Source organism: Podarcis melisellensis, assembly GCF_964234715.1.
Source record: "Podarcis melisellensis genome assembly, chromosome: 13".
NCBI classification, from domain to species: domain Eukaryota; kingdom Metazoa; phylum Chordata; class Lepidosauria; order Squamata; family Lacertidae; genus Podarcis; species Podarcis melisellensis.
In genome coordinates, this window is record NC_138545.1 from 51,244,899 (window position 1) to 51,821,614 (window position 576,716).

The 576,716-nt window shown below is 43.7% G+C and overlaps 10 protein-coding genes and 8 long non-coding RNA genes across 41 annotated transcripts in view; 11 read left to right on the forward strand and 7 right to left on the reverse strand.

Annotated features, from left to right (window-relative positions):
• Window positions 1–6,924: 6,924 nt before the first annotated feature.
• GRB10 (growth factor receptor bound protein 10) lies at window positions 6,925–95,759 on the reverse strand. 2 transcript variants are annotated; one of them, XM_081884079.1, is made up of 17 exons: window positions 95,648–95,759; window positions 69,624–69,722; window positions 51,527–51,623; window positions 46,385–46,586; window positions 45,417–45,555; window positions 37,325–37,481; window positions 31,514–31,629; window positions 29,181–29,255; window positions 26,824–26,961; window positions 25,295–25,405; window positions 22,678–22,776; window positions 20,853–20,930; window positions 18,874–18,990; window positions 16,631–16,697; window positions 16,109–16,196; window positions 14,888–14,981; window positions 6,925–11,274 (listed from the first exon to the last, which is right to left on the reverse strand). In XM_081884079.1, exons 2-17 carry the CDS (start codon window positions 69,672–69,674, stop codon window positions 11,128–11,130), a joined length of 1,776 nt encoding a protein of 591 aa, XP_081740205.1. In that variant the 5' UTR covers window positions 69,675–69,722; window positions 95,648–95,759; the 3' UTR covers window positions 6,925–11,127. The 2 variants fall into 2 exon arrangements, with proteins under 2 accessions (XP_081740205.1, XP_081740206.1); XM_081884080.1 differs by lacking the exons at window positions 51,527–51,623; window positions 95,648–95,759 and having other exon boundaries at window positions 69,624–69,720.
• Window positions 86,601–248,288, forward strand: LOC309354415. Its single transcript, XR_014162276.1, has 2 exons — window positions 86,601–87,599; window positions 248,197–248,288. It is a non-coding gene; the product is annotated as an uncharacterized lncRNA (long non-coding RNA).
• LOC309354418 lies at window positions 99,594–101,876 on the forward strand. The gene is made up of 2 exons (XR_014162280.1): window positions 99,594–100,417; window positions 101,720–101,876. It is a non-coding gene; the product is annotated as an uncharacterized lncRNA (long non-coding RNA).
• Window positions 114,417–216,665, reverse strand: COBL (cordon-bleu WH2 repeat protein). 9 transcript variants are annotated; one of them, XM_081883802.1, is made up of 17 exons: window positions 216,492–216,628; window positions 215,847–216,070; window positions 191,806–192,012; window positions 189,716–189,929; window positions 186,585–186,813; window positions 182,707–182,751; window positions 178,836–178,927; window positions 176,026–176,112; window positions 172,213–172,410; window positions 150,830–150,950; window positions 148,309–148,479; window positions 127,188–127,494; window positions 124,009–124,106; window positions 120,770–122,757; window positions 119,980–120,099; window positions 117,090–117,347; window positions 114,417–115,178 (listed from the first exon to the last, which is right to left on the reverse strand). In XM_081883802.1, exons 2-17 carry the CDS (start codon window positions 215,888–215,890, stop codon window positions 115,161–115,163), a joined length of 4,197 nt encoding a protein of 1,398 aa, XP_081739928.1. In that variant the 5' UTR covers window positions 215,891–216,070; window positions 216,492–216,628; the 3' UTR covers window positions 114,417–115,160. The 9 variants fall into 9 exon arrangements, with proteins under 9 accessions (XP_081739928.1, XP_081739934.1, XP_081739935.1 ...); XM_081883808.1 differs by lacking the exons at window positions 215,847–216,070; window positions 216,492–216,628 and adding an exon at window positions 216,635–216,665; XM_081883809.1 differs by lacking the exon at window positions 215,847–216,070.
• On the reverse strand, window positions 164,159–341,772 carry MSANTD3 (Myb/SANT DNA binding domain containing 3). 5 transcript variants are annotated; one of them, XR_014162189.1, is made up of 4 exons: window positions 340,381–340,406; window positions 338,048–338,497; window positions 329,970–334,363; window positions 164,159–164,223 (listed from the first exon to the last, which is right to left on the reverse strand). XR_014162189.1 is itself a non-coding variant. In XM_081884343.1 (3 exons), exons 2-3 carry the CDS (start codon window positions 338,463–338,465, stop codon window positions 333,954–333,956), a joined length of 828 nt encoding a protein of 275 aa, XP_081740469.1. In that variant the 5' UTR covers window positions 338,466–338,497; window positions 341,641–341,772; the 3' UTR covers window positions 329,638–333,953. The 5 variants fall into 5 exon arrangements, 4 of the variants coding, with proteins under 4 accessions (XP_081740469.1, XP_081740470.1, XP_081740468.1 ...); XM_081884343.1 differs by lacking the exons at window positions 164,159–164,223; window positions 340,381–340,406 and adding an exon at window positions 341,641–341,772 and having other exon boundaries at window positions 329,638–334,363; XM_081884344.1 differs by lacking the exons at window positions 164,159–164,223; window positions 340,381–340,406 and adding an exon at window positions 341,635–341,768 and having other exon boundaries at window positions 329,638–334,363.
• LOC309354400 lies at window positions 216,872–218,441 on the forward strand. The gene is made up of 2 exons (XR_014162260.1): window positions 216,872–217,630; window positions 217,786–218,441. It is a non-coding gene; the product is annotated as an uncharacterized lncRNA (long non-coding RNA).
• On the forward strand, window positions 228,098–248,288 carry EXOC3 (exocyst complex component 3). Of its 3 annotated transcripts, none has more exons than XM_081883995.1 (13): window positions 228,098–228,160; window positions 232,412–232,603; window positions 233,232–233,451; window positions 233,962–234,643; window positions 235,310–235,427; window positions 235,749–235,874; window positions 236,503–236,603; window positions 237,820–237,930; window positions 239,727–239,877; window positions 240,493–240,615; window positions 242,845–243,006; window positions 243,835–243,962; window positions 246,319–248,288. In XM_081883995.1, the coding sequence occupies exons 2-13, from the start codon at window positions 232,460–232,462 to the stop codon at window positions 246,488–246,490; spliced, it is 2,238 nt and encodes a 745-aa protein (XP_081740121.1). In that variant the 5' UTR covers window positions 228,098–228,160; window positions 232,412–232,459; the 3' UTR covers window positions 246,491–248,288. The 3 variants fall into 3 exon arrangements, with proteins under 3 accessions (XP_081740121.1, XP_081740120.1, XP_081740122.1); XM_081883994.1 differs by having other exon boundaries at window positions 228,106–228,239; XM_081883996.1 differs by having other exon boundaries at window positions 228,136–228,239; window positions 232,447–232,603.
• PDCD6 (programmed cell death 6) lies at window positions 251,620–261,173 on the forward strand. Of its 2 annotated transcripts, none has more exons than XM_081884481.1 (6): window positions 251,620–251,730; window positions 251,846–251,907; window positions 256,039–256,083; window positions 258,628–258,786; window positions 260,166–260,275; window positions 260,781–261,173. In XM_081884481.1, exons 1-6 carry the CDS (start codon window positions 251,678–251,680, stop codon window positions 260,877–260,879), a joined length of 528 nt encoding a protein of 175 aa, XP_081740607.1. In that variant the 5' UTR covers window positions 251,620–251,677; the 3' UTR covers window positions 260,880–261,173. The 2 variants fall into 2 exon arrangements, with proteins under 2 accessions (XP_081740607.1, XP_081740608.1); XM_081884482.1 differs by having other exon boundaries at window positions 258,628–258,780.
• On the reverse strand, window positions 272,376–319,687 carry AHRR (aryl hydrocarbon receptor repressor). Its single transcript, XM_081884007.1, has 12 exons — window positions 319,558–319,687; window positions 310,295–310,360; window positions 304,593–304,774; window positions 287,817–287,917; window positions 284,255–284,344; window positions 283,636–283,765; window positions 283,034–283,167; window positions 281,112–281,311; window positions 280,381–280,442; window positions 279,151–279,292; window positions 274,598–275,868; window positions 272,376–274,353 (listed from the first exon to the last, which is right to left on the reverse strand). The coding sequence occupies exons 2-11, from the start codon at window positions 310,354–310,356 to the stop codon at window positions 274,794–274,796; spliced, it is 2,178 nt and encodes a 725-aa protein (XP_081740133.1). The 5' UTR covers window positions 310,357–310,360; window positions 319,558–319,687; the 3' UTR covers window positions 272,376–274,353; window positions 274,598–274,793.
• LOC309354428 lies at window positions 335,193–339,283 on the forward strand. The gene is made up of 3 exons (XR_014162289.1): window positions 335,193–335,387; window positions 337,821–337,961; window positions 338,930–339,283. It is a non-coding gene; the product is annotated as an uncharacterized lncRNA (long non-coding RNA).
• An 8,501-nt stretch (window positions 341,773–350,273) lies between the features above and the next one.
• On the forward strand, window positions 350,274–388,159 carry TEX10 (testis expressed 10). Of its 3 annotated transcripts, none has more exons than XM_081883917.1 (15): window positions 350,274–350,338; window positions 352,742–352,931; window positions 354,644–355,356; window positions 355,952–356,198; window positions 356,383–356,495; window positions 357,180–357,439; window positions 361,499–361,634; window positions 364,433–364,608; window positions 366,202–366,379; window positions 371,229–371,317; window positions 373,074–373,207; window positions 379,256–379,336; window positions 383,227–383,408; window positions 384,932–385,142; window positions 387,947–388,159. In XM_081883917.1, the coding sequence occupies exons 2-15, from the start codon at window positions 352,752–352,754 to the stop codon at window positions 388,058–388,060; spliced, it is 2,814 nt and encodes a 937-aa protein (XP_081740043.1). In that variant the 5' UTR covers window positions 350,274–350,338; window positions 352,742–352,751; the 3' UTR covers window positions 388,061–388,159. The 3 variants fall into 3 exon arrangements, with proteins under 3 accessions (XP_081740043.1, XP_081740044.1, XP_081740042.1); XM_081883916.1 differs by lacking the exon at window positions 350,274–350,338 and adding an exon at window positions 352,373–352,521; XM_081883918.1 differs by lacking the exons at window positions 350,274–350,338; window positions 387,947–388,159 and adding an exon at window positions 352,371–352,521 and having other exon boundaries at window positions 383,378–383,408; window positions 384,932–385,105.
• Window positions 388,160–389,149: 990 nt separating this feature from the next.
• Window positions 389,150–450,673, reverse strand: INVS (inversin; the record flags this gene model as incomplete). Of its 3 annotated transcripts, none has more annotated exons than XM_081883856.1 (17): window positions 389,150–389,445; window positions 391,120–391,203; window positions 391,848–392,083; window positions 395,321–396,092; window positions 397,920–398,236; window positions 402,465–402,677; window positions 406,264–406,370; window positions 407,461–407,690; window positions 408,751–408,906; window positions 413,648–413,819; window positions 417,309–417,418; window positions 418,115–418,295; window positions 418,734–418,901; window positions 419,488–419,661; window positions 434,477–434,643; window positions 443,584–443,718; window positions 450,635–450,673. In XM_081883856.1, 16 exons carry the CDS (start codon window positions 443,687–443,689, stop codon window positions 389,312–389,314), a joined length of 3,327 nt encoding a protein of 1,108 aa, XP_081739982.1. In that variant the 3' UTR covers window positions 389,150–389,311. The 3 variants fall into 3 exon arrangements, with proteins under 3 accessions (XP_081739982.1, XP_081739981.1, XP_081739980.1); XM_081883855.1 differs by having other exon boundaries at window positions 395,321–396,095; window positions 450,635–450,671; XM_081883854.1 differs by lacking the exon at window positions 450,635–450,673 and having other exon boundaries at window positions 395,321–396,095; window positions 443,584–443,737.
• Window positions 450,674–451,091: 418 nt separating this feature from the next.
• On the forward strand, window positions 451,092–483,135 carry ERP44 (endoplasmic reticulum protein 44). Its single transcript, XM_081884275.1, has 12 exons — window positions 451,092–451,161; window positions 462,535–462,607; window positions 463,436–463,475; window positions 464,129–464,244; window positions 471,004–471,188; window positions 471,948–472,063; window positions 472,501–472,558; window positions 473,872–473,988; window positions 475,890–476,001; window positions 477,518–477,659; window positions 480,146–480,248; window positions 482,622–483,135. Exons 1-12 carry the CDS (start codon window positions 451,102–451,104, stop codon window positions 482,721–482,723), a joined length of 1,224 nt encoding a protein of 407 aa, XP_081740401.1. The 5' UTR covers window positions 451,092–451,101; the 3' UTR covers window positions 482,724–483,135.
• A 15,170-nt stretch (window positions 483,136–498,305) lies between these two features.
• Window positions 498,306–508,664, reverse strand: LOC309354423. Its single transcript, XR_014162285.1, has 3 exons — window positions 508,510–508,664; window positions 501,355–501,509; window positions 498,306–498,416 (listed from the first exon to the last, which is right to left on the reverse strand). It is a non-coding gene; the product is annotated as an uncharacterized lncRNA (long non-coding RNA).
• A 1,390-nt stretch (window positions 508,665–510,054) lies between these two features.
• Window positions 510,055–534,418, reverse strand: NR4A3 (nuclear receptor subfamily 4 group A member 3; the record flags this gene model as incomplete). 4 transcript variants are annotated; one of them, XM_081884056.1, is made up of 8 exons in its annotated part: window positions 510,055–513,217; window positions 516,807–516,985; window positions 517,648–517,847; window positions 523,399–523,571; window positions 525,647–525,776; window positions 529,151–530,058; window positions 532,046–532,171; window positions 534,257–534,418. In XM_081884056.1, the coding sequence occupies 6 exons, from the start codon at window positions 530,054–530,056 to the stop codon at window positions 512,955–512,957; spliced, it is 1,851 nt and encodes a 616-aa protein (XP_081740182.1). In that variant the 3' UTR covers window positions 510,055–512,954. The 4 variants fall into 4 exon arrangements, with proteins under 4 accessions (XP_081740182.1, XP_081740183.1, XP_081740181.1 ...); XM_081884058.1 differs by having other exon boundaries at window positions 513,079–513,217; window positions 516,807–516,864; XM_081884057.1 differs by lacking the exon at window positions 532,046–532,171 and having other exon boundaries at window positions 534,257–534,417.
• A 2,536-nt stretch (window positions 534,419–536,954) lies between these two features.
• LOC309354379 lies at window positions 536,955–542,939 on the forward strand. The gene is made up of 4 exons (XR_014162224.1): window positions 536,955–537,057; window positions 537,881–537,945; window positions 539,713–542,253; window positions 542,819–542,939. It is a non-coding gene; the product is annotated as an uncharacterized lncRNA (long non-coding RNA).
• A 446-nt stretch (window positions 542,940–543,385) lies between these two features.
• Window positions 543,386–550,157, forward strand: LOC309354382. The gene is made up of 3 exons (XR_014162228.1): window positions 543,386–543,978; window positions 545,017–545,138; window positions 547,944–550,157. It is a non-coding gene; the product is annotated as an uncharacterized lncRNA (long non-coding RNA).
• Window positions 550,158–576,041: 25,884 nt separating this feature from the next.
• The window catches only part of LOC309355670, a 1,022-nt gene continuing 347 nt past the window's right edge, over window positions 576,042–576,716 (forward strand). The window contains exon 1 of the long non-coding RNA XR_014162582.1: window positions 576,042–576,625. This is a non-coding gene — a long non-coding RNA (uncharacterized lncRNA). The remainder of the gene's footprint in view (window positions 576,626–576,716) is intronic.

Here is a 576,716-nt window from a genome sequence, read left to right on the forward strand (position 1 = left end):
CAAAGCAATTTAAATTGAGGTTCCCCCCCAAAAAAGCCTATCCCCCCCCAAAAAAAACAGAAATTCTGGCTGCGCTCATGGACACCTCCCCCCCCAAAACCTACAATCAAAACCTCGCAGGTCTTTCCTGCTTCGACACAAAACGTGGAGCTTGACCCGTGAACCCGGGTGAGTTTTATAATGGGATTCCCCCCACAAAATCAAACACGTGTCACTCCTGCCTTCACAGGCTGAAGCATAAAGATTACAAATCCTGGGCTCCACCCATGGCATCAAAAGCGTGGCTCTAGGGCGCTTTGGGCCTGCCAGCTGATTCTGAATTAGAACTCCCATTATCTCTGGCCATGGTGCCCTCTCAGCAGATACCATCTTATTTGACTTCTTTGTCTGTAGCGGCCCACAGATATGCCTTTATTAAGGCAAGATTTAACGCCTTTCCTTCCAATGTCTTGAATAATAGATTTTCCAATGGTCAGATCTCAGCGGTGTGTGTATGTGATAATAGATCTATAGAATCCTTACAACATATACTATTCTGTTGTTCACTACATTCAGTTTCTCGGATCAGATTTTTGTCCCCTTTATTATTGGAAATATCGGGTGACTCCTTGGAAATACAGCTAATACATTTACTGCAAGATTCTGATCCAGGTAGGTCCCTTTCTGTTGCCAGATTTCTGATAACAGTATTAGCCTATAAGAGGAAAAATGGATTACTCTATGATTATTGATTTTGCCTAAATAATATTGATTTATACTGATAATCTGATATTTTAAGCGCTATATTGTTCTTATTTTAATGGAATCTAGAAACTTACGGTTTGAGATGTACTTGATTTAAACGTATTTTAATTTATTAATTTTATTTTGTTATACCTGTTTTGCTGTATGATGTATTGAATATGGGCCTATGGCCGTAATAAACTATCTATCTGTCTGGCCACCAACTATGCTTGCTGGGGCTGATGGGCGTTGTAGTTCAGAAACAGCTGGCAAGCCAAAGTCATAGAATTGCACAGCTGGAAGGGACCAGGGGGGTCATCCGGTCCAACACCCTGCAATGAAGGGATCTGTTCCCCCAACATGGGGCTCAAACCCAGAACCCTGAGATCAAGAGTCTCATGGTCTGTGGACTGAGCTCTCTCAGCTGGCAGGAGTCATGTTCTAGGGCATGACAACTCCTGCATCTTCTGAGGTTTTACAGGGGATTCCCCCATGCAAGCAACTGTCAAGAACCACTCAGAGTTAAGGGATAAACAAATGTTGTCACACACATACATATATCCAATCCTTGCCCATTGAAACTATGGGTTCAGGGTTCCATGGTGTCACTGTTGCACAAAAATATGGTACAAAGGCATCAAACCTCAGTATTTTATAATGGACACCCCCCTCCAAGCCATGAACAAATAACAGATCACATCCATCCCCATGCAGCTGGTGCCAGAACTATTTTGTAGTCCTGAGACAACTATCAGAAAAGCCCCTAGAAATAACATTGCACAATATTTTTGTTGTGGGAAATCTCCCCCAACCACATGACCAGAAAATCCATATTTCTACTGCAGGAATTAATACAGAGATAAATTACAACCTTTTGTGAAAATTGGTATCATATTGGTGTGGCAGCATGGCTCATCTTCTTCCGGTGATCAAACACTTTTCAATAAAAGCTCCTTATTTACACCATACGTGTTCTCTTCCATAATGAGCATTTTCAGATATGCACAGCCAATTTAATATTGGAGCAATATATATTTAGTCATGTTACAATTGTGCACTTTTTTTCATAAAAGCGCAACTGTGAAGAAATCTTGTTTATTTGAATTTAAGTTTGAATAGGTAGGTATTACGTAATGTGTTCTGACATTTGTATTGTAATGTACACTGCAATGTATTTGATGCGGGAAGTTTTTTGTCTGGTTAGGGGAAAGTTCTTTAAACTGTTGTGTATGGCCTTAACTGACAGCTGTCGGTTAGAAATGCCAGTGGGCAAAACAAGGATGGTATGCATATTTTGATTGGTGGGTACAGGTTCAGAATACAGTGGTACCTCGGGTTAAGTACTTAATTCGTTCCAGAGGTCCGTACTTAACCTGAAACTGTTCTTAACCTGAAGCACAACTTTAGCTATTGGGGCCTCCCGCTGCCGCTATGCCGCCGGAGCACAATTTCTGTTCTCATCCTGAAGCAAAGTTCTTAACCTGAAGCACTATTTATGGATTAGCAGAGTCTGTAACCTGAAGCATATGTAACCCGAGGTACCACTGTATACAGTTAGACAGTGTGATTGGCAAGGGCTGGTAAAGGGTCAAAGTCAAGGACCCCTGGATGGTTAAGTCCAGTCAAAGTCAACCCTGGGTTGTGGCGCTCATCTCACTTCAGGCCGAGGGAGCTGGTGTTTGTCCGCAGACAGCTTTCCGGGTCATATGGCTGGCATGACTAAACCGCTTCTTGCGCAGCAGGACACTATGATGAGTGCCAGAGCACATGGAAACACCATTTACCTTTCCACCGCAGCAGTACCTATTTATCTACTTGCATTGGCGTGCTTTTGAACTGCTAGGTTGGCAGGAGCTGGGACAGAGCAACGGGAGCTCACTCCATCATGCGGATTCAAACCACTGACCTTCTGATTGGGAAGCCCAAGAGGGCAGGGCTGGACTAGAAGTGTATATATGGCAAGCTACTGGTCAGCAGATGGTTGGTTGGTTGGAGAGGACTGGAGTTGTTGGGGGCTCGGTGTTTGTGGAATCAGCCAGAAGAAAGCAGCCAAGAGGATCAAGGAAGAAGAAGGAAGACCTGAGAGGCAGGTGAATCATGTAAACAGAGAACTGTAGAGTTAGAAGGGTTACAAAAAGAGGCTTCCACAAGAATAGACTGCTGCATCTGACCGTTGGCCCATATAGTCCAGCATCCTGTCACAGTGGCCAACCAGATGCCTGCGGAAAACCCACAAGCAGTACCTGAGCGCAACAGTACTCTCCCTTCCTGTGGTTTCCAGCAACTGGTACTCAGAAGCGATGCTGCTTCTGTCAAGGTAGAGCATAGCCAACATGACTGGTAGACACCGATAGCCATCTCCTCCTTAGTTACGGTGTTGGTGAGACTTAACTGGGATTGTGGGAATAAAAGGGCAATTTGGCTAAAGGGTTTTAATAGGGTAATTGCTTCCTTAAAATTGCCTTAGCACAGGATTAATAGTTGAGTATCAACAGTAAAGCAGTGCCAGGAGAAAATGATTTGCTCACGGGGCGCCTGCAAAATTAGATTTTTGCTCAGGGAGGCCAAAGTGTTAAATGCCAAAGAAACAAGGTAGTACCTGGACAATAAGACTGATTCTGCTGTGCGACCTTGCACAAAAAAACGGCTATAATAAAACAACTCGTGCCAATTGAGGTAGTAGGCTGGTGTGGAATGTGCCTGGGTTTTGACTTCTTTTGCTTCACTCTCAACATTATTTGATCTCTCATTTAAAAAAAAGGAATCTTTCCCCCCCCTAAGTACTGTAAGTGCAATTTAATACCTGTTGACTCAAAAGACCTGCTCCTGAGTTCAATAGGACTTCCTCCCAGATATCCATGCATAAGGTTGCAACCTAACTTTGTTAAAGCCTCGCTCATCAGTCTCGAAAGGAAATTTTAAAATAGAGGTTGCTTCTTACTGAAATAAATGAATTTTGCACTGTTGGAGAGAAACTGGGAGATCTTGCTTGTTTTGTCATTAGCTCCATTAGTTGCCTAGATGTGTTTGACAGAACACCTATATTAAGTGCTGTCGGTTGCACACTGCTAGCCTTAATGAAACAGACATTAAGGCCCTTTGATCAAGATGCTGTAAAACCAATTTTGAATCATACTGGTATTGTATATTTGTGTCAGTTACAAGGTACAGATATACAATCACCATGATTCCTGGAATCAACCTGCTATAAATGTTTGCATGGGAAATATTTAACGTGCATTAACAGCCATTAATGCACATAGGGACGCAGGTGGCGCTGTGGGTTAAAGCCTCAGCGCCTAGGACTTGCCGATCGAAAGGTCGGCGGTTCGAATCCCTGCGGCGGGGTGCGCTCCCGCTGCTCGGTCCCAGCGCCTGCCAACCTAGCAGTTCGAAAGCACCTCCGGGTGCAAGTAGATAAATAGGGACCGCTTACCAGCGGGAAGGTAAACGGCGTTTCCGTGTGCGGCTCTGGCTCGCCAGAGCAGCGATGTCACGCTGGCCACGTGACCCGGAAGTGTCTCCGGACAGCGCTGGCCCCTGGCCTCTTAAGTGAGATGGGCGCACAACCCCAGAGTCTGTCAAGACTGGCCCGTACGGGCAGGGGTACCTTTACCTTTACCTTTAACAGCCATTAACGATTCCAGCAAAAAAAGGAAAAAAACGGACAGGGATCAGCAACTGGAGGTCTTGGCCAAATCCTACACCACCCTGAATATGAACAGTTGGTCCTTCAATTATAAATCCATAAGCAAGAGGGGCATGAGCGTGCCATGGTGTTATGTGCACACACATAGGTCAACACATAGTCCTGGTTGGTAACCTAAGGTGCCGTTTTCTCTCCAATCCACCACACCCATTACCAGTTAAAATACTTGTGTCAGAAACCATTAATACTCTGCCCACAAATTCACATTTCCTGTGAAATCTTCACTACAGCTAACCAGATGTTCTCTGTTCAGTAAATATTTCTATATAGATGGCGTTATTTAGCACATTAAATAGTTTAGCCACCCATTGTTACCATGCAGACTTGCTCAATACTTGGCAGCTTACATGAGCCATCTAGGATAGCTTTATTAAAGGTACATCTGCAGTGTTATGTGTCACTGCATTCAGGCAGCACTTTATTCAGTTTTTATTGACATTTCCTTACCAGGTAATTTTTTGTGTTTTATGTATCATTCAGATGATGTAACACTCACTTCTAGAAATCTAGTGGAACTTCTGTGGTGTTTCGGGGTGGCGGGGGATCTGCTTACAACCCCATTAACTCAGAAAACCACAGTTGTTCCTTTCTTAAGAATCCCACCCCTTAAGCTTTTGAGTTTACTAACCTGCTGACACAGCTACTCTTTTTTCTCTAATAAGAGTTTTCCTTGTGTCTCCTTGAGGTACTTCCTTCTTGAGACATTACAGCTGTGGAGAACTTAATTCTGTTGTGCCCCAATTTTGACACGCGTTCCTAAAATGCTATTCTGTTGTTTGGCACGTGGGGAGAGTGAGGAGCAGCTGTGTCCTGGGGAAGCCACTGAGTGTTAGCAGTAGGATCTTTTGCCTAGATGTTATATTGACTGAATGTGTATTATGTGAGCCTTTTCCCCGGGACTGCAAGTGTTTTTACTGTCCAAGGGCAAACAGAAACAGAGGTGCAACAGCAAGGCCACAGATTGCTAAACCTGTTGAAAAGTTTAATCATCTCTCACGAAATCAGTTGTGAAATGTTCTGCTGTGCCACCCTGCACCATCCTTCCGATTTTGAGTTGTTCCCTCAACTTTCAGAATACGAGTTAACATCACCCAGCCTAAGTGGCATAGCTTCTGCTCACAGGTGGGAAATGAAATATCTTTTTCATATACCTTTTGCTAGCCTGTAATCAGAAAGTTCGGGACGCAGGTGGCGCTGTGGGTTAAAGCCTCAGCGCCTAGGACTTGCCGATCGAAAGGTCGGCGGTTCGAATCCCTGCGGCGGGGTGCGCTTCCGCTGCTCGGTCCCAGCGCCTGCCAACCTAGCAGTTCGAAAGCACCTCCGGGTGCAAGTAGATAAATAGGGACCGCTTACCAGCGGGAAGGTAAACGGCATTTCCGTGTGCAGCTCTGGCTCGCCAGATGCAGCTTTGTCACGCTGGCCACGTGACCCGGAAGTGTCTCCGGACAGCGCTGGCCCCTGGCCTCTTAAGTGAGATGGGCGCACAACCCCAGAGTCTGTCAAGACTGGCCCGTACGGGCAGGGGTACCTTTACCTTTACCTAATCAGAAAGTTCAGATCAGGACTTGCGCTTTGAAATGAATTAAGTTTATCGTTTTCACATAATGGTTTCCAAGGGAGTTCATTCACACCCTCGATTAGGGAAGCTAATGTTGGATGAATGCAATTTCCTCAACCTCACATGTCATCCCAAAGACCACTGATCAAATTAGCTATTGAGAAGTCATGTGCACTTGTTGTAGTGCAACGTTGCATTTCAAAACAGACTGGGCACTGAAGAAACACTGGGAAGTCCATGAAGCTCATCTCCTTCCAGTAAATAGGGCATGTCATAATATGGAATTCTTTAGCCTTGGGAAACCAATCAGTCAGTGAAACTAAGCGCTCCAATGTATATCCCTCACATATTGAGCGGGAGAATGGGGCTGTGTCCATCAGCTCTGGATGCAGCTAACAGACATACACCCTGCCAGCCATGTCCTGGTGCTTATTTGAAGGGGTCCTATGAAGAAGAGGAGGAGTTTGGATTTGATATCCTGCTTTATCACTACCCTAAGGAGTCTCAAAGCAGATAACATTCTCCTTTCTCTTCCTCCCCCACATCAAACACTCTGTGAGGTGAGTGAGGCTGAGAGACTTCAGAGAAGTGTGACTGGCCCAAGGTCACTCAGCATTGGCTCTCAATGGCTATGAATGTATGTATGAATGTATCTCCTTCAAGAGAGATCCAGGGCAAATGAAGATTGCATCTTGCATGGAACCCTTAATATGAGACGCATTGCCAATGTGCAGAGCAGGACCACCCAACACAACCCCCTTGGGATCTTCTCAATGCATGGAAGGATCTGAGAGAACCTCACTAGTGGTAGCAGCATCAATGGTCATTGGCCCACATAAATAGGTAATTTACTGTAGCTGATGAGTAGTTTCGATTAGTCTGGCAAATGTACCCTCTACCAACATCAGAAGCAAATCATTACTAATAATATAAATTGAATACAATTGTATGAATGTTTATTTCTAGTTACAAGAAACAGAATCAGTCCCTCAATTGTACAAAAATACCTGAAAGATTACAATTAGCTTCACAACCCCCCCCACAAAGCTATTTACAGTTATGAAGCAATGCATATTGAGTAAGAGGTTTTGTCTCTTAAATTAATACCTTTTGCATTCCCTGAAAACTTAACTTTCATTCCATATTACAGTCACTAAAAAGTCTTGCATTGTGACAATATAATTTACAATAAGCAAGTCTTGCCACTGGAAAGGTGCATTGATTGGTCAAAACGGTCAGGTACTTAGTGCAGAAAAGAGAAGACAAAACATCTAAAAACTGAGGCACGTGTTTCTTCAAGATTAATTCAACAAATAAAAAAAGCTGTTCATTTTCAAACACCTACTGTTCTATAACTTACCTACTGGTTTTTTAATTTTTTTTACCAGATGGTTTGACATTTTCCTTCTCAACATATTCCAAGATTGCTACATGAAGTATTTTATTTTAGAAAATAAAGATCACAGGCAAACAAAAATAAATGATAAAAATTCAACAGGCTCCAGAAACAACCCTGAGCGTCCCTCTTTACATTCATGTCATTTAAATACAAAAGAAGTCAAATGTCCTTCAGTCCTTGGTTTTGAAGCAGCCAACCAGCTGTATCTGCTGCAAATGTTTAAGGTGGGATTTTAACAATTTCATTTCCAGCAAAACAAAAAAAAAGGGAGGAGCAATAATGGTGTGCTCTAGTAAAGTAGCTACCACTCTGATGTGGCTCATTTCTTTAAAATAGCTCATTTTAAAGTTGGGTGTACAAAATAGTCAGCTATCTACATAGAAAATTATGATAGTCAAAGAATGCAAGTTTTATAAACATGAAACAATGCAAAACGATTTTTTTTAAATTTGCTGAAAACTAAGTTAAGACACAAATTTATCTCAAAAGTCTAAATGGTCTTATCGAAACTAGAGAATGAGCATGTTAAATCATTTTTAATATATATAGGAGGGGTGAAACAGAAAATGCAGAGTGAAATCAAAGATAAAATTTAGCTTAATATGATGTCTAAAGAACATTGACAAAAAAATAATATGCACATATAAAACCAGCAAGTTTCTAATAAAAACTAAGTCAAGTTTCTTCATTTTATATGTAGACATTTCATGGGGGCAAAGCTACTAGAATGTGTTCTGTAAACTAAGATACAGTGTTTCTATACCATTGATAATTCAGCTGGTATATGTGACTCAAGCTGGTTATTGTTTCTTAAGCTACTCTCACCACTATAAGAATACCTTGTGAATAAAGAACTGCTTTTCCAACTTCAGCCAGCGGGATGGGCTATTTATTAGTTACATGAGATAATCAGTAGAGATAAAATTTATTTTGCAACAGTAATTCTGAACATTCCTGGGGTGAATACACTTCTTGCTTTATAAACCGTGCAAAGTACACAAAGCACATCATGTGTGTATTAACCATGATATTCAAAGTCTGACAGTCATAAACCGTATGGCAATCCAATGGGAAATCACACCAGCACTGACCTTCCTCTAATGCTAGCTATCGCCAGAAGGAAAAGCACTGCAATGTAAACATGGAACAAATGAAACATTTAACAAGAGATTGTCCTGGTTCAGATATTATAAAGCCTTCCAAAACGTGTCTCCCCATGAAGGCAGTTGGTAGCATCTGACCCAACCTAACTATGCCGCCTGCATTTTACTTACCATATGTGCCCAAATTTCCATTTATCAATTTGTATTAAAGCTGGGTCTGGTATTATTTGCTCCATACAGCCAGTGCCCACCTGGAAGGCTTTAGAGAGCCTAAAACAGGCCTTGAAAATACCTGCTTTGCATATAATGATAAGCCACAGTTTGTCCAACAAATCACAAGTTAACGACGAATTACTCAAGAAAGGATCAAATAATATATGGCTTGTTTCTCAAGAGTTTGTTTTGTTTTCCAGCTATAGCTTGCTGGACTTCTGCAGCTTGCTGAACACTTTGGTTGGAGTGGCCAAACAAATCATGGTTAAGGAAGGGTGCTTGGTTCATTTGCAGTGCCAAACTATAACTAAAACAAGTCAAGATTCATAAGCCTGCAACAAACAATGGCTTCACATAATGATTTGTTGGCAGTAAAGAAATGAGAAGTTAAAACCACTGGGCAGGCTCGTATGTAATGCTACACCATGGTCTTAATAAGCCATAGTTTAATAAACCATGGCTTACCATTGGGTGTGAACTGGGCCTTATTTAAATGATGAACCAGGAATGAAGCAAGACCAAACTAGTTTGCCACAAACTAGTTTGACCAACTAATATAAATACTTTAGTGCATATACCCCCAAGTATTAGGTTACTGAATTGTCAATGGTAAATTCAGCAGTGGCATAAAGGGTTGAATATCTAATTTCTATTAGCAATAAAGCAAGCCATTAAACCAGCCATATTATCACCCAATCATTCTGGTGGCACTTGTGTAACTTTTCTTTGCGCTGGTCTGAAATGGATGGAGAGCAGTCAATGGATTTTGCCCCCAGTTTTGTACAGAAGTTTTGGCAATCCTGCACAATACAAGCAAGACACAGTTCAACTGAAGAAGAAATTGTTCAAATTTACCTGATTGGGCATCACTGTTGCCTTACCAACATTTAGGACAGGCATAGGCAAACTCGGCCCTCCAGATGTTTTGGGACCATCATCCCTAGCTAACAGGACTAGTGGTCAGGGATGATGGGAGTTGTAGTCCCAAAACATCTGGAGGGCCGAGTTTGCCTATGCCTGACTTAGGAAAACAACTCTATGGGGTTTAGCCAGTGTTAGTCACACTCATGAGTAGATCCATTGAAATAAATGGACATTAGTAACGGAGGTCCTTAATATTCTCTATGGACCTACTCTGAGTAGAACTTAGTTGGAAACAACCCTATGTCTGTGCCAGTGCGGCCATATCCAACAGTCTAACCATAATTAGGAGACCAGGATACTCCATGGCCATTTCCTTCTTTCTTTCAGTTTCGGAGCTAATTATAGTTAGGTTTACATCTTTACTGGCGTTTTCAAGTAACTCTAGACCCAAGTCATTTGCAAACAAGGTTAAAGACTTATTTGCAGTCTGTGTTTTGGTTACTGAAAATGCGGGTTCAGAGGCTCTCAACCATGGTTAGGAGATTGGACAGTGATACACCTGCACGAAAGGCCCTGTGACATGGTCAGAAAGCAAGGAAACACTGAACTTGTGTCCTACTAGGTAGACTAAACAAGTGAAGCCCCACCTCCCAAAGCTGGTTCCAAATACATATTGTCACTCTAGCCTTTGTCAGTGGATTTTCCCAAAGGGTCATGCAGACCAGAGGGCTCTAGTAGGCTGAGGATGTGGGGGAAGACAAAACACGTTCAGATTAAAATGGGTTAAAACACATTTATGCATAGAATCAGAATCCTTTGCATGACTAGCTATTATTAGTGTCCTGCACACAAGCTACAGCCATTATATATTTTTTTTAAAAAACCCAATCATTCTAAAGAGTACATATGTTGGTATGTGTATATTGCCATAGTTGTATCCACACTGTTTCTTCAAGAGCATCGGTACATAACATAGCTGCTGATTTTCAGAGCCATCAAGTCATATTTTTGTCTTCTAGATCCTTGTTAGGCTGAAGCAACTCATGAAATACAGGATTTAGATTAATACCCAAATCCTGCATAAGTGTAAAAGCTTCATCAGCTCCTAATATAGGCCATATGCAATATCCAAAAAGTAGGAGTGCAAAAAACAAAAAATAGTAGAGTGTGATCAATACAAAAAGTAAACACACTAAGTCTTAAATTCTCAAGATTATTCCAGGGCAAGAGTTCTTTTCAATAATTTTGCTTCACAAACTTGATTCTGTTAAATGGACCAGCCAAGGGACAGTTTCCAGTTTTGTTTAATGATTTTACACACCCTTTCCTGATTTTAGGGGTTGCTAGGACACTCAGCACCAAGCATGTTTAGGTGTTATACAAACCAGCAAAATCTCAGTCTGTTGCTCAATTCATCCTTTTCCAAATCCCCAAGGTGCATAATTCTTGTGAACAACTATTCTGCTAATTCCCCAGTGTCAACCTTCCTTTTATAATATTTCTCTGGCAACTTCCATCACTGAGCAAAGTCGGTCTTCAACATGGATCAAAACAGAGGTCATAAGGCCACACGTATGCAGTGGTGTTTGAGTTTACACGGCAAAACTCCCTTGTTTAGTTGGTAGAACTCAACAAGCTGTATTAGGTCAGTGAATTTGGTGCTCCCATCATCCAGACTGAAAAATATCTGTCCGTCATCTTCACACTTGAAAAATTAATAAAAAAAGTTAAAATACTAAAACCATGTCAAGTTAAGCAGCAATATAACCAAATTAGGGTGCTAACTAATGGATGGGTGCACATCAACAAAGGGTGTCAACTGACAGAACTCATCTATCAATTGAGCTAATACTTCAGACTTGTTTAAAGTTGGTTTTACCTCATCCACAATTCTGATATTCAAAATAGAAATTTCGCCATTTCAAATTTTGGGCACAGCAAAGCTCCATTTTTGGCTTAACCTTTAGCCCATAGTCCCAACAACAATAAATATAATAACATTTTATTTATATCCCACCCTCCCCAGCCAATTCTAGGCTCAGAGCAGCTAACAACAGTAAAATAATACAGCATTCCAAAATCAATTCATTATAAAATCAGTTCAAATCAAACTGATGGCAACCATTGGGCTAGAGTTCTGTGAGGATTACCAAAGGAGGGGGTCAGACTGTGCCTTGGCCTGGTGGAACAGCTCTGTCTTGCAGGCCTTGCGGAAAGATGTCAAGTCCCGCAGGGCCCTAGTCTCTTGTGACAGAGTGTTCCACCAGATCGGAGCCACAGCCAAAAAAGCCCTGGCTCTGGCTGAGGCCAGCCTAACCTCTATGTGGCCCGGGACCTCCAAGATGTTTTTGTTTGAAAACCGTAAGGTCCTCCGTGGGACAAACCAGGAGAGGCGGTCCTCTCCTGGTAGGAGACCGCCTGTAGGTACAAGGGTCCTAGGCAGTTTAGGGCTTTAAAGGTTAAAACCAGCACCTTAAACCTGATCCTGTACTCCACCGGGAGCCAGTGCAGCTGGTGTAGCACTGGGTGAATGTGCTCCCACAGCGAGGACCCCGTAAGGAGTCTCGCCGCGGCGTTCTGCACCCACTGGAGTTTCTGGGTCAGTCTCAAGGGCAGCTCCACACAGAGCGGATTACAATAATCCAGTCTGGAGGTGACCGTCGCATGGATCACAGTGGCGAGGTCAGGGCGCAAGGATTGCAGGACATTTGTCCGCAATCCTTTTACCATTTTATCCTTCCCTTCCGTTCTTATATTGTCCCCACCCCACTCCCCACCCCAAGGCAGCAAATTAGTATTACTGGTATAGAACAGGACATTGGTTGCTCACCATGAAGGTATCCAACAATGGGTTAATATCTTTGACTTGCCTAGGAAGGCCGGAAATGAAACTACATTTTTTCCACCAAGCCTGGTTCTCTTTCCTCACTTTTGTCCCTCAAAAAGGTTTAAATAGAATGCATCTTGAAAATAATTAGGGAAGGAGAACTAGGTAGACGGCGTCTGGGCAGGCCAAACTATAGGGTGCAAGGTGATGCTGACTTTGTGAAGACGATATGGACAACATCAGGCTAGGCACAAGGATGGAACAAAGTTTTGGGTTATGTTAGCCACTGAGAAACAGGATGTTATCTTGGATGCCTCTGCACACCAAACCAAAATGAATCTTCCAGTTGACGTTAGAGGTATCCAACAGTTAAATAGTTACATTACATTCTAATTAGGGCACATGGCTGAGCCAGGAAGTGGGGAGCACATTGAATTAACAGGTCTCCCTTGTTCGGCAGGAACCAGGGTAAGTGAGTCTCTAGGTTGAGGGTCTCAGAGAACCAAGGCTGGAAAGGGGCCTGCTCCACCTGTATCTCTTGTGTAAGGGCAGCAGGAGAAGTCAAGAGGTCCTTTTGGCACTCCATGTATCTGCACCTCTGCCCAGGCTATCTGAAATCTAAACATGTACCTTGGGAAGGGGTGGTTCGTGGAGAAGCAAAGAGGTCTATCAGTGGGTGTCCAAGCGCTCCTGTATGGCTGCAAACACCTCCCTGTTGAGGATTATTCCTCCTACGCCCAGGTAACTGCAGCTGAGATAGTCTACAGTTGCATCCCTCTGCATTAGGACAATTGCTTCCTTCAATGCTGACTTGAATGCTGTCACATGGGAGAAGTGCTTGCAGTGGTTTGGCCCACAATATGCCTTCCTGACTCTTGCCCATATCATAGCTTTAGGAGGAGGTCCAGGGTGTGGTTAACACATATTTGCAGGAGGAGTGTGTGCCTGTTTTCCTGAAACACGTGGACACTCTTTAAAGAAAGCCCTCCCTGAATGCAGTGGTGCTTGACAATTATCACCTGGTCACAAATACTGTCCTTTGGCAGTAATGTGCTTGAGAGGGTGGTGATATTGCTACAGACACTATTGGAAGAAAATGATTCTCTTGACCCATTTCAGACTGGGTTCATGTCTGCTTTGGGGACAGAACTGACCTTGGTTGCCCTGACCTTTGGGAGAGGGGTGGAGAAGTGCAACCTTGTTGATGTTGCTTAAACTCTCAGTGGCTTTTGATACTGTTGACCACAGTGTCCTCCTAGACCAGTGATGGCCAAACTTGGCCCTCCAGCTGGTTTGGGACTACAACTCCCATCATCCCTAGCTAACAGGACCAGTGGTCAGGGATGATGGGAATTGTAGTCCCAAAAACAGCTGGAGGGCCAAGTTTGGCCATCACTGTCCTAGACCATCTTCTGTGAGGTGGGAATGATCATTACGGCATGATCCGTGCTCATGGAGGCTGATGCAAAAAGCCAGCAGCTACAAGTTTGACATGGTTAGGGAGTATTGCTCTCGGTCCTGGGCAAGGGCATTAACCTGTTGTGAGATACCTCCGACAACCAACAGCCCTTAAAAACACAACGGACACAAAAAATGGGCAAACTTTTCCATTTTCTGTAACAATGATATTAATTGTGCTACTGGGGAAAAAACGATTTTGAAATTTGAATTGTGGATTTCCACTTGTTAATTTTTGGCTAATAAAAAAAGAGAGCCAAAATTAAAAATTATGCTTTGTTCACAATCTTGTCCCATAAAGATATAAACAACTTCTTCACAAAAACAAGTTAAGACTAATATATCTGAAATATCACAAACATTGTAGCCCAAAATAAATTACCGTAAATTAATTTTAAAGATTGGCTGTCACTGGAGATAATCTGGCATTTCAGGATGTTATTCTCTGAGAAATAAAGGCATTTGTATTGTCCATGTTGGAAATACTATGGCTAGAGGTCTTTCACTGAGTATTACACATGGGAGATGAGTGTGCATATACAGATAAGGGTTTCTAAATTCAGCCCTGTTTTCTGAAATAATAATGATGACGACAATTTGATTGATCTGGTCCACTGTATAAAGAGGAGACAGTGTGCCTTTTCCCCAGTGTGCAGCTCTGTTGTTTATGCTGTGACAGAACACCAGAATAGACTTATGCAGAAGTCAGTCAAAGTTGCAGTGTCAGTTTCTGGAGATCTTCCTGTGGCTTTTAGGCTTTTGAACATTGGATTATACATGCACATACATTCAAATGCTCCATTGCTGCATGGGGGGGGGGGATAAGCAACTGCCCTCCTCTGCTGATGGACCAGATCAGGGAAGAGGTCTTGCCCAACTTAACGTATTCTGAGAAAATTACAGAGAGGAAATGAGAAAAAAAATCTAGTTTCTGAATGCTATCATTGGTTGAACTGAAAAGCCTTTCAGAAATCTTCATCAATGAAACCCATGATGCATTCTGCACCATATTTTTTAAAAGTGCCGTACTTACCGGCAAAATCTGGAAATGCTTAATTTTTTGATGGTGACACAGTGTAAGTACAAATGCCTTTGGGTTACTCTGACTGTCCCGGAGAAGAAATAACCTGGGAAGCAATATTATACTTTATTATGAAATGGACTACTACTTGGAAATAAATGAACATCTCTGTTTCATTATTTTACCAGCTGACAGGAGCGTTCCAGCAGTAAATCACATCAAGCAAGTTGGAGTTAACTCTTTGTTAGCAAAAACAGGACCTGCATAGGTGTGTCAGGCCTAATAAGCCCAGCAACTTTTCTCTGGCAGGTCCTGTGCCATGAAGCAGCCGCTGAGACTAAAGGTCCTCCTCACAGCTGCCTAAGTCCCCTCTCCTCCAGAGTTTTTCACAAGCTGTCTGAGACTGTGCCTGCATGCTGCCACCCTCTCCTCTGCCCTTTTCACCCCTCTTCTGGTTCTGGGAGACCGGGGAGCGGGGAACTTGTCACATGCTTCTTCACCAACAGGTCTCCTCTATGGCTCCTGGCTTCCCTCCTCTCCTGCTTCTGCCTCGAATTCTGGACTTATCTCTGCCACAGACTCTCCCAGCTCCCCAAGTTCTGCTCCCTAAGCCCTGCTGCCTCTTCCAACACCTCCTTTCCCCAGTCTCCTCCCTCTGACCTCTCATCATTGCCCCACCACCAATCTGAGCTTTCTTCCCATCTGGTTCCTCCCACCATTCCTCTGTGTCCAACCAGTCTGTTGACATCAGCACATACTAGAGTCTAACTCTTAACTAATTTGAAATTTGGCTGATGAAATTATGACAAACCTTGCAACCTCGGAAATGCTCATGAACAGTCAGATAATCAATCAATAGAAGTCTTTTTAATTACCCACCATCAGGGTTGCAGGGCAAAGCGAGAAGAATTTATGCAGAACATCTGAGCATTCATATGGAAGTGTAACGTAAGGCCCAAATTAAAACCCTGGCATCACCAGGCAGCATGAGAAGACCCTGGAAAGGTGATGCCAGTAGACAACATTTTGAGCTACATCCTGTGATCTTACAAACCTTCAGTAAAATAATATGCCACCCCATTTCCTCCCCCCCCCATCCCTCGCCAAGGATTGTATGCCATGGTCTTTTCAGACTAGGTAAACTAGGTACTTTTACATGAAAATTTGGATCATGGTTGTATCTGGGACTCTCAGCACAGCGGCAAATATCACGTGCAGGGAGGAATAACATACCCATCCACAAGACCCTGCTGTTTAATAATCCTGTGTGATTCTTCTCTAGAGATTCTGCCGTGAAACCAGTTTTGTGTCCTATGAATAACTGAAGAAGAAATAACTGGTCATTGCTAGTATTCAGCACTGTAGCCCAATTCTTCTATAATTAATTAATATATCAATATATTAATATTTATACGCCTCCCATCTGGCTGGGTTTCCAACAAAAAATGAATCAAACATAAAAGCCATTGCACAAAATGTTTAACATGAATAGGGCTCAAACTACTAAACATCAACGTTCCCTTTTAAAAGGGCAAAGAATAAACTCTAGCTTTCTGGCTCAAGAAGAGCAAATATGGCTTAATATAATTTAAGTTAAATTTTAATCAACATGGGCACCATCCAACCACAGATGAGCACTGAAGTCTGACTGAATTCAGTGGAATCAGGGAAAATTAATTACAGTCTCAGCTTTCCACAAAAATTATACGAGATCATCTACCTCTCCAAATACTTGTCAGTTTCAATTTTTCTTACCTGTGTTCAGCATGGAAGGATGGAGAGGACTTTGGCTACCCAGGATATTCATTCTTGTGCTGCGTTTCTGTAGAACAAAGAAGCAATCACAAAACCTCAAATTATTAATATTACTATATGCAAAAACAACATATCAAAACGCTTAACCCAGTTTCAGTTTCTTCATGCCATGGCAGGAAATGTATTGCAATGCAGTGAGAATATGTGAAGTTTCTGTACCTTAAAAATAAAATTAAAAAATTAAAAGTTGAATTTTTGATTTGACTTCCAAATCAGCCAAGAAGCTCATTGGGGAAAAAGTGGTATAGTCGAAGCAAATTTCTCCAATCCAATTTTATTGTTATACAACTATTATAAAATGCTCTTTGGATGAAAAGTGTGTTTGTGTGTGTGTGTGTTTCAGGTTTTTTTGTCCACATGGAGCAAGAATCAAATTATGTAAGTCTTTTTTAAGCATACAAGGAGGCTTAAACAACAAGCCAACAACAAGCCATAAGCCGTCTGTCAATCAAGGCCATCAAATATCTTCTTCAGTCCTGGGTTCAAACCTCTGCTAAACCACAAAGCTTCCTGGATGATTTTGGACCACTTATTGTTACTTAGTTCTAATCAATCACAGGGATTTGAGGTTGTGGGAGAAGAAGCATCATTTATGCAATTCTGAGATCTTTGGAGGATTTTTTTTTTTAAGTTTGAATTATTTTTGTGGAATGCAAATCACTTTACACACACACACACACACAGAGAGAGAGAGAGAGAGAGAGAGAGAGAGAGATCTGAGATTTCTATTGGAGGCAGGGTGCAAGATTCATGAAGATCTTACAGCATATTAGAGGTAAAAACAAAAAAACTCAGTTCATTTAGGAGTAATTGTTATAACAATTTTATCCAACACAGCACAGACTATCACCTTATTGTCTGCAGGCCCATTTAACCTTATATTGTATATCACATTTAAATTATATATAATGGCAGGAACAGTAATAGCAACTAACATCAACAATTTGGACTACTGTAATTCACTCTACATGGGGCTGCCCTTGAAAACGACTCAAAGGCTGCTTCTGGACTAAAACGCAGTTGCCTAATTTTTTTAATTTGACTGTAATCATGAGCCATATTGTGTTGATTCTCAAAGATCTGCACTGACTGTCGATATGTTTCTGGTCTGAGTTCAAGGTTCTACAGATGACTTATAAAGCCCTGAACAAATTGGGAGCCCAAATGGCACAGCGTCTCTCCAGATATAGTCCTGCCCAGGAATTAAGATCACAAAAGGAGACTGTCTTCAGTGTCCAACCTGTGGGAATTGTATTCCTTACAGTCATTGGCATTCCCATGGTGCCACCCCAGTTTTAGAATGCCATGCCCCCTGGTACTATAGCTCTGCTTCCAAATTATTGTCACCCACCCAGAGATCTGAGATAAAGAGAGAGAGAAATATTTCAAACAGAGAGGACAGCACCTCAGCTCTCCTGAGGAAGACATATATGACCCCTTCATGTGATGGGCGTGTCCAAGACGTACGTCTCGCGTATGTGCATAACCTTGCTGCCCTTCTGAAACAACACTTGGCACACACCCATGCTCATTTTACTGTGAATACAGTGGTACCTCGGGTTAGATACGCTTCAGGTTACATATGCTTCAGGTTACAGACTCCACTAACCCAGAAATAGTACCTCGGGTTAAGAACTTTGCTTCAGGATGAGAACAGAAATCGTGCTCTGGTGGCGTGGCGGCAGCGGGAGGCCCCATTAGCTAAAGTGGTGCTTCAGGTTAAGAACAGTTTCAGGTTAAGAACAGACCTCCAGAACGAATTAAATACTTAACCCGAGGAACCACTGTACTGCAGAATGGAAAACATGACAGGAAGCTATTGCAAGGTCTACCAAAATATTGAGTTTCTGCAACGTACTACTGCCTCCCCACTGCTTCTGGTATTGTCACAAGGAATTCAAACTGTGTGGATTCTGGCTGGCCACCTCACCAGCAACAGCTCACTTGGAGAACCAGGAGCAATGACATGGAAATTCGCGGTGCTTCCAGTCTCCACTCACATGATCAAATTCCTTCAGCCACACCTCAGCGGCTCCCATGTCACTTTTGACAATGTTAAGCCAGTTGCTCTTTTCTCAGACCCTTGTTCATAAATAAATTTCCCATCGGTGGTCGTGACCACTACGCTGCCATGGCCACAGGAGGTTATCAGCCAGAAACCGCGAAGACGGAAGCTCCCTTACCCTCCAAGCATAGCCTTCCTCCAGGGCGGCACTCTGTGCTTCTGCTGGGTTTTCAATAACTCTTCCTATTTGTCCGGAAAAATCCATTGCTACTAAGGAATTTTCAGACACACTTCTCTGAAAGGAAAATTGGTTTAATGGCATTGTCTAGAAAAAGTAACTACTAGTTGCTTTTATTATTTTTGCATGCTCCTCCATGGGATTTTTTGTAGCTTGCCATAGGCAGATATTGCTCTGCTGGGCCAGGAGAATAAGAAACGTAAACATGGTTTTGGTGATGGGTTTTCACTGCGCAAAGCTTTCGTTGGCATAAGTGTGGATAAGCTTTCAGGTGACCAAGAGCTCTTCTTCATGGAGAAGCCTTTTGAATCTGGCTTCACATTTAACATTTATAGGCTGGGATCCACAAAACAGTACAGCTAGATTCATTTCTTTTCATTCAATTTTTATTGGTTTTCTATAATCCAATATATACAACGCTAGTTCAACACAATCAGTTCTGTACGCACGGGGAGGCTCTGAGGGCACTTCTTTGCCATTCGGTCCAATTTTATTTTATATACAGACACAGTAGCCCAGCAATAGCCCAGGTGTTAACCAGTCTCTGCAAGTGTATGGATTTAGTACCGTTCAAGGTTACTTTCTATTTCCTTTCTTGAAATTATTTTTTAAAAATCATTCCGACTTAAGATGACGGAACCCTTTGTAATGATAAGACCATACATCATTCTCCCCTTGGCATGTTTTATTATTGACTCAGAAAATTGCATTGCTCTATCCCATATTTATTTTCTGGCAAATGTTACAACTTATCTTTGTTTCCTTCCTTTCCCCACCCCCTTTGGTTCTTTTTTCTGTAACCTGGTTGTCATTATTAAAATTCCATTTAAAAAATTTGGGCGGGGGGTAGGGGAGAGAGACCGGCTGCTGGACACTTCAGATATATATATTCTGTTCCTTCCATGACTTTTGAACTCCTTTTACTCCATCTGCTTCTCGCAGTTATCCTTTCACACCTAATTTCTAAACTTCTTGGCCTATCTGGACAAGAAAATCTTCAAGGCTGAGGCCTGGCCTATAAGAATCTAGCCTAGCAAGAGCACGTTTCTATACTTCCAGGGCTAAGATTGACCAGAAACTGTTGCCTAGCAACAGCAGAGTCCGTTGTCTAATATTCCCCAGAAATTATAAAAAATTGCCTGAAAATGGCCTCCCAATTTCTCTCACAGGCCCATATAAGTTCAGCACAAACAGTTGGGCCTGGTGAGCATTTAAGGTCCCCGACCCTAATCTGCGGGTTGCCGTCTGATTGGATTTTGTTCTGATCCTGATCTGATTTTAGGATGATAATAATAATAATAATAATAATAATAATAATAATAATAATAATAATAATAATATTTTTTATTTATATCCAACCCTCCCCAGCTGAAGCCGGGCTCAGAGCGGCTAACAACAGTAAAATGATAAAACATTCGAATGCATTTTAACTGATTGTCCGATTTTATGTTAATGTGTTATACATTTGATGTTAGCTGGTTTTGGCCGGGGAGGGCAGGGTATAAATAAAAATTATTATTATTGTTATTAATGTGCTTTTACCCACTAATGTGGGGGAGAGTGTGTGTGCTTATTAGCAGCCTTTCTCAACCTTGAGTTCCCAGATGTTGTTGGGACTGCAACTCCCATCATCCGCAGCCCGCAGAGATAGCAGTCAGGGATGATGGGAGTGGTGATCCAACCAACGACTGGGAATCCAAGCCTTAAACCTGAGGAGCAACCAGAATTAGGCTATGAGCTGCTATGCTTCAGACAGCGGTGCGGATGAAACCACGGTGCCAGACACAGCTCAGCCCTTTCCGGGCAATTGTATTCGTCTTGATCCGCATCTGGCAACTCCAAAGTCACTACTTGCCGGCAAGAAGCTTCTCGTTTAAACTCGGAGCTGACTATAACAGAACTTAAAATTATAAACTTACTATAGGAGTGGTGAAATGCGGAAGCACAGCTTTTCTCTGTTGCGGAATTCTGTAGTTCTGGTACAGCAACATCCCATACTGCAGATTATGGTGCGGGGGGAGAATAGACAGGTATTTATTTTCTTTGTTTATTCAATTCTTTAATTAACCCCCCTTCACCAATAGGTCCCAGGGCAGGTGGCATAATAATAAAACCATAAAGCACAATGGAAAACAATCAAACCACTAAAACACACAGAAACATCACTTACAAGTAAGGTAAACAGTCACCTATTTCTGAAAGCTGTGATTAAAAGGTGCAGTGTTTTATGTCTCCTGTATATAGTACACCCAGAGCTGGAGCCACCTCTAAAAGGCAGTGAATTTCAAAGTTGGGAGGGGGGCACCACAGAAAATGCCCTCTTGCACCTCTTGTTGAAATAGCTCTGTAGTAATGATGATGGCAGGGTGATCAGTTCCAGGTTGTCAAAATGGGTCTGAGGGATAAACTTTTCTCTTGCAGTCTGTGCAGGGGCACACCTAGGGGCTGGCCAGGTTGGCCCTTGCCAAGGTTGCAGGCCCGGGGTGGTGCAAAAAGCAAGCCTCTGTACTCTGGCTCGGAGTGGCTAGGATCCTGCCTACCTGTGTGCTCCCCCCAGGCCACTCCTCCAGGTGAGGCACACAGACTCCTCGGGGTGCCTCAGTGGAAGAATCTGGAAGGGTACAAGGGACTGTCCGGGGGGGGGGGCAGGAATACATCTCCTTGCTAAGGGTGCAAGGGAGTCTAGGTACATCTCTGGGTCTGTGACTGGAAGTCAGTCACCACAGAGAGAGCCAAGAACAGAAGGTCACCAATATTTGTTTATTATGTGGTCAAAATGCATATTGGAATCAACATAGCCATATGTCAGGAGTGCTCTGATGGTGTTTCCTGCTTGGCAGGGGGTTGGACTCGATGGCCCTTGTGGTCTCTTCCAACTCTATGATTCTATGGTAGCACCACAGGGTGTAGCTTATTGGGCTGCCCCTGCAAGTAGTAAATTTACTTGTTAAATAATAATTTGGGAACCACCAAGTTTTTACCAGCAGCACCATCTGAGCAGAGAGATTCCCGTTCAAGTCTGTTGGGGGTCTGCATGGGGCAGAGCTGAACTGGCCAATCTCCTTCAGGCTGAGGGCCACAGTGACCCAGGGCCAACCCTACGAGGTCCACATCTCAATTTGGGCATGTCCAAACATTAAAAGTGGGCATGATGAACCACAGTTATCTTTCAAAAGACTTTCCCATCAGCTATTCTACACTATTTTACAACGTTCTCTTTTCATTCCTTATTAAATTGTATGTGTGTGTATAAATATATAATATGAACAAATATTGTGGAGTTGGGGCTCCACAAAAAACAGTGTGGCATCATAATATCACAGCGGGGACCCTGCTACAAAAGTAAGAGTTTCGTTTAACTATTTTTTAAAAAATTAAAGAATGAAACATTTTGGAGAGTCCTGGGAGTGACAAAATCCTATTCCTGGCTATAGCCTGCGGGTTATCGACCCCTGGGGTGGAAGGAAGAGCAAGACTCATCATACCCATCTGAATGATTCCAAGTTCATGCTTTTATAATGGTTGTTGATTTGAGAGAAAAGGGACTTCCAGGCAGGGGCCACATACACGATTTGCAGACCATTTGGGGGCCACTGTGCATCAGCCGCCTGTTTAGAACTCGTATGGCAGCATTAGTTCTCTCAAACACCCACCTCCGTGGGTGTGGGGGCCCAACCACAAGTCTTGCGAAGGCCTTCAACTGAAGGCCACCATAAATGTAAACTGGCCCCAAGACTAAGGTACCTTGAGGAGCCTAAAGGCGGTCATCCAGCACGTCCTGCTCTGCTCGTCATCCGCACACAGAAACCTCAATTCTTTTGTTTCACTTCTCATTCGGTTGGGCTACAAAACAAAGACAAAACAGAACTTATTCTCATAGCAAAGGCAACCAACCATGATCCATCCTACAAAGCAAGTAAGGGCTATTATCCCCTTTTTGCAGATGTAGGAGCAGAGGCCAAGAGTGCTGGCTTGCTGACATCACTTAATAGGTTTAGGGTTCAGGTGTGATTTGAGATTTGCTTGTGGTTAAGCTCTTTCCTCACTAACCATGTCCTGTATCCATGGAACTACCTTTTTCTGAGTCATTCCTGTGACGCCATCGTAAGTCAATCCTTGGCTTAGCTGAGCATGGCATGGGAGCAAGAAGGGCAGGGGAACACTGAGCCTTTGTGTGGTCCCAGTAAGCCATTGTTTAGCTTACTGTGTCATGACAACCAGGGCAATATAGGAGACAGCGCTGGGAAGCTAAGCCTGGGGAGCTCGTTCCTCTGATGTATCTCAGTCTATTTTAAGAGCAGCAGCTGTCACGGCACAAAGATTTAGCAAGTGGGGCTGACACAAACCACTCAGATCAAAAAAGGGATCTGGGCTTAAACCCGATAAACCTGATCTTGGATCATCTTTCCTAGTAGGTCCTGACAAAGAGAAAATCCGCAAGATAACTGAAACTGTAATGTTATTTTTAAAACTATGTGATATGGAATAATAGAATTTTAGAGTTCAAAGGGACTCGGTGGTCCAACCCTTGGCAATGCAGGAATCTCAGCTAAAGAATACATGGCAGAGGGCCACCCAACCTCTGCTGAAAAACCTCCAAGGAAGGAGAGTCCACAGCCACATAGGAGTTTTAACATTTCTAATTACAGTGGTGCCTTGCAAGACGAAATTAATTCATTCCGCAAGTCTCTTCGTCTTGCGAGTTTTTCGTCTTGCGATGCACGGTTTTCCATAGGAATGCATTGAAAATCAATTAATGCGTTCCTATGGAAACCGCCTTCCCCCGACCTCTTCTGGCGGGCGGCATTTTAAAATCGCCCCTGGGAAGGCAGGCAGGGGGGACAAAGACTTTTGCCCCCCGCCTGCCTTCAGAAGAGGTCCAGGACAGCCTTGCGGAGAGTTGCCAGCGCGCCCAGGCTTTCCCGCCCCGCCGCCCAGCTTCGGGACATCGTTCCGATGCTGGGCGGCGGGGGGAGGCTTTCTCGCCCCGCCGCCCGGCATCGGGACGATGCCCCGAAGCCGGGCGGCGGGGGAGGCTTTCCCGTCCCGCCGCCCAGCATCGGGACGATGCCCCGAAGCCGGGCGGCGGGGGGAGGCTTTCCCGCCCCGCCGCCCAGCTTCGGGACATCGTTCCGATGCCGGGCGGCGGGGGGAGGCTTTCTCGCCCCGCCGCCCGGCATCGGGACGATGCCCCGAAGCCGGGCGGTGGGGGGAGGCGTTCCTGCCCCGCCGCCCGGCATCGGGACGATGCCCCGATGCCGGGCGGCGGGGGGAGGCTTCAAAAGCCGTCCGGGGGCTTTTAAATCGCCCCGGACAGTCCCGGGGCGATTTAAAAGCCCCCGGTTAGGCAGGCAGGGGGGGCAAAGACTTTTGCCCCCCGCCCGCCTTGGGAAGAGGTCCAGGACCTCTTCCCAAGGCGGGCGGGGGGCAAAAGTCTTTGCCCCCCCTGCCTGCCTTCAAAAGCCGTCCGGGATAGCGGGAAGCACTTCCCTGCTATCCCGGACCGCTTTTAAAATGCTGGCGGTGGGGAGCAAAGCCTTTCGCCCCCGCCGGCCTTCCTGGACCTCTTCTGAAGTCCGGAGGGGGGGAAAGGCTTTGCTCCCCACCGCCAGCATTTAAAAAAAGGTCCCCGAGATTTCCCTATGGGCTTTCGTCTTGCGATGCAAGCCCATAGGGAAAATCGTCTAGCGAAGCGTCGCAAAAAACGAAAAACCCTTTCGTCTTGCGGGTTTTTCGTCTTGTGAGGCATTCGTCTTGCGGGGCACCACTGTAGAAACAAAACTGTCTACTATAACCAGAGGGATTAAAAAGGTAAAGGACCCCTGACGGTTAAGTCCAGTCGCGAACGACTCTGGGGTTGCAGCGCTGATCTTGCTTTACTGGCCGAGGGAGCCGGCGTTTGTCCACAGTTTTTCCGAGTCATGTGGCCAGCATGACTAAGCCGCTTCTGGCAAACCAGAGCAGTGCATGGAAATGCCGTTTACCTTCCCACTGGAGTGGTACCTATTTATCTACTTGCACTTTGACGAGCTTTCAAACTGCTAGGTGGGCAGGAGCTGGGACCAAGCAATGGGAGCTCACCCCGTTGCAGGGATTCAAACTGCTGACCTTCTGATCGGCAAGCCCTAGGCTCAGTGGTTTAGCCTGCACAGTGCCACCCGCATCCCTCTAAAGTAGCGGTTCTCAACCTGAGGGTCCCCAGATGTTGTTGGACTAGAACTCCCATTATCCCTGAGCTCTGGCCTTGCTAGCTAGGGATGATGGGAGTTGTAGTCCAATAACATCTGGGGACCCACAGGTTGAGAACCGCTGCTCTAAAGGTAAAGGACCCCTGACAGTTAAGTCCAGTAGGAGGGATTACCTTTATACAAAATCCATAATCTGTAGGAGCATTGTGGAGCTTCTTGCCTGCTACCAGTGAGAAAACGTTGCTATCTTCAAGGTCTGCTAACAACTGCAGGTGCCTTGGTTCCTATGGGAAGGGTTGCAAAGGTTAAAGACACAGCATTAAGGCACTTCAACTGGCCCATTCCCTGAAAGTAAAAGTACAGCCATACGAGGGCAGTGAAGACACTCTAAAGGGTTATTGATACGAAAGTCACCATGTAATTGTACAAGACCACGAACCATCCCACATCCAACATGAGATACAATGATTTAAAAATCCATTTATTTGGCTGCAGTGAACTAGTCTAAATACCTGTGGCATTTCACTGACAATCAATATACTAAAGCACAGTATTGGGTGTTTCATAAACTGTAGTCAGTCCGCCTCTTTTTACGTTGCATTACACATCGCCTTCCCCATATGAAGCACATACACCTTAGAATATCTGATGAAGACCAAAGACCTCAAAGGTCAGAGATTCAAGCTAGTGATACTGCAAAGCAGAACCCGCTCTGTCATGGAATGCACACCTCCGCTTTTAGGCAAAGCTCTGAAGACCCTTTTGTCTTAGAAGTTCTTCTCTATCATTAGCTTTTACGTTTTGTTATATTTTTTAACTGAAAAATTGTATACCATGAGCAGCTGCAGTTTTGTTATTCTATTTGACAAGTATAACCATTCTGCCATTTTAAACAAACTGGTTGCTTCTCAAACTACTGTACAGTGGTACCTCTGGTTGCGAACGGGATTCGTTCTGGAGCCCCGTTCATAACCTGAGCAGAACACACCCCGCGTCTGCGTGTGCTACAATTCGCCGTTTCTGCGCATGCGCGTGACGTCATGTTGAGCATCTTCGCATGCGCAAAACCCGGAAATAACCCGTTCCGTTACTTCCGGGCCGCTGCGGTACATATCCTGAGGGAACGTAACCTGAACCGAACGTAACAAGAGGTATGACTGTATATTTTAGATTGTTGTCAAATGCCAGCAGTAGTGCCCAAACCTTTTTTCAAAGAGGGCCAGATTTAATGAAGTGAAGGGCCGTGAGGGCCAACCAAATAGTCAAGCAAAGTAGTTGACCTTTTTTAAGGATTGAAGTTGTTGAGCTTTTTTAGGGTTGTAGTTGTTGGTGTGTTTTTTTTAGGATTTCCCCCCAGGAAATAAACTGCCACAGGGGCCAGATTAAACCAACCGGCAGACTAGATTAGGCCCCCAAAACAGACTTTGGACATACCTGCGAGTGCCAGAAAGGCGGATTGAAAATATTTTAGAAATTCTTATCACTCTAAAATAACAGTTATGAGCAATGGATAAGATATATATTTTTAACTTAACACTTTGACTTTAACTCGAATTGAGATCATCAAGAAGTGTTTGTTCTAATGGGGCCTGTGCAAAAGAGCTTTCCTGTGGATTTTGCTCAAACACCAATAATTGTTTTTAGAAGAGGCGCCTTCAAAGCATGAAGCCTACCTTTGTTAAACTAACCTAAGTGAAATTACCTTTGAAGACCCTTTTGTAGAGCAGTAAAATCCAGATCTCCTCAGGCAAGCGTACTGCTTCTTCCAAGACTTCCTCCCCTGTTCTTTCACATGCAAAAATCCTTGGATTTCAGGACAGCTATTTGAGTTTAAAAAATTCTGTTGGAGATTAAATGAAAATGCATGAGACGCTAATTGGAAATTCAAGACTTGTTGGAAAAGGACCACCTTAAATTGATAGCCCAGTACTTCAATATAGAGATATTTGGTATTTCAGTATAATTCATTGGCTGGCTAATTATAGACTGATATAGGAGATAATTACTATGATATATAGAAAAGTAGAACTTAATGAAAACAATTGGGAACTATGCAAAATAACTGAAAGATATAAGACATTAATTTAATGATTTGAGAGACCTCTGTGAGGGTAGGAGTTTGCAGTATGTATCAACATGCCTAAATAGCAGAGGCCTATAAAGGTTAATAAGAGTGCTATTTAAATAATTTTAAATAAGCATAAACATCAATAGATGTAGATGTAGATGCTGCGGAGGCTATGAAAAATATGTTTAAAAATAAATGTAAAAATGTCAATGATAATACTTCTAAAAAAGAATGAATATTTAAACTGAAATAACAAAAGCAGATAAAAATAAAGTGAATAGATATTTTAAAATAAAGCAAATCAAGGAAAAAAACAAATAGGAATTTAAAATAAATAGTCTCTTTCTCTTATTATACTTCAGGAGAAATAGTAATGTACTTTGTGTGAGAAACTTCCAATAGAAAAATAGATAGGATTTTTTTTTCAAAAAAAAGCAGAGAAGATACTCCTAAACTATTACTAAAACTTAATAAGAATTTAAATTGGACAGAGATTTTTAGCTGATCATGCCAAACCTAGCATAGTAAAATAGAAATGAGAATTGGAAACTTTGGTTGCAATCCAAGCCCTAGATACACCTGGCTGGAACGGGGACTGGATTCAGCAATACCCTCCAACTCCCGTGTAAGATATGTCTGCCAGAGAAAGAGATGTCCGGCACAAGAAACGAGTGCATGGCAGGAGCAGGTAACACCAGAACCAACTCCTGCTCATTTCACAGACAAACTGGACTAAATTAAGCCACCTAAAGCGTGGTGTAACTTACACTTCTCCATAGACATCAGTAAGAAGGACCCAGTCCTCAAAACCTGTCAGTCACACCCACACTGCTGAGGATGCTCTCTGGATACAGCGCAACTCGCAACGAGCACAACTGCCACCAGGATATAGACCAGGCATGCTACATCCTCAGTTCCCATCTTGCCTCTCACAGTGCACCATGCGGCCTGCATGGATGCCTTTGTGTAGGGACCTTTCTGTTCTTTTGTGACGTCCATAATGTGATGCTTGAATCATAGAATCATAGAGTTGGAAGAGACCCCAAGGGCCATCGAGTCCAACCCCCTGCCAAGCAGGAAACACCATCAGAGCACTCCTGACATATGGTTGTCCAGCCTCTGCTTAAAGACCTCCAAAGAAGGAGACTCCACCACACTCCTGGGCAGCAAATTCCACTGTCAAACAGCTCTTACTGTCAGGAAGTTCTTCCTAATGTTTAGGTGGAATCTTCTTTCTTGTAGTTTGGAACCATTGCTCCGTGTCCACTTCTCTGGAGCAGCAGAAAACAACCTTTCTCCCTCCTCTATGTGACATCCTTTTATATATTTGAACATGGCTATCATATCACCCCTTAACCTCCTCTTCTCCAGGCTAAACATGCCCAGCTCCCTTAGCCGTTCCTCATAAGGCATCGTTTCCAGGCCTTTGACCATTTTGGTTGCCCTCCTCTGGACACGTTCCAGTTTGTCAGTGTCCTTCTTGAACTGTGGTGCCCAGAACTGGACACAGTACTCCAGGTGAGGTCTGACCAGAGCAGAATACAGTGGCACTATTACTTCCCTTGATCTAGATGCTATACTCCTATTGATGCAGCCCAGAATTGCATTGGCTTTATTAGCTAATGGCTTTTTTGAGAAAGCCACTGCACTCTGCTTAAGGAGTGGCCTGACTCTGGCTCCCAGCCTGAGCCTCAAGAGATTTTGCAACCCTAGTTAAACAACCGGGTTCTGTGAGTTTTCCCCCTTCCAAAAGAATCAACGGCTTTATCATATCCTATTTCTGTTACCCTTCCCCCCCCCATAATGGAAGTAAAAACGGTAACCTCTGAATAGGCCTAGAATATTTTAAATATAAATGCTGAGATTTATTGAAACGACAATACAGTATCCATTCAACCAGCCTTGAAATATGCATCTGCAGACCCAAACCCATCAATGATATATTCAGTTTCTTAACATGGAAAACTACTCCCAACTCTACTCCAGCCTACCTGTAAAAGTTGTGACTGTGGAATACAGCCGTTTGACTGCTGACACCAAGCAACCATTTGTTCCGGAAAAAAGTTCTGGGGAGTGTGAGGAAGAGAGAGAGAAAAGAGACAGGGTAACATTACGGAATCAGGATGCTTCAAACCTCTTTTGTACACAGAAAGAATTTCCTCTGAAGCAAGGTAGACACCTCCCATTGCCCCTGCCCACTGGTCATTCTGGAAAGGGCTGATAACAGAGTTCACCAAAATCTGGAGACCTACTGAATAAACTATGTCACTCGCTGGTTAATATATTGATAGAAGTATGGAAAAATATAACAAGACAAAGATTAGGTAAAGGGACCCCTGACCATTAGGTCTAGTTGTGGCCGACTCTGAGGTTGCGGCACTCATCTCGCTTTATTGGCCGAGGGAGCCGGCGTACAGCTTCCGGGTCATGTGGCCTGCATGACTAAGCCGCTTCTGGTGAACCAGAGCAGTGCATGGAAACGCCGTTTACCTTCCCACCGGAGTGGTACCTATTGATCTACTTGCACTTTGAGGTGCTTTCGAACTGCTAGGTTGGCAGGAGCAGGGACCGAGCAACGGGAGCTCGTCCCGTTGCAGGGATTCGAACCACCAACCTTCTGATCAGCAAGCCCTAGGCTCAGTGGTTTAGACCACAGCACCACCCGTGTCCCTTAAGACAAAGATTAGTGTAAACCAATCTTCCCCAAGTGTTCAGCTCTGGAAGTCTTAATCTCTGGAAGCTACAATTAAAGGCATCTTAAGAGAATGTGTAGGGTGCCTCCCTTAATCATAACTAGCTAGCCCTCACATATCTGGGATTAGGGCTTCCAGGTCAGAGATCACAACTTTTGCAAAGGTATAAATCCCTTTTAAGAGGGTAAGCATCAGTGCTCAATGCTTTCAAGTCCAATGCGCTGCATCTCCTTTTCTGGCACAGCAGCTCACAGGACTGCATCAAAGCTGGAGCATGTGCAGAGGAGGATGATCTGGAACCAAGCCTTATGAGGAATGGTCGAGGGAGCTGTGTATGTTTCACTTGGAGAAGTAAAGGCTGAGAGATGATATAATAGCCATCCTCAAATATCTGAAGGGCTGTCATGAAAGATGGACCAAGCTTGTTTTCTGCTGCTCCAGAGGACAGGTCCCAAAGCAATGGATTCAAGTTACAAGGAAAGAGACTGTGACTAAACATTAGGAAGACCTTTCTGACAGTAAGAGCTGTTCAGCTGTGGAATGGACTACCTCAGAAGGTGGTGGGCTCTCCTTCAAGGCAGGTTTTCAACAGAGGCCGGGTGGCCCTCTGTCAGAGGCCATCTCTAGTTGTGTTTCCGGCACTGCAGAGGATTGCACTGGAGGGCTTTTGGAGACCCTTCTAATTTGAGAAGTCTAAAAGTCCCAGAACCAGTATGCCAGGCTTCCTCAACCTCGGCCCTTCAGATGTTTTTGGCCTACAACTCCCACAATCCCTAGCTAGCAGGACCAGTGTCAGGGATGATGGGAACTGTAGTCTCAAAAACATCTGGAGGGCCAAGGTTGAGGAAGCCCGCAGGATGCAAACAATCTTTGACTCCTGTGCTTTTGCCATGCAAGGGCATTTGTGCAAGGCTTGTAATGATCCCATAAATACTCAAAGGAACATCTTAAGCGATTCAAAGGTTTAATTTAACTAGGATTAACATTTGTGGAAGAATGGGCTGAGAAACATAGATAGTCTATTTGCCTCAAATGGTATTATTTGCTTCACAAATAATGAGGAACAAGCTTTATGATATTCAGAGCAATCATCATTTACTGCCGTTGTCAGTAAAACTATGCAGCTTGTTTTGAGGCATACAATGATGGATGATGACAAAGTGAATTTATGAAATTGCCTTATACAGGGTTAGAACATGTAATTCCATATTCTCTGCTTTGATTGGCAGTAGCTCTCTAGGGTCTTTCCCAGCCCTCCTGAGATCCTGCTAAATGGAGAGGCCAAGGATCAAACTGAGAACCTCTTGCATTCAAAGAAGGTACTTAACAAATGAGCAATGCCCCCTCTGGAAGAGATGGATGGGTGCCTCTTCACAAGACTATCTTCTGCAAGTTTCTTCATGAAAAATAAGAAGCAGAGGGCGTGGGAATCCACAGGGAGTTAGCATTCCTTATTACTACTAGTTATTCTGCTGGGAGTTATTCTACATATATGTTTTAAGAATCTTTCATATTATTGCTATGATACCATCTAGTGTTTTAAAACCCAATCCAAATTATACAGTGTAGAAGGCACATGGAGAAGACATCCCCCCCACCCAGACGTTATGAAAAAACAACAGGATACTCACCACAGGATTCTTAAAAAATTCATATTTTGCATAGTTCTTCCTGAACAAAAATTTACTTTCACTTCCCATTGTAGACTCAACTTGAACAACAAGCTCATGATCTTCTAAGCACCTCTCTAAGAACAGAAAATAAAATATAATATTTCGAATTAGTAAACAGTGGAAGCAGCTTTGTGCTTCTGTGTGTGCGCGCACACATGCATACCCAGCACATATAAATAAAGGACATGGACTGTGTGCTCAAGAATGCAGCAAACATTCCCTTCCGGCTGTAAACTAAAGAAGATTGGTATGTCCATTACCGATCTTCCCACTGAGTAGTTGCTGATAAATTTCTAAGAAGTGCCAAGGTTTCCCAGAATATACTGGGAAAACCACTGTTCTAAAACAGGCCACTAGCGCAGATGTTAGGAGCCACCCAGTATCACACAAATGGTCCTCCCCGTCTCTCCTTCCAATGAAAGTATTAATTCAGGAAGGCCCAAAAACCTCTGCCTAACAATGTGGTTATATGAGTGCTGTTACCTATTATTTAATATTGCAGAAGAAATAGCCAAGTTTGGTAGTCAATGTGCGGGTGAAGTATAAATGGGGTTACTCTGCTAACCACAGTTAAGAGGTGTATGTCAGGTGGGGGCCGGGTGGGGCAGGATCTAGATCAGGCCAGGTCCAGACATCACATCCAGCATTCTGTTTCCTACATTGACCAGCCAGATGTCTCTGCAAAACCCATGAGCAGAGCAGCCCTCCATCGCAATGCTCCCTAGCTTCTGCTTCTGAACTCTGGGGATTTCTAATAGGAATCATGACTAGCAGCTGACAGATTTCCCTTACTTAAAGATGTCTATGGGCCCCATCTAGCAAACTATCTCAAAGTTCTAGATAACGCTAAACACCGATGGGCATTTTCCAGGGCCCGCTTTAACGCTCTCCCTTCAGCTCTTCTAGAGGGAAGATACAAAATACCAATCGAACAAAGATTATGTCCCTGTAACAGCAACGAAATTGAAACTATCGGGCATGTCATCTTATACTGCCCATTATATCGAGACTCAAGAAAAGAGCTGATTGAACCGATTCTGAGGAAAATACCTCGTAGTACAGACGACACCTATATCAGACACCTCTTAGCTGATACAGAGCCTGAAATTAACAGGCCTGTGGCAAAGTACTGCTACATTGGAACAAGAATAAGACGAGCAATGATGTCAGCAACGAAGTTCAAATTGTAAACATCGAAGGAACGATAATAAACAGTAGTGACATTTGAATTCAATTTTTAAAACCTTAAAAGACGAAACCTGGCATAAATATAAGCACAAATTCTGTGAATTGGCCATATTTCCACTGGTATTTGTAGCACAATACTACTTATAATGTCATATTTTTATAAACTGCTTTCTGGTCATTGACCGTATTAAAGATATTTGATTTGATTTGATTTGATGTCTATGGGACACGGGTGGCACTGTGGGTTAAACCACAGAGCCTAGGGCTTGCCAATCAGAAGGTCGGCGGTTCGAATCCCCATGATGGAGTGAGCTCCCATTGCTGAGTCCCTGCTCCTGCCAACCTAGCAGTTCGAAAGCACGTCAAAGTGCAAGTAGATAAATAGGTACCTACATGGCGGGAAGGTAAACGGCGTTTCTGTGCGCTGCTCTGGTTTCGCCAGAAGCTGCTTAGTCATGCTGGCCACATGACCCAGAAGCTGTACACCGGCTCCCTCGGCCAATAAAGCGAGATGAGCGCTGCAACCCCAGAGTCGGACACGACTGGACCTAATGGTCCAGGGTCCCTTTACCTTTAGAGATGTCTAGTTCCTTTATAAATATCCATTGCCACATCTAGTAGTAGCAAACTTCATGAAATATATTAAGCATTGTGTGATGTATTTTTTGTCTGACCATCTCCTCCTGCCAATCAGTTTAACTGACTGACAGTTAACCCAAGATCTAGCATAATAAGGGAGGGCAAAAAACTTCTATCAACTTTCTCTATATTGTGCATGAAACCATCATATCCTTTTAGCCCCACATTCTCTTCTCAAAGTAAAAAAAACCCTTCTGTAGTTAAGGACCTCCAGCTTCCTGATTGCTTTTTCTGCTTTATTCTGCATGTTCAGCAACAATACAATACAGTGGTACCTCGGTTTATGAACTTAATCCGTTACGAAAGTCCGTTCTTAAACCGAAACCGTTTTTAAACTGAGATGTGCTTTCCCTAATGAGGCCTCACTTCCACAGTTCAGCTTCCATTCTTAGACCGAGGTAAAGTTTGCAAACTGGGACACTACTTCAGGTTTTGCAGAGTTTGTAAACCGAATCGTTCGTAAACAGGGCTGTTCTTAAACTGAGGTACCACTGTATACTTCTTGAAACAGAACAATATTCCAATTGTGGCCACCCCAGCATTCCCTCCAACAGTCTACTTAAGTAGTAGAGATCTACCAATTTGAAAGGCAAATGGGGCCACATAAAATAAGGAAGTAGTTTCTACACATTCAGAGAACACCCTAGGTCTGCAGAAATATAAATTATATTAAAAATATTAAATTAAAAGAAAAATGCATTTAAAAAACAATGAAAAGAAAACAGAGCTGGAACATAAACATAGATGGACTTATTTCCCACTCATACAAAAGGAAACCCTAGAAGCTAAATGTAAAGAAATGAGACTGGAGCTAGAAAACACATTAAAATCCCAGTCTATCAAATACAATGAATGAATGAATGAATGAATGAATGAATGATATGAAGTGTGCCAGCTCTGCCGGTGTCCAGCGCCTCTGTACGAAGTACCCTTGGCAATATGCATCCCCAACCCTACAAACTGGCATGTGTTGTGATCAAAATTCATTGAGGATCATGAAAAGGAGTTCCCTTCTGAAGACTGAATTCCACTGTCCACCATCTCATGGACAACTTGAGCAGGAGATAACCTGAGCACCTTGCGATGGTGTTGTGTTGCAAACAGGGTATGGGAATGAAGCTTCAAAATTGTTGGTGGGGGGCCTACTAAAAAAAAAGCTAAATTATTGCCATTAGAACTTCCCAGGGCCCTAGTACTTCTGATTCTAAAGGAATCAATGTCCCAGTTTAAATGCAATGCTAAGATAAAGCAAGGCTTAGTGTGAACGAACAAATGTGCAGGTTCCCAGAGGGAGGATCGTAACAGCTGCACCTTGTTCAATAAAATTCGGAAAGTATTCCCATTTGGAATTCTCCATACTTTTCTGCTTGCCTCATATAAAAAACGATGTTGTGGAGCTGGAAAAGATTCAGAAAGGGGAAACCAAAACCATCAAGGGCTCAGAGCAATATCCCATGAGGAATGGTTACAGCATTTTGGGCTTTTTGATTTAGAAAAAACGCAAGTAAGGAGGGACATGATCAGAAGTGTATAAAGTTGCACATGTTGTGGGAAAAGTGGAGAGAGAAAGCGCTCTCATTTACATGTTGTGCAAATCCTGGATCTGCAACAAAATGGATTTCAACTAAATTCAGAATGCAGCTGAAGGAAAATACTGACTGATAAGCATAATGTTCCTTTCCCATCATTGTGAATTACCAAGTTATTTGTGTATGTAAACAGAAGCTTTTGATTTCCTCATCAGCCTGCTGCCTAATTCATTCAGCGATGTCACACAGCAGAGTTTGACAGCACAATTAGTCACCATGGAAGCTATTGTGATGTCACAGACACTGAATTGTGGCATCATTGAAAGAATCTGGCAGCAGGAGGATATTGGACACAAAGGACAAAAGCCTCTGTTTACACAGCACCTTGGTAATCTTGGATGGGAAAGGTCCTATAAAATGAGGACCTAGAATTTTAAAGTGAGAATCGGTTAAAAGAAGAACATCGTTCAAAAAGTTTTTTTCTTTTCTTCCATATGTCTTTGGCAAGTCTACAAGTCTCTTTCAAAAAGTACTACTTTCCAAGAATCATATAGTTAACTTTTTAAAGTCAAATCACATTGATATTTAAGACTTCACAAATATGATAAACGCCCCCCATAAAATATCTCTGATCAAAGGGACTCTTGTTATTTAAAAATATGTTTTTAGATTGCTGACACTCATAAATCCCACCAACACCATGCCTTCTTTTACTGCCTCAGAACAACACCCATCAAAATGAAATTCACTGTTAATGCCTTACTACATGGGCACATTACTCAGGAACCTGTTTGGAGTGAAAAGGATTATACAGCGCAACACACCACTAACAAATCTGAAAGAAAGGATACAGGAAGAGAGACACAGAGAGGCAGCGTCCAGTTTCCAGGTATATACCATTAAACCAGTTCCACATAGTTCTCCCGCACCAACTGTAACCATGGCTTCTTAATTCCAGCAAGAGTTGCTGCCTGGAAGGGAGAGTGTCAAGGCTTATGCAAGAACTTCCCATGCTGCAGCATGATGTGCTGCTGCCATTTCCACCTTCCTGAAACGAAATCCAAGGAAGCATCTCTCCCTGTGTAGGGCTTTCTTGAAGTAGACAGCCATGGCAGGGTGCTCGAGACCCAAGCCTGGGGATCGGCTGAGCTGTCTAGGACAGGGGTAAGCAAACCTTTTCAGCAGTGGGCAGTCCAGACTATATTTTGGGGGGGAAATGATGCAAGAGCACCCCAAGCCCTGGTGGCTGCTTGCCTGTGTCTTGCGAGCAGCAGGGGCTGGCGGCAAGACGATGAGCTGCGCACGAAAGGGCTCTGGAGAGGGGCTGCTTAAAATGGCGGCTGCTCAAGCTCTGATGCTGCTGGCACCAACAAAGCCCAGCCCCCTTCCTCCTCTAGGCAGGGCAGGGAGAAGCCGGGAGGAGGAGGCACCGCCGCTGCCGCCGCTGTATGAGGGAGAGGGAAAGAACGTGCGCGCTGGCAATCCAGGCAGCGATTCCCGGACTGTCCACGGGGCCAGAAGGCAATTGGGCCTGATCCAGCCCATGGGCCTTAGTTTGCCTACCTATGGTCTAGGACATCAAATTCTCTTCTGGGAGTCCAGCTATATTTGCATAAACTGTTCATTTGCCAAAGTCACACACAAAACCATCAGTGTACAGTATTACAAAGAATGCCCAGATACATTTTGTGCATGTCTCCCTCCACAAGAGTTACTGGTACATACACAATCAGTGAATATTGTCACCTAATGTCACTCAGTTCACGCTCTATATTTAGGGGCATTCATAACAATTATCTGGGATCCTCAAAATTTACACGTGAATGTCAGTATCTGCCATGTATTTGTTACCCTCTATTACAGGTAAAAGGGGACACAGGTGGCGCTGTGGGTTAAAGCCTCAGCGCCTAGGACTTGCTGATCGAAAGGTCGGCGGTTCGAATCCCTGCTGCGGGGTGCGCTCCCGCTGCTCGGTCCCAGCGCCTGCCAACCTAGCAGTTCGAAAGCACCTCTGGGTGCAAGTAGATAAATAGGGACCGCTTACCAGCGGGAAGGTAAACGGCGTTTCCGTGTGCAGCTCTGGCTCGCCAGAGCAGCGATGTCACACTGGCCATGTGACCCGGAAGTGTCTCCGGACAGCGCTGGCCCCTGGCCTCTTAAGTGAGATGGGCGCACAACCCCAGAGTCTGTCAAGACTGGCCCGTACGGGCAGGGGTACCTTTACCTTTACCTATTACAGGTAAAATCAACATAAACCCAAGGTCAAATATATTGCATCTTAATTGTTGCACCAAGTGTTCACCTATGACAGACAGAAATCCATTCGTAATATTTAAAGCAGATCACCTGAAAAAGTGGGCCGATTTATTGCTCTGTGCTGGGTATTACACTTTAAGATAACTTCCTTCCCTACCTAATCCTAGGAGAGGGTGATGTTCCACTAGGGTCCAGCTGTTATCATCCACACAATGACTTTTGTAAACGAGCAACTGGCAGAGGTCCCGGGCTGTCATATCCGCTAGGATCTCGACCACTTTGCATGTTCCGTCTTCTGTAAAGACTTTTATATCCTGCAATACAAAAAATATATATGCCTTTAAAACAGCAATCAAAAACATTTTTAAAAAGAAACTGATCACTTCTACGTGGTCAGTACTGTTTATATTCTGTGCTACAACAGTAAAGTTCTGTACCAAGGTGGAACCTGAATTCTGCCAACTAAGCATAATCTGAAAGATTTACTCTGGGAAGAGGCAAGGAGTTTTGAAGGACACAGGAACCTTATTCGTCTGCACATGCAGACACACAGACAAACAGTGTGTTCGTTTAAGTGCATCTCTACCCATATCGACTAGATAGAGAAAAAACAAAAACACATATTCTGCGCTTCTGCGCTCCCACAAAATCACAATCTGTACTTGATGCTCCTTGAATTCCCAAGTTCCGGAAACACAATTTATTTTGCAATATTGTTGGTCTTCTCCAGGAAGGTTGGACAAAGGGGACACAGTCAGATACAGTCAGGGGACACAGACACTATGCCAGCAAAAATACACCATAGTAGTACTAATTAAAAAATTAATATATATCCTACACCAGGGCTTCAGAAAGAAGTTTGTTTCATTTTGGTTTTTCGGAGGGGTGAGAGAGGTGCTAATCTCACAGCGTCCAGGATAGGTCCTTCTTTTAGTGTGCAGTAAAACTCAATGGAAAATCTGTCCTTTGAAAATATGTTATCTCGTGGGCATTTAAAATCAAAAGAGTCATCATTATTCACACACACTTCCTCAACCCCCTTCCCCAGATTCCAATATTCATTTGCAATTAAATATGCACTGTATATGCTGTAAGTATTAATAAGGAAATATTATAGTTAGCAAGCTCTCTATGACGCTCACAGTTAAACGGACGATTCCTTATTACAGCCTTATGTTACTTCAATAGCATTAACTCTGCAAAAAAAAGTGTTTCCCAAATGCAGAGCATCAAGATTTAACCCTGTGTTAACCTAACATTTAAGAGGCACTTTCTAGTTCCCAGGAAAACAAAGCAATTTCTTTTTGGGGAGAGGGTGGTGGAATGAGGTAATGAGATGGTGGGAGAGAGGAATAATCTTACCTCAACAGCATGAAAAAGGCAGTAGTCAGAAGAACAGGATGGCATATTTAAAAGATAGGTAATCTCTTTCGGGAAGAGTTTGCTCTTTACCTCTCCTGCAACCTGTTGGCACTGCAACAGGTTGCTTTGCAATTTCAGCAGATCACTGTACCCGAGTCGGTCACAGAGTTCCTCCGTCAAAATGTGCACCCTTTCCTGGGGGAAGGCAGGCAACTCTCCCAGAGCGTCATTCAAAGGGTGACGCACCATCTTTTAAGGTACGGAATCAAACCACCCTGGAGAGACCAATCCCAGCCCTTCCTGTGACTGATGTGATCCTGGCCATCCCAACCCATAGACTTCCAAATTATGCTCCCCAGAAAAATTTCAAAAAGAAAAAGATATTGCTTTTATGCCCACCCACATGCATTGAAAAAAAAAGAAAAGAAACAGGTGCCAGCACATCACTTTCCGTTACTACAAAAGTTCACGAGGAGAAAAGAGCCGTTCTAAAGCCCAAACCAAGCCTGCTCCGTGGACTGGCAGCTCCTTTGCCGAATCATTTGCAACAGCTCAGCTAGCAGGAAGAAAGCAGTTGAACTTCCCCAAAGCCTGCTGCTGCTGCAGCGACCCCTTCTCTCCCGCTTGCAGTCTCCCCCCCCCTTCCCCCCATTGCACCCTTAAGCTCGAGGAGCTTTTGCTATTATTGTTTTTACTGAAAGATTTTCATGGATAACAAAGGTACATGTAAAGTCTCTCTCAATGAGCTTTTGTAAAACAGGCAGCAAATAAAGCAAGTGGGAACGTCACCGGAACAGGGCCAGGTCTGTGCTACGGTTGAGTCGGCCGGCCCCTCTGTTTAATGGAGGGGAGGTTGTAACCTTCACCTGCCCCTCCTCGATAAGGGTATCCTGTTAAAGGGATCTGGGGGTGTGTGGATCCTGTCCAAAGCCTGGGCATGGGCTAGGGCCATGCCATGACCCCAATGGGGACCCCTCAAGTTGCCTCTATTTGATGTAAGTCATAGGGTCCCCCTTCTGGTGGCTTACCCTCAGCTTGACTCCCTGCAGATGGACAGGAGTCAAGATATAGCCTGGTTTCACCCAGTGCCTAAGCCAAACCGCTCACATCTGTAACCAATAAAGTTGTGGCCTGTTTTAGCCCATAATCCAAAATACAGCCATAGCTCTTGTTACGTTTGCTTCAGGTTAAATCTTTTCAGGTTGCGTCCCGCGGCGACCCGGAAGTACCGGAAAGGGCTACTTCCGGGGTTCACTGCTCGCACATGCACAGACACTCAAAATGACATCACGTGCATGCGCAGAAGTGGCAAATCGCGACCCGTGCACAGATGCGGGTTGCATTCTGCTCATGTTGCGAACGGGGCAATGGAACAGATCCCATTCGCAACCAGAGGTACCACTGTACTCAGTACAGTGGTGTGTTTATTAATCAATTAATTTATTAATCAATTGTCATGGGGTGTTTATTAATCAATGAGGAACTACAGGGCACGGGGCCTTGGCATACAAGTCCACTCACCTTCCAGGGCATCTGGGCTCTCTTGCTGACCCGGGCTCAGGGGCGGGAGATTGAATCCCAGCCATGTCACCCCCGCCGGGCCAATTTTTGCAGGAGTTCCCGCCGCGCTCTGAAGGCTTGCAGATAGCCGCCTGAAGCCTGGAGAGCACGAGGGGTCGGTGCACATCGATCCCTCTTGCTCTCCAGGCTCCTGCCGCTTCGCTGAAGGGGTGCTGAGCAGAGAGGGGGAGAATTTTTTACCCCCTGTTCTCCCCCTCCTATGGTCCGGTGTGTCCCATAGAGCGAAAAATACGGTACCTGTGATAAGCTCCAAGACAACTTAAGCCTTTTTTCTCAATTTGACTTGTTTCTAAACAACAGATTTTTTCAACACAAAAGCACTGCCTGCAACTGCATTGGCAATGTGCAATACCTAACTTTAAAAAATAGGGTTGTCAACTTTTCAACCAACTTCTGTAGCTGTTTGAGTGTGCAGTTGTAGCTGTTATAGGTCAAGTCTAAGTGTGGCTACAGCTGAAGGTATCAGCAAGAGATACTCTTATTTTGTTGTGTTGCAGCAAAGCTTCACCTGCCATTTCCCGCAGAACAAACTGGTGTTAACAGCAGAATAACAAGACAGACGTTTTTCCAGGCTAGTAAGGAATCCTATAACAACAACAACAATTTCAGTTTAGTTCTGCTAGAGGCTACAGCAGCAGCAACAGCCACAACAACATATATTTCAGTTTAATTCTGCTAGAGGCTAGAGTTAAAACTGTGACTTAACGGAGCCAAAAGCCTCTGCTAAGAAAACCTCAGAAAAAACAAATTTATCTTGAATAAACATTGATTGCAGGAAGTTTTCTCAAGAACAGGCTTCAAGTGGAAGGGTAGGGAAGCAAGTTTAAGAATTAATCACAAATTTATTCCAGAAATGATATTTAAAGGACCTCTCGATACACGAGACACAGATGCAGGAGCCAATTGCTTTTAACAATGACTCAAAAAGTTTTCCAAGTTACATCAGCCGCACGAGGCACCCTCTATTCAACATTAAGGGTGAGAATGTTCAGCCAATCAGAGCACCAGATTGGCTGAACATTCAGTACTCCGGCACACAAAAAGGACCCGATAACACTGCTCCGTTGGCAGGGTAAGAATTTGCTATTTTATTATTTTGAAGAGAGACTTAAAATGACATTTAGTAGCATGGTTTCATGTCGCCAGTTTTAATTTATAAAGTTGTGAATACTCACCTACTTAATAAATTCATCCATGCTTAGGTGCCCACGTTAACGGATTATTAAAAATGGCAAGCCCAATATCATGTCCAGGCTTGGTGCTGGAATCGCAAGGCCATTATGCAAATCTATGCCAAGACAGCACTTGCAGTACCGTTCTGGTCACCTCACCTCAAAAAGGACATTTGGGAGAAGGAAACCATTCAGAAAAGGGCAACCAGGAGGTTCAGAAAAGGCCACCCTATACCCAGAAGGTTATGCCAACTGCTGCTCATAACCAATACACCTTCTGGGGAGCAAGGATATCAAGATGAGGGGCAGCGAAGTGCCAATACACAACAGGTCCAGAAGAAGAGATCTCAGTAACAACTCACTTTTTAGGTGCCCAATTTCCAGTGGCTGCTTGTCCTTCAACTGCTGCAGTTAGCTAACAAGAACTGTAAAAGGTAAAGGGGCCCCTGACCATTAGGTCCAGTCACGGACGACTCTGGGTTGCGGTGCTCATCTTGCTTTACTGGCCGAAGGAGCCGGCATACAGCTTCTGGGTCATGTGGCCAGCATGACTAAGCCACTTCTGGCAAACCAGAGCAGCGCATGGAAATGCTGTTTACCTTCCCGCCGGAGCGGTATCTATTTATCTACTTGCACTTTGACGTGCTTTCAAACTGCTAGGTTGGCAGGAGCTGGGACATAAAAATGACAGTAACAGCCAATGGCAACCAATGAGTTTCATTTCCGAGTTGAACCCAGACCTCAACACTCTGCCCACTTCACCAGACTGGCTCAACGTGCAATTTGTGTTCACGTGAACATAATAGGCATGCAAACTTCATCTTCTACTTGAAGTACAGTGGAACCTCAGTTTTCGAACGTAATCCGTTTCGGAAGTCAAACGTTCGAAAACCAAGGATCAAAGGGCTGTCAGCAAGTTCCATTGAGAAAAATGGAGAAACACGCCTCAGAAGCCATTCGACTTCCAAGGTGCATTCAAAAAACAGAAGCATTCACTTCCGGGTTTTCTGTGTTCGGCTTCCGAGACGTTTGAAAACCAAGGTTTGACTGTATTTCAGAACTGCTACAGCTGCCAATAACACCACCGGCAGCAGGAGATGTACCGTAGCTTGGTCAACGGCAAAGCAGGTAAAACGTTTGCTGCCATCTTTCTCCTTTCCTGGCGACTGCCCCCCTTCCCCCCAAAGGAGGAGGGAAACCAGACCATCCCTGGAGGAAGACATGGGATCCACCAGCCCTCTGCAGATTTGCAACATCTGGCCTGATACCAGACTTTTGGGTGGGCTGGGGAGGTTAAAGGGGGGGGAGGTTTTTTGTTTTTTTTTTGCTAATTGGTGGGTGTGAGTATTATTTATTATTTGAGTATAATATTATTTGTTATTATTTATATGGAGGGTGTGTTGTGTTTGTTTCGCTCTCCCCTTTTTTCTTCACTTACGGTAGTGTGTGTACAGCTGTAAGTCACTTGGGTGACAAGCGACTAATAAGTCAAACAAACAAACAAACAAACAAACATGAAACAAAAGAAGCCCTGGTCTACTCTGTAATCAGCAGACTGGAACAGAGAATTGCTTTACAAGAGTTGATTCAAGGAACAAGGGCACAAACATTAGCACAAACAGCTTTGCAGAGCGTTTGGTACGTGAAACAACTATCTGCACATTTTCCAGAGGTGTATAAAGAGCAATTGCAAGACCTTTTCTATTTTTACAGCTTTGTTGACTCACACAAGATGCTTTCAACTAATATCCTTTGGCACTGCAGGCACCTACATGTAACTGTTGCAAATTTTGCATCCAAAGTATTTGTACACAACTAGAAATTACAGCTTACATTACGGGTTAGATTTTAGTTTATACCCATAAGAGACAAGCGCAAATGTATCCTTATTGTGTTTTATGACTTTCTTGATATTATATGTGAGCTGGAAGCGGTCTGTGACCGAAATAATAAATTCATTCATTCATTCATAAGAGAAAATCAAACTTAGGTTATGGTATCATAGCTGCCTACTGTGGAAACAAGATTTATCTTCAGCTTCCTGAAGGAGCGTCTCCACCCCCATCGTTCAGCCCGGACACTGAGGTCCAGCGCCGAGGGCCTTCTGGCAGTTCTCTGCCTGCAAGAAGCGAGGTTACAGGGAGCCAGGCAGAGAGCCTTCTCGGTGGTGGCACCCTCCTGTCAGATGTCAAGGAAATAAACAACTATCTTACTTTTAGAAGACATCTGAAAGCAGTCCTGTTTAGGGAATTTTTTAATGTTTTTAATATTCTGCTGGGAGCCACCCAGTGTGGCTGGGGAAACCCAGCCAGATGGGCAAGGTATGTATAAATAAATAAATAAATAAATAAATAAATAAATAAATAAGTAAGTAAATAATAATAATAATAATAATTTGTTATTGACACATTTTGCAGACAAATTGTGTAGCTGTCTGTCCCATTTTACCATTCATCGCCACCACCACCCTCAAATTTTGAGAGCAAGAGTAAAGACCCTGAGCTCAGAAAGCAGCAATCTCAAATATAAGCTATGTGTTTCTGTATGTCGGATGGGTAATCCCCGGCCCTGCAGATGTTATGGGGTTCCTAAGTTCCACCAGCCAAGGTAATGGCAGTGGAAACCCAACAATACCTGGAAGGGCATGGATTAGCCATCCCTGCTTGGAAGGTACGGGAAGCAGCTTTTCAACTCCACCCAAGCTTCATGACTCAAGCTCTTCACCAAACTCTTTGTTGTGCTAAACTGTTATATTAAAAAACCCTCCATTACATGAGGGACCTTTCTCCATTTCACTCACCTCAAAGGAAGCTGCCTGCTGCCTCCCACCCAACACAGAGAGCACCAACATTACATCACTACGAAAAACTCTCCATGGAGCCATGTCAGTCCAATTACCAGTGAGTTCTGCTCTTTCCCGACGCATCAAATATTTGACCACCCCAGTTGTTGTCCTGCCTGACCTTACTCGGGTCTCCTTCTACAATGTCTACCAGCTTTTCAGGCTGCCCTCAGCTGGCTTCCTTTCCAGCCCTGCAAATTCCGGGACAGAGAAGAGCTTTGTTTTAGGAGGGTCACATTCACAGCTTTGTCTGCTGCCACAAAACGATCCCTCAAGCTGCAGATCAAGCTTTCCAGCAGCTTACACATTCTTCAAGAGCTAGATTTCTTGTGCATGCAGATCACTTTTTACAAGACCCACCCTAAAGAGCTGCTCTTATATACATATTGCACAGCTCTAACACGCTCTGTTTTTATTTGGATAATTGAGTTTAAATAATTAAATGTTACTCTTGCAACTAAACTGAAGTCCTATTTTAAGAAACATACTCTGTGAAGACAGAGGACCCAGACAGTTAATTATTTCACGTTACTTTCATTAGCTGTCAATGCATAAAACAACGAGTTTTTCAGTTAACACAACGGTTTAGGAAGGACTTACTTCCTTTAGTCAGACAATAAGTTTATAGCCAGTATTTTAAACACGTTTTGATTGTGGGACCATCATTTTAATCCAGAAAGAAAACTAAAAGGTACAAACAAGTAGATTACTAATGAGTTAATAACATCAATTAGAGCTTGATGCTCCCCTTTTCTTCTTTAATTTCTATGACAAGGAAAAACAAAAACAAAAATCCCTTCTAATTTAATAGCATGGATGTATTAAACACTTTTTAAAAAGTAATGCAGCTGCTGTAGAAACAACATTAAGTCAGCAAGATGGCAGGTAAGAGCTCTGGATATGCCATATAAATCTAGTCACCGATAACCCCAAGCAACTTTTTGGTATTCCAAAATAAATGAGTCATTGCCTACAGTACTAAAATTCAAAGAACATATCAAACTTGTATTTCTTCATTCACTAGAACAGCCTTCCATATGCAGAAGGAGGATTTTGATGTGTTTCGTACGGACAAGACTTTTTTTTAAAAAAAGCTTTGAAGTCTGCAGACCGTGTTACTTACAAGTCTTTACACTACTCATGGGAAATAAGTCGTATTTTTAGTAAAACATTACATTTCTCCTCTTCTTCTTGTGATTAAGGTGCCAGTTCCAAAATCCCAAACTCAAAAACTCAGTATGATAAAAACAGTCAACCATTCTAAAAAATGCAACAGAAAAGACAAATCTCACCTGTTTATTTGCAGGCTGATTCTGAGGTAGAGATCCAGGGGCCAAGACAGGCGAGCTTGTGGGGCTGCAAAGCTCAGGAAAAGGGTTCGGTATGGCAGGCAAAGAGGATGTTCTGAACTGTTCCTCCTCTTGAAGGCGTCTGCAGAACAAAAGAAGGTTTTCAGGTGGGTACCTGGTCAGTATTAAAGGTAAAGGTACCCCTGCCCGTACGGGCCAGTCGTGTCCGACTCTAGGGTTGTGCGCTCATCTCACTTAAGAGGCTGGGGGCCAGTGCTGTCCGGAGACACTTCCGGGTCACGTGGCCAGCGTGACGAAGCTGCTCTGGCGAGCCAGCACCAGCGCAGCACACGGAAACGCCGTTTACCTTCCCGCTATAAAGCGGTACCTATTTATCTACTTGCACTTAGGGGTGCTTTCGAACTGCTAGGTGGGCAGGAGCTGGGACCGAACGACGGGAGCTCACCCCGCCGCGGGGATTCGAACCGCCAACCATACGATCGGCAAGTCCAAGGCACTGAGGTTTTACCCACAGCGCCAGCCGCGTCCCATACCTGGTCAGTATTACCCTCAGTTAAAGTTGGTGCAGATGTAACCCTAAGTTTTGGTTAAAGATGCCATGGCAGGGAATAGGGAGGGGAAATCATATGTCAGATGGCAGGGCAGGGAAGCACACGAACATCTATCTGAAACTCAGGAAATGCTGTGCAAAATATTATTTAATTTATATACTACGGCTTCTAAGGCCAAGGACTGGTTCGATTATTCCTATACAAAACCACTGAAATATGATAGTACTTGTCCCATTGCACACAGATAGCAACTGAAGCAGAGGGAAAATGTAATTCACTTAGTTCTTGGCTATTATCAGAATCCAGGACTATGTATTTTTCTATTGGGCTACACTGGCTTGCCATGTTGGTGTGCTCCAGAACTCTTAAAAGGAAGGCATTGCTTTATCGCTTCCATACCTGACTGCCATGATGCGTACTGGCTGAGACCTCTGCACTTTCTGCTTTGGAGATACAGGCTGCAGTGAATTTGTTCCTGAGGCTGGCAGCTGGCCATTGTGAAGGAGTGGGGTGCTTTCTGAATGCACGTTGTAGGGGGTGTACAAACTTTCAAACGAGGAGTTCATATCATTAACTAACGCTTCCAAGTCCACATCATCATCTGAAAAGAAACAAGAAGACAGACACACTGACAGTCAGAAGCAACAAAACAGGGGCACAGCTGGCACTACTGGTGCATATTGGAGAAAGAATGTAAGGGACAGGTTTGCCCAGGTAGGTGGAACACATACTGGACTGATTCAGATGCAATGCTAAACCAGGATATAGCATTTTGAGAAAGCACTCCTCTTTCTACGCACCCCACCCCTTCAACAGCACTCCTTTCGCTTCTGTTTTACGTTGACCACAGCTTGTGGGGTCATTGAACTTGGGTTAATTTTTAATATGGGTCGAAGCAATAAGCCGATTTCTAAGGTCAACAGATTGCAAGAGGGCTGGAGTGTCGCTTAGGAGCCTACCACATCACAGCGTAGAAAGCAAAGAGACATTCCACTGCATCCTCAGGGAGCCACCTGGCAAAACTGTTCCGTGTTGTCTGAAGCTTGGTTACTCCTGACTCAAGAGGACGGACCTCTGGAGCTATTCTCCTATTGATTTACAAAGCCCTGAACAACTTGGGCCCAGGAAACCTCAGGGATCACATGAAGCTTTTATATTCCAGCTTGTTCACTGGGATCATCTGCAGGAATGTCTCTGGTCATTCCCCAAGTTAGTGAGGATCGTTTGGCGACAACAAGAAATTTAGCCATTAGTCTAAAATAGTCATTGGCCCAGTCCTGTGGAACTCTCTCCCAATAGATTCAGTGGGCATCTTCTGTGCCAACTTCTAAATGCCTGCTGAAAGCTTTTATTCCGCTTGGTCTACGCAGGCAATTAAGAGTAAACCCCCCACAATGGTTTACTGGTGCTTGCTTTTAACATTTTTGCTTTTAATTTGTTTTTAATGTTTTTAATTTTGGGGGGCTTTTATCTTTCTGCTGTTGTAAACTGGTTTGATATGTTTTGCGCTTTAGCGGTATATAAATACTTTTTAAAAATAAATATGGGGTCGTGTGTGTTTTTTGTAACATTCTGCTTAGAATCTTTACAACCAGGATTAAGCAGAGTTGTCAGAGATGGAGAGCAGCACAAAGTAAAAGGTGGCTGGTGGATTTGAAACAGGTGACCAGCAGGTGGCACTGCTTCCTTTGAAAAGTGCAGAGACAATACTTGCACTTACTCTCAGGAACCAAGTATTTGTCATCCAGGACTTCATAAATAAATAAATAAATAAATAAATAAGTGCTTGTTTGCACATTTTAAGCCAAACTAGCTGATATGACTGAGGAAAATAAGAGCAACTAAATTAGAACGCCAGTAAAAATTACTGAAACATTTCATAATATGCTAGTACTTGAAACACGCTTTCAAGTTTGTTCACCAAGCCTGTGTTTAGAACTGGAAATTGAAAAGGCATACAAAGGACTAAGGATTTCCAGAGTTGGAAACCAGGCTTAAGCGAAGCTCGGTCTTCTAATTCATGATATAGCCATACCTTCCGGGAAATGTGATATGGCATTGAACTGCATTCACACCAATGCTTCTTTGGGGTGCGGAACATGGCCATGCAAGGTGCCCCCGTAGCATTTAAGAAGCAAAATATGTAGGAAAAGAAACTTGGGGGTTCCTATTAGATACAAATGCCACATATGAAATTAGGGTTTTTTTGCACTACTTTACCCATGATTTTGCTTAATAGCACTCATACCAGTCTTTGGGGAACTCCACTTTGTACATCCCTCCACTAGAAGAATTATCCATTGATTCCCACTCTCTGCTTCCTGTTTCTCGGCCAATTACTGATCCACAAGAGGGCCCTCTCCTCTTATTCCAGGATTCCCAGGGCTCTTTGGTGGTGAGGTGCATTGTTGACAACTTTTTAAATGTCTAAAGGCAAAGTGTCAACTGGATCACCTCTAACAGACTTGTTGGCCCTCTCAAAGAACTCTAATAGGTTCACTTGCAGAAGCCATGCCGGTTCTGCCCTTTGGCATGAGGGATAGGGAGCCAATGGCCCTTCAGTCGCCCTGCTAGGAGATGGGAGTTTCTCACCCCTGTTCTATACGCTTAGCAATTCTACTAACAATGCCTTCCACTAGTTTACCCAGAACAGACACTAAGCTATCAAGCCTTTAAGTTTCAGGACTCTCCCCAGATCTTTTTTTAAAAACAAATAACAAAAATTGGAGTTACATTGGGCACTTGGCAATCCTGAATTAGAGAGGCTGGTTTTAAGATATTTTTGTTAGAAGACCAGCAATTTCACACTTGAGTCCTTTAAGAATTCTTGGGTGGATGCCATCTGGATCTGGTGACATGCCAGTTTTTATTTTGTCAACATGGCCCAGAACTTTATCTATTGTCCCTACTATTTGCCTCAGTTTCCCAGAGTCCCTTCCTGTGAAAGTTCAAGCACATAGAAATACGCTATACAGTGGTACCTTGGGTTAAATACTTAATTTGTTCTGGAGATCCGTTCTTAACCTGAAGCTGTTCTTAACCTGAAGCACCACTTTAGCTAATGGGGCCTCCCGCTGCTGCCGCTGCACCGCCGGAGCCCGATTTCTGTTCTCATCCTGAAGCAAAGTTCTTAACGTGAAGCACTATTTCTGGGTTAGCGGAGTCTGTAACCTGAAGCGTATGTAACCCGAGGTACCACTGTATCTTCCTCTGTGAAGGGAGATGCAAACAATTCATTCAGCTTCTCTGCAATCTCCTTATCCTCCTTTATTTGCTCCTCAAAGTTCTTTTCTAGCATCCCTTGTTCTCATTTGGACAAGACATTTTCTAAACGAAGCCTTCTTGATTCGAAGAGCTTCTTTGATTCTGCTCATCTTTGCCCTTTATGCAGGGCTGGTCCAAGACATTTGGGCACCTGAGAGGGACCCCAAAATGCCATCCTTCCCCTCCCTTCCAGGGAAGAAGGGGTGAGGGTAGCTGTGGACCCTGCTTCCTGAGGTGGTCACCTCACCTTGCTTCATGGGCAGGCTGGCCCTGCCTTTCTGGGTCTGCAGTATACCTTTCTTGCTGAGATCCTAATACTGCAGCTTTTAAAAGAAAACAACTCCCAAGCATTTGGGAGAGAGTTGCCTTTGACTTTAGTCTTCCCATTAACAGCATTTGCAGGAAGGGTGTAAGGCGGCATGTAAAATACTTTTAAAAATGCTAACACATGGCACCGCTGAGGCATCTGAGCCGCGCTACAATTGTTGTGCTGTTCAGAAAATCCCTTTGTCTCAGTTCTTGCGTCCAAACCAGAAAGGGAAGCCTCAGGAGCCATCTGCCATGGCTGCCAATTCCCAGAGCAGCTACAGGCAACCAGGCCGCGTGATCCAGGCAAGTCTGGAGCTGCCACTGCTCACAGCAGGAAGACGAGCTGCTCTTCTCTGATAGGAGGAGCAAGGAATTCCCCCTTCCAGGTTTCTTGGTTTTGTTGGTTTTTTGCCTTTGTTCAGGCAAATTGCACATAGCAGCACACATGCTGCCATGAGGGTGAACTCTCCTTGCTAGAAACGTGGGGCAAAGAGTAGTTTAGGAGACCTTAAGGCACGACAGCCTGCTGCTACTTTGGAAATAAATGCTTCCTTCAGGTACTGAGTGAGCTTCTGTGTGATGCAGACATGTTAACCAGGACTGAGTGCCGGAAGTTAATAAGGAAGGCATCATCTCTCTCCTCATTGATATGAACCTGCTTGGCAGGGGGTTGGACTCGATGGCCCTTGTGGTCTCTTCCAACTCTATGATTCTATGAACCATCTCAAAATTAAGCTCCACTTCCCAAAACCACTTGTAACAGATTATCCTAAAATCACAATGAACTAGTCCCAAACATTCTGAAATTCTCACAGATCAGCAGGTTTTCTTCCCTAAAAGGCAGCTACTGTGAGTGAGAAAACTATTGATAGACACTCCTGTTTTTGTAAAAAAAAAGAAAAAAGGTAAAGGACCCCTGACAGTTAAGTCCAGTCACGAACGACTCTGGGGTTGTGGTGCTCATCTCACTTTACTGGCCGAGGGAGCCGACGTTTGTCCGCAGACAGTTTTCCTGGGTCATGTGGCCAGCATGACTAAGCCGCTTCTAGTGAACCAGAGCAGCGCACGGAAATGCCGTTTACCTTCCTGCCAGAGCGGTACCCATTTATCTACTTGCACTGGTGTACTTTCGAACTGCTAGGTTGGCAGGAGCTGAGACCAAGCAATGGGAGTTCACCCCGTCATGGGGATTTGAACCGCCAACCTTCCGATCGGCAAACCCAAGGCTCAGTGGTTTATACCACAGTGGTTTACACCCACATCCCATCCTGTTTTTGTACCACAACACAAAAGATCCAGGAGAACATGAATTTCAACCATTAGCTTGTGGAGAATTGTTCCGATAAAGCACAGGCTGTAGTCAAAATTCATTCTTGGCTTACTGCTTGCGGTCTGGGGGAGACAAACCATTAGCCTGAGTTTGCATGTAATGCTAAGCCAAACCAGAGCTTAGTTCCCAGTAGCATTGCAGCTGCATGGCCAGGGAAGGAGCAGAGCAGCCACAGTTTCCCCTGTGAATACCCACAGGCATTTTCACTTAGCCAGGGTTTTAGAGTGGTGCTACATGCAAAATGGGCTGTAACGCTTCTCCCATTAGCCATGGTTAGGAGGCAGAAGCATTTCCCCAACATGTGAATTCTTGAAGGGTGGATGGGGGCAGATAATGCATGTATGTGCAAGCCCACATATCATAACACGCCCGCTGACCCCAAACACACCCCTCACTTCCCAACCATCGCCACATTGCACAGAGTAGGGCTGAAGGAATCTTCTTTGAACATGGGTTCAGTCACCAACTGCATGAAGATTCCCACTCTCTTCTCCCTGCTTAGTAGCCAACCTGGAGAAGCGTTCGCTACTTTGCAGATTTGTAGTTTCTCCCAATGAAAATATTGTGCTATTGTTGAGTTTGATTTTTGTCCTCCCCCGTATGGAGAAACACAGCCAGCTAAACCCTGTTCCTCTTACCTCCTTGATGATTTAATGAGAGGCGGCTTGACTGTTCTTGGAATCCGGGTTCCACTAGATCACGTCGAGCATGTGCGGATGTCTGATCTACACTGTCCTAGCAAAAGGAAAAAAGCAGGAGATCTCGTTCAGAAATGACATGAACAACCTCTGCCTCTCAGAATATAAAGAGAACTGGTCTCTTATTGAAAATAAAGCAACAGGCAGGGCCATTCCAGGTGTTGTTCAACCCCAACTCCCATCGGCCCTTGTCAGGATGATGAGAGTTGTAGTCCGGCAACACCTGGAGGGCCAAAGGGTCCCCACCCCTGCTGTAGGAGGGCCTGGAACCCAAGCCTGATGAGGAACGGTTGAAGGAGCTGGGATGTTTAGCCTGGGAAAAAGGAGACTGAGAGGAGATATGAAAGCCATCTTCAAATATCTCAAGGGCTATCACATAGAAGAAGGGAAAAGCTTGTTTTCTACTTGTTTTATTCATAAATTAACAGAAAAGCAAGAGCAAGCCTTGGCTGAATTTCGGTTACAGTTCACACCCTACAAATCTGCGCAGATCAACTGCTGTCATCAGGCCTACACTGTGGACCAAATGCTAAAGGGGTCTTTCCTAACAACTAACAGTCCCTGGAATCTGTCTGGAATGCCATGGCCACATCCTGGAAGATATGAGGCAATCAAAGGGGACAGAGGCACTCTGAGCACCACAGTTAAGCTCCAGAAATGAAATGGCTTAGGCATGATGGGCAGTACTTTCCCCAAACATCTTGCTGCCTGAAGTGGAACCCAAATGTGTGTGCCCTCCTGCGCTATTCACTTCATCTTTGTAAGTTTTCCTGATCCACAACTAGTGGTGTGAGGTAAGAATATTCTCAAGAATGAGAATATTCTCAAGAATATTCTCAGCCAGAAAATTCTCCGGAGAATATTCTCCACAAACTGTAAATTCCAATGAAAGAACCAGTTTTACAACCCACATTTTAAAAAGTCTAGTAAATAATAAGTCAAGCTGTGATATTGCCAGTGTAAGTAATGAATAATGATTTTTTTTTTAATCCAGGTACATTACTGGGCATTGTGTCATTCACCATTGGCAGCTCTGAAATGTGAGCTACAAAAAAACATTTTTTAAAAATTCTATTCATTTAATTTGATGAACATTTGAGTTCATATGTATTTCAACTACAGTGGTGCCTTGGTTTACAACCATAATCCGTTCCAGAGGTCTGTTTGTAAACCAAAACAGGTTGTAACCCAAGGTGCACTTTCGCCAACGGGGCCTCCCAAAAAAAACTCGTTCGTAATCCAAAAAAATGGGTTATAATCCAAAAAAAGTTTGCAAACCAGGACACGAACTTCCGGGTTTGATGTGTTTGTAATCCAAAATGTATGCAAACCAGACTGTTTGCAAATCAAGGTACCACTGTATATGTAATAGTCTTTTTTTCTATTTTGGTGTGACCTTATTCTTAGCAATTCTATACCCGTGGCCATACAGCGTGATATTTTAAAGTACCTAGGCCTATACAATTATGTGTAACAGCATATGAGTTGGCCTTGATTTAAACAGTTGACATTTTTATATTTTTATTTAGTTCCAGTAACTGGTTTTTGAAGTGCCATTCAATGGTACAAGGTGCCATTTACCAGAGACTGACATACTGAAATATATTACCATATAATCATAATATATTTAATGTTAATAGCTTATCTTTTATATGTATGCATATAGTTTTATTTATCAGGCTGTTTTAGTCACCAAAACAGTTATTAAGTGTTAGAGCTATTAGAAGAATAAGATAGCCTATTACTGAATTTACTTATATCAAACCTTAACATGCCAATTGTACTTTTTGACTTGTCCTATAACATGTACATGTTCCAATGGAATAATAAAATATAATTTAATTACAGTGGTACCTCGGTTTACGAACTTAATCCGTTCTTAAACCAAAACCGTTCTTAAACCGCGGCACGCTTTCCCTAATGAGGCCTCCCACCGCCGGTGCCCTTCCATCGTTCAGATTCTGTTCTTAGACCGAGGTAAAGTTCTCAAACCGGGACACTATTTTCGGTTTTGCGGAGTTTGTAAACCAAATCGTTCTTAAACCGGGCTATTCTTAAACCGAGGTACCACTGTACTGAGTTTCCTCATACCAAACCTTAACATGACAATTATTAGTGCCATCACCAGTGGATATTCTCCTATTTTAAATGAAAATTTTCTAATATTCTCATTAACCGAGAATATTCTCCAAAAGATTATTCTCGAGAATTTAACATCACTACCCACAACCATTGGGCGTTGCACGTGACCTTTCACAACCTAGGTTAAAATTAAACCTGGCACACTAAAAACAAAAAACAAAATACCACCGTGAGCTGCTCAATGCAAGTTTAGAAGTGTGCTCACTTTCATTTGAGTCTGGGTTGGTCACAGGCAACACTAAACCTCCACAGAGAAGCGGGACACTCATTATCCCAGAGGCTCACCTCCTAAATCCAGATTTCAGTTGTACACTGAAATGCGCCTTAATTTTGTCCTCAGAGAATGCAGTTTATTTTGCCTGAGGAGGTTTTGTACTGTGCTCACACATTCACTTACGTATCATTTCACCGTCTATTTATACAAGGTGTTTAAAGACAAATAACAGCAGGTTGCCAACTGCAACAGCAATCTAGGTGGACACAGGAGCAAGGTCAGAAGATTAGAAAGTGTTCTGTGTCGTGCCCAATCCCTGCCGAGGCTGCAAATATTCTGTGCGCAGAGAGACCAGGCTTGCAATATCTCGCCATATATTTATACTTGGGGAAATGAATACTGTCTTCCTTCTAGCAATAAAGATTTTTAGTCAAAACTCAAGGGATGCTTGCATTTGACTTCACTGCTGCAGTGAGTCAAACGCTACTTCAGACCCTACTTTTAAAACATTACCCACCATAAAATAAATTCACATTGCCCATTTGATCCAATTATACAAGACACCTTCAAGGAAATAACTGACACAAGGGAAACAGGAGGTTTTAGACCATGGGTAGGCAAACTAAGGCCCGGGGGCCGGATCCAGCCCAATGGCCTTCTCAATCCAGCCCGTGGACGGTCTGGGAACCAGTGTGTTTTTACATGAGTAAAATGTGCCCTTTTATTTAAAATGCATAAGAATTCGTGGGGCATAGGAATTCGTTCATTCCCCCATAGATAGATAGATAGATAGATAGATAGATAGATAGATAGATAGATAGATAGATAGATAGTCCGGCCCCTCACAAGGTCTGAGGGACAGTGGACTGGCCCCCTGCTGAAAACGTTTGCTGACCCCTGTTTTAGACCAAGTGACCAGTAGCGGTGTCCAGATATTTCAGCTTTAAGGTGAGGATTTGTTGCACTACTCTGCAGAGCACCTTTGCAAAATATGGTCCTGATGAGCCCACGCTCCTGATGACCTTCCCCTGAAGGGATGCAGCCACCAGCTTAAACCAAAAAATGGCGCCTCACCTCCTGTTTAGATTTTTAAAAATGAAGGTATGTGCTGTGGTCAAAAATATATGTGCTTCCTAGGGCTAGTCATCAAGGGGGTGGGAGTACAGCTTGAGTTTTCTTTTATTTGACTAGTATCAATTCCAATTGCCCAATTTGACTCGATTTGTTGCAATTTGTAAATGAGATACAGAAAGTGCTTTTGAATATTTTGATGAGGTGGCAAACAGCAACAGTTGTCACTGTGTTTTCTCCACAATTGTGTATGTCTGGTTTGAAAGTATAGTGGTACCTCGGGTTAAGAACTTAATTCCTTCTGGAGGTCCATTCTTCACCTGAAACTGTTCTTAATCTGAGGTACCACTTTAGCTAATGGGGCCTCCTGCTGCAGCTGCCGCGCCACCGGAGCACGATTTCTGTTCTCATCCTGAAGCAAAGTTCTTAACCTAAGGTACTATTTGTGGGTTAGCAGATTCTGTAACCTGAAGCATCTGTAACCTGAGGTACCACTGTACTGCTTTACTTATACAGAAGCAATTACTCCCTTTGGGAAAGGAAGATGGTGTATCAAGAACATGGAATGCATTGCTAAAAGTCTACAGTCACTCTACTCAAAACCCATAACAAATATTTATTTAAAGAAGGAATAAGGTATTGGAATTCCAAAAAGGTAACTTCTTGTTTGCCTTGTCAATGCCTACTAGACTTCCAATAAATAACTGGTCAATGTATGTGGTTATTCCTAACTGCTTGATGCAGTTTAGGGAATAGAGAAACAGCTGCATTTCTAACTAATACCGAGTGACAGAGATGGTACTGAAGAAGAGATTAATTTTAATTAAAATGTTGTAATAGAAAAAAATGAAATGTCAACTGCATGAGAGATGTATATTAGCTTGAGAATAAACTCAAAACTGAACATGAAATTCACCCTTCAGTATTACACAAAGCTATTGTTTCCCTTCATCAACAAGCTTTCAAAAGGTTTTCTTAAAAAGATGGAATCTGCCATTAGACCGTTTTATAGTAAAATTCACCTACAGTTGTCCTATATGACTTGTGGACCAAAAAACCCAAACACAGTCTACAAAAACATCAACAACACAATTTTTGCTACCTGCCTCAAACCCACCATTTAGGTCTCCAAAACCTCCAGCCATCAAAGCCTTTCTTCTGCTTCTCAATTCTCCCAGCCTTTGTGTCTGTTCTTAAAGCGTTTTGTTCTTGCTTCACTTCAGCCTGAACCCAGGGTTAAGATCAGAACTCGTGCATCTTTTCCCAAAAACCTTGCAAGGAAAGGCAGTACCAATCAGTAGCCAAAGCTTGTAGGGAAAGTGTCAGGAAACCAACCGAAGGTCAGAATGAGCTTAGGCTTAGAAGAGATGTTAAAAATAACAAAAAGGTATTTTGAAGCTTTGTTCAGAGCAGGAGGAAGAACCGGGAAATGGTAGCTCCACTGCATTAAGAAATAAGAGGGTGACTTACACCTGGCTTGACATAACCATGCATGTGAAAAAGCCTAGGCGATTTACTAAACCTCAAGCTAAACATTTTAGCAGCGAGATGCAGCAGCTGAAAAGGCAAAAACTATGTTAGGCTGCATCAAGTGAAGTCCAGTGGTCCAGATCATGATATCACTCTGTACTTCTTCAGACAGAGCTCACTTGGAATACTGTGTCCAGCTCTGAGCACCACAATTTAGGAAGGATATTGACCAACTAGAATGTGTCCAGAGGAAAAGCAACAAAGATGGTCACCAAGCCTTATGAAGAAAGGCTGAAGGCTTCAGTTATGTTTAGTCTGGGGGAAAACACAATTAAGTGGTGAGATTGTGTTGTCAATATTTTGTTGGGAGTTGCCCTGAGTGGCAGGGCTAACCCTGTCGGATGGGCGGCACATAAATAATAAAATTATTATACTTAATATGATAGCAATACTGTACTCAAATACCTGGAGTGGTTGTTTATGCTGCTCCAGAGGACAGGACCCTAAACAACAGGTTCAACTTACAAGAAAAGGGGTTTAAACTAAACATTAAAAGGTAAAGGACCCCTGACAGTTAAGTCCAGTTGCAGACGACTCTGGGGTTGTGGCGCTCACCTCGCTTTACAGGCCGAGGGAGCTGGCGTTTGTCCGCAGACAGTTTTTCCGGGTCATGTGGCCAGCATGACTAAGCCACTTCTGGCGCAATGGAACACCGAAACCAGAGCAGCGCACGGAAACACCGTTTACCTTCCCGCCGGAGCGGTACCTGTTTGTCTACTTACACTTTGACGTGCTTTCGAACTGCTAGGTGGGCAGGAGTAGGGACCGAGCAACGGGAGCTCACCCCATTGTAGGGACTCGAACTGCCGACCTTCTGATCGGCAAGCCCAAGGCTCAGTGGTTTAGACCACAGCGCCACCCGTGTCCCTAAACTAGACAATAGGAAGAGGTTATTGACCCTGCAAACATCTAGGCAGTGGAACAGTGTTCTTGGGGAGGTGGGCCGTCTTTCCTGAGGAACTTTAAAGCAACAATTGGAAGGTCACTTATCAAGAATGGTGTAGCAATGTCTCTCCTGTATTGCAAGGGGACTGGGATAGATGCAGCCTCCAGCTCTTATGATTCTACAACAACACTGCCTGATCGCTAAATCATGGTTATAGAGAGGAAGAGGCTTGTAGACCTACATCTTCCCTTCAGCTTTTGGGTGCAAATTCTTTGCACACATGGTTTCATTTTTCAGTTGACCGTGAGACTCTGTGCATTACTTCTACACCAGTGCCTACAAACCCTTGTTTGCTCCAAACTACAAAGTCTGCAGCTTCTGTGGACTGGCAACAGCCATGCTGGCTAGGAAAAAGACCAGTGCAGAAGCAAAAGACTACCAGGCCCCATAATTAGGCAAAAAGAAGGGGAGAATGTGAGAGAGGGAGGGAGAGAAGGAAAGTACAGGCACAGCCCTCCCATCAGTTTTTATGACTTGAACTGCCACAAAGTGCTAATCTATAGGAAGGGGGTATTTTTTCAAATTCAAAGAAAAAGTTCCTTGAAGGAAAACAAATAAATATGGATAAAAGATCTAAGCAGGCATTGCACACACTGAATAAGTACTTTTACAGTAATTTTCTGTTGTCTTCTGAATCCAAAACCAATCAAAGCTATCCATCTAAAATAAGAACCAAATTAAACGTAAGCTACGTACAGTATATAGAGGGGAAAGACTGAGAGAGCACACACCAACAAGGAACAGCAGTTATCATGAACTGGCACTATTCTCCTCTTGGCAGGCGAGCCCTTCACACTGCCAGTTGCCTCCAAAATTCGCAGGGAGTACTTCATTTTCTACTCCTCTGCAACAGCTCATTTTGTTCTCTTGTTCCCCTCCCCCCTCAATTTGGGCTATTGACACACTTGAAACAAAAGGAAATTACTGCAATGCTCTGGAAAGAAATACATTCCAGCACTTCTGCAGAAGCAACTACAATGGCTCTTTTAATACTCCATGAACACACTGAAACTGCTGCATTAACTTCCCTCCAATTTCACGAGGCTCCCGCAATTACCAGTGTGGTTTTGGGGAGAGACGCTTCCTTGTGTGCTGCTACTAACGTGCCCCTGCGCACACGAAAACGAGGGAAAACTAATCGATTTCAACCCTCCCCAACGTTCCTGACAAAGGCTAGTTAAAGCATTTGTTATGCCATTTGACGTTATCTATAGATGGAGCAATGCTGCACTGTGGCAGCTATCAAATTCAATAACTCAAGAAGAAAAATGAAGAAAATGGTGAGAGCACTACCACTTATATATTTACTTACGGTAATATATATATCACCAATAACAATATCTAATGAGGGATGTATCAAGTACGTTAAATAAGCTTGCAGTACCCAAATGACCCTCCATGAAAATATTCCCAGGGTAAACCATTTGGGAAAGTGGGGTCCTCGTGACAGGAATGGGGTCGGCTTATTCTCTGCCCATTCGAATTTCAGTAGGACAGCAATTTACAAAGTGGACCAAATACTTCCAAGTGATCTGAAACAAAAGCTGGAGACTGCTGGGACTGCTGTTACAGTGGTACCTCGGGTTAAAAACTTAATTTGTTCTGGAGGTCTGTTCTTAACCTGAAACTGTTCTCATCCTGAGGTACCACTTTAGCTAATGGGGCCTCCCGCTGCCAATGCCGCGCGATTTCTGTTCTCATCCTGAAGCAAAGTTCTTAACCCGAGGTACTATTTCTGGGTTAGTGGAGTCTGTAACCTGAAGCGTCTGTAACCCGAAGCGTCTGTAACCCGAGGTACCACTGGACTGGACTGCACTGCACAAAACTCAAGGAACAGAAGCAGATATCCATGGGACAAACACTGAGTATGACGGTTTACATATAAAAGTTGATGCATTTGTCGTTGGTGCAATACCCAGCTCTATTTCTCAGTCGCATCTGGATCAGGAGAGGCCGTGCAAGCCCTGGACTGCTGCCTGGACTCAGCGCTAGGATGGACAAGTGCCACTAAACGGACTCTGAATCCTGGCACGACACAGGCATCGTGGGCGGGCGGTTCTTGAGTCAGGATAATTGGTCAACTGCCTGCTTTGAATGGAGCTGTACTCCCTGTGCAGTCTGGGGGTGCCCTTGGATCCATGTCGCTTGCTAGAGGCCCAGGCGACCTCCTTGGCTCCGAGAGCCTTTTACCAGCTTCAGCTGGCAAGGCAGTGATGGCCGTTTCTGGATCACGATAGACTGAGCACTGTCACCCATGTGCGTGCAACCTCCAGGCTAGTTATTGCAATGTGCTCTATGTGGGGCTGCCCCGCAGGCTGTTCAGTTAGTTGGAGAACAGCCTTTACCAAAGGTCAAAACAAAAAAAATTCTTTCCAGTAGCACCTTAAAGACCAACTAAGTTAGTTCTTGGTATGAGCTTTCGTGTGCATGCACACTTCTTCAGATACCTTGGTGAGGTTGATGGACTTCCATTTCATGCGGCTCAATGTGGTGCCTTCCATAGTTCCAGTTACAGATAGGTAGCCGTGTTGGTCTGCCATAGTCAAAACAAAAAAAATTCCTTCCAGTAGCACCTGAAGAAGTGTATCTGAAGAAGTGTGCATGCACACGAAAGCTCATACCAAGAGCTAACTTAGTTGGTCTTTAAGGACCAACTGGAAGGAATTTTTTTTGTTTGGACTATGGCAGACCAATACGGCTACCTATCTGTAACTTTACCAAAGGTGTCATGGGCTTTGAAGACACTCGAACTCAGGACGCAAGGGAGAAACGTGCTAAGAGGAAGGCACCCTTGGCAAATCTACACCGTGATCAACTCCCGCCCGGAAACCAACGTCCCCACTGTGGAAGGACGTATGGATCCAGAATTAGCCTCCACAGTCACTTACGGACTCATTGTTAAAACCATGTTTATGAAAGACAATCTTACTCGGCTACGAGTGACCACTAAGAAAGAAGAAGCCCCACAGGCTGCAGCTGGTGCAAAATGTGGTGGCTCAACTGCTCACTGGGGTGGAATTCCACCACCATATCATGCCATTGTAGGGGCAAATGCACTGCTTGGCAGTTAGCTACCAAGCAAAGTTCAAGGTGTTTATATCTGTGCAGCTTGGGACCAGGATACCTATAAGTGTCAAACATATAGCTCCTTCCCTTTATATATCAGAAAGGTGCCTTCTCCATTTTCTTTTCAGCACCCAATAAACACAGTCTTCTTTCAACAAGCTCTGATTCCCGGTTGGTTATCTGTACTGGATTTGAATTGATTTTATAAATTTGCTGCAGCATATACACATATAATTGGTTGTGTTTTAATTAACCATGTGTTACATATATTATGAATAATAACAAATTTTAATAATAATATTAACATACAAGCACACACATTTCTGTGCCCAAACCGTATGGTAGTTTAGTACAAAGCACAAAGCCAAATTGTCACTTTAGGTGTGCACACTGATCTGTAAGATTTCTGCCTTAAAGGGACACAGAGAGAACCCTTGCTGACAATGCAGCTCAGCTCCAGCAGCAAAGCATCAAGGGACAAGGAAGCTAAGACCAGGCAGCCTCCCTGACTCGCCCCACAGTAACTTAAGATTCATGGGCCATACAAACTCAACGAATAAAAACAGATAGAAAACCAATAGGACTGTGGCTGCCATCCATCATATTGACTACATAGGTCATCTGTAATGGACTTCTGTGTCCATAGTTATCTTTGCAAAGAAAGAGGTTGGCAGAGAAAACCCAAAAAAACATGGTTGGAGTCCACGACCAGAAGGAGGAGGAGTACCAGGAGGAATGGATGAAATTCAAAGACTATTTAGTTAAATATGCTAAGATTTAATTGGAAAAGCTTGCAAATGCCAGATAGGCTTAGGATTTAATTATGTGCTTTTAGAGAATGATATGTTTAAAGTCAAAATGAAAACAAAGTAAGAGGTTAAGTGATTAAGTTAATTTTATGAGAAAATAGGTTTTGGAAAACTGTTACAATGAAATGCAGCCAGGGGGATTTGAGGAAGTCACTTAACAACGTTACTGAGATTGGATCAAGTACAGTTTAGATGTATGTATGTATGTATGTATGTTTAAAATTTTGGAAAACCAATAAAAAAAATTTGGGGGAAAAACAACAACATGGTTGGGCCCATGCCCCCTAGCAGCTCTGCCAGGTCCAGAAACCATCCATCAACACTGCTATCAGCTGAATTGAACTCTGCTTGTTCTCCCCATAGAGAACTCAGCAGCACAGCTGACCCCAGGTTCTTGAGGGTGCCCTGGCCGCAGCAGCACCTCCCCATATGGCATTCAGTATGGGGGCAAGTGGATTTCAGGGAAACTGCCTCATGGGCCACACTGAGACTACACCACACCAAATTAGGACCACGGGATGGAGGTTCTGGTTGCCACACCTCAAAAAGGATACCGGAGAGCCAAAAAGGTGAAAAACAGAACCACTAAAATGATTGAGGGCTGGAGGCAATCTCATATCAGGAAAGGTTCCCAACAGCAGGTCTTGCCTAGGGCTGTCACACATCCGGAATTTCCTAGATGTAGCCGGAATATGGCAGTCGGATACAGTGTCCGGGCAGAAATTGCTGAGGTGTCCGGGTTGGATGACAACCCATGTCGGAAGTCTGTATTTTGGCGAATTTCCTTAAAAATAGCTGAAAAACTTAATTTAATTTGACAGCGCCTATATGATATGGAGCGACAGAATTATTTGGACACAATATGGAAATTTTGTCCATGGTATGATTATTTTCTGCCTAGTCACTTGATACGTTGGCATCCTATTTGCAAAATTTAACAATTCCAAAATACAGACATGCTTTCACTTACGCAAGATTAAATATACTGCCTTCAACTGTATTTGAGGGTTGATTTCAAAAAATTCCGCTGGAAAAACGGTTATGTCTATGTGGAGATGGCAGTACAGTATTGAATCAGGAGCTCAGGAGCTCTTTATAAAGATTTAAGACGTGAGGTTATTACCCCTCTATTATTGTCTGTGCCGGGTTGCTCAACCAATGCCACTGTGTCCTTCTTCTAGCAGAAGAAGATAATCAGGTGACTGCAAAGATTTTAGCAGGGGCACTTAGAATAAGATTTATTATTTGATGATTGATGTAAACCTCCAGAATGTATTTTGCATAGTTAGGTTTTTACCCCTATCTTCAGTACATTTTATTTTATTGCTATGGCTAATGCAAATAAAAGCTCAAAAACTTCATTTTTTTGAGATTTTGCAAAAAAAAAAGTTCAGCACCTCCCCCCCCCAAAAAAAACCCCACACCCCCCATAGTCACTTTTTGAAATATGGCAACTGTTATTCTGGGTTCATGTCTACACAGAGACTGCATTTGAATTGAAGTCTCTCTCTTTCACTTTCGCCTCCCTCTTCCACCAAATTATGTGTTATTCACATCCAGGCGTATCTTCCAGCTCCCTGGTCTTCAGCTGGTGGGCTGTGGCCTGATCCAAGGTGCGTCACAACAGCAGCACCGGGTCCCCAAACGCAGGCTTAGGTTAAAAGGGGGTCATAGGTCTGGAAAGACTGAGTATGTTTGTTCCAGCTTGCAGGAAACAAGAGATAATTTAATGCCTTTACTTCTGGTGCTTACGTGAGCGGAGAGGTGGGATGGAGAGGGAGGGAGGAGCAGACGGAACTGAACTCTGAACTTCCCCTCAAGCTTCTTTTAGTCACTTCATGATGAATCCCTATACTGGAATAAGAGTCACTGATTAAATCACTATGTTATAACGTTCATTTCCTCCTTAATTGAATAAAGAGTTCAAGTGACTGTGCTCGATTACTGCTGCGACTCCCAATTGCATAAGAATAGGAATGCGCACGCCATAAGTCATCCCTGTTTTCTGAGAAATCCTGGAACTCCAATCTGAACTTCCAGGAACAGGAGCGAAGTGCTGCCAATTCTCACTGCTGCATTATTTTCTAAACCAAAGAGACAGAGTTTTGGAAAGACCTCCTGAACATGGCAAAGAGGAGCGGGTGGCGGTGGTTTTTGTTTTTTGTTTAATCCCCACAAGATTAGAGATAGTTTCCAAGGGAATGAGTTTGAACAGCAAATGGATTAAAGGAAAGTTCCTGGATCAGAAAGCACAGCTTTTATGAAGAGGAACATAAAACGACACACAGAACTTAGCAAGGAACTTAGAACCAGGATCAACCTCCTAAACACAACTTCTAGCTCCTAACTGGAGGGCCAAACTAAATGCAATACTTGTCACATAGTTTGCCCTTGCATAGCTGAGTTTTCGGACTTTTTAAAAACAAATAAATAGCTAGTGTGCTTCTGAGCTAGATCAGGACTGCAGCAAAGCAGGCTTTAACCCCTTTGGTTCTCCTGCAATCTTGGGCTGAAATCCTGCCCCCGCCATTCACAATGCTTTGTTCCTTTAAGCATGGGGAGTGGGGAGAAGAATCTGTCTCAGACAATGGAGGCAGGAAAAGGTTAAAGAATCTCTTGCACCACAAAAAGGTGCTCCTAACCCCACAGGAGCATATTTCTCATTTTAGGCCAGGTTTGGCCCTAAATCCCTCACCTAAATGCGAGACAATCAAAACTTTTACAAGTTGTGTATGACAAAACAAGCTCCACAAACAAAAGGTGCAGAGGAGGGGAAAAGATCCACCAATCTCAGAAGGGAAATCTATGTTAGGGACAGTGTTGGGTTTTTTCTGGGGGTACTCAAGAATATGATTTTCCAGAAGAAAAGCACTGGTTAGGAACCAGAGCCCAAGTCCCAGAGAGAAGAAGGAGGATCAAGAATGGTTGGTAATTTCCTAGGGCAAGCAAGATGCAGACCTCCTGAGAAGAACTGAAAGGAAAGAAATTAAACTTTCTCAAAAATCTCAAAGCCACACTTCCTCTGGTTGTCTCCCACATACGCTTCGGCCTGAACTCACAACTGCTACCCTTTTCATTGCTTTGCTAAAATTGCAACTGTGATCTACTTTACAAGGTGGTTGTTGTGAGGACAAACACACTTTGGAAATTTAAAATACTATTACAAAATGTAGGATAGCGCAGGGAATGATTCCAAGTCAGAACTTGCATGTGCAGGGTCTGATTGTGTACGTTATTTTTTTGCTTCATTTTCAGGTTTCCCTCCACCCCGTGGCTTCAAACCTGCCCCCCCCCTCTCCCTATTCAAAATCAGGGCAGGCAGGCTGGAGGAAAACAATTATAAAGATCGTACGTCCATCAGTATGGCATTTATCTCTCTCTTTTCTCCTCAAAAAAACTCAAGGTAGCACTCCTGGTTCTCATTTTCCCCGTGTTCTCCTCACAACAGGCCCGTGAGAGAGATTAGCCTAAGGCAAGCATAGGCAACCTCGGCCCTCCAGATGTTTTGAGACTACAATTCCCATCATCCCTGACCACTGGTCCTGTTAGCTAGGGATCATGGGAGTTGTAGTCCCAAAACATCTGGAGGGCCGAGGTTGCCCATGCCTGGCCTAAGGGATGGTGACCAGGCCAAGGCCACACAGTGGCCAAATGGACATTTCAGATCCTGCTCTCCAGCTCCTCATCGGCTTAGTATTCCACATTTTAGAAAAAAAGGTGTAGAATTGCATTAAGTGGGGAGTGGGATATTAATATTTTCCCATGATTCTAAAAGTACCTGGGAGCCCTTGTTAGAAGGCCTATGTGGCACTTTTCAAGAGTAATGAATTCAGGCTGGAGTCCTGTAAACACTTCCCAGGGAGCATTCCTCATCCAAACCAGTGGGACTCACTCTGTGCCATGTGCAGCTATTGTGGCAGGAATCCACCGCCAGTCCCTATAAGCAGCGCCTGTTATTAGTATAGCTTCTGCAGCCTTAAATGGTTAGGGCAGCAGGTTTAATGTGACTTATTTACAAGTAAGTGCACACAGGACAGGATTTCTTGCAACGTTGGTCCTAACGAGAAAATAATCCAACTAAAGTGACATTTGTTTTAGTGGTTCACCATAATAACTGCAGCAACTGCTCACTTTGTGATGTCTTTTATACCAAATGATTGCTATAAAAGGGCTGAACATCTTCTCTCACCTCATTACTACCTCTGAGCAGGTATGCCTGAGCCATTTATCCTCTAATGTGAGTGAGCAAAGAGACTCCAGCTACAAAAGCTGAGACCAGCGACCATCTTGCCTGGGAGTCCTGAAACACCTGCTCCCTGCCTTAAAGGTATCTTTTCACCTGACCTGGCAGGGCGGGGCCCGGACTGACTCCAGCTACAAAAGCTGTGGCCGTTGAATAGCCTCTTTTTGTTGCTGTTTTTAAATCTTATTATGAATTATGTAGAAATTGTGTGATTTGGCCATGCACTTTTTTGATGTGCTTTATTTATTGTTTACAACTACTTTTCTTATGTTTGCAATTATGTAAATCATCTCATATTGCAAGCCGTCTTGCGCATGCTTTGAACTATGGAAAGGTGGCATTCAAATCACGTGATGATGACAATGATTACTTTTACTGTGTAGATTCTAGAGAACATTCCTCACTTGCAACCTTTCTTTATCATACTGTAGGACTGCTGCAGCAACACTTCTGAACAGAGAACATCTTGCCTGATTATTAGCAATGGTGCCCAAGTTGTACTTACCGTTATGCAAATGAGCACACAGACTGTTGCTTTGCACACTGTTCCTGGCATATTGCGAACGTGATGATGTTTCTGACATCACATAAGAGGGATACAGTAGAACCCCACCAGTAAAACCATTTTCTCCATGCTGCTCATGTGGGACAAGGTCAGAATTAAAGAAATAGGAGTGGACATGCAAGAACCAGAAGCAACAGAAGGAGGACATGGCTAGGTGGGTGCTCTACAAAAGACACATTGTTCTGTTTCCCATGCTTGCTGAATCGGGGACCTGAAGCATCTAACCAAGACAGGCGCATGAGACACCCAGGACTCACATGAACTGCTGCTATCAGCTATCAACAATGAGCCAACTCAACGCCTCAAGTTCCTACCAAGCACACCCAGGAAGTACAGAAGAGGTACATATTTTTGAAGATCACTGACTGTGTATGATTCTATAGAATGAGCGTACAGTCGTACCTTGGAAGATGAACAGAATCCATTCCAGAAGTCTGTTCAACTTCTAAAACGTTCGAAAACCAAATCATGGCTTCTGATTGGCTGCAGGAAGCTCGTCGGACGTTCAGGTTCCAAAAGAACGTCTGCAAACTGGAACAATCATTTCCGGGTTTGCAGCATTCGGGAACCAAAACGTCTGAGTTCCAGGGCATTCGGGATCCAAGGTACGACTGCATTGTGATCCTGAGAAAACAGAAGATTCGGCAAATTCAGAAGTGTTCAGAGGTCTCATTAAGTCTGATTGTGTTTGTTTATTATTCTGCCATGGAACTTCACTTGCAGAGTGTGGCACAATTTACAGGGGGGTTGGAAGCACTCTTCCATTGTCTCCCAAGGCAGACGGATGCCAACCAACCTTGTCCAGATTACTGGTAAGAAAGACTTCCCTTTCCAGGCGGAAGTATGAACGTGTCCAGAGGAGGGCAGCCAAAATGGTCAAAGGCCTGGAAACGTTGCCTTATGAGGAACGGCTAAGGGAGCTGGGCATGTTTAGCCTGGAGAAGAGGAGGTTAAGGGGTGATATGATAGCCATGTTCAAATATATAAAAGGATGTCACATAGAGGAGGGAGAAAGGTTGTTTTCTGCTGCTCCAGAGAAGCGGACACGGAGCAATGGATCCAAGCTACAAGAAAGAAGATTCCACCTAAACATTAGGAAGAACTTCCTGACAGTAAGAGCTGTTCGACAGTGGAATTTGCTGCTAAGGAGTGTGGTGGAGTCTCCTCCTTTGGAGGTCTTTAAGCAGAGGCTTGACAACCATATGTCAGGAGTGCTCTGATGGTGTTTCCTGCTTGGCAGGGGGTTGGACTCGATGGCCCTTGGGGTCTCTTCCAACTCTATGATTCTATGTTCAAGAAAACAGCATTTATATGTTCCAGTTGTAGCCTGGGGATTAATTAGCATGTGCAACACAGAACTCAAAAGCACTTTTTGATGGGCAGATCTGATGGGCAGGTCCTTCTTGTCTTTGGTAAACACACGTAGCCTTGCATGATTAGTGTTTTGGTACCTAAGATACCACATATAGGGCAACTCAAATCTCTCAGCATCTGAGTAACATTCACCTCACCCCTGAAAGGTGACACGAGTGCTGCAAATTGAAGGATGCCTAATACTTGTCCCAAGTCTAAAGGAAGTTGCTATAACTACTAATCAGCTGACTAGTGGTTAGAGCAATCTTGTCTGAAGATGTGCTTTCAGTGCCAATCAGCTGGCAGGCACTGGGAGCGCACATTCCATTTTGTTTACATGGTTACAAAATGGACGCCTCAAAGTCCATTTTGAGGAAATGGTTTGAGTTTTATCCATCCTTCAAAACAGAAAGCAGGACTAAGGAGTTCCTGATCCCTGCTTACCAGCACTGATGGGAAGCCCTGCTTGCACAGAAACAACTGGCAACTTTTAAGCCCCTGCTTGTTCCTTTGCAGCCATGTCCCTGGCTACCACAAACTGCAAATCACATATTACATCAGGTGTGGTTGGCAGGGAGCCGCCTCATAGGCTGGGCCTAAAGAGACCTGCAAGTTCCTCATCACTGCTTTACAGGCTACGTTTCAGTTGCTTTCATGGTTAGCAAGAGCACCAGCCGAAGCATAACATTTGCATCTGGTTGAGATTACTATCATTTCTCCATAACCTTTTTTCAATTCCCTCCCCAGCATGAAACATCGGTCTTGCGCCAGCCCCCTCATGGCTTCCGTGAAGATTGAGGTAGCCTCTCCTACATGGTAGTCCTTCGTTGGTTTTGATACAACTAGCAGAAGCCACCAACCCATATTGCTGTTGCAGGAACACCCCTTTTAGTAGCACTGCTCTTTGCCTTTGATCTGGGTGTGCCAAAATTGGTTCACTATTTACAGAGCTGTGATTATTTCCCCTGAAAATAGCCTAAACCATAATATGTCATAATAAAGCACCTTGAGAAGGACCTTCAAAGTAAATTTTGAGGGCTTCAGTCACCCTCGCTTTCTGAGTCATCCTATGTACAACTGATTTGGAATAGCTGCTTGCTTTTAAAACACCAAGACCAACTACTCATTTTCCAAAGCAGTCTTTGAATACTTACTGGCCTAGTAGTACAGGTTAGCCATCATGGCACAAAAAGCAGCTAAAGTTAGCATAAAGCCAGGCACAGTCCTCCTGCCATGCATGGTGGCCCACCTGGGAAACCAAAGATTCTTCTGCTGCCTAGCAGACCCACAATGCACAGCTCAACGGGTCACAACTTGTGCAGGTCTGAAACGTGCTACACTTTCCCCAGTAAAAATATTAGTTGACAAATAGTAAATCCACAGCCTTCCAGAGGCCTTGTGTAACCTTACCAGAGTCCGGTAAGCAAGATGGAGGGCTTAAAAACTTTCAGTGTCAAGAAAACTCGGCACCAGAAAGAGCCCTCCGCCATGCCCCTCTTGAGACCTTGGACAGACCCTTCTGATTGTCCCACTCCCCGGCTCTCCATCTGTTTATTTATTCGCCCACCACCCATGCAAAGCTGCAATCACGTAAATAAATCCTACATAAGTTGTGGGTCTACCATAGCGCGAAACTATGGTTTCCCAATCTGTACATGAGTCAGTGCATGCCTCGGGTTCCAGCGCTACCTCCTCTCCTTCTCCTCTGAATGCCTGGAGGATGAGTTTGGAAGATCTCGCTCCCCATTTTAAACAAATTGCAGTTTCGTGTCAAGGTCCAAACGCAGGGAAGTATGGTTTGTTTAAGCTCTAGTTTGGCAGCTGGTTTTGGATCCTGGTTTGCAGTCTGTTAAAAATTGGTTGGGAAATCTTCCGATCTCCTCTGGCATGCAGATGAGGCTGAGAGTAAGAGCACATGACCCCAAGGCTCACAATGAATCGCTGATATAGCAGGAAAGCCTGGATTCCCTTTAAATCTGATCCAGGCCACTGACGTAATTAAGGCTAACTAGTGAGTTACTCAGCTCAGGAAACAGACTTTACTCCACCACTACAGCTGGATTCCATGCATTTTAAATATATTTAAGTTATAACTTACTATTCGGTAAGGATGGTGCAAAAAGGAGTCTGGGCAGCCAGCTAAAGCCATTTGTGCCTTCAGAGTATCTTCAAAATTACATCTACTGCTTTGCGGCACCTGCAGTGTAAAAACAAGATGGTGAGAAAACTGTGCTGGAGGTGTTGACAAATTGTTAATATGGCAAACAACTTGGAGATGGACGGACAGAGAGGGGAAGAGAAAAGCCTGTGCCCTTCTGCCAATCACAGTATGGAAGTAATATTGGCAGCCTAGCAGTCAGGTTCATGCCATTCAATGTTATTTTATTGCATAACAGAAGGACTGGAATAAAGCCCATAACAGCTGCTAGCCCACATAAAATTTTACTAGCATACCTGACTTGCCCAAACACCCACATACTTCTGTAAGTCACGCAGAGCACAACAAATTCTGAATTCAAAAGAACACCCCCCAAATTACAACAAGGTTTCCCTGCCTAACTACTTAAAGAGTCTTCTGACTTACCACAAGAGATCTGACAAGCGGCTACTTATAAACCTACAAAACATTCGAAAGGTAGAAATCTATTTTATGTTTAAATTATTGAGTTCTACCACTGTAGGTAGAGGTGCTCTTTGCCTACAAATTTCTATGATCTGCATGTGCAATGGTGTAATCTGCTTAGAAGCAATAGGCAGCAAAGCTTCTGCACTGATATCGTTCACAGTAAACGGAGGCTTATGTGCAGTATACTGCACATCACCTAGTCTGCTGGCTGCCTGGATTCAGTAACTAAACACACAGCTCCTCTGTTTAGCTGACCATCACCTCGAAAGAGCTCCATTTATGAGTACACTTCTTGGTCAACTGCTTTTCACAATTGTGCTAGGAAGGAAACTTCTATAAAGTCAGGCAGAAAAAGGCTTATGAATGCAATTATTCCTACATGTCTTATAATAATAAGCAGATTTTGTCTGCAAAAGGAGGTAAAGGTAAAGGACCCCTGACAGTTAAGTCCAGTCGCGAATGACTCTGGGGTTGCAGTAAAGCATCTTGCTTTACTGGCTGAGGGAGCCGGTGTACAGCTTCCGGGTCATGTGGCCAGCATGACTAAGCCACTTCTGGCAAAACCAGAGCAGCGCACGGGAATGCTGTTTGCCTTCTCGCCGGAGCGGTACCTATTTATCTCCTTGCACTTTTTGGCATGCTTTTGAACTGCTAGGTTGGCAGGAGCTGGGGCCGAGCAACAGGAGCTCACCCCGTTGTGGGGATTCGAACCGCCAACCTTTTGATCGGCAAGCCCAGAGGCTCAGTGGTTTAGACCACAGCGCCACCCGCGTCCTAACCTTGGCATAAGCTCCACTAAATGCAGTGGGGACAGAAGCAAGCATGCATAGGGTTGATTGCCTAGTAAAAAAAGGAGGGGACAGGCACCTTCCCACCCTTAAAAATATCAGTGAGCAACTACACATTACGGTGGTACCTTGGGTTAAGTACTTAACTTGTTCCGGAGGTCTGTACTTAACCTGAAGCTGTTCTTAACCTGAAGCACCACTTTAGCTAATGGGGCCTCCTGCTGCTGCTGCGCCACCAGAGCACGATTTCTGTTCTCATCCTGAAGCAAAGTTCTTAACCTGAAGCACTATTTCTGGGTTAGCAGAGTCCGTAACCTGAAGCGTATGTAACCTGAAGCGTATGTAACCCGAGGTACCACTGTACATGCAATGAGGACTATTTCTGAAAGTATCCCCATTCATGCAATGGTGTCATGCAATGGTAAGAGTGCCAAAACATTAGAGGAAGTGATGAAATTCCATCTTCAGTGCCAGCGCCACTGCATCACATATGTGTATTCCCACTAAAACAATAAGAATATGCGAATAACGCCCTTTCATAGGCCACCTGAATTTGCAGTTTCAGAAGAAAATGTTCCAGAAGGCAGCATGTGCTCTGAAAGACTGTACTTGCAACCCATTCTTCTGGTTAAGCTGACACAGTTAAAAAGGGGAGGCAATGCCTTCATCTCAAGGTCTAGACAAGAGGCCTGTAGCCTCTGACAACAAATAACTGAGAGAACTACCATTTTCAGGGGATCTCTCCTCCAGCACAGTCTGTTCCTAAGCACCCATCTCCTCACAAACTCAAGCAAGGAACAGTCAAAGGAGACAAGAGCCATAACTCAGTGGCACAGCACAGGATTTGCATTCAGAATGTGCCAGCTACAATTCTTTCGCATCTCCAGTCAAAGGATCTTAGACAACGGGGCTGCAGAAAATGGCCATGGCTTCAAGGCCTGCAGCTCAGTGGTGGGCTATCTGCTTTCTGCATGCAGAAGGGCAAAGACTAAAGCCCCAGGATCTCCAGGCAGGACTAGCAGGAGGTGCCTGATTGAAACCCCAGAGAACCTCTGCCAGTCAGTGTCGACCAGGCATAGGCAAACTCGGCCCTCCAGATGTTTTTTGAGACTACAATTCCCATCATCCCTGACCACTGGCCCTGCTAGCTAGGGATCATGGGAGTTGTAGGCCAAAAACATCTGGAGGGCCAAGTTTGCCTGTGCCTGCATTAAGCCCACAAGTTACCCTCAATTTTCTTACACGACCTTATGCAGGCAACTGAAAAATGAATAAATAAATACATATGAAAAACATGGGAGAGATCAAAATAAGTGATAGTAAAATGTCAGGAAGAGGCAGAGAGCACATGACTTAAGTGCATCATGCCAGGCCTTTCTACAATGCATGCACAGGAAAGACTGCTGCTGACAATTCTTTTCCTCTTCCAAGGTGAGCTGTGCAGGATCACAGTTGGACAGGGTCCCCTGGTGCAAAAGTGCTCAGAACAACTGGTCCCTTCGGATAGGATCTGGCAGGAGGAATCCTTGGGAAGCAGCTGTGCCATGTGACAACCATCTACTCTCCAAACTTCTATCTATTTGAAGACACAACTGAACTGGGGCCTGCAAGGTTCAGGGTTGCTTGACCCAAGGTAGTGTCATCAGCAAGACCCTCCTGACACTGATCCATCAGTGCCACTTGGTTCCAAGTCAGATCTAGGGACAGGAGCTGGAAGACAGTGACATCGTCAGTCAGAGACCACTTTCTCTGGCAGAGGCTACAGATCTGGTGGATGAACGCTTCAGCTTCCAGAAGGGAATATGCATGGGGAAATGAACATTAACGCCTCATACAGCATTCTAAAATTACAGAAATCAGGCAACGATTAACCAAAGTTCAAACAGAACCTAGTCTATTCCTTCAGTAACCCATTTCATTGTTCTATCACACGCTTCCTGGTCCAAGTCCACCATTCGGTCACAAGGCGAGGCCTTGGCTCTATCCGCCGGTTTGCAATGACCACGGGAAAGTCAAGACGCGTCTGCCCGTGCTCCCTTTCTGCCCAACCTCTTGCAGCTCTGGCCTCTTCCATTTCTTGAAACGAAATGGAAATGACTAACCTATGAGATCATACTGAGCTCCTCCAAGGAAAAGCCGGGAGACAGACATAATAAAGAAATAAAAATGCACACCAAAAGATAATGCTAGTACATTCCAATAGAACACGATGCTATGCCCACATTGTGCAATTGCAAGAGTGTATTGTCATAGGGCAACCTTCTCAGAGGAAGTGTCAGGAAATTGGCAAGACAGGAAGCAGCCACACAAAGTCAGGCCATTGGTCCACCCAGCTCAGTACTGTCTGCTCAGGCAGGTAATGGTTCTCCACGGTTTCAGGCACGCGTCTCTCCCAGGCCTGCCTGGAAAGGCCACCTGGGACTGAACCTGCAACTTTCCGCACCCTAGCTATGGTGGCCCTTGCCCATATTTAAGGTTTCCAATGCCAGCTGTGGCTGCTTTCATACAGATTGCTTTATTTAGTTTCATCTCCAAATCTGGCCTTGGGTATTCCTAAAAATCTAAGCCAGGGACCTGCCTACCATCATTTTGCCTTGGATATGAGAAAATGAATAAGACCATTCATATGCGCGATTCCTGTCTGCAACTTCTATCTTTCTCAAACAACACAGCCAGAGACTCACGCCCCTAATTTGGCATTTGTGTTGTGTGGCCTTATTTAGTGCTGTTGCGTTGAAGATAACACATCATGTCCTTCAGCATTACTACACTTAAATTATCTCAAAAAGATAAAACACAATGGAAATTCTCCAAAAGGTACTTTACTAATTGTCAGGGTTTCTGGGAGAGAGGAGGAGATGACAGAGGAGACGGAGAGCGAGTGGGAGGAGGGGCAGAAGGATGAGGAAGAAGATGACGGAATTCTGAGGGAATCCACGAGTCTGAGCAGCGAGTCAGAGGATTCTCAAAAGGGGGTTACCTTAATCAAGCAAAAGGGAGGAGAAGGGAGAAGCGGAGAGGAGCCCAGTGGAAGACAGACGCAGCAAGAGGCGTCTCAGCCGGAACGGAGTAAAGGGGGTGGAGTCGTCAGCCTCTCGGAGGGAGCAGGATTAGGAGAGAACAGAGAAAGGGGGTTGGAGCAAGGTGTTCAGCCGGAAAGGGTGGAGAGCAGAACAAGGGGTGGTGTAGCGGTCGAAAGAAAGGTCAGCAGCAACGTACGCGCGCCAAGTTCAAACGTAGAGGCGCGCGGAAGTGGAGAGAGCTCAGGGGAGGAGCCCGGCCCTAAAGCCAGAAGGAGGGGGGAAGAGGCGGCAGAGGATTCAGCCTCAGGCGAGTCACGGAGAGAGGGAACCCAGGGGGGCAGGAAGACCCTGCGGAAAAGAAAGGAGAGGAAGAGGTGGTCTAGAGCCAGGCTATTAAGTTGGTGTGGAAGAGGGGAGGAGTCAGAGGGGACTTCAGCGGTCTAACGTGACAGACGTACGGCCACGATGCTGAACTGTACGAGAAGCAGAAATCTTCAATAAACTTTTCCTGTAAATAAACTGCAACGGAGTGAGGTCTCTTGTGAGCTGGGACCCGTCCTGGGTGGCCGTGACACTAATCTTTCAAAAAAGAGAGAGAGACAGAGAGAGATGAACTGGGCCTATTTACACTGCAGAATGAAAAGGTTCTGGGGATTAAAGTGAATTATCAGCAACTACGATTCCCAGAATGCTTTGAAGAAAGCCGTGACAGTTATGCCACTGTAAAAAAAAAAAAAAACCAGGGATGTTTGTCCGATGAATCTGCCTCCTGACCTTACCTAGCCAAGTGTCCTGAATCGGACAGGCACCAAAATAAACTGTGATCATTTCCGTGGGAAAGATGACAGAATTCCCACCTCTATGCTAAAGTGAGGGTTCCCCCCCACACACACACACAAGATAAGGGCTTTTCTGCATATATGCGTTAAGACTAAAAATATGGTTGTCCTTCAGACAAAAAAACCAAGGGGTGATGGCTAGTCCTAGAGGCAGATTTACTAAAGGAAGCGACATCCAGGTCTTGCTCTCCAGTTACGTAGCATGGATCTGGCAAGGAGGAGAGCAGCGTGGGAGAGACACAATCGGATTCCAAGTTGAAACTGCCTAATGTGCCTCTATCAGGACTACTCAAAAGGAGGTAAAGGTACCCCTGACCATTAGGTCCAGTCGTGGACGACTCTGGGGTTGCAGCGCTCATCTTACTCTATAGGCCGAAGGAGCCAGCGTTTGTCCGCAGACAGCCTCCGGGTCATGTGGCCAGCATGACTAAGCCGCTTCTGGAGAACCAGAGCAGCGCATGGAAACGCTGTTTACCTTCCTGCCAGAGCAGTACCCATTTATCTACTTGCACTGGTGTGCTTTTGAACTGCTAGGTTGGCAGGAGCTGGGACAGAGGAACAGGAGCTCACCCCGTTGCGGGAATTTGAACCGCCGACCTTCTGATCAGCAAGCCCTAGGCTCAGTGGTTTAGACCACAGTGCCACCCGCGTCCCTGACACTCAAAAGGAGACACGTGGCCAAAAAGACACCACTGTATTGCCGAAGGTGAGGGGATGTAGGGCATCTATGAGAACTGGAGAAAGGGTTTGGCGGGGGAGGCATAATAGTTGGGAAATAATGTGGGACCCGGTTGCAGCAACAGTTCTCAGTTACCACACTGACAGAATATTGCCAAGAAAGAGCTCATATATCACTACTGAGTAATCCACAACGCAGGACTGTCATCAAATTTTGTACCCCAAGATTGAAAGGTGACAATTCCATTAATCAGGGTTGTGCTTTTCCTTAAAAAAAAAAAAAAAAAGAGCCACTGAACTCTTCAAATGGAAATCATGACCAAGCAACAGAATGAAAATTTAGTCAAGGCAGTTTCTAAGGGTGAATAAGTTTTGAAAACAATAAGCCGGCCATAAATCACCAATTGCTGTAGATTATTTTTTTTTACAATTGAAGGCACTTAGCAAGTAGAGGCTGTTCCTTTAAATAACACTCACAGTGGCCTATGCAAAGGCTCTGGATATCTAATTTGCACGTCATTCATGGTTCCTGCAGATTAAATATGATGCGCAATATGATGCAACAGAGAACCCAACTTTTTTTGGGGGGGGGGGAGAGACTTGCCTCACATTCCTTTGAGCAAAAACCTCTACCAATCCAAATAATGAGTACACAATAAAGCAGAAAGGTTGTGGGCAAAACAGGCCCCAGAGTTTGCTCAAGGGAGCTAAGCCTGGGGAGACCCACCATGGCTTATGTCAATAGCACAAGCCAAGGATCTCCGACTGTGACCAACATACATCTTCTGTAGCTTCAGTAACAAACCCATCAGGCAGGCGTATGATGAGCGGACATGAAAACAAGTGGCAGACCTTCCTTAGCACCATGGGAGTAGCACACATATGAAACCCTGAGCCTATGCTAGTTTGGGATGGCCTGTGAGTGCAACAGAACCATCCTGCCATTTTCTTCTTGAGCAGTAACTGTGCAAGGTGACATGCAAACACACACACCGCAACTGTAATTCTCAATGTCTGAAACTGACCTCTGTATAGTGATTACTATATAGTGATTATAAAGGCAGTTGCTAGAGCTCTTGTTTAAGTTGCCCAATCCAGACTTTTAAATAGCCATTTGCCAACCATGTGTAGGAGTTGCCTCCAGGTAAATCTGCAGGGAAGATTCTGTAAACAGAGCGAGAGTTGGCTCCTTCTCTTCTCCTTTCATGCTGTTGACTTACATTGGTCTGCATGGGGAAGACTGACTTAATAGTTTCTGCAGACATATTGTCTGTAGACACCCATGAGCATTTTGTTACAGGTCCCCACTTATTCTAATATTGAACCTGATCAATTTCCCACAGCATAGCCAACCACAGACAGGAACCCCCAGGTATGCAAAAGTCTTAATTTCACAAACTAATAAAGAGAAAAAGGACAACCTAAGACAGCCTGACAAGGACTTAGCGTGCTCACCTCCCCCAGGAGTCAAAAACAGAGCGCACTTCTTCCAGAGGAAATGTTGGGGGGGGGGAGAATTGTTTAAGAGAAGCCTCCTGCACCTCAGCTGAATGGGCTCCCATATCGCTCCGGCTCATGTGAGCAGGAGGTATGGGGAATTCCTCAAAGGTACAGGCAGGCAGAAGGAGCCTGAGAAGGTTCCAGAACCTTCTCAGACTCCGTCTGCCTGCCTGCAGCTTTGCCATCTGGAGGCCTTTTGAGCTGGCATGACGTATCACCAGCTCAAATTGTCTGAAACTGGCATTGCCATCTGAACCCCAACACAGACAATTTCAACACAGTTTCAGACAATTTACCAATATACTGGTGGCCTCAACCTGCCTTCCGTTCCTGCATTGTTCCATTCAAATTTGGTGCCAGATGAATGTTGTTGTTTAGTTGTGTCCGACTCTTCGTGACCCCATGGACCAGAGCACGCCAGGCACTTCTGTCTTCCACTGTCTCCCGCAGTTTGGTCAAACTCATGTTTGTAGCTTCGAGAACACTATCCAACCATCTCGTCCTCTGTCGTCCCCTTCTCCTTGTGCCCTCCATCTTTCCCAACATCAAGGTCTTTTCCAGGGAGTCTTCTCTTCTCATGAGGTGGCCAAAGTCTTGGAGCCTCAGCTTCAGGATCCGTCCTTCCAGTGAGCACTCAGGGCTAATTTCCTTCAGAATGGAGAGGTTGGATCTTCTTGCAGTCCATGGGACTCTCAAGAGTCTCCTCCAGCACCATAATTCAAAAGGATCAATTCTTCGGCGATCAGCCTTCTTTATGGATGAATACCTTCTTTATGGATGAATACCAGATGAATACCTTCCTGAATACCTGTCCCTAACCCACAACATTCGGTACAAGAAGGAAACTGTGCAATAGCATTGTCCTGCTGAAGTTCAGGGACAGGTGAGCAGGAATTTATTCACCAAGGCTTGCAGCACAACAGGTTTGCACTATTCGAAAGGATGTTAAAAATCCTAGTTCATCCAACCCTCGCAGACTCTGCAATGGTCTTTAACATTTTCCTTTTTCCTTTCCCATTGAAGTAAGGAGGCAAAAACTAAAATAATCTCAAGGGATAAAGTGTGGCCTTGCACCCCAGCCCCACCAACACTCATTCCCCTCAAACTAATACTTTAGCCAATTAATCTGCTGATTAAAGCACACAGACTTAATTAACTTCATTAACTTTGCACCCCTAAATTCAGAGCCAAAACCACACCCAAGATTCCTGCATATAACCAAAGGTGTTGGTTCACTTTGCCTATCTATAGGATCAAAAGCCTTTTAGTGAAACAGCCCCAGTGAATTCTTCGCCTTGCAAAAATATTCTTGAGGGTTCCAGACGTGCCAAAGTACGATTTGCTTGGAATTTCTGTTGAACTATCTTTGACGGCACAGTATTTACATCTGGGGATTCTTGAAATTGTTTAGACTTGGCAAGCTTCTCTCATTACATCACTGCCACAATATGATTACTACCGCTTGGTACCCTGAGCCAGGCAATGAGGACATCCTGCTCTCCCCGTCTCAAGGCCAACACAAAGAGCAGCGTTAGAAACAGAGATATAAAAGCAAGGAGCCAAATGGCACCTTAAACCTAAATTATGGTGGCCACAACTATATGTCTAGGCGCAGTTTTTAAAAACAAGATTACAACGCAAATGAAAACAAGATGGGGGTTCTAGCTGAAGTTGGAATAAATGTTGTGTGCTCTTTCAAAATACAGAAGCAATCAAGTGGAAAAGCAGTCTAAGAGATGTGACTGCACTTTCATTCTAGCAAAACTAAAAACCTCTTGTACCCAATTAGAAGGGTAGTTTGCCAAAACCTGTATCTTTATAAATTTGTGAACAACTTTGCGTAGAAAACTTATTGGGGGGGGGGGTTGTTTTGGTTTGTGTGTGTTTTTTGCAATTTGGAGAGTTTGAGCCAGCCATAGCAAAACACGTCATACAGAGAGCACAATGGGACTTAAATTTAGGTATGTATAGGACAATAACACCCAATGAACTTTATGGCTGAGTCGGGATTTGAACCCTGGTCTCCCAAGGCTCTAGTCCTACAGACACTCTAACCTCTAAGGGTAAAGGTTAAGTCCAGTAAAAGGCGACTATGGGGTGCAGCGCTCATCTCGCTTTCAGGCTGAGGGAGCCGGCGTTTGTCCGGCTCATTCACTCAGTTTGGAGAGAGCCTTTTCGAGTGCCTCACAGCCTCTTTTAGTTTAAAAACTACCCTGAACAATTTGGTGTCATCAGAAGACTTTGCTAACTCATCTCCAAGAAGGTCTAGAAAGATGCTGTGTCTCGTGCTGCAGACTGGGTTGAAAAAACAGACCACACACATCCAGCACATCTCACTCACTCAACCGCCATTCCTAGAAAAAACGATAACAGTAAAATCCAAATAAAGGGGACAAACCTTTATACTTCCAAGCAAGCCAGCAAACATATTATTATGAGAAGAAATGAGAGGCAAAGCAAAAAAAAGTGGAACTTCTTTGCTGCCAGAGCCATTTCACTTTTGAGAAGAAGCCCCACAAGCAATAAATTGATTTAACAGTTTGCAGCTTGTGTTTGTTTGCAAACCTCAACGCGTCTCACAGAAAAACTGAAAGAAAGGGGTGAAAATTAGCCGGATCTCTTCCTGATCCTCAACCCCACCCTGCAAGAGAGAAGCAATCTATTTGTTTGCAAGCCGCAATGTGTTTCTATCTGCAAAGTGTGAGATTTAAGGGGAGGGGTGAAAATCAGCCAGATCTCCCTTTCTGCCCAGTGCCCCCTATCCCTTCTTCAGAGTTTGCTTACTTATTCAAATTGTACAACAATGAAAAATGTTCCCTCTGACTCAGCACATCAAGAGGTTGCCCACCCCCTCTCCTGCCCAGGGAAAGGAGATTTTGGTCACAAAGCCCGTGACTGGAAATCCTGACTTGGTCACAAGGGGGCGCTCCCGTGTGGCAGAGAGCCAATGGCGACGGGGGAATTTCGAACGCTGACCAAGAGGTATGGTCAAACGTCAGATAATACTGCTCTTCTAATGCCTTTCCTGGGACACAGGTGGTGCTGTGGGTTAAAGCCTCAGCGCCTAGGACTTGCCGATCGAAAGGTCGGTGGTTCGAATCCCTGCGGCGGGGTGCGCTCCCGCTGCTCGGTCCCAGCGCCTGCCAACCTAGCAGTTCGAAAGCACCCCTAAGTGCAAGTAGATAAATAGGGACCGCTTTCTAGCGGGAAGGTAAACGGCGTTTCCGTGTGCAGCTCTGGCTTGCCAGAGCAGCAATGTCACGCTGGCCACGTGACCCGGAAGTGTCTTCGGACAGCGCTGGCCCCTGGCCTCTTGAGTGAGATGGGCGCACAACCCGAGTCTGGCAAGACTGGCCCATACGGGCAGGGGTACCTTTACCTTTACCTAATGCCTTTCCTGTCCAACACAAAGTGATGTGTGCTGGAAATCTTTCCACTATTATTATTATTTTTCTGAGAAAATTCAGAAATAGATTGCTTTCATACAAATCAGAACACAATAGTACTCAGATTGTACTACGAGGATGAATACTAGAGAATGCAACGTGTTTATTAAGTTTTCTGGTAACTATCCCTTGGAAGCACATATAATTTTTTATGTACACTGCTCTTCTACACATTTGCAAAACCTTCATTACCCACTCTTAAGTGTAAAGGAATTATATGCTACTGAGCATGTGAATGCATTTCAAGTCTCTGCACTCCTTTTTCAATGCTTAATTCCCATTTCCAACGATAACCAAATTTAAGTTTCTTTGCTTGGCATGCCTTTCCCTCCTTCACTACACTTCCCTGACCGACAACTACAGATCAAAAATTCCTAGGAGCAGAGATCTGTCTGTTATTGCATATGCAACTCTATTGTAGACTTACACGGTATGTCAACACAGGTAAGTCAATAAAAATAATTTCCAAGTACAGCTTTGAATTTGAATATAAACATTTAAACCCTGCTAAGTACATTTTGAGTGTTTCCCCTTTACCAAATGTTTCATTCCTCCTACTTTGGGCTACCAGAAAACTTCTGAGATATTTATACAGCAAGTAATGGCTCGTGTTTAGTAAACAAAACTTTGACGAGTCGTTATGTCAAACATGCTGGATCAGATCTATTTCGGGCTGCAGATAAACCACCCCATGTCACTGGCCAAAAGGGGGAGAAAGTAGCAGATATTTCCCAGTGACTGTGGAGAAGGCAAAGCCATTTGCCATGCGTGGTTGAGGGAAAGGCCCATGGCGCAACGATAAAGCACAAGTTTTGTCAACAGAAAATCCCAGGTTCAATCCCTGACGTTTCCTGTTAAAGATCTCAAGTTGCAGAACAGCCTGTGCTCAAGACTCTGGAGTGCTGTTGCTGCCAAAGGAGGCCGTACTTGGCTGTTCCACCAATGCTCTCAACTCAGCGCAAGGCAGCTCCTCATATCCAGGGCCAAGAGTTCTGCTGGAAGGCGAGCAGGCATGCAACACAGAGAGAGGAACACTTAGGGTCCCATGCGCCCCTGGCAAGGAACTGCATCGGCACACCCCACCCCCCGGAAAAATCACTTTACTGCAACAGCTACACTACTTGTCTAAACCTTACTGCTCAAAAGAAATTAATTATTGCTGATTTAGTCACGAATGCTTTAATTTCATTGATTAAATGCTCCATGTAATTTTAACGGTGTAATAAATAAATAAATAAATAAATAAATAAATAAATAACGCTGTGGTCCCTGCTAGGGTTCATCATTAGCTATGGTGAGGGACAGGGTTCCAAATTAGCAGGGCACCAGGGGCATTTTGAGCCTAAAGATTCTCCACTTGCGAGCACCTCAAAAAGTCTGGGTGCCATTTTTTGTGCCTGGCTGACATTCAAGGATTACTGAAATGTATGTGGTTTGAAGACTCACAGTATATGCTAAGGCATGGGTAGGCAAACTAAGGCCAGGGGACCAGATCCAGCCCGCCAACGGTCTGGGAATCAGCGTGTTTTTACATGAGTAGAAAGTGTCCTTTTATTTAAAATGCATCTCTGAGTTATTTGTGGGGCATAGGAATTCATTCATTTTTTTCTTCAAAATATAGTCCGGTCCCCCACAAGGTCTGAGGGACAGTGGACCGGCCCCGGTTGAAAAAGATAGACAATATGGTGAGGAGTTTGACAATAAAGAGTAGAGTGTTTTGAAAACTGAAGTATGGTACCAATATTTTTATTATAAACACCAAATTAAACATGTACAGTGGTACCTCGGGTTAAGAACTTAATTCGTTCTGGAGGTCTGTTCTTAACCTGAAACTGTTCTTAACCTGAAGCACCACTTTAGCTAATGGGGCCTCCCGCCGCCACCGCACGATTTCTGTCGTCATCCTGATGCAAAGTTCTTAACCTGAGGTACTATTTCTGGGTTAGCGAAGTCTGTAACCTGAAGCGTCGGCAACCCGAGGTACCACTGTATTAACAACTTCTGTTAAAAATGTGATATTAACAATGTGTCACTTATGAGAATTGTGTATTATTTCATGCTTATCAAAATAATATATAAAAAGTGTTGCCGAGCCTGCACACACTCCAATGGCGTCTAGACAATTGTTTTAGCACCCACAACCCAGGTCCCAGGAGCCATTTGGTTCCTAGCTTTTCTATCTTGGGACTCAGCTAGACTGGTAAAAAAAAAAAAGCGATTTATATGTGTGATACAACATTGTGCCACCAGATGGCGAAGTGGAGTCCCATTTCTCTCTAGCTGTTTTCCCTGTTTAAACTTACATTGCTCTAAACTGAAATGCTTCTTTGATGTGTCTAGAATCCAGCCCCAGTTTCTAGCACCAGTGAGAAGTGTATACAATAATAATAATAATAATAATAATAATAATTTTTATTTATACCCCGCCCTCCCCAGCCAAGGCCGGGCTCAGAGCGGCTTACAAGCAATAATAAAAACAAGATGAATGATTACAACTTAAAAACAAAAATAAAATACAACATTAAAATAATGGAACATTAAAATATTAAAATGTAGCCTCATCGCAGGAGGAGAAGGAAAAGAAAGGGGAAAAAAGAGAGGGAGGGAATCAAATTGGCTCCAAGCCAAAGGCCAGGCGGAACAACTCTGTCTTACAGGCCCTGCGGAAAGAAATCAGATCCTGCAGGGCCCTGGTCTCATGAGGCAGAGCGTTCCACCAGGCCGGGGCCAGTGTTGAAAAGGCCCTGGCTCTGGTTGAAGCCAATCTAACTTCCTTAGGGCCTGGGACCACTAGGGAGTTGTTATTTATAGACCTTGAGGCTCTCTGTGGGGCATACCAGGAGAGGCGGTCCCATAAGTACGAGGGTCCTAGGCCATGAAGGGCTTTAAAGGTCAAAAGCAGCACCTTAAATCTGACCCTTGAAAAGCACTGGGTGAATATGCTCCCATGGCAGAGACCCCGTGAGGAGCCTCGCTGCAACATTCTGTACCCGCTGGAGTTTCTGGGACAGCTTCAAGGGCAGCCCCGCATAGAGCGAATTACAGTAGTCAAGCCTGGAGATGACCGTCGCATGGATCACTGTGGCCAGGTCGGGGCGGGAAAGGTAAGGGACCAACTGCTTGATGCGGCGAAGGTGGAAAAATGTAGCCTTGGCTGTTGCTATAACTTGCGCCTCCATGGAAAGGGAGGCGTCAAGGGTTACACCCAAACTCTTAACGGAAGGCAATGGCACTAATTGGGCCCCCGCAAGAGAAGGGAGTTGGTCCCTCATCCCCATGCCATCCCGACCTAGCCATAGGACCTCTGTCTTCGAAGGATTTAGTTTCAATCGGCTCCCACGAAACCATCCAGCCACAGCTTCCAAACATCTGGTCAGTGTGTTCGGGGCCGAGTCAGTGTGGCCATCCATCAGCAGATAGAGCTGAGTATCATCAGCATATTGGTGACAGCCCAGCCCAAAGCTCTGGATAATCTGGGCAAGGGGGCGCATAAAGATGTTAAAAAGCATTGGGGAGAGAATTGCGCCCTCTGGCACTCCACACACCAAGGAGTGGCGCGACGACATTTCCGTCCCTAGTGCCACCCTCTGTCCCCAACCAGAGATAAAAGAGCACAACCACTTACGGGCTATGCATGTTGTAGAGAAAGTGCATACAGATAAGTTTGTTCCTCTTTCGTAATACTAGGACCTGGAGTCATCCACTGAAAGCAAATGGTGAAATATACACAGAACCATGGAATTCATTCTCACAAAGATGCAGAGATGGTCACCAAAATGGACTGCTTTCCAAGAGACCTAGATGTATCAATGGATGATAGAGGACCATCATGGCTTGCTTGTAGTTATGACAACTGCAGGCAACCTCCAGCATCAGAGGCAGCAGACTTCTGAAAGCCAGGTGCTGGGGAACAATAGCAGGAGGGCCACGTGGGCTTTCTGTGGGCATCTGGTTGGCCACTGGTTGCTGGGCCTTTGATGCAGCAGAACTCAACCTTCCCTGTCTCCCACTGCCGAAGCGCCAATCAGGCCCACAACTCCTTCGTGGTGCATGCTCTAGTTATCTCCCGTTTGAACTACTACAATGCGCTCTACGTGGGGCTACCTTTGAAGGTGACCAGGAAACTACAACTAATCCAGAATGCGGCAGCTAGACTGGTGACTGGGAGCAGCCGCCGAGACCATATAACACAGGTCTTGAAAGACCTATATTGGCTCCCAGTAGGTTTCCGAGCACAATTCAATGTGTTGGTGTGACATTTTAATGTATTTTTAATTTTTGTTGGAAGCTGCCCAGTGTGGCTGGGGAAACCCAGTCAGATGGGCCAGGTTGTTGTTGTTTAGTCGTTTAGTCGTGTCCGCCTCTTCATGACCCCATGGACCAGAGCACGCCAGGCATTTCTGTCTTCCACTGCCTCCCACAGTTTGGTCAAACTCATGCTGATAGCTTCGAGAACACTGTCCCACCATCTCATCCTCCGTCGTCCCCTTCTCCTTGTGCCCTCAATCTTTCCCCACATCAGGGTCTTTTCCAGGGAGTCCTCTTCTCATGAGGTGGCCAAAGTATTGGAGCCTCAGCTTCAGGATCTGTCCTTCCAGTGAGCACTCAGGGCTGATTTCCTTCAGAATGGATAGGTTTGATCTTCTTGCAGTCCATGGGACTCTCAAGAGTCTCATCCGGCACCATAATTCAAACGGGTTTTGAATTATGCTTTGATGGGCAGGGTACAAATAATAAAATTATTATTATTATTATTATTATTATTATTATTATTATTATTATTCATTTCACCTCTATCTATATCCCACCTTTTCCCCCTGACTTAAGACTGTTCACAGATAAAACAGGAACTGTTAAAAACATTGGGCGGGGGGGGGGGGAGAACGACAATAACCGTAAAACAAGTAAATATGAATATAATTAAACTGCATGTAGCTCCCTTGGTAAAGCATGAGACTCTTAATCTTATGGTTGTGCGTTCAAGCCCCACACTGGACTAGATGACCCTCGTGGATCCCTTGCAATTCTACTATTCTATGCTTCTCTCTCTATAAATATAAAAGATATATTAAAAACATAAATACAATAAAAACAGCATGGTACAAGCCCCCTCATTCGAAGCAGTCAGTTCCCCAGAGCATGTTGGAACAAGGAGACAAGGAAGGAGCCAGTGTGGCTTCTCTAGAGAGGGAGTTCCAAAGTCTGGGAGCAGCCTCCGAGAAGGCCCTGTCTTGCATCCCCACCAAGTGTGGATCAGGGAGGGGGGACCGAGAGACGGACCTCCCCTGAAGATCTTAAAACCTGAGCAGGTGCATACAGGCGAACACAGTCCTTCAGATAGCTTGGACCTAAACCTTGTGGAACTAAAAAACATGGAAGCAGGACACAGGCCTGGGGGCTTCTGCCCCCAGCCCTAGCAGCTCCTGGCAAGGGAACACTTTCACGTGGCTCTGCAACGCTGCCTGGAGCCCGAGGCGTTCTGACAACCGCCGACACGTGAAATGTTTCGTCCTTCGTTTTTAAAAGTTAAGCTTAGGCCACCTCCATCCTCACTCCCTGCCATCACTGGGACGCCTGCCAAGATGGCTGCCTAACTGGCCAGAAAGGACCTGGAACACCCTCAAGGGGTGACCCATCTTTACAATGAAGCATGGTGCTCTCTTGCGGCAAGGGCAGGAGTAAGGTCCCTCTGCTCCACAGCCCTGCAGGGTCAGAAGCAGGCATCCCTGCTACGCTCTGCCAAGAAAGCGCCTGGCTTCTCTGCCAGGTAGGCCAGGTGCCCTAAACTCTTCCTAACTGGCCCTTTTTTCCCCCCATAAACTTCATGCCCCACTGGATTGCAGGAAAATGCCGTATTTTTTGCTCTATAAGACTCACTTTTTCCCTCCTAAAAAGTAAGGGGAAATGTGTGTGTGTCTTATGGAGCGAATGCAGGCTGTGCAGCTATCACAGAAGCCAGAACAGCAAGAGGGATTGCTGCTTTCACTGCACAGCGATCCCTTCTTGGTGTTCTGGCTTCTGAGATTCAGAATAATTTTTTTTCTTGTTTTCCTCCTCCAAAAACTAGGTGCGTCTTGTGGTCTGGTGCGTCTTATAGAGCGAAAAATACGGTTCCTCAAAGTGGTTTACGAAGAAAGGTAAATCAATGAAATTATAACTAGAGGGTTCACAACCATAATTTAAAACATACATGGACTGTAACTAGACCCATTTCTGAAGGAAAATCTTAAGAGGACACACCTCTGGAAGAAACACACAAAGTATTTATCACAGTTAGCTGGAGCTGCCAACCAGTCACAATATTGCGTTGTTCTACCCCAAGCAGAAATCAATGAACCTAAGTTAGCCAAGTCCATCAACCACAATGGGTCTACTCTGAGTAAGAAATGCCCTGGATACAAACCTTTACCCTTGGGCCAGTTGTCAGAATTAGGGAACCAAGTCAAAAGAAATAAATGTTCCAGCAGAGCTGGGTTCGGTGTTAACATGCAAACAAGGTCACCCTAAGGAAGTGGTGGGAGACTTAGTCATGCAATGCAGGTGCGGGATGGAAAATCTTTCTGCTGAGAATGCAAACAGTGCTACTCCATATAGCTGCACGATATATATACAAAAAACATGTAGGATGGTGGCTTCATTTTGCAGGATGCAGAACTCGCGAGGCATGTGCGTTGATTTCCTGCAGACATGCTGATGTGGCAACAAGCTCCAAACATCCACACATTCAGTCTGCAAGCACTTAACTTATCGGCCCAGCAGGAAAACCTGTGCAGGGCACTTACACCTTAGATAGATAGATAGATAGATAGATAGATAGATAGATAGACAGACAGACAGACCGAGGCCAAGCGGAGGGCAAGGCACAGAAAATGCCGTCACTTGCTTCAAAAGGAAAATTTTGCACTAGGACTGAGAGATAGCTGGTTTTCAGCAAAGTGACTTATCACCAGCTAAAGACTGCAATATATAGTGGTACCTCAGGTTAAGTACTTAATTTGTTCCGGAGGTCTGTACTTAACCTGAAACTGTTCTTAACCTGAAGCACCACTTTAGCTAATGGGGCCTCCTGCTGCTGCCGCGCCGCCGGAGCACGATTTCTGTTCTCATCCTGAAGCAAAGTTCTTAACCTGAAGCACTATTTCTGGGTTAGCGGAGTCTGTAACCTGAAGCGTTTGTAACCTGAAGCGTATGTAACCCGAGGTATCACCTTGCCGATATATCACTATGTCTGAAATAAGGATGAAGAAATATAGAAGAATAGGCTGGCTTCAGTTTTTCTCATATTGTGATTTTTGCATACCGCGCGCACACACACACACACACAGAGATCATGATTCACAATATATTCCCAGGTCAAAAATTATGAAGCTGATATCATGGTATAGACTTCAAACTGGTTTTGGATGATATATTTCCCAGGCGTATTCTGCATGTGCTCAGGGTTCGCAGCCCTGAAGGTCCCAGAACCTTTGCTATGAAGAGGCAGAATACAGATCACTACTGACTAGGTAATCAGGACTGAGCTCCCAACATAATTTACTGTGGGAAGAAAAATGAAGAGCCTTCGTGTGATTTGGCATGGAGCTTCTGGGATGAACAGCAATCATTGCTTCTGAGTAGATTTTGTAATTAATATAGGTACTGTGGTCTAATAAAAATGAATGCTTCAGATAATTTGAGTACCATTTGACAAATCAAATATCAAGCCTGATCTCCAATCTCTCCAATCGCACGAGCTGCAGGGTAGATCACTTGGATAGAGAGAGTACATATCACAAATGCGCACACACCTGGCGTTTCTACACAGATTTTGTTCATGCCACCAAATCTGGAACCAATTGACACTTCAACTTATTCTCATATTAAATTGGTTCAGGTTCACATAAATCATGTTCCTGGGGGCAAATCTATGGCAACCCAAATCAGGGCAAATTAATGTTCAAATTTGCCTTTCACCATAAACAAAACATAACAAGTTTTGTATTTCAGTATAGAACATTGAAGATGCTACAGCTGGGCACTAGCATTCCTCGCCTAATTCAAGGAGAGAATGAGATTACTCCACCAGGTACCACAAACATTAAGAAATAAGTAGATCTCTTTATTCCTCTTTAAGCCGAGCATCAGATCTCCTGCCAACTCTGAGCTAGTCAGAACTTATTCCAGAGAGAACAATCAAATGGTTGTGCAGCGGTTGCCAACCTTTTTGGGCCCGTGGGCACATTTGTGAACTACAGAAACTGTTGTGGGCACCGCAAAAACACACCACAATCGAGTCTATTTGCTGCAATTCTATTGGCTTATCTCGACTCTAATTTTGGGAGGCGGTGCCAGAAAACACGCCTGGCACCAACTTTGTCAACTGCTGAACAAATTAGAAACTTATAATGCTACTGAACGTTTGTGCCCTCTCAAAATGTGCGCTCCCAATTTCTCAAATGTTTTATTCCCTTGTGAAAGAGGCTTCTGGTTTTTCTCCCTCATTCTCAGAGCACTTAAGAATTTCTGTAGAATTTGATGAGTGTGGACTTGAGCTTTCCTGAACATTGCAGAGTTTTTCTTTCAAATAAACTTTACGCCAGCTTTGTGCAGCCTTTCTGGGCTGCCCATATTTCCCAATCTGAAAAAGCCCCATGGGAGAAGCTCATGATACTTTCCACATGGCTTCAAATTGAAGCACAAGGACTCAGGAAGGCTGCAGTGTTCGGGCCACTGGTGAGATGATCTGCAGAATTAAAGTAAGGAAATTCACCATCACACCTCCCTTGGTCACCTTAAAAATAAGGTTAGTGGAGGAAGAAGAAGAAGAAGAAGAAGAAGAAGAAGAAGAAGAAGAAGAAGAAGAAGAAGAAGAAGAAGAAGAAGAAGCAGAAGCAGCAGCAGCAGCTCAACCACCCATAAGAATTTCATCAAAATTCTCTCTGCCCTTTGATAACTTTTGAATGCAATTTATTTTCTTATTAATTGATGGAGAACTTTTTTTAAAAAAAGCAGGTTTTTTAGTTCCACATTACTGAAAACACAAGATTGGTTTGGATGGCTTCCCCATTGTTTGGCCTCCAACATCCAACAGAACCAAACAGGTGAGAAGATCACCTCAAACATATGCTCACCTGTAGAGGGACTTGTAGAGATATCTCTGCGGCCAAGACTCTGCTCTATTTATTTATCTTCATTATGAGCTTCCTGCCTCTACATGAACTGTTTCTGGACCCCTGTTTATCTCTGTTTTAATTCCTCTTTTGTTACTGGTTGGGGAAAACTATAAATTGATTTCTTTTAAAAACTGAAAGCAAGCAAGTAAGAACTGAAGCACTGATACAAAAAGACTCCCTTTTAAAAAGAGGCAGCATAGGAATCCTGGATCGCTAAAGCAACTTCTAAGAGATGCGAGCTGATTTATATCAGAGCTAATTGTTAAAACCGGCAGAGGCATAATTACAATAAAATGTTTGTTTCCATTCTGTTTAATACCAGCCTGTGCCTTCAGATTACAGGCTGGCGAGCCACAAGTTATCCTCTCCTAACTGGGCACTTGTCTAAAATAGATGCACTATTTTTAGCAAGGTACTTAAGTATCTCAACTACAGGCTGTGCAGCAAAAGGCTGACATATGTCACTTTCTCATTCCAGGGGGAAAAATTCAATATTAAAAACAAGTACACATGCAAGACATCTTGACCGGATATCTTGGGTTTTCAAATATCGTTTTTAGTTCTACCCTTAAAATAACAACATAAATATGGGAGGGAGGGTCAAAGAAAGGATGGACCGCTCATACAGGTTGATGAAGAGCCTACTGGGGGTGGGGAGAAGGGGGGGGGGGAAATGCCACAAAATACTTTCCCTGAGCCACAGCAATGATTCCTTTCATTTTCAATACAAGACTCTAGAACAGCCTTCTGAAAAAGGCTGGTGGGCTCCAAGGGGCAGAGCTTTTTGAAAGCCTTTCCCAATTCTGCTGATATTAGGTGGAACATATTAGTCCTATTGCAGTGGTGTAGCGTGGGGGGTGCAGGGGGGCCGGCCGCACCGGGCGCAACATCTGGGGGTTAGGGTTAGGGGGCGCAAATCCACGGGTTAGGGGGCGCAAATTACTTGCCTTGCCCCGGGTGCTGACAACCCACGCTACGCCACTGTCCTATTGAAGTGTCCTAGAAACCAGGAAATGTAATACAAGATGGGGCGCTCCGACCCCTATCTCCCAGTGTAAGTTGGAGGGCAGCTCTCAGATACAAGGGAGCCTTTGCAGCTGCTTCCCAACCAGTGCCAGATTTATGTATAAGCTAAACAAGCTATAGCTTAGGGCCCCACTCTCTTGGGGGCCCCCAAAAAGATTTAAAGGGGGGAAAACTGGATGTACATTTCGAAAATTTAAGATAAAAAAACAAATAAAACAAAACCTACATACAACGGTGTTTTGTGTTGTGTAGGCTCCTATGATGTAAGTAATGGCCCCCGCCTGCTATAGAAAGGGCCCCATCACCTTCAGTAGCTTAGGACCTCATCAAACCTAAATCCGGCCCTGTTCCCAACTTGGGAGCGGAGCAGGATTGGCAGTGCCTCCAGAGTCCTTTTGACCAAGCTCCGCCTTTACCTGCCCCACAGCTGACATCCTATATCGAACATCAGGTGGAAGCCAGGTGGGGCTGGCTTGACCTTGTGGGCCTATTGGGTGGGGCAGGCTCACCTCACCAGGCCTGCGTTCCAGAGGCCCCCTGTCTGCTAGACACCTCATTGTCATTTAAGACCTCAATACTCAACCTAGAACTCTCTCCTGAATAGAACTATGGTTTTGACAATTGCACAGTTAAACTCTGAGCTACAGATAGAGATAGAGATATGAACCTAAGTAAGCAGCTGGGAGGAAAGGAGAGGATTTATTAAGCGCTGCTCTATTTATTCAATCTGAAGCAATTCGGATAGCCTCTGGATTCCCCTTTGAGAAAAAACACATTTAAAAAATCACAGCCAATAAGTAATATCTTTTTGCTTATTACATTTTAAAAAATAATCTTTTCACAGGGCGGGCACAGTTGGTAAAGGTAAAGGACCCCTGACAATTAAGTCCAGTCGCAAACGACTCTGGGGTTGTGGCGCTCATCTCGCTTTACTGGCCGAGGGAGCCGACGTTTGTCCCCAGACAGTTTTTCCAGGTCATGTGGCCAGCATGACTAAGCCGCTTCTGGCGAAACCAGAGCAGCACATGGAAATGCCGTTTACCTTCCCGCTGGAGTGGTACCTATTTATCTACTTGCACTTTGACGTGCTTTCGAACTGCTAGGTGGGCAGGAGCTGGGAGTGAGCAACAGGAGCTCACCCTGTCGCAGGGATTCGAACTGCCAACCTTCCGATCAGCAAGCCCTAGGCTCTGTGGTTTAGACCACAGCACCACCCACATTTTTAAATTAAGGTTGCCAGATGTCCCTGTTTCTCGGGGACAGTCCTCAGATTTACAAATCAGTCCCCATACAAAATCAATTGAAGTTGAAAAGTGTCCCCGGATTCATTGAAAAAAATCTGGTAACCTTATTTTAAATATTACTGTGTATTTAATGTTGTTTTATCATTGCTTTCAATGTTCATTTTTTTGTAAGTCACTCCAAAAAGCAACTAAAAAATTCATCTTTTTCCTAACCAAAACTACTGTCATTCGGATATCCTCAGTTTTTATGCTGTTTATGTAGATGTGAAGATAAGCCATATCTCATTGTCTTTGAAGTGCAACCATTTCCTCTCTTATAAGACACTCCCATTCAGTTGCCACCATCTGCGTCAAGAAATCTGTTTATCAAGGTATAAACATGAGCAAGTGGCAAATCCAGTTCCCCATTAGAGTGGTCGCATTCACATGCCAGGTTATGCTATACAACATGGATTAATGTGCACAAATTAAATCACACTTGCTTCACTCCTGCTCACTCCATTTGGGAGCTAAGAAGCCACAAACCCTGGTTTAGTCGCACGTGAACCAGGAATTGTGGTTTGTTTCACTCTGAACAAACCATGATAAGTTAAGGTCAGGGACAGTGGTTTCTGTCCTGCAGGAATCAGACAGACCACTGTGTAATAAGGGTGTAGCAGAAAAAACCAATATATCTTGTACATGAACCAGGCCTAAGGAATCTGCAGCCCCTCAGAGGTTGTCAGAGCTCCAGCTCCCATGGCGAACGGTCAGGGACAATGGGAGCTGCAGTCTAATGTCTGGGAGGCCAGTTTTTCCATCACTTCCCCAGCCCCATGGTACAACAATACAGTTGCTTTTTGTTATTAGTTTTTCCAGTTCACTCACAGTCTGCTGTCAGCAAAGGACTTAGTAGTAATCTCCAGCGCACTGCTAAGTTACACCATCCTGATCTGAGGCCACTTTCATTAGAATACTTGCTGTCATGATGATAGTTGGTCCAAACCTTTTCCCTTTAGAAGGCAGGTAGGCTAGGCAGGTATTTGAACAGGGCTCTGCATGTCTAAACACTAACAAAATATTCCTTTCAGATATGTGTATGGAGGTTTTCTGCTTCAGTAGAAGTTCTGGAGCAGAAGGGAAATGGCATCTATTCTCAAGTCCAGATTCATGGATCCTATTGAAGCTGCCAGCCAGTACTTTGCTATAATGGGATATGCATTTGAATGTAGTCCATGAAGGCAGAGGTTCCTTTTGTGTTTAAATTGTTTTGTCTTCTTCCTTTAGAACATCTTATAAACACTCATAATTCCAAGCATCCAAAAGCTGAAAAAAGAATCTTCCAAAAGGAGACTACAGTCAAGTGAGTTTCTCAATAACTGTTTGCGGCAATTTGGAAAACTAAAATTTGGAATCCTGTCACTTTTGGAAGGAGTTTTGGGAGTACATGTTTTTCTCCAACTAATTTAAAGATTTACACAGATGCCTATTTCCCCATTTTTCAGGACTGGGACCACTGGTGCACAAAGGAGCCTCAGAGACTTTCTTAATTATGCAAAGTTCCTTCTTCCTTCTCAGTGGCACTCCTACCGTATGAAATTAAGGGAACTGGGAATCTGTGGGGTGTTTGTACACCATCTAGTGTGGCATCAAATGTTTAAACAATGTCTACCGGATCTCCATGAATAGGATATCCCTAGATTACTTCCCAGAATCCTCGGCAACACTCGGGGATTCCATAGCAGACCAGAAAACCTTCCTTGAAGTTAGAAAGTTTGGAAACTGGTACTACCAGTCTTTACTCGCTGCTGCAGTTAGACACCAGCTGACATTTCCCAACCTAAACAATCGAGAAACAGACCATCCTGAAGCTGGATGGGCAAGCACATCCAAGTGCTGCATCAGCAATCTGATATTATTATGACTTAAAACATCATGTAAAGCTCCAAATCCGCCAACGATTCAACATCGGAAAGATAGATAAGAGGACAATCCAACCACAGAAAAATATTTTCAAGTCCTAATGATTTTGTGCAAGAAAGGAGGGGAAGGAGTTAAGCATTTGTTAAGCTCTGCTGAAATTAGTAAGGGGGACCTAAGGCCATGTGCACATTCGTGGAGAAAGCCCCATTTAACCTAATAGTTGATTCAGAAACAACTGCTTCTAAATGATCTACACAAGTGTAATATGTAGATTTGCGACCTTCACTTTGGCTAGATGCTACCTTGGAGCTACTGTATTTTTCGCTCTATAAGACGCACCAGACCACAAGACGCACCTAGTTTTTGGAGGAGGAAAACAAGAAAAAAAAAAGATTCTGAATCTCAGAAGCCAGAACAGCAAGAAGGACCGCTGCGCAGTGAAAGCAGCGATCCCTCTTGCTGTTCTGGCTTCTGGGATAGCTGCGCAGCCTGCATTCACTCCATAAGACGCATACACATTTCCCCTTACTTTTTAGGAGGGAAAAGGTGAGTCTTATAGAGCAAAAATACGGTATTTAAGCAGAGGCTGGACGGCCATCTGTCAGGGATGCCTTAGTTGAGATTCCTGCATTGCTCTGCATTGGACTAGATGACCCTCGGGGTCCCTTCAAACACTACAATGCTACGATCCTATGATCTCAACTACACTTCTTTACTGCAGCTTGCTCTTACAGCAAGTCACTTGCCCCAGTATGCAAGAAAGAGAAACACATACAATGGAAATAGAAACGACATCAACTATGGCAAAGGTTTTTAAACTGTGGCCTCTGGAAAGGCTGCACTTATTTTCCTCAATGTGATGATGGAGGGCTGAATTATCAAAAGGTCAACAAGCCCCTAGGCCAGGCTCCATGGTCCTCATAATGCAGCGCTGCTTTTGATGACAATGGGAAAGAATGCTTTGCTTTTCACCCCCCTGTACAGGATGGGATTTCCATCCCTTGCCACCCTCAAATCCCAATACAGTGCAAAAATAAGATGACTGCTGAACCCAACCCAAGGCTAAAGCTTACAAAGATTACTTACGCCTGACGTTTGCTGGGAAAACATTTGCACCCACCACACTGGACAACAAGATCACAATTAATATAATGAGTTGCAAAGGTACTTTTGATTAGTAGAATGAGAAGTTTAAGTGGTCCAATAAGATGCCAAGAAAGGGGTTCATAAAATGAGTTTGGAAACTGTGCTAATGTAAAACAGTCTCTGTACCAACTGTACCAATGCAAGGGCGCAAAAGGAAGCAACGTTTTCCCTCTGCCAAAGCAGGTAATGTTCAACAAATAGACAAGTGGGGGGGGGGGGGATTTGTAAGATGATGCTCGGAGTACACCCCCATGGATACCATCATCAAAACACACGAAGAGGGAAGCAACAGCTGCCAAAGGATTGGGATATCATTCTACAAGCAGCGCCTACAAAACAGTAATAAGCAGCAGTAACCTTCAGAAGTGCCTTACATAATTTAAGGCCAGTTGATGGCCCTGCTTTGTGCAGGGAAACCAAGCACTTTTCACCCTTGCATTCATGCCAAGAACCTCCCTTGGGGGGGGGAAGGTTTTTTTTTCTAAAAAGAGGCACCATAATTCTGCGACCTCCAGCACTGCTCTGGCTATCCACCCTTCGGAAAAGACGGCGAAGGGAAAGAAAAAGTTTGGGGAATCCTTTTTGCCCCAAATATCCAGTGCCACACGCGCAATCGTCGCCAACAGACAGTCGTCGCAACCCAGCGGCCACAACGTGGCTGGCGAAGGCAAAACTCCGTCGGCGCAGCCCCGAAGCCGGCGCCTGCCCAGCTCAGTCTCTCGCCCGCAGCCGGGAGCCTCGTTTCTTACCGGACGAGGAGAGCCCGAGCTCTCTTCCGCCTCCGCCTCCGGCCAAAGGAGCCTCCTCTCGGGCACTTTCCCGGGACAAGCGCGGCCCCCGACCCGCACCAAGGGCAGCGCGCGGCGGCGATTGGGAGAGCCGGGCAAGCCCATCCGTGGGTTACTTGCAGCAGGGGAGGCGGAGGAGGAGCGGGCGGGCGGGCGGGCTGGCTCCACCCTGGTTTTATGATGCAATGTGGAAAGGGCACCGAGGCTCCGGAGAAGTCTCGCCCGCCTTGAAAGGAGAAAAGAAAGAAAGGAAGGAAGGGGAAAAGAAGGCGAAAGCGACCCGAAAACCCGGGCGCCGCTTCTCCCCCCGCGCGCGCCAAGTTGCCCGGAGGGACGCGGCTGGCCAGCCATCGTGCGCGCGCTTCGCCAACTCGCCGGAAAGTCGGCGGCGCCTCCTTCCGAGCCCGCGCGGCCGGAGCGAGCGGCCCGGATCCGCAGCTGCGGCGGCGGCGGGGCGAGGAGGACTTCTCCGCTCCCGGGACGGCCAGAAACTTCCTCGCCTCTCCGCCACCGCCGCTTCCATGGCTGTGCCCGCCCGCTCGCCCGCCCGCTCACCCGAGTCCCGGCTCTGTCCCTCGGCGCGCCCGCGTGGCTCCCGCTCGCCTTCCTGGCGCGGCTCTCCGAGCAAGTTTCGGACCGGCCGGGCAAGAGGGAGAGGGAGGGACCCGCCGAGACGGGAAGGGGCAGCTCTTCCTCCGGGAGGAAGGGGAGGGGGGTGCACGGAAAGCGGGGGGGGGGGCAGCGCCGCCCTGGAATGAAGCGCCCCCCCCGGGGCGGGAGAAGGGCAGCCCAACCTGCGGCCGACGAGCTGCCCTCCAGGCGTCCGTCCTCCGGCAAGTCCGGGCTGCGCGCCGCCTTCTCCTCCTGCTGCTGCTGCCCGCGCTCGCTCGCCTCGCTCCTCAGCTGACTCGCCTTCCCCGCTCCCAGGCATCGCCTCCGCCTCCGCCGGGCTTTAAACCCTCCCCCGCCGCCGCCGTCCCCTCCCGCCGCTTGTTGCGCGCAGCCGCAACCGACGGCGCCCTGGGCGCGCGGGGAGCAGGCACCGGGCAAGGCGGCGCGCGGGGAGGGAGCCCTCTGGGCTTGCGCCGCCGATGGGGCTCCCGGGCCAGGCCAGGCGAGCCTTCCGCCTCGGGGACCCGGCGCGGGCCGGACTTTCTTGGGGACTTTCTTTGCGCGCCTGGGTGGTGGGCGCCGAGGGGCCGCGACGCCAGCCCCTTCCCCCTCCGGGCAGCCATGTTCTGGGCGGCCGGGCTGCGCGCTGCCAAGGGCCCTCGCTCCGGGGCGCAGCGGACGCCTGGCGGCGGCGAGGCGAGGCGAGGGCAGGCCCGATCCCGGCGCCGGTATCTGCCCAGCAGGGCTGGGCCCCGGGGGGGAAGCAGGTCTGCTCCCGAGCCCCCTCTGCACAGCTTCAGCTCGCCTCTCCGCCGGTTGCTCTCGATAGATGGTCGCTGGATTTGACCTACCGTGATAGTTGCTTCTGAATCGTGACAGCATTTTATTATTAGATTATAGTATTTGAGAGGCAACTTAAGGCCAAACATGTCGCTCAGATCCCTTTTTTAAAATGGGAAATGACAGGTCAAGGGTCCCCAAAGGCTTGGGAATAGCTGGAGATGCCCCTGGGCTGGAAGGACCATTTCAGATAAGACATTCCTCCATCTCCTGCCGCACAGCACAGGGCAGGTACTGAGGTCCTGCGGGGGAAAGCAGCAAAGGGGGAAGGCAAGATTTGGAACAGAAATGGAGAAGAGAAAGAGGGACAGGGAGTGAACTGAAAGGATCCTGGGGATGTCTTGAGAGATCTGGTGCAAGGCAACCAAGTTGTGGCTTACAGGAGTGCTCTGCTGTTTGTGTCCATCTGCGCTCAAATTTGTATGACTAAATCAACCTAAACGTTGCAAAACTACCAAATGTCTCCAATGACCATTCCCTTCAAAAGAAGCCAAACCCCCAAGAAAGTGCTGCCCCTGAATCTTTTCGTGGTGTGTGTAGAGAGAGAGGGAGTGGTCTAGTGGATCACAGTTTTTATTAAGACCACACAACACTGTTTTGACCCAGGCGTGGGCAACCTGTGGTTCTGTATGTCGCCCAGCACCACCTTTTGTCGTACGTGAAGACCATGTCTAAAGTGCAGTGCTCTGGCGCCCTTACCCCTACCCTCAGCTGCACAGAGCGATGTCCCAGACACCCTGGAGACATTTGCAGGCAAGTTCTCTGCCAACCGAGACCAGGCACTCCCCTACAGCCATTGGCACTTCTGCCAAACCCAAGTACCCAGTACTTTTGCAGGATCACAGCCTGGGCACATGGAATAAAAGAAGCATCTGCTATGGAGCACAGTGTTTCTCTACAAACTGCATGGGGAGAGTATATTCGGTCTCTGCCCCCAGTGGGGGGCAGGCTGGGCATGAGCCGAGGTGTGTTTCCACTTGGAACTTGTTGAGGTGCCCATGCTCCTCCTCTCCAGGGAGCCTTGAAAGTTCAGCCTTGCCAGAGTGGCAAGGCTTTTGGCATGAGCAAAAGGGCCAGAGCTAAAGTGGTCTTTGCTGGAGTTTTGTGCTCCCTATGGGGGTGGGAGAGAGACCCCAGCACACTCCTCAAAGGGACCCTGGAAATGAATTTCAATTTTAAATATCTGACATGCAGAAAGACACCACAGGCAGCGTGGGTCTTCTGTGGAACTTGTTGCCCCACCCCTCTGGAATCAAGATGTGGTAAAAGTGATCAGCCTCTCTTTTTGAGGATGAAAATGTTAAGGCCAGGGCCGGCCCCCATGAGGCAAAGTGAGGCAACTGCCTCAGGTGGCAGGATCCACAGGGTAGGAGATCCAAATGTAGATCTTTATTCCCTGTAGTTCGAAAAAGCTTTTTGCCACTGCCACTGGATAATTAAAAGCAATTGAGCAACAAGAAGCTGGGGTCTTCCTTGACTCATCAGACTTGAGCTCCACTGTGGCTCTTTTCCAAGGGTAAGTGGGTAAGTATCTCCATTCCATTCCAGGAAAACAGCTGACCTTGCACAGGCATCTAAAATTGGCTTTCAGGTTATTAAAGTCTAAAGAGATGCCTGTTTGCCAATATTCATGAGTCAATAGGACTTACTCCCAGGTAAATGGGATTAGGATTGCAGGCTAAATTGTGTACAGTGTGATGTTAATGACATACATTTTATAGAAAATAAAATCACTTGAACTGGAATCAGGATAGCTGGTGGATTTTTGGACAGTTGCTTGTGACAATGAAAAACAGGCTCCATTTGAACAACTGTTAAAGGTGTCTGTGTGTACATTTCCTTGTAATTTTAAAAGCCTGTTCTGAAAGGATACACTGATGTTTGGGAGTACAAATGCTTTGCTTGATTCAGCAGTTGATAAAAAGTGTATAAGGGATATTTCTTGGGCATCCTGAACTGGGCCTGTAGATATATTTAGTTTTTGTGTGCAACAGCTGCATTGTTTGACACAAAACTGTTCTGTGATTTAAAAAAACTTAGTGAGAAGGTTCACCGCAAAACTTGTTATATACAGTGGTACCTTGGGTTAAGTACTTAATTCGTTCCGGAGGTCCGTTCTTAACCTGAAACTGTTCTTAACCTGAAGCAGCACTTTAGCTAATGGGGCCTCCTCCTCCTGCTGCTGCTGCCACCAGAGCACAATTTCTGTTCTCATCCTGAAGCAAAGTTCTTAACTCGAGGTATTATTTCTGGGTTAGCGGAGTCTGTAACCTGAAGCGTATGTAACCTGAAGCGTATGTAACCCGAGGTACCACTGTATAGCCGTAGCAATGGAGCCTTGTCCTGGCAGCCTATGAAGATCTTACCAGTGTCAGAGTGAATAAGGGCAGAATACTTAAGGAAAACAACACTTAATTGGAAAATAAGCTGCAGCTTATTGGAAGGAAGATTGAGGGAGAACTTGGTGGGGCAGGGAGACAAAAGAATATGATGCTCTAGCACTAATGGACCCAGAGAGGACTGATATTCTCAAACCAAGCGTGTCCCAAACACACTTCTCTTTTGGATAATTTATACCTGTATGAAGTTGCTTGGTGGCATGACTGACATTCTTGGGTTCAAGAAGATATATAGATGTACATGGCATGCCAGGGTGCTCAATGAAGAGACAAAATCTTCCCTAATAAATCATCCTTGTTTAAGATTTAAAACCAGTGATAAGAAAGAACTGTTCCCCATCCCCCTTCGCTCTTACTGTTTCAGCCCTGGAGAGATAAGAGAGATCTGCTGGCCGTCATAAATTTTACAAAGAGAGTTACAAAGCAAGTGAGGAAACAATTGACGGTTCTATTTTCACGAAGCACTAGGAGATTCTGGAAAAAGAAGAAGCTCTCATTAAGCACATTAAAAGGTGCTCATGAGAGGGAACAGACCGGGAGGAGGAGGTGTTGGAAGCAGAAGAGGTAAGGTTTAGTGAGCAGGAAGAAGCTGTGGCAGAGAGCAGTTCAGACTCCAGGGCTGAAGCGAAAGTTGGAGAGGGGGGGGGGGGACCAGAGGCTGGAGAAGAAGCCAGGGGGGTCTCCCCCTTGTGCTGCAACCAGCTCCCCTCTCCCCTGGTTTCCCAGGACACAGAAATGAAAAGAGCAGAGCGGAGAATGGTTGTGCACAGAAGCAGTTGGCGACTGGGAAACACCCGGAGAGGAGGAGCCTTAGAGAGCAGTGGGAAGGCCATCAGTTCTCGCAAGTGCAGCCTGGCCCGCAGCAGACACATGGTGCATGGTAGGCGGGAGGGGGGGGAGGATTTGGTGGGACTCTCCACAGGGCTGGTGGGCTGCCCTGGGCATGGAGGCTCTGCTGCAAGCTGCCCTGTTCAGCAGATGGCATGGGAGCCAACTGCTAGGGCCTGAGGGGTCTTCGCCCCCCCTAAAATATTTGAGGGACCAGGCCCCCTCAAAGTTGATGGGCATTGCCATTCAAATGGTGTCCATGCGCTGCGTCATGTGATCGATTATATGTGGTGGGTCTTACCTGCCCCCCTCCAATATTTTATTTAAGTTGGCACCCCCGGCAGGTGGACTTGGGGGTGGCAGCTACCTGTCAGTGAGTGCACTGGGTTGGGCTGGATGACCCTAGCGGGTCCCCTTCCAACTCTACAGATCTCTCGCTGCCCTTAGTTAATGACTAGCCCAAAGGGGCCTTGTGTATGGGGGGGGGGGAGGTGGTGAGGAGGTTGAAGTGGCCATTACCCACCTCCCCCCACCCCCACTGTACACTTGTCTTCTGTGTTTATTTACTGGCTTCACAAGAGTCTCGAATCATTTTGACTAGAAGCCTAAAATATTTTTATTTTTACCTTCTATTAATTGTATATATTTAATCATATACTGTATTTTTTGCTCTATAAGACTCACTTTTTCCCTCCTAAAAAAGTAAGGGGAAATGTGTGTGCGTCTTATGGAGCGAATGCAGGCTGCGCAGCTATCCCAGAAGCCAGAACAGCAAGAGGGATTGCTGCTTTCACTGCACAGCAATCCCTCTTGCTGTTCTGGCTTCTGAGATTCAGAATATTTTTTTTCTTGTTTTCCTCCTCCAAAAACTAGGTGCGTCTTATAGAGCAAAAAATACAGTATATTCAGTTCGGTACATGAAATGGTATTAACTGTATTATGAACACTTTAATTCACAATATGGGGATTTATTTTGGTGTGTGGCTGGCCTGCTGTTTCTGTGGGGAAGTGCTCTTGCGGCCCACACGGTCTGAGAGGTTGGGCTGTCCTGCTATAGCCGGCTGCGCCGGGTGGTTTGCAACTGCTCACAAGTGCTCTGCAAGTCCAAGCGGAACAAAGGCCAAATGAGGGTGCTTTATTAAATCAATCCTGAAAAGAAAGCTGTGTATCAAATCCTTAGTGCTGTGATCAAGCAGAATAACTGGTCACGCGCAGTAATGCTCAACAGTGATTCTTCTTTGTTGGTTGGATGGATGTGAAAGCGCAGGTAAACACCTCCTGATCCATGCAATTAGAGCTTTTGTGTTCAATAGAACAGGTTGTGCTGAGTCTTGTTGCCTTGTTGTTCCTGCAGGATAAATATTGGAGGTCTGACCATCACCTGGTTACTTGTGCTTCTAGTGGGGCATCGGTAGAAGACGGAGTATTGAAACCTGAGTGAAGAACCTGCTTCTGTGCAAACTTATTAAACCTTTACTTCCAGTCATAGATTAGATTACCATGATATCCAGCATCATGCTTCCTTTTATCCATTGATGTTTTAGAAAATGGTAAAGACGGAATGATGGAACGATGTGGCATTTGGAGACCACATGCAACTTGACTCATGTAAAAGGCCAATTTTGTCTTTCAAATATTAACAAGCAGAGACACAAAAGCATAATGGGCAGTATCGCGCACTTAAATCTGCAGCTTTGTTTCAAGTTTGAAGAATTAACCACAAATGTCAGTGAAGATAAAGGGTAGGCCAAGTTGCTAAATAACTTGAAGGTAGGTAAACCAACTGCAGAATAGAAAATAACAAGGGTTGCCACTTGTCCTCTTTTTCCAGGACACGTCCACCTTTTCATGATGAGAGTGGCCAGAGAGATCCATAGTTAAAAGTAGAGGTTGGCAAATGTGTCCTCTTTTTTGCTCTTCAAAATATGGCAACCCTAAAATAACATTGGAGAAGATACTGGTTTTCTGTAGTCAGCCAACATATGAATAAAGCAACTTTGAAAGAAGCTGGCCAGTTCAAATGTTAATACGAGAAAAGGAAAACATAACTGAAACAGCAACAAGGGCTGCAGATAATATTCCACAGTACAGTATATGTTTGGGAAAACTCAATAAGAAATGTGAACTGGAACATGTTTTTAGAACTGTTGGGCATAAATGCTCGTGTTGTACTCGGGAGAAATCTATGTGTTGGAAAAGGATTAATGTGGGTTTCCAATATGACATATACCAAAAACAGGTGGAACATCTAATAATCAAATTTGACAGGGTTCCTGACCCAGAAAGTAACTCTGTTGTTGTCGTTTAGTCGTGTCCGACTCTTCGTGACCAACCATGGACCAGAGCACTCCAGGCACTTCTGTCTTCCACTGCCTCCCGCAGTTTGGTCAAACTCATGCTGGTAGCTTCGAGAACATTATCCAGCCATCTCGTCCTCTGTCGTGCCCTTCTCCTTGTGCCCTCCATCTTTCCCAACATCAGGGTCTTTTCCAGGGAGTCTTCTCTTCTCATGAGGTGGCCAAAGTACTGGAGCCTCAGCTTCAGGATCTGTCCTTCCAGTGAGCACTCAGGGCTGATTTCCTTCAGAATGGATAGGTTTGATCTTCTTGCAGTCCTTGGGTCTCTCAAGAGTCTCCTCCAGCACCATAATTCAAAAGCATAAATTCTTCGGTGATCAGCCTTCTTGATGGTCCAGCTCTCACTTCCATACATCACTACTGGGAAAACCATGGCTTTAACTATACGGACCTTTGTTGGCAAGGTGATGCCTCTGCTTTTTAAGATGCTGTCTAGGTTTGTCACTGCTTTACTCCCAAGAAGCAGGTGTCTTAATTTCGTGATTTACTTTCCCTCATTTACATGATGAAGCAACTTTCCCATTAGCTGTGCTGGTGCCAGGCTATTGCATCTTAGGCAAGGCTAACTACTTGCACCCGCCGCCCCTCAAAATGGCTAACTTCAATTTAAAAAATAAATAAATGGATTTCTTGTAGAAAAAATGCACAAAACTTGAAGCTGCTAAATTTATCTCAAATTGCAATACTAGGTAATACAGCAATCTTTGGTTATATTTATCAAATACAAATTAAAGTGTTTTAGCACACAAATAATTCTTAATAATATTGTGAATGTTAAAATTTAAGTCTCTTCAAAGTTTCAATTTCAGGCACATCATAACCTCTCTTGGTGTGCCTTTTGCTTTGCAAAGTTTATCGCCAGTTCCTTCAGGTCAAATGGTGATGCTTCTTCCAGTCTTTTGAACCTGCTTCTTCTAGGGCTGGTTCAACATTTTTTAGCTGAACAACTTGCAGCAAAAACAAACACAGGAGATGGACTGGGAGCATTCGTTTTCCATTCTTGTCGTATACCCTTCAGATCCAAGACTACTGATAGTTGACGCGTCTGCTGATAACCCACTTACTAACTTCAAAGTAAATGATATCGGAGAAAGGGAATTGCAGTCTGGAGAAGGCAAGTTGAGAGGAAGGAGTAGTAAGTTCTTGAGCCATAAGACTCTTGCTTTGTAACCCATCTTAATAATATCCAGATATGCTTAAAAAGTAGAGACATCACCTTGCCAACAAAGGCCCGTATAGTAAAAGCTATGGTTTTCCCAGTAGTGATGTATGGAAGTGAGAGCTGGACCATAAAGAAGGCTGATCGCCGAAGAATGGATGCTTTTGAATTATGGTGCTGGAGGAGACTCTTGAGAGTCCCATGGACTGCAAGAAGATCAAACGTATCCATTCTGAAGGAAATCAGTGCTGAGTGCTCACTGGAAGGTCAGATCGTGAAGCTGAGGCTCCAAGACTTTGGCCACCTCATGAGAAGAGAAGACTCCCTGGAAAAGACCCTGATGCTGGGAAAGATGGAGAGCGCAAGGAGAAGGGGACGACGGAGGACGAGATGGTTGGACAGTGTTTTCGAAGCTACCAGCATGAGTTTGACCAAATTGCGGGAGGCAGTGGAAGACGGAAGTGCCTGGGGTGCTCTGGTCCATGGGGTCACGAAGAGTCGGACACGACTAAACGACTAAACAACAACATGCACCAATAGACATGAGGGGAAGATTCCATATATTGGCCCGAATGCAGGGACTGGGGAAAAATATGCCGAGGTTAGAGGTGCAAAACTCCTACCCTGCTGGCAATCTGTTTTCTTATTCTGGGCCAGAGGAGCAAGTAAAGCAGTTGCAGAACACACTGAGCTGGCTGTGGAAGGGACAGTGTACAAAACGATTTCTACAACTCCCCAGAGGAGGATGAGACATGTGGTGGTGACTCCCTACTGAGGGGGATGGAGGTAGCAGTGTCAGGTGTCCCATTATAAGCTGGACATCCTGGATTGACAGACGCCTTCTGATCCCAATTCTGGATGTCCCATTTTGAGTCCCGTGCTCTGTCTGCACCAGAGCAGAGGACCAAAAGATGGACACTTTTTGGTTCTGTGTTGTGGCACAAGTCAGTTGGCTCAAACTGGAATGTGGGACCAAAAAACGGAAGGGAAACCCTGTGTGTCGCCACTCTTCTTTCTCCTTCCATCACAGCACTTCTGGAATTATGTCTGCGACAGCGAAGGAGGAGGCAGAGGCTGGTCACTGCGGCTTGTCCTGACAGCTGGCACAGCATCTTCTGATGCTCTGGAGGATGACAATGGACAAAGGTAGGAGCGAGGACTCGGTAGTGCAGAATTCAGTGGCCAGGTTGCTCAGCGGGACAAGATGGTTTGAGCGTATTAACCTGAACCTGGTCTGACTGCACTGACTGCCAGTTAGCTTCCAGGCCCAATTCAATATGCTGGTTTTGACCTATAAAGCCTTAAATGGCTCAGGACCACCATACCTCAAGGGCTGCCCCTCCCCATATGAACCGCCCCGGACCCTGAGATCATCTTCTGAGGCCCTTCTTCATGTGCCTCCTCCACAAGAGGTCTAGAGGGTGGCAACACAAGAACGGGGCCTTTTCTGCAGTGGCTCCCCATTTGGTGAATGCTCTCCCCAGGGAAGTTCGCCTGGCGCCTTCATTACACACCTTTAGGTGCCAGGCAAAAATGTTCCTCTTCAACCAGGCCTTGGGCTGATTAACATCCTATACCCTTTTAAATGTGTTTGTGGGAGGAAGTTTATTGTTTTGTTTTGTTTCTGTTCTTGTTTTTATTATTTGTGATTTTATCTTGTATTTTTATGCTGTGAACCACCCTGAGATCTACAGATGGACAGTGTTATACAATTTTAATAAATAATAATAAAATAATAATAATAGCCTCCAACCAACTCTATGGTCTTCTTCTCTACTTCATATATATATATATATATATATCTCCTAATTCTAATATATGAAGGGTTTTTTTTCAGTCGGAACTTGCAAGAACTCAGTTCCAGCACCTCTCACATTGGTGCCATTGCCGTTATATGAGAACAAGGAAGCGTTGTACATCTTTTTCTAGAAAAATATTGCTGAATATATGAATTACTTAAAAATGATAAGATCTGACAAAATATAAAATTAAAGTAAAATCTTACCAGCAATTTTAAAGATATTAGAAAAACTAATCTGTATCAAGCTTCCCCTCAGAGGTCAGTTCTGTGTCCCTCTGAGGTCTACACCCAAGATGGCTGCCTATGAGGAAAGGCCTTTGGGACTTTTTAAGTTAGAAAGAAAGCAAATAAGAGGTGATGTGATAGAAATTTACAAAATTATGCATGGCATGGAGAGAATGGATGTTTATAACATGACGCAGCGGGCTTTAATTCTGAGTAAACATGAATAGGCTTTGGCTGTACATTTTCCTATTGAACTATGGCAAAGAAAGAGAAAGATTTATGAGTGGGGCAGTTCCCCCATTGTCCTCTGCCCCACTTAAGGCATCAATATTATTATTTTTAATTATTTATTAAGAGGTCTAGCTTGTCCATCCAAGAGGCTCAAGGTGGGGCTAAGATGTCTCCCGTGACCCTACCACCACCTTTTCATGGGAACTCTGTTAAAAGAAAGTAAAGACACAAGACTAATCCTAATAATATTAATATTTTTAAAAGTAATGAGCAGCAATGCTACTTTGTTTTTGTTCAGGCATTTGAGTGGGGTTTTGTGATGATGCAATGCATTGGCCTGAACAATGAAAATGTTGGTTTGATTATATAGTACATATCTCTGTTACAGGAGGTGGATACTGTTGAACCTGAGCACAAATGACTTTGCAATGTTCCCCAGAGCCAATAACGTTACCCTGCCCTTGGTTGGAAAACCAGCCAGAAGGCGGCTGAGAAAACTCCTCAGAGCCACTGCATTTGAATGGCCGCAGCTCAATTTCTACTCAGTTCTTGGCTGCTTCAGGAAGGTCTCTCCTGCCCCTTAGTTTTAGCAGCCTAGAATCCAAATGTTAATGCTTAGAAATACATTTCTCTAAATTAACAAAAGGTCTCTAGCGGCTCACAACCGGTATGCTCATGTTTCTCATACAGTCATACCTCGGGTTACAGCTACTTCAGGTTGCGTTTTTCGGGTTGCAGACTGCCAAAACCCAGAAGTACCAGAACGGGTTACTTCCGGGTTTCGGCAGTCGCGCATGCGCAGAAGCACTAAATCATGCTTTGCGCATGCACAGAAGTTCCAAATCGCAACCCGCGTGTGCACAGACGCGGGTTGCGAATGCTGCAGGTTGCAAACGTGCATTCCGCACGGATCACGTTCACAACCCAAGCGTCCACTGTACGTTACATAAGAATAAAAAACAGTAAGCTAATGTGAATGGTCAAAAACAGTTGCACAAACACAGTTTTGTGAGAATCCTCCTAACCTTTAAATAGGGTTGCCATATCTTGAAGAGCAAAAAAAGAGGACAGCCGAAGCTGCTGCCAGCCTGAGCCAGGGAAAGAGGCGCAGGGGCGCACAGGGCCACCACCGCCACGTCCGCATGCCTCTTTTCCTGGCTCAAGCTGGCAGCGGCCGCGGTGTGCAGAACAGCCTGCGCCCACCCCCGCATTGCATGCATATCCACCTTGGCTTATGACACTGTACAGATTCCTCCCAATTTCTTCCTCACAGCATCCCTGTGAAGTAGATTAGACTAAGAGATAGAAACGGACCAAAATTCAGCCCACGAGCTTCATGTTTAAGGGGGGTGGGATTTGACTCTGATCTCTCCAGCTCCAATCAAACATTGCACCTCAGAATGAACACCTTGTTAGGATATAGTTCCGTTCCACCTTAAAAGGGAACAGGCATGACTGTTGTGTGTCACATGCCTGTTTACTTCCAGCACTTGCTGGGAACTTCCGTTTGTATATAGCTTTTGCACTCCTGCTGTTTTGCTGGACACGAAGGGAAGCAGACATGTTTTTTCCTTTCTTCCTGAACTATTCTAAATAAATGCTGTAAATATGCTTACACATTTCTCTGTCCGCCACTTTTGCTTTGAGAAGATTTATTCACTCTGCTGATAGAGCGTGCACAGGTCTCTAAACGTATCCAAGGCTCGTGTCGCTGATTGATGCTGTTCCAAGGGAGACTGGTGATTGTCCGGCTGCCCATCTCTCTGGCAGTATCCCAACACACCTTGGGGGAACTCTTCTCCTCCTCACCCTTACAAACGCACTCTGAAACTTTGCAGCTAGACTGATATAAAGTTTATTTACACGTGTACAACCTGAGCCTAGATAGAGGCAGTTTAGAGCATTTACACCTCAAGAGGGTCCTATTCCTTCCATTGAGGCAGCCTCAGATTCAAAGAAACTCCAGACATTGTGTTTGAACCTCTCCGCACTATAAAGCAGACCAATTGTAGAATTATAAGTTTATCTATTTTTCATTTTTGAGTCAATCACATTTACAGTATCAGCTTTTTTCTTTGGTAGCATTGCTCAGCAGCAGCCTCATCAGAGGAGATGAAGCTCTTTTTGTGGTTGCTTTAATTAGGTTTTGATAGTACATTTTGAATTTATTTGATTATTATGTGAGAAGGCACAGAAGAAACCTGGCAAGACAAAAGGACATTTGTGTTTGGGTGGGTGCATACATTATTTACAACGTGGAATGGCTGAGCAATTGCCTTGAATACTGATAGCTCACCACTTTAAAGTGGCTCTATCTTTTTTTCCTCCTTTAGCTTAGCTTGTCTCAAGATAAAGGATTACAAATAATTTTATATGTATGACTTAGTGCAAATTACAGGAAAGCAAATGTAAATGATGATGTATCAGGATTAACCCTTCATGCATCAAATTGCTCTGCAAACCAGGTGATTATTGGCAGAGCAGCTCATATTCCCCCCCCCCCAATATGGCTTCAAGGTCACAAAGCTTGGTGGGAGAATAACAGACTTGCTATTTGTAGAATCTTATTTCTCTCGCAATGCAGCGGCCATCAGGTGAATCAAACTTCTCTCTCACAGACATGATGACCTCTGAACCACTTTATATAAGGAACATATAGATAAGGATACAACTCCAAGGATACTTGTAGTCAAAAGCATTTTTGTAAGCATGTCATTATGTGGTTCTGCCAGGTGACGGCTGCCGTGTGTGTGGTTTAAGGCTGCTTTTAGCTCGTGCTGAGGGAGGTGGGTCTATCACCCATGGACATTGGTGAAAGGAGTCATATGGTAAGCAGGGTGTGTGGTGGTGCAAAAGGGCCCCAAAGGACCGCACAAAACCCAGGAATATTCTTAAGGAATCATAAATGATTATTTTTTACATACATGATTGTTATGTACTCATCTTGGTTATATTCTCCAACAAAAACATGACAGGTCTAAATATTCCAATCAGGGAAACCCATAATGGGAATGTCCTTTACTTGTTAATATTTTTAATAAAAGTTTTCCATAATACAGTAAGATATAGAAAATGTAATGGAAATGAATGGAAATACAAATTGAATGCAGTGTCCTTTCTCAAAGGTAGTTCTTAACCCTTGCCACTTGCAGAAGGTAGCAGCTCCTCCCAGCTCTCACCTGGGATCTCTCCTCTCACCCTCAACCACCAAGACAGACCCCAAGCAGAGGACACCAAGGAAGAAATGAAGGAGTGGGGGAGAAAAGAGAAAGAAGCAAGAAGGAAGGGAGGGGGATAAAAAGAGAAAGGAAAAGGAAACAGTAACGAAAAATTGAGCCAGCAGCAAGACAGACCGTCGGCCATTTCCTCCTCTGAAAGTTCCATATTGGGAATTTCCCAGAGGCTAAGACATGCACTGACCTAGTGATGTCACTGCACATGTGTTATGTCATATCGACTTTCTGCTGCCTTTGCTATGGAGATCCCCAGTAGCCTCTCTTTCTCCATCTACTGTTTCATAGCTGTCAATTTACAGATTTGAAAATAAGGGATCATCAGCCAAAATAAGGGATTTTCAGAGCACAGGTATGTTAAACTTCTGAGCTCCTCCAAGCCAAAGGCAGAAAGCCCAGCCAGCAGCCAAACGAAGCCTCAAGCAGTGGTTCCTACAGCGCAGCAACCCAGCAAAGGGGATGCAGCAAGGAAAACCACCGTCACCTCTCCGCTGGGAAGCGCTGAGCAAAGGCGAGTCCCCAGGCAATGCAGCCAATTTGATCGGCACAAGGCATGCAAGCTCCACCCCCCAGTCGTTCTTAGACTCCTTATTGGGTGAGCAACGCAGCTAAGCAACACAGTTAGAGCCTCCCTCCTCCCTGGTCAGCAGGGAGGGAGGGAGAGGAGCTGCTTCCTTTGAAACCCGGGAAATTTAAGGGACATCATCAATAAGGGACAGCAGCGGGACATGGCACTGGGATAAGGGACTTTCCTGCCAAATAAGGGACGGTTGACAGCTATGCTGTTTAAGATCAGAGTGGCAACGTAAAGGCTCTTCTACAGCTGGTCTGCTGCATTTTTTCTTTATCACTTTTTTTTGAATGAGCACCAAAGCTTTCCAAAGTGTGGAACTCTGGAAATGTTTCTGGAAATGCTGCGTTGCTGCATACATTTATACATGCTGCTGTCCATGGAGCAGAGCGAGTGGAGATAAGATTTGCTTTGCTCGGTGTGTGCTGTCTCTTGCATGTGTTTGGGACATATGTCTTGACATAGGGTATAAGCAGTAAGTTGAAATATGATGTAATGATAAATTTAAGCAGTAAAAATAAAATACTAGCATTGATGTAACATGAAAGCTGCATACTTACATTTGCCTTATCTCATACAGTCATACCTCATGTTACATTTGCTTCATGTTACGTTCTTTCAGGTTAAGTCCCGCGGTGATCCGGAAGTACCGGAAAGGGTTACTTCTGGGTTTTGCTGCTTGTGCATGCGCAGAAGCACCAAATTGAGCCGCACACCTGCGCAGATACGGCACTTTAGGTTGTGCTCTTTTCGTGTTGCAAACGGGCCTCTGGAACGGATCCTGTTCACAACCAGAGGTACCACTGTATTACATTATTGCTAGTATTTTATATTTTTTTCTTGCTGCATTATGTGAAGTAAGTAACTTTCATTCTAGTGGTGTTATGAAGTGTAAAAATTAGTCATAGACTGAGAGGCACATGACTAAATTCCCAAAAGTCACCAGGGGTTTTCTTTACAACCAAAGGGAAAATATGACCGTGAGAAATTTGCCATTAATGATGGGTGCAAAAAATGGCAAGAGGAAAGTGGACCACAAATCTTGGACCCATGATATCCACAGTGCTGCTTGTGAAGAATCAAAATGGCAAAATGCAGCTGCAACTGACACTGACTAAGCAAATTTTCATTTTTAAGACACTGGCAATATACCAACAACTGTTGTGGAAATGGCCCATTTTAGGCAACAAACAACTTGCTAGAGGCTTTCTGAAAGCTACTATGAAATGACAACAAAATGTGCAGCCAAAATTGTTATTTGCTGTGCTACACTCCCTCTTTCCACAAAATTTACTGTAAACCTTTACTTTTGGGAAAGGATGTGGATCTTTAATTACAGGAAAAAAGCACTCAAGAATCAAAGGCAAACATTTAAACACGTAAAGTTTAAGAAATATGGTCTGCACTGTTGATATTATGTTGGATGCTTCAGCATGAAAAGAAGAAAACTATTGGAGACAGGTCCTTAAACGTATTGCCAGTGTGACCCTGACCTTTGCCACGCAGGACAGAGCATTGAGAGGCCATGCAGAAACTGCTTCAGTTGAGGGAGGGAAAATGGACATTTTTTAATCAGTCACTCAATTGCTCTCAAAACATGATCCTCTGATTGAGGATGTTGATTGTAAACCAGGAGGAACAGTCAAGTACTTGCAGCATCGTGCTGAGCCAAAGGTGGACTGTTCCGGAAGCTTTGCTAACGCCATCTTGGTAGTCAAGATAACCTCACAATTAATTATAGAATCATAGAAGGGACCCCAAGGGTCATCTAGTCCAACCCCCTGCAATGCAGGAATCTCAGCTCAAGCATCCATGACAAGATGGCCATCCAACCTCTGCTTAAAAACCTCCAAGGAAGGAGAGTCCACAACCTTCCAACTACATGACCCTTAGGATCCCTTCCAATTCTAAGATTGCTACAATCAAGACTGGAGATGATAATAATAATAATAATAATAATAATAATAATAATAATAATAATAATAATAAATTTATTTATACCCCGGCCATCTGGCTGTGCTTCCCCAGCCACTCTGGGCAGCTTCCAAAAAAAAATTAAAATACTGTACTACATCAAATATTAAAACCCTCCCTAAACAGGGCTGCCTTCAGATGTCTTCTAAAAGTCTGGTAGTTGTGTTCTCTTTGACATCTGGTGGGAGGGCGTTCCACAGGGCAGGGGCTACTACCAAGAAGGCCCTCTGCCTGGTTCGCTGTAACTTGGCTTCTCGCAATGAGGGAACCGCCAGAAGGCCCTCGGTGCTGGACCTCAGTGTCCGGGTAGAACGATGGGGGTGGAAACGCTTCTTCAGGTATACTGGACAAAGGCCGTTTAGGGCTTTAAAGGTCAGCACCAACACTTTGAATTGTGCTCGGAAACGTACTGGGGGCCAATGTAGGTCTTTCAACACCGGTGTTATATGGTCTCGGCGGCCATTCCCAGTCACCAGTCTAGCTGCCGTATAGTTTTAAAGAGATATAAAGGTGGTATCACAAGCAATTATTTTGTCACACTTGTTTATTTTATTTTGCTGGCACCGCTGATCGAAAAGGTTCTTGCATCATTGTAGAAAACGGTGAAACCTTTTTACCCGGTGTGACAGTGAGAGGGACTGGCACACCACAATCAACACTGCTTCTTTCATAGCACCTTTAATTCTCTAAAGAAGAAAGTATTATACCTTGCCAGCCTCATTTGTACAAAACTGAGATAAGTATGACACATAAAACATATGTTTCTTTTATTTGTGGCACTAAATTCAATTAGTATTTTACGTTATATAATATGTAGCCACAGGATTGCAGATGGCTAACAGTACACTTTGAAAGGTTAGCAACATTACACAGTGCCTTTAAAAATCATTTTGGACTACGTCCAGTGCTGTAATTATTATTAAACCAAAAACATGTATTAAGGTGCATTTTAAAAACTCTTTTACAACATACAACAAATGTGTAAAACCCAGACAATAATAATTCTTTATGCTAATTTTCTTATAAGAAAATATTTTCAAAATATGTACATCATCTATGAAAGTAGCTTAATTTGTTTAAAAACATGCCATTTAAAAATGTTTTGGGCTTAACTGATGAGAAATCAGGCTTGATATGTCAGATGAGCCTAAGCCCATTGAAGAAGCTGGAATCCTGACCCACTAGCAGCAGTTTTGGAAACAAATTATAGCCAGTAGTTCCCAGGAAGAAGTACTAATAGCACTTTTAATTGCACTTTGACGTGGGGCACATCTACTGGGAAGTTATCTCTTCAAGTCCCACTAAAATAAATGGGTTCTGTGCAAGATAAGAATAAGAATAAAGTAATGATAATCTTGTACGGCTCCCTTAGGGTGAAGGCTGGGTAATAATAATTACCCACCCTTCACCCTAAGGTCCCAGGGTGGGATAAAGGTAAAGGTAAAGGTACCCCTGCCCGTACGGGCCAGTCTTGCCAGACTCTGGGGTTGTGCGCCCATCTCACTCAAGAGGCCAGGGGCCAGCGCTGTCCGAAGACACTTCCGGGTCACGTGGCCAGCGTGACATCGCTGCTCTGGCGAGCCAGAGCTGCACACGGAAACGCCGTTTACCTTCCCGCTGGTAAGCGGTCCCTATTTATCTACTTGCACTCTGAGGTGCTTTCGAACTGCTAGGTTGGCAGGCGCTGGGACCGAGCAGCGGGAGCGCACCCCGCCGCAGGGATTCGAACCGCCGACCTTTCGATCGGCAAGTCCTAGGCGCTGAGGCTTTAACCCACAGCGCCACCCGCGTCCCCCCAGGGTGGGATACACAACAAAATACAATACTAATAACAGTTCAAAACAACTACGAAGACAAGGTGGGTCTTAAAAATATACACATCAAGTGTCAAATGCCAGGATAGAGCGCTGTTGCCTTCAACATTTGCCAGTAGCTGTGCAGAGAATGTGCCAGGCACAGCTCTGTGAAGAGTTCCCCTACTAAGGCAGCCCCACATGCCCTCTGCTGGGCTGCCACCTCTCCTTGGGGCTCAGCATATCTGCAGACGTTAGTACAGTGGTACCTCGGGTTACATACGCTTCAGTTACAAACTCCGCTAACCCAGAAATAGTACCTCGGTTTAAGAACTTTGCTTCAGGATGAGAACAGAAATCGTGCTCCGGCGGCAGCAGGAGGCCCCTATTAGCTAAAGTGGTGCTTCAGGTTAAGAACAGTTTCCGGTTAAGAACGGACCTCCGGAATGAATTAAGTGCATAACCAGAGGTACCACTGTATTATGTAGTTTAGGTAAAGGTAAAGGACCCCTGACAGTTAAGTCCAGTCGCAAACAACTCTGGGGTTGCGGCGCTCATCTCGCTTTACTGGCCGAGGGAGCCGGCGTTTGTCCGCAGACAGTTTTTCCGGGTCAAGTGGCCAGCATGACTAAGCCGTTTCTGGCAAAACCAGAGCAGCGCACAGAAACACCATTTACCTTCCCACCGGGACGGTACCTATTTATCTACTTGCACTTTGACGTGCTTTCGAATTGCTAGGTTGGCAGGAGCAGGGACTGAGCAACGGGAGCTCACCCCGTCGTGGGGATTCGAACCGCCAACCTTCTGATCAGCAAGCCCTAGGCTAAGTGGTTTAGACCACAGCGCCACCTGCGTCCCATTATGTACTTTATATCCCCTTAATTAGCCTGTCAAATGGATCCCTAATGATCTCTGAATCTCTAGTGATAACTAGCTTGGTCAAAACGTTGTGGATAATCAATCTTGCTTGATCGTAGCAAGCAGTGACTTCAGCATGTGGTAATTTGAACCACTGAGTTTCTGTCATAATCCCTCCATCCCATTTTAACAGATCTATAGTCTGTATACTCTGAGGTTTTAAATTGCTTTTGTTTTTAAAAAGAAATTAACTAAATGGTCCAGAACAGCTACGTATTTTTAACTGTGAACAAGCAAAAATATGTTGGTGCTGAGTACACACAGCAAAAAGTGTTCGCCAGCTAATTAACCTGCCATTGAGAATAGTGTTGTTGGCACGGTTTGACTATTTGGGGGCAAGGACCCACAAATCCTTGGCACAGAAGCTGTGTAGCAACCTGTGAACCAAATAAAAAATAGAGAGAAACACAGAAAATGCAGCTTATGTTTGGCCTGTAAACTTCTTGGAATCCTTTTGCCATGGGTGTCCATTCAAACCAGTAAGAAATGCATGAGAAACTGCATACGAAACGGATGACTGGAGCATTTAGTATTCAAACAAGCAGAGGGACCTGAAATAAAATAAATATACATTGTAATTTATATTTTCAGTCTCAAAAATGATGTTATTATGTTAACCTATCTTTGTATGTCTAGTTGTCAGACTCTGTGTTCCTTGGCCAGGGAGGGCGGGATACAAAATAATAATAATAATAATAATAATAATAATAATAATAATAATAATCTATTAATATTATTAATACACCCTCATTATATTTATTAAAAATTGCATACACCCCAATTTGAAGCAAGTTTAAATGTGGCCTCAATTTCACACACAAATTGTTATCTGTCGCATTTGATCACATTTTTCCTTGCTAAAATATTGAACAGAAGCGCAACAAATGTACTTAATTAGGAAATCTGATTTAAAATCATTTCTCTCTCTCTTCAGTAACTCAATCTCCTTCCACGCTCATTTCTGTTGTTAAGTATGGACTCTTTTACCATCTGGCAACTAAACATGAAGGATTTTAAATATTGCAGTAAATAAATAAGGGTGGTATTCATTCAAGTTCTACTCAGAATAGGCCTACTGAAATTCATGAACCTTACTTAGCCATGTTCATTAACTTCAATGGGTCTACTCAGAAATAACTAGTTGAATACCATCCTATATACAATCAAACTTTCCATGGCTAAGGAGCACTTTTATAGAAGAACAGAGCAGGAAGTGAATTTTTAGTTCAGTTTATTATGTTTATTTATCTCTGTGTACACCCAGAAGTGTACTGAAGTGATGTATAATAATAAAATATGAAATATATAGACAATTACATTGATCAATGCAAATGCTGTTTCCCCCCTGTTGTCCATTCCACACCTTTTATTGAATTCTGTGGTCTCCAATACAGGGCACCATATTTGACCTTACAGATGAGGGAAAACATACAAACGGGCGCATGCCGAACAAGAAACCAACCTCCCCAACGACAGCATTATCTCCCCGTGACCTTTGACGTCATGGTTTGTTCAGCATTGTTGTTTACAGAAACACAATAGACTTTGAAAGCTACAGATTTCTTCTCCAGTGACTAATGGTTTTCTGTGGTTTGTACTGTCTCACGAAATGACTTGAGAGCTGTAGCATTTCGTTTATAACTTTTGTGGGTTTGTTTTCCTTTAGAGGGCAAGCAGATAAGTTGACGTATTTGCGTGCTTGTGGTAAGATCTGAGGTGGGGAAATTCCATCTGCACTTGCAAACGCACCCGTGATCACTTTCTGGGGCGCTGACCCCGGCCTTAATCTGGAGTGACTCCTGGGACCTGGCGTGAGCCAACTGAGAGCAGTGACTATACTTCTATGGAATAACAATGCCGTGTAAATGGCCAATTACCAAGAAAATTCAACCTGAGCATATTAAGCTCTGAAATAGGAAGCTTTCCCCAAAATGAGGAGATTGGGGAAAAGGAAGCTGAAAGGCAAAGTCAAAAGGGTCAAATCACTCTAAAAACCACTGGGAATAGCATCTGGTGCGCAGCTGCACGGGAGGCACCAGTGTTTAAGTTGGCCCTAAGATTAGGACCACAAAAGGAAGTCTTCCTGTGACAGGAGAACAGAAGGCCCAAAGTCTTACCAGTTATGGTATGCAATTTGTAAGAGTTGCTTCGAATTGATATGAGAATACTGTCTGTATGAAAGCCTAATTTTATTGTCCCATAAGACTGAACACAGGATGCTCCAGATTTTCTGAGGAGCCACACTAAGTTGCATGACAAACACTCACAGAAATCCAATAATAGGTCATTTAGCCTGCTTTATGACCCTAGGCTATCTTTATTTCGCAGAAATCTCAATTATTTCACTTCTACTCCTTTCCTACTTGTGCCAAACAAGCACACCTGCTTCCCTATCTTGCATTCAACCACAGGCCCCAAACCATGCCCCTCCTGTTCATATTCCGCCTTAGAAAGATGCTTACCTTTCTCAAACGCGCTGCCCCAGTTCCCGAGCGGATTGCTTCCATTAGCGCTTGTCTTGCATCCCCTGGGCTGTCTGTTCTTGGACTTGCAATGTACCTAGGAGTTTTCATTGTCACTTGAGGTGGTGGAGGAGGAGGAGGCGGTGGCGGTGGCAGCAGCTGATTCCCCCGTTGCTCTGTTGTAGAGGCCTCTCTGTTTTGCAAGGCTGCTTCTGCTTTTTGGAAACTCTGCAGCTCTTCAGAAGCAGATGAAGAGATCTACCATGGAGAAAAATGAAGTTGGGGGGAGGTTATAGTAGGCTTAAAGGAACAATGATACTGGGTGCATATTGTTAACACACCTCCCCAGTCTCCAAGCGGTGTGAGATTCCACCCAGGGTCCACATTTCCTTTTGGGAATGAGGCACAGCGGAGACGGGGGTGTCTTTAGAATATATGGTTTATTTACAGATATATACAACCTGAGCCTACGATGGAGGGGTTCAGAGCATCAACACCCCAATAGGTTCTTGCTTAAGGTTACCAGATGTCCCCGTTTCCCTGGGACAGTCCCCGGATTTACAAATCAGCTCCCATACAAAATCTATTGAAGTTGAAAAGTGTCCCCGGATTCACTGAAAAAAATCTGGTAACCTTATTCTTGCTTCTCTCACAGCCACAGTGTGGGATTCAATCAGAAATCAGCCATGGCTTTTCATTTCACAGCAAACCCTGCGCTCAAACTCCAGCTTTGTCTAAGAGATAGAGGAGGGATCCTACCTAGCTTCAACCAGAGCCAGGGCCTTTTCAACTCTGGCTCCAGCCTGGTGGAACTCTGCCTCATGAGACCAGGGCCCTGCAGGATCTGATTTCTTTCCGCAGGGCCTGTAAGACAGAGTTGTTCCACCTGGCCTTTGGCTTGGAGCCAATTTGATTCCCTCCCTCTCTTTCTTTTTTCTTTTCCTTCTCCTCCTGTGATGAGGCTACATTTTAATATTTTAATGTTCCATTATTTTAATGTTGTATTTTATTTTTGTTTTTAAGTTGTAATCATTCAACTTGTTTTTATTATTGCTTGTAAGCCGCTCTGAGCCCGGCCTTGGCTGGGGAGGGCGGGGTATAAATAAAAATTATTATTATTATTATTATTATTATTATTATTATTATTATTACCCATTTGTCGTCTGTTACAGAGCCCTGTCTCTTTTGCTCTCTGAATGGCCCATCACCTTTCCTTTGTTTTCTTAATGCCCAACACCTGAACACAGGAAGCTAGCCTGGCTTATGTCTTAACACTTGCTGTATCCATGGGTTAGAAGGTCTGCCATGCGCAAACTCATAACAATATTTTAATCTCTTCACTTCTGGACAATTTTACCTTGTTCCATAGATGTAAACCTTGCGACAGCTCTAATTTCCCTATTAAATCACAGAATTGTAGAGCTGGAAGGGACTTCCAAGTGTCATCTAGTCTAACTCCCTGCAATGCAGAAACATCTGTTCCCCTCTCACATCATTTAAAGGAACTGATGATTAAGATTTGGCCTTGAAGCAGGCTCAGAAATTCAATCCTGATTTATTTGTTTCAACTGTGGGATCCTGGAATTTATTTTGGCACATAAGGCAAAAATGTTGCCAGTTGGCCACTAAGTTAGGTTGGAAATGACAACAAGGAGTTTGGAATTAACATGATTTATTAGCCTTCCCCGGAAGCATTATCAGAAACTAGTAATGGTGATAATTACTCTGTGCCTTCAAACTTTGCTTGATTTTTTTTATCTCAAAAAAGTATCATTTGAATCCTATTTTAAAAGGGAAAAAGGACAAAGCAAAATCAATGAGGGATTCTTCCAGAATAATTAGCTTTTTAAAGTGCATACGCCTGCATTTCACTCTCAAACTGCAGTCAAGCAAATTAAAAATTAAATATTCACGCAATGGTTGACAGAAGCATAAGTATTGAATTCTTCCTCAGTTTATAATTGCTAGATGTCATATCTGGGCAGCTCTATTTCCTACACTGCAAAGGCAGAGTGCAGGAACTGCTGAAGTCTCAGACCACTCTCAGGTGCCAACTGTAGATGACTTCCTCTCAGCAGCTATAGGACAACCATCTCATACGAACAGAACAAAGGAACGTAAGTGATTACTTTTTACCAGGTCTGCACATCTAGCCTCGTGTTGCACACTGACTGAGAGCAGCTATCCAGTCTCAGCTAGAGGTCGTTCATGTATTCTAACACAGAGCTAATGTCCTATCCCTCAAAAACGTTTAGATTGATTTTAAGTAAATAAATCTTTATTATCAGCTGCTACAGATACAACTCTGTCAGTGAATCAGAAGTGATAGATTCTGCTAGGAACGTACATGGCTCCCAGTATGTTTCCAAGCACAATTCAAAGTCTTGGTGCTGACCTTTAAAGCCCTAAACGGCCTCGGCCCAGTATACCTGAAGGAGCGTCTCCACCCCCATCGTTCTGCCCGGACACTGAGGTCCAGCGCTGAGGGCCTTCTGGTGGTTCCCTCACTGTGAGAAGCAAAGCTACAAGGAACCAGGCAGAGGGCCTTCTTGGTAGTGGAACGCCCTCCCATCAGATGTCAAACAACTCCCTGACATTTAGAAGACACCTGAAGGCAGCCCTATTTAGGAAGCTTTTAATGTTTCATAGACTACTGTATTTTAATTTTCTGTTGGAAGCCACCCAGAGTGGCTGGGGAAACCCAGCCAGATGGGCGGGATATAAATAATAAATGATGATGATGATGATGATGATATGTCTACTCTGGCTTATTTTTTTACTTACGGTTTGCTAATTAAAGCAGAGCTTCATCTATAGCATTTCCAGGACAGGGATGACATAGTGCAAATGATGAACAAGCTACTGAAAAGATGCAAGGTCTCTGTCTTACCTTTCTCAACTTTGAGGCTCCACTGTGACCTCTAATGGCTGCCAGAAGGGCAGAGCGCTCATTCTCTTGTTCTGTGATTAGTGGCTTCTTCTGAGGTCCATTCGCCATGCTGGGTGAAATCTAGCATGTGACAAAACAGATATAAACAATTTATTTCTACCTAGTTTGGAAACAAGGTAATTTGAGCATCTGGAATGTCACTCAGTTGGATGTTGGCTTACCTGACGTTGGCCTTTATCCAGCCTGAGTGCACTGAAAACTAAATGGGATTTGTAGGAGTAGGCCTTATTTATCAGAGATGGAAAAATCAATCTTGCCATCTGTATTATGTTCAACTAGATCTTATTACTTTCAATGAGTACAGTATTAGTCTCATACTATATGCCATTCATAATTAGCTTCAACAGACACTTTTGCACTTTCTGCTGCTTTAAAGAAGCAAAAAACACACAGTGCAGAAGTGATAGTAGCCTGGCGCAGTATCTTGACACTATATATATTTTTTAAAATTAGAAACAACAACTGTTATAAAACAGACTGGTACCTGCTAAGGTTGAAAGGCAGGGCTCACTATTTAATAATAATAATAATAATAATAATAATAATAATAATAATAATAATAATAATAATTTATTTCCAACCCCGCCCATCCAGCTGGGTTTTCTCAGCCCCTCTTCTTTTAAGAAGTCTAAGAGCCGTTCCTGATGTTACAAGAAACTTCATGCATCCAGTAAGAGGCATTTCATCCAGATATGCTTTCAGCTAAGTTTTTTTTGGTTTTGTTTCTTACCTTTCGGAGATTTTCTCTTCCTCCTGCATTCTGGATGGCTTCCATTAAAGCACTGTGTAGAGACGTATCTTTTGGAAGTGCCTTCTGGATGACTGGCTTAAACTTCTTCTTTGGCCCAAAAACTTTATTATCACCTCCCACGTCAGACTCTACCCTTTTGCTTTCACATGCACTGCCAAGTTTTTCATCTTTTTCTGAAACTACATGATTAACAACAGTTGTTCCATCTAACTCTGATGGTCTACTGTTGATAGGATGCCCCTCGGCTGACTTCCCAGAAGAGCTGGAAGTGATGGAAGATGAGAAATTGTTGGATGATCTAAGGAAGAAGGGACAGTGAGCCTCATCTCTTTGCTCCCTCCTTTGATTAAATATAGAAGGTGTCTCTCTAACAACTACATTTTCTATTGAACCCCATCTGGGCTTCTCTCCTGTGAGGCCACCATCTTTAGAAGGTATTGTGGTAAATGGCTCCCTGTAGCAATGAGTGCTATTTCTTATCTTGGAATGAGCACCAAGTGGTAGAGTGTTTGATGCATTTTGGCTGCAACTGAAGATATCTACGTAGGATTTTTTTGTTTCTGCTGGCTGCATTTCTACTGGGCTGGTTTTGGCCAAAATAATGCATCTTTTGGGAAGTGGTTCTGTTTCAGTTTTTCCCACTTCTTCTTCCCTCATCTCTTCTACTTTGTCATGCCTTTCTTGACTGGTTTTAAACTGGAGTGGATCGATGCATTTTGCAATGGCAGAGGCTACATAATGGCTTGATGTTCTTCTTTGGGGCTTCTGAAATGGGAGCGCCATCTTATCTGTCTTGACCACTGGAGTCGTTAGCATTTTAACCGAAGACGGTGTGGCAGAAATGAGTGGCTTCCCCCCGCAAGGCCCAACATTATTGTCAACTGTCCTGGAACCAGCTAGTGGTGCTGTTGCTGCCTTCAGACCTGCAAGGGAGTCAGGTTTTGATTCCCCTATTTTACTGAGGGGTTTGAAATTGGTGGTGACTGCTGGCTTGGTGGGAAAGCCTACTGGGGATTCCCCCAATGGTGTTTTCAGAGAATTTGATCTCCAGTATGCTTTGGCTCTCCCAATGAGAGTTTCCTCTGGTTCACTTGAAGTCGTATTTACTGCGACCTTTTTTATAATACCAGCATTTGGAGCCACCATGTTGCCCAATTCATCTATTTTAATGGCACCAGTAGAAAGGGAGGCATCTCTGTCAAAATATTTCACTTCAGGTTTGGGAGGTACAACTTTAAAGGTGGTCAGACCTATTTTAGGTTCATAGTTTGTGATTCCATTGCGAACACGGTAACACCATAAAGATGGGGTAGAGATACTTTGCTGCTCATCTGGGTCTTTTGTTGATGCATATCTGAATTCCAATTCAGATTTTATTTTGCTTGGAAGTCCTTCCTTGGTATTATCCTCTTTCAATTGTTTGACTTTCTCCTTTGTTCTATTTCTTTCACTCATAACAGTAAAGTTGGAAGAAACCACTTTGGATCTTTCAGACTCAGTACCATTTTTTGTGAGGATTTCCAGGGACACACCCTTCATGTTCATTTTTTCACAGGAAGGTGTGTGTGTCTCCGATATATATATCTGCTCTTTCTCAGTTTGGCGTCCAAACTCTTCTTTAGGTGACTGCTGTTGTAATAAGCTCTTGGATAAATTGGAGGATATACCATCTACAGATCCCTTGCTCAAAGAACCAGCATTATTATTTTCATTAGTAAGCTTCCCTGGGATAATGGGATCAACTGAAATATGTTCATTAGCCCCTGACTCAGAAAACAAAGGTTCTCCTTCCTCTCTAGTGTGGTGGATTATAATGTCAGTTTCGGGAATTTCATCTATTATCGTCACTGGCACAGGAACTGGAACATCTTGGGCAGTCTCAGCGTCCCGTGGAAAAGGGAGGGGTGAGCCATTCGTCTCACTAGATACAGATCCGCTTTCAGAATCATCCTGCATACTCTCCATCGCTGCAAAGAATACCAACAACATCTTTCAAAACTATGAACCATGACATTATCCCAAAATATTATCACAATCAGGGGATAATAAACCAAGGGGTTTTAACAGGAGCACCCCTTATATTACGAACTCCAGCTGCAACCGCTGCTTCAGATGCAGTGTAGAGGGTTGTGGTTAGAAAATAAATATAATAAAATAATAAAATCTCCACAGGGTGTGTTGAGTTGGTTGTATTATATGAACACATCCATAATCTTGTAAGCACTTTTTAATTTATACACATTCATGCTAAACATTTGCCAATATGTCTTCTGCTTACTGTGCAGTGTATCCCAGCAAATGGAGCTATACTGATATCTGGTTAATCACGAAAATGTACTATGAGAATGTGCCAGCTACACAGTTTACATTACTGGGTAGTGAGTATAAAACAGAGAACATAGTCCTCATGAAAGCAAATTGTGTGTATTATGCATTTGCACATTATGTTTTCCCAGATATCAACACAAAGAAAATTATTGGTAATAATTTATAAACTGGAAAATATAGCATTTCTCAAGCAGGCCATTTGTGAGAAGCTATTAGAAAAAATTCCACTTGTCTGGTCTGAAACATATAAAATACTGAATATCTATCCTAGTAACTGAATAGGAATGATACTGTAGTCCTTTCTCCCCAGCTCTGTTTAATATATATATTTTTACAATCACCAGATAAAACAATAAGGAAAAGTATGCTCTCTCCCATCAATGCTGTAGATAACTAGGCTTGTTTTTAAAACAGCAACAATCTGCTGAACTGAATTTCTTCAGCACATAGTTCCATGAAAAGTATGATAGCAGAAAATTTGCGTATCCAGTACTACTGCATTTATTAATTATTATTATTTTACTATCAAGGGCTACTCAACATCCTTTCAATGTAATGACCAAAGTAAATAACAATATTAAGAAATTCATGGGCTTGTTTCAGTTTTTCACTATACCCTCATACTATTTAGTAACAGATTGTTGTCTACTGTGAATAACCTCCCACAACAGTGTCCCCAAAAGGTAAGACAATTTGGCAATGGAAGCTGAACAATCTGATGAGGTATTTGCTGCTACTAGATAGAGCCTGAGTTATGAGATCTGTCCCACCTCTATGGAGTTTCCCAGTTTGACTGCTCTCTCATCTGCCTAACTGATGGATTGTCACCATTTGCCTTTTCCCTGCATTCTTTTTGCAATACAGATGTGCAAATTTAAACTTCAACCTACCCATTAGGTCTTTGTCCAATGAAGCCAAGGCCTGAGTAGCCATGAACACATCTGCGTTTTCAAACTTAGCTTCCATCATTTCGTCCTCATCCCTGCTACTGACAACAAAAGAAAAGGAAAGGAATGAAAAGGTTGTTCCTTTTTTTCTATTGACACTACATAACCAAATTTAATCAATTTAACATCAACGTGTGTGTGTGTGTGTGTGTGTGTGTGTGTGTGTGTGTAAACATTGACTGTTTCTTTTAACAGCTGGGAAAACCAGATTACATTTGTTTAGATAATGTTTGCACACCTATCTTGCTCTCAATGAAAATTTAACTGCAGCTTCTGTAATGAAATTCTTTGTATTGGAGAGAAAAATAATAGCATAATGTTCAAATTATTTTCCAGAATACAAAGTAGCTACTTGATTAATCACTTTCCATACATCTCAATAAAATTTAGAAAATACAGTAGTAAGACATGGCAAACTGTTTCAATTTCTTCTGAAACGCAAGGACTTAACCTGTAGGGTATCTGAGTCTGGCTGTAATCCTGGGAGTAAAAGGTAAAGGTAAAGGTACGGGCCAGTCGTGTCCGACTCTAGGGTTGTGCGCCCATCTCACTTAAGAGGCCGGGGGCCAGCACTGTCCAGAGACACTTCCGGGTCACGTGGCCAGCGTGATGAAGCTGCTCTGGCGAACCGGCACCAGCGCAGCACACGGAAACGCCGTTTACCTTCCCGCTATAAAGCAGTACCTATTTATCTACTTGCACTTAAGTGTGCTTTCGAACTGCTAGGTGGGCAGGAGCTGGGACCGAAAGACGGGAGCTCACCCCGCCACAGGGATTCGAACCACCGACCATACGATCGGCAAGTCCTAGGCACTGAGGTTTTACCCACAGCGCCACCCGCGTCCCTTAAATCCTGGGAGTAAACCCCGCTAAATGCAACAGTATTTACTTCTGAGTAGGCATGGTCAGGATTGTGCTGTCAATCTCCTATCAAAGACCTGAAAGTGTCTCATTAAAATGTGCAAGAGAGAATGCTTTCCTGTATTTTGAAATGCTTAAATTCTGTAAATATTTAGTTCTGCCTGACCAGGTTCACTTGTCACTGGCTCAAACCCAGATTAACATAACCCACCCCCAAATCAAACTGTGCACATATTAGGTAGGAGACACATCATGCTCCTTCTGAGGTAGTTTGTCCAGCTTTGGCCTCACCCTGCACTCTGCTGTCAGCATGCAACAACGGCCAAACACCCTGGGAAATGGCTCTGACTGGTTGGCTAAACCACACAGATGTTGCTAGACTATAGCTCTCCATCTTGCATGACGTGTGACAGGGGATAATGGGAACTGTTGTCACACAACACCTGTAGTGCACCACACTGGCTACCTCTGGTTTAACCTGGGTCTTACACAGACAAGCACAATTCTGAAGATGAAACTGTTCCAGCCATTTTTTGTTTTGGGTTATAAAATGGGTTATAAAAAGGAGGGTCAAAAGCTCAGCCCATGAAACTGACAGTCAGGGAGAAAATGAAGCCTAAAGGGGTGGAAAAGAGAAACCAAATAAATTAAAGGGAAGAGAAACAAAAACAGAACTCTACTGTCTTCTTGTTGCCCAAGATGTTGGCAGCAGGGTAGAAATAAGGTGCATGAGACTCTGAGCTGAGCAGTTAATGTGCATAACAACCAGCTATTGTGCACATTCACCAGGCCTCAATGAAGAGGGAATTGTGCACATTTCCTAGTCAATATACACAATTTCAATGGGAAATGTACATATCCCAGCTGAATTTTGTACAGTGGGAAGGGAGGCAGGAGCCTTTAATGTGAGTGACTCCAAACTTGGAGTGACACATTTCCTTTTTTGCAGTACTGTGCAAATCTGGAATAGTGGAAAAATACATTTCAATTTTTTAAAAAATGAAAAGGTGTGTGTCAGGACGGGTAAATGAATACCTGCAGTTTTAGGCAAATCTAGAGCACTGGGAAAACTTGCACTTATAAAATAAAAAGGTGCCTGTGCACAAATAACAAATGCTTGCATTAATGCTCACAACGGACCTCAGGTTTCTGGAACTTGTGGTGGGTGGGAAAATACTAATTGAAGGGGACGAGAACAAACTGTTTGGCTACATCAGGCACCACCCACTAGTGTGGAAGGGAAACACAGATATAGATTATGAAGGCATAAAATTTAAAGTGTTCATGGATGGATGGATGAAGGCAGACAAACGGGCACACCAAAATAGTGCCGTACATACACATGACCCAGCCTAAATGAAACACAACTCCAACAAGCCATGTGACACCAAAATACTATGTTTTGCGCAAGCATATTTAGCAATACACAGCACACTTAAAAACAAACCCATAACTTTCCTCCAGAGCCTTTCCCTTCTCCTCTAGACCTTTTTGTTTCTGATAGGCCTACTCTGGCTAGCATTCAAGTAAAACACAAGGCCTATTCCTGATAGTGTTCCACAGGTCAGATAACTATTACCAGTGGCTTTTTTCACACACTCTTTTTAATATAGGAAACAACACGATAAACTTAAGACCTCTCCCCTCTAAAATAGAAGGTGCTGAAATCACACCACTTGGGAATTTCTTGAAGTAACAGATGGATTAGCAGAGGTTCACACAACAGGAATAGCAAAGATCCCAAAGCACAAAATTATTGACCTTTGCATTTGTTAAACCAAGGCCACTATGTACTGTTGCTCCACTGCAGTCAGCCATATGCAAAAGCATGGGTTAAAATAGCACTTTGCCAACTCAACACAGTTGTCTTTATGAGACAACTTGTGTGCAAAAGGCAACAATAAAACTACAAAAAGCTACTGTTAAGCCAAATGAAAGTCCTGTTGGCAATTTATGGGTAGATGCTATAATACATAACAGGTGGTACAAAAAGAATGAATCTGAAATACTTGAAATAAGCTCATTAATAGAATGTAAAAGAAAACAGTGATGAAAGCTTATGCAAAGCAGTTGTTAGAAGTGATCTGCATTGCCACCTCAACAAGTGACCAAAAGCAAGTTCCCATCAACCTAAGTCACATTTTTACTTATGCAATCCTGGTTTCCTCTACAAGATCACTGAGATCTTTCAAGTTCAGCAGAAAAATAAAAAACCATATAAATACTAACATTATCTAAATTGCCTCACAGATGAGACCTACCTTTGGGAAACGATTCCAGACTCATCACTACTGGAGAATGCATTCCTTACAGAGCACGTCTGTTCAACATACATGGAATCCATCTCGGTCAAGGTCTCCTGGGCCCCGATGGACTTGTCTCTTGACCTCAAGCTGTCATTCTGAGACTCCAGTGAGACAACATCAGAGGGGGAACTCATAACACCTGAATCTTCTGTGGTCTCCTCTGAGGTAAAGCAGCTGCTAACAGAGATCGTGTCCTCTGTTTCTGACAGTTCCAGAGCTACATCTTCCATGCTAGAAATATCACGCGAAAGGTGTAAATTGCCTAGACGAAACATTACAAAAACAGTTAAATACCATTTGTCACTTTTTTGAAATAAATAACACATTCAAAAAGCCCCTCCTCCTCTGTTTATCAGAATGCACCACAATGTGGCTTTTTTCTTTTCTTTTCGTGTGGGCAGTGAATAGAATAGTAAATTCTCTATGGTGAAATGTCAGATTTCCATGTACTTAAAAGAATGCTCTGCACCTGTCTCTTACATGAAAAATTCAGCAAATTTGAATAAAAATGGGGGAATTCTGTTGGACTGACCAGGAATAAATGAAATACTTCAGAAATAGTATATACAGTGAAACAATAGTGCTTATGCATTTAATATAGATAACTGTTATATCTTAATAAAAAATGCCCAGCAAGGGCAAAAAAAAAAGAAGATAAACTGGGGTGCTGTGGCTCTATATGTCAAAATGAACACAAGAGACCCACATTTAGGAAATTAATATGAACAATATCTTTGATAGAATCACTGTGGATGGAAGCACCAGAACCCTTCAAAATAATTTAGTACTGGAATCTTCCAGTGTCCCCTTGACCAAAATATGGAGGGGGATCTCAAGATGGAGAAATAACTGAGGGACACAGTCAAAGGTCGGAAAAATGGTAAAAATGAGTGATCAACAAACCCTCACACTGACTGGTTAAATATATAGTCAGGATATGATAAAGAGTTTTTATTTCTAGATTTGACAAATGCACATTTGGCTGACAAAAAGTGGCGTCAACCTTTGACTTAATCCTGAGTGGTGCTCAGAACTTAAGATATAAACTGTCAGACTACTTGGGAATGTGATGTTCTTAGCTTGAAAAATATATATGAGTGAAAAGCTGTCCAGACGTCAATATGGTCACATTTAAATTGAAAAAAAAAAAGAATAGAAAAGCATATGAAAAAGAATGAGGAAACTATTAGACCCAACATTTTTTATTCAAATAGCAGGAAACCAGATAAAGGGAGTCAGACTATAAAATAATTATGTAGTGAGTTACGGTAATTCTTTGAATCAGCCTTCACTGCTGAAGATGTTTGATAGATATTCATGCCTCAACTAGTAATTTTGCAATGAGCATCTGACAAACTTCATTAAACGAGAGATGATGTTCTAGAGCTAAATTAAAGGTAAAGGGACCCCTGACCATTAGGTCCAGTCGCGGACGACTCTTGGGTTGCAGTGCTCATCTCGCTTTATTGGCCGAGGGAGCCGGCGTACAGCTTCCAGGTCATGTGGTCAGCATGACTAAGCTGCTTCTGGCGAACCAGAGCAGCGCACAGAAACACTGTTTACCTTCCCGCCAGAGCAGTACTTATTTATCTACTTGCACTTTGACGTGCTTTTGAACTGCTAGGTTGGCAGGAGCAGGGACCGAGCAATGGGAGCTCAACCCGTCACAGGGATTCGAACCACCGACCTTCTGATCAGCAAGTCCTAGGCTCTGTGGTTTAACCCACAGCACCACCCGCGTCCCAGAGCTAAATTGGTGAAACACAGATGAACATGTCACTGGGTCTTCATGGCAAACATCTCAAGAGTTCTTAAAGAGATCAACTCTCTGAATTGAGCTTGAATTCTGGCAGTGGTGTAGCGTGGGTTGTCAGCACCTGGGGCAAGGCAAGTAATTTGCGCCCCCTAACTCGTGGATTTGCGCCCCCTAACCCTAACCCCCAGATGTTGCGCCCGGTGCGGCCGCCCCCTGCACCCCCCACGCTACGCCACTGAATTCTGGTAAGGGTGGGTGGTTCCCATGTCCAGGAGATTAGTCAACTGCATGTACTGGACAGGGTGAAGGAAGAGGCTTGACCCATCTCTGTCACTAGATGCCTAAGGGACCTCTGTGGCCAAGAGTGCGTTTTCCTAGCTCTGGGTGGTGCACCAGCTCCTTTCACTAATCCAAACAGTATTTATTGATGTTTCAATATGGTTTTCATGAATATATTGGTTTATTTTGCTTATCAGGTTCTTTTCTGCCTTGTTCTTTCCTTTATGAAAGGGTAGTTTTAAAAATTTGTAAATAAAGTTTAAAAACCCCCAAATGTTTAACCATTTGAGTGATCCTCCCATTGAAATCGGCACCAATTAAAAGGGTTCAGTTTTGAACAGACTTTGTCAATAAGCAGCAATCCGAACCACACTTACCTAGTAGTAAATGGGACACAGAATACAGAGGGACTTACTTTTGAATAAACATGCACAGGATGGTCCAAGGATGCTTTACAGGGCAATCCTAAATCTACTCAGAAGTAATTGCCATTGAATTCAAAGGGACTTATTCCCAGTTAATTGGGGCTAGGATTGCAGTCTTAATTTCTTTTATTTTAAGACGAATTTGGACATACAGGACCAGATGCAAAACTTTCGTTTAAAACAATATAAAACGGAAAAACTTTGCAAAGAACATCACAACCACCAGTTCTGAAAGCGTAATTCTATTGAAGTGTACATTTCAGCATTTTGTACATTTACTGAAATGAATCAAGTTTTTAACGGAACAATAGGTTTTCAGCAGTGAAGGCACTGTTGTATTTAAGCTACGTGTGCCTGTTAACTTAGATAAAGATCATTATAAGTTTCTACAGAACCTCAGCAAGATTGTTGCAAAGAAACAAGTAGATTATAAAGGAAAATGGGTTGGGTATTTTTAAAGAAAACATTTATTTTGGAGGGAGGTGATAGGGAGTAATGACTATTGAAATAAAAAATCTCACAGTGAACATGTTTTTCAAATTGAGGTTTTTTTCCTGTTTTGGAATACTCAAAATGATTCATGTGTTTAGGGCATGCATTTGTTACATATCCAAAGCTTAAACTTTGAGTAAAATGTTTGGAGATACCTGCATCTTTGTCAGTGAAATATTCAATAAAATTAAAGGACAAGTCTCCTTGACTGAGACCATGCAGTACCCATTATGCACAAAACTCAACTTCTGGCAGCACAATCAGTAAAACTTAAAAGGTTACAAATCACAATTAAAGCTCTGCAAATTCCAAAATTAATGACTGTGGGTGCTGCTAAAGGTTCCTGGCACTGCCTAGAATTTGGGAGGCAATGATAAACCGCCCAGTTTCCAGCACTACTATTGTGTGCCCCCACCAAATTAAAATCAAGTTACATATGATTTGTTTATTTATTTTTGACACGTGAGTACCGACCCATAACATAAAGTTATCTGGGTGATTTACAATAAACAAGTAAAACACTATTTAAACAAAAAGTAAAATACAGCATTATCAAATCAAATGCAGCACATATAAATAATAAAGAAAAAGATTCAGAACAGCACCTATACAAACACAGATAAAAGGCAGAAAATACATAACCACCCGTAGAAAACATGATCAGAAAAAAACCCACGCTAAAATTATAAACAAAACTTTCTAGCCATTTAAAAAAATAAAATGCACGAAGGCCAGAAGAAAGGAGATACAATAGCAGAGCAGGAAAGTACACAAAGTAGACAGTCGTTTTTTAATAAATGCACAATGCATTACATGCTGATGTTCATTGGTGTGTGTATAAAACCTAATGGCTCTCTCTGTTTCCATTAAAATGTCAGAGCAAAGGATGATTTACAGTACTATTATCTAGGCAGCCTTTTGAAGCAGCAACCTAAAAAGAGGCTAGGCCAGCTCTGGGACAGCTTCCCAGAATGGCAGTGTTGCTCTTTATAATCTAACAAATTTATAAAAAATATGACAGCTGCATCTATGAACTTACATTTATTATCTTCGCTTTCAGATATACTTAGTAACTGTATTGACTCCCCTCTTGTTGAAATCACGGCAGAAGCTGTATCAAGAAATGGTAGCGTTGGAAGTGTGCATAACTTAAAGGTCAGTAAGGATGAATTTACATTGCAATGAAAAACCTTTTACCCCAATTCCTTATTGCAGCCGCTTCCCCTCTTACAGTTTGGCAAGCGTCCCACAAATTCAAGTGTGAGATAGTGTCATTCTAGTGCATGACATCTTAGGCATTAACCACAGTTAATACGTCTGAAGGAGCGTCTCCACCCCCATCATTCAGTTCGGACACGCAGGTCCAGATCCAAGGGCCTTCTGGCGGCTCCCTCACTGCAAGAAGCGAGATTACAGGGAACCAGGCAGAGCGCCTTCTTGGTAGTGGCGCCCGCCCTGTGGAACACCCTCCCATCAGATGTCAAGGAAATAAACAATCTGACTTTTAGAAGGGTATAAAGGGTAAAGGGACCCCTGACCATTAGGTCCAGTCGTGACCGATTCTGGGGTTGCGGCGCTCATCTTGCTTTATTGGCCGAGGGAGCTGGCATACAGCTTCCGGGTCATGTGGCCATCATGACTAAGCTGCTTCTGGCGAACCAGAGCAGCGCACGTAAACGCCGTTTACCTTCCCGCCAGAGCGGTACTTATTTATCTACTTGAACTTTGATATGCTTTCGAACTGCTAGGTGGGCAGGAGCTGGGACCGAGCAACGGGAGCTCACCCCATCACGGGGATTTGAACCGCCAACCTTCTGATCAGCAAGCCCTAGGCTCTGTGGTTTAACCCACAGCGCCACCCGCGTCCTTAATGTTTGATCGCCCTATATAGGGAAGTCCTTAATGTTTGATCTTTTATCGTGTTTTTAATGCTCTGTTGGGAGCCGCCCAGAGTGGCTGGGGAAACCCAACCAGATGGGCAGGGTATAAATAATAAATTGTTCTTGCTGCTGCTGCTGCTGAGAGCCAGTCATTCAAACAACAACAACAAAAATCCAACAAATTAGCAATTGTGGTACTGACTGGAAATTAAGATAGAAACCTTAGCTAATGGGGTGTGTGCCCAGTTCCAGCTGAAGTGAGGGGACCATTCCTTGCGTGTCTATTCCCGCCCCCTCCCACTGAAGGGAATAAATAAAGACACAGGACACGGAATTTAGGTTAATGGGCGAAAAATGGCCACAACTTTATTGATTACAGGTAAGAGCGGTATTGGCTTTAGGCATTGGCCCTACCAGACTATCCGGTATAACCGGGAAGGGTTAAGCACCAACAGGGGGAGCCCCCGAGATGCACATCCCTGGGTGCTCCCCGAGGGGTTACCGCTCAGCAGCGCGCTTTAGGCCCTAGCCTCCGTAGGTTTCGGACGAGGCGTCCTTTAACGAACTACCCTTCAGCATTTTGGGGGAGGTGATGGCGTTCCTCCCCCCCATCTCATTTGCATAACAATACCCCTGCCAATGCCTAACCGCCAAAACCAAGAAGTTGTGACGTTTGCTACGAGGTAGGCGAAAAAACCAAGTGGCTTCCAAAATATAGCCAATTAGCCAAATGGAAAAACTCCTACCAGGCCCCTTGCGGCGACCAGCCGAGGCCCATAGCAAAGTCCAGCTTAGAACCTAAAGGGTGGGAGGGAGGGAAACCGCAGCTGCTGGGAGGGAAACCGGAAACCGCAGCTGCTATCCCGATCTTAAATGCCCCTTACTCGCCCCGCCCCCGCCGCCAGCCGATTGGCTGGCACGATGAATAATGCATACTAATGATCCCGGGATTCCCCTGTTCTCGCGGGGCTGTAGCCTGTGAATGGGTCGTGAGAACCGCAAAACCCCCTCCTCCTGATGTCGGAAGTGGCATTCTCACCTGCCTAGGGAGCCTGAGTAGGGATGATTTAATCTATTCTATTTATGGTACTACTGGCCAGGAGGGCTTAAGTGCCCTCAGGCCAGGCAGCTCATGTAAAGGTTATTGTAGGAAGAATCCTAGAAGACCTGCTCCCTGCCTTTTCCCACCTGGCCTGGGAGGGCGGGGCCTGGACTGACTCCAGCTACAAAAATTGAGGCTGAAGATACTCTTGTTTAGCAGGGTTTGTTGCTGTTATTGATTTTTTTTTGTTATCTTTATTTTTAGATGTTATGATTTATGTGGAACTTGTGCAATTTGGTTGTGTGCTCTTTTTATGTGCTTTATTGTTTTTGATTACTTTTGTTATATTTGTAATTAAAGTTAATCTTTTCATGTAGTAAACGGCCTTAAGCATGGTTTTTTAACCGTGGAAAGGCAGCATGCAAATAGGATGGTGGTTTTATATGGGGACTACTGTGGCAGCATTCCAGCCAAACCATGGTGGAACCCCCCCCCCCATGCTACGCCAGTGCACCCATCCTCCCTACAAGCAGGTCAGCGGGCACCATGTTTGGAAGACCTTGCAGTGGATATAATTGGTTGCCATATTCAGGGCTGGGAAGGAATTTGCTTGCAAACAAATTGGGCCTGTTTGGGGTTTTTGCCTTCATCGTAGCAATTGACACAACTTCTGATGTATAAGGCAATGGGTTGTATCTTCAATCTATTCCTGGGACGTGGGCGAGAGTTGGTGCCCCACCTCCGCCCACTCTTGAGCTGATGCAATATGTCAGGGTACCCCGCCAAAGGCGTCTGGGTGGAAGATTCTGTCCTGAAGCCGAAAAGAGGAGCAGGTCTAGAACTTTCAATGGAGGCCTGGTGGAGGGAGAGGCAGCTTAGCTGACCAGCATCTTGAAATGACCCTTAACCCAGGCATGACTCTGTTCAAACATCAGCCTTCAGTCAGGAGGCTGATTTAGGATACAAACCCACTGTCTAAACCAGCCTTTCTCAACCTGTGGGTCCCCAGATGTTGTTGAACTACAACTCCCATCACCCCTAGCTAGCAAGGCCAGAGCTCAGGGATGATGGGAGTTGTAGTCCAGCAACACCTGGGGACCCACAGGTTGAGAACTGCTGGAAGCCAAAGCCTACCTACATCTGTGACAAATAAAGTTGTGGCCATTTTCAATTCTATAACATTGTTGTGTCATTTTCCTCCCTCCTGTTTACTGTTTACCCCTTCCCGTCCAAGGGCGTACTGGTTCCTGAAGAATGGCCTGATGCGACTGATGAGAAGCAAATACTGAATGAGCCATAAAGACTCCAGACACAGGCAACTTTCTCAAATAGAGAACTGTAATGATGAATATCATGACATTTTCTGTATGTGGCTGTGTAGGATTCCTGTATGTGGCTCTTTATGGCACTTAATATTTAGAAGAATGAATATATTATCATATCTCATTTTTATTATACTTATAGTCAAGCAACATAATATATCAGCACAGTTTAATTCATTTGTGTGTTGCTCACTGAAAACAGATTAGATAATTTGGTCCACTTTGCAGTGATGTCTGTGTTAGGCCTTAGCCTAGCAGGTTTTCAAGAGGGGGGGCTGTTAACCCGTAGAACCAGGTAGTTTAAAACACACACGATGGTTCAAAATGGATGACCCTGTGCTATCTCTGTACAAGCTATTTGGAAATTTGTTCTAGGTTCCCGTCTGCTTGCAAAACCCTGACATCCTGAAGTATAAGAGCAGTAGAAAAACAACTATGAATCCAAACAAAAATGAAAGCATGATATTTTGGAAAGGCGGTGCAGGAGTAGGTCCAAGTGCCCTGTGTGGAGGACTGCTGATGAAACCAGGCTCCCAGTTTCTCTCTTTCCCCCTCCCAGGCAGATTACGGTAATTCATGGTCTACTTCTAGGGTTAACCTTAAAATACGGAATCGTGTACTGATTTAATGCGGGGCGCAGTTCGTCCCATATTTGAAGTCATCATCAAAACTGTGTGGGCTGAGTGTGGGTCTGGTTGGGGTTGTAGGAGAGCGAGAGTTTGCATGGGCAGAGGGTGGGAGAGTGAGAGCAAGAGCGAGTGGTTCGTGCGGTGTCACGGGTGAGGCAGCGAGGAAGGGCAGGCGGCCGAAGAGCAAGATTGGAAGAAAAAGAAATCACTGATTGCAGTGTCCAGAGCACAGCAGAGCAGCTAAAACGCGCCACATTGAGGCACCTGCCTCTCAAACCTCTTCCTTGTGTGCCAATAGGTGGTGGTGAGCTGGCTCAAATTCTCACTCTTCAATTGCTTTGCATGTTGAATGTAGAATAACTACAATTATTTCCCTTCCAGCCTTGCCTGGCTGCTCCTCGCCATTCACCGGTGGCTCAAAGCATGTGGCACGCCTCTCCCCCTTTTCCTTTCCTGCACTTACGTGCCACGCAGCCTTTTCCTGGCTTGCTGCAACTGTGGGAAAGGTGACTGCAAGCTAACTAGCCCAGGGCAGCAATATTGGAAGGCATTCTGCCGCCTGCTTCTTTTTACTTCTCTTTGTATTGATGAAATTTATTTGTGTTTATGAAATCTATTTGTGAAAATGAGATTTATGCAGCTCTTAAAACAGGGCAGAGACTCCGGCTCATGAGGGATAATGCTATTTGCTCAAAGGAATCTGCAGTCCTATTCAAGGCTCAGGGCTTAGCCACACTTATTGATTGAATTTATATACCGTCCTATACCTGGAGGTTTTACCCAGCTCTTTACAGGCAGCTGTCTGCACATTAATGCTCTGAGTGTGGGGGTATGGTTGTTGTTTTCTGCCCTGAGCTTTCCTCATGAAAACACACTCTTTAATTTTTTAAAAAATACTAATCAAAATCAATGAATAATAAAAATGTGTTTGTGGGAGGGGGGGGTTACTGGTTTGTTTATTATGATGGTGATTATGTTTTTTGTGTTCTCATTTTGTATTTTTATCTTGTGATCTGCCCTCCGATCCTTGGATGGAGGGCAGTATACAAAATTTTATCATCATCACCATCATCATAATTTGAAGCTGAATCAGAGCAAATGTCAATTCGGGTTTTCTGCAGATGAACGTTTGCTCCTATTGAGCTTTCAAGAGCAGCTTTTCACAGGGAAAGCTCCAGAGCAAAATAAAGGCGCTTGGACACAAAGTTATAAGCCATGGACCATGCTTGGAAAGAACAGGTGGAAGGAAAGTGTGTCTAAGCCCTCGGTGTGTTTGTTGTTGCAGCAACACTCAAATCTGTCTTTCCATCCAGGTGCTACCTGGAGCTATCCTGGGTGTTACTTATCTTGCTTCTTTGCCTTTTGGGCTCTGACCTCTGCTTTTTTCAACTTCTGTTATCTTGGTTACTATCTGCTTTGTCTGACCTTGCCTGGGGGAACCTGACCTTTCCTTAACCGACTTTGCTTCCTGAACTTTCCAGATGCTAATAGAATATGATGCAGACTCTTTGCCTAGCACAAGACCCCATTTGCGCTAGAACCCCTTGCTGGGGCAGAATAGCAAGTCACTATACATGTACACTGGTACACAGGTGGTGCTGTGGGTTAAACCACAGAGCCTCGGACTTGCCGATCAGAAGGTCGGCGGTTCGAATCCCCGCGACAGGGTGAGCTCCTGTTGCCTGGTCCCTGCTCCTGCCAACCTAGCAGTTCAAAAGCATGTCAAAGTGCAAGTAGATAAATAGGTACCACTCTGGCGGGAAGGTAAACGGCGTTTTCGTGCGCTGCTCTGGTTTGCCAGAAGCGGCTTAGTCATGTTAGCCACATGACCCGGAAGCTGTACGCCGGCTCCCTCGGCCAGTAAAGCGAGATGAGCGCCGCAACCCCAGTGTCGGCCACGACTGGACCTAATGGTCAGGGGTCCCTTTACCTTTATACATGTACACTAAAAGTAAGTTGCATTCATTCCCCACCCAGAAGTGTAACTTATAGAAACTCTGTGGAGGTTGAACTTAGCTTTTACTCAGTGGCAAAAGGGGCACTTGAATTTCATCCTTCTGTAGCCGCTCTTTTCTCATTAAGCAAATCACCACCAGTGCATCTTTGAATGAGCTAGGTAATGCTGCTCTGAGGACAGTTTGGTTTAGTGCAGTGATGGGGAATATCTGCCCTGTGGGTGTAATGAGGCCTGGCAGGGATTCTAATTTGGCCCACAAGTCTGTTTTCACCAAACTATGCCCACCTGCCCCACACCTGATGCCGGTGTGCAGTAGGTAAAGGTGCTGTTGCAAAAGATTATTCAGGAGTTTGAAGTGTGCTCCAGATTGTTCCTTGGCAAGTAGTGCAGCTTGGTGCTGAAAGCAAGTCCCTTTGAAGTTGGTATCATAATGACAATAGGTGACTGGAAGGTGGACTGACCTAACCACCTGTCCATATGGCTTGCAGGTGAGTTCACAAGCTGTATCCAGTTCCCCACCACTGGTTCACTTCCTTCTTTAAATATGAATTGACTTTGGGTTATATATAGACCACCACTGACTCTGACCAACAGACAGGTGTTTTTCATAACCCTGCCACTAGTGAATGACAGAATCTTTGACCTCCTAAAGACAAGAGCCCACACACCGAGGAGTAAGCCCCATTTAAAGCCACATCTGTGTGAACACGCATAGGGGACTCAATACGTGTGTTCCCTCAACCAGGTGACATGGGAATCATCCCTCAGTCTGGTCCTGGGAAGCAGAGCCCCAAGAAAGTGAACTAAGGGATCATCCACACTTCCGTTTGCCCTGATGCCTTCCCCCAGGAAAACCTGTGCTTCAACACTGAACTGGAACAAACAGCAACCAGATTTTCCATGGATTGCCATTTGTTCCAATTTAGTGCGAAAGAGTGGATTTTCCAAAGGAAACTGGCAGGAGAAAGGCAAAACAGCTCGGACCCATGGCTAGAAGATGAGGAACTATATCACCTTTAGAAGACATCTGAAGGCAGTCCTGTATTGGGAAGTTTTTTAATGTGTAATGTTTTATTATGTTTTTATATATGTTGGAACCCAGACAGATGGGGCAAGCCAGACAGATGGGCAGGGTACAAATAAATTAGTATTATTAGAATTAGAATTAGCAGGGGACAAGTGGAAAACCACTCGGGCCTGCGCTGTCTAAGCACAGGGCAAGCAAAAGTGTGGATGAACCCCAAGTTGCGTTTCAATACCAGAGTTCAGTTTAACCATATATCTCAGAAAACGTTTAGACTTCCTTTGAAGAACAATTATTCTTAACAATAAACTTAAAAGGTTAAAGCTACTGGAAAAATGCTGGGGAGGTAATGTATAATAGTGTACAGATAGCATTGATTTCAAGATTTCTTATCCTGTCATAAACGTACGATAACTAAATAGTACAGTGGGCCACATTTCCAAGCCAAATGTGTGCGCTATAAACTTGTTTTAACTTGTTTAGGCATTTCTCACCCATGTGAATGCTTGTGTGTATTTTCACACAGAGAAATGATTCCAAGGTGCAAGTGGTTCTGCAAAAAGGACTAATTATTCAATCCAGCACAATGTACTACATGATAAAAAAAAGTTCCAACACCTACAGCCTTTTCTGTGCATAATACAGCTCTGGCTGTGAACATCATTTCATCTCATAAAACACACGCTTAACCATTAGCTTGAGTAAAAAATACATGCTGATCAACATTCATGATCAATTTTCACTGTTTCCAAAACACCTGCAATTCTGTTATCTAGGAGCTGATTTTTTTTTTTAAAAAAACCCACCCCCCACATAAGAATGCAATACTCTTAAAGGGAATATAAAAACAAAATTGTGGAATCAGATTTACCATGACACAAACAGTGGTTTAAAATAATTTGATACATACTAAACAGTATATAGTGTACTTATAGAATCACAACAAAATAGTTAAAGACAGCAATAGTATTAAAAGTAGAGAAAATATGAATGTTTTTAAATGTGCCTTATGTATTCCTATTATGTCTGATAGACCCTTAAGAGTGCATACTTGTCTCATCAGAATAAAATCTTCATTCTCAATGGCCTATTCACTAGAAGCGTGTATGGCATTGCAATCCTTTGCACTCTTACCTGGGAGTAAGTATCATTACTTTTCATAGACATGTATAAAATTGCACCACACACAACAAAAAGCACCTTGTATTTTAACACCAAGTACACCTGTTTATGCAGATATTACAGGACCATAGAAGTAAAGAAAATGCTCTGCATATTTAAAAAAGTGCTGTCCTACAAACCAGGCGTGAGACAAATTTGGCACGCTAGGCCTCTCCATTTGGCCCACTGACATGGCGTCAGGTGAGGGCTTGTAGTGGAGCTTGGTTGACAGGGGCTTTGCGGGTGCTTCCAACTGGCACTTCAATGTATCAAATCACATGATGGTGGTGACAGGTGATGGACGGATGGCTGGCTCCACCCACCAGTCAAATTCAGCCTGCAAGCCCAGCCCTGCTAAGATCTGGCCTGTGAAGCCAAAAAGTCTCCTCTGCTCTATAACTAAAATGGGTGGAAAATGAGGAGTTACACCGAAAATAATGTGTTTTCAACAAAATGTTGCATATATGAAAAAGTTGAACACCTCTATTGTGGGTGAGGTCTGGCTCTACAGATGGCGTTGGACTCCATCTCCCATCAGCTTCGGACAGTGTGGTCAGGGATGATGGGAGTTGTTGTCTAACAAGATCTGTAGGGCTAAATGGTCCTCATCCCAAATCTAAATAAAACAAAATACTAGACTCAAAGAAGCAATACAAATACTGGATTATTTTGCATCAACATATTGAGCAAGTCGCAGAATTTCTTTTCACTATTGAAGAAAATTTATCTCACAAAGGTGAGATATTTCTATTTGTTCAACGAAGAAGGAGGAAAAATCAGAAAGATGCCAATGAAGAAGGAGAAAAAGTCAGAAAGATGCCATTCACACACCATTTTTTCCTCAGTGTGGGAAAAGGGAACATATAAAGAATGAAGGAAGAAAGGCAACGAGGTTCAGAGGTATGAAGATCATAGGAAGAGGCAAGCTGTGTCAGACGGGCTTGGAACGTGAAGGGAATGATGCACAACAATAAACTGTTGGGGAGGGAAAACAAACAATATAATTAATGACTGAGCAAAATATTTTAGGCTGCAATCTTACCTGAAGTGAGTCCCATTAAGCTCAATGAGGCTTAGTTCTTAGTAGACGTGTATAGGATTAAACATCCAACACATTCTTTTATGACTGCTGCCACCAGGAGCAAAATTAATGCAGTTTTTGTAAATAAAATTGTAAGTGTTCTAATATACAGGTGTCCCACTTTGGTACAGTATTCTCAGTAGCCACCCTACTCGATAGACCTCTGGTTTTGAAACTAAGATCACAGAACCCTATTTAAGGATGAAATCATCGCCCTCAAACAAGAACTTGCAACTTGAATGGGAGATAGAAATATTAACCTCAGGTCCCTGCAATAGGGAATTATTTCAGCAACTGGGGTGGGTAATGAAATTCATTCCCAAGCTGCGGAGAGATCAGCATTAGCAGCAGTGAGGATGGCTCTTTACTAACTTAAAAAAATTGGCTGCCATCAACAGCAGAGAGACCCTTCCTCATCAGTCCAGCCACTATTTTGTTTTCCCTCAGAATGCATTGCATTCAGCCACAGGGAAGTGAAGGATGTTTTCTATTAAGCACTTAGTTCATGAATGGTGATAGCATTTTTTATTGCTCCCCATATACAAAAAGCTCCCTGCATGTAATAAAACAATGCATTAGATCAGGCTTGGCCAAACTTGGCCCTCCAGCTGTTTTGGGACTACAATTCCCATCATCCCTGACCACTGGCCCTGTTAGCTAGGGATGATGGGAGTTGTAGTCCCAAAACAGCTGGAGGGCCAAGTTTGGCCATGCCTGCATTAGATGGTTGGGAATCTTTGGGGCAGATTACTCCAGTGGAAAGCTATTGAAGGTTGCATTCCCAAAAACAGTCAGGGCCAGACATGCATACGATCATACATGCAATTGCGCACAACTCTTCCTTATTCAGTGCCCTGGTTTATCAGCGAATCAGCTTTCAGGGGAGGGTATTTTCATCCCCATTATGATGCTGAGTTCGGGATGCTTGCTGGGATGGGGACAGAAATCAGATGATCAGCATCCATCATCTGGAGACCAGGGACAGCACATTTCTATCTGGTGTGTGGTGGGCCCACAGAGAGTGTGGCTGGCGCAAGGGCGTGGCTGAGGAAGAGGGCTGGATGTGGAGGACTGTCAGGCCACATTACGCCAGCAGCCTAGAAGTTCCCCATCCCTGCATTAGAGTGACATGTTTAGTACGAGTCCATCTGGTGAACCAGAGCAAATCAGAGAGTATGCAAACCTAAGGTCTACTCCCAATCTCACCCTGATGGCCAAGTACTATATGAACAGGCTTATATTTCAAAACATTTCATGATGGCGTAATATATTGTTATCTGCGCATACAAGCACCACACAGAATTCAATGCAATCTTTTGACGACACTTCTATGCGCACTTGTCTTGCAGTAAGTTTCACTGATCTCAATTTGACTTACTGCTGAATAGATTACATTATTGAGATCAGGTAAGTAATTCCCACAAACACAGTGGAAACATATTCTCCACTAAATATGTTCTGATGAGGATGTTAACTTATTAAAATTTCTGCAAACCATGCATGTGACAAATCATTCTGCTGACACATGTGACATGTGACAAATCAAGGCTGACACAGAATGAAAGTTCAACCAATCTCAAAATAACATAATAGAGAAAAGCAGATTAATAAATTAAAGATAAAGACACCCATGGATCCGTAATGTTAGAAATGCACACAATACATATATTTGTATGCTTAGTGGTCCAAAAGGATAGATCATTTAAGGAGAATAAATAGGTCAAAGCACAAAATGGCAACAAGAACACTGCAACGCTAAAGGCTCCATTATAACAGAATTCAATAATGATCTATGTTCCACATAGCAGGAGAACAGATATTATTTTCCGTTTCCAAATAAAAAATCTTTGGAAATGTGTAAACTTTGCTTTGGGATTTCCAAAGTATGACACATGGTTGATGACCGGAAACAAAACTAACACAACAAAATCATGATAGAAAAATAAAACTGAGCTTTGCAACACTGGTTGAGTAGCAGTGGGTCTTGTCAGGGCAGGGGCCAATCCTGATCTCCTTTTCCTCAAATGCTGCCACCACCCCTAAACTTGATCTGAGGGGAAGACTGTTACCCTTACTAGAGACTTCTAGGTGAGCCCAAACTTGCTCTTTACCCCCAGAAGTCTGAGGCAGACAGTAGCCTTGGAAATAGGTCCCACTGAGATCAAGAACATTTACTAACCTGAGGCTACAATCCTATACTCACTTGCCTGGGAATAAACCAAGTGGACACACATAGGATTGCACTAATTGTTTTTCTGGAGTGGTATCTGTATCTGTGTCAGAGAAAGAAATGCTACTTAAAAGTATTTATTTATTAAGGTATATACACTGCTTGATTGCAAAACATCTCAAAGCAGTTTTCAAAGTAATAAAATGGTAAAATCAAGAGAAATTCACAATCATACTTTAAGACATGCAAAAATCAAAATACTAAAACAGATTAAAATTACTTCATCTTTCTAAGCATCTGGGTAGGCTTGTCTAAACAGGTATGTTTTTAACAGACATCAAAAAGAGTACAGTGAAGATGCCTGATTGATGTCGATAGGCAGGGAGTTCTTACCAAGGCAGCATAGGTATTATGTGGCACTTTTAACCAATCAAACTGGTCAAGTGGGCATACGTGGAGCAAGGCCATCTCGTAGGTAAACTGGTCCCAAGTTGTTATAGGCTTTCTATACCAATACACTGGTACCTTGGTTCTCAAACTTAATCCATTCCGGAAGTCCATTCCAAAACCAAAGCGTTCCAAAACCAAGGCACGCTTTCCCATAGGAAGTAATGCAAAACGGATTAATCCGTTCCAGACTTTTAAAAACAATCTCTAAAACAGCAATTTAGTATGAATTTTACTCTCTAATGCGACCACTGATCCATAAAATGAAAGAAATCATCAATGTACTGTACTATAAAATAAATAAGACAGTATTGTAGATGATGAAAATTAAAATTATTTTTTTTCCTTACTTGCTCTGATGATAGTCATTGTTTGGAGGGGGGGCTTTTATCCATTTCCGCAGTCACACAATCAATCAATCAATCAATCAATCAATCAGCTGAACTGGGTTCCACACAGTCACAAAAACAAATTAACCGAAAAAGCCTCAAAAACAAAAATGCAAAATAAATAGCAAAACCAAGAGTGCCAAATACAGTGGTACCTTGGTTCTCGAACTTAATCCACTCCGGAAGTCCATTTGACTTTCGAAATGTTTGAAAACCAAGGCGCGGCTTCTGATTGGTGCAGGAACCCTGGAAACAATAGCTGACAGCCGCATTGGACGTTCGGCTTCCGAGAAACGTTTGAAAACCGGAAGACTTACTTCCGGGTTTTTGGTGTTTGGGAACCAAGGCATTTGAGAACCAAGGTACCACTGTAGCAACACCTTGAATTTGGCTCGGTGGGAAATTGGCAACTAGTGCCAATGTGAGCACAGATGTTACATGCTGACAAGGCGTCACTCCTGCCAGCAGTATTAAGGCTGACAAAAGAAGAAAGCACCAAACTACATACGAAGAAGAATATAGTATGGGATTTTCGGCAGAATCTGAGACCAGGGAGAAGAGTCGGTGGAAGAAGATTGGAAGAAATTTAAAGACTACCTACAGAAATATTGTAAAATTAATGAATGTTAGAATGATGTTGGATAGAAATTAAGTGGTTTCCAGCTGTAATGCTTTAAGAGAATATGAAAAAAGGGTTATTAACAGGTAAAAATCTAATGGTAAGGATTTGCTGAACCAACAATTTGAAGTGGAATACAAAAAAGGGAGGTATGAGAAGGTCTGGGAAATAAGCTAAAGGAAAACTAGCAATGGAAAATCTGTGTGTTTTTAACTATTTTTATTTTGTATTTTTGTTGTTTTTTTCTTTTCATTTTTATTGTAATACTTTAAAAAATCTTAATAAATATCCTATAAAAAAATAGTATGGGATTTTCAAGCATAAGAAATGGCAGCACAGATTATGAAGGATATTGCAACCTAAGGTCCACTGTGTTTTACTCTTAGGTAAAGACTGAAGACAGAAGACTTTTTTACAATATCTAAGATGGTATTATTTGTTATTTAGGTTTTGAAGTTTCAAATACATTTTGCATGAAAAGATATTTAAGAAAATTCTGCCATCAGTTTTATTCCTATAAAAAACATTTTTGAAAGTGATTATTTGGAATGGGAAGTGAGCAGAAGGGAGCGGCACAGCTATTTTGCAACCTACCATGTGATTTGAATAATCAGCAAATAGTTTGCATAATATGTATATCAGGGCATTCCTATCTGCGGGACTGAGATATGGCAGTCCTAAGATTTCTCCCCAGCAAGCAACAATATTAAAAAAAAACCTCAAGAGGCAAGTTCTAGATACTGAAAGAATTCCAGTGACAAGTTCTTAAGTTAGATATTTAACAACTGTCAATTTATCTACTGTATTTAACACAGCTTTGGAAAGCGACAGTTTTTATTATACACACACATACATAAACGCTGCCGGTGCTTCTGAATCAGAGGTCTGCTTGGGACAGTATTTGGTGGGGAAACTTCACAGAAACAGTTCTAGCATAAAGAGTCTTCTATTCTGACACTTTATTAACATCTGTGGATCAATTCTGTAAGACACGCTTTATGGAAGACATCTCCCACCCCCCAAATCAAAGTCCTTTCTACCTCAAATAGCCCTTTGACATAGACCTAATTCTCACCTGTAAGAGTTCAGGTGAAAGCTCATAGGGCAGCCTTTTCCCCATGTGATAATAATAATAAATTTTATTTATATCCCGCCCTCCCCAGCCGAAGCCGGGCTCAGGGCGGCTAACAACATTAAAACAGTACAAAGGTACAGCACAAACAACACTCTAAAATCATTCATTATAAAAGTGATTCAAATCAAGCCACTGGCAACCATTGTGCCAGAGCTCCACGAAGATTGCCGAGGGAGGGGGTCAGGCTGTGCCCTGGCCAAAGGCCTGGTGGAACAGCTCTGTCTTGCAGGCCCTGCGGAAAGATGTCAAGTCCCGCAGGGCCCTAGTCTCTAGTGACAGAGCGTTCCACCAGATCGGAGCCACAGCCGAAAAAGCCCTGGCTCTAGTTGAGGCCAGCCTAACCTCTCTGTGGCCTGGGACCTTCAAGGTGTTTTTGTTTGAAGACCGTAAGTTTCTCTGTGGGGCATACCAGGAGAGGCGGTCCCGTAGGTACGAGGGTCCTAGGCCGTATAGGGCTTTAAAGGTTAAAACCCTGCAGATGTTTGGGGCTACAGCTTCTATCAGCATTAGCCAAGATTGCCAACAGTCAGGGATTATGGGAGCTGCATCCCAAAATATACGGAAGACATCAGGCTGGGGAAGGCTTAAATAGATGCATTTGCAAAGTACTTAAAAAGCAACAACTGAATTCAGTTTTTTGTGAATCACACAATGGAACTCTGTTAATGACCGCTCCCCACATTAAACGGGGGGGGGGGACGCCCTTTGCGTGGCTTTGCCTTCCCCAGGTGGGATACCTGGAGGTCTCCGCCTACCTCAGCCAGTTGCCCAATGCCCCCTGGGGAGGCGTTGCCAAGGTGACCAGGCCAGGTAGGGAGAGGGGCTACTTGCTCACACAATAGGGGGAGGATCTTACCTGGGAATTGTCAGCTGGCTCCAGAGCTTCTCCCACCCTGCCCACCCTCAGTTAAGCCTTCTTTTGCAGGTTAACCTTTTCTCCACAGGTACGCAGGCGCTGCTATGTCAAGGTTGCTGTTGAAGGGCCGGAAAGGTATTCTCCTGCATTGGCAGGTTTGCCTTTCCTGTAGCAAAACGTCACAACTTTGGCGGTATCAGGCCTTGGGTGGAATCCTTTAGTCTATCTTCCATGAATGGGGGGCCGTGCAGCGGTGACCCATGCCCCCCTCCTCTTCGCGGTGGCGATACCAGGGTTCCCCATTAAAGGAGTTTTTGAGGGGAGGCTTTGACAAACGCCAAGAGGTTGTCACTGCTCTCCCCTCCAACGGCAGCAAAACAGGGGTGGGCTTTCTCTACTTGAACATATAATAAAGTTTAATCCCATAGCACGTTGTCTTGAGTCATTATTCCACATGGGGAATTTGGGGGACTCCGCCTGTCCATGCAATGACCACGTTTATATTTTGTATTTTCACGATGCATGAAATGTAAAAGTGCAGAAAGGGGATTGGGTAGCAGCTGACAGGAAGCGGCTGGTTTGATGGCTTTGCTACATCACAGTGCAGGAAGACAACCCTCAAGCCACTTGGCACTGGGACAGAGGGCTAAGAGACTGAACTGGAATGGGAATTCTTTCTCTTCACTGGACAATAACCTAAGAACCTATCCTGGGCATCAGCCTTCCCACATATGGTTGTTTCCCTCAATTATCCCTAAATGATTTCTTTACATAGACAAAGAGATATTTGCCAGAAGGCTTAGAAAGAAATTTTACCTGGGACCATGACTGGCAGCTAGGAATACCAATTTGCTTTTCTTTTTCGTCTGTCTGAACTGAGCATTGCTGTTTTGCAATGGGAGGTTGGTCCCTTCCCACCAATTTCAGGATGCAGTGTGGTCTGAATGTAATATTGTCACCATGCCATACATGTCCTGATATACAGTGGTGCCTCGCAAGACGAAATTAATTCGTTCCGCGAGTCTTTTCGTCTTGCGCGGTTTTTCGTCTTGCGAAGCACGGTCAGTCGCAACTGCACCTCTTCAAGCGGTTTTAAGAAAAAAGGAAACAAACTCGCAAGACGTTTTCGTCTTGTGAAGCAAGCCCATAGGGAAAATCGTCTTGCGAAGCAACTCAAAAAACGAAAAACCCTTTCGTCTTGCGCGTTTTTCGTCTTGCGAGGCATTCGTCTTGCAAGGTACCACTATACTGTTTTATTGTGTTTATGTTTTGAAAGTAAAATATTGTAAAGAAAAAAACTGCATCACAAAATTCATATACATGCACATTTTGGATGGCTGTGTTTTGAATCTTGTTTTTTTTTTTTTCTGGAAAGTGAGGCTATGATAAACTTGGCTTTAAATGCAAACTGAATTGAATTTGTCCCCTATCCCTAACCTTAGCAAACACTAGCTTTTCCTTGAATTTGCTCTCTTTATCTGGTTGGGTCCATTAGGCCACTGACTCTGGAACTTGGGTGTTAGGCTGGAGGAGAATCAGAGGTAGTTTCTTCAAACTCCCCATCCCCCTTACGTGGCCTTGGAATGGAAGGGCTCAGGTCCCAGTTTTGTTACTGTGACAGAAATGTGGTCCCCACCAGTGCTGTCAAAAGTAGTCAGTAATATGGGGGGGGGGGGAGGACACTCTCCATGCAGTCCCAAATTGTCTGTAATAAAAAGGCAGGCTGCTTTAACCCAGACAATGGTTAGTTTTCATTATCTTTTCCCCTCCAATCTTGCTCCATTCCTGACTGCAGATGCAAATACACTTATAAAACTTCTATTAAAAAAACAGACAAAACTAACTGAAAAACTGTGGATTTTGTTCTTCATTATTAATTTTTAAGCATTTAAAAATGCTGTCTCCCATCCCCCCCAACACAGTTTTATACCTATAAGTCAGGTGCTTTTGAAAAAGGCAGAGCTGTAGATTCTAAATACTAGACAGATACGAGAATAAATGTGCGCTATTTAATATTATAACTCAAAAAAGTATTTTTGTGGGAAATGGGCTACAACGTTCGTTGGAAGCAAGGAAAAAAACAACAAAGCTATGTTGAAATGAGAGGAAACAAGAAGAAAACCCTAAATAAATAAATAAAAACTTTATAAAAAAGAAACGAAAAACAAATAATGAATCTTATTTTAGTATCCAAACGCATGAAGTAAGATCATGATTATTATCAGTAAAGACTTGACATTCTTGAAACAAATATATTAGTCAAATTAATATAATGCATTGTGCATTTTTTAAAAAGGAGACAGAGTGGAGAGGAAAACACATGTATGACTGGAAAGAGAACAGAGGAAAGTCTGGAAAAAGCCCCACCCCACGGAAGTAAAGAAAATGAAATATGCAATTATTCAAACATACGTTTAGATACCAGCTTGGGTGGCTCTGTAACATCGGCTTCACTGTACAATGCGCTTGGATCCATAGTATCTCTGTCAGGAGGAGGGTATGGTGGGGGTGGGGGGATCACTAACTGGGGTGGGCCACGTGGGTTGCCTCTAGGAGGCTTTTGTGGCACATGTCGTCCATTACCTACAGGGGAATCAATTGGAATTTACTAGTTACTTTGATCATCAAGTCAAATATCTATTGCTTAGTTTTGCTCTGACTGCGCGTGAAAGCCAATTTTTCAAAGTTGCCATCCACCGATTACCATCTGGGAAGCTGGCTATGCCAAAGTATATAGGTGTCGACTAATAAATATTGTCTGTTTTAAGTAGTGGGCATCTAGGAAAATCAATCAAACACCGTTTTTCATAATTGTGAAAAAGCCTGCTGGATGGTATAATTTGCAAGTATGGTATGGTGTAGGCATGCTTTGGAGTTTTTTTATTATGATAATCAAAAACTTCAAAGCATGTGCTCACAAAACCACAAGGCCTTGCAATATATTTTTCCTTACTTCAAGCCCTATTTGTGGTCTTGCATTGTCTGATAAGGTCAGATGACCCATCATTCTTCCCTTGCATCATGTTTTATTCTCTTTCATCCACCTCTCCTACTTAGAGTAGATCCATTCAAAAATGCCTGATGTAAAGTTGATTTATTTTAATGGGTCTACTCTACTATTTAACTGGATATCACCCAAACACCCATTTATATAAATGCTGTTAAAGTCTGCATACATTCTTAGAAGTTATAATGGAGGCACTGGGACTTATTTCTCTCCAGACATTGCAGAACTACAACTCTCATAACCCTAACCATGTTGACTAAGGCTGATAAGAACTTGAGTCCAGAAACTTCTGGAATGTCACAAGTTCCCCATCCCTGCTGTAGTGGTTTAAACTTACGTAAAACATTTCTGCCAACACCCACTAAGTAGGGCATAAGTCAACAAGTCATCACTTGTACTGCTGTGGACATGTTCTTTGTTAGACGTCTACCTTCCTCCAAGGATGGTGGGGTGGCAAATCCCCCACATACTTTTTCTTGCAAATTAGCTGAGACCAACAGGCCCAACAACACCAGTGAGCTCCATGGCTGAGAGGAGGTACTGGAATCAAGATCTCCTCAGGCTAAGCCTGACACTTTGCTCACTAAACCACATGACTGATTCTCTTTCATCCAACATGTTCTGTGCAGTGGCATGCAATTATCAGGGTATAATTCAAAACTTTCATTGTCACCAGTAAATATACAGAGGTTGAATGGGGATGGTTGGAACCCATAGGAGTCAACTCCTAGGGGCCAAGGTTTGTTTGCCCCCCAAATAAAATATCTGAGGGGGCCAGAGACCCCCAAAGTTGATGGGCATTGCCATTCAAATGGTGTGTGTGTGCTGCATCCTGTGATTGATTGTGCAGGCCAGGGTTTACCTGGGCCCCCTCAATATATTATTCAAGATGGTACCCCTTGTGAGAACTGTAAGGTTATAACATCCAGAGAGATTAAAGAGATGTTCAATGCTCTTAAAATAGTCCTTCATAACAATATTCTTTCTAGATATATAAACAAGCACATCAGTGATACCCAAGCTACTGGATTTCTATTGCTACTTAAAAATTGGAACACTAAATATGAGGTAATTTAGTGAAAATAAATATAGACATAAAGCCAAACGGTTTCTTCCAAAATGGGAGGCATTTATAATATAAGCAATTAAGAGTGTTCATTTATGCATGTACTGGTTGCTTTAGGGAACATGAGGCCATCAGATGGAATCTTAAATGCATCACAGAAGCTGTAACTTGATTAATTTAATGTACTGGTTGATTATTGCTGCTGTGTATGGTTTCTCTCATAGGTTTTAGCAATCCATCAAATGGCAGCTTGCTAAGGATGTGACTAAGTAGAATACCAACTGATTGTGAATAATTTTCAGCTGAACCAAATTAATTCGAAATTTGGAAGAGTATGCCTTTTTTTGCCCTGGACTGATTTACAACTTATTATTTCTAGACATGGGACAATTTTGCCCATAATATCCAATATATACTCATAAAACAACAACCATTAAGTTGGGTTTTATTGTACTTGTATATATTCAATATACACCACTTTTCATAAGTAATCTCTGTAGCTAGATAAAGGTGGAGGAATGTTGTCTGAGTACCTAAGAAAGGAATGTTAAAGCACCAGGAGAGTGCTGTTTAATATTCAACATTACAATGAAAACTGAATATAACTGAATATAACCAATTATTTAATATACACTATATGTTACACACTCCATCTACTCCAGCAGAGTTCTTCAACCAATTCATAAAATATAGATTATTTCTTATTTCCAGACTTTCATTCTGTCATGTTAATAATTTTCCAGATTACACTGTTTCTTGTCCATGTGGGAATATGTTACTATTAGTACCAATATATCACACAACTTGCAGATCAGCAGAAAGCACATGCATCAGGCGCAATCATAACAAATTGTTCTTACCAACGGTGCTTTTCCTCTTGTCTTCCATTTCTTCTGTCCTGTTCTGTATTGGAGGGGTTGGTGGGGGAGGGGCACGCCGTTTTTTCTTCTGTAAATCATTTTGCGATTCGCTTGGGGACATCTGCCAAAGATGTGAGGGGAGGAAAACTGTACTAAGTATTTGAACTATTGCTTTTGGAGAACCACAATTATCTTCAACACTTTCAATATGTGTGTATGTTTCGAAATGGCATTATGGGCCACAAAATGGGGTCTTGTAAATCTGTCAAAATTGTTGCCTGTTTTGGAAAAAAGGTACGTATTACAGCAAATAGAATAGCAGAGACTCTTTTCCCCAATGACACAATTCACACTCCAAGTGCTAGCTGTCTCCTGCCCTTTGCGGAATGACCATGATAAAGACTTGGAGAGATTTCTTGGGGGACCCTAGTTGTGGGTGATTAAATCATTATGGACATAGTTAGCTGGGTGTGCAGACCACATGGTGAGTTGCCTGCCTGGGGAAAAGGTTTTGGATGTTGCACGTTGTCTATGTAGCCTGGTGGGCAGTGCTGGGAATGTGCCAGTGGTGCCTATTTGGGTCAATAGAGAGCTATTTGCATGCTGAGGTCCCCAAAACACCCCTACCCCAATAACTCACACATCACTCATAAATTTTTGTTTAAGGTTTTTGGCATAATTTTGGCCACAACTTTATTAAACATACAAATTGTGAATGGTTGCTTAGGCATTGGTTATGACTATCTGTCCCCCCCGCCTTGGGGGACAGCACTGACTCCTGGATTCCAGCGAAAGCCAGTGTGGAGGAACAAGATCAGGGATAACTGGAGCTGTGGCACAGACCCTCAGCTTCTCCCCGCATGCTCCCAGGGGCTTACGCGGCCCAAACCCGATTCCAGGGGTTTGGACGCAAGGAGGGTAAGCCCCTGTATTCCTTTAACGAAATTCCCATGCAGCAGCAGCATTGGAGGGGCAGGCACAGCCAATCCATACCCCTCCACCAACCAATTTAAACCAATGCCTAATCGCCAACCTTACAAGTTGTGACAATTTGCTACGCAGTAGGCAAAAACCAAATGGCACACACTAATCAGCCAAATGGAAAAATTTCTACCAGGCCCCCGCACCAAGGCGGACGACTCCATGACAGGCATAGCAAGGTCAAAGCACAAGCCCAAACAAGGGAGGGCGGGCGGGTGATCCAGTGCCCACAGTGAAAGAGAAAGCAGCTTGCTGTGGACCTTGTTTAAATAACCTCTGTTCCCACCCCCAAAATTGGCAACATCAAATTTACCCCAGCAACACCAACCACCAATCCAAGCCAGGCCCCTTCAATCTATCCTGCCTGGCAACTACGGGGTGCTTTGCCTGGCCCCATCCGCAACACGTGCTCTCCTTTAGTGAGAACACGCTTTCCCACCAAATGTACACAGTGGAGGTGCACACTACCATTCTTGCAATGATGGCCATGCCTGCAGACATATGTTTGTCACATCACATTAGTTTTTTAAGCGCACAGTTAAATCACCTTAGAAGCATACCTAGCTATTAGATATATTTGTCATATATATATATATTAGTTTCTCAGTTTCTCAAGACCATTCACCTCCTTGTGAATTGGGAATCCATTTCTTGAAACTTTGGGGAGGTATTTCCTGCAGTGCAGATTTCTGACTGTTTTCCTGGGTGCATGGGCTGCGATCCCAATAGCCCTTCCGTTCCAAGAAAGCAATTTCTCTACATGACAGATAAGTTGATGTCTGCCCTTAACAGCTGCAGTTTCCCAGCATTCTGGAGCTTGAGTGACCATGGGGAGCCTTTAAACGCAACATGTTAAACCAAAAGGGGTTTTGTGTGTGTGGCTACTTGAATGTAGTCCTTAGTTCTGGAGGTCATAAGTCTGGAGATAATTCTAGCTTACCTTGCACAGCTGGTGCAAGGATCATCAAGATGAAGTATGTGGAGTAATTTGCAAAAGGGATATAGAAATGCTATGCTCTGTTGCATGACAATGCTTTTGAATTATGGTGCTGGAGGAGACTCTTGAGAGTCCCATGGACTGCAAGAAGATCAAATCTATCCATTCTTAAGGAAATCAGCCCTGAGTGCTCACTGGAAGGACAGATCCTGAAGTTGAGGCTCCAATACTTTGGCCACCTCATGAGAAGACTCCCTGGAAAAGACCCTGATGTTGGGAAAGATGGAGGGCACAAGGAGAAGGGGACGACAGAGGACGAGATGGTGGGACAGTGTTCTCCAAGCTACCAGCATGAGTTTGACCAAACTGCGGGAGGCAGTGGAAGACAGGAGTGCCTGGCATGTTCTGGTCCATGGGGTCATGAAGAGTTGGACACGACTAAACAACAACAACATTGCATGACAGAGTCTGCATACTTCTGTGTGGCACCTCTAGTTAAAAGACTGAGAAGTCTAACTTATCTAATCAAGGTCACAAAATCACAAAGTTCTTTTTCGTATGGCCATCACAGCTTAACTCAATACGCAGAATGTGGTCTTGTTCCATTTCACACATGCAACTTAGTACATGACAAGTACACTATATAACTTAGTTCTGCATCATATATATCGTTATGTAAGTGGTAGGAGATTTGCCTTCCTCAATTTGTTCTACTCTTTTCTGTACATTTTCCTGTACAACCCCAAGGTATGGTGCTTTGCCCTCGAAATATTTCTTGCAATGTGCGCTTGTATTTTTGCCATATTCATGCTGGAGAGCCACCATCCATCAGAGCAGACATTTACTGCCTAGCATCAGGCAGCTTCAAATGTTCACATCCCTCCCCCACTCTTTGCAACACTTAGTCCTGGGCTGAATGTGTCTGCCAGGAAATGATAATCATAAACAAATTCCCTATGTTCAATGACTAAAGTAGCTTTGATTTCCTCTCCTTTTCACCCAAGGAAGTTACTTTGCAGCCCCAAATATTTTCACATGCACTGAAATGCATAGATTACACATGTCTGCGTACGTTTGTTTTGGCAAGAAAAAAATGTGGCTTCCTCTATTTCCCTAAATACAGTCCTTTTTGTCACCATCGCCTAGAAAACAAAGAACAAACTCATGCAGAAACCTCCAAAATCCACTAGACTTTAATTTGGATTCAGGATTAAAATTTATTTCCAACAATGTTTGATGCTTTTGTGTAAAGAAGGGAAATAACTTTCAATTAACTTATTTCATTTATATCCTGCTTCTTTCTTTTGGGAACCAAAGGTGAGTTCCCAGGCACTTTTATCTTTTTTTAAAAATAAATTTTATTAGAATTTTAAAAGAGAGCTACAGAGAATATTATCCAGTATCTTTTTTATCCAAACTAAAGCGTTAATATGGAAAAAACAAACCCAAAACAGATCCAGAGGAAGAGAGAGAGAGAGAGAGAGAGAGGAAGAGGAAGAGGAAGAGGAAGAAGAAGAAGAAGAAGAAAATAAAGAGAAAGAGGTAGAGATAGAGAGATAGAAAAAGGATTAAAAGGAAAAAATAAAGTTAAGAAACTAAAAATTAGACTCTTTGCCTGTCAGCTATATATAAACATTATTCAACTCATCCACTCTAACATAACACCCTGCAAAACTACTTTCTATAAACCAACATTATTTTCAGCCTTCAAACCCAAATGTCATTACATTGGTACCTTGGGTTATATACGCTTCAGGTTACATATGCTTCAGGTTACAGACATGGCTAACCCAGAAATAGCACCTCGGGTTAAGAACTTTGCTTCAGGATGAGAACAGAAATCGTGCTCCGGCAACGTAGCGGCAGCAGGAGGCCCCATTAGCTAAAGTGGTGCTTCAGGTTAAGAACAGTTTCAGGTTAAGAACGGACCTCCGGAATGAATTAAGTACTTAACCCGAGGTACCACTGTACTTCATTTTCTTTTCCACACAAGAAGTCTATAACAGGTTTCCAATCTTCAGTAAATGTTAACCATGACATGTGAATTTTGCCATCTCAGCCAACTCCAAACCATTCCTCCATTGGCCAAGACCAAGTGTAGCAGCCAGACAGTCTCTTATCCAAGCACTGACTAGACCAAGAACTGCTCAGCTTCAGAAAAGCTTTTGCATCCTGTGCCTTCAGACCAAGTCCTGGCACTGAAAGATTCAACAGTGCACTGAGATCCAATGTGGGAGATCTGGCACTGTTCTGCAAGCTATTATTATTACACAAATGCAACAATAAAAATACCTGAATACAACAGGTAAATGATGCACAACACTTTTGCCCGCGTAAGACACCCTTTGTTTTTTTTTTTTTAATATAATTTTTATTAAGTTTATAATATACAAAATCCAACTTCCAAATACATATTTCCATAGATCTAATAGACTCCCCCCATCTTCCGAGCACTGCATTCTCTATCGATTCAAAACCTCAGCAATTTGTTAACTTATTTTAAACATAATAATATGTCTTCCATTTTATCGTGATATCTGGTCTCTAAACATTACAGTCCAAATCCATTAATTTTTAGTTTCAACACAATAAAATTATTTCATTACACCACTTCTGTCTTGTTATACCTTATTTTCCAATTCAAAATTTTTCCGATGCTGAAGCTGTAATTTCCTAAAAAGGAGCATTTTTTAACATTCATACAACTTATAATGCTTTTTCAAATAATCCTTGAACTTTTCCCAAACTTCCTCCGTTTCTTCTTCTCCCGAGTCTCGAATTCTGCCAGTCATTTCAGCCAGTTCCATATAGTCCATCAGCTGCGTCTGCCATTCTTCCAATGTGGGTAGATTTTGTGTCTTCCAGTGCTTTGCCATCAAGATCCTTGCTGCTGTAGTAGCATACATAAAGAAAATTCTATCTTTCTTTGCCACCCTCTGGTCCACCATGCCCAGGAGGAAGGCCTCCGGTTTCTTGGGTAAGGTAAATCTAAGCACCTTTTTTAGTTCATTATGTATCATCTCCCAGAAGGCCTTCACCTTCGGGCAGGTCCACCAGAGGTGTAAGAATGTCCCTTCCTCCTCTTTACATTTCCAACATTTGTTGTCAGACAGGTGATATATCTTTGCAAGCTTGACTGGGGTCATGTACCACCGGTATATCATTTTCATAATATTTTCCTTCAGGGCACTACATGCCGTAAATTTCATTCCGGTGTTCCATAACCTTTCCCAGTCTTCGAACATAATGTTGTGCCCCAAATCCTGTGCCCACTTTATCATGGAGGATTTAACAATCTCATCCTGTGTATTCCATTTAAGCAGCAAGTTGTACATTCTCGAAATTAACTTAGATTTTGGCTCTAGCGACTCTGTCTCTAATTTCGATTTTTCCTCCTGGAAACCCACTTTTTTGTCCGCTTTAAAAACTTCCTGGATTTGGGCATAATGCAACCAATCTCGCACCTTGTTTTTTAACTTTTCCATACTCTGCAACCTCCAATTATCTCCAATTTTTTCAATTATTTCCCAATATTTAGGCCAATGGGCCTCCATACTGAGTCTTTTACGTGCTTTGGCCTCCATCGGTGAGAGCCACCTCGGAGTTTTACTCTCCAATAAGTCTTTATATTTTGACCAGACCATAAAAATTGCCCTTCTGACAATATGGTTTTTGAACAATCTATGAACTTTAACCTTGTCGTACCACAAATATGCATGCCACCCAAAAGCATTATCAAATCCTTCCAGGTCGAGGACATCGGTGTTCTCCAATAAAATCCAATCCTTCAACCAGCAGAGGGCTGCAGATTCATAATATAACCTCAAGTCCGGCAGGGCAAACCCCCCTCTTTCTTTCGCATCAGTTAGTATTTTAAACTTTATTCGGGGCTTTTTGCCCTGCCAGACAAATTTAGAAATATCCCTCTGCCATCTTCCAAAACATTCCACCTTGTCCACGATCTGGAGGGCCTGAAACAAAAATAACATTTTCGGCAATACATTCATCTTTATAGCAGCTATTCTACCCAACAAGGAAAGTTTCAGTCTTGACCATGTTTCCAAGTCTCTTTTAATCTCTGACCAACATTTCTCATAATTGTCCTTAAACAAATTCAAGTTTTTGGAGGTCAAGTACACCCCTAAGTACTTTACTTTTTTAACCACATTTAGTTCCGTTTCTTTTCTGAACTCCTCTATTTCAGTAGTTGTCAAATTTTTTGCTAGAACTTTAGTTTTTTGTTTATTCAGCTTAAATCCCGCCACCCGACCAAAGTCAGAAATTAATTCTAACGCTCTTTTAGTACTAGAGGCTGGCTCCTGTAATGTTAATACCAAGTCATCTGCGAATGCTTTCAGTTTATATTGTTTCTCTCCGACCACAATTCCCTGTGCCAACCGGTCATTTCTGATCATGTTCAATAGCACCTCCAGGACTGAAATAAACAGCAGAGGAGATAGAGGGCACCCCTGTCGTGTCCCTTTTTCAATTTTGAACTCCTCTGTCACCATGTCGTTTACTATCAATTTAGCTTTTTGTTCTGAATAAATTGCTTCTATTCCATTTTCAAACCCCCGCCCTACTCCCATCCTTTCCAAATTTTTCTTCATAAACATCCAAGAAATGTTGTCAAAGGCTTTCTCCGCATCAATAAAAATCAACACCGCTCTTGTATTTGAGTTTGTCTGTAGGAATTCCAAAATGTCAATGATGTTTCTTGTATTATCAAATAAATGCCTGCCAGGGAGAAAGCCTGCTTGGTCCTTATGAATCACTTCATTTAATACTTTCTTAAACCTGCTTGCCAAAATGTCTGCAAAAATTTTATAATCCACATTTAGGAGTGAAATAGGACGGTAGTTTTTAAGTTGGGTTTTTTCAGTTTCTAATTTTGGTATCAACGTGATGAAAGCTTCTTTCCACGTTTCCGGTGCCTTCTTCCCCTCCATAATCTGGTTACTGACTTCCAACAGTGGTTGTATCAACGAATCCTTCAGTACCTTATAGTATTTGGAAGTAAGTCCATCTGGTCCTGGAGACTTGCCCAGTTGGAGGTTCTGAATGGTGCATTCAATTTCTTGGAACGTAATATTACAGTTCAAGGTTGCTCTCATTTCCTGAGGTATTTTTTGTAATCCATTAGTTATGAAAAATTGGTCCACCTCCGAATCTTTTTGTGGCCTTTGTGAGTAAAGTTCTTTGAAATATCTCTGGAAACACTTTCTAATTTCCTCGGGTTTCTGAACCATTCTCCCTTCGATCTCTAGATTTGTAACTGTATTAAGCTTTTGTCTCTTTTTCAACTGCCAAGCCAGCAGCTTCCCACACTTGTTAGCAGATTCAAAGGATCTTTGTTTCATTTGTTTAATTTTCCATTCCACCTCCTGATTTATCAGTTTCGAATATTGTGCCTGGAAAAACTTCACTTCTCTCAATACTTCCTTTGATTTAGGCCTGGATCTCAATTTTTTCTCTCCTCTTATTTTCTCCAAAATCTTCTCCTTCTTTTCATTCCAGAGCCTTTTTTTGATCGTATTCTGCTGTATTAGAAACCCTCTCATAACTGCTTTACTTGCGTCCCAGATTGTTCTTTTTTCCACATTTGTCTTTAGATTTATTTCAAAATAATCCTTTAAAGCTTTTTGGGCCTTCCTAACAATCTCCTGATCTCTTAACAAAGCGTCATTCATTTTCCATCTGAAAGATCCGGTTGTGTTTAGTCTCAGTTCCATTCTCAAAGCATTGTGGTCGGAGCAGGTTTTTGGGCAGATTTCCACTTTTCTAGTCTTAGGTGCCAGTCCTCTAGTTATCCACATTTGGTCGATTCGCGTCCATGTCGTATGGGCCTCAGAAAAGAAAGTTCCTTCTTTCCCTAGAGGGTTCTTGATCCTCCATATATCAGTCAAGTCCAAATTGTCAGTCATTTCGAAAAAAGTTTTTGGTAGTCTGCCGTCTTTCGTTATGTTAGCACTTTGCGACTTATCCATATTCACTGAGACGACTCCGTTCATATCTCCCAACATGATAATGTTGTTGTAATCCAAATAGTCCAGCATAGTCTCATGCAGCCTCTTGAAAAATTCCGATTTCCCTTCATTTGGGGCGTATATTCCTAAAATTAAAAACTTTTCTCCTTGTGTCTGAATTTCAACCGCCAAAATTCTGCCCTGTTCATCTTTAAATACAAATTTTGGTGACAAGTTCTCCTTTGCATATATCACCACTCCTCTTTTCTTGACTTTGTCCGATGAAATAAATTCTTGGCCTAACCTTTTATTAATTAACACTTTTCTGTGGAGTCTTGTCACATGTGTTTCTTGCAAGCAGATAATGTCCAATTGTTCTTTTTTCAAAATATGAAATACTTTTCTCCTTTTTTCTGGAGAGTTCCCGCCATTTATGTTCCAACTAAGAAGCTGTAGAGACATCCTGGTCTAGTACTTAAGTATCACAGTTGGGTATCTATGTTATCCTCCGTTCCCGAAGGATGTGGTGCCGGTCCGCCTCCAGATGGTCCTGGTGGTAATCCCGGTGGTGGAGGCCAAGAATCTGCGGCTCTCTTTTGGAGGTCCTCCTCGTTGTCGTGCAGGAACTTCTGCTGGTCCTCTAGTGTTTTAATTCTTACCTTCTTTCCTTTATAGGTAAATGATAAACCTTGAGGGAATTCCCACCTGTAAGGAATTGCGTTGTACCTTAACAGTTTGGCCAAGTCTGTATATGAGGCTCTAAGGTCCAACAGATATTTAGGAATGTCTCTATAAATTTCTGCTCTTTTGCCTTCAACTTCCAGAGATTTTTTAAAATGTTGGCCTAGTATCTTGTCTCTTTCCTCTCTTGTTCTCAAGCAAACCAAACAGTCTCTGGACTTGTCTTTCTTAGCCGATCTTCCCAATCTGAAGGCCGTCACAATTTTAAAGTCTTTGTCTTCCTCAACCCCCCAAAATTTAGAAAATAACTGCGTCAAAAATTCCTCTAGGTTGCCCTGTTCCAGTTCTGGGACGGCCCTCAGCCTAAGATTGCATTCCTTACTTTTCAATTCCACCATTGACAGGTAGGCTTGCTGTTCTCCTACCTGTCTTTTCAGAGGTCTTACTTCCCCTTTGATCTCCTCGACCTTTTTGCACGCTTGCTCAGCTTTTTGGTTGGCTTCCGCAGCTAGTTTATAGTTCTCTACCGTAGCTCCTTGCAATTTCTCAATGGCCTGGGTATGCTGGGAAACCTGATCTGATAACTTACTGATAGTAGATGTAGCTCTGTCAATTTTAGATGACTGATCATCCACCTTTTTATTCAGAAGTGCCAATTGTTCCAAAATTTGTTTCAAGACTGGATCAGTTCCTCCAGTTGCCATATCTTCTGTGGCAAGCGTTTCAACTTCTTCCTCCTGCGCCGTCAGCACAGTTGGTACAGAGGATCTACGTTGATGGATTAACGTTGTTTGAACAAGCTGCCCAGCTCTCTTATCTTTTTCTTTAGCTTCCTTAGCTTTAGCTGCTCTTGTTTTCCCTGGGCCGCTCATTCCCCAGCTGCCTCTGTTCAAGGTCAAATAGTCTTTCAATCCATGAGAAAGGCAAGTCCAGAGTGTAAACAATTAAACCACAAAAAATCTCAATATGGTACAGTTCCCAGACCTCTATACCTCCGCAAATCCACTAGGGGGGGTGTTTCATAGGAAGGAAAGTTTCTTTTCCACCATCAAAGTTCCTATTTCAACTTTTATAGTCCCCAAGTTCAAAAAGGAGGCTTCCAGATAAATCTGTTTCAAAGTAGTGCCACAAGGTGACAGAAAGGTTCCAGTATCAGTATTAAAGCGATAATGTATCCATCAATGCGACAATTTGTACTTCAGAGAAAGTTTCAACAGCCTGACAGTTCTCCTTTGCAACACTGGCAGCCCGACAGCTCGGTTATCCCCTTTAACTCCACGTCACTCCACAGTAGGGGGAAGGTTCCGTGGCAAAATAAACCAAAAGATTTAATCCTTCAATCCTTTTACTTTCTAAAAACACAGTCTATTGATGCCCCTTCGTGCTACTTTCAGAGTCTCTTTTTAAGCGCTTCAGCCCACACCGAATTCTTTGCTTTGCTCTGATTAGCAGGATCGGGAGACGGACTTCCTGTTACTCGCCTCCCGTTTTCAGCCGAATTAAATGAATTTAAGTCAATCTTTAAGTCAATCTTTAGTACTCCTTACTCACGGGTAAATTGCAGCCAATTCCGATGTTTTTCAAGAAGAAAGGTCGACGCTCATAATCAGCAGCAGCGCGGCTTCACTTCCGCGAAAAGAGCGATGAACTCACAGCGCCGCTCCCCCTTTCACGCTCCGGAGCCTCTTACGAGGTCCCTTCTCCGTTTCTGGGGGGGCTTCTGGCACCCGCCGAGTCCCACGGCCGCAGGCTCGCTCTGCCTGCGGTTTGTCTTAATGGGTCTCCGCTTTGCCGCAGCGGACGACCCTTTTTCGCGGAGCCCCTCTTCACAGTGTAAAGAGGGCCGCCATTGCCGTTTTGCGCCACCTCCGGAAGCCCGTAAGACACCCTTTGGATCTGGCTGCAAGAACAGGGTCCCTGCTCATGGGATGGCTGCTGTGCCAGGGGGCTGCCACAACCAGATCATACCCCTATGTTAGATTTCATTCAGCGTTATTTGCTAAGTTCTCCGAGGACATGAGTGTGTAAATTAATGAAACCTAATTCAATAATTGAGTACTACTATACTGATACACCCTAGATGCTCATGTATCCCTGTCGATTTGCAAGCACTTTTAAAATAGAGTATTAGGCACAGGTTTAGCAGCATGCTTCTTTAATAATACAGGACCTACAGTGCAAGACTCAACAGCAGCTTCCCTGTTAGATGCCCATCCAGCCTCTGAGAAAGTCCTGTTGCTTCAGTGGCAGCTAGTCTTCTTAAGGGGAAAAGCAGTATGTCAGCATCACAACAGAAACAGGGCATGTTTTTGCATTGGGAAACATTCTAGGACAGGATAGGCAGCCTGAGGCCCGGGGACCAGATACAGCCCAATCACCTTCTAAATCCGGCCCGCGCATGGTCCGGGAACCAGAGTGTTTTTATATGAATAGAATGTGTTCTTTTATTTAAATGCATCTCTGGGTTATTTGTGGGGCCTGCCTGGTGTTTGTACATGAGTCGAATGTGTGCTTTTATTTAAAATGCATCTCTGGGTTACTTGTGGGGCATAGGAATTTGTTCATTCCGGCCCCCCCCCAAAAAAAAATATAGTCTGGCCCACCACATGGTCTGAGGGAAGGTTGCTGACCCCTGTCTAGGAGTTTGAAGGCCAATTCACAGTTCAATTTTTGGGACTCTGGTATAAACAGCACACCTGAATTTAAATGGCAAAACACGCAGGTAACATTCATTAATTGTGAATGGTGCATGTACATTATAAGTTGGATTTTGGAGAAAAGTATGTTCCTGCTAACACTTTTGTTGGTGAAAATCCCATCTTTTAAATATACGTGCCATTCACAATTGATGTGCATTCTTCCATTTCAACTTAGGCACTTTTTGGATGCAAGTTCATGATGTTATCTCTTAATGGTTTAACTTCTCCTCATGACCATTTACTCCAGTTCTTTCCAAACCTACAGATGACAACTGATGGAAGGAAACCTCTGAAAGTCACCGCCGCGCTCTTAAGTTTTTCAAAATCCTTTCTTTGTTCTTGAGAAGAAAGTTTATATTACCTTGTCTGGAACAGTCTGGGAAACCCTTACAAGGGATTCAAAACCTTTTGTGTCTTCTGCTTGTCATGCAATATTATCTGCTTTCAGAAAAGTGCAGGTCTTCTAAAATCTCAGTATGGCCTACACATCTGACAAGCCTGGTGGACTTTGGTTTATTTGCAGAACATTTCTATGCTGCCAAATTACAAAGCTGCATGGAACAGTATGTTCAGGTCCTGATCATCTTGTCAGCTCTGAATGAAGGGCTTGACGGGGACTGTATGTGGAGGTCAAGCACTTGTATCTTGATCTCAGCCAGATGGTACTTTATGGTCTTATTCCCAAGAGAGGTACCAAAGAGAGGTTTGATAAAACACCTGACAGCTGCTCCATAAACTAACTACCCTAAGTAACTGTACTATTGTAAAAGTTGTAATACATTTCTGGCATTAGGGGGCAGGGGAAACTAAAAAGGTTTTCTTATATGCATAGTGAATACAAGGCTGTGACTTGGATCCTTTTGCCAACAGACAAGACCAAGCCTTCAACCTTTTCTGCATGAAAGTAAATATATCTGTGAGAAGACAAACTTTTGTCTTTGCTACTGCCTTTTGCTTTTGAATGGACATGCCATTGCCTCGGTACAGGTACACTAAAATCCCTTCTAAGAAAATCTCAGAGGAAAAAACAGTCACATGCAAACCAAGGAAGGCCAAACACAGCTTCAAAATGAACCAGGAAGTCTCCATTTTTGTTGTATGGAGAAAGGAGTTCCTGAGTTATGTTGGTGCTGTTTTGGGTTCTTCTCCAATATGTGTATAACTTGGAATTCATGCCTAGCACTCATCGGCACTGTTTTTCTAGAAAAAGAGGTGCTGAAACTCACGGTGAACTTGTTAGTGCCAGAGAGGAGCCAGAACTGAGTCCTGGTGAGTTCCCACTGAAAAAAGTCCTGGCACTTGTCAATCAGAGCCAAAACTTCACTTATTGGCTAAAACACTGAAAAGTGCTCATACCTCACAAAGCATTTGCTTCTGCCCATTTTGTTGCACAGCTTTCATTCTAAAAAAGCTAGATTCTTGCTTATTTTCTTAATGAAAGCTCAGAGCCTTTTGCAGGTTCTGGGCCTCTTACAGCAGTACCTCTGCATTCCCTCTCCTGATCCTACTCACATGAGGAAGAAACATCTTTGATAAGCTGAACAAGAAAAAAAAACAGCATAAAGAAGTATCAGGGGAAGGGCTTGAATGAGTAGGAAAATATTAATTTAATATTTGCAACCGTATAAATTGCCACTGGTGGTGCAACAACGATGATGCAACTCAGGATAGGCAAAAAGTATGTGTATGATTATGGATTAGACCTACAGAAAGAAGACATCCATCCTAGAGAATTTAATGGTGTGTTAACCAGAACGTATAGTCATCTTCAAATATCTTAAGGGCTGCCACATGGAAGATGCAGCAAGATTTTCTCCTGCTCTGGAGGGGAGGACTTGAACCAATGGCTACAAGTTACAAGAAAGGAGATTCCGACGAAACATCAGGAAGAACTTTCTGACAGTAAGAGCTGTTTGACAGTGGAATGGACTTCCTCAGAAGGTTTTTAAGCAGAGGTTGGGGGGACATCTGCCATGGATGCTTTAGTTGAGATTCCTGCATTGCAGGGAGTTGGACTAGATCAGGCATAGGCAAACTTGGCCCTCCAGATGTTTTGGGACTACAACTCCCATCATCCCTAGCTAACAGGACCAGTGGTCAGGGATGATGGGAATTGTAGTCTCAATACATCTGGAGGGCCGAGTTTGCCTATGCCTGGACTAGATGATCCTTGGGGTCCTTTACAACTCTATAATTTTATGACCACTTGCTTAGCAGGAGAATGCTGATGGTTGTAAGCCTTGGTTTTACGTATTTTGCTTTTTTGTTCTGCTGTAACTTTTGACTTTGGATCAATGTTGTGAACACTTCATTGTAGGGAACACTTTCCAGTGGAAATATTTTGTCAGCAAAAAGGATAGGCGGGTTAAGATTAGTTATCTCCTTGACACCTAAATCAGAAAACACGATCAGGAGACTTGCGTTTGTTTTTGTCTTCCTTCAGAAAGGAAGGGAAGTTTCCTTTGATTGCAAGGTCTTATGTGACATATCATCTTAACCTTTCTCGCGTAACACATTTCCTCTGTTCCCTCAACCTTGAATGGCATCTCTCGTGCATCTAATACTCTCCTGTGAGTAAGAATAGGGTTTTTTCTCCTTTTTGAGGCAGGATGCTGTGAATCAGTTTCTCCCATTTGGAGCAAGCTATGGCTCAGGATGCACATTTCCTTCTGCAAAGTTTTCCAGTCTAGCCCCCAGTTATTTTAAGCACCTTCAGGATAGGAAGCCTAAGTCAGTTTCCATTGAAGAAGCAACATTGATGGTGCTGTAAAAATAATAATAATATGAACTGACAGTCAGTTGCAAAATGGGACTTTTGAGTTCTTACTTGCTAATATACATAACGGAGGGTCCAGTGAGGCCATTGAGGAGAGGTTCACTAAGGAATTTGTTGCAGAGGTGGGACGTGGGTGGCGCTGTGGGTTAAACCACAGAGCCTAGGACTTGCCGATCAGAAGGTCAGTGGTTCGAATCCCCGCGACGGGGTGAGTTCCCGTTGCTCGGTCCCTGCTCCTGCCAACCTAGCAGTTCGAAAGAATGTCAAAGTGCAAGTAGATAAATAGGTACTGTACCACTCTGGCGGGAAGGTAAACGGCATTTCCGTGCACTGCTCTGGTTCGCCAGAAGTGGCTTAGTCATGCTGGCCACATGACCTGGAAGCTGTACACCGGCTTCCTCGGCCAATAAAGCGAGATGAGCGCCGCAACCCCAGAGTCGGTCACGACTGGACCTAATGGTCAGGGGTCCCTTTACCCTTTACCTAACACTGTACTCTAAACCATTTGAAACTACTAACTGTAATTTATTTGCTTTTATTCATTTATATACAAAATTCCAGCCTATGTGCTACTCAGGGCAGCTAACAAATAAAACCAACCATAATTTATTTTATTTTATTTATTTATTTATTTTTACTATAAAATAGTAAAAAAAAAGATAAGTTTCAGGTGCAAAAGCAGCACCAGATTTTTGCCTTAAGGTGAAACGGCGTAAGAGAAGGGGGACTGACCGATTCTCTTGGGCTGAAGAATTTCACAGTTTAGGTACTGCCACATAGAAGGCCCTTTCTCTGGTCTCTACCATAGCTGGAATATGGAGAAGAGCCCTTCTGCCAGATCTTATGATATAGGCAGAGTGCTACAGAAAGAGGTGGTCCCGAAGTGCTGGTGCAGAAATTTAAAGCCCTAAACAGCCTTGGCCTTGTATACCTGAAGGAGCGTCTTCACCCCCCATCATTTAGCCGAGAACCAGCACCGAGGGCCTTCTGGCAGTTCCCTCAATGCGAGGCTACAGAGAACCAAGCAGAGGGCCTTCTTGGTGGTGGTGCCCACCCTGTAGAATGCTCTCCTATCAGATGTCAAGGAGATGAGTAACTATATAACCTTTAGAAGACATCTGAAGGCAGCGCTGTATAGGGAAACCTTTTAATGTGTAATGTTTTATTATGTTTTTATGTTAGAAGCTGCCCAGAGTGGATCGAGCAACCCAGTCAGATGGGTCGGGTACTACTACAACTAATAAATAAATAAATAAATAAATAAATAAATAATAACAACACAGTAGCTTGAACCTAAGGCGATTAAGGCTTTAAAGGTCATCACAACTACTTTGAGCTGTGCCTGGAAACAAGTCCATAAGAAGTGCGGCCCTTGAAGGGCAGGTGTAATATGACTTTGTACAACAAAAACTGAGAAGTATAGTTTTTGTAAGAATGCTGAGACAGCTTTGTTAGCGATCCCTAGCTATCCACTTCACAAAACTACCATCTCACTTTTGCTTGGTTGACAATCAGAACGCAAACAGGTTTGAAGCTTGTTCATATCTGTAGCCTAGACATGCTTGTGTGTGAGTTGTTTTACTATAAGCTGCTCTGAGACTCATGCTTGAAGAACAGCCGATAAATAATATAAATCACATCGATAATTCAAATCAAATAAATGAATATAAATCATAGAATCAAGAGCTGGAAGGGACCACAGGAGTCATCTAGCCTCAGCTTTCTATTTTGTAAATAAAAATCATGTTTATCCATGTATAAAAGACACTCACGCATAATAGAACCAAATTCATTGTCACAAAGGAAACACAAGTCACAAGTGACAGCTGAAATTTACTGAATGTATATGAATACATATAGAAGATGCTCCCTCTGCCAGTTGGGGCTCTTCTGGTTTTGTCGAGGAAACAGAATGTGTTTCTTTAATTAATCTAAAAAAGACAGCCTTAGCACAGTGGCTCACAGAATCCTATCCTCTCTAATTAATAGAAGAAGAGAGAAAGAAAGGAAAAACTCACTTCCAAATAAGTTCAATGGGACTATATTAATGCCAAAGCATTACACTTTTATTTTATGTTTTAAGAAAAATCAGATCTTTACAGCACAGGTGGACAACCTGTGGCCCAGCGACCACATGGCTCCCAATCTCATTGTATGCAGCCCCTCTGCTTCCCAAAACTGCTCTATTTTTCCATGCCACCAGAGTTCCTTCCTTCCTTCTTCCCTTCTCTTCCTCTATGTATCCCTCCTAATTTTTCTGGCATTTAAAAGTGTTTTTCCTCTTTCTATGGCTGGAATGTAGCCTGCTATATAAATGTAAGATTCACATCTGTTGCCCAACCCACTGCTTGCCATTGGCTTTGCCCATGAGGAAATACGGTCCTGAAGCAGCAGATGTTTTCCTAAACATCCATGCAAACCTTGGCTTTACTGCACTTTGCAGATATTGTGTCTTTTTACAAACTGAAGGACCGGAGGAGCTCCTGCTGCTCCTTATGAAGATATTACGACTCATTGAAGGCTCAAATTATTGTTAGCATATTTTAACCATAATGTATTTTAAAATTATGGTACGTCCATTGTATTTTAAAACATAATGCTAGTGCACACTTAAAAGACTATAGTGTAAACATAACTTGTATATGTACTGGGAAACCAAATATATTGTGCGACTCGCTTCATTGTGTGATATTGACTCTACTGTGGTGGTCTGGAAAGCCATTTCCCTTCCCAGGGAAATGGAGTTGCAGGCTGGAGATGAGCCCGCCCCATGCGCGGGGGTGTGGCCAGCTCCCGTGTCATAGGGAGTCCCCTCCGTGTCACGCTCCCAGGCTGACCAATCTGAGTGGCAGGGGGTGTGGCATGCTCTATTTAGGCAGCCCATGGACAGAAACTTGCCCCTTTTTCTGGTTCCTGCTCGCGCAGTTATCCCTCGCTCCCTCCCGCCCTAAGATTAGGCTCTTATCCTTGGACCTTGCTATGGATCTCGGTTGGTTGTCTGTCGAAGGAGTCTGGTAGGAATTTTTTCCACTTGGCAAACTGGCACCAGCCATTTGGTTTTTAGCCGACCTCGAAGCAAATCATCACAACGTTGTAAGGTTTGGTGGTTAAGCATTGGAGTATTAGGTTGGAAGGGAGGGGAGGTAGTGGCCATCACTTACCCCTCCTAATTCAAGGGTATTCCGTTAAAGGAATCCGGGGGACGTGAACCTGTCCGAAGCCCAGGCAGGCTAGGGCCATGGCATGACCCCTATCGGTGACCCTGGGGGAGCTCGAATTGGTTTGCATCGACGGGGCTCCCCCTACTTGTGGATAACCCTTCTGAGACTTCCTGCAAGTGGGCAGGAGTCAGATATAGGCGATTCGGTTCCAATGCTAAGCCAATACTCACTCACATTCTGTAACCAATAAAGTTGTGTCCTTTTTTAGCCCATTAACCTAAAAGTATTGGTGTCAAGTGTCTTTATTCCAACAAAGGGGAGGGTTCGGGGCCTTGCCACGCAACTGAACCTACAGTATCTCCGAGGTATGCCTGAATACATCTGTTAACTAAAGATATATTTCTCTGTTAGCAGTTAACCAGCGGGATGGCTGGATTGGCTCCATCAATTCACCTGTACATAGGTGCCCGACCCCACTCCAGTCTTATCCAGGTAAGCTCCACGGAGCCAGGAGGGCAGCTCTGCCGCTCAACTCCACCCGACAGACTACCTCTGGTTATACATGAAATGCATTAAGAGCTTGGAATAGGTCTTCAAATAAATAGTTTTAACTTTCTTTGATAACTGGGCTTATTTCAAAGTAAATATGTGCATACTACTGCAGCCTCAGTCATGCCTAACTTTAGGAAGATTAAGGGTCAAGATAAAGAGTTTCCTGATATGTGTACCTATCCTGTCACAGAATATGTTCAAAGCTTTATGAAGCCTATCATATATATATATTAAAATTTCTATTCTGCATTTTTCCTTGGTTCTTAAGAAAATGACTTCCACTGAGAAAGAATTTCTGTCTCTCCCTTTTTAAAATGTATTTTCCTTTTCCTATTTAAAAAAAAATCCTGGAGTCTCTCTGAAAATAAACATGTTCTCCCATTGCAGGATATTCCTGTTAGTAACAGTTGTACACAAATAAACGTCTGTAAACAAACATCTTATCTTTTTATGGAAGGAAGTCAATTAATAAGGAATTGACGTTCTTCCTTGGGGGTGGAATGCAAGTTCATCCCCATAAACTAAAGAAATAAATGAACACGCTGGCATTTTCACAGACTGGGTAACCTACACACCTTTAAGTTTTGTCTGTTGGTGTTTCCAAACAAACAGTACCCCTGTTGCTTCCTTCCTGTATAATGCTGCTTTTTCTTCCTTTCCCCCTGAGAGTTGATTTCCATGTTATGCATTTCATTCAGGAGAGTTAGTCCTGTTGATGTGGAGTGAATTTATTCTGGTGTCTACGTTAAGACAAACAGCTAGGCCAAACCAGATTCTGTGACTTAACTATACCGTACCTAAATACAAGCAAATCCAGCAATGTTTTTGTCACAGAAGGAGCTTGCAAGTATACGCTCATAACTAAAAGCAAGGCAAATGTAGCTCCTGGTAGGTAGGGTGTGTAGAAAAAGACTTTGGCCTGTTTCTGGTTGTTATTTTAGTCATAAGGTGTCTATAGCATTTAGCCTGACCTGTTGCATCCAGGCCTGAGCAATGAAAATTATTACAAAGAGAAAAGCTACTAAACTTCCTTTTCATAACTACATGTTCAGCTTTCATAACAACTCAGAGTTTCAGAAATACACAAATCACCACAAAATCAGGCTAAAGGTATTGATCTAAAAGATTTTTGAACTTTCCTCATGGGCCAACATGGCTACTTTTGCTTTTTATAGAATCACGTCGTTGTTAATTGCCCACTTAGGATACCAACTCCTGTGTCTAATGAAATGGGTGCTAGTTCCTTGATATTTTTGCTACAAAAATCTAACATGGATACCCCTCTGGAATTCTGACTAGTATAAACTATTTTTGAAACAGAATTTACTTATCAGACACAATATTATAAAAACACTATACTAGCTTTGATCATGCAAAAGTGCTCTAAAATTAACTTTATTTACGTCATCTCCCTAAGGACACTGTAATTTATTTATTTTTTAAAAAATAATTTTTATTAAACTTTCTATTTTAACAATCCAATCAAATCACATTAAGTATTCCAGATTATACAAATACATATCATATAGTCCAAATGTTCTGCCAAATTATAAATTTTTGTTGGGGCTTCCCATGCTTCAAGTTCAGTGGGGTTCTAATCATCTTATGTTTCTACTGCCTTGAGTTTCCAATAGTTCCTTCTTTAAATCTTCCTGTTGTTATCCCTCCTTCTTTCATGGCCTCTGAGTTATTTCCACAGGCGAGTTGAAATAAACAATAATGTGCTTCTGTGTGAAGTTTGTATGACTCACCTTTTTTTTTTTTTTACAAAGGACACTAATTTACGGGCATTTTAAGGTAAAGGTAAAGGTACCCCTGCCCGTACGGGCCAGTCTTGACAGACTCTGGGGTTGTGCGCCCATCTCACTTAAAAGAGGCCAGGGGCCAGCGCTGTCCGGAGACACTTCCGGGTCACGTGGCCAGCGTGACATCGCTGCTCTGGCGAGCCAGAGCCGCACACGGAAACGCCGTTTACCTTCCCGCTAGAAAGCGGTCCCTATTTATCTACTTGCACCCGGAGGTGCTTTCGAACTGCTAGGTTGGCAGGCGCTGGGACCGAGCAGCGGGAGCGCACCCCGCCGCAGGGATTCGAACCGCGACCTTTCGATCGGCAAGTCCTAGGCGCTGAGGCTTTAACCCACAGCGCCACCTGCGTCCCTAAAATACTTAACATGAAAGCAATGTCCTAAATTTTAGGAAGGTATGAGAAACTGGTACCCAGATCTAATAAGAAAGAAACCTTGCTTTTTTGGGTCTGAAAAGTGAGAAACGCCTTCATGACACGATCTACTTGGTGGCGGTCCTCCATTTGAGGAATGCCCTCCCTGGTGAGATGCATCAGACTCCCTCACTGTTGACTTTCAGGAGAATTTTAAAAACACTCCTGTTTAACTCAGGCATTTGACGGCATTCCTGTTTACCTAAGCATTTGATGGTTGAAAGTTCTGTTCTTGGCAACCCTGAATTTAATAGTAAAGGTAAAGGTAAAGGGACCCCTGACCATTAGGTCCAGTCGCGGACGACTCTGGGGTTGTGGTGCTCATCTTGTTTTATTGGCCGAGGGGGCCGGCGTACAGCTTCTGGGTCATGTGGCCAGCATGACTAAGCCGCTTCTGGCGAACCAGAACAACGCAAGGAAACGCCGTTTACCTTCCCGCCGGAGTGGTACCTATTTATCTACTTGCACTTTCAAACTGCTAGGTTGTCAGGAACTGGGACCGAGCAACAGGAGCTCACCCCGTCACAGGGATTCGAACTGCCGACCTTCTGATCAGCGTAGGTGACTGCTTTTAAGAGTTTTAATGTTTTTAGAAAGTTGTTTTAATCTGTTTTTTAGAAGGTTGCTTTTAACTATTTTATCAGTTTTTATTGAATTGTTTTAAAGTATGGACATGTTTGCCACCCAGGGCTCCTCTGGAGGAAGATGCAGGATATAAATTTAATTCAAGGATCTAACTCAACAATAAAAGGAGCTCCTACCACTCTGCATCTCCTTCACCACCTATAATGTTTTCATGTAGCCTTAGGAATGTGTGTGTCACAGGAAAAGCATGGGAGACACACACACACACACACCATAAAAGATCACAAGGTTCATTCAGATCTTCCTTTTCCTCTCAGAACCAGCTACTCAAAAATATGGACACAGAGGTTTGAATCTACCGTGGGAAGCCTAAATAACGTGCCATGTGGTCACTGTGTACTTCCCAGAGGAGGAAGGAGCACAAAAACATTCCAAGCCCAGGAGTTCCTTTCAGCATACTCCAGACATTTCTGTTTTGACTACTTAATCTCAAGCTTTTTCTTGGCCAGGCACAGGCAAACTCGGCCCTCCAGATGTTTTGGGACTACAACTCCCATCATCCCTAGCTAACAGGACCAGTGGTCAGGGATGGTGGGAGTTGTAGCCCCAAAACATCTGGAGGGCCAAGTTTGCCTATGACTGTTCTAGGCTGAATAATGATGTGAAGACTAGCACTCGCTGCTCTAAATGCCCCTAGGCAAACAGGTTCATTTATTTAAAACACTTCTATACTTGCCCTTAATCCAAATCAGGGTCCAGGGTCAAGCAAGGTATAGACTGTGCTGAGTTTTCGTGATTCGGTTTGCACTTTGCTATACAGTCCTTACCTGACTCGGTGCTTTCTCTGGACTGCTCGTCTCCCCGCCCTGCATCTGAGGAATCACCACTGGAGGGGGTGGAGGAGCTCTCCGCTTTTTCATTTCGGTGCTTCCAGTAATTGCTGAGATGTTCCCCAAAGACTGTGATGGACCCAAAGTAAAGGAACGTGAATCCACTGAAGAAGAATATGGAGCTGTTGCAACTCCCTGTAAGTAAATAAATTCACAACCTCATTAAAATCTCTTAAATATGACATTTCACAGTCAGTCCCTAAAATATGTATCTTGGGAAGGGGGGAATGCCCCCTCACACTAACCCATCTTGAACATTTCCTCTTGTGTTTTTAGATGTTGCTGCTAATACAATGTGTTGAAGCAATGAACCTATGCTGCCAATTTTCGTAGTAGACCAGTATAAAGTAAGCAGCACATAAGCAGCACACAAAACACTACCAAACCATTCTACGTTCTAAATCTTATATTAATAATCCAAAAATAATCTACTACAGAAGCCACAAACAGAAAACTCATTCAAATTGTGCCCAAAAGGAAGATTCAGTCTTTAAAGTTCCTTTAGACAGACTCCTGCAGATATCAACAAAGATAAGTTTGATCAAACTTATCAACAAGATGTCTAACTCTTGTGCGTAACATCACCAACACTTCGTTAGATCAAACTTATCCTCATTGATCTCTAACCCTTGAGCTCAACATCATCAACACTTCATTTGATCCAACTTACCTTTGTAACAGGCCAAGGGGAGCTGCGCATGCAAGAGTGTGAGAGCTGGGCTGAAGCTGGAAGCTGGATACACAGAGGCGTGTCTTGCTCTGTGCTGGACTTTGGGTCTCCCCTAGCAACCTGATGGGAAAATCTAAGGGGGTTCCTAGATAGAAACTTTGTGCCTGAGCAGAATGGGGTGCTGTCCCATGAAGGAGACAGGAGGAAGCTAATGGGAGCTGGCGGAGGCCTTTAAAAACCACAGCATTTACAGCTTCACTCCATCAGAGATGGGTCTTCATTGGTATGCTCTAAACATGCCTCACTATCATCTTACAAACATTAAAAATTCATGAAAAATATGGATTCAGTCCCCAAGAACTCATCCATGTCCTTTAAAGGACAAGGATAAATGTCTTTGAGCAAATATGTTAGAATTCTAAGAACAAAAATTTAATTCTAAATCATGCAAGAAGGACATGTTTAATATTTAAAATGTCAACATGACATAAAAATGCCACTTGTGAATATCTTTGTATGCACTCGATTTCTTCTTATATCTCATTCCATTCACACTAAATTTCCTTTCTTCATGACTGACGCACAATGAAGCTTGCTTTCCACAGTCAGCTAGCCGCAAATCCCACAAGACAGACCAGTGCAGATATAACACCCCAACCCTTTGACAATGATACAGGCCAAGGCCACAATTAACGCATGTGAAAAGTGGAGATGCAAAAACTGAAAGTGGCAACATCGACTTCACTAGATAAAATGCGATACGAATGTCTACCCTTTAAAAGCATGCGTAGTAGGATACAGAAATATTCAGGAGAGGGTTACCTGGATTGGACAGCTTTAAAGGGGAATTCATGGATGATACAACTGTCTGGATGATTACAATGGCTGGATGATTTCCAGTATCAAGAGGAGTATGCTTCTGAATACCAGTGGAAGCGTCTCCCTCGGAAGGTGGTGGAATCTCCTTCACTGGAGGTTTTTAAGAAGTTGGATGGCCGTCTGTCATAGATGCTTTAGCTGAGATTCCTGCATTGCAGGGGGTTGGACTAGATGACCCTAGGGGTCCCTTCCAACTCTACCATTCAGTGAGTGATACTGCACTCATGTCTACAGGAATCTGGGTGACCACTGGGAGAACAGCATTCTGGACTATATATACTTTTAGTCTCATCTAAGCAGGTACACCGGTAGGCTTGTGCTGAGAATCACACACCATCGTGGCTTATGATTCTCATTATCAGAAAATATACAAGCCACAGTTTACTAATTCAGAGGAAACAGCAAACTGTATTTTGCCACAAACTGGGATTGACAATTGCTAATTTCTGCACACAAGAGGAGGAAGTACAGTGGTACCTCTGGTTGCGAACGGGATCCGTTGTGGAGGCCCGTTCGCAACATGAAAAGAGCGCAACCTGAAGCGCCATATATGCGCAGGTGCGCAACACAATTTGGTGTTTCTGCGCATGCACGAGCGGTAAAACCCAGAAGTAACCCTTTCCAGTACTTCCGGGTCGCTGCGGGACGCAACCTGAAAAAACGTAACATGAGGTATGACTATATACAAGTCCAAATCTCATCTGAATATAGTCTTTCTCTGACAAACAGTACGTTACCCCAATTTCTCTCAGACAATTTGAACTCAGCTCAGATGCTCCACTAAACTTAGAAACAGACAAGACATGAAGTGGGAGATTCATTAGAATTTTATTTTATTTTAAACATCAAAGTACCCAAGTGATCAGTTAGCAGTCTTTGTGCTCTAAGTCTCTTGAACTTGAATAAGGTCCTGATTTGGTTTTATTTAAATTTAGAATATTTAGACTATTACTCCTCTCCCATCCAAGGTTTGCTAATCTCTGTTGCCAGCTGCTCAAAATGTTTACATTTGAAGGACTCTATCTATATGCACTTAAAGAATCTCTACTCAGTATCTGATCTTAACAGATGCCAGACGGAAAGCAAAAAAAGTCTCCTTCTGGAAACTCTTGATTAATTGTCTTGAATGTGTTTTTAACCCCAGTTGGTCAAATATATTTCCATTAGGATTTTAAACAATGCAAACCACAGTTACTTCAACTGGCAGGCCAGTTTCTAGTATTATCTGAAACTCTCTGGATCCAACATAAAAACCTGGAGTTGGAATTCAATTATACCAGAGTATGTCATTAGCAAACTGAAATTCTACTAAATTTTATGTTAACTGTGCAATGCATATATTAATTACAAAGCTGATGATCATCACCTCCCACTTTCATAGTCTGAATCCAAGACTATTTTAGCCATGCCTAAGGATCTGGGGGTGACCAGCAGGATTTTTGCTATCTTTCTTTGACCATTTTAGGTTTTTAGCAAATCTTTGCCCTTGTCTACCATTCCTTTCCAAGCTTTTGTAACATTTTATACATGATAATCCTGTGCCAAATTGTCTGTTCCCATGGAACTTGTCAGCCAGACCCCAATATTTTACAAACCTGAATTTGTTGGGTGGGCGGGGGGGGGATGTGGTACATCTGAGGGGGCAATAGAGGAGAGCCACTTGACTCAAATAAGAAGAGTCCATGCCAACGTATTGAGGACATAAACAAACAAACAAACAAACAAACAAACAAACTTTGGAACACTGATCTTTTTCATATATTTATGTTTCTATACTACTTGATAAGTATACCCCAGGTCGATTTATTTTTACTGAATGTACTTTTCATGGTCTAATTTAATTTTAATGACATAAAGAAACTTGCTAAGTTGGTTAATTGGGTGTATTCCCTGTGGGGAATATATAATATAACGGGGTGGGGGGGTGGGGAGAGACCTTGTTAATCTTATGCAGCAAAGCCACCAAGGGTCTAACAAATTTACAAAGACTAACAAATTTAAATCATAAGGTTTTGTGAACAAAAAAGCCCCAAACGACTCTATGAGATAGTGAATAACACACCCCCTTCTTTGTTGTTGGTTAAACAGGACTGAGTTCCATCAGAACTATGAAATTGACCATTGCACCTCAAATTGCTTGCACTTAGTGCTTGATTAAAATTATTGCATCAGCACCACCCAGAGGATATGTTAGTACTTACATCAAGGTACGGTTCACTTTCTGTTGTGGACTTTAAAGGATCTTCGCTGCCATAATCCCCAACCGTCCTCATCGAACACTCTTCTGCCTAGAGAACAAATAAACACTCTATATGACCACTCCAAAAGTGGTAAATACATTACACGCTGCTAGCTAAAAACAACAGACCATTAAAACACACCGTGGATGGGAAAGCTAGGAACCATTTGCCTAATATCTGGAAAAGCAGGCCATGATGGGAGCTGAAACCAGGACTGGAGAGGATTCCAGTTCATGCTACATGCTAGAGTGAACGTTCCCCTTTTGCTCCCCTCAGACCCATGCTGGGCTCAAAATGCTGATCCATAATCAATGGAATGAACTATGTGCGGGTCCACACAGCATTTACGAGGTGGTCAGAGGGCTGGCTCTTTATTTCTTCTGAATACCAGTTGACAGAAACCACAGGATGGGAGAGTCTCATTTCTTTTGGACCTGGTCCTCACCCATAGAGAGGAACTGACTGATGAAGCAAAGGTTTCAGGGAAGCTTGGGAGGAAGTGATCATGTCCTCTTGGGTGTCATAATACAGAAGGAAGGGAAAGCTGACTTGAAGAAGGCTGATTTTAAAAAGCTGACGGAACTACTGAGTGAGATTCCACGGTCAGAAATACTCAAAGAGAAAAGAGTGCAAGATGGATGGGAGTTTCTTAAAGGTAAAATATTGAATGCACAAAGGCAGACAATTTCAACAAGAAAGGAAAGTTGGAGGCACCTAAAGAAACTGGTGTGACTGCATAACAAGCTTACGGATGAGCTGAGATGAAAGAAGGGTATGTATAAGAAATGAAAGAAAGCAGAAATCGTGAAGGAAGAGTCTACAGAAGTAGCCAACAGGGTGAAGTTCAGGTGAAGCTCAGAATGAACTCAGGCTTGCAAGAGAAGTTCAAAATAAGAAAAATGTTTCTTTGGCTATGTTTGAAGCAAAAGGAAGAACAAGCCAAGTGGTAGGTCCCTTGCATGGAAAAGATGGAGAAATGTTACGGGGTGCCAGAAAGAAGGCAGAACCGCTAACACCTGCTTGCCTCTGCTGCCATTCAAAAGGAAAGAAGGCCCAAAGCAGAATCATAGAATTGTACTAGATGACCCAAGTTCTTCCTGATGTTTACTCAGAATCTACTTTCTTGTAACTTGAAGTAATTGGGTTCAAGTCCTATCCTCCAGAGCAGGAGTAAACAAATTTGTTCCATCTTCCATGTGACATCCCTTAAGATATTTGAAGATGGCTATCGAGTCCAACCCCCTGCCAAGCAGGAAACACCATCAGAGCACTCCTGACATATGGTTGTCAAGCCTCTGCTTAAAGACCTCCAAAGAAGGAGACTCCACCACACTCCTTGGCAGCAAATTCCACTGTCGAACAGCTCTTACTGTCAGGAAGTTCTCCCTTAGCCGTTCCTCATAAGGCATCGTTTCCAGGCAACCAAAATGGTCAAAGGCCTGGAAACGATGCCTTATGAGGAACGGCTAAGGGAGCTGGGCATGTTTAGCCTGGAGAAGAGGAGGTTAATATATAAATATATCAAATATATTAAAGGATGTCACATAGAGGAGGGAGAAAGGTTGTTTTCTGCTGCTCCAGAGAAGCGGACACGGAGCAATGGATCCAAACTACAAGAAAGAAGATTCCACCTAAACATTAGGAAGAACTTCCTGACAGTAAGAGCTGTTCGACAGTGGAATTTGCTGCCAAGGAGTGTGGTGGAGTCTCCTTCTTTGGAGGTCTTTAAGCAGAGGCTTGACAACCATATGTCAGGAGTGCTCTGATGGTGTTTCCTGCTTGGCAGGGGGTTGGACTCGATGGCCCTTGGGGTCTCTTCCAACTCTAGGATTCTATGTGATTCTATGTGATCTCCTCTCAAATCTCCTCTTTTACAGGCTAAATATACCCAGCTCCTACAACTGTTCCTCATCAGTCTTGGTTTCCAGACCCCTGATCATCTTGGTTGCCCTCCTCTGCACATGTTTCAGGTTGTCAATATTCTCCTTAAATTGTTGCGCCCAGAACTGGACAAAGTATTCCAGGTGTGACCTGACCAAAGCAGAACCGAGTGGCACTGTTACTTCCCTTGATCGGGACACTCGACTTTTGTTGTTGCAGCCTAGAATAGCATTTGCTTTTTTTTTTTTGCTGCTGTTGCTGCATCACACTGTTGACAATGTTCAGCTTGTGGTCCACTAAGACCCCTAGATCCTTTTCGCATCTACTGGCAAGCCAGGTGTCTCCAACCTTATACTGCTTTCCAACTGCTCTTGCACTGTGCCTCTGAAGACTAGAGAGTGTCTGGAGTGGGGTTGCCAAGAAAACCAAGGTTAAGCAAGGCTGTTAGGTTCATACATAGGGCCAAATCATAGTTAAAACAAACCACAGTTCAAAAAAAGCCCATCAAACCATGGTTTCACATCATGCCAGAAAACAAAACCATTCTTAGTCTGCTGGGCTGAATTTAGGTGTTCAAACAAACTACACACTGACTAAAGAAAACCACAGTGGTATCCTGTGTGAATTAGGCCATATCTGTTAAAATAAGAGAAAGTAGTTTCCTGCATCAACAGTCACTTTGATTCATTAAGTTTGATTACAGCCATATACCTAACAGGTACAGCTATAAACATATACTAAGGAGTCATGGGGGGAGTGCACATGCAGCAATGGAAACAATTAGTTTAATAAATTAAACTAACTGTTAGTGTCCGTATGGTCTTGTCATGGCCTTTAGCTAGTACAATAAAGCTTATCTACATCTACAATAAATGAGGGGAGACATTTACCTTAATGTTCATTTTATTAGTCTTGAAAAATCCCAGAAATCGTTTCTTTTCTTTTTCTGTTGTGTCACAGCTAGTTGAGTATCTTCTTGTTTCTGTAACACAACACAATGTGTCATAACTACTCCAGCACAAATGCTCAATTAAAGAATTTAAAAATCAGCTTACTAACTTTGAGGGCAGAAATCAGTGCTAGTAGTACAAGACAATAGCAACATACACAGGTTTAACAAGTGCTATTTCAACTTTACACGTTTGAAGTCTGGCCGGTTGAAATCACACTAATTCAAAGCACAGAAGGCGGAAAGCTTGAAAGCTCTTTTTGTACAGGGTTTTTCCAGCACAGAAGGAGCTTTTAAGCTCTTTGCTTTGCTTGCTGAGTTCTGGGATGCTCTCACAAGATCTCGTGGAAACTAGGGCCAGCCACATAAGATATTGTGATGCATCCCAGAGTTCAGCAAGCAAGGCAGAGAGCTTAAATGCTCACCACAGAATGTAACCACTGCACAGGAGGAGATCGTACTGTACACAGACTTATACACAAATTAATTCTAATCAAAGTTACTGCAGTATTAATTGCTCACAGGAGGGAGAGGTCATGCACTGTTTTTCCAAAATACTGATTTAGACCCAACTTTACTTACTTGCATGTTAGTCTTAAACTTTAAGCATTCAGGATTAGAACTACTACTAAAATTCTCATACAGTCACTACTGTATTTACCCAACCAAATGTATATGTAAGTTCGTGATAGGTCAATATCAAATGTTTCACCGTGACACATTTGGTAATGAAGCCACAGACTGAACCTTGTATAACTGTTCATATTTCTCTGGAGAAGTTGGATGAGAGTTTGCTGAACTGCTAAACTGTGGGCCACATTATATGTGACACAAAATAGTCTGGTGTGCCTGCCACATTAAACTATAGGTAGAATAAACTATGCTTTAATGTAAGTGTTAAGTTGTGGGCGAACATATCAGACGACACAGCGATTCTTCTAAAGCAGCTCTTTATTTGTAAGCTGGAACAGAACTGAACAGCAAACAGCTCAACCGGCCTGCTTTTATAGGCAGCCGGCTGTCAACATTGTAGCAACAACAACCCAGGGTTTCCCGCCTAAAATAACTGACGTGGACCTGAGTGAAAACTACATACATGATACTCCTGGTGGCCAGGGTGAGGACTTCAATACATAACAGTAAGCAAGCCATGTTGCTGCATACTGCAGGAGTTTGGGACATTTCACTCCTTACCAGCTGCCACTACATTGCAAGGAAGCAAGCCATGGTCTAGCTCCGGGGTAGGCAACCTAAGGTCCGGGGGCCGGATGCGGCCCAATTGCCTTCTAAATCCAGCCCGCGGACGGTCTGGGAATCAGCGTGTTTTTACATGAGTACAATGTGTCCTTTTATTTAAAATGCATCTCTGGGTAATTTGTGGGGCATAGGAATTCATTCATTATTATTTTTTCAAAATATAGTCCGGCCCACCACATGGTCTGAGGTGCGGTGGACCAGCCCATGGCTGAAAAGGTTGCTGACCCCTGGCCTCTAGCTTGTTGTGTAATTCAAACGCAGGACTTTGCATTGTCTACCTCCAAACAAACCACGAGCAGAAACCAAAGACAATGTCCCATCGCCATCTAGCTGTTAAGTCCAGTCAGATTGTGTGCATGTAATGCAATGGTGAATCATCTTGCCCTTTGTCTCTGGTGGAAATAAGTCTTGGACCAGCTTTTCCTCCCCCTAATGCTTCTCTGCCCCCAACCACCTTCTCTCCTCACTGCCCCTTTATTATTTGCAAACACTGCCCCCTAATCCTGCTTTCTTAAGTGCCGAACTCTTGCTATGCTTAACGGTGCATAAAGAGTGAAGCTGATGGCTACAAAAGGGGACAAGAAAATATCATCCGCATTGTGCATATATGATACATTCCACAATAAGTTCACAAATGTGTCACTAACTTTTTAAACCCATGTTTCCATGGAACGCACCATTTCTTTTCCTTTTCTTTGTTCAGTATTTATTTATTCACTTTTTCAGTAACCACCACCAAAGAAATAAAATACATATGGTACAACCCAAAGCATAATTGCACAGTCCAAGCACGACTTATTAGCTGAGTAAGTCCTTCCAGAGAGCCATGCACGGTTGGTGGTGCCACAGGTCTGTCTTCCTTCACCACAGAGGTAGCAAAACAACAACACTATTCTTCAAAGTCACTGTCAAACCCACAAGCCGCTTTCAATGGAATGGTATGATTCTCTAACACTGCAATTTTCCAAACACTCTGTCAAGGACAGACCCTCTTCTGTTCTCCAATACCTGCTAATTGTGCAACAGCAATCTTAAAGAATGCTAGCGTATGTAAGTTATTATTATTATTTCCATCAAATATCAACAACAATGCTAATAGAACGGTACAATAAGCCAACTGACCCAGGATTTTTTCACACTCTACAAATACCACCTTGCACAATATTTGTGACAGGACTAGCATGTGAAGTAATTATGCCTATATCGTTACAACCCTTCCAATACCCTTTAGTGAATGAGTGGACAATGCAGCAATTTTTCAGCAGCATAAAATGCCAGCTATTCACTAATTTCAGGGAACATTTCTGCATCGCTGCTTATACTGACCTCAATGGTTTACTTTGCTGCAACCTGCACTATTTTATTATTATTTCATTTACAAATTGCTTGCCATGGGGCATCTCGAAACGATTCACAATACAGAACACATAGAGAGAAAGCAACTACATATTTAAGAACGGCTAAATCATCTGCATATATAAACACAAATTCTATCACACACACTTTTTTAAAAAAAATCTCAGTTCAAAAACAATAATAAAAATAAAATAATAAACCTTTATTGTCACTACACCACCTGTGTGGTGATGCAAAAACAATGCAAATCCGATGCAAATGTAACTAGAATCAGACTATCCACTTAGAAGGCCTCTTGAAATATGTACGTCTTCAACAGGTGCCAAAAAGTTGAAAGAGAAGACATCTGTCTGATATCTAATAGGAGGGAGTTCCAAAGAATAGGTGCCGCTGCACTAAATATCCAATTTCTGCATTGTGCAGAATGAGCCTCCTGATAGGATGGGGATCAGAATGCTGTGATCAGTTGGGTATGCAGAGGATGAGACAATTTTAAGATATTCTTGTCCCAAACCCTATCAAATAGAATTACAGTTATACCTTGGTTTTTGAACAGCTTAGTTCTCGAACCTTTTGGCTCCCAAATGCTGCAACTGTTCCGGTTTGCGAACTATTTTTGGAAGCCGAATGTCTGACGGGGCTTCCACGGCTTCTGATTGGCCGCAGGAGCTTCCTGCAGCCAATCAGAAGCCACGCTTTGGTTTCCAAACGTTTTGGAAGTCGAACTGACTTCCGGAATGGATTCCGTTCAACTTCCAAGGTACAACTGTACTATATGCTGATGTATTAAAATGAATTCAACAGTAAATCAAAGCAGTGCAGAAGAATCAATGTGGCACAAATAAGGACAAATATTTAAAGACGCACATTGACATACCCTTCCAAAACCTAGCTTAAAGGCGCACAGAAAAGTTACTTGTAATGCCAGTGTTGTGTGAAGATGTGAATAGTAGCTCTTACTCTAGGTGTGGGGAACCTGATGCCCTCCAGATGTTTTTGGGTAGCAAATGCCATCACCCCTGACCATTGGCCATGCTGGCTGGGGCTAATGGATGCTGGGAGTCCAACAGCATCTGCAAGGCCACGGATTCCTCACCCCAGTCTTACACAGTGAACCTCAATGCATTAATCATCCAAGCCATGCAGAAGAAGAAGAAAATAAAAGGGAAACTCTCTCTCCAAGTCTCATTATACAGTACCTCTATTGTTCAGAGAAGGTTCAGACTGAGCTTTTGATGAAAGAACTGGAAAGGACAGGAACAAAAAGGATGAAAAAGGAATAATTAAAAGATGCAGAACATAAAGCCTGATTTGCTTTCATGCATGTCACAGGGCTGAGGCACTTTAACTAAATGCAGGTGCTCATCAACAACCAGGAAACTGCAGCTAAAGATAAAAAGATTCAGAGAATGACCCCATGTCCCACCAGAAGGACTCAATTCATTTTTCTTTTGGCGCTTGCCTTACAATTTCACTGAGGCTGAATTTTCCACCACCTTCCTCTTCCTCTTCATTGGCCTTTCCCCAGAGCCCTTTGCTGCCCAAGTCCCAACTGCTAAGTTTTGCCAGGGCAGTTTCTTTCACATGCCAGCTTCTGGAGGAACCACAACAACGCAGTGAAAGTATGGAATTCGTGACAAGATGCAGGGATGGCCACCAATTTGCCCAGTATTGAAGAGGGTTAGACAAATACATGGAAGATAAGGTGATCAATAGCTACTAACCAACCCCAAAGTCAGGAAGTATACCAGTTGCTGCTGATCACAAGTAGGAGAGCGCTATAGGGCTCATGGCCTGCTTGTGGGCTGACCATTGGCATCTAACTGGCCCCTATGAAAAAAGGATGCTAGACAAGGCAGGCCTTTGGGGTGGACTGACCTAGGAGGGCTCTTCTTACGTTCGTTGTTCCTGCCACCCCCCTTTCTTCTTCCCGTTCCCCTTGTAAAGCCTACTTTCTGCAGTTGTGGGCAGGTTCACAGACCTATTTCACAGTTAACTGCATAAATTCAGTCAGAAGACTCTAAAAGATTTGCTTCCAGATGAAAGCAATCGGAGCGAAAACCGCTGCAATGTATAGTGGCTAAGAAATTGAGCTGTGAATCAGGAAATCCCTACATTGAACTCAAGACACGTGAAACCACTATCGGAGGCTGCAAGTTTAAGTGACAGAATTTGAGGGAGTTGAACTACTTGACCATTTTCCTTCTGACCATTTATCCACTTGAAATGGTACCATCAAATTATTATTTTTCTCCAGCTGCGGAGGGGAAGAGATAGGTACCTTCACCTTTCCCCTCAAGGGTGGAAATGCAGGGAGTGACATTTTGAGAGGGGAAAAATGGCATTTAGGATTAAGATGGGAAACTGCATGGCATGGCCCCTTCCGTCTCCAACCTTAACCACTCATCTGCTATATGGGGATAATTATACCGATCTCTTATACCTGGTGCTTTTTTCGGGGGGGGGGACGCAGGGGTATGCATACCCCTAAGCATTTTGTGAATCTTTGAACTTTTGTCCAGTTATGGTATTTATTTTTTTCTGATTTGAACTATAAAATGGGGATTTTCTTGAATCAAAATGAGAGTACCTCTAAACACTTTTTTTTTAGAAAAAAGAATTGCTTGTACCTATCCATCTTGTAAAAATTACTGAAATAATGTGTGTGCTTTCAACACTCTAAATGCTAAGTATTATTATCACCATATATTAAACAGAATGAAAAAACCTGTTTCTAGGAAAGTTGGTTTCAAATCCTAGCTAAAGTCTGGGAGAAGTTTGAGGGCCTTCAGTTTTTAACAACAGCTATAGGAACCTAACTGACAGGACGTTGCTGACAACATGAGACAAAGACTGCAAACCATAAGGTTTATTGTAAAAGCACTTCATAAATAGAATGGAATGGCAAACCAGGGAGGGATTATAGATCAGAAGAAAACATCACAAGAAACTGTCATTTTTTTCTAGTCTGCAGTTGTTATTTTTTCATTATTATGTCTCTCCCCACCCCCACATCTGAAGTGAATGGTGTGAATGACAATGGGAATCTCTTAATGCACGGGGTGCATCTGACCTAGAGTTTAATGTGGATTTGAAGCTGTTTGTCTCTCCTCATCCAAGCCTTCCCTCCACTAAATTTGGATTTTCCCTCTCGTTGGGCAGTCCAATAAGGGGTGAAATATCCAATGTAAAATAAGGTTACCTTGTCATTCAACAATAAGGTAATTAATTACATTATTAAATTTGACCACAACGAACCAAGTAACATTTTTGTGGAATATGAACTGCAGCAGAATGGAAATGGTGCTGCATGTGATGGATAGAGGACAGAATGAGGAAAAATGCCTTTTTACATTTGTAGGAACACCCCAAACCAGACAAAGATTTGGTGTCACTCACATGAAAGGCTGCTGCTTCCTTTCCTCCAATTTCCCATTCCTGCCTCCTGTACCTAAAAGGGTAGATTTTATTTTTAAAACAGCTGTTTTGTGCAAGAGTAGTTCTTCGCTAAAGAGCTGTTTTAAATATAAACGTGTCATGAATGTTCCTTCAGCAACTATCAGTGGAAAACAACGGGTGCCTCCTTTTCTTTGGGGCATGGAAACCAAACAAAAGTAGGGCATGTGGCAATAGACAGCACCCAGCAAAACGTCACCACATGTGTAAAAACAACAACACACACAATGTGCTTCACAGTTGGGTAACCTTATTTTACATTGGATATTTCACCCCTTATTGGACTGCCCAACGAGAGGGAAAATCCAAATTTAGTGGAGGGAAGGCTTGGATGAGGAGAGACAAACAGCTTCAAATCCACATTAAACTCTAGTTCAGATGCACCCCGTGCATTAAGAGATTCCCATTGTCATTCACATGCATGTTGTTTAGGCAATATGGTATGATATAGCACCCTATATTCCATAGTTAGTTCCAGCTTCACCACAATCTCAGAGTTTAATGTCTGCCAGGGATAATGTGAAGAATCAAAGTCCTTGATTTGCCTGTTAACATGGAGTCTATGCAATGGAAGCTACCATTCCATGTTCCAAACACCCATCTGGCAAGCAATATCATTCATGTAGAATGACGGAGCTGGAAGAGATATTGGAGATCGTCTACCTCCCTGCCACAGGTAAAGCATTTCAAAATAATTTCCTTTCAGCCAATTAAGTGAGACAATGGGCAGGCCAAAGACTAACTCTGTATTGGTGCCAGCACAATATTGAACATGGAGGCAATGTGCCATTGTGCACTACAGATGTGGAGCAGCCATGTGCCAGGGCCAAGCTCTGAACAAAAATTACCAGTGGCACTCACTGTATGAAGGAGGCACTGCTAAGAGCAACTACTAGTGGACCAAGGCCTTCACCTATAGAGTTCCATACCATCATATCTGAAGGTCCCTGACAGTTCTACAATGGGCTTAGATACCATTTTGGGAAGACTGCAAAAGACAGTAAAGTAAAGGGACCCCTGACCATTAGGTCCAGTCGTGACCGACTCTGGGCTTGCGGCGCTCATCTCGCTTTATTGGCCAAGTACAGCTTCCGGGTCATGTGGCCAGCATGACTAAGTCGCTTCTGGCGAACCAGAGCAGCGCACGGAAATGCTGTTTACCTTCCCACCGGAGCAGTATCTATTTATCTACTTGCACTGGCATGCTTTCGAACTGCTAGGTTGGCAGCAGCTGGGACCAAGCAACGGGAGCTCACCCCGTCGCAGGGATTCGAACCGCCGACCTTCTGATCGGCAAGTCCCAGGCTCTGTGGTTTAACCCACAGCGCCACCCGTGTCCCGCATACTACTACTAATAATAATAATAATAATGCCACAGCCCAAAATGGATGAGACACCCCCTCTTCTCTCTCTCTTTCTGCCACCTCTTTTTCTTTTCCTTGCTCTCTTTCTTTCTGCACATTCCCCACCGCTGCTCTACATATCTTACAAGTGGTACTCTTTAAAAAACCCTATGCCTTTACAACCCCCAGCCTCACACCCACCAAAAAACCCCAATTAGTGCCATCTGCAAATATCAGTACAGTTTTCTCAGTGTACATTAATAAATGTATTGACTTACCTCTTTTCCTATCCCATGCATAGAGCTCCTTTATTCCCAGTTCATTCAATGACTTTGTAAGTTCCAGTTCCTCCCCAGTGAAGGTATCTCTCAAGAGGACAAGGCATTCCTGACTGACCTCACATTTCTCACAAATCACTGGGATGATGCTTTGGAGAGGCACCTCGGGACTCACTCGGACCACTGCCTTTTGTGTCTTGAGATAGTTTACGACCAGCCTCACTGTTTTCTAGGGAAGCAAAATAGAAAAGGGAAAGACTCTGTGAGCCACAGCTCCTCAGAAGGTGGTGCTTTTGCACTGCAGTTGCAAAATAGATTATTCATACTGGCAAGAGGGTTAAAGAAAGATCAAGGAGTGTCATATTCATTGCACAGGAATGGCATTACAGAGGCAGAACAGGATTCCTTAGAGCTTTCTCCGTGTAGGTATGCATCAGCACATTTTAATCGCTTATGAAATACCTGTATATGCAATGCTGAAAAAGAAAATTATTGTGAAGCAGATAGCAGTTATTCAAATATTAGATTGAGAGAGAGTATATGAGCAATAATAGCCCTTGGACTCTAAGCAACTTGTCCTACAAGGTGGCCACAAGGCCTGTAGATGAGAACTGCCCAGTTTGTTTCTATTATGGAATAAAAGAATTAAAGGGTTGGAAGGGACCTAGGAGGTTGAGTCAACCCCTTCAATGCAGGATCTGAAATGTTAGGATGCAGCTACTGTATTGTATTCCTTCAGTCTTTGCTTAAATACCTCCAGCATAGAGGGGTCCACCATTTTCATGGCAGTTGACTACTGTCAAACAGTAAGTTCCTCCTAATGTTTAGCTGAAACGAGCTCCCTTGCAATTTCCACCAATTGGTCCCAAAGCAACAGGGGACAAGTCTGCTGGTTCTTCTGATTTGATTATTTTTGTACCTTAATACCAGGCATTACATTATCTCTACTGAATTTCACATGCTGGCTTTGGCCAGCAGTTCCAGCCTGTAAAGATCATTCTGAATCTTGATTCTATCTTCTGTGCTGTCAACGATCGCTCCCAGCATTGTGTCATCTGCAGTTTCAGTTCCTGCACTAACCATACTTCCTCTAGAATGATACCTAACTCTTAATCTCCACCAGGTGGCATAATTTTTCATTATGTTGCAACTTTGTCCATTTTACCTGCCTCCTTCCAAAATTCAGAGTTTTTCTTCATCAGGACTTCTACAGTTTTCTGTTAGAAAGACCTAAGAGCCAATGTTGATGGCATCTGTCTGTCTCTCTTGAGTGAGTATGCCTCCAGGGGTGGAGTCAAACCACTTCATTAGCAGTGACCTTCCCAGGGCACAAGCCTGGGCAGTGGGGATGGAGGTCCTGAGCTGCCCAGGTGACACATTGGCCTTGCTGATGTGATCCAAAGGAAAGCAGAACAGTATGTTTGGCACCAGCTTGGCTTCAGGCGTTGCCAGAAGGAGGCATACAAGACACCACCCAACCATCTCCAATCCAGATATGTGTAGGGTTTACTCCTTAGCCTTTCTTCTCCTAAAGTTGTCCTGCGAGGCAGCAGAGGTTTAGGATCAGAGCTTCCCTTCTCCTAGAAGGGCTACCTTCCCAGCTGAATGAGCCCCATCTGCCCCTCACTTCCATCTACAGCTTTTGCAGAAACAACCTTCTTGACTGTTGGACCCACTATTGGTCTTTTCTGCTCAATCCACCAAGCCTGTCTTTGCAGGCAGGGCAAGTCCCTAACTCACTGGGGTTTGAGATCCATCGGCTATCCTCACTTGGTTTAGCTGGCCAGTCAAAGCTGTTTCCCAGGGTGTGGCCCCTGTCACATGCTGATAGCTTCTAGGAGCCACAGGTAAGAGCTGAATGCAGGGTGGGGACTAAGGTGGACTAACTACCCCAGGAGCATGATGTGCCCCCACCAGAATTACTACCCCTCCCCTAACACCCTAAGACCCCTTACAATACAAACAACAAAAGACCAAGTCAAACCAAGGCCTAACACAGCCTTATCCTCCAACGAGAACCCAGACTTCTAGGAAACCAGGAGACCAGAAAGAGCCCCTCTCCCCATCCATAAGATCCAGGGAGAGCTCTCATCAGGCCCAGGCCCAGGAGGGAACCTCAGGGTGCCTTGTCTGTGGCAAAGAAGCCCCTGTCTAAACTGTATGGTGAGCCTAAACCACCTGTTAGTCCTTGAGAGTATCAGCATCAGAAACTGCAGGCTCAGGCAGCTGGCCAGTAAAGGAGCATAGACTTGAGACCACAATGTCACCATGCTAGTCAACAGTACAGTGGTACCTTGGGTTAAGTACTTAATTCATTCCAGAGGTCCGTACTTAACCTGAAACTAACCTCCTGCTGCTGCCGCGCCACTGGAGCACGATTTCTGTTCTCATCCTGAAGCAAAGTTCTTAACCTGAAGCACTATTTCTGGGTTAGTGGAGTCTGTAACCTGAAGCGTATGTAACCTGAAGCGTATGTAACCCGAGATACCACTGTAAAGCGTTCTTTAAGCATCTGGATTTGGACAGGATCTGGAAGGCTACTCTTTATAAAACTTCAGTTGAAGTCTGCTAGTAGCTGGAACAACACATGCCTTTTAACTACTTACTCACGCAACTAGACTCCCCTGCAGTTGTCCTGCCCTCTGACTGAGTGGTGTACACACTCCTCCCCCTCTTAATTTTATCCTCACAACATTTCTGTGTGGTAGGCTTGGTTGAGAGGCAGTGACAGGCCCAAAGTCACCCAGTGACTGAGTGAGAATTTGAACCCTGGTCTCCCAGGTCCTAGTCCAGCACCCTAACCACTACCCCACCTTGGCTCTGGATAGAAACCACATGGCCTTACAGACGTTGCTGGACTCCAACAACACCTGGAAGGCCACAGGTTCCTCAACCTTAAGTACAAAATGACAATTCAACTCACAAAAGGCCATAGTCAACTCAAAATAAACCTGCAGTAACTACTTATTGCCATATACCCAGTCTCTACACTGGCTGTCAGTTCAGATTACCATTACATCGCAATAGTAAGCTCCAAGCCAAGTTCAATACTGCACACATGGGGGGGGGGGAGACTGTCGTCAACATTTCTTGACATCTGGCAAAACAGTTATGCAGTAGAAAGTTCCAACCTCAGGAATTTTGGGCGGAGGAGGCCGCTTCGCCTTTCCTTCAGGAACCTTCTCCTTCAGAAGTATCTTCCATACATCCAGTGCCCCTATCAAAGTGTTTGGCTTATAACTCAAAGTCTGTTGGGTCCCTGAAGACTGCAGCTCCAGGGTGTGATAGGCTGGATTTAAGTGGTACCGGCTGCACAAGTCAACTAAGAGGTCCATCACAGCTTTACTGGAAGAGAAAACAGAAAAGGCTACTTAGAACCAGGTTTAATAGAACACAGAAGGGTTTTCACGCAGGTAGAGAGAGCAGATTGAAACCATATCCAGATAGTACACATACACATATATAAAAATCAACCTGGACTATTTCAAAATAGCCATGTTCTTCAAAACATCCATTGGGAAACTTTGTGCCTCTATTTGCTGACATGGGCATAGCCAGTGTTGAGCTCAAGGCAAGAAGCCCTGCACCTTTTGCTCATGGCCCGTTCGTATTCACACCAGAACCACATCCACAGATCAGCTGCTGAGTGGGTTGTAGGGATGGAGAGACAAGCTTGACTGCTCTCATCCATCAGCTGTGTGACGGCTCTTGATCATTAGCTATGAACAAGGATGGGCAAATCTACCAATTTCAGTTTCTCATCTTTCCAATCTTAAATTCAGTTATCCACATTTCCATATCACATGGTTTATTTTGTTTTAAAAAATATCCTCATGAAAATTCATCAACATTTAATACAAATTTCTCATAATGATATGTATTTTTGCATGCAATTCTGCCTATATATTTTTTACAAAGCAGTTTTCTGTATGTTATTGTCACTAATACATGGATTTTTAATGTACACTTTATCCCAGTACATGCATGTTTGTACACATTACTCGGCTGCAGAACTTCATTGCAAAATTCAGAGAACTGCAAACTTTTTAAGGATGCACTGAAGGATTGTATTGTGTCGGAAAGTGTAATAATTAGGGAGGTTTGCCTTTAAATGAATCAAATTTCTCTCCCATCCCTAGAATGGAGGAGAACCCACCAAGCCTCAAGCCCTTCAGCCACTAAAGGAGGAGTCTGAGAGAAAACCCACACAATGGGAGATTTTGCTTTAAAATACCAACTGAATCGCAACTCGGCCATGAACCAAACCCAAAAGAGGAAGAAAGCCAATGCGAAGGACAGAGCCTCATGAAGTCTTGCCAGAATGTGGAAAGTGTAGAGAGTAGAGGCCCAAAATGTCCCCACCCACAAAGCCTCCACAGCACCACTGGTGGTCATCTGGGTGGTGGAGATGCCTTCACATGCCCTCCGCAGCAGCAAGCCCACCTTACCTAGGGGTTGGGGGAGTGAAGAGCACAAATGGGAAAGTCCTCCATGTGACCTCTGGGCAACGGCTAAGAGGCAATGGAGGCCCCCATACATAACCTCCTTAATTCTTGGACATGTACTGGATTGCTACACACCAATCATATAAAATGCTGGATAAGAATTTGTTGTTCTCCCAACCTTTACTAGATTTCATCCAGTCTTAGTCTATCTGCTTTTCCTCAAGATGTTTGTGTGTGTGGAAACATCCTTCCCTAGTCTTTTAAATTTTCCTCATGTGGCTCTCTTCAGATATACACACAATGCTTCAGAGGCAAAATGGTGTCCTATACTATGCACTGCACATAATTAAAATTAATCAATACAGTAGAGAAAAAAATTGATTACAGTGGTACCTTGGGATGCGAACAGGATCTGTTCCGGAGCCCCATTCGCATCCTGAATGGAATGTAAGACGCGATGGCGCGTCTGCACGTGTCGCGTTTTGCCGCTTCCATGCATGTGCGTGATGTCATTTTGAGCGTCTGCGCATGCGCAAGCGGCGAAACCCGAAAGCGCTCAACCTGAAGCACATTCAACCTGAGGTATGACGGTATATGCATATAAATTAGCCTCTTTGCAAGCTGGATGAAATACATGTGCACTAAAACACTGCTAGGTTATAAGGAGCAGGAGCAGGGAGGGAACATCTGAAAATGATTGCATTGTCTACATCTCTCCTCCTAAAAATAACATCAGTGGGTAGATACAAACTGTTTCAAATGCCTGAAAGCCTTACCTGCCGTGCACAGTAGTTTTCTGTTCTTCTCCATCTGGAAAAACTACTATAAAGTCCACCGTCCTGTTAATCAGATTTTCCTTCATGTTTATCACACCCTGATCAGGCAGCGCTCCCAGGTCTGTAGGTAATTTGTGTTCATTATTAACTGTACAGGTGGCAGGAGTTTGGTTTGGTGGAGGTGGAGCACGAGCCTTCATTCTTCGTCTGAAAAAGAAAACAGTAGGAAGTTGGTTTTGTTTTTTTAAATAATAATGTTTATTAAAGTTTTAAAAGTTACAAAAAGTAAAAAATAAGCAAAAACACAAAAACACATCACAATAAGAAAAAAAGAAAGAAAAAGAAAAAGAAAGAAAAAAATACAGAAAAATAAAATCCATCAAAAAATACAGCAAATCTTCCCACAACTTATCTTTCATTTACTTGTTTCATTGACCTCCTCACACCTCCCTTTTTTGTATTCTAGTTCGGTTAACATTTCAGCAAATCCTTTCCATCTTTTCCAATTTTTGTCCTGTAATTTATCTTAATATAATGTAACTTTACTTTCCCTCCTTTCACCAATTAACAGTCTGTTTTTTCCTAAACCTTTATAACATTTCTGCTAAAGCCACATAACTTGATTCCAACATCCTTCTAACATTCATTAATTTTACAATGTTTCTGTAGATAGTCTTTAAAGGAAGTTGGTTTGTTACATGCACATGCTCCAAAAGAGCAGTCGATACCACCTGCCCAGGTGATAAACACCTGCTTCCTTTGGACAGTAACAGGATGTGTTACTTAGATTTTAGTGCTTCATAGCACACTTCCAGGACGGAGTAGTTAGCACCCTGTATGCCATCGAGGCCATCACCAGACCCGGACCTGCAGTAAGCGGCCAGAGGCAGACACCCAGGGTCCCTTGGCAACCCACTCAGGGGAAAAAAAACACTTTACCGCAATAACCACAATAAAAATTACTACGTTTTAAGCAACCCAAGTACTCAAAGCGCCCAGAGTGAGGGTGAGACAATTTCAGTAGGGAAACTGGAGGGGACCAGTTTCATCAAGCCTTAGGTACACCTCTGCAAGAGGCTTAATAATTCTTTGGATCATACCTTTCTAGCTTCATGCCATCTACGAGTCTTTTATAAAATGCTGAAAGCACAGAGCTGAGGACAGAGCCCTATGACTCAAGTCCTCCCTCTGGGCTGACACAGAACCATTAACAAACATTCCCTGGGTGTGGTTGTTCAACCAGCTGTAGTATCAACCTTACAAGTAGTATCGTCGAGCCCACATTCCAAAAATGCAATATAGTAAAAACTCAGACAGATGCAGCAGATAAAGCAGAGACTTCAGAGTTTGTCCTGCGCCTTGCTGAAGTCCAGATATGCCATGTTTGTGGCATTCCCATGATCTACCAAACAAATAACTCTCATCAAAAAAAGGAGGTAAGGTTGCCTGGGATGACTTCTCCTTCATAAACCTTGTAACCAAAGCTTTCTTTTCTGGATGATCACGAGGTACTTAATGATCTGCTCGAGAAATGTGGCCGCTGTTGACATCAAGCAGTGATTTGTAATCCACCAGAGCCATTCCCCACCCTTTGATGACAGGGGACAACATCTGCACATCTCCAGGCTTCTGGCACCTTCTCTGATCTCAAATATTCTCAAATATTTCAAAAATATTCTGAATTCGCAAATATTACAAACAGCATCTCTGAAGTAAAACCTTCAAGCTCATTCAACTCCCTTGGGGTTAATTCATCTGACCCTAGACGTGTGAATTTACTGAAAGTAGCTTGGTGTTTACTAACCATCTTCTTACCTATCCAGGCCGCAAATCCCTCCTCACATTATTTGCTCTTGTTGTTTTAAATATAATGATAATGGCAGTAGACATCGCAAACTATTATTCAGGCAGGGAATATAACATAGTGCCAGATTTCCACAAAATCACTCCTTTAGCCTCTCCTATTTGTTCTGCAGGTTTTTCTGTTACAGCTGCACTTATATTACAGAAATGCATATCCTTCAATATCTCTTCTAACTCTGCAGTGATCCTTTATTTCTTCCCAGAGCCTACTCCATTTCATAGATCCTCCATTTGCCCTCTCTGCAAATAGTCCTCTAATTATATCCTCAATCTGCCTTTTTGCCTGTAGCCCAATTCACAGACATGGAAAAACTCAAGAGAAGTACACTTTTTATCTTTAATTCCATCTGCAAACTAGCCTGCCTGAAATCCACACTGCTCTCATTAATTTGCAACACCTCCTGAAGTGTTTACCTAAGAAACAGATTGACCCCATAATCCCTAAACAAAACTATATAAAAGATTTGCATAGCAAGTCACTTGCTACTATACTATTATCTTACCTCTCAGAATAAGCAGCTTGGCAGAAAATGCAAGAATTGTTCCTCAAAACAAAAATAGCATGAATACAATCCCTAAGATTTATGAACACAGATCCTGGAATGCAAAAAGAGCCATACCCTTTGGACCAATAAGGATCTTAGTTATTTATTAATAAAGATCACTAACAATGTAACCTTGGCATACCAAAGCCCAACTAACAGACGGCACCATGTCAAATGCTTTTCACAAGGCATGCTCATAGCCTTCATTTCCTCACATCAACTCTGTAAAGTGACATATATACAGTTTTGGTGAAAAGTGCAAGCCTAGGGTTTTCACCTTCAGCTTGTAAGCCGTATAAGACACAACAGAAACCTTCCAGTGAGGTACTAAAGTACCTGGGTAAAGGTTCTCAACGCAACCTTAGAGAAAGTCTCTGTAAAGCAGCGCTACACTATGCGCATGCTTGTTTGTCTGAACAGCATGAACACTCAAGAAATGCATGCATTCAGTATAAACTGCTCATACAGTACAGGGTTCCACTAGCATGAAAATATACAAAAGGAGTTTCCACAGGTGTGGCAGGTGAGAGTTCTGCTCCCATGCACTTCTGGTGTTAAAATTAAACCACATTATGTCTGCATGTTTGCCATGTTCATCTATAGTTTGGCCCCCAAACAGTATTTGGCTTAAAATCAGTCTGAGATGTGAATGGCAAGTTCCACTAGATACACCCATTTCAGCTCCTTTCCCTTCCTACCAAAATTGAGATGGCAGAATTAATGCAAAAAGAGCTCAGAGATGTTAGTTCTGGGCTTCCTATCTGAAAACGTCTCCTGCCACATGGCAGAATTAGTCCTGGAATTTTGAAAAGAAGAGTTGTGCTGCTTTCAGAGGTGCATAAAACCATATTATTAAGTGGAACAGTCACATGCATTACGGGGTACAAGTGAAATACTCATATGGGAATCAAATGACACCTTTAAAAAAAGACGTCATCACTTTTCTATCATTACTAGCTATCAAAATCTGTACAATGAATGATAATCTCACCTGAAAAATCTTATCTGAATTGTACTAAACTGGAGCTGGGTAGAGAGTAAATTCCACCTAACGTGATTTTGTAAACTGCTTTCGTTATCAAGCTTTGTCCTGCCATGTCCCTTCTGCCCCCTGCCTAGTAAACTTCGGCAATTGCTCAACAGTGCTCTGTGCCACACACACTGCCAACTTAGACAGGACTGATCAGAGTCTCCCCTTTTGCATTTTTGCTCTCGCGCCCCCCCCTTTATATTTTGAGCGGATTATTGTTCATGCCCAGTTCCTGCCACTCTCCCAACATGTTCCTTTTTCCTCACACGCTCTTAGCAGTCTTTGTGCGGGTGCGGAGATCGTATAAATCTCAGTTCATTTCAAACTGCTAATGAACCAAACATGCATCGCCAGTGAGGTAATGAAGTGTCCTGCTTTCACACAATAACCGTGTTGTTGCTGGAACATTATAATGAATAGATGCCTCGGCTGCTATTATTAGGAAATTCCACAGTTTGAATTCTAATGGGATTGGGGTTTCTTGTATTAAAGGTCTGAGTGCCAGCTTTCATTTCAGGCTATACTTCCCTCAAACTCTTAAAAAGATGTTTGCTGGAAGAAAAACGCTGTCATGCCTAGCCCTCACCTAGCACCAGGCATGGAGGACAGACTGGGCACCACACAGGTTGAGGGTCTTGAGTAGCAGGCAGGGCCCCCTGAGCCCAACGCTGATGGTCCCCTGAAGGGCCCTTCACATATCTAGTGAGGAACCCCTGGAGCTCCCATTGCTGGAAACAACATAGGTTCCTAGCTTCAAGGTCCTGATTCTACCCACTCTCCCTTGATGTTGTACCTTGCCACACGCACACACAAAACATACATGCATGCATACATGTACGTGTGTGTGATCTAGATCTTGGACTGTTTCCTAATTTGTTTCTGGATTACATTTAGAACTAGATTGATTACATTTGATTTACATTTGGAACTAAACTGATTGGAACTGTGCTTGATCATGGTTTGTTTGGACTGTGTTCCACTGGTTATCTCTGTCGTCACTGGTGAGTAGTTCGGCTTATATTGTCTGTAACTGGGATCCTTGCCACTGAGGGCACCTCCTGGAATGTTACAAACATTCCCAGAGAGAATAAGCATTATACATGCGCACATTCACACTTACATACACTGCATTCGTAACGTCGGTGTACAAATATCTGATATTTCCTTACTAAACCAATGAAACAGAAACTGGCATGGAATGCACACAATCACAACAGTTGTTATCCATTATTTTGCTAATGCTTGTACTGAACAATTTCTGAACAACTGTGCTCATACAATTTCTGAAGGAATGAATAAACGTTTTTCAGTGCTGAAAGCTAACGTTTTAGCCTTCTGCACCTGCAGACACTGGGGCTACCCGAGTGAATAGCAGCAGCATCTTACTCACAAGCCAGTTTGTCTCTTTTATTATCATCCCCATCCTGCAACTAATACACTGCTCATTTTGTTACTCTGTGTGCCCCCTTCTCTGGCACAAAGCAGCCCCCGTTTGTGCTTTCCCTGGCCGTACCCAAGTGATTTGTTTAAACTCAACCTATCAACCTATTCTATTACACATAGGTCCTGCTTTAGGAACCTAATTACCTCCTGAAAAATGGTTCATAAGGCAAGTGTTCTTATAGAAATGTGAACATTTCCATGATTTCTTATGAGGAAAATTCCAATTCACTCCTGACCCAGAAAGATTCACCCTGAAATTATTTATATTAAAAAAACCTGAACATAATTATGATGAATAAAATTACAAACACCATTACCATTATGCCATAAACCTGTCAAACAAACAATGAAAAACAAACGCTTCACCTGACATCATGGCGATGTCAAGTGATGGACGGGGGGGCAGCCCCACCCACCTGTCAAAATGACCCCCAGGGTGTGGGAGACCATAGGATCTTGGCTGCCAGCTGGATCCAGTTTCTAATCCCACTCCAACCAGTCTTTGAAGCAATCCAAAATGTGTGAAAAGTGGATGGAGCAATTTTTGTTATTCCCTATTAGACTCACACAGATGAGGTATCTGATGTCAAAACTTTCGCTCCATCGTTGGAGTGAGATCTGATAGATCCTGTGGCCCCTGAACTGCTCTAACGGGGACTCAAAGGACTGCAGCTCAGTTGTTTTTAAGCTAGGAGAAATATGTGGGTTGGGCTTAAATTCTGCACATCCTTTTCCTTTTATATTTAGTCTGTATAGCTAAATATATGAACACTAACATAATTAAATCCTCCACAGCCCTTGTGACTTTCAAGGATGACATATATATTTAGTAATTATACCTATTTATACATAAATGAATATTAATCTTGAAGATCGGTTCAAGATATCATTTATATTGGGCTATTCCAGAAAAAGTTTCTTTGGGGACGGTGATCACTATATTTCAGGAGTGGTTTGAGGAGTTCCAGCCTGCCTGGTTCTTTTAAAGGAGCTTGACTCCCCTGTAGCCCTCCAGAGGTTTTTGAAGTCAAACTCTCATCTGCTTTAGCCAGCATGGCCAATATTCATGCAAAACTTAGAGGTTAACCACCGTTGCTTTAAAGTTATTATCATCTTGGAATCACAGCATTTAATCTTTTACTTGTTTTAGGTAAACAGAAAACAACAGAAGCACTTATAAAATTAACTTCCCATTCTAAAATGTATTTTATATCATTGACTTTTTATTTTTATTCTTGGTATATCATATTGTTGTTTTATCGATATGGCTGATGCAAATAAAGATTCATTCATTCATTCAAAACTTCTCATTGCTTTTTGACACACATACTGTTACATTTTTTAATCACATATTTTTTTTATTCACACACTATTACTATAACAGGCTCCAGAAAGCTTCAAATTTATTTTGGTCATATGATTATTTGACTTGCCTTTTAGCCTTTGCTGCAATCTGATGCAAGCTGTTGGTGGCCTCATATCATCTGTGGAGCCCACAATTCGACCCCTGCTATGTATGTTTTAATGCACAATATAAAAGCTTTGAAAATATAGAAAGCACCTTTTTATTAGCTAATCTACCGCTATGAAAAACCCAGGGGAAAATGCCCCCAAACTATAACTGTTTATTTATAATAAAAAAAAAAACTTGTTCACTACTGTTTCATTTAAAGAAACCCAAAGGGGTTTCCACAATTATTATATACACCAAAAAAAACCCTCTCATAAATTGAAAACACATCACCGACTATGAAAGAAAGTGGTATCTTAACTGTCTGCAGAAGCCTGGTGGCAAAGAAAATATTTCAGCAAAAGTTTAAAGGTGAATCTAGAAGACACCTGCTGAATCTCTATTGGAAGAGCATTCCACAGGTCTGGGATAATGACCCGCAGAGCATTTCTGACTAAAAGAGGTCTGAGTTTCACCACCGGTACACCAACAGGACACGGGACACCCTCCACTATCCTGGGAAAACCCTTTAAACCCAATTTTATTTTATTCTTTGGTAGATTTACAAAATGAAAAAACACACACCAATCAATGCATTTTAGAAAGGGGCAAGATTAAGCATGGATGCACAAAGCATTTTTAAAAATAAAAACAAGACTCCTTGCACTCTGCTCCCTCCTTCTTCCCACTCAGGGCAGCCTGACCCTCTGCCTGCCCCTCAGAGCCAGAGCGTCATGTGGGGCATAGCTGTCAATTTACAGATTTGAAAATAAGGGACCTGCAGCCAAAATAAGGGGCCTGCAGCCAAACTGGGGGGCCTGCAGCCAAAATAAGGGACCTGCAGCCAAAATAGGGGACCTGCAGCCAAAATAAGGGACCTGCAGCCAAAATAAGGGACCTGCAGCCTCACCTGTTCCAGGCACTCCAGTCTTCCTGTCCTCCTGCAGTCTGGTCAAACTCATGCTGGTAGCTTCGAGAACACTGTCCAACCAACTTTGTAACCAGAGGTTCAACTGAATAGAATCTGAATCACATGCACCACAAGGCCTATGCAGCCTCAACTTAAGATGGCTCCCCGGCCTGGCTTTGCACTGCAAAGTTTGCAGCAGCACGTGCAACAAAATGGCGTCCAGCATTCAAAAAACCCCTCAGCTTGCATTAACTAGCCACACACAAGGCATGCAAGCTCCACCCCCCAGTCGTTCTTAGACTTCTTATTGGGTGAGCAACACAGCCAAGCAACACAGTTGGAGCCTCCCTCCCACCTGGCCGGCAGGGAGGGAGGGAGAGGAGCTGCTTCCTTTGAAATTTAAGGGACATCATTTAAGGGACATTTAAGGGACATCCACAAATAAGGGACAGCAGCGGGACATGGCACTGGAATAAGGGGCTGTCCCTTCAAATAAGGGACACTTGACAGCTATGATGTGGGGCTGGGCCTTGGTGGCGGCAGCCTCTCCTCCTCTTCCTCTTCCTCACCCTAGAAATCTAATGGGGAATCAAGATCTGTTGAGAGTGCTAACGCTGTGAGCCCTTCCATCTTATTCTCATGTTGTAGATATGTGTAAGTGAGACCATATATCCTAAAGACACTACAGTCTTCAGTGACCTTAATTCCAAGGAAGTCAAACCCTGGGTAAGCGCCTGGAACCACTCAAATCTCTTGCTGCTCAGAGCAATAATATTCAGTTTTGATTAAGGGGAAGGACAGTCTAGAAATTATTAAATCGGAGCTTTCTGAGATGCAGGAATCTTGATTTATTTGTTTTAACAGCAAATTAGACTTGCAATTCATTAGTCCTTGAAATGACCTCTTACCAGTGTGTGCTTCTATTTTGACTGTCGAGACTGAACACTGTAAAACAAATATACAAACATTTGTCCCCCATTGAGTTATCCAATGCATGCTGCTACGCCCATGTCCTGAAGGACTGGTCCAAAATAACTGTGGCATTAATATTACACAACTGTAATTTTAGATACTGCCAGAGAAGCAGGAAGAGCTTTCAGGAGTATGACTGAAAAGGAATGCTGCAGTTTTATAGCATCTCTATACCTCAGGAATTACTGTATCTAGAAACAGCATAGATATTTAAAATGCTTGTGGGAGCCACAGCTACTGGGGGAGTGGGTAGCCAGGTATTTTGACCTGGGTGAAGCCACCGAGGCTCTTAACCTCTGTGTGTGTGTGTGTGTGTGTGTGTGTGTGTGTGTTTGCAAATGCGCCTGGGGGGTGCCAAACTGGGCTTTTGACCTGGGTGAAATAAAGCCTAATTTTGCTCCTGCTTGTTGATTATTGCAGCAAAAAATGTAATCTAAAATGCCTCCTACACAAGGAACAACTCACTAACTGAAAACTGTTTAGTTTTTGCATTTGAACATTCATTTGCATCCCATTGTCTGTAAATCATCCACCCAATAGTTGCATAGTAAAAATATTATTTAGAAATGAACTCAGATAGGTTGACTGTGGCTTTCTCCCACTAAACAATCCAGAGTCCACCCACAACCAACGTGAAAGTTCCAGGAACTTTGTTGGCCTTCACATTTTATACTTAAGTTCTAGCTGCTGCCTAGCATTCCGAAATTAAGTGAATAAACCTCCCAGACCAGGGGAAGCTTGCCCTAATGGATTTCTGAACATCAGGCTGCTAAGAACATTGACAAGCCTACAGTGGGGGGGGGGAGTATTTGATCCCCTGCTAAATTTGCCAGCTTGGTGAACCAGAGCAGCGCACGGAAACGCCGTTACTCATTATAATGCACATCAATCTCTGACTTTTGTCTTCTGGGTTTCTGGGGGGTTTTCCTGTTGTTATTCTGTCTCTCACAACTACAATAAACCTACCATTAAAATTATGGACTGGTCATTTCTTCGTCAGGGGGGCAAACGGGCAAATTTAGCAGGGGATCAAATACTTTCCCCCCTCACTGTGATAGGTGCGCAGCCTGCATTCGCTCCATAAGCCGCACACACATTTCCCCTTACTTTTTAGGAGGGAAAAAGTGAGTCTTATAGAGCAAAAAATATGGTAATCAGTGAGAAAAATAGGTCAGTTTTTAACTGGCAGCACAGGACATTGTTGTATTACAACAGTTACTAAGGGTGGAAGGGCACACAGGTAACCCAACTTCGGGCTGCTAAATTATAAGTTATGAGCATTGGATTAGACGACCCTCTCCAACCGTGCAAGAGCGCCGGCCACCTCCTATGGACAGGGAGCGGACCTGAGTGAAGACTGCAGCCCTCAGGTCTGCTCCCGAAGCCCTCCCCCCCCCCAGGCTGCCACAGAATGGGCAAATTTCAAAATTGGGCCAGGCAGGAACCCAAGATGTTCCACGGCGGCCGAAGAGGAAGCTAACAGCTGCAAGCACAATGACACTCCTCCAGAGAGTAGCAGAGCCACAGCGACGGATCTCAACCGCCGCCCACCCTGGACCAGGTAAACAGCCATTATGGGGAATTTACAACTCATGGCTGTAATATTTATGTAACTGTTGCAATTATGTTATTTGTATGTAGATGGTACAATATGTTTAAGGCTTAAAGAACTATGAAGTCAATTAGATTCCATACACATTTTTTGTAGGTACAGTGGTACCTCAGGTTAAATACTTAATTCGTTCCGGAGGTCCATACTTAACCTGAAACTGTTCTTAACCTGAAGCACCACTTTAGCTAATGGGGGCCTCCTGCTGCTGCTGCTGCGCCGCCGAAGCACGATTTCTGTTCTCATCCTGAAGCAAAGTGCTTAACCTGAAGCACTATTTCTGGGTTAACAGAGTCTGTAACCTGAAGCGTATGTAACCCGAGGTACCACTGTATTCTGCACTTTACAGAATCTTGGATTGTTATAATTGTTTGCTTGGCGGGAACCAAACTATGAGCATTGGTTTGCACAAAATGCTAAGCTAGTACTCTGGTTTGTGGCCTCCCAACATAGCTAAGAGAGAGAGGATCAGTGTGCCTGAGGGTGCTTGCTAGTTCCAGGTAAACTGTCATTTGTTTAGCTTACAATTATGTACAAACTAGGCCTTCTATTGAAATATAATCAGAAGTTGTATTTTCCTTGAAAGAAAGAAGGTTTTTTATATGTGATAAATGGGGGGAGGGGTCCTTTTTCACTGATCCAAGCTTTGGATGGGATTACTTAAAAGAAGTTGCCATGCATTCTCCTCAAAATCAGGTTCCTGTGCAAAAGGATGTTGTGTGTGAATTAAGAACTAGCACCTGGGTCTGGGCATTCAAATGTGCACACACCAACTAAACAGATGGTGAGTTTCACTGCCACCAATTGCCTATTTTGAGCTGAGTGTGGGGAGTAACTGCCCCCACCAACAGTACCAGGAGATTAGAATGATCAAAGATGGCAGCAGTGACCCAATCTTCATCAGTTGCATGTATTCAGATCCTAAAATGCAATGCACTCAGACCAGTACTGTAAGCATCTATGGACAAATGCAATCCTGCATAATGTGAATATGATGCAGGACATTCAGAGAGAACTAAAATTATTAGGTCTCAAATGGCATACCATTTCTGAGATAAGGAAGCGTCACAACAAAATAATAATTACCATGTATAATTAGCAGCTCACTATACGAAGTTTCGCTCATTTAACTAACAGCCCGAGGCAAAATATTTTTGCAGCAAAGGAAACATTTGCTAAAAAGCACTACAGCAAATGCTGATACAGCTTCTTAGAAAATCCGTACCTTTGAACATTCTAAATTAAACAACCAGTACTTCCAGTCATTTCTTTAGCATTTCATTATTGTACCGTGCGCAAGCACAAAAATACTACAATAACTTTATAATTAGGAGAAAGCACGCTCTTAAAAAGCAAACACATCAGAATAACGCAAGCCATTATTCCATCATTGACTCTTTTTCTTCTATCGAGGAAAAAGGATTCATTCATTCACTCTCAAAGACACTGCACTTCCTGACTACTTTAATTTCAACATCAAACAATTCAAAGAAATTTAATCCAGGGAAGCCCAGGGTGCTGAATGAAGTAGGTTGTGATTTTCTGTTTAAATATAAACTCATAAAAGATGTACAACTATCCAAGACCATAGCACACATCCAGCCTGGTGCCATACATATTGCAAGGTTCTGCTGCAATCTGAGCTTAAACAGTCTTACTAAATGATCCTAACACAGTATTTATATTCGGAATAAAAGCACGTTCTGATAAAATTGCAACCAACCTGTATGCTAGTGAACTCTATTCCAAAATAGGGAACTTACAATTTACAGCACTGGTTTTCAAACCTTTATACTTTCAAGGAGGTGTTTCCACATGAACCTCTCTGCCAAGAAACCTCTATGCATCTGACACAAATTATGAATTTTCTACATGAAAATCACTGTCATGTAGGCAATTGCTCTTAGTATTTCACAACAGTTTAACAAGTTTAAACTAACATCAAAAACGTTATGATAAAAACAAGACATGAAACAACCAGTTTCAGCAACGACAATACCCAAAGCATAAAAGGAGTTTGTCACCCACCAGAAAAGGAAGGCAGCCCCCCCCATCTTTTCCAAAGGCTTTCAAAGAAAAACCACACACACACGTTGCCCCTTACCCCCAAAATGACACCAGGGAGGAAGTTATGCAAACCTCTCATGAAATGGTGTTCCAGAACATCAGAACTGCTCCCGAGAAAGCCTATTCTGGCTGGCCACAATCCAGCTGACGCCCAAGATGGAGCATGGCTTAATTCTGGCATCTCGCATGCCAGTAGGGTTCATATTTCCTGAAATAAGCAGGACCCAAGCAACCTATGGTTGTTGTTGTTGTTTTCTTTAAAAAGTACAAACCAACACCTGGATCCCAAATCAAACCGGCTTCTGCACCTCTTAGCAGGTAGGCTGCTACATTCTGCACTGAAATTTTCAAAGGCAGCCCCAGGTGGAATGCATTACAGTAGTCTAGTATAAAAGTCACCAAACCATTGAACCATAAGCCTCAGAAAACGAGTGTTGTGTGAAATGGCCCCATAATCCTGGAGTTGGTATTGGTATTTGCCATAATGTCCAATTATCCGCACCACTTTTATATCTCCAGATGACATATGGCTAAGCACATGACAGAAGATAAAATTCTGTTTATGTGATCCTCATAGATGCCTCCCCTGAAAATCAGGGAGCAACAATCACATGGATTGGGCATAAGCACATTGGGATACAATCCCCTATTCAAACGTTATATACAATGGGTGGACTTTTAAGGCAGAGCCAGATATAAACAATCCCTGCGAAGAGGCGAGCTCCCGTTCCTCGGTCCCTGCTCCTGCCAACCTAGCAGTTTGAAAGCATGTCAAAGTACAAGTAGATAAATAGGTACCACTCTGGCGGGAAGGTAAATAGCGTTTCTGTGCATTGCTCTGGTTCGCCAGCAGTAGCTTAGTCATCTGGCCACATGACCCAGAAGCTGTCTTCTGGCCACATGACCCAGAAGCTGTCTGTGGACAAACATCGGCTCCCTCGGCCAGTAAAGGGAGATGAGCAGCGCAACCCCAGAGTCGTCTGCAACTGGACCTAACGGTCAGGGGTACCTTTACCTTTACCCTCATTTAGTAGGACACGGCTCAATAATTTCTATTTCTAAAAACTCAGCCCTCAACTATTGGAGGACACAGAATGACACTGCTTTTTGAAAACTACCACAGCTAACTTGAGAACATTTTTTAATAAACAGAGACTGAACTGGATGAAGTTTACTTGATTGTTGGGAAGGCAAAACCCAGCAGTACTTACGACTCAGAGCTGTTCAAAACAGGATTTGTACTATCTGTCCCAAGTGCAGGCTGGTGGCAGCAGTCAAACAAATCATGATCCAAGGGGCCCGCACTGGCCCGAGACGGACCCTTATGCGCCAGGCACTCCTGCACGCAGCCCCCCTCCTCCCTGCCTTGGATGCTGTGGGTGGGTAGCACAATACCTGGGCTTTCGATTCGGAGTCGCTCAGTTGCTCTGTGCTCTGGTCATGCGTGCTTCCCAGGCATTGCACACTGGGTAACTTGATAGCAGGCACAAATGTCCACAGCAGTGCTACTAAGGAAAAGAGACAGCAGTGGGTGTGGCGCTGCCTAATTTTGTGCTTTGAGGTGGGGGGGGGGGGAAGAAAATATGATCAGGCGTCCCTCTCTTAATAGGGTAATGTAATGCCTCATGATTTGGCACTACCACTGTTTTGCACCAACGAAAACAGCAGAAGGCATGCTTTCTTTGCTCCCCCGGCAATAAAATAAGAATAAAAGAAAACCTTGAAGGGGCCAGCTGCCTCTTCTGTGGAGCCCGGTAGGGATGGCTGGTGTGAGTGTGAGAGAGAAATGATGAGGAATGATTCATAAGCAGTAAACAGCTGTCATGGACTGGCTGGGCGCTGAGGAGGGGTGAGAGGCACCTGCTAGGGAACGCCGAAAGAAACCCCCAAGGGAAGAAGACTCAGAGCCCAGTGATTGGTGGTGGGACGACAATGAGTGGTCAGAGGGACAGCAGACAGGGAGTAGCCATGGGTAGGCAAACTAAGGCCCAGGGTCGGATCTGGCCCAATCGCCTTCTAAATCCACCCCACGTTTTTACATGAGTAGAAGGTGTCCTTTTATTTAAAATGCATCTCCGGATTATTTGTTGGGCCTGCCTGGTGTTTTTACATGAGTAGAACGTGTCCTTTTATTTAAAATGCATCTCCAGGTTATTTGTGGGGCCTGCCTGGTGTTTTTACATGTGTAGAATGTGTGCTTTTACAAAATGCATCTCTGGGTTATTTCTGGGGCATGGAAACTTGTTTATTGCCCCCCCAAAAAAAATATAGTCTGGCCCCCCAAAAGGTCTGAGGGACAGTGGACCAGCCCCCTGCTGAAAAAGTTTGCTGACCGCTGTCATAAGCTGAAGAGGCAACAGGGTTTAGTGAGCTGGAAGAGGCTGGAGCAGAGAACAGTCTAGAAGCAGAGGCAGAAGCAGAGGCTGGGGGGGCGACAGGTGATGAGATATGCTGAAGAAGCCAGGGGGTCTCTCCCTCCCACTGTGACCAGCTCCACACCCCCACCGCCCAGTCTCTCAGAACCTGCAGAGGTATGGCGGGCAGAGCAGAGTTGGACAAGGTGCCAGTGTCTCCAACTGCTTGGGAAGGAGCCTAGAGAGGAGGAGACTTAGAGAGCTGTGGAAAAGCGGGGACCTTCAACTGCCTTATTGGGGCAAGGTCTACTGGGAATAGCTGTTGTGCTCATGAGGCCTGAGCTGTTTTGTTTCTTTGGATAAAGAGTTAACTTCACGGACACCTTATAAGTTATTGCTGGCCTGCTCCCAACACCAGCCCTGACAATAGCATCTCCTTTTGCAAATAAAACAGAGCCGAGAGCCAAGCAGTCAACAAACCAGAAATAAACAATATTGTCTTTAAAGGGGGTGGGAATCCCTTTGAATAGAAGAGCTATTGTGCTGGATCCATCAGGAGATTCATCTAGTCCAGCCAGGTGCTTCAGGAAATGCACAAGCACAGTTTGAGGCCAATAACCGTTTTTCGGTTGCTTGTCTCCCCTCCTTCAGCATATTCAGGGGTAGACAACCTCTGAACCAGGAGGATGAAATATGTCTATCAAATGATATTTAGCCAATTGGTATTTTAAAGTTCTCTAAGCCAGTGGCCAAAACCATATGATGTGTTTTGTGGAAAAGTCAGTTATCTTCTGCTGCACTTCAATTCCACGGAGGGATCTCAAGTTCTAGTTTTACAGAAATGATGAAAACCTATGAGTACCAGGCAAACAAAGCAGTGCTTGTTAAAAATATCTACACTACAACTTGTAATTTCTTAGCTACTTTCTCAGATCTGTACCATGCAATTCTCTATATGTTTACTCAAAATTAAGTCCCACTATGTTTGCTGATCAGAAGGCTGGCGGTTCAAATCCCTGCGACGGGGTGAGCTCCTGTTGCTCGGTCCCTGCTCCTGCCAACCTAGCAGTTCGAAAGCACGTCAAGGTGCAAGTAGATAAATAAGTACCGCTCCAGCGGGAAGGTAAACGATGTTTCTGTGCACTGCTCTGGTTCGCCAGAAGTGGCTTAGTCATGCTGGCCACATGACCCGGAAGCTGTCTACGGACAAACACTGGCTCCCTCGGCCAGTAAAGCGAGATGAGCGCTGCAACCCCAGAGTCGTCTGCGATTGGACTTAATAGTCAGGCATCCCTTTACCTTTAATGTTCAGTGTGTGAGGCTTGCTCCCTAGGAAGCATGTTTGGAAGGTTCCGTGATTTAATTCGGATAGCTTTAAGAGTATAAACACCATGAACAAAAAGGCAGCACAGCACAATCGATGGAAGGGGAAAAAATAAAACTAATTCGGATAGCTTTAAGAGTATAAACACCATGAACACAAAGGCAGCACAGCACAATCGATGGAAGGGGAAAAAATAAAACTTTTGCCTACGTTTTGGTTCAAAACGTTAGACCATCAACGGGCTGCACCAAAGACAGTCCACCGATAACTGTTTGTCCAAGGGCCACAAAAACCCTGCAAAACTATCCAACAGCTCTTTAAAAAAACAGTAGTAGCAGCAAACATGTGCATTTATAAACAGCAATAACATTTGCTGATATTTTGTGGAACAGAACATTGCCAAGACCCATAACTGAGTCCAAGCATGGTGTTTTCTAAAGAAACAGTAATAATAAGGAATTGGTCGCATAATGCATGTCTAGCCTTCTGGAGCTGAAAAGGTTGCAGAATGTCCAACTCACTCAGTTCTTATGGGGTAGGAAGAAGGCGGCGCCTCCTTTGAAACACAGCAATCTCGTCATGTCACCAGAGCCCAGCAAAATCAGAGGTGGCATTATCAAAAGGCTCCAGAATCAGGTTAACAGAAAGAAAGTCAGAGTGTCACAAAGTTCAAGGTGTCAGTGGCCAGACCCAAGGTCTAAGTACCTGTCTAAGGAGGCAAAGGAGACCCCAGAACAGATTCCAGCACTGACTTGGTAAACACACAACCTAAAAACATTTTTAAAGGAGTTATACAATATGTATGTGGTATGCACTTCATGTGGATTTCCGCAATAATTATCTTTTTTAAAGATTGTATTCAGGAACAGGCATACTGTACAACATTTTTAGTCCAATCTGAATGCATGTTTTCCCCACACACACAAAATCCCCGAAATTGCTTTGAATTAGAACTCAGTTTGTTCCTATAAAAAACAATGTAAATGCAAATGAACTCAAAAGAGCCCAACTTTTGATCCTCTCAAAATATCAGAATCCATGAAAACCTATTTCAACAAGAATAGTTCCTCTCAGATGAGGAACTCAGAAGTGGTGTGCACATGAAGCAGAACCAATGGAAGTATTCCAGATGTTACAATGCACTATTTTAGAAGGCAAATACAAGACACATAAACGCTTTCTGCAAAATGAAAATCTGCCACATTGAGAAATGTTCTATCCCATCCATCTCCATGATTTCCCTTTATTAGAGGATGATATTCCTTGAATATATGGAGATATTCACTGAATATGAATACAGTGGTACCTCGGGTTAAGTACTTAATTCGTTCCGGAGGTCCGTTCTTAACCTGAAACTGTTCTTAACCTGAAGCACCACTTTAGCTAATGGGGCCTCCTGCTGCTGCCGCCCAGCCGGAGCACGATTTCGGTTCTCATCCTGAAGCGAAGTTCTTAACCTGAAGCACTATTTCTGGGTTAGCGGAGTCTGTAACCTGAAGCGTATGTAACCTGAAGCGTATGTAACCTGAGGTACCACCATATTCCTTGAATATGGAGATATGTCTATGCAGTTTTGGCATGTAGAAACGATGCAAGCTTCCTAATGCGCATAATTGTATAAACAGAAAGAAGGAAGTGATTTGTACCCATGGGAGCATTATCATGAATCAGACTTAATGAAAATATAGATTAGCTGTCCATTATTTAGGATATGAAAATCTAAGCCTTACTGTTAACTCCACTTATATTCCTTGTCATCGTTGTTAAAGAGAGTATTCTTTTTGTAATTGTTTATACTGAATTGTGTACATTTTATTCATAGGTTTCTGAGGTTTGTGATGCTTTGGAGCTTTAATATAGAATTGTACGAAAAATATTAAGCATTTACAGAATAAAGCCCAGTTGTAATATTGCAAATTCCCGCATGGTGGGATTCCAAAACGCCTTTTGTGTAATCAGTTGTAAGCATTAGAATGACTTCCCTTAAACGTGGATCCAAAGCAGCAATATGCTATATATTATTTGAGGGCAAGTTGTAGGTGGTGAGGAGTAAATACTTTTGATATTTGTTTTTTTAAGAAAGCTTTTTTAGTCTGTTCTACTGCTTTTAAGATTTTTATTTAAGATGGGTCTGGAAACAGCATGTTTTCCATCTACTAAAGCACCTAGTTGTTGCATCTCACAAGTAAGGTGAGCCACAGTTTTATTCAATGAAAAAATGTTGGTAAACATATATTCAGATGATGCCCCAGTGGGACCTTGTATGTCACAGAAGACGACTGTGTAAGTCAAAACGTGTTTGCTGCAATCATAAACTTCAGAACACATCTGATATCACCTTCTGGATAAAACTGATCTGTGCAATTATACACATTCAATGTATCTTATTTATGTGAAGCTCTATACCGTTTGTTAACATTATTGTTTATAATTGTATCTCTCATTGAAGTTTTTTTTTAGCCTTTGATATTGTGTTTACTAAGTACCTTGGCTTTAGTTTTTTTGCACTGATAAATGCAAGTGGTGAGCGAATAAATCATTTACCTGAGCAGGAAGTCAGGAAAACAGCAGTTAATAAAACCAATAAATAGTGTAAAACAGCAAGATTGATTTAGAGCAAAGTGAGCACAAACAATACATGATTAAAGGTTAACTCCTCTACGTAGCTGGCAGTAGCAAGTCACACATTCTAAACATCCGACAAAGATGGCAAGATTCCAAATGGCTGTGTCTCTGACTTGGTTTAAAATAAAGACTGGCTTCGAATTTCAGTTGCAGAACACCATGCAGTGGCGTAGCGTGGGGGGTGCAGGGGGGGCCGGCCGCACCGGGCGCAACATCTGGGGGTTAGGGGGCGCAAATCCATGGGTTAGGGGGCGCAAATCCACAGGTTAGGGGGCTCAAATTACTTGCCTTGCCCCGGGTGCTGACAACCCATGCTACGCCACTGACACCATGCAATGCTTTACAACAGCCTTCAGCAATCTAGAGCAGCTTTGGACTGCAATTCCCATCAGCCTCAGCCAGCATAGACTGCTGGGAGGGACTGGTGTTCTGTTTTGGACTACAATACCCATCTGTAGATTGACAAGAGAGCAGCAGATTGACCAGATTGACAAGAGAGCAGCATTTATCTACACTAACGCATGATGTAAAGGTTTTCAATATACCAGGCAAGACATCTTACACAGTCAGCAAATGATAATACTATTAATGATTTAGCTAGAAACATTAGTTTGCATTCCACTTCTGTGGAAAAATGCAGAAAGGATCCTGAATCTTGCTTAAAAGCCTTATAAGGGGAAGGCAACCTAAGGCCCGGGGGCCAGATCCGGCCCAATTGCCTTCTAAATCCGGCCCGCGGACGGTCCAGTAATCTATGGGTTTTTACATGAGTAGAATGTGTGCTTTTATTTAAAATGCATCTCTGGGTTATTTGTGGGACCAAGGAATTTGTTCATTCCCCCACCCCCCAAAAATATATATAGTCCGGCCCCCCACGAGGTCTGAGAGACAGTGGACCAGCACCCTGCTGAAAAAGTTTGCCCACTCCTGAGCAAGTGCTATTATATGTAGAGTAATAAACATGCTTAATTTTATTTTTGTCTAGCTCTTGCCTCTTTGAAAGACCAATATTCTCAAAGACATAGTAATAATTTGTGTATCAAAATACTACCATTGAAATGCAAGATACATGCCAGTAAAAAAATCCAAAAGGTCTCCCCCTTTCATCCACTGTCTAGATTTAGTAGTAAAAAGAAGCAAATTCCCACCAGTATCTGATGTTAAAATTAGAAATTCAATACTGGCTCATTTAGGACTGAGGGGGGAGTGAAGAGAAGAGACCACACCACAGATCACAAGTTCCCCGTGAAAATCTGTGGCGCCTCTTAGTATTCCCACGAGAGAGGGTGGCCTATGCACCTGTTACAGATTTAAATACACTAAAAAGTATATCTTTTGATTGATTTCTTTAAAAGTGAATTTTGACTACATAGCTAAGTGTCTGGAAGCCATCTTCAAAACTGGTTTAACTCATCAGCAGTCACATGATATTCTCAAAAGAGGTCTGGGACTAAGAGTGCTTCCACACAGGAGCACTATCTTGTTCAAAATTTTTCGTGTGCACAATTGGTACATGAGTATCTACACATTCTTGTTTCTTCATTCATAACATGGACCACTATATTTCTGCCTACCATACGCAACAGTGGTGGAGCCTGGCAAAAATGAACCAGCTGCAAGTTTCTGTCTCTCCCTTCAACTCCTCCTCTGAACATTTCCCCCCCATTCTGGTCCTGCATGCAGCTATTTCAGTACCTGTGCATGCACGCCTATAAAAAATTAACGTTTGCTTTTGTGCTGTTGCACAGTAGCTGCTATCAGCCTTGGTTATCCTGTTTCACAGTGGGCAAAATGGAGGCTTGTAATCGTGGGAGAGGCAATTCCATTTGTGTTGTATACATTTTAAAGACTGTGATATGCCTAAGACCTGCACAAGAGTGATAAAAAGTGCTGGTGAACTTCAATACTACTGCTCACAGCAGAAGTATATATAAATTGTAACTTACCGGTATTTGATATTTTGTGGAACAGAAAAATCCAGATTAAGTCAAGAAAATCTATGGGTTGGCATTTTGTTTATATCCCACCCTCCCCCCCCCCCCACACACACAAAATGGTGGTAGACGCAGGTAACTCTGGCGCAACCAGCTGGCAATGATGGACATCACTTTCTCCATCTTTGGAATTTGCTAAATTCTTTGTTGCAGCATTTCATTGTGGCAAAGCTAAGTACTGTACGGAGATTTGCTCTGGAGTCACTAGGTTTGTCCACATAGCCAACTTGATTTGAAAAACCACTGTTTTCCGATTTGAAATCAGCAGCTCACATTCATGCACATTTGAAGTTGAATGCTTTGGTTCAAATTTGGACTTCCATGTCCACACCTTTGGGTGGCGACTTGTCCAATCGAACAATAATGCCCTGCCTGCTCATTTGTTAATTCCACCCTCCACACACTTTCCTGTCCTATACACGTTATACTTCTAGTTGAACTTGGAGGAAGTCTGAAAACGTTTCTGTCACTCGTGTCTCTGCAGTACTCAGCCAATCCTAATCCAAAAATATAGCTATGGAAAGAGGCCCCTCCCATGTGTTGCTGGGCAGAAGACACGTGACTGGCAGGGGCTCCTACTCCATCTGTTGTTATGAGGGCTAAACAGTGTTCTCAATACCGTAATGGGCTAAGGCAGCCTGAGAATGCTCAGATCATAGCTGTCAACTTTCAGATTTGAAAATGAGGGATCAGCAGCCTCGAAAATAAGGGATCAGCAGCCTCACCTGTCCCGGGGACAGTCTACGGGGTATCTAACAATCCGGGATAGCAGCGGGAAGCAGCAGGAAACGGCGCTGGAATAAGGGAATTTCCCGAAAAAAGGGGAAGATTGACAGCTATGGCTCAGATCTCTTTTCTTCACAAGTCGTGCCTCAAAGCAAATTCTTCATAGCTGGCCAGAAAAAGGGTGCAGTCGCTAATTTGAATAGCTCCAGCTTTGTTAATAACAACAAAGGTAAACAAAGTGTGCATCTATATTTTATTTTGCTTAATAACCTACATTAATTTTGTGACTGGAGGAGGAGTCTTGGGAAGAGAAATGGTGGATGGCATCTGTGTGAGTGAAGCATCCCCATTGGTGAAGCAGGTGCACTCAGTGCATGCTCATGCCATTCATTTCTGAGGCTTATAGTTCCTAATTGTGCCTCCCTGGACCAAGCCTATGGGAGGAGATTGCAGGTTGTGAGGATTTGCTGGTGTGAACAGTTTAGACCCCTGAGGCTGCATCACACTTTGGGTAGAATATTGCCTGCACATTTTCCTTATTGGTAAGCCAATTGGCAAGAGCCTTGTTGTATTTTTAAAAATAAACACACCAGAGGATCAGGAGATTGAATTTAAAAATCCTCCTCTGTGGTATCATTTCAATCAAAGGGGTAGCCAGCAAGCCAGGGCTCATAGCTGAAATAAAAACAATTATCAAACTAGCTTTAGAAGCTAGCAAAGTAGATTACCAGGAATGATACATCTGATGAAGTGGACTTAGGCCATAACAGATGTTCTTATTTTAAGGTACTACTACTACTGTTATTTTGCTAAAATTGCACTATAATCTACTTTACAGGGTTGTGGGGATAAAAACACTTCAACAAACATTAAGTGCTTTTGCAATAGTAGGATGATGCAGAGGATGATTTATATGAGAACTCAATGGGCAAAACCTTTATGTATTTTGGGATCAAAAATTGTAAACTGCCTGCACAGCCCTCCCAAGCAAGCTAGTCTTAAAACATAGACACACACAGGATTTTCCAAGGACCTACATGTAAAGTCCAGTGTTTGTAGGCCAGAATGTCTTGGTTGTCTCACAAAGATTCTTTTTTCTTTGATTTTTGGGTTAAGCTTTCTTATGATTCCAATCCTTCCCCCTCCCCCAATTAAAAACTGGGAGCAGACTTATTTTTATTTTTCCTCATTCATTGGTATAATGTTCATATCCACTCCACCATTCCTTCAAGGAGTTCAAGGTGGCATTCATTAGTTCCTTTTCCCCAATGTTACCCTCATAACCACCCTGTGAGGTAGGGTAGGCCGAGAGACAAGGACTGGCCCAAGTGAGTTTCATGGTTGATTTTAACCTTGGTCTCCCAGGTCCTAGTCTATCTACTATCCCTCCATCTCACTCCATATTCTGAAAAAAAAAGGTGTACAAGTTAATAAGCCAGGAAAGGGGAATAATCTTTTCCCATTGGTCTGAAAATTTATGGTGTCCCTTTCTAACACTCCTGTGTGACACATTTAAGATTAACCCATTCAGGCTCCACTCCTGTACAGGGAGTAATCCCCATGGAATTCAGGGAAGCCTACCATTTCTTTGGTATGAACCCACACTAGCAATTGTGAAGCAGCGACCCCTTCTGAATCAAGGGAAGGCACTTAAACTCTAAGAATGAACAAAACTGCAAGATTTAAGTGCCCACTGTTTCTTTGCAAAGGTGGAGAGATTCAGAATAGGTGAGGGCCACACAACTTTCCTCCCAGTTAATTAGTCTGAACAAGCACCAACTATGTCCACTTTATGAAATCACGTTTCTCTTCTAAATATATTAGATTTGACAGGAATTGGATCTATGGCTTCTTTACCACATATCAACCTCACAAACCCTTACCCAAACCACATTTTTCCCTTCTGACTTTTCCTATAATGCTGCAAACCAAACTGTGGGAACCTCTGAACCTGAGCCTTTAAGGCCCACAGATATGCAAACAATATATTCTCACCCAGTTATCTAGAGCATGGGCAGGCAAGCTAAGACCCAGGGGCCGGATCCAGCCCAATCGCCTTCTAAATTAGGCCCGCGGGCGGTCTGGGAATCTGCGTATTTTTACATAAGAATGTGTGCTTTTATTTAAAATGCATCTCTGGCTTATTTGTGGGGCCCCCCCAAAAAAATATAGTCTGGCCCCCCACAAGGCGTGAGGGACAGTGGACTGGCCCCCTGCTGAAAAAGTCTGCTGGTCTAGAGCCTTGGTTTGATCGCATACCCCAAATCAAGGTAGATAGTAGCCAAATCCAGCCAGTTTCTTCCAGCACCAGAGGGAGGAAATCCAAAAAACACCTCCCCTGCTCCTTGCGCATAAAAACACCCTGATGATTAATTAAAATCATTAACCAATTGCTGCCCCTTTCATGACATGCAGAACCAGCTGTCTGAGGCAACCACCTCACTCCGCCTAATGGTATAGCCAGCTCTGCTATTATCCCAACTCTTGCCCAGTTTCATATGAAAACAACCCAGTTTTCCAAACCCACTACTATACCTTTATTGCGCCATTTCAAATACCTTTTAATGGTGTTGAGCAGCTAATTGCCCACATCCCACCGTAGACTTTCTCCTCTCTTTGCAATTGCAGCCCCCCTTCGGCCACAGAATGCCTCCCCCGGGCTGCTCCCCCCTCCGTTGCGATGGCACAGAGTCACGAATCAAACCGTTGCCGCCTCGCTCCCATCTCCGCGGAGCCGCCGTTCCCAGCGCGGCTTTCCCTCGGGAGCAGCCTCCATCCCCCTCTTCTCCCCTCCTCTTGGCAAGCAGCCGCGCCCCGGAGCCTGCCCTTTCGCGGCTCGTCTTTCCCACCCGGCCTGCCAGGTTCGGCTCCTCCCCGCGCTCCGGGCAGCTGAATGGGGGAAGCGAGCGGGCGGGCGGGCGGCAGCCGAATCCCCCGACGACGCTCTCGGGGTCCGCGGCGCCTCGCTCGCAAGGTGGCCGCCTCGGGCGCGCAAAGCAGCAGCAGCTGGGAGAAGCCGGCGCTAAATCCTGGCCGGTGCTCAACCTTCCGCGCGGCGCGCAGCCGACGGCGCAAGTGGCAGCTGCTCCGCCGCCCCCCGACCCGAGAGTCCCGCTCGCGGCTCCTTACCCGCTGGGGGGCTTGCAGTTCCCCGGCTGCAGCGCCGTCTCCATGGGGGGCGCCTCCTCCTCCTCCGCTGCCTTCGGGCCGGAGCTGGCTGGGAGGCCGGTTGTGGGCTACCGGGAGGGGGTTACAAAGGAAAGAAAAGGGCCCGGGACTCCGCCGAGCCGCTTTCTTCGTCGCCCGCGCTGCCCTCGCTGCTCACATGGTGCCCTCCGTCTCCAGCAAGGCGCCTAAAGGGGAGGCAGAAAAGGAAGGAGGAAAGTTCAGGCTGCAGCCCGCGAAAGCCCGTCCAGGGACCCGCAGCGCCCGCTTGGTCCCGCGGCACCTTAAGCCTCGGACGACGCCTGCGCTGGGCAGGCGGGCGGGCGGGGGCGGAGAGCCATGCAATATGCATGCGTCTGCCCAACAGGTATTTTCTTTCCCGGGCCGAGCACGCACCACCGGCTCGGCCTCCAACGACCAGGCGGAACGAGCTGGAGCAAAAGCGCAACTGGCTCGCGAAGGCGCAACAGAAAGGCGCGCGGCGAGTGGTTAGCCCGGAAAACCCAGCCAGAAGCGGAGAGTGAAATCGGAACGAGGCGAGCAAGCAAATGCCTTCTGACAGCCGCTCTGCAGACGGGCCTGGCGCCTCGTCCGCTCGGGGAGGCTTACCTTCTGCACAAGCGCGCACCGAGCAAGGCTGGTCAGCGGAGCAGGCGCCTGGCTGGGACCCCGGGATTTCCAAAAGGAGCTTGGAGCCGCAGGAAACTAAGCTGCGCGACGCCGGCCAGCGCCATTGCTGCCAAGCTGCTTACCTCGCGGCTGCCCGCCGCACCTCCTGCCGCCGGACAGAGCCGTCGCCGCGCCGCGATGCCCGCCCGCCCGCCCGGCCCAGCCTGGAAGTTCAGGCGAGCGGCGGGGGGAGGCGCGTTTCCATGTGACTGCGCGGGACAAATACAAACAGCGGCGGCCCGAGGAATTGCCCGAGCCCGAGGCAGCAAGTGGCGCGCCCGCAGGAGGCAGCAGCCCGCCCCCGGGACGCGCCCACGAGCAGAAGGCGCCCAAGCAAACCGGGTGGGGGGGGGGGAGGACACGCTTTGCTTGCATAATCCGGACTCGAAAGGGAGCATTACTCGCCCTGGAGGGTACAAAGGCAATTAGCATAGGTTGCGCCCGACGGTGTGGTGTTAAATTAAGTCAGGCAGGCAGCAGAGCTGGGTGTTTCCTTATGACAGACACTAAGGCTGCATAACTGCCTTGGAAATGGGCAAGGGTCTTTTTTTGACCTTGGGCTCTTGCGCATAGCAGTTTGCAGTTGTGCAGGATAAGGCCGTCTAAAGCAGCAGCTGCTATCCGTCAAGCCGGGCATGTCGTCAAAACTAGTGTTCCCTGTTGTGTTCCCTCTGTCTGTCTGTCTCCCAGGCTAGAAACTGGTATGTTAATATACTGATATACAGAGGATATAATATATTGGCATCCAGAGGTGACTAAGTTATTGTACTACTTCCTGTTTTGTTCATTCATAGGTAAGTTAAACATGATGAGGGAGCAAGTTAAACATAGCCCTGGGGAAAGAAAGATTGACGCTGGGATCTGCTACCCTAGTGGATTCTGTTGCCTGAGACAGTCCCCTCACCTTGCCTCAGGGATGGGCTGGCCATGGGTTTGCCCCAATAGGAAGTGGCCTGAAAAGTCTCTGTGTATGCAGGTAGTGCTTGAGAAATGCATTCCTGGCACAAAACAGATTACAACCATTCCAGCAAAATGCACTTCAGACGGACATGAGGATGATGTGTGTACAGCACAGTGGCGTAGCGTGGGGGGTGCAGGGGATGCCGGCCACACCGGGCGCAATATCTGGGGGTTAGGGTTAGGGGACGCAAATCCACGGGTTAGGGGGCGCAAATTACTTGCCTTGCCCCGGGTGCTGACAACCCACGCTACGCCACTGGTGCAGCACCTGCAGAAGGCACCTACGTCTAGCACTGAATGCCCATTATCACACAGGCTGTGCATGCCCTAAAGCTGCAATCCTTAACTGCACTTACTTGGAAGCAAGTATCATTGGACTAAATAGGACTTAATTCTGCGTAGACATGGGTAGAAAATGGAAGCTTATTCTTTACCATATTTATTGATTTTCTGATATAACAAAACTAAAAAAAATATCCAGATCAACTGGTCAACCCACAGGAAATCTAATTATATTAAGATAGGTTTTGTTCAAATATAACATTTACACGAACACAATGTAGGTTCAATTCTGAGTGCTAGTTTTGTCCTTCTACAGTTTGAGGTCAGATTGTGAACCTATCCAGACATTAAAGATCTGCTTGGCTGTTTTTGTAGACTCTGTCCTTAAGATCAATTTGGTTAGGAGGCATGAGAGACAGTTTAGAAGTAGTGCTCAGGCTGTGGAAATCCTTCCCTACTGAGCTACTTTTGGCCCCATAATCACAAGCCTTTCGATAGGCTTTAAAACCGTGTTTCAGATAGCTTTCTCTTAAAGTATTATGTTACACTTACAGGTTTAAATTGTGGAGCACATGAAATTTTGTTTATTTGCTTCCAGGGCAGTTCACAGTATTCACACTAAAATAACAATAAAACCAGTAATAGGACCATGATAACATCCATTAAAATGCTATACAATGCGGTAACTGTATTTCTGCAGCTAGGCTGTTCACAAACTACACAGATGACAAACCTATTGGTAGCAAGGATAAATAAAACAGGAATAAAAGGAGAATTCCTGGATGCTAAGATCCAAGCTTGGGACAAGTACTCTTGGGCTCAGTAACATGTACATCTATTTCCAGTATTCCCTACTTTTAAAATGCTTCGATCTAAGCCCTGATGTCTCTTACATAGTTTCATTTAGTCACACTGCGTCCTGCACCTTCAAACAGAATTCTTACACGGGTAACTCCCCATTTGCACATGCTCTATTTGTGCAAGACTGCACACACTCGTGGTGCCGAGATCCTGGAAACAGAGAACACTCCAGAGAGTCCTCTTGGCTCATGAGGACACCCTCCCCAGCCAGAGGGGCAGCAGGGCTTTTTCAGCTGAAACATCAGCTGTTAGGTGGGGAGGCTGAGCAGCTTCACAAAGCCCTGCTGTCCCTCCGGCTCACAAGGAGACTCTCCCTGGAGCCTGAAGAGCTCCTCTTCGAGCTTCGGGGAGCTTTGTGAGCCACTAGGACTCTAGGGCGCTCCCCCATTATATGTGATTTCGCATATGCGCACAGAGCCCCAGAACAGAACCCCCACATAAACAGAGAATCTCCTGCACATGCATATTTGTCCTATTCCTTTTCTGTATTTGAGGGGAGTGTATATTCTAGACAGAATGAGCATTGTTTCTCATCTAACAAATTTTTACAGGCAGATCATTTCCCTCAATGCAAATGTTATGTTAAAACCAGGCAGCATTTTATGCCAGGCAAACAAAACAGAATTCTTCGCCTTCGCTCCAGCTGTCTTTCAATACCTCCCCCTCAATTGCACATCCCTTTGTTTTAATTTGAACCTATGCTAGGTAGATATGACGATAGGACAGAGGAGGGCAGAAGGTAGATTGGTATCTCTTAGTATATGTCTGGGTTATTTTGAAGCACATTCCCAAGGATTTCTGGACTCTCAACTGTTTAAGAATAGCAACAACAAAATGGCACCCCACAGGTTTAGCTCCTTGGGCATCTGCCAAGACACACACTGCAACAGGGCTTTCTGTCCCTGCTCCTCTTCCTCCTTGATGTGCCCTTTCCTACTGTGCAGCGGTGAATACTGGGCCTACAGTGAACCGGTAATGGAATGTGTAGTAATGACCGGAGACGGGGGAACTGGAAAACCTGGATGCAGCAGTGCCTCAATGCCTCTTACAAGATGCTACCAGGGCATTTCCCAAAACTTAGAATAACAGCTCAGATTACTGATTATGTCGTGGAACAGATGAAATAGCTTACTCCCCCTGACAGAGAAAATTCTGTTGTATTAGTGCTAAAACTGAGTCGCACACTCAAATACTTTTGTTGCTGCTACTGTACAACAGAACACAAGACTAGTCTCAGTTTATAAAATGCTATACATTCCTTATCTCTGTCACTTCAGATGAATGACAGCTCACAGAACAGACAAGTCATTTAACACCTGTCTAAGTAATGGGTGCTTCGTACGCAACTTAATCGCATTCTGAGTGAGCAAGCTCAGGCAGTTTTGTGTTTGCAAGTGTACATTTTCTATGGATGTCAAATAATCTATGATACAACCTTTTATCACATATCACCAAGGGTTTACACTTGGAGCAATGAAATTCCATGTGTAGAAATGGGTTATACTGGAGTTAAACACTGTCTCCAGCTATTATGGGTTGGAGCTAAGACTTGTTAGCTTGCTCTTATAATTACTTTCATTTTTCTATCCAGCTGTGTGTTAACCTGTTAATAAATAAACGGTCTTTTGTTCCGGGCCTACAAAGTGAGTAATCCTGTATTATACTAAGAAAGAACTTAATACTATGGCAATTCCATTATGGTATCTAATTTCATTATGATAAGATTCAGTCCTGGAGTATTGCTATGGTTGACAGCTTTTAAGCCTGAAGATGGAAATTCTGAAAGTTCGTGATAACAAAGGAACATTCCTCTTCCTGTTTGGCCCTGGTGTCATACTACTTGGAACGTGCAGATATGTATATTTGATTACAAAACAGGTACAGTACAACTATTTATGGGTGTGCCTCTGAGAGCCAGAACATGTAAAATAGTAATAACAACAATAAATGTGACACCAATATTTCCTAAGCCACATACTAAACCTCAGACTCCCATCTCAGGCTGCCATTTAGGATTTTAACCAGGTGAGGAATATGATTCTCAGCTTGTTTTTAAAGTCTAGGGAGGCTTAACCCTATGTCTCCCTTGGCTCAGAGCAGGGGAGTTGGGGGCAGACAAACATAGGCTGCTGGTATTCCCTCTCTGGCCATGCTCAGTGGGGCTTAGGAGGAAAGCCAATCTCTGTAGAGGAAGCTTATTTATATGTCCACTTTAAGGGTAACTGTGACTATACCTTTAAGTGCACCTCCCATATCTATTTTAAGAGGTTAGTCCTGTGTTACATATAGTTCTTTAATAAAACTCTCCCTTGAACAACCCATCTGACCTGCTTATCGTTAAACAGATATCATTACCATCCAGTCTGTTCCCTGTGTCCCACTAGACTTCCCCAGCTCCTTCCCTCATTCTGGGACTTTTTATGCAACTCCCTGTCCCTCATCCTGCATTCTGCCTAAGGCACAGCAGCTAGCTCCTTCCCTCTCATCAGAGACTGAGAATGCCCCACCTTTCTTCTCCCGCAAGTCCAAAAGTGGGCCCACCCTTAAAGGATCAGGTGCCAGCAAAAGATTAGAATGTTAATTGAAGTTTGAAGCTTGCATATACAAAAATAATCCCATTTCATTTACTTGTTCGTTTAGAACTATCCAGTTTTTCTACCAAAATTCTCAAGGCAGCTTACAACATTATCAACTGCCATGAGAACCACATAATCAAAACAAAACACAAACTAGCCCCGAAGGAGATGGCATCTGATGTTCTTTCCTACAGGAATAGCCCTGTATGCCAACCCTATCATCATTAGGGAGAGTTGCCTCATGGGTGAGAGAAAAAGGATGTGAAGCACTGACATATTCCATAGTACTTTACCACAACGTATTTCACCCCTGGTACTGAAGTTCCAGATTCAATGTAGTAATTTAGAATGAATACTTTACTAACAAGCAAACACCCATATAGGTGCACTATCCATCAGCTGAACGTAACCATCTCTATCTGAGCAAGCTGACTTTCTATTCTCTTAAAGTCACAGCAACATATCAGCATGGGGGGTGTGCAAAGGGGGTGCTGCGAGATAGGAGAGCAAGGAAGGTGTGGAAATGGGGGTGATCTGTGTGCAAAGGAGAGTTGAGGAAAGGGGGAGAGCAGAGCAGAAATGGGGTGAAGGTAAAATGGGGGTGCTAAAAGGGCTGCAAAACAGAGGGGGCAGAAGGCATGGGAGTGAAAATGAAAGCAGGGGTACGAAAGGAACCACAGCATACTTGAGACTGAAACGTAAATATTGTAAAACTAAGTTTTAAACAGGAGTTTTAAAACTACTATAGAAAATGTTCATTTTTTTATTTCAATCTAGTTAGTGATGCTATATATATCCTTTGGAATCAAGGGAACAGATGCACTACTCATTTAAAAACATGTACATGGGCCAGGTTTCTTTAATCAGCTTGATGAGTTTTCCTCCTAACACTATAAGTCAGGAACACCCAATGAAGCTGAATTTATAGGCCATTTAGGCTAAACTAGTTGAAGCGTAGGAGATCTATGACTAGCTCTTTCATAACAGATTTTTTTTTTAATGTTAAACATAGCCAGGGGCATAGCGTAGGTTGGTGGTGCCCAGGGAGGAGATTAAGAATCTCATCCTCTACCAACTGAGCTATCCCTCAACCAATAATAATAATAATAATAATAATAATAATAATAATTTATTATACCCCACCCATCTGGCTGCGTTTCCCCAGCCACTCTGGGCCGCTTCCAAAAGAATATTAAAATACTGATATACATCAAACATTAAAAGCTTCCCTAAACAGGGCTGCCTTCAGATGTATTCTAAAAGTCTTGTAGTTGTTGTTCTCTTTGACATCTGATGGGAGGGCATTCCACAGGGTGGGTGCACTACCGAGAAGGCCCTCTGCCTGGTTCCCTGTAACTTGGCTTCTCGCAGTGAGGGAACCGCCAGAAGGCCCTTGGTGCTGGACCTCAGGGTCCGGGTAGAACGATGGGGGTGGAGACGCTCCTTCAGGTATACTGGACCGAGGCCATTTAGGGCTTTAAAGATCAGCACAAACACTTTGAATTGTGCTCGGAAACGTACTGGGAGCCAATGTAGGTCTTTCAAGACCGGTGTTATATGGTCTCGGCGGCCGCTCCCAGTCACCAGTCTGGCTGCTGCGTTCTGGATTACTTGTAGTTTACAGGTCACCTTCAAAGGTAGCCCCACGTAGAGCGCATTGCAGTAGTCCAAGCGGGAGATAACCAGAGCATGCACCACTCTGGCGAGACAGTCCGCAGGCAGGTAGGGTCTCATCCTGCGTCCCAGATGGAGCTGGTATACAGCTGCCCTGGACACAGATTTGACCTGTGCCTCCATGGACAGCTGTGAGTCCAAAATGACTCCCAGGCTGCGCACCTGGTCCTTCAGGGGCACAGTTACCCCATTCAGGACCAGGGAATCCTCCACACCTGCCCGCCTCCTGTCCCCCAAGAACAGTACTTCTGTCTTGTCAGGATTCAACCTCAATCTGTTAGCCGCCATCCATCCTCCAACCGCCTCCAGACACTCACACAGGACCTTCACCGCCCTCACTAGTTCTGATTTAAAAGAGAGGTAGAGCTGGGTATCATCCGCATACTGATGAACACCCAGCCCAAACCTCCTGATGATCTCTCCCAGCGGCTGCATGTAAATGTTGAAAAGCATGGGGGAGAGGACAGAACCCTGAGGCACCCCACAAGTGAGAGCGCAGGGGTCTGAACATTCATTCCCAACCACCACTTTCTGAACATGGCCCAGGAGGAAGGAGCGGAACCACTGTATAACAGTGCCCCCAGCTCCCAGCCCTCAAGACGGTCCAGAAGGATGTTATGGTTGATGGTATCAAACGCCGCTGAGAGATCCAGCAGAACTAGGAAACAGCTCTCACCTTTGTCCCTAGCCCGCCGGAGACCATCAACCAGTGCGACCAAGGCAGTTTCAGTCCCGTGATGAGGCCTGAATCCCGACTGGAAGGGATCCAAATGGTCCGCTTCTTCCAGGCGTGCCTGGAGTTGTTCACCTATCCACCCCTGCTCCACAGTAGCTTCAGCTTACGGTAACTCTCCCTCCCCACTGCTGCAGCCCCAGTCTAAATCACCCCCACACCAAAGAAAAATAGTTCAGATGATCAAGCCATGGATCTTCCAACATTTACTTTAGCAAGATCATAGAACTGTAGCGTTGAAAGGGGGTAATCTAATCCAACTTCCTGCAATGCTGGAATCTCAAGTAGATCATATCTGACAGATGGCCATCCAACCTGATTAAAAACCTCCAAGGAACTGCAGGTTTAAGTCCAGTTCATAAATAAATAAAATTTAAAGCTTTTCCTGGACTGAACCACTTTGGACTGCTGGAAGGGGAATAGTGTTTGAATGTTCTCCTATAGAAAAATTAACTGCATGTAGACCAGTGTTTCCCAACTTTTTTTGGGCAAAGGCACACTTGTTTCATGAAAAAAATCTCGAGGCACACCACCATTACAGCCCCGTGACGTCAGCGCGCAGCGTCACGCTGGGAGGGACGCACGAAAGTGTAAGTTTCAATTTTTCCCCCTCCCCCTTGCCTTCCTTCTGTGCCAACTGCCAAAAAGCCAAGAAAAAGGCCAAGACTTTAGGGCAGCAGGTCGACACGGAAGAAGCTCCTACCTAAGGACAGGTGCGACGGCCGTGTCCTCTTCTGCCACACTTGGCAGCCCTGCCTCACGGTCGTGACTCCCACCCTGATTTCTCCCCGCAGGTCGAGCGGCACAGGCAGCCCAATGTGTCCAGCCCAGACACAAGCCCCGCTTCCCCACTCTAGATCCTGAATGCGACCAAGTGCTCTGGACTCCCGAGCAGGGTGGGAAAGAGGACTCGCATCTGGTAGCCTCCGGGCTCCTCGCCTGCTCGGGGGATGGCATTGCAGGCAAGCTGCCGGCCGTCGCCATCGCCGCCCCCTCATGCGAGTGGACCTGCCCGGAGTGGTGGGCCGGGGGAGGCTCGCTCTCTGTGCGGATGTGGCCCGCACGCGCGGCCCCGCTTCCTCCTGCCCAGGGCTGAGCTCCTTACCCGCGATCTCGGTCTCGCGCACGCGGATCCCACTTATTCCGAAGCTCGCGCCACTAGCCGGGGCTCTCACACCGTGCCAGGGCGAGGCGGCGCGGCCCACTGACGTCATCGCGGCTCGCCGCTGCCCTCGACTTCCCTGTTCCCTCCCCTCCCTCGGGTCGCCGTGGTTACCGAGGACTGCAAGCTGCTCGGGCGAGCGTGGGGCATTAAGTGGGAGAAGGAAAAATAAATTAAAACTCGCCTGAAGGCCGCCTCTCCGGATATCTTTCGAATTTTTTAATTTTTCCCGCAGCACACCAGGCAACGTCTCGCGGCACACTAGTGTGCCGCGGAACACTGGTTGGGAAACACTGATGTAGACCATTAGCATACTATGGAGGAATTTTTAACAAAGCCATCTCTTTAATGTGTTACTTTTCTATGTACAGTAAGTGTGTGTGTGTGTGTCTGAGACAGATAGAAAACCTGAAGGACCCAACAAAACACAAACGTACACCTGTGGCCTTAAAGTTTCCTCATTTGACTGTATTGACAGTGATCCCATGGCTCTCATGATTACTCATATTTTTCAAATGCTGAGCACCAGGCATGTGAATGTACAGTCACACCTAGATATCAGCCCAAATCTCCAGCAAGTAAAGCCAAGGTTTACACAGAACTATGCTGATTTATACAAGTTGATTTTTCCAAGCTGTAGAAAAATGTCACCAAACAAGAATTTCTACTTAATGTCCGGCCACACAGGTACAATGCACTCAATGGAAATAATTCAGCTTCCATAGCAATATGTAGGCACATGGTGCCACCTAATGAGTGTTGGCGCATACAAATGGGGCAACCGCCTCAGACACAGGTGTAGTCAGATCCCAAAGTCGATCTTTATTTCCCCCTCCTTGTTCCTGATGCTGATCTTCACTCACCCCTTCTTCCCTGGCAGGGAGCACGGTGCCATTTTGTGGTTCCCTGAGGTGCCAAAATGAATTGGGCTGGCTCTGCATCTAATATTGCATATGCTTATCCAGAACGTCTTTGTTAAGTACAGTGGTGTTTACTCCCAGGTATACGTACATAGAATTGTAATCTTAAGATACTGGTTAATTCAATAAGGCTAATTTTATGTAGTGATGTATGGAAGTGTATGGAAGTGAGAGCTGGACCATAAAGAAGGCTGATCGCCGAAGAATTGATGCTTTTGAATTATGGTGCTGGAGGAGACTCTTGAGAGTCCCATGGACTGCAAGAAGATCAAACCTCTCCATACTGAAGGAAATCAACCCTGAGTGCTCACTGGAAGGACAGATTGTGAAGCTGAGGCTCCAGTACTTTGGCCACCTCATGAGAAGAGAAGACTCCCTGGAGAAGACCCTGATGTTGGGAAAGATGGAGGGCACAAGGAGAAGGGGGCGACAGAGGACGAGATGGTTGGATAGTGTTTTCGAGGCTACCAGCATGAGTTTGACCAAACTGCGGGAGGCAGTAAAGGACAGAGGTGCCTGGCGTTCTCTGGTCCATGGGGTCACGAAGAGTCGGACACGACTAAACGACTAAACAACAACAACAACAATTTTATGTAGGATATTAACAATAAATGAAGGAGCCATTGCTTTTTAAAATACAGTGGTACCTCGGGTTAAGTACTTAATTCATTCTGGAGGTCCGTTCTTAACTTGAAACTGTTCTTAACCTGAAGCACCACTTTAGCTAATGGGGCCTTCTGCTGCTGCCAGAGCATGATTTATGTTCTTATCCTGAAGCAAAGTTCTTAACCTGAAGCACTATCTCTGGGTTAGCGGAGTCTGTAACCTGAAGCGTATGTAATCAGAGGTACCACTGTATACCTGAGAACAACAGACCAAAAACTATTCTTGGTATTGGTCGCCTTTACAACGCTCATCACAGTCCTTGTTCCTATGTTATCTCATCTCGCTGGATGGAGCAATAAATGTACAATTAAATAAATTACTCATCACAGGCCTCTGTTATCCATACTCATTTATTTATTTGCAATTAAATACTGGTATACTGCCCATCATGCGAGCATCATAGGGTGGCCTTCCACAGAACCACAAAAATACATAACCTAATAGCAAACACAACACATAGCCCGCCACCGCTCTTCCATGTATGTTTTAAAGCAAATATTTTCCAATATCATAAATCAGCGTGTCGGGATGAGGAGGGCTCTTCACCCGTTCCCTGTTCCCAAGCCTGCTCTTCTCTGCTTCCACTTGCGCCCTGGCATTTGCGCCCATTCCTAGAACATGACTGATCCTTCTCTGAGGGCGGTTTTCTTTTCTTTTTTTTGGCCTGAAGCTCCGAAGCCCCGAGGAGAGCTGGGCTTCCTTCGCAGCCTTTGCCCGTCGCGGCTGCGCTGGGCCTTAAATCTGTTTTAACTCCAGGTGGACTGGCTGTTCTCCAGGCTGCGCACTGGAAACACGGCGCTGCTGCCATGTTCTGGACCACGAAGCAGAGAGGCCTTCAAGGGCCCGTTGGCAACAGTGGCGTAGCGTGGGTTGTCAGCACCCGGGGCAATGCAAGTACCGTATTTTTCGCTCTATAAGACGCACCAGACCACAAGACGCACCTAGTTTTTGGGGGAGGAAAACAAGAAAAAAATTATTCTGAATCTCAGAAGCCAGAACAGCAAGAGGGATCGCTGTGCAGTGAAAACAGCAATCCCTCTTGCTGTTCTGGCTTCTGAGATAGCTGCGCAGCCTGCATTCGCTCCATAAGACACACACACATTTCCCCTTACTTTTTAGGAGGGAAAAAGTGAGTCTTATAGAGCAAAAAATACGGTAATTTGCGCACCCTAACCCTAACCCCCACGTTGCGCCCGGGCCCCCCTGCACCCTCACGCTATGCCACTGGTTGGCAATGAGGCTCGGCGAACGCGAAGCTTGGCGCTGCCTGTTGCCACAACCTGCCAAGCGACCTATAAGGGCGACGCGGATTTATTGGTTTTATTTCATTTATTATACAGTCAGGGTGTTTCACTGGGACCAACGAGCCACACCACAACCAGGATTCCTTTCCTAGAAGCGAAACGTGGCTCCTAGCTTTGCAGGTGGCAGCACTTGCTGCTTATTGACCCAAAGGAATCAGATTTATTCTTATTTTGGGCGCCTCATTCCAGCCCCGCCCCGCCTTTCTCTTTTTTTAACTGACACCTGAAAGACGGAAGGCGGGGCCAACGGCTGAGAGAAGAAGAAGCCTTTAGCAACGGTCGCCGTTAACCTTTTGCGCACGCGCAGTTCGCAGGGGCCCCGCGAGCCGGCCGACACCGCGCATGCGTGCTGCGCGCCTTAGTCCTGTCGGGGGCGGGGCTTATATTGTATTGATGCAATGTGGCGCAGGCGCACTTCAAGCCTGTCTGTCAGAAGCTTCCGGGAAGATAGAAGCAGCTGCATCTGCCCAGGTGAGAGGGACGAGCTCGCCCGCCCGCCCGCCTCCCGTCCTGAGGGAGAGGAAGGCGCAGCTCCTCTCGGGAATAACTGGTAGGTGGGCTAGTTCCGAGTTCTGGCGTTTTGCGGGGAACGGGCGGCTGGTATTATTACCATAAGAATTCCTTAGTCTTGCCCACGCCAAGCCCAAGCGCCTTGCAAACCAACCAAACCGACCAACCCTTCCCTCATATTGCAACCAAGTGGGTGGGGGGGGGGAGCAAATGCATTTAAAATAATCATTCTTCAAACCAAACAAACAGACTAAAAAACCCCCAACGCGTAGGTAAATTAAAACCAAGTGGGAGAAGAAAGAAAACGCATTTGAAATAATTGTACCAATGTAAATTATGCCCATATACTTTCTTGGTGAAAAAAATAAATGCAAATTTGGAATCCAGATAAAAGATGGACTGATAATTTGAAACTGCACTGTTCAGTGATACTCCATACAATTGTCTGGTTTTGTTCTATAGAAGAAAGCAGAAACAAAACAAGCTGATTCAAGTAATGCAAGGTATGGAACAACTCTTCCACTGTTATATCCTCATATATCTAGGGTTGTAACAGTCTGGGTGGGAAAACAAATTACATGCATGCAGGTGAATAATTTTTAGGCAATTCTATTCCAGGTTCGTCAAAGGGGGGTGGTTCCCCTCCCCTTGGTGGTGTGTATGTGTTTTGTCTCTTAGCAGCACTGACACTTTGCAACTCCCTGCTTATTGATATTAGGCAGGTGTCTTGAGTGCATTATTTCCAGCGCCTGCTGGAAGACATTCTTTTTTAGACAAGCCTTACTGAGATGTTTATAAAGTTTGTATGAGTGTTATTGGGGTTTTCACTTTTTGGTATGTTTTCTTAATAATGGTTGTGAATTTTTAAAGCGATTTTATTTTTCTCTTTTTTGTAAACCGCTTAGAAGATTTTTCTACAATCAAGCAGTATATAATTTTAAATAAAATAAATACCAATATTTTACAATGTAGGGCTTTATTATATGTAGGTAAAGGGACGCGGGTGGCGCTGTGGGTTAAACCACAGAGCCTAGGGCTTGCCAATCAGAAGGTCGGCGCTTTGAATCCCCGCGACTGGGTGAGCTCTTGTTGCTCGGTCCCTGCTCCTGCCAACCTAGCAGTTCGAAAGCACATCAAAGTGCAAGTAGATAAATAGGTACCACTCCGGCGGGAAGGTAAACAGCGTTTCCGTACGCTGCTCTGGTTCTCCAGAAGCGGTTAGTCATGCTGGCCACATGACCTGGAAGCTGTACGCCGGTTCCCTCGGCCAATAAAGCGAGATGAGCGCCGCAACCCCAGAGTCGGCCATGACTGGACCTAATGGTCAGGCGTCCCTTTACCTTTACCTAAAAGTTGAAAAAAAGGTAAAGGACTCCTGGACGGTTAAGTCCAGCCAAAGGCAACTATGGCGTGTGGCACTCATCTTGTTTTAGGCCGAGGGAGCTGGTGTTTGTCCACAGACAGCTTTCTAGATCATGTGGCCAGCATGACTAAACCGTTTCTGGCACAATGAACACCGAGAGAAACCAAAGCATACGAAAACGCTGTTTACTTTCCCGCTGCAGCAGTACCTATTTATCTGCTTGCACTGGTGTGCTTTCTGTGCAGAGACTGAGGTCCAGTGCCAAGGGCCTTCTGGTGGTTCCCTCGCTGCGAGAAGCCAAGTTACAGGGAACCAGGCAGAGGGCCTGCTCGGTGGTGGCACCCGCCCTATGGAACACCCTCTCACCAGATGTCAAAAACAACTAACAGACTTTTAGAAGACATCTGAAGGCAGCCCTGTTTAGGGAAGCTTTTAATGTTTGACAGACTAATGTATTTTAATATTTAATATTTTGTTGGAAGCCTCCCAGAGTGGCTGGAGAAACCCAGCCAGATGGGTGGGGTATAAATAAATAAATAAAAATTATTATTATTATTTGAACTGCTAGGTTGGCAGGAGCTGGGGCAGAGCAACGGGAGCTCACCCCTTTGTGCAGATTTGAACCACCGACCTTCTGATCAGCAAAACAAAGTGACTCAGTGGTTTACACCACAGCTCCACCTGCAACCATACTATCATATATAGGACATGCATAGTTACTAATGACTTACCACTTTTTTTTAAGGAAGCTGTGTGTAACACCCACAGGAGAAAAATAGGTTTTACTTTGCATGCTCACAGCAAAATGGTCTACACACTACATGATGCTATCCAATTTCTACACAGAAGTAGTACAGTAAATCCATATATAAAACTCTTCATGTGGGAAGCAGGCTGCAGTCAATTTCTGCTGTCTGCTTTAGTCCCCTGTTGTCTGCAAAGTATGTTCTGGAGTCCTGTCTCCTCTCCTGCGGGAAAAACCCCAAGATGCAATGAAGTTAGTGTATCTTTGGTGAAAACAGGCACAACAGTCTGAGAGTAGTGGGGCCATTCTGGATTGAATGTAGTATATTTATATTGTAGACCTGAGCTCTGAAACAAACCAGTCCTGCAAGTTTGAACAAGCCATGCAGGCTTAAGTACATTTCATAGAGCATGAGAGAGGAATGAGCAACACATGGTGTAGGGAGAATTTGGCTATGCAGAAAAGTATTAATTACCTTCTCTACCTCCCATGGCTTTACCAGTTCATCTTTTAGGAGTGAAATGTTGCACATGCTAACATTTTTATAATGTTTATAAAATGTATGATAGGCTTCATGTGAAAGAAAAAAAGGTGTATAGCCCATCTGAAGCATGGGAGGGCAGCTGGTGGCTTCGTTGGGTGTTTATTTGCTGGCATGCACACCTGTCATTTCAGTTGCAAAACTGGGAAGAAGCTAGGCTTATTTCTCGCTGCCCCAACTGCAGATGTGCTGTGTTGTCTTTCTTTTTTCATACCACACAAACATTTTGAAGCATTTTAATATTGCTTCTTTCCCCCATTTTTAGTATTCTAATAACAAGACATCAAACTGCTGAAATCCCATACAGTAAAATTATTTTGTATGATAGAAAGAAATATATTACTATTAAATATATTATAATATCAGAACAACAGGAATGCAGGTACTGCCACTTTTGAGGCATTTGAAATCATTACATCCTGATTTTATGTAGAGTCAAATGTGCTTAAGCTTGTAAATTTCAGTATGTTAAGCATTAGTTTGCTTTCTTACTCTTTTGACTTTCCCTCCATTCTGATGTCCTTCCAAGTTGTTTTGTGATCATCAATCCTCCTTGCCCCCTGAACTGGGGTTTTCCCCTCCCCTCCTCACGAGCTTTCATGCATGCTGTGCTGAGAGTCCTGTTGCTCTATGCAGGGTCTGTCTCTGGCTGTTTGCTATTGTGTGAGTGTAGAGACACACATACCCCAGCCCTGGCTGGACTGCACTTCCCAGGATGCTGAGCAGTGTGTGCTTGCAGCAGGGAATGCTGGGAATTGTAGTCCAGCAGAATCTGATGGCCACGTTGGGGAGTTCCAAAGTTATCAATCAGGAAACCCACAGTGAATGGATACTCAACATCATATGGCTTATCTGATATCAGAAAAAAAATTCTGTCAGTGTGAGCCTGTGAAGATGAAGAAGTAGATATAAAATGGAGCAATTAAACTACCTGTCTCTTTCACTGTTGTGTTGCAAGCATTTACCGTATTTTTTGACCTATAGGACGCACTTTTTCCCCTCCAAAAATGAAGGGGAAATGTGTGTACGTCCTATAGGGCGAATACAGGCTTTCGCTGAAGCCTGGAGAGCAAGAGGCTCTCGCTCTCCAGGCTTCAGGAAGCTCTGCGCTACCCTCCCGAGCCCGGCGCGGCTTCGCGCTGGGCTCCGGAGGGTTGTGCAGAGCTGCCTGCATTCCGAAGCCTCGGGCACGCTGAAGAGCGCGCCCGGGCTTCACACAGCTGTCCGCAAGCCTGGGGAGACCGGCGTGGTTCCCTAGGCTTGCAGATAGCAGGCTGTTCTGGGGGCTGGGGTCGGGGGAAGCTCGGGCTTCCCCCGCGCCAGCCCCGTGCCTGGGGGGGGGAAATAATTTTTTTTCTTTATTCCCCCCCCCCCAAAAAAACTAGGTGCGTCCTATAGGGCGGTTCATCCTATGGGGCGAAAAATACAGTACTATGCAGCTGTCAAGGTTCATATGTTCTTATTTGCTTAACTTCTCTTTGTCACTGGCAACTGTGTTGGGTCCATTGCTTTTTATAAACGATGTGTAAAGTCTCTAAATATTTAATTGCCCTGTTTCTTTAGTGTCCCTTGATATAGAAACACATCTTCCTTTTAAGACTTTGCTCCACGATGGAGGAGACTGGCCGAGAGGCAGTTGCAACAGCTGTGCAGAGAGTTGCTGGGATGCTGCAGCGGCCAGATCAGCTGGATAAAGTGGAACAATATCGCCGGAGGGAAGCACGGAAGAAGGCTTCAGTGGAAGCTAGGCTGAAGGTATGAAACCTCAGTCCTAACCCTGTACTGCAGCTGAGGATGTAATAGTCTAGGTTATCTTTGTAAAGTCTTTATGTGTAGAACTATAGTGCTAGAACTATAGTGTCCCCTCTTTTCCCCTTCACTGTGTTGATCTTCGTTTCTGAAGTGAGAAGCATCTGATTTACCATTGGAGGAAAGCAACACTCCTGTGGCACTTAATGACTTAACCACACAATCCTATAATGTCTACTCAGAAGTAAGTCCCACTGAGTTCCACAGAGCTTACTCGCAGGTTATTGGGTACAATAAAGGATTGCAGCTAAAGAAGTGTATTGAGGCCTAATGTTTCATCAACCAGAGCCCACTTCATCAGATGCATTTGGGCTCTAGTTCATGAAACCTTATCTTCCAAATATATTATTCTTTAAGATTCCACAGGTCCTTTTTTGTTTTTGGAATAGCAAACGAACCAAAACTACCACTATGGAATTTGGCATTCCCCCACTCCCTTCTCTACTTCTAACTATTTTAAAATTAGTTCATTCAAGTTGGCTCCCTTGTATGTCACTATCTGTGTTTCCTTCATCCCACAACAGATAGGTTCTTAACTAATGTAGTAATTTAATTTTAAGTTTTTTCTTTTCAGGCAGCAATCCAGTCACAGCTAGATGGCGTCCGAACTGGCTTAAGCCAACTGCACAATGCACTGAATGATGTAAAAGATATTCAGCGTTCTTTGATTGATGTCAATAAAGACTGGCGGCAAAGTATAAACACCATAGAAAGCCTCAAGGATGTTAAAGATGCTGTAGTTCAGCACAGCCAATTAGCAGCTGCTGTAGAGAACCTCAAAAATATCTTCTCAGGTATGAGTCTACAATGAGTGGCCTCACTCTGTGGGTAGAATAGAAATGTAATGCTATAGTGGCATTTTCAGAGGTACCATTAAAATCTGCTTGAACCTACCATTTTTCATGCAGCTATGGACGCAGGTGGCGCTGTGGGTTAAACCACAGAGCCTAGGGCTTGCCGATCAGAAGGTCAGTGGTTCGAATCCCCGCCACGGGGTGAGCACCTGTTGCTTGGTCCCTGCTCCTACCCACCTAGCAGTTCAAAAGCATGTCAAAGTGCAAGTAGATAAATAGGTACCGCTCTGGTGGGAAGGTAACCGGCGTTTCCGTGTGCTGCTCTGGTTCACCAGGAGCGGCTTAGTCATGCTGGCCACGTGACCCGGAAGCTGTACGCCGGCTCCCTCGGCCAATAAAACGAGAGGCGCGCCGCAACCCCAGAGTTGGTCACGACTGGACCTTTATGGTTCTGAAACCAGGTTTGTGTGACATAATGTGATTACATTTCTTTCTGATTTTGCTTTTCAGTGCCAGAGATAGTACAGGAGACACAAGATTTGATTGATCAGGGGGAATTACTGCAAGCCCACCGAAAGCTAATGGACTTGGAGTGCTCTCGAGATGATCTGATGTATGAACAATATCGTATGGACAGCAAGAACACCCGTGATATGAACCTGATTGACAACTATTTTGGAGATATGCAAAAACTTTCTGAAGAGCTGGCCAAGCAACTCTGGATGGTCATTCAGAGGTCTCTAGTCACTGTCCGCCGAGATCCCACCTTGCTGGTTTCAGTTGTCAGAATAATTGAGAGGGAAGAGAAAATAGACAGGCGCATGCTAGACAGGAAAAAGCAAACTGGATTTATCCCCCCTGGCAGACCTAAAAAATGGAAGGAGAAAATGTTCAATGTATTGGATCGAACAGTCAGCACCAGGATTGAAGGCACTCAAGCAGACACCCGAGAATCTGACAAAATGTGGCTTGTCCGTCATCTGGAAATAATTCGCAAATATGTCCTTGATGATCTGCTGGTGGCTAAGAACCTTTTGGATCAATGTTTCCCCCCACACTATGAAATTTTCAAAAGATTACTAAGCATGTACCATCAGGCACTGTCTTTACGCATGCAGGACCTGGCTTCTGAAGATCTGGAAGCAAATGAAATTGTTAGCCTTTTGACATGGGTTTTAAATACCTACAAAAGGTAAGGGTACTGTATTTTGGGTGTAGTAGCAAGTAAACATAAATGAAAGAACACATGGTTTTAGATAGATGCATACAGAGGTGGAAAGGTGGATTATATTTGTATATACTGCTAAGCCACAAGCTATTATTATACATTAAGCCTTTTTATAGCAGGATGGAACTCTGGTCCATATAGGCCAATACTAATAAATCAGTTAATTACAATGAGCAGATCAAACGTACGCCAGAATAACTGAGCAAAACAGATTCAAAAGTGAAACATGAAAACGATTATGTTGAGCTACAGTAATCCTTAGTTCCTGAAGATGGTCCTTCCAGTTTCAGATGATGAGTTCTCTTCTTCTCACTGACACTGATAGAAATTTTGGGTTTTATCTTCTATCTGATATTTAATATAAAATTGAACTGGCTTTTCCAGTAGTTAGGTCAGTGAAGGGTCAACCATGTGCTGCCCAATTCCAGCATAAAATTTATAAAACAGAAGGACATGTTCTATAGATTCTACTCCTTGATTATTACCCATGAGGAAAGAGAGTTGCCAGAATCTTGCCAGAATAAAAACTTTGCAGCAACATGCAGATTTCTATATTAGGCATCTAACTGGGAGGGATAATACAAATTTATTGCAGTTGCACATGGATTCTGTCTGTTCTCTCCAATTCAGCATAGAGATGATGGGAAATCCAGAACTTGCACCAGAGGTGGATGTGAATACCCTGCAGCCATTGCTTTCTCAGGAAGTGGTGGATGAGCTTCTTAGCACATATATGTCAACTCTTACAGTAAGCAATAACAGTAATTTTGCTCACTCCTTCGTGTGGGGTTGGAATATTCATTATTCTTACTTGACTGTTCTCTCACTCCAACCCTGCACAATTCAGATTTTACTGTGCATGTTTGCAAATCAGTTGTACAACTTGCAATTTGTGTCCTTGGCAAACAATTTTCATTCCACTAGAAACTTTCCTAATATGGGTTGAGTGGCAGCAGGCAAAACTGAGTTCTGCTTCATGGGCATTAGTGAAGTGCATGGGCCATTTTAATTTAGTATCCAGATTCAATATATTTGCCTTTCTTTCTTTTGCATTTTAATCTTCCTGTAGTCCAACATCATTGGCTGGCTACGAAAAGCACTGGAGACAGATAAAAAAGACTGGCTAAAAGAAAATGAGCCAGAAGCAGATCAAGACGGATACTATCAGACTACACTCCCTGCTATTGTGTTCCAGGTATAAGCAATTGGCTTCATTATACTGATTGGGGCAGGAGGAAGGGGCAAAGCTCTGAAAATGGGGAAATGAATAAAATGATCGATGAGTACATGCTATTCTGCTTTGTGTTTGTTTTGTAGTTTGAATTTATTTCAGTTGGCCACTTAAAGCTGCAATCCTATGCACACTTTACAATGAGTAAGCCCCATTGAACACAGTGGAAGTTACTTCTGGGTAGACATTAAACAAGTGCAGTTGAAATATTATTAAAACCTATAATTTGGCACTTAATTATTTAAAGGCATGGACTCCCTTCCCAGGGCGCACCACTACATTTGGTCACATTGGACTTGTATGTTTTAGATCTGCTCTGCCACCACATAAACTCTAGTGTAGCAACAAAAGTGTAGGGCTATGGCTGACATCTGTGTGGCATCCACAAAATGCCCCTGACTATGGGCAGAATACGTTAATAGATGTGCTCGCTTTACAGTACCATGACTGGGAGGGGGCAAAATGTGTTGTTCTATGGGCATAAGCTCATAGAATTTGCCTCATGGCTTCAGTCTGCAAAAGGAGCAGGCTTACTAGCAGACTGCTGCATTCTTATTAACTGCAATATTGCCTTACTGGTTTGTGTTTTTAGATGTTTGAACAGAATCTTCAAGTAGCTACACAGATAAGTGAAGATTTGAAAATAAAGGTACTCTATTTGTGCCTTCAACAAATGAGTTCATTCCTCAGCAGGTAAAATTAAATGTTAGCTTTCAGTCACTGTTTCTCTATTACTTGGGAGGGATGTTTTCTCTGCACATAGACTACCTAGCAACTAGAACCCCTACCTGTTGTTCCCCTCAGCTACTCTGATCCTTAAAAGTAAGACATGAGGAAAGTGGTGTTTAGCTTCCTGCTCCCCCTTGTGACCAAAAATGAAAGCTTTGTACCATTCTTATGTGCTTTGGTCACAGGGGGCTTCCAGATACGAATTATTTAGCAGCACACAGTCATTGAGCAGCTCGTAGCTCATGCTAAGAGTTTCCCAGAGAGGAACTCACAACTGCTTTGCTGCTCCCTTGTCCTTTTTGCTGCTACAACATGCTGAGCCTGGCTATGCTTTGGTTTAGCATGATTTCTGAACCAGGGCATCAAGCAGGTGAACTCCCCCATTAAGCACATGCTGCAACCAAGGTTCACACAACACACTGAGCCAAACCTTGACTTACTTCAGTGCAGAACAGAAGCAAAGAGAACCAGGAAGGAGCAAAGCAGCTGTCAGCTGCTTTCCAGGAGCACTAATGAAGTCTTGCTAAGCAATGATTAGACTTGGTGTGATGTGCAAACTAGCCCTTTGTGTCTCTAAACCAAATTTTAAAGTGCTGCTGATGACACTAAAGGCCCAAATGGTTTAAGACCAGATTATTTGATGGACTGCATGCACCCATATTGGCCTGTCCAGACCTAAAAGATCATAAGCTCTGCTACCCTGCCTGACTTCAAGATTTATGAAGTTACATATTTTTTTTACTTCATTCCAAATCAGCAGGCACTAGAGATAGGGGCCTTTTTGTAGTGGGTCCAGTTCTGTGGAATTCCATACTTAGGTATATATATATGGCTCTAACAGTTTTTAAACCTGTTTTAAAAATAGACCTTAAGGCATTTTTATTACAGTCCAGTTTAATTAGGATGGTGTGTGCTTGGCTCTTTTATTTTTATCAGCTGCCAAATTGGTGTAATTGTTTTATATATTTGTTAAATTGTTGCTGTATGTTTTGTTTTATGTGAGCTGCCTTGGGCAATTTTTCCCCTTGAAAGGCTGTATACAAATATTGAAATAATCAAAATACTTGGTGGTTCATTGTAAAAGAGAAGTGGCGGTACTTCCTCTTTCCTTCTGCAGGCCAGGAGCTGAATTGTTTCTCTTTTTCCATTCTTGGGTTTTGCCCCATTCTCCCTTACACAGGTACAAAGAGGAAGCAAATTTATATAAAGAAGAGCATCTAAGAAATCGTCAGTACCATCTGTGCTATGTTCAGTACATGGTTGCCATCATCAACAATTGCCAGACCTTTAAGTAAGTTATGCGCTGAGGATGTGCTATGATTTGTGTGGCAAATGCAGTTTTGCTGCTTTAAAAAAGAGACATACTATTTCTATTTGAAGACAGCTCTTGAAAACGCAGTGTGCATGTTTCAGTGAGGTAGATCTTGAATAGGAAAGATCCAACTATTAGCTGGTCTACATGATAAAAATAAAACTCTTCCCGGGTCCCTGAAGTTTGCAACTCTTTATTCAAATCTTTGCAGTTTTAGTTTTGTTTTCTTTATGCAGAAAGATTAAAGTGTAAATGAATAAACTTATTTGGCCCTTTATACACTAAACAAAAAGTGGATAGCCTGTCTGAAGCATGGTGGCAGGTTATGACTAGATGGTTGAGCCCGCATCTGATTCACGGTTACTTACATCTGCCATGCAAACTGTAAAGCTGGAAGGAAGTTGGGCCTGTGCCATATAAGAAGAACGTACTCTATATCTTATTTTATGGGGGTGCTCCATACTGTAGTTAGGGCAAGTAGCAAAAACAACATCCCACCATTATAACCTTGAAAAAAATGTAGCTTATAAAAATGGCAGTTGTTGAGCTAATAATTTGAAACTTGGCATGGATGATCTTATCGGAAGAGGTCTACAACTAGGCCAAATTTCCAATTCAATAAAAAGATTCCATAGGAGCAGCAAGGGTTAAGTATGCTGCTCCTTTATAGCTGAGAAGAGATAAGAAAACACTCTGATAAGAGTGAAAGCTTTAAGGATGACAAGCATGGCAGAATCCGAGACCTGGGAGAAGAAGTCGTGGAGGAGGACTGGAAGAAATTTAAGGACTATTTACAAAAACACTGTAAATTGTATGAATGTTAAGAAAGATGTAAGATTAGCAACAAAACGGCACCAATAAGTTAGTTAAAAGGAATATGAAGATAAATGTAATCAAAAGAAAAGATAAATTTTAGATAAATACCATGTTAAAATTAAGTTTTTAAAAGTTGGGAACTAAATTATCTAAAATTGGGGATATAATATTGGAAAATTATATTATAAGAATTGAAACAAGGTAATAAATTGCTGGGTAAAGTTTGAGATTTTGGAATGCAGGAACGAGAGTTGCGAGGAAGTCCAAGGAGGTGAATGAAATGTGGATATTGAAAAATTATATGTTATTTCGTATGTTCTCTTACTGTTTAAACAAAATTTTTAATAAATATTATTATTAAAAAAAGACAAGCAAAATGAGAGAATGGAGGTTTGACAGGAACATTTTGTCAAAGTTTTCTTTTAAAAGTTGCTGCTCTGGCTGGCTGTCCCTTCTTCGCTCTCCTAATAATCAACTCCTCGCCCCATTTTAAAATATTTTATTTCATGGGTTCCAGTGAAGTTTTGTTTAAAGTGAAGGGTTCAGTCATAGCAAAAGTTTTGAGAACCACTGCTCTAGAATGGACTTCATATACCTTCAAATTGCAGGGGAAGGATTGCTGGTGGTAGGCAAAGACATCTGCCCACTGTTACTTGTTTTCTTGGTAAGGAGCCATCAGTCAGTGTCCAAGGAATCTTGAGGTTCCATGTAACACATTTTGGAAACCACTGGCCTAAGCCAGTTATTGGTTCTCCAAACGTGTATGTCACTCAAGGTGTGTTTGCACAGTCATTTTTCTCAATTGGTAATATCGGGCAAGAGGAACTATTATTAATTCTCAAGCAATTATATTTAAGTTAGGTTATGACATCACAAAATATTACCTTAACTGATTAGTTGAACTGGCTCTTGTATGCACCCTTTTGGCATGCTGAAGGATCTTGTCTTGTTTGTCAAAGGGAATCTATCATCAGTTTGAAAAAGAAATACTTAACTCCTGTGATGGAAGAGCTTATGACAAGCAGTCATGCATGCATTGATGCAGTTCTGGATGATGTCGCCAAGGAAGGATGTGCAAGCCTGCTTGATGAAGTCTTCATGGATTTAGAGGTTAACTTTTATTTCATTTGGCATCCTCTTTTTAAAATTGTTGAAGAGTATCTGTGTCTATCTAGAGTGGCAAACAGACAGAAATGCCCAGATATGGCTGCTGAGATCCATCTTTTTAGCTACTTAATAGGTAAAACGGGATGCGTGTGGTGCTGTGGGTTAAACCACAGAGCCTAGGACTTGCCAATCAGAAGGTCGACGGTTCGAATCCCCATGACAGGGTGAGCTCCCATTGCTCGGTCCCAGCTCTTGCCAACCTAGCAGTTCGAAAGCACCTCAAAGTGCAAGTAGATAAATAGGCACCGCTCCAGCGGGAAGGTAAACAGCATTTCCGTGTGCTGCTCTGGTTCACCAGAAGCGACTTAGTCATGCTGCCCACATGACCCGGAAGCTGTACGCTGGCTCCCTCGGCCAATAAAGCGAGATGAGCGCCGCACCCCCAGAGTCGGTCACGACTGGACCTAATGGTCAGAGGTCCCTTTACCTTTACTAGGTAAAACATTAACACATTCTAGAACAGCACTGGGATGTACAACGATAGATCTAAAGTCGAAGGATGTTGTCCAAAAGTGATTCGATCTAATTTTCCCTATGTTTGCACTACTTCTCTTTCAGCCACATCTCAGTGAACTGATGACAAGGAAATGGCTGGCAGGATCCAATGCAGTAGATACAATTTGTGTAACAGTGGAAGATTATTTCAATGATTTTGCAAGAATAAAGAAGCCCTGTAAGAAGGTACAGAATTTGCAAAGTTTTATCTAAGATAGGTACTTAAATAGTGTAGCCTAATGGGGTGAAATACTGCTTTGCCATTCCTGAGCATTTATTATTATTTTGACTTTGAATTCAGTTACAGTAAAGTAATAAAAAGCAAGATACTATGAAAAATACCTTAATAACCTGTTTCTGTAGTAATGTAAGATCTCTTGTCTGTAAATGAGCAGGATATGCAAAGTCAATTCCTATGATCCATTCCACTCATGCTATTCAGATTTATTTTCCTCTTTAACAAGTACTACCTGTACAAACTGAAATACCTTACAGAACAAACAAACGTTTTTGGCAGTTTCAAAGTTCTGAAACTCCAATGAATTTTCCTCCTGAAATTTCCATTCTTCAATGAGTTTCTCTTTCTGAGAACTATTGCAAAGTAGCTGACTGGTCTGGTTTGTGTGAGATATTAATGATCCGTTTGACCACATACACAGCCTCCTATCCCTGACATTTAAAAGACATCTGAAGGCAGCCCTGTTTAGGGAAGCTTTTAATGTTTAATAGGTTATTGTATTTTAAAATTCTGTTGGAAGCCGCCCAGAGTGGCTGCGGAAACCCAGCCAGATGGGCGGGGTGTAAATAATAAATTATTATAAATTATTATAATTAGCTGTAGTTCCCCAGTTTAGAAAACTGGCAAACCATGTGATTACCAGCTTTGGAAGAAGCCTGGGTTTTGTTACAGATCTGGGAGGACCAACCCCACCCCACATCTAAACCCTAGAAATTAATAAATGGTAGGATTTTGATTATTTGGGATTCAAAGGGAAAAATAAAAGCTGCAGAGTAATTCCTGAGCTAGCCTATGCAAAATGACCTGGCCAAGCTAGGACCCTTAAGAAACAATACAGGGCCATTGAGAGCCTTTAAGGTGACAGGAAAAGTGCTTTTTAGCAAGGTGTGCTGGGAAGAAGAATGGGGAGAAGAAAGATAAGAGATCCATCCTGGATAGGCTGGCTGCAGGCATGCTGGGAGAGATGCTTTTGACTCCTGTGCAAGCCCTGCTTGAGATGACCATGCTGTAAGATATTTACTTACTTACTTACTTACTTACTTACTAACATCAGTTAACTCATCTGTTCCTCTTCTCTTTTGCTTCTACTCCCACCCACTTCTGGCATGCTGCCTTCCTGAGCATGAGGGAGTGCAGCCCTCAAGCTGAGAGAAATTTCTCATCCCTGCTCTCAGACTAGTCCATACCCACTGAACAGTTTCTCCCCGTTACTAGTCTGCATAGCTGTCACCTGGAAATAAACATGCTCACCAATTTATCTGCCACAGATTTTGGGGTCAGTCCAGATGAAGCCAGCAGCAAGCTCCATCCCCTAATAGGTGTTACTAAGTCAGGGACGCGAGTGGCGCTGTGGGTAAAACCTCAGCGCCTAGGACTTGCCGATCGCATGGTCGGCGGTTCAAATCCCCGCGGCGGGGTGCGCTCCCGTTGTTTGGTCCCAGCGCCTGCCAACCTAGCAGTTCGAAAGCACCTCCGGGTGCAAGTAGATAAATAGGGACCGCTTTATAGCGGGACGCAGGTGGCGCTGTGGGTTAAAGCCTCAGCGCCTAGGACTTGCCGATCGAAAGGTCGGCGGTTCGAATCCCTGCGGCGGGGTGCGCTCCCGCTGCTCGGTCCCAGCGCCTGCCAACCTAGCAGTTCGAAAGCACCTCCGGGTGCAAGTAGATAAATAGGGACCGCTTACCAGCAGGAAGGTAAACGGCGTTTCCGTGTGCGGCTCTGGCTCGCCAGAGCAGCGATGTCACGCTGGCCACGTGACCCGGAAGTGTCTTCGGACAGCGCTGGCCCCTGGCCTCTTGAGTGAGATGGGTGCACAACCCCAGAGTCTGGCAAGACTGGCCCGTACGGGCAGGGGTACCTTTACCTTTACCTATAGCGGGAAGGTAAACGGTGTTCCGTGTGCTGCGCTGGCTCGCCAGATGCAGCTTGTCATGCTGGCCAGGTGACCCGGAAGTGTCTGTGGACAGTGCTGGCTCCCGGCCTATAGAGTGAGATGAGCGCACAACCCTAGAGTCTGGCAAGACTGGCCCGTACAGGCAGGGGGTACCTTTACCTTTAAGTCAGTGTTAATTTCTTACTGCTCAAGTGAGTGTAGTGCAGAAATGAAATACTGGTGAGTGTAGTGCAGAAATAACACATACTGGTTGCCAGTTGTATAATTTGAATGTTTCTTTCAGAAAATGACTATTGAGTGCCATCGTAGAGTTGTTGTAGAGTACATCAAGGCTATTATGTTAAAGCGCATTACTTTCAAGAATGCAGAAGAAAGAAAAGAAGGTGCTGAAAGAATGATCAGAGAAGCAGAACAGTTCAGATTTCTGTTCAAGAAACTTACTGCTGTAAGTATAAGAAAACCACAATGTCAAAAGAAGAATTTTTTGGAAATAATTATAAATTAGCATACCCACAACCTATTCTAAAATTCGTGCATTAATCCATCTGCTTTGAAACTGCAATGTTAAGCAGTATATTAATTGTTGAAATAAATAAATATTTATAATCTCCACTTATATTAGGAGTGAGGAACTTCTGGCCCACAAGCCAAACTTAGTCTGCCAGGCCTCTTTATTTGACCTGTTTGGGCAAGTCTCACCCACTTGCCTTTCTGGGCCATCATATCTTATCTCCAGTTCAAAGGTGTCTCTTAGCACACATCCAGGAAATTCAGAGACAACTCAAATGGAGAACAGAAGTTAACCAGCCACTCAGTGGAAATAGATAAATGAATCGGCCTCTCTCTCTCAAAAAAAAAGGATTCCAAAATCGACTGAAGACTAAGTGTATAGTGAGAATATGATAGGCCATCTACTTCAAACAACATATTTGTTTGGAAATTATTGTGGCATAAGTAAAATATACTAGTCATACAATAATTCTGGATGTGCAGGATTGCTGAAATGTTTTTAGAGTGGTTTTGATGAAAATGTCAAGTTGAATAAACACTGTAGCCACAGTCCAGCACAGTTAGACACACTTACTCTTACTGTAAATGAGCAACATGTTACCAGGTGCTAGAATCTGGCCTACATTTTTAAACAATAAAAACAGAAACATGACAAGGTGTTGCTGCTGCTCTGCCAGTTTGTTCTCATGTTCTGCCTTGCATATTAAAGGTAATTTGAGATTAGATGTCCGAAAATGATTATCCATTTTATACTGTTCAATAGGGATCTGGAGAGGAAACAGAAGGACTTTGTGACGTCATTGAAGCTATTGCAGAAGTATTTAAGTTGACAGATCCATCACTACTTTACCTAGAAGTATCAACTTTAGTTAGCAAACACCCAGATATCAGGTAATACTAGTAATTTCTAAAGTTTGTAACAATGCTTTCTTCCATTCAAGGTCATAAATAAAAAATATTATTATTATTATTATTATTACTATTATTATTATAAGAAGGCTTGACAAAAACTGTTGAAATGTAGTTTTATGTCAATCCCTTGATTCCACAATTTAAAGTTCCATATGCAAGAAAGGTAAGCATACAAAGTCAGTATCTGAACACATACAACTGAGTCCCCAATTACAAGAATATGTTATTTTTAGTGCTATTTGGAGTAGGCTTTGGCAAATAGGTGTCTTGAGGCAACACTGCACATTGTGAAGAAAATGCAGAGCCCACAGCATCTAATTTGGGGAGGGATTTGCAGGGTAGTTGTTGGGATGGGCGGGCAACATTTTACCCTCCTCTGCTTACTGATTTTCTTCTGCAAATGCCCCTCCCCTGTTACTTAATGCCAGTGTGGTGTAGTGGTTAGGAGTGGTGGATTCGTAATCTGGGGAACCGGGTTCGATTCCCCGCTCTTCCACATGCAACTGCTGGATGACCTTGGGCTACTCACACTTCTCTGAAGTCTCTCAGCCCCACTCACCTCACAGAGCGTTTGTTGTGGGGGAGGAAGGGAAAGGAGAAAGTTAGCCACCTTGAGACTCCTTCGGGTAGTGATAAAGCGGGATATCAAATCCAAACTCTTCTTCTATCTCCCAGACTGAACTCCAAAAGCAACAACCCTGGCTGGGGGTTGGGGGCAAGCAACTTCCTTAGCAGAGTTATTTGAATCAAGTTGAGCATCCTCACCCTTGCAGTTCTCCTCCACAAGTGCCCTCCTCCATCTCTGCATTCAGATTCGTGGCAAATGTGCGTTTAGCAATGTGCCCTCAGTCCTAAAACCCTATAGAACCATATGAGATTGGATTAGTGGAGCAACCAGTTCTTTGTGACTTTAAGTCCGTGGTTCCCAATGTGGGGCACATGGCCCACAGGGGGGCAATTTGATTTTTGGGGGGAGGGATTAAGAATGAGTTAGACCAAGTTAATTGCCTTTTAGGCTTCCTCCATGTGAATAGGAGTTCACTTTTTGAATAATAAGAATTATATGTCATGGGGGGGGGCAGCATCAGGATAATCCAGAATGCAGCAGCTAGACTGGTGACTGGGAGCGGCCGCCAAGACCACATAACACCGGTCTTGGAAGACCTGCATTGGCTCCCAATACGTTCCTGAGCACAATTCAAAGTGTTGGTGCTGACCTTTGAAGCCCTAAACAGCCTTGGCTCAGTATACCTGAAGGAGTGTCTCCACCCCCATCGTTCTGCCCGGACACTGAGGTCCAGCGCCGAGGGCCTTCTGGCAGTTCCCTGAGAAGCAAAGTTACGTATAAGCAGAACACATAAGTAAACCAGGAGCTTCACTCCTGCATGATTCAAAAATAGTTTCTCAAATCATCACATGCTACTAAAGAATGCATAGCCCCACTATGTTTACCTGCAAGCAATTTAAATTACAATAAAATTGCTTTCCAAACATAAATGTGACAGTCAGCTCCTAAGCACTGAAGCAAAAGCCATCTATAATGCAGCTGTGCTTCTCCGGAGAAGCACATAGTCCCTCTGGTACATCCGTCCCACCCAGCTGTGAAAAGGTAAAAAGGTAAAGGACCCCTGACAATTAAGTCCAGTCACAAACGACACTGGGGTTGCGGTGCTGATCTCTCTTTACTGGGCAAGGGAACCGACGTTTGTCCGCAGTTTCTCCGGGTCATGTGGCCAGCATGACTAAGCCGCTTCCGGCGAAACCAGAGCAGTGCACAGAAATGCCATTTACCTTCGCGTCGGAGCAGTTCCTATTTATCTACTTGCACTTTGATGTGCTTTCGAACTGCTAGGTAGGCAGGAGCAGGGACCGAGCAACGGGAGCTCACCCCGTCACGGGGATTCGAACTGCTGACCTTCTGTTCGGCAAGCCTCTGTGGTTTAGACCACAGCACCACCCATGTAACAAGGCAGTGGGAGGGAAACTATAAGTCACAGAAACGTCTTTAAACAGATTAATATAGAAATGTAATTACAACATAAAGATGGAAAGCAAGGAACCAAGTGTGCCTGAGCAGATATGCTGAGTAGACAGTTGTCATTGTGATGGCTTGTGGACCCATATTGCACAATATATGCCTTGAATATGGTTTGTGGAAGGATTCTCATAACAAAGATAATTGGAAAAATTGGCCTGTAAGCACTCTAAAATTTAGAGTGTCTAGAAGATATTGGTATTCAGGTGTTTAGTGTAGAATATCTACTCTGTGAATTCCCTGTTGCCAATATTATTCCCGTGAATGGCTTTTGTACTAATGCTGTTCTTTCATTGGTAGGGATGATCATATTGCAGCTTTACTGACAATGCGAGGAGATGCCAGCAGAGAGATGAAGCAGACCATAATTGAAACTCTGGACAAAGGCCCAACCATGCCAAATCCAAACTATGTGCCCATTTTTAAAGAAATTACAGTTCCAACATTAACTGTGCCAAAGCTTCTTAAGTAATAGCAACCTATTTCAGTATGGATCACTTTGGTGTAGTGTTAATATATTGTAGCCTAATCTGGCTTTGCACTTAGAAAACACATGGGAATTTCATGCTGGACTTTTAGTTTTTGTGTCTGATGTTAGCTTAGTCACTTGAAGAGTATGCTGTATTCTGATGGCCAGAATGCTTTAAATTGATGTCTTTGCCATCAGTTGTTTTGACTTTTTGTGTGTACTCTGATGACTGAATAGGTTTTAGAAAATGTATTAGAGATGGATTTATGCTTTATTCATGAAAAAACAAAAACTTGAAATTGTTGAGGTACATTGGTTATTGTTCCCCCACCCCGATTTAACAGACTTATGGGATTTGAATGCGGATGTGTATAAAGGATTGTTAAATGTGCGATGCCATTTGCATTGGGAATGGAGACTGTTAGAGCTTCCCTCTCCCTTCAGGAACTTTTAACACAAACTTTATACATGCTCTCTACTTATTTTCAGTATTGCATGTCATTCCACAACACAAAATTTTCTAGGTGGCTTACACTGAAAAATACTGTCATCATAAAATGAATAATTAAAGCATGAAATTAAAAAACACGACATACTAAACCACCAAGATTCAAATAAAGATTTCATAATTTGTTTAATAAGCATGAGTAAACAGGAAGGTCTATACTTGGTGTCCCCAAACAAAACACATAGAAGCTTTCTGTCACCGAATCAGACTCATTGATCCAGGAATTTTGCTGGTGACCCAAGAACCATCTGTGGCATAGCGTCTTTCAGCACCTAAGCCTGGTACATCACATGCAACACAACCTGAACAGAGAGCCTCACTACATTTACCCATGCTCTGGTAACCTCCAGATTATACTGGTTCACAAGTGAGGACTGACTTTTGAAGACTGTCCGGAAACTGCAGTTAGTACAAAACAAAGGAATGGAGAGACAGAACTGTGTGTCATACTGTTGACTATCAAATTTCCAGGTGACGGCTCACATTAATTTCATATACAGTTATACCTTGGGTTGCGCGTTTTCAGGTTACGGACTGCGCCGAGCCCAGAAGTACCGGAACGGGTTAATTCCGGGTTTTAGCGCTCGCGTGGGCGCAGAAACACAAAATGATGTCGCAGAAGCGCCGAATCGCGTCACGTGCATTCGCAGACGTGGTGCTGCGGGTTGCAAATGTGCCTCTTGCACGGATCACGTTCACAACCCGAGGTATGACTGTAGATTTTAAATAGCGTATAAGATAGAATGGACCATTGTAGGACCCCACAGCTCAAACCCCAGAGTCAATCAACTGTCCACAGTAGTTTCTGGTAATTATGCTGCAGGTAAGAGCAGAACCACTGTAATACAGTGACTCCTTGAGACATTGCAGGACACCATGGTCGCTGGTGTAAAACGCTGTAGAATTGGAAGGGTTCCCAAGGGTCATTTAGTCCAACCCCCTGCAATGTAGGACTCTCAGGAGCGACCATACTGTGTTAACCATAAAGAGTGGGTCTTATGATAGCAAGATAAATAGTTGCTTCCAATCCGGGGGCGGGGAATACCCTTATGGAGCACTTAATTCACCATTGGAGGGGGATAACAAGAAGGAAAGATGGATTTGACTCTATGCTCTCAGGTTATTAACAGTAGTGCAGTAATCTCCCTTTTGTTCCCAGTCACAGCAGCCACTATGAAGAAATAATCTTAATTCTTTAGAGTTTATATGAGCTGAATCTGTATTGTAAAAGAGTTCCCATGTTTTTGATGTCATGTGGATGACTGAATACAAGACTTATAATCTGTACATGTATTTATCTTGGAAGTCAACATTTTGTGTTTGGTAATCGTTTTTACTTTTTTCCATAAACTTTGTAATGGGGGGGGAAAGAGGGACCACACCACTTCCACTTTCACAGCAAGCTGGCATAACACCCTCCCTAAATGGGGCATTACAACTCTCTGGACTCACCCGCTCAACCCTGCTCCTTTTTCCACTAGCCACAATAGGCAGGGATTGAGGGAGCCCATGTCCTTGGGCTCCAGAAACTGACATGCATCCACATAGGCTCAAACTAGGGACCTCCAGTGGGCCTGTACTAGTTGTGAACCGTTTTGTAAGTTACCATAAGCTGCCCTGGAAATCTTGAATTATAGAAACCTAGAACTTCTTAAAAACGGCTTTTCAGACCCCATTCATTTTCCAACTCAACAGCATTGAAACTTGTGAGTGTTTACATTCATAATATATTTTTTATTAAGAATAACATAATACAAATAATGGAAATTGGTCACCAGATACAAAGCAAAATACAGTTACTGTATTATGTATGTATGTAAGAAAGGAAATTGCAGTAGCAGGTTAAGTTAAATACCCAAGCCAAACAGATGTACGAGTTACAAGTCTGTGTACTTCCAAGTGGCAGTGAATGAAAGAAACACAAACCAATCAGCATCAAAAGTATCCCTGCCTGAAACTCCAGCTAGCCCCCTGCCAACCTGTGTCTACAGTACTGAGCTGGATGGACTTGGCATAAGGCTGCTTAGATGGCAATGAATTGGGGAGGGTATAAACTGCACAGGTTTCACAGCTGCCTGCCCTGCTGCTCTGAGTGCAGATGCATCTCTTTGCTGCCCAGTCGCAGTTATGCTGAAATGCTAAATAAGAACAGCCTTCTGGATCAGGCCAGTGGCCCATCTAGTCCAGCATCCCTTTCCCACAGTGGCCAACCAAATGCCTGTGAGAAACCAGCAAGCAGAACCTGAGCACAAGAGCGACACACTCTGTGTGGGGTTTATAGCAACGTACAGTGGTACCTCAGGCTAAGTACTTAATTTGTTCTGGAGCTTCATTCTTAACCTGAAACTGTTAACCTGAAGCACCACTATAGCTAATGGGCCTCCTGCTGCCGGAGCACGATTTCTGTTCTCATCCTGAAGCAAAGTTCTTAACCCGAGGTACTATTTCTGGGTTAGCAGAGTCTGTAACCTGAAGCATCTGTAACCTGAAGCGTCTGTAACCTGAGGTACCACTGTATTCAGAAGCATTGGTGCCTCTGACTGCGGAGGAAGAGCACAGCCAGCATGGCTAGTAACCATCGATAGCCCTTTCTTCCTCCATGAATTTCTGTGGTCCTCTTTTAAAGGCATCCAAGCCGCGGCCATCACTGCCTGCTGAGGGAGGGAGTTCCACAGTTTATGCAATGCAAGAGGAAGTCCTTTCTTTTATCTGCCCCGAATCTTCTCACTTTCAGCTGCACTGCATGTCCCCAAGTTATGAAAGTGGAATGCTTTCCTCCGTGCCTCCGCCATGCCGCACATCATTTCATAAACCTTTCTCATGCCGCCACCTCTCACTCGCTTTTTCGATAAACTAAGCTGGACCATCAAGAAGGCTGATCGCCGAAGAATTGATGCTTTTGAATTATGGTGCTGGAGAAGACTCTTGAGAGTCCCATGGACTGCAAGAAGATCCAGCCTATCCATTCTGAAGGAAATCAGCCCTGAGTGCTCACTGGAAGGACAGATCCTGAAGCTGAGGCTCCAATACTTGGCCACCTCATGAGAAGAGAAGACTCCCTGGAAAAGACCCTGATGTTGGGAAAGATGGAGGGCACAAGGAGAAGGGGATGACAGAGGACGAGATGGTGGGACAGTGTTCTCGAAGCTCCCAGCATGAGTTTGACCAAACTGTGGGAGGCAGTGGAAGACAGGAGTGCCTGGCGTGCTCTGGTCCAGGGGGTCACGAAGAGTTGGACATGACTAAATGACTAAACAACAAGAAGAAGAAGCCCCAAACTCCCAGCCTTCCCTGGAGAGGAAATCTCTCCATCCAGCCTTGGTCACTTCGGTGGGACAACCAACTTTTTATAAAAGAACAGAAATGGTTTATTGAATATTTACAAATAAACTGTAAACAGGTAAGAACATTGGCAGGATTATTGTAATAACCTGCAGTTTTATAAGAGTATACAGTCATACTTCGGGTTAAAGTTGCTTCAGGTAGAGCATTTTCGGGTTGCGCTCCACGGCAACCTGGAAGTAACGGAATGTGTTACTTCCAGGTTTTGCCGCTCGTGCATGCGCTCAAAATGACGTCACGCACATGCGCAGATGCAGCAAATTGCGACCCGTGAATGCGCAGGCGCGGGCTGCGTTCTGCTCAGGTACTACTGTATATTTAAAGTTAATAATAAGTTAGTTTGGAATACGCAGAAAATATAAAAAATAAATTTAAGGAACCGCAGAAAGAGGGGGAAGGATTCAGTCGAGTTTTGAAACGTTTGTAAAGTTATTGAAATGTATAAAACTGAAAATCAAAAAATAAAATAATAATAATAAAAGATCATAATCTTTTATAATAAAAGATCGTGTCCAGAGGAGGGCAACCAAAATGGTCAAAGGCCTGGAAACGATGCCCTATGAGGAGCGGCTAAGGGAGCTGGGCATGTTTAGCCTGGAGAAGAGGAGGTTAAGGGGTGATATGATAGCCATGTTCAAATATATAAAAGGATGTCCCATAGAGGAGGGAGAAAGGTTGTTTTCTGCTGCTCCAGAGAAGCGGACACGGAGCAATGGATCCAAACTACAAGAAAGAAGATTCCACCTAAACATTAGGAAGAACTTCCTGACGTAAGAGCTGTTCGACAGTGGAATTTGCTGCCAAGGAGTGTGGTGGAGTCTCCTTCTTTGGAGGTCTTTAAGCAGAGGCTTGACAACCATATGTCAGGAGTGCTCTGATGGTGTTTCCTGCTTGGCAGGGGCTTGGACTCGATGGCCCTTGGGGTCTCCTCCAACTCTGTGATTCTATCATTTTCTAATTCCGCAAGGTCCTTTTCGAGGTGAGGCGACGGCCAGCACCGAACTGCATGTGGCTTTTCGTCCTGAGCTCGCAGCTCCGCCGCCACCCTACACGCGCCCCCCGTCCCCACGAGCAGATGCCACGCGGGCACCGCGGGAGCGCCGTCCGCGCGCGCGAAGAACCTCCCGCGCCTCGAGGCGGCGCCTGCCGAGGAAAGGCGGCGCTCCCTCCTTCCCTCCTTCCCTCCCTCCTCGCCGGCCTGAGGAGGAGCCGAGGCGCCGAGGCGTTTCTTTCTGGCGGCCCGAGAAGGAGGAAGAAGCGGCTCCTGCTCGCTCCGCGACGCCGACCCGGAACCCCAGGTCCCCGAAGGAGCGGCCGCCCGCCCGCGTCCAGCCCGGGCGATGGCGGCGATGGGGAGAGCCGACGCCAACTTCCTGTGGGGCGTCTTCCAAAGGTGAGCGAGGGGCTGCGGGAGGAGGAGGAGGCCCGAGCCGGGGACTGGCGTGGGCCGGCTCGCCCCTTTGGCCGACGCGCCCCCGGTGACCGCTGCCCGTTGTCTTTTGCCTCAGGGTCGACAAGGACCGCAGCGGCGTCATCTCGGACGTGGAGCTCCAGCAAGCGCTCTCCAACGGTGGGTGGACGAGGCCCGTCGCGAGGCCTACCTGGCCGGCGCCTCCCCGACGGCGGCGTCCCTTTGGTGGTACTCCGCCTTTTCCCCTGGCCGGGACGCAGGGCGGCCTGCCGAGAGAAATGGGAACAGCTGGGAGGGTGGGCGAGTGGGTGAAACAAGCATTTGAAGGGAAAAAAAGGTATAATTCAAACTAGAGAGAGAGAGAAACTATGGGGATTGTGAATTATTCTTATTAATGTATTTATATTAATAAATAATACCAAATATAATACAGTTTATATTAATTATAAGTAAATACTTATACAAATTTATTTATATCCAACCTTTCCCCCCTGATGCTAAAAGGTGAAGTCCATCAGGGAAAAAAAAGGTATAATTCAAACTATAGAGAGAGAGAAACTACGGGGATTATAAATTATTCTTATTAATGTATTTATATTAATAAATAATATCAAATATAATACAGTTTATATTAATTATAAGTACTGTAAATGGATAAATTTATTTATATCCAACCTTTCCCTCCTGACGCGGACTCAAGGCGGTTTACAGATGAGAACAGCTAAAAGCATAGAGAGGAAGCATTGAGAAAATAATTAAACACTTGTAGAATTAAAACTGTATTTTGTCATGATTTAAATTATTTTTATTATTATTTTATTTTATTTTATTTTATTTATATCTCACCTTTCCCCCTGATGGACTTGAGGTGAAGTCCATCAGGGGAAAAAAAGGTATAATTCAAACTATAGAGAGAGAGAAACTAAGGGGGTTGTAAATTATTCTCATTAATGTATTTATATTAATAAATAATATTAAATATAATACAGTTTATATTAATTATAAGTAAATATACAGATTTATTTATATCCAACCTTTCCCCCCTGACTCGGACTCAGGGCGGTTTACAGATGAGAACAGCTAAAAGCATAGAGAGGAAGCATTGAGGAAATAATTAAACACTGATAGAATTAAAACTGGATTTCTTCATGATTTAAATTATTATTATTATTATTTTATTTTATTTTATTTATATCTCACCTTTCCCCCTGATGGACTTGAGGTGGTGTACAGATAGAAATGTAAACAGCTAAAAATAATAGGGGCAGGAGGGAATAGTTTAAAAAACAAACATTATTAGAATTGAAACTAACCAACGCTCTCTCATAGCTGTTAAAAACATATGGACTTTTACAATAAAAAGAGCAGGGCGCCAGCAGCCCTTTTGGTAGAAGCAGTCTGTTCCCCAAACCCTGCTGGAACAAGCAGTCTAGCTTCTCTAGGGAGGAAGTTCCAACTTTGCCCGGGAGTAGCCACTGAAAAGGCCCTCTCCCGCCGTGCCTGTCTCATTTTAATTCAGAATACACCCATGTTGTGCAATAAATGAAACAACCCTAATAGTGAAAGGGCACCCAAAGAAATAGCAAAACTGAAGGTAAAATTGGCCAGCCCAGGGGAAAGAATGCGGCAGCTAGACTGGTGACTGGGAGCGGCCACCGAGACCACATAACACTGGTCTTGAAAGACCTACATTGGCTCCCAGTATGTTTCCGAGCACAATTCAAAGTGTTGGTGCTGACATTTAAAGCCCTAAACGGCCTCGGTCCAGTATACCTGAAGGATTGTCTCCACCCCCATCATTCAGCCTGGACACTGAGGTCCAGCGCCGAGGGCCTTCTGGCGGTTCCCTCATTGCGAGAAGTGAGGTTACAGGGAACCAGGCAGAGGGCCTTCTTGGTAGTGGCGCCCACCCTGTGGAACACCCTCCCTTCAGATGTGAAGGAAATAAGCAACTATCCTATCTTTAAAAGACATCTAAAGGCTGTTCACTGTTCAGGGAAGTTTTTTATATTTAATGCTGTACTGTTTTTAACATTTAATTGGGAGCCGCCCAGAGTGGCTGGGGAAGCTCAGCCAGATGAGGGGAGTATAAATAAAAAATTATTATTATTATATCTTGAAGCTTATAAATGGTGCTGAAAGGTGGGCATTCCCAGGGCAAGAGCATTCCAAAGAAACACTGCAATTGATGAGAATGTCCTGTTTCATATCCCCAACAACAGGCATAGGCATAGCTGCCAACTTTGCCCTTTTTTTAAAGGAAATTCTCTTATTCCGAATAGGATTCCTTGCAAGAAAAGGGAAAAGTTGACAGCTATGGGCATAGGCAAACTCAGCCCTCCAGATGTTTTGGGACTACAATTCCCATCATCCCTGACCACGGGTCTTGTTAGATAGGGATGATGGGAGTTGTAGTCCCAAAACATCTGGAGGGCCGAGTTTGCCTATGCCTGCCCAACAATCTCTAGCCAAAGTGGACAGAACAGAGTGCTTCCCAAGCCTGGAGGCCAGGGGAGAATAAGTAGCTACTTAAGAGTTTTAAAGGCAAAAAAGGAGGTTGGACTTTGATTAGAGAGACTTTGGCCCAGTTCTTTGCTTAACCCTAAAGCTTTGTGTTTTGTGAGGGTGGGATGGGTCAGTCTTACAGCATAGCCAACTTTGCACAGTTATTGGGAGAACAAAAAAAGTACACTGTTCTGAAACACAAATGTTAGTAATAATAATTTTATTATTGACACCCCGTCCATCTGTATTTTTTTTCTTGAAATACATTGATTTCCTAAACACCTCTCCATAGGAAAGTTCACAAGAACATGTAGATTTGTTATGTTGCTATCCTATGCATCTCTGTGCCAGTTATGGCTTTCCACTGTGTGTGTACCCAGTCAGGAAACTGTGAACGTTGCTCATGATAGAAAATTGTATGTAATAAGGGGAATATGCTGCAACCTAACCACTGGTTACATAACCAACATAAGGCAGAAAAAGCAAAAGTCTCTGAAGTGCAAAGGGTCCTTCATGTAAGTATTTATGTTAGAAAAATCCAGCATACCTAACCCTTTTGATTATAAACCTATGGGTATAGGGCAGTATACATACAAAAAACCTCACAGTTATTAAGACTGGTTAAAATGAATTTGCTCCTACTTGAATATCCCTTGAAAGCATGGGGCAAAATTGTTGCCCCTGATTATTCTTTGAATATTACAAGTCCAGAGGTAACCCAACATGTATTAAGGGGCATTCTTGTCTCTAGGTGATAGCTGGCAAGATATGAGGACACAGAGTCATAACTTGGAGTAGTGTGTGAAAAGGGAGGCTTTTGAAAGTAACAGGTTGGACAAAAGCAACCTCCTGGTCATTATTCTCAGATGCTTGGAATCACATTACATTGATATATTGAGAGCACTTGAGTTTAAAGGAGCTAACATGATCATGAAGGGTTGATTTGTTTATCCCTCCCCTCCCTTTGCATCTTCTCACTTCGTAGTTTGTGCCAAGCCCTACCCTACAACTTGGGAGGAGCTGCACAGAGCAGCTTGCTAAATGGCCTACCTCGCACCTCTGTTAAAACCACTTGCCTGGGCCTGCTGGTTGTTCCTCATGCCTTAATTGGTGTTGCTGTCTATTGGGAGGGGGAGCGAGACCCCCAAAGGCATTTCCCTTTAAGACTGCACCACAATAAACCTTTGAGAGTTTCTACTTCCCTCAAAAATTGCAGGAAGATCAGGCTTAAAAGGGAAGCTAGCTAGCTAGCTAAGCAGGATCACCTTAGTGCACCAGTGAGCTCCTTGCCTGAACTCAGCAGAATCACTTTCTGTATTGGCTGGTGTGAAGGGGCAGCAGTCCTGCTTAGTTTGTGCAGCAGATGAAAGGATCCCGAGAAGCAGTTGGCTTTTACGACTTAAGGAGCTGCACAAAGCAGCATTGGGCGAACGTATTCCTTGATTCATTACTTTTTGAATTGGGATGGAGCAGTCTTTAATGCTGTAAGAATGATAGAATGTAGAATCATAGAATTGTAGGCTTGGAAGAGGGACCCAAGGGCCATCTAATCCAACCCCTTGCAATGTTTTTAAAATGGTATAATCTTTTGTAAATTATTAGTAAAGGAGTATTTGTATCGTATAAAGCTAAAAAAAGAAAAGAAAAGAAATGGTGGTGGGGACCGAGAGTGAGAATCAGTATTGATTCTGTCTTAATGGTTCTTATCCTCTCATCTTCAAGAGTTCATAACACTTAGCTTTTCCTGCACACATATTTTAATGATTTGCTTCCGTTCTCTTTTAGGAACATGGACTCCATTCAATCCAGCAACTGTTAGATCTATCATATGTAAGTGATTCATAACATCATACTTTTAACATTGGGGGGGGGGCGGGTTGCACTCACAAGCAGCATTTTTAGGCGGTTCGTAGTATGTCAATAAAATAGTTAAACAAAATTGTTTCAGTGGTGAGAACTGGAAGAATATTTTGTTTGAAATGACGTCCAGTTGCATTGCCCTCTTAGCCCATTACTATTTACATAGTTTATTATCTGCAACAGGGACCAAAATACTCCCTGTTTCAAATGCATTGCTTGCTGTTTTACTGAGTTGCTTTTGCGTGGTCATATGTGTGGTTTTTCACATGGATTCTGCGGTTGCATAGAGCACAATTTTGAAACTTCTAGAGCTAGATGGCAGATTTTTGATGGGATGTCTGCCCTCAGGGCAGTGTGACCCCAACTTTCCACTCTTCCTTTACTGACTGCTGCAGTGGAGGAGTCTGGTTATGCGATGGTACAATTCACCAGTTGAAGAACCAGTTATAGGTAAGCATTCGGGGGTTGGTTTTTTCATGGTCTATGTGTGTGGAGAACCGTACTGGTAATAGCAACCCACATTATCCAGAGGTGAGGCAAGTGGGCAGGCAACCACTGACCTTGGCATAGCTCTGAAAGGTGTATCCTCTCAAGCTGAAACACTCATACTATAGGATTGACATTGAGGACTACAAACAGAGAGCAGTATAATAAACTTCAAGAACAGAGAAAACTCAAGGAACAATGTGGATGAAACAACTGTCCTTGTTGAGTGTATACAGATTCCTAAGAAAATCTGAAGCCGAGCTATCTTGAAGCATGGGTTAATTGTGGATGGAGACCAAATCTTCCTGAACACCGTGTCAACACTGCTTGCTCCCTCCAACGACTCATAGAAAGTGAAGAGACAAAAGCTGAGACTGAATCCATCTATTTTTATTGATAAAATCACTTGTTTACTAAACAACCAGTGCATGCAGGGAACACTGCAGGTTTGACAAAGGGCTTTGGGCAGAAAACTGGAAGAACTGCCTTCAGTAGAAAGAAGAAGGCAGGCAGGCTTGAGGACTCCATTATTCTAATGCAAAATGAGAGATTTAAGTATCAGCTTCTTGGTGGTTGTTGGCATCTGTCTGTCTCGAGACAGTGCCCTTATCCAAACCAAAATTGCTTGGAGAAATCTGTTTAGTGTTTCTGCCACCTTCTTGGGATTAGAAGATAAAAGCTTTGTGCCTTCTGCCCAAACCTCCAGGTGACTATACCCATGATTTTGTTGCTGGGGCTGATGGGAGTTGGACATCTGGAGCACACCAGGTTTCCTACCTCTAATGTAGATATTGAAAAGAATAGAACCTTGTGGCATCCCAAAGGTCATGAAGTAAAACGGAAGTCATCTAACAGCGTCCTCTGGATCCTACCCTCCTGGTAGGACCAAAGCCACGGCAAAAGAATGCTCCCAGGGTGATGTCACATAAGGATTCTATGGTTGATGTGGAAAATGTGTGAAAAGTTAAAATGAACCATCAGGTTTGCACTTTTCTCTCCCATCTGTTCTTCAGTGCTGGTCATCCATGGAGATGTCCAAAGCAGTTTCTGTTCCATACCAGGCTGGAAGGGATCAAATCGGGGGGTGTTGCAAAGTGTTGCTTTAAAATGGCAGATTAGAAATTTTCCAAAGGTGTAGGATCCAGATTTAGATTTTTTTTAAAATTGCTCTCTCCTTTAAAAACAAAAGCGGACATCACCATTCCACAACTGATATTCACTGAAGGTGAGTCAAGTTTTCAGAAGCAGAGATGGGCAAGGAACCTAGGAGTGCATGGCTGGTTTCATCCCTCGTCCACTTCCTCAGACAATAGTAGCTGAAAGGCAACCAGATGGTATCTTTGCTGCCTTCGCTTCTAATGATGTTGAAATTGTGGCATCTTAAGTTGGAGTGAATATGAGCAATTGAATCTGCGGAATGTAATGCAAACTGATCACAATGGAACTTCATTGGTTCCATCTGATGTTCTCCACCAGACCATTATTAAGCAGATTGCTAACCACCTGACAAGGCCCCTTTGAGCTACATTAAGACACGTTGGCGTAGAAATATGATTTTCCTTAGGCTGCAATACCTGCCATAGAGTAGGCCTAAAACCGAATCTAACCTGTTTGGTCATATTCATCCTGTGTATTCATCCTGTGTTCTCCACCAAGAAAACTTTTTTAAGAGTGAGCACTTCGCCATGGGCTCGTTGCTTGCCTGTGTCATATTATTTTAGATTCCATTTTGGGAATCTGTGGACTTCTGGTGCATTGAGAAGAGCCACCCTTTAAGAAACCTTTATCCAAGGAAAAGTGTTGACTATACTGAATTCTTTTTAGAACCCATATCAGTTTACATAAGAGCTGCTTCTACCACTGTTCCTTGTTTTTCATTGCATTAAAAGGTAAAAATCCATATAGTAAACTTTTTAATGAGGTATTTCAGTTATTTCTTTCTCCTAATCTTAACAGAAATGTAATAGAGAATGATTGGTGTCTCATTCTGTAACTTAAATGAATTAATATTCTGAATGTTTGTTTCAGCCATGTTTGACAGAGAGAACAAAGGTGGTGTGAACTTCAATGAATTCACAGGAGTCTGGAAATACGTATCTGACTGGCAGAATGTCTTTCGCACGTATGATAGAGACAATTCAGGAATGATTGACAAACATGAACTAAAGCAAGCACTAACAGGTTTTGGTAATTCATTTGTAATTATATTGATCATGTATCACAATCATCTAGGGTTGTCAACCTGGTCCCTACCACCCACTAGTGGGCATTTCAGGATTCTAGGTGGGCGGTAGGGGGTTCTATGGCACAAGCTGAATCATTCCATTGAGCACTGGTTGGTGGTAGGGAAATTTGACCATCAAGAAAGAGGCATTAGTGGGCAGTAGGTATAAAAAGGTTGCGTACCCCTGATCTAGACTGAGGATTAAACCTTATCACATTGAAATATTCCAAAGAGGAAATGAGCTTGTTTTTGTCCTTCTAGAAGAAGTCTGAAAATACTACCCCAACACTACCATTTTAGAGTAATTGTTTAACTGAGAAAAACTACAAGTCTGAAATATAAAAATTTCCTCCTAGTTTTTACAAGTAGCTTCATATCACCTTTACTAATTTATTTAAAGATCTAAGAACTTGGTTTTAGTTATTACCAAGGAGCAGCTGGAGAAAAAGTATTTATAGCTACAATCCTCTATTCATTTACCTCAGCATAAGCTCCACTGAACTTCGGAAGACTTTCAATAAGTAGGCATTTATTAGAATTGCACTGTTAGAATTAGTATTTCAAGAATGATCAAGGATATTGCACACTGAAAGCTGTGAGCTGGAGGGACATCACAGCTTACACAGCTGACAAGAGGGGAAGCAGCGGCAGCTGCTACTCTACTCCACATGTCAGCTTTTAGGCACGAGGCCTCTGCAAGGCCCTGCTGTGCCTCCTGCCTCACAAAGGAAACCCTCCCCAGAGGATATATTCTGGGCTCTGAAGAGGGTCTCCTTGTAAGCCAAGAGGACTCACCAGGGTGCTTCACATTTCTGGGATCTGTTTCTGGAATCCCAGCACTGCTTGTGCATGGTCATGTGCAAATAGAGCATTCATAAATGGGGAATTGGTCCACAGTTGAAGACCTTCAAAAAGACTGGGCAAAGCTGAAGGGTTTTTAATTTCTGCCAAAGGCTCCATCATTGCTTATTAGACGTATGTTGTTCATTCCATCAATGAAATTAATTTGGTTTTTCCTAATTTTAATAAACCTTTGCCTTCATATTTGGAAAGTAAGGTGACCACACTATGCGTGCAGCATAGCATCTGCTTGTTTGCATTACCAACACATTTTTGCTATTGAATTTAAGTGGTCCTGAGTTTGCATGAATCTCCTGTAGTTTTTATGACTTTGTTGTATTGTTTTGTGGTGTTTTGTGTGGTTTTGGTTCATTCCATCAATGAAATTAATTTGGTTTTGGTTGCAGTGTCATATCGTTGCCTAATTAATCCATAACACAGAAGACTCGTAGACTTACATTTTTTATTTACTTTGCTTCTGAATACCTTCAATTCTTTCAAGGTTATCGACTATCTGACCAATTCTACGATCTCCTCATTCAGAAGTTTGACAGACAAAGAAGAGGACAAGTGGCTTTTGATGACTTCATCCAGTGTTGTGTTGTCATACAGGTAACAAACTGGGCTGTTGAATAGTTACAATTTAGAACGACCAAGTAACAGTAAGTTTAGCATATATGTCAAATAATTTGAAAATCCATTGCCGATTTGAATTTAGTGATAGTGTTTTGTTTTTCAGTGCTTTTCAGTTTCTTCAGTATTTATTTTGTCACCTTCATTTGTGCTGTCTGTAAAATCTGATTTTTCAGGAAGATGCTAGTTACTGTTTATTTTAACATAGTAAGCAGTGAGAGTGTGGCTCTAAAGACTGCACCATCAGCATTTTTGTTCCAATGAGCAGCAAGCAGTAAATAATTTTTCTAGGACTAGAAGTAGAAATAAGGAATTTATAAGTAGAATCCTCTAGATTATATACGCCTTTAGATTATGTATTCTAGTAATTCAGCTGACCATTCGCTCAGCTTCGATTCCTGTTTCACAAATGGAAGCTACGTTTCAGTAGAAGAACTCAGTAGTTTCATCTATAGGTAAATCTGTTTTAACATGTTTTTTTCAGAAATGGACGGATGTCTTCAGACGCTATGATACTGACCAGGATGGCTGGATCCAAGTGTCTTATGAACAGTATCTCTCCATGGTCTTCAGTGTTGTATGACAGCAAAAACTCTTGCACTAGAATGTGGACCAGAGTTGCCAGCTGCCTGATTCCAAAACATAAGTGGATAGCTTCTCACTCTCTCAAATGTTGCAGAGAGGATGTTTAGAAGCATATCATTTTTCTCTATAATAATAATTACTAATAATCATGTCCAATATCACCTGCTGCTTCAAAACTCAGCATTGCATTATGTACATTAATGTTTTGGAACTTTTTGAAATGCCAAACAGTAGTAGCAATGCATGTGCCTTGTTTACCTTTTTATAGAGATTAAAAAAAGCCTGACTTGTACCCTGTGTCCATATCAAGGATGATTTGAAATTCATAGGCATTTTAGCTGTACAGCTGTGAGTTACTTGGAGGGACGCATGCTTCTGCTCCTTTGTTTGGGGGCAACATCATGCATACATTTGGTCATTTGTCATTTTGGTAGTGAACTTACGCAGTGCTTCGTTTGCCTTGGTAGCCCAGTGGCCAAAAAAATAATCCCAATATCCACCAAAGCCCAAAGGAATGGTGAGGTTAGGAACAGGGGACAGGGTATAAATGGACCCATCAGGAAAAGTCACTTTGAAAATAAGAGGAAATACAGAAGATGGACAGAGTGGATGGCTAAGACAAATTCAAGTGAGGGTCAATAACTTACTTATTTAGAATGTTATGAATGTCAATTTGTGTGTCCGTTCATGAACTTGGTAATGTTTTAAGTGTAATGGAGACCAAGCACTTCCAATTCTGAATACACTATACAAGTATACAGTAAACCAGGTCTCTAGTATAGCTAATGTTATTGAGATTTGTGAAAAGTGGCATTCTCTTTCACTTTAGAAGAATGGCAAAACTTTAGCTCCACTCTAGAATATATTGTCTCACATTTAAGCAAGTGATGGAATTTATGGTTTCCACAGCTGGATACTATCACACGACGTCCAATGGAGAATGACGGACAATACTATACTGGGGTGTATGGGTGTGCCATTAAGATTTGTATACAAGAACAGTAAACCAGTGCCTGCAGACTAGGAGCAGAAGAGGATAAAAATAAGAGGAAACAGCAATGCCACACAGACTCTGGAAAAGCTTTTTTTAAATTTAATTTTTAATTGTAAATTTGTCAGAGAAGGCTTAGCATTAAGCATGGTTTACCATAAGAGTAAACAGAAAAGCAAGTGCTGAAACTTTAAAGGCTTTACCAGAATGTACTTTTGTTAATTATATGAACAGCTACCCACAGTTCAGGAATGCATCAAAAACACTTTAATATTTACCTTGAACAGGCTTCAGATGCTATACTGATTTGAGCCATGTCTTTTCTTTCTACCCCTTAAGATCTAATGTTGATTAGCTTTCTGCTATGGTGAAACAATCTTTGCCAGTTCAGTTGATTGCAAATTCATTTCACTCAGAGTTTGAGCTAATGCATGAATATCAATTTCTAGGATAGAAGAAAAATTGTCAGTTTAATATAGCTTTAAAGACTACAGCCACTTCAGTTTTTGTGTACAATAGAACATAGCAGTCATGTTCACATGCCATGCTAAATATGTTTGGACCTCTAACCACATTGAAATTTTACAAAAGTGTTGGGCACACAAATCAGTCAAAGATGGGACTGGCAGCGCTGCCCCCCCCCCCCGAAAAAGAAAGAAAACACAAAGGAGGAAGAGGACAAGGATCATTTAAGTCCAGCAGTGGAGGCAAATCCCACCAAAACATTAATTGGGGCAATTCTCTTTTCTGTTCAGCACTGTAAACAGAAGAACTTCATGTATGTTATATTAAGCCATGGTAATATGTGACCAGTTTTTCCTCCCCCATCTGCTTTTTCACTGCTGAATCCAGCTGCCAACCACCTCCCATTAAGACCACCTCCCCCCCTTCAAATCTATTCTTCCAACCAGATCTATGATTGTGTTATTTTCTGTCACTGCACACACACTTAAGAGCTCCAAGCATAGATAGATACTTTGACATTCAAAACTCTTGGTTCTTGTTTTATGGCACAGTTCTTTTCTAAGGGAGATAATACCCAGCCTCCTTTGTGTTAACCCAATAAAGTTACAATATGGCAATATACTTCATGCACTTACTTTGAAGGTCTGGATAATGGGGAACCAGTTGTAGAAGCATGCTTGTCAATGTAGCTGCATCCTTTCCTCAAAGCCGACTCATGATATTGGCAGTAAGGTCACTGCCAATGACATTCACCCCATTACATTATTCAGGTGTGTATTTGGCTACCACCACCAAAGGCCTCAGATCATCTTCAAAGTTTGATTGCTGGAAGCCCAATTGTTGTGGCCAGCCAGGTCCACCACTTTCTGAAGAAAAGGAAGGCACAGACATCTGATTACCACTCCCAGGCCCATCACCATACCAAGAGGGAAAATTCGCTTGGTGGCTTATTGAAGGAAGCTGTGAGATAATGCTATCCGGATATGTTCTTGAGTCACAAAAGTCTTGCATGCTATCCCAACATCTTGCTTCACTACATGCCATTCTGTTACCAAGTACTTTGCTACTGTTGAGTTGGCGATATATTGTATAACTTTTGTGTTGATGTAAAGCAGGAAGGCTTTTCTACAGCTGGAGTTGACCTAAGCCTGGCTGATGGATCTTGCCAAATGAACTCTTAAGGGCAGACATGGTTGCAAGTTCATTCGAACTCATGGCAAACGAAGAGGCTTGCCCTCTCATTTGACAGCTGTACAAATCAGTAGGTGTGTGTGCGAAGTACTTGATCCATACTGCATTAGGGACTGTAACTGTGCAAGTCCATTAGACAGACACCCATGATTCCATTTACTGTCTCCTACAATTTTTTTTTGAAAAACATGACAAAATGCTATTGCTATTAAGCACACACACCAAATCATACTTTTCCAGACCAGCATTTCCCAAACTTCTAGAAGACTAAAGAAAATAGTTTCTTAAAATATAGCAGCAACACTCCCAGGGCACTATTTGGGAATGACTGCTGTAGAGCTGGTTTGCACATAATGCTAATATAAGCTATGATTTGACATGAACATGCAGGTTCCCAGGAGAGACTCTTGACTGTATTTCTCTAAGCAAAACCATGAGAATTTTGGCAGGGTGTTTTCCAAACTAGGGTTCGAGATAAATCACAAAATGCAAACCTGTGCTTCCCTGCATAGATTTTATAGCAGCTTCCTAACCATGGCAACTCCCCACTAAGTCCTATTGAATTCAAAAGAAGTACTGCTGCCATACAGAGTCTAGACGGGATTAAATGATTACAAAAGCACAAACATACATGTTATCTGAATTAAGATTAAATGAATTCGGATTGGATTGGATTGAATCTGCTGTGATGTGTGGTGCAACACTCTTTGTGGCAAGGTTCAGGGGATGTTTGTGCTGTACGTAGCAGTTGCCTCTATAAAGAGCTATAGCCAAACCCATCTGGAGTACAACTAGAGAAACAGCAAATGCTGGTAACTGAGATAATTACCTGGGGTATTTCCCCCTATCATTATTTCATCTCTACTTTGATAATCTTTGCATTTTCCAAATGTCTTCTTGGAAAGTTTGCACTGCTTTGCCATTTTTTGTACTGGTGCTATCAGTGGTGGAATCACAATTCGAAATTTGGGAGTTGTTGCTATTGCTGAACAAGAATGACCTGGCCTCCATCTCAGGTATCGTTTTCTAGAATCTGTTAATGGCTGCATAAACAAATTTGACACTTCATTAATGAAATAGAGAATTACAAGTTTTAAATCACAGGCTTTATTTTTTAGATTGAGGTTTTCAATGTGCTTTTTTTTTTTTTACAAAAACTGAACGTTATAATACTAATGCTAGTAGAAAGATTACCAAGAGAAATACTCACCTTACAATAATATATCTTGCTTAACTGTTTCTCAGATTCTGGTTTGGAAATTTCTTCAGACTGTAGTTTGGTAAACTCTTCACTGTGGGTGCTCATTTTGCAGAAGGTGCTTTGTTCAAAAGGCTGCTTTAAAGGACTGTTACTCAGTTAAATCCCGTTAATGTACAAATGTTGTATTTTTTATAAAAATCAAAAGCTTGAGGGTAGCAGATTCCTATTTTTTATGACTGATATAGACTTTACAGAGTAAAACAGCAGAAAAAGCAGTCTCTGTTCCAATGAGCCTATAATCTAAGTCTCGACTGAAGAAAAGGGGTAAATAATGGTAACAGCTACTCATATTCGTTTGGTTTATGTATGTAGGGGAAACTAAAGGACTAAGGCAAAAGTTTCAAAGAAAATGTATAATTTGAGGAGCATTTTAAAGTAGGAAGAAGAGGTGACATCTACAGGAAATGATAAAATAGGATACTGGGGCTGAAAGGAGAAGGCCAAGCCTGGTCTGAACAACAGAAGTGGTTAATGTTGGCTGCAGACGTGAGGAGACCACAGGGTGGCACCAAAACAACACAGTTTGACCAAATGCTGCTGCAACTACAGGACACCTGGGCATACAAGCAGGCTGCAGAGGACCCACCAATGAAGCGAGAGGTGCTCTCCTCGATTTGCCATGAACACAAGACATCGCGTGTCTTCAAGGACTGGGCTCAGCGCCTGGGGGGAAACCGGCAAGACAGTGAAGTGGCCCTGAACCAGGTCCAGAGTGAATTTGCCTCAGCGCTTAAGTCTCCCACATAACTACGTGAGGCAACAACTTCGGAAGGCCGTTTATTTAAATGATTTAAAGCTGGGGCAGCCGAGGCAGTGAACGGGCCCCTACTGAAGGTCGCCCATTGCTGCACAGGGAATAAGCCCTCTTGTCCCACGGACGAAGCTCAGTGGAGCATCGCCCAAGACCCCGCTCCTGCCGCGCCCTCAGTGCTGCCCCTTCGCAAGGTGCTGCGGGGCGAGGCGGCCGCACATGACTCTCATTCGCCGAGGCCTGAATGATACTGTTGTTGAGTCGTTTCGTCATGTCCGACTCTTCGTGACCCCCTGGACCAGAGCACGCCAGGCACTCCTGTCTTCCACTGCCTCCCACAGTTTGGTCAAACTCATGCTAGTAGCTTCGAGAACACTGTCCAACCATCTCATCCTCTGTTGTCCCCTTCTCCTTGTGCCCTCCATCTTTCCCAACATCAGGGTCTTTTCCAGGGAGTCTTCTCTTCTCATAAGGTGGCCAAGGTCTCGGAGCCTCAGCTTCACAATCTGTCCTTCCAGTGAGCACTCAGGGCTGATTTCCTGTTTATCATGGTGACAAATGTCTGCTGTGGCTAGAGCTGTACTCCCTCTGAAGAAGCAGGTTCACAATTGGGGGGGGGGGGATCCTGTTCCTGCACAGTTGGCAGAGCCCCTCTTTGCTGACCATGGGATTGCCACATTCCCCGGCCTCCACAGGAGACTCACAGTCCCTCTCTGTGTCTCTGTTCCTTTTTGGCCACCGTCAAATGAGGGCGATGGCGACTGGACTTCTGATCCTAAGCTGAATAGCTGCCCAGTCCAGCTTCAGGTCCCCCACCAAGTGCCCCCTTCTAGAACCCATTGTTCTCAACCAACTCTCAACTGCCTCCCCCCCCCCAGGACTCTGCTGTACTCTTTCTTAAAGCTACAACAGTCCCAACCTTGGGAGCAATATTTTATACATCCTGCTCTGTCAAGTCATCCTATTGAAGGAAGGTGAGGACAGGTGACCTCACCTAGGCCCGAAGTCACCCCCCCCCCACCAAAGCAGGCTCAAAGCTTCTCAGAGCTTTTCACAATCATTTTTCTCAGCAGCTAAAAGGCATTAGCTAAGCATCAGAAACATTCCGCTTGCTGTTACTAAAAAGATTGCAACAAAGGTAGGGAACACAGTCCATTGTTTCTCAGGCCTTTCTCATACCTTCTGGCCTTGCTAAAGCAGTGTTTTTCAACCTTTTTTGGGCAAAGGCACACTTGTTTCATGAAAAAAATCACGAGGCACACCACCATTAGAAAATGTTAAAAAATGTAACTCTGTGCCTATATTGACTATATATAAAGTAATTATTGAATAGGAATCAAATAAACACAAAGAAAGTATTTTATAATTACTTTATTATGAAATAGTAAGTAAACAGAAATATGAAAAATTATAAAATGCTTTATTTTTAAATCTTTCGAATTTTTCAATTTTCCCCACGGCACACCAAGCAACATCTCGCGGCACACTAGTGTGACGCGGAACAGTGGTTGAAAAACACTGTGCTAAAGAACCACATTGCAACTTGCTTTCTGTCCGGGAACCATGCCAGAACAAGAGATTGAAACATATCTGAACACTCTGAAACCCCTTTCCTGGGAAGGGTGCCAAGAGTCCCAATAGTCCCAAGACAGCTTTCTGTTCATGCTCAGAGGACTCCTGAGGGAGGAGAAAGGGGGAGGGAACTGGAAAGGGGTATATATGCTTGTGCACATGACTGAATTTCGTGCATGCTTTTTGTGACTTATCACACTTGCTCCTTCTACCAGTTCATGGATGGTAGAAATAAAAGCCTTTTCTCCGAAACTATTCCTTGAGTGTCTGTTGACTCCCACTTCCCTTTCCCAGGCGCAATATTTTTCCCACCTGAGGGCAAAGCCTCATAAGGTTACACTATTAGAAGCAAATAAGCTTCCAGTTCCTGCTTCCTAGGAAATTAGGGAAAGTGAGATGCAGGTTCTCCCTGTTCTAAAAAGCAGGTGTCTTCCCCTAAACGATCCTGGGAATTGTAGCATCCATGACCATCCCACCTCTGCTGAAAAACCTTCTTTGGAGTCTACCGCCTTACGAGGGATTTATTCCCACTGTCAAACAGCTCTTGCTGTCAGAAAGTTCTTCCTGAAGTTGAGTCGGAGTCCCCTTTTTTGTAGCTTGAAGCCATGGCTTCAGGTCCTGAGGGCCTCTGGAGCAGGAGAATACAAGCTTCCTCCCTGTGACGGCCCTTGAGATATTGAGAGGGCTGCATGGTGTGGCTCTCATATCCATGTCCTGAGGGACAGAGAGCAAAACGTTTCTCTCTCCCCTTTCTCCAGCCCAGGCAGAATTGCAAGGGGTCAGTGCATCTGGCTGGTAAGAAGATGGTTGAAGTTTGGAGCCCAGCCAGGGCTGGTTGTGGGCAGGATCCTGGCATTGTTGGGGGTTGGGCTAGATGACCCTTGGGGTCCCTCCCAAATCTACCATACTATGATTCCATCAAGCAGCTAAAGGAACGGGTGGGGGAGCAAGATGCAGAACAAGGGGAGGCAAAAACCACACACCCCAACAGCACCCTCTGGCCTGACCTGCCATGGCCTCATCCCAGCACTCTTTGACCTCCCTGATTTTATTTCTATTAATTCAGCTGCCTGCCAACCCAGCAGCCTGGCTCCTGTTTGCCAGCTGATGTCACAAAGTGCTGATTTGCATGCAAGCCTTACAGTGGCCTGCAAGAAGGATGCCTGTCATATGATGGTGAGAGACTTGCTGAGACAAGTGATAATGAGAAGGAACTCTGAAGGTAGGAGCCCCAGAGGAGATGAGTGGCAAATTATTATTATTATTATTATTATTATTATTATTATTATTATTATTATTATTATTATTTTACCTGTTACAGGTACATGTGGCTTGGCTCCCTGGTTTGACTTGTCCACAGATGTTGTCAGCTTGGCAGGTTCTCAGCTTTGATCCCCACATTATATTTTCTGTTGTGAATATCTGGTTGCTTACAAGGTTGAACCACATGGCCTTTCCATGCCTCTATTTTCTTAACTCTAAGGCTGTGTACACATCACACCTTGAAGTCTCGGGGTAATTCCATTCAAATGACAACCTACAGACTCATCGTTCCTAAATATGTTGCAGACCATTTTAAAGAGAATTTCCCAGAGTTTCAGGATTTTGCCTCTGTGTGGGATAGGTTTTAACAGGAAGGAGAGTATACGCTAATTGAAATTTATCCCTCCAGATACCCACAAATGTGAGATGAACAGTTTTAAAATCCTGTTTGACAGCAAAACTAAAAACTTAGGAGCAGCCGCCAGGACCATATACACTGGTCCTAAAGGATCTATGATGGCTCCCAATACATTTGCGAGCACCATTCACAGTGTGGGTCCTGTATACCTGAAGAAGGGTTGCCACCGGGTCCTTAAAAAACAGAGTTTTAAAATCCCATCCTTGACAGCAAACTTAAAAGGATAGGAATCAGGCTGTGGAACCTTGTATTGAGCAAGTCCAGCTATGAAGCTAGCTGCCTTCCCTCCCTTTGCCCCACTTAAGAAAGAGTCAGGCATCAACCTGGGGACTTTAAAAATAAGCTTTACTTACTTTATAATCATGCATCGGTTCACAACAATAGTAGCATTAAAAACTGTGCAGGAAAAATACTGTTAAACATTTTCAGGAGACCCACCCCCCGAACCCTTGAAATAGATAAACGGTAGAATTTTGATTAATTGGGATTTCAATGAAAGCACAGGCTGCAGAACTGTGCCAGACAAGGAATTCCTGGGCTGACTTTTGCAAACCAGGCTGGGGGGCCTAGCAAAGAGCAAATCTGTTAACACACTTGAGCTTGCTGGGCACACGACCCAAGGGGAAGTGGGAATGAGCCCCAAAGATATGGTGGGTACACAGCCCGTGGTTTCAAGGGAAAGGTCTCTAGCAGGCTTTAGCTCACACAGGGCAGAAGCATAGTGAGATTTATTTTGTATTATTTGTTTACACCATCACTGCATGTGACCCTGTTATGTACTGAGTAGAATAGGATCCAAACTGCAGAAGTCTGATTGGTCCTAGAACAATAGGATTCAGAATGCAGCAGTCTGATTGGTCCTAGAACAATGCAGCAGTATGATTGGTTGGCAGGAACCACCCAATCATGCTCCAGATAGAAGTGAATCCACAACCTGATTGGCTTACAGTAGAATTCCAGAATTAGCTAATCATGTGCAGCCCATTGTGTAAATAATGTATATAAAGCAGATACTTTGAGGGGACATTCATTCATTCCTCCTCAAAACTATGAGCTGAATAAAGAGCATGAAATCACTTTGCGACTCTGAGTATATTTCAGACCCTTTACAAAGAGGTTCCTTTGACTCCTTAATTTGACGCAAGGAGCCCAACAGTGAAAGGCTGAGGGTCTAGGGTGGTCCCGGAGTCCTGCGCAAAGACATAAGCCAGGATTCGTCAGTTTAGACTTGGCATGTCCCATAGGGAACCTCTGTGACAACAGGGGGCCTCTGTTTTCATTTTCCTTTCTGTCTCCCCGGTCCTAAGACAGGCAGGGCACAGAGGCTGCGGTGGCGCCGTGAAGAAGGGGAGGCCACCATGTAGAAAAATGGCATTTTGGAAATCGTGGTATATTAATTCCATGGGGAATCCATTCCCCACATGTGCCAGGAGGTTGTGGCGACAACCTGAGCAAACAGGGCTGGGGAGGAGGGGAGCATTACAAGTTAAAGCTACCATATAAATAGAACAGGTAAGAGGAAGGGAAAATTTGCATGGAGCAGGGAGAACACAAGTTGAGTATATGTGTTTATGCTGTAGAGGCATTTATGAAAAAAGGCTTACATGAATAAGACTGATTTGAGAACCACCACTCAAGACCACAAAATCGCTTCTCCGTGTGGGCATGGCTCCTTCCCGGCCCTGTTTGGCGCAGAAGCAGCAGCCAAAGTTTCCTCCCATTAAAACATCATATTGAGTTATTTCAGAGAGGGAGGAGACTTTGGCTGCTGCTTCTGTGCCAGGCCGGCTGGGAAGGAGCCGAGACGCCCGTAGGGAGGCCAAGTGGGGAAAGCTTATAAGATCATGAGGCATCTGATCAAGGCCTGTATTTTAAAAAATGAGCTTAAAGATGTTTTAATGCCAGGCAGAAGACCAGCTGTCTAAAAGACTGGCAGATGTCTATCCTCTTGGACAAGGGCCCCCTGATTTATAGCAGGAGCCAAAATTCTCAAAGTTGTAAAAAGGGAATTACAGGCTGAGAGCAAAGGTTACTAGGTTACTGACCCTACAGAATACAATCAAGCTGCAAAAGCACTAATTAAGAGTTGGTAAATAGTAGGATTCATTGTTTAACAAAATATAATACCATGTGTCTCCCATTAGAGACTTTAGCCACATTTTCATAAGGTTAAAGGGCAAGAGCTAATGGGGAAAGCAGCTGGCCGGGAAAGGGGGGTTGTAAACTGAAGACGTTTTTACTTTGAAAAGTCTTTTGCTTCTAAAAATCTATATATGTTATGTATGAAATATATTGGCTTAAATGTAATTATGCAAAGGATTTAGAAAGTAAGAAATGTTAGATTCTTATGTTAGATTCTTATTTCATAGAATCATAGAATCATAGAGTTGGAAGAGACCACAAGGGCCATGGAGTCCAACCCCCTGCCAAGCAGGAAACACCATCAGAGCACTCCTGACATATGGTTGTCAAGCCTCTGCTTAAAGACCTCCAAAGAAGGAGATATTTCATTGATGGTGTGTGAGAATGTGAACCCAAGATCTCTGACCTCTGTTTAAGATAAAAATTTAAAACCATTAACCATCTGTTTTGGAGGGCAATAGGGCAAGGAGGGCAAGAGGTGATCTGGTAATTAAGGTGCCTTGTTGAGGCAAATGTAAGATATATGGCTACTTGTTTGCCATTTATAGATAGAAGGAAATATAGCTCTTTGTCTCCCATAAAAGGTAATAAGAAATGGGTGTATCTTTTATGATTGGTTCTAGCAAACAGCCAATGGGAATTTCAACCAGGCTGATTGGACAGAGGCAGCCAAAGGAGGAGCAAGGGGGCTGGGCTGAGGAAATATAAGTGCTGACCATCAGGGCTGGAGTGGGCAGAGCTTTGGTAACCATATACCACTGTGTCTCTCATTTATTTGTCTAACAAATAAATTATTATTTTAATTTCTCTATTGCTGCGTTGAATATTTCATTCCAGCTAAGCGTTAACCACAAGCAGGGTGCTACAATCAGGTAGGAGGAAATGCCCCATCCCAGGTCCCCCCCCCCTGCCCCAGACTAGCGTGGCTGGGAGCCAGGCGCCTGCTGATGTCTCCATTTGTTTTGCAGCGAGGGAAAGATTCAGCAATGGAGTAGCCGCATCCCGGGAGGGACTGGAGCCCAGAAAAAGGCCTCTTACCTCAGAGGTCATGGGACAAGGGGGAGGGGGGAGGCCCTAGGAAACACACCAGAAGGGCCTGCAGGATCAGGCCAAAGGCCCACTTGGTCCAGCCTCTTCTTCTCCGAGGGGCCACCCAGATACCACAAGCAGGATTCGAGCCCAAGAGCTCTCTGCCCACCTGGGACTTCCTGCAACGGCTTTTCTGAAGTATTGTTGTCTCCATCAGGACTACCAGCCTTTGACTGCCCTCTCCTCTGTTCAGCCACCTAATCCTCTTTCAAAGCCATGGAACACCTACTTCCGGTTTTGCGGCATTCGGGTTCCAAGTTGTTTGTGAACTAAGCTGTTCAAAACCGAGGTACCACTGTACAAGAATCTTCACACGTTAGGCGATACTGAACAATATTACAAATTCCACACTTAAATATAGAATATTTATTAACAAATGCTGGATTTTACATTTTAGGCAGCAACCGAGTATAAATGTAAGTAATATTATTTAAGATTGTAAGAGTAATAAACCTTTACAAAAAGGCTCTCAATAGTGCTACTATTTTGTCAAGCAAACAGGATGCTGTAATTTTGAGCATCCTTTTTTTCCTTTCCAGAGGAATATACCAAAATAAGGAATTTATTCTACTTAGCCTCAGCTTGATATATTTTCAGGCTACTAGGACTGATATTATAGAATAAATTAGAAATATAGTGTCTTAAAATAGTAGTACAAAGTATATTTTTGTTGCTTCCTCTTTTACCTTTGCTGATCAGTTCAATAACTCAAATTAGACATTATGTAAATCACATAATCTATTTTTACATGTGCAAACCAACATTTTAAAGGATAAAAACCAAGCATAGAAACTTTATTCAGAAACAGTTATTTTGCAAACTTTTTCTATTTGTATTAATACTGTTTAATCACTTAAAAATGATGCTAAAGATATGAAGATCATAGAGCAACCGGATAATATATTTTATGAACAGTGAGCATGATTAAGCTAAAATATTAGTTGATCACTTTACCTTGTGCATTGTAAGTCTGTGCTCCTTCAAATAAACAGCTGCTACTTATTTTCATTTGGTAGTGAAATTGTCTTCATAGTGAAAAATGGTCTATAATTTCTCCCCTATTAATAAATTTCGGGAACATGAAAGTCATTATTTTCTTGATAGAGAAATTTGATTATGATTCTCCCTAAGGAATAAGTCTCATTAGCTGGTATTCAACTAAGTTTTACTGAGAGTAGACTTGTTGAAATTAATGGACCTAACTTAATCATGTTCATTAATTATGATCGATCTACTCTCAGTAAAACTTAGTTGAACATCACGCATTGAACTCAATATTCTGAATAGATATGGATCAGATTACGCTGTAAATTAGCTGCATACTTTTTTGTTCAGGAAGGCAACAGGACACATGAATGACTAGGTTAAATATCCAGTGTTAGTATTTGGGTTTATAAAACAAAAAACAAAATCCTGATTACACAGAGACTTAATTAAATTCAATGTACATTGCCCATTAAAAGCTTTGCAGAGATGCAATTGTATATTCCATATAAAATATGACTGGAAAGCAAAGCATTGCAATACAAATGCAAGCAAGGAGATATTCAAGTTAAATCATGTTTTACAGTTCTGTATTATCGGTCATGCCCCATCCCCAGAGCCCATAGGCTCTGGCTTCAACTTTATCTGCTGGTTGCATACCCCAACAAATTAATGCAGCGCTAACAGTTGGACTTAACACCTGCCCTCATGATTCATAGAAGCACCGGGCACTTCCAACTGGAAGGAAATAAACTGGGATTTCCTGAGCAGCAGAAGTAGAAACAGTGCTAATCACCATTTATGCCACTGCAATATGTTGATCTGTAGGATCAGGGGTTCCAGATTACAATTTAGTAAGAGGCAACAATAATAGCCAAACATCCTCAGCAGCCATACCTTTAAAAGCTTGCCCAGGCAGATTAGAGATCTTCCCTACTTTTATGCCCCATCTCCAGTTAGGATTGCAGTAATCCCCTACTTTGTGTCCTTAGAGACTCCGTTTCTCCTGATATCCATCCACCTTCTCTCTTTTTTAACTTCTCCTGCTTGGAGCCTAAAAGACTGAAAATGGAGAAGTATGCCTTTTGCATCCCTGTTGTTCATATGGGACTAATTTTTTATTTTTGAATAGCACAAGAGAGATGTTTGAACTACCTGGGAGCCAAAGAACTACCAGCAGAGAGAAATTAACTGCTATGTTGTTTTATGCAAACATTTTCTTTTTCTTAAAACAGACCTTTAAATTGGCCTTCAATTTCAGTAGGGAATTGCCTGCAATAATATTGTACAGTGCTTTTATGAATATTAAGGCCACTTCTCTGTCATGTTTTGTGGATGTTTGGTACTATATACAGTGGTGCCCCACAAGACGAATGCCTTGCAAAAAGGAAAATTCGCAAGACGAAAGGGTTTTTCGGTTTTTGCGTCGCTTCGCTAGACGAATTTCCCTATGGGCTTGCTTCGAGTTGTTGCGAGTTTTTTCCCTTTTTCTTAAAGCTGCTAAGCTGCCAATAGCTGTGCTTCGCAAGACGAAAAAACCGCAAGACGAAGAGACTCGCGGAACGGATTAATTTCGTCTTGCAAGGCACCACTGTATATGGGTACCTATCACACACTATCCTTAAGTTAAGCAGGGCTAACCATGGCTAGGACACTGTGTTGCCACAAAACAATGTCAAATAGATCCTTAAATCCCTGTAATGGGGAGTGCCCTATTAATGAGAAACTTCCTCTTTTGTCCCATCTCTGCACTAACAAGGCAGTTGTGAACATCTGGAAGCACACCTATACCATTTGTTGTGAAAATGCACATCCCATTATTTTATGAGGTTGAGAGCCGGCTAATGTGCTTTCAGGAAAAGTCGTTTGTACTCTGCCAGACATGCGAGAAGACTCTAAGGGCTCGTGTTTGACTGTCTGAATAAAGCTGGGGTTTTTAAATTCACACTGCATCTTCAGAACTTGCCTATTCAGCCCCCTCTCTTCTACTAAACTGGGATTGTAAAATTCATTCCAGTAATGTGTGTCTTGTGCACCCTCCACTGCTTCTGCGCAGACTGCGTTTTGGGAGCTCAGAGGAACTATCTCCTTGCTGTGAACTCCTTTGCCAGGTCCACTTCTGCTGAGGCTGGGATGGTGCATCACAATGTGTTGCCAGTTATACGGCGGATAAACACACTGCTTTGGGGTTTGGCAAGGAGACAGATGCTCACTGAGGTCCAGTTCTGTTTTGAGGTGAACCCTAGTAGGAAAACGGATCGCTTGCTTTTTCCTTGTGCTGTTTTCACCAATCCAGACCCGACTTGCTGAAACAGCATCTATATTTTCAGAATCTGAATCATATTCAGTTTTGATGTTATGAGCCAACCCCGTGTTGTACGGAGTTTCTGAGGATACTAATGGACATTGTAACTTCATGTATTCTCCAGAATAACTTTGTGTTGTGTACGGCTGCAAGCTTGGATGAGGCTGGCAATTTTCTGCGCCACCCCAGGGAGAAGGACAGGTTGATGATAAACTAAAGAGCCGTTGGTCTCTGTTGTAGAAAGGTCTAGGAGTTTTGCTTGAACATGTAATCTCATTACGCTGACTTCTAGAACAGTAATTTGATGGATTCACTGAAGTCGAAATGCCATTTCTGTTGTTACTGTATTGAGTACCGAATAGCGATGCAGTAGGAGCGACAAGTTCTTGCTGAATAAAACATTCTTCGTCATCTGTACAAGGTTCAAACTTGACTTTTATGCTGTCCTGCTCTTTTTTCCTTGGGGTCCACTTACTATACTTCATCTGTACAAGGTTTTCCCTGTTCCTTTTTGTGTTTGCGGTGCAGCTTGCTATCTTCTGATGACAGTCTTCCCTTTCAATAAAGGTAGAAAAAAAATATTTTTAAAAACTTGTAAAGGCTCCCCCCCCCCCAGCAACATGTGAAATATGGTGATGGAGAAGAGCAATATTCATTGGCATATCACTGCTATCAGCTGCCTGTTTTTCAGTTTTGACTGAATAGTGCATTATTGTTTATTATATGTTATTAATTTACCATTGTGTATGTTGCGCAGTATCCTCTCATTTATGTGTGTGGATGATTCCATTAAATATTAACTTACATTTTCCTGCAAGTTTCACAGTTGCAAAAGGTTGACTCCAACACTAGAAAAAACGTGACTAACAGGTCTTTTAATTTCAATGCGTCTACTCTAAGTAGAACTTGACTGGGAAGTTTTGGGTTTTGTCCAACTGTCAGTTAAAAGTGTTTAAATATACCTACATTTATCTTGAAGAAGCAAAAAGGTTTCAAAAAGCTTCTCACTAATTCAAGAATTTCCACTGGATCAGAAGTTTCTCTAATCCCCCATTCTGCTTCAGCTGCAGTCACAAGTCTCTTGAAGCTCATAGCCAAGGCATGAAGGTGAGGAACACCCCCTGTTCACCGGCATTTGGAGATACACAACTTATTGACATGGGGTTCTAGTTACAGAGATGGGGGCTTACAGCTACTGGCAGTCGTCTCCTCCATGAATATGTTAAATCCTTATTCAAAGCGAATCAGCCTATCTTCTAGCAATGAAATCCCACAAGCTATAGGTTGTATGAAGACTTTTCCTTAATGTACTGTGTTTTATCACTGAGATTAACAATTTATTTCCATACCATTACCCACATGTCCAATCTGGCTCCTTATGTTTTGCTCTACAAGTGGCTGTGCAAAGCATGAGGCTTTGGCAAGCGAGACAGAGTGTGTGCAGGAGGCAAACTTGCTCTCAGTGTCAGGGAGGAGCAACAGCTCTAGATGCCCGTTCATGCCTAATTCTCTAGCTAATCTATTTGTTAAGCACCAGAATGCACCTGCAACAGACTGTTAATCAGCCCACTCCTGACAAGAATGAAAGCACCTCTCCAATAAGTCATTTTTGGAATGAGAGGGTAGCAGATTGAATAACTCATATAGAGTTTTTCTTTTTGATGTTAATTTAATATCATTGTGTAAACTATTTCCCCAACATTCCTTCTCCCTCCTTTTCCACTTTTCTTATCATGTTTTGCCTTTCACGCTATATATGAGTTTGTAGTTTTAAAATTTTAAAAATAATTTTTTTAAAAAATCATGTATGGTTTGGTGGTGAAATATATCTAACATGCAATGTCTGATTGGCACCCTCCTGCCATTTCCAGCAATGGGTATTCTGGAGCACACTTCTTCCTGAGACACCACCGTCAGACTAGATCTCATAAGCCTACACAGTAAACCCACAATTTATGTGGGGATTATCTTCCAGGGACTGTGCCTAAGTCAAAATGGTGTATAGTGAAAACACACTGGGTTGAATGGCAGTTGGGATTCTCCACGTCCCGTCCCCCCCAAATGCCCACTGCCCTTTTAAATTTTTTTGCCAAGCCTGTAAAGCTGAATGCATAAGTTGTGGGCTTAAAGGTAAAGGTAAAGGGACCCCTGACCATTAGGTCCAGTCGTGACCGACTCTGGGGTTGCGGTGCTCATCTCGCTTTATTGGCCAAGGGAGCCGGCATACAGCTTCCAGGTCATGTGGCCAGCATGACAAAGCCGCTTCTGGCGAACCAGAGCAGCACACGGAAACGCCGTTTACCTTCCCGCCGGAGTGGTACCTATTTATCTACTTGCAATTTGATGTGCTTTCGAACTGCTAGGTTGGCAGGAGCAGGGACCGAGCAGCGGGAGCTCACCCTGTCGCAGGGATTCGAACCGCTGACCTTCTGATCGGCAAGCCCTAGGCTCTGTGGTTTAACCCACAGCGCCACCCGTGTCCCCAGTTATGGGCTTACAGTATGTAAAAAAAGGTTTTTTAAGCCTCATTGTGTATGACCAAAATCTCTGGTTGCTCCTGGTAACTAAACCCTTGATCCAGCAACAATATTTGTATGTAACAAATGAGGTGAGCTAGCCTTGTTATGAGGGGAAACAGCTAACAAGCAGTTTGTATGAGTGCTCATGTATCTATTTATCTATCTGGGTGTGAACTCCAGCATGGGAGAAAGGGAGTACATAGCTTCCAAAAAAATCAAAAGCAATAATTGAATCAAAAACATTCACAAAATGGCTGGCTCCATGTCTTCTAGCACATGGTGGTAAGCACCTTTTAAACACGCTTTCAACTGTATGGAATACTTGCACAGGTAAGAGCTTTGCTCATGGCCACTGAGACGTCTGCCCACAAGCAGATCAGAAAGGATGTGATTACAAATACTGACATTATTGACCAGTAGAGGGAGGCCTTGGTAGTGAGAATAAAATTCTAAGCTGTGTTTAGAAACATGCCAACCAAAGCAATATTGGTCTGACTTCAACTCTCACCTCCATGTGTCTGAATTGTTTAAAAATTCAAAAGGTAGATCCAACAAAAATCAGCAATTGTTTAGGCAAGCAGATGCTTTTGGTGAGATGCTACAGGTTATCCTCGTAAGCAACAGTATTTTCAAATTAGTGTATAAAGTACAGCATGTCAGAGCTTATGGGAACTGCAGACTTCATGAGCCACACGAGGAGGGGGTGTCACCTGGAAACCAGCCAGAGACGATAGGGCACAGAAGATCTGTGATGGATGGGCACCGGGACCAGAAAGGAGCTAGGAGGCAACAGGAGTGGATAGCATTGTGGTCTAAAGCAGTGTTTCCCAACCTTGGTCCTCCAGCTGTTTTTGAACTACAATTCCCATCATCCCTGACCACTGGTCTTGCTAGCTAGGGATGATGGGAGTTGTAGTCCAAAAACAGCTGGAGGCCCAAGGTTGGGAAACACTGGTCTAAAGAACTCCCTTGAAGCAGAGTCCCATGCTGCAATGGCACAGGGGTCCACGCCCAGACTCACTGTCCCACCAGCAGCCAGCTCCCGTTACCCACTCAGTGGCTGGGGAAACCCGGCCAGATGGGCAGGGTATAAATAATAAACTATTATTATTAAATTATTATCATCTGACTCCAGAAACATCCATGCTCATGAGCAACTGCTACTTGGGTGGCCATTCAATTCTTGGGCCGTGAGTCTTTAGCTGAATGTTGCACTTTCTACACCAGTCAGAACGACAAAAAAGCAATCTTTCCTCTTAGCTTATTTCTCACGCAATATATTTATATTTTGAAATGCTTATGTTTTAAGCATACTTACTTGGGAGTTTGCTGTAGAGCAATGGCATATTCTGAAGAACCATTTCGGTATTGAACTTGAGTACTGGCCTGTATCCAAACCCAATGGTCTTCGTTTGCTTGCAGCCTCTTCAGAGAAATTCCATTTTCTCTATTATTCTTTCCTATAAAATTTGAAGGGCAATGTTTTTGGTGTAAAATATTTTAAGTATGCTACTTCATAAATGCTTTAGCATCTGATAAGTACGCAATCTATCTATTCAATGAAGCACTGAACACTCATTCAGGATGGAGAAAACATAAGTCTAAGTTTGTCATTGCCTAATACGGGAGAACCATTGCATGAAAGCACGCTGCTTCGATTTAAACCCCTTTCAATCGCACTGTTTCGGCACTATATATGCTTGTTCAGCCAGCCGGAATAACTAGATAGCAACACCTAAATGTGTGAAATCTGTACAGAAACCTCTAGCTAGCTAGTGCAAAGGCGGTCTTTAATTTCACAGGGGAGGTAGGGCAGTTATTTTGGGGGGTACGTTACTTTTATATCTCTGGGACATTTTAATTTAAAATGGCAAAAAAACATAACCAGTAAAGCCAAAACAATGCAGACCAGTCAATAAAGCAAAAAAACTTGAAGGAGAAAGCCTGGCAGGCTGACAAAGCATAATCTGCGACTAGAGTTGGGGAGGGAACTTGGTCACCCCCAACCTCTTTCTCCAGTGAACTGCTACATGCAGCCCTCCAGTTCTTTGGTGGGTGGGGGTGGAACCCATAACAACATTTGTGTGAAATCTCAAGGGTCTCCACTTGCATTAATGGATTAAAAAGGTAAAGGTACCCCTGACTATTAAGTCCAGTCGCAGATGACTCCGGGGTTGCACGCTCATTCCGCTCTATAGGCCCAGGGAGCTGGTGTTTGTCCGCAAACAGCTTCTGGGTCATGTGGCCAGCATGACTAAGCCGCTTCTGGCGAACCAGAGCAGTGCACGGAAACGCCATTTCCGCCGGAGCGGTAACTATTTATCTACTTGAACTTGACGTGCTTTCGAACTGCTAAAGAATGGCAAATGTTTCAAGAGGATAGCTGCTGCAATCCATTTATATATCAGCAACCTGAGCCACAATAGCAACTGCAAAGGAAAATGGGGAAGTTTTACCTTGAAAGAAAAATTCAAGCAAACACCACATAAAGTTATTACATGGATAAATGCAGAATAATGATTTTAAAAACCACTGGTGAAAACGATACCTTCTTGGAAAGCATTCCTTCTGTGAAGATCAGCCATATACTGTTCAGAAATAGCCTTTGAGCTGCAAAGATTAAATAAAACCAAAACGTTTTTATAAATTACACTATGGACATGCATGCATGCCACTGTCATAGTAAATGCCACAAAAAAGCACTTCAAAGCAACTTCTGAATTCCACATTGAAAGAATTTGCACATCAATACATCCATTATCTTACTTGGGTTCGTAGCAGAAGTCATATGACTGGATTAATCATTCTTAGAATGCTACAGAATACGTTTCAAGTACTGTAGTGCAATTATATGTTTGGGCATGTCCCTTTATCCCATTACAGGACAAAAAGTATTGATGGAATGCAAGATGCTACACGTTTGACAGGTATTGTATTGACGTTATTTACTGGCAGGTTGTCAGTGCAGCATTTGCCAGATCATGAGTGATTTGAGTGGTAGCACTAAGCACAGAGGAGAAAATTCAATATATCTGAAACAATGACAAAAAAGAACCTTACTCTTATGTGTGCATACACAGGACTGTAGCTTTACAGTGCTTTGCCCATTTTTAGCCTTGGCGTCACCAACTGTTACCTGCCTTTCTCTTTGCCCCCACCAGGCTGTGGAATGGATCCAGCCCCTGCTCTGAGCTTCTATTGCTCAGGCACAATGAGAACTTGGGGTCTGGGGGCTGTGACAAATAATAATAAGAAGTCTCAAGATGCATTTGTACTTGCTTTGCATCTGTTGTGGCTGCTTGATCAGATCTGCATTTTGATTTCACAAAAAGGCTTTTTAGCTTCATGTCAGTCACAGAAGGAATCAGAAGTGGCACCACTATGCAGAATAAGGACAGCTGAGGGTGTAATATTGCTCCTGAGGATGACTTCTTTTTCTGCCCAAAGAGAAATTTCAGTTTGCCTTGAAAGTGCATCGCCTGGAAAACAGGGAAAACACGGGAGAAAGTTGGCAAGCATTGTTCCACAAAAAACCATTTGAAATGTGTAAACCTCATCAAATTGTAATGTTCTTCCTCTGCTTGCTTGGTTCCTATCATTGGGTAGAGTCATACGTTGCCATAGTCACCTGGATGTAGCTAGAATCCCTACCACTACCTTGAGAAGATCCACATGGATAACACAGTGGAGACAACTCCGATGTGGCAAGGAATCATATCACGATCCAGTGAGGTGTATCAGATGGAGTGTAAGACTTTGGGTTGACTTGGGCTTCAATAACTGTTTAGAATCATAGAATCATAGAGTTGGAAGAGACCCCAAGGGCCATCGAGTCCAACCCCCTGCCAAGCAGGAAACACCATCAGAGCACTCCTGACATATGGTTGTCAAGCCTCTGCTTCAAGACCTCCAAAGAAGGAGACTCCACCACACTCCTTGGCAGCAAATTCCACTGTCAAACAGCTCTTACTGTCAGGAAGTTCTTCCTAATGTTTAGGTGGAATCTTCTTGTAGTTTGGATCCATTGCTGTGAAGTCGCTAGGTTTCTCTGGGCTGGTCTTCCTCTCATTTGCCCAGCTCACAAGGAAGGAAGCAACTCTACAACTCTACGATTCTATGAGCTGAGATGTGAAAAACTCCACGTATTCCATCCTGAGCCACATGAAAGTATGAGAGTGGAAACGTGCTTTAAAAAGTAATAAATCTGACCCACTGGCTCCTCCTTATGAGTCATTCTGAGATCCAGCTGTGCAGAAACAGCTTCCACTACTTTGGTTCTCAGAAAAATTGCATACTGTCCAAAAACCTGCAGAAGCGCCATGGCTCGCTGGCAGAGGATGTGAGTTGCCATCAAATGTTTCCGAGCTCCATCCCTGGCGTCACCAGCTAATGCTAGGAGACCCTTGTCTGAAACCCTGCACAGAAACTGCCCCCCCACTGTGGACAGTAGAAGGCAGCTTTCTGTGTGGAACCAGAAAAGCCATTTTTGTGCAAGAGAACCTCATGCACACCATCAGCTGTGAATGGTTGTATCCAGTGATCCTGTTCCAATGATGGAAGACTTCCAGCAGCAGAAAGGGGAGGGAAGCAATCTTTAACTCTCCCATTTCTCACCCGTCATATAGTTCCCTCCTGAAATGTAGGCATTGTAGTTGCAATATTGCACCCCTTTACTGCAATGTTGCAGCAGCAGCAATACTTTAGGAAAATAATTGAAACTTACATGGGGGTTATGTTCCAGGCCCCCCGTGGGCATAAGTGAAAATTGTGTAAAGTGGGGAGCACCGCCTAAACATCCCATCTGCCGCTCTCTCCAATCCAGATAAAAAATTATGTATCCCAAAATATCCACAACTAGGATTGAAGCTCTGGAGCCGGCAGGTGGATGCGCAGGAAAGTTGTTAGCCAAGGAGGCTGAACAGTGTAAACAAAGCCCTGTTGCGCCTCCAGTCGCTTCAGGGCTTCATCCATCCTCTTCAGGCTCCAGGGAGGGTCTGCTTGCGAGCCATGAGGACATTTCCAGGTATGAATTGGATTATTTACTTATTTCCTGGCACTGCATGTAAACGTAGTTGCGAACGAGTAGAACATGCATAAAGGGGGGGGGGATGCCTTTATAAAGAATGCTCTGTTTCAAGATTTCCACATTTCACACACGTCATTATTTTGAAATGAACTAATAACACGTAAGATTTACTTACACGGAAGCCAGAAGTACTGTCTAAAAGGCAGCGAATTCGACAAGTGAAGCACCGAGTTAAAAAGGATGAAAAGTCTGATGGCGTACTGCTACCCTCCTGTGCTTTAAACATTTCATTAAGGATGAATTCTTCTCCTAAAAAATGTGAAATGAAAGTTACAATTCCAACAATGACAACAGATAAAACAAGCACGCATCTGAGGAAGGGTGCGTCCGTGAGAGAGAGTGAGGGAAAAAGAGAGCGAGAACTCACATCCACACCACAATCATTTAAAAGAACTTTGGGAACTAGTTTACCCCTCTTAGAACTACAATTCCCAGTACCCTTAAACTACAGTTCCCAGGATTCCTGGGGGCAGGGCTGCCTGTAAGGTGGAATCAGAGATTGAGATGGCAGGGAAGAGTAGCAGTGCATAGAGCAAATGATGGGGGTGGGGGGTGGAGCAAAGCAAAATGAAAGCAGAGAGTGTGACCAATGGCAAGTGGGTGGGTAAATGAGATAAGGAAAGATCTCCCCACCTCTGCCCCATTTCTTCCTCCTTCCCTCCACACCATTATCTTGCAGGTATCTACCTGTATTGACAGACTGTTAACCAAACATACCTGACTCCGTTGGCATATGTTGTCCAGAAATGAGTTGTGGCGGATTCATGGCCCAGTGTAGTTGTTTGCAGAAATCCTGCCGGTCATCCACATGAACGTAATCATATATATTTTGATGCATTACGTCAGTCTAAAATAATAATATTTGATTACATTCATACTGTCTTTGGCATCTGATCAATCACATTTTTTTAAAATATAGCACAAATAAGTTTTGGGGTTTGTTTCTTTTTGGAAAGCTAATACCTTTTCTCATAGGAAAGAATCAGTCCCTCCATTTCACTCCAAGCTACGGCATTTAAATTGCTATTATGGCCTGGAACAAGGGGCAACAAGGGGAGGTTTTCAGCCCAAAGGACAACAATTTGTGTGTAAGTGAGCCCAAGACTGTGGGCAACTGAATGCTATTTGGGTGGACATACTATAATCAGAGTTCCTTTAACACACAATACCATTTTGAGACTGTATACAGATTCTTCTTGGTGTATGTTTATAAAGGGATATGAAGTACTGGTATGATTTTTAGAGTTTTTGACCCCAAAAATGGAGCAAAATGGAAGACTGAATACAAATATAGCAAAATATGTAAGAATTCACATATTTAATTTAATCCCCTTACCTGGTGAAATCCTAGATAATCCACAATTGTTGGTGATGCATAGAATATCATTCCATCAGCACTCACCACCAGAACAAAACCGCTCAGTGACTATGGAAGAAGAAAAGCAAAGGAAGAAATGATGAAACAAAATGGCCAGAAATATATTTTACTTATTCATTACAGGTGTCATCTTTTTTCTTAAGCTGCCAAATAGTGAATATACACACATGGTAAATAATAAGGATTTGGGGGGGGGGGCGTAATATTATTACCAGTGCTTTTTTCCAGGGGAAAGCAGGGGTGTGCATACCCCATTTACTGTATTTATTTTTCTCAATTTGAACTATAAAGTGGTGATTTTCTTCAGTCAAAATGAGAGTACCCCTAAACATTTTTTTAAAGAAAAAAGCACTGATTATTACTATCATCATCACAGCCTTCTCCTCAAAGGAGACAAGGGTGATGAAATGTGATCTTTACAGAGAAGATGTCTTCATGCGGTTTTAAAAATATATATCTGAATTAGTTCAGCAGGATGCCCTAACTATGGGCTTTCCTTGAAAAATCTAGTTATAAATCACTGTGTGGTACGGTACAACAAGCTGTATGATCCAAACCCTCTGGACTGGGAGCATTTCAGTGATCTTGATAATGCTTGTGCCTCCATCAGGCTTTGGAGATCCTGGATGGCATTTGCTAATCAATGGCATACAATATTCTATGGCAGGGGTCTGCAACCCGCGGCTCCGGAGCCACATGTGGCTCTTTTACACCTTTGCCGCGGCTCCGGGGCGGATACTAGCGAGGGGAGGAGGCGTATTGTGTGCCCCGACACTCCCCACTGTGGCGGGCGCTGTACTGGCTGTGACGTCGCATGAGGGCGGTGCGTGCGTTAGTCACGCACCGTCCCGACGTCACCTTCCCGCCCGCTACATTGTAAGGGGCATGTACGCTGGTCACTGCATTGAAAGGGGGCATGTACGCTGGTCACTGTTTTGAAGGGGAGTGAAGAACACACACACACAAAAAGGTAACTTGTTAATTTAACGTTTATTTCTATGAGGAGGAGTAATTCTGAGGGGCCAAACAAAGAAATAATAAAAAAGTGACAAAGTTATTTTTATAATGACGAGTTTTGCGGCTCCCAGTTTGTTTTTTTCTTCAGAAACGGGTCCAAGTGGCTCTTTCTGTCTTAAAGGTTGCAGACCCCTGTTCTATGGCAAGAGCCAAGAAGGTGCCAGAGCCATCAAGAAGCTTCTTGTTCTGCACTGAGCTACTTCCCTCTTGATCCTTGCTTTCCAGAGTCTGCAATGTTTACCCTGCAGAGAAGCCCCTGCCTTCAGCCGCCACAAAGACTGTTCCTTTTGCATTCAACTTGTACTGTCTTTCTCCTCTAACCTCTTATAGGAAATACTATGTGCGGTGGTTCCTTGGGATTTTCTTCTAGAATGCAGATCAACACTAAGAGTTCCCCCACACTTCCACTTTCCCCATTGGGAAAACCCACTGTTTACCAGTTTTTCTCCAGATTGACATTTGTTGCAATTTGGCACAAAAAAAATATGGGGATCTGTGCCTAGAAAGAACATGGCATGTGGAAAACCAGTCAGACGCATGTTTCCTAGGCATGGGTCAAGTGTGAACCAGCCCGACGCATGCAAGCTCCCTGGAACTGGTATTTTAGAATCTTATGTTGCTCTGTAACTTGCCCCATACATTCAACGGTCTGAAAAAATAATAGGTAACACAGCCAAACTCTGATATAGTCAACTCTGTCCCTTTCCATTTCTCAGATTGGGACCTGATAATCCGGCTGCTAATTTTTAAGGGGGAAAACAAATACTGTATGATCAAAACTCTTATCAATGTGCTATGAATCCTATATTTGTTTTGTTAATAAAACAGCCTAGCTGGCTTCTAAAATGTTTTTAGAATCCTTTTAAAAAAATGATGTTTATAGTACCAAGGAGACTTGCAAATAAACAATGCTACTCTTTAGTCTATGAGAATAAATGACAGCATGTTGTATATCCACATGGATTCAATTACTGTACAGGCAAAATTTCTATTCTAGGATAAGCACTTGAAACAAATATGCACTGTAAACATTTGTTGATGATAAAATAGAATGGGATTTTTTTAAGTCTCAAATTTTGCAGAAGGAACAGAATAATTTTTTCTCTCTCCCCCACCCGAGAAAAAAAAGTACACGGCTTGAAAATGTACTCTGTTTTCTTTGCTCAATGTGCAGATCTAATTACATGGTCACAAAGTGCTACTTAACGATTAGCCCATCACAGTTCACAGTAAGTTTAATGTTCAAAGTATTTGTCAGATTAAAGTTATCATTTTTTTGCAAGAAGCGTGTTTTAGAAACATTAATGCAGACAAATATTGTGAGGTAGCCCTAACCTCTCTTGGCAACAGCTTTTATAATAAAGAGTGTATTTTCTTCCAATGCTTTATCTGAAAGTCTGCCAAGAACTACTTCAAAGACGTCTTGGTCAAGGTCACAGTTAGTAAAAGGTTTTTTGTTTTTTTAAGTGAACTCCATAGCCACATTTATTTCTCTTACTATTGTTACTTGAAGTAAATAAGAGTGGACTGTATTGCAATCTCCAGCAAGGAAGTTGCTATAGCTACCAAAGCATAAACCACCAAAGCCTTGAAACATGCCTTGCCTTGACATATTTTCAAGTCACGCAACGTGGTACTACATTTTTAGACCCTGAACTTTTAGTTTATCTGGAACAGCTTCATTTATGAGCACATTGCCCTTTTTCTGCCCATTAGGGTGGGCCTATTTTCCAAATGGCTATTTTCAGAATTTGGAAACAGAACACACATCCCTGTTATTTCTTTCACAAGGATGTGGGCTTGTAAACATAGAGATGGGAAAGGCAGACAGGCTAGAGAAATGGCCTTCCATTTGTACTGGGGCACACAGCTCTGTGTGTGGGATCCATTTTAAAGTGAGGAGAAAAGGGACTGAGCCCCTGTACAAGAGGTCAGTCAACAGGTATGGCAAGTAAAGTGACTCAGGGGAGCTGAAAGATGCATGTTGTTTCAGCAGCTACTGCACCTCTTCTGAAGGCTTATATAGTGTGGTCTCACAGAGCCTTCCCAGGACCAGCTGCAAGTATTTCATTTTGCTCCCAATGACCGACTTAGTCATGAGTCGCTCTGTTCCTTTTCGGGCTTATGGTTCTTCACTAAGGACTTGTTAACGGTTCTCTTTTGTACCACTCTTTCCAGGCAGAGTAACCTGTACTTGTGCACTGACCATTCACCATGGCAGTCAGCTCCACCAGATGGCAGCCCCAGCTGAAGCCACAAAAACTGCAAGATGACCTACATGCCAGTCACTCACCTGTTTTCCTGTGATGGGTAGGAATCTACTACAAACAGAAAGCTACATTCATCTTAGAAAAGCTGGATTTGTTTTTTTCTTTCAGGCCATAACTAACATAAGTAAATGTTGGCGATTGGGTTGGTAAAAATGTATGAGAGGTTGGCGCTTTAGCAGTCTTATTTGCCGCCCTGTGTTTCAGAAGTTCAAGAAACGCTGTCTATCACTCACCTCCAGTAAGAATCCACCTTCTGGTATGGCAGGCTCCTTGAGCATGTCAACTTCCTTTATTTCATGACCTGCATGCTTTTTCAAACACTTCTCCTGAACAGCTGTTGGAAAGGATGAATCGGTACATATTTCACATAAGTGGCAATGTGTAAAACAAGAGCAACCGAAATTTTATTGTAAGAAACTAATTTGTTGTTGTTGTTTAGTCGTTTAGTCGTGTCCGACTCTTCGTGACCCCATGGACCAGAGAACGCCAGGCACCTCTGTCCTCCACTGCCTCCTGCAGTTTGGTCAAACTCATGCTGGTAACCTCGAAAACACTATCCAACCATCTCGTCCTCTGTCGCCCCCTTCTCCTTGTGCCCTCCATCTTTCCCAACATCAGGGTCTTTTCCAGGGAGTCTTCTCTGACTAATAATAACTAATAAGAAACTAATAACTAATACTAATAACTAAAACTAATAATTAGTAACAAACTAATCCAAATTATCAGTCCTCAATAGCCTGCAGGACCGCAAACACCTGGTTCACAATGAGAAAAAGACAGCCTGCACTTTGTGTTGGCAGGGCGACACGAGGCAGATGGGGATATGAGGCTTGTGTTCCGCTCGTTGCAGTTCTCACGGTGCTCTTGAGAAGGGTGTCCTTCCCCTCAATAGCTGCCATGCCTCCACCCTAAGCTCTGTGGCATCTCCCATGGCTGCGGCTGGTTGCTCAGCCAGACACGGGGCTGGCTCTTTTGACAGTTGTTGCGCCCAAGGCACCCACTGCATAAAGGGTTGTGGTGTCTAACAGTGTCAGGCTCAACAATGCCAGCAGTAATGCAGTGCCTTTTTCTCCCCCATGTAACTGTCTCCCCCTCTCCTTTTTCCCCTTGGGAGAAGATTTGAATGTTCTTTGGTGTTTCAGATGCACAGGCAGACATTTAAGATACAGAAATCAGCAAAATACAACCTTCACTTTTGAATGAAAAGGTAAAGGGACCCCTGACCATTAGGTCCAGTCGTGGCCGACTCTGGGGTTGCGGCACTCATCTCGCTTTATTGGCTGAGGGAGCCAGCATACAGCTTCCGGGTCATGTGGCCAGCATAACTAAGCCGATTCTGGCAAACCAGAGCAGTGCACGGAAACACCGTTTACCTTCCCGCCGGAGTGGTACCTATTTATCTACTTGCACTTTGACATGCTTTCGAACTGCTAGGTTGGCAGGAGCAGGAACCAAGGAACGGGAGCTCACCCCGTCAAGGGGATTCAAACCGCCAACCTTCTGATCGGCAAGCCCTAGGCTCTGTGGTTTAACCCACAGCGTCACCCGCGTCTCTCTCTTTTGAATACTTGCCCCTTAAAATAAGCCAAAATTGCTCTCCCGTTTGAGCTTTATATTTCCACGAGGTGGTACCATCTTCCAATAAGCAACTCCAAGCGTTTTGCAGGTTGCGTGATCAGAGCTTGCCAATGTATCTTCCCTGGATGTGAGCAACTGCTGGGCACTCAGCCACCTCCGCAATTGAAAACTCCACCCTCTGCTTCCTTCCCCTCCTCCCCAACAGAGCTGTGTGTTTTTTTGTTTTGTTTTTTTCCAGAAACACCAGGGGGAAAACATGCCTTTGGTATAAAAGAATTGCGCTGAGTAACCAAGGCTTTGCTGTCACGCTATGAGAACAGACTGTCAATCTTTCCATGCAACTGACAGTGGCCTGGCTCTTGTTTAAGCCCTTGCGTGCGAGCAGAGAGCCCACATTCCCCCAAGAAATGCTTCATAACAACAGCTGTTAAATATTGATGACGCCTGGCTCGCTCCGAATGCTCTTCGTGAAGGTTAAGCCTTCATGTAATGGAACCTAATTCTGTATTTTTGTCTGCTAATAATAAAACCCAAGTAATGGACTTTTAAAACAAGATAGTAATGCATTAGAGGAAGAGAGGAAACCAGCAAATTAAAATAATCTCTCTTTCAAGTAAAGTTTTTCATTGCAGAATGGAAGAAAGCTTAAGCTAGTACAGTAGTTGTGTTTGCCGGGATTTTCTGTAAGCAGAATATGTAAAGCTCTATAGCCCGAGGAATAGTAAGAATGGGTATAGAATTATGCCTGCAACACAAGAAAAATTATGAAAAATAGTATTCTGCTGTGCTGCCCTCTAGCTTTCAAAGGGACCGGCGGGTTAATAAATATGCAAACAGATTTTTAAAAAAAGCTTTTTCTGCCTAAAAGGAAATTGTGTGTGAAGCTCAGTATGCTGAAAGGAGATATGCACATAGCTGTAACATGTCAAAATAGTTTGACGTATACTGAAAGCATTTGCTACTTGCAAATTACAGTTCCACGCAGGGTAGTTTCCCTTAACTCTCATGGGAACAGACAACTTGCATACATGAACACTTAACTGACAGTGTAACCCACAGTGCTTTAGAAACATTTCTAAGACAAGAAAGTCACTTAAATGTGCAGGAAATAAAGATGTTCCAAGTGTTAAACACAAAAGCGAGGGCTAAACCTGCAATGAGAAGCATTTATACACGGAGCGCTTGATTCAGGATAGTAGATCTGGGACCCAAATGGTTTTTTCAGTGCTGAAAGATTCAAGTAGGCCTTTATCGCTAAAAATACATTAGAACAATGTATTTAGCCATCACATGAACTGACCTGGCGATGCCTGTCTTTAGCCATTGAATCCAGATAAAGGGCTGGCCGCATAGTTTAAGTGCAGGAGGATTGCAAGTTGTACTATTAGATCTCAAAATCTTTATCATTATTTGTAATGGTTCTAGGGGTTGCTCGTGCGTAAGTTGCCACCACTCCTGGCTAGGTTGCCTGGTTGAACCCTTTCTGTCTGGACAGCCTTTCACCCATGGCTGTCTCAATCGCTGGCAGAATCCGTCAGTGGGCGTTTCTTGAACTTCTTCCAGCAAAGAAGTTCTTTGACTCCAAGTCTCCGCCTACTCTCCCTGCGCGGAAGTCTTCTGCGCAGGGAGGGTGTGGACAGCGGAGGACCCGTGCTCTCCCCGCTGGTCTCCGGCGAGGAGTCCTGGAGCCTCCCCTCCGATTCCCCCATCTGCTCCCCTTCTCCACTGGTGTTACGCTGATTTCCTTCCCCAGCAGATGGGCTGCCTCTCTCCCTACTGGGGCCCTCTCCGGCATCCCTCTGGAGCCTTCCCTCCGCCTCTGGCTCCGATGGCAGTTCCCTGACATTATTCATTATGACTTATTAAATTTGTATACTACCCTTCCTCCATAGATCTCAGGGCGGTTCACAACATAAACATACAAGATAAAAAAACAAAGAAATACATAATAAAAACTTCACTGCTTAGCCAGCGGCCAACTCCAAATCATACAAAAGAACAATTAAAGCAAGTAGAGTGGCTCAATATATAATTAATTAAGCAAATTAATTAAGCATAACCTATTGCAATATCCAACATATTTCACAACTGCAACAATAGTGACACCAATAATGCTAACAATAAACAAGATCCTACTCGTTTGCAATTCAACTCAGCCTTTATATTATTTATCCATTTCAATTCTTTTTGTTAAACCTATTGTACATTTATCACCCGAAGGTCTCCAAGCAACTTACAGCAATACACACATAATCACTCAAACACACAAGTACCATAAGGGAAGAAAAAAGAGGGGGACATGTAATACATTAACATAACATTTATGGGGGGGGGAAACAAAAGCAACACACCTGCCATTCTATTTTGCACCCATCAAGATACCTCTTCTCCCTGGACTCAACAGACTCATTTTCCATGTGAATGTCATTTCTGAAGACTGGTTCTATACCTCCTGATTGTAAATTCTGGATATACGACATTGCTGACTCTCTTATAGTATTGCAGTTTGGAAACTGAACTATGAATCTGGATAGTCCCGTTTTATATTCAACCTTTGCCCTGAGGCTTAGGGAAGCCATTCTGTTGCAATACTCCATTTGCAATATGGAAAAAATAATATTGAACTGTCTTACAGGAAGTATGATGCTGCCTTATCTCTTGGTCCATCTAGCCAAGGGCTGCTCAATCTCCCCGGGTGAGATACTTTTAACGAAGTTACACTTGGGAAAACTCCCTCAAGGCAAATCTTCATTCCTCAGAGCAGGTAATCAACACTATAAAATGCTATAAAGTCTGTCAATCATCTGGTGTGCAGATGTGCATTCACAAGCACACAGGAAGGGTGGAAGATGTTTGAGTCGGTGGCTTTGTTTTTAGTATAATGCTCCAAATTTTCCAAACACAGATTTTAATTTCAATTGAACCCCACTGTCTATACATATGTTTATCACTCAATGTATAAAAATGCTAGCCAGAATGATATAAACAGGAGGAGAATTATATAAAATACTCGGGAGCTACGGGGAAATAATAGGAATTTTGTAAACTAGATTATGAATCTTTCCCTCAGAAATTTTCCACTCGTGACTGACCCAAAGCGGAAGGTCAGGTTTATAGCCAAAGACATTTTGTCTTAGCCGGGAATAAGGCAGAGGCAGTAGCTCATTCACACACTGCAAGTCTACCATGGATCAGACCTCTATTCCTCAGATCAAAAGATCAGTTTCATAACCACTTTTTTTTTGAAGTTGCAACTGAGCCAGCCACAGTCACGCAATCCCTGGCTCCAAATTGTTTTAGCTCTTCATCTATAGAAAAAATAATAATTCTGTATCAATGTGATACCAGGAATCATATATACCCCAAGAAGCCATACAAACAACATACCTGGAAGAAGTATTGCACTATTTACTAGTTAATAATAATAATAATAATAATAATAATAATAATAATAATAATGCCTTCGTTCAGACCTTTCCTTCTCTAGTAAAACAACACAGCTGCACATAAGTTACCAGTATCAACAATACCATGTAAATTAAAAATGGAATGTTTATAAATGTGAGATCATGTTTAATATCAACATAACATGTAACATAATTATAACAGGACAACAATAATGAGTCGCGAATTACCAATTATCATCTATCTATCTATCATCTATCTATCTCTATCTATCTATCTATCTATCTATCTATCTATCTATCTATCTATCATCTATCTATCTATCTATCTATCTATCTATCTATCATCTATCTATCTATCTATCTATCATCTATCTATCTATCATCTATCTATCTATCTATCTATCTATCTATCTATCTATCTATCTATCTATCTATCATCTATCTATCTATCTATCATCTATCTATCTATCTATCTATCTATCTATCTATCTATCTATCATCTATCTATCATCTATCTATCATCTATCTATCATCTATCTATCTATCTATCTATCTATCTATCTATCTATCTATCTATCTATCTCTATCTATCATCTATCTATCTATCTATCTATCTATCTATATCTATCATCTATCTATCTATCTATCTATCTATCTATCTATCTATCTATCTATCTATATCATCTATCTTGTTGTGTCCACATTTCCTTGGTGTCAACTCTGGCAGACACTACCAGTTCTTAGGCTGCATCTCTTGATGCCCTAGGCAGGTTGGGTATATCTCTGTACTCAACCCAGGGTTTCACCAACTGTAGACCTCACTCTATGAGGAAGAGATGTCTTTTGGGATTTTCACATCAGCTTTCAAAGAATGTAGCCTTTTAAGAAGGCAATGACTGGATCAAGCACTGGGTGGGCATCATCTGGTGGCAAGTGCCTATGACACTTTTAGCTTTATAAATGTGTGTGCCACTTTTCAAGCAAAAGTGGTTCCCAAAGAAGTTTACAGGGTCTGCTCAGAAAGAGCCCTGAAGGATATGGCTAAGAATTTCCACACAACTGTATATTTAAAGACTAGTCACATCAAACACACAACAGGCAAGTGAAAACTCAAATCAGAACTCATGTCTCTCACCGCAACGCCTTTTTTGTTTGTTTCTGCTTTTCAGCTTACAAAGTGGGGTTTTCCCTATGGAGAATTCTTTAGTGGTAGACCATTTGCAGCAATTGGAGAAACATTCAAGTAGTGAGAAGGAGTGAACAGCGATTTACCGCGCTTGCCTACCTCTGTCTTGCTGCTGCTGCTGCTGCTGTTGCTGCTGCTATACAGGTTTGCAAACCCCAAACATATGGACAATATAAATACATTTACACATGCCATTAACCATCTGGGTATATATGCATCTCACTGGGGCCTCCAGATGTGCAGTTTGTCTACACTCTATGTACTGCCAAAAACAATGGTGCACATGTATCAAACATGCCTGCCACATGAAGTATGGAACCACTCTCGTCACAGCAATGAAAATGAGTGCAATAAGGGCAGGTTCAAAGTACCAGCACCAGGTTTTGTGGTGGTACACAACCACCAAGTGTAAGCTATCACTTAAAAAATTAATAAGAAGTTTGGGCTGTATTCTCAGAACGTTGCCAAGAAAGAAACAACCGCTGCATTGTCAATCTCAAAACCTTTATCGGCATATAAACAAAATTCTCAAAAGTTTGGTACAATAAAATCACGCAGCAAAGTTGCTGTATTATCATCCCCTTTGAATAAGGGTCATGGGAGGCGGGGTATTGTTAAATGGGCATGGTTAAGAGGATGGTTAAGATGGGGTTATTGAGCGTGCCAAGTAACAAAAAGCCTTGCACTTTTTTGGTGCTCCTGCAGTGGGAAAGCTGGGCTGCAGCTTGAGATGCCAGAAGTTCCAGGTGGTGCTAAATGCTGCAGCCAGACTGTTGTGGGGCAGGCTGACTCCTGCCAGAACATTACTGCAACAGCTGCCCATCTGCTACTGTGCCAAGCTCAAGGTTCTTGCGTTACTTTTAATGACCGCTCCCCGCATAAAACGGGGGGGCGCCCTTTGCGTGGACACGCACAGCCCCTAGATCTGGAGCGGCTCCATCAGCATAGGTTTGGCTTTGCCTTCCCTCAGGGGGATACCTGGAGGTCTCCGCCTACCTCAGTCAGTTGTCCAATCCCACCTGGGGGAAGCGTTGCCAAGGAGACCAGGCCAGGTAGGGGAGGGATTACCTGCCCACACAATAGAGGGAGGATCTTACCTGGGAATCCTCACTTGGCTCCAGAGCTTCTCCCACCCCTCAGTTAATGCCTTATTTTGCAGGTTAACTTTTCTTCACAGGTATGCGGGCGCTGCTACGTTAAGGTCGCTGTCAAAGGGCCGGAAAGGAATTTCCCTGCATTGGCAGGTTTCGCCTTTCCCGTAGCAAAACGTGACAACTTTGGTGGTATCAGGCCTTGGGCAGAATCCTTTTGTCCATCTTCCTCTTTGCAGCGGCGATACCAGGGTTCCCCGTTAAAGGGGTTTCTGAAGGGAGGCATTGACCATACGTCGAAAGGTCATCATTGCTTTCCCCTGCAGTGGCGGGGAAACAGGGGCGGCTATCTCTGCTTGAACATATGTTCTCCAGAGCCGGCCCATTCCCCCCCCCCACACTGGATAACCCTGATGCTCCCTAGGTCCCCGGCTGGGGACTGGGGAGGGAGAACGCCCAATGCCTGAGCCAAGGTCTACCCACATTTGAAATTTAATAAAGTTGTGGCCAATTTAATCCCATGGCACGTTGTCTTGAGTCGTTATTCCACATGACGGGGGGGGGGGACACCACTCGGGATCTGGGGACTCTGACTGTCCACGCAAAGGACCTTAGTAACTCGGTTCTAGCACGCCTTACGGACGGCTTTCTTCCTTATATGCCTGCCAGATCCCTGAGGCCTTTGGGGAAGTCACTGTTCACCAGCTTCCATGGTTCAGACACAGGGCCTGCATCCACCAGGAGCCATGGGTTAGGTACTGTGGGCCCAATTCTGACAGACTCCCCTCCTGGCTCTTTTCCTGTCGAACCTCTCTTGCTTGGTGAAGATCTTTTTATTTCGGCAGACATTCTAAGTAAGTTTTCTTGTTATATGATCATTTTTTACTGATTTTATCTTTATTATAGCCGTTGTAAGCTCACTGTGCACACCACTTAAAAGCGATAGAAATTATTGAAATAAAAAGATAGACAGAAGTCGTTCACTTTTCATGAAAATGCCAGAAAGATTTCCTTTGCTTCTGGAAGGTGATATTAAACACATGAGGCTTTTAAAGAATTCTTATTTCTAATGAACTGAACTATTTTCCTTTTAGAAATTACTCTGAAGTATTTGCATTTAATAACCTTGTCTGATACCTTGTTTTGATATTAGGAACAACTACAGGGAGGACACCTAGTGGTGATTACAGTATACAGCTTTGCATAAAAATCTCATTAGCAATACAGCATTGGGCAGTATTCAGAGTGATATAATCTCTCTCCCAACGAAGTGTTTTCCAAAAATACACCAGCATAAAAATGCAAATACTTCAAAAATTAGTTTTCTGAAACTTTTCATCCACACTATTTACATCTAGAGCACTTCAAGTTCCACTGCTTCAAAGAAGTAGAAACTTTCTTACTATTCATACAGAGCAAATATTCCTTAGGTCAGTGGTTTCCAACCGGGGTGCCGTGGCCTTGAATGGTGGTCAGGGGTGATGTGGGCAAGACTGGTCTCCGTTTCTCCTTCCTTCCCTCCCTCCTCTGATGCCCTCATGTGTCTCTGCCTCCCAAAGGCTTGCACAACTGTTTGTTGCAGCAGCCCAGGGTATAAGTTCCCCAGGTGAATGGTGCCTCTGGCGCTGGCCAGGGGGTGCTGGTTGCCAGGAGCTGCGGTGGCCTTGGAGTAAGCTAGCAAGCGGGTGAGAAAGCCCAGCCAGCCTTTGCTGTTGGGAATGGACAGACAAGTCCCAGGCCCCTGTGGGGCAGGCGGAAGGGCAGCTCAGAGACCAGGGGCGGCAGCAGTGGCCGCCCGGAGGATTCTCAAGGAGAGGAGGCTGAGGAAACACTCCACAAGGGAGGCCATTCGAAAATGGGTGAGGGGCTGCCTGCTCTACAAGCAAGGGGTGACATAACTGGGCTCCTGAGCCCCACAGGGGAGCCACAGAAAGAATGTAGTTGGTCAAGGGAGCCGTGGACTCAAAAAGGTTGAAAACTACTGCCTTACGTCACTGGTAGGCAATCTGTGTCCTGGGGACTATATGTGGCCCCCCAAGCCAAAAATAAATAAATGGAAGAGAATGAATGGATGATAGATTAACAAGGAGAGAGATGGGGTATTGGGAGAGAGAAAGAAAATGAAAATATGATGGGTGGATGAAGGGGGCTGCTCTCTGACACCGGTATGTGTCCCCCAACCACTCTTCCCACACAATGAATACAGTCTTTGAACCCCAAAATATTGCCGATCCTCATTAGGCAAAGTGGGACAGCTGCATGCGGAGAGCAGCCCTCGTTGTCCCCCCTGGGCCACCTAAGCTATCCAGCTGCCCCCCTAGAAGATGGAGGACGTTGACCCATCCTCAATGGAATTACAATTTCTTCCCCTCAAACACCCACCCACAATTGTTGGAATTTTAAGATTAAAGGAGGCATGGTTTTTACACTGCTTGACTGTAGTAAAACTTCTAAGCGGACTGCAAGAAATAGGAAAATTATCAATAAGAACATAAAATTATTTAAATGTTTAAAAATGATTAAAAGTAAAAAGAGACCAATATACACTGATGTCAACACGTTTGGAGTGGCCCATCTAAAAATGTAAACAGGCAGGGAGTCCCAGTGTGTAGGTACCACCGCAATAACTAACAACTGCAGATTAACAAACCAGTTCCATAGACTGAAACTGTCAAGTGGGCACATAACCTGACCTGAACTTGTTAAGGGCTTTGCATACTAATAGTAATGCATTGAACTTGGCCTGGTAACAAATCAAACCCGTGCAGATCTCTGAGCAAATGTGCCTTATTCCAGGCAGCAACTATGCTGCAATATTCTGCACTAATATTCTGCGCTAATTGCAGTTTCCAGATCAAGTGCAAGTGATTATTCTCAAGGTACTCAAGGATACGCAGTAGCAGCAACTCGTTTTGTCGCTGTTAAAAAGTGTGGCACTTACTTGCAACAACTTCATGGTGAGTACCGGTACCTGTTTTTCTAGGAAAAGTACTGCATATAGATATTAAATAGCTCTGGGATAAAATAGTGCTCTGTGGCACCTCAAACGGAGTTTGGATCTAGTGTAACTTTACTCCAGCTTAACTTACACTGGCTTGTTTTGCATTCGTTTCTTGTGCATCAGATTGCTTCCCTAATAATTATTAAATTCTCAAGGATGAAAATATGACAACACATTTATGCTGTGTAAGGTGCCCCCCATCAAATGCGGCATGTAAAATACACTTAATACCTCAACATGTATACTTAAAGAAGAGAATAAAGTTAAAACACATTCGTTTTTCTTTTCATTTGTTTCACTGTTATGTTTTTGCAACTAATATATCACATTCAACCAGCTTAAGTTTCATTGTCTTGATTTTGTCCCTAACATAACATTTCTTCTCAGTACACCAAACAAGGAAGCAAAACTATCAATACAATAAGGGCTCATTAATCTATTCTCTCATTTTCTTAAAGAGGTATTCAACTGAACTTTATATATATATATAAAAAGAAATTCTGAGGCAACGTGCAGGACATGCTTCATGTATTGCTCATGTGTAAATTGCCATTCTGAAAACCTGTTGCCAGATCATGAAACTCTGGAAAATTATCTTTAAAATGATATAGAACACCTTAAGTATATAGTAGGCCTGCAACGCACATGGGGTTACATTCCAGGGATCACGCTTAAAGCCAAAATTATCTTTCCTGGAACCCCCCTCCATCTCCACCCCTTTTCAATTATTTTAATTCCCCTCCCCCAATGTGTAAAGCTAAATGCACACAAGTTAAATGTGCATGAGTTGCAGGCTTACTGTATATGAAAATGAAAATGGTGTCTGTAGCATGACATTTTCATAGAATTTACCAAACACACAAAAAGCAAAAAATGATTATTTTTTTTCCACAAACCTTTAGCTCACCCCACTAATTTAATCAGGTGATTAATCAACCATCTAATGTTTTAAGCCCTTGTATCTAGTAATAGATTGTGCCATGTATAAAAAGAGAAGGTAAAGGGACCTCTGACAGTTAAGTCCAGTCGCGAATTGTCCTCTCCGCAGACTGTTTTCCTGGGTCATGTGGCCAGCATAACTAAGCTGCTTCTAGCACAGAGGAACACCGAAACCGGAGCAGCGCACGGAAACACCGTTTACCTTCCCACCAGAGCAGTACCTATTTATCTACTTGCACTTTCTGGCGTGCTTTCGAACTGCTATGTTGGTAGGAGCTGGAACCGAGCAACAGGAGCTCACCCCATCGTGGGGATTCAAACCACTGAGCTTCTGACTGGCAAGCCCAAGAGGCTCAGTGGTTTAGACCACAGCACCACCAAAAACCCTCCCTTCCTTCCATCCATTATGCAACCAATCTTTTCTCTTCGTGAGGAGACCTCAGAGGAACAGACTAGGGCTAGCTAAGACTTCCTCCCAAGCAGCAGTGAGAGGAGTCTGCCATTGGCCAAGTGCACAGTATGGGACCAGGGTATTTGAGGAACACCTTCTTCCACATGAATCTGCTCACCTGTTGAGATCAGCAATGGAAGTTCTGTGCAATGTTTGGAAGCTGCCAAGAGGTTCAGCTGGTGCTGAAGTGAAACAGGGTTTTCTTGATGGTGACACCTAGGAATTGCAATCCTCTCCCCCAGGACACTCATTAGGACCTCATTTTACAGACATTCTGAAGTTCAGCAAAAATGGTTTTGTTTGGAGTAGGGTTTTTTTTAAAAAAAAATCAAATTTGCTGCTTCACTTCTGCTGTTCTCTTTTTTCCTGCCAAGTTTTGATTTATCATTTTATATGCATGTTAATTTTATATGCATGTTAATTTTGAAGACTTTTGGTGAAAACGCCATATAGCCATATAAACATAAAGAGATGAATTGGCCGCTAGGTAGAGAAGAAGGTAACAGGGAGGCACTGTTGTTCATCCCCCCTTCTGTCCATTATTATCTGTTTATTCCAAAACAGTTGCTGTCTCAGATCAGTCCTGATTTTAATTAATAGATATATACATGCACCTTAACAAGAATTCTGGAAATACACCTGCCAGGACACGAACCTTTAAAAATTAAATTGCATTGGCAAAGGATTAAGGATGAGATAGCCAGTACTATTGGTTGGAAAGGTGAATGATCTTGGATGGTTAAGGAATAATGATATTGGATTCAGTTTGTAATGATTCAATGGAGCATCCTCTAATTGTTTACTCCATTTGTACATAACTGATACTATTTTGTAGGCGGCAGGAGATAATTTTGTGCACGGCAACATTGCACATATTGTTGTAATTACGTAAGCCTGACATGTAAGGTTTCTACACATAAGTCAACATTGGCATACTTCAGCTTCTATTGAAAATATTTTCAGATGGTGAAACACCAGACACTTTGTTAACAAAATATTCTAAATTGTTTCTAAATCTGCAAGATGCCTCATCATGCACACCAATGAACATTTGATTTAAATTATACAGTGCGCCAAAATGTAGCTCATTCCAACATTCAAGACAGTAAAGTTCTGTTTGTTCTGGAACCAAAATTGTTGGCTTATTTTTTAATTGCAAGATCATTGCTTATGGAGAACTCTAGTCTGCCTCTGTGTGTGCTATCACCAGCTCTTGCTAATAGATTGCAGGTGGGATGGGGAGTTGTACAGTTTATTGGATTTAGAAAATCCTGTTGGCACCCTTGCCTATGCTTGTCAAATGTTGAGGACATCAACCACCTACCACCTCCATGAGTCTACAATCTCTGGGCCTTAATAAAGGCCCAAGCAGAAGACGCCAAAGAAAAAAGAAGAGAAGAAAACAAAGAAGAGAGATGACAACAAAAAAGAAAGAAAAAGAGAAAAGGAGAAAGAGAAGCAGGAATACGAAGAGAGAGAGAGAGAGAGAGAAAAGAAGAAAAATAAACAATAAAGAAATATAAAAGGACCTCTGCTAGTTTTCCATCTGCTAGTTACATAAAAAGGGGAAAAATATTTCTAACATTCAGTCCATGGTAATATCCATCTTCTCCACTTTCTGTTAAACAATATTTCTTTTACGTAAATGTGTCTCGAATTCATTCCCACTCAAGTCCAAGAGGGATTCCCAAATTGTTGTTGTTATTATTGGTAAATGTCAACCGTGCTTTTTGTTTAATATCAATTTTAACTCCATTAATTCCCACCGCTATTCCTCCATACTGAGTACTAGTAAATTCTTTTGTCCATTTCCATGTTAAAATCTCTCTACTGTGATCACATATTGGAATAATATTCCACAATTCTCTTCTTGTTATATATCCCTTAGTTTATGCCCAGTTCCATATATTCAAATTCCATTTCCTGTACTGTACATGCTTCCATTCCCTGTACTGTTTAACATAGTATTCCGATCTCCTCTAGGACTATCCACTTACATTTCTTCCATTCTTTTTCCATACATATTAGTAGCATCATTCTATGAATTTGCTCCGAATCGTATGCAGAATACTTTCGCTGCTAGAACTGAAGAAAGGCCAGGACGGAAGTTTTTCCTAAGCCTTTTTTCTCTCTCAACATCATCAATACGATTAATGCCAGGTCCAGATGACCATTCATGGTTTTATCTTCCCCTTCTCCTCCAAGCCTCTGTATGAAAGACATTTCCATTTCACCATCTGCTTTCTCCAATTTTGCTGTTTCATCATCCAGTCCTGCCAGGTTTTCATCAATTTTGTCTGAAGCCTCTAAGTAATCTCCAGTTCCATTTTCCATTTCATCTCTCTCTGATTCACTTTCTTTCCCCCTTTCATCAAACATTAATCCAGTCATTTTTAGTTGTTCAGCAATCAACTATTGAACAATACCAACAGTCACTGGAAGATCCAAAGGTACATTTGCCACATCGGATGCAGACAAAGAAATATCTCTAAGCTGTATTTTTCCTTTCCCAAAAATGTTTAAGAAAAAGAGGGTGCAGACCTTATACTCACAATGGGTTCTTACGTAGTGTTTGGGTAAGATGTTGGTTCCTCAGCTCACCACCTTGTTTTAGCCCCTGACTAAGCCCCCAGGCGCAGACAGCAGAAAACGGCTTTGATCAGAGCATTTGAGGTCTTTATGTCAGAGCGCTTTGATAATCAGACGTTCAGTCTGATTACCATCAATCACATAATTGTCCAATAAATTTCAGCTTATGCTTCTCCCCCAACTATTCCATCCCCTGCCATTTCTCCTTACTCTGGCCATGTTAACTATGTTAGACTACAACTCCCATCATCCCTAGCTACTAGGACCAGTGGTCAGAGATTATAGGGGTTGTAGTCTAACAACATCTGGAACCCAGGTTTAAGAAAGGCTGAACTAGCTCCATGGCTGTTGATTCATCACTATCTGACAAGAACTGTGTAACTCTAAAAGGCCTTTGGTCTAGGGTACCCAGGACCAGCCCAAGACAATTTGGCACCTGAGGCAAACTTCAAAATGGTGCCCTCCTGCTAGGGAAGAAGGTATGAGGGAACATCTGCATCAGAAACGAAGGAGGAATAAAGCTCTACATTGGGAACAAGGGTGGGAGGAGACCAGTACAGTGGTACCTCAGGTTAAGAACTTAATTCGTTCCGGAGGTCTGTTCTTAACCTGAAACTGTTCTTAACCTGAGGTACCACTTTAGCTAATGGGGCCTTCCGTTGCCGCCACACGATTTCTGTTCTCATCCTGAAGCAAAGTTCTTAACCTGAGGTACTATTTCTGGGTTAGCAGAGTCTGTAACCTGAAGCGTATGTAACCCAAGGTACCACTGTAGTGGCTCCTATTTGCCAAGTGGTGTCACTGGATGGGAGCAGCTGAGGAGGCGGCAGATCCAACCTCCAAGGAACACGCTGCAGCCATTGTGGCTTCTGCTGCCTGAGGAGGTTGCCTCCCCTTTCCTCATGGGTGGGCCGGCCCCGAGGACGGCTACTAGGATGTGTGCATGTGTACATGCCGCTGCTTGTTTTGTTTGCAATGTGGTTTTTAAGCAACTGTATTAGTTAACTGCGAGGTTTTTAAATTTTTAATTATGCTTATCTTATTTGCCGGTATAATTTTGTAACAGGTTGTAAGGCACTTCTGTCTAAAAGTTCTCAAAGAGCAACTTAGAAATGTGAATATTAATATAAAAACCAAGCAAACCTGTGTGTGTACTGTGCTTCTTCAAACAGACACACACACACACACACACACACTCCATACCGCAGGTTGTGGCTCACATTATCAAGTTATCTCACTTATAAACTTTAATAAGAGGACACAAACATATATAGCACTTCCAAGTATTCAAAGCCCTTCACAGATCAGCAGTGCGATCTTTACAGGAACCTTTTAGTACAGGGCACAATGATCCCTCTGTCCACACTGCACAGCTTTTATAAAAAATCTGCCCAGTTTCAGTTGCGCATGTTGTTATTCGGCAGCCACAGATTATCAAATCTCAGCATAATAATATGAAATATGCATAACCTGCATCATGCAGCCACTTTGCTTTTCCTTTCGTGCAAGTGGCAAAGCAAGCCAGGAAACCTCAGTAACCAGAACTTCCTGTTATGTCTGAACCAGAAACTGTGGTTAATGTCTTCTAAACAAGCTAAGACCAAGAGGCAAACTTTAAACCATGGTTTCATACTTGGGGCTTGTTTGAAAGCTATTCATCGTTGTTCCCCAATTCCGATGCGGCAGGAAGTTAACTGCAGCTCCCAGCCTTGTTTGCAGCGTGCAAGAGCCGGTAGTCATGCATATCGTGGCTTATTACCTACTTATTTAACCAAGATTTAATTGTTCAGATGCAGCTAGCCTTGCACAATGCAATGCTATGCACATCTAATCAGAAGTATGAATTCAGTGGTATTAAACACACTCTATACTAATAATTCCTCCACGACACTGGAAGCTACGGCCCAGGATAGGACAATGGACAGGGCCGAGACAAGGCAGCGAACATCTGGCAGAGCGAAGGGTAGGCAAAGCCAAAGGTCACAAGAAGCAAAGCCTATAAGGCCTGGGCATCCCATTTCTGGGGGTGTCACAGCAAATGCTCCAAACACATAAACAAGCATACATCATCATCATCATCATCATCATTCTACATTTTTATTTATACCCTGCCCTTCCCGGTTCAGAAACCGGGCTCAGGGTGGCTAACAACAAATTTAAAACACTTTAAAACACTTAATTATAAAAGCAGCATAAAATACGGTATAAAAACACGAATAACAATAAAAATCAAAAATCAATTAGATAATCCCCAGGGCTAGCTGGCTGAATTGGTCCTACTTGGGCCAGCGAGGAAGCCAGGGGAGAATTAGCTGTGGGGTCTCAGAGCAGGTGAGCTTCATAAAAGGGGAAGGGGAGGGAAGAGAAGTGAAATAAAAGATCAGGCTGAATTCAAACTGAAAGCCAGGTGGAATAGCTCTGTCTTACAGGCCCTGCGGAAGGAAGTTAAATCCTGCAGGGCCCTGGTCTCATGGGACAGAGCATTCCAACAGGTCGGAGCCACCACTGAGAAGGCCCTGGCCCTGGTGGAGGATAGTCTGACTTCCTTAGGGCCTGGGACCTGTAAACTATGGTTATTCATGGACCTTAAGGTCCTCTGTGGGGCAGACCAGGAGAGGCGATTCCATAGATACAAGGGCCCTAAGCCACTAGTATCATGGAGCAGGTCTACTCTTCCTGGTAGAGCTCTGGGTAGACATGGTCTCTGAGAACTTGTGCAATATTCCCTCAGACACCAAGAAAAGATTATTACGATTTGAAGCCTTACCTTGAAAGAAGCTTTTGACTCTAAGGTAACTGACGCTGAGACGCAAGACGGAGAGTTTGTCCAGTTTAGCTATTATGTCCGGTGGGAAAGGCAGGAGACTGGCCAGGTGATCTAACTCAGCATTCAAGCGATCTCTGTGTCTCTTTGAAGGATTAGACTTCCCATTCCCATGCACGGGCCTCCTGTTCGGGGAGAAAATGTCCTATGAAAAATCCACTGTCTTAAGCACACCGGCAATGACAGTTGCCAGTATCCGCTCTCTAATACCAAAACAGAAGAAAATGGTGGCCTCCTTGAAAAATGATTCTTATATAATGTGTAAATTAGGGGGTCATACACAAACGGGCTGGAGTGCCAGTTCTCTCAACCCAAACATTTCCACAGAAAAATCACCAATTCTGAAAGAGGTGTTAAACTGATGCTTAACTGGCAAAAATTCTCCCCGCTACCTTTATGTGTACCATCATCTCCCACTTCTTGTGTCACCAAATCCTTTCACAAACCCCTCCACTGCTCCCAGTGTCCAGTTTCTGTAGCTTTCAACAGTTATTCCATATCAAGTGATCCATTTTTTTACCTTGTGTATTTGAATTTTCTTAATATTTTGTACACTTGTTGAATTATCAAAACTAAGTTTAAATCTAACATTTTAATTTTTTATCTCATCCTGTTTTGAGTTATGAGGGTGTGATTTTTTTAAAAAAAAGAGAGAGAGAGAGAATTACACAACAGATTATACAACAATCTTAAAAACTCAGCCCAGAATTTCAAAACTAAATATACTGATCTCTTCAGAACTTCATGGGCTTTAATATGATACATGATGTGCTTACTTTAAATTTTAAAGTTACAAAATTTAGAATTTTAAAAAGTGATTTTAAAAAATGATTTAAAATTTCCAAAATTTGTATTGATTATTTAATATTTCTAAGAACTATCCTCAAAATTTCATCTTGGTATCTCAATGGGATCACATTCAAAAAAATATTTTGAATATACATGTCTGCTTTATTGGGTTAGTTTAGGATAAATGGGTCTTCTTGGATTAAAATATAACAGAATAAACAAGACATCAATCTACAGTATCAGTCACTTCAGGCATTTCTTTAGAAAGTTATTCAATTAAAAGTAGCAGTAGTAGTATAAATAATAATAATAATAATAATAATAATAATAATAATAATAATAATAATAATAGTTTATTATTTATACCCCGCTCATCTGGCTGGGGTAACTTTATGAGTTTAGACAACCACTATTCTATTCTTACCTACACTCTGACACATAAAAGAATGTTACAATAAAGTACTGTACCCCTTGGGTTAATAAAAGATATGTATTTGCAAAATTCAGACCCGAACTGCAAAAGCTTTGTTAGTGATTGAAGCATAGACTGAATTCTTTAAAAATTGAGTTAGCCTCAAAATCCTTATACATTTTAAAGATAATGATAGTGAAATACTTGTGTATGGAGAATACCTAGACTACACTCTTACACCAATTTAAAGTCTGGCGTGTACCTTTAATATACAGGACACTAAGAGAAATTGTTCACTCTATTGCCTTAAAGCAGACTGAAGCTGTTCTCTTCGTTTCCTCTGCTTGTTCTTCAGATCAGCACAACTTCAATTAATTACTGATTGATGGAGCAGGGAATGGCTTTCCCTGGCCTACGCAATGGTTTTCACACTGTAGCTAGAAACAAATTAGGAACTGCTTAAGGACTCCAATTGGTGTGAAGTTGGTTGGAGAAACAACACAATCAGATGGTAGTGTTTTTTGTAACAAAGTACAGAATACCTATGCATTTTGAGGAAGCCATATGAACACAAATTGACAACTCAGCATTGGAAACACAGTGTTGTTGTTTAGTCGTGTCCGCCTCTTCGTGACCCCCTGGACCAGAGCACGCCAGGCACTTCTGTCTTCCACTGCCTCCCGTAGTTCGGTCAAACTCATCGAGAACACTATCCAACCATCTCATCCTCTGTCGTCCCCTTCTCCTTGTGCCCTCCATCTTTCCCAGCATCAGGGTCTTTTCCAGGGAGTCTTCTCATGAGATGGCCAAAGTATTGGAGCCTCAGCTTCAGGATCTGTCCTTCCAGTGAGCACTCAGGGCTGATTTCCTTGAGAATGGAGAGGTCTGATCTTCTTGCAGTCCATGGGACTCTCAAGAGTCTCCTCCAGCACCAGAATTCAAAACACAGTGAGTTCAAAGCAAATGGGAGTGTGGACATAGCCTGTGTTGTCTGCAGTCAAGCCGTGGTTTTTATTTTATTTTACAATTTTATTTATTGCATTTATATCCCACACTTCTCCATGGAGCTCAAGGTGGCTTAGATCAGGGGTTTGCAAGGTTTACCTCGCCTGGGCCGGTTCACTCCCGTGGAGATTGCTTTGTGGGCTGGATTTTCGGCTCCACGAAAGCGAGGCCCCGCTCTGTGCTGTGCTGGTGTAGCGCAGCAAGCAGGTGGCTTGGTCAGGGGCGGCTCGTGGGCCGCAGGTTGCCGACCCCTGGCTTAGATGGTTTTTCCGCTGCTCATTTTATTTCCACAACAGCCCTATGAGGTAGGCTAGGCTAAGACGCAATCACTGACTCAAGGTCACCCAGCGAGCTTCGTGGTTCAGTGGGGATTCGAACCCTGGTCTCCCAAGCTATAGTCCCAACACTATAACCACTGCAACACACGGGTGCTTATCCCCCCCCCCCCGTTTTATTAAATTTGCTTAGTAACATAGCATTATTATATATATTCTATAAAACAAAGAATACAGAACAAAATTCATTCATACTACAATGCCTAACTACATAACATTAATATATATGGTTTCTGAAAAAAGGCTTACATAACAAAATCAATTCAAAATACCATCCGGTTTACTTTTTTTTCTTTTCTTCCCCCTCGCTCCCCACTCCAGCCCCCACCCCCCGATCAGGCCTTCCTTCTTCATATCTTTATCCATGTACACAGTCTGTTCATTCGAGCTTGTATGTTAGGGTTGGCTTCCCCTCTTTCTACCCAGTTCCTGTAAAATGCCCATTTATTTGTGATTCTTTGGCATTTATTTTCCCATCTATCCTCTCCCACTATCTGTGCGAATATTTCTGATTGTACTTATTCAACAACATAACTATTCCATTTTTCCATATTCCATTTGGCCTTTTCTTTCTATCCCAAAGCAATAACTGCCATTCTAGCTAGAATCATAATCTTGTACAACTCTTGCTTATTACTCTTTACTTTGTTATTTCCCAGTATTCCCGAAAATAACAAATCCCTATTAACCTCTATGTTTATTTGAAATACCTTTTGCCAATATTCCTTAACCAGATTACATTCCCACCACATGTGTGAATATAGTCCTTTTTCCTGACCACAATGCCAGCATTTGGGACTAAACCCTTTCACTATATATGCCACTTGTGCTGGAGTTCTATACCAATTTAATAAAAAATTTCTCCTTAATTCTTTATACTTTTCTATTTTAATACTGTTTATATTCTTCATCAGTTCGTGAGCCATGTTTGGATGGATCATACCTTCCTGCTCACGGGTGCTTATTTATTTAATTACAGGTGCATGGACAGAACAATGTTCACTGCAAATACAGGCCATGTGCAGAGGCTTAGACCTTCTTCCCACTGTGACGCCCATGGAAATGGATGCCACTTCCCTGCGCTGCAGCAATACTGATGCCAATGGGATCTTCCTGCTAAGCCTCACTGCAGCACATGCAGGGTGTGTTTGCTCCTTTCAGCTGCAGGGTGGGGATGGGTTAAACCAGGGGTAGGCAACTTAAGGCCCAGGGGCTGGATGCGGCCCAATCGCCTTCTCAATCCGGCCCGCAGATGGTCCGGGAATCAGCATGTTTTTACATGAGTAGAATGTGTCCTTTTATTTAAAATGCATCTCTGAGTTATTTGTGGGGCCTGTCTGGTGTTTTTACATGAGTAGAATGTGTGCTTTTACTGTTTTAAAATGCATCTCTGGGTTATTTGTGGGGCACAGGAATTTGTTCATATTTTTTTTCCAAAATATAGTCTGGCCCCCCACAAGGTCTGAGGGACGGTGGACCGGCCCACGGCTGAAAAAGGTTAAACTGAGTTAAACTCCCTTCCCCACACGCTGAATTCCCAATGAATGTTGCTCCCCCACGTCTACAAATAAAGAAAAACCACAACAAAGAGATTAAAAGGAACTCAATTGGTGACATCCTGTGTAGTTTGGCTCTGTCATGACACTGCCCAAAGGATCTTGGTGAGGCGCACAGAATTTTGTCCACCCCTCAGAGAACTTCCATTCATAGAGTTGAAGTAATTGCAGTTAAATCTGCTTAAGTGTAATGATAACATACACAAGGAGAGCACAGAGCATGGCTTAGGTTTCTGCTGCACTGCCACTTTGAAAAGATACATCCTCCATCAGGCTGGGACAACATTGTCCCAGTTCAGATCAGGGTAGCTCAGTCAGGAGAGTATGAGACTCTTAATCTCAGAGTCGTGGGTTTGAGCCCCATGTTGGGCGAAAGATTGTTGCATTGCAGGGGCTTGGACTGAAATCCTTGTGGACCCTTCCAACTGTCTACAATTCTATGATTTTATGGAAGAAGGACATATTAGGCCACAAATATGTCTAAATATTTGGACCCTTCGTTGTTTCTCGACAGAACTCGCCGGGTTCTTATGAGAGACAGCAGGGAAGAAAGAGAGCTGGCTGGCACCATCAGCTTGTTGGAGAAAGGTAGCAATATAAATGGGTTAAATAAAATAATAATAATAATAATAATAATAATAATAATAATAATAATAATAATAATAATAATAATTTATTTATTTATACCCCACCCATCTGGCTGGGTTTCCCCAGCCACTCTGGGTGGATTCCAACAAAATATTAAAATACAATAGTCCGACAAACATTAAAAGCTTCCCTAAACAGGGCTGCCTTCAGATGTCTTTTACAAGTCTGGTAGTTTTTTTCCCTCTTTGACATCTGGTGGGAGGGCGTTCCACAGGGCAGGTGCCACTACGGAGAAGGCCCTCTGCCTGGTTCCCTGTAACTTGGCTTCTCGCAGCAAGGGAACTGCCAGAAGGCTCTCGGCGTTGGACCTCAGTGTCCGGGCAAAACGATGGAGGTGGAGATGCTCCTTCAGGTATACAGGACCGAGGCAGTTTAGGGCTTTAAAGGTCAGCACCAATGTTTTTAATTGTGCTCGGAAACATACTGAGAGCCAATGTAGGTCTTTCAAGACCAGTGTTATGTGGTCTCGGCGGCTGCTCCCAGTCATCAGTCTACCTGCCACATTCTGGATTAGTTGTAGTTTCTGGGTCACCTTCAAAGGTAGCACCACGTAGAGCACATTGCAATAGTCCAAGCGGGAGATAACTAGAGCATGCACCACTCTGGCGAGACAGTCCACGGGCAGGTAGGGTCTCAGCCTGCGTACCAGATGGAGCTGGTAAACAGCTGCCCTGGACACAGAATTGACCTGTGCCACCATGGACAGCTGTGAGTCCAGAATGACTCCCAGGCTGAGCACCTGGTCCTTTAGGGGCACAGTTACCCCATTCAGGACTAGGGAGTCCTCCACACCTGCCCGCCTCCTGTCCCCCAAAAACAATAAAGGTAAGTCTTATGTCAAAGGCTTATTATGAGAAGAATAAAATAGAATAAATTGACTGGATGGGATAAATACTTAACTGTTTCTGGATGGGTTTTCGTCTTTTCCTCCCAGCATACAGGCATTCTCCTGGAGGAATCATTGTCCTAGGATGGAAGATGAAAACATATCCTCTTACATTAAGTTAAAGCAATGTTCTTCCTAAGATATGCAATTATAAAGAAGCAAGTTGCTAATTAAGTTTATATATATATATATATATATGCAGGTTTTGGTGTCCTCGGGTGTCTTCCCGTGTAAAAGTTGGGGTGTCTAGGCGACGTTTCGACGAGGTCTCACTCGTCATCTTCAGGCTGGTGCTTTCGGCTTCTTGTTACTGGAACAGAGCAGGATCTCAGTGTTTGAGTTCCTATAAATACTGTTGAGGGGGTGTGGTGTATAGCCTCCAATGTTCTGGGCAGAGAGGAAGTTCCCAGGCTAGTGTGCCTTTTCTTCTTTTGTTCCTTAATTACTTGAGGGATATCTTGAGTGATTTCTTGAGTGATATCCTGAGTACCACTTAGGTGGGTCATTAGGTGTGGATTAGTTGCTAAAGTCTTTGTGTCTTGACCTCTTGAACTTTGTGAAGAGTTTTTCTGAGAAGATGGCTGTACTGCACTTAGTTGTGCTCTGGCTTGGCTTCGTGTATAGGGGCGAGCTGTGGTTTTGTGGCCTGTGTCAGCCAGATCTGTGTAGGGATTGCAGGGGGGTGCAGCATCCGGAGGTGCCACCATGGTTGTCTTGACCTCTTGAACTTTGTGAAGAGTTTTTCTGAGAAGATGGCTGTACTGCACTTAGTTGTGCTCTGGCTTGGCTTCGTGTATAGGGGCGAGCTGTGGTTTTGTGGCCTGTGTCAGCCAGATCTGTGTAGGGATTGCAGATCCACACCTAATGACCCACCTAAGTGGTACTCAGGATATCACTCAAGAAATCACTCAAGATATCCCTCAAGTAATTAAGGAACAAAAGAAGAAAAGGCACACTAGCCTGGGAACTTCCTCTCTGCCCAGAACATTGGAGGCTATACACCACACCCCCTCAACAGTATTTATAGGAACTCAAACACTGAGATCCTGCTCTGTTCCAGTAACAAGAAGCCGAAAGCACCAGCCTGAAGATGACGAGTGAGACCTCGTCGAAACGTCGCCTAGACACCCCAACTTTTACACGGGAAGACACCCGAGGACACCAAAACCTGCATTCCTGTACCCGTGAAAATCTACGAAAGCAAATATATATATATATATATATATATATATATATATATATATATATATATATAAAATAATTGATCCTAGAATGGATTTTTTTATAAAGCATAAGGTTTTGCGCTCAGTATCATTCAAAATCTGAGAAAATTCTATTAAAGGTCTAACAGCCTATATTTCCATGCGTTATTTTCAAAGTTCCTCTCTTCTCCTAGCATAGAAAGAGACCACACATTTTGGTAAGTTAAAATGGTTTAAAAAAGGAGACACCCAGAGAGCAGGAAGCTGTTGGGAGAAAAATTGGGTCAGATTGGGTCAATCACATTTTAAAACATGTTTTTGTTTTTTGGGGTGCTATTGGGTTACTGATGCTTCAGGTTGCGTTTTTTCGGGTTACGGACGCGCCGAAACCCGGAAGTACTGGAACTGGTTGCTTCCGGGTTTCAGCGGTCGCGCATGCGCAGAAGCACTAAATCGCGCTATGTGCAGAAGCGCCGAATTGCAACCCGTGCGTGGGCACACGCGGCGCTGCGGGTTGCGAACGTGCTTCCCGCACGGATCATGTTCGCAATCCGAGCATCCACTGTACTGTGGTTTTATATCTTGATTTTATTCTGTGAACTGCCCTGAGACCCCGAGGTATAGGGCAGTATATAAATTCAGTAAACAACAACAACCGCACCTCCTGTGGATGTACAACCATCCTCCGCTGCCTCCAAGGTAAGCTGCATCCCTGCCCAGAATATGAAAGAAGCTCTCTATGTTCTGAGACTGGGACTTCAGAGCCACTGAGGTACAGCACCACTGGACAGATGCTGCTGCAGGGGCTTCCTGGTTTGGCCAGCGGCGGAACATATGCCTGCGCTGCCCAGGATGGGTGCGCTCTCGGGGGGGGGCAGGACACGGAGGGTGCCCTCCCAGGTGCAGGATAGCCGCTTGGGTGCATGGAGCTCCCAAGCGTCCCCCAGTTGCGTGTCAAGATCCCCAAGCCACCCCCTAAATAAATCACAATTCACACAGAATGTTTGTTTAAGGTTTTTGGCATAATTTTGGCCACAACTTTATTAAAATACATAATGTGAGTGGTTACTTAGGCATTGGTTGCGACTATCTGACCCCGCACGGGGACAGAACTGACTTCCGGATTCCAGCGAAAGCCAGTAAGGGAAAACAATATTGGGGAGAGAATGGGGCTGGGCACCTCCCCACTTGCTCCCAGGGGCTTGCACGGCCCTAGCCCCTCGCTGGGGATACGGACAAATGTATGGCAAACCCCTGGATTCTTTTAATGGAATTCCCTCGCAGCAGCAGCATTGAAGGGGCAGGCACAGCCAACCCTTATCCCTCCACCAACCAAATTTTAACCAATGCCTAACCGCAGCCTTACAAGTAGGCAAAAACCAAATGGCACCAGCCAATCTGCCAAATGGACAAAATTCCTACCAGGCCCCTGCCCCCAAAGCAGACGACCCCATGACAGGCATAGCAAGGTCAAACGCAACAGCCCTAAATTAGGGAGGGTGGGTGGGCGATCCGATGCACGCAGCAAAAGAGACCGGAAAAAGCTGTGTGCTAAGAATATATAACCTTCGGGCCAACCCTCGAAATGGTAACTTCTAAATCTCCCCAACAACCCAAATTGGCCCAATCACAGTCACGGCCATCCAAACGGTCCCGCCCAGTAACCAAGAGGGGGTGTCCTGTTAGACCTCACCGCAACACGGGCTCCCCGTGAAGGAGAACACGCTCTGTCAAACGAAGGGGCAAGGGGGCAATGCTGCTGGCAAAGCGGCACATCTCCCTCCTCCCCCGGCGGCTCAGGGTAGGCTTCGGTGTCACCCCCTTCAGCAAAGACACCCGGGGAGGTCCGCCCCCACCGCCCCCCTTCCTCCGTCCCTGGGTTCGGCAACAGCAAAGCTGTGAGGGGATGCTGCTGGGATGCTACCTGACCATTGTAATTAAGGACTTCTGGGCTGATACCAGTGGAAATAGGATTTATTCCACTAAATCCAGAACATCCAAAGATATTAAAACAGCGCCGGGGTTTTTTTGTTTGTTTATTTGAGACTGTGTATGTAAAATCCTGGTGGAAATTACAGAGGCTGAAAGCATGGGATGGATATAGCAAGTTGAGGTCAATCCTGGGCTTAACTTGTTTTTTAATTTATATCAGACTTCTATGGTCCATTATGTCTTCCCAGTTTATTTCTTTATGCCAAATCAAACTCCTTAAATGTCTGTTCAACACTTGACCTTCAGCTTCTGTTAGTCTGTCTGGGAAGTACCAGTCGTAGAATTGTGGAGATGGAAGGGAGCACAAGGGTCATCTAGTCCAGCCCGCTGCAATGCAGGAATCTTTTGCCCAACATGGGACTTGAACCCGTGAGACTAAGAGTCTCATGTGGCTTGATAATAACACATCATGCTAGGCACCCCCACTTCACATTCTTTTAACATATAATCAGAAACAAGCCCTGTTGAATTTAATGGGGATCATTTCCTGGTAGGTATGGGTAGCCTTGAAGGACAAGGAGGAAATCCAGTGTACGCTTCTTTGGAAGTAAGTCAGAAACGCTGGAAACTATAAAAATGAAGCTGTTCCAAGGGATGGGGTTGGGAGCAGAGGAACCCCCCCCCCATTTTTAAAAAGCAACACTAAAAGCATTCTAAATCAAATAAAAGCAAGAAATAGGAGCATATATACAAGTCCTATTTAGGCACCCTGTTTTTACGTGCAGTGAAAATCCTGTGAAGGAGGATTCTCACTCCAGCCCATCATCTTCTTTGACACCCCCCCCCCAGCCCTCCATGAGCTGGAGGGCAAATTTCTTAACTGATCAGCCTCTTGGATCTCTGGGATCTCGAAATCTAATATAATCAAGGTTCTTAATCTTGAAGGAAACTCCAGGCAGCTCCCTGTTTTAGGTGGCCTGGGTGAAATAAAGTAATTTAACACCAAAAATAATGCATGTTGCATACCAGATGAGCCTACCCCAGGGAGACAACTGAGGGTGGGGGCAGTGAGACAGCACCTCGGAGGAAGATCTTAATAGTCAAGAAATTTAGTGTGAGAAAATAGGTTCCAACCATGCGGGAAATTTTCCAGTGCTTCATTTTTCCAAAGAAAACTGTTCATTTCATTAGGAATGATGAACGGATGCCAATCACAAACAAGTATTAAGCAAGTTTTGAAGTGTTTAGCTTTGTTGGCTAAAAACAAGTAAAATAAACATGCTAAATTAGATCACTGTCCAAGGCGCCAGAAAATTTTCTGATGCACACTGAAAATTTCCCAGGGCAAATTACCTTAATTTGTCATCCTTGACAATGACAAGGCGTGAATTGCCATGTAGTATTTCAGCAGCTGCACACTGGGTCACTGTCGTCATCAAGCTATCCACTACGGCCCCAAGAAATTATAGATTCAGGAAATGTGAAAGCCTCTTTCAGCATAATGGTTGTGAAAACAGCCTAACTATGCCACACCATCAAGAAGTGTTGGGTGAGGAGGAATGAGATGGCATCACAAATGAAAAATTATACTGTATTGTTTTAGTATTTTAGCATTTTTTAGATTGTGCACACTCTATCAAGCACAAAACTCAAGTTATATTTTAAACATGTTATATTTTTGTAAGCTGAGATCTATACCTACGTACAAAGACCAACATATATTTTGACATTTTGAGCAGCCATCCAAATACAGTATTTCATTTTGGAGTGTGTTTTCGTTTGTTTGTCCAGAAAAATGCTAGAAAGCAGGTGCAGTATTTGGGATAAGAAATGCACTCACACTTCCAAATCCATATAAATATGGGACAGCATGCACAAAAATGTAACTCAGAAATTAATCCCTATTCTCATTTTTAAGTGCAAGTATTTCCTCTTTTCTTTGCAAGATTTATGCAACTGCAATCCTGGTGCCGAAAGCCACCGTATAAACATAATCACACCATGACATCACTTGTAAGAACAGTAAAAGGACAGTAAAATGAAGAAGCCTTCTGCCCAGCAAAAATGCCGTATCAGGAACTTGTCTGAAAAACAGTTTGCCTGCCACGGCTGAACTTCCTCTCTTAAGGCGCAGCCCCAGAGGAATGTGGGAGATGCTCTTTCCAGGGGAAGGGCCTGGCTCAGTGAGAGAACATCTGCTTGGTGGGCAGAAGGTCCCAGGTTAGGTCCCCGGCATCTCCAGAAAGCACAGGGAATGACTCCTGTCTGAAGCCCTGGGGAGACACTGGCAGTCAGTGTAGACAATCCTGAACAAGATGGACCAAAGTTCTAATCCACTATATAAGCTTTCTGTATTTCCTGTCTAAGGTGCACTCTCAAGCAGACCCAGAAGACCTGCCTTTGCATCACACACAAATGGAATGCCTGGACTGCCATTCCTTTCTGGGTGGGATTTAATCACATACTGACAACTTTAAAAGGTAAAGGGAACCCTGACCATTAGGTCCAGTCGTGGCCGACTCTGGGGTTGCGGCGCTCATCTCGCTTTACTTGCCGAGGGAGCCGGCGTACAGCTTCCGGGTCATGTGGCGAAACCAGAGCAGCGCATGGAAACGTCATTTACCTTCCCGCCGGAGCGGTACCTATTTATCTACTTGCACTTTGACGTGCTTTCGAACTGCTAGATTGGCAGGAGCAGGGACCGAGCAACGGGAGCTCACCCCGTCACCAGGATTCGAACCGCCGACCTTCTGATCGGCAAGTCCTAGGCTCTGTGATTTAGACCACAGCACCACCCGTGTCCTGACAACTTTAGGATCCACAAAGATCAGGTATTTTGTGATAAGGACACCATCAGGGCAGTGCACTAGAACATGTGGGGTAACACTCAGAGACACCATTGTCTAACCTCCCCAGAAACAGACCAGAACTATCAATAAGAAGGTCATCTAGTAAAAAAGTGACTCTCTACATCACACCACAGAATTTTTACAATGTAGAGGGGTTCCAGGCACAAAGTCAATGTGATTAGGACTCCCTGAATATTAGAAGTTTGGAAACCACAGTAAAAGATGATGGACTACTTTCACCAACAATATTAATTTGGTGACTTCATTTTAATCATATTTCAATTGGAATTTTCTGTAGGATGAGTGTGAATGGCACTGCTGCAAACTTAGTTGTGTCCATCTCATTAGAAGAAATGTTTAAGGCAATTTTCAAAATGCATACACTATTTACTCAAGAGAAATCTTACACAGCTTCAAAGTTAGCTCAAAATTAGCCCATTGAAGTATATAAGTGCACTTAGCTAGCAGTTTAAAAGGTCCGTCAATTGTCTAAGAGCCTGACTCACAGTTAAGAGTGCTTGGATTTAATTTAATTCTGTCTGCTAATCAAAGCACTCATATGGAATTATAACTAAAATTATTTTAAATTAATTTATTAGTAAAGTATTTAAGGAATCCGTTCCAGACCCGTGGAAGTCAGCAAACTTGAGGAACTCCTATGTGTGGTTCTAAATGAAGGCTAAATTCTCATAGGATGGAGAGCATTTGTGGGCTGTAGCCCTGGGTCCAGGAATTAGGTAGACTGTTCTGGAGTGGGTAACCCCCCACCCAAAGGGACACAATCTGGGGTGCTCTAGATTCCAAGCTGCCACTGAAGGCTTTTGAGGCCTCCATGGTAAAAAGGTAAAGGGACCCCTGACCATTAGATCCAGTCGTGACCGACTCTGGGGTTGTGGCGCTCATCTCGCTTTATTGGCCGAGGAAGCTGGCGTACAGCTTCCGGGTCATGTGGCCAGCATGACTAAGCCGCTTCTGGCGAACCAGAGCAGCGCACAGAAACGCCGTTTACCTTCCCACCTGAGTGGTACCTGAGTGGTATCTACTTGCACTTTGATGTGCTTTCGAACTGCTAGGTTGGCAGAAGCAGGGACAGAGCAACGGGAGCTCACCCCATCGCGGGGATTCAAACCGCCAACCTTCTGATCGGCAAGTCCTAGGCTCTGTGGTTTAACCCACAGCGCCACCCGCGTCCATGGTAGAATTGCCTATATCCACTATGGGCGTTTCATGCTTTAATAACCAGGACCAGCCCAAGACATTTTGGTACCTGAGGCAAACCACCAAATGCCTCCCTCCCCACCAGGAAAGAAGGGGATCTACATCAGGAACGGGGCGGGGGGGGAGTATTTTCTACACCGGGAACAAGGGTGGGAGGAGACCAGCAGCGCCTCTATTGGCCAAGAGCTGGCAATGGATGGGGACAGGGTAAACCAGGAGTAGGCAAACTAAGGCCCGGGGTCTGGATCCGGCCCAAGCGCCTTCTCAATCTGGCCCGTGGATGGTCCAGGAATCAACATGTTTTTTTTCCATGAGTAGAATGTGTGCTTTTATTTAAAATGCATCTCTGGGTTATTTGTGGGGCATAGGAATTCCTTCATTTTTTCCTTCAAAATATAGTCCGGCCCCCCACAAGGTCAGAAGGACAGTGGACTGGCCCCCTGCTGAAAAAGTTTGCTGACCTCTGGTGTAAACAAACAAATAAACAAGCAAAACTTAACTGGATTATGTAAATATAACTGCAACTCTGTGCTCAGGCAGAGCCATAGCTATGGCTGTGTGTGTGGGAGGGGGAAGTGTATCCAGGCTTTTTGCCCTGGGTGAAGCCTCCAGAGGGGACCATTGAGGCTCCCAGCCTGTGCGTGTTTGTGCACAAATGTGCATGGGGGGGGGTGTGCCAAACTGGGTCTGTGACCCGGGTGGTTTCGCCCCTGGCTCAGATACTGTGGAATTTACTTCTGAGTAAATATGGATAACATTTACCTGGCTAGCATCCTGAGTTCCACATAAATAGTTTAGTCTTATTTTGCAGCAGAAGGAACTTAGAATCAGGATGCAAAACTCTTTATTTGCCCTAACAACCTTTTACTAGCTTACACCCCCCTCTTGAAAGTCACCTTCTCAGGCTATTGCACCATATTTTATAAAGTTGTGCAAATAGCAGGGAGCATCGTATAAAGACATTTTCTCTTCTCTCCATCTTTTCCGGCCATGACCCTCAACAATAATCTGCAAGGGTTTTTACATACTCACTAGAGTAGAGCGAAAGAGAGAGCACACACAATGAGAAGAGTAAAAGAATGGGTAAAAAAGGCAATGTGTGGCATAAGCAAAGAATCATAGCTGCCAACTATTAATTTCTAAAATGAGAGATGTTTTGCGGTTTAGAACCCTTGTTGCGAAGCTCAGGTGTGTCAGTGGGGAAAGAAAGGCACTTTGTATATTCTCAGAGTCTCTCTTAACCTACATGTTCCCAAACTAGCATTAAAAGCAGGTTCGAAATAAGAACAAACTTCACCAATATAAAAATGTTTCGAAACAAATATTACTACTGTGTCTCGCACTATCCATGTTTACCCAGAAACAAGCCGATTTAAAATCAGACCGGGAAAGAAGTCCTGTTTTATAATTTGAAATTCCAGTTAACAAATATTTTTAGTTTGTTGGGGGAGGCAAGGGGTTTTGAAGGGTGAACTGTACTGCAACTCAAATCCTGCCTAGTAGCAGATCGGGTTGCCGGATAATAAGAGACCCAGGACGGATCCTGCACCTCGGAGAACGGCGCAGAAAGGAGTCCTCCGCCACTTCTATCCGTCTGCCATCACTACAGCAGAATTGTGGTGGGCAAAGTTGCTGCACCAGCCACTCTACTAAAGGTTCACCAGCCCTACTAAGATCGGAGGAACTTACTCCCAGGTAGTAAGCGCGCAGAAATAACTCTTGGGGAGAGTTGTGCATTCTGCAACAGGGACACAGGAGCTCTTCTCAGCAAAGAGCAATGGGTGGAGGGCGAAGCGCCCATTGAGACCAATCCTGCTTGCTGAGCTGCAAGAGCCCGCGTTTGCTTTCTATCGTCCAGAGACACCTGTCCAAGAAAGTAGGCTTCCCCAAAAATAAAAACCGCTCCTGGTTAGCAAATAATCTGCGGGTGTTTTTTTTTTAGTAGCCAACAGAAAGCTGTTGCAAAGCCAGCAACTGAAGGGAGACCCGGCCTCTTGCCCCCTGGGGAATATTGCGCAGGGAATTCCTCGTCCCCTTTGCAAAATCCCGAGCCCCCCGAGCTGCTTCGAGACTCACCGCACTTGGCAGCGCCGGCGATGCCCGTCTCGCCTCCGCGGGACTGGAGCCGGAGCTTTCGCCGCCTCTTCGCCTGCTGGAGCCGCGCCTGGCGGGGCCGGCGCGCCGGAGCGTGAGGGCGAGCGGAGCCTCCCTGCGATCAGAGCGGCTGCTTCGCACGCGATGTTGTCGTCCCTCCCGCTGCTGCGACGCGCAGGCGGCATCGGAGGGCGCGCAAGAGCCGGGCTGGGAAGCGCCAGGCGCGCGCCGAGCCCGCTGCTTTCTGTTTTTTTTTTAAATAATATTTTATTAGGTTTTATGAATAAACAGAAAAAAACGAAAAAACACATACACAAAAATATAAAATTACGAAATACAAAAAAGAATGACAGACATTTAACTTATAAAAAAAGAAAAGAAAAAAAAGAAAAATCCCTCTTTTTAAATTCTCATCTTTGATTCACTTATTTTCCTGACTTCCTCACATCTCCCTTTTTTGTATCCCTTTTGAAAATTAATTCAGCAAATTCATGTCCAATTAACTTATCTATTATCAATCCAATCTTATTTTTAACCTTGTTGCTAGAACCCCTTCAATTCATTTCAATGTCATCAACATTCAAAAATTTTACAATGTTTCTGTAGATAAATTTTAAATTTCCTCCAATCTTCTTCCACCAACTCTTCTCCCTGGTCTCGGATTCTGCCAGTCATTTCCGCCATTTCCATATAGTCCATTACTTGCATCTGCCATTCTTCCAGAGTGGGTAGGTCTTGTGTCTTCCAGTGCTTTGCAATGAGTATTCTTGCTGCTGCTGTAGCATACATAAAGAAAGTTTTGTCTTTCTTTGACACCAATTGGCCGACTATGCCCAGGAGAAAGGCCTCTGGTTTCTTCAGGAAAGTGTACTTAAGTACCTTCTTCAATTCATTATAGATCATCTCCCAGAAAGCCTTAATCTTTGGGCACGTCCACCAGAGGTGAAAGAATGTACCTTCAATTTCTTTACATTTCCAGCATTTATTATTGGGCAAATGATAAATTTTTGCAAGCTTGACTGGGGTCATGTACCACCTGTACATCATTTTCATAATATTCTCTCTGAGCCCGCTGCTTTCTGCCCCGGCAGGGCTTCGGCCGCGGGACTGGTCCGTCTGGCTCGGGATTGGGCCGGCCCAGAGCAAAAGCCGCAGCGGCTTCCCGGGATTTCAGGCGGGGAACATTCCCGGGCCCTTTTCCCTGGAGGAGAATGAAGCAGGACCTTTCTGCCTGCAAGCGAAACTGCCCGCCCTGCGCCAGAGCAACGGGCACTCTTTATTCCGCCACACACACAGCCATGGAAAGGACTCTAATCATGCAGGCACTTATTTTGGAATCAATTTTATTCATGCAAAATATTTTATCACCAACGTTATTTATTTATCTATTTATTTTTAAATTGTGCAGGTCTATGGTAGCATGTGCAATAAGATCAAACCTATCCATTCTGAAGGAAATCAGCCCCGAATGTTCACTGGAAGTACAGATCCTGAAGCTGAGGCTCCAAGACTTTGGCCACCTCATGAGAAGAGAAGACTCCCTGGAAAAGACCCTGATGTTGGGAGAGATTGAGGGCACAAGGAGAAGGGGACGACAGAGGACGAGATGGTTGGACAGTGTTCTCGAAGCTACCAGCATGAGTTTGACCAAACTGCGGGAGGCAGTGGAAGACAGAAGTGCCTGGCATGCTCTGGTCCAGGGGGTCACGAAGAGTCGTACATGACTAAATGACTAAACAACAACAAATGGTAGCATGTTAGCATCAATGCTAAGGACCACTTCCTTGCTGCAGGGTCACTTGAGCATAACACAGCAGAGGGAATAATTTATATAACAGAAGATGAATCTCCCACTCCTAAACCTCACCCTCTGTGACCACATCCCCTTTTCTCCCCAGTCCAGTATACCTGAAGGAGCATCTCCACCTCCATCGTTCTGCCCGGATGCTGAGGTCCAGCACTGAGGGCCTTCTGGCAGTTCCCTCACTGCGAGAAGCAAAGCTACAGGGAACCAGGCAGAGGGCCTTCTCGGTAGTGGCACCTGCCCTGTGGAACGCCCTCCCACCAGATGTCAAAGAGAAAAACAACTACCAGACTTTTAGAAGACATCTGAAGGCAGCCCTCTTTAGGGAAGCTTTTAATGTTTAACAGACTACTGCATTTTAATACTTTGTTGGAAGCCACCCAGAGTGGCTGGGGAAACCCGGCCAGATGGGCAGGGTATAAATAATATATTATTATTATTATTATTATTATTATTATTATTATTATTATTATTATTATTATTTCTCTCAATATGGCTCTGATATTGGAAGTGTGGTTGGGCTGGTGAGACAACCGCTTCAAGTACAGAGCATTGGGGCAGCAAGGCAGGGAAGGGTTCAATTCAGCTCTCCATGTACCCTTTAGAAATCCATCTCAGGCCTGGCATTAGCAGCTTGGCACCCTTGGGAAACTGTGAGGGCCCCAGGGCCCTTAACGTTATTATTTATTAAATTAGGTTGGACGGCGCCTTGTCTACCTCCTTCTGACAACTACTGCAGCCAAGCTGGTGCCAAAGTCCGGGGCAGCCCAGGACCTCCATACACGCTGCCCAGACTTGTGTCCCAAGGGGGTCGCTTCAGTGCTGCTAAGGCAGCAAAAACAATGCAGGAAGTAGCAGTTACACTAAGAACAAAGCAGGTGGAAATACTTTAACAACATCTTGCCCACTTCTAAAAGGCCACAGATAGCTAAAGCCAGTGCTTTTTTTCTTAAAAAAATGGGGGTACTCTCATTTTCCTACTCATATTGAAACACTGCCTCTCAATGAGGCCAAACATAGATTCAGGGGTCTGCGTCCCCCCAGAAAAAAGCACTGGTTAAAGCACAAAGACCTGGTTATAGAGGAGTTTTTGCCAGGCCCCCAAAGAAATATAATGAGGGCAGGCCTTCCTAGGGAGAGTATTCCATAAGCAGGGAGCCACTGCAGAAAAGGCCCTGTTCTCATGTTGCCATCTTCTGGACCTCCCGTGGAGAAGGCACACCATCCAGTTAAAGAATGAAAGGTAGTAAATTGGGGCAGTGAAGGACAGAGCTGAATGTTGATTAACAGTTGCAGTGCTCATCAGTGAACTTCCCTGCTCCAAGAGAGCTCCATCAAAGAGAGCTAAACAAGTCTGATAAAGTCCTCTTTCTGCCCACCTGCTTCTGGATGGCAGGGGCACCTGGAGAAGCCAGTTGGACTGTCCTGAGTAAAGCAACAGGTCTCCAACCATGACTGAAAAAGGAAGGGGGGGGAGAGAAAAAAATTCCCAGTGAGGAACCTTAAGTGACAGCAGGAAATGAAGTGGCCCATGAATTTGTGCATGCTGAGGGAAGCAAGCTCTGGGGGAAACGCCAGCAGAGAACTGAAACCTCAGTCAGGAGCCATGTTGAGATCAGTTGTAAGAAGAGTTGCTCATAGAAGTTGGGAGGGACCGAGTCGAGCCCCATGACATGCTGGAACCTCAAGCTAAATCATCCATGACAGATGGGCCATCTGACCTCCGCTTCTAAACCTTCTTGTATGTTCTCTTCAACCTACGCACGAAGCCCCTTGTCTCTCAGTTCCATCTCTGCCATCTCCAGTTGTCCCTGGATTTATATCTGATCATAAATCCATTCATTTCTTCCGGCATCACAGTAGCATCCTTTGTAAAGATGTCCACTCCAACCCACCGTCCACAACTGTCCCTTTTGCCTTTACCTTCTCTTCTTCCAGCGGAAGAGGGTCCATATATTTATCCACAGGTCTTGTGCATTCTTTAATCAGGGACACGGGTGGCGCTGTGGGTTAAACCACAGAGCCTAGGACTTGCTGATCAGAAGGTCGGCAATTCGAATCCCTGCGACAGGGTGAGCTCCCGTTGTTCGGTCCCAGCTCCTGCCCACCTAGCAGTTTGAAAGCACGTCAAAGTGCAAGTAGATAAATAGGTACCGCTCTGGCGGGAAGGTAAACGGCGTTTCCGTGCACTGCTCTGGTTCGCCAGAAGCGGCTTAGTCATGCTGGCCACATGACCCGGAAGCTGTACGCCGGCTCCCTCGGCCAATAAAGCGAGATGAGTGCCGCAACCCCAGAGTCACCCACGACTGGACCTAACGGTCAGGGGTACCTTTACCTTTACTTTATGTCTGATCTAAGCTTTTAATACACATCTCATCCTTTAATTCTGTCGGTCCAACAGTCTCTGCATGACCATGACAACATCAATCAATGAGGAATTCAATGTTGTTTTTGCCATATTGAATTCTATTAATCTGCTTTCAGGAACTTGTGTCTGTTCCTTTATATATGCATTCTTTTGCCACACCGGTAAGGTTCAGTTTTGTTTTTGCTGCTGAATCGGCATGTCCCCAATGGAAGATTTATAGGTGGTAAAAGAGTGATGGTTTAAAACAAATTAAGAGCTATCAATTGTATTCTTTTGAAGTCATTTCTAGAAATCAGAATACTTTAAGGAAAGTATGTCTCTAGTTATGTAACTTTATAAGTCATAAATTACGTGGGTGTAAGTGCCATTACCCCAGGGATAGGTTGTGGCTTGGAACTGGGTGCGAGAGATGAATCAGGGTGGAAGCTGGAATTATGAATCCATTGACATGGCAAATTGAAAGGGGAAGATAAGAGTCATCTTCAGAAATAAAGTCAGGTCAGGTTATGGCAGGGATGGGAGTCACGCACAGGGCAAGGAGGAAAATAGACAGGTACATGCACAATACTTGAAATATGCTAGCTGTGCCCAGGTCAGCAAACCCAGAGGAAAAAGAACAAATCCAATGCCTAAAAATACGGCCAAGAAAGTATAAAGAGGAGAAAGGGCTGTAGCTCAGGGGTACAGTACAAATGCAATCCTTAGCACCTAGAGCGGGAGTGGGGGACCTGGGGCTGCCCAGATGTTGTTGGACTCCAATTTCCATCATTCTGAGCCAGCAAGGCCAATGTCAAGGATGGGATTTGCAGTCCTGGAACATCTGGAGAGCCAGAGCTCCCACTCTGCATCAAAATGTACAGCTGGAAAGGAGTCCTGTCTGAAACCCTGGAGTTATTGCCAGACATTGTAAACAGTACCAACTCCGACTCAGTGTACGGTGCTTTTTGTTTTAATTTTGAATTTTACTGGTGCCATCCCCGTCATAACGTTGCAATCCTGTACTGCTTTTATTGATGCACAGTATACTTTATGGATTGGTACTTAGGATAAAAGTAAAATAAAAATGACCACAGCACAATGGGATTTTTCAGTGAGGAAACTTTCAAGATTTATTAACAACTCATGATTTATTGGAACCAATTATGTGCATATACAATTTTTCCTACTAGCAATACATTTTTATCAGAAATCCTTCATTTTGATTACACATTATACAATAAACAAGGCACTAAAATTTACATCTAGTAGTCATCTTATTATGAATTCTTTGCTTGACTTTAGTCTCTTCCTGATGAAAATAAATATTATTAAACAGATCCTGCACCAAAAAAATCCATCATGAAACTAAGTTATATAATAAAGATCTCCTAATTCCTTAAATACATCTATATGAAGTACAAGATCACAGTTCTGTAAACCAAATGGAGCAAAAATCCATTATTTGGAGGTGGGGGCAGTTTTCAGTATTTTCCACAATGCAGTTTAGTAAATCAATCTGCTAGAAGCAGAAACGGCTTTGGTACTAAATTAGAAGAGCTCATAGATTTCTGCACATAGAGATGTTTGTGGGAGATGTTGAAGTGGTAAGCTACCCACCTAAGTAGGTGATCTAACCCAACTCAGAACCACCCTGTAGATGAAGTAAGAGATCATGACTGGCAAGATTACCTTTGGTCCCCGTCTGAAATAGGAAGGTCAAGTTAAGAAGGGCCACTTGTTCCTAAAGTATGTTTTATCTCTCCAATAAGGAATACCCAGTGAGCAGAGGAGGGGATTGTTCTATTTGCCTAGATAGTGGGCCAACACACGACAAACTATTTGGTCCCCTGCATCAATCTACCCAGTGTTAGTTTTACTACACTTCAGGTACAAACGTGTGGCAAAATTCTCATTTGTATCAGCCTGGCCAGAGGAGATCGACTCATGCAGCTAACCACTGTGTCTGTCTTGCTGGGTCAAACTGCATCTCAGCTAGAAAAAAATTCTGCAGGACTTGACTCACCGCTTGAGAAGCAGAGTTCTAAACACGTATTTTACAGTGGCCAGGGAAGAAAACTAAAGCTTGGTTGTTTGTGGAAAAACAAACCTGAACCACAAAACTCTTTTGAGTATAGGAGCCAACAATATTCTATATACTTTAAAAACTGTAATTATACCGTCAACTTTAAAGCAATTTATTTAGGAGTATTCCACCTGATATCAGCAACAATACCCTGAAATATATGTCTCACAGCTGCAAGGCTGCATTTCAGAATATGAAGACCAATTGTTACCACCAAGAGTACACTGGAGAGTATGAAAGTAAAACGAGCCCGCAACAAAATGTTGTGACTCTCTCTCCCCTACCTGCAGCCCAGAATGTTGTAAGCCTTTAAGGACCCTTGCAAGGGTTCCACAGCAACATTAGAGTACCATAAGCCTCAATTTTCCCTTTTCCCACCTACTTAAAAATAAATTCTGCCTACTTATCTGTGGATGCCCTACTAGAAGTAACTTGCTTTGCTTTTAGATAGAATTATACACTAGATTTTTCAAGTACTGCACCAATTTATTTACCGTATTTGCAGATCACATTTAATAGATGCCACAGCACTCCCAGTTGTGAAATTTGTACATATTTTCAATACGTACCTTAGATTTGCAGAATTGCTTCCAAAAGCACACTGAAGTAGTACACACCAATAAAAAGAAGTCCTAGGCATTGTTGGTGGTGATAAAGCTGTATAAGCTAATCTGCATTGCGAGAGCACACAACAGTGATAGTGGACAGAATCCAAGAGGCCTGGAGTACCAGGAAAAAAACTTTCACTTGCACATTTCACCTTGCTTAGGGTACAGGTGTGGCGTTAATGGAGTTTTGGAAATGATGTGATGGATTTAATCACCGAGGACACCGACAGGTTATGGCGATAGCACCCTTTTAACAACAACATACTCTGTTTCTACATTTAGGCTTCATTTTCTTGGGCACAAGAAAGGGCATCCATACACATCCAACCCTCCCCCCCCCCAAATCTTGGCAAGTGGGGATTCCACATGTTGGCCTTGCTACTTGAGAAAAGGTGCAAGCATTGGGAGGACTGAGCCAACTAGATGAAACAATGTTGAGAACTACTCAGGTAGTAAACTTTAGGACCATTCCCTGATAGTTGTTCTGTGCCTAGCTTGCTCCCTCTGCATTCATCCCGTGGGGTTTGCAGACATAGCTGTCAACTTACAGATTTGAAAATAAGGGACCAGCAGGCTCGAAAATAAGGGATCAGCAGCCCAAATAAGGGATCAACAATTACTTTTATAAAATACATATTTTGTTGCGTGCAAATGGCTTTAGATACCTATTAGGTCCATAAATTACCATATAGCATATATTCAACACCAAAAAACAGCAACAATTTGTTGTTGACAAAACAAGCTGGACATAGAAAGGGCCCCATTACCTTCAGTAGCTTATTTAAGAGACATCATCAATAAGGGACAGCAGCAGGACATGGCGCTGGGATAAGGGACTGTCCCGCCAAATAAGGGACACTTGACAGCTATGTTTGCAGATGGGTATGAAAACATCATAATGGGTAATGGACGCGGGTGGCGCTGTGGGTTAAAGCCTCAGCGCCTAGGGCTTGCCGATCGAAAGGTCGGTGGTTCGAATCCCCGCGGCGGGGTGTGCTCCTGTTGCCCGGTCCCAGCGCCTGCCAACCTAGCAGTTCGAAAGCACCCCCAGGTGCAAGTAGATAAATAGGGACCGCTTACTGGCGGGAAGGTAAACGGCGTTTCCGTGTGCTGCGCTGGCTCACCAGATGCAGCTTTGTCACGCTGGCCACGTGACCCGGAAGTGTCTCCGGGCAGCGCTGGCCCCTTGCTTCTTAAGTGAGATGGGCGCACAACCCTAGAGTCTGTCAAGACTGGCCCGTACGGGCAGGGGTACCTTTACCTTTTACCTTTTATGAAAACATGGTAGACTCGGCACCAACCCTGGGAAAGAATCTACCACTTAAACGCTCTTCCGTACACCCTTCCCACCACTCCGTTCCCAAAATGCAGAATTCCATCCTCCCTACCCCCCAAACTGTTGTTATTTCTTCTCCCTGATCTCTTTAGACTCTTATGCCAAACTGCCTTCATTACTGACCCTGACAATCCATCCCTGGGTTGGCAAATACTTGGCCCACCCATAATTAAGAGGTGGGGTGGGTGATAGAGCCTGTCATTTATGGCCAGTGCTTAGAGGTTTTGTCTGGCATTACCATTATATATTTAAAGCAGGCATGTCCTGTATAACTAGGGCACATTGCCGAAACACAGCACATTACAGAAACCCACACAGGCAAGCAGGACATTGGGGTGGGAGGAGCAATACTCAACAAATAGCTATTTGAAAATTTGACGAGTGTTAAATATTAAGGATCAGTCATGAAAATGGTATATAAGCATACCAGCAGGCCTAAATAAACTTGTGACCCATCAAACAAAACACAGCTCACTAATAAGCCTCCTGTTTTTGCTGCTTACATGGAACCACAGAAATGGGAGCACCTGAAGCACATGGTAAGTCACAACATCTGGCTAATCGCTGCATTCAGCCTCATGGGTCACGAGTTGCAGAGACCTTAGCTGAAAGCTGCCATGATGTTATGAAGCCTGAAATATACATGGACTTAAAGCAAAAAGTTATGAGTTGTGATTCTGAATGGCTAAATAAATTAAAAATTGACACACAGAGAAGTTCACAAGAACACACATTTAACAATGATCTAACTGTAATTTCGTTAGGATATTTAAATGTTCCCACCAAACCACAGAGAGAACCAATTCTTAAATTTGTTAACCTCCATCAGATTTATCATAGCTCAGAATTATAAACTGCAAGCCATTCCATATATTTAAAGTTGGCTGATTAAATGTATGGTACAGTCCGATATTACTCAGGCCTAAGTTCCTTATGATGCAATCGTATACATCTGATCAGAACAGTCCCCTTACTCCTACATGCCTGCCCAAATCGTAGTCCTGTTACAAGAACTACCGTAAATCCCAAATGAAGGGGCATAGCATTGCACCATAAGAGGGATTTTGTCTTGTGTTTCTTGAACAGGGCCTTTTTGCGTCTCATGGCAAACTACTTTTAAAACAGGGGGGGATTTCAAAAGCAGCACATGGCCCTGGAGCTTTAAAGGAAAAACCCTAGAAGGCTTGCCCAATCCCTTAGGGGTGATTAGGTAGCTCTCTGATTCTTGGCCTTACTTTATCCGGCATGGTAGATGAGACCCAATGGGCATACTTGGAAAATGGAGAACGTGCTCTGCGCACCAATCATATAAAGGCTGTGTGGCGTGTGGCACAAAATGACCACCATAGCTAAGAGCAGGGGAAAAAGAAAAGCCCCTCAAAATGGTGTGAGAGTCCTGCCTTCCAATCGGGGGGGGGGGGGGGAAACCAACGACATTGGCCACCACCACATTTATGCAGAGACAGAAGCTCTTTGCCCTTCTCCTCTGACCAGGAACTGAATATGAAGAGCAAACCGTGTCTTGTGGGTTTTTAAGGGACATTTTTATGAGGACCTTGAATGGGTTCCACAGGAGGTACTGGTGGGCATACTGGTGTCTGTGGGTGACGCATGGGCACCCCTGAGAATTCTACTTGTAAACATTTCTATTTCTCTTCACCGTATTGTTCAGGTCTCTAATGTTTATTTTCAGAACACTTGTCTGAATATTGATGAGGCTTTGGTTATTTCCCCCACCCTTCACCATCTCATTCATATATAGTTGTCCCTTGACATTTCTCGGTTCTGTATACTGTAGTTAAAGAAACAAATACGAAGATTTTAAAAAATACAATCCAATTAAACAGTCCTATTAAACAAACAAAAAAACAAAAAACAAAAAAACAAAACAGATTATGGACCATCATATAATAAGTTGTTTCACAATAATCAAACATTAAAATGGAATAAAGAAGCTGAACCCCACATGAAAAAATATCAAAAAACAAAAGTCAAGAATGTGTACCCTAAAACTGATAGCAACATCTCACAAAGGGAATATTGAAACTAGGCAATGAGAAGAGGAGGTTCTGATTTGTTGAGCAGAAACTGGTCCATTAAATTTTAGATCAAGCTTCCTCAACCTCTGCCCTCCATATGTTTTGAGACTACAATTCCCATCATCCCTGACCACTGGTCCTGCTAGCTAGGGATAATGGGAATTGTAGTCTCAAAACATCTGGAGGGCAGAGGTTGAGGAAGCCCGTTTTAGATGAACTAGTATTTTAGACAATAGCAAAGGCTTGTATTTCTCTTTGTTCATACCAGATGTGTGTATTTGCAACTCAGCACATGTGCAGAAAAGTAGCAAAATTTTGTATTGAACAGAGTTCAGAATTCTCAGCATGCCTTTGAAAAGAGGTCCTAGCCCTTATCACGAAAAATACAACTTTGGTGTGTGGAGAATGCACGGTGAAATTTCTAAAGTAGGGGGGCAATTTAATATGAAGGACCAGGAATCAGGTAGCAGAACATTTGTGCTTTGCTGTAGCTCATTCCTTCTACCCCAGATTACAGCCGAAACAAAATGAATTGTACACGCTAAAGAAATACAAGGCACAATTCATACATCTCACAGTATCTAGATTTTCTTCTTGCTGAATTTGAATGTGGTGAGGAATTCATACAGTTCTATACCCAATATACCAGGAAACTACTCTATTTAGACAAAAGCAAAGAGGATGAAATGTTGAGTTCTACATATTATTATCTAAATAATAAGAATATAAATGACAGGGGAGGGGGAAATTCAAGGGAGAGAGTGTCCAGTATATAAATCTATTTTACATGGTAACACTGAACAGAAGACAGAAGAGGAATAAAAAAGAAATGATAAAGTAGCATTTTAAAAGTTCAGAATTTAGAATGTGAAAGAAATGGAAATATCTAAAGACTGGCAGCAAAATTGCAGTGCAACTTGTGTCCCTCTCCACCGAAAAATAGACACAGGAGCGGCAGTTGAAAAAAACTCCATTCTGAACTGCTGAGAAACTGAGGCTCATTGAAAAGGGAAATAGTATTGGCATCCAAGTAGAAGGGGGAGATGGGCAGGGGCTAAACCTAAACTAATATTTTTTGTAATAAAATATATGAACGCATGCTAGTTTCTCTTTACTTCTGACAGCTAAATTCACTGCTGAGTTTTATGCTCTCTGCACTGCTTCATGTTAGAATTAAACTGCCTGCCACACACGCTTGTTTTAGGAATGGAGGGTGGAGAATGTTATCTGGGTGCTAAGCAAAACCTAATGTCTCGTTGTAAATGAGGTCCAAACTGCTCTACCTCAGCTATAGAGATGTCCACATGGGTGACCCCTCTTTTACAGGTAGTAGTTTGTGATAATTTTGGCAAGGGTAACTTGTCATGCAAAGGTGAGAGCACATGCACCTTCTGAAATTCCCAGTTGCACACAGGAACAGGAGCCCCATTCTAATTTGGACCAGACAACCCTAGTATGTACCAAAGACACTAAAATGAGTAGGCAAGTGAGAAGTAGCCTAACATTTCCCCTCAAAATACTTTCAAAAGGGCTTGTGATTTCCTGAGGCTTGGGGCTGCAATTGCTCCCTCGTTTTCTATTGGATTATGCTGGAATCTGCATTTATTTTTGCAGTGGTTTGAATTCAGTATTTAAGCTCTACACATGCATTAACATAATTATTTTCCCTTTGCAAAATTATTTAAAATACTAAGTTAGAAACTCATTTAAGAACCACAAAAATCTCAACAGTTTAAGCACAGCCCTCTTTCCAGTTATCTTCCCATTCCCTTTCCCCATACTTCTGAGTTTCTTGTTTGCCTGGGAATCTGTTAACTGTGAATCAGTGTGCACTTTATAAGATGTTTAATAAGATCTGTTCAACAGTTTGAACAGAGCTCCGCAATAAGAAGCTGCACTAAAAGATACATTACCAAAATACACAAATTTTGTTTTTCCAGAATGAACATATTTGTACCCGGTCTTATAGTCAAAGGAACGCACCAGAAAAGACCTGAAGCGACTCAATTTCTTTGAGCTTGATTCTATTTGAGAGGAGTGAGGTAGAGCAAGGATTTCATGTCAGCATGTAAATGATCTGCACCTGTGAATAGTAGATCTCCATCTCATTCCCTAAGTTGGTATTTCAACACACCATCCCATCAACAGGAAAAAGAGGAAGCCTTTACGGCTAATTCTGTTTAGTGCGCACGTGCAGCACCATAAACCATGATACCCCTTTTAGTTAATTCAGAGTAATTCCCACCACTGTACTCCGAACTCACAATTATATACTATTTAAAAATCTCAACTCTAGCCACCCCCATGCCCTGGAAGACAAGAGGAAAAACTCCTTACCCTTTTCCTTGACATACCAAGATGGGAGTGCTGAAAGCAATGGCAAACGTATGGCGCTTCTCCAACATTAAGCAACAAGCTTGTACCCTTAGTGTGGGAACCTTTTCCAGTTGCTGCTGAACTACAACTCCCATCAGGCCTAGCAAGCACGTCCAATGACTAGGGATTATGCAAGTTGTAGCTGCATTGTCTGGACACCCAAATGTTCCTTATACCTGCCTGAGAAATTGACTATGCCTCCCCCTACTTTACTGGTAACCCTCTGCTATTGTAAATATAAAAGAGGGGCAGCTCTAATCCAATCATGCTAGTTTTGCAACAGATTTGACAGCACTCTTAAGTAGCTCCAGGTCTCTGTCTTAGCAGCAGCACAAGGCCTGAAAATATTTACCTGGAAACACAAAGAAAACCACCTGAAGCCCAATGAACACAGCAAGGTTGCCCCATTTTGAGAAGAAGAAAAAGCTACTATCACCGTTTGCACTTATTAGTCATAACTGCCAAATCTACATATGAAATCGTGGAAATTCATGGTTGCTGCTTCATTAAAACAGAAACACGCCTGCTTCTCCTTTGTCACGTACTTAGAAAGTGGTGGGTTCTCTCATTCCCTTGCCTCCCATCAAAGATGAAAACTCTTCAAGAGCTCAGTCACACATTGTGATGCTCAATGCGTTTGCCAGTTACCCATTCAAGGAGCCACAGCCACTCCCTGTGTGGTGGCAGAATTATCAGCATTTGCCATGTAAACTCATTACATTTTCACAGGGACTTGCATGGAAAAATGCAATGTGTTTAAATAGCCCCGAGTTACACAGTAAATCTACATTTTAACCTCCTTACATTTGGTTGGTGCTCACTTCAGATCCCTGGCTCATGTGGACTGGGACCAAGAGATAGGTGCAGTACGGAGAGGGTGATCCTGTCATGCAAACAAACTGGACCTGCATCGTACTAGATGGACGGGTGGCTCCTTACTGACATGACGAGAAGCCAAGCAAGCTGAAATGAACGAAACGGAGAGGTGCCAAGTATCCAAGTGATGCTGCAATCCTGTATACACTTACTCTGGAGGACACGTGCACAACTGCAAATCACACACAATGGTAGTTTTCTCGATGGCTTCTTCAACCGCAGAAAAGTGGCCAGGCAGTAGTAATTTTGCCCTAAATTATATAGCTGGCAGGTGAGCCATGCCCTATAGTGCTATCTGAGTGCAGCGTCATTAATGGTTAGGGGCAGGAGAGATATGTGGTGGTGGTGAACTTCCCTTGTGGCCAGAGAGCTAATCAATTGTTTGAAAGCTTTCCATGCCCTCTTCTGAAGCTGTTGCTGCTTTGATGCTGCCCTTTCCCCACATTCTATTAATAAACGGAAAACGTATTATGTCCTCTGGCTCAGTGATGCAGCTGAGACACTGCACATCTGCTAGCAGCCCCACCTCAAGAAACAATTATGGAGGCTAAGTCTTGCTTCTTGGAAACAAATTTAAATTTCAGACTTGAAATAAAATATTAAAACGCCCAGCTACGTATCTGCTGTCAAGAACTTTCTAGACAAAAAGTGTGCACCACAGAATACGCCTACTGACTTCCTGTGTGTACAAGGGGATGCTCCAAAAATGATAATAATTGAGTTATTAGGCTTAGAAAACAACAAATAGATACCACATTTTTCTTAGCTCTTCCTTAATGTTTGTTCACAGCCAAGTGGGGAGGCATTCTCTCCAACTAAAAATACAAAACTAGCAGAACTGAACCCCTCCTCATTCTCTTCTAATAAACCAGTGACGCCAGTCCATTTTATGGCTGGCTGCTGCCTTCTCTAGGGCGAATTAGGGAATGGTCTGTTGAAAGATGAGACGGGCCATTCTTTTGTAACAGTTTGAAGTTTCCGCTCCCAGTACATTTTTTTTTTGTTGAGCACCTCCATCTTGATTCTGTGCTCCTCTTCGGCCATCTCACACTCCCGCTCGATCTGCTGAATCTTGGCCACGTGGACCTCGTTCATTTGGATCAGCTGCAGTTGCAAGATGGACATTTGCTGATGGTGCTCTTCTTCATGCATCTTTTTCAGATCGCTTTCCTGGGCAGCTTTACTTCTGAAATTTTTACTGCCTGTTATTCTGACTGCTGAACAGGAAGGCTCCGACTGCGAGGTTCCTTCGCATACCTGGAAATGTACAAGATCTTTGTCTTCATCGCACAGTTCTCTGTTTATAACGGTGAAAGGTTCTGGGGAAAGAAAATAAAAAATATGACCATTATAATAATTTTCAATTTTTTTCCAACCCAAGAGCCAGTTTGGTGTGGTGGATATAGTGTTAAACATACATTGGGAGACTTGAAGCCCAAATTGAAGAAGAAGAAGAAGAAGAAGAAGAAGAAGAAGAAGAAGAAGAAGAAGAGGAGGAGGAGGAGGAGGAGTTGTTGTTGTTGTTGTTTGGATTTGATACCCCGCTTTCTCACTCCCCTTCAGGAGTCTCAAAGCAGCTAACATTCTCCTTTCCTTTCCTCCCCCACAACAAACACTCTATGAGGTGAGTGGGGCTAAGAGACTTCACAGAAGTGTGACTGGCCCAAGGTCACCCAGCAGCTGCATGTGCAGGAGCAGAGACGCGAACCCAGTTCACCAGATTGCAAGACTACCACTCTTAACCACTACACCACACTGGCTCTCAGCTATCAATGTCATTGACTCAGCTATCAATGTCAAAGTGCAAGTAGATAAATAGGTACCGCTCCGGCGGGAAGGTAAACGGCATTTACATGTGCTGCTCTGGTTCGCCAGAAGCAGCTTAGTCATGCTGGCCACATGACCCGGAAGCTGTACACCGGCTTCCTTGGCCAATAAAGCGAGATGAGCGCCACAATCCCAGAGTCAGTCATGACTGGACCTAATGGTCAGGGGTCCCTTTACCTTTACTATCAATGCCTGGGTGGTCGCTATCTTCAGCTTAACCACTTTATAGAGCTGTTGCAGTGAGGATAAGCTAGGATAACCCCATGGGCTCCATCTTGACAGCCTTGGAGGAAAGATGGCGTATCAATGTGAACGACAGTAAATTACTGCACAGCCAAGCTTGCGTCATCTTTCCCTGAAGCAGATTCAGGACACTGGACATTGTGACAGCATCAAACTACAAGCACCACCATTATAGGGTGGAAGAGGACAGGGCTTTCAGAGTTGAAGGCAGTCTGAAAGAGGACCGGCCGCCCTGGGTGTGTAGGCATCCCTTACTTCCTCTCTGGTGCACAGGTATGGGTAAAAAGTGTTTGGCCAGAGAAAAAGACGAGGAAAAGGAAATTCGGCTCTCTTTAAAGCTCTACCCTTTGCCTCCACCGTCAAGGCTTTTCTCTGAGAGTAGCTCTATAGGGGCCTTCACAGTTAGGATGACTGACACCATGTTGAACTTTGTAGAGTACCTCCAAGACACAGGAGGTTTGATATGATCTTTTGCTTTCCTCAGAGGACTGGAGGCTGTCTGGGCCACATGCCCTTTGAAGGCCCTCAAGCACCTCAAAGCACAAGATTATCCCCTGCTCCAAAGTTCAGAGTGGGGGGCTTGAATTCAGCAGGCTTGAGAACATAGGGAGGAATGCTCAAAGTGGCCTCTTGGAGTTCACCTGAGATGTCTTTTGAAGTGTTTGTACTGAAAGAAGCAGGCAGGGAAGAGAACAACAGAACTACAATTCATATCCTCCTGCTAAAAGGTCTCTTTCAACTCAAGGATTTATTTCAAGAAGCTATAACCCACAGCTGGGCAACCTGCGCTCTTCACCTCCTTTGGTGCAGCCTTCAGGGATGTAGGGACAGAGCACAGGTAGGTTTTTTTTGGAAAAAGGAAGATGACAGCATTGGCCAGAGCACAGATTTGACTCTTTTCACTGAGCTCACCTGCTCCAGTCCATCTTAAGTAGCCTGCCTTACAGAAAAGGAGAAGGTTTACTGTCCTTGAGACAGGTGGCGTTTTTGTATGCAAAGCTTTGCAAAAAGTTCCTCAACTTGCAAAAAAGGGAGGGGGTCAGAAGCATGAGGGAATGGGGAAGTTGTGAGTAAAAAATCATTTCAAGAAGTGCTGAACTACGCTAAGGGAGCCGTGTTGGTCTGCCATAGTCAAAACAAAAAAAAATCCTTCCAGTAGCACCTTAAAGACCAACTAAGTTAGTTCTTGGTATGAGCTTTTGTGTGCATGCACACTTCTTCAGATACACTTCTTTGGTATCTGAAGAAGTGTGCATGCACACGAAAGCTCATACCAAGAACTAACTTAGTTGGTCTTTAAGGTGCTACTGGAAGGAATTTTTTTGTTTACGCTAAGGGAGCAAGGGTTGGGGTGTAGAGGACAGAATCTTTTGCTCATCATACTTATTGCAGCGTTGCTGGAGGAGAAGCAAAGCGAAACAGATTCTGAGGGTAAGAAACAGGTAGAAAACATGAAGTGTGGTGTGTTGTGATTAAGAAGAGCAAGGATTTTGACAGGGGAGAAACAGAGCTGAGGTTATTTTTGCTTTCCTTCTTCCTTCCTTCCCTCTGAAACTCCAGAACATTGAACCAATGCCGGTATTAGAAATCTCCAAGTGTAATTTGCTTTTTGCTCGGGACAGCCGTGCCCCCCCCCCATCCTTTGCCCTGGCTATGTGAATGCTCTGTGGACTCCCTGGAAGGGTGTGTGGTGACAGGTGTGGATCCTCTTGGCTGGTGCTTTGCACTTCTGTGCCTGTTTGGGCTGCACACTTGTGTCTCCAACAAATGCTTTGATGTTTCTGTTGGAGTGCGGTACTTTGGCATCAGTGATGCACGAGTACAAGGGGTTGTGAAGGGGTCCCAATCTGTTTGTGACTGAGGCGCCACTGTGCGCTACTTAACGGTGTCCGCCTAGGGTGTGTGCTTTTCTTGTGTAGGGCATGTGGTGGGCAGAGCAGCGGTCCTTGCTGGGAACTGTGTGAAGGTTGGCTGATGCTCAAAGGTTGCTAGGGGCATCTACACTTTGCAGCTTCTGCTGTGTTCATGGCCAAGCCCAGTGACTGTTCCACTGGTGGGTTGACTGATACCCATACTTTGCACTGCTTTGCTGGTTGGCAGCTTTGCCCATGTGCCAGCCACAGTGGCTCCTTGTGAACTTCCATGAATGGGACTGAATGAGAGAATTAAGGGATGGTGTACGAATGGGAGAGAAAAGGCCCTGCCCAGGCTTTGGTCCTGCCACTGGTTTGTGGCTTCTGACCACGTTCCTCTGAGGAAATGTGGTTGTTGACCACAAAGGGTTACTCTCGGCTGCTCTAACCTGTGGGCCTCCCACAAATGGATACAAGCATGTTTTTGATGTGTTAACTAAGATATAAACAGTTTGAATGGTAGGTATTATTTTCATGGCGGTACTGGAACAAAATGCAGTGGTCTTCAATGTTCTTACACCCAACCTAATTGCAACCTGAGGCTCACATATAAACTCACATTTATGAAGGTTAAGCTGAATTTATAGTCAAACCTCTCAAAATGGCTTAAAAAATAAAATCATGATAATGTGAACTTGTTAAAACTAATTATCCCAAATAATTAGAAATGCATGCGCACATATACCAGGCATGGGGTCAAATGGTAAGTTATAGGGTTGTTGTTGTTTTTTTAAAAAAGATTAATGTCTCATTCTCTTATTCCCCCCTATCATTCACCTTTTCTCCTCTTCAGGAGAAAAATGGTGCTGCTATGACAAACCTGAGGGAAAGGGCATGATCCTATCAAGTGTCATGACTCACCAGTTAAATCCCTATAGATTGTGTTCATTTACTTATACTGGAAAAATCATAGCACCACAAGAGGTATCACCAGGTGAGCAAACTGCAAATTTTCTATCTACTTTTGGAATGTAAAGCTACGAGAATAGTTTACTGTAGATCACTAGAAAACAACTGTACCTTGGCTGGAGGCTTCTGCCTGATATTCAGAATCCTCTTCTGGTGGACTCTGTAAAAAGTACACCTGCTCAGGTACCATGCTGGCAATCTTCTCTTTTCCCAGGATGTGATTACTTAGAAGTGGACTAATGCTCCTTTTCACCTTGTCTCGCCTTTCATGTGCCATTATTTTCTTTGTCCGTGCTTTGATGTTCTCCCAGCATTTTTTCAGCTGCTTGAAATCTCGTAGTGACACACTTGGTTGAGAATTATATTCATGAGCAAGTGCCTGCCAGGTCCGTTGTTTCAGTGCAATAGTCCTTGCATCACTTTTTTTACACTCGAGTACATATTTGTATTTCTCAACTAATGCCAGCAACACACTCTTCTCCACTTCAGAGAAGTATTTGGCAGGTTTTATCACTTCGCTGTTTTGCATTTTCTTTTGATTCTCCAGAGTGCCAAAATAACCTATAAAAAAACAACAGACAGCTTACTTTTGCAAGCATGATTGATTTCACAGCAAATAACATTCTGCTCAGACATTGTTCTTTTTCGTCACAAAAAAAAAATGTTAGAATATTACACTATCATCAGTCAGTCAGTCAGTCAACACAATCACCAATAGCAGAGTTCAGGACAAACAAAAGTGATACTTCACACAATTCAGAATTCCCTACTACACAGTGTTCAAAATTAGCCCAGGCGCATTTTGCATGTGGCTTTTAGCCAGTTGCAACCAAGTGAAGAGGCCTGGGCACAACGGGAAGTGCATGCCTGGGGATCATTGGGTCTGGACTGTTTTCACACACTATTACTGCATCTTATAGAATTCCATCAGTTACATTTTGTCTGCACAATCAGAATGAATTTCAGGAACCAAAATGCTTTTTTTCTGTGCAGCTGGAGCAGGAGCAGTGAACCATGTTACAGTTAATTGCTGCCGCTTGTCTTAAATTACCCCACCCCACTGCCCTGCTCACAGTTGTGAAGAATATTCTTAAGTTATGAATGGTCCGGGTCACCATGAAGAAAAAGAGGTAAGAATAGGCCTATATATCTGTGGACTGTCCCTGGATAAAGTGACTTTTCTTCTTTAAGTTCTCAAAGTGCTTAACCTAGCTCAAGGTTGTCATCTGAACAAGTCAAATGTTTAGCTGATAATCAAACACTGTCAGTTCATCATTTGAAAAATAAGACTTTAGAGCCATCTTGCCCCCAAAAGACAACTAGACATTCTGTTTGGGCAACTGCGACCAGGGGAGCCAACTGGAATAAAATATTGGGGGGGGGGGGAGCCCAGGTAAGCCCTGCGCTGCAAAATTGATCACAAGACACAGTGCATGAACACCATTTGAATGGCAATGCCCAGTGCTATTTTTCTAGATATTTTATTGGGGATCTGGCTGTAACCTTGGTTTAAGGAGCCTTTTGGCACCTAATCACATATCTGAGTTTCTAACAGTGATGGCCCCTCGAAGCCACTAAGTCAGATGGCTTGAGAAAAGAGCAAGAGCTATCATTTCCTACTCGTTACCACGACAGCTAATTGGAACACCCCTGTGTAGGGGCAGCATGCCTCTACGTGCCAGAACCAAACAGCAAAGGTTGGGCATCACCTTCATACTCTAGTTTATCCAATTAGTTATCTATATTGACAGCAGAGTGGCTATCGGGGTGGCTTTAGAGGGCTGAGGGATTCAAGACCTGATAGGGTAGGGGTGCTAACGCGTTGTCATTGACCATAAAGAATGGAGATATGGAATGTAAATGTGATTTGGTAAATGGAATATGGTTTTTTGAATTCAGAATGACGGATAATGGGTCTCTGCTTTTTGCTGGAGTCCAGCCCATGTGGGAATTATTGGTAATGAGATGGCAGAAAGGAGAACCTTTGTGACGTTTGTGGGGTGGAAGTAACAGCTGACTATGTAGCATAGGATTGTTTGAGATACAGGGATGAAAGGGAACCTCTGCCTCACAAACTGAGTAACTTTGGGATTCGCTTTGGGGTTTGGTTTAACAATTATAACCGAGTAACAACATTATAGCCAGTAGGTAGCAATAATAGGGTTTCTTCTCTTGCTTTGCAGCACTAATAAAATCAAAGAAGAACAATACAGGTATTCAGCTTCTTGACTAGATTGTTGCTCCTGTGCTGCAGATCCATGGTAGATCCATGGATCAAGCCGTATCACTGCCCAAACTCTCTGCTAAGATCTTGAGAGCACACGATTGCAGTTCCAACAAACATACCTTAAAACCAGTCCACTATAATGGATTCATTATATCTCAGATAACTCTAGGCCAAATATTCTTGTGAGGCAGGAATGGTTAACTGCAAGGATGCCTACCTTTCAAATCCACAGGGTCCTGACTTTCCTCCCCAGAAGAAGTCTTGAAGATTATGATTAATAAAAGACAGGAAATTTCATTGTAAGTACCCCCCCCTCTCTCTCAACACTTAATTATGTATCCTGTTAACCCCACAAATATTGCCCCACACTCAAAAACATGAAGGGAGTGGGGGATCATCCTAAATTGCATTATGCTTTTCCCATGTGCATATTCAGCAAAAGAAGCAATTCCCTGCATTAATAAGGATAATTCACAATACATTTCAGTTTATAGGTTGATCTGTATGCATGTTTACTTCCATATATGTTACCTCAGAGTAAAAAAGTGTAGATCTGCCTTACCGAAGCTAAGCAGGCCTGGCTCTGGTCATTGCCTGGATAGGAACAAGGCAAGCATTGCTTTGGCCACAGAATTTATCGAGGGATAAGTGCAAGCTCTCCATCCACAACAACCCCAAGATGTACAGAGATGGGGAACGCTATGGTCCTCCAGGTGTTGGTGAACTGCAGCTCCCATCAGCTTCCGCCAGTAAGATCAATGGCAAGGGATTGTGGGAGTTGTAGTCCAGCCATATCTGCAGCGCTACAGGTCCCTCATCTTCCCTGCACTTGGGGGTTAGCCAGACTCCAGAGGGTCCGCCTTGGTTTTTTCATTTGAAATGGCAAAAGCTGGCAGCAGGGAGATGTATATCCCATAAACACTCCTTCGGTATTCCCTCATCAGGATTTTACACAGGGAAGCAACTGAAACAGCCACAGTGGACTGCAATATTCTCAATCTTAATTCTAAATATTTACAAATGCTGCTACCGATATTAGATGTCAGAATGCCTCATCTAGCCCAACTTCTGAAATCAAAAATCCTTAAAAAGAGCAATGCTATCCACGTTTACCCTTGATCCGGGGGTTTCGCCCCCCCACAAGGGGGTAGAGGACTGCAGCCCAGGACTTGCAACCCTGCACACACTTTGCCCAGAGCAGACTTACTCCTGAGTAGACGCAGGCAGGGCTGCACAAGTTGCACGCGACGATGTTGCGCCACAAGGACCGGGTGGGGAACAAAATGACCATCTGTGGCCCAGCGAGCCTTTCCCCTCTGCAGAGAAATACAAATTTCCTCAACCTGTTACACATCTGGGAAAGCATCCTGGCCGCTTTTCTGGGGCAAAGAGGTTGCAGAGAGACGGGGCAGCGTTTCCCTTAGAAATAAACACCATTTTACATATGCATTTTAAACACACGCACACGCACAATTACCAGGCTTGGGTGGACCACGGCCTTCCTCAGGCTTCCTTCCCCTTCTTGCTTTTCCCTGGACGCTGCCGGGTTTTCCTCTCTATTTTGGAGAACAGCAAAGCACAGATCCCAGCCTGACAAAGGACGCCTCGCCACCCACTGAATGCGCATCGGCGGCTGCAGGTTTGCAAAGGCAGGCGCGCAAGCGGCGGTTCAGACAATAACGAGCAGCGCTCATCTTGCCGTTGCCCCGGCGGCGGCGCGGGAGGGGAGAGAGATAATCCCCGTAACGTGTGAATATATACGGGATCGGCCTCCAATTCCAAGGGGCAGCGCAACAGCCCCTGCTCTTAACAAAAGCCCCACCATTAATTGCCAATCTCTCTCTCCCTCCCTCCCTCTCCGCGGCTGGGTTTAGAGAAGGCGGGATCCGTGTCGCTTCCACCTTCCTCCCCTTCTTCCCCGACCACTAAACCACTCCCTCCTGCTCTTCCCAAGTTCCGACGCGGGTCTCAAAGCGGCGTCCACCAAGCGAAGCCAGCGCCCCGGGTGGAAACCTTGCAATCCCATAATTTCGCGCTCGGGGCACGAAGCAAAGGCGAGAGCAAATGTGTGCATGCGTGTTATGCATGCATGCATGCGAAAACTGACAGCAAGCGTTGCTTTTTCTCGCCGCCCCGCTGCACTAAAGACAGAAGCCTTCCTTCCTTCTTTTTTTGCAAGACTCGTAGCAGAGAGTGACCGAATGGCGCCGCTCCCGCTTCTCTCTGGGAGTCCAGTCCGGGTTTTCCGACCCGACAGCGCCGCCGCGGCTCCGGCCGGGAAAAGTGGGTGGGGCGCGCACTGCGCATGCGCACTGTCACTTGCGTGGTGACAGCCGAAGAGGAAGGTTGTCGGCGGCGGCGGGCTTAGCTTGAAGAAGGCGAGGCGGGTCGGGGGCTGGCGGTGGCCCGGGGGTCGCCTTCGCGAGGGGCTCGCCTGCGGAGGGCCTGCCTTTGGCGGCGGGAGAAGTCGGAAGAAGAGTGCGGAACGGCTGTTGCTGCTGTTGTGTCATGTATACTCCGCCTTTCCCCCCTGACAGGGACTCGAGGCGGCGCACGGGGGAAGTAAGAACCGTTTCCCCCTCCGGATATGGACGGGACTTCAATTCCCATCCCCTCGGAGCGTTGGCTGTGCTGGCTGGGTAATGGTGGAAGTGGGACTTTAGCTCTCCATTTGGAGGGCATGGGGATGGGCGGGGAGAGTTTAGCAATCCGCTTCACCCCTGGAGGAACACTCCATTGTCTCTCGACGGATGCCAACAACAGCAACAATCTGTTGAGTGGGGACCGATGGGAATTGTAGTTTGGGTATCCCAAACTACAACTCCCATCAGTCCCCACTCAAGAGATTGTTGCTGTCGTTGGCATATAGATATGTCTCTCTGGAGGGCCATGGGACCCCCCAACCCTGATTTCTGTTCCAGGTCCTGTTTCCTACAGTTGCTGGCTTCTGCAGAGTATTTTGCTTCCTTGCTTCATTATTTACTTATTCTTTTTTTGCAATTGCACTTGATGTAATGCACCCTTTCCCCGCAGTGAGCTCAAGGTGTCTGTCTTCCCTTCTCATGCGATCCTCACAACAAGAGAGAGTTTGGATTTGATATCCCGCTTTATCACTCCCCGAAGGAGTCTCAAAGCGGCTCACATTCTCCTTTCCCTTCCTGCCCCACAACAAACACTCTGTGAGGTGAGTGGGGCTGAGAGACTTCAGAGAAGTGGGACTGGCCCAAGGTCACCCAGCAGCTGCAGGTGGAGGAGCAGGGAAGCAAACCCGGTTCACCAGATTACGAGTCTACCGCTCTTAACCGCTACACCACGCTGGCTCTTCTCATGCGATCCTCACAACAACCCTGTGAAGGTTGGTCAGGTTGAGAGTTGGTGTCCAGCATGAGGCTGCCCAAGTGGGGCTTTGTCCTAACGTCCTATTCGGACACTCTCAAGCCAGTCTTCACCAACCTGGTGCCCTCCAGGTGTTTTGGACTACAGTTCCCATCAGCCTCAGCTGCTACCAGCAACTGGCTAGAACTGGTTTTTACTTATTTACTGCACTTCTATACCATCTTTCCTCCAAGGAGCTCAAGGTGGTCACATAGTTTTCCTCCTGCCCCCTTTTATCCTCACAACAACCTTGTGAGGTAGGTTAGGCTGAGAGTGTGTGACTGGCCCAAGGTCACCCAGTGAGATTCATGGTTGAATATCAATCAATCAATCAATCAATCAATCTTTATTACGGTCCAGAGACCCAACAAATCATTACAAAGCAATGCACAATTCAGACAGCCTACCTCCAGGTTAAACAAACATTTTGTTCAGACTTAAAGATAGGGATCGTTGGTTAAACCACTGATAAAAACTTCGCCACTGCTAATGTTCTAGCGTTTGTCCGGTCTTCCAATAGGCACCTGACATAGTGAGCCTCTGATTTTCCCCGGAAAGGTACCAGCAAGGGTAGTATCAGTTCAGCCCTGGCTTGCTCGTATTTCGCACAGTGCAGCAAAATATGTTTTATAGAATCTCTGTCTTGGGCACACGAGCAAAGTCTGTCCTGGTAGGGGACTCCTCTCCACCTGCCATCCAACACTGCAGAAGGAAAGACGTTTAGTCTGTCTTTGGTGAATAACCTTCAATAATTTGGTACTCGAAGCTACCAGCATGAGTCTGACCAAACTGCGGGAGGCAGTGGAAGACAGAAGTGCCTGGCGTGCTCTGGTCCAGGGGGTCATGAAGAGTCGGACACGACTAAACGACTAATCAACAACAACAAATTTGATGCTGTCAGGTTTTTAATGTAAGGTGTTAACTTAAAGACCTGCCCATATTGTACTCCTACTGCCAGCAGACTACAGACTGCGTGTGATCGAGATCGCAAGTCACTGTGTGTATTATCCCATAATCTTTGCTTTAACGTCTTTAGGGCGCCTTCATAACCCAGGTAATAAAGGGGGGGTGACAGACCAATAGAGGTGGCTTTTCTAGCCATGGTTTTCTGCCATTTGCTGACAAACTCCTCATTGGTCAGATGTTGATACAAACCCTCATGGTTGAATAAGCATCACAGTCTGATACTCTAACCCAGGGGTAGTCAACCTTTTTATACCTACCACCCACTAATGCATCTTTCTTGATGGTAAAATTTCATTAACACCCACCTGTCCAGTGCTTGATGGAAGGAGGATTCAGCTGGTGCCGGAGAACCCTCTACCGCCCACCTAGAATCCTGAAACACCCACTAGCGGGCGGTAGGGACCAGGCTGACAACCCCTGCTCTAACCACTACACCACACTGGCTCTCAAAACTGGCTCTCGCTGGAGGGCATCAGGTTGGCCAAGTTTGCTTTAGCCCCATGCTATACCCTAACCATTAGTCTCCCGCTTTCTCTGTTGTTTTATCTCCAGTATCTGGTATTCAGAGGAATATTGAACAGGAGGCTCCAACATAGAGGCTTATAACTGTTTATTGTTCTGTCTGTCTTCAGTATAAAGATGCCCAAAAATGTGGCTAATAAATATAATATTAGTAATGGGGGTAGTAGTAATAATCATCATAATAACAATAATGTATTGCTTATGGGTGATGAGCTGAAGAGGCCCTCATAATTTTTCACTTTCAGCCCCTAGACCTCAGCAAAAATAAACATTTCTTGGGCCATGGACACACTTGGAAATTTGAGAAAATATCCTAGACAACAAAAAATTGCTTCCATGTTGGGGCAAACTTCCAGCTCCCCCAAAGCAATTCCTGTTGGTTTAACTACCAGTCTAACCACTAGACCGCACTGTCTCTCCACTTGGACTGGAGCATTCTGGTTCTACTTGGCAGACAATGTGGTCTAGTGATTTGATCCTTGGGCTGCTTAAACACATCACTTGCATCTTGGAGGGAGCTGGGGTAAATCATGGTCCCACAGCAGTTTTCTACTAAGGTTAACTTGGCTGTAATGCCAGAAGGGTATTATAGGGAAGCCCTGTAGTATAGGGAAGTTTTTAATGTTTGATGTCTTGCTGTGTTTGATGTTTTCATTTGCTGGAAGCCGCTCAGATGATGGATATTATTACTATTATTACTGCCATAATTTGAACATATTTTGTCAAAATAAAGACTTTTTTCATATATTATTTAGTTGTCATGTGTGGATTTCTTAACTCTTGACGCCTTCATTATGGAAAATGAAAATCAAGATACCTCAACGTACATGCCGTACAATGTCACTCCTTACTACTGTAATGTAAGTATTGTGTCTCATGCTATTGAAAGATCTATGAATGATTTTTAGGTATACCTACACTGTGGTATACCTGAAAGGATGCTGGAGGATGCTCTCCATTAGATAATGCTATCTCTTGACGACAGGACACTGAATTTCCTGGAGAGAGGGAATGACTCTTAATGTCTGTAATGTAGATGTGTAGTCCTGAAGAATGGCATCCACCAGAATCACAAACTGGACTGATCCGTTCCAGGGGAAGGAGGGGGGCAAGCTGGTAATGTGGGGGAACTTTTTGTAATTGTGTTTATACACTGAAAATCAATAAAACTCCATATTAAAAGAATAAAAGAACGTGAAGAGTCATTGGCCCATCTTGTCCAGCCTCCTGTTCTCACAATGGCCAAACAGATGACTGTGGGAAAGATGAAAGCAGCACAAAGCATTCTCTTTTGCAGTTTCCAGCAACTGGTATTCAGAAACCTACTGCCTCTATCTGTGGAAGCAGGCTAGCAGCCATGAATTTGTCTAATCTTTTTAAAGCCATCTGAGTTGGTGGCCATCGCTGTCTCCTGGGCTTGGCCACAACGGAGTTTACTGCATGTTTGCAGCTGTTTACATTTCCGTTTAATTTGCATAGTTCACATGATATTACCCTCAAACAACAACAGTCTAAATTATCTTCCTGTGTAAAATCGGGTTCACCTGATACAGGGATAAGCTGCAGGAGAAGTTGGGCTCCAAACTGCTCCACATTGGGGGTCACAGATTATTAGTCTTGGTTTTGGGGGGTGGATGGATCTACTGTCCTTTCCATTCTCACCCAGTGCTTTCATTTCTTTTCTGCCTGTACTCATAGCTATTTGCAGTGCACTCCTGAATGGAGGATCCCCCCCCCCTTTTGATTCCTCAGATTTGCACAAAACTGTAGAATGCTTTCTCACACTTCTTGGCCCAGGAATGCCACTGAATAATAATAATATGTTGTGTAAAATAATAATTATTTTGTTCTGTTCTGAACCTACTGTGGATCAGTATAATTTGTTGACCTGAAGGTTTCGTGATCTTAATGGAAGAATGTTGTTCTAGCACATCTGCTTTTAATTGGTGAAACATTTCTACGCAGATGTGAACTGTGTCTTTTCTTACATGGAAGCTTCAATTTGGGACATTTAAGAAACAGGATTGGCTTGAAACATGAACCTTTTCAAGTTTCTACCTTGTATCCTTCAACAATGGAGTTAATAGATTGTCTTTCTCTCCCAGATTTTTTAAAAGAACAACTTCCTGTTCAACCTTCCAGTGATGATATGGGAACAAAGTTGCAGTTCAAGCCATGATTTAAGTTAAAAGCATCACAGTTGGATGCAAACATCAGTACTAGCACACATAAAATTGGTTAGTTTGTGTCCACAATTAAAGAAGTACCTAGTGAATAGGCCTCTCCTGATGCTGAAACACAACATCAGCTGTGTTCTAAGGCTGTGTTTCCCAACCTTGGGTCTCCAGCTGTTTTTGGACTACAACTCCCATCATCCCTAGCTAGCAAGACCAGTGGTCAGGGATGATGGGAACTGTAGTCCAAAAACAGCTGGAGACCCAAGGTTGGGAAACACCGTTCTGCCCGGACACTGAGGTCTAGCTACGAGGGCCTTCTGGCGGTTCCCTCACTGCGAGAGGCCAAGTTACAGGGAACCAGGCAGAGGGCTTTCTCGGTAGTGGCGCCCGCCCTGTGGAACGCCCTCCCATCAGATGTCAAAGCGATAAACATCTACCTGACATTCAGAAGACATCCGAAGGCAGCCCTGTTCAGGGAAGTTTTTAATATGTGACATTTTAGTGTATCTTTCATCTTTGTTGGAAGCCGCCCAGAGTGGCTGGGGAAACCCAGCCAGATGGGCGGGGTACAAATAATAAATTATTATTATAATTATTATTATTATTAACATGTATCAAATCCTACATCAGACAAGCCAGAGAGCCAGGCAGCACCCACTCAGACTCAGACAGCTACACCCAGTATCTCTCTTCCAGGATCATCGGCAACATCTGACAATGACATAACTGCAGAATTTTTCAGAAGTATAAGTAACATGAATGTTGATGAAGTTGCTGCCATCCTGCACAAAATATCAGCATCAAACCCATCATTCAGTGGTAATTTTTTGTCTGTAAGCCACTTTGCAGCATATAATTATATTTAATATAATAGATATACAGTATAATGGATCAAATCAAATTTGAACCTTAGTGAGGCTGCTGAAGACATTTCTGTTAATCTTCCATTGTCCGACTCTCTTCACCACAAAACCAATGTCAATCCAGAAGTATTCCTATAGCCAGGAAAACCCAGCCATCTGGCTTTAGGGGTCTTCGCCCTGGCTGTGCAGTTTCCCTCTGTGGTCATGATAGCAATCCAGCCCCTCAGTTCCATGTTAACCTGAAAGGCTAGACAAATAGACAAATAGACTATCTGGGGAAATAATACTATTTTTTTTATTTCCCAGAAACCCAACAGAGTTTCCCCCAGACCTCCAAATGTCCATTATGAAAGCATATATTTCCATGCAATGACCACCACTTAGAGTATAAATTTATAAAACAGGTTTTTATTAAGTGATCCACAAGTTCGTATAAACCCTTGGAGCGGGACTTTGGTTTTCCGGAGTATTTGCGAACAAAATAAAACTCCACCAAGGGTCTTTGAATTTTGTTTCTCTTGTCAGTCTCAATGTGTGCACCAACTTTTCTGCAAGAGCAAAACACCATACTCTCTTGTACCAAGTATTCAAGTTCACAACTTTTAGGAAATTCTGCTTTTGGAACTTCCCTTAGTATGGAAGCTGTTCATTCTTAATTTTTGTTTATGAGGAGCCAATTATGGCATTCTGCACATGTGTTGTAGCACGTGTTCTTAAATAAGTGCTGCACAAGCCCCTTTTTAAAGGGGAAACAAGGTTATAAATGGCAGCCCTACCAAGTCTAAATGTCATCAGCCACCACAGCTGATGTGTAAGTGTGCATACAATTGCAGCTGTTATAGGAAATCCCTTGGGCTCACTGGGATTACCAAAGACACCAGCCAGGAATAGAGGAGCGAAACAGCAGTCAGTAGGCCTGTTGTTGTTGTTTAGTTGTTTAGTCGTGTCCGACTCTTCGTGACCCTATGGACCAGAGCATGCCAGGCACTCCTGTCTTCCACTGCAAGAAGATCAAACCTATCTATTCTTAAAGAAATCAGCCCTGAGTGCTCACTGGAAGGACAGATCCTGAAGCTGAGGCTCCAATACTTTGGCCACCTCATGAGAAGAGAAGACTCCCTGGAAAAGACCCTGATGTTGGGAAAGATGGAGGGCACAAGGAGAAGGGGACGGCAGAGGACAAGATGGTTGGACAGTGTTCTCGAAGCTACAAACATGAGTCTGACCAAACTGCGGGAGGCAGTGGAAGACAGGAGGGCCTGGCGTGCTCTGGTCCAGGGGGTCACGAAGAGTCGGACACGACTAAATGAATAAAAAACAACAACCAGGGGTAGGCAACCTAAGGCCCATGGGCTGGAAGCGGCCTTTGGAGGTTGTTTGACCGGCCCATGAGCCACCCCCAAACTGAGTTGCCTGCTCTCACACTGTGCTAAACCGGAGCGGCGTGGGGACTCAATTCCGTGGCGCAAGAAATCACGTCTGTGCATGCGCATACACTGAAAATTGTGTCTGCGCAGACTCCGAAAATTGTGGGCGCGCTCACGTTCGTGCGCAATCTGGCCCACAGTGGGATCGGTGCAGGACCGATCCGGCCCAGGCAAGATAAACCTTGCTGACCCCTGGTTTTGATGATACTCTCTGTGTGCGCGCACAATCTTTTGATTCTTTCTATGTTTTGTTTTTTCTTAAAATATATATGTACAGTGCAGATACAGTGGTACCTCAGGTTAAGTACTTAATTCGTTCCGGAGGTCCATTCTTAACCTGAAACTGTTCTTAACCTGAAGCACCACTTTAGCTAATAGGGCCTCCTGCTGCGCCGCCAGAGCACGATTTCTGTTCTCATCATGAAGCAAAGTTCTTAAACTGAAGCACTATTTCTGGGTTAGTGGAGTCTGTAACTTGAAGCGCCTGTAACCTGAAGCGTATGTAACCCGAGGTACCACTGTATACGTATTTGCTTTTAGCTGCTCTCATTTTTATCTGCAAGATGCCTCGAGTCCCAGCCAGGCTGCTGTTCCACCTCCGCTCCTGAAGGCGGCGCCAGGCGCGATTCCTCGCTTCCCCTCACGCGCTTTCCCCAGTCAGCGCTCCGCCTCCCTCTCCGGAGGAGGATTCCAGGTGGACTACGCAGCTGCTGGCGTCACGTGTTCCCCTCAGCCGCCCTGCTGATTGGGCGGGCGGGCGGCTTCTGGAAACCGTGGCTCCTGGTGACCCGGAAGGACTCCCCGAGCGCGTTTCCGTCGCTGCCGGCCGCGCGTGCAGGAGCTTGGTAAGTGGGGCGGGCGGAGAAGCGGGCTTTCTTTCTTTCACTGCGCCGGCGCCGCCCCCGTTGGTCACTCCGGTCCGTGACAGCCCCTCCCCCCCGGGAGGCCCGCCGGGGACGCGAGGAATCCGCCTCACGCCGCCGCGTCGGGACAATGGTTCCCTCCGGCTCAGTACTGTCTGCACTGGCTGGCAGCGGCGGCGGCGGCTCTCTGGGTTTTAGGCGGGAGTCCCTTCTCCAGCCCTACCTGGGACGCTGCCCGCCGGGCTGGGGCTCTTCGCCCTTAACGACAATAGTGGTCGTTCCGAAAGCGAAGTCACTTTTGGCTAATTAAACCATCTATGGCCTCCTAAACCGGCGCGCGGAGGGGGGGGTGTTTTGTTTGTTTGATCCTATACTTTTCTGGTTTTATATTGTAAATCTGTGTCCTGAGATCCTCAGATGGAAGGACAGTATGGAAATAGTAGTAGTAGTAGTAATAATAATAATTACCCTGATGATAATCATGCTTAGGCTTAACCTCAAATAGCATGCTAACTAACTTCAGTCCTATAAACCAGGGAACTACCTTTATGTGCTCTCTGCTCCAAAACATTGCTAAGCCTTTACATTTGAATGTTCTTCCATCAGCAGTTCTGCAGGGGGGGTTCCCAAAAATCCCCCGTCAACATAAATACTCATTTTAATCTGGAGGGATGGAATCAATAACTCATGTTCCTATGCATCGCTCTTTCTATTGCATCTTTTTTACACAATTCCTCTTTTAAGAGGTTCCCAACCCCTGGACTTCTCCCTCCCCCCCTCCCCGGTTTCAAATCATTATCTCTTTTCTTTTCTGCCTCTTTGTACCTTTATCTGATTTATTCACCTCCCTTAATAAGGGACAGGCCCTGTGCTCAGGCTTGCAAGCTTCAGACACACACACACACACACACACACGGAAGTGAGGGCAAAAATGGTAAAAAAGCAGTTTTTGCAATGCCCAGAACAAAGTGATGAGTTCTAAATAAGCCTTTATGTGACAGTTCCTGCCAGGCAGGTCTTTCCTTGCTGGTGGTTTTTGCATGCACAGAAGTGATGTTTTTGGCCCATCTGCCCTTGTTCCTCTGGGCCAGTGGCAATGTGTGGCATTCCCCTTCTGCTTCCCAGTCCCAGGCCAACTGGCCGTTGGGGCCCAATGTTCTGGCAGGGAGGTGGGAAGGCAAGCTTCCTGCAGCAGTTGCTTCACTGGTTGATATGGCGCGGTTAGGTTGATTATGGTGGAGTAGTTCCTGAGATGCAGGGGTGTAACCTCCCAATGGCTCTAAGAAATATGGCTGATAGTTGGGGCTAGAATATGCCTCCCTATTTTATCTTTGAAACAGCCATTCACTCTAGTTATCCAAAAAGGTTTCCTTTATATGGAAAACCGATGTGTCAGGTTGAATATTAGTCTAAAACCCTTCCTCCAGGCACCTTAACTTCCTGAATGCTGATAAATTCTGTTTTAATCTGGTTGTGTTTTTGGTTATGTGACCTTCCTCCTGTGGTCTGAAGCAAGCTGACTAATTACAGATTTGCAGCTTAACTCTTAGAGGGAGTGATTTTGGCTCTGGGGTTTTGAACCAAAAAATTTCCCGGTTTGCATTCAATGCTGTTCACTAATACAGGCATCGCCACACTTACGGGCACTCGTTGGGAAATAATAAAATTCAGTTCAAATCCAGAAATGGCAAGAGAGAGCTGGAAAGTCCCTGTGGCTTGCAGGGAGGCCTTCCCCAGATCCCAAAGAGGGTGTCAGTAAGGGCAGAGGAAGCCCCGAAGAGACCACATGTCCTCCAGCCTCCTGCTGGAGGTTCAATTCTAGTCGTGGATATTTTTGAATGCAGTCTTTTTTTTGTATGGATTGCAGAGAGAGAGCATTTAAAGGGTGCTCCACACTTTATGCAATTTCAGTTATGCCTGGAACATAACCCTCGCTTCAGTGGGGGCATGAATGTAAAAGCCTTCAACTGCTAATACCTCTTTTTTTAAAAATGTGAAGGTGCTAGGCTATGTTGGTATTGATGATAAATGTTCTCTGTTGTGAACCCTTTGTATGTGGAGATGCTCAGAATTTCTTTTGCCATCCATCACAGTACCTTACACTCTGAATTTTCAGAGTTGGATCTATTGTAACTTCATCTTGAACCCAAGAGAAACTTCATCAGGTAAGCTGCAGAGCCATAAAGAAGGCAGCCATTTCTAGATTTTCAGATGACTAGCATTAGGGAGTAGAGCATAAGGGTGTACATTTTGCAATTTCTTTTTAGATTATGTTGCAGATCTGAAGAAAACTAGAAATTGGTTTCAAAAATTGAGTCTGAGTAATTGTTTGCTCAGTTTAGTTGCAGGAACTTTCCCCCCTTAAACATATATATTTTTCTACAGTGGCTTCAAAATGACAAAGAAAAGGAAACATCAAGAAGATTTTCATAAGGTGAAGCTAAAAGTTGGAAAAAAGAAGCCTAGACTAGAAAATGCAACAGATACAAACTTCAAAACAAGAGCCATACATCTATCCGAGCAGCTTAGAGAGGATGGAGTGCTTCCAACAAATAATAGAAAGCTTAACATAAAGGTACAGTGAAATGCAAATTTATATGCCACCAATTATTGTTGCACTTTTGAGTTCATTAGCATCTGTGAGACTAATTTTGATAAAGAGTGAGCTTTTGTCAAGGGTTAACATACTACTGGAGATGCCAAAACCAGTGTGTGTAGTGGTTAAGAGCAGTAGTCTCCTAATCTGGGGAACCGGGTTCGCGTCTCCGCTCCTCCACATGCAGCTGCTGAGTGACCTTGGGCCGGTCACACTTCTCTGAAGTCTCTCAGCCCCACTCACCTCACAGAGTGTTTGTTGTGGGGGAGGAAGGGAAAGGAGAATGTTAGCCGCTTTGAGACTCCTGAAGGGGAGTGAAAGGCGGGATATCAAATCCAAACTCTTCTAGGAATCTGGACAGTTGGAGAAGACAATAAATTTCAAAATACCTAATCTTTTTAATTTTAGCATTATTGTTAAGATGTTACAAGGACCTTTGCTGAATACCTTACAACCTCAGCTAATAATCTCTTACTGTGTCTTTGTTGTCATAAGGGGAGTTTCCTTAACCCAAAGCTATATCAGTGGTGTTCAGCATCTCCATCTCATGAGTTGTATTGTTACAAGATAGATGCTTTTAAATACTGCCTTCTGTCACGAAGTGTCTTCACCATGTGGCAAAATTCCAATAGTGGTGAAGCCATCAGTGCCTTTAGAAGAGGGGAGTTCCATAAGAGTTGATTTGCCCAAGGTAGCACCATGAGTATGCTCTCCCCTGAAATTCATTGAGATTCTCAGGTACTTTGTATTATGTCCATCTTCCAGGTCTAGTCTATCAAGACTCCTGATTATTTGAATGACCCTTGCGACCATTGTTGATAATCAGCTGATTATCAGTGGTTGCAGAGCGCTAGGCACAGGGCTTCATAAGTGATGATGATCAGGATTTTCAAAGTCCAGGGCATGGTGCTTTGCCCAGGACTTTGCAGGTGTTGCCAATCAACTAATAGGTGGTGCCTATTTGGTGTACAGCGCAGGGCAAGTGGGCATGGCTTGGCCAACATGGGCTTGCAGACCAAATGGCAAGGCCTAGTAGGTCTGATTAGGACCACAAGTCAGAGGTCCCCGCTACTGAACCAAGTCCTACTCCAAATAGACCCACTGAAACCCATGAACTTAACTGTACTTGGCGTCCATGGATTTCAGTGGGTCTGCTTTGTGTTTGACTAATGTTCATTAGCTTTATTTTTAATTGTTCTACTATGATAAGATTTCTAAGCAACTGGGCTGGATTTTATTTATATTCTGATTGTGTACTGATGACCTATAAAGTTACATTCAATCTTAGCATTGATTGCCTTGGATTTTCATTGACTGCTTTGCATTTTAAAGCATAAACACTCTGTCATTTACATAAATGCAGATTTATGTCTCCTCCTTGAATTCCAGTAATTTCTAAACATCGATTAAACAGCCTCTGAGAAATGTTTGTTTTGATGTATGCAGCTTAAGTCTGTGCAGAAATAAGTACACTTTACTGAAATAAGTGAGCTTATTTCCCCCAGTTGTGCAAAGGAAGGGGCTGATGGTTTCTTAACGTTGTAATGCTTTGTTTTTGCTTTGCTAGTGTGAAGGTTGCTTTTATTTCTTGCTTTGGAAGTGTATAAAACCTTTCAGCCACAAATGTAATAATTATAAGTTTGTGATGTAAATAGTTTTTCAAGCAATTACCAACTCTGTATTTCTTCTAGGATCTGCTTTCACAAATGAACCACTATAGTGCAGGAATTAAACAAAGTGCCCTTTTTGGACTCAAAGATCTGCTGTCCCAGTATCCATTCATCATTGATGCACACCTTTCAAATATACTAAGTGAGCTGGCAGCTGTGTTTACAGACAAAGATTCTGCTGTACGAGCAGCAGCAATCTGCCTCCTTAAGTTCTTGGCTCCAAAAATACGAGCTGAACACATCTCTCCATTTTTCCCATTACTTAGTGCACATCTTTCTAGTGCCATGACTCATATCAGTGAAGGAATTCAGGAGGATTCTTTGAAGGTATTGGACATTCTGTTGGAGGAATACCCAACTCTCCTGACGGATCGCAGTAGTGTGTTGCTGAATAACTTTGTAGAACTGATTTCTCATCAACAACTGTCAAAACAACTGAAAAATAAGGAGAAAATATGCTGGATGCTGTCTGTTAATCCTAATCGTAGGGTAACTTCGCAGCAATGGAGGCTTAATGTGTTGGTCAGGCTCCGAAAGTTCCTTCAGGTGCTGGTGGAAGGATCCAGTGAATTAGAAACTGACAGAGAGGGGCTACAAGAGCCAAATGACAACCCACAAGTACCAAGAAACTCCTTGCATGTTAATTGGCAGGAATATGCCAGTGGCCAGCAGCACATCCAGTTGTATGAAAATGGTGGCCCACAATTCAGAACTCATTCATCCTTCAGGCTAAGGTAAGAAATAGTGTGCTTACAGCATGTTTGAAGGTTCATGCTTTGTCACTGATGTGAAACTTAGTGAGCAGGCTGCTGCTGACCATGGCAATATAGTGAGGCTTATTGCAGTAACACTGTGCAGTCACACAAGTGGGTTTTGTGCAGAGCCTCTTTTGAGAAGACTGCAGACTTGGGCTGACATTCATATGGGTGCCCCATGAGTTATGCCTATGCATCAAGGGGGTGTGGCTCCCCCCTTTCTGCACCCAATGAGTGTAATTGAGGAGGCTGGGTTTTCACTGGCTACTGCCTATACACGTTTCTCATGAATCACTCACTTTCATGGAGCAATGTAAGAATAGTAGCACAAGTATAACTGTAAATAACCTGTACATGGTCTCCTCCAAATTGACATCATTTTGTATAAATGAGTAAGGCTGTTCTCCTGACCAGCTTTCATACATGCTCATACAGCCGGGTGTATACTACTTCAAAATAAGTCTTACTGTGTCAAACAGGGCTTATTCTGGGTCTGTGTGTGTAGAATTATAACTGTAAATACATTTCTTTCTGTGCAGTAGTTCTGTAAAGAATGTTTTGGCCTTTGTTCTAGGTCTTTGGTAAGTATGACAGGCAGTGTTGAAAATGGCCTGTCATCTCCTGAAAATTTAAAACGATTCATTCAAATTATAATTCCATTGCTGCTTAATTGTTGGATTGAAGCATCGCCTGCACAACTTGCGACTCCCATTCTTGGAAATCTTCTGGAACCTGGATCTCAGCAGCTAATGGAGCAAGTACTTGGTATCATATACCTGTTGTGGAAGCTTGTAAAGCAAAATGAAGATCTGGATGAAATGGTAAGAAACAGAAGTTGCTGAACTGATATGTCACAGGAAATTATTTGCATCCTTGTCCTCTTACCTAATCAAGTTTGGAAAAAAATCCATAAATTAGCCCCTTATGATCTTTCTATTTGTATACCTTTCCTTAAAACTCTTAGCACTTGGAGAAAATTATTAATGTGTGGTGCCTTTCTTACAGGAAGTGTGGCTTCGAGCAAATTACCTGAATGATTTAAAGCACCATTTCATGTCTCATTTTCCTTACTCTTTCCAAGAAACAAGCAAGCACCGAAAGAAGGAGCCCTTGAAAAGGTATTGCTTATAAGACCAGGAGAGTCAGAGTTGAGTGGTTTCCTTTTCAGATAATCAGTAGGTTGTGATCCGAGTTCTTAAATTTTCACATCCATAGAAAAATCCTGGAGTAGCAATGGGGAAAGCTCAGTTCCTCCATAATCCTCACTGTAAGGAATTTTTGTTGTTGTGAACTCAGAGTAACCGTAATTCCTTTATAAGTAATGCATTTTTGTTCATAAGAGCACATTTTCAGACAATAAATTTGATTGAGTTCTGTTTTTTTCACGTGTTTTGATGTAGGGTATTGTATAAGCCAACTAACTGGAGAGAGATACCTGTGTACTCCATAGTAATTTGTGCTTGTCCTATGTGGATGAAAGACTGATTTATGCAACCAGCACTTTTCTCTTATACTGCCGTTTGTTCAAATATGTGCTAAATTCTAGTTTTCCAGGAATAGTCCCCAGTGAACCTTGGGTTTGCAAGGTTTCCTCCTGCTTTTTGGCATTGCCACCAGGAGAAATTCAGAAGCTTACTCTTCTGTGTTCATGTTGCAGCGGAACCTGCTGAAACTTTTAACACTTTGGAGTATATGCCTTCTTATTTGAAATATCTATACAGTTATGAGCCCCAGTAGAATTCTTCACTATTGAATAATGCTTTGTGCCAGTTTTCATAAACACTTCTCTGTCTTTCATTTAGCAACAAGTATTGTATGACGTCGTCAAACATTGATCATCTCATGTTGAATTTAACCTTATGCGAAATCATGGTCTCATTGGCGAGTGCTTCAACACTGCAAATGGATTCTCATTGGCTAGATATGATTAGAAAGTTTGTGATAGAGACCCTCCACGATGGTTGCAAGCTCCCCCTTCACAATGGCTGTAAGTTAAACAGTAAGCAATTGAATAAATTGCTCAAAGTGACTTGGAGACTTCTACAGATACAAATCAACAAAGGTAAGACCCACTGAGTGTACAGTCTTTGTCTAGGCATTTACCAATATGTGGCATTTTTCTAGGCTATTTGCATTACTTCCCTTTAGTGAGACAATCCAAAAGTGATTTAGAACAGTTTTGTGCCTTAGATTAATACAGTTCACCACCTCTCCTGACCGTAAAATATATGATCAGGAGACGCACCCTTTTTATATTTCAGAACTCACTGTGGTGCCAAACCACTGTTTGTAGCAAGAGTTAGCAGCAGGAAAAAATGGTTGCATGCATCGTCTTACAGTGATAGATTCTCCATTTGAATATGCTTATAGGTACTAGACTTTAGAAATGTTTAGATTCCGCCCCCCCCCCCCATGATGTTCAATAAGGAAGTTACCAGCAGTGGATTTTATTGTAAGCTTAGAATTAGAAGACAAGGTAAATTTTGTTTGAGATATGCAAGACTGACACAGCTATGACATTCTTATAATGAAATTAGGCCTTGGTGATGTATCAAATACATCACCCAGGACTTGTTTGAGGGCCAGAGCTTGATGGCACCTTCACCTGGTGGTATATCACAAGTGAAACAACCACCGCTCCTGAGTCCCTCCACCGCCGGCACATGGAGGGAGGAATGAGCTATGTAGGCCCTGGCCCCACGCTGAAATTGCCGCTGAGGAAGCTGAGGTGGTTTCACCCAGTGCCTTGTAGAACCAGGGCGAATGCAACTTGTTTCCCCCTTATTTTTCAACATGTGTTTTGTTTGCTACTTTGCCCTTCTAAAATGCATGCATGAAAAAGCAATACAGTGGTACCTTGGGTTACATACGCTTCAGGTTACAGACTCCGCTAACCCAGAAATAGTGCTTCAGGTTAAGAACTTTGCTTCAGGATGAGAACAGAAATTGTGCTCTGGCGGCACCGCAGCAGCAGGAGGCCCCATTAGCTAAAGTGGTGCTTCAGGTTAAGAACAGTTTCAGGTTATGTACGGACCTCCGGAACGAATTAAGTACTTAACCTGAGGTACCACTGTAATGCATGCATTTTTGATAGTTGAAGCAATCCGCAAGTGTAAAATACATGGTCATGTTTCCAGAGTGCAAAAAGTGATGTGTAAAGTAACCTTTTAAATACAGTGGTGCCCCGCAAGACGAACGCCTCGCAAGACGGAAAACCCGCTAGACGAAAGGGTTTTCCGTTTTGGAGGCGCTTCGCAAAACGAATTTCCCTATGGGCTTCCTTCGCAAGACGAAAGCCCATAGGGAAATCTCCGGGACAGCAGGGAAGGCTGCTCCGAAGGCTGGCGGTGGAAGGAGGTCTCTCCGCCCCACCGCCAGCCTTCGCAAGGCTGCTCCGAAGGCTGGTGGCGGGGGGAGGTCTCTCCGCCCCACCGGCAGCCTTCGGAAGGCTGCTCCGAAGGCTGGCGGCGGGAGGAGGTCTCTCCGCCCCACCGGCAGCCTTCGGAAGGCTGCTCCGAAGGCTGGCGGTGGGGCGAGAGACCTTCTCCCCGCACCAGCCTTCGGATGGCTGTCCTGAAGACTTGCGGTGGGAGGAGGGTTTTCCTTCCCACCGCCAACATTCAGAATGCTGTTCTGAATGTTGGCGGTGGGGAGGAAAAACCCTCCTCCCACCGCAAGCCCCGGGAACAGAGGAGAAGCGCTGCGCGCCTTCCACTCTGTTCCCGTACCTGTCCGAAGGCTGCCGGTGGGGAGAAAAGCCCTTCTCCGCACCGCCAGCCTGGCAAGCGGTCTCCATAGGAACGCATTAATTGATTTTCAATGCATTCCTATGGGAAACCGTGCTTCGCAAGACGAAAAACTCGCAAGAAGAAAAAACTTGCGGAACGAATTAATTTCGTCTTGCGAGGCACCACTGTAACATAAACCTGATAGCTAATACAGTGGTACCTCAGGTTACATACGCTTCAGGTTACAGACTCCACTAACCCAGAATAGTACCTCGGGTTAAGAATTTTGCTTCAGGATGAGAACAGAAATCGACCTCTGGAATGAATTAAGTACTTAACGTGAGGTACCACTGTATAGAGAAATTCAGATTTTATTTCATGGTTCACATACTTCAGCATTTATTGAAATAAGGTTCCCCCTCCCCTGTGTGTAAATTCAGGGCATCAGGCTGAAATATGATACTTTGCCTAGGAAAGGTGGGATAGAAAGGCAGTAAATAAAATCATAGTGTATAATCTGGGGCTGTTAAAAGCCCAGATCTGTTATTTGATGTCCTGACAGCTTCCCTTCCATATTCCTCAGAAATTACTGAACCATATTGAACTCTAGGGGGCAAAGGAGCTGACATACATAGTGCCAAAGCACCATCTTCTTCCCTCCCGCTCCCTACCTAGAAACTCAGCTGCTCAGAGTAGTACACTCTATTGAGGAAGGTGAACTGCAAATGATCAAATTTTCAGTTTGCCAACCTTTGCCGGCAAGAAGTGGAAGACTATACACTTTTATGCCAACAGGCCTTTTCGGCAGCTGCTTAAAACCTTTTCACTAGCCAGTCAGTGTAATTCTGTTTTCAAAGGTTTTTATATGTTTTTGTACACATATTGCGGTACAGGGATACTTGTATACTGTAGATACGTAAATGTGTTGTGGCAGACGAGGGAACTTGGCCGTAAGATATGGTGGATAAGGCATACACTCTTTTTGCATGTAAGGAGGGTTTTAGAGGGCAAACTGGCATGGAAGGATTGTGGGCGTTTGTGATGCTTGCTGTGGGGAAGAGGTTTCTCAGCCCTGGAGTGGGAGCTGGCAGACGAGGTAGCGGTGGTACTGATTAAAGGATTTTTATGTAGAAGGGGTGGAAGGCTAGCACATTTGAGATTGAATGCGAATGGGTATTTTCCCAGACACACACACACACACACACAGATGGAGATGTTAAAAACAGTACAGTGGTGCCTCGCAAGACGAAAAGAATCCGTTCCGCGAGTCTCTTCGTCTTGCGGTTTTTTTGTCTTGCGAAGCAAGCCCATTAGCGGCTTAGCTCTATTAGCGGGCTTAGCGGATCAGCTGATTAGCGGCTTAGCGGATCAGCTGATTAGCGGCTTAGCGGATCAGCTGTTAAGCGGCTTAGCGGATCAGCTGTTAAGTGGCTTAGCGGATCAGCTGATAAGCGGCTTAGCGGATCAGCTGATAAGCGGCTTAGCGGATCAGCTGATAAGCGGTTTAGCAGCTTAGCGGATCAGCTGTTAAGCAGCTTACCGGATCAGCTGTTAAGCAGCTTAGCGGATCAGCTGATAAGCGGCTTGGCGGCTTGGGAAAAGGGGGGGAACCCCGCAGGAACTCGCAAGACATTTTCGTCTTGCGAAGCAAACCCATAGGAAATTCGTTTTGCGAAGCACCTCCAAAATGGAAAACCCTTTCGTCTAGCGGGTTTTCCGTCTTGCGAGGCATTCGTCTTGCGGGGCAACACTGTACGTTTTCATAGTGAAAGCTTATGATGGGGAGACCTGCATGTGTGCCAGGAGTTGAGTCCTATTGATGTAAGGGCTTTGGTGAACTCATTCTCTCTCCCTCTCCTCACATACCCCAAGTTGGGGAGACAGCAATGGCACTCTTTCTTTATCTTCAAGACAAGAGAATGTAATGTGTGCCATTCGGAAGTAGTCCCATTTTCATGATTAATTTCTTTTAGTAGCACTCTAGGTTTTCACATAGAAAAATGTGGTGTGTAAGAGTGGGAATCTCTTTGAGTTGCCATGGCAAAAAGAAAAGGACTAATAAATTACATATATATGTGCCGGGGCGGGGGTGTATTTGTGCACTGAGATCATAGCTGTCAACTTTTCCTTTTCTTGCGAGGAATCCTGTTTGGAATAAGGGAATTTCCCTTAAAAAAAGGGAAACACTGACAGCTATGATTGAGATGTCAAGACACTCTAGCATGAAGATACGGTAACATCCACACAATTGCATCTGATGCCACACTGGCCTTTGCTATAGTTTCATAGTTACCCATTTTAGATGTGTGGTTTGGTGCAAGAAATTGCTGAATACTTGTTCCAAAGAATGAAGAGGAGGTAAAATATCATTTTTCATTTGTCTTCCCTCTTAGTGGCAGCAGAGACGCTAATGAAAGCCGTGTATACTCTTTACCAGCAAAGAAACCTTTCTTTCCCTATTCGTACATTGCTTTTGAATTTTTTTAGCAGAGTTTATCAGAAGGAAGAGTTGAACCTTCATACGAACAGGTAACAATTATTATTATTTTTCATTTCAACTTTCAGTTCAGTCTAAACTAGGCTTTATCTTGATTTTTTTTTTAAATAAAAAATTTGTCCATATAACCCAAATAACAGAATAGAACTTTATCAGACAAACACATAAAAACTAAACCAAACCAAGGCTGGCATGGATGTTTATATTGTAAACTGCCCTGTTTACCTCGGATGAAGGGCTTTGCATAAATTGAATAAATAATAGGAAGAAGAAAGTTACATTCACAAGAAAAATGATAAAGCTGGTTTCCCTCCCCTTATGGTTTTGACTTTTAAAATGAGCCTTTTATTTTAAATTGCATTTTAACCTGTATTTTAATTCCCTCCCCCCTTATTATGCTTTTACTGAAATTTTATTGGTGTTAGCTGCCCTGAGCCCGGCTCTGGCCGGGGAGGGCAGGGTATAAATAAAATTTATTATTATTATTACTAGTATCCACAAGAGTATCCACAAGAGTCATGTGGTGCCCATGACTTAAAACCTCTACAGAAGTAAAAAACCTGTATTTCTGTACATCAAGGCTCTGTATTACATCAAGAAAAAAATTCAGTGATTTAGCTGTTGCTTAACCCAGATTTCTTGAGAGGCTTGTGTATTGAATAAAATCCCACCAAACTGGGATAAAAGAGGTTTTTCCTTTCAAAAAACATGTGTACCATGTTTATTCACTCATGCTCTCACATGCACTCACATTATTCACTCATGCTGGGAGAATGGAGAGGGAGATGCAGCAGCGTAGCTTGGGGGGGGGGGCCTGGAGTTTTGCTCTGTGTCCATCAGCTTGTGTGCTGGCGATGGAGACCAGTCTCTTGAAGCGTGGCCTTGTGGAGGAAGAAGCGCTTGGTATCCTCCTGGCAGACGTGGAGAATGGATGCCCAATGTCCCTGCCCTGACATTGCTCCCAAAGAAAGCTTGGTCCACCCACTTCTGGATGAGACCATCTCCTTTCTGCTCTCATGCAGGAAGGTTTTTCTCCCATTCTCTGTTGACACTCAACTTGTAGGGTGTTCTCCCAACCCGATGCAAATCTTTCCTTCCTCCTACCTGTTCTGTTTATACAGACTGCTTCTCCAGGAGCCACATGTTCTGATGATCTTCAGAAAATTGTGTTGTTTAGAAAAAATATAAATGGCTTAAATCAAAAAATCCCTAAGGTGGCATACGTAAAACAATTATCAATGATAACACAAATGAAATCAGCGGAATTTAAAAATAGGTATACAGTGGTACTTCTGGTTGCGGACGGGATCCGTTCCGATCCCGATCCGGTCAGATCCTGAGGTTTCCGCAACCTGAGGACCGCTTCTGCACGTGCGGTGAAACCCAGTGAAATACTTCCAAGTTTGCCATGCGCGCATCCCAAAGTTTACGTAACCAGAGGGTTACATAAACAGAGGTATGACTCTACATAACTAAATTATATGTCTGGATAAGCTTGCTAATTTTTAAAAATAAAAAGCAGGTGTCTGAAACAGTATAATGTGGGTGCCTGCGTAAGGTTAATAAATGATTTCCGGCAACTGACTGGGTCAAAAGTGTGGCAGTGCAGAACAGAACACTCCAGAAGTAGGGATAGGAATTGGGTGGGAATACTAAAAATAAAGGTATGCTGAAGGTTTGAATTGTAATTTTGTTTGTTTATATATGATATGATCAGCCTTGGAACACTTATGGAAATGTGTAAATCATATGTACTTAATTAGAGCAAGTTCTTTTTTTGAACCTTCTAGCTTGAGAGGGGATGGTGGTTCTCAGTGTTTCCAGATGCTTCCAGTAGACTGGCAATGGGCTTTGCTTTTTCGTTTCCTTTATATCGTACTTGTGTTGTCTCAAGGGGGGCTGGATCCCTCATGGTAGCAACTGGCCATCAGCTACTACTGCCTGCCCGCCCCCCCGCACCCCAAATGTCCATAGAACAAAATTGTCCTGCAATTCAGCATCATTCCAGGGACACTTGGGGGAGAAAGAGTGGGGGCTGCCGTCGTGCAATAAATAAATGTAATAAATCAACTTAAAGGTAAAGGGACCCCTTCCCATTAGGTCCAGTCGCGGATGACTCTGGGGTTGCGGCTCTCATCTCGCTTTACTGGCTGAGGGAGCTGGCATACAGTTTCCGAGTCATGTGGCCACAATGACTAAGCCGCTTCTGGTGAACCAGAGCAGCTCACGGAAACGCCGTTTACCTTTCCGCTGGAGCAGTACCTATTTATCTACTTGCACTTTGACGTGGTTTCGAACTGCTAGGTGGGCAGGAGCTGGGACTGAGCAACTTAGGCCACAGTAATAATAATAATAATAAATTTTATTTATACCCAGTCCTCCCCAGCCAAGGCTGGGCTCAGGGTGGCTAACAACCAATAATAAAAACAAGTTGAATGAATACAACTTAAAAACAAGATTAAAATACAACATTAAAACATTAAAATGTAGCCTCATCACAGGAGGAGAAAGGAAAAAAGAAAGAGGGGGAGGGAATCAAATTGACTCCAAGCCAAAGGCCAGGCGGAACAACTCTGTCTTACAGGACCTGCCTGTAAAACACATTGTACAATTAAAAACCACAGAGGGAAACTGTCAGTGAGTTCCTTGAGAAACAGTTTGACACTCTCTTCCATTGAGGAAATCCCTGCCAAAATTTGTCATGTGGAAATGGGCTGATGAATTGGGGTGGAGGGGTTCCTCCTCTTCAAAACCAAGTTTCCCATTCTCTGAAACGATATTCTAACACGTATTACCTTCCCCTTGCCTTTTTCTCCCTTGCGCATACTAGAAGCAGGAGCAAAGTATTGACTCGTTGGCTGGCTGGTCTACCTCAACAACTTGTTCTTCTTGGTTTGAGAAACGCCGAGCTTTCGGACCAGTTGATTGGTACTATTTATTCGGCTGCATCCCGGGCAAACAAAGAAATCCTGCAAAGTTTGCAAGCTGCTGCTCCTCGAATTTACGGTACCTCCTTTGCAGAACTTCTTAAATTAGCAATAGGGAATAAAGACTCTTGGTTTCTGAGGAATCCCAGATGATGAGTATTTTTTGGTTTCTCTTCTCATAATAATAGGCTGCTTCCTTCATATTATGGTAAGCTATCACAGGAGCTGTAGTGTTCTTTGGAAGTGAGAAGTACATCTGCCAAATTAGTTTTGTGGAAAGAAGAAATCTGGAGAAAATGCTATCCACATATATATTTCATTATTTTAAAAAATTATATGTACTTTCCCAGGCAAAGCCCTTCCAAAGCTGCTTACAAAAAAGTAGTTTCTTTTTTTAAATCAATTTTGCTCCATCGCAATGTGTGACAGCTGTGGAAAAGGTGGATTTCATGCTAGAATTCATTAGGAAAAGAACTGAAAAGAAACCAGCCATATTTTAATGCCCTTAGTGTGCTGTTGTGCTCAACTACATGGGCCTTTGGTGTGATCCAGCTTCAGGTCTCTGGTGGCTTTAGTTACACCGTGTTAAATGCCCCTCATATTTCCTGATTTCACACTTGTCAATTGGAATCCTGTAACCATCTCTCAATTGTATCATGGAGAAAATTCTGGAAAGTGAGCAAGAATTTGATAAATTTGTTTCAAGTGAAGGATTGGAAGAAACATATGCTTTTCACTCTCCATTTGAAGATGCTGGCTGGATCTGGGGTGACGAAGGAACCTACATAATTGAGTTGTTCTTTGAAGAAAATTGAATAGTTCTTTGGCATCATTCATTTTTAGCTGGTGTGCCTTCTTCCTGGGCTCTGTGCACAAGCAACATCCAGAACTTCCTAGAGCTAAGTGGACAAGTTCTGGTGGGACCCTACGCCCCGCCCCATGGACACACTCAGAAGGGCTCCTGCTTCTCTCAGGTCCTTTTTGAAATCTGCAGTGGGAGCATCAAGCAGAGCCTTGCCTTCCCTCCATTCCTTTCTCTCTCAACTGCTCTTCTGACTTGTACATTGGTGTTCATTTTCGTTCTGTTGTGTTTCCAGTGGGTGCCATTGTGACTCTGGTCTTTTCATCTTTTATCAAGGCCCCTCAAGGGACTGCTGCTGCCCACTCAGTCTTTTCCCCGCTAGTTCCTGTCACCTGCTTCCCAGTGCCAACCGCTATCACATTTCCCCATAGCTTTCTGAGAGGAATCTCTGTCCCTGAACTATGCAGCTTGGCACGTTGAATGGACCTTGTGTGATAGGAATCTGGGCTCGAGGAGATAACTTCTTTGGGGTGGACAATGCTGAATCTGTTACTGCCTTGGTGCCACCTGCCTTGGCTCTTTGTGTGTGGGATGGCACACACCATGAAGAAGTGGGTAGGATTGCCTAGCGGTAGCTGTGGTTCTCTTGAGTGGCCCCTGTGCAGTTACACAGCCCACCCTCTTTCTCCACAGCAGGTGAAATTTCAGCCTGCTCTTGCTCTGGGGTTTCCTGATGTGGCCCTTGTGGTAATGCAACCAGTTTCTCCTTTATAGTAGTTTAGAGCGGAACACGGAAACTTCTGCCAGCTGAAAAAAGCACCCCATTTTGAGGTTTTCAGATGATGTTAGCTGCTGATTCTTTTTTTTCAGATCCACTAGATGGTGCTGTCGCTATTTTGCCAGAAGAATCCCAACATCGCTTAGTCCAGCTGGTCTATTTTTTGCCACATTTACCAGGCAATCTGCTTTCGTCTCTCAGTCGCTGCTGCATTATGGGAAAACTATCGGTAAAGTTATCGACTACTCTTATCGGGATAGTGCGTATGAGGTAAGCATCCTATCCAGTTTAGTTTTTTCATGAGCAAATTTGAATATTGAAGGAGAAGCTTAGGGTTGCATCTTCTCAAACCATAATTTGTCAATGTAATTTTGAAGGTGCATGGACATGAAGTAAGGATGTGGAGAAACCATTGTGAGGGAAAGAGGGAAGCCGCTGTGGATGGGAAATGGAGGAGACGACAGTGAAGCATCAGGAAAATAGATGAAACGGGTCAGTTGCATAAGGAAGGAAGAAGCGAATTAAAGGGGGGATATATTCAAACACTGAAATGCAGTTGAAAAATAGAGATGGAGGTTCATTGTGGGGAAAAGAAGTTGGAGAGGAAATGATATAAGGAGCAGGCTCTTGCTGTCCCAGCGAAAGGAAAGATACACCACGGGCACTTTGACAGTCGTGCTGCTGCTATGTGCCTCACAGCAAAATGGCATGCTCTTAAAGGCAATCTGTTGTGACGGACAGCATTGACTGTGCCTAAATGCTATTACTCCTCTTCTTGCAAGCTCCCGAGGAACGATGACAGGAGCGCTCCCTCCCTCCCTCCCATGGAGATCTTGCAAGCTGGCGATTTTGCTGTGGGTTTAGGCTAGTTGTTAATCTGTCCCAAGGGTGCCCGTCATTCAGGCATCGTGTCTTTACCCATACTTTTGAAGGGGGGGGGAGTTGCTGATTGAAAACGTTTTTTACTTGGATTGGTTATGGATTCTGTGTTGCCTGCTTTACTTTTGAAATATTGTTAATTGTGGTCTTAATAAACTTCCATTCCCTACCCTGGAAGGCTTAAAATACGATCTTATCTCTGACAAAATACTCTTTCTTAAAAAAAAAGAGTTACTGTAGCAATCTGTTTTTACAAATAATACATTGCAAAATAAAATGTTATTAACAAAATATAAAAATATTTAAACTGCAATTTTATAGGGTTTATAGAGGCCAAATCCCCATTGAAACATATAAATATGAATGTTAGTAATGAAAGAGCAAACATGTTTCAACATTGAGTCCTCTTCAGGAGCCAGATATGTTGACAGTTAAAATAGACTCAAATCATTGTGGTTAGTACCTTGGAGGAATATGCACAGTTTTTTACCTTAACTTCATTGTTCCTGCCCTGAGACCATTTGGTGAAAAGTGAGTTATAAGTATTTGAAATAAAAGAAACCACACCACAACGTTTTCCCTTGGGAGAGCTTAGCGGTTGCTTTCTGTGATTTCATTACATCTCCATCCTGCATTTCTTCACCATGGAATCCAAGGGGACAGACATCTGGTTCTCCCACCTTGGCACTGACCATACCTGGACCTTCTTAGCTTCAGGAGGATAGTGGCCTTCTATACTTTCAGACTATACCCTGGGACTTTATTTGAATGTTCCAGAGGAAGTGGCCTAAAAACCTCCTTGTAGATTCATTTCTGTGCACAGAGCTGACCTCTCCCAGGTAGAAAACAACAGAAGCACCTTAACGGTCTTGGGTCAGTACATTCCTCTGGAACAGCTGGTTATTTTTCTTTTACAAATATATTGTAGGAATAAGATAGCCGCTGATTAAAGACATGTTTGGAAGAAAGAATTGTCATACTGTTCTTCATAAAACATAATAAAAAGTGGTATTTTTATTTGGCCCTCATTTTGTTTGGTGAAATAATGATGTTTTCAAAGATGGAAAGTTCACTGGCTCTTCACACAAAGGAAGTAAAATTGCTGCTACTGGTATTCTAAGCCGTGGGTAGGCAAACTAAGGCCCGGGGGCCGGATCTGGCCCAATCACCTTCTCAATCCGGCCTGCGGACTGTCCAGGAATCAGCGTGTTTTTACTTGAGTAGAACGTGTGCTTTTATTTAAAGTGCATCTCTGGGTTATTTGTGTGGCATAGGAATTTGTTCATTATTATTTTTTCAAAATATGGTCCTGGCCCCCACAAGGTCTGAGGGACAGTGGACCGGCCCCCTGCTGAAAAAAAATGCTGACCCCTGTTCTAAGCTATATATACTCAAGGGGGAGAACCACTTTCATCCAGCAAATCTGATCCAACATTGGTCATTCTTCCACAGGCCATTTTTGGCAGGTCATCTACCTGTGACATCAGGTGAATCTGCACCCGCTGGAAAGCAGCAGGGCTGGCATTGGGCACAGTGGGGAGGGGCTGCTCCCCATTGAGCCTAACTTGCAGGTCTTGCATTTGCCACTGTTTAAATTGGCCATCAGATGCAGCCCCTGTTTTCAGCAGGGGTTGGTTCTACGGGAGCTGCTATTATTGTTGTTCATTTCATTTCATTTCATTTCTATACCACTTTAAATGTTTAGGAAAAAACTACAAAAGTGACTTACAACCCATTAAAATATCAAATAAAACAATCCAGAACAAACCATTACTGAATAAAGTCAAATGTAAATTATACATTCAAAGCAACATAATTAACAGGAAAGTAAAATATTATCTTGAAGATTTCAAAATAAAACATTACAAAGGAGGTCAGCTGCAGACTGCCTATTTAATGAAGCAAAGTTAATAACAACAACATCTTAAACATCTCAAAAGAAAACATTACTGAAGGAAGTAAAATATAAAATGCACATTTAAAACAGCATAATTAACAAGGGAACAGTATATTTGGGCACATCTTTCCAATCCTTTTCAGCAGATGGAGGTTAACATTGTCACTAGATGGCACTGTGTGTACTCTGTGTAAACAGACTGGTTGAATGGAGATGTATATTGCTCGTATTCTAAACCTCATCCTTCACATTTTTCATGCTTTTTAAGCAATTTGAAATAGAATAATAGATTATTCTACTGCGTAGCTGCTATTGCCATTGGGTTTTTTACATTGCTATGTGCAAAATATTTGTTTAGAATTAAGTTTAGGCAGTGTAAGTGTCAAAATTATAATCTTGATACTTTATTCAAGTGGATCCAAGCAGTTAGTGAGGAGATCTGTGGAAAAGTTTGTATTTTATCTTTATGAACATTTGACACACCACATATTTACATAGCATTGCAGCACAAACATGATACATTGCAGCTCATAGTTAATGAAACAGTATTTCACTGACATTGATATAATCTCTATTGTAGAGTAAGAAGTGACACCTTTTAGGATGATTTTGAAGTCATAATCGCATTGCTGAATGTGATTATTAGCCTTACAAAGGGTCATGGATGAGGTTTGAACTAGGTGTTGGATAAAATTCATGATTTTACTTCATCAGAAGAAGCTAGTTGAAAGCAGAACAGATTAGCCAATGTCTAAATGCAGCTGTGGTTGAGCATGTTGGTGTTAGCAAGCAGTAGGTGGCATAAAGGTAAAGGGACCCCTGACCATTAGGTCCAGTCGTGGCCAACTCTGGGGTTGCGGCACTCATCTCGCTTTACTGGCTGAGGGAGCCGGCGTACAGCTTCCAGTCATGTGGCCAGCATGACTAAGCTGCTTCTAGCGAACCAGAGCAGCGCACGGAAACACCGTTTACCTTCCCGCCGGAGTGGTACCTATTTATCTACTTGCACTTTGACGTGCTTTCGAACTGCTAGGTGGGCAGGAGCAGGGACCGAGCAACGGGAGCTCACCCCGTTGCGGGGATTCGAACTGCAACCTTCTGATCAGCAAGCCCAAGAGACTCAGTGGTTTAACCCACAGCGCCACGTTTATTAAATATTGTCTTCAGACACAATCTGCAGTTCCTTGAGATGAGCCAGTGGACTCTTGGCAACGTTTTGCTTGAAGGTCTTGCTATCCAAACACATTTCCTGCGTTCTTAGGAAATAGTTTGGTAGGCAAGCGTTCACATAACCTGTCAACAGTTTTCATTGATTTCTATGGGGAAATTCCTAATGCGGTCTTGGCCATGGAATTTTGGCCCCACCTGGGTTTCTGGTGAAATGGCTGCCACAGAACAGCAAAACACAAAAAAGTAAGGCTCTCTATTTGTTTTTAGTACTGCTCAATTGTCCAACTCTATGAATATTTGATTCTGTGGTGTGTATAGCAAAGTCTAATAGGTACTAATGCCTCATGTTTGAATAAGTGGATTTTTGCAGAACGAGTGTTGGATACAGATAGGTAGCCGTGTTGGTCTGCCATTGTCAAAACAAAAAAATTCCTTCCAGTAGCACCTTAACTTAGTTGGTCTTTAAGGTGCTACTGGAAGGAATTTTTTTTGTTTTGAGTGTTGGATAGTGGGACCTGTGTATTTTCATAACTTTCATAACTTTCTCTTTAGATGCTGGTTTTGGCATACCTTTTAGTTCCTTCTTGATCAAGAAGAGTCCATATACTGTGGTATAGATTTAGTATAATTTAGAAAAATATTTTGAGCTCATTTACCCTCCTGACTTTTAAAGAAATTTTTGAATGACTGCCAACTTGATTTCATCTTTTTCTCCCCATTTGGCAGGTTCACAATCATATAATGAAAGCTCATGTTCACTTTTCATTCAAGAATGCATATAACTATCATTAACCCTTATTTATTCTTCAAAAACACTTTTACAATATGAGGTTTTTAAGAATGGGTTGGATGCTTTGAAAACATTGTATTCATATAAATATCCCTTGCTCGCTTTTTGCATTCCTTCTGGCTTAGATTTTTACTTTCATTTTGTAGAAAACAAAACCTAGTAAACACCTGAAACAAGTTACAAGACCTGCTTTCCTGCTTATCTTCAGTGTTCCACCACCTGAGCCAGGCATATTTTGGATATTTAGCGGTTGGGTGAGGGAAAAGGGCTGTGAGATGACAGGCATGTGTGGAACAGTTCTGCCCCTCCCCTACCATCACATCTCGTTTGGACTTGAATTTTCATGTATCCTAATAACTCTTCCTTTTTAAAAAATTAAATAGATCCTCTTTTGTGGGATGGAAGTACCCAGTGCAAGGCACCTCAGTGACTGATCTGGATTACTTCAGCTTCTTGTTTTCAACTCTTACAGGTAATCTGTGTGAATTTAAATTTTTTTATTATTTCAGCATAATTTTGTTGAATTTCATTTAGGAAAAATGTTGCGTTAAGTAGATTGAAGGCAAACATCCTGTAATGCCTTATAGAAACAATGGCTAATCATCAACATAAAAGCGAGAATTTAAGAAGCGTTTATTAGGAGTGATCAAACACGTCTGTGATTGCTTTATTCACCTACCGGCTGTCAGATTTCAGTTGCCTTCATTTTTTCACTGGGGAGTTTCTCTGCGGGCACCACTGGAGCTGCCTGGCATTGTTTTCTGTTTTAAGACCTTTTGAGATGTTTTATTTCCACAAGGCCAGGCGGGTATCCTTTTGCTCTGTTCTCCCTATTACCTCCCAGTAAAGTTTCTATTTTGAAATAGTGGTGAGTCCACGGTTTCAGCAGTATTCTAGAACTATAACTAAGCTCAGCAGTATTCCAGAACTTCCCAAATAACTGCCACCAGTATGGTTCTGTACACCAGTCTTGCAGATGTATAAAAGCTGGTTGGATTATGGAGACAGAGGACCAGTAGCTCCTGAATGTCATAATAAATTTATTGTTGTTTCCAGCACCCCCTCCATTCTTATATTTTCCGTGCTACCATCTTGTGTGTCCAAAATCCTGTGCTGCCCAAGTAATTCTTCTCACGCCCTTGTATGCGAATATTATTAATATCTTCCTCTTAATCACACTGTTCCCTGGCTTGCTTCAGACCTTCATAATCTACAATACAAATATTAATGTGCAGCCACAACACAATCACAATCTTTTTGTATAAAGCTTCAAATACGAAACACTTTAAAAAAAATCCTAAACCACTAATAGAGGTTAGCATCAGATCTGTTTGAAGGTTTATGTTTCTCTACCACTTAGTATTGTTTCTAATTTCAGCTTAATTCACTATTAAAACCTGATTGTTAAGAAGTCTGGTTGTGAATCCACTTATCTAGTAGTAATCGCCCTGTTGAATTCAGCAGTATTTTCTTCTGATTAGTTGTGGCTAAGACTCGCAGAGTTTCATAGTGAGACCAGACTTGTCTTTAAAATGGCAAAACATGAGAGTGAGTCATTAAAACTAAGCATTAGTAATGAGTAGTTGGCTCAGTTAAGTAATTTCCCCTAGTTTTTAATAACACCCAGGCCTTCAGAGATAGAGGGTAGGATGCAAAGACACATGAAACTTGTCCCATAAATGCTACAAAGCTCTTCCTAAGCAGTAGCCAAATGATGAACTGCTTTTGAAACAAGAATGCTTCAAAGCACGGGAAGCTCAGCTGCTCAAGAAGTGGGATGTGGAACAACAATTCTTCTTGCCTGGCATAAGCTACCAGCAGGAACTTAAGCAATAGTTATCCCAGTCATTCTAAGGATTGGCTAAAGCTAATTATTTACTAAATTATCCCATGGAAATCTATGCGATTGTAAGCACATACTTAATGCTGTCTCATGGAAACTAATGGAGATTGTAAGTGCTTAACTTGGATCGTGTCCAGGGTGTAATACTGCTAGCATACTTTCCTCATTATGTTTGAAGATTTGTTTGTTTGCATGTTTAAGTATCTTTCTGATTTTGACCGCAGGTCTTGTATATTTCCCTTTATACTTCACAAATATGAACTGTGGGATAAAATGTTTTTAATGAGTTGTTAACCAGTATTTTTTTGTTATAGATGGAAAATAGCAGAATGGTAATTCCCTCTGGGGTCTGCTCCTAATGGGCTTCTCTCTCAACTTTTTCCAGGCTTCTCCCGAGAAGAGCTGACTAACCTGCAGAGCATCAGAGGGAGGCCACACATAAGCCAAACACAGCTCTCCCCGGTCCAGATCTACTTGACAGATCTGGATCAGTTTTCATATCACTGGGCAATGACAGAGGTAAGACTGCCCACACAAAGAATTCAGAGTTAAAATATCCTAGGCTGGCATGTCTGTAGGCTCAGTATTGGTGGTAAATGTTCTATAAAGGTAAAGGTACCCCTGCCCGTACAGGCCAGTCGTGACCGACTCGGGGGTTGCGCGCCCATCTTGCTTAAGAGGCCGGGGGCTAGCGCTGTCCGGAGACACTTCCGGGTCACGTGGCCAGCGTGACGAAGCTGCTCTGGCGAGCCAGCACCAGCGCAGCACACGGAAACGCCGTTTACCTTCCCACTATAAAGTGGTCCCTATTTATCTACTTGCACTTAGGGGTGCTTTCGAACTGCTAGGTTGGTAGGAGCTGGTACCGAACGATGGGAGCTCACCCCGCTGCGGGGATTCAAACCGCCGACCATATGATCGGCAAGTCCTAGGCGCTGAGGTTTTACCCACAGCGCCACCCGCGTCCCTTTTAAATGTTCTATAGGGAGTAAAAATATATGTTTTTTCCTGACTACGAGAAAAAGGATGCCAGTGTAGTGGCTAAAGCTGAATATTAGTGGTTTAATTACAGTCTCACTAAAGCCTAAGATCAGCCTCAGAATAAGTGGTTCCTCAATAGCAGGCATAGACGGCCCAGCTAGAGTCTTTCCTTTTTTCTGCAAGATATGGTGGCTGCACGCCCTCTTCGCATCAGGGTGAATTGAAAGGTTTGCTGGCCATTGGTGTCCCCTAGGAACTCGGCAAGAGAGTCAGTGTGGTGTAGTGGTTAAGAGCGATAGACTCATAATCTGGGGAACCGGGTTCGCATCTCCGCTCCTCCACATGCAGCTGCTGGGTGACCTTGGGCCAGTCACACTTCTTTGAAGTCTCTCAGCCTCACTCACCTCACAGAGTGTTTGTTGTGGGGGAGGAAGGGAAAGGAGATTGTTGGCCGCTTTGAGACTCCTTAGGGTAGCGATAAAGAGGGATATCAAATCCAAACTCCTCCTCCTACTCCTCCTCCTGTCCTTGAGGGTGGATTCACTTGATGCCCCTGTGCTGCTGCTAGTTCTGGGCTCAAACTCATAGGACCCTAGTTTTGATTTTGCACAGCCGTTCTCCAGTAGCTGAGCGAGAGTTCCATCTTGCTGGACTGTTCCCCAGGAAGCGTTGTCACATCTTCTGGCCCTGCCTTCGGAGCAGAAGTGCATACTGTTGAATTGTGCTTAGGGGTGTCTCTTCTGTTAGAAAGCTGGCATTGGATTCAGAATGGGGAATGGGCCTCGTCTTGAATTTGCACTGCCAGCATTGCCATCTTCTCACAGCTTAGATAGCATTGCTTTTGCTTTGCTGTTGTGGTCAGTTTGAGGAGCAAGGTGGAAAACAGCCTATTTCACATTTCCCTTTTGAAGTAGGAAATGAAAATAAGTGTCCTTTACAAACACATTAAGGCGTTGATTACACTACGGTGTAACTCTCCATATTTTGGAGTCTTTGCCACCTGGAATGTAAGCTTAGGTGATTCATGGACTTTACGTACGTGATCTGTGTGATATTTGGTAAGAAATTACTTTTATTGAAATTTTTGCTGAATAAAGACTGAAAATAAAAGTGACAGGGCACGGTGACACAGTCAGTATGTGTAACAGCAAAAGAAGTTACAATGGTAAGTTATCACAAAGATGCACCTTTGTGTGGAGCAAAGTTACATATAGCTTTCTTGAAGCTGTATCAATCCCTTGAGCCTGCAGGATATTTATGGATACAGAAGTAAATAAAAATATTCAGTTCAAATCAAGCAGTTCTTTGCGTTTTTAGAACTGCTCACGTGAGACATTGGCCAACCAGTTGTAGGAAGATCGTAAGGCTGTCTGGCTGGATCCCTTAGACGCAGTGGTGCAAATTTTACTTTGTATGTTCTTTCAGAATAAAAATAGCAATGCTTTTATGTTATTTGTGTTTTCAAGCAATCCACAATCCCCTGAACAGTTATCTCTGTGTATCTGAAATACTCTGGGCATTGTTAGCAGAGCTTTGAGCTTTCAGAAGATGCTTTTTAGCAGTGGCTTGGCTAAGCACATGAGGTCCAGAAGGGAAGATACTCTTGAGTAAATGAATAAAAGCCAAAAGAATAACATTTTGGGGGAAAGTTTAATATAGGGGGAAATATAAAAGTTGCATATAAGGCCATGTTGTTTAAGATGACAGTGGGAAATACAGGCTCATTTGGGGCAGATTAAGTTTTAAAATATTGTCATTACAATATTACAGCATTCTTCAATTGAGCAAGTCGAGACTAGCCAGGCATTTAATTTTATAACAGTGGTACCTCAGGTTACATACACTTCAGGTTACAGACTCTGCTAACCCAGAAATATTACTTCAGGTTAAGAACTTTGCTTCAGGATGAGAACAGAAATCATGCTCCGGCGGTGCGGCAGCAGCAGGAGACCCCATTAGCTAAAGTGGTGCTTCAGGTTAAGTTTCAGGTTAAGTACAGACCTCCGGAACGAATTAAGTACTTAACCTGATGTACCACTGTACTGCGTGGTTTGGGAATATTCAGGAGAGTTCTTTTAGACAAAGAGAGTTGTGAGTCTTTCGCTGGTCCTACTGTTTTAATTGTCAATATCCATATTTTTTTAAAAATAATCTAAATGCTAGTGTGATTATTTCATTTGGGACGGAATCTTCATTGGCCAATTTTTGAATGGATAAAATGAGCTCAACACCCACAAAAATGTGTTTTGTTTGATGTGAACTAAAATGTGGAGAAAGCCAATTGCATATTAGAAGTAGTTTTTGTAAAAAGGAGTTTATATTGCTGCTTGGACTTACTTTAACATAGCAGCTTTTGCCTTATAACTGCATTATGAACACTTTTGATACAAAAACTTTCCCTAATCAATGACTAGAGAAGAGACAGAAGCACCCAGCACTATCAATGCTTGTCATGGAGGCTTCTGCCTGCAAACCAATCCATTAAATTTATTTATTAAATTTATATACTGCCCTTCATCCTAAGATCTCAGGGTGGCTCACAAGAGAAAAATACAGGATAAACACAAATAAATAGTTAGAATAAAAGCACAGCAAAACAATAATGCCCCCTCCCACAAACACATTTAAAAGGCCATAAAATATTAATAAGCCCCGGGCCTGGATGAAGAGGAAGATTTTCATCTAGCACCTAAAGATGTATAATAAAGGCATGTTGTAAACAAAAATTGCCCTTTTCCCTTATGGGGTATCCAAGAGCCCCATATAGAGTCCTTACATAGGTTCCCTATTGGTAGGAGAGAATAACAGAGGCCAACCAGAGAATATTGAGAAGCAAAGCAGCTATTGAGCAAAAGCAGCTCTTTATTGATCTGTTGCAACCGGGTCCTCACTCGCCACATGCAGGAGAGGAAGAGGACCAGAAAAATGGTGCGCAAGGCCTTATAAAGACTTTTGAAATTGCCACCCTGTAGATCAAGACCACCCACAGAAACATCATACATACATCACAGAAGGGGTGTAACCTAAGACCACCCCTCGGATACATCATACCTACATCACAAAAAAGCGGTCTAAAACAGAAATTTGAATGTTGTTTTTCTCCTGTCGTTGTTTTTCTCCTGTCTGGCAGGTTACTTGATTGGATTGCCTGGGGAGCCTGGCCAGTCTTTTGTAGTGATAAATACTTAGTTCCTGGGCCCAGGTCACAGGCTCACCCCCTATTCAAACACAGACATACCCTTAAGACAGGATTTGTGAAGGAAAAGGCAGTGGGGAGGTTTTTCCATTTTCCTTTGACCTTGCAGAGAAAATATCGGGACAGTTTGGGAATCAAAATGGTTCCAGGTTGGTCTTCCTGTGCTGATCTATGTATGTGCTTGGTTGGTATGCTTATGAACATTTAACATATATCTAAGACCTCAATATTCCTATCACAGGCGCCAGACAAACTTTCCTGGGGAGAGCATTCCACAAACGGGGAGCCACTACCGAAAAGGCTCTTTCTCATGTTGCCACCCTCCCGACCTCTCATGGAGGAGACACTCCAAGAAGGGCCTCCGAGAATGATCACAGAGTCCGGGGTGGTTTATATGGTTAAGTCAGGCTTCCTCAACCTAATGCCATCCAGATGTTTTGGACTTCAACTCTGGTCAGCATGGCCAGTAATTAGAGATGGTTGAGTTCAAAACATCTGGGAAGCACCAGGTTAGGGAAGCCTGCATTAGATGCTCAGTGAGTTGAGTCGAAGAGAATGAGCAGAAGAATTTATGCTTATATTAATTCACTTTGTAGATGCTCAAGGATATGGAAAAAAGAGCTGTAGCAACAGTTGCAACCTATTTTTTAAGAACCACAGGGCACTAATTGTCCATATAATTTGTTTGAGCACATGCCTGGACTCTTTTGGGATTTTCTGAATCGGAAGGAAGGTAGTAAGATGAGTAAATGTTTTAAGTGTCAGCATAAATGGCAGTTGGGTTATGAGTGGGGAGCGAGGTTGTTTTCCAATTACAGGCAGGGAGTCTTCATTAGCATTGGATCTGTAGTCTCAATATTGACTGTAGCCAGAGAGCAATTTGATCCTTCTGTTGTCAGCGCTTTATCCCTGGAGGCTTCATGTCTACAGGTTTGTTGCCTTTCCAGATTGCAAGATAAGGTTTCTAAGGAATTGTCTATTTATGTCACTTAATTTTCACTGTAGCACTCGCCGTTCAGTGCACAAAATGTTTTAGAGTTCTGACCTCAGAAAAAGATGTTATCCTTTACCTCTGTTCCGTTAGCATTTCAAAATATAGCGTTTTAAGGCATGTTTGAATTCTTCTTTCCTTTGCCTATGTGACACATCCGTTCATGGCTTGTTCGTCTCCCATTTGCACAAGGCAGGGACATGTGACTTGATTGTTTCCTCTATCCTCTCCTCTGTTGGCTCTTCTCCCAGTTCAAGCAGCCCTGACAAGATGGATTAAAACTTCCATAGCTTTGATCTATGAAGCTCAGCACATACTTTTGCACACCACTTTCACCACTAATGCTTCCATCACAGAGATCTGCCAGGTACATTTGCCAGGTGTGCCTGGTAAAGAATAGACATGCATACCTTGGTTGAAGTGGCCTTCAGGAGGATAGTACTGCAACAGGTACTTTCTTTGATTTTAACCAATCCCTGTTTCCATCCAGGAGCGCATGCAGCTTGTGCGTCCGTAACAAACAAATAACTAGTTGCTCTTCTGTGGTGTGTGATGGCACCCACTGCCATACCTTGGATAATATCCATGGTGGCTGCCCATATCCACATAGCTCAGTTAGGCCCACACAGATTTCTTTGTCCCGGTTGATGTTCCTTCCTCCTTTCCCTGCTGTCTTGCCCTGTCTGAACCTGGTACTGTTGAGAGCCTTCTTCTGCCACAGGCTCAGCCACAGAACTGGACTGGAGGGAGTCAACAAGGGGAAGAGAACGGGGGAAGTAATCAAGCCACATGTCCCTTCCTGGATGACGGAGGCAACCCTTGGCCTTCACTATGAGTCACTGGTGGTGCTTTCAGATGGTGCAGAGGATTCTAAAACCGCTAGTTGTTAAAAAGGCACCCGTGTGTCTGATTCAGTTTGTCATATTTGAGTGTCTTGTAGTGTGAGCAGGAAATGGAAGCTCTGCAGGACTTGACTTCCTTGTTTGTTTTTGCTTTTACATCCCACCTTTCTTCTGAGGAGTTCAAGGCATAGTGTTTGTGCCTCCTCGCCATTTTTAGCCTCACAACAACCCTGTGAAGTAGGTTAGGCTGAGAGATGGTAACTGGCCGAGGGTCAGTGGTTTATAGGCAAACTCGGCCCTCCAGATGTTTTGGGACTGCAACTCCCATGATCCCTATCTAACAGGACCAGTGGCCAGGGATGATGGGAGTTGTAGTCCCAGAACATCTGGAGGGCCGAGTGTGCCTATGCCCGGGTTAACCTGTATGAAATGATTAAATGCAGCTTTTAGAATTCTGGAATATGTCACTTTTGACAATGTATCCCCTATGACTTTGTAGAAACAAAGATGCAGATGTACAGTGAATATTGGCATTAATATTGTTGCTGTTGTAACAGGTGGTGACGCAGTGCCTGTCTACTATACCTTCAAGAAGCCAGTGCATAGATATTGTACAAAATGGCATTTGCAAATACCTGGTAGGTGCTAATTCTGAATATATTCTATGTTTGTTTTATCTAATTATCATTTGTGATTGAAACTGCGGGCCAATAAGGAGAGTTCAGTATGTGCAGATGTGCTTGCTAGGCTCATTTTTCTGGCCTTGCAGTTATACTCACTATTCATGTCTTAGTCTGTGAACAGTATATAATAGCAGTTTTCCTGTTCATCAGCAGTTGCCGAAACATTTCATCACAATCATGAAAGTCTTCATACTGTGTTTAAAAATGTTATATCCCATGTTTCTTTATGGAAAATTCAAAATGACCAACAGTTAACTGTCATAAAAATGGAACAAATGACAACAAGGAGGGCAACCAAAATGGTCAAAGGCCTGGAAACAAAGCCCTATGAGGAACGGCTAAGGGAGCTGGGCATGTTTAGCCTAGAGAAGAGGAGGTTAAGGGGCGATATGATGTTCAAATATATAAAAGGATGTCACATAGAGGAGGGAGAAAGGTTGCTTTCTGCTGCTCCAGAGAAGCGGACACGGAGCAATGGTTCCAAACTACAAGGAAGAAGATTCCACCTAAACATTAGGAAGAACTTCCTGACAGTAAGAGCTGTTCGACAGTGGAATTTGCTGCCAAGGAGTGTGGTGGAGTCTCCTTCTTTGGAGGTCTTTAAGCAGAGGCTTGACAGCCATATGTCAGGAGTGCTCTGATGGTGTTTCCTGCTTGGCAGGGGGTTGGACTCGATGGCCCTTGTGGTCTCTTCCAACTCTATGATTCTAAGGATTTTTTTTACTATCAGTTGGCCATCATTAGAAACCAGCAACAGCCACAGTAATGGAGCAGTAATGAGCAGTAATGGAGGCATTGGGGAGGAGGGGCTTCCTTTGCTAGAGCAACAAAAAGGTCTTTCCCTTCATGCCCACCAGCTGGCTGGCGCAACACCTCTGATGTTGATGAGTGGACAGGAAGGAATATGTACAAAGACGTTATCCTCAAGATAAATGGGGGCATTTTAGGGCTATAAAATGAATCAATTACTAGTGAAAATAGAGCAGTACCAGGTAATTCTGTACTGACCAATGTAACATTTGCCGTCACTTTTACATAATATTTTTTGAGGCAGTGAGAGATTTTACATTCGTGGGCTCCATGATCAATGCATATGGGGACAGCAGTCACGAAATTAAAAGACGCCTGCTCCTTGGGACAAAAGCAATGACAAACCTAGACAGCTTCTTAAAAAGCAGAGAAATCACCTTGCCAACAAAGGTCCGTATGGTTAAAGCTATGGTTTTCCCAGTAGTGTTGTATGGAAGTGAGAGCTGGACCATAAAGAAGGCTGATCGCCGAAGAATTGATGCTTTTGAATTCTGGTGCTGGGGGAGACTCTTGAGAGTCCCATAGACTGCAAGAAGATCAAACCTATCCATTCTGAAGGAAATCAGCCCTGAGTGCTCACTGGAAGGACAGATCCTGAAGCTGAGGCTCCAATACTTTGGCCACCTCATGAGAAGAGAAGACTCCCCGGAAAAGACCCTGATGTTGGGAAAGATGGAGGGCACAAGGAGAAGGGGACGATAGAGGACGAGATGGTTGGACAGTGTTCTCGAAGCTACAAACATGAGCCTGACCAAACTGCGGGAGGCAGTGGAAGACAGGAGTGCCTGGCACGCTCTTGTCCATGGGGTCATGAAGAGTCGGACACGACTAAACGACTAATCAACAACAACAACATTATTTAACTCCAGTGAACTGTGAACTATTTGTTAACTGCCTTAATCTTCCCTACAAAAATAATCAAGAAGTATGCCATACTTAGTTTAAACATTTTCTTTTTCTTGTGCTTTAAAAGAAGTAACAGTTTTGGCACATCAGTAATTTATCTACAACTTGTTTTCTCTAAAAGTATGAATCAGTCCCCCTCATCTGTGGTGATATGCATGAAGAACTTCTGTTTCATGGGCAAGAGCCAAACTTATGGTGTTATTTATTGGATACCCCGGAAAGAGAGGGTTTCCAGCAGATGACCTGTGTCCAATTCGATGTGAAAATTCATTTATAGACATCCACAAATGAATGCCTTCAAAGCAAGACCCTGGGCACATGAATTTTAGTGTATTTTTGGTTTCTATGGAAGCCGCCCAGAGTGGCTGGGGAGGCCCAGCCAGATGGGCGGGGTATAAATAAATTATTATTATTATTATTATTATTATTATTATTATTATTATTATTAATTATTTATTATTATGACACTTCAGTATGCATTCACAAGTTGCAGGTCACATGTGGGAAGGTGTAATTCGAATCAGAGGATGAAGTGGTGGGTTTAGCATTGCAGGTAACCTGAACCTCACCACTTCTGCTATCAGGAGCAGCACGGGGTCACAGAAAACAATAAAAGCTGCATTCTTAAGAAGTGGTTCGAACCCACCCAGAGCAGGCTGTACAGCCGTCTCTGGACCGCTTTTCTATTCACTGGATTGTTCGTCCACATCTCATCCTTTACTGTCTCCAAACGTTGATTCAGGGCATTCAGTGCATTACTAGAAACCCATGACACTTCAGACCAAATCTATGGATGACCTCACCCAACAGTTTCATGTAGATGTTAGAAAGCGTGGAAGACAAAACTCACTATGGCAGCAATCCCTAAGTTTAGGGGCCATGGTTCAGAGCAGCAGTCTCCCATCGTAACCTGCTGGATCCTTCATTTCAGGAATGACTCGGTTCCAGGAATGACTTGCTACAGTACCTCCCAGCCCCATTCTGGCAGGGTGACCTAGAGGGACAGCATAGTTGGTGAGATATGCACCAGAATCAAGCATTAATTGGCTCCCAACTTTTCAGCTGAAAAGGCTCTGCAGGGATAAAAGGCTCTGCAAGGATTACAGATCAATAAAAACAAGACAGTTCCTGACCTCAGGTTTAAATTCTAAAAAATGGAACGCAAAAGGAAAAAGGATTGGGAAGGGAAGAGGAAAAAGTGAACCAGGGCATTAATTATTTAAAGTTAGCAAGTTTTAAGGCAACCAGCTTCATACTTTCTCCCAACAAAAAAAATTAAATCCATCTACCAAAGTCAAACTGAACGACAATGATAACAGAACCCTTCATGAACTATATTTCACTTCATTAGGACTGCCACTCTAGACAAGTGTTTTGTGAAAAACTTTGGACATGAAGCTTGAGGTCCTGATTTCTTTGTCATGCCTCTGCTGCTGAACCTGACTCCCAAGGCACAGAACGTGAGTGGGGACCCTCTCAGCCTCTGCCCAAGCATGGTTTTCTAGGCCTGTCTGCCTAGAGAGACCCTTGGAACTGTTGCCAGACCACTCTTCTCTCTGGCCCTTCTGTGCACTTCAAATGCTTTGGCCTGGCTGCAATGTGTCCATGGACCCCGAGAATACATTTCTTGTCTGTCTGGACAGAGGCTAGAGCAGGCATCCCCAAACTCTGCCCTCCAGCTGTTTTGGGACTACAGCTCCCATCATCCCTAGCCAACAGGACCAGTGGTCAGGGATGATGGGAGTTGTAGTCCCAAAACAGCTGGAGGGCTGAGTTTGGGGATGCCTGGGCTAGAGTATGCAGGGGGTGTGCAGAAACTGGCCTGTTGCTCATCCTACCCACATAGTAATATTCTTCTGCTGTATTTTAAATCTGTGATGTGAGCTTAAGCCCACTGTGCAAGGTAGTATGGAAGGTGTTTTACTTGGCTGTTGCTAAAGAAATAAGATGCCAATTCATGGGATTAATGTGCTCAATCCTCAAAGGAAAGGAAGGGCAGGTTGTAAAATGTAACAGATTGAGGGGGAAATGAAGTTATTTTTAGAATTGTTCTTAGACACAGGCGCAAGCACAGCTACGGCAGAAATGAGTGTCTGTGTGAAAGGTAATTTATTTGTTTTGTCTCCTAGGCAGGGTTGACTGTAATACCTGACAGTGCTGCTGGATCTCTTTTGTGTGCCATTAGTAAGCTCTTGGATCAAGCGTGCTTGCTTAATGAAAACCTTGCAAAGTTCCTGGCGTCTTTGTGTTACAGTCTCCTTTATCTCCTCTTAACGATAGAGAGAGAAGATACAGAACACCTGCAGAAGAGGTAAGCTTTTAATTTGAGTACTTCTCAAATATTGGCATCTGTAGAAAGCACTTTAAAAATACATATGAAATTTGCTTGTTTTACTTGAGGAATAAAATATCAGTCTGTACCTGTGCAAGTTTTTTTTATAAGGTTGATGGACTTCCGTTTCATTGCACCACAATGAGGAATAAGTCAGCTGTATACTGCCAGCAATCACACGAATCTTTGGGATTTAGACTGTTGCCTTATTTAGTTTTCCAGGCTCCTTACGATGAGTTCGCATGCTGTAGCTTGCCCACTAGGAGTCCAAATTTTGCCTGCAAGGCCATGTCCCCCAAACACTGCCCCCTGCCCCACATCTGATGCTATATATGTCAGCTGTGGAGCAGGTAGGGATGTGGGTGCTGGTGCCCCCATGGGAGCCTTAAAGTGCACTCCAAGTCGTGGTGTGTAAAGGGGTTTCCTACAGAAAACTCCTTTCCCCCACCCAACGCCTGCAGAAAGTAAGCTTTGGTTCTGCCGCCCTTGAGCTTATACAGAGGTACCTCGGGTTACATACGCTTCAGGTTACATACACTTCAGGTTACAGATTCTTCTAACCCAGAAATAGTGCTTCAGGTTAAGAACTTTGCTTCAGGATGAGAACAGAAATCGTTCTTTGGCGGCGCAGCAGCAGCAGGAGGCCCCATTGGCTAAAGTGGTGCTTCAGGTTAAGAACAGTTTCAGGTTAAGAACGGACCTCCGGAACGAATTACCGGAACCCGAGGTACCACTGTATGCGGGAGAGCCACAGTCTGCTGGATTGGCTTTGTGCAGCACTGTGAAGTACTAACTTTGGCACTTCAAAGCGATTGTTGTGACAACAGGTGGGAAGCCACATGAGAATAGATCTTGGTGAGGATCTGGCCCATGGAGCCAAAAGCGGGCTGGATTTTGAATATCAGCATTCTAAGCCATTGTTGCTTTAATTCTCTTCTAACCCTCTAAAATGTTATTCCCAGTAAGCTCTTCTGAAACAATGTGCTTTTAAAAAACACAACAAAACTGATTTTAATGTATGCAAGAGATAAATCAGACAGGAATGTTACCTCTGCAATTACGATTTCTTTGATTGACTACCCTTTGTCCAAATGGTAGAAATCTTACTGTAACTTGCAGCACCGAAATATTGAACTGGGTCACGGCTCCTGTGTGCATGTTATATATCAGGCAGATTTAATTTGATAATCCGTTATTTTGTGCACTATGTATTCATGCTTGGCTATATAATTGACTTTCTGTAGTTAAAAAAATATTTTAAAAATACTTATTAATATTTAACTATAATGGTGACAAATTGGTGGAAATGGTTTGCAAGTAACTTTAGTTTTCCAAGCTTTTGTCATTTTATCTTGTGTGCCATTTTCTTCCTAGAAACTAGTCTACAGTACTCATTTTTGTTCTTCAGAGAGGTGGACTGAGAAAGTTAATTTGAGCTTAAATAACTCCTCTGCCCTTGGTTTCCCTTATAGACGCTCTGGCTGTGCTTTCTTCCTCTGCAGGGACGCATTGTGGAGTTGCTGCATCTCTGTGCTGACCGCCTTGCCCCGCGTACTGAGGCTGATGTTGCAGAGTCTTCAAGTGAGCAGAGTCTGTCCCGAGGAACTGCCTGTCCTTGCCCAGCTCCTCCGCTTGCTAATGCAACACGGACAGCTTCGAAGTCATATGGTGACCAATGAACTTCTGGTGAAACAGATTGTCAAAGATATCACGGTAGGCACTCATTCTCAAACACTACTCGCTCAGGCTAGTTTTCAGCGCCCCTGGTGGCTGTTTAACTTACCTTGGCCTGACGCACACACCTTGAAGCAGACCTGCTTTTGTTTGCAAGCCAAGAGCAATGGGCCCTCTGAGAGCCAAGACTAATTTTCCTTTCCTCTCCTGGCCATCAGTGCTGTCTTCGGGTTGCTGGGGATTGTTTCCAAAATGCCTGGATAACATTTTGGGGGAAGGCTGCTTTAAGCAGTCCCCCTGTTGAGAAACAGGAATGAGATTGAGAAAGGCACACCTGAGGGGCGTGTACATTCTCCAGGCACATCTCCCTGCTCCACTGGACCTCTAGGCTGAGCAAGCAGCTGTCCTTCCAGCTCCCAGTTGCAGAGGGTGAGGGCTGTGCTGCCAAAGTCTGCTTGCAGGGTGCATATGCAGCTCTTAGTCCTTGGTGCTTTGAAGGGGACTTGCTTTAAAAAGCAGGGTCCCCCCCCCAATATCTCAAGTATCCCCTTTATAAGGGGTGCTAGCCCTTTCCATGTTTCAAAGTTCAGTGTGTCCACATACAATATACCCTGTTTGAAAATAAAAGGAGTGAACTATTAGAATGAACAGATGCTGGTGGTTACTTCTATACGTGTGTGAACCTGTCTCCATGAAATCATTAGCTTTGGGTCAATAGCAACCAAAAGTGGTGAAATGTTATTTCTACCTTAATAAGCAGAGCCTGGTACCTTCGACACGGTTTGCATTATAACACCTGAAGGGATAATTAGGGAAGTGTCCAAGTACAATGATACAATTTGGAAACATTGTTGTTTTATAAAAAGCATTTTCTTTTAATTTACTAAATGCAACTGCTGATTAGCCTAAATAATTCTTCACAGCAAACCAGGAAAAAGCCTAATTTATGTAATTCCAATTAACTGTGTTGCTGGAAACCATGGAAGGGGCAAGTGTAGCTCTTGTGCTCCTATTTTGCCTGCTGGTTTCCCAGACGCATCTGGTTGGCCGCTGTGAAACATGATGCCGGACCAGAAGGGCCAAAGGCCTGATCTAGCCCGACTCTGCTTACATTCTTATGTAACTGTAATCCTTTCTCTTCCCTGACCTGCCTACTTCATGAGAGAAGCCTGAAAAGTTGTACCCAGTGTTTATATTTTCAGAGATGGGAGTTCCAAGTTGTGTTTGAGAAAATAAATATGGTGATGCTGTTTTCTCCATAACAAACACTAGTTCATGAAAAGCATCTAAACCAATGAAATTGTGTTATTTATAAAAATATATACTGCCAACTTGTACAGAACTAGTATAGAATTTCAGGGTAGTTTACAATAATGTAGAAAAGTACAATAAAACGCCATAAAAACTATTCAAAATAATCATTAGAATGACTGGCTGATCAAGAAATGTTAAGCGGCTGCACAGGCTTTTTGGCTTAAAAAATGTATTCAGAAGACACTTGAAAGTCGCAAAACTATCCCACCATTGAGCTGGAGAGGCTGCAATAGTATAGGTACCACATTTCACATAAAGCCTTCTGGTAGAGTGTGCTTAGAGGAATAAGCTTTATTATGGGTCACCATGTGGAATGCACCCCAAGTTTGGGATTGTTAACTATTTTTAGAGAAGGGCAATCTGACCTTTGTTATAAAGAACTAATTAATTTTATTAGTGGCACAGAATTGGAAAGGATTGGAACATCTGTGTATCTCTCATTGGAGGGACGTGGGTGGCACTGTGGTCTAAACCACTGAGCCTCTTGGGCTTGCCAGTCAGAAGATCGGCAGTTCGAATCCCCACTACGGAGTGAGCTCCCATTGCTCTGCCCCAGCTCCTGCCATCCTAGCAGTTTGAAAGCACACCAGTGCAAGTAGATAAATAGGTACTGTGGCGTCGGGAAGGTAAATAGTGTTTCTATGTGCTCTGGCACTCATCATAGTGTCCCGCTGCGCCCGAAGTGGTTTAATCATGCTGGCCACATGACCTGGAAAGCTTTCTGCGGACAAACACCAGCTCCCTTGACGTCATAATAATAATAATAAATTTTATTTATATCCTGCCCTCTCCAGCCGAAGACAATAAAATAGCTAACAGCAATAAAATAGTACAAGATTCTAAAAACATTTCATTATAAAAATTAATTAAAATCAAATTGTTGGCAACCATTAAGCTAAAGTTCTGTGGAAATTGCCAAAGGAGGGAGTCAGGCTGTGCCCTGACCAAAGGCCTGGTGGAACAGCTCTGTCTTACAGGCCCTGCGGAAAGATGTCAAGTCCCGCAGGGCCCTCGTCTCTTGTGACAGAGCGTTCCACCAGATCGGAGCCACAGCCGAAAAAGCCCTGGCTCTAGTTGAGGCCGAAATGAAGCAAAATGAGTTCCACACCCCATAGTCACCTTGTGACTGGACTTAACCATCCAGGGGTTCTTTACCCTTTTACCTTACCTCCCATTGGAAACAGAATGTATGGGCTGTTGCTGTATCAGAAAAATTAACAAAGATTACATGCATTGAATAATACAAAAGATGTAGACGATTTTGTTGAAATATGGCATCCTTTTATAAAATACTTTACTGATAGTCCCGAAGAATGCCAACTACCGAAATCACAGATTGGGACTCTGGCAAACTTAACTAGATTGATCATTCCAAGAGGAAGGCAAGGGGGGGGGTTGTTTTTGTATCCTTCTCTCTCTTTTTGTAATTGTTATATATAGGAAATCAATAAAACTATATTTATTTTAAAAAGTCAGAAGCAAGGGTATGTTGAAAAATTCCAAGCAGTAACTCTATTTTCTGATTCTAGGTATTGAAGAGTGGCGAAGCTCAAGACCAGTGGCTGACAGACCTCCATTACTATTACAATATATACTTAGCCACACATCCCCCGGGATCTGGTGCAGCTGACACAGTATATTGAAGAGAACGACTGCATATGATTGCAGGTCTCAGTGCAAAATCTCAATTTTCTGTGGAAATTGAAGTTACATTTCATTAAAAAGACTTTTTCATGTAAAAAGCTACTTTTCCTGTATTTGTACCAAAAATTCAAAAGCAGCTGGCTCTGAGCAGCTTGCTGCCATCACCAAGGGCCAAACTATACATGATGTAAAATGTGACTTTGAGTTTCAAAGGTGGAAAGTGTCTGCTGGTAAGACTCACAACTTCTGAAATTGCAGCAGGCCTGGAGGGGAAGCTTCCACTTCCCTCCTGCTGTGATCCTGAGGAAAATCCCTTGTCTGAAGCTGCTGCAAAGGGGGATTTCTTCCCAGTGCAAATAGCAGCTGCCCCATAAGCGTGCAGGGAGGAACTTTCACGGGGATGCTGCTAATGCAGAGGCCAGAAGAGAACTGTGCAGGAAGGTTCTTGCTCTACCCCTTAAGGGATATAGGGCATTTTAAAAGCTGCTTCTGGAGGAGAGTGAGCACTACGTTGGCTAGAGTGAATGAAGAGATTGTGGAGAAATGCCAGTTTCATTGGGTGGCCTCCCAACTCCTGCCCCAGGCAAGTTTTGTAACACATTATTCTTGATGTATGTAGTAAAAAAAAAGTCCTTTTGCATATTATTTTTCTTATAAAACCGAGGATTGTCTTAACTATCTTTTTATTATTAACCTGAGATTTTGCCATCCTTGCTCATTTTCATCGTTCACAAAGTTCAAGCCAGAGTTGTCCAAACTAGCAGAGCTGCAAAACCTGTTGGATATTTTGGCGAATGCAGTGGTTTGACAAAAGATAATGACCTCATTTGTCAGCGTGGAACTGCTGACTTGTGACTGCTTTTGAGCAAGGTGTCTCGAGTACTGTTGGCTCTCTTGGAAGGAAGGAGCAAATCATTGAGGATTTCAGCTGCCAGGCTGATGTGAACCTTTTGGGCCTTGTATATTACTGATTAAAAAAGGAATTCTACTCAAACCTTGAGAAAATTGGTTGTGTGTTTTTTCATTTTATTTATATGGTGACGGTGGGAGCATTCTAGTTGTTGCTAGTTCACTCAGTAAGCAGAAAGTTTGCAATAATGTAAAGTTTAATGGATTTTATTGTTTTTCAAGAGTGGAAGTTTTCAGAATCTGGAACTGTTTATGATCACTTAGGTGAATACAACGATGAAAATACTATTAAAGGTAATTTTTAATATGTCCATATATAATTGATAGGTTCTCCTCTTATGCTATAGGTCAGTCTTGCTTTCATGCCTTGATCTGGTGTGCTTCATTTTTACTGTTGTTGTAGGTTTCGTACTGGATGAAAATGGTCTAAATTTCCTTTTGTTTTCCAGCAGGCAAAGGTACTGCAATCCATTTTCTGCAAAGCAACTACAAATTAGTATGTTTGGCCAACGAGGAGTGAAAATACTTGACAGTTCTCTCATTAATGAACTTGTATTGAGCAGTAGACAGAGCTACTTAAAGCTGCCTCATCCAACCAAAAACCATTCTTGAGGAACCTACATTTATTTCTGCTTGCTCTTTAGGTTAGCCTATCGTGTTCAAACACTACCATTATAATACTCGTCTGCAAAGTTTTATTTAAAACATTTATTTACCACTAGGGCTTTTTTCAGCTGAAACTCAGTTCCAGCACCTCTAAGGTGGTGCCACTGCCATTATAAGAGAACAAGGGAGGCATTCATAGTGAGTTCCAGCACCCCTTTTCTAGAAAAATAGTACTGTTTACCACTATTAGTTATACTACACCTTGAAAATTTTTATCACTTGAGGAGTCACTACTCCTTTGCCCAGTAAGAAGTGCTGTATACAGGTATTGGAAAGGCAACAAACACAACCATATTTTTTCAATGTTGAAAGCTAAGTATAGCCAAGTTGCAATATATCCTATTAAAGGTAAAAAATGTGTAAATTTTTAGTACATACTTATGAACCTTGAGTTACCTTCTAAGGATGCTTGCAAGGTCTGGGCTTTGAAAGCATGTTCCAAATCAAGCTTAGCAGAAGTTTAAAAGAAAATTAAGCTGGATTTTTATTGTTACCTATCTCCTGCCTTTGGCAGTTAACACACCAACTGAATTCTTCCACTTCTCAACAAGATGCCTTACTTTTAAAGAGAATGCTGGTTTACCTTTTAGATCACTTCTGTGACACATATCAAGTAGAATCAAATTCGCTCTAGAAACGTGTCAGATACACCCTATATAGCTCTGGTTGCTGACAGTTCTGAACTTCTTTGAAAAACCTCATGCTTAAAGGAAAATGTACCGTCATCTTTAGACAGGGCAAAAGTTTCCTGAGTCACCATCTGGTGAATGAAAGTACTGTTCTGAACAGACTGGGCAAAATCCCTATCACTGTCTTACTCATCACCAAGTTATGAAAAAGCAAATGCATCGTGAAATTGCAAGGCCTACAATTGGACTGTATGGAAAACTCACGGGGGAGACGGGGGGGGCACAAGATGAATTAACATTTGAGGAAGTTTTAAGGTCTTGCATAGATGGCTGTGTGAAAGTTGGCAGGTGAAAAGACTTGATAACTCCCCAAGCTATATTCAGGAGGGCACAACAAAGAACCTTTCTGAGATTACAAAGGCCTCCAGTCACAGCAAGTTAACTGGGAGGGTGAAAACTAGAAGGGAGATCAACATTTCAGCGTCATCAAAATGAATTAATACCCTACACTACAATTTAATAATAAGGAACAATACCACTGTAATTTGCAGCCATCTACAGCATATTGTTAAGAAATGTTCATCCCAATTCCAAATAATCAACTGACCAACTTTTGTTGAGGAAGGTTTCCCGATTGTTGGTTTAATCCAAAATCTACAAACTTTTGTAGCAAGAAATAAATAAAGTGCAAGTCCACCCCCTAATCTAGTGAATGGATCTGATCAATAAAACCGAAGGAATGAAGTTGTTTCTGGTGGTGTTTGGCCCATTCTGATTCTAAACCAAATATATCACATTTAATTAAGGATACATCAGCTATCAACAATTTTGATTTTTAGGCCAACGAGTGGTACCTGATAGTATCTGTAGTTCAGAAAGCTTGTATTTTGAAGAAGGAGGTCTCACTGGATGATACACTCTTCCCTCTTGAGAGCGCCCTTTAAGAACAAGTTTTCAAATCAAGTGTGAACATTTGTGCTTGTATTTCTACATTTTTCACTCTTTGTTCTACTGTAGTTATTGTTCAGCTTTAGAGAGGGGGACATAACAAAACTGAACAGTGTAAATACAACTGCTAGCGTGCTCAATTAACCTTTTTGTTGCCACCCTTACTCTTAAGACTCGCTGCAATGCCCTCTGAAAATGCCACGTGAACAGGAAGACAGAAAAAGCTTAAATGATGCTTGGGTTTTTATGTTGTTGGGGGTCTCAGTGTGTGAGGCAGGGAAGAGTTAATTTCTCAAAAAAACCCTCCCAACACCCTGAACTCCAGTTAGGTTTTTAAAAAGCTTCCACTGGCACCAATGGAGGCTTTGTATTTTTTTTTAAGCCCATGTACTTCTCAGGAAATGGCCAGGGTGAAGAGCAGGAGGTTCCTGCGAGCTGTGGGAAGTCTGTGGGCAGTGGATTCCTAGCTCTCTTTCAAATATATTCAGATAGTGTACATCTGCAGGACAAATATATCCATTTCTGATGGTGCTGAAGTTGCATTATGTTCCAACATTTTTAACTGGAGAGTATGACACAAACAAATGCAATCCTTAACTCCTCAAAATAAGTACCCAAGAAAATGCTTTCCTACCGTATATCTGCTTCAAGGTGGATGGCTTCTGTGTAGAGTTTAAACCTGAGTTGCTTTTGTTTGTGGACTTGAGGTTTTTGCTGGAGGAAATTGATTTCAAAGGGCTTTGGCTCAGCTGCTTGCTCCAAGCAACTTCAATGCAAAAGGCAGCTGTTTCTTGTTGCCACTTGTCTTCATTGTCCTTGCACAGCCGCTTGACACTAAAGAGCTGAAGAAACTGTCGCCTTAACTGGTAGCTGGAAGAAGAAAAGAGAGAGCGGAATGCTCATTTTTAAGTGTCCTCTTATCAACCCTAAAGTTTCCCATAAACCTCTTCACTTCATTATTAACTGGGAAAACAAAATTCCCCTTAATTGGATCCCTTTTGTGGGATAAAGAGGTTTCTTCAGCAAAGGAAGGTCTGCGTTAAATAATAAGATCCATTAATTTGATATACCTAACATCAAACATTAAGCTTGCCAGGCACATATTTATGTTTTGCCTTAATTACGAAGAACCGCCAATCCAGAAAGGGGGAAAACTCAATCAGACTAACAGCCTAGCAGGTCCCACCTCCTGAGGGTCTTTATTTGGGGGGGGGGGTCCATGCTGCGCTCTTCTCCCAGACCTTTGATCTACAATCTATTGGGTGATTCAGCTTTCGAACCACATTTGTGCCATAGGAAGCCCGTTAGTCTTTAAAAGTGCCAAAACGTGATTTGCATTATTTTTCTTAAAACAGTATTATTTCGGTTTTGTCGATGGTCATAAATCTCTGCTAATTATGTTTAGTAATAGAAATACATGCCACCTTACTCAGTTGTTATACCACAACATGTCTACTGTAGCTAACTGGCAACTCCTGCTTGCATTGTGGATTGGGACTGAAAAGAGCTAAATCTCCTGCATGGAAACATTGGTCATGAAGTTCAGTTTATTTTGGTAGTTGTTGAGCTCAGAGGAAAGGCAAAGATGAATAATAAGGACTGGACAACACATAGATTTGTGAAGATCTGGATCTATATCACCCATTAGTTTTGTATTTATGATGGGATGTGGTAAAATAATGTTGATAGCTGTTTTCTGTGACCTGGTGTTCGTTTTGCATGCATTTTATATCTGCTTTGCTACAATTAAATTATTACCAAGGGCAGCAAAGAACAGGGACTAGGAAGTTTGAAGGGAAAAACCACGTACTTAGACATTAACTGTGTGTTTCATCTATTGATAGGCCCATGTTTGGATTGCAAGGAATGAACTTAGCTGCTTCTAGGTTAGCCAGCATGCCACAATGTCACTTTAGGGACACAAGACTATTCTCACAGTGGCCTAACAGATGTCCACAGGGAGAATTCAAGCCCCATGCCCTCTCCTCTCCTGTGGCTTCCAGCAGGAAGTACTTCTTTGGAAGTATTGCTGCCTCAAACTGTGGAGGCAGAGCAGAGCAGAGCCATCATGGCTGGCTGCCAATGGCATCCTTCTCCTCCATGAATTTGTCAAATTCTCTTATCAAGTCATCTAGGTCGGTGGCCATCGCTATGCACTATGTGAAGAAGCAATTCCTTGGATTTGTTCCGAATCGTCCAACATTCAGTTTCTTTGGAAGTCCATGAGTTCTAGTGTTGCAAGAGGTGGGGTGGGGACTCTCTCTATCTACTTTATATACTTCTATCCAGTCCCATACAAGTCCCATATTAGAATAAAGTTATAAAATCGAACAAAAAAAGCAGCTGGCCCCTGGTCCCCCCCCCCCGGGCCAGCTTAGTCCACCATCAAATTGTATGATAAGAGATTTAGTTTCAGATGCTTTCCTAATGGAAAGCAAGGAATTTGCCTTTTTCATGGGTCTACATCTTCACTGTGCTACCTACTGTGTCCCCAAGGTCTGTCACCACTAGTTCATGAGCATACACACAGATCTCACTTTCTGAGCACAACGCACTCCCAGGAAATCATTTGTTAGGCAAGCGTTCATGTAAATAAGCTAGCAATTTCCATTTATTCCCCATGGAAACGGTTACCGTATTTTTCGCACTATAGGACGCACCTAGGTTTTTTTTGGGGGGGGGAATAAAGAAAAAAAATTATTCCCCCCCCCAGGCATGGGGCTGGCGCGGGGGAAGCCCGAACTTCCCCCGACCCCAGCCCCCAGAAGAGCCTGCTATCCGCAAGCCTAGGGAGCCGCGCCGGTCTCCCCAGGCTTGCGGACAGCTGTGCGAAGCCCAGGCGCGCTGAGGCTTCCTAATGCAGGCAGCTTGGCGCCGGGCTCCGGAGCGATGCGCAGAGCTGCATGGAGCCCGGGAGGGAAGGCAGCTCTCCGCGACCCTCCGGAGGCCGACACGGCTTCGCGCTGGTCTCCCGAGGGTTGCACAGAGCTTCCTGAAGCCTGTATTTGCCCCATAGGATGCACCCACATTTCCCCTTCATTTTTGGAGGGGAAAAAGTGTGTCCTATAGGGCGAAAAATACGGTCTCTCCCTACTCCTGCCATGGCTTCTTCTAAAACGGCTGCAGCCAACCAGCAACAGAGAGTCAACAGAAGATATTGTACAGATCCCAGTGCCTGAACTAACTTGCAGGAGGCAAGTCTTAAGAACTTAGGCAGACGATTGTGATGAGGGAAGTTTTAGGCATAACAGACAAAATTAAAACTGACAAATCAATGGAGCTGGATAGCATCCACCTGAAAGTTCTTTAAGAACTCAAATATGAAATTGCTGATGTTCTAACAAAAATATGTAACTAATCCCCCAGATCCAACCTCCATACCTGAGGGCTGGAAAGTAGCCCATATAACAAAAAGGGGGATCCTGGAAATTATAGGCCATATAGCTTAACATCTGTTCTGGCAAAACTGGTGGAAAGTATTGTTAAACATAAAATAACCAAGCATATAGAAGACCAAGTCTTGCTGAAGCAAAAGCCAGCATGGCTTCTTACAAGGGCAAGTCCTGTCTCAAAAACGTATTAGATGCACGTTCCCCTTTCACATGATATCTGAAAACATGGAAAGAGGATATTTGAGTCATGCATCCTTCACTGACAAGTCCTTTTAATAAATGAAGTGGCTAGAGGATGAAAAGAGATGCACTAATGCATCTGGCATAGCACTTGTTTTTCTACTGAATAGGCCTCCGTCCACTGCCCTTGATACATCAACTGCAAGCTTGGCTTCATGTTGATCAAAGAAAGCCAGAACTTCAAGTATAGCCACAACTGTATAGGACTTGATGAAATGAGAAGTGGTAATTAAAATGAAATCAGCTAAACAAAAAGAAAAAGCCAAGTGTCCCCTCATTTTGAGTTTTGTAAGCTGGATATTGTTCAACATTCTCTGTTGCTTTTACTGCTTTCTTTGTTTGATGGTGTATTTTAATGTGTACTCTTTATTTTACATTTTGGTTGGTTGCCTTCATTTTGTGTTCTGCATCCCTCTCTGTATCTATACTGATGAAGGGTCAAAAATATTTGTAATAAAGCAAAATATATGAGTACCTTCTCCAAGCCCGTTGAATTATTTCAGCAGCACAGTTCTTCTTTTGGAAGAGCTCCTTTCTTGCCCTTTCCTTCTCAATTACTTGCTTCAAGACCTCTGAGGGGACAGGTTCGGTAGCTGGGCTCTTGTAGTGAAGAAAGTGCAATTGATGTTCTGAATTCCTGGGTGCCGTTAGAGCTTGCCTGCTGGGTTTTGCACTGTCTCCATGGCCATTGTCCAGTGCCCGTCTGCTGGGTGTCAGCTTTGCAGTCCTTGCATCATTGACCAGCAAAGGACAGACTTTGTTATTTGCCACCTTACCAGTTTGTGTAACAGCAGCACTTGAAAGGTCCTTTCTGATATTCACGCCTCTCACTTTGGCACTCCCAGGTCTGATGAACCCAGCTCGGGACCATTTCTCATCATCTTTGCTTTTTGCCTTCTGCTGCTGTGGGGTGCCTTTAAGGGCCATCTCAGAGTGTCTTGAATTCCTTGTGCTTCCATCGGTGCATTTACTATTCTGAACCCAAACTCCTGTTTCTTCACAATGGTCTATACTGTTGTTTAATGACTGACTTGGATTTTCTGATCTTTCCCCAGAAGAGGCAGCTTTAGCGCTAGAGTCATGCCTTTTCCTGGCATGCGTGAAGGTGGCATTTGCTCTCACAGTAGGCTCCTTGTGCTTTTTACCATTCTTGCTTGAGCTAGCAGATACAACTTGCTGCCCATCATTTTCTCTACTGGAACGGGAAGGGGCGCAGACAGTCTTGCATTTGCTGTTTTCCCTGGATACTTCTTGGGAGACAAAGATAAATAATAATTTAAATAATTCTAATTTCCTAAAAGCAGTTAGTCAGATTGACGAATACAGAGACACAATACAGTTAGGATAAATGTAAAAGCTTAATTGTATTCAAGGGGAATCATTTTTGGAAGTCAAGGTAGGAGACCCAGTTTTAAAATTAAAACATTGTTTAAATGTTTCGTAACTAACTAAAATAAAAAGACCATGGGAGTTAGAGAACAAAGCATTCAAAAGGTTAAATCTGTTTTATGTACAGCTTTTTGCTAAGAATTTAATTCATACTCATTGATAATGTTACTTGCAGATCTAATAGTTCATGGAACAAAGTACATTATCAAAACTATTCAATACAGAACTTATTCATGCAACCACATATTCTCCTTATTCTATTCAATAAGAGCTTACGAAATGTAATTATAGTTTCATTAATTATATAATTAATTAAACAATTATATAATTGTTATGGCACTTATTGAGCATATACATACAAAGTTTCCTGGTCAAAAAAATCACCCCCTAGCTTGTATCTCCCCCAATAAAGGAACATCCTTTGCAAGGGAAGCTCACAAAATTATGAAAAGGAGATCCATTCTTCTGGAGATGCCAGGAGTGAATTTCACCCTCTTTTGATATTAAGGTAGCAAAGCAATGAAGCGGAAGTCTTGAAACTGGAGACTAGCCACCCATGACACCAGGCACCTTGTTGGAGTGGGGAGCTGTTGGTCTCCTCTCTGCTGTGCTACAACACAAGTGCTGCAGAAGACCAGGGGATGGCATTGCACTGGTCAGGTGACACAACAGCCCAATCATTTTTCAGCTGATCCTATAAAGCAGTGGACTCTGCCCATGGGCATAGCCAGGGGGGGCTGGGGTCAGCCGTCCCCCCCAAATCAAGTAAATCAATAAATATACTTAACTGATGTTCTCTCCCCCCACAACATAAAGCCTGCCTCCCCTAACAAATCTGGGCTACACCCACGAGTCTACCCTAATCCTGAGCCTCAAAAACTCATTGGCCAGACAGTGACTGAGCTGCTCTTAGACTGCCCATCCCTTACTCAATGGCAACCAGCCCTTATCAATGGGAGGCCCGGAGGATGGCAACATGGGAACGGGCCTTTTGTGGTGGCTCCCCACTTGTGGACAGCTCTCCCCAGGGAGATTCAGCAGGCACCTTCTGTGCATATCTCGGTAGTGGCGCCCGCCCTGTGGAGCGCCCTCCCATCAGATGTCAAAGCGATAAACAACTACCTGACATTCAGAAGACATCTTAAGGAAGCCATGTTCAGGGAAGTTTTTAATGTGTGACATTTTAGTGTATTTTTGGTCTCTGTGAAAGCTGCCCAGAGTGGCTGGGGAAACCCAGCCAGATGGGCGGGGTACAAATAATAAATTATTATTATTATTGTTATTGTTGTTGTTATTATTATTATTATCATCATCATCATCTTTAGGCACCAGACAAAAACATTCCTCTTCCCCCTTTGGCTGGTTATCTATGGCCTTCTTAATGTGTCTGGGGGGTGTGCTGTTTGTTGGTGATGTTATATTATGGATTTTGTGGTTTTATACTGTAAACCACCCTATAATCTTCAGAAGAAGGGCAGTATATGATGATTTGTTAATTATTCTATATGATTTATGCACTACTTGTGATGTTCTATTATGTTCTATCATGCTGTTGTTATTTATTGCTTGTAAGCCGCTTTGGGATTGATTTGAATGAAAAGCAGCATAGAAATATAAAGAAACAAATCAAATATATAAATTTAATAAATAATGACGACAACAACAACAACACTGAGATTACAAACCCATTTCCTTTTTTTGATCTTCGCCAAACAGCTCTTCGGAGTGATGTTTGTTCTTGCTAGTCACTTTGTTTGGCAAGGCTGTGGCCGAGTTTCTCTTGAGCTTCCCTGTTTGGGTTTGACACAGGCTGCCAGAGGGAGGCCTTTTACCAAGGGCATCGTCCCCTTGCTGGGTGCAGCCTTGCGCCACCTGAAGTCTCAAGGGACTCTTCTCTGTCTCAGAAGTGAACTGCTGCTGAACTTGGCCCTTGCTGGACCTGGAGTTCCGCATTTCTTTCTGCAGCTCTGTGGCTTTCCTTCTGTTTTCCTCCTCACGTTTCCTATAAGCAATAGTTTATACTGTTCATTAAAATTGCCTGAAGCACAGTATTAAAATGAAAGGCACTCCTGGAAACAGGAGAATTTACAACGAACAAACAAGAATCCCTCTTGTACCGCACTTTTCCTCTAGTGGATGAACAACCCTGTAAAGTAATTTAGCATTATTTAGCAAGGGAATTACACTATTGAATTACAAGGGAAAAACTAAAGGGCCTTACACATTTTACCTTCCCTGTCCTGACTTGCCCCCCTAACCGGTAAGAAAATTATGAAAGGCCAGGAGCAATGCGGGAAAACAAAGAGATGTTTCCTTTTTAAAAAGAAGCCTGGAAAAGGAGAGAGAAGGTGCAGGATTGCTCCTCTGTTCTCAGTTCAATACTGCTGCTGAGAACTCAGCAGGAAGATGAACCCTCTTTGGTTCTCACCATCAGCTTTAGAGATTTTGGGTGACTGTGCTTTCGGGTGCCACGAGGCGCCATCTTGTTCTCAATGCTATTTAACATCTACTATATGAGACAGTCGTTAGGAAACTTGGGAGGACAGTATCACCAGTATTCCCCTTGTTCTCTGTATCATCTGAGTCAGGGGTGTTAATGCAGGTTCTGGACCAGTAATCTACTGGTGGGCTGGACCGGAGCCAGGAAACAGAAGGTGAATCTTGTGGGTGGGTGGTTCCTGTGTCTGGGAATTGGGCACTCTGCCTATTGTGGATTATCCTTCTTTGGTAGCACTTTATCTGGTAGCACTCACATTCTGGAACCCCCCCCCCCCCCCGCTTCAGGCAAAACGTACATAATTTGCAGTTCTTAAGTAAATTTTGATGACTTGATTGTATTCTGGTTTTCACTATATTGTATATTTTGATGCTATTGTTTCATATATCATCCTACGTCGAGATGCTCACATATTAATATTTTCATTTAAATTAATAAATTATGCACCATGACCAAAAAAAACCTAGCTGCAGTAAAAAAAAAAAGACTATAAAATGGACACGTAGCCCTGATATTTTAAACTTTTAATGCTGCGACATGGGTTGTAGACTGCTGATAAATGACAGGCTAGTTATGTGGCATGCCTTTATCGGTTGTTGTGACTCACAAGTAACAGCAAGAGGTGAAGTCAGTACAAGGTGTCAAGGAAAAGCCTGAATTTTATCTGTCATTGCTATCTTATCAAGCAGCTGATTGAATCTGGGTGCATGAAGAGCTGCTGATGGAGCCACAGACTGTACTCTGGGCAGGTTGAGGCACTTCAGCAGTCAGCCTTTGGCACTGACAGAAGTGGCTCATTCTCAAATAATAGTATCACCAAACAGAAAGCATATGGGTGTCTGTCTCGGGCCCAGTATAGATCCGTCTGCCATTTTGATCTGATAAATCAGGCCTTGCTATTCACAGCACAATTATTTCCTTCTCTTTCAAAGAGGCACACAGACGAGGGCTCCCCTCATCATTCCATAAAGGAAACAAGACAAGCAAGGTACATTCAGCGGCAGTAGAAGCCTTAGCCTTGTCACTCCAGAGTCCATCTGGCAGGCTGGCTAACAGAGCAATTCAACACAACGAAGAGTCACGTGGCTTCTTAAAGCCCACAAATAATTAGTATTTTGCTACAAGCTTTTGTGAGCTAGAGCCTCTTTAACAGAAACATGAAATAGGAAAACAGTAGCCTCAGTCGAGGTGTGTTTGTGATATTCTCTCTCTCTCCCCCCCCCTCTCCATACCCCCCCATGTACACACAACCAAGCAATCATCGCCTGGTTTGTGTGGGGGAATGATCAAGTAGGCCCGATGCAAGAAATAGCTGTACAGTGGTACCTCGGGTTAAGTACTTAATTCGTTCCGAAGGTCCGTTCTTAACCTGAAACTGTTCTTAACCTGAAGCACCACTTTAGCTAATGGGGCCTCCTGCTGCCGCCGCACCACCGGAGCATGATTTCTGTTCTCATCCTGAAGCAAAGTTCTTAACCCGAGGTGCTATTTCTGGGTTAGCGGAGTCTGTAACCTGAAGCGTCTGTAACCTGAAGGGTATGTAACCTGAGGTACTACTGTAGTAGGTACGTCACATTACTGTGCAAGTCATCATTAAATAAGATACCCAAACAGACTGGGCATGACGCATTCCCAGGGCTAGAGGCCCCTGCTGCTAAACTGGAACAAGATTATAGGCCTATTTTGGGCATTCTGTTTGCTTATGTGTAACTATGGAGGATGAGCGGGAGAATATTGCCTATCGTGTGGCCCTGATCATTACCCAATTTACATGCCCACAGGCTTCAGGACAAAGGCCTGGAGAGCCTCCTGTACCCATGAAGGTGCACTGGATGAGTGAGAAGCCTGTCTATGCAAAGTTCTAAACTGTGTGGAGAACCTCTGCCTCTCTGCTTCAGAACTGAACCCTGAAACTCATGGAAGTAAAGTAAAGGTAAAGGTACCCCTGGCCATTAGGTCCAGTCGTGACCGACTCTGGGGTTGCGGCGCTCATCTCGCTCTATAGGCCGAGGGAGCCGGTGTTTGTCCGCAGACAGCTTCCGGGTCATGTGGCCAGCATGACTAAGCCACTTCTGGTGAACCAGAGCAGCACACGGAAACACCATTTACCTTCCTGCCGGAGCGGTTCCTATTTATCTACTTGCACTTTGACATGCTTTCAAACTGCTAGGTTGGCAGGAGCAGGGACCGAGCAATGGGAGCTCACTCCGTCGTGGGGATTCGAACCGCCAACCTTCTGATTAGCAAGTCCTAGGCTCTGTGGTTTAACCCACAGCCCCACCCGCGTCATGGAAGGCTACTGTAAATATTCAACATGGAAAAGATAGTTTCTGTATTGTGTTACTCCTAGTGTCTAGTGAGTCACAATACAACAGTATCAAAATCTGTTAAAGAATTCTAACTCAACAGCTTCACTGAATTCAGATGCATTATTTCCAGCAAACTTTCCTTTATTGTTGCTGTCCTTGCCTAGATGCTAGGGAAGCTAGGGATGCCAAAGCATAAGATGAGTCTATTTCTGTGGATCTTCAGTGGCTCAAAAGTCACCTCGTAGCAAAAGAAAATGTGGGAACATGCCCAATGTCCACAATCCAATATTACAGATAACAAAACAACCTTAAGTCAGAGTGAAGGCTAATAATGAGTAAAAATACTTACCGTATATACTCAAGTGTAAGCCGACTTTTCCAGCATATTTCGCAAGGGCAGGCACAGGAGCCGCGGTTGGGAGAGGCACTGCACTGCGCTGCACCTCTCCCAATCGCGGCTCCTATGCCTGTTCTTGTGAGTGGCAGAGGTGGCAGCAGAGGGACGAGCAGCGAGAAAGGAGCCCTTTTGGCCCGCTCCTTCCTCCTCCTCCACCTTTGCCCCAGTCGGAGGAGGAACGAGCAGTCCGAAAGCAGCCCTTTCTGGCTGCTTGTTCTTCCTCTGCCACTGCTGCCACCAACAGGTTTGTGGTGTGGTGTGGTGAACCGGCTTATACTCAAGTCAATAAGTTTCCCCAGTTTTTTGTGGTAAAATTAGGTGCCTCAGCTTATATTCAGGTCGGCTTATACTTGAGTATATACAGTATTATTAAAATTAATAAAATGTGTAAGTAACAGACATAGGTGCAGTTATTTCAAAAGTTCATATCTACAGGTGGAGTTGATGTTATCTATTAGTTTGTTAATATTATTTTACTCCCCATTCCTAAAGCTTTCTGGCACTCCTAGTGTTCTATTCCACTAATTCTACAGAGGCATTCCTTTTCAACCATCTCATTATTTGCTGCTGTAGCTTTTAACTTGCTTCTTGTTGTCTCCTCCTTATGCCTATCCTTTTAAAGCATGGGTAGGGAAACTAAGGCCTGGGGGCCGGATCTGGCCCAATCGCCTTCTAAATCTGGCCCACGGGCGGTCCAGGAATCAGCATGTTTTACATGAGTAGAATGTGCCCTTTTATTTAAAATGCATCTCTGGGTTATTTGTGGAGCATAGGAAATAGTTCATTATTATTTTTTCCAAAATATAGTCCGGCCCCCCACAAGGTCTGAGGGACGGGGGACCAGATCCCTGCTAAAAAAGTTTGCTGACCCCTGTTTTAAAATAATAAATCCAAAGCCAAAGAGAGAAAACCTACAGGAAAAAGCAACAGCAGAAATAGCAGATTTTCTGTACAATGGTATTCAGGGATTACTTCATTTTAAAGAGGTTATTTGTTGGGGGTTTTTTTGCACATGAGTGCCACTTACTTGGCAGCGGCATCCTTCCTCAGCTGCTCGTGCTTCATTAAAAGATTTTTCCTATCTTGGAAAGCTTTCCTAACTTTGTATCCTTTATAGACGGCCTGGATTTTTACAGCTGCGATGTCCTGTATGGCAGCTATGGATAGCGCACTGTGCTCCAACATGAACTGAATTACTTCATGATGAGCTCCCAGCAAGGCGTAATCAAGAGGCGTGTACCTAAAAGTAATAAAACATTAGTGCATACTTGAACCACAGGACAAGGAAATATTGTAATTAACAAAAGGAAACAAAAACCAATTTCTCAAACAGTACATCAGCGCTTCTGCTTTGTTGGATTTGGAATATTGTAGTACTATATGATTAACTATGCTGATCTGATGTTGCTTGCACTTGTGAGGTGAAGAGCAGGGGAAATGATTCGCTGACAAAACAAGGAAGGAGGGCAACTGGTGTTGCAATTTCCTTGTTTTCTCTTGTTGTCTTATAGAGCGAAAAATACCGTACTTCCTGATTGGTAGGGAAGCTGTTTTGGGGTCTGTTTTGGTGCATGTCTCTCTAGAGATTTCTCTGGATTCAGATATTGGAGAAAGACTGGCTCATTTTGAAAGGATTTCATGGCTAATTTTGAACTATTGCTTTTCTTATGGAGATGAGAATATTGCCAAGAGAAAACACTTAAGAATTCCAAGCAGCATGTCCATCAAAAAGCAAAAGGTTGTAGCAGGCTCTTTTTCTTGAAAAACATCTTGTGTTTTTTCCTCAAGTATGTAAACATTAAAATACAATTGCCTTACAAATGCAAATAAAATCCACCATTTGTATTGCAGGAGGGGTATTGTGGTTGAGAAAGCATGGGTCATGTATGCCCTGAAAAGTAGCTTAGTGTTTCTATATTATTGTTGCAGGAAACTGCAATTAAAATTGTTGTTGTTTTTGTTGTTTAGTCGTTTAGTCGTGTCCGACTCTTCGTGACCCCATGGACCAGAGAACGCCAGGCACCTCTGTCCTTCACTGCCTCCCGCAGTTTGGTCAAACTCATGCTGGTAACCTCGAAAACACTATCCAACCATCTCATCCTCTGTCGCCCCCTTCTCCTTGTGCCCTCCATCTTTCCCAACAGCAGGGTCTTTTCCAGGGAGTCTTCTCTTCTCATGAGGTGGCCAAAGTACTGGAGCCTCAGCTTCACGATCTGTCCTTCCAGTGAGCACTCAGGGCTGATTTCCTTCAGAATGGAGAGGTTTGATCTTCTTGCAGTCCCTGGGACTCTCAAGAGTCTCCTCCAGCACCATAATTCAAAAGCATCAATTCTTCGGCGATCAGCCTTCTTTATGGTCCAGCTCTCACTTCCATACAGCACTACTGGGAAAACCATAGCTTTAACTATATGAACCTTTGTTGGCAAGGTGATGTCTCTACTTCTCAAGATGCCCTTCTCCCAAGAAGCAGGCGTCTTTTAATTTCGTGGCTGCTGTCACCATCTGCAGTGATCATGGAGCCCAAGAAAGTAAAATCTTTCACTGCCTCCATTTCTTCCCCTTCTATTTGCCAGGAGGTGATGGGACCAGTGGCCATGATCTTCATTTTTTTGGTGTTGAGCTTCAGACCATATTTTGCGCTCTCCTCTTTCACCTTCATTAAAAGGTTCTTTAATTCCTCCTAACTTTCTGCCATCAAGGTTGTGTCATCTGCATATCTGAGGTTGTTGATATTTCTTCCGGCAATCTTAATTCCGGCTAGGGATTCATCCAGCCCAGCCTTTCGCATGATGGCAATTAAAATATGTTAATCCAAATAGACATGGTTACAGCAGATGGTTTAAGGTGGATGTGGGAAGGTGATGGACAGATTGACTATCAATGAAGAGATGTGGACCTCAATGTGGAGGAAATTTTCTGTGAAATCAGTCTTGGCCTTGATGAGAGGGGCAGTACTTGAAATAATGCTAAAATGGCATCTCACACTGGTATGGGTAGCCCATATTAGCTCCTCCTCCTCACTAAAATGTTGGAGAGGGTGTGAAATGTTAGGTTCTAATCAACACATGTAGTGGACACGTGGAAAAGTGGCTCAGTTCTGGGAGGAAGTATTGGTCCAATTAAAAGCACTTACTGGACAAAATGTATCTAAATATCCAGCTGGCTTTCCTCAATCCTTTTCATGGAGACAGCATTAAATTACAGTTTAAACCTTTCATGAATTCTCTTCTACTAGCAGCCAGGCTTATAATAAACAAGATACTGGAAGAAATTAGATTAACAGAATTGTACAGCTGGAAGGGACCAAGAATCATCTAGTCCAACCCTGTGCAATTCAGGAATCTTCTATGACAAATTGGTACAATAAAGGACGGCAAATAGTACATGTGGAAAAATAAAATAATAACATAAACTTGACTCAAGGTCTGAAAGCACAAGACTCCTTTAGAACTGAATGGAACAGCTTTATCACGTACAGGGAGAAAAATGAAAAGAGAGGACTTCCCTCACATTATAAAACATTCTGGTTACCTTGAACTGTTTATCGCCTTCTGTATAAACAGTAGTTTGGGATAAGAACTTGTGTTATTTGGCTGTTAAATTGTACAATTAGAAAACAAACCAACTGCCCAATGAGGAATCATTGGCTATGGAATGTGGGGGTGTGTGCAAACTGGTGTGTGTGTGTGTGTGTGTTATGACTGGGGTCTTCAACAAAAGCACTCCATAGTATTTTCCTGCTGTGCTGAATATATATGTAAATATTTATATACATTTACATTTATTTTAAAGCTTACTCAATAAAAGCTGTTCCCTGCACACATTCTGTGCAAGTCCACTTGTCTTGACAATAGCCAGTACCCATTCCATAGATTTATACAAACAGGATGCACAACAGTCATGCAAGGCAAAGGTGTCTACAAGCTTAAAGTTACCTGCTACAGACAAAACCAATCCATACATGATACATCAATTTGAACCGTTAGTGTCAGTGCACAAGATGGTCAAATTAAAGTTCTTCCTGATGGTAACCAGGAAGGACACAATACAGGAAAATACAGAAGAAAAGAGACAAAGCCAACCAAATTGGACTTGCCACATGGTGATTGGCTGATAGTCAGATTAGAGTGTCTCAAACTGAAATGTCAATAGAAATTATAAGACAAAGAAGAGAGCACAGAGATTTGAATGTCAAGATCCAAGATGAGTCTTGGAATGGCCTCTTCTGAAAAACAACATCTATAAACATTTATATCTGTTTTTAAATATTACAGCTAACTAGTTCAATCAATAGTTTTTAAAGTTCCAATCTAAAATGTGGTCAATTAATTTTATCACAGTACAGGTCTGCTTAGCCCACTTTTTATCATTAATCACATTGCTTCCAGGAGAGTATTTTGCATATGAAAGGTTACTCACGGAATCTCAACTTGCATAATGTGACTTTAAAATCTAAGAATCAGGCTGTTAATCGTCATATTGGGATGCTTTACATAATTTGTGCAAATATAGTTCTCACCTAAAAACCCACCCCTTATCAGGGAAACAGCAAGGATCTGAAGGACCCAAGGCAATTCTGGTTCCCCAATAGACCCCCAAATTGGATAAAAGTTGAGCCTCACTCCTATCTAAGTACCTCCCTCCATTTTATCTCCCATTCATTCTCCAATTGAATTCTTTTCTCCAATGGAAGAAGAAACATTTTTTTAAAAAATCATGAGGGACAAAATTCAAACCAGTGGATGCCTAATCTGCAATGCTATACCACCTTGCATTCAACAAACAAGAAGATGGAACATAAAGATAGTAGACAAATTATTCAATACCTTTCTTCGTTGTTCTCCATATGGTTAGGAAAAGCACCAAATCCCAGCAACAACTTAATAGCATCAAGGTAACCATTGTTGCACAACCAATGTAATGCTGTCCTTCCCTATAATCAGTAGGGCAGATGAAAAGTATGTAAAATAATTGCTTTACATTCTGAAACTTCAGTGCAAATATAAAAATGATCTGTCGGTATGTCAGCGCTATAGCGAAATTCAAATCACAATATTTTGAATATATATAAAACCAGGGCCAGCCACTTGAGGCGTATCACAAAATGGACAACCTGGACAACCACTCCAGAAGAATACCATGGTTGAGGGTATCAAAAGCTGCTGAGAAGCTCGGGAGGATTAAAAGAAAACATTTTCCCGGTCTCTCTCCCAACAGACAATGAGAACTGCTGGTGCTAATTTCAAGGGATTATATTAATTGCAAACTGAATTATGTGCAAGAGGGTATCAACGATCTTCTAGCAGAAACCATCAGATCCTGGTGTGCTGAGCTCAGATGCTCTTCATCAGATGCTGTCTTTAAAATTAAAATATGTAACTAATTCAAAACTGAATATAATTCTTAACTTGTCTAAATTGTTTTTAAAAATCCACATGTCCTTCTCCTACTTATTATTAAAGGCAGGGCAATGATGGCGAGTTCAGGTGAGATCTCATGGAGTGCACATGATCTCACCAGAAACCACCACTGCTGCCACTTCTCTGCCAGTGGGATGGGTGGGAGGGTTGTTGCCTCTTGGGCTTCTGCTGCCTGAGATGGCTGCCTCAGCCTGCCTCATGTGTGGGCCAGCCCTGCCTATACTGTGGCTGCAGCAACTAGGGGAAACTATTGGCACAATTAAATGAAACTGCCCCAGTCACTGTATGGCACTCATCCCATTTGGGTTTTCCACAACCATTTGCACGTAATGTGAAGCATCCCTATCATTCTCATCCCAAGTCACTGGTGGTGGCTAGGAAAATTCCCTAGGGGGTTGCCTCAGTTCATGTGGCAAGTCCATCATGCAATGTTACAGTATGAGATGGGGACAGGGACCCCCCAAGGGGACGCCATCTTTGGTCATATTCACATTTTGGTAACAACGCAAAGACAAGTTATCTCTAACAGTGGTGAGAAAAAGCAAGATTCAACGGCACCGTTTTGATCTCATATTACAAAGGCACAAAAAAGGAGACATGTACCTCATTATCTTGAATATTTGGATCTGCATTATTCTCCAACAGCACCACCATGCAATTAATGTAGCCTCCGTAGGCAGCACACTGCAATGGGGTTCTACCTGCATAATCCTGTACATTTGGATTTATTTTATTTTCTATCAATATCTGGCAAACATCAGGGTTTCCTCCCAGAGCTGCCCAATGCAAGGGAGAGTGGCCATCTTGGTCAACCAAATCAACTCTTGCTCCTCCTGCAACAATAAAAGATTTTTTGATTATCCAACGCTGTATGACACCTGATTCTAGCAGCAGCTTATAAAACTGTACAAAACACAAGAAACAGTCTAAAAGGAGTGCCACAGTTCCACAAAAGACAGAACTAGCCACAGAATTCGACTTCCTGAAAACACTGGTCTTAATTAAAACACAGACATGCTTCTAACCCACATGGGCTTGGAAGCTATTCTTGAAAGTATATGGGCAATACCTGCTGAAATTTCAGAGCCAGCGGAGTAGATGAATGAGATTTCCAGAGGCTGAGGCTTCATAGCTCCTCTTCTTCTCCATGATTAGAAAAATCAATATAAACTAGGTAAATAGTAACAACTACAAAGTAAACTAAACTATCCATATTTCCTTGATTTATATAAAATTCAGTTTTTCTTGGTGAAGAATTTTGATTGTATATGATTGTCAAATTCTTTTAGTAGAGTATATAGAGCTTTGCCTGTAGGCTCCAAAAAGGCAACACTACATCTAACACAATGACAGAAGATTTGCATATTTGTGCCCCGTCAGGCAAAGACCAGGAAAAGTTTTAGAATTAAAGATTGCCTAACCAAAAATGCCTGGCTGGAAGCCAATTCCAATATTATTTATGGGAGTTAATGGAGAGAGGGAGTTTTTCAGAAACAAATTCCAAAACTAGCTTTGGGTCAAATGTGAAGTTTAGGCTCAATGACAAACTGTCCCTCTCAGTTAGTTTTAAAACATGACATATCAATACTGTTCAAACAGCCAATGAAAAACTCAGAGGCAACTTCTTCCACATTAATCTAATGTTATCAATCTAAAGGATCAGCATAATCCAAATTTACCTCAAATGTAGCTTTAGGAAGTATTTTGTTGGAAGATCTAATTTTCTGCCCTGATCATTCAATGTAGATGCATGATAAATACCTTCTTTCAACTCTCTTCCTGTGCCAACTGGGGATTCACTTTCTTCTTGTCTGTCATTACCGTTTATTTCATTTCAAAAACTGAAGACAGCAGTGTTTCTATGAACAAGTCTATAAATGTGTCACAGCTGACCTTTAATGAGAGTCTGTATCACTTCTTTATGTCCCATCTCACAGGCACGGAATAGGGGAGTGTGCTTCATGACGTCAGCAGCATCTACCTGGGCATCGTGTTTTAGCAGCAATTGCACGGTGCTGACATGGCCAGAAAGGGCAGCAGCATGTAATGCTGAAAGATGGACAAAAAACAGGGCATGTAAAAATTAGAGGAGAGCAGTTAGAATTGCGAATGTAACAAAACTTATACACTATGGCAAGAAGGGGGATTTAAACTCATCTTCCACCTATTTTTTAACCTATGCATACAGCTTATGCGTTCTTAATACTATCACTAAATAAATTGCACTAGCTGATGAAATAGTTTAAGTTACGTTGGTGAAAAGAATCTAATCGGGTTACTGGCTGTTTAGAAAAAAAGAAGTCTGGCAAAAATGCCACCTGCTGCAGGAACTTGGCTGCATGGTCTGACCCTACTGTACATTCCAGATCCTGTTTTTCAGCACTACACTTGCGGAGCACAAGGCAGTAAACTACTCAACTGGTTGATGCATGAGATGTTTGCAACAATACATTTAAATAAAGGAGCAGCTATGTCAGCAAGGCCTGGTTTCTCCCCCTCCATCATTCATTCTGACGCAGGCAACTTGCTTCCAAGCCTCTGTTCAGTATTTCCTAGTAAGCTCATTTTTCTTGAAGGGAGTCACAGTGACTGAAGAGATTCTTCAGCCAGCTGGTCACAATGAAACCTTTGTTCCACCAACACTTAGATCCCTCTCCATTGTATATAGTGACGGCAAAGTTATAAAGCTGCCCCTGTGCTGCTCCTACGATACTAATCGACATTCTTTTCCCTTGGTATCATTTTGCTAGACAATAACAAATGTCTTGCAATTCTATTAAAACTTGAATTGAATGGACTCAAATGCAATGGTAGATCTGGGTTCAACTAAGCAAATTTCTTAGCATCTGTATCACAGACCCTTTTGGAAATGTGTGCAGCTGGATATTATATACTTTAGCCCAACTTCTTCCAAATTTAAAATTGCCAAATGAGACATGATTATGGAAATTCTGTGTGATTAAACAGTAAAACTTCCCCGAGTGAGAGTGTGTGTATAATTTTAACAGCAAGGGTTGGGTAGGAGTGCAGAACTGCAGCAACTGCAGCTTGCCACTCCCCAAACACTTTTATTTTAGTTGAGGTCCATTCCAGTAAGAGAGCTTGGCTGAGGAGGAAAGCATTTGAGCAGAATAGCTAAGTGAAAATAAGTGTCAGCAAGTGGAGGGTTTTGCACTTGTTAAATGGTTTTTATTTCTTTTACAGACAGATCATCATCATTTTTGGGAGAGGGGAGCATAAATCAAGTACCAACAGGTCAAAAGGTAATGATTACCAACAATGTGGGAGCTTCCATTGGTGTACTTCAGCACATACATGTAAAATATTTAAAAGCAAACTTTCTAGAGCTTGCTGTGCACACAAGGCGGTCCTTGTATAGCCAATTGTTGATTGAGAAAAATAATTGATGAGTACCAAATATTAATAATATTAATTATTATATTATTAATTAATAATATAAAGAGGAGAGCACAAAGTATGGTCTGAAGCTCAACATCAAAAAAATGAGGATCATGGCCACTGGTCCCATTACCTCCTGGCAAATAGAAGGGGAATAAATGGAGGCAGTGAGGGATTTTACTTTTGTGGGCTCCATGATCACTGCAGATGGTGACAGCAGTCACGAAATTAAGAGATGCCTGCTTCTTGGGACAAAAGCGATGACAAACCTAGACAGCATCTTACCTTGCCGACAAAGGTCTGTATAGTTAAAGATATGGTTTTCCCAGTAGTGATGTATGGAAGTGAGAGCAGGACCATAAAGAAGGCTGATCGCTGAAGAATTGATGCTTTTGAATTATGGTGCTGGAGGAGACTCTGGAGAGTCCCATGGACTGCAAGATGATCAAACGTATCCATTCTTAAGGAAATCAGCCCTGAGTGCTCACTGGAAGGACAGATCCTGAAGCTGAGGCTCCAATACTTTGGCCACCTCAAGAGAAGAGTCCCTGGAAAAGACCCTGATTTTGGGAAAGATTGAGGGCACAAGGAGAAGGGGCCGACAGAGGACGAGATGGTGGGAAAGTTCTCGAAGCTACCAGCATGAGTTTGACCAAACTGTGGGAGGCAGTGGAAGACAGGAGTGCCTGGCGTGCTCTGGTCCAGGGGGTCACGAAGAGTCAGACACAACTAAATGACTAAATGACTAAATAACAACAACAACCAAATATTTGTGAATAAATATTGATTTGATAAATGTATGAAAAGTCTGCTCTGGTGAGCAAGTTTCTCCACTAGTGACACATGTCATCCCAATTTAGTGAGGGCTCTAGGAAGTTTCCAGTATTTAGCTGCCTTCATTCTTGAATCTACAAGGAGAAAAAAGGTCACTCCCTTGCGTTCACAGGAAATGCAAGATGAACCATAAGAGAAAATAGCATGTGAAGCAAAGACTAAGAGATCTATCCTGGATGAAGGCACAACTCAAAGGGGCTGTGCACTCCTCAGCACTATTTGCATTTCCTGCCTTCATTCATTAGATGGTGATATAGTCCATCTACCTACCTCATGGACTGACACCCATGGAAGTGGCCTAATCACAATCATGGCAACTGTGAATGAGGCAACTTATCTGGAATGCATTACTAAGGCATGGACACACTGGGCTGACCTGGGTTCATCTAGCTGTATCGACTCAGCTACAAAGATAGGTTGGAGGGTCAAGAGAACAGTGGCAGTAGAGTTGCCATCATCCACAGGAGTTCCATCTTCCTTGCCAGAAAGCCAGTTTGCTTAGGTACCAGCTTTGAAAAGTTGTTACTGCTAAAAGGAAAGAGAGAGACAGAGACAGAACGGTGATTCTGCTGGTGTAACATCCATCCTTCTGCACTGTGTGACCTTGTAAAGGTGATCACAGATGTGGTGTTGGAGTGCCCCGAGATTGTAGTTCTGTGGTTGCCTTAGTAGGGCCAGCTCAGGATCTCATGAAGCCATGACAGCCATTGGTCTGTCACAATACATCATGAGGCATACCCTTGCTGTGTTTTTTTGCCACAGAGTGGGCTAGTTGTTTTCCAGCTGCAGGGGGAGTTATCAGATTACTTTCTGGTCAAACGTGGACAGGAAGTGACTGTTCACCTTGCAGAGGTAGAGGACTAGTTGTTATGCTCTGGTGGAAGACCTGTGGAATCTGACATTGCTGGTGCTCCTGCTGAAGATATGGTCTCACTAGAATGGTGAGATGGAAAGAGCCATGACAGCTCCAGGGCACCCTCTCCAGTGGTGTGAAATCCAAAGTTCAGTGGTTTTCTGTGGAACTTTGAACTACGAAGCAGTTGGATGACAGATGGAGTGCAAGACTCACACCAAGACCGACCAAACACAGAAAAGAGAACATAATTGAATCTACCATGTGACAGTGATGGCAGCAAAGGTGGCTCACTTTGCTACCAATATTGTGTCATTGAGCAACTATCCAGCAGCTTAAATTTTTTTTATTGAGTTTTCAAGAATAACTAAATACATAAGCATAGGAAATTATCTGTTCAATAAAGTATGCAGATACAATTGCCTTACACTGTCATACTTGCCTCACTCAGCAAACATACACAGAACTACTATAACAAATACACTAACTGAAACAAAACACACTCTCTCTCTCTCTCTCTCTCTCTCTCTCTCTCTCTCTCTCTCTCTCTCTCTCCCTCTCCTAACCAACTGATTCTTGGGTTCCAAATGTCATAAGAATATCCCATTACTCCTCAGCAGGTCAGCAGAGCTTTCAAGAATTTTGAGGGAGCTGCTGACTTTTGAGTCACAGCTAGGAGCTATCACAAACCTGATGCCTGCTGTGACAAATTTGCAAGGCATTTTGAGGATAAGACACGATTTTGACACTACACGTAGTGCAGGTTCTAGTGAGATGTCAAATACAAGCATCTGATAATGTTCTGTGTGAAGCCACTGGATTTGGTAAGCTAGAGATTTGGAACCCGGTGCCATCAAAATGCAGGTGACACCCAGCTCTACTTTTCTATTCTATCTGAACCAGATGAAGTTGTATCAATTCTAAATTGCTTTCTGGAGGCAGTACCAATGACCAACAAACTGAAGCTCAATCCTGAAAAGAGGGTAGCATTATTGGTCAGCAGTGTCTGTGTCCAGGAATTTGGTGTGCATCCTGCTCTAGATGGTACGGCAGTTCCTCTGGAGCAAGCCCATGGTCTGGGGGTATTCTTTGATTCAGAAAGTTTCATCCCTAATATCACCATCATGTTTAACATTCCTTTAATCATTAATCATATCTATATTATACTTATTTTATAAAAAAGGTTTACGGCCATCCAAAGGTTTATGCCCATGTTCATGTTGTATATCCAATGATTCTGTATATCAACCAGTCATAGTTTAGTTAGTAAACTTTATCTCCATTTATCATCACATTTTTTGAATTTTCAGACCAGGTTCTGAAGAGCTGCCTTAGCTGTGTCCAAAGGCTTGAATGCAAAAATCTTTCCCACCTCCTCAGTGCCATTAGGAAAATGGACTGCATTAGAAACTTCTATCAGTTTCCAAAACAGTTTTGCCATGCAGCTTGGAGGGAAACTGCTGTTCAAGACATAATAGTCCCTCTTGGATGGGGGTTGGAGGGATTCTAGCATCAACCTACAGCAACTGTTCTCCCTTTTGATTAATCTACAATCCATCCTATTTTGCTCAATACAATCTTTTGCTCATTGTACAATACTTGTACAATGCATCCTTAGAGAATCTAGAATTCATATTGCATACATGTGTGTTCAAAACACCTACCAAGTTTATAAGAACTTCAAAAGTATGTTAGTTTTCTTACCTGTGCCACCATATTTGTCTGCCATGTTGATATCAATGTCCAATTTTAAATTCAGCATTGTCTGGATGACATCGTTGCTGCCTTTCCCAGCAGCCCACATAAAAGATGTTCTTCCCTCAAGATCTGAATCATCTTTCACAGAAGGATGCTTCAAAAATGCTTCCACGGTTTCCTAGACCACAAATCTTCTCTGAATAAGGATGGTATTGAAATGAAAATAATATATGGCTCTAGGGTTCACAAATCAAACTATTGTCACATCATAGCAAAGATTTTTTGCTTAAGCAAGAAAACTTCATTCTTCCCTTCAAGGAAACATCACAAGTTTCACAACGGGTTGGAAATATTGCCATTAAAAGAGCATTGGGGGATTCTGAGTCCTCAACAATATTTAAGCATATTAGGCTTTACTCCTTTTTTTAAAAAAACAACAACAAAAAACACAACCCTAATTGTTTAGTATTCCTAATAAAGTGAAAAAGTGGGTAGTGGATTTCAGTCAAATTAGCCTCTCTTTCTTAATTTTTAAAAAGACTTCCAAGCCTTTTAAATAATTTGTTAGGCTTCCATTATTGTACTTCACTGCTGAGTATGACACAAAATTCATACAAGTGTATAATGCAGACTCCATGATGACAAATGTATCCACAGCAGCATTAGTACTTCGTTCTGTTTATTGAATTCAGATATTTTCACAAGTTCCTCAAACTTTATTTTTAAAGCTCTCTGAGGACTGGTTCGCACAATATTGCTCTGTATATGAAAAAGCATCCTCAGCTATAACTTAGATGGACCACGTGATGGGAACTGCTGCCAGCCATCTCCATAATCACCTTGTACACATTTATGTTTGTCTGCAGGACACGTGCCCGAGAATGGTCAGGACTGTTCACACGTACAAGCAAAATATTGTGTGAACAGATTCCGAGATGTTTCATTTTGTTGCACTGTATGGCATGCAACAAATCCTCACTTGTTAATATGCAATGAAGTCATCATGTTTTACTGAAAGACAGTTGGACTGCACCCCTGGTAAGCTATGCCTTGATGGGAGAAGATGCAGATAAACTTCTCTCCCTTCTCTCATCTCTCTCTTTCTCTCTCTCTTTTCAAAGACCAAGACCTGTCCTAGATATTACTTCCCTGGCACAACAAAGTAGATGTGCATACAAACGTCTTGGCTTTTGACATATGTTCACAATACTGCTGTCTTCCTTCCCTGCCAAAAGGCAACAGAACAAACTGTTAAGGGTATACAAGCCCTTAATCAAAAAGGTAAAAAGCGTTATTTAAGCTGAGCCAAAGTTTCATGCTTCCCACACTGTATCCGATACACCAAACCTTCTCTTTAATCATAGAGTAAAAGACCTACTCTTCTTCATGAGAAAATGCATTTTCCCCCTCAGGCTCTCAGCAATACCAGATGGTTGATCCTTTTCTTAATCAGACCTTGACAGTTTTAGGGTGGATACCAAAACATGATATAATTCATGATGTATATTTACTCCTCAGTTCCTCCCAATCCAGGGCCAGCCTGCCCCTGAGACAGAGGGAAGCAGCCTGCCTCAGGCGGCAGAATCCTGTGGGGAGGGGTGGGGCAGTGCCCTGGCGGGAAACTTAACGGACTTGGGTTTGTCCATTTCAGTGCGTCTGCTCTGAGCAACTGTAATTAGTTGGCTTAGTTGGAATTCGACAATAGCTTTTTATTTCAAAAAGTTAGCAGGACTGCTATCTTTTGTTGTAAACATTTATTCCACTTTGCCTAAGGAAAACAGGTTTCCATATTGTTTCAAAAACATGGCAAAGATTGTTTGATCAAAGATAACAATGCGACAAAAGAAGTGTGCGCACACCATAAGAATATAAACATCGCCCAAATCTCCATTTTCTTAACAATGTTCTTTTATCCACTGCCAACACACCTTAGTATAAAAGTGTTTTCACCAGAAGTCAGGCCAATTAATGACAGGACTTGAAAAAGAACAATTGGTGCTACCTGAAGTGGAGATTTGGGAGTGGGATGCCGGAGCCAATGGGGTGATGCGGGCAGGAGCAAAGCTTTGCGGAAAATAGGCTTGTTCCCCTCAGCTTTTTGAATTCGCCAAGCAGCAAGTATCGACCGAGTCCTGAAAGAATAAAATTCCCTGCCTATTTCCCTCTCTCTCTCAGCTCAATGAAGCGAAAGAAACAGCGTTAGGTATCTGTGAGTAAGGAAAATAAAGAACTGACAGGCCATAAACCCCCATCAGTGCAGTGTAGAGCACCCCAGGGTGGGGCCCATTGGTTCCAGCATCCCACTCCCAAATCTCCACCAGGTAAGACCAATTGTTCTATTTGTATTGTGGGATGCTGGAACCAATGGGGTGAGACATACCATAACAAGTCACTACCACTCAAGTCTTTTGTCTGTGATGTCACGGAGTTGGGCGTCCCCCTCATGGGGAACCAGATTCTGAGAGGAAAGATTTAGTACTGGTCTATCTACAGATGGGGTTTTAATATAGGCCAAATACTCAGGGTCTAAGGAATATAACTTGTCTGCCAAGATAGTATTCTTTTTAGAACGCATAGGAGCGTCAAGCTCTGCCTTGGTTAAAGCCTTCAAAATAGAAGGAGCTAGCATAAAATTGGAAGAGGAGTGACTGTCAGTTAACAAAGACACATCACTCTCTGGCTTAGAAGATGTAGCTTTATCTGATTGAGAAGTTAACTCAAGAGCATGCATTATTTTGCGCTTCAGAATAGGGGCGCTGGCATCTTGAAATAGCCTCACAGATATGAGTTCCTCATGGGTTGAACCCTCACTCGTCCTCCATTTCCATATCTAACGGTAAGAGATAGGCACACACAGAGAGAAAGGAAAACTCAATACATTCCGTTGCCACCCGGTTAATTAGGAGGAGGAACAATAGGCTCACAATCCCTCTCCGTTTGTCACTCCATGAACCAGGAGAGGAATGACAGAAGCAATGCAGCTGTCCCTTAAAGGGCTAAAACTATTCAGGCCGTTTAAATAAGCTGCTGTGCAGGGAGTGGATGAACTCAACCGCCATGTTCTCAGTTGCCACAGCAGCAAACTGGGAGATTGTGGTATACTACTGCCAAGCCACAAACTCCATCGCTGTCAAAAACGTACTGGAGGGGGAGAAGAGCCTCATGCCACTCACTCCGGTGCCGTTTGAGAGAAATGCAATCAGAGAGGGCAGGAGAGGGAAGGGCGGGGATGCCAGGCAGGAAGGAACTGCTTCGCCTGATGCTGAGGTGACAATGGAAGAAATTGTCATACAAGAAGTTTGTAGAAAATAAAGATAGGATTGGAGGTGACCGAGTTAGAAATGGAGGCGGTGAGCGGGAAGCTAGACTGCACCCTGCAAGCGCGGCCAAAAAATGCCTCAGCCACAGTCAAAAGCCAGGGCAGAAAAACTAGGTTTTAATGGAAAAAATAAACAAAATAAACAAGTAAATCCAACAGCAGGGGTCGAGGCTTATCTGAAGCAGGAGAGCCAAGGAGAACGCTCTGCTGCGTCAGGCAGGAGAAAAAACTGAGGTGGAGGTGCCCATTTCCCACAAAGCATTGCTCCTGCCTGCATCACCCCATTGGCTCCAGCCTCCCACGATACAAATCAGAGATATTTCAACATAACCTGTTTGTTTCACGTACAGCAAAGTTACTCTGTGCTGCATAGTGTAAAGGTGTTGCCCCTTGGCTGTCAGATGGGATGGTCCCAAACTTGTTTCTTTCCAAAAGAAGGTGGACAATCTGCGCATGACCTAAAAGAGAGAGCAGAATACATATTACTATATGTGCTCACTATATGTGCTCCAGATTTCTTCCCTCATCCTATGAAGATGTTGTTATCTCTGTTTCCACCAGCGCATGTGCATCAGTGCAGGGACCTATCTATTTTAGTTATGGAGCTCTGTAAAATGCAGCATTGATACAAATAAGTAGGAAGTAGGAAGTTACAAAAAGCCGAGCAAAGCTGGCAAATTTGGGCTGTTCAACAACATGTTATCTGCTCATTTCCCCCACTGAAAGAGAGATCAGCAGTATGACTGCTAAATCTAGAAACGTACAAATCTGACAAACAACCGTATCTGTGTGCATCTTAATCAACCTCAAGATTCTCCTTAGCCAAGTCGCACTGCATGTTATGGGGAGGGCTGTAGATAAGTGGTACAGTCTGTGCTTTGCATGGAGAAGGTCTGAATCTCAATCCGTAGTATCTTCAGCTATAACTGCGAAAGACTGATAACTGGAGAGCCGCTGCCAGCCAAAGTGTGTCGACAATACTGAGCTAGCTGGACCAATAGTCAGAGTTAAGATAAAGCAGCCTTTATGTTCCTGTTTCCCCCTCTTTCACACCAGTCAACCTTCTTCAATGTTTCAAGCTCCAATTTAGGAAATCCGAGTTCCACAAAACTGATACATATGCCCAAGAAGAAATTTAGTGGTTCAGTATTTACCCAGTAAAGCTGCCCAGTGCAAGGGAGTTCGAAATAAATTATCGTAAGAGGTGACATTGCAACCTTCATAGGAGGTCAACAGATCAGCAACAGCTACATTCCCATCAGCAACTGCAAAGTGAAGGGGAGTTCGTCCTTCGTAGTCTTGCCAGTTCAGCAGAGATTCAGTTGGAGCAGCATCCTAGTTGCAAAAGTGCCAGGTAGATAAGGTGTGATTAGCATTAAGAGATTGTAGCAGCTAAGAGAGGATGGTTTTACAATTAAGAGGTTACATTAAAGCTGCACGCACTCAAGACATTTAAACCCAAAATTATGTTAGGGAGGTTCTTGCTGGCCAGGCTTCAATTTGACCTGGGGTGGGAGGGATGGCAATGGACTTAAAGAAGAGGCACCTTGCCCAGGGCTCTCTCAAATCTAGCAGCACCAGTGTGAATCCATGTTAATAAGTGAAGTTGGGAGGCATTCAAAAGGACGTCAGAGTGTCTCTTGTGACAGGGACAACCCTTACGACGGTGAGCCCTAAAACGATTCCAAGTATTCTTTGCGATGCCTACATACAGCTCTCACAAAAAAAGGTACATCAGATCAGATAGGTATTTATTTGAAAAGAAATCCTTACCAAAATGCACTTAACAGTATGAACTGCACTTGGATCCTTGTGGTTAGCAGCCCAATGAAGTGGAATTTTGCCTTCAATATCTGGGATTCCAATATTAGAATCATGTTTGATCAGAAGTTTCACATGCTCTGGATTATTGTAATAGGCACTCCAGTGAAGAGCAGTTTGCTGGGGGTAATTAGAAGAGATGCACAGTAAAATGAAATAAACATTCTGCTTTTGTGAACTTCAGAAACCATGTAAAATGAACAATTTACAAATTATGGACTGAGGACAGTTGAAAGTGAGGAAATTCTGGTTTATCAGAGAGAGGCCCTGGGTTTACTTCTGTTTAGTCTCTGGATGTGACCAACTGCACAGAAATGATCTCAAGTATGCTGTACATAAAACACAGAGGGGAGTTCAGGATTCATTCCAAGCACACAATGACATGAGAAAGTGGGATACAAAACAATATCCACTATGCATTACTTGGTACAATGAAAAAGAGAGTTGATTCAAAGTGACAATCCTGAATCAGTAGTCTGATGGAGTGAGTTGAAAACTGATGGCTAACTGAAATGCTGATCCCACAGGGAAGTGAATGCTAAGTCTCTACCCTTCATAGCATGTGCAGCTGATTTGGGGAGGGGCACAAGTACCAGTTCCCTGGAAGTAGAGAAAGTTCCAATGTTTGTTCTGGTCAGATGACACAGAGACCACTAAGAGGAGCCAGAGGTTTCAGCAACAGTAAAAGTTACAAGTCTGATTTTACCTTGTTTTTGTCCTGTGTATCTACTTCTCCTGGTGCCATGTATTTAAGCAACAAAGCCAAGCACTTAGGACTCTTGTGCCGTGTAGCTAAGTGTAACGGAGTGATTTCTTCCAAATCCTTCTTCATCCAGTTTGCTCTACGAGCAAGTAAAAGCTTCATAAAGCGATAATTTCCCTAAGCAATGTAACGAGGAAGGGGAAGAATGAAGTTAATTTCAATGAATAAAAAGCGTTATGAAACCAACATGAAATAATTTTGAAAAGCAATCATTAGAGGTAATGGCAATATATAGTTTATAGTCCTGTGGACAAGTGACTAGAACCATAGAATTGTAGAGTTGGAAGGTTACCCTGAGGGTCATTCTGGTCCAACTCCCTGCAATGCAGAAATATCAACAAAAGCATCCATGATAGATGGCCATCCAACCTCTCCTTAAAATCCTCCAATGAAGGAGTCCTCAAGCTTCTGAGGGAGTCTATTCCATTGTCTAACACTTCTTACTGTTAGAAAGTTCTTCCTACTGTTTAGTCAGGATCTCCATCCTTGTAACTTGAATCCATTTGTTCGAGTCCTACCCTCTGGAACAGAAGAACATGCTTGCTCCATCTTCCATGTGATAGCACTTTAGATATTTTAAGGTGGCTACCATATATCTCCTCTCAGTCTTCTTGTCTCCAGGCTAAAAAGGTAAAGGTAAAGGACCGCTGACAGGTCCAGTCGTGAACGACTCTGGGGTTGTGGTGCTCATCTCGCTTTACTGGCTGAGAGAGCCGATGTTTGTCCGCAGACAGTTTTTCCGGGTCATGTGGCCAGCATGACTAAGCCGCTTCTGGTGAAACCAGAGCAGCGCACGGAAATGCCATTTACCTTCTCGCCAGAGTGTGAGACCTATTTATCTACTTGCACTTTGATGTGCTTTCAAACTGCTAGGTTGACAGGAGCTAGAACCGAGCAACAGGAGCTCACCCCGTCGCAGGGATTTGAACCGCCGACCTTCTGATCAGCAAGCCCTAGGCTCAGTGGTTTAGACCACAGCGCCATCCGCGTCCCGCCTGTCTCCAGGCTAAACACACCCAACTCCCTCAACCATTTCCCCCAAGGCTTGGCCTCAAGACTCTTGATCATCTTGGTAGCCCTCTGTGCACATTCCAGCCTGTCAATATCCTTCTTAAATTATGGCACCCAGAATTGGACACAGTACTCCAGGTGTGGTCTGACCAAGGCAGAACAGAGTGGCACTGTTACTTCCCTTGATCTGGACACTATACTTCTGCTGATGAAGCCTAGAATAGCATTAACTCTTTTTTTGCTGCTGCATCACACTGTTGTCTGATGTTCAGCTTATGGTCTACTAAGACCCTCTAGATCCTTTTCATACATACTACAGGCAACCCCAAGTCAAAGTAGTAGGTTGTCATTACTTTCTCCTAATCAGCCAGGATCTAGAGTAACACAGTTTTTAGATTATTGTTAGTTTTTGAACAAGTTATCTGTCTAATTCTTTCTTATAGTTTTGTCCTGAGTGCTGAATGGCTTGCACAAAGTTTACATTTTATCCATTGAAAAAGGTGGCAGGGAGGATTTTGAGCCACTTGGTTGTTACAGATAAGTGTTTTAAACCTTTCCCATATCAGTAGTTTCTTAAGATTTTTCTTATCGATGGGGAGTTCATTTATTCAGATAAAAATTCATAACCATAGAAACCACAGTGAATGTTAACTATTACTTAGTAGGACGTGCTTCCAGCACCATCTTACTCTGGTATATACTTTTAAGAGACTTGATGCTGAATACAGGAAAGTAAGCAACTACTAATGTTTCTCCCCACAGGTAGCACACTTGCAGAAAGCCTTCGGGCAGGGGTGCCAGCCAAGCAGTACTCAAAATAGAAGGAGGTTTTGCAAAATATATACTGCATCTTGAGAAAGTACTCCAGAGGAAATTATTTGAATTGGGAAGCCTTACCCATAAATACTTTACCACATGTTAAAATCTAGGAAACCATCTGGTGGTAATTAGATTTATTAACCATATATGTGTTCTCCTGAAAATGTTCTATTGAAAGGGATAATACTTGCTTTGAAATTAAATCTAGCTACAGGAATTTGGATAAATTGAATAAATATTCCCAGAATGAAGCAATTTTCTGAATTAAAGATGAAATGATAAATTCTGTAATTAATTAAAATATTTTTAAAGCAAAGAAACTCTTTTCTAATGTCATTACTAAAATCAAACCAAACATAAAACATTAACTTGATAGATGCAAATTCATTATCATGTAAATTAAGAGATGTTCTTTGCTTTCTATTATTATTATTTTTAGCGCAAGTTTCCAAAATTATGGAGCCTCATCAAAACAAAATGTTTCCATACTTTGAAATAAGAGTTTTCTTGTTGAATATTTTTGTTAAGAAAATGACAGATAAATAAATAGATGGATAATATAAAGAGAAAAAGTAGAATTAAAAATCAAATCTGTCTATCAGTTCTTCCTTTAAGAAGAATCATGCAGTGAGGAGATTATAATAGGATATTATCTTAAGCAGGGGACTGGAATTATTTTACCCTTCAAGTCAAAAGGCATCAGCTAGAGAACTGTCAATGTTGCTTTGGGGGAGAATGTGAGTTTCCTTAAATATTGAACAAAAAAGGATTGTAGATTTATATTCATGTGGAAGTATTCCCACTGATTTCAGTTTAACTTTTGAATAAGCATGATAGGAATTACAAAATTAATTTACTGATTTTTAAATACACTCAGTGGAATTAATAAAATAGTAATTATATTTTTAACAATAATGGAAAGAATAGGAAAGAAGACTGAATTGTTCTTGTTCAGTCTGATATAACATCTTGGGAATTACCTAAGTAACAAAGTAATTCAATGCTTAAGTAACTAAGTGTAGATATATTTCCCAAATATTATCTACACTAATAATATAATATAGAAGATCTACACTGGCTCCCAGTACATTTCCGAGCACAATTCAAAGTGTTGGTGCTGACCTTTAAAGTCCTAAACAGCCTCGACCCAGTACACCTGAAGGAGTGTCTCCACCCCCATCGTTCTGCCTGGACACTGAGGTCCAGCTCCGAGGGCCCTCTGGCAGTTCCCTCATTGCGAGAAGCCAAGTTACACGGAACCAGGCAGAGGGCCTTCTCGGTAGTGGCGCCCGCCCTGTGGAACGCCCTCCCACCAGATGTCAAGGAAATAAACTACCACCTGACTTTTATAAGACATCTAAAGGCAGCCCTGTTTAGGGAAGTTTTTAGTGTTTGATGTTTTATCATGTTTTTAAAATTCAAATTGGAGCTGCCCAGAGTGGCAGCCAAATGGGTAGGGTATAAATAATTATGATTATGATTATTATGATTGTTAAAATTATTATTAATTATCATCATCATCAGAGTATCGGAGCAGGACCTGGGAGTCCAGGATACAAATCGCCATGCGTTCATGAAGCTTAATGGGTGATACTGGGTGAGTCACAAACAGGGTCAATGAGAAGGGGGAAACCATATACATCACCTTCAGCTCCTTGGAGGAAAAGTGGGATATGAATGCAATAATAAATAAATGAACATACCAAGCCTCAAACAGACTATCAACCTGGGTAGTCAGAGCCCCTGAAACTGGAGTTTGAGACAGCTTCTCCTCCAGGCAAATTCCTCTGGGAAACCTGCCCCAGTTACAACAGAGTCCTCATGTTCCCCAGGGCCTGACTAAAGCCACTCTAAGGCGTTTGTTGTATCGGATGGATTTCCACTGACACGTCATGTGTGAATGTGTGGATAGAGATGATAGTGCTTCCAATGAAAATTCCATATTGGAAAGCCATCTAATTCAGTGGGCATCTGCTTGAAAATATGTATAACCAACAACTGTTAATTTAGAGTCACACATTACTACAAATGTTTTCTGGTTTCATTTGCACAGCACAACCCTCACCCTTCACGCACAGAAACAAATGCTACAGGATAAATGTTTGGTCATTTCTGGTGATCCGTTTATTTCAAAGAAATTATTTTTCAAATCCGTATACTGCTGTTCTGGCGCAGATATTGGTGCTTACTTCTGAATACAACTGAAAACGTACCCTGTAGTTACTTACTGATAGCATATTATTGGTGTGGTTGTTCCTGAAAATGATCTCATTTCCCCATCTTTATGCTTAGAGTTTAGTGAAAGCCACAGCGCAGGTCACTGAAGGTGCATGTTTAAATCCACTACAAACTAAGTATGTTTAGAAGTGAGTGACAAGTTGCCAGCATCTTCTCTGTTACTGTGGGATTTTAGGAGGCCAATGCTTTTTCCCTTGACAGAACTGATATAACAAACACTATGGCTTTTTATAAGGCTGATAGAATATAGGACCTTATAAACTAAGTCAGTGATGTCACATGCCAATTTAATAGTGAATATGATTGAATTAGATAACTAGTAGAATTGTAAAGCACCTTCTTTAACATAAATCACTGCTTAGAAAGCATTCCATGTGTGGCTAATCCTTTTCAAGTCAATGATGGCAGCAGCACCACCCATCTTAACAGTAGACCTACGGTAAATCTTATGGAAAGTGCCCTTTTGGCAATGTCACCTTCACCATCCAGGACACCAAAGACAGAACTCTCTGCACACAAAAGAAAACTCAGCTGAAAGGCAATTTTATTAGTCACTTTCCAAGTTTCAAGAGTTTGTCCGCCTGGCAAAGCAACCTAGGCAGCAAACCAGCCAAGAACATCTGCGACTTGGAACCCATTCTGGTGATCAACTGTGGTTTCACTGAAAGCAAGGCAGCATGCTTAGCTGCTCTATGGCTGAAATGTTACAACATTTCTTCTACAAATGCCCACTGAAACCTTAGCTTTGTTCAGTTAGTTTCCATAGGAATACGCTGAACTATCAAGTGGTGCACCGTGAAAGGGTACATGTACAAGCACAGTAAAAATGAGAGGAAAGAGGCCACTTCTCCGTGTACTTTTCCTCTTTAAACTGAACCTTTGACTTTTGAGCTCACTGAGCACAACTGGTGCAAGAGTTCCTTGCTCTGCTTGTTGTTCAAAAGCATGTGCTGAAATTTATCGGAAACAATTGACTGCTTTCAGTTCAATTCTCTAGCATCATGCATAAAATGTTTTCATTTCCAAGTCATTTTAGGTGCTGTTAATAGTGGTTTTAGCAGGTTTCCTCCATTACTCTTTTAGATCAGTTCAGGCAGAAGCTTCTAAAAACAATTAATCTTCCATGAATTTAAGACGCAAGATAAAAAAAACATCCACTTACACAAAAACACTTACAGTAGCTTCTATTGAAATCTAATTCAGAATTATTTCAAGTTAATATCATACGTGGGCTTATTACAAGGCTGACCCAAAGAGAGGGACGACTCAGGACCATTTTGTTGCAGTAGTAAATACACATCATGTTGCCTATTTTTTGCTATGGCAATTGCTTGTGAGCTTATCACTCAATATCACTGGGCTTAACCCATATACTGGAGGTTTTCCAAGCAGCAGTGATCTTTATACACTTTGGAGCACTGACAATACTTGTCCCTATGCCAAATGAATTAGCTTATATATAGCTTAGTGATTTAGGTAGCTATGCGGTAAACTAGAAGGATATACTGGAGCACTCATTTCCCAAAAGTGGCTTCTTCCAAGGCATATAAGTCTACGAATGTTTTTTCTGTGGCCCATGTGACCTGCAGTTCTCATGATAGAAGCAGCTTATTCAGTGGAGTGTGCTGTGAAGTGTATTGGAGTGACTAAGTGGAGTGCCAATGTAAGTCTTGATCCATGTGGATAGAAAAGATTTAGATACTTTCTTCCTCATGGTAGAGAAGTGAATGGAGACAAACAGTCGCAGTTTGTTTAATGACCTGAGCGTGGGAGATGGAGATGTAGATCCTCTTTGATGTCCAAGCCCACTTCATAGAGTGGGATGGTTTGAGGCAAAGGTAAGATCATTTATTAAGCCATACAGAAGACCTTGCGGATAAAGATTAAGTCTGGGTGAAAAATTACTTAAGCACTGTGAAAAATGGAACGATAGACTTCGACAGAGAGATCACTGCATTCTGTGGTGGAGATGGCTGCTAGGAAAACCACTTTTAAAGAAAGAATCCGGAGTGAAGCCAATATGAGGGGTTTAAAGGGTGACGAGTTTTGTAGTGCTTGGAGAATTTTGTGGAGATTCCAGAATGGGAATCTGTGGATTATAGGTGCATTCAAGAGAGTTGTTTGTTGCAAAAATATCTTAAGTAGAAGCTGTCTCCTGATGGGGCAGATGCGCAGTTTTGACAGAGCTAATAAACTGTATAAGCTAATGAAAATATTTCCCCAGTTGTGTTATTTTAGCATGCAGCCAGAAAGTTTTTCTACCGATATTCAAGTACCAAGAGCCAGTCCAGTTTTAGCTAAGGGACAGTCAGAAGAATTCATTTCCAAGAGGAGGACTGCATGCAACAGGATCAAGGAAATAACAGGAGCAGTTCTAGCACTACTGGCTCTGAAACCTTTCAAGTAAATACAACATCTCTAACAAGATAATCTATTTTTCAGACATGCACAGGTACAGGGTAGCACTATAAATATCAGAAGGAGATTCAAAAATTTTATAAGACAATGACTCAATAGTGATATTACAGAAGTACAGCTCTTGGTGACTTGGTGGCTTAGAGGACTCGCAGAGTAGAGAAAACAGGCAGGTTTCATTTTTATTGATATAATATTTTGGACAAGGGAATTAAGCCATTGACATATGACTTTAACATTAATTTTCATGCATTAGGAGGGCCCTTAAAAACGAATGTTTTAAGATGTCATTACTTTAGAACATTATTGTCCATTGTTTACAGAATCTGTAGGGAAGCTACTGCAATTAGATTAACTAAGGAGGTTCCCTGAATGCAGGGCGGGCAAGGCTAAAAGGTAAAGGTAAAGGTACCCCTGCCCGTACGGGCCAGTCTTGACAGACTCTGGGGTTGTGCGCCCATCTCACTTAAGAGGCCAGGGGCCAGCGCTGTCCGGAGACACTTCCGGGTCACGTGGCGAGCCAGAGCCGCACACGGAAACGCCGTTTACCTTCCCGCTGGTAAGCGGTCCCTATTTATCTACTTGCACCCGGAGGTGCTTTCGAACTGCTAGGTTGGCAGGCGCTGGGACCGAGCAGCGGAAGCGCACCCCGCCGCAGGGATTCGAACCGCCGACCTTTCGATCGGCAAGTCCTAGGCGCTGAGGCTTTAACCCACAGCGCCACCTGCGTCCCCGGGCAAGGCTACATGCTGGCAATAAGCACAGAATTCCCAATGGTATGTTTTCTTTGTTAAGCAAGTGGAAATTCAGAAGACATCTCCAAATGAGAAACATGGAGGGTATAGGAAGGTGTTCATGTTGGAAATTCAAGCCCGTCTTGAGGTATGTGCCTATCTGTTCAGGCACCGGCTGAATTCCTTAGACCTCCCTCCGGCGACTCCCGGCAGGAATAAACATACTTGAGGTCCGTTCCGGCGATTTTCCTCAGGCTGTGAGGAAAACACACCGACTGCTCCTCTCTCCCCTTTGGTGTCCCCAGGGAGGGGAAAGAAGCAGACAGAAATCTATTTACATCTTTTATTCCTGTCTTTTACTTCAGTACAGAGAAAACATGTCTGCACTCATCAGCAGTTAGAATAAACTCCGCCCATGTACTTCCAGCACAGGTCATATGACAAACCCACTGAGCTAACATCCGGTGCTCAGTACAGAATGGACTGCCCCTTTGTTCCCATGGCAACAGTCACAAACTTCCTGTTTGGCTTTCCAGCCACAAGCAGCAGTCTTGGCTGCTATAGCCTTTGCTTGCTGCCGCATTGCTGCTTTAGAATAACAGTTCAATCCTTCCCTTTCTCAACCTGTGGGTCCCCAGATGTTGTTGAACTACAATTCCCATCACCCCTAGCTAGCAAGGCCAGAGCTCAGGGATGATGGGACTTGTAGTCCAACAACATCTGGGGACCCACAGGTTCAGAACCACCACCTTAGAAGATGGCCACAAAAGGAAATGTCCAGAGCATGAACCTTCATCATCTGCGCATAGCTTGGGTCTCCCAACACCTGTAGTACCAGGGACTATCTTGGGCAGCTGTGTGCACATGTACATACATAATACTTATATATCTGGGGTGGCAAAATCCTTTGAGCTGCTTGAAAACCTTTGAAGATGGTGCTGCTAAAGTTCTTAAACTGACATACAGGCAAGACCTTCAAAATCTGCCTTTAAATGAAAATATATTTAAAAAGGGAGTGGGTGGCGCTGTGGTCTAAACCACTGAGCCTCTTGGGCTTGCTGACTGGAAGGTCAATGGTTCGAATTCCAGTGATGGGGTGAGCTCTGTCCCAGCTTCTGCCAACCTAGTAGTTTGAAAGCATACCAGTGCAAGTTAGATAAATATGTACCACTGTGGCAGGAAGGTAAACGCTGTTTCCGTGTGCTCTGGCTTCTGTCGCGCCAGAAGCGATTTAGTCATACTGGCCACATGACCCGGAAAGCTGTCTGTGGACATATGCCGGCTCCCTCGGCCTGAAGCGAGATGAGCGCCACACCCTATAGTCGCCTTTGACTGGACTTAACTGTCTGGGGATCCTTTACTTTTTACCTTTATATTTAAATGGTCTTTCCCTCCCTCAAAACAACTGCATGGGTTTTGTCAGGCAATAGTTTGCATTAAGGCTTCATGATCGTGCAACAATTGTAATGAAACATTGCACTGATCTTCTGTTAGGGTTGTATCTAATGATAGTCCTACTCAGAATACATCCACTAAAATTAACAGACATTACTAACTTAAAAAGGTAAAGGTAAAGGTACCCCTGCCCGTACGGGCCAGTCTTGACAGACTCTGGGGTTGTGCGCCCATCTCACTCTAGAGGCCAGGGGCCAGCGCTGTCCGAAGACACTTCCGGGTCACGTGGCCAGCGTGACATCGCTGCTCTGGCGAGCCAGAGCCGCACACGGAAACGCCGTTTACCTTCCCGCTGGTAAGCGGTCCCTATTTATCTACTTGCACCCGGAGGTGCTTTCGAACTGCTAGGTTGGCAGGCGCTGGGACCGAGCAGCGGGAGCGCACCCCGCTGCAGGGATTCGAACCGCCGACCTTTCGATCGGCAAGTCCTAGGCGCTGAGGCTTTAACCCACAGCGCCACCTGCGTCCCTATTACTAACTTAGGTTTTTTTAATTTCAGTGCTATATTCCAGGAGGATTGTACCACACCCTGTACTAGGTATCTATTGTCAGCTGATAATTTTCAACAAAATGGACTTGATAAAGACAAATAAAAATTTAAAAAGTATATTGAGGGGAGACTTCTTAATACCTTTTAAATGGAAAAGCTGATTTTAAAAATATACCTTTCTTAATGGAATATCTCCTGAATGAATTCCATGAAAACCATAAGGAATCTTTCTTCAAAGAATATCAAATGGGTAAAAAAAGAAAAGGAAATGTTTCAACTACCAAAATGATGCAATAGTGAATTCTTTATTTGCTTCATAGGAGCACACTGAAGTTCTAGGCATGCATTATTACTGCTGAGATGTCTTCAAATAATTATTATTTACAGAAATATTGTAGTTCTTTCTGAAGCACCTCCTTCCTTTATGGTTGGTTTTAATATCTTTCAAGTTGAAAACTTTCGAATTTATATAACCTCCATCTGTGTAGTTAAAATTGCTTTTACTTAAGATATAAATAATCAGCCAGAACTTATAATACAAGTTACTAGCAGAGTTTCCTACCAAAAAAGAGAGTATCATTTCAAGTTACACAGGTTCATTAACTACATGGACGTATAATTAAACAACAACAAAAAAGAGGTCAAAGCATACATTAACCTATTTTACTTCCCCCATCTATTACATTTTCAAAAGCTTCTGTATGACTTCACTCTGCAAGCTGTGAAAGACCAACCATCCACCTTCTTTTCAGTATGAATAAGGTTGACATCTGACAGCTTCACATAGCTGACAGGGTTATACAACAGCCCACCCTCCCTATTCTCAATCCAATTAGACCTCTAATCCTCCAGATGAAAGGCCCAACTACTCACGTTCTTCATGACAACGACAGCTATTGATTATTTGTCACTGCAGCTAACACCTTCTCTGTGGAGGCCACTCTGACAGAAGCAAACCTCCCAAATTAGACAGCACTTTATCTGCCCTGGAGGCCAAATGGCACAACAAGTAAAGGCTAATAAATGGTATAAAAATGAACAAATCATAACATTATGACAGGTTGATCGTTGCCAGTAGTTTCACAACTCAAGCTTGACGCTCTGCTAGACCTGCTCATTCTTTTCTCTCTTCCAATTGTGCTCCAACTTTGACTGAATTAAAGGCCAGAACAATTAAGGCATTTGACCAGCAAGGGTAAGCTGGAATGGAAGTATTGCCAGGGGACACAGATGTCAATAGCAGACTACCCATTTGTCAATACAAACATTCGAGACATGCAAATGCTGATGTCCTGGTTCTCCACTAGGTTGCACTGATGCCCTTCATAAACAGCTCAAACGGGAACTGGTGAAATTAACTTCCCAGACTTGTAATTTTCAGTTAAGAGCAGGATTTTTAGGAATATAAAACAGAGTTTTCATTAAAGACGGTGCAAAACTATTTATAAAAAGAAATATTTGAGACACTTTATAGTTGCACAGTAAAATCTGTGTCAGAAATGTTTTCTTAAAGCCCGAGAAGAAGGATTTATGTATTACGAATGACATGATAAATTTAACCTGTCACAATAAATGACAAAGAAAGCTTGACTATTCTAGGGTTCTCATACCGTGCTCCTATAGAGCAATCCTATACAGTGTCTACTAAGAAGGAAGTGCCCTGGGTTCTATGGGACTTATTTGCAGGTCTATAGGATTCCAGCCCTAATTTTTTTTTTTAATCTTTTACTCAAGAAATTAGCAATTTAAAATGTTTTAGCTGCTGCTTCCTTCTCAGCAATACTTATGTTTATAATGTTTAGATTTCAAAGAGTTACTTTAGACACATCCAAGTGTTTGAGAACATCTAGTAGGATTTTCTTGTTTTTTATTTAAACATCAGACCCTTATGCCCCATCACAAATGGCTTCTGATATCAGTTTCACAAACTGTTTGCCACTGACTGGGTTCAGTCAACACTTAAGGCTCTTAATATCCTGCATTTCTCTTCCCCCACTTGTACTCTAAACGGGCACATATAGCCCCAGAGACCAAACTTAACTGACCAATTATGAATTCTAAGTTATTGAAGAAAAAAACCTGAGTTGGTACTATACTGAGGGGGGGGGGAATCAGCACATTTCCCACCAGGGAACTTGCATTCGATAGATAATGTAGGGATGGTGGGAGAGTGAGGGTAGGTTGCTGCAGAACTGCAGGAGAAGGCAGGCCTGGGATATAGCTCAAGAAATACTTTTCTGAACTAGTACTTTCTGAATACGAAAAGAAAGAAGTGACTCAACAGGGGGAAGGATTCATTTTTTTCTAGGCATGGCAGAAGACAAACAAAAAACAGTGGAGACACTCTGGAAATGCCCTCACTATCAGGGCTGGCACACCTGTGAGAAAAGGTGAGGCAACCACCTCAGATGGCAGGATCTCCAGGGGCAGCAGATCTGACCTCCAAGGAATGCATCACCCGCTGCTGCTGCCACCGCCACCAGAACAGCAATGGCTGCAGTGTACTCTGTGGAGGCTGGATATGCCACTTCCTCGGCAACCCTGTATACCTGAAGGAGCGTCTCCACCCCCATCGTTCAGCCCGGACACTGAGATCCAGCGCCGAGGGTCTTTTGGCGGTTCCCTCATTGCGAGAAGTGAGGTTACAGGGCACCAGGCAGAGGGCCTTCTCGGTGGTGGCACCCGCCCTGTGGAACACCCTCCCTTCAGATGTGAAGGAAATAAGTAGCTATCCTATCTTTAAAAGACATCTGAAGGCAGCCCTGTTTAGGGAGGTTTTTAAGATTTAAAGCTGTATTGTTTTTAATACTTGATTGGGAGCCACCCAGAGTGGCTGGGGAAACTCAGCCAGATGGGTGGGGTATAAATTATTATTATTATTATTATTATTATTATTATTATTATTATTATTATTAACCCCCCAATGCCACCTCTACAGTGGGTTCTTGGCAAATAGGAGGTGCTTCTTCTCTCTTCCCACCCTTCTTCCTGATGTAGATCTTCCCTGGTAGGGCGATGGCATCACTTTGTGGTTTGCCTCAGGTGCCAAAATATCTTGAGCCGGCTCTGCTCCCTGTGATCAAGCCAAACATATGTTTTTCTCTCCAGTGTTAGCTGTCGTTCTGCACCTTTGAAAATAAGCTCGCTAGTAAAAGCTTCCCCACTCTTTGATGTCACTGAGAAACCTCCCCACCAAACATAAGCACTTTTAAAAAGTTTCCTTTAAAAAAGAAAACAAACACGATAAATGAATGACCACATGAGCCTGTATGGTCCCTCTATTTCTCTCCCTCCACCCAAGTGGGGCTGTTAGCAACTTTGATTGGAAGATGGATTAAAACTACCTCCCAAACAGCTGCTTTGAATAAATAGAAATGGTGATTGAGTGTAGGTTTGCCATATTCTAGCCCAGTCTGGTATCCTAATTTGAATGCCATGCAAATTAATTCCTAATTATAAAAATGAGGTTGAGCTGGAAAATGGTTTTTCCACTCCAAATCTTTCCTTCAAAATTTGCTTAACAGCATAAGCACAGATTATTGGGCTCTTCTTAGAATACATGGGAAATATGTAACTGGACTTCCAAAGGATAAATTAAAACATTAAAAAAACAGCATTGTTACTCTAAAAAAGTAATCCTCACCTCACTTGCATAGGCTACAGTGTCCTTCATAATCAATGTTTCTTTTTTTGTCCTGGACTGAACTTTAAAAAAAAAATCTGTATGTGTATCTCTTTCGGTAATCTTTATTTACACTTTTAAGTGACACTTTTACCTCTAGAAAGGTATGTGGGGTATGTGAAACAAAGGTCAAAGATAGGCTATACGCAATTTGGCAATTTAACCTGTTGCATTTCTGCATGGCAACAGGGTTTGGGCTGGGTGTTCATCAGTATGCAGATGATACCCAGCTCTACCTCTCTTTTAAATCAGAACCAGTGAGGGCAGTGAAGGTCCTGTGTGAGTGTCTGGAGGCGGTTGGAGGATGGATTGAGACTGAATCCTAACAAGACAGAAGTACAGTAGCACTGCGGCTTACGTTACCCTCAGCTTACGTAAACTTCGGGTTGCGAAAGCGGCAAACTTGGAAGTGTTTTGCCCCGTGCGCATTCGCAGAAACGCTCTACCGTGCTCTGTGAATGCGCAGAAGCACTCCCCCCGGTTGCGGAAACCTCGGGATTCACAACCGGAGGTACCACTGTACTATTTTTGGAGACAGGGAGTGGGCAAGGGTGGAAGACTCCCTGGTCCTGAATGGTGTAACTGTGTGCCTAAAGGACCAGGTGCTCAGCCTGGGAGTCATTTTGGACTCACAGCTGTCCATGGAGGCGCAGGTCAATTCTGTGTCCAGGGCAGCTGTTTATCAGCTCCACCTGGTACGCAGGCTGAGACCCTATCTGACTGCAGACTGTCTCGCCAGAGTGGTGCATGCTCTAGTTATCTCTCGCTTGGACTACTGCAATCACTCTACGTGGGGCTACATTTGAAGGTGACCTGGAAACTACAAGTAATCCAGAATGTGGCAGCTAGACTGGTGACTGGGAGTGGCCACGGAGACCATATAACACTGGTCCTGAAAGCCCTACATTGACTCCCAGTATGACTCCAAGCACAATTCAAAGTGTTGGTGCTGACCTTTAAAGCCCTAAACAGCCTCGGCCCCGTATACCTGAAGAAGTGTCTCCACCCCCATCGTTCAACCTGGACACTGAGGTCTAGCTCCGAGGGCCTTCTGGCGGTTCTCTCACTGTGAGGTTACAGGGAACCAGGCAGAGGGCCTTCTCGGTAGTGGTGCCCGCCCTGAGGAACACCCTCCCATCAGATGTCATCAGCGTTCAACTGAATTTTTTTCCTTATCTTCCCAAGCTCCAACTTCACATTTCATGAAACAGCATGTCATTTTATAATAAAACACTTCTAAAAATTAATCTCAAGGTGTTACCAAATGCATTTTTCTCTTTATTTAAATATACATTTACCAGAGCCATCATATGAAATATCTTAATCCTGAAGCACTTACTATACATCTTGCATTTATATTTTTAGTAACGAGTGTAATGCTTAATGCACACATGCTTTTAAGTAAACAACTAGTGATATTTTTAGCATTATTGAACTCCTGAGTGAGTAGCAGATTCTTTGCAAATCTGGAAATAAAGTATTTAAAATTAAGATCCGATTTGTCTGCTAGTGACATTGTCAGCTAAACATCTGGATACAAAAAACAACTTTGTGTGAATTCACAGACTTGTGAAATTTGATAGGTCTTCCACTTTGAACAGCAGACTACCCCGACATATCCAAAATACTTTAAAAAATCCTACTTAAATTTAAAAAGTAGTTTGACATATGGCATGGAGTGGTAGAAAGGAAGGCTACTACAGTGGTACCTTGGGCTACATACGCTTCAGGTTACATACGCTTCAGGTTACAGACTCCGCTAACCCAGAAATATTACCTCGGGTTTAGAATTTTGCTTCAGGATGAGAACAGAAATCGCACGGCAGAGCGGGAGGCCCCATTAGCTAAAGTGGTGCTTCAGGTTAAGAATAGTTTCAGGTTAAGAACAGACCTCCAGAACGAATTAAGTTCTTAACCCGAGGTACCACTGTATTTGAGAAAGGGACATTCAAAATTATTTTGGATTTACAGTTCTAGTCTTGGAACATCATTTAGACTGCAATTCTATATACACAGTTACCCGGGAATAAGCCCCAGTGAACCCAGCAAAACTTACTTCTGAGTAGGCATGTGAGATTGTATTGTTACCTTTTGTGCAGCAAGATGGAGAGCTGTTCTCTGGTTAAGGTCGACTTTATTTACATCTATTCCTGTCTTCAACAAAGCCTCAGCACAGTCTAGCCTATCTGCCAACACACAGTACATTAGTGGAGTTCTCCCGAACTGGTCCTCTTTGTCCTTCAGATCAGGATTACCTGTAAGAACAACAAAGTGAATTGCAGTGCTGGCTCTACATACGTTTTATTAAATATGTACATCTATTGTATATTTTGGGTAGAAAAAAGTTTGTCTGGTTTCTTATACATTTGGGCAACACTTAAGATCTCTTAAACAAATTTGATATGTTTCTTGAGGTCAGGGGTCAGATTTTTTCTATTCTGGATGACATTTTTAAAGAAAATGTCAAACAGTCTTTTAAACACTGCAAAATATGGACAAGGATAGTAGTAGTAGTTGTTTTCTACACCTTTTTCCCTGACAGGGAGTAAAAACAGAAAAAGCACCATTAAAAAACAATCAAATATTGATAGAATTTTATATATATATCTACACACACACACACACACACACACACACTTATACATATGCTATAAAAACAGCACAGCACCAGCCCTTTCATTAAAAGCAGGCCATTCCCAAAAGCCTGTTGGAACACGGAGGACAAGAAAGGAGCCAGTCTGGCTTCTCTAGAGAGGGAGTTCCAAAGTCTGGGAGCAGCCTCCGAGAAGGACCACCAAGCATGCCTGTGAAAGTGGTGGAACCAAGAGAGGGTTTTATCTACATTTAGATACCAATGACAACTCAACCTTTCAAAGCTACACTGATTATCAATAAGGGTTGTTGCTGGCTTCTGAGAATTCCTGAGCAATGCATGTTAGTTTTCTATATAATTGAAAAGAGAGCACACAAGCTATTTTAAGAGGGAAATATATGGTTATGGTGATATAGAAAATAGGGGTGGTTGGCTTCTGCTGCCCAACTTCCCAAAGGAAATGTCCTCTAAGTCTATGATCTGTCAGAGATGACTGGATGGCGGCAGGATGCAGTGAAAGCAAGGCAAACCTTTATTTTTCTGTTGCAACAGAGTTCCTCCCCCACCCCGCAAGGATGTAAGAGAGACCAAGAACAAAGTGTGCAGGAACAAATTGGCCACCCCTTAGCCCAAGGCCACCCAAAAAGCATCATACATACAGGTGAAACTCAAAAAATTAGAATATCCTGGAAAAGTTCATTTATTTCAGTAATTCAACTTAAAAGGTGAAACTCATATGAGATACTCATGACGTGCAAAGCGATATGTCAAGCCTTTATTTGTTATAATTGTGATGATTATGGCGTACAACTGATGAAAACCCCAAATTAACAATCTCAGAAAATTAGAATATTAAATGAAATCAGCTAAGCAAGGATTGCAAATAGAGCAATATTGGACCTCTAAGAAGTAGAAGCATGCATATGTACTCACTACTTGGTTTGGGCCCCTTTTGCATCAATTACTGCCTCAGTGCGGCGTGGCATGGATGCCATCAGCCTGTGGCACTCTGAGGTGTTATGGAAGTCCAGGATGCTTCAATAGCAGCCTTCAGCTGTTCTGCATTGCTCAGTCTCATGTCTCTCATCTTTCTCTTGGCAATGCCCCATAGATTCTCTATGGGGTTCAGGTCAAGTGAGTTTGCTGGCCAAGCATAGTAATCCCATGGGCATTGAACCAGGTTTTGGTACTTTTGGCAGTGTGGGCAGGTGCCAAGTCCTGCTGGAAAATGAAGTCAGCATCCCCATAAAGCTCGTCTGTGGAAGGAAGCATGAAGTGCTCCAAAATCTCCTGGTAGACGGCTGCCTTGACCCTGCACTTAATGAAGCACAGGGGACCAACGCCAGCTGATGACATGGCTCCCCAAATCAACACAGACTGTGGAAACTTCACCCTGGACTTCAAGCATCTGGCATTGTGTGCCTCCCCATTCCTCCTCCAGACTCTGGGTCCTTGGTTTCCAAATGAGATGCAAAAGTTGCTCTCATCAGAAAAGATGACTTGGGACCACTGAGCAACAGACCAGTTCTTTTTTTCTTTAGCCCAGGTAAGACGCTTCTGATGTTGTTTCTTGTTCAGGAGCGGCCTGACAAGAGGAATACGACATTTGAAGCCCATCTCCAGGATCCTTCTGTGTGTGGTGGCTCTTGATGCACTAACTCCAGCCTCAGTCCACTCCTTGTGAAAATCCCCAACACATTTGAAAAGTCTTTTCCTGATAATCCTCTCCAGGCTGCGGTCATCCCTGCTGCTTGTGCACCTTTTTCTTCCACATTTTCCCTTCCGCCTAACTCTCCATTAATGTGCTTCGATACAGCACTTTGGGAACATCCACCTTCTTCTGCAATTACCTTTTGAGGCTTTCCCTCCTTATGGAGGGTCTCAATGATGGCTTTCTGCCCAACTGTCAGGTCAGCAGCCTTCCCCAGGATTGTGCTTCCTACTGAACCAGACTGAGAGACCATTTAAAGGCTCAGGAACCCATTGCAGGTGTTATGGATTGAATAGCTGCTGCACCTTTTCACAATATTCTAATTTTCTGAGATTGTTAATTTAGGGTTTTCATCAGCTGTACGCCATAATCATCACAATTATAACAAATAAAGGCTTGATATATCTCGCTTACATTACAGAAGGTGGTTGTCTGCCACAGAAATAATGGGAGACAGGAGAGAAGCAACACTCTCAAATTTCTATGGGAGACCCCCTGATCCATGGTCACTGATTGCATTACCTGGGCAGACTGGTCATTCCTTTCAGATAGTAAATACTTTAGTTCCTAAATCTCTTTCACAAATTTTAACCTATTGACAGTTTGCTCAACTTAATAGAAACCTGCCAGACTAGATTTGCAGGAAGGGGGTAAACCCCCTAGATTCCAGGCAGTTTTGTTAATGGGAAAAGTGAAAAGACAATTGGAAAGCTTTCCCCATTTCCTCCTACTGAAGTGGAACATTTGAAGTCACTTTGGTAGAGTAAAAATGGCTTCTAGATATGTGTGGTTTATATACTTATGTTTACCTTGTGCATTTATGAACACTTATTCAATATTTGATACCTTAGAATTCTTATAACAATGGCCTGGTTTGTTGCTAGGGTGGCCAGCAGACTAGAAAAACAGACGAACACAACATGGAATTCTCCCGTACCTTTCGTTAACAGCAGAAATCAGCAGGTAAAGCTGAACATGAAGATAAGGATTATCATCTGCTCATATCTGCCCATAGAGGGGGAAGTCAGAAATGAGTAACTATAAATTGGCATATTTCAATGTAGCTGCACTATTAAAAATGCAAACAGATAAATCTGTACTAGGTCTTGAAATCATGAAGGATAGACAACACAAAACAGGACCAGTTACATTTATCATTGTCAAGTGGTAAAGCTCTTTCTGGGCTAATATGCTTCAAAGTGGGGATAACATGTCTAAATGTGCTGCAAGGAAGTCAGGACAGGGGACCCTGAATTTTTTTAAAAAGGAAACACAATGGGAGAAGGCTAGGTGGAACCTTTCTCACTAATACAGTGGTACCTTGGTCCTCAAATGAAATCTGTTCTAGAAGCCCGTTCGGTTCTGAAACGTTCAAAAACTGAGGCGCTGCTTCCCACTGGTTGCAAGAGCTTCTTGCACTCAGTGGAAGCTGTGTCACATGTTCGGGTTCCGAAAAGCATTCGAAAATGGAAGCATTTACTTCCGAGTTTTCGGCATTCAAGAACCAAAATGTATGGCAACGGAGGTGTTTGGGAACCAAGGTTCCACTGTATTTTAATCTTAAAAGTGCAGGGAGGGTTTTTTATGAACAGGTATTATTTAGAAAAAACTTTTATCAATTTATTCTGCTGACTGTGCAAACTGATCTTTAGTGTGTGGGGGGGTTACTATAACTTTTATAGAGCTGAACAGAAGGGGCAAAAATAAAGAGCAGTATACCCCCCCAAAGATCCAATTAGTTCAAAAAAGAGAAATTTAAAAACAGTGTACTTCATGGTCTTGGTCACAAGAAGTTATTGCAGAATGTATCGTACAATCTAGCATAGGATGGAAACTTAAAAAATAATCACCTTGGCTTGAATCCTAACATTCTTTCTGTGAACATAACAGATTTCCCTCTTCTGACTTCTATTGCTAGCCCTTCTACATGCCCAAAGAATCCATTCCTGGAGTTGAAGAACCTATGTGGTAGTTATGGGCTATGGTACAGGGGTTGCAGATGAAGGGGGGAATTAGCAGAGATCGCCCACCCCCTATTATTATCCACAATTTATTAATCATCTTAATTGAGCCTTAATTAATCCTTAGTTTAGCAATCACCTCATGGTGATGAACAATTAAAAACAGCAAAAAGAGAAGATCAATTTAAACAAAATTAAAACAATTCAAAACAGACACTCCTCTCAAATACTTATTGATTCAGCTGGAAAATATTATTATTAGTGAATAGAGGAGCAACTTAGGATCTAAGGCATAGTTCATTTCAAGTACTATCTTACACTATTTATTTGGCTACAAATAATGCAAGTTGTGTATTAAATTGGTTGACTTCTCAGGCTGCAAACATAAGACCTGAAACAACAGGTCCATGAGCTCTGCACTACTGAGGTGGCATGATTCCTAAATGTGCAACATAATGAATGAAACCTGAAACTTGCACGAGCCTAGGGCTCGCCGAACAGAATGTCGGCGGTTTGAATCCCCGCAACGGGGTGAGCTCCCGTTGCTCGGTCCCTGCTCCTGCCAACATAGCAGTTTGAAAGCACGTCAAAGTGCAAGTAGATAAATAGGTACCGCTTTGGCGGGAAGCTAAACGGCGTTTCCGTGCGCTGCTCTGGTTCTCCAGAAACTGCTTAGTCATGCTGGCCACATGATAGGAAAGAACAATCTTCCTTCATATAGGTGCAGCATGAATAAACGTTGCCTGCAAAAGAAGACTCTTCCTTTGTAGTTGAATCCATGTGACTGGCAGGTGGGAGGAGTTGCCCCTGTGTCAAAGTGGTCTGCAGGGATGAGCGAGCTTTGGATCTGGCCCACCAGCTAAATTCGGTTCTCCAACCATGGCGTGTAGGATTGCAGTTTAGCTCTCAGCCCTGTGAACTATCTATATTATGGGCAAAAATATAAGCCCCCTCCCTTTAGTGATCTGTAAGCCATTCTAGGAGCTTTTTTAGCTAAATAAAAACAGATTTACATCAAAAAGACTACTGAAATGATGCACGTGAAGTACTTTCAGTATTTGGGGGAAAGCACAATGCAATTAGTAAATGACATCATTACTGAAATATAAAAAAATAAATAAATAAATTGTCCAGTAGCACCTTAGAGACCAACTAAGTTCGTTCTTGGTATAAGATGCACACTTCTTCAGATACATATCAGAAGGCATCTGAAGAAGTGTGCATGCACACAAAATCTTATACCAAGAACAAACTTAGTTGGTCTCTAAGGTGCTACAGGACAATTTATTAATTTTTTATATATATATTTCGACTGCATCAGAACAACACAGCTGCCTACCTGAAACTGACATCAGTACTATTATTGCTATAAATAAAATCCAATAAGAGCAACTTTAGTGGCTATGAGACACTCACGTATAATTTTGAAATTATAATAGAATAAAGAATAGAGTAAATAAAATTAAAATGCCTTTCTGAAACAAGCATATTCTCCATCTTTTTTGTGAACAGCTCTGAGACCTCTGGGTATAGGGAGGTATATAAATTCAATAAATAAATAAATCTTCATAGGCGTTTACACAACTTCCTAAACCTTTCGCACTAATATTTATATCAATACGCACAGCTATAATAGGGAACAAGCTGGAAAATGAGATGTGATTAAATATCTCTATACAAAATGGTTCATCAGTTTGTCGGGATTCACAGAATGCTGTGTAAGATAGTAAGTCTGCACGCTTGAGTTTGCTAGTTGCAATACTTTCTATGGAGGTGCTGGGTCAGAATGACTCACCAGTAATGTGCGGACAGTTGATTGGCTGTCATCGGTTTAAAATGGAAACCTTTCCAGCAGTAAAGGTGATGGTGTAGAGGAGTGTGGTCAGAGAGAAAGAGTCTTCCTATTTGCCTTAAGGTGCAGCCAGGTACTCTGTCTGACTGTATGAACTGCTTCTGTAGATATTTGTATATATAAAGGTAAGGTAAAGGTGACCCCTGACCATTAGGTCCAGTCGTGACCGACTCTGGGGTTGCGGCACTCATCTTGCTTTATTGGCTGAGGGAGCCAGCGTACAGCTTCCAGGTCATGTGGCCAGCAGCAGAGCAGCACACGGAAACGCCGTTTACCTTTCCGCCAGAGTGGTGCCTATTTATCTACTTGCACTTGGATGTGCTTTCGAACTGCTACGTTGGCAGGAGCAGGGACCGAGCAACGGGAGCTCACCCCGTCACGGGGATTCGAACCGCCGACCTTCTGATCGGCAAGTCCTAGGCTCTGTGATTTAACCCACAGTGCCACCCACGTCCTATTTGTATATATAGCTCACAATAAATAATATTGCACTGAAGAACCTGGAACTCTGAGCATTTCTGCTAAAGTGCCGCGAAGAATTCGCGACACAGTTCTGAACAAAAAACATTGCTTAGACTACCCAAAAGACCACAATTCAGTAACTTTGACAGTGTTATCATATTTATGCTTTTGGAAGTATCTCTCCCTACCTGAACAAAGCTTCTCTACAGCTTCTATTGTTAATAAGGAAACAGGATACGCACCTCACCATTACAATCAAAGCAGGTTTCTTAGATTGGTAAGGTATTTCTAGGTTATGCTACCAATCTTTAGGCTCCTCTGGCAACATTGTCCTTTGTCCAAGTATTCGTGTTTTGAGGGCCCCATTGACTTGGGGTTAGTACGCTGAGGGCTGCATGCCAGCAGACAGCTGAACTAAAGCCAAAAATGTGCAGAAACAGTAATGGCTGGTCTCATTGAGGCTAGTATGATGGAAGGCAGCATGACCAACAGTAGGTAGAGCTACAGCAAATGGCAGGAGGAGTCAATTAATTCTAGTTTTGTCCCTATCTTCACCCCTGCTGAGTTCCACAAGGGCAACATAAGGACTAGCAGGAAGAAGCTGACAGGCAGTGCCGCTCCTTGGACTGGTTGTAAAGTAGGGGAAACTGGCTGAGGCCAGGCTGACGTCCCTTTCTCTCTACTGGACAAGCTTCCACTGGTCAAAAAACAAAAGCATTTTTTATGAACTAATTTCGAAGAAAAACCACCACGCTAGTATTATGGAAAGCAACTGAAAGTAATTCCATGCATACACACACCCTGACTTTAGAGCAGAGGTTCCCAGACTTTGGCCTACTGCCCTCTTTTCAGGGGAGAAAAATACTCAGTGCCCCCCTGGAAATCGACCTTCTTTAAGCAAATAAACAGAAAGATGCACCAACAAATTTGCATTCTTTGATGTATCTAGATTTCTACCTATGTCCTAAGACATAGTAAAGAAAGACGTTGCTGTAAATAAGACACCTTGAAGCTTGAAATTAGAAAATCATTTATTAAAACAACCATAGTAACATCCGCATTACACGGAGAAAATAATGATAACAAAGGATAATATTAAAATAACAAATTACAGATAACACTTCCCAAGCCTGGGTGAACCCCAAAAGGTTTCATTCAAGCCTGGGAAAAACACACAACCAACAGATCCAGGAGAAGCATTGCCACCATCCTGCAACAGTGCCAACCTGGCGGTAAGTGTCATTACACAGCAGATGAAACCTGTAAGAACAGTTCTTCAAAATGTTCTTCTCTTCTATCTTTACGCTTCTACCATCCCCTTATTTTTATCCCAATGCCCCCCAATTGCACCCAAGGCTGCTACCACCCCCTGGATGGTTCCAGTGTCCCCCAAGGGGCAATACTGCCCACTTTGGGAAACACTGCTTTAGAGTGTTATGCACAAGAATGAAAAAATTCCTTCCAGTAGCACCTTAAAGACCAACTAAGTCAGTTCTTGGCATGAGCTTTCGTATGCATGCACACTTCTTCAGATACACTGAAACAGAAGTTTCCAGACCCTTCTATATAGTGAGAAGGTGGGGAGGGGTATTACTCAGAAGGGTGGTGGGAATGGGTGATTGGCAGAAAGCTGTGATGAGCCTGTTGACAACTCTTAACGACTGCAATAGGTCTTGCAGGAAAAAGCAAGGGGTGAGAAGGTGAAAAATGGCTTTGTCATGTATAATGAGATAAGAATCCAATGTCTTTGTTCAGACCAGGTCTCTCCATGGTTTTAAGTTTGGTGATATGTTGCAATTCAGCAGCTTCTCTTTCCAGTCTATTTCTGAAATTCCTTTGTAGTAAAACAGCTACTTTGAGATCTTGTATAGAATGTCCTGGGAGATTGAAGTGTTCTCCTACTGGTTTCTCTGTCTTGTGATTCCTGATGTCCGATTTATGTCCGTTTATTCTTTGGCGTAAGGTCTGGCCTGTTTGTCCAATATAGAGAGCTGAAGGACACTGTTGGCATTTGATGGCATACACAATGTTAGACGATTGCAGTCTAACATTGCAGTCATTAAGAGTCGTCAACAGGCTCATCACAGCTATCTGCCAATCACCCATTCCCACCACCCTTCTGAGTAATACCCCTCCCCACCTTCTCACTATATAGAAGGGTCTGGAAACTTCTGTTTCAGTGTATCTGAAGAAGTGTGCATGCACACGAAAGCTCATACCAAGAACTAACTTAGTTGGTCTTTAAGGTGCTACTGGAAGGAATTTTTTTTGTTTTGACTATGGCAGACCAACACAGCTACTTATCTGTAACATGCACAAGAATGGAAAGAGGAAGAGAGAGTTGGCAGAAGCCTACCAATCTGTTCTCTGGTGGGCTGGGCAGGGGATCTTCCTAAGCCACAGAACCAAGAAAAAGCTAAAAACAGAACTGCAACTTAAATACTATTACTTCTAATGGATTTGAAATTACATAAAAAGACAGGGATGGGATTAAAAACAGCATGAGGAGAAAGTCAAAGATAAATGCATAATGAATTTAGAATCTGCAATATATATGTAAAGATTTTAAAGTTTAATAAAAATTTGACTCTGAAAAGACAGGGGAAACATTTTTACCTGCTATCTGTTTTAGAAGAGCACTCTTATGTCCATTAACAGCAGCGGCGTGAACTTGAGATGCTAGTGAGGAGCCACTGAGCAGCCAAGCCTCAGAAACATTCATACTCTTCTCTGAGAGTTCAGATGTTAAACCTGCATTGCATAAAAACATTATTATTATCATTATGATAACGATGACGGTTACTATAACTTTGTGCAAAAAAGAATGCAGTTTTATTGATGCATTTTAATTACTTTAATTACATTTTTTTCATTTTTCATTTTAGATTTTCAAAGCTTGACTCTTCTATACAAGCTTTACATAGCAATGGATTCACTTCACAGCTACGTAGTTATCAATCAAGAACCTCTGCTATTATTTTAATGCAAACTACTTAATTTGTCCCACAAGCCCACTTTGTTTCAACATACTTGGGAGTTAATTTGAACTCCCATACTGAGCATTTAGGACCAAAAAGAGGCGTTAAATTTGCACATTCAATTCTGTCAGGAAGAGAAAAATAAACGATTTCTACTCATGGCAAACCTGATTCAAAAAGATGCTGCTACATGGCAATATGCTACAGTGGAAAGACTAGCGCTTAGGCAGACAATTTTGTCACCATAGGGAGATGGAAAAATGATTAGAAGTCTTAAAGTCTCATACACCCACATGACTAATCATGGATAAACATTAATAGATATTAAATAATAAACCTGGGGGAAATAAGGAAGTTTAAGCAATGTTTCAGCAGAGCCAGCAACAAAGAGCACTGTAGCTATTAGATGCAATGAGAATTTGAGAAGGTGAGCACAGAAATGGATTTGGGACACCTATATAAAATTATTTCTTAGTCGTGGCCTTTGGAAATTGTGCTTTAAGTTATCTCAAAGGGGGAAATGGGAGGGGGGATTCTGGTTCCCTCCTCTCTATGTAAGGCACACTATCCACCTCCATCTATGTCTATCTCTGCAATAGGACTTATTTTAAGTTTATTGTCCACGCAACACAGACTTGGGTAGCCTATGTAGTTTTCAACAACTAGCCACCTTGCTATTTTATATTTCTGTGCTGATACTTCATAACACAAGCCCATTTCTCCTTACTCTCCACCATTTTGTGTAAACAATAAACACTGTGTATTCATCAGTTCTTGCCAATTCCTTCAAGCAAGCAAGACAATATTGGCATTTCTTGATTATCATCTCCAGATTAAAGGTTATCTAAAGGTGGGTTTCATAAACACATGTGTATATGAGAATACACACAAGCAGATCTATTAACAGCTTTACAACAGGACAGGCTTTCTGAAGCATTACTGTCTAGGTTTTGTGACAACTTCACTTCCATTTTGTTTCCAAGCCCAATGCAAAGTGTGTTTTGATTCTTAAAGTCTTAAATGCTCTGGGACCAGGATACTTTAAGGGCCAATTTCTCCTATATAAGCCTGCCCACACATTATGCTCTTCCTAGTTAGTGTGTTTCCACACAGCTTGGGGTACAGTAGGTACAACTGGCAGAGTCTTTTGGATAGCGGCAGAAATGAATGAGAAATTTAATGTTAATCATTGTTGTCTTACAATGACTTCATTGGTTGACTGCATTTTTATTTTATCATTTAAAAATTGTTCTATCATACTATTAAACTTTCGCAAGCTACCATATGGATCCATTGTAACCTAAAGCAAATAAATGGACTTAAACAAATAAATTATAATTTGTGACCCTTTATTTATTATACTCAATATATCAGCCAAAGCTAAGAAAAATGAATCTTCACTTGCTCAGAGGTTTTAATGGACAGGGCAAATTTCTACAATGTGACCTGGCAACTTTACTTGTGAAAACTCAACAGCACTAACTCTCTTAATGGACCTCATGTAGGGTGGCCAGATGCGAAAAAAATGGGCAGGGCTCCTGCAAGATTAACAACTACACCTGAAAGCTGCACCAGCTGAAATGTTCACTTCTACACAACTATTAAAAATGAAGGAGTCTTGCCCTTTTTTCCACCTGGCCACTCAACCCCCAAAACTTATCTCTGTACAAATTCCCAAGTGTTGTGGTGGGAGCAATACTGCTGCAACCCAAATTCTGCACCTTCAGAAGCAGCAGCCCAATACTCTGAAACTGAGCATGTAAAGCTTTTCCAGGCATGAAAATAAGTCCTGAGCTGCTTAACTTTTGCATCTCATGCTATTACAGTATTAAAGTTCTAGGAATGGTGCCAGGGCGAAAAAGAAACCCAGCTTCATGTGATGCTCATTCACACACCGTATTTATTCGAGTCTAAAGCGCCATTAAATCTAAGGAGCATCTTAATTTTCAAAACCTTGAAACCCAAAAAGTATTTGCTGGCAAATGTAAATTCGCTATTGAATCTAATGTGCACCCTAATTTTCACAACATAATTTGGCCAAAAAAAATGTGCATTAGACGCGAGTAAATATGGTATGTGTTCTCCCATCTTTTTGTTTACTTTTAACAAAAACAGCCATGAGGATGCAATATTGAGGTGAGAGGAACAGATTCTTACACTTTTTATCTCCATAGGGCTCCACAACAAAATGTTACAGTGTATACCTGGTATGTGTTATCTGAGCCACTGGATCAGGGATATTTTTTTTAAAAAACGACCAAATGAGTACCAAAAACAGGAGTCCCTGCCCTAATGTGGCTTTTTATGCTTTGTGCAAAATTCCTTAAAAGGTTCTGAACAAGTTGAGTACAATTGTGGTTGATCTGGCCTGGGGGCAGAGCTTGGAGGAAATATCTGAAGAGGCAATTCAAGTAGACTGACCTCTGATACAATCTGAAAAGTATTAAATTTGCTGGGGGGGGGGTGACTGGCAATCCAAACCAGCCTTAACTCTTGGTGTGCAGTATTGACCCAGCAGGACTGCTCTAAGCTTTTCTATGTCAGCACAGCCCTGCCATATGGGTGCAGACTGAAATACTCTGCTGCAGGACTGTTGTATACTGCTCATTCAGCAAGGAAGGGATAATATAGGAAATAAAAGAACTGAATGAAATTGCACTCTCTACATTTCAGGCCAACACCCAATGATCGACAGGGATCAAATACCAGTAGACAACACTGCATGTTTGTTATAAGCCACTCAGAGCCCAATCTACGATATTCAGTGTGCTGTTTCCAACCTGCAATATGGACAATGAATTTGCTTTGGAATGTGCATTAGCACATTTCTAAGAATCAGGTTAGAAACTCAAGAAACTTTTCTCTATGCTGTACCTTTTGGGATAGGTCACTGGGGTGTTAAAATGCATCTTCTGGAGCTGTGTATAACAGAGGCTGCTGAAACTTCCTCTTCTCTACAACTAGTTCTGCTGAAGGAACCATGCCTCCTTTTGCATCTGGTTAACCTATCAGATAAACCCCTACTCATTCCTAGCTACAGTAAAATCTTGGATTTCTCCATTGAGTTCTACAGGTGAAACTCAAAAAATTAGAATATCATGGAAAAGTTCATTTATTTCAGTAATTCAACGTAAAAGGTGAAACTACTATATGAGATAGACTCATGACATGCAAACCGAGATATGTCAAGCCTTTATTTGTTATAATTGTGATGATTATGGCGTACAACTGATGAAAACCCCAAATTAACAATCTCAGAAAATTAGAATATTAAATGAAATCAGCTAAGCAAGGATTGCAAATAGAGCAATATTGGACCTCTAAGAAGTAGAAGCATGCATATGTACTCAGTACTTGGTTTGGGCCCCTTTTGCATCAATTACTGCCTCAGTGCGGCGTGGCATGGATGCCATCAGCCTGTGGCACTCTGAGGTGTTATGGAAGTCCAGGATGCTTCAATAGCAGCCTTCAGCTGTTCTGCATTGCTCAGCCTCATGTCTCTCATCTTTCTCTTGGCAATGCCCCATAGATTCTCTATGGGGTTCAGGTCAGGTGAGTTTGCTGGCCAATCAAGCACAGTAATCCCATGGGCACTGAACCAGGTCTGGGTACTTTTGGCAGTGTGGGCAGGTGCCAAGTCCTGCTGGAAAATGAAGTCAGCATCCCCATAAAGCTCGTCTGTGGAAGGAAGCATGAAGTGCTCCAAAATCGCCTGGTAGACGGCTGCCTTGACCCTGCACTTAATGAAGCACAGGGGACCAACACCAGCTGATGACATGGCTCCCCAGATCAACACAGACTGTGGAAACTTCACACTGGACTTCAAGCATCTGGCATTGTGTGCCTCCCCATTCTTCCTCCAGACTATGGGTCCTTGGTTTCCAAATGAGATGCAAAGTTGCTCTCATCAGAAAAGATGACTTGGGACCACTGAGCAACAGACCAGTTCTTTTTTTCTTTAGCCCAGGTAAGACGCTTCTGATGTTGTTTCTTGTTCAGGAGCGGCCTGACAAGAGGAATACGACATTTGAAGCCCATCTCCAGGATCCTTCTGTGTGTGGTGGCTCTTGATGCACTAACTCCAGCCTCAGTCCACTCCTTGTGAAAATCCCCAACACATTTGAAAAGTCTTTTCCTGATAATCCTCTCCAGGCTGCGGTCATCCCTGCTGCTTGTGCACCTTTTTCTTCCACATTTTCCCTTCCGCCTAACTCTCCATTAATGTGCTTCGATACAGCACTTTGGGAACATCCACCTTCTTCTGCAATTACCTTTTGAGGCTTTCCCTCCTTATGGAGGGTCTCAATGATGGCTTTCTGCACAACTGTCAGGGCAGCAGCCTTCCCCAGGATTGTGCTTCCTACTGAACCTGACTGAGCGACCATTTAAAGGCTCAGGAACTCATTGCAGGTGTTATGGATTGAATAGCTGCTGCACCTTTTCACAGTATTCTAATTTTCTGAGATTGTTAATTTGGGGTTTTTATCAGCTGTACGCCATAAGCATCACAATGATAACAAATAAAGGCTTGGCATATCTCGCTTTGCATGTCATGAGTCTATCTCATATATTAGTTTCACCTTTTAAGTTGAATTACTGAAATAAATGAACTTTTCCATGATATTCTATTTTTTTTGAGTTTCACCTGTATGGACAGTTCTCATTCTCATTCCTGGGGAGATTTAAAAGTACGGTAGCTTTTCAGTGTGAACCAGGAAATGAGCTATCCAGACAAGTAGAAAACAATTAGAAGGTTCTTTGTACACTTTTAGTATGCCAAGTGTCTCCTCTTCCCTTTTGAGACACTCCATTCTATTAAACTTCCACACCAGTGTCAGATAGGTCAGAGATGGTGCATTACATGTTTGAACAACCAGGCAGTCAACCTCAAAAGTGAGTGGGATAGACAGTGGGATAGTTATGGACAGAGGAAACAACTTATTTATTTATTGCATTTATATCCCACCTTTTTCTCCAAGGAGTTAATGGTGGTGCACAGGATTCCCCCCTCAGCATTTAATCCCACTAACAATCCATGAAATAGGTTAGGTAGTGACTGGCCCAAGACTATCCAGTGAATTTCATACTCAAGTGGGGATTTGAATCCTGGTTTCCCATGTCCCAGCCTGACACCCTAACCACTACAGTATGCTTAGAAGGAGTAGAAGCCAGAATGACAGAGTGTGATGCACATTTGTCACATTAAATATTTATACTGCTTTCTTTTATCCCTTATATATTGAATTCTGATTGTAATGCAATACATACAATATGTAAAAAATAAAAGCAGTGAGAAATCATACAGCATCTAGCACATTGCAATGGTTACAAGAAGTAGAAAAATCATTAAGTGGTCTGCCCAGGCCCTCCGTAATTTTCAAGTGGTGCAAGGCAGGAGGGAGTTGGGAACCCCTGGAATAAACTCAATTTATATTTTTCTCCTTTAGTACCCAAGTGTCACCCCCGAGAATTTCAACCTTTAAAAAACAAACATTTTCAGGGAATCTTAAGATCCCTTCCTTGCCTGCCCCGTGGTTGAGAATAGCAGCATTTCCTATAAAGCAAGCTGCTTCAAAGCGGTCCACAACGTACAAAAAATGTTCTGGTGAGAAGAGGAGACCGTAGGCTTGCAAGGGTTCATCCTTTGGTGCAAGAAGGGGGTAAACCCCAGCAGATATGCTTGCACAAGAACATGCTGTAATGTTCCCACCCACACTGGCCGGAGCCCACAGGTCTGAGGGCCCAGGTGGCAAGGGCCAGATTGGGCTGGTTGGGACCTGGGTTAAAATCCCTGGGGGGCCCTGAAACTCACAGGGCACATCCAAGATGAGTTTTGGCACCTGAGGCGGAATATCCACGCTGTTTTGTGAGGAATTAAGCCGCTGAAATCTGGCGCCCAAACCTGCTGCCCTCTCTCACTTTATCTCCTGGCAAGGCTGGTCCCGCTATCGGGAAGCGCAAGCCCGTCTCCCTCCCAGCCAGACGATGATGGGCTCTTGCTCCCCGTGAAGCCCCCGCAAGAACCGCCGCCCACGAGCCCCAGGGCCGAAGAGGCAGGCGGTGCAGAAGGAGAGAAGCGGTGAAGGCCCACCTTGGCCCGCCGGCGGCGCCTCTCGGCCGGACGACCTACTTCGCAGGGTTGTTGTGTTGCGAAGGGAGCGAGCGAGTGAAAGCCAGTGGCGTAGCGTGGGTTGTCAGCACCCGGGGCAAGGCAAGTAATTTGCACCCCCCAGTGGCATAGCGTGGGGGGTGCAGGAGGGGCCAGCCGCACAGGGCGCAACATCTGGGGGTTAGGGTTAGGGGGCGCAAATCCACGGGTTAGGGGGCGCAAATCCACGGGTTAGGGGGCACAAATCCACGGGTTAGGGGGCACAAATTACTTGCCTTGCCCCGGGTGCTGACAACCCACGCTACGCCACTGGCACCCCCTAACCCGTGGATTTGCGCCCCCTAACCCTAACCCCCAGATGTTGCGCCCGGTGCGGCCGCCCCCCCTTGCACCCCCCACGCTACGCCACTGGTGGAAGCCGCTTGCCAAGAGCTTTCCCGAGGATAAAATAGCGACAGAGCAAGAGGAAATCTGCACGCTTCGTAACGCTCTGGCTCCTGGTGGTCCTTATTTCACAGCGACCCCCATTGCCAAAGGACGGCTGCGTGCACACGTTCGCTCTCCTCCCCGTGTCACCTACCTGACAAGCTGCTTCACAAGCTCCTCTCCTCGCGGAAGACACCCCTTTCGCCCGCCCAGGCCACCCCTTCCCACCGCCTCACGGGAAGGCAACGGACCCGCTCGTCAGCCGGGCCCTCGGGCCCTGCCGCTCCGCCTGGCGGCCAGAGAGGGCGCTCGCCCCAGCGCGCCGGGCCGGGCCCAGCCTGCCGCCGCCGCCGCCGCTAACTCGGGGGACGTTTCCCGGCGTGCCTTCGAACCCGGAACTGGGCGTCGGTTCGCGTGAGGGGAAAGGGGGCGGGCGGGAGGAAGGGGAGGCGGCGCAGAGCGAGAGCCGACCTCCTCGTCTTCCTCCTCTCCGTGTCGGCGCCCGCCCGCCGCGCACTTCCCCTGGAGGCCGGGGGCAAAGAGAGCCACAGAGCCGGAGCGGCAGGGAGAGCGAGCCACCCACCGCCTCACGCGCCCCCCCCCGCCCCGCCCCCCCCCGCCATGAGAGCTGCCGCCATCTTCCCCGAGCCCGGCGGCCGCCGCCGCCTCCTCCTCTTTCTGGTGAGCTGAGGGGAGGAGGGAGGAGGGCGGGGGGCAGAGGCGCCTGAGGCGGAGATACTGGGGGGGGCGAGGGGGGGTGTTGCTGTTCTGTGGGGGCGCCGGGCTGCGGGTCCTCCCGGCTCGCCCGGTATCCCTGTGAATCCGGGTCGGGGTGGGGCGGCCGCGAGCGCTGGTGTGGCTCAGCCTGATAGGCTGCCGGCTCCTCAGACCCGGAATCGGGCCGGCAGCCGGCGTGGGGGCGCGGTGCTCGGCCCGGCCAGCTGAGGGGAAGGAAGGCGCCTGGTTGCGGGCTCCCCAAAGCCCAGCTGCGGAACTCTCTCCCGGGGGGGCTTCAGAAGAGGGTCAGGGGAAGCCGAGCCACGGTGACTGTAGCATGGCATGCACAGCTGGAGGGAGCCACGCTGAAAGTGTATTTCATTTACAGATAGGTAGCCGTGTTGGTCTGCCATAGTCAAAACAAAAAAAATTCCTCCCAGTAGCACCTTAAAGACCAACTAAGTTAGTTGGTCTTTAAGGTGCTACTGGAAGGAATTTTTTGTGTATTTCATTGTGTGTTTGTGGGTCTCCTCTCTCTGTATCGCGTAACTATGGCACAAAATGAGTTGCGCTGCTTGGATGCCTTTGGTCAGGGCTGTTTGGTCCGAGACGTGGTTTAAGAGCCCAAGAAGGCGTTGTGCAAGGCCTTGGTGGACAAAGTTGCCACCGTCTAATTTCCTCCAGACTCGTAAGGGCCACTTCTGCACCTGCAGGGTGTAGGTGGCTGTCCGTTATAGGGGTTCAGACTTCACAACTCCTCAAGGAACCGGGGTCCCAGCTAGGAGTTGCGGCCGAGAAAGACCGGGGTTGGAGGGGGGAGACTTGTTTCGGACCCATCTCCCCCCCAGACCCAAGTCCAGTTTGAAGTGTGAAAGTCAGGCTGTGTCAACCTGTGGAACTTGCTCCGACAGGAGGCAGTGATGACACCAACTTGGATGACTTTACAAGAGGATTAGAAGAATTTGTGGAGGAGAAGAGGTCTATCAAGGGCTACTAGCCATGGTGGCTATACTTTTCCATCCACAGTTGGAGCCAGCAATGCTTCTGAATGCTAGTTGCTGGAAATCACAGGTGGTTTGTGTGTGTGTGTCTGCCTGCCTGCCACTGTTCTGTATCGCTTAACTAGTGCATAAAATAAATGATACTGCTTGAATGTTTTGGTCAAAGCTGTTTTGCTCTGAGGTGTGATTAAAATACCAAGGCAGTGTTGTTGGGTTGAAATAAACGACAGACGAATGACAAGTGTCATATGGGAGGCATGTCTCGGGGAGTCCCTTTTATTGAATATTACAGCATTGCCACATATGTGCTTGTTGCTGATTGGTTAACACAAATACAATGCAAAGGTTGCATATAAGCATTAATCATCAATAGATTAAAGGTTGGGAAAGGGAACACAGAAATGGACAGGCATGAAAACCTCCTTATTAAATTATTACTAGTGATTGATATAGCAAGACTATTACTAGCAATCACTATATAGCAATCACTATTACTAGTGATTGATATAGCAAGGCTTAAAAGAACATAACTATCGCATTCCGTAGATGTGGTCAACCATGCATTAAGAACAGGTCAGGGTACAATGTTTCATAAACTCAATGTGAACTGAACATTCTAGGGTGAGGAAGGAATGCTTCAGCTTAGAACGGTTTGCCAGAGTCATGTGCAGAAGCAAAACTTCCCATCACAGTGTTAAGTGATGTCTAGGGTGCAAAATGCCACCATCTAATTTCCTCCAGACTCTGAGAAGTAAGGATCACTTCCACATCTGTAGAGTGGGGATGGCTAAGGTAGGCCCAAGACATTTTGGCACCTGAGGCAAACCACAAAATGGTGCCCCGCCCCTCTCCAAGGAAGAAGGGGTTAGGGAAGATCTACATCAGGAACATGGAGGGAATAAAGATTGGGATCTGCTGTCCCTGGGGATGCTGCCAGCTGAGAGATCACCTTACCTCATGGGCGGACTGGCCCTGGAGAGTGCTTTCTGTTACAGGGATTTAAACTATATAACTCCCCAAGAACAATGGTGCTCAGTCTGTTCTGGCAGGAATTGGTTTGTGTGTGATGTGGAGTTGGATAAATTTAGAATTATTACTATTCTGTGCTTTAAATGAACAATTTTAACTGCCTGAAAAGATTATTTGATAACAGCTCCTTCCTGCTTCCTTGTGTCCCTCATTGACCCTTTTGATCATTCTTTGTCTGAGAGGTAATTCTGCTGTGACCTCCCTGTACGAAAGATGCAAGTATAGAGTTGGCTGGGATGTAGGGAACAGCTACAGTTGGGGGACTTCATCACATCAGTGAAAATCAAATTTTAGTCTGGTGCATGGATCTACAGAGTTCAGCTTCTTGAAATAGATCTGCAATATCCATATATCGGACTCTTTTTTGGCCTTTTATAATGATAGCTTTTTCTGTACCTCTTTCTTTAAGGTTAGATGAACTTGGACTGTGACATGAACAAACCCAAGAATTCTGTTATTGCTTCTTTCAGTGAAACATTTGGGAACCGCTTTAAGACGTGGATGATAATGTGATGGTTGGCTTGTCAAGGGATAGGAATTACTGATAGCAAAAAAGAGGAGTGAGAGTTGATGGCCCTTAGGTTTGATTCCCTTACTAGGAGCACACAGAGCTATATTAATTTATGGAAATTGCAGTTGCTCATAAGAAGTTTTTAAACAATTTATAATGACTGCTTCTCTTATAGTCTGGTTCAAACATGCATGCTTAGAAATCCAATTGGTTACCTCTGGGCAAGTATGCTTAAGATCACAGCTGTGGTTGCACCAAAAAAAAAAAAGTTAGAATGGCATTAACTACTCACTCTTTTATTTCCTGTGGTTGCAATGTGCTTTGTGTAATTTATAAATGATATTACCTTGTTGAGTTTCCTAAATCTGGACATGTGGAAAATCTATATTTACAGTATCTTAATGCTGAATCACCTTCATTTTTCTTAAACCGAGTAGTATTTACACAGAGCACCTGAGAAAGTTGTTAAAAACTCAGATATATAAGCTAGGCACCAAATGACTCCTTAAACCAGGGCTACGGTCATCAAAAAGGAATGTCTAGTTGCTGTTTGGGGGCCAGATGGCTTGAAAGTCATATTTTTCAATAAAAGTTTTTGGTTCCTGAAATTTGTTCTGATTGTGCAGATAAAATATAGTGGATCGAATTCTACAGAATGTGTTGTTAGTGTGTGAAAACAGGCTAGATCCAAGGATTCCCAGGCATACGCCTCCAGATGGTGGAGACGTCTGGTGCTATTCTGGCGCCTGGGCATCTTGGTCACAAGTGGCCAATAGCCAAGTGCAAAATGTGCCTGGCGAATTTTGAATGCTGCCTTAGACATGGGTCTACAGTCCTGCAATCAAGTATGGTCTTTTAACTTCAGGTTTGTAATTCAAGGTTGTTTATTAAAATAAAGCAAGAAAAAGGAGATATCAGAAAGTGAATTAAAAAGAAAACAGTAATTTTCTAACTGATTCTTTCTCTAACACCTTATCTCACTGTGACTTTCATCAGGCAGCAGCATCCTTACTTCATGCAGAGTGATTTGGCAGTGGCAACCAGGGTACCTTAAGCTATCCACTTTGAAGACATGCACCAAGTGATTTGATTGACAAGGGGAAAGTTAATACCCAAACAAATGGGTTTCATTGTAAGTTCAGAACTTACTCATTCCTTAACCCATGAAAGTAGTTTTAGGTGGCATAAATTGGGAAGGTTGTCTCTTTGGTTCCTGTCAGACGAGTTTAAAGGGCAAAACAGCCTTGTGTGTCTATGTATTGTTTACCTTGTCTAATGGAAGATAGGTTTTTATCAGACATAATGCTGAAGGAACAAAGTGTTGAAGCAGCATTGATTTTCATCACAGGTATTCATCAGATTAGTACAACAGGAGAATCCTGTAAAAATTCACTGGTGCTGTTTCTGTCTTTCTTACTCAACAAAACTAAGCCATCTAATTTTATTATTTCTTATGAACAAGCAGAGAGAGATAAGTAGCACTTAAATGCTGAAGGGGGTGGGTGGGATGGAATATGAATCCACCCTTTTCAAAAAGACTTGGCTTGTTTCAAATCGGGCCACAATCCTATCAAGTTTGGGTCTGACTCAAAATGCTTTCCTTTCTTGAGCATAAAAAACAGCTGCTGAATCAAGCAAAACCATAAACAGTGTTGCCAGAGGAAACAAGAACTGGCCAAGAGATTTTGATATCTGGTTTGCACTTAACACTAAACCACATTAGAATGTGCCACACCCCTTCCCCCTTATCTCACATCGCCATATTAAAGGGCTTTGCTAGCATTTAGTTTCCCTTTCAGAGAATCATAGCATGTACAAACCATAGAATCATAGAATTGTAGAGTTGGAAGTGACTGCATGAGTTAGCTAGTAAGCCATCTTCATAACCCATGGGTTGAAGTTGGCTTGTTTAGAAACTGTCTAGAAGATTTCAGACTACATTCTGCGAGTCTTACGTCATTTGAAGCCAGAATTATTTGGAAGTGAACATGAACTCTAGGAAAGTCCTTTTTCCAGCTGCATAGGAAAAGAGTAGGGGAGAGCACAGAAGTTGGAGGCTTCACTCAGGCCAGTTTGGCTCACGCACATAGTGCATGGTTTAATGTTATATGTGAACCAGAACAAATTGTGCTTGCCAGTCTTTTGTAGTTGAAAAAGACCAAATTGTATTTCTCAAGTTCCATTTCTTAGTCATATGGTTAACAGAACTTTGACTACAAAATCTTTGCAATAGAGACCAAGGTATGGTGGGACTGAATTGTATTAACCAGCTTCTGTAGTTGCAGAAATATCTCCAAAGATAGTAACATAAGAAGCTGTTTTATACCAAGTCATTGACCATTGATTCACCTAGCTTAGTATTATCCACTGATTGGCAGTGGCACCCCAGATTTTCAGTCAAGGGATCTTTCCATGTTTATCTGTAGATGCTGGAGACTAATCCTGGGACCAGTGTTCTTCCACTTATACTAATCTCTTTATTGTTACCACTATACTCTACTCTTTATTGTTAACATATACTTGTTAAGGATATACGTACTCTATCCTTAACATATACTTTGAGGCTTCAAAGCACATACATTTCAATAATCCTTGAGTGTAAGCCAGGCACAAAAATTGGCACCCAGACTTTTAGAGGTGCTCACAAATGGAGAATCTTCAGGCACAAAATGTGCTGGAGTCCTGCTAATTTCAAACTCTGCACACATCAAAGGCAACTTCTTGCAGCTTTTGTATCTGGATGCCAGGGGAATAATTATATGACATAGATGACCAGGCAAGTGGCTAGTGAGCAAATGGCCCAGTTTGCATTTCAAATTAAATCAAACCTGAAAATGAAACGAAGTGTGGCTTAAATGAAGTTTTCATTATGGTCCTCTCTGGGTGTCGCAAAACAAACGAGATGTATGTCATGATAAGCCAGACTCTGGCTAGTTGGGAGGCAGGTATGGGGAAGAATCACAGCAAGAACTTTTCAGTAGGGTGCACCAGCATTCTGCATATTCACATTAAATGCTGTTGGGGCTTTTAAAACTGTGATCAAATGTGATGTGTGAACCAGCTCAATGCTTTGAAAGCTGTTGAGCAAATGATGCAGATTAAGATTCCATTTAAATATTGAGTGAGCCTTTAATTGAGTTATTACTGTGTGTTTTCTGCCGTCTCTTGAGCTGTGCCGTCACCTGATGATTAAAAACAAATTATGGATTTTATGGTACATGGCTCTGGTTTTGGAAGGCTGTTCCTGTATTAATTTCATTAGTGTATGGATTATGTTTCATGTGGGATACACTTAGGAAAAATGATGAATTGGGGGTATCTGAGAGGGTAAGGAGAACAATCAAATAGTGAACTTAGGGAGAAAGCAAAAATTATAGAAGCTAGAAGAATAGAGAACAAAATAATTAAGAGCTTGTTTTTATTGATGACTGATCCATGTTGATCAGATCAAAGTACATTTAGAATATACTTGTATACTGTTGTATTAACATAGCTGGAAAAAAATAAAAATCCTGGTACTAGCATCAAATAGTATGCTCCATTCTAGTATTCCAGAGTTAGAAAAAAATGCTAGTATTCAGCGTTAATTTTAAAGCCCAATATAAACATATTGTGTGTTTATATAAACTGATACAAACTTGCTGTGTGAGTTTTGATATCTGCAAGTACTGAATAAGACAGAAGCAACTAGGTAGTTTTGGTTTTGGATGGTGTTTTAAGTAATGCTTAAAGGATATCATAAATTGAGCTCATGGTATTTTGAGCAGTATTTGTATATTTAAATGGGTACATGTTGCTGTGTGCTAATAAGTATAATGTGAGTACTTCCCTGTTCTTATTTCAGTTACCAGTTTCCACTCAGCAGTTACTGGTAGAAATTTTTGTGTACAGAGATCAAAGAGATAGGAGTCTACTTATAAAATGTGATTGTGGAAATTACCTCACTGTTGTTCTAGGACTGCTGTAGTACTTAAAGGGGCATATTTAATAGTAGCAAAAAGCATACTAACTTACAAAGGTTTATGCTATTTGTGTATATTCAAGGGCTCGTTTAACCCAAACATTCAGTGGAATCCTTGACACACTGCCTGATGAAAGTCTGAGTGCTGTACAAAAGGTGAAACCAGGGAACATTGCTGAAGGGAAGAAAATTGACATGGAGACTTCGTAGGGGAAGCGATAGATTTGTGGACTGATTCTTCCTGTTCATGTGGATTCTTGAGTCGACTATAACAGCATTCACACATCCTGGTAAACTGTGATGTAGTGTGCACAACCTGATCTCAATCACTTTGTTCATCCGTGCTATTGTGGGGAAAACAAACCATGATCCCTAATTTAGCATTGTGTCTAAACTGGGAACTGTGGTTTTGCTTCAAACAGCACTAACCGTTGGTTTGGAGCAAGACAAAGCACAGTCCTTGATTCCAAAACAGTAAGCTTCTTTTAATCCTCAGGGTAGAGCAAAACAGCTCAGTTCAGCACATTCATGTTAAACTGTTAACTGTGACATGCACACTGAGCCTCTATATCTGATAGGCTGCAAGGAATTAGAGTACAAGAATGGAATAAATATGTCTTCTAATTCTGTGGCTTCAATCTGGTGCTACCTTTGCCCAGATCCTTAACTCTTGTTTTTTTAATACAAGCCAACAGTTGTAACAATATGTTATAGTTAAGTAAAAATGTATCCATTTTAGACTCCTAAAGAGTACAGTAACAGTTTTCAGGATGTTGCCCTGTTCACCTTACATCCTTATTTCAGACATTGTGATATGTATCAAAATATCACAATGTTTAGCTGGTGATATATCATGATGTAGGAAGCCAGACATCGCTCAGCTCTAGTGAAGTGTGAGAGCAATTTTCACATGAAAAGTGCTGAACCTTCCCACCCACCCTTGTAACTTTTCTCTTACCTGGGCTTACTTCTAGTCTTGAAGCCCATGAGATGCGAATGGGTGGCTAGAACTTCCTCAGCACTGCTTCGCCACTTGAAATTCTAATACCGTCACCCATGCCTTACAGCTGTTCAGCAGCCTACTTTTGAAGACTTACCTTTTTATTTTCTGTCATCACATCTTATTCTGCCAATCAACTTTGGTTTGCCCTGATGTACATAATACAGTCAATTGTAAAAAGGTTTCTGACCCCATTTTGGATATGTTGTAATTTCTAATTTTGTGTCTAGTAGCCCTTTTCACTTCAGCAACACCTTTGCTCATTAAGCTTTCCTGACAGGAGGTTGGGTTACTATTTAGGGCTAATTGAGAGAACTGTGCTGGAAATGTATGTAAATGGCATTTAAGAGAGGCTTAGGAGTAACGATTTCATGGTGTGAGAGTTTCTGCAACACCACTGTATTGGAGATTATTGATTTAAAGATGTTCACCTTAGATAGCCCCAGATCCCTTGTGTATGTACATAGTCATGTCAGGTTATATGTCTATCAATGTTCATATAGTACTTAAAAGCATAACTTTTGTACTACAGGGAGGTCAGGACCAAGTCCCAGGCCCACCAGACTCTTTCTCCACAGAGCTTCTAGCAGGTAGTACCTGACTGCCCAAATGATTGAAGGAGCCCAGGATTATGTTTTCAGTACTGATCTTCTTTATTCAACCAAATTTGTATATCACTTGATGTATTGAACTTCTGAGTGGTTTACTACAAATGAAATATTAAAATTACAAGCAATTGCATTCAGCTGGTGTTATTGAAGATCATGAGTCTAGGGACAGGTAGATAAACAATACCATAGAACTACATAAGCCAATGGTATACTTTAATACTGCTACACATGCCCATCTGTGGAAGTGAAAAACATGATAAAAGGGTTAGGGAAGATCAATTGGCAACACTGCTTAGCACTGTTACTCTTTATTGTTAAACTCCTTAATATATTGTCTATCCTCATACTTCAAGGCACATACACTTCGGTAATCTTTGAATGTCAGCCAGGTGCAAAAAATGGCACCCAGACCTTTTGAGGTGCTCACGAATGGAGAATCTTTAGGCACAAAATGCATCTGGCGCCCTGCTAATTTTGAACCCTGATACCAAGGAGCCAAATGGGCTCCACAAAATGGGAGAGAGTGTTCAGGGGCGATCATGTCAACAGCCTGAGTCATTCAGGTGTTCCAGGGGTTGCCCAGGGCTTCAAAAGTAGCACCAGTCATATTAGTTGGAAATTCCCTCAGAGCCGTCTGGAAACTAATTGAATCCATCTGCCCGTGAGGGTGGACCATCCTAATAGGTCCCCCCACCTCTTCAGAGGGGGTATAGTTCCCAAGCCTGGACCTTGGGGCAAAGTTATTTCAAGGGATGACCTGAGTCTGTCTGTCCATCTTAGGAGACACTTTTTTTTTGCATGCCACTACTTTCTGAGGTGCAGTTGATGGTTTTTCTGTAGTGGGTTCAGAGGGCTTTTTCTGTGGTGGTACCCACGATGTGGAATCCTCTGCCATGTGATGTCAGATTATATACTTTTCCAGCAAGCCTTGGGTTTTCTTGCTACTTAGATTTCTCTCTTCAACTCTAGCATTTTATTGCTGCTCTTGTGTATTTTTTTATATTGCAAGTGTTGCTTCACATTATTGCTGATCATGAAATGTTTATACTACTAGCTGCTTCAGGTATTTGAACTGGAGAGAGAAAGTCACTTTAAAGAAAATAAACTAGTTTGTGTGGGATTTTACGTGCTCCTTGTTAAGCGTGTAGCAGAATTACCATTTTTTTGCAGAAAAGAGCTAATGCAAGAGAAAGTGTTGTAATCTTGTTTAGTCAAGGCTAAACCACAAACGAAGTTCTAGCTAGGATACGCTAATGAAAACTAATGAAATATATTTAGCAATTTGGCCTGCTTAATGAAAGGAAACCTAACAATGTGTATTGCATTGACTATCAAAAGAAATGCATTTTTTAGGTAAAGAGAAATGTCATTGGTTATTGCAGAACAAAAGTTTAAGTTGTTCCAGTATTCAGGACATAGAAACATTTGTGATACTGCAGAATTGTTCTGTATGCCCACTACATTAACCTTTGATTATCAGATGAATTTGATGTCTCGTTTAACCTTAATTAACCACACTTCCCCATTCTGTATTTCAGCAGTATGTCTTTTTGTTTTTCTAATAAATCTTGTTCAGACTGCAAGCTGCAGTTAATACCTTGCACCATAAATTAGTTATCTGTCCTCTACAGTACTGTACTTAAATTTTCCTTTCACTTAAATTGCTAGTAGGCTTAGAGTAAATTCAGCAGTAAAAGGGATATCAAGATTAAAATGAGAAAAAGAAGCTATGGATGGATTATAATATGCAGCAGCAATTGATAGTTGGAGGAAACCATGGAAGGGTGGAAGGGAGGTCAGTGATTATAATGTATTGTTATTATTGATGTCTGAAGAACTGTATTGTTGAAAAAAATACAAATAACTTATTGGGGTTTTTTAAATCATCTCAGTAGTTTTGCTGAATTTCTGCAATTTTCATCCAGTGCCAGGCGTGGGTGGGTGGGTTTAATGTAGGAAATTCCAAAACTTTTCATTTCATTCTTAACCAAAATGTTTTAATACATTGTTTTGGCATTTGCTTTATTGGAAATGATACCTTCTTGACCTTAAAAAAAGCTCCCCCTCCTGTGCTTCCATTTCTTTTTTCTTTCATTAGGTAGATCCAGCAAAATATTTAAACTAATCCTATGCTTTTGGGAAGGGACGCGGGTGGCACTGTGGCATAACCACAGAGCCTAGGGCTTGCCAATCAGAAGGTCGGCAATTTGAATCCCCGCAATGTGGTGAGCTCCCGTTGCTCGGTCCCAGCTCCTGCCAACCTAGCAGTTTGAAAGCACATCAAAGTGCAAGTAGATAAATAGGTGCCGCTCCGGTGGGAAGGTAAACGGTGTTTCAGTGCGCTGCTCTGGTTCACCAGAAGCGGCTTAGTCATGCTGGTCACATGACCCGGAAGCTGTACGCCAGCTTCCTCGGCCAATAAAGCGAGATGAGCGCCGCAACCCCAGAGTCGGCCACAACTGGCCTTAATGGTCAGGGGTACCTTTCCCTTAATGCTTTTGGTCATGTTTTAATTTTATTGAATTAGCATAATACCTATTTTGACCATATCTGTGTATCTCCTATTTCCACCCTTATATTTTCCATGGTTTACTACAGTTCCCCCTTTTTTTGTAACTTATGTATTTATGTTCTTTATTAATATATTTATTCATTAAAAATTTTTCCCACCCTTCCTCCCAAATGAGCCCTGGGCAGCAAACTTCAAAATGCTAAAGGCCCCAATATTTTAGTTACATTAAACCAGAAAAGAGTAACAAACATCTCCAGACATATATGTGGAGATATTTCGCTTAACTTTAAGATTTATTTCTAAAGTAAAGCCTGGCAAGTCTTTTAAAATACATAAATGAATTGCCAGACTTAGCATTTTGCCCATGCATATTTGCTCCTTTTCCTGGATATTAGGATGGACTTCTGTTGTGCCATCAGCACTGTGGAAACTTGGATTGTGTTTCATATTTCTTGAGCTCACTGCACACGTTGAAGCAGCAGTGTGGATGTTTTGCAGCAAAGAACCGTACACACATGGACCTCTTTGGGCTGGAACCCTGCAGTATCATGTAGATGTTCATGCTGAATATGTGAGAGTCACCTACATGACCCGCCCTGTTCTTTTAATTCATGGAGCTCCCTTCATTATAATACAAGGAGGAGGAATTGACCGAGCAAGAATGATATGGATAAATGTCAGATTATTTATTAAAATGTGTGTACTTTTGCAGGTGTCCTGGTTTTTTAATCCAGCAAGAAGTGAAATAACAAGCCTCGATGGTGGGAATATAGATGATACTTTAAGTAAGTATGCAAACCTTTGCCCTGTTTTTTTTTACAAATACATTTGCTTTTCTCAAGCAATATATTGTTGAATTCATTTTTGGTATGTGTCCTGCCAGATTCAGAGTCTTAAGTAGTCTGGGGAGAACACTGAATTGCTTTAAGTATGTCTTTATGTTCAGTTTTAGTTCTGTGCATGTGTACTTTTGTTGGTTAGTAGAGTATAGGACAGGATGACGCCTAAAGAGAGCTAATTTAATAATCCTAAATTGAGCACAACAGTGACAGATAAAAATTGCTTAAAAACTGCTTTTATCTTTGGAACTCAGTAACACTGCTAGAAGCTTCCATAACGCAAATCTAAAAGTAAAATCAAAGTTACACTGCAGTCCTAGGCACATACAGTATATTCAGAAGTAAGCACTGAGTTTAGTGGGGTTCACTTTCTCATCAGTATCCATAATTTCAACCCTTACTTCCCAATTATAAGTTTGGTTTTGTGTGTGAAAAGTGTGACTGTGTAATGCTAATTTTACCAGGACAGGTTCAAGGTTCTTACATTAATTTACAAGGCCACTGACAACTGCTGTCCAAATGTATGTACCTTTTCAGCATAGAGCAACACATTCCAGAAGAAAGAGAGAATAAATGGGGAGGAAAGTTAGCCTAGTAATTCAGGTTTTGTAACTAAAGCTAGCTCAAACTTTGAATTCGTATTTGCTCAAATTCTCCCTATTGCAATTCTGGGAGCTGTAATGTCAAGATTGATTTTTTGTGTGTGTGTGCCTAGTTAGGTATTAGTTTTCTGCTGTCGCAACATTTAACAATAAATGTCATTCTTTCCTTTAGACAATGCAGATGTTGCTTTAGTGAATTTTTATGCTGATTGGTAAGTATTTCTTCCATTGGACAATTATACCAACACAGTACTTTCAAACTTCTGCAATTGTAAGACTCAAAACAGAAATTAGACAATGTTAAATTTATTATATTTAATTAGCAAAACATACAAGCGTGCGTGGTGCTGTGGGTTAAACCACAGAGCCTAGGACTTGCCGATCAGAAGGTCGGCGGTTCGAATCCCCGCGACGGGGTGAGCTCCTGTTGCTCGGTCCCAGCTCCTACCAACCTAGCAGTTCGAAAGCACGTCAAAGTGCAAGTAAATAAATAGGTACCCGCTCCAGCGGGAAGGTAAACGGCATTTCCGTGCGCTGCTCTGGTTCGCCAGAAGCGGCTTAGTCATGCTGGCAACATGACCTGGAAGCTGTTCACCGGCTCCCTCGGCCAGTAAAGCGAGATGAGCGCTGCAACCCCAGAGTCGGTCATGACTGGACCTAATGGTCAGGGGTCCCATTACTTTATAATGTAGCCTATCAGCATGGCCAGGTGGTACTTCACAGGATTAGACCCTTAGAACTAGAAACTGCCTTGGGCTCCCCCGCTTGCTCCCCTCCGTGTAGGTGGGAATGAAAATCCACAGTAGAATTACCGCTTCAAATGGTGCTATATATGGACCTTTTTTCGTATTCTCCCTTTTAACAGGTGTCGTTTTAGTCAAATGCTGCATCCTATTTTTGAGGAAGCTTCTAATGTCATTAAAGAGGATTTCCCAGATAAGAATCAAGTTGTGTTTGCCAGAGTAGATTGCGATCAGCACTGTGAGTAATCCTTTTTCATTTAGCTGTTACCATTTTAAATGTCTTGTGCAAATTCAAGTCTTGAAACCTCTTTAGAGCAAGTACAAGCTTTTGCAGTGGTTTAAAAAGCATATCTAGTAAAACGAATTATAAATATACTTCAAAAGAGAGGAATTTCTACAAACCTTGTATGTAAAGGCTGCCCATAACCTGCATTATTCAACACAGTTTCCCCAGGCTTGAAATTGCATTCTCTTGCAAATATGTTTTTAAGAAAATATAATAAAATAAAATGCAGGGGTTTGTGGTATTGGGAAAAGTAGGTCTGTGTCTAAAATTGGAAAGAAATATGCAGAACTCTCTTTTACTTGTGAGGTGCTTTTTAAGCACGAATGGGTCTGGTTCTTTTACATAGAAAAGCAGCCCTAACTCAGTGTTCGATACATGGTCATGATTCACGTTTAAAAGACAATGGCTTGGATCCTAAGATAAATGGATTCTATTCAAGGAGGTTCATTGAAGCAAAATGTCCCATTTCATTCTACGCCCAGCATCTTCCTTCTAGGGAGACATTTTTGGGCATTGCAGATTACTGCAGCAGGAAGAAGGGGGCAGGGAACATAACATGAATTTAAGGTATCTTGCAATCCAAGCCTTCAAGTGTTGGTTTGAACATGTTTGGTTTCTGTTTGGCTTCTCTTTAAATCAGGATATATTTTTTGAAACCCTTAACTTAGATTTTTTTAAAAAACCCATCTATCCTCCAATACACATGAGTGCTACTCTCTGTGCATCATAATGGGTACAGTTTGTTATGGCTGATTACGCCAGTAATGGGTATGGTTGACCCAGCCACAGAACAGCAAATTGAGCTATATAATGAGCTGCCATTTAAACTGTCTCATGTCACCTCCTGTGTTTACTGTATAGCATCACATACTGTAAAGATTCTGAACTAAGTATTCTTTCCCCTTAATATTAGACATGAGCTTTTTAATAATAAAACTCAACACCTTTGGTTTCTGAGTGTATAGTATACATTGGCTTTTAGTGGTGTTAATTGGGCAGAGGCATCATTTGCAATGCAAATAGCATTCCCCTTGTGAAACTGCAGTCTCTGTAGGAAGCAGAAGTAGCTGCTTTCACATTCTTAACTGCATTCACAGTGGTCAGGCTCTCAAATCTGTCTTCTGTTTGTGCACTGGTGCTTAAGCCTACTGTGGGCCCTAGCAGCTCCATCCTTCCAGTCTTTGAGGCCCAGCAAATTAAAAAGAATTATTGATGTCCTGCACAATGTTTGATACCTAACGACAAAATGTCATTTTACTTGCCCTCACAACCAATATAAAGATGTTCTGTTGGGAGGATGTGTAGATTCAATTCTTAAAATTCTGAAGGCATTAGTGCTTTTCTGTTTTACCATGCTTCTTAAAAGAACAAAAAAGCGGGTAGTGTAGAAGATTGGGTGCTGAGACTGTGGTTGATTGGAAGGGTCCAGATTTAATTGGTGAGGCTGCCTGGAAATGAAATACAGTTTAATTTTTGGTTAACATGATCGTGGAGTTTTGTTGTAATACTGTGGGAAAGGGTTGGAAAAGAAAATAATGCCCTATTGTTGTTGTTGTTGTTCTTATGGCATGCTGCAGATATAATGAAAGGAGTCTCTTAACAGTGATTAAACAATCAAGAGCAGCCTACCAAATAAAGTGCTTCCTTTCCTGAATTAATATGATCTGGTTGCTGGTAGCAGAAAGTTGCAGGTGTCTGCTTGAAACTGTCAGAGCCATCTTTCCCATTGGTCTTAGTGGTTCGTTGCGCCAGGGTGCCGGCCTATCAGGGGCACCCTAGGGAGTGGGGGAGCTGCACGGCTTTGCCGGCAGCCTCCCCTTTCCCTGCGCGCCCATCAGCTGCGCCCTGCCAACTATATGGCTGGCGGGCGTGCAGCTTTCTTCCCAAGCCTCCGCAGGAGGAGAGCGATCCCTGCAGAGGCTTAGGAGGAAAGCTGCACACACCTTCCCTCCCAAGCCTCTGCATCTGCTAAAGACGGCCCTGCTCCAGGTCGTTGTCCTCCTCCTGCTTCCTGGCAAAAGGCGGTTTGCAGCCTTCTCGGGCGCCCCAACGCCAGAGAGCATGTCCACCAGCACGTTTTCCTACTTGATCGCTGCCACCATACCGGGGATCGGGGCGGTGGGGGAGGCAGAGGACATTTTCCACCGCCCCCTCTCTTGTTTTGGAGTTGTCGGGGGTGGGCACCACGGCACCAGATATGCAAGCTCATGCACACATGTAATGGGGTTTGCTAAATGCACACCTGTATCTCCCCCTCCCCCCATTATATGTTTCAAATTATTCAGTGTGCCAGCTATACCAGTTTCACGTAGGAATCTTTAGGAAGTCAGCAACAAGTACTTTGATGAACAACACATGTTGTTGATGAATAAAAATCATAACATTGTTTGCACTTTTATGTTTTCAATTTTAGAAGTATATTGTAGTAGCTATAATTGTGTTGACTCCACTTGTATCACATGTCAAGGTTTAATGAAATTATTTAAGATGTTCACTGTTTGACTTGTGAATTAGTTCAAACAGCATTTCATGTCTTTGCATTTTTTATACTTTTCTGAAAGATAATTTCCAAAGGCACTGCTGATGCTATGCTAACCCTACTGTCTCTAGATGGTGGTTTTGGCAGTCTGTATACAGTTTAGGAAAATGATTCAGATGTTTGTCCATAACTTCATATACCATAAATGTCCCTCATCAAATTGTTTGCTGGCTTTGTTGCAGCAATCCTAGTTTGCATTAATCTGTTGTTTCCTGATAATATTGAAAGTGAGGAGCTCTGTTTTAATGTTGGTTAGCAGGCCAGGATAACCTTGAACCAGAGTTGCTTGACTTAGCTATAAGAGGAAATGTTGGCTTAATGAAGCAGGATGAAGCACAGAGTGGGAGTAGGAGAGGAAGCTGCAAGGGGGAAAAACATGAATGAGGTTTAAGAAGCTGTTATTTACTATCTGAACATGGCTATTCTGAAGCCCCCTGAAGCGGGTAGGTGGGTAGGAGGCTGCAGACCAGGCGAATGTATTCAGAACTGCCTACTGTTCTTGCCATGGGACATTTGGATCCATCCTCCATTGATCTTACAAGCTTACTTTACAAACTATCCGTTGGTATGGCGCTGTACGTCAGCTGCAATTTTTGTTTCAGATAGTTTTAACCTTTCTTGTCACAAGCCATTTTAATTGGCTGTTCATATCCCAGCAGAATATGATGGTTTAAATTATTTCTAAAATCTGGAATAACTTGTTCTGCCTTCTACAGGGGAGCAGAATTGGTTGTTTTGCTCCTGAGTTTTACTCAGGTTGGTGGACACAGGTGGCGCTGTGGGTTAAAGCCTCAGCGCCTAGGACTTGCTGATCGAAAGGTCGGCGGTTCGAATCCCTGCTGCGGGGTGCGCTCCCGCTGCTCGGTCCCAGCGCCTGCCAACCTAGCAGTTCGAAAGCACCTCTGGGTGCAAGTAGATAAATAGGGACCGCTTACCAGCGGGAAGGTAAACGGCGTTTCCGTGTGCGGCTCTGGCTCGCCAGAGCAGCGATGTCACACTGGCCATGTGACCCAGAAGTGTCTCCGGACAGCGCTGGCCCCTGGCCTCTTAAGTGAGATGGGCGCACAACCCCAGAGTCTGTCAAGACTGGCCCGTACGGGCAGGGGTACCTTTACCTTTACCTTTTTTACTCAGGTTATTAGCCTCGGCAGTGTTCAGGTCTGTGTTCACTACAATGGCTCTTGCTACCTTTGCAAGGGCAGATGGCCCAAAGGTAGCACAGGCACCAGCATGGACTGCATCCATGCAGAGGTAGCGGATAATGTCTCACATGTCCAAGGGATGCAGGTAGAGAAAGAGTGGGGAACCCTTTCCAGCTAGAAGTCTGGATCCTAAGCTACTCCAGCCCTCGTAGGCCATTTTGACAGATAAGCAAGGCTGGCTTCCTCTCCGTCACCTGGTGCCAAAATGATCCTGATGTCATATAAGCAAAAAGTAATCCCCCTCATTGTGGGCATGGCCCAAGCTATATATGCAGAGGAAGATCCTTTGTGTTGTTGAATTCAACTTGCAAAGAATATTTGCACTAAGTGCAAGCCCCACTTTGGATTGAAATGGGCTGCACTGTAGAAGTCCCTAGTGGGCTACCTGTCATCAGGTTGCCAAGAAACAAATGGGAGCACATTTTAAGGCTTCCAGGTGTTTGGCATCAAGGTGTAGGACAGGTGGTGTAGTTTGAGGGAAATGGCCTGATAGAAGAAGGGCCAGTGCACCTGTATCTTGAGCAGTGACCACCATATACCAGCTGTTTGCCAATTGTTGTGCTGCTTTCCCAATGAGTTTATCGGCAACATCTCTGACATGGAACATGGTGTGACAATTCTTTTTAGGTACTCCACAGCACGTCCACAAACGTTTGCTTTTCTGGTTCAAGAGGATGGGGTGTTGACTTAAAGACACTACAGTGGTGCCTCGCTAGACGAAAAGAATTCGTTCCGCGATTCTCTTCGTCTAGCGGTTTTTTCGTCTTGCGAAGCAAGCCCATTGACAGCTTAGCGGATTAGCGCTACAGCTGTCAAGCGGCTTCCAGCGATTAGCTGTTAAGCGGCTTATCAGCGGAACAGCTGATAAGCGGCTTAGCGGCTTAAGAAAAGGGCAGAAAAAGCGGAAAAACCCCGCAGGGGGACGCAATATTTTTTCGTCTTGCGAAGCAACCCCATAGGGAAATTCGTTTTGCAAAGCGCCTCCAAAACGGAAAACCCTTTCGTCTAGCGGGTTTTCCGTCTTGCGAGGCATTCGTCTTGCGGGGCACCACTGTACAGTCATATCTCGGGTTACAGACGCTGTGTGTTTTTGGGTTACGGATGCGCCAAAACCCGGAAGTACCAGAACAGGTTACTTCCAGGTTTCAGTGCTTGCGCATGTGCAGAAGCACTAAATTGCACTTTGCGCATGCGCAGAAGCACTGAATTGCAACCCACACATGTGCAGATGCAGCACTGCGGGTTGTGGACGCTACGGGTTGTGGACGTGCCTCCCGCACAGATCACGTTCGCAACCCGAGCGTCCACTGTACTGACTTCATAAAAACTTCACTGTTAAATTGTTTGTACTAAAGCTACTTGTTAAAGCTATAGGAGATCCATAGCTTTAATACTGGCATCAATACAAGTGGCATTTCCATAGTATTCTTTAATATAGGGACCATATTGACCAAGCACATCCTCACACATTCCCTCTTTTGTCCACCCACAATCTAACTGGTTACGACGTTGCCTGTGGAACAGGAGCACCTCTTGGAAATGGGCCCATCTGAGTAGGTGGTTCAGATAATGTAGACATCCACAGATCTTCCATCAACACATAACTGCCCATAACTTGGACAGGTTTTGGGTTTTTTGCTGTATAGTGTAAGTGTCAGACAGTCACCCCCCATTGCTATAGAGGTACCTCATGTATTTAGAATCATGCAAGATGGATTGGGTCAGGGTTTCTCACACACACACACACACACACACACACACACACACCACACTAAAAAGGCAGCTGTTGGCAGTAGAAAGAGTTCTCCATACCAACATCGACAGCCCCTTTGCAGGGCACCCTTTTGTCAGACACTTATTCAGAGGAGCCACCATTGTGTCTGAACCAATGAAGCATAGGTTCCACCAATGAGATTTACTTTTGGTACTTGGAGGCCCCTCTTGGATCCATCTTTATAATGGAAGTAACCTACAAGTGTCAGATTCCATCTTTGGAGGGAAATAGCTATCACTGCAACACTAGACAGTAATACACATCTGGAGTATGTACAGGGCAGCCATTTGGGTGAACCTTACCTTATGTTAGAAATAGGTTAACTCCTTTTGTAAATGTCTAACATCTCTAGTCCCCTCTGACTTGAATAACACTTGAGTCCAATTTTCAATTCTCTTTCTTATTTTGAGTTTAACTGTCTGATTCATATTTCTCTGGGATTGTTACTGCCATAATCACATGAAGTATTTAAAAAAAACACCTACATATACAAAATTACCTTAAGAGAAGGTTTAAAGAAAATTAAAGGTAACTGAAATTAGGTATGTCAGCCTCTTAAAATGTAGGTGATTAATGGCTAATTTAGCTAATTGGTTAAATTAGGCTAAGTGCTAAATTACTGCAGTCAAAACCCAATTAATAGTATGAGGTTCTTGAACAAGGGCAAGTTTGTGTTAAAAGTGTTTTAAAAGGTGCTCGTTTGCTAAGAAGCAAATTCTGATCAGATTCCTTAATGTGTGTACTGTACTTATTACCTCAACTACACAAGTGGTCTGACTGGACATCTGAAGTGCATATTGGGAAAACATAACCTTCCTACACTTGAATTACTGGTCTAGCATTGGGGTTAAACCCTTCCCATGTTTCTGACAGTGACTACATGTCAAAACAAGGCATTTTGTTAAGGATTACTATTTATAGTACAATATTAAGGGTTATTTATAGTACAAGGTCCCAACTACACACATTAGTATTTGGGGTCTGAAAACCCCATTAGTTAAAAGCAACCATACATAGAAAAAGTTGGGATTCTGACTGACCCATATTCTGGAAGCTTGTGGCTTTAAAAGAATAAACTTTAATTACTTCTCTCATGATGTTTAAAAGAAGGGGATAGCAGCATTTTTGGTTAAAGAATACTAACTCTATACATTTAAATTTGCATATTTTCAAATGTCTTTTAATTACTTTTTCAGCGGACATAGCTCAAAGGTACAGGATAAGCAAATATCCAACTCTAAAATTGTTCCGGAATGGAATGATGATGAAGAGAGAATATCGGGGTCAGAGATCGGTGACAGCCATAGCAGATTATATCCGACAACAGAAAAGTAATCCTATTCGAGAAATACTCAGCTTGGAAGAAATTAAGTCTCTAGATGTGAGTGTCCCCTGCTCTGTCTGTCTGTCACCCTTTCATTTCAGTATGTTAAATGACAATGTATAACTTAGGAAATGCATGTTCGCCACTTAGGAAGTTCTGCCTGTTTCATAGCTAGTGACAACTGTTACACAAATGCTCTATATTTGTAGTATTAAGCCACATTTGTATGTAACGCTAAACAATGGTTGACTCTGTGTGCTCCACTCTGTTAACAATCCCAGCTCAACATGGACAAGTCAAATGAACTCTGAATTAAACCAACTGTGGTTAGTTAAAGAAGTCAGCTTCATAACCCATGGTTCGGAGTTGCCTTGTTTAAATTGACTTAATTTAAGGGTTTTTTGACTCACAATATTTGGTTCATACTTAATGCTAAACTAGTATCCTTTGAAAAGGAAGTCGAATCCTTCTGGCTGCCTAGCAAAACAAGGGAGAGAGGTGTGATTTTCTCAGGTTTCTTCTAGCATGTGCAAAAAGCAGTGAACCTATGACTTAACATGCAAACCAGCCCTTGGTGGCTTATTTTTTATGGCTTTCTTGATAATGTAATCGGATGTCAGATATGCTAACTTTAAACAAGTAATCCATTTTGCAACAAAGAAGGACTTTGTATTCATTATATATTCATAAACCTTTAGCGTATTCTGACACTCCATTTGGTCACAAATTGGAATCATTCCCCCCCCCCCCCCGGCTCAAGGACTGAAGGTTAAATGAAAATTCGAGTTATAATGCCTCATGTGTTTTTTGTTACAGCACAGTAAAAGAAATATTATTGGATACTTTGAACACAAAGACTCTGATAATTACAAGACTTTTGAAAGAGTAGCAAATATTTTGCATGATGACTGTGTCTTCCTTGCTGCATTTGGGTAAGATTGTTGTTGTTGTTGTTGTTGTTGTTGTTAAAAAAATACAATGATATATTTGGGTAGCTCAAATACTACTGTATTAAATGCAGAAGAGTAGCATTAATCCACTGAGACCACACATCAGTGAATACATGATTCCATAAGTTATATTTCTCTAGCATCCCTCCAGAAATCCTGCTGACAGGAATCTTAAAAACTAGGGGCACTTGCTCCCAAAATCTGAATTTGAAGGTACTATCTCCTCAAAGAAGCTACCCCATGCCCCGTTTTTGTAATCTGCTCATACTCTGCCATGGGGAAAAACTATCTGGCTTGGTTTGCAGTAGAGACTGGGATACTAACTGTAAACCTGCTCCTTGCCCTGTATTTTGTAAGTGTACTTAACCTTGAGTGTACTTAACCTTAATAAGAAGATAAATTGTCACTACCTGTCTTAGGTCTGTTTCCAAACCAGAACGATTTAGTGGGGACAACGTGATCTATAAGCCACCTGGGGTGAGTTTAAATATTTTTCTATCCCTTATCCTTATATTTGATAAAGTAGCTAGCCCAAATCATGTAGTCCTCATATTAGATTTGGTGCTTCCTGCCAATTGGAGCATGTTAAAGTTGCAGTTTTCTAGTGAATTCAGCTAGAGGTGTTTGGGATTTTTTACCACCTGATTGTGGAGATGCCCAAGATTGAAACAGGCAATTAATATCTACTCACCCAACAATATGCACATAGATACGACACCAAATATATGGTAGGCACCTCTGGTAATGGTGTTCCACAAGTTGCTTGCAACACACCTATTCATCCACACATTCCTGAGCATTAGTTTTTAGTTCTAGCTCTATTGCAAATTCTATGGTAATGTTGTTTGTTTAGTATTTTACTGTTTTATTGTGCTAGTTTTTAATCCTATAAACTGCTTTGTTTTGATTGGAAGCTGTTGTATAATTGTTTAGATAAATGAGATAAATACTTATTGATTGTTTAGGTGTTTTAGAAATCTAACAGTTGAAACTTCCAAAGAGGAAGATTGTGTAGTGATTCTGGAATTCCTCAGTAAAAAAAGAAAGCTTGGATGTGTGACAAACCTTTGGCATATTAGCTACAAGCTCCACATTTTGAAGCCATTTTTAAAAACCCATATAATAGAATGTATTGCAAAACAGATCATTCACAAATCTGACTCCTTAAATTTAACAAAAGATGTAACCATTTTCTTCCTTATAGCACTTCTGGATCTGAAACTTTGATGTAGCATTTCAGAACTAGTGTACACCTCCATAGCTGCCTTGGGCAGAGTGGGGGTGTCCCTTGGAACAGAATGTCATAAAAATACATACATTTTTAATTCTATAGAGAGTTTGAAAATCTTAGTAGTGAACACTGTATTATTGGTCGTGGTACTATTGATGGTCCAGATCAGGCATCTATGCCTGGCACCTTTTTAAAGAGCCAAGCTTTCCCAAGTCTCAAAGATGCTTTTGAAAACAGCATCCTATTGAGAACTTACCCCCTCCTAGGTGTAGTGTCTAGGTGTTCTCTCCATGTGATCTTGCAGTATCATGCTGTGCTTTCCCATGCCCCCTGCTTGATGCCGTTGGCGGCTGCTGGCAAGCAGGGTGAGAGGAACTCTGCAACATACTGCTGCCTAGACTCTATGGCCAGGGGTAGAAGGAGCTTGCCACAGGGTGCTGTGCTCTACGACATCTCCATCACATCACAGAACACTACAATATGTATATTTTAATGGTGTACAGTGTTCTTGTTTTTCCCCTGCTGGTGATTTGACAAAACAACAATCCCATTTTAACAGGAAAATGCTCCAGATATGGTTTACTTGGGCTCTATGACCAATTTTGACTTGGCTTATGCATGGACTCAAGATAAATGTGTTCCACTTGTTCGTGAAATTACATTTGAGAATGGAGAGGTAAGGAGTATCTGATTCTTCAGTCTTTCTAGATATTTAAGTGAGAAATTGTGATAAACATGTTTGGGTCTCAAAAAACCACTTGTCAAATGCTCTTTATTTACTTTATGATAATCATGTTTTTAGCTATAAATTCCCAAACTCAAGTTAAGTTAGAGTTCCCAAACTCTAACTTAAGTTAGAGCAAATGTTGTTTGTACAGAATGATGGCTTGCATTTGAATAGTATATACTACATACCCTACCCATATGGTTATGCAGTGGCGAAGGAATGGGGGTGCGGGCTGCCCTGGGTGTCATCACTGATGGGGGGTGACAAAATAAGAAAAATATGAGGGTTTTTTTTTAATGTGCTCACGAAACGTTTTAGTTCAGTCAACATACATAACGAAATGCAGCTGGCACTGGGCGCCACACCACGGGGGCTGGCACTTACCACAGAGTCTGCAGCGTGCCCGAGCCATGTGCCTCTCCTGGGAGTGACATGGTGGCTTGCGCGTCTGCAGGCTCCGCGCTGCCTAAAACGGCAGTGTGGGACTTACATCTGCCATCCGCCTCTCCCTCAGCCACCCTACAGCTGAGGGGGAGGTGGCAGAGAGGCTCCATGCAGCGCCCCCCCGCCCCCACCCCTGCTGCAGGGCATGCGCGTGTCACGCACGGCACCTGAGCGGCCAACTCCGCCACTGTGGTTCTGCAGATTTTTGTTGTGTTTTCTTGGTTGCAGCATAAGTAAATGTGTTAGTGTGGTGGTCTAGTATAAGAGTATACAGGAACTGAGGAGAAAAACAAGCTATTAGGTACAGGTGTCATGCCCTCCCCTCCCCCCCCCATTTATGTGCATCGACTCATGCATGACTATGCTCAGAAATACCTACTGCCAAGATCCTCACTCCCTGTGCAGTGGAGCATGTGTCCATATAAACACACCAGCCCAGCCCCAGCTGCAGCATCAAACTCAAGGTGTGAGCAGGCAGGCAGTGTTGCCACACCCCATATGTACTTGCTCATGTGCCGCACAAGCTGCGCATCCCTGCCTCGGCTGCTGCTGCCAGTGCCAGGCTGCTGAGCCTCAGACAATAGAGATAGGTAGGAAGAGGGGACCAGAAAACGTAGCTTGAGCTATATATAAAAATATGCCCAGTGAACGAAGCAAGACATTAGAGCTCATTGGTTTGCTGTGTGGCTGGTAGGCGCTCATCCCATGTGATGTTGTCCTGCTGGAATGGAAAGAACACTTGGAATAATTTAGGACTGAGGTGGTTAGCAGGGAGAGCACCTGAATCCAGCTTGAGGCCAAAACCTAAGCTCCCTTACCCTAACATGGGTTACTTCTTCAAGCAGTTCGCACCTATCCAGACATGCCTGAGTTTGGTAAATATGTTAGTAAAAAGCATCCTGACATATCAGCCAATGTGTGCTTTTTGCTGTCTCCTGGGGTTTTGAATCAGTTGCTCAACATTGCTTTTATGCTGTTCCAAATATATATTTTAACTACTGGAACAAGTAAAATTTTACTCCTCTGTTTTTAACCATTGATGGCTTTCCTTAGTTGGCCAAACGTATATACCATGAACCTGATAAAACCTCATTCTGGCTTACACTTGGTATTTCAGTTTCCCCATTAGAAGTATCTGAACTCCCAGCTCATGAAAATGTTCGGCCTTTTTTTGTTTTGGAGACTGTTCCCATGTTAAAACAAAGATTTATTTGAAGTGTTGCAGGCTCATCTGAATAGTTATGTTTTGTACCTTGAAAGCTCTGTCCACTCTAATTTGAATACTCCTTTACATAATATGCCAAGAGTTGATAAACATGGAAGTCCTGCAGATTCAGCTGAAAATGTAAGGAAAAAGTGGTAGAAAACGGAAATCACTCTTTGCCAATTCTTCTCTCTCCACATAGGAATTGACAGAAGAGGGTCTTCCTTTTCTTATACTCTTTCATATGAAAGATGACACAGAAAGTCTAGAGAAGTTCCAGCAGGAAGTTGCACGGCAGTTAATAAGTGAAAAGGGTAGGTGTGTGTTGTTGCCTTGCACTTTGCATTTAATTCTGTTTGTGTGTGTTGCCTTTGAATCCAGAAAACAATATTAATTGACAAATCGGAATTTATTTATTTTTGCTGTGAGTGAAAGAGATCCTCTAGAATGGGGCAGGGTAAGCTGTCACCCTCCAGAAGTTGTTGGACAACAGCTCCCATCATTCCCAATCCTTGGCTATGCTGAGTGAGGTTGTTGGAGTCCAACAACATCTAGAGGGCCAAAGGCTCTCCAGTCTTGTTCTACAACCTATCTTCATCAGTACCCACAGTGGCAGGTTTATGTTACAACCACTCAAGTCAGTAGACTACAGTCGGTCAACTTCCACATAAACGGGTTAAGGGTCTATAAGAATATAAAGACAAAAGAAGAGCCTTTCTGGATCATACCAAAGTCTCATCCATGGCCAACCAGATGCCTATGGAAAGCCCACAAGTAAGATCCAAGTCCAGGACATAACATTTCCCTGTGCAGCATCCTCTGCAAACTTTGTAGCTCACATTTATGATTAGGGTTATGTCCTCAGCAGCATAGGGCTGTTCTTTGCATTTTTGAGAATGGGCTTGGGGATCTTTAAAATTCGTGCCTCATGTTCAGAGCACCTGTAACGTGCTGCTATTGGTGGTAGTTGACTTGCCAGGGTTTGAGTCAAAACAGGGATGTGGGGAATGGAGCTACTTTAAGCAACACCTGAGGCTGTAAAAAGGGTGTATGTGTGAAGGTGTTGAAAAGTGGTGGAAGCTGATGAAATGGGACATGGGATGAGCCTACTGCTATCACTGCAAGGTGATATCTAACTCATACTTGCAGTAGATCAACTTAAATCAATGGACTTCAGTTACTTAAGTTACTTGGCCAACTCTTAATCTGACTAACACTGGATTCACAGTCTAAATTGACAAGACCTTTTTTTTAAAAAAGGGGGAAAAAGAACTGAGCTTGAAATGGAGGAGGTAAGGAAAAGGCTAGAAGGAAAGCAATTGAAAAATGTTTCTGATGAGTCCTTGCTTAGGATAAAGAAAGCTCACATAGAAATCTATATTAGGGAACATTTCTTCACCATGCTTCATCCCAAATTGAGAATGGAGTTGCATGGGACATGTGTAATTATTTCTACAATTGATTGCAAAAAATGGCTGTTTACATACTTTGCAGACACTTCCAGCTGTATTCTATGGCCTCCCAGTGCATTTATGCAAGTATAATATGAATGGATGCAGTAGTTTCATGTTGATTATCTACAGACACTTTATGTGGTTTCTGCTTATGTAGAAAATTCATCACCTTTGTGGTGGCGCAAGGTTAATAGATGGATGTTATAAAAAAGAGTTCTTTTATAATTGGTCTGTTGTGGATGTCACATGGAAATATGTCTACCAACACGTGGGCATATTTCTACCAGTCATTATCTAAAGACCTATTAAATATACTGTTGTTTGCTGTGACTTACATTTTTTAAAAACAAACTAAAGTTTGCTTCTGAATTTCAAGGTACGATAAACTTTTTACATGCTGATTGTGACAAGTTCAGACATCCACTCCTCCACATTCAGAAGACTCCAGCAGACTGTCCTGTTATTGCTATTGACAGTTTTAGACACATGTATGTCTTCCCAGACTTCAGCGATGTGGCGTGAGTAGATGATTTCTTTTCTCTTGGCCGTCCAGCCTTGAAAAGAGGGAAGGGGCTCGTGTGGGGAGAAGGAGAGGGTGGACAACCAATGCCTCTTTCATATTATGTAGCAGCGTGTAAAAATAAACGCTTACCCCAGTCCCACCAGCCACTCTGGGTTTGGATGTATTAGAACAACACAAAATGCAATCAGCATTCAAGGCCCCTCATCCCCAGTACAATAATTGAATGCTAAAATGTGCTGGATCTTAGAGAGCCCCCTGTGGGTATTCACACAGCTACCATGCATGCCGTTTCCCCCTTCCTGCTGTAGTTTCTCTGCACTGCTGGATCCTGCTCCACCTGGTCCCCCTGTGTTGTGGCTTTGGGCAACATACAGTGCTACAAAAGGAAGGAGGGGCTTTTGGATTCTGAAAAACAAGGGGCTTTGGATTCTGATCGTCTTTTTAAGTAAAAGAAAATGGATTGTTCTGAAAGGAGCACACGGTAGATTCCCAAAGTAGCATAGGCAGGGAGTTGATGATCAGATGCTTTTGAAGAAGAAAACAAATATAAATAACTGGAGGGATACGTCCCAGAGGTTGCCTCTCACAGTGATGCCGTTACCCAAATCTATGGTGCAACCACCATTGGAGCACTGTGCACAGTTCTAGTTGCCTCACCTCAAAAGGGATATTGTTGTTGGAAAAGGTTCAGAAAAGGGTTGCGAAGACGATCAAGGGGATAGAGCAACTCCCCCCCCCCCCCTGAAGAAAGGTTGCTGTGTTTGGGATTTTTTTATTTTAGAGACAAGACATAGCATGATAGAAGTCTATAAAAGTATGCATGGCATAGGGAAAGTGGGTAGAGAAAAGTTATCCCTTTCTGATAACACGAGAACTCGCAGTGAAGCTGAATGTGGAAAGGTTTGGTACAGGTAAAAGAAAGGATTTCTTCATGGAACACATAGTCATACTGTGGAATTTGCTCCCCCAGGAGACAGGGATGGCAACCAACTTGGATGGATTTAAAATAGAACTAGGCAAATTCATGGAAGAGGAGAGGGCTACCAATGGCTATTAGTTGGATGCCTATGCTCTGCCTTTACCGTTGGAGGCAGCAATGCTTCCAAATACAGGAGCAGAGAAATGCTTGTGTGCTCATGTTCTGCTCCTTGGGTGTGCACTGTGAGAACAGGATTCTGGACCGCATGGGCCATTGGCCTGTTCCAGAAGGCTAGTTTTACGTTCTTAGGAAGTCTTACCCTCTGAGTTGAACCATGATGGGGTGCCCCTCCCCTATGGACCAAGAGGGTGCAATTCATTTGCAGGACCAGTAGCAAGGGAAGTAGAGGGTTGTTAGCCCTGCCCTTATCTTGTATATATTGTCATGATAGAGACAAATGTTTTGAGCCTCCTGGTTTGGGCTCTCTTCATATTGCAGTGTTATACTACTGTGTTTCCTAGATTTCTGTATTTAGCACTTAACATACTTCTGGCTTAAGCCCCTAATCTTCAGCGTTAAGACACTGACAACATACAGAACACTGGTTTCTGCATTCAAGCAGTCTTTGATGTGGGGGAAACAGTAGATGATCTCTGAAGAATTTTAAACTGATACGCCATCAGTGTTCATCTCTGGTGTCTATGCAATTACTCAAGCACTGGAGAAGCTTTCAAAGGCATTTTTGTCAATACAGCTACCTGACAGTCATTTGTATTTGTGAACTGTGCATTTGGCACCTGCTGTTCTCTGCTGTATTGTAGTAAGCAGGGGGCTGAAGGGAACATACAATGAAGTTATTGGGTTGGCCAGCTCTGTGGGAATTAATGAAGGGAATAAATGCTTGCTGTGTCCTCAGGAGCAAGGAAGAAAAAAGAGCTATTGGAGTAGCTTGCCCCAGGCCCCTAGTCTAGCTCTCAAACCAGTATTATTGACTTAAAAAAAAAACTTTGGACATATGAAATATAATCATACATTTTTTATTTTAGATTTTGTTTAGGATTTAGCTATTTTCGAACACAGTTTTTGTATGAAAGGCTAAGTGCTTTTTTCAAAGGGACAGGATGAATGTCTTTTGTAAGTCTAAATGCAAGCCTCCCATCCTTTTTATTAGCATAGAAAATACAGATTACATAGGCAAATAGGAAAAAGAATAAAGTGTGACTGGGAAAAGAAAATTAAATTGCTAGGAAAAGGAGGGAAAGCTGGATAATGGACCAAAAGTAGAACAGGTATAAACCAGCAATACTGCAGTGCTCAGTGAATTCCATATGAACTTGCTTGGTACTTGTACTCTCTTTGCCAGCATTTAAACATGCTCTTAGAACTATTTTTTTTATTCCAGAAGGCAATCATATTGTATTGTGAGCAGCCTTATGTTTGATTATATCATAGAAAGGCAGAGTGCCTCTTGCCAGACCCCAGAACAAAGGTGTCGTAAGCATTCTGGATTTTGTTCAATTTTATCATTTTTATTTGTGTGGATTTTTTTGTCTTTGTTTCAGTACTCCAGGTAAACTCAAGCAATTTGTACTAGATTTGCACTCTGGGAAACTGCACAGGGAATTTCATCATGGCCCAGATCCAACTGATGTAGCACCTGGTCAGGTAAGAGCAAGCACTTTAGTCCTGCCCTCCTGGGCGAGGTCTGAAATTGGCAGTATTAAAGCAAGCATGAGCATTCTGTTCTCCATGGGAAGACTGTGAGGTTCAGAAGGAATTATTTGCCATTTGCGGGGGGGGGGGGGGATATTGATCTTTACCACATCAAAAGTGAACTTAAATTGATATATTGAATATAAGTAATTGTCATTAAAACCTAGTAATTTTTAATCCTGTACACACACACACTATTTATTTAAACTACTCTTTCTTCCTAAGTGGATCAGTAAAACAGTAAAACAATATAAGCATACAACAGTCAACACTCAGTGTCCCCAAAATACCTAGGAAGGCTAAGAAAGCCTTGATAGTGTTCTAACTGCCCTAAGCACAGTGAAGGGAGTCATAAAAATTTCCCAGGAGGAGACAGTTCCAGAGACAGTGAGCCATCACAGAGAAGGCCCTCACACACATGGTCACCTTGTGAAAGAGGTTCTCTTAACATCATTGGGTCCAGCAAGATTTTTTAATAGATTGATCTACCATCTGCTTGAGCTGAAGCGTGGCATTACCACTGCAGCAACTCACACTCCCTGTGTGTCAGCTTTGGCCAGGATGGGTAAAGGTCTAGGGCAGGGATGTCCCAACAGGTTGGCCGTGATCTACTGGTCGATCACGGGGGGTCCGTGGTAGATCACAGTCAATCCCCCCCATAATAATAACAAGAAGAAGAAGAAGAAGAAGAAGAAGAAGAAGAAGAAGAAGAAGAAGAAGAAGAAGAAGAAGAAGAAGAAGAAGAAGAAGAAGATGATAAGAAAAGCTCAACAACTTTTGTCAATCCAATGGGTAGATCACTGCCAGTTTTTTTATAGTAGGAGTAGATCACAGTCTCTTGTAAGTTGAACATCTCTGGTCTAGGGCAAAGGTAGAATTCAAGTAGAACAAAATCCATCAAAACAGGGCATCCAAATGTGAGGATTTTGTCTACAAAGTGTATTGCAAAAGAGTTACAGCAAGTTGTCCCCAGGGAATTGCCTCCCCAGGGAACTTTGATCTCCTGCAATGGTTCCTCTGGACCATTCTGTGTAGATGCAGTGATGGTGGGAAGAGAACTCTTGGCCACCATGAAGTAGGTTCTACAGTGGGCTGGAGCCAGCTGGGGGCCTGCCAATTGCCGTTTCCGGTCGCATCCCATCAATTGCAACAGGGAGTTCCATTAGCGTGAGCAGTTTCTGAGCTCTGGGCACAGTACTGCGCCTAAGATTTCAGATTAAAAGTGCAGAATGGAAGAAAAGGAAGACCTTTTTCTGCCTCCCCACTTCCAGCTACTCTGATGACTGGAAAAGAGATACTCTTAAGAATAGTGGGCAGGGGGGTGGGCAGGGGAAGGACTTGACCATGTGAAAAATGAACATAATATTTTTAGCTGCAGTTCATTCATTTTCAGCTTTGTATTATTATTTAAAAAGGTCCGTTGTTGCGCCCATAACCAGGTTTAAGGTGCCATTTAGCTCCTAGCTTTCATATCTCAGTTTCTAACACTGGCATGACCTGTTGCCTGGGAGGACCTGGATGAACTGGAGTTAAAAACAGCAACCCTGTTAGCATACTTCACTGAGTAATAGTCTGGCTGACAACCCCCCACCATACTTTCCTGCTACCTGAGACAGCTTCTGTGGCTGAATCCCCCAGAGCAGCTCCCCTTCTCCACAAACACATAAGGCTAGTCTGAAGGCAGGTGAGGCTTTCATCTTATTGCAACTAAGTAGTTCTGCATCTAGTCAGTGTCTGGATGGATGACTGCCTGGATACACAACCTTGAGTTCCAAGATGGAAGAAAGGCAGGACATAACTGTAATAAAATGCCAGCAGTCAATCCAGTTATACAGCAGAGGACAATACCTTAATCAGAGCTATCCAAACTAAACAGACATTTGCTTCAGAATAAGAGGGCCAGTGGTAAAGGTTGTGTTTAGAAGGGTGACTTGGGGAGAGAGGGTGTGCATGGGTGTCGTTTCCTGAAGACGCTTGAATGTGTTTGGGGGGGTGATCCAAGAGAGGAAACAAATATTGAGCGTGGGCAGGAGAGATGAGCTTTCTGTGAAATGGGTGCTCTGTTGGAGCAGAGAACTTGTGGGTTCGAAAGAGTGGTGTTGAGTTTTGGAGTTCAGACTCCACCTCTGCCTTGTCCTCATTTTGCTGAGCAGGTTTTTGTTTCAGTCTTGCCAGTTTCCCTTTTAGGAAATGGGTATGTGACTGATGGCAGCCATTCTGTGACAGTGCCCATGACATCATCAAATTTTCAAATGGGTCCAAAATGGTTAATGGCTCCTAGTCCATATTTTCTTCATAGCATATCTGTGATTTTTTTCCTTCCAGCCACTTCAAGACATAGTAAGCAGCCCACCTGAAAGTTCATTCCAGAAGCTAGCGCCCAGTGGACATAGATACACCTTATTGCGGGAAAAAGATGAACTCTGAAAGCTTGAAACCATCTCAGAAGCCTTTCAAAACAGCAGCCGTGACTCCTGTGGGGTGGAAATAGGAAACCTATATTTTCATAAATTCTCTGGGTTTTTATTTTTAATCTTTTTTTTTTCTTTGCTCCCTGCGGTTTGTAAATACGTTAGTGTCATTTTGGACAGCATCTTTCCAAAGTTCTTATTTCATCAAATGGTTAAGTAAAACTTTTTTTAAAATCCAAATGAAGGTGTTGACGTGGCCAGCAACATGCTGTTAACTTGCACTATCCCATGAACAGGACTTCTAGGTTTCCTTTGGTGTAATCTGACCGCCTTATCCTTTACTTCCACATGAACATCATTTTGTTAATTTGTTTATTGATGGGCTATTCTGGATACTTGGGAGGGAAATAAATTACAATTTTACATAATTTGTGTTGTGGTTCCTTACTGTGTGTGTGTGTGTGTTTGTTTGTTTAAAGGAGTGGGAAGAGAATGGTGAAACATTCATCGGCCCTCTTACAAACTCAGCCACTGTGATGCTGGAAAAAAAGAAATCAGCTATGGGAAAACTGCTTTAAAATAAAATTAAAAAACAGAAAGATGATAAATTTTGAGAAGTGTACCTATAATAGTTATGCTTTGTAAGTATTTAGAAAATGTTTACAAGGACAAAGAAATGTTAAACTATTCCAGATCTTCTGACACTTTAAGCTAGTGAAAGAAAGAACTTTCCTGAGTGCTGCTTACTGTTAGCATATCAATATTTTCGTATCATTATTTTAATCTGATAACTTTTCTGTAAACTGCCCTGTGGTCCTCGAGTGAAGGATGACATATAAATTTAATACTGGTTTATAAAAAGCATAATGCCTGAACCCGTTCAACAGCTACTACTTTCATGACAATCAGTTTCAGTACAATTTGTTTGATAGCTGCCTTTTAAAATCTAATTTCCATAGCAATAGTTTTAATTGCTATCCAGATTGATTGGTAGACGTGACTGAACAGTTTGGAATTTCACACATTCAGAAAAAGATTGTGACAGGTCTCTTCTAGGGCACAGTGTGAGGTGTGGAAGAACATACAGTTCAAGTGGTCTCCAGCATAAAAAATGTTCTGCATAGAAACTAGTACACAGGGGAACAGTTTTCACTAGAACCTGTCTCTCTGACATGCTACCTTCCCATCCACAGGGAAGTTTTGCTATGGGTGGATTGTTGAGTAATCCTCAGATGCACCTCAAAGTAGTACAGTCTGAAGGAGATGTGGGGTTGGGCTTTGAACTTCACTGCTACCATTAATAGTTTTGGAAGAGTCTTATCACCTGGAGCTTCATAGAATTATAGAACTAGTAGAGTTGGAAGCGACCATGAGGGAATCTTTTGCCAAAGCGTGGCTCAAACCTATAACCCTGAGATTAAGAGCCTCGGGCTCCGCTGACTTGAGTGGAAAGGCAGCATATAGATAGTTGCTCACCGCTATCTGAAATACAAATGAACAATTTTGCTTAATATTCAATTAAAGGATTTTGGAGGAACTCAAAAATTAGTTGTATAGATCTGTGGTACAGATGAAGAAAATGCAGCTTGAGACATGAATCATTGCATGATGTTGTTTCAGACAGTGGGGTCCTCACATAGAGGCAATGTTTCTCTGAATGGGTATCACTCCTTGGGTTGGGGGTGATACATTAATGCAGCCCCATACGGGGCTGCCACCATATAATGGGGGGGGGGCTTGTGTAAAGATGCACTGGTTGCAAAACTTTGCTTTGTGCAAAGTCAGCCTTACATTTGACTCACATTTCAAGCAACCTATCAGATCTTTAAACAATGGCTGATCTAATTGAAAACTGAGAGTAAATATGGAGTCTCCTGCCTGTGCTTACAGTAAATTGTAGAAACTACTGTTAAACAATGGTAGAATCACGCTAAAGGGATTCTTGTTTGTAGTGGTGGTTTTTCATATGTGCACAACCTTTGGCAAGCAACTATACCAGATCAGGCAAAACACCCAACATTCTTACCAACTTCTGCTTGTTCAGGCTTAACTTTCCAGCATCATCTTTAGAGTCATCATAACAGCCATGAGTTGAGTAGTAGCTTGATAGTCTTGTTGATATGAGCCAGTTTGATCTCATTTCCTCTTGAGAAAATAGCATACAAGTATTAAAGTAAAATGGCCTTTCCACCCATTAATTTGTCACATCCTCTTATAAGGCACTCGATAAGTTGGCAGCAAATATCATAGTTTAACTATGTACTGTGTGGAGGAGTACTTTTGTCTGTCCTAAATATCCCACCATTTAGCTTCCTTGGATGGCCCCCAGGCTTGCCAAAGCCCAAAGATCATCTGGAGGAATGGTAAGAACTTTGTTTAGTCAGACTTATTATTCTTTTAGGGTTATTTAATTATTCCTTTAAGCGTCCTTTTAAAAGATGGGATGGAGGAAAAAGAAGTCTAGGCCATCTGCTGCCTTGGTTAGAAGCAGATTAGCAGTGGCTTCTTTCACTGTTTTGTTAAACCACATTTCTAAGTTAACCCTAATTGCATTGTCAGACATGCCCCAACCATTCTATGAAGATTGGTTGTATTCTAAGTTTAGTGATGCAAAGAGATGCCTGTCTAATATGGTTGGTTTTGCCCCAGGTAGTGGGCACTAGTACTACCAAGGAACCTGGACACGTCAATCCCTGGCCTTAAATCAACTGGCCTTACGGAGCGCACTTGGAGCACAATCCAGCCACAGTTAAGCACTTTAAGATCTCATTGATTTTAATAGCACATGCTTAACTCTAGCACTGCAATCAATGGAGCGCCCATGTGCTTGCCTCCCTCTGACTAGAAATGAATTAAGGACTGCCCAAATGGCAAAGTGCCTCCTAGATCAATATCCACTGTAAGAGTTTTACTAGATGTTTCCATCCAGAGGAAATTACTGAAGAAACTCTGTCCGTACCTTTACCTGACATAATAATGTATTTTGCTCCTTAATCAAGTGAAGACAACAAACACAGGAAGCTCAACTATTTCCTTCCAAAGTGAATGTTTCAGCAGTTTCTACACAATTTATGTATGCCCTAAAATATATAGGAGTTGGTTGCATATATTTATATATATTATATTTATATATGATGACCTCTATCATTAATTGTCTAATTAGAGTGCTCCTCTCTATTTTTTAAATGGGAAAAGCTGTGAAGATCGGGCATTGTTGTACAGTCATTGTGTAACATGAAGCTTTGTGTGACAAAGTGATCTGTGGAGTGCAAATTGTGCTGCTCTCCCTTTGCCTGCCTCCAGCTGGCTGCCTGAGCGAGGGCTACGACTTCAAAGAGTCTGGTTATTCAGCTCTTTAGGAAATAAATGCTTCTAGGTAGGATCACTTACCTTACATGGATTAATTGCAAAAACAAACAAAACTAAACAAGATCCACACTTCTTTCTTAAAAACCATTCATTTAATTTTATAAAATATTTACAACAAGTTAGTTTTACTGTCATGAAGAAATCCCACACTGATTAAAATGTGCCCACCAAAAGGAGTTTTGTGCTCAGTTCAGTAAGTTGCGTATAATATATGGTCACCAAACTCCTTGGGGACAGAAGCAAATGTCATCGCCAACCAGTTAGTTACAATGATGTAAAGACCAGCCTGTTGTTTCCCAGTGTTAAAAGCTGGTTTTTATTCAATCCTTCATTGTGTTTAGGTTCTACAGTTTCCCAGAAAACTCAATAATGATAGAGATAAAATGGACATGTATGTATGAATTAAAGCCGAGACAGTGACATATCTGGCATGTGACTGTTGCTGGTATCTATCCGTAGAGAAGTTTAGGAGAACCAATGACAAGTGTAACACAATAAGATATTTGGGCACCAGCCCCTTGCACTCCTAAAATAATATTGCAGGAATGTGTTGGCAGCTCTTAATTTTCTCCATGGAAATACTTCTTTGTGAATATTAAATACTGAACCATGCATTAAAATGAAGTGATTTAGGTAATACTGCCTCTCCTTTATTACTCACCATTAAAGCTAAACGTAAAAAGGTAAAGGACCCCTGGATGTTTAAGTCCAGTCAAAGGCGAATAGGGGGTGCAGTGCTCATCTCGCTTTCAGGCCAAGGGAGCCAGCGTTTGTCTGCTTTCCAGGTCATGTGGTTTGCATGATTAAATCGCTTCTGGCACAATGGGACACCGTGACAGAAACCAGAGCCAGTGTGGTGTAGTGGTTAAGAGCAGTAGACTTGTAATCTGGTGAACCGGGTTCGCTTCCCTGCTCCTCCACATGCAGCTGCTGGGTGACCTTGGGCCAGTCACACTTCTCTGAAGTCTCTCAGCCCCACTCACCTCACAGAGTGTTTGTTGTGGGGGAGGAAGGGAAAGGAGAATGTGAGCCGCTTTGAGACTCCTTCGGGTAGTGATAAAGCGGGATATCAAATCCAAACTCCTCTTCTTCTTCTTCAGAGTGCCCAGAAATTCTGTTTACCTTTGCTCTATGCTGAAAAGTGTAATTCTTTGGGGGTTTTTTAGAATACCTTCGGGTATAGGGCGGTATAGAAATAAAATAAATAAAATAATAAATTTGTCTTAATTCAAGAGCACCTTTCAGGGCTACTCAATCTGCTTCCCTAACAGGAAGAGCCCTAAGGCTCACATCCAACTTAAGTGCAAGGGATTGTGGTAATGTAGCAGGTTGGGTAATGTAATTGTGTAAAAACTGGAGCTTTCCGTTGCATCTTCTATTTGGGGCAGCTGGTAGAGAGTTCCTTGATCATTCTTTGTTCTCTTTTTCTGCATTGGTTTTAGACCTGCGAAGCAGCTGCAGCTCTTGGCACTTTGAAACCTGCTAGAAGTCCAAATGGGGCACCTCGCTATTCTACCAATAAGCGCACCTGCCGCAGGCAGAGCTGCCAGCTTGTATTTTGCTGGGAATCCTGTTAAAAGCAGGCACCTGTAGCAATGCACCTCCCACATGGGGCTTGAAAATATTCCCCAGATAATTGGTGCCTACATAAGCCTTACAGATTAGTGAATTACACACACACACACAGTGTGAGAGGGGGAGGGGAGGGAGAGTCACAGTTAAGAACGTATACTAGTACCTGTTAAAATTTTGATAACCTGGTGGACGTTATGGAATAGCAAGGGCCCTTAAAAAGCCAAAGCTGTGGCAAATTTACATGGAACGTAATTTTAAATAAAATGGCACTTGTAAATAAAATACAGTACTTTACATAAGATAAATTGCCTTTGTTTTAATTGTCCAACATAAACATACCAATAGTAGCATGCCTGAGTTTTTTGGTCCAAATTTCATGGTTATAGGAAAGGGTCACACCTATAGGTAAGTCTCCCAAACCCTATAATGAAATATTAGAATGTTACACATAAAATGCTTGAAGGGTTTTATTTAAGTTGCATAACAATGTGCCAATTATTACTTACCAACTCACCAGTTTAACACTTTAAAATCCCTGCACGTGTTCCTCATTTTCACAAGACACACTTTATAACAGACTAGCAGTCTCATCCCTGGCATTGCTCAGGGGTTGTAAGAAAACAAAAAATCAGTGCGGTTTTGAAAGGTTCAGTTTATTATATTGATTCAAAAAGTCATCACATGTTAGCCTGCATCTTGAGAACCATCATGCAAAGTTTAGTTATGAGATATTAAGAGGTGTCCAAATGAACAGCAGACAAAAGCTTTCCAAACTATATGTTGACTTGAAGTGTCATGTAAAAAAAAAGAAAAAAAAGAACAACCTGGAAAAGCATTAAAGCCCTCTGAATAATGTTATATTTTTCCTGCTTTTGAAGTAAAAGTTGTGCAGTTGGCAAAGTGAAGGACTTCGGACCACCACAATTTGGTTGTGATCTATCTGAGGTTTCTGGGGAAGACAATGGGATAAGGGTGGGGAGGGGGCAGGAATGAAGGGGTTTGGTCTATCTCTGCCATTAATATTATGGTTGACAATAAATTTAATTTGCAACACATTTCTTAGATCTTCAAACCTAGGAGTAAATTTCATTCGAAATGTCCTACTGGAACTTGTCAAAGGGCCTCTATTCCAAACACTGTGTAATGAGAACAAGAGTCCTTATACAGTATTGCTATGTAATGCAAAGCATATGTACATTTGTATATGGAATGGGGCCTACTCCATCTTTTTAAAGTAAGTTTTTAATAGAAATGCAACATGATGTTCATATAAAACAATAAAAATATGAAAAACATGATGTTTGTCTATTGTTTGCATCAAAATGCTACTACTCAAAATAATACCGATTTCCCCACGAAAATAAAGATCTCATGCTAGTGTTTGTTAACATCAACATTTCCCTAAGCAATTAATTAAACATAATATTTTTAACTAATATTATTTAAATATATTTAACTGTAAGCTTGGATGATCAGAAAATAAGCTTTCTGGACAAATAGAACCCTAGTTTGGTACATATGTGGATACCAAATTACACCTTTGTGATGTATATTATTATATTATTACACTGTCCTAAAGTCCTTACGGGATAAAGGTAAAGGGACCCCTGACCGTTAGGTCCAGTCACATACAACTGTAGGGTTGTGGCGCTCATCTTGCTTTATTGGCCGGGGGAGCCAGCATAACAGAGCAGCACACGGAAAGACCATTTACCTTCCCACCAGAGTGGTACCTATTTATCTATTTGCGCTTGGATGTGATTTCGAATTGCTAGGTTGGCAGGAGCAGGAACTGAGCACCGGGAGCTCACTGCGTCACAGAGATTCGAACCACCAACCTTCTGATCGGCAAGCCCAAGAGGCTCAGTGGTTTAGACCACAGCACCACCCGCGTCCCTTATGGGATAAAGGAGGTATATAAATATTTAAAATAAAATAAAATCTCTCTTCATCAGACTCGTCAGTCTCTTAGTGCACCTGACCTCTGTAGCTATTCCTCATCAGTTTGTGTCTATTCATTGCATCCACATGCTAGGCATTTATTCAGTGGCTATTACCTGCAGAGCCATGAGATTTGATCATGAGTTGCAATTATATGGCGCCTAATAGAAGAGCTGTGGGTGCAGGATTGGGTCAAAGTTTATTGTGGTGAGAACACTGCCAGTTCCAACAGGGCAGAGGTTTGGGGAAGTTGCAAATCTCTTTTTAAAAAACTGGTTACATGGGAGTAAACCTCCAAAAATGTTGAAAGCCCTTTATTTTCCTCTAAAGAATCCATAAACATCCCTGCAGTAAAACCAATATTAATATTCCATATGTACCAAGCAAGACATAAACAAGTCCCACTAACAGCTGACCTTAAGTGGGACCCCGGTCTCAGTTCTGCAAAGTCTCAGCCTTCTGCTGCAGACCCTCCAATTGTCCCTCTTTTCCAGGGATGTCCCTGATTTAGAGAAGCCGCCCCAATTTCTGATTTGAACCTGGAATGTCCCACTTTTTCTTAGGACATCCATATTTTCATTGGAGATATGTTGGAGGGTATGGAGTTATCTGACTGAAGGGGAAGTTCTAAAAATGTTTAATGTTTTATTATGTTTTTATATATGTTGGAAGCTGCTCAGAATGGCTGGGGCAACCCAGTAAGGTGTGTGGGGTATAAATAGTAAAAATATCACTATGGAATGGGACATCCCTATTTTCATGGGATAAATGTTGGAGGGTCTGCTGCTGCTGTCTGAACAAGTGCAACCTCTGGGCAAAGCAGTGGTGTAGGAAACGTCTCCCAAAGAAGGGGCCCAACAAGCCTTTCCTTGCCAGACTGATTGAAAGGTCCTGCCAACAGTGGTGCTGCCAGGAAGGAGGAGAAGCCCAGGGGGACTTTCAAGACCATGAGAGAGCCTGCATCCCTCTCTCCCAATCTCCCTGCTCCTGCAAAAGGGGATGGAACAACTGGGCACTCTGAAAACCCCCAAATCCTTGAGCATTGTTCAGTTCTCCTCGAGGTGCCAACTTGATTCTTAGACCAAGCCACATGCTGCTTGCTCATCTGTGCATTTTTGGACATTTTATCAGCTGTTGAGCTTTATTGTCATACCTCTTTATTGTCATACCTCTTGGTTCTTAAGGAAAGTGGTCACCGTAACTTTGGTATGAAAGAGAGCATTAACATTTATTACCTGTCTTGCTTGAGATGTGGATTTTCAGATGTAGGTCATCACTGTTGTCTTCTCCAAGATGGTAGCCCGACTGGTCTAAATGTGTTAGCAGAGGAAGAGGAAGGAGGCAATGTTTGCCTATTCACCCTGCATCCCTCTGCAATAGTGTAGAGCAGGGGTGCCCAAACTTTTTTCAAAGAGGGCCAGATTTGATGAAGTGAACATGCGTGAGGGCCGACCAAAGTTGTTGAGCTTTTTTTAGGATTGAAGTTGCTGAGCCTTTTTTAGGATTTTACCCCAGGAACAATACTACCCCAGGACTGGGTTAAATCAACCGGCGGGCCAGATTAGGCCCCAAAAATGGACTTTGGACATGCCTGCTGTAGGGAGTAGCAGAAGAATATGGAGGGGAAACTCATTTGTCCTGGTCCACCAAAGGGCCTTGTGTTCATGAAAACGCTCCTTCAGATCCAGCTCATTGTTTCCCAACCTTTGGTTAACAGCAAGGTATGCTTCACTGTTGAACCTGGAAAAGTAATTTTCAGAAGTGAGAATTACCTGCCAACAGAAGGACCCCTGTGTCCCTGCACTATTGACTGTTTAGGTCTACTTCTTGTTTGAAAGGAGGCAAACCTGAGCAGTGACGTACACATACAATGGGCCTCTGGAGGTGGATAATTCTGCTGTGCCTCTGTATTAGGAGTGATTAAAAACACCAACCCTTTGGGCAGAATTACCAGTCCTCAGCAGGCACTTGAGTGAATAAGGTAAGGTGGCAATGGGAAGACACGCAGAGATGTAGCAGGCAACACATTAAAGGAGGCTTTGGATTCAAGGAGCCTCATAGAATTGTAGCATTTGAAGGGAACCCAGGGTCATCCCCCTGGGTCCAACCCCCTGTGATGCAGGAATCTCAACTGAAGCATCTGTGACAGATGGCCATCCATCCTCTGCTTAAAAACCTGCCAAGAAGGAGAGTCTGTCACCTTCCAAATGAGTCCATTCCATGAGTTACTAGGTGTATTTGTAATGGCATATGATATTAGCAAGATATATTCAATTCCACTAGTGTGCCCTGAAACACAGTTTGGGAATTACTAATCTAATGCTATTGCCCTATCATGCCATTTTAACACCTGCCTACTTTGGCGGTTCGAATCCCCGCGACGGGGTGAGCTCCCGTTGCTCGGTCCCTGTTCCTGCCAACCTAGCAATTTGAAAGCACATCAAAGTGCAAGTAGATAAATAGGTACCACTCCGGCGGGAAGGTAAACGGCGTTTCCGTGCGCTGCTCTGGTTCGCCAGAAGCGGCTTAGTCATGCTGGCCACATGACCCGGAAGCTGTACGCCGGCTCCCTCGGCCAGTAAAGTGAGATGAGTGCCACAACCCCAGAGTTGGCCACGACTGGACCTAATGGTCAGGGGTCCCTTTACCTTTACCTTTTACTTCAGTAAAAGTTATTTCAAACTTTTATCAAGGTCCTGTGCAGCGGGAAAAGCTGTTGCACCTTAAAGAGGGAGCAGGTACAGTGGAGACTTTTTTGCCAGTAAGTTTGCCAGTTGCATTTTGCTGTTATTTGATCTATCTTGGGGAAAGTATGCAAAAGCACTCCCTAAACTTCAGCCCATTTCTTTGTAAGTAAATCCTGCTGTTCTTAGTGCGGCTTTCTTCCATTTAAGCATCAGGGTTGCAGCCAGTCCCATATTGACTATTTGGGCCTTTATATGTCTGTTCTTTTTGCTCATGGTGGGCCGGTTCTTTAACCCTTCCCTGGGTTTTGCCGCTGTTTCATTAGAAAGAGAAACGGAGCAGTCTCGCCACAAGGCTTTAGGCAAGAGAAGTTATTTTCTGGCAATTTGGATGTGACAGGACATTATGAGATAGATTGATCTCCCTCGCTCCCCCTACTACCTATGGGTCATTTTTTCCTTATTTCCTTAATTGCTGGTTCTTTCGCAGTAAAGACGGCGGATCAATTGGGTTAATATAGAAGATTGCTGGAAGGCAGAGTGCCATTGATTCGCCAGCAGGAGCAAAGCCCTGCCTTCCTCAAGTTTTTGGTTCCCTCTTCAACATTCACAGCAGCACTGTTGACATGGTTTTCAATCCTGTCAATCTTCTCCTGCTGAGACTAGATGCAAAGGAATTATGAGTGAGGTTCCCTGCTGGGAAGCGGCAGTAAGCCAATACACACCATTTTAATGTCTGTAATCAGGGACCCCACAGCCGCTTTCAGCTGGTACACTCTGCAGCCATGCAGCCTTAATGGCAGTTCATTAATAGCTTCTGATAAACCGCACTGGAAGCACAAAATTATATAGAGTGTGGAATTTAACTATTAGGCAATAAACAGAGAAATGTTGCATAAAGGATTGCTAAAAGTTAAAGAAAACAATGGACGGACTGCATTATTTACGGTTCTACTATTATGTGAATAGATGGGCGTGCTCTGTATGGAGACTCATCCCAGCACACAAATACTTGTTTGGATTTCCCCTGCAGGACACATCCTGCTTCATAAAGAGAGGCATCTAGAATGTTGCCCAAATTTCAGAGGAGAGAGAACAACCTGAGATGTCTGAGTCTGTAGCAAGGGAAGCATCTCCTGATGGCTGAGGAGGTCCTGTGTGACATGGTGCCAGAGGGAGAAGCCAAACACCCTTCGAACATGGGAGTCGGTGCCTATGCTCTGTGTTGTGTGCGTTTTTTGGTGCCTGTGTCTTCAAAAGAGCTCTCCAAATACAAGGTAGACTATCAGAGGCGGGGCTGGCTCAATACATTTTGCTGCCTGAGGCAAAGGAGAAGATGGTGTCCCACCCTGAGGCACATGCAGAAGGCAATTGGACTGGTAGTTGAATCTTGCTCCACTACTGTTGATAGGACAGTGTCTTCCACTGCACTTGAGGCCAGCAGGCTAGTGTAGGCAGTAAAAGGCAGACCACGTGGCACTCACGGCTCTGTCCCCTCACTGTACCTCAGCATCTGCTGCCTGAGGCAGCTGCCTCACTCTGCTTCAGAGGGCCGGCCCTGACCAGAGGAGATATTTGAGATCTAAGCAGATCATGCTACTCTTTGTGGTCTCTGTCCAGTAATACATATGGGCTCTGAACACTGAAGCATGTGGAAACATCTAGAAAAGCCTTCCGGGCCCCTACCCTTGAGCAGGGAAACCTTGTGGTCCCTACAGTTCAATAGTTTTGCTCTGAGGAGAGTTATCATAGCACCAGTTGCCATAGGTTAGGGTGATACACCATTTCACCCCAAAACTTTTAATGGACTAAGATTCCACCCAATGCCTTTTCCGCCAAAGGTTGTGACATTTGCTATGTGGATGACAAAACCTTCAAATGGGCCCAATTAGTCTACAGTCAAATTCCTCCCTGACTCTGCATATGGCAACCATTCATTAACTCTAGCAAGGTCAATACACAAGGTGCTCAAGAAGGTAAGCAAGATGAGCAGGCAGGTGAGACAACAACATCAAGGGAGGGTGAGCAGGTTGCTCTTCAGCCAACTGCACTCCCAAACTCAGGTGCAGCTGGCTTTTATTTCCAAGTGGTGGACTGGAGTGGAAACTTCCAGCCTCAAATCATCTGCCCAGTCTTTTTTTTTTTTTTAAAGATATTTATTAACATTTCAAAAAGTATACAGAAAAAACAATAATAAAACAAAACACAAACAGAAAACATATCAAATATAAAAAATACAAAACTAAAAACAATTTAAAAACAAGTAAAATTTCATTCCCTTATTTTCTTATAACTTACTTCCCAGACCTCCTCGTACCTCCCCTTTTTGTATTCCAATTCTAATTATTAATTCAGCAAATCCTCACCCTTAATTTGCATTTAATTTTCAACCTTTCTTTTCTTTTTACTTAATCATTACAGCTGAAAACCACTTAGTTTCTAAACCAACATCTCATCTGCCCAGTCTTGGCCTCTACTCCTTTCCCTGACTGGGCACTTCAAATTTGATGTTAGCTGGTTATTCTGCCGTCCATAGCAGCCAGCTGGGAAAGGATCTTATGGCTGGCCTCCATGGAAACACTTTCTCATCCCCCCAGTGGTGTGAGGGGAAGCCACAACAGGCCGTGCCACCCCAGAGCAGGGTAAGTGGCCATTTCGAGAGGGGCAAGAGAATCAGACAGGAGAAAGATCTGTTGCAACTTTAGGAGGACTGTCTCAGAGCCTTTGGGGATGCAGAGTGACAGAGTTTACCCCAAGCCATCCTGTTGCAGGGAAATAAAATGGAATAAAAAGGAGCCTTTGCGTATAAGGATAGTATCAGGAAGGGGCCACAGTTCCAGCAGCGGCAAGTACTGGGAGGAGTCTGAGAATCACACAACATAGAGAGAACCTTTGGGAGTGAGATGGGAGACACCAGAGAAGCCCCAACTTCTGAGCTGTCTGGTAGCAGCTTTTAACACCAAATCTGAGCTTAGTAATAGAATGAAAACAAAGATGGGCTTTTCAAGTGGACGCCTCAAGCCATTGAAATGTTGTGACCATCTCTGGCTTAAGGCTTCCAAAGGATGTTTAACCTTATGTGATAAGGGAAGCCAAAGATATACAGTGAAAGCAGAAAGTAATGAAGGGATTTGTAAGATGTTGCAGCACTGCTTACCTGAACATTCACAACCTGAGTTAGTATAATGGAGGCCATGGGCATAACCAGGATTTTTGTTGGGGGGGAGGCAGAATTGACGTGATCGGTCAGTTAGTTAAGTATTTCTATTGTTTTACTTGATGGGGGCGGGCGCAGTCTCATTGCCTCTCCAGGTCCATACAGGTCCAACTTCCATCCTTGATGCAGTCTACCTGATTTAATACAAGCAAATAGCAAAGGAGGCCTGCTCTGCTCTGCCAAATCACAAACTGCAACTGCTGAGTAGAGCTATGTGCAGGGATTTTGAAACAAAACAATTTTACCAATATAAGCAACAAATGTGAAGGAATAAACTAGATCCCGCTCAATGGCTGAAATTAAAAAGTAGAGCCTTCAACACAGAAAAACAGATGTGCTGGATTAATTGGGGGGGGGGGGTCATGTCAGCAGAAAGACTGGTTCTAGGAATGAGGCAACGTAATCAAGAAGACACTGCCCTAGAAGCCAACCCCCATTCTTCAGCAGTGTAAAGGACCAGGACTAAGCCATTACTGTACAGCGGTACCTTGGGTTACATACGCTTCAGGTTACATACGCTTCAGGTTACAGACTCCGCTAACCCAGAAATATCACCTCGGGTTAAGAACTTTGCTTCAGGATGAGAACAGAAATCTCGCACCAGCGGCGTGGCAGCAACGGGAGGCCCCATTAGCTAAAGCGGTGTTTCAGGTTAAGAACAGTTTCAGGTTAAGAACAGACCTCCGGAACGAATTAAGTACGTAACCAGAGGTACCACTGTACAATGCAATTCTAGTGGTACATTGCAGGAGTCACTGTATATAGGATCAGTGGCGTAGCGTGGGTTGTCAGCACCCGGGGCAAGGCAAGTAATTTGCACCCCCTAACCTGTGGATTTGCGCCCCCTAACCTGTGGATTTGCGCCCCTAACCCTAACCCCCAGATGTTGCGCTTGGTGCGGCCGGCCCCCCCTGCACCCCCCACGCTACGCCACTGTATAGGATTGCCGCCTGGCAGATACACGCACACACACAGAAGCAGCGTACTTGCCCAGTATCGTAAGTTTAACAGGTGCAGAGGGAATCGCAGCCGACACATTGCATGACCAGTGGGGTCTTGTCAGTGGGCAGGAAGTATGCCTAAGTGTGGGATCCTGCCATGTCAAACCAAACAAGAATCCAGAAGGCAGGTGCTATCACTGGAGCCCTTGTAACCCAATGTGGATCCCACAGTTGTGGCTATAAGGAGATCCTTGTCTAGGAGGCAAAAGGGAGCTGACATCCTTTGGGTGCCGACAGCCCCCTCAGCGACCACGTAGCACCATGTGAACGGGACGTGCAAGCAGGTGGAACCTCAAAACACCACTTAAGGTAGTTTGGGCTGAGCATTTGTCGCTGGTTCACCACAATCCAGCCCAAGCGCCAGACATTTTGCCTCTCTCGGCTACAGCATTCTTCTCTGTGGGGAGCTTGAATTAGGGCCCCACAATAAAAGCCTTCTAATCTCCTATTCGTTTTACTGGAAACAAGAGAATTGCATTTATATCTATCCTTTTATTTGCACTTTCAATGATGGTCAAAACTACAATAAAAGTAATTATTATATGTAAACTGAAAATTCATAAAAATGTCTAATTTGCACGTGGATTATACATAGAGTGGCTGTGCATATATTTGTCTAAAACCTGTGGCAGAAACCTTAGATCAATATTTACTTAAGAATTCCTAATGTATTTTTACAGCATCTAATTTTCCGAGCAAAGTGTGTTGTAGAGAACATTTGGTAGTAAAATAATTAATCTGATTTCTTTGCAAACAAACAGAACACTAGCTCATTGGTAAACATTTAAACAGCTTACAGCAAACACATTGTACATGTCGTATAATTTATCAAGTGTCCCAGACTTCTATTTAATTAAAACAAAGAACTAGTCTATTTCTTGTTTCCGTGGACAGAACTATTTATTATATGCTGCTGCTATCAGGTGGGTGAGCACTCATGAACACATTCCAGTTTAATGTATAATTCAATTCTTTCAAGTTAAAACGTGGAGGGAAACAGGCTTTTAAGAAGAACCAACATGAAGCTTCAATTCTGTGGCTTTTACTCAACCCAGTCATTTAACCCTCACAAAAATAATACAACTATTTGCAGCTGGGGTGGTGAACCTTCGTTTCTCCATAAGCTGCCGGACTACATCTCCCATCATCCCTGACAATTGTTTATGCTCACTAGGACTAATGGAAGTTGTCAGTCAACAACATCTGGCAGGCCACAGGTTTCCATCCCTGATTCAAGCCACTAATAGACTTCACCCCAATCCAAGCGAAGGTGCTTATCCCTCTGAAATTAATGGGATTTCAGCTGTAGGGCTAATAACCCATTCTGACTCTAGCCATTGTTTGCTACCATCATAATTAGTTGCATAAACCTTCCCCATTTGCAACACATTGCAGATTGGGACTCTCCAATCAGCTGCCACTTTACTCTAGGCCAGTGTTTGCCAAGCCTTTTCCAAATAAATAGTTTAACCATATTCTGTCATTGTTTTATTTTCTTTGGTGCCATCTATAGAGGGAAAACCAGAAACAACCAAATTAGCCTTTGAAGTGCGTTCGTTTTGATGCTTAACCAGGAAAGTAGCAGAGCTCTCTCTTTGATTTAATTTTTACAAAACCTTTTGATTTAATTTTTACAAAACAGCAGTAGCAACGACAACACAAAGTGCACCAGTTCTACAGTGTCTGTTCAGGTGGATAATTGTTTTCCATATCAAAATATGTTTACGTTTTCATGTTCATTTCAGCCCAGCACCATTCCCGACTGCACTGTGAGAAAAGGACAGTGTCTGTACCCATTGGGAAAGAAAGCATTGTCATACTCTCCATTGTCATGATGCTTCATTTTGTTTGGTTCCTTTTCCATTTGTATGTCCTTGCCCATTCTTCTACCTTCCAGTACTCTGCAACAATGTGGCTTCCCGCTATGAATATAAAAAAACAAAATTTCTTTGTATGGTAATACTGTGCTTTGTCCACCAACCTGTGGATTTGGATTTGATATCCCACTTTATCACTACCTGAAGGAGTCTCAAAGTGGCTAACTTTCTCCTTTCCCTTCCTCTCCCACAACAAACACTCTGTGAGGTGAGTGGGGCTGAGAGACTTCAGAGAAGTGGGACTGGCCCAAGTTCACCCAGCAGCTGCATGTGGAGGAGCGGGGAAGCGAACCCGGTTCACCAGATTACGAGTCTACTGCTCTTAACCACTACACCACACAGAGTTAACATACAGAAGGATGCTTTGCTGTTTGAATGGGAGAACCATTTTCTCACATTCCACAAATACTTTCTCCAATAAAGTTTGTAGAAGGTGGTCTGTCTAGCCTTGTAATCTTTCCCCCATGGCCCTTCTGCCATCACTCAGATTTAATGTTTTAGGTGTCTAAGACCAGTGGTGAAGGACCCTTCAGGTATATTCTTTTATCCTAGCTGACACTTGGATATGGTTTTTTTATGCCATGGTGCATTCTATAGCTCTGTTGCAATATTTATTCTTAGATCCTTCTCTCAGCATCCCTTTAATCTCACTAGAGAGTCTGTATTTTCTTTGTCAAACAGGAGAGAGAGAGAGAGAGATAGAGAGAGAGAGAGAAAGAGAGAGAGAGAGAGAGCGCGCGCGCGAGAGAGAGAGAGAGAGAGAGAGAGAGAGAGAGCGCCTTCCCCTCTGCTCCTGGCACTGGACTTCTCTTAGGATAGGCATGTTAGCAAGATGGTTAAATGCAAGCTGGGCAGTGTTGGTTGGCTGGAGTGCCATAGGGCTTTTGCAGTTCAGGATTCTTATTATAAACAAACTGGATCCTTGAAAGCATTGGTATGAATCTTGAACAGCACATAACTCAGCTAAAGAAGAGGCTTGAAGTGCTTGAATTGCATAATGGCTTGACGTATGTGACAACTAAATAGATGGAAAATATTCACACTATTATTTTTACTTTGTTACATTTTATTTTACCTTCTATTTAAAAATTCTGTCATGATTTGCTCTGACTTCAGAAAAACTTGTAATCTTTTTTAAGAATCAAACTCGGGAAAGATGATTTCTTCTTTGCCTGTGAATAATTTTTCCAGCGTATAGTAAGTGGTCAAAGAGAATTTTTGCATTAAAATGTTGAAGCACATATATGTATGTCTGCTTTTCTAAAGATTTATTAAAAACGTTTTTTTATATATAGCTTTTAAATATTCATTCTTCCTCACTTTCAAAACCTATCAAAGTGTAAATAGCATCCTGCTGCAATTCAATATCAAATCTAGAGCAGCGCTGCTGACAGGTGCTTTTCTTAGCAAAGGGGTATTGGAAACAGTGAATGAAATCCCCATTTCTGGTATATGTCTGTGTCTCTTTACTGCAAATGGAGCTTTCATTCTGTGTCTTCAATATCCTTTTGCTTAAAAAAAACCACACCAGTTGGTAGCATTGCTCTAGATTTGAACTTGTTGACAAAAGAATATACTGCACCACCATTCCCCTATCCTCCTGTTTTTAAAGGGTAAAGGAGGACTGAACTTTGTGAGGGGGGTGGGAAATCAAAATTGTAAAAGAAGGTGAGAGTAACAGCGAAGGAAGTTGCAGAAGTAAATCAACAGATTTGAGAGCTGCTGCTTTAATAATAATAATAATAATAATAATAATAATTTATTATTTACACCACGCCCATCTGACTGGGTTTCCCCAGCCACCCTGGGTGGCTTCCAACAGAACACTAAAATACAATAACTTAATAAACATTAAAAGCTTCCCTAAACAGGGCTGCCTTCAGATGTCTTCTAAAAGTCTGGTAGTTGTTTTTCTCTTTGACATCTGGTGGGAGGGTGTTCCACAGGGCAGGTGCCACTACCGAGAAGGCCCTCTGCCTGGTTCCCTGCTACCTGGCTTCTCGCAGTGAGGGAACCGCCAGAAGGCCCTCGGCACCGGACTTAAGTGTCCAGGCGGAACAATGGGGGGTAGAGACGCTCCTTCAAGTATACTGGAGCAAGGCTGTTGAAGGCTTTAAAGGTCAGCACCAACACTTTGAATTGTGCCCAGAAACATACTGTGAGCCAATGTAGGTCTTTCAAAACCGGTGTTATGTGGTCTCAGCGGCCGCTCCCAGTCACCAGTCTAGCTGCTGCATTCTGGATTAGTTGTAGTTTCCTGGTCACCTTCAAAGGTAGCCCCACGTAGAGTGCATTGCAGTAGTCCAAGCGGGAGATAAACAGAGCATGCACCACTCTGGCGAGACAGTCCACAGGCAGATAGGGTCTCAGCCTACGTACCAGATGGAGCTGGTAAACAGCTGCCCTGGACACAGAGTTTACCTGCGCCTCCATGGACAGCTGCGAGTCCAAAATGTCTCCCAGGCTGCGCACCTGGTCCTTCAGGGGCACAGTTAACCCATTCAGGACCAGGGAATCCTCCACACCCACCCGCCTCCTGTCCCCCCAAAACAGTACTTCTGTCTTGTCAGGATTCAACCTCAATCTGTTAGCCGCCATCCGTCCTCCAAGCGCCTCCAGACACTCACACAGGACCTTCACCACCTTCACTGGTTCTGATTTGAAAGAGAGGTAGACTCCTTCCACCCTTTTGACTGCTTCCACCCTTGAGAAAGGCCCGAGTTTTCAAACTTTGCTCCATGCAAATACTCCCATGCTGCAAAATATATTTTCTGATAAATGTCCTCATTTGCCACCTTGAATATTGTGACTCTGACCAGAAGGCAGAAAAATAAATTTTAAAGATGAGTGCTAATAAAATTAGACATCGGTACTTTCATTCAGCATTCCTTTGCCTAACTACCACACTCCAGTGTCTAGTTTTCAGCATTCAGCTATTCAGTTAACTTTTGGGAGAGTCAAAAGTAGCTCAAAATTGGCTTACCTTTCCTGGTGAGCTCTCTTATTCTTCCCTGCTCTGAAACTGACTTTATCTCTCCTGAATATAAAATATCAGATGGTCTGCAAAGGAAGTGTGTGGATTGGAGAAGCTAGCATTCCCCTCATTTCCAACTTGTAGAATAATTTATTTTGTATAACCTGCCAACATATTGAAAAATGGAGAGGTGTTCAGCCAGTAAACACAATTCTAGCAAAGTGGGCATGTAACTGTGTGCAGATGCCATATGATGTCTGCACAACACACATCAGTTCTCTTTGGTTCTGAAAATTGGTGTACATGTCATCATTATTGCCTTTGTGCAGTGCTCTGCACCAGTTACAGATTTTCACAGTGGAGATTATTGTTTCGTTTCCTGACTACCTCTTCATTTTTATAATCCTAGTATTTTAGACATGTTGCCAAAGTGCCACTCTACTTGACCCGTGTGAACTGTGTCCCTGGCTGGGACATGCACTCAGTGAAAGTTAGTGGCTTTGGGAAATAAAAGCCTTTGTTCATTCTGGCTGGTCGTTTATGGACCTTTTAAACCAGGGAAACTTGTGAGAATGCTTTATGTACCTGTTGGATACATGATTTGGCTAGTGGATGGTAACTATGAAGGCAAAGCTCAATATAGTCCGCGCTACATTTTCTTGCTGACATATGTATTCCAAACAGAAAGTTGTTGTTAAAACCCCTCTGTTATACTGGAAGGCATCCGTTTAAAGATCATTGAACAGTTTTAAAAGGTAAAGGGACCCCTGACCATTAGGTCCAGGCGTGGCCGACTCTGGGGTTGCGGCGCTCATTTCGCTTTATTGGCCGAGGGAGCCGGCGTACAGCTTCCGGGTCATGTGGCCAGCAGGACTAAGCCGCTTCTGGTGAACCAGAGCAGCGCACGGAAACGCCGTTTACCTTCCCACCGGAGCGGTACCTATTTATCTACTTGCATATCTACTTTGACGTGCTTTTGAAGTGCTAGGTTGGCAGGAGCAGGGACCGAGCAACGGGAGCTCACCCCGTCACGGGGATTCGAACCGCCAACCTTCTGATCGGCAAGCCCTAGGCTCTGTGGTTTAACCTACAGCGCCACCCGTGTCCCACTGAACAGTCTTAGCTTCCATTTAATATGTAGGACTTAATCACGTGGACTGGAGATTTTGGGATGTCTGTAATTGTTGGCTTAGTTTATCTGTGGAGTACAGATTAGAGCCCCATACTGATGGTAGTCCTACTGCCGAGTTGTTCTGAGAACTGAAAGATCATTATTTTTTTCAGATATGGGTGAAAGCTGTGACTGCTGAGGATCAGTATTTACCCTGGTGCAGTGGGGAGAGAGATGTCCTGGTGGGTCATGCATGCATTATAATTGACAGACAGTGTTAGAAACAGGGAGGAAGCTGTAAGCACTCTCAGCATGGGTGTTATCCAAACTGGCTGAATTATTCATTTGTGAATATATTAACACATAAATTTAGCCTTCTCTACACAAAGCGTCACGAAATGGATCCTCATTCCTAAGAATGAGTGGATTGATCTTACTATTTGTGAGCTACCGTACTTTGATTGAGCTCAGAATTCTTTCCCTTTTTTTGCAAGCAGTTCACATGAATAAATTGGAGCTCTTTCTCCCTGTTAGAATAGGACCTACTCAAAATTGAGCTGACAGCCCATTTGTAATACATTTCCCCCCACAAAGCACTGAAGATGCAGACAAAACAACCACCAACTGCCATAATTTTTCTCCTACGTTTCAGTACCAATTGTGACGTCACACTGACAGGCTCATAGGATCCCTTTCATACAAATCCTTTATTACATAAAGTAACCAAAGATGGTGGACCATGCATGGCAAATAAAAGCGTCATAATACCCAGCCTGTAGTTTAACATCATATCAACGTGGGTATCATGGGACACATCAAATGCTTTCCTGTGATTTTAAGCTATTTCTAATTTGTTCTGAACAAATCGACAGTCAGTCATAAGCAAACAATCATAGCCCCCAACATGAATCTTAACATTCACATAACAAGATTGAGAAAATATATTTTTAAAGCTTTTTGTTTTTAGTGAAAACTACACACCTGTGTAAAAAGGAAACCTTTGGACATAATACTGATAAGTGTAAATTATAACAATGTGAATTACAACCAATTCTTCTTATTTTCCATCTTCAGTTACACAGAGGGAGCTCATTGGATATGCTGTTATTTGAAATCTATCCCTCCCCCCAAAGATGTACAAGTCACAAACCCTTTTGACTGACAGAAAGGAGTCACCCAAAACAGAGTGATCTGAACAGTCAATAAGGTTGTATCAGATTTCTCTATTCTTCTTACTCAGACGTGGTGTGTTAAGCAACGCTTATGTTCCATGCAGTCTAATACCACAAAGTAATGTCCATTTTTATGTAATGGACAAACATGCTTGCATCATGAAAGGTGAGTAACTTCTTAGATTTAATGTCAATATTAGAACCTTCAAACAAATGAAGTCAGTTGATTCTTTAATAAATTTCCTGCTGCATCCCCATACCAAAAGTCTGCTGGCCAGACCCACAAATCTGGGGGTGACCCTATTGTTATGTCTAAGAGTTATAGGGGAGTTCTGTACCATCTGTCCTAAAGCAGAGAGTGACTGGGCAGGCTGAGATATCCAAATAGTCTCCCAGTTGTTTCTTAGCTTATTTTTAAGCCCAGTTCTGACCGGCACCTTACTGCAGGATAGTGACATCAACAACATTTTTTCAAAACACATAAGAGGGTGGGTAGCCTGCACTTGGATGTTAGATTCTTTTGGAAAATTGTGCAGCTGGGGAGGCCCCTTTAACACAGGCAGAATTGCAGTGGTGGTAAAAGAAGAAACAAAGTGCAAATACACATTTTCAAAAGACCATCAGGCAGAAACACTGGAGGAGAAGCTGGGCAACCTGAGCGCAGAACATAGTGCAGTTGATGTGATTGTTGTTGTTTAGTCGTTTAGTCATGTCCGACTCTTCGTGACCCCCTGGACCAGAGCACGACAGGCACTCCTGTCTTTCACTGCCTCCCGCAGTTTGGTCAAACTCATGCTGGTAGCTTCAAGAACACTATCCAACCATCTCGTCCTCTGCCGTCCCCTTCTCCTTGTGTCTTTCCCAACATCAGGGTCTTTTCCAGGGAGTATTCTCTTCTCATGAGGTGGCCAAAGTATTGGAGCCTCAGCTTCAGGATCTGTCCTTCCAGTGAGCACCCAGGGCTTATTTCCTTAAGAATGGATAGATTTGATCTTCTTGCAGTCCATGGGACTCTCAAGAGTCTCCTCCAGCACCATAATTCAAAAGCATCAATTCTTCGGTGATCAGCCTTCTTTATGGTCCAGCTTTCACTTCTATACATCACTACTGGGAAAACCATAGCTTTTACTATAAGGACCTTTGTTGGCAAGGTGATGTCTCTACTTTTTAAGATGTTGTCTAGGTTTGTCATTGCTTTTCTCCCAAGAAGCAGGCGTCTTTTAATTTCATGGCTGCTGTCACTATCTGCAGTGATCATGGAGCCCAAGAAAGTAAAATCTCTCAGTGCCTCCATTTCTTCCCCTTCTATTTGAGTTGATGTGATTACAGAACCGCAAATCCCTTATGGTCACATCCACACCACATATCTGAATCACATTTAAAGCACATAGCTTTTCCCAAAGCATGCTGGGAACTGTAGTTCACCCCTCACGATGCTACAGCTATGATTTCTTTCATTTTTCATGTGGGCTGATGTGTATTCCTGCACTCTCATCCTCCTCAACTGCCCAAGTCTCAAAAGCCTTCTTTGGCAAAAGGTGTGACACTAGGGATGCCTTAAAATTTCTTGCTCATCAACCTGTACTAGCACAACCAGCAGAAGACTCACTCTTCTGAAAGTGAATAATTAACTCTCAGTTCTTCAGTTCCCCATATGCTACGTGGCAAGAAATTCCCGCAGAACATGTGAGCCTTGCAAATCACAGTAGAGGAAGTTGTCTGTGGGGTTATGGTTACTGCTGATAGCTCTAGCCATAATGCATTCCTAGAAAAGGGGCTTACTCAAAGCTGCAGAACACGGGGGGTGTCTGGATTATCTGATAAAGCCAGTATTTCTAACATTATTTGTGCTGAATGCAAGGGCGAGCAGTTCTTCGGTTGCACAAATGTTGCCAAGTTTTGCACCTGTAGGACACTGGAATTGCTGCAGGTACACTTCATCACAGGGTGGCGCTGTGGGTTAAACCACATAGCCTTGGACTTGCCAATCAGAAGGTCGGCGGTTCGAATCCCCGCGACGGGGTGAGCTCCCGTTGCTCAGTCCCTGCACCTGCCAACCTAGCAGTTCGAAAGCACGTCAAAGTGCAAGTAGATAAATAGGTACTGCTCCGGCGGGAAGGTAAACGGCGTTTCCGTGCGCTGCTCTGGTTCGCCAGAAGCGACTTAGTCATGTTGGCCACATGACCCGGAAGCTGTACGCCGGCTCCCTCAGCCAATAAAGCGAGATGAGCGCCGCAAGCCCAGAGTCGGTCACGACTGGACCTAATGGTCAGGGGTCCCTTTACCTTTTACACTTCATCACAAAAGTGACAAAAATGACCCCTGGTTTACTCACGCCCTTCATGAAGAAGCCCACTGGCCTGCAACAGCACCCACCTAAGGGGCTGAGTATTTAGCAGTGCTGGAAAAAGGGTTAAGGAGCACGTGAAACGTCGGACATTTTCATATGTGCCGAGAAAATTCTCCCCAGAACAGATTTCTGCCCCACCCCTGAACCATATTTTTTAATCCATTCTAATTCTTTGCAAGGTATCAATTTAATGTATGTTTATTTCATAAAATTTATATATTGTTTGATTGTAATAAGAAATAAACCTCAAAGCCACTGACAAAACTTTGCCTTTTGCTTTGGGATGTAGAAGCCCAGATATTTAAACATCCTAGGACGTCTTCGCAACACCATTGCTTGAATTGTTATTAGTTTAGGGACTGCATTAAGAAATTAATTCTCAGAATTAATTTTAAGACTTGGCACTGTCCTATCTCTGTCATAACAGCTGTATCATCTATATATTAAGTTTAAGAAATGCTCTTTGCCCCGCACCCAAGTAGCCCACGATGTTCCAGTTTTGTCTTAATGCAATAGCCTGGGGCTTAGTGAGCAGCAATAACAGAGGACAACCTTATTTAGGGTCCCAGGCCCAGGGCTGAGTCCCATTAATGTAGCAAGTGAAGAGCTGAGTTGTATAGTGGGCAGGAGACTCTGGGTGGGGGGAGAACAGGACGGTGCCTTGTAGGGGCTTGTGTCTGAGAGTGTGCATAAATAAATGAAATAAAATCATGGCTTAACTTCAACCCAAGCCTCTTCTGTTCTATGATGCCTTCTAAATTAATCTATAAAAGCAATGCTATTTTTCTAGAAAAAGAGGTGCCGGAACACACCAGGAATGCCTCCCTTGTAGTTTTACAATGGCAATGGTACCCACCTGAAAAGAGCCAGGACAGAGTTCCAGCAAAAAAAGGGGGAAAAAGCCCTGTATAAAATTAAGAATGATTTTCCCAAGTAAAGCACACTTTTAAAGGTTTCTTTGAACCTGAGGTACATGAAGGGTATGTCACAGGCAAGTGAAATTGAAATGAAGAAGTTTTGGGAAAAGTTCTGGAAACTGCTATGCATTTTCATTCTATGTACACGAGAAACCAGCAGTAAATTCCACCGAATTCAATTCCACTTGCTCAGGGAGACGTGTGTTTAAGGGCTGCAACCGCATTGGCCCAAGTTCCTTTTTCCTTGTTAGCTTTCTGCTCTTAGGCTGCTTGGAATGACTCTATCCAATGCCTGTGAACAATTGAGGTAACAAATGCAGCACACCAGTTGCTACTAGAGCGATTTAATAATAAGAGATGCCTAAACAAGCAGCAGCAGCTGGCATTGTATTTAATGACTCTGTTTTGTTCTCATATTCTTCACTTTTTGAGGGCCCAGCCACATCCTCTGCTTGATATTTTTTGAGCTTTGAAAGCCTGGGGTCACAGCCAAAATTCCAAGACATGCTGGAGTTTTTACACAAAGAATTTTGTCGTGATGTTCTGCATGTGTTGTGGGAAGGGAGAGAATGCCTGGCGACAAGAGAAAGTTCAAGTATTAAACTGGTAGGTTGGAGGTTGGAGGTAACCAAGAAACCAGCTTCTGCAGAAGGCTAGACCCACGCCACCCAAAGTGCACACACACACTTTAGAAGGACTTCTGCTCAGTATATTTGGTTATTAAAGATAATATTTATATACAGGTTGACTACAAGCTGAAAGGTAAATAACCAGCAGACGTCAGATGGGAGACAATGTTGGTATAATTTGGTTTGCTTGCATCTACACTTAAGATTAGTCACAGTGCTAGAGCCGGCTTCTTTGTCCACCCCACTGTTCTTTCTTCCCATAAGGTTTAATTAAAGCTTTTTCATGATACAGCAAGGTAAAGGAAACTCATCTAAATAAAAACAAAAACAGAGAAAGGAAAATGCAAAGTCTTCCTTACAGGGTCCTCGACGTGGGATCACATTCACCCGGTGCTATACCAGCTGCACTGGCTCCCGGTGGAGTACAGGATCAGGTTTAAGGTGCTGGTTTTAACCTTTAAAGCCCTAAACAGCCTAGGACCCTCGTACCTACAGGACCACCTCTCCTGGTATGTCCCATGGAGGACCCTACGGTCTGCAAATAGAAACATCTTGGAGATCCCGGACCAAAGGGAGGTTAGGCTGGCCTCAACCAGAGCCAGGGCCTTTTTGGCCGTGGCCCCAATCTGGTGGAACGCTCTGTCCCAAGAGACTAGGGCCCGGCGGGACTTGACATCTTTCCGCAGGGCCTGCAAGACAGAGCTGTTCCACCAGGCCTTTGGTCAGGGCACAGCCTGACTCCCTCCTTTGGCGATCCTCACAGAACTCTAGCCCAATGGTTGCCATTAATTTGATTTTGAATTGATTTTAGAATGAATTGATTTTAGAATGCTGTGTTACAGTACTTTTATTGTTGTTAGCCGCTCTGAGCCCGGCTTCGGCTGGGGAGGGCGGGATATAAATAAAATATTATTATTATTATTATTATTATTATTATTATTATTATTATTATTATTACTACTACTCTCTCAAAGGTAGCTCTTACCCCTTGTCTCACACAGAAAGGGGTGGCCTCTCCCAGCTCTCACCTGGGAGCTTCCCTGCCTTCTCCCAGTCTCCCACCTCGGGAGGTCTTCCCTTCCCTGCCCCTCTCTCAGGGTCTTCCACCCAAGCACCACCTTCAGGTGCACCACCCTGTTCTTGCTTCACTCTCTCTCTTTCTCTGCCTGCAGGAGGAAGAAATTGGCATAGGTGTCACGGCTGCCGGATTAGTTTGACACACTGCAGGATAGTTGATGGGGGACTTTTCGCATTAGACTATCGCGATGCAATGCTGGTTCAGACAAACCCATATTCTGATTGTGACGCTATACAGCAGTGAAAGTGACTAAAAAGGGGCATTTTTGTAAACAGGCTGCTTAAACTCAGCAGGCACAACTCCTCGGGCACATCCTGCAAGCTTTGGCTCATTTTTATAGTAATACTCCTGTGTTAAAAGTGAAGCGATGCCATCTAAAGTTTAAATTGCAGCGGTAAATGCAAAATCTAAGACTGCTTAAGGGCTATGAAAAATTTGGTATATCCCAAACTGTCAATTATATTATTAGCATTTGACATCAGTCTTGTGTATGTCACTTTCGATGTCACTACAGTCTGATGTAAATGACATTCAGGCCCACTGACTCCAGTATCTGGGGCAAGGAAGAGGTTTGAGGTATTATTTTTTTTAGTAATGTCCCAGTCTTTGCTTGGGTTAAGATTAGAAGCAAGGTTCATCCTCCATCTTCATAGCATCCTGAGATTCCTTTTTATCCGTGGCGTAGCATGGGTTGTCAGCACCCGGGGCAAGGCAAGTAATTTGCACCCCCTAACCCATGGATTTGTGCCCCCTAACCCTAACCCCCAGATGTTGCGCCCGGTGCGGCCGACCCCCCCTGCACCCCCCACGCTATGCCACTGCTTTTTATTTTTCTTGGGTTTGCAGCCCTTTGCACAAACAGGTGATACCCCCCCCCCCAGGTGAGTTATTACAAGTACTGAGTAATCCGAATATTCTTGGGCAGGTCCAATGTGACAGAACTGAGGAAAGTTACTCACATATAAACAATTTTAGCACTGCACAAAATAAGTAAGTCAAATCATGAGGCGTTCCCCATAGCACATTTCAAAAGGAAAGTGGGCTGTACATTTTGAAATACTTTTGGCAATCATGTTTTGATTTTAAATATGTGTATTAATATAAGCTTTCTAATTCTTGATTCACTTTAAATAAATGAATTAATAATGAGAAAGCTTATATTAACACACATTCTGCTGGTCGGGTGTGGTGGAATCAGTAGAAACAACTGTTTCTCATGTCCTGGTCAAAGATCATGTATTCTTATGAATGCACAAAAATAATGTGTGCATTATGGACATTAAATTGTTGAAGTGGTGGTCTAAAAAACACAATCTGCACTTTTGCTTCCCCCACTCCTCTGGCAGGACTTATGATAGCAGAAAAAACTAAGTAAAAAATAAATAAAATAAAAACCCACACACTGCATATATTTCCTCTATACTGAATAGTAAGGTTATCGAGAGGCCGTGCTTTTCAATGCAACGATTTATTTCTCAAGATACGCAAACCAAGTTCCTGCTAATTTTTCAGTGTTCTAAGCTTGCTCCCAGGTTTTAAACCACAGCAGATCTAAGAGATAAAAAAAATCACATCATAATTCAGCAAAATTCAATACAAATAGGGCCTCTGGGGGAAAAGTTAATTCAATTTAATCATTTTAATTTACACTGGATATGTAGAAGAGCATTTCTTTCAACCCTACAGGTTAACACATTCACAAAACAGAAGCATTGCTGTTAGAGGAACAGAAAACTTCTGAAGCACTCTGTTATCTGAAATAGAAATAAAAACAAGGCACTCTCCATTAACAGCTGTAATATTCCTGATTTTAGTATATGAAACAAGGCATGTTCACACTGAGAAGTTTATAAGAAAAGGAGTAGCAGAACTGGCTTTGCATTTCGTTTCGTTTTTCACTCTTGAGATTTGTCAGTGACTATCCTGTATGAACAAACTGATCAACTTAAAAAAATAATTATCCATAGGTAACAAAGTTGATGTCCCCCCCCCCCCAAAAAAATATCTATGGAACTGAAACACAATGATCACAGGAAATTTATCTGTGGGAATATTTATTATGCCATGGATGAGTTATCATCACTGTCTCTGAGCCCTGGAAATTTGGACATCTCAGAAATTAACTGAATGGAGAAGGGATTCTGAGAAGTGTTTTGAACTAATTCTGTAGCACAAACTTTCAAAAATGTTTGCATTTTATTTGAATATTGAAAATATATTAACTAAAAAAATTCTTACAACTACAAAAGCATATTCTTTCTAATAAACTTTGCCTATTATAAAAAAAACCTTCATATCCCATTTACTGCCAAATGAGAACTGTGGTTTGTGAGTCTCCAGAAAGAGAATGAAAGTGAAAAATTAAATTACTGTCAGAGGTTCTTATTACCTCTAGTGAGTTATATATTTCGCACATGTGGCAAACACATTAGCATGCCTTTTAAATTGTCTTCTGATTGGGTGCATGAATTCAAAATCAAAATACGATTGCTTTACAGTTCAACAAGTAAAATTTACCTGCAATAAAAAGCTGTTTCCTCAGATATTTAATCATGCTATTCTGTTTGCCCATGAAGTCAATACTAAAAAAGCAGTAATTTTTAAAATATCTGAAGGAAAACTGAAAATATAACTTATAATTTAACTTTTCCTGTTGTTACCATTACCAGTCTTGAGAATAATAATGTTTCCCCCCAAAAGCACACCCAAATAAAACACCCAGATAAAATACCAGCCTTTTTAAAAGTGAGATAATAACTTGATATCTAGGTTGTCCAATGCATCTATTAGGCAGTTAATTTGGCATCTGTTTGATTGTATAATTTAATTTCTATACAGTTTTTTTTAAAAATACAAAATTACTGTAGACCGTTAACAAAAAAAGATAACGGGGCATGAAATTGACATTCAAAATGTTTTCTTTTCTTCTTCTTTTTAGCAAAACGACCAATGAAATCTCAACTTAATACAGTGCATATAATCTTTTTTTTTGTAAAGAACTAAAATATTTAAATATTATTTATGTTACCAAACATGAGCAAAAAATTTTAATATCAAAGTGCTAAATTGTACTGCCTTAAAAGTCACTGCAAATAAAACAGTAAGATAAAGTTTACTTGTGGAAGGATGAATTTTATATACAGCTGGTTAATAGAAATGCGCACATATATGTGTGTGTGAACTACCCACACTCAACTGAATCAGTGTGAACGCACTATTTCGTTGATCTGTGTAACGCGGCTCCCAGGAGCTGGCAGTCATTGCAATAAATACAGGCGAAGTTTTACAATATATTATGCATGCAAATATTTATACAAATAAAGACACTATGCAACAAATAGGTTCATATTAATATAGCATCAACAGTATAAACATACAAAATAGGGAGTACATACACGGAATGTTTAAAATGCAGCCCACTAAACCCTTTTCTAGCATTTACATTCAGACTATTTTTTACAAGACTTGTTCTTCTTCCAAACTGTCTTGCATCCTTACTAATCAATTTGCTAAATTCAGTTCTAAACTGTAACTATGCATGGTGCTGACCCTTTCGGTTGCTATGCATCGTGACTTACTTCATAAGAATGTGGCCTCATCACAAATTGCTCCTTCCTGCCTTTCCTCCCCCCTCCCCCCATATTGGCATGTTAGTAAGTCATGTTACACGGATTCAAAGTTTGGGAAACTTTATCATGGAAGTTAGTGCATGTAAAAACTATGCCCCCCCCACTCTTGCTATTTCCATTTACTTTTTATATTAAAATAAATTATAATTAACAAACAAGACTTTAAAAATTGCACTTGACCATGGGAGTTAACAGCCGTTGTCATTTTGCTATATCAGATCGATACGAAACATGAATCAACATTAGAAAAAAAGAGAGAGAATTTTTCATTTGTGCCAGGTTAATGTGCCCTTGGTACAGGAAGTATGCTAAAGGTATAAACTATAAAAGACATACTACCTGCATGAACAATTTGCCATTGTTACTGTTTTCAAACACTACTATTTTCAAACACACAGCATCTACAATTTTCTGCTCACCACTTAAGATGAGGTGCTATGCAATAGATTTTTTCCTGCTGGGGTAGCATCGTTCAAAAGTGCCATATTAGTGATTAAAAAACAAAAACTGCACTCAGCGCTCCCTCTCTCCAGTTTCCTAGCTCCAGACCTGCAGATACATTTTAGGCAGCTTGCAAGGAAATTCATTAGGCGAAGTCCAATGCTCGGGGCTGGAATTGCTTTTTCCGCCGGTTAAATGAGAGCAGCACTGTTAGCATTAAGTTTTCAGTCTTTTTTTGCCTGCTCTGGTAGACAGTTGCCCTTCACGAGGGTAATTTGAACCTCAGAATGGTAAGGTATCCAGAAACAGTTTGTCAATAATGGAAGGAGGCGGCACCAAATCTTCCAATTTCAGGTAAAAGATCCGCTGCAGTCCGAGGGTGCAGAGGGAGCGCAAGTCACCAAGGACCCCAAGCACTTTGGACTCCACAGGCTCAAAAAGTTGTCCTTTGCTTTGGCAGCTGAAGGCCAAGTGATCTTTAAAGCTGCTCATGATCTTGTTGCATAGCTCATGCACTTTCTTTGGTTCTTTTAAGCCATGTCGTTCTGCAAAGCAACAGGAGAGAACGCAAGTGAGCACCCATGTTTTATGATCAATTTGTCAGCTCCTCTTATTTATACTAAAAGGCTGCTCATTACTAACCACATTACATAGTAACTACAGTACTGAGATGTGAATGTCAGGGTGAGATGTGGCAGTTATAGAAATGCACTAGTTTGGTTTTAAAACACCACTAATGTCTTTTAAAAATGCCTTCTCCAGTTAAGAGACCAAAATGTTTATGCAGCCACAGGTGAAGAGAAAGGGATCTAGATGATGTATACATAATTTTAGTGCCATAGTTTCATTGGAGGGTTTGATGGCAGAACTGTCACAGAAGGTGTTTTGGAGATCTCCCAGCTTCCCTACCAGTTGTGAATACTCTATAACTATGGCAACCATTATTTATTCAGTGAATTCAAGTGGAGATCAATATCCACTGTGAGCTCCATCAGTGCTAGGCCTGGAATTCCATCAGGAATTCAGACACTCTTCTAAGAAATGAAAAGCACCTCAACCAAGCTTTGCTATTTTGATTATCTTCTACTTTTTGCAGCTTATTTACCTGTAAAAAGGGCTGGAGAGAAAGCAATCTCCAAGCCAGATATTTCAGGGCTGGGGAAAAAAAGATTTTATTGCGTTGTGTAAAGTGCTATATTAGAAAACCCTGAATCTTAAGAAAAGCTTTCACTATACTCCACCTTCCACCAAACTTGTGACAAACGGTAGGTGGTAACAGATATGGAAAACATAAGAAGGTCCTTCTAGGCCTTTATAAGGTTTTCCGGAGAAGCGTCCAGGAAGCCCATCAACTGGAGAGGTAGCCCTCCCTGACTGTTGCTTTCTCTCTCCTGCTAATTGGTACTCTGCACCATATTGCCTTGGAAGAGAAAGTTGCGCATCGAGGTCCCCCAGGCCACCCCAATAACTCACACTTCACACATCAATTTTTGTTTAAGGTTTTTGGCATGAATTTGGCCACAACTTTATTTAAATACACACACGTGAGTGGTTGCTTAGGCATTGGTTACGACTATCTGTCCTTGCCCAGGGACAGAACTGACTTCCGGATTCCAGCGGAAGCCATTGAGGGAAACAAATTTTGGGGAGAAAATGAAGCTGGGCCTCAGTCCCTCACTTCTCACCCTCATGTTGCTGGTGGCTTGCACGGCCCAGGGACAAGGATGAAAAGAATGGCAAGCCCCTGGATTCCTTTAACGGAATTCCCTTTCTGCACCACCATTGGAGGGGTAGGCACTTACCCCTCCACCAACCAATCTGAACCAATGCCTAACCGCCAACCTTACAAGTTGTGACGATTTGCTACGCAGTAGGCAAAAACCAAATGGCAACAGTCAATCAGCCAAATGGACAAAATTCCTAGCAGGCCCCTGCCCCAAAAGCAGGTGACACCATGACAGGCATAGCAAGGTCAGAGGACAACGAAGCCCCCCCCCTTTTCAGGGAGGGTGGGCGGGTGATCCGGTGCAAGCAGCCCAAAAGAAGGCCCCAGGCTGCGAGCCCTGCATTGAAGACCTCTGACTTCCCACACTTTAGCAACATAACATTCTCCCCAATCACAACATGTGGCCAATTAGCCCAACAACAGTTGAAATTCCAACGCTGAAATCCAGGACTTATCCTTTTTGGCCCCCACCGCAACACGTGCTCTCTATTATGGAGAACATGCTTTACCACGTTTTCTTTTACAGGGACAGTAAGCCAGTGGCCCATGAGGCTGGAGGTGACCTGCCAAGAAGTGGTTGTCTGAGAGAGAGAGAGTTCTGAGAGGCTGCATATCTGATGAAGTGTGTGTGCTGCATGTAAAGTGCATGTGCGCGTCTGCAATGGCCACCCCCACTGCTGGCATGGAAGGGTGGCTGGCAGCCCATGTGGCCTAGCCCTCGGGCCAGAAAAGGACAGCCTCCCTTGCCCTGGGAGTCATTCCAGGGGGAAACTTCAATCCTGTTGCTTCTCCTGGACCCCTCTGCAGCTTTTCATACCACAGTAAAGGTAAAGGGACCCCTGACCATTAGGTCCAGTTGTGACCGACTCTGGGGTTGTGGCCCTCATCTCGCTTTATTGGCTGAGGGAGCTGGTGTACAGCTTCCAGGTCATGTGGCCAGCAGGACTAAGCCGCTTCTGGCGAACCAGAGCAGCGCGCAGAAACGCCGTTTTCCTTCCCGCCAGAGCGGTACCTATTTATCTACTTGCACTTTGACATGCTGTCGAACTGCTAGGTGGGCAGGAGCAGGGACCAGCCCTAGGCTCTGTGGTTTATTCTTCTGCAAATGGTTTTGGGAACCTAGGGGCTTTGCTTGTTCCTGGAGAGTAAGACCTAGAAGCAGGACCCTTGTTCTATATGAAGCCACAGACAAAATCTCACTTAGAGATTTGGGCAGTGGAGGCATCAAGATTCTGATGCTGGGACTGCTTCCATGCACCCCCAAGGAGACAGTGGAAAGCATGGGTCTCTGCTTCATCTGTTGCAAGGGATACAACAGGCTGAAGCTTTATCCATACAAGGTGGACCTGGTAGTGGGCTCATGGTCTGATTTGGGTTAGGAGTCTTGAACGCACTCCCCCTAAAGAGGAGTGGCTCACCCACAAGCCATGCGCCACGGGAAATGGCCTCCCAGCGCCTGCTGGGCAATAAAACTCTTCTGCAGGGAGTGTTGCTGTGTTACGCATTTCTTGCCTGCTGCGCAATTCCAAATGAAAGTGGCAGGATTTGGCCCAAGATCAGTAGAGCTGAAATCCAGGACTTATTCCAACGTATCATTGATTTCACAGGAATTTAGGCAGACTAACTTTGATCAGGACTGAACACAAATTCTTAGCAAGAAGGCCCTTTCTCCAATGAAATATTTACTGCAGCCTATGATTTGCCCCTGACTGAACACAAAGAAGTATCAGTTAACGAATAAATAATGTCAGAAATGGGAAACTTACAGGACTGAGAACATGTAATGCAATTTTTCGGCAAGTGAAATATCACAGAGAAAATGATCTCATGGAAAACATAGCAGTAAGGGCTTTATGAACTGGAATAATTCACTATTGCAACTCTTGTCAGTCTAGCCTTTGCAAGCATTTAAGATTGACATGGGACGCGGGTGGCGCTGTGGGTTAAACCACAGAGCCTAGGACTTGCCGATCAAAAGGTCGGCGGTTCGAATCCCTGCAACGGGGTGAGCTCCTGTTGCTCGGTCCCTGCTCCTGCCAACCTAGCAGTTCGAAAGCATGTCAAAGTGCAAGTAGATAAATAGGTACCGCTCTGGCGGGAAGGTAAACGGCGTTTCTGTGCCTTGCTCTGGTTCGCCAGAAGCGGCTTAGTCATGCTGGCCACATGACCCGGAAGCTGTACGCTGGCTCCCTCAGCCAATAAAGCGAGATGAGTGCCGCAACCCCAGAGTCGGCCATGACTGGACCTAAAGGTCAGGGGTTCCTTTACCTTTTTAAGAATGACACATCTTTTTAGAATATTGTAAAAGTGGGTGGGCACTTACTGAAACACCTTATTATCTCTAAAAAATATTTGCAGAGATTTTTTTTTTAACTCAAGAGATTTTTTAAAATTGAAAGTGCTCTTACCTGTCATCATACTTAGAGCTGATAAGCATGCTAAGGCTGGGATGTCAAGGTTGAGGCTCTGTAAATTTAAGGAAAAGTCTTTAATTGAGTCGAGCCACTCCCCAAATCCACGAAGGCACTGAAGTCTATGAAGCACAAGTCCATTGCAGAAAACAAATTTATCTTCAGCAGTGTCAGATCTTGAATGTAAAAAGACACACATTATGAACGTTGTTAGAGTGGTATGTGCCATTGTTAACAGCACATCATTTGCACACTAGTACATGTTTACTTGGAAAGAAGTCTGAATAAAATGGATTGGCAAGACTAAATCTTTGGGGCAGGTCTACAAAAACAGCCGATCACATAGTAATCTCATTTCAGCTGAGTTGCAAATCCCTGAAAAAACATGCAAGAACCTTTCTCCTGCACGTCTAATTTTGCGTATGTAGGGAGAAGGGTTTGTTTGTGTTTTAATGGGAGTCCTTCAGTCATGCTTGCAGTAAATGTCTATGGGACACTTCTATCATGTTTGCACTGAACTTTCCTTTACCCACCTCTGCACAATCAAAGCAAATTTACAAAGTCATGCCAAGAAATAAAAAACCACACGCAGAGAATTCCAATTATCCTGGGGAATCTTTTCTTGACTCATAATTTACTTGGCACGCGAATTAAGCCCTTGACCAAGTAAACAAGTCTGACTGACACATGTCAGCCGAGAGATCCTGCCTATCCCAAAGACAGAGCTCAACTTGCACAGCTATTATAGTTTTAGAAACAACAGAGTTAATGACGTCACAGTTATATTTTAAAATATTAATAAGTCATGACTTCTTGACAAAATGAACCTCCGATTTACCTGATGGACATTCTCAATACAAAGAGCTCCAAAAACGCTGATTCTATGAGTAGAGTTTGATCTTCCTTTGGGAGGTCTGTAAATCCTGGGATTTTTTCTGCCCAGACCCTGGATATGTCAATGGAGGCTGTGAGAAGATTATAGAATTGTTGCACATGTTCTGCATCTGTACCTGTAGAAGTCTGCTCAGTGGAACAGTACTAGAATGAAAATTATTTTTGAAAAGAGAAAAGGGGAAATACGTTTTTGAGAAATATCACAGTATTCTTCTTAACCTCTTTTCTGCCAAGCAAAAGCAGATTTTATACAAATTGTCAGGTGTGCTTTGTTTTTATATGTGTAGCTCTGAATGCTTATTCTGCACAGACACAGTAAATATGACAATTCATAAGCACCTCAACGCCTAAACCATGCCTCTTGGCATCCTGACTCTTACATGAGAGTTGTATCAATCAAAAGCATCCTTTAATAAGCCCGCTTTGCTTCCATTAGTCTCTCTGAAACTAAAATGGTTATAAGAGCTGGTGTGGACTTTATGTATTATTTACTTATATATTTGTACCTCGCCCTTTAGCCGAAAAGGCTCCTGGAGCAGTTGCTGCAGTTCCTGCCCTCCCGCTCACAATCTAAGAAGATACAACGTGTAAGGAAAAGGGAGTGGGAGGGAGAAGGGGAAAGCAAACTCCAGTTCTTAAAAGTAGAGATTTGGAAAGGCAAGGGAGATCTGGGTTTAACACCCCTGCTTGCCCATAAAGCGTACTGGGTGACTCTGGCTCAAACTAATATACCCCACAGAATGACTGGTAGCATAGTACTCCAACAAACTAATCTAGAACATGATTTTTTCCATCAAACACTTGACAGGGCTGGCCCTAAGACATTTTGGCACCTGAGATAAACCACAGAATGGCACTCTCCTCACCCGGGAAGAAAAGGGGAGTGAAGATCTTCATCAAGAACAGGGGTGGGTGGGTCTGGCCTCCAAGGAGCATGCTGCAGCTGCTGTGGCGCTGTAGTGGGTGATCTGGTCTTTGGAGACCAGATCTGCTGCCCCTGTGGATCCTGCCATCTGAGGCAGTCGCCTCACCTTGCCTCATGGGCAGTCCGGCTCCGCATTTGCATCGCTCAGAAGGGCCATCAGACATGCTCTTTTATAACAATGTGAAAGTGATGTTTGAGCAAATGCGTACTAATGCTAAAATGTTGAGGTGGAAATGCACACTGTGCGTTACCTGGGTTTTGCTTTGCCTAAAACCCCATCCCAAGTTCTCTAAATTTGTAGGATCAATTACTTTGTGGGTTGTGGGAAAGTTTTCCTGATCCCAACTGCAGCAGCCAGTGCCAAGGGGAACTAGGAGTCCACGAACGCCAAGGAAAGCCACAGGAGGACTTAGAAGAATGATGTCACCATTCCCCACATCCCATTTCCTTCAATTGCTTGCAGGTCAGTTCCCATCACCTTCCACTATCTCCTAATTCTTCATCTCCACCTTTTAAAAGCATGTTCTACTACAGCTACAGGATATACAACTGTGAGGCCAAGCTATACTGCGTACCGACAGAGTTGCCAGAGAAGTTAATCTAAAGTGAAATTCAGGGGGAAATCTGGAGGATTCCACTCAGGTGAAACTTTTGTACGAATGTCAAGGGAAGTTAAAAGAAAACTGGAATGACCTGAAACATGTTTGAAGGGCAGGGCTGCACAACTAATTACTGCCATATTTAGGGGCAAAGGCCCGCTTCAGATTTCTGCTTGACAATATATTTTTGTCTGAAAGTTTAAAAAACAACTTTTCACAAATAATATTTCTTGACAAACATGTTAGCATTCCCATTACATTGCTGTAATTTGAATAAGGTTGTGGCCAAAATTATGCCAAAAACCTTAAACAAAAATTAAGTGTCAATTGTGTTTTTCTTTGGGGGGTGTCTTGGGGACCTCGACCCGTAAATAATATTTCTTGACAAACATGTCAGCATTCCCATTTGATAGATCTACAAACAGGGGCTTGAATACTTAATCAGAGACGGGGAGCCTGAAGCCCTCCAGAAATCACTGGACTACAACTCCCACAATCCGTGACCAATGACCACCATGTCTGGTGCTGATGGGAGTTGGAGTTCTGCTGGACAAGTTGGTTAAGTGGCCTTCATGTTTACATTCCCCATCCATTTTAGGACGGTTAAGCAGGGAATTGTATAAACGACCTGTAAGTTTGTATGCCAGGATGACAGCTGGATATGGATTGTAATTAGCGAGTGTAAAAAAATTAAGTGGCTGGGGAGGGGGGTGCTACAAAAGAAACGTACTGAAATGTATGTATCCTCTTGTGTCTCCAAGAGGGTTGCCGGGTTCTCCCCCAACCATGATGCCTTTTTAAAAATTTTTTAAAAAACTTGCTGGCTATATTTGTTACTAGATATTGTGCCTCTTTGTACTGAATTTTACTGGCCTGTGACCATAATAAATTGCTTGCCTAAAAATATATATATTTTCTAAGCAGATAAAAGTGATACTTGTTATCAGCACAGCTTCTTTGCAGGTTGAACTTGAAACCTAAATGCATATGTGCAGTGGCAGAGATTAGTGCCGTATCCTTCCCAGGTCCCATAGCTCCTCTTCGCCTTTCCGCTGCAATTTGCAGAACCTCAGTCCCTGCCCCCTACAGCAGATGGGGTGGGGTGGGGGGAAGAGGGTGACTAATGAGATCTGGGAAGCAAGGGGTGGGTGGCAAGAAGTCAAATGCATTAATGGTAAAAGGTGTGATCTCTGGTTTGCAAGTTGCAACCTGGCAGCCCTGCTAATATCTTTTGTCCTCCCTAACCAGTAAAAATAGTGCCACGAGAAAGAAAGAAGCACAACTGAATTCTTGTGAACTAAAGGCAATCTGATGTGGAAACACAGCAAAGTTGTTGTTTTTTGTTTTTAGTCTCCCTAAAGAGTATTACCAGCCAAGAGGCTTAACAGTGCAGGTCCCCAAAGATTCTGGAGGTTCAGAGGCCCATCCAGCTCCTGCTGTCTACCATGGTGTCAGCCCTTAGGCTGAATGCACCAACCACTCCAGTAAACGGCAGGTGGTGCTCGGAAACTTTAGTGGAGATTGTGTATTGATTGAGAGTATATCTGGTGTGGAAATGTGTTGCAGAAATTTTATTAATCGTATATAAAAGGAAGGGGAGTTAAAAGGTTGCCAACTGTTTATCAGAGAGAGAGAGAAACTGATTAAAATAAAAAAAAAAAAACAAATGTGGCCCAAGGTAGCATATTGTCTGTTAAGTATGTCACCAGTGTAAACATCAGAAAGGTAAATGTAAAACTTCTTAATTTAGTTCCTACTAAATTGGGAGGGTTGTGCCTGTCTCATCTGCTACATTAATAATGAAACTTTAAGCTGTCTATGTTTGCTTGATTTGATATCCTTAATAATCCAAAAGTATATTTTAAGTTTGTTGTTTTAAAAGGAAGGGGAAGAAATTCACTCCCAAAAGGCTGAGTTATGTTAATCATATTTTGTGGTCCTTAGTCACAAGTCTTCCCTCCAGTTCAGTGAGTTCAGTGCAATGCAGTTTGCGGCACACTGTCCTGTGACGGTTGCGGTAAAGGGCAGTATAAAAATACCTAACTAAACAAACCTCCAGCTGGGACTCACTTTTGGTTTTCAAGCCTGACTGTGGGGGTATATATTGCCCAGGGGGCATTTGCAGGATAGAATGAACAGGTTGAGAAGGAGCTCAGTCTTTCCCTCCTGCCGGTGGTCCCCTGCAAATGCTGTCATTTTGACTCTAGTGTTATGAAGGTAACACAAGGTTTGAAACCCTGGGTTTAGCGCCAGGCAAACACTCCTTGTTAATTTATCATCTCCCAGAGTCACTGCATGGGGCAGAATTCTCACTGAACTCAACAAGAGTTTTGTCTGAATAAAAAAATGGTTTAGGGATAGATTCGCATCGCCTTGACGCAGCTCATGTCTGAAATGGAGTTGGAACCGTGTAAAAACAGGTGGGAGACCCGAATGAGGCCTGATGCCCTTGAAAGGGTTTCCTCCTAGTGACTGCTTTTTGAAAGCCAGTTTCTAAATATACTGTTGCGATGGGTTGGGTAAGCTAATACCAGCCCTAAAACATTAGCAGCAAGTCAAAATAAATTCGAGCATAACTGTATAGCATCTAAGGCTCATCAATTCAAGTTATCTAGGATGACTCTGGCTCAAAATACTGGCTGGTCATGAAACTACAGTTGTGTGTCCACATTGATTCTGCAAAGTATTTAATAAAGATGAACCAGCCCTACGTAAGGCATGTGGAAAAACTGGGCAAACATATTTAGCCAAAAGTTAAGACTAATCAATAGTTAATATTAAATGAATTTTATTTAACAAAATTTTGCTAAGCTGTGCTGACTGCTCAAAGTTTATGTACCCAGATAAATCTAAAATGCTGGTCAGCAATATGATTTTGGAACAAAATATTGCCAATTAAAACATAATCAGCATGTTTACACACGCTTCTCAACAAGAGTTGCATTCTGCAATAGGACTCATGAAATCCAGCTGAAATCTTAAGTGCCCACTCTCAAACTACTTCTGTGTAAATAGATGCTCCACCAAAAAAATCTCATGCATTAGAACTACACAAAAGCAGCAGATACTAACCATCGTGAGTAAAATACAAAAATTTTTTATTCTCCAATCCCCCAAAATTAATTGGAAGTAGGCCCCACTGATTAAGTTAATTGGGAAACATGTTTAGGTTCTGGGTCCCGATCTCCACCCCAAGGCAGCTTTAACTATTATTTCTGTACATAACCAACTTAAATGCTCCAATTTGCAAACCATCCCAAATGAAACACGCCAAATGAAAGCATAAAATTATGATAAGATTTATGACTAGGGATTGGTCAAGCGGTGGGCTATTTTTCATTTCGAGGTGATGGCTTTTCACTTCAGAAACAAAGCATATTCCTGAGGTCAGAGTCTCGCTTTCACTTAAGATACAGGAAGCCCACAACTTACACAGGGGTTAAATTCTGGGCGTGGTGCCTAAAGCCAAAATCACATACTGTATAGTCAAAACACATTGGATGTGGGTGCGATTGCTAAAGTCTTTTCACCTGGGTGCCACTCGCCCCCTTTCTAATTCTTTTATTTTTATTCTTATTAATTAATTTTTTTTAAAATTTGGCCAAGTGCATAAAGCTGAATGCGCACAAATTAAATGTGCCTAAGCTGCGGGCTTACTGTATATGGAAATTTTGAAATGGTGGAAGATTGGGTCCAAAAGTGCTGGCTGATGTACATGAGAAACCACGGGAAAATTCCAGTCTTTCTTACTCCTTGGTTCTAACCACAGTTACTAATTGGATTTAAGGGGACTTACTTCCAAGTAAAGATGCAAATGACTGGACTGAAAGACACTTATGATTCACAAATCATTTAAATTCCATGGGGCTCCTTTTGTTACTTTCTAGTCTCTGTATTACAGAATCCTGCATGAAGCCCTGACCAATTTCAGGAATAAAATGAAACCCTAACTACAGCAACTTCTGGCAAAATGCCATACACTCACAAAGCGCCCGTTACTGCGGCCAGAAACCACCCACTTGTTCTACCTGCATCCGGTATTTACCGGTATTCCATACATTAAAACACAACAGTTGGTAAAGAATCCTATGTATCAGCTGGCCAAATATATTTGCTAAAAGCCATTGGTCATCAAAAAAGCTAATTCTATATAGAAAAGCACAAAACCTACTCTGGAATAATCAAGCTCTCTGGGTGCGGAATCGGATAACGCTTGGACAAGAGCATTCATCATACTGACTGGAGGAGAAGGTGGTGAGGGCTGAGGAAGCTCTGGCTGCAAAGGGCTCTTTGGTTTGGAAGGTAGTCGGCCTCTTCTCCCTTTCAAACTGTCGGTGCGGACAACTGATCAAGGAGGAGAGAAAACAAAAACACACACCATCAGTCTTCAGAGGCAAATTCCAACAAGATACACGTGAACATTACACGGCCAGCTTTTTGCCTAATTAATACGAGGGTAATCAAAGCAGACAAGAAAGCTGTCTATCGATCTCCCTTCCTTAAACATGCAGTTTTCAGTTCACAGCAGCTACACAAATGGAGATTATGTAAAACAACAACAACACTTATTGTACCAATAGTATTCACTAGAGCACTATCCTGTCTATTCTGTAACATTTATTATAGATTACAGGCATTTTATGAGTCTTGCATGATTTAAATTTGTACATGCTTGATTGTCATGCATAAACCACAGCACTGCTAAAAACAAATACCTTTACATTTGTAATTAGCACTAAAGATAAAATGAAATATAATATTGACAAATACATCTTGTAACTGACTGAAAACATGATCTACATGGCAATTCTCTTCTCTTGAAGTGTTCAGCTCAGTCTGTATTAATGATTTTAGATAAAACAAGACTGTCAACAATTAAACAGTTTTACAGAGCTATTTTTGAAATGTCTACTTAGAAGTTAGTCCCAATGATTTCAATGAGACTTACTCCCAGTTAAGCATGCACAGGGCTGCAGCCACACACTTCCTGAGTAAATGCCACTGAACCCAATTGGGCTTACTTCTGAGAAGACAGAGTGCTGCATATTAAGCTTCTTTATTTTACTCCTTTCCCCCAAGGAGTACATGATTCTCCTCCATTTTATCCTCACAGCAACCCTGAAAGGTAGGCTATGGCGAGAGATTGTGACTGGCCAAGATCGGGGATCTTAATGGTTGGACAGGGAACTACCAGGTCCTAGTCTGACACTCGAGCCAGTGGCTCTGACAAATTATTTGCTTTTCAACTGATTGAATAATACACATAAAATTCAACCCTCAGTATAATTATTTTAGATACCGATGGGAGTTAAAAATAGCTTCCACACATAAGTGGAGGAAAGGCAAATATTAAATTGCCATTGCCTTTGGTGGGAACACATGAAAGGGCTTTTTCAGTGGTGGTGCCCCGTCTGTGGAACTCCCTGCCTCTTTATTTGTGGTTCTGCTGACAACTGGTAACTTTTTTTTAAAAAAAGCTTTTGATTCTGTGGATATATTGCCTGTCAGCAACTGTGTCAGTGGCCTTAAAGTTAGCCATGACTAACTTTTAAGTCAGTCTACTGATTTCACTGGGTCTTCTTGGAGTATGACTTAAGCACCCTTTGTGCTTCTGCTGCCGTTTTTTAGCTTTGCTCATTTGTATTTTGTTGTTGCATTTAAGTCATAAGGTGCTCTCAGCAATTCCTTCGTGTGGGGGATGTAGTTTATTTTCTAATCAACAAAACAAACAACATATTTTCTTGGAAATGTCCTTTTACAGGAAAACACCAAAACTAAACATAGCATTTAAAAAAAACAAAACCCAAATCACATTGATTAAAATGTGACCTCACCATTTCAAATTAGCCCCAACATCAATCTATTAAAACTTCTACTGATAAATCTCTATATTTAATGGATGAAAAGGCTTGCAGCCCTGAAACACTGTTATCAATTATGATAGCAAAAAGGATCTGCTTGTTTCGTGTCTATAAAGTATCTAATAATTTTGAGAAAAGGAAAGTGGCAGTATTTACATGAATTTGATGAGTGTGCAATGCAATAATCCCCATTCGACATAGCAGGACTTTTTTCTAACTAGGCTATGTATAGGATTGGGCTATTCAAATAGAGGGAGAAGACTCAATGAATCAAGAACTATGTAAAAGAGCAAGGAGAGCAGACTAAATAATTGGTGTGGAAAACCTTCCTTTTAAAAGTTCTACTTTCCTGCTCCCATATCTAAAGAACCTCTGAAAAATCCATGTTATTTGGAATAAGAGCCCCAAAACATCTGTTGTAAAGTCATTATTACGCAACGTGTAAAAACAAAGACATTCACTGTTATTTCTAAAAATCACAATTCCTTTCGGGTCCCTCCTTTTGCACTCAAGCCGTTTTGTAGTCTGATGTGTAGGCTAATAATAGCAAACTCTTACCTTCTTTTACCATGCCGACACTGAGACACTTCTGAAATCGGCAGTATTGACATCTGTTTCGACGGCGCTTATCCACTGGGCAATTTTTATTAGCCAGGCAAACATATTTTGCATTTTTTTGAACTGTCCTCTAGGAAGATACAATGCAAGAAAGAGTGAGCCGGGACCTGACAAGTTGCATTTTAATTACAGTGTGAAAAGTGACAGTGCAATTCACATAATTAAATAAAATTAATTTCCTAACACACTAGCCTCCAGGAAAAACAATTTTATTAGTGTTAGCTACTGACAATGAAAATCGACGGTGGTTCAGAAGCCGGGCTCAGGAGACAGCCAACTCCTAAATGATAAAATCATATCTGAAATTACCAGGTCATCGCATCATACCTTTGGGGAATGTATTATCTGGGCTTTTAATATTCCTCTGAGAACAATTTTTACTTGGTTCATTCCCCTGATTATTACTGACCTTATTAAAATAGAATCAAAATTACCTGAAGATTGATCCCTCTTGCTATCAAGATAACTGGTTTAGATTTATCTCACTACTTCAATTATTAGATATCAAAATAACTCGTTTAATTCATCATTGCCATAAACAAAGAATATATAAAATACAAAGAGAAGCAAATGTACGATATATAAATCTGTAAGTTAAATTATACAAGTATTATCATGGGCTCACAACAAAATTTTAAAAATAGGGGGCATGATTCAACCAAAGTTAGGTATTTTTCAGTCAAATTTATTTGAATGGAAGCGTTAAGCTGAAGTCCTTTTCTCATACATATGGGTTTTTTAAAAGGAGTTATCTGTCTATGGTTAAATAATTATTTTACTATTTTTTCATTCTTTTGTTTCTTGCCTGCCCTTCACTCTAAGATCCCAGGATAGGTTGCAGCATTGAAATACTGTACAATATATATATATAAAAAATTAAGCAACTTTCAGCCATAAATGCAAAGGTGGGTCATAAAAAACACACAAACCTCAAGTATTAAGATTAAACTTGGGTTTTGTTCAATGTGAGGAAAACAGATACTGTAATGTATTCAGACATCTAAAGTAAAATGAAAGGGTTTTTTATTTCCTTCTAATAATATTACTTATTACTTTAACCAAGAGCTGAAAAACAGTGAAGGCTGCAATCCTGTCTGGAAGGAAGGCCCACAAGATGCGATAGCACTGACGTCTGAATAAACATATAAAGGATCGCTATGTGCTTGTCTTTATATAACAGCATATTTTTAAAACCTAGTAGGTGACTTTGCTATACTATAACTTGCACATTATATACTGGGTGTGGGAAATTCTGGCTATAAAGGGACCAAGTTTCAACTGTCTAAGAGAAGATTTCTGTGGTTTATTGCAGGCCAAAATTAGGGCTTTAACAGCAAAAGTCTGATAAATATGCTGCAAATATATTATCACTAAGTAATGACCATAATATAAAACATGTTTCCAACAAAGGCAATAGGAAAGCAATTGATCCCTTCAGTCGATACAGGCTCTAGGAAGTTTGGAGCTCAAGGCATGGCCAATTTCTTTGGGCATGTCCTACTGAAATGAGCAGAAGATTACACCCGCCTCTTCCTCTCAATGGACATGCAGAAGATAACTCTCTGGCAACATGTGTCCCTTGACCCCAAGGAAAAACAGGGCAGGCTGACGTTTCAGTATCAAGAGTTAAAGCAACCTTGTACATCCTCAAATACACAACATAGTCTGAAAAACAAGCCAACCAACATATTTATGGAAACATGATATGTGAAACAACTGTGTATAGCACACACAATTTGTTTCATATATATCACATTCATTTAACGTTTCAAGAGCACATCTCTTCTCTGTCCTATTAGAAAATACAGGTCTGTGTTTTGACCCTGAAACTGAGCCTGAGAGAGGTGAAGTGTTCTCAGCCTAGGGCCACTTGGCTTAGTGAATTTGAAGAGAAAACTCTTAGATGTATTTGCCTGTTTCCCTACACTGAGGTACAATCCTTTACCCGTTCACCTCACTTGCTGAACATGATTTGCAGAACAAGTCAACCCACATACTTTATTATACATGAAACAAAGGCGGTGTATAATAAAATATATCAAATGTATTTTATATATATATATATATATATATATATATATATATATATATATATATATATTTGTATAATGCATTTATGTGAGAGAGTGTATTTTCAATATATATCTGAAATATATATTTCAGATATATTGTCTTAGAAATCACATGGGACTTAATTTCAACTCAAGAATAGGATTGCACAGTGCAGGTATTAGGCGCATTCTCCGTGGTTGGCCAGTCTGCTCCATAGGTCGCTTTCAGCAGGGCACTGGTGTTAATCTTTAGAGCCTTGAGCAGTTTGGGACCTGAGGACCGTAAGGGCTGCCTAATTCCACTTGTTGTTTCTCCGCCATGCTCCAACTACCACCTGAGGCCTTGCTTCTGATCTCTCCGCACTGGGAGGAAAGACTGGTGTCAGTGAGCTTTCTCTGCTGTTGTGTCCACACTGCTGGGTGAGATTCGGCGGTCCTGTCATTCTACCACTTTAGGTGGTTGGTGAAAAGGCCCCTGGCTTTATAATTAAGTTATTTGCTGGCTTAGTTTTGTATTTATTCAATGGCTGTTTTGGAATCATCCAATGCGCTTTTAGTTTTCTGATATTTTGATTCTGTGATTGACTTTAATTTGGGGATTATTTGAATCTTACTTTCATATTGTTCCATTACTGATTTGTTAGCTATCTTGCATTTTCCCAGAAAAATCAGGTAGGGCAATTTTAAAAAAATAAATAAATGAACAATGTAAAAGCTTCAGAGCAGATACAATATTCAGCGAAAACTGGTTGCAACCAAGGCCCATGGAAAGCAACCAAACTTGTTCCATTGAAATGTGCAGCTTTTAATCCACATCCACTTAGAAATACCATTGTTTTCAATGGGCCTCCTCACAAATTAGGCTGCAATCCTAAACACCCATAGCAATCCTTAAACCCTCCTTAACACAATGGGACTTACTTTTACCTAAATACACACACACAGATCCTGCTCTCCAAACACAATGCGTTCTCAGGAAATTGCGAGTCATGACTTCGAATGCATTCCTGACCACAGAATTTTGACTCCAAAATGAGGAAAAGACCTGGGAAACCCCTCTAAATCCTTGCAAGGAAATGGGGGGGGGAGTTTTCTTAATTGTCAAATCTCTCCCCCTCCTACAACCAGGGTTTCTGGAGAAATGGGTGCCGCAACCCAGAAAAACACAAAAAGGCTGCTTATCTGTTTACAGCACCACACACAGGTCTGACTCTTCGAATATCAGAATCTGCATTATGTATAATGAGGTTTGGGTGTGTAAATCCTCGTGCGTGCTCAGATAAGTGAATTTTTGCACAACGAGCATTGGGATAGCAGGCCCTGTGTGTATTGGATTACACTGCGACTGGCTGAAGGGGAGGGGAGAGCGGAGGGCTCACATTGCGGTTCTTACCTTGAAGAAGCCTTTGCAGCCCTCGCATGTCCGCACCCCATAGTGCTGGCAGGCAGCATTGTCCCCACACACGGCGCAAGTGCCCTCCCCTGACGAAGAGCTTCTGCTGGGTGGGGAGGGAAGACCACTGCTGCTACCGCTGCTCTCCCCCAGAAGACTGGAAGCGGCTGCATTGAGACCCAGCGGCGAGAAGGCTAAGGCGGCTGCTCTCTTCGACAACGGGAGCCCGTATGGGTGGTTTTCCATGGCGGCTTGGCCAGCGGGGGGTCTATCCGATCCCATGGGCAGGCTCAAGGCAGTGGCGTCGTAGCACATGTGGGCGCCGGCAGGTGGCGTGTGGGGCGGCGAATGCTTGAAGTGGAAGAGTGGGAAGCGGCCAGGCCCCGTTTTCATGGGGGCAGCGCTCATCAGGTGGCCAGGGGCCATGCAGGTCTGAGCTGGCGGAAGAGGGGGCGGCGGCGGCTCGTCCCAGGGGGCCTGGTGTGGGGGGAACCCGGGGGTGGTGGGCGTGGAAGGCGGGGACTGCTTGAAGTACATGGAGGTGTTCACAGCCATGCCTTCGTCAGCAGAGGGGGGCAAGGAAGGGTGGTAGCCATGCATCCGACTGCCTTCCATCTTGACGAGGGGCCTCTGGCTTGTGGAAGAGGAAGGCGAAGAGGACTGCATTTGGTATAAGCAGGAGGGCTTGAGCTCATAATTCCCAGCGTAGCCCTCCATAAAAGTGCTGAAGCTGGGCAGAGAGGTGGTGGCAGTGGCACTGATCTCAGCCCCGCTCATCTCCATGGTCAGCTTGGTGTAGTCCGGGTTCATGATCTCGGGGTTGTACTCCGAGCCATAGGTGAAGGTCTGAGCTGCATAACTTGAGCCAGGGGGCGAAGGGCTGTACTGGGCCTGCACGCAGGGCATATCTGCAAGGGCAAAGAGGAAAGGGTCCATTAGCAATGGCTGAACTCCCAGGTTTTCTCATCAGTACTTGTTCCTTGTGTTACTTTATTGCAAGTCCAACTAAACAGTGGCGTAGCGTGGGTTGTCAGCACCCGGGGCAAGGCAAGTAATTTGCACCCCCTAACCCGTGGATTTGCGCCCCCTAACCCTAACCCCCAGATGTTGCGCCCGGTGCGGCCGGCCCCCCCTGCACCCCCCACGCTACGCCACTGCAACTAAAACACATTTTCTGCCTTGGATATGCTTCGAAATGTGTCAAAATGAAACAAATTTTCTACTTGGAAAATACTTCTGTGCGGGGGGGCGGGGGGCGGGCGCACGAAAAAGAGACATGCATATGACTAGTGTGCTATCTCTCAGTTCAGTTTCAGGCAATGAAAGATACACAAGTCCAATGGGACTTACTCCAAAGTAACTGGATATAGCATTGCAGCCTGAAAGGTTTTCCACATAAGGAGTTCCTCACATTTGTGGCAGCCCCTCGAATGAATGTGGGAATTGCACATCCCATAATGTGCAAAAGTTAACACTGGCTTTCAGGCAGCTGGATCAAGTGAGCAGAGTTACTCAGCGTTTTCCAATGATATAACGACACAATTCAGCTCCCCAACCCCTTGACTGTTTAAATTTCAGTTATTTTTAATATATCAATCAAGAAACAAAAGAAGAACTAATAGGCTCTGAACAATTAGGTCCTGATACCCAAGCTGGGAGGGGGCAGGGGAGAAATCAAAATATCAAGACATCACAAAAAGAGAGAAAAATGAAAATGTTTGTCAGTGGTATAGAAAGGGAGAACATATACCAGAGATAAATGGTTATTGCTGTTGGATCTGCATATTGATATTTTTATAATTTGAAGCTTGTTATTGTGAAGGTAAATCAAACTAGCTTTAACACCAGCAACAATGCTATGATAGCACTGTAAATGCCCATACAAGAATCTGAATAAAATATAATAAATATACCATTTTATTTTCTGCTATTTTCATTGATACTTTAATGAAACAAACTGTGAAAAAGATTAAACACATGCAATAAAACATTAAATCATCAAGTTTTAGTATCAGTTTTTGAGGACTAAAAGAGACCTTTTGGTAAAAGGGAAGAACATACTGTATGTTGCATATTTATTATGCATGGCAGGAGATTTAGGCTTCTTGTTTATTTCAAAATAAATGTAAAGGAACCAAACAAATCCACAATTCTCATAATGGCCTCCCCTATTTAAATAGCAGCTCCTCTTTCTTAATTTGTAAAACAACTTCTTGCTTTCATTTCAATTTTTCCATTAAAATCCATAAATAAATTTACAATGTAAGTAGTTGGAATCCTAGAAAACATACCAGGCTCTGCTTAGCTTTGCAAATGTTCTGGCAGTTTTACTGTTGCCCCACTATAAGGAAAGTTGCCCTATAAACAGTTATTTAAGATTTAACATTCATGTTTATAGTAAAATATGTTTTGCAGATTTTAACTACTGGCATTTGCAAAGAAAGAGAACTTAGGCTGCACCCTAAACACTTACTAAGGGAGTAAGCGCCACTGCAAAAAAAGAGAGAGGCTTAACTTCTAATAAAAGATGCACCCAGGAGCGTTCTACCTTCTTTCTGACTGAAAACTACAAAGAAAACTCTCGACTTTAAATTGTGTGCTGCGCATCTAATTTTTCTATACAGCATATATTAGAGGAGGCTCAGAGACCTCTCTCCAAGTTTTCTTTCCTTGCTTTTGGAAAACGCCCTCCAGACCAAGACTGCACCCAGACGAGAAGCCCCTGAGCAACATCCATGCCTTGGGCAGGAAAGCCCCTTCGCCCGGTCCGGGAGAGAGGCGCTTTCCCGAAGCAAGCAAAGGTCGCCGCTTGACATTTGGGCGCGCGGAGGAGCCGCGCTGGGAAGGGGAAGCGGGCTGCTCCGGGGAGGCTCCGGCCGGGCTGGGCGCCCTTACCTGGACGGTGACTTGCTGGCCGAATGGTGCGGACAGCGGGCTGGGCGGCGGGGGCGGCTGGCGGGGGCGGCGCTGGCTGGTCGGGCTGGCGGGGGCTCCCCGGAGAGGGCTCTTCCGACCTGGACTCTGCAAGACGGAGACAAGGGAGTCGGCGGGGGCCGCGGGCAGGATCCCGGGGCCGGAGGAAGGGAGCGGGGGAGAGGCGGACGCCTGCAGTCCAGGCAGGTCCGGCGGGGAGCCCCCGAGGGGGACATCCAGTCCGCAGCATCGGCCACCCCCGTCTCTACCCCATGCGCTTTTATTCACGCGAAAGGCCAGCTCGAAACCTGCCGCAAGGCTCCCCGGATCTTGCAGCCCAGGCTGCTCTGGACGCAGCCACACCCGAGCCGATGTCTGGCCTCGGGTGTCGGAAAGTCCAGGGTCCAAGTGCGCCCCGGCCCGCCCTTCGAGGGGAGTCGGCATGGGGGGGGGCGTGTGTCGAGACAGGGGCTTTCCCCGACGCCTGGCCCTCCCGCGCCAGGGTCAAAGCAAAGCGCCTCCTCGAAGCGCACCTTCGTCTGCTCGAGGGGGGGGCGCCCTTCTAGGGCGGCATCGTGCCCTCGGGGATGCCCACGCGCGGGCACTAAGCGGCCTCCCTGCTGTCCCCGGAGAAGGTCCATTCTGCCCCAACCACCCCGTCGAGGGGGCGGAGGGCTCTCTTCCCCAGAGGAGCCTCGCTTGGCTCCCCTTTCCCCTTTCCCCTTCCGCTGGGCGCGCAAGGCACCAACTTTCAAGCAAGTTCAAACTGAGCTCCGCGCAGCCGGGCACACAGCTCCTCCTGCTCGCGCCCGGAGGAGTCACATCGGGCTCCCCTGAAGAGCCCCCGGCCGCCTCGGGGTGGGAGCAGCCGGGCCCGGGCCGGCCCGATCCCAGCGCCAGAAGCTCCTCCGACCCAGGGGCAGCTCGCTGCCACCTTCTCAGCACCAGAGACGCCTTAGGGGACCCAGCCAGCTCCTTGGCTCAAGCCCGCGGCGCCCCTACTTTCCTCCCAAGGACGCGAAGTACCGGCGTCCCCCAAGCACCCTGGACCATCGTGCCCTCTTCCCGCCCCCCCCGGGTTCCTAAGTGGGCAAGGGACGGGCTGGCACCCTTGGCAAGCTAAACAGGCGAGGGGCTGCCAGCCCCCTTCCCTCTTTCCCGGTTAGCCAGAAGGATGGGCCGGCAAGGAGAAAGCAAACTTCGCAAGGAGGAAGCGAAGAAAACCCCGCGAGTTTGCTGAGCCCCCGCCCTCCCACCAGATTACTGCCCGACGGGGTCTCAAAGGACTTGAGCACCGCAGGAGAAGCAGGAGTCGGTCCGCCAAGAGCGCTAAATCCGGCGCGCCTTTTTAAAAGCGAAGCGACTCCAGTCCCACCTGTGGAAACGCTTCCTGCGGAGTCCCCGATGGGGGGCTGCTGGCGAGTCCTCTGCCTGGACACTCCTCCCGAAAACCCGCCATCCTTCTTACTTTCAAGTTAGACACCGTCCATTAGAAAAGCCCCTTCTTCGCCCGGCATCCGCCTCCTGCCCCCAGCAGCGTCCACCCGCCTCGCCCCGCTCTTCCGCGCCCCGGACGAGGGGGCACTCTGCAGGGGCGCGGAGGCCGGGCGAAGACCCTGCCGCTGGCCTCGGGCAAGCCGGGCAAGGCACCCGGCGCGGGACCCGCCCAGCAACCTGCTTCCGATGGGCCGCCTCGAGCCAGGGGCACGTGCAGGATGCCTGGTCCCGAGCAGCCTGCAACGAGGGCGGATCTCGACCCGGGATGAAAGAGGGTCTCTCCGCTTCGCTTCCGAAGCTGGCCGGCTTCTTCCCCACCATCGCAGAGCCCCGCCAAGCCGGCCGGGTTCCAAGGCGGGACCCGCGGAGCCGAGCCGAGGAGGGAGAGACCCACTGCCTCGCCGGCCGAAAAGTGCCGCCGCTCCCCGCGCGCAACTCCAGCCGGCCTCTCCCCGCACCTCCTCCTGCCCGCCCCCCGCCAGGAAGCTCCGCTGCCCCGGAGCAGGACAGGTCGCCGCCCTCCGGCCCGCGCCCCCCGCGCGCCATCCCCATGACAACGCCAAGCAGCCGGCGGCGGGAGCGGCGGGCGCAAGCCGGAGCCTCCGCTTCCCGGGCGCCCCGCGGAGCGAGAAGCCGAGCCCCCAAACTTTGCGCAAGTGGCCGGGCTGGCCGGGGCGCCGCGCCTCGCCTACGTACTGGGGCGCTGTGGCGGTTCCGTCTTTACATGCAGTTTGTCCCGCGCCTGGTTCCCCGAGAAGCCGCAGCAGGTGGGCGCTGTAGCGGTGAGGCGCGGCGGGCGCGCAGGGAGCCGGCGGCTCGGGCGAAGCGGCAGTCCGGGGGGGATGCGCCGCCCCCAGGCATGGGGCGCGGCGGCGGAGCGAGGCGCCTCGGGCTCGGAAAGGCCGCCGGGGCGAGCCGCTCCCAGCCCGTCCGCGTCGGTCGGCGGCGAAGGCGGCTCCGGCTCGGGCTCGGGCTCCGCAGCGCGCGCGCCACCTCTCCCTCTCGCCGCTCTCCCTGCGCGCCGCGCGTCATTTATGCGAGAGGAGCCCTAGCGGCCTCTTCATACAGCGGCTGGAATGCGAGACGTCAATCGTGACGCCATGGGAGCCTGACGCGCCTGACCCCCGCCCCCCGCCCCCCCCGCGCGGCGTGGGGACGCGCACACACGTGTGCGGGCGACCCGGCTCTCGGGCCGGAGGAGCCGCCAGGAGGAGAGAGGCGGGCCAAGCCGGAGCCGTCTTCGCGGGGCAACGGCGCTCAGGGGGTCCGAGGACGTGGAAAACAGTGGCTGGCTGGAAGTGCCAGAGCGAGATCAGCTCCTTTATGTACACACAGAGACGCACCGTCGAGATCGGTGGCTCCTCAATATTTAGACATATAGATTTTTTAATATGATGTGTGTCATCTTTGAGAGGGCCACACCGTACTGAAAGGAATTGCATTGCAATTCAAATGTGTGTGCGCGCCTTGTGGTTGTGGGGTGGGGCTTACCTAAGTCCCCCAATATTTTATATCCCCTGACGTTGTGTATATGTGTATATTTTGCACGGGGGAAGCGCTCGTTATTGCAAGTGTAACAATAATAATAAATTTTATTGTTTGTACCTGCCCATCTGACATCCACAAAATATTAAAAACACCACAAAGCTGCCTTCTTCTAAAAGTTGTGTAGGCATTTAGCTCTTGGACATCTGACGGGAGGGTGTTGCACAGGGAGGGGGCCACCACCGAGAAGGCCCTCTGCCTGGTGCCCTGTAGCTTCACCTCTGGCATGGAGGGGACCGCCACAAGGCCCTGGAGCTGGACCTCAGTGTCCGGGCTGAATGACGGGGGTGCGGACGCTCCTTCAGGTATGCGGGGCCGGGTACTGTCTAGATGTAGATAGTGGCAGTGCAAGAACGAGCTCGAAGGAGCTCCCTTAATTGCTGGGCGACCTTCCGGGCTCCAGCAATATTCCCTGGGGCCCCTTTAGCCGCCCCATCATTTTTGCTGCAACGTCCAGCTGATGGACAGAGCGGTTCTCCTTTCTTGCGCCGCCTCTCCGACTCTCACGGTCCCGGTGACAGGAACGCGGAGAAGCAGGCGCGGACGGCGGAGAGCATCCAGAATGCCCGGCCAGGTGAAAGGAGGACGGGCACTTTCCCTTCTGCTCCGCCCGGATAAGACTGGCTCCGCTGCTGCCCCGTTGCTGCGGAGGAGCAGGAAACCTGGCGGAATCCCGGAAGAGACTCGAGCCCGGCACACGCGTCCGCACGCGCCTTCCTTTCCCAGGGAAGAATTCCTGCAGGTTGCAGAGGGGGAGAGGGTGGACCCGAGGCGGGGAAGGCGAGAGGCGCTGCAAAAACCCCTTGGCGCGCCAGAACATTTGGTTTGCGCGACTCCCCCCCCCCCCGGCCATTGTTTAGACGGGTTAAGTCTCGTGGCTCGAACGTGTGAATGGGGATGGTCCCCCCGGCTGTGCGCATCTGGCCGGGCACTTCCGTGCGCACCTGTTTCTCCGACCGGGGGCAGCTCCCTTCCGCGCAAAGCAGCTCCGTCGCGCGCGCAGCGCAGAGGCGGAAAGGGAACGGGCCAGCGCGCAGCCCTCGCCCCGTCCACCGAGGGAGCCCCGTCCGGGAGCCAATGGGCGCGGGGACGTCAGCGCGCGGCCCCGGCCCTCGTGACCCCGCGCCCAATCCCAGCCCCGGACGCGGCGGGCTCCCGGCCAGGCGGGGCGGGGCCGCGGAGGCTTGACGCAGAGGAAGGCGCGTGATTGACGCAAGCGGCCAGGCTAAATTTAGCCCCCGCGGAGCCGGTTGCGCGCGGCGGGGCCGGGGGCGCGCCGGGCGGGTCCCGAGGCGGCGGGCGGCGGCTGCGCTGCTCCGCCGGCTTGGCCCCCGCGGTGGGCGGGCGGGCGCCCGGCTGCTGCTCCGCCCGCGCGCAAGGGAGAGCTATTTCGGGAGCGCGAGCCCAAGATAGCGCGGGCGGGAAGTATTTATAGCGCGGCGCCGCCGCCGCTTTTCCGGGGCGGGGAGAGGAAAACGCCGAGCCGGAGCCTGTGCCCCCGGGGCGGGCGAGAGCCGGAGCAGGGATTCCCCGCGCGGGCGGGGGAGGGCGGGGACGCCGGGGCTGCCCCGGGCCAGCCTGACGCAATGGCGAGCGGACGGGGATCTCCCTGCCGGGGCGGGGACTCGCTCCTTGCCCGGAGGGGGCCGCTGCCCTCTCGCCAAGGGAAAGGGACTTGCAGCCAAGCCGCCGAGTCCAGACATCTGGAGCGGGACCAAACAACCTCCTGGCAGTGGCCGGCCCCCTCCGGGCACTTGCTGGGGCGCCTCTGGGGGCAGCGCTGGAACGGCAGATCCGCGATCGGTGGAGACGCGGGTGCGGACGTGAGGATGTGTCGTGCACGTGCACGCAGAAGATTGCCTCCCTAATAAATACCCGTAGAATTGCAGCCCGACCCTACCTGTGTTTACTCGGAAGTAAGCCCCACTGACTTCTATTGGATTTGCTACCAGGTAAGTGTGTACAGGATTGCAGCTCTAGGGCAGCATTCTATGCGGTATTTACTTGAAAGTAAGTCCCCACGAGTTCAGTGGGACTTGTTTACTTGTTGTGAGTGACTGAATGGTTTTTCTCCGGTCCTTGCTGCAAACCAAACAGTCTTCCCATATCCTGGTACTGACAGCCCTGGAGGAGAAAAGCAAAACGTGTGAATACACCTTTAACATGATAATAGTGAAATATGCACATGTATGCATTTAAAAATGTAGGGTCCAGTTGCACTGGGGTTGCTGCAGAGCATATGCATAAGTCCATATGCAACACAGGAATCTTCCTTACATTCCATAAGATTCCAGCAGGGATCTTTGCTTTTGAGACCCCTTGCAGCTGATAAAAGTTGCAAATGGGTGGCTTCGCCTGTTTGCTCATGCAGTTCCTCACCGTGGTGGTGTAAGGCTTTCCGCAGATGCAGGCATGCTTTTCTTTCATTTATTTAAAAGCAATCTTCTGATCAGACAGATGACCAGATAAGTTCCATGAGCCAGTGGAGCAAAAGCTGTAATTCTTTGCGGTGGGTTTTTTTTTGGGGGGGGGTGTGGTTCTTTTTTATCACTATGTCAAATGGAATATTGTTGCCATTTTCCAGATGGGTACATCACACCCCCCCCCCGCATTTGTTCTTTGGTGGGGCTTTGGGGCCAGTGGCTCCATGCTGCCCTCTACTGCTGGACATCAGTACAGCTGCAGTAAATGCAAAGTGTTCATTTCCTCCAGGGGTGCCATGGCTGGAAGGTTCCTTGGTGTGTGGGGATTAATCTTCAGCTGTTTTTCCTGCAGGCCCAGAAGAGAGACCATTCCCCACAACTTCTGTTGCTGATTGCCAGCCACACTCTGAATGAAAGGCAAGTTGGAGGGCTGGGAGAAGTCATGTGGGAGGGGGCCGTTCTCCTTCAACGTGATGAGTGAGCGAAGGCACCTGGGACTGCAATAAGGGTGGGTTGGCCTAACCTTGAGCAGTCCTGTGCAGGGGGGCAGGGGCAGTTCAAACACCCCCACGCCCCCTGGGCATTAAGTAGGTGTGAGTGCCTAACTTGGGTGCCAACCCATCATACAACTTTGGTGGAGGGGGAAGAGCAGGAAATCCTCCTGTGATTGGCATAGACCTTTAGTGCTTTATAAGGGAGGTTTCTGTTTTCAGCATAGCCAGTCGCTCTGCAAGACCCCTTCTGAATAATGTTTTCTCTTTCTCTGTGGTTAACTTCCTCTAACTATACTGTTTTGGAGAGTTTGGGGGTATATCTCCTCCTTTTCCATGCTAAGAAAGTTCCTTTTTAATGGAGGGCAGGAAGAAAAAAAATTGCTCTTGTGCAAATACTCTCCCTTGTTTGTGTTTTTTTTCTGAATTTGGTTCAGAAAACTGGATAACCCCCCTCCCCTGGCCAAATTCTGCCCCATGTAGCTTTTGTCAGGTCCCCCCCCAAGTTTCTTTGCACATTTGCAGCCCTTGGTTGGTGGATGCTCTCTCTCTTACAGTTAATTTTTTTCTTCATACCTGGGTAACTGCTAAATCTTGAGAAACCCCAGCCTTGTCTGCAGAAAGCCTTCTTTCATTGTCCGACTGATCAGCACAGGCCCACTGTTAAAAATGTAATCGGATCAGGGAAGTAATTGGGCTTTCCACAAGAGAAAACATAAACAAGCCACAAATAGGGACTGTTGCAGGTGTGTATGTGTGTGTTCTGTAAGTTGACTTTATCCTATGAAGCAAACATGACTTCTGGAGGATAAATCAGTGCGCAGTTGATGGGAGAGAAAAGCAAACAGGTGGTCCACGTTACTGTATGAACACTGACTGGCAATAATGCCCTGAATCCTGAAACTACAGAGAATAGGGCAATGAGGAGTCTTGGGGATGAAGGCACATGGAGCAGCCTTCAACTGCACTTTCTCTCATTAAGCCTATTACTGCAGTCTGATTAAAGACATTGTAATTGAGCTGTCACCTAAATATAAAGGTAAAGGTAAAGGGGACCCCTGACCATTAGGTCCAGTCGCGCTCATCTCGCTTTATTGGCCGAGGGAGCCAGCGTACAGCTTCCGGGTCATGTGGCCAGCATGACTAAGCCACTTCTGGCGAACCAGAGCAGTGCATGGAAACGCCGTTTACCTTCCCGCCGGAGCGGTACCTATTTATCTACTTGCACTTTGACATGCTTTCAAACTGCTAGGTTGGCAGGAGCAGGGACCGAGCAACGGGAGCTCACCCCGTCACGGGGATTCAAACTGCCAACCTTCTGATCGACAAGTCCTAGGCTCTGTGGTTTAACCCACAGCGCCACCCGCGCCCCTTGTCACATAAATATACATATGGTCAAAACAATTTTGAACCAAGAAGCATGTTCTCTTTGTTTTTAGATGATGCCTGCATGTGTCTCCTTATGAGGCATTCCTTCTGTGTGAGAGTAGAATGAGAATCCCTCTTTTGTGACAGTATATGCCACCTGCAGTTTTTATATATATAGTTGTGTTGCAAAAACTATATTTCCCTTAACAGGGACACTTTTTGAGTCAATGATTTTTTTTTAATGATTACTCTAAATCATTAATTAATTAAATGTTGCAGCCTTGATTACCACCCCTTTTCTTTTTACTTACTTTGTCTTTTATAGGGCTGAGCGCTGATACTGAAAACCCATGCTGAGCCCTGACACAAATTAAGCCCAAGCAACAATGAGGAAATGTAATGGGTAAGACAAGGAATGGGCTCGCAACTAGATGCATTATACCGTAAAAGGAAATGTCGTCATAGTAGTAGTAATATATATATTTATATATTTATACCCCACCTTTTTCCCTGACAGGGACTCCAGGCAGCTGATAGAGCTAAAAACAAAGAAAAAAAAACAACAATTAGAAAACAATTAAACATTGTCAGAATTAAAAGTATATATTATGTAGATAGATCAAAATACATTAAAACCATACAGATAATCACAGTAAAAACAGCACAGCACCCTTTCATTAAAAGCCATCAATTCCCCAAAGCCTGTTGGAACAAGAAAGGGAGAATCATTCAAATAATTGCACTTCTAGCAATATTTTCACATTTGAGAGTTAAATCAGCTTTAATTTTTTTGTTTCTGCTGTTTATAGACCACCCATTGACCAAGGTCTTGTGGGCAGTTACTGAAAACCAACAAAGCACAGATACACCTCAACAGAAAGAGTAGAGATACACCTTGCATCTTCACCAAAGCTGGTGTTGTCCTGGCCGTCCAGGAATTGTGACTCTGCCAAAGGCAGAGGACAAATCCTCTAGGGCTTTCAGTATTTCTCCTTCTACTGCAAATGTAAAACAGCCCCTAATGAAAATATAAAGCAAACTAGTTCACAGTCTAAATTTATTTTCCTGTCCAAACTCAAATATTAGAAGATTTCAGACCTACCTACCTACCTACCTCCCTCCCTCTCTCTCTCTCTCTCTCTCTCTCTCTCTCTCTCACACACACACACACACACACACACACACACACAAAATATGAGAGGAGTTTCCTAAGCCGCATGAAAACACACTCAGGCTTAAGATGGTTATGTTTTGAGCATGAGTGAAGCTTTTAATTATAAAGCCCTCCTGCTGTTAATACTTGAGCTGAGGTTACAGCATACTGATATTTCTGTGAGAAAGTAGCTGAAGGTAAACTGGGTCACTTTGGTAACCTTAAGGTCATATTACTGCCATGCAGTTTATCTGATCTCTGAAAAGTGTTCAGAATTCAGCACTAAAGCTGTTGGTGGTTGCCATCCAGAGACTAGGATACAGAACTGCTTTGGTCACCAATTTGTGAGCCCAGTTCAAAATGCTGATGGTCTTCTTTAAAGGCCTAAACTGTACTGGACACACACTGCCTCCCCCCAAAAAGCCACAATAGTCCAAGTAACAAAGAGCCAGACATTGTATTTCACAAACAGGTCACCCCATTCCTGATCCCCACGATTCTCCACAACTCTGTGAGACTCTGGGGGCTTCTTCTCAGCAGCCCGACTTAAATTAGGTGATTGTATATGTACTTGCCCATAATGTTTGACAGCATTACAACATGTGAGGTGTCAACTTTGATAGAGTCTTCTCTGTAACTTCTCCAGCTTCTTGTTCCATAGTTTCAAACACTGTTCTGTGGGAAATTGCTGTCTCATGTAGCTATAGCATGTGTAATGCTAATTAATGCAAAAAGCAATTAAGACCACAGAGTTGTATTGCTAGACACAGCTAGGTCATGCCCCTCACCTAGAAGGAAGGGAGTTAAATTTCCTGCTTTGGTCATTCTCTTTCACCATGTGAACTCTCAGATAAAGTTTGTGCCTGCTATTAGTTCAGACCATGTGCTTAGAGCTGTTTCACTATATTTTGTACCCCAATATTTTTGCCTGTGTTTATATGCTGCTGCATGGATAAATGCATGAACCTGACTTTTGGAACTTTGTAAGTAAAGCATTTTAAAACTTCCCAAGGTGTGTGGTCTGTTCAGTGCTAAGAGGGGTAGAAATGGGGAAGCTCTGGTAGCGACTCAGAACAAGAAGTTTAAAAGGTTTAACAGCCTATATTCCCACAATATGCTGCTGCTTGTGACTTTTAAATCTCTGCTGGGGGCTGTCTGTTGCTGGAGAGCATGTTTAGCCCCACGCTTTAGATCTAGGGATCCCGACAATTCTTTTATTAATTACCCCACACACATGATCTACATCTATGAATCTATTTTCCCCACCTGCTCACCTGATCCAGCAATTCCCAAGCTCACCCAGATAATCCTGTTTGCTGTCACAATCCTTTGATTCTCTTTCAACCATACTGTATTCTATAAATTTCAGAGACAAACCCCTGGGGTTTTGTGTGATGTTCATTATCAGTTCTTCAAACATGATTAAATGTCTGCTTCCTTGCTCACATTATTATAACTGGGTTCAGCAAGAAGCTGCTTAAATCGGAACAGGTTTCTGACAAACTGTACATCTTAACAGACTATAGTCTTCATGAGTGACACAGATTATGAAGCAATAACTTTGTGTAGGGGTACCAGATGAGGTTGCCCTCTCCCCTCCCCTTATTTCTTCTTTCCTTGAAACCCTGGCCCAATGATTAAGAGATGGCTGGGGGACTCAGGATCGCCTCTGCTCATGGATGGGATGGCTGCCCCGGTGCCAGGTCCTTCAAAGTGGCCCCTCATGATTTGTTGTTGAGTCGTTTAATCGTGTCCGACTCTTCGTGACCCCCTGGACCAGAGCACGCCAGGCACTCCTGTCTTCCACTGCCTCCCGCACTTTGGTCAAACTCATGCTGGTAGCTTCAAAAACACTGTCCAACCATCTCAACCTCTGTCATCCCCTTCTCCTTGTGCCCTCCATCTTTCCCAACATCGGGGTCTTATACAGGGAGTCTTCTCTTCTCATGAGGTAGCCAAAGTCTTGGAGCCTCAGCTTCAGGATCTGTCCTTCCAGTGAGCACTCAGGGCTGATTTCCTTCAGAATGGATAGGTTTGATCTTCTCGCAGTCCATGGGACTCTCAAGAGTCTCCTCCAGCACCAGAATTCAAAAGCATCAATTCTTCGGCGATCAGCCTTCTTGATGGTCCCTCAGGATTATGCACACCTTACATCAGGTTGGAACACTGGGTGGTCATAATAACAATTTCTCTAAATCCGAATCTTAATCAATATAATCCCCTAACATCTGTATCTATCTCTTCTTTAAATTTCTCAGTTACTGGGATGTCAATGTAGAAAAATTAGGGTGTGTGTGTGTGGACCTTTATCCTGAATTGCCCTGCCCCCACCCATTTTTAAAGGAAAATTGAAAAAGACACTAAGTCATGGTCCAAACTCAACCTCTTCCTCTTGGATATGTTTATGTAATGGTTCTAGGGGTTGCTCATGCGTAAGTTGTCGCCACACCTGGCTGGGTTACCTGGGTGAACCCTTTCTGTCCGGACAGCCACCCATCCGTGGCTGTCTCAGTCGCTGGCAGAATCCGTCAGTGGCTGTTTCTTGAACTTCTTCCAGCAAAGAAGTTCTTTGACGCCAAGTCTCCTCCTACTCTCCCTGCGTGGAAGTCTTCTGCGCAGGGAGGGTGTGAGCAGCGGAGGACCCGTGCTCTCCTCGCTGGTCTCCGGCGAGGAGTCCTGGAGCCCCCTCGCCGATTCCCCCACCTGCCCCCCTTTATCCCTGGTGTTACGCTGATTTCCTTCCCCAGCCGATGAGCTACCTCTCTCCCTACTGGGGCCCTCTCCGGCATCCCTCTGGAGCCTTCCCTCCGCCTCTAGCTCCGATGGCAGTTCCCTGACAGTTTACTTCACTGAAGATGGCAGTCCTACCCAAGCTGTTGTCCTCGCTTGTTCCTGTGGCTTGAACAATAAGGGTGGGAAACTCTGACAAATTGATTCTGACGAATGGGTGGGATTTCCCGCACATCCAACTCTTATGATTCTTTTCAGAGTAAGCATTTATTATTCTCGCTCTGGAATGAGCTGCTTAAGCCTTGGGCTGACTTGGAGGCCTGTAATTGGAATAGCACCTTGACCCAGACAGTTTCCCTGTTCCCACAAGAAATGAAAGGGGGTTGAGAACTCCTTTTTTTGGGTGGAATTCGCAGAGGACTCTTGCTCCTCCCATCTCTCTTGTTCTTCCCTTCTTACATTGTCATCCCCCTTTCTGTTGTCAACGTAGAGGGCCACTTCGAAGAATCTTAAAACACAGGGAATTGTTCTTGTTTCTATCATGATAATACTCCTTTTTCCGAAGAGTAACTCAAAGGCAAGTTGGAGGCACCCTCTGTGAACTGGTTGTCTGTATATTGGATTCATTGCTTTTTCTCAAACGGGACAGTCAAGTATCTGGGTCGCTGCCTGATTCAGCGGACAACTGCTTAGAAGCCACTTTGGCAAGTAAGCAGCATGTAAATAAATAAAGTGTGAACAATGGACTCAAAAAATGCACAAGGTGAAAGAGGGTGGTGGGATCCTTGCAGGAAGATGCTGGGACCACCTTTTAAAATATCCTGCCTCAGAATTCTACAGATGTCCCCATTTGAGATCCAAGAGATTCATGTTAGCACCATCTGTGACGTTGCAAGATATCCTGGGGTATTCTAGTCATCAGATGGTGCAGCTTAGCCGCTCAGGCAGCAAAATGTCTTGAGGGGGGTGGCTCCAATAAATTGGGTTGCACCACTGTTGTGAAGTAAGAATTAAATATAAAGGTCAGACAGAAACCAGAGCCCTTGTTTACAAAATACACACTGCTGACAGGGGAATTGTGTGTTCTGTCCCCACCGCCACCCCAAGTCTGCACACTGCAATTCTTCCGCAGAAAAGTGGTGCTGGAGTAGAGCCAGATTAAGTGGTCCACACAAAGGTATGACATCTAAACTGCTGTTTCCATCAGAGAAGCTATTTTTCAGTACTAGCACAATGAGGAAGATTTGCCAAAAACACTCACTGCAGACAAAGCCCGAAGCAGTTCGTTTCACCCTTTCTTTGGTGCTTCTGTGAGTGAATTGAGCACCCATGCATGTGCTCAGCAAAGCACTCGAGGCAGAGCCAAACATACTTTAAGGATAAAGCGAGTGAAGAACCCGAGTGCTGCTTTCTCAAAGGCAGTTGCTAGGGAAGATTAAAGATCTCTCCGGGGAACTGCATGCTGTCATCAGCTCAAAGCTCTCACAGAAGCTGAGCTTCTTATGTTCACTGCAATAAAAGCAACAGCACACAGGACATCATCTTACCATGAGAGGTTTTGTCAAACAGCCCAAGGCCAGAGAAAGTCAGCAGCCTAAGCTGTTTCAGAAGAGCTTTTCTCCAGTCCCAACAGTTGTCCTCATACCCAATAGAAAACACTTATTTGGTAATAGTATAAAATATAACATATTATAACATTATATTAAATAATAGGAAATGTTTATTTTATCGTCCTATTTATTATAGGGCCATAGTCAGGGTTAAGTGAAGTCAACTGAATTGCATCCCACCATTACAATGAGAAAGGAGGAGGGGAGTCAGGTAGAAGATGGTTCAACAGATCGGCAGTGTGGAAGCCCAAGAACCAAGTTTTATTGCGGCAAAAGCCAGTGACACTAAACACCACAAGATCAAACAAAAAGAAATCAACAACAACATCAGAAAAAAAAAGATTACACAGGGGAACTTCGCAGTGTGCCATTCAACAGAAGAAATTTACGCTTCCTGATTACTAAAGTGCAAAATTTGGCCACCTCATATGATATTGAGCTTGAGGAATCTTCCAGAAGGTATTTTCGTAGAATTTCGGGGGAGGGTTCCAAATAATGTTGTAGGGGTATAAATTTTGATAAAAGCGGCAAAATAAGTTGAACTCGTTCTTCACTATAAAATTCGCAAGATAGAAGGATGTGTGTGACAGATTCTACCTTATTAGACATACAGGGGCAGAGACGCGCATGCATTGGTACCCGCGTGAATTTGCCGTACAGCACTGCTGAGGGCATTGTCTCAAAGCGGGCTCTAGAGAAAGCCCATCTATAAGATGGGCAGTGTGGAAGCAGTAAGTATGAAGGTGGTTTCTGCCAAACTTGGGGTAGAAAAGAGAGGAAATAGGTTATTTTGAATTAGTTAAATGACATGTATTATGCATTTTTCTTCCATAGACTTTGCTAGGGTGGATTTTCCAGAATGATTTATCCAATTATTTTGGGGTGTAGCCAGCTAGGTTCTTCTCAAGAGTAGATGTATGGAAATTAATGGACCTCAGTTAGCCATGTCATTAATTTTGGTGGGTCTGCTTTGAGTAGGTTTAACATTGAATGCAATCCAATGCATTTTGGGGAAATGGGTCATTGTTTTAGGTCAGTTGGTTGTACTTCTACCCATGAGTTGTGTTTGCAATTTTTATTTAAAAGGCACTTTGTTGGCCAGTGTAACCAATGGACTTGTTGGGGCTACTGTTGCTAGGCAGTACTTCTGGCCAGTCTGGGACAATAGAAGCTTGCTGTTACTAGGCAGGATTATCACATCCCAAACTTCGGCCTTCAGTTTGCAGTTCAGGTAGAAGTTAGGTATGAAAGGAGGTGGGGAAAGCAAATCACAGGAGATAAATGGAAATAGTTTGAGATGAATGGGGAGAGGGAAAGGAAAATGATATCAGAGGTGTACAGCAACTGGATTCCACTTTTTATTAAAAATTTTTTTTTATTGCTTTTATATATAGATAAACTATAGCAAAACATGAAGCGGGGACCAGATGTACAAGCAAAAAACAGGATATATACCAAATTTTCACATATTAATGTTCAAAATGTTTTTTGTGCTATACAGTGGTACCTCAGGTTAAGTACTTAATTTGTTCCGGAGGTCTGTACTTAACCTGAAACTGTTCTTAACCTGAAGCACCACTTTAGCTAATGGGGCCTCCTGCTGCTGCCGCGCCGCCGGAGCACGATTTCTGTTCTCATCCTGAAGCAAAGTTCTTAACCTGAGGTAATATTTCCTTTCCCGGGAAAATCAGAGGCTCACTATGTCAGGTTCCTACTGGAAGACCGGACAAATGTTAGAACATTAGCAGCGGCAAAGTTTTTATCGGTGGTTGCAAGATCAAATGAGCCCTATATTCTAAACAAAATGCTTGTTTAACCTGGAGGTAGGCTGTCTGAATTGTGTATTGTTTTGTAATGATTTGTTGGGTCTCTGGACCGTAATAAAGATTGATGATGAATATTTCTGGGTTAGCAGAGTCTGTAACCTAAAGCGTATGTAAGCCGAGGTACCACTTTATAGGGAGTTAGTTACATGTATATAAATCCAAAGCACTATCAACAACAAAGTAAGGAGACTTTCAGATTTCTGTGTCAAGAAGCCCATATGTGGAGGCAAGCTGGAGAAAGGTCCGCCCTTCCTTGATTTGTTTAAGGAACAAACATTTGCCTTGTGGCATAAAATGCATCAGGTGTCTTTAGTCCTTTTAGTCTTCTCCATTGGCGGGTTATCTTGCCCAGAGTTGCTGTTTTCGACATATTTCTATGCCATAATGTTAATGTCCAAGTTTGTTGAGGTTTTCCGTATTTGGGCAGTTGATGGATGGGCTGCAGCATTGAGAAAGTTGTGCAATTCATTAAATTTAATGTCACTCTTAGGACCCACAATTATAGGTAATAGTAGCCATTGAGGAGTACATTCATTGTATTCCTTTAGTACCGGTATATTAGCAGGTTCCCAGAATACAGCTACTAGGCAATACCCCATTCCTACAATTTTGCCAACAAGCCAGTGAAATCTCTGATGTTACGTGAGGAAGTTGCACAGGTGTCCTACCCAGTGGCGTAGCGTGGGGGTGCAGGGGGGGCCGGCCGCACCGGGCGCAACATCTGGGGGTTAGGGAAATCCACGGGTTAGGGGGGTTAGAGGGCGCAAATTACTTGCCTTGCCCCGGGTGCTGATAACCCACGCTATGCCACTAGTCCTACCCTACCTGTGCCAAAGCTTAATTGTACTCTCTCGCTCTAATGTATGCTGGCAGAGGGTCATATCCATCTCTGCTGTTCTGCTATCTCAGGAGACTTAGGATTTCAGAGTGACACTTTCCCCATCCCTTCTCTCCCTAGCAGCCTCAAAATCACCTCCAGAGGGCTGGACCATCACCTGGGGAAGATTTTGAGGGTGTAAAAGGAGAGAAGAGGAAACTTCATTGTGTGAGTGGAAATTATTGCATGCCGTGTTGGATGCAACCCACTGGCTGGAAAGTTTTGAATTCCCACATCTTAACTCTGATGATTACTAGCTGTTGTGATTAATAGTAAAAGGTAAAGGACCTTTGGATAGTTAAGTAAAGTCAAAGGTGACTCTGAGGTTGCGGCGCTCATCTCGCTTTCAGGCTGAGGGAGACGGTGTTTATCCACAGACAGCTTTCTGGGTCATGCGGCCAGCATGACTAAACCGCTTCCGCCACAACGAAACACCGTGATGGAAACCAGAGTGCACGGAAATGCAGTTAACCTTCCCGCCACAGTGGTACCTGTTTATCTACTTGCACTGGTGTGCTTTCAAACTGCTAGGTTGGCAGGAGCTGGGACAGAGCGACCAGAGCTCACGCAGTCGCAGGGATTCGAACCGCCGACCTTCTGATCTGCAAGCCCAAGAGGCTTGGTGGTTTAGACTACAGCGCAACCCGCATCCCTATTAGTGATTAATAAATTGATGATAATAGTGATGGTAGGTCTCAAATCAGCCTTTGATTTGATAACCCAAGGAAGAAGTTGTCAACCTTTTTGAGTCCACAGCTCCCATGACCAACTGCGTTCTTTCTGCGGCTCCCCTGGAGGGAAACGTTCTCTGAGTCTCAGGAGCTCCCCTTGCCTGCCGAGCTGCCCACCCCTCACCTCTTTTGCGGAGACCCTTCCTTGTGGAGGGTTCTTTCAGCCTCCTCTCCCCTTTCCTCAGGAATCTTTGCCTGCTTGCTTACTCACTCTGAGGCCACCTTGGCTCTCGGCAACCAGCTCTCATCTCCCCTGGCCAGCCCCGGAGGCTGCTTTTGCCTGGAGAACCTGTAGCCTGGGCCACTACAAAAACACAGCTGTGCAAGCCTTTGGGTGGCAGAGACACAAGAGGGCATCAGAGGAGGGAAGGAAGGAAAGAGGGACAGAGGCCAGTGTTGCCCACGACGCGCCTGACCACCATTCAAGACGCCCCAGGGTGCCACGGCGCACTGGTTGAAAACCACTCACCTAGGGGATGGTTGCAGAACAACCAAAAGAGTGCATCAATTGATAAAAGTCTGTTTTATCTCACGGAACAATTACAGTTGGAAAGTAGAATGGAAATCAGATGTTGTGTGGGAGGTCCTCTGTCAAATTCTGTTGCAACTGCAAGAGGAATTAGTGTTGTAGTCTAGCTCCCCTTGTTCCCTGATTTAACTCTCCAGAACGTCATAAACTGAAAATTTGCAGAAGCCAGAATGCCTCCAGACTCATGTATGTGGACAATGCAGTTCTTCTCTCAAACACAGCTAGGCCTGAAACATGTATTAGAGGAATGTTCTAACCTTTACGTATAAGAATGAAGCTCTTGCAATTAGTTGTGGTAAGACTAAGAGATTTTTTTTTGCTTATTCTTAAAAAGGAATGAAAGATAAATGGCTCTTTTGATGGCTACCTACGTGTTTTTAACTTTTTATGATTCTATCGTTTGGTTTCATATTTTTATACTGTTGTATACGGCTGTGGTATATCTTTATGATACAGCAGTATAATAAATATTTATAATAAATAAAGCTATTATATAGTTCTCTATCTCCAAATCCCTGAAGAGGATGCAGAGGCAGAAGGAGTTTGGCCTACAGGCAGTGACACTGTCCTGCTGTGGAAGACTATCGGTAGGGTTATTTTTGACAACAGTGAAACCTCGGGTTACGTACCATCCTCCTTACGAATTCTTTGGGTAACAAGCTCCGCTAACCCGGAAGTAGATGCCCCTTGTTGTGAACTTTGCCCCGGGGTGCAAGCAGAAGTCGCGTGCCGGCAGAGGTCCCATTAGCGAAAGCGCACCTCATGTTAAGAACGGTTTCAGCTTAAGAACGGACCTCTGGAATGAATTACGTTTGTAAATGGAGGTACCGCTGTATTGCAGAAATAACTGGACAAATGATAGGGCTCAAGTTGAGAGCCCAGCCTTGTTATCACTATTAATAAGGAGCTACTTCACAAAGAATGTATTAGGATGCTCTTGGCTGCAGCAAGGATGGAGGTGGATAAGCATTGGAAAGATGGGGAGCAACTTTCCACTAAACAGTAGATGGAATGAACAAGGAACATTATTTTAGCTGAAAAACCTGCACATCAAATTAGGCAAGGGATTGGGGGGAAAATGATTTATTCATGACAACATGGTATCCATTTATTGTTTATGCTCCATTTATTGTTTATGCCATCAAAGATTTATCACTATGTAGTCTGCCTAATTCTTGGAGCAAGTTTTGGCAGTTTTTTTTCTGAATGAGGAAAACAATTGTTAAGATTTTTGTAGTGTAAGACATGAAGAAAATGGACCAGCAGTTCCAAGAAAATTTGTAAAACATTATTGGAATAAAGTGATAGCTCTCATCTTGGTTTATTGCTGTTTACTGTTTGTTAATACCAATGTTTTGTGGGATAAATCAGCCACATATATCCAACATGTGTAACTCTAATGAATCCACAAAGAGGTTAAGACCATAGAGTAAGCTGTCCTGCCAGGCTTACCTAGGACACTGCCCCTCACCTTGGGAGGAACGGCTACCAAACTTTTTGTTCTCTCACTTCCACCATATGAACCCTACTAGTAAGGAGGTCTAAGCTGGATGTGTGGCTTAAACAAGCTATTTTTGTGATTCTATACAAATAATTTAGAAACTTACCATTTTTTAATCCAGGTTAAACTGCCTGTCTTTTTTTTGCTGCTGTATGGAAAAGCACATGAATCTGACCTCGTGAGGAGTTTGTAAGTAAACAATTTTTAGCTTACCAAATGTGTGGTCTCTTTCTGTGCTATGGAAAGTGGGGAATTTTGGAAGCAACTTAGAAGGGGATATTTTAAAGTACTAACTGCCTATATTTCCACACTTTGCTATGCTGCATATATTGTGATTTTAAATCTCTGCTGGGGCTCTCACCTAAAAGTATTTGCCCCGAACCTGGATCTTGGCATCCAGGAAATTCTCCTTTTCGTTATACCTAACACAGGGAGCTGGGCATGTTTAGCCTGGAGAAGAGGAGGTTAAGGGGTGATATGATAGCCATGTTCAAATATATAAAAGGATGTCACATAGAGGAGGGAGAAAGGTTGTTTTCTGCTGCTCCAGAGAAGCGGCACGGAGCAATGGATCCAGACTACAAGAAAGAAGATTCCACCTAAACATTAGGAAGAACTTCCTGACAGTAAGAGCTGTTTGACAGTGGAATCTGCTGCCAAGGAGTGTGGTGGAGTCTCCTTCTTTGGAGGTCTTTAAGCAGAGGCTTGACAGCCATATGTCAGGAGTGCTCTGATGGTGTTTCCTGCTTGGCAGGGGGTTGGACTCGATGGCCCTTGTGGTCTCTTCCAACTCTATGATTCTATGATTTCTCCTTTTAACCAAACAAATAACATGTTTTCTGGGGTATTGTCTGCATCCTGACATCAGAAAGATTGGAGCTGTCATAAGAGCTGTTAGTTAAGCAACAAAGTTCTCAGGCCCTGATCCACAAAAAGTGCTTGTGCATGTCCTCTTTCCAGGCAGATAGCCAGGTGCTTTGGCAGTGACTCTGAAGATCCTCCCTGGCTTGCTCTCCTGTTCCGGTGGTCTTGTTGGGTGTTGGAGAACTGACTAGGAACCCAGGCAGCTGGGTAAGGACCTCCAGTCCTGGGGCAGGGATAGCTCCTCAGGTTCATTGGGAGTATGGAGATCTGCTAGAGGTTCCAGCTGCCCTTGCTCCTTATTTGAGGAGACCTCAGGTTATCAGTCTGAGCAGTGCTGAATCCTAACAGTTAGCCTGAGAAATAAATAGCAATATATTAAATAGTAAAAATCATCACAACCACCTTGCAACCATGAAAGAGGTGCGTGAGTTTGCTTGGTTTCCTCTTCCCTACCCATCCCACTTTCCTTTTGTGTTGTGCCTTTTCAGTTGAAGGCTTGCATTATTTTTGTTGATAGAAGCTGCTTTGGGATGTTTTTCAGCTGAAGAGTGGAAGTATAAATGCATTGAGTGAATGGAATGATGAATAATAATAAATATAACAAGCCTCTCTACCACAGTAAAAGGAGCAGTGATAGAATTAGAAGAGGTATGCCTCTGTACTCTTATAGCTTGGTTAAAGAACAGGAAGCAGAGAGTAGGCATAAATGGACAGCTGTCACGATGGATGGATGTAAGAAGTGGAGTCCCCTGTAACTTGTTCATAAATGATCCGGAGCAGGTTGTGAACTGTGTGATGGTTTGGTTTCCTGATGAGACCAAATTATTCAGACTGGTAAAAGCAAAAGGAATCAAGGGTAGCTCCAAACCAGGCGATTAGTCATTAAAATAGTAGATGCAGTTCACTCAGAGCTGGCACCAGGTTTGAGAGGGCCCCGGGGAACGTGTCCACTGGTGGATTCCATCCCCTCTCAGTGGGTCCTGGTGGACTTAGCTGTGGTGACAGGGCTGCAAGGCGACATGGTTTAGCCACCATGTTTCAATATTAAAGGTAAAGGTAAAGGTACCCCTGCCCGTACGGGCCAGTCTTGCCAGACTCTGGGGTTGTGCGCCCATCTCACTTAAGAGGCCAGGGGCCAGCGCTGTCCGGAGACACTTCCGGGTCACGTGGCCAGCGTGACATCGCTGCTCTGGCGAGCCAGAGCCGCACACGGAAACGCCGTTTACCTTCCCGCTAGTAAGCGGTCCCTATTTATCTACTTGCACCCGGAGGTGCTTTCGAACTGCTAGGTTGGCAGGCGCTGGGACTGAGCAGCGGGAGCGCACCCCGCAGCAGGGATTCGAACCGCCGACCTCTCGATCGGCAAGTCCTAGGCGCTGAGGCTTTTAACCCACAGCGCCACCTGCGTCCCTATGTTTCAATATTAGGTTCACAGTATAAAAATACAAAACAAAAACAAAAAAAATAATAAAAACAGGAACGACAATAATGCACACCAATAACTCCCTCCTCTCATTTAAAAGGACATAGACTGTTAAGCAGCCCAAGGCCTGGCTGAAGAACATTTTTGCCTGGTGTTTAAAGATCATGAAGGCCTCAGGCGAGTCTCTGGGGAGAACATTTGACAAATGGGGAACCACTGCAAAAAAAGGTTAAACAGGTACAGTGGACCCTCCAGATACGAATTAAATTTCTTCCAGGGGTCCGTCCACAACCCGAAAAGTCTGTAGGTAGAGGCGCCGCTTCTGCACACACACACGGTGTGATTGAGTGTTTCTGCTCATGTGCGCACGGCAAAACTCAGAAGTATACACTTCCGGGTTTGCCACGTTCGTAACCCAAAAGTTAGGTAACAAGAGGGTCCACTGTACTGGCTGCAAAGACATCCGTGGTCATGTTTCCTGAGTTACAGAGGAAGAGAAATGAGTTGAGTGTAATTCTTATATGACCAACACAATGAATGTAAAGGACAAACAGAGGAAAGATAATTCAGGGATAACCTCTTCCAAAATTAATGACCAGGTGGAATGGTCAATGCAGACTGAGAGGGAAGATAGTTATAGGGGGATAGCAAGATGAATCTTTGCAAAATGAATAAAGCATCTAAGGTTTAATATTATTTGGGTGAATTAACAAAATTCTAGCCCATCATGGCGTGACTGCACTGCACATTTATTGGAGACTTTGCAGACTGACTGGAGTATGTGCACAGAGTGTACAAAACAGGATATGCATGTACCTCAAGGCCTGTTGGGAATTATCCATAAGGGCCAGATAATATACAAATTCAGCTGAGATGTGTACTTTGCCCAAAGGCAAGTTTATGTCTATTGACTGGTAAACGTACACAGTTCCTTCTTCATTGAAGGATTATGTATATGTTCTCCATGAGGCCTGGTGAATGTGCACAATGGCTGGCTGTTATACACATTAACCACTCCATTTATATTCCACTTAACACACACAGGTTTAGACTAGTATCTATTGTGAGCAGTAGTGGTAACTTCTCTCTCAAAAACGTATAGTATTATCATTCAAAAATGAATAATAGAACACTATGTAGATTATCATCATCATTACAGTTCTTGAAGCCCCAGAGAGATTGCATAGCTCCTTGTATAAACAAAACTGTTTTCCTATTTCCTATGAAAGCTGTTCTTCCAGCCCACCCCTTCAAGTCTGCATCAAAGAATGACATATTTCTGACGTATTGCGTCACAAAGAGCCATTCTGTCTACCAGGAACAATCACATGGAAGCAGCTTTTCTGTTCTAAAATGAAAGGCCAAAATTGGGTTGAATAGCCTTTCTACAACCACAGTAGAACGTATCGCCTTACAATTGTACAATGATCCACAATATTAAGTGCTGATAGCTATTTAAAAATGCTTGCAGGGGGAAAAACAGCTTTCTCTCCACACCTCCATGTAGATATATTCCAAAATACAGTTATTATGGGAACAGGTTAAAAGTGAGATAAGCCTGATTCATACAACAGAAACTCAGCTTCTTCCAAAAGACTGTTTGCTGGGTATACTGGCAAAAGAAAGAGCCTGAACAGTCTGTCTAAAATGTGTCATTTTATTCGTGCTGGGGAAAGGGGTGGGGGAGACTTACATTTAACAATTAGCAGTCTAATCAGTCTATTCAGTTTATCTCAGCAAAGAGCAGGTATATCCATATCCCCACTCCTGGAATTACTAACATACTGTTGCAACATGAATGGAAGGGAAAGACTGGTTCACACATGGCATCTCATCACTTGATGGCTGCAACATCATTTGATGGTTTGCATGGATGGATGTTCCCAGATAACTTCAGCACAGACCAAACTGCTTACTATGCAAGAATGCACCTAGGCCGTCATAATTCTGATCCCAGTTACTGCACCCATGGGGCAAGAGGAGTGTGCTGTTAATATGCTAATCTTTTCCGGTAAGTGGGTATTTCAATTAATTAAAATATTATATAAAGACTGGGGAAACAGGTCATTGACCCATGGTGGGCATGATGACCTGTCATCATCCTATGCTGAATTTTCAGTTTTCAGGGTAGGTATCGTATCTCACATAACATCTGTTTTGCAGCAGCTGCATTTCCAGTATATGTCCCCTGTCATGGCTCAGAGGCTTCTAGGATCCGCAGGTGAGCACCTCTGGTCTGGTTCCATCTTGGTTCAAGTGGAGCTCATCCCTTTTGGACAGCCCCAGCTTGTCCTAAAGCGCTGCCCAGTGCCCAGCGAATCCCAAATACCACTCATGCCGTGATTTAAGTCTCAGTGAATTAATGATGAAGGTAATCGTAGCAATGTCATTTCCTGATGACGTGGACAAGGTGTGGGGAATAAGAATCACAGATCAAGGTTTCTCCACTTTTCACCCAGACTCTCACATGAGAATGGGGACATCCCAGCGTGTGGAATAATGCTTCTGAAACACATTCTGCATGCCTTCCTTGGAAGTTTGCTGCGAGATGAGAGATCTGTTATTTGGGGATGGCTCTCTCCACCTGCTTTGCCCCAACCTCTGGCCCTGGAAACCTTTAGGAGGAAGTTTCTTCCTGCACTGTGAGGAGAACCGGGTGGGAGGCACAGAAATATAAGAACTACCTTTAAGAGAGGACTCCGCATTCTACGTTCAATTTGTGTTTTTTGTAGCTGCTTTTGTGTTTTATCTGGATTAGTCTTCTATATCTTATTGCATTATGAATAACTTTAATAAAAAAATTCACATGCAGAACTGTGAGGAGAACTTGTGGTCTGTTGTAGCTGCATAAATGGGTTGCTAATTGACCTAATGTTGCTAATTGACCAAATGGTCAATAATGGTGAATCTATGCTCACTTTTTAATATTTTTAAAATGAATTGTTAATGGTTGAATTAATAATTCTACAATTGAATATGATATTGTAGTTTATTATGTATTACAATTCTGTTTCTGTAGACTCTCTATTTTCTGTAAACTGCTTTGGGTACAATTTTTGGGTTTGTGGAAAATGCAGCGCATATATATAAATCAAAAATAACTCCTTTTATTACTAGGTAAACTAGAGGCCACATAAGCAATTGCACTTTCTTTTCTTCTTGTCTGTCCATTTTATAGTTTTGAAAATATTCAACCATTCAGCCTAAAAATAACATTTTATTTCAGATTTCTGTACTTGATTCATAAAAACTTTTCACTAGTTAAATCAACCCTATTTTAATAGAGCTAAATTTAATCAATTGATTAATGCTTTAGCTGGGGGGGGGGACCTTTTTGAATCGAATACAAAATTTGAAATAAAATATTATTTTAGGCTGAATGGTTGAGTATTTTCAGCCATCTAAAAATTGATCTACTTCCCCTTTAAAAAAAGAGACAACAGCCCAAAGCAACCAAACTGGCTGTTTCAAAGGGACTAAGTATATCCTTGTCTTTATCTTTGATACGGTAATTACATTTTCTCAATTTGTAAGCTCTTTAAGCTGTGGTAGGGATTGTATAATAGGCACAAGTGAGCTAAAAATACATTTCATATTTAACTGCCTAATAACCGGCAACTGAGGGAAACAGGAGCCAAATATGAAAACAGGAAGTTCCCCTCACAAGCTGCATTTTTCTGATAGGTAGGATTTCTTAAAGCCTTTGCTAAAATAATAACCCCCTTCAAGTTTTAAATAAAAGCAGAGTTGTTGGCCATTGTTTATAGCTCTGCGTAGCTGAAAAGCAGTGACCGTATTATATTAAGAGGAGCTTAACTGAGTCCTGGGAACAAGCCGCTAAATTTAGCACCTTTATTTGCAACAGTAAAAGGCTTCAGTTTTAAATTCCGTTTTGACTCAGTAATTTGGTGCCGATACCCTATGTGGTCTGCATCTAGCAAAGTGACCCCGATTCCAAATCTAACTTGAGTCTGAAATGATGAGGTGGATTTTGTTAATTTGGGCCTTGCTAGGCCTTCGCTAGGGACGCGGGTGGCGCTGTGGGTTAAACCACAGAGCCTTGGGCTTGCCGATCAGAAGGTCAGCGGTTCGAATCCCCGCGACGGGGTGAGCTTCTGTTGCTCAGTCCCTGCTCCTGCCCACCTAGCAGTTCGAAAGCACGTCAAAGTGCAAGTAGATAAATAGGTACCACTCTGGAGGGAAGGTAAACGGCGTTTCCGTGTGCTGCTCTGGTTCACCAGAAGCGGCTTAGTCATGCTGGCCACATGACCCGGAAGCTGTACGCCGGCTCCCTCAGCCAATAAAACGAGATGAGCACCGCAACCCCAGAGTCGGTCACGACTGGACCTAATGGTCAGGGGTCCCTTTACCTTTACCTTAGGCCTTCGCTATCCACTCCTCCAAGCTGTTTATTCCGGTTTAGAGCTAAAGAGCAGGTTTTCCCTTGGAAAGGAGCGGGGCAAGGCAGAAACTTCTGACCCGTGCCTAGGAAGCACAGGGCAAGAGGCAGTGTCAATTTTGGTGTAAGCTGCTTGGAACTTTCTGCAAGAAGAAACTCAATAAGACCTGGGTGGAAAGTGAAAAAAGCGTGCTTAGCAGGTGCAACGTGCGGGAGGAGGAAGATGCGGGAGGTGACCGTGGGGATGTTTGGGTGCAGGGGGGCTGCATAAAAGGGGGAGGAGGAGGCAGGGACCTGGGAGTGAAGGTGAACACGGACGCAGAGTGGGAATGCGGAGCAGAAGAGAGAAGAGGCTTCGGGTCTGGGGTTGGGAAAGGGAAAGGCAGCTTGTACGAGGTGAGAAGACGAAGCTGCATGGAGTTAATGGTGAGGGAAATCACTGGCGGAGTTGTCAACTTTCAGATTTGAAAATAAGGGATCAGCAGCCTCACCTGTCCTGGGAACAGTCTACGGGATATCTAACCAGTGGCGTAGCGTGGCTTGTCAGCACCCGGGGCAAGGCAAGTAATTTGCGCCTCCTAACCCGTGGATTTTAGTAGGGGCAGAGAGCTGCACGTGCAAGCACACACACCCCCAGATGTTGCGCCCGGCCCCCCTGCACCCCCCACGCTACGCCACTGTATCTAACAATCCGGGATAGCAGCGGGAAACGGCACTGGAATAAGGGAATTTCCCGCAAAAAAGGGAAGGTTGACAGCTATGGTAGGAACGGGAGTGCGGACGGAGCGGCCCACCCCTGGCACCACTGTTCCGCTAGGGTGCCATCGCGGCGGCCCCCCTGGACATGTGCCACGCACCCCCGTGTGCTGGGTGCCACACCCCTGTGGGCGGTGCGCCATGTCCTCGTGAGTAGCGTGCCGCACCCCTGGGATGTGCGCCATGCCCCCACGGGCACCAGCCACACCCCCACCTGCTCTCTCCCCCCCCCGGTAACGGAGCATGCAGCTTCGTCCCTGGGAGGAATGGCAGGGATGCAGCCCTGAGTAACCTCATAGAATACAAGCCCGGTCACCTCTCTTGGTGCAGCGGCTTTCCCCAATGGTGGAATTCAAACAGCAGTGCCCTTTCTGATAGGTGGAGCAGGCATATGCCCCCGCTGCCTATCAGGTGCTGGATCTTAGCCTGCCCTCTACATTGGCGAATGGGGATGCAGGCTGGGATGTGGGCGGAGCCAATAGAGCCGGCGGTGGGGTTCCCTCAGATCCGCCCCCTGCCCATTTAAGCAGCCCACACCTGGGGCACAGCCTGTTTGTTCCTGCGCCGGGTTCCCCCACATCCACCGTTTACGCTGATAGGCAATGACTTTGCTGTGGCTGCGGTGGTCGCCATAGGAATTTGCCCACCGGGCTAATTGGCACTGACCTGGTGGTTTTGCCTACCTCATAGCAATTCGTCACAAGTGGTTGAGCGCTGGGGCAATCCCTTGTTTGGGACGGAGGGGAGGTTGTAGTCGCTGCCTGCCCCTCCAAATGCTGGGGTAGCCCATTAAAAGGATCCGGGGAGAGTGGCCACGTCTGCGTGTACAGGGGGCCAGGGCCAAAGGCACTCCCCCAGACGGCGGTCCCTGTGGGGGTCACCCTATTGGATGTAAGTCTTAGGAACTCTTCCATGATTGACCACGCATCATTTTCGGGGGACGGGCAGAAAGTATTTAGATTGCGCCCTTGCCCAAACCAAACCTCTTTCATCTGTATTCAATAAAGTGGTGGCTTGTTTTTACCCAAAACCCAGTCTTATTGGTCTCTTATTTATATGGGTTGGGGTCTGGGAAGTCCCATGCCTGGTCCTGCAACACTTCTGCCAAGGGGAGTAGTACTATTACCTTTTGGTGACCCCAGAGGCAGCTGGCTTATTGCGAAGCTATGGGCTGGAAGTTATTGTCCATTTTTAAGCACACACTGCCTGGGCTTTTTCTCCCTGGGCTGCTCCTTTACCAACCGCACTGGTAGTTAGATGGAGGGGGGGTCTCAGCTGGACCTGTAGGAGGCCCTGAGTGTGGTGTCTTCTCCCTCTGGTCTCAGAAATTTATGTTTGATAAATAAAATCTGATATTCTCAGGTTTCAAGTTTAGCCAACTGCTAAGAATAAACCTTTGTTGTAAGCCACTTATGCCTCAATCTTTTTTATGTTTCCTTAGAAGTAAACTACACTGTTATAAATTTGTTCCCAGGTAAACATGCAGAGGCTTGCAATTTCTGTCATCCTGAGTTGTTCTCATGTAATCGTGTTTTGTAAAATGATCATAAACAAACTTGAAAACACAGAGCTCTACATTCAGTACAAAACAAAGAGGACTGGGACCTTTGAGAGCTCTTTGGGCTTCCTGGTTTGAGTATTTCTGAGGAACCAGGGCTTGGGGTGAGTCACTTGCTTCTTTTCTGCTAAAAAAGCCATTTGCAACTATATCAAAATCTGCAATTTTCAGAGGATTCAGGCTGAATGAATGACCGCTAGTATTCACTAGTCAGTTTTGTTTGCTTTTTTGCTAGTGAAAATCGCAGTACAAGTTGGCAATAACAATAATATGAATGGATGGGCGTTATATTAAAAATGACAATTGACCAGCAAGATTTTTTACAAAATGAAAGTGGACATTTAAAATTATAGCACAGAGGTGACTGGGATTTATATGAAGCTTAATTATTTTTAGCTACTGCATTTTGAAATTAAGATATTTGGCACTACAGTTTGTCTCTAAAGCAGAAAACGGATGTGTTTTACATTTCTTTGAACAAGAAATTCATGACACACTATGTGAAACCAGGAATGAACCCTGGAATGAGACATATTCCCCTAAGGAAGACTTGTTGTGTCTGAAAAGGTTAGTTCCACTGTGTTAGCTTTAAAAGTGTGATTTTTACCTGGTACTATATAGGATATTTACTTGAAAGGATATTTTAACCCTCTTGTGGCCAGGCAGACTTGTATGTATGCCCTCTCTAAAGCACTTTAATATAGGAGCAAACCTAGTTATAAAATGAGGCAAAATAGTAATATTTTGGGAGAACAAATAAGGAGGATTCCCCTTCATGTGACAATTTAAAAATAATTCACCAACAGCAGTATGTTTCATTTTTTATTTACTTACCTCTCCATGTAGCTTGTACCATGTGGAACAAACCTTAAGAATGGATAGGACCTGTAAATTAGCTAGCTGTCAGAACCCAGAACCCCTGCTTTCTGTGCTATATTTTCAGAGAGTTAATGGAGCATAAGTTGCTAAAAGTGTGAAATGGGAAGTTCCTGATTCAAATATCACCTCAAGCAGCCATCCTGTTGCCTTAAGCAATCCATTGTTCTGCCTGCCTTCACTCCCCATTTCAGGTATGAGAATAGCAATACTAGATTCTTACAGGACTGTTGTAAGACTTATGGCGGTAATAAGTGTGGCACACCTGAAATGCGCTGTGTAATTGCTAACTCTTGTCTTCAGAAAGCATACCCCCCGAAACCCTGCACATTCCATCAATATAAGCTTGTTCTCTGCCCTGATCCTGATTTTATTCCCAAGGTGAAATCTGTGTCCAGAGTTCTGTGCCCAGGTGGTTCTGCCTCCCCTCTGAGCCCCTCCTTCTGGTTCTCAAGAGCATATATGACATTCACTGGATGTCAGTCGTGCCCTGCAGTTTTTTTTGGATCCAACAGTGAAGTTTAGGAAACCAGAGTCCCTCCTTGTGGCATTTTCGGGGGCTTCCAAAGGCATAAATATGTCCACAGCCACGATTTCTTGATGTGCAAGGCTGCTCCCTCTGGAATGACTGCTCACTTTTTCAGGGAAGCGGCTGCCGCAGCTGCTTGCAGGTGTAGTTTTCCTATCATAGATATTTGCTGGGCATCCACTTGGGCCTCGCCACACACTCTTGTAAAACACTGCTGAATAGATTTACTTTCATCAGCCGATGGAGCCTTTGGCAGAAAGCTTCTCCAGAGGGTTTCTGCTGCAGTAAGTAAAGGCAGAGGAAACCCAAGCAGGTCTGAAGGAGGCTCCTCTGATATATATCTAGGAGGAATGTCTTCTGTCCCGATCTGGCAAAAATGGAAATTGTACTTAATGAGAATTTCTATTTGGAGATAGGGACAGAGGGCACTGTTATGTAGTGTAGTTTCACCCTGGGCCAACAGGGGGATACTGTATATAGTTTTCACTCAGGTCTGTAGATAGTTTTCACTCAGGTCCGCAGCAGTTATTTTAGGCGGGAACTCTGGGCTGTGGTTGTTACAATGTTGACAGCCGGCTGCCTATAAAAGCAGGCCGGCTGAGCTGTTTGCAGTCAGTTCTATTCCAGCTACAAAATAAAGAGCTACTTGAAGAAATCGCTGTGCCTGCTGCTATGTCAACCCACAACTTAACACTGGCGACGAGGATGGGATGGATGGACATCAGAGCACAGCCAGATGCGGCCAGCCTCTGAACTGAGCTGAATCACAGAGCGAAATCACTGAGCGAAATCACTGGGCAGAACCAATTCAGAGCTGACTGTTCTGGCTAGAGCACTGTCTTCCATCCATCGCCCTTCACGCCGGCATCGGAATCATGGCTTCACTTGTGCCTCTACTGCCGTTTGCGCCAGCCTCTGAATCATGGGACTCCTACCTCGCTCGGTTCGACTGCTACCTCCAAGCCAACGAGCTGACAGCAGTATCAAAGGATCGGAAGCGGGGCCTATTCCTCAGCCTCTGTGGGCCTGAGGTGTTTGAGACGGCCCGAGCATTGGTTGCGCCTGAAGCAGTCCAGGCAACACCATGGGACACGATCCAAGAGAAGCTCCGCAACCACTATGCACCAAAGCCGTCCAAGATTGCTGCCCGCCATGCGTTCTACCACCGGAACCAGGCAGAGGGGGAGTCAATCAACAACTACACCACCGCCCTGCGACAGGCTGCAATGCACTGTGAGTTCCGAGACTTAGACGATGCCCTGATGGATCGAATCGTCTGCGGGGTCCGGGACATCCATCTGCAACGGCGTCTCCTAGCCAAGCCAGACCTCACGCTACAGAAAGCCATTGAGGAGGCTGTGGCCTCAGAAGCTGCTGAACGCTCCGCCCAGGAGATCCGCAAGTCCAGCAGCCCGCGTCTTGCTAGGGAGCCAGTTCCGGTGCATCATGAAGAGGCCAGCAGTGATGAGGCATCCTCCAGTGAAGACGATGACGTGCACCAGACAAAGCGGGAGCGCAGGAAGTTCCAACAGAAGTCCAAGGGCCAACCGGAATGTGCCGGCTGCGGAGGCAACCATTCCCGTGCCAAGTGTCGATTCAGAGACGCCATCTGTAGGAAGTGTTCCAGAAGGGGCCACATCGCTAAGGTCTGCCGATCGGCTCCGTCTGACACCCCCCCTTCATCGACTCGCAAGTCCAAGTCTTCACTCCAGTCTGCCAAGGAAAGTTGTTTCGCTCTCACCAACTGCCACTGCCCGTCTGGAACCACAATTGGCCAAACCGACTCGCCTACGCGACGCAAGCTGAACGTCACGGTGCTCATTGAAGGAGCTCCATGTGACATGGAGATCGACACCGGGTCTGCCCTGTCCATCGTGTCATGGAGCACCATCAAAAGACTGGTACCCAGAGTGTCCAAGAGGCAACTCAACTCCCACCGCGTACACCTGAGAGACTACCAGGGAAACGACATTCCCGTGGTAGGCGTTGGCCGGTTCCGGATCGCCTTCAAGGATTTTTCGGGCCTGCTCCGGTTGGTGGTGGTCGAAGGTCAGCGGCCAAGCCTCCTAGGGCTAGACTGGTTTGATGCCCTCGGCCTGGAAGTCACCGGCATCAACTGCATCTCTAACGCAGAGACTGAGGGTCTGGTCAAAGACTTTGCCGAGGTTTTTGACGGCACCTTGGGGCAATATACAGGTACGCCCATCTCCTTTAGCCTTGATCCACAAGTCGCCCCCATCAAGCTAAAGCCACGCCGGGTTCCCTTTGCTCTCAAGGCTAAGGTGGACGAACAACTGGACAAACTGATTGCCCAAGGAGTTTTGGAGCCGGTTGACCACGCCAAGTGGGAAACCCCCATCGTCACGCCTGTCAAGCCAGATGGGTCGGTGAGAATCTGCGCTGACTACAAGTGCACGATCAACAAGGCACTTCAGCAGCACGCTTATCCGGTTCCTGTTGTCCAACACCTGCTGCATTCCCTGGGTGAGGGTAAGGTCTTCGCTAAGCTGGACCTTGCCCAAGCATATCAACAACTGCCAGTTGATGATGCCACTGCTGAAGCCCAGACGATCGTCACCCACCGGGGGGCATTCCGTTGCCGCCGGTTGCAGTTCGGGGTGAGTGTGGCTCCTGGAATCTTCCAAAGCCTTATGGAGCGTCTCCTGCAAGGGCTTCCGGGCGTGGTACCATATTTTGATGACGTCTTGGTGTCTGCAGACTCACACCAGCAGCTGTTCGAGCGCCTCCGTGCCGTGCTGACCAGGTTCCAAGAGGCCGGGCTCAAGGTAAAGAGGGAGAAGTGCCAGATCGCCGTTCCACAGGTAGAGTTCCTGGGCTATCTTATCGATGCCTCCGGCCTTCACCCAACCACATCCAAGATCCGCGCTATCCAGCAGGCCCCCACCCCAAAGAACAAAACGGAGTTGCAGGCATTCCTGGGGCTGCTGAACTTTTATAACATGTTCCTGCCCCACAAAGCCACAGTGGCTGAGCCTCTTCACCGACTCCTTAGCACTAAGTCACCTTGGGCCTGGGGTCATCGGGAGACAGCGGCCTTCAACGCGGTCAAGGCTCTCCTTTCTTCAGACAGTGTGCTGGTACAGTACAGTGAATCCAGGCCGCTGGTCCTTGCCTGCGACGCCTCACCTTTTGGCATCGGTGCTGTCCTTAGTCACCGTTTTCCAGATGGAAGAGAAGCACCGCTCGCCTACTTTTCCAGGACACTATCTCCGACGGAACGGAATTACAGCCAGCTCGACAAGGAGGCATTGGCACTTGTGGCTGGAGTGAAGAGGTTCCATGAATACCTCTATGGCAGGACTTTTGACCTCATCACTGACCACAAGCCACTCCTGGGCCTCCTCGCCGGTGATCGTCCAACTCCACCGGTCCTCTCGCCACGCATGCTGCGATGGACTGTTTTCCTGGCTGCCTACCACTACCGGCTCATCCATCGCCCGGGGAAATCGATGGGCCATGCCGACGCCCTCAGCCGTTGCCCTCTTCCAGCATTTGTGGAAGACCCGGCTCCAGCTTCATCGCTCCTTCTGATTGAGGATCTTCCGGCAGCGCCTGTATCAGCTACCACTGTGGCCTCCGCGTCTGCCCAGGATCGCACCATCAGCCGGGTGCTCAACTGGGTGTGGAGGGGGTGGCCACAAGGGCCTTTTGCATCGGAGTTCCAGCCCTTCGCAACCAGACAACATGAACTCTCAGCTCATCGCGGCTGTCTGCTGTGGGGAGACCGCGTCGTGATTCCCCAGGGACTCCGTCAGCGCGTCCTGGAGGCTCTGCACGTTGGCCACCCGGGAATTGTCAAAATGAAGGCATTGGCTCGGTGTTACGTCTGGTGGCCTAATATGGACGATGCCATCACTGCCTGGGTGTCCGCCTGTCAAGCGTGCCAAGAGTCGAGGCCTGCACCACCGGCAGCTAAGGGACACACCTGGGAGACGCCAAAGACACCCTGGTCGAGGGTGCACATCGATCTGGCTGGCCCCTTTCACGGCCGGACCTTTATGGTAGTGGTGGACGCCTATTCCAAATGGCTGGAGGTCGCCCTGATGCCCTCCACCACTACCGAAGCTGTCATCCGGGTGCTGCGAGGCCTGTTTGCAACGCATGGGTGTCCTGATGTCCTTGTCTCTGACAACGGACCGCAGTTCACGTCAGGCACCTTTGAGCGGTATCTTTTGGGACTGGGCATCCGCCATGCCCTAACGGCACCCTTTCATCCATCCAGCAACGGGCAAGCGGAAAGAATGGTGCGCTCGGCAAAAGAGGCACTGGCGCGCCTGGACCGGGGAGACTGGCATGAGCGGGTCGCCAAATACTTGTTCGTGCAACACATCACCCCTCATGCGGCCACAGGGAGGAGTCCTGCTGAACTGCTTATGGGCCGCCGCCTCAGGTCACCGCTCGACCGGCTACACCCGGACTTTGCCGTGGCTGAACCCCCAGGCTGTGCCAACGCGCCACGGTCATTTGTCCCAGGAAACCAGGTCTTTGCCCGGAACTATGTGGGGGACATTCCTTGGGTGCCAGCCACAGTAGTGGGAGTCACTGGACCTCGCTCGTACCAGGTGGCACTCGAAGATGGACGCTTGTGGCGACGGCACATAGACCAGCTTAGGCGCAGGGTTGGAAACTTGGACACTACCGAGGTGCCCCCAACTGCGCTTGCAGCTCCAGAAGAGACACGTACAGATGGCGAGGCCCCACCTACACCTCCCTCGCAAACTGCCAGCGTGGAGCCGAACCAAGCCGCTTCAGAACAGACTCAGACCACTCCACTTGCGGAGGCTCCACCCACAGCAGCGGATCCAGGGGAGTTGGTTCCAACGCCACCTAGGGTCGCACCACAGCCTCAGCAAGAACTGTGTGGCCCTCCGGACTTGGCTACCAGTCCCCGGCGGTCTGGCAGAGTTTCCAAGCGCCCAACTTATTTAAAGGACTATGTTGTTGGACATGTATCACTGTTGGTCTAAGTATGGGAAATGTAACCGATATGCTTTTGTGCCTAATTGAACCATTACGCGTAGTGCTGTATATAAGGAAACCATTACGATTGTAACTAACACCTTATCTCGGTGGGGAGGGGTGTTATGTAGTGTAGTTTCACCCTGGGCCAACAGGGGGATACTGTATATAGTTTTCACTCAGGTCTGTAGATAGTTTTCACTCAGGTCCGCAGCAGTTATTTTAGGCGGGAACTCTGGGCTGTGGTTGTTACAATGTTGACAGCCGGCTGCCTATAAAAGCAGGCCGGCTGAGCTGTTTGCAGTCAGTTCTATTCCAGCTACAAAATAAAGAGCTACTTGAAGAAATCGCTGTGCCTGCTGCTATGTCAACCCACAACTTAACAGGCACCGCTCCTTTCTCTGTGTTTTCCCCTTCTGGAGTGAGATTACTGATGTAGGACTTCTGCTGTTGTCTTACATATTGCACACATTATTTAGAGTACTGGTGTATGCTCAGTTTTGTTTTGTCTAAGACCAGGTCTCCTTCTTTGCTATTTCTCTGGTTTGAAGTTGTTGTTTTCATCTGGTTAGCAGCCAGGTTCTGCAGACATTGATTTGGGGTCGAGGAATTGTCTTCATTCTTGCCAGTCAGTCTGGAGGGCAGGAGCTGAACAGTTCTGAAGATCCTGCCCCTCATAGCCAGTGGGAGGAATCATCCTTACTAGGAATGCCCTCCACCCCTATTTTCAAATAAATTCCCCCCCCCATCATATGTTTCTGTTTCCTTAAGAACGGATTTAAAATATTTTCTTCGTCCTATTAACAGATTGTATATATAGATCAGGAAGCAGAAAAAAGCAGAATTTGTATTCTGAACAAGATATACAGTGGTACCTCTGGATGCAAAAGGGATCCATTCCGGAGCCTCGTTCACATCCTGAAGCGAATGCAACCCGCGTCTACGTGTGCGCAGGTCGCGATTCGCCGCTTCCGCGCATGCGTGTGACATCATTTTTAGCGTCTGTGCATGCGTGAGCTGCGAAACCCAGAAGTAACGCACTCTGTTACTTCCGGGTCGCCGCGGAGCACAACCCAAATATATTCATCCCGAAGCTACTTCAACCCGAGGTATGACTGTAGTCCATTCTCTCTCTCCAGTCTTTCACTATGATACCTGGGAACTGTCCATAGGCTTTAGGAAGTTACACAAGGGCTTTGTGTACCTTCCTTTTTAAAGTGTGTGTACATTTTGTTTTTACCGCCGCAGACCTCTTCATTATGAAGTGCATCAATTCTCACATGTTATAAACTGAGAAACAGAAATCTCAGCAGATACTGTACAGACAGCTTCCTGCTTGCACTCAACTGCTCACACGGACAGTGCCAGGAAGCTGGAAGTGGAACCCGGAAGTTGGGGGCACCCTGTAGAATCCTGGCTCATGAGGAGACCCTCCCCGGAGCCCAAAGAGGATGTCCTCTTCAGGCTCTGGGGAGGGTCTCCTCATGAGCTGGAGGTGGAGTGGGGCTTTGTTGAGTCTGCTCAGCCTCCCCGCCTAACAGCTGACATGCAGGATAGTGCAGCAGCTGATGCCGTGTCCTTGCACGTCAGCTGAGCAAGCCCCGCTGCCCCTCCTGCTCATAATAAATAATAATAATAATAATAATAATAATAATAATAATAATAATAATAATTTATTTATACCCCGCCCATCTGGCTGGGCCTCCCCAGCCACTCTGGGCGGCTTCCATAGAAACCAAAAATACAGTAAAATATCACATGTTAAAAACTTCCCTGAACAGGACTGCCTTAAGATGTCTTCTGAATGCCAGGTAGTTGTTTATCGCTTTGACATCTGCTGGAAGGGCGTTCCACAGGGCGGGCGCCACTACCGAGAAGGCCCTCTGCCTGGTTCCCTGTAGCTTTGCTTCTTGCAATGAGGGAACTGCCAGAAGGCCCTCGGCGCTGGACCTCAGTGTCCAGGCAGAATGATGGGGGTGGAGACGCTCCTTCAGGTATACTGGACCGAGGCCGTTTAGGGCTTTAGAGGTCAACACCAGCACCTTGAATTGTGCTTGGAAACGCACTGGGAACCAATGTAGGTCTTTCAAGACCGGTGTTATGTGGTCTCAGCAGCCGCCCCCAGTCACCAGTCTAGCTGCCGCATTCTGGATTAGTTGTAGTTTCTGAGTCACCTTCAAAGGTAGCCCCACGTAGAGCGCATTGCAGTAGTCCGAGCGGGAGATAACCAGAGCATGCACCACTCTGGCGAGACAATCCACGGGCAGGTAGGGTCTTAGCCTGCGTACCAGATGGAGCTGGTAAACAGCTGCCCTGGACACAGAATTGACCTGCACCTCCATGGACAGCTGTGAGTCCAAAATGACTCCCAGGCTGCGCACCTGGTCCTTCAGGGGCAAAGTTACCCCATTCAGGACCAGGGAATCCTCCACACCTGCCCGCCTCCTGTCCCCCCAAAACAGTACTTCTGTCTTGTCAGGATTCAACCTCAATCTGTTAGCCGCCATCCATCCTCCAACCGCCTCCAGACACTCACACAGGACCTTCACTGCCCTCACTGGTTCTGATTTAAAAGAGAGGTAGAGCTGGGTATCATCCGCATACTGATGAACACCCAGCCCAAACCTCCTGATGATCTCACAAAGGGTGGAGGGGTCTTGTTGCGCTGCGCAGCTGACGGGCGGGGAAGCCTGTATCATAGAATTGTAGAGTTGGAAGGGATTTTGAGGCTCATCCAGCCCAACCCCCTGCAATGTCATCTGAGCACCGTCTCCCAGAAAGTACTCCTGTACAAATGTCATCGAAATGAACAGGGCACCTGGGCGCCTTCTATTCAACTGGCCTGGCACTGGTAGATACTGACCAGTGAGATTTGTTTACAAGTAAATCCTGACAGGAAATTCAGCCTCTTTCTTTCCTTTCGAAAACGACCGTATTTGTTGTCTTGCTGTCAACATTTTACATGATTTCACATTCCAGGGTTGCTCTGCCCATCTGTAGTTGGCAGGGGGGAAACCGAGCAGGTTGAACTGTTGTGCTTTGCTTTTCTGTGAAATATGGAAAGAATGTAAAGTTGTTGCTGTTGTTGTTGTTGTTGTTGTTGTTGTTGTTGCAGGCCTCAGACAAAGCAACACAAAAATGTACATTGAGCTTTCAAACAGGCTTCACGCTACTACACACTAAGCGTATTGTGTCTGTTTCCATTTCTTATTCTTTCTCATTGCTTCCCGTCTTTAGGAGGAACTGCAGTTGAAGGACTGAGTTAAAATTACGAAAGAAAGTGATGAGTCACGCTGCTTTCCCCAATAGCTTCTAAATCTGAAGACCCGACTACATCATGGCCTCTGCCTTGCTGTATCCGTGGGAAGGGGAGGGGGTACAAAATTATACTAGTATGTTAGCCTGATGTTCCCAGTTTCCAGCTTGTGTGTGTGATTACCTAATATTCCTTCCCAGCTGTTTCTTAACATTACTCATACCAGTCTAAAGCAACTCTCTTCTCGCTTTCCTCACTAAACATAGTTTCCCTTTGTGGGCTGTTTAGAATGCTTTTTTTGTGTCTGTGCACTATAGTTGCCTCAAACTGGCACTGATTTAGGTAATAATAGTTACAAGCTCAACAGGGAAATATGTAATCAAAATAACCTTGCTCATGCTAAGCTTTGTTCACCATATTCCCCATTTCCACAAAAGCGGAAAGGAAAGAAAAAGGCAGGCTGCCACAAGTCTTATTTTATCTTACCAGGCAAGTGTTTATCAGGGGCTGCCCGGGAAAGTGCATGGACGGAGAGGCATGATTCAAATGCACAAATGGTGGAGCTGTGGAATCTTAGAGTTGAGAGGGACCCAGGGGTCATCTAGTCCAACCCCCTGCCATGCAGGAATCTACGCAGGAATTTCCATGGTATTTTGGAAATAATGAGCCAAATGGTTGGCTGTGATGTGAGGTCTTAAAACATGGGTTGCCAATCTTTCTGAGCCAATAGGCACTTTTGGAGAAGGTGCCGTGGCCGCCATGGAGGTGTGGCCCAACACAAAATGACAGGGCCACAAAATGGTTTGGGCATGCCGCCCCCCTCCCTCAATGAAGAAAAGGTGCAGTAGCTACTAGTTCAGAATGGGTGTGTGTGTGTGCGTCCAGTCCTGGCAGCCAACGAAATTTGCTGTGTTCAATGAAGGAGAGGCTGAGCCAGTACAAACTGAGCAGTCTACTGTATTGTGCATTGTGAATTTCTGAGGAGATATCTACTGAGACCTTTCATGGGGGGAGTAGGGTGCTGCTGGCCACATCAACTTTTTAAAGCTCTTGAGAAGGCATGACTATTGAAACACATTCAGCGATATGACTGTATCAAGACACAGTGATATGTTTGCGTGCACATTCAAACCTATGTGGCTTGATTGTCAAGGAACAACCTGCTGAGCGGAGGGTTTCCATTGCAAGAACGTGGTCTTGGAGCAGAAAGTGACCTAATGTCACTTTGAAGATAATGGCTTGAAGATAATGGGTCACTTCTACTGCTATTCTCTGGCAGCTACGATTCATTGCTATATTGCCTCTAATCCTGGGGGTGGCATTTAGCCAAGGCCATTAATAGCCATTGGTATCCCCCTCATCCATGAGTTTGTCTAATCCTCTTTAAACTCTTGTGACTAATAGCCTTTACTGTGTGGTAGTGAGTGCCATATATTCTGTATATTTTCTTCTGTCTGTCCTAAAATTGGCTCTTAATCAGTTTTACTGGGTGACCTCTGGCATCATGAGAAATGGAGAAGAAAAAAACTTATCACTATCCACTTCTTCCACACCTTGCACAATTCCACAAACATCTTTATGATGCTCTTTTTTCTGAACTGAACATTCTTAAATGTTGGACGTCTTTCTTTGTGGGGTCTGCCTCCTGGTTCCTTGATCCTTTTGACTGCACCTTTTCCAGCTCTGTGATATCCTTTCTGAGGTGGGAAGATGGTGACCCATGTTATTCCAAGTGTGGACACGTCAGGCATTTGTGTAAAGTTAAAGGCAGTTTTATTTCCAGCCCCTTCCCTAAGAATCCCTAGCAAGTTATTTGCCCTTTTCACAGCTGCCGCACGCTGGGTCAACATTTCTCTTGAAGTATCTGCCATGGCAACTGAGAAAGCTTCCCTTATACCACGTCAGCCTGGCCTTTGGCACACCTTGTTTGCTATTGTCTCTGCAAAAAGGTTGCAAATGACTTTGAGTAACGTGTGCAGTTCTAGGGTCACGGTCATCTCAAAAAGAGGTTTTTGAAAGTTTAAAATCCATCAACAGCAGAAGCGGAACTCTTAACCACAGCCAAAGCGCAGCACTGTCCACAACTTTGCTCCTACTGCCATCTCTATCTACAGAGACATGGTGGTAGCAGTGCCAGCAGAATTGTGGGCAATATATATCTGTGTATCACCCCTGACAGTAGAGTAAATGTTACATCAGGCCTCTCCCCCAAGATGCATGTGCCGGGCATGCTTCCAGGTGTTGATTATTTAGCAGCACCCAATAGTGGCTGTTCTTGGGAGAAAAGCAATGACAAACCTAGACAGCATCTTAAAAAGTAGAGACATCACCTTGCCAACAAAGGTCCGTATAGTAAAGGCTATGGTTTTCCCAATAGTGATGTATGGAAGTGAGAGCTGGACCATAAAGAAGGCTGATTGCCGAAGAATGGATGCTTTTCAATTATGGAGACTCTTGAGAGTCCCATGGACTGCAAGGAGATCAAATGCATCCATTCTTAAGGAAATTAGCCCTGAGTGCTCACTGGAAGGACAGATCCTGAAGCTGAGGCTCCAATACTTTGGCCACCTCATGAGAAGAGAAGACTCCCTGGAAAAGACGCTGATGTTGGGAAAGATTGAGGGCGCAAGGAGAAGGGGACGACAGAGGAAGAGCTGGTTGGATAGTGTTCTCGAAGCTACCAGCATGAGTTTGACCAAACTGCGGGAGGCAGTGGAAGACAGGAGTGCCTGGCGTGCTCTGGTCCATGGGGTCACGAAGAGTCGGACACGACTAAACAACAACAAATAGTGGCTGTTCTGCTTTAAAATGGAATGAAAACTGTGTCCACATTCCCAGCTGTCTGTAACCAAGCAGACGGTCCCCATTTCCCTAACTCCAAATGCTGGGTGGCGGCAGGGGGTGGGGGCTGTGTGTATCACAGACCTGTTGGGTGATAAGGGTCAGATATACCCTCCCCCCTGCACTGTGCTCCTGATCATGATTCCTTCCCCAACTCTTGTGGCACTGCAATTTAGGAAGAAAAGAGAAGGAAACAGATATGAAGGCACTGGTATTTAAAAGGAGAAGGGCTGATTCCCTCAGAGGAGAGGGAAAACAAATGGCTATAGCAGCCTCGGAAATAGTCTGTGTGCCAGAGTCAGCTGAGCAGCAACACAAGAGGTCACCTGCACCTGGAGAAATTGCACAGCCATTCCTTCGATAATTTTAAAAGTTGTATTTTCGGAGCTCTTAAACATAAAACTCAACACACACACACAATAAGAAGGGGTATGTTTCGTTCATGACATTGTAGAGCTGCTTTTTCAAAAGTAAGTGAAAAAAGCATGGCAAGAGGCCATGTTTACGTGCGCTTAACGTTAAGCAATTTGGTTTGTAGTTTCCCAGGTTGCTAAAAACAAACCCAAAAACTGCGTTCGATGGACTGCTCTTCAAGCATGTGGCGTGGAGGCCACTTTTAGGGACAGCTTGCAAAGTTTGGTTTAGCTTAGCAATTTCACACAAAATTGGTACAGAGCGCCTTATTTTGGTACACTTGACACTGTGAAATCTAAGGGCCATTTGTCACAAGATGCAGGGGCAAACCTGGGATTGGTACAACGTGGGCACTCAAAGCAGGAGCTGTAGCCCTGCTCATTATTGTATGACACACACATTTATTGCACATTTACACTTTATATCTTTCCATAGTATGCACAAAGCCTATTAGACATATATCTAAAAAGGTAATGTACAAAACGGCCCTATCAGCCAAACTTCAATGGGCTGAGCACTACGTAATGCATAATGCTCAAGGAAATAAAACATTGCAATATATTATTATATCACAGGGGAACCTTTAGTATGATAAATATTTCATCAGGATAGTAGGCCAAGGATTCTTGGACTCATATGCAGTCTTTCCTAGGGCACATGGAAAAACTACCTTTTTGAGTCTTTAAAAGCGTGAGCTCCCATTGGACAGAAACAAAGAGAGGAATAATAAACTGATAACTTTGCAGTGGGGTCTCCGTTGTGCCTAAGATGTTAAAGTGGCCTTCCAGAGAAAGCTGTGGGAGCCAGTGAACGCTCCAAGGCTCAGGGAAAAGAGTGAAAAGAATTGAACAGAATGCATTCTGCTGAAGTAAAAAGTGACAATTTGAAAAAGGGAATGTCGTTCTGAAGGGGGATGAATCAACGCTTTCTCTGACTCACCCTCAAATCCATAGCTGGCCCCTTCGTGCAATGCTTGAGATCACACCCTTGTACTCTCTGTTAATCAAGCTGGATTAATCATATCTTCTTGGTTTTGTATTTATGATTAATAACAATTTGTTATAATTTCCAACCATACTTTATTAATATCAGCTAAAGTCATTATTATTTACTAGAACGAAGACATTTCAGTAAAATGCCTAGCATAGGTTTTGGTAGAGAGGACATTTAATACTTGAGAGCTGAACAACTTTGTTGTGTAACGATGTACTGTACTATTTCTGCTTATCACTGTGAAATAAAGGAGTTTTGCAATAAAAAGTTTTTTGTTCTTAACATTTAAGATAAATGGTTAATAAAAGACCCATGGTTGATAGAGAAGAAGCAAAACCAAACAAGTACCAGAAATATATATTTTAAAAGCTCTTGCAATTCTTTTATATCTAACAGCATTAACGTTTATGCTCATAGGCTGCTTAACGCAGCTGTCATGTTGGGTTTCATTTGGCCCTCCAGCAGCCTTCCTCAATTGTCTGAGACCAAAACATTCAAGCTGTCTGTCACAGCAGTGTGATCTTTTGATCCAATGGGAAAGCAGAGTTTCTGTCATATTCAGGAAAGATCCATCACATGATCTTCAACAAAGCAACTGTGTCATGCTCTGGTAAATTCTGCCCATTGCAAATACGTAAGCGTGTCCTATAAATTATGATGTCAGGTTCCTGCAAATAAAACCCCTATTTCTTCCATAGTGTTTCACAGAAAGCTTAAAATGCAAACAACAGCAAATGGGTTTCTCAAGGAATGCTGCTGATCATGGCAAAAAAATATTTAAAGCTGATTCAGCAAAAGTAGTATTTTGCGTACACTGGACTCCACAGCATCCTTACAAGAAGCTATTGTTTTCTAATTCAGGTAGATGCTGGAGGTGTAATGCTGGGTTCCCATGATGTGGGCTTGTCGGGTGACAGCATCTTTTTGGTTGGAAGTTGTCCATATTGTTGCACGGACCCCACTTTCCGAACAGTGAGAGACTCCAGGGATGCCTGTGATTCCTGTGATTAATTATATTTGTATACCACCCTTCATCCGAACAGGGTGGTTCGCAGCATAAAAATACAAACGGAAAACACAAAATAAATAATAAAACAGGAACAAAAGCAAAACAGCAACAAACACAATACCCCACCCCCCAGACACAATAAAAAATGTTTGACTGTTAATCCGCCGAAGGCCTGGTTGAAGAGGAATGTTTTCACCTGGCACCTAAAGGTGTATAAGGAAGATGCCAAACAAGCCTCCCTGGGGAGAGCATTCCACAAGTGGGGAACCACTGTAGAAAAGGCCCCGTTTTCGTGTTGCCACCCTCCAGACCTCTCATGGAGGAGACACATGGAGAAGGCCTCCAGTGAAGATCGCAGGGTCTGGGTTGGTTCATATGGGGAGATGCGGTTCTTGAGGTATTGCTGTCCTGAGGGTTGACGCAGGGTTCGGTTTCCTAGGAATGAAGGTCAATGGAGACTGTGGTGTCATTGTGATATATGGTTTTATTAACACATAAATACAACCTGAGCATAGGATGGAGGGGCCCAAAGCATTAAAACAGAACTTGCTTCTGCATTTGGTTTCCAGGAAGGCCCCAAGTCACAGCACAGAGCAAGACATGCCCCTCTGTCCTCGGCTTCCAGCACCAGTCAAATTCTCATGGGCAGCCTCCCCCGACCTCGGCCTATTATTCTCCATCCTAAGATGACATGGCATCCAACCTGGTGAAGTGGGGAAAGGCCCACCCATTTGTCTGTATGGCAACCTTTAGGGGCAGGTAAATGGCAGTACTGAACTGGCCAACCAAGGACATTACCTTAACAAAGCAAGTGGCTTGGCTGGTTCATCAGGTTTCCCCTCATAGATACTAACCTCACATATACAGGCTCTATGACTATCATCCAGACTGAACACCACCACCTGTTACAGCAAAGCTATAACAATATTAATTTTCTACTGGAGAAATTCTTGATGTTTGCAGATGTCCATGTATTTTTGAATTATATCCCTGTTGTATGGGAATTGACTATTGGAGAATGAAAAAGGACTCTATGAGACCTTGTGGTTGCTAAGAGACTTATACTTGGAGCCACGTAGGATAGATATTCACCATCTATTATGTAATCGACTGAAGATTAACATCCCTGCTACATTTGTGCGTACTTCATTGATCTGGCACACAAGAGTTGCTATTTGCTCCAGATAGAGGAAGGGGTGTTCTCAAGATGGGGGTGCTGGTGGATAACACCCTACCATTCTGGTGAAATTTGGACTTACAGTTCTAATCTTCTCCTCCAGGTGTGGTGGAATGATTCAGATAGTCTGCACCCAGAAACCAGTGGAACCCAATGGATTCTTAAGTGCCCTGTTTTTTTCTTCCCAGCAGCTAGAGTAGATGACCCCTTTGAAGCCCCATCTCACCGTTTAACAGTGAGACCCTTCAGGCTCTTGAAATGGTTACCCCTGAGCACAATGTCTGGTGCTGTGGAACCTGCCCTGCACAACTGACATGCCCAGGAACTAAGGGCTGGGTACACCACAAGTGGCAGAAAGTGTGCTTTTAACCTGACTGAGCGCAAGTGAAACCATATAATCATAAAGAAGGCTCACTTCTCTGCCTCCATCTCTATGCCAATGCAGTGGCATAGCGTGGGTTGTCAGCACTTGGGGCAAGGCAAGTAATTTGCGCCCCCTAACCCGTGAATTTTAGCAGGGGGCAGAGAGCTTCAAGTGCGAGCGTGCGCCCCCCAGATGTTGCGCCTGGTGCGGCCGCCCCCCCCTGCACCCCCGCGCTACGCCACTGTGCCAATGCACAGAGTATGGGAAACAAGCAAGACAAATCTGAGCTCTTAATACGGGAGTATTAACATGAGTCAACAGGGTGATGCAATAGCAAAAAAAAAAAAAAAGGCTAGTGCTATTCTAGGCTACATCAACAGAAGTATAGTGTCCAGATCAAGGGAAGTAATAGACAGCCCCAAATCACTCTGGATGGGTAGATCCAGCGCTGTCTCAATATACTTTTGGGGGTAAAGTTTACTTTATTTTTATAGGAGTCTCTCAGTCTGATTTGCCAAAAGCCTGAACCACTTGGATTGGCTCAGTTTGGTTCAGGATCCAAATCACTGAAAAGGATGAGCCAAATGTCCTTGCTACGGTGTAAGTGTCAGTGAGCAAGGGTGCAAACTTGATTAAAATATTGGGGGACCCAGGTAAGCCCTGCCCCCACATAATCTATCACACGACATGGTTTACACACACCATTTGAATGGCAATGCACATCAACTTTGGGGCTCCCCCAGCCCCTTCAAATGGTTTTTTTGTTGGGGGGGGGGGGCAAAGGGACCTTGGCCCCTAGGAGTTGACTCCTATATCAGCGAGTTAAGATTTCATAGTGGATTGTTCTGCTAGTTAGAATCATAGAATTATAGAGTTGGAAGAGACCCCAAGGGCCATCGAGTCCAACCCCCTGCCAAGCAGGAAACACCATCA

Coding starts and splice junctions, on each gene's coding strand:
- GRB10 (XM_081884079.1), bottom strand. CDS start 69,674: ATGGCTTTAGCTGGCTGCCCAGACTCCTTTTTGCACCATCCTTACCGA. Junction 46,587..51,526: donor CTCATTAAATCATCAAGGAG/GTAAGAGGAACA, acceptor GTTTCTTTTCAG/ATGATGATGTGGACTTGGAA. Junction 45,556..46,384: donor GTACGCATCATGGCAGTCAG/GTATGGAAGCGA, acceptor TTTGTTCTGCAG/ACGCCTTCAAGAGGAGGAAC.
- COBL (XM_081883802.1), bottom strand. CDS start 215,890: ATGGAGACGGCGCTGCAGCCGGGGAACTGCAAGCCCCCCAGCGG. Junction 176,113..178,835: donor CTAATAAAATGAACATTAAG/GTAAATGTCTCC, acceptor TTTGTTCTCTAG/GCAGAAGAGTGTTCGATGAG. Junction 150,951..172,212: donor CAGAGAAAGCACCGAGTCAG/GTAAGGACTGTA, acceptor CATCTTTGGCAG/ATGTCCCCAAGCGAATCGCA.
- EXOC3 (XM_081883995.1), top strand. CDS start 232,460: ATGGAGGAGACTGGCCGAGAGGCAGTTGCAACAGCTGTGCAGAGAGTT. Junction 232,604..233,231: donor CAGTGGAAGCTAGGCTGAAG/GTATGAAACCTC, acceptor TTTTCTTTTCAG/GCAGCAATCCAGTCACAGCT. Junction 243,007..243,834: donor TGTTCAAGAAACTTACTGCT/GTAAGTATAAGA, acceptor ACTGTTCAATAG/GGATCTGGAGAGGAAACAGA.
- PDCD6 (XM_081884481.1), top strand. CDS start 251,678: ATGGCGGCGATGGGGAGAGCCGACGCCAACTTCCTGTGGGGCGTCTTC. Junction 251,908..256,038: donor CCAGCAAGCGCTCTCCAACG/GTGGGTGGACGA, acceptor GTTCTCTTTTAG/GAACATGGACTCCATTCAAT. Junction 260,276..260,780: donor AGTGTTGTGTTGTCATACAG/GTAACAAACTGG, acceptor TGTTTTTTTCAG/AAATGGACGGATGTCTTCAG.
- AHRR (XM_081884007.1), bottom strand. CDS start 310,356: ATGATTCCTCCAGGAGAATGCCTGTATGCTGGGAGGAAAAGACGAAAA. Junction 304,775..310,294: donor CGAAAACCCATCCAGAAACA/GTTAAGTATTTA, acceptor CTCCCCGAACAG/GAGGCCCGTGCATGGGAATG. Junction 287,918..304,592: donor AGTCAAAAGCTTCTTTCAAG/GTAAGGCTTCAA, acceptor CCTTTCCAACAG/CTGTTCAGGAGAAGTGTTTG.
- MSANTD3 (XM_081884343.1), bottom strand. CDS start 338,465: ATGCAAAACAGCGAAGTGATAAAACCTGCCAAATACTTCTCTGAAGTG. Junction 334,364..338,047: donor GGCAGAAGCCTCCAGCCAAG/GTACAGTTGTTT, acceptor TTCTTTCCCCAG/AACCTTTCACCGTTATAAAC.
- TEX10 (XM_081883917.1), top strand. CDS start 352,752: ATGACAAAGAAAAGGAAACATCAAGAAGATTTTCATAAGGTGAAGCTA. Junction 355,357..355,951: donor CATTCATCCTTCAGGCTAAG/GTAAGAAATAGT, acceptor CCTTTGTTCTAG/GTCTTTGGTAAGTATGACAG. Junction 361,635..364,432: donor TTGAACCTTCATACGAACAG/GTAACAATTATT, acceptor TGCGCATACTAG/AAGCAGGAGCAAAGTATTGA.
- ERP44 (XM_081884275.1), top strand. CDS start 451,102: ATGAGAGCTGCCGCCATCTTCCCCGAGCCCGGCGGCCGCCGCCGCCTC. Junction 471,189..471,947: donor AAGAAATTAAGTCTCTAGAT/GTGAGTGTCCCC, acceptor TTTTTGTTACAG/CACAGTAAAAGAAATATTAT. Junction 472,064..472,500: donor GTCTTCCTTGCTGCATTTGG/GTAAGATTGTTG, acceptor TACCTGTCTTAG/GTCTGTTTCCAAACCAGAAC.